The sequence below is a fragment of the Gopherus evgoodei genome, chromosome 6 (genome assembly GCF_007399415.2).
Source record: "Gopherus evgoodei ecotype Sinaloan lineage chromosome 6, rGopEvg1_v1.p, whole genome shotgun sequence".
Lineage (NCBI taxonomy): Eukaryota > Metazoa > Chordata > Testudines > Testudinidae > Gopherus > Gopherus evgoodei.
The window spans coordinates 115295651-115810193 of NC_044327.1; the positions used below are offsets into that span (position 1 = coordinate 115295651).

At 42.8% G+C, this 514543-nt stretch overlaps 1 protein-coding gene, 2 long non-coding RNA genes and 1 pseudogene across 14 annotated transcripts in view; 2 read left to right on the forward strand and 2 right to left on the reverse strand.

The window, feature by feature from the left end:
• Positions 1 to 4290, reverse strand: part of LOC115653896 — a 25899-nt gene extending 21609 nt beyond the window's left edge. The window contains exon 1 of the long non-coding RNA XR_004001032.1: positions 3897 to 4290. This is a non-coding gene — a long non-coding RNA (uncharacterized LOC115653896). The remainder of the gene's footprint in view (positions 1 to 3896) is intronic.
• A 42851-nt stretch (positions 4291 to 47141) lies between these two features.
• On the reverse strand, positions 47142 to 409441 carry NEDD4L (NEDD4 like E3 ubiquitin protein ligase). 11 transcript variants are annotated; one of them, XM_030565979.1, is made up of 33 exons: positions 409059 to 409441; positions 407487 to 407562; positions 322788 to 322861; positions 244124 to 244205; positions 232518 to 232556; positions 226453 to 226506; positions 150701 to 150751; positions 138096 to 138157; positions 137882 to 137984; positions 132275 to 132441; positions 125589 to 125721; positions 125132 to 125308; positions 119136 to 119210; positions 116630 to 116689; positions 108222 to 108353; positions 107569 to 107688; positions 105235 to 105432; positions 98080 to 98157; positions 96158 to 96212; positions 96012 to 96068; positions 91809 to 91867; positions 82969 to 83034; positions 81518 to 81747; positions 72109 to 72230; positions 68940 to 69010; positions 65968 to 66063; positions 62575 to 62648; positions 59740 to 59800; positions 58831 to 58890; positions 58205 to 58312; positions 55598 to 55694; positions 54926 to 54998; positions 47142 to 52631 (listed from the first exon to the last, which is right to left on the reverse strand). In XM_030565979.1, the coding sequence occupies exons 1-33, from the start codon at positions 409076 to 409078 to the stop codon at positions 52529 to 52531; spliced, it is 3033 nt and encodes a 1010-aa protein (XP_030421839.1). In that variant the 5' UTR covers positions 409079 to 409441; the 3' UTR covers positions 47142 to 52528. The 11 variants fall into 11 exon arrangements, with proteins under 11 accessions (XP_030421839.1, XP_030421840.1, XP_030421841.1 ...); XM_030565980.1 differs by lacking the exon at positions 407487 to 407562; XM_030565981.1 differs by lacking the exon at positions 96012 to 96068 and having other exon boundaries at positions 409059 to 409440.
• LOC115653158 lies at positions 272819 to 273428 on the forward strand (annotated as a pseudogene).
• LOC115653159 lies at positions 280684 to 290097 on the forward strand. 2 transcript variants are annotated; one of them, XR_004000864.1, is made up of 4 exons: positions 280684 to 281264; positions 283232 to 283320; positions 284380 to 286019; positions 289802 to 290097. It is a non-coding gene; the product is annotated as an uncharacterized LOC115653159 (long non-coding RNA). The 2 variants fall into 2 exon arrangements; XR_004000863.1 differs by lacking the exon at positions 289802 to 290097 and having other exon boundaries at positions 284380 to 286410.
• Positions 409442 to 514543: the final 105102 nt, after the last annotated feature.

Genomic DNA, 514543 nt, shown 5'->3' on the forward strand with positions numbered 1-514543 from the left:
GTATCACTGGTTCTCAGCATCAGCTAGTGCTAAAAGGCACTAAAGCTCATTAAAAATGTTGGACAAATATTTTCCGTCAAAACTTTTTTTGGATCGAAAACTAGGAGTTTTTAAAAAGCAGAAAAAATCACAGACAGTGTCTGCTTTCCTTCAAAATGTGTTGTGGTTTTTTTAATTGAAAAGCTGAAATTAGTCTGCCAAAACCTGAACATGGTCTGGGGTTTCAGAAGTGTGTGGCCAAATATTTGCTGCTTGCTGTGTTTGATTATTTAAAGAAACAATTAAAAAAGTCTGCTTAAAAAAAATCCAAAACTTTTGAACCACCTCAGCTTGTGACCAAACGCCTGAGCCTATCCAGTCAGAGATTTTTCCAGATTTCTGATAACTCTGCTGGCTTCCTTGCCTCACATCTGTCTCCATAACTTTGGGTTCATTTAGGTTAGAACATAAGAATGGCCATACTGGGTCAGATCAAAGGTCCATCCAGCCTAGTATCCTGTCTACTGACAATGGCCAATGCCAGGTGTCCCAGAGGGAGTGAACCTAACAGGTAATGATCAAGTGATCTCTCTCCTGCCATCCGTCTCCATCCTCTGACGAACAGAGGCTAGGGATACCATTCCTTACCTATCCTGACTAATAGCTACTAATGGACTTAACCTCCATGAATTTATCTGTTTCCTAGAGATTGGCTCCATGGGGTGCCTCACAAACTGGAGACGGTTACTGTGGGTTTGTCTTTAGTATAACTTATGTACATACTCCACGAACTGAGCATTTGAGCTTGTTCCAGAATCTGGGATGAGCCTATGTTGTGAAAACTGAAACGGTCAAAATAGCACATGCATATGAATGGATACAGGGTGCTAAAATTAAATTAACCCAGGGGATCTCAAACTGGGGGTCCGGACCCCTCAGGGGGTCACAAGGTTATTACTGGGGATCGCGAGCTGTCAGCCTCCACCTCAAACCCCGCTTTGCCTCCAGCATTTGTAATAGTGTTAAATATATAAAAAAGTGTTTTTAATTTATACGGGTGGGGTCACACTCAGAGGTTTGCTATGTGAAAGGGGTCACCAATAAAGAAGTTTGAGAATTAACCCCTCTGGAGCCTCGGGGAATGCAAGTGACAAGGGTCTCCCTTGGTAGGGTTGGGAAGGAGTAAGTGGTGTAGGATATTGCTCTTCTCATGTGATCCTTCCCCCATGGCTCTCTTGACTCTATCACTGTTAATCTAAAGTGGCTAATATTAAATGAAGCTACCCTCCGCTGACATGAATGTCCCTATGGCACTGAAATTAAATGTAGACTATAATTTGGCATTTGAGAAGTGAAAGGGATGGTAGCCCTAAGGGAAAAGATAACAGCTTGGCTCTTTGTGTTAAATAGCTGTCTGCTGAATAAGCTTTAGGATAGGGAAGGCTGTGCCTCCCCAAACAGCCTGGTTCTGCCCCCTATCCAACCCCCACCCACTTCCTGCCCCCCGACTGCCCCCTCAGAATCCCCAACCCATCTTGCTCCTTGTCCCCTGACCGCACCCCTGCTTTAGCTCTGTCCAGGGCAGCTCCTGGACATGGCACACTGAGGCGCTGGGGGATGGGGGAAGGTGGAAGCGGGGCTGGGGCGAGCCTCTGACATTCTTGTGGGGGCCCATGCGAGGCCGGTGCCTGGGGCAAATTGCCCCACTTGCACACCCCCCCAGGTGGCCCTGAAAGTTATTCCTGCATGCTTAACTCTCTAGTATAGGATTTATCAACCTCATTACAAGGCTATAAAGGAGGAACCCACCTCCATGAGTAAGGGAGGGCAAGGAGAGTGCTATGAGGATTGTGCCTGCAGCAAAAGGCTGTGAGAGGGCAAGCAGGCCCTATGGAAAGGGTTGCCAACTTCTAATTGCACAAAACCGAACACTCCTGTCTGCCCCTTCCCCAAGGCCCCACCCCTTATCCAAGGCCCTGATCCCGGCTCACTCCATCCCACCTCCCTCCATGAGGGGTTCAGGGTGCAGGAGAAGGCTCCAGGCAGAGGGTTGGGGTGTGGGGTGGGGAGATGAGAACTCCAGCTGAGTGTCCAGGATCTGGGGTGGGGCCAGGGATGAGGGGCTTGGGGTGAAGGAGGGGCTCCGGGCTGGGGCCAAGTGGTTCAGAGTGCAGGAGGGTGTGTGGGCTCTGGCTGGGGGTGTGGGTTCTGGGGTGGGGTCAGGGATAAGATGTTTGGGGTGAAGGATGGGGCAAGAGGTTCGGGTGTGGGCCAGGAGCACCAGGGTCTCTTTTTGACTGGGCATTCTAGTCAAAAACCGGATGCCTGGCAACTCTACCTATGGACCCCACTAGGCTGACTCTTTAGCTACCGGAGCCCAGGTAGCTCTGCCCAGGACTATTGTTTTTGTTAATACTCCACATTTCCTTTTTGTTTGTATGTTGAAGAATAAACAGAGCTCTGAGGAAAAGACTACAAATAGAACTGAATGTGGCTGACTACCCAGGGTGGTGATCAGGTCCACCAACTTACAGTACTTATACACTGTAATCAAGTCAACTGTCATCTTCTTTTTTATAAACTAAAAGATTGATCTCTTTAAATCTCCTATTATAACACATTTTTCCAATGTTCAAATAATTTTTGTGGCTCTTCTCTGCATCCTGTCCAATTTATCTAATGCTTTGACGTCATAACATTTTGTTTGTTTACACAAGTATATTTTTCTAGGCATCAGTTTTGCAACTAAAAAAAATATTTAGAGTGACAGAATAACACTATAAATTATTTTATTGCTGATATGCAGTTTCAAAAAAATAACTGAACCGCAATTAACAATAAATATTTCTTCATGATGTAACTGCACATAAACAGAACTTGTAATGCTATCTGAATTAGCACTACCTGGTAACTCCCAGTAACGTACACATCATCATAAAAAAAAATACAGGAGTAGAAAATTTGACTTTGGGAATTTCTCCTTTTTGTGTACTTCATTTCTTATCCTCAGCATTGCATTAATGTTAGCTTTGTCATTTGTATTGGGGAAAGGATATTTGCTGAAAGAGAATTAGCTTGTTTATTCAATATGATTATTAAGGTTGGTGGCAAATCTTTTATCAGAACTGATTTTCAATGGAAAACGTTTTTTGACTAAACATTTTTTTTGTGATAAGAGTCTGCTTCCTGCAGAAATTATGGACTTTTCAACGAAAAACCAAATACCCCCAAAACTGAAAATTTTCAGCTGAAACACACACACCCCCCAACCAAGATTTGGAAATGCTGCTCCAGTGGATTTATAGGAATTGTAATTCAAACTGCCTCAAGCCCATATACTCATCTGTGGGCTGGGTTCCCCAGGCAAATTACATTTCCCATGATGCACCACAGCTTCCCCACTTGCTGAGCCACTGTGGAGCATCCTCAGAGTACCTGGCTATGGTGCATCATGGGAAATGTAGTCTGGCTGAGGAGCCTGGCTCACATAGGGAAATGGGGGCTTGAGGTACCCAAAGTACAATTCCTATTAGGCCACGCAATGGTGGTGCCAAAATCAATTTTTTGGTGTCAGACAAAATTTTTAAGCTTTTATCCAAAGTTTTTGATTTTTCACAGGATACAAAACCCCAGACATTTTCTAACTATTTCTAATGATTATTTTATGTTGGAATCTAATTTAGCAAATGTCATTTTTGTTTTATTAATCCCAATGGAAGAAGTTTTTGAAAACAGAAGACAGGCTTGAGTTTCTGAAGACACCAAACAATAATCTAATTATTTTCACCTCAAAATGAAAAGACTTTTAAACTCTGAAGTTTACACGCATTTCAATACTATTTACTTACATGTTTTCTGCTTATTGATTTTTAAAGCTTGAAGGTTAAACTCAATAAAAATGGAAGTTCAGGACTCACCAGTTGCTCCCAGAATGCTTTTTGAAAACAGGATGTGTTCTTCTGAGGAGTTCCATCATGCCTGAAAAGCGCACAAAACCGCCCAAAGCTTAGAATTCCATTCAAAAAGAAATCTGAATCATTATCCCTAGTACAGAGTGAGTTGTTTCTGCCATATATTAATGGACATTCTTCTAATTTATCTACAGTACTATCCTGCAGTCCGTATTGAGCAGTTGCTTTTGATATTGCATAATATGTACGGTGCTGCAAACAGGTGGCATTACCACACTGCTGTGAAATACAACCTATATCCGCTGTGTGGATTCAAAACTCCCCCTTTTCCATGGATTTGCTGTATTAACAATTGCTCAATATGAAATAAACTTATCGAGCCCAAGCCTTCTCCCAAGGCTTGGTTGTTATTGTGGTTACGTCTTTAGGGCTTCTCAACTCCAAACTGTTGTTTTCTTTTTCCAAGGGGGCTCATTTATATGCAGGGTGGTATTAGCAAGATACATATTCCACAATGACTCAGCAGGAATCAACCAGCATCTCCTAGTCACGTTCCAATACCCGTCAACATTTTCAGTCAACAGAATAACTCTGCCACCCAGTTACAGTTGCTTTGTGGCTGCTACACCTCAAAATATGCCCTTCTCACCAAATACGCATACCTCTCCAGGATGAGGGAAATATGATGTACATCCTAGATACAAAGGCTCACTGAGCAAATAAACAGTATGCCAATCTGAAGTACACTAATAACTGTTCAGTCACTGACACTTCATGACATCAAAATACATGTTCTCACTTGTAAACTTGCCAATGAAAAAATGCACATGCATTTCCAAGTGGATGAATTAAAGTACCATATTCATTTAGCTAACTTATTTGAACCATTTTAGGATAGAGGCATTTACAATGTGTGAACTTGAAAATGTTAAATATTAATCTCTCTTATCAGCCTTCTCCAGGCAGTAGGCCGGGGCCTTGTTTTACTCCAGGAAAAATGCACAAGCATTAAGGGGCCTATTCGTTAAAGCAAATGATTTATGCAGCAAGGTCAGGCTTGTTTAAAATATTTTGTTTAGCTACAACCCCATGCATTTTACATGAAATTCTCTAAAGAAAATGTGAATTGCAGTTGTATGTGTATGCCTACAATGGTTACGTGGAATTATACCATGAGGAAATGTCCATGGAGAATTAAACGTACTGGTACTGGGAATTACTTTGATATCCAACATGGGCCCAACTCATCCCCGTACACCTCCCCCACCACAAAAGCCAAACCATGAGAGCAGACATATAGTATTTTTTAAAGGAAAGTTGAGACCCCTTGTTATAACCTTATTCCCAGATTCTGGACCTTAGCGTCCAAAATTTGGGGGTTAGCATGAAAACCTCCAAGCTTAGTTACCAGCTTGGACCTGGTACTGCTGCCACCACCCAAAAAATTAGAGTGTTTTGGGGCACTCTGGTCCCCCTGAAAAACCTTCCCTGGGGACCACAAGACCCAAATCCCTTGAGTCTCACAACAAAGGGAAATAATCCTTTTTCCCTTCCCCCCTCCAGATGCTCCTGGAGAGATACCCAGACACAAGCTCTGTGAAACTACGCAGAGTGATTCCCCCTCTCCGTTCCCAATCCTGGAACAAAAGCACTTTCCTCTTCACCCAGAGGAAATGCCAAATCAGGCTAGCAATCCAACACACAGCTCTCCCCTTGATTTCTTCCTCCCACCAATTCCCTGGTGAGTACAGACTTAATTTCCCTGAAGTAAAGAAAAACTCCAACAGGTCTTAAAAGAAAACTTTATATAAAAAAGAAAGAAAAAATACAAATGTTCTCTCTGTATTAAGATGATACAACACAGGGTCAATTGCTTAAAAGAATATTGAATAAACAGCCTTATTCAAAAAGAATACAAATCAAAGCATTCCAGCACTTATATTCATGCAAATACCAAAGAAAAGAAACCATAGAACTTACTATCTGATCTCTTTGTCCTTACACTTAGAAACAGAAGACTAGAAAATAGAACTACTTCTCCAAAGCTCAGAGGAAAACAGGCAGACAGACAAAAGACTCAGAGACACACTTCCCTCCACCCAAAGTTGAAAAAATCCGGTTTCCTGATTGGTTTTCTGGTCAGGTGTTTCAGGTGAAAGAGACATTAACTCTTAGCTATCTGTTTATGACACGCCCCCCAAATTGCAGACAGTGGGGAAGCTCACTGGCGGCAATTTCCTTCTAGAACTTGAAAATAAACAGATTAATACAACACATGCACCTTTACATATACTACTAAGTATATAACTAACAGACTTTTACATTTTAAGAACACTTTTTAACTACTGGATTCTGGGAAACTCTCACGGGAGAGTGCATCAGCAACTTTGTTAGAAGCTCCTGTGATGTGTTGAATTTCAAAATCAAAATCTTGGAGAGCTAAACTCCAACGAAGAAGTTTCTTGTTGTTCCCCTTGGCAGTATGAAGCCACTTTAGTGCAGCATGGTCAGTTTGTAGTTGGAACCGCCGTCCCCAAACATATGGGCGTAGCTTTTCCAGGGCGTACACAATGGCATAGCATTCCTTTTCACTGACTGACCAGTGACTTTCCCTCTCAGACAGTTTCTTGCTGAGAAACACGACAGGATGGAAGTTGTGATCTGTTGCTTCCTGCATGAGTACTGCTCCTATACCACGCTCAGATGCATCCGTGGTTACTAGGAATGGCTTGTCAAAGTCCGGGGCCCTGAGCACAGGGTCAGACATGAGCATCGCCTTAAGCTGGGTAAAGGCCTCTTGACACTCATTAGTCCACTTAACGGCATTTGGCTGGGTCTTTTTGGTTAGGTCGGTTAATGGGGCAGCGATTTGGCTGTAGTGTGGTACAAATCGCCTGTAGTATCCGGCCAAGCCTAAGAAGGATTGGACCTGTTTCTTTGACCTTGGGACAGGCCACTTTTGGATAGCATCCACCTTGGCCTGTAGGGGGTTTATGGTTCCTCGACCCACCTGGTGCCCCAGGTAAGTCACTCTGTTTTGGCCTATTTGACACTTTTTGGCCTTAACAGTTAGTCCTGCCTGCCTGATGCGCTCAAAGACCTTTTCCAGGTGTAGTAGGTGTTCGGGCCAGGAGTCTGAAAAAATGGCCACATCATCGAGGTAGGCAACTGCAAATTCTCCCAGTCCAGCTAGTAGACCGTCTACCAGCCTCTGGAAGGTGGCGGGTGCATTTCGAAGGCCGAAAGGAAGGACATTGAATTCATACACCCCCGCATGGGTGACGAATGCTGACCTCTCCTTGGCAGGTTCATCTAGCGGTACTTGCCAGTACCCCTTGGTTAAGTCTATTGTAGAGATGAACTGGGCACGTCCCAACTTTTCCAATAGCTCATCAGTACGTGGCATCGGATAGTTGTCCGGACGAGTTACAGCATTTAGCTTACGGTAGTCCACGCAAAAGCGTATTTCCCCATCTGGTTTGGGTACCAGAACCACTGGAGATGCCCATGCACTGGTAGATGGGCGGATTATACCCATCTGTAGCATGTTCTGGATCTCCCGTTCTATAGCAGCTTGGGCATGAGGAGACACCCGGTAGGGTGGGGTTCTGATTGGGTGAGCATTACCTGTATCAATGGAGTGGTATGCCCGTTCAGTCCGTCCTGGGGTGGCTGAGAACAATGGGGCGAAGCTAGTGCACAGCTCCTTGATTTGTTGCCGCTGCAGACGTTCCAGGGTGGTTGAGAGGTTTACCTCTTCCACGCCACCGTCTTTTTTTCCGTCGTAGTAGACACCGTCAGGCCACTCAGCATCATCTCCCTGGACTGTAAACTGACAAACCTGTAAGTCTCTGGAATAGAAAGGCTTGAGAGAATTAACATGGTACACTTTAGGCTTTAGTGAGGAATTGGGAAATGCTATGAGGTAGTTTACAGCTCCCAGGCGCTCTTGGACCGTGAATGGCCCTTCCCATGATGCTTCCATCTTATGGGCCTGTTGCGCCTTCAAGACCATAACCTGGTCTCCTACCTTGAAGGAACGTTCTCTGGCATGTCTGTCATACCAGGCCTTTTGCTCTTCTTGAGCATCCTTTAGGTTCTCTCTAGCAAGGGCTAAAGAGTGTCGGAGGGTGCTTTGTAGGTTGCTTACAAAGTCCAGAATGTTAGTTCCTGGAGAAGGCGTAAACCCCTCCCATTGCTGCTTCACCAACTGTAATGGCCCCTTAACCTCGTGACCATACACCAGTTCAAATGGTGAAAACCCTAAACTGGGATGTGGTACAGCCCTGTAGGCAAACAGCAACTGCTGCAACACTATGTCCCAATTATTGGAGAATTCGTTGATGAATTTTCTTATCATGGCCCCCAAAGTTCCATTGAACCTTTCCACCAGGCCATTGGTTTGATGGTGGTACGGGGTGGCAACCAAGTGATTCACCCCATGAGTTTCCCACAGTTTTTCCATGGTCCCTGCCAGGAAATTAGACCCTGAATCTGTAAGGATGTCAGAGGGCCAACCTACCCTGGCAAAGATGTCTGTTAGGGCCAGGCACACAGTGTTAGCCCTGGTGTTGCCTAGAGCTACTGCTTCTGGCCATCGGGTAGCAAAGTCCACTAAAGTCAGTACGTACTGCTTTCCTCTGGGCGTCTTTTTTGGGAAAGGGCCCAGAATATCCACAGCTACTCGCTGAAATGGGACCTCAATTATGGGGAGTGGCTGGAGAGGGGCCTTGACCTGGTCTTGAGGCTTACCCACTCTTTGACATACCTCACAAGACCGGACATACTTGGCAACATCCTTGCCCATCCCCTCCCAGTGGAAGGACTTCCCCAACCGGTCCTTGGTTCTGTTCACCCCAGCATGGCCACTGGGATGATCATGGGCTAAGCTTAAGAGCTTCCCCCGGTACTTAGTTGGAACCACCAACTGTTTTTGCGGCTGCCATTCTTCCCGGTGTCCACCAGAAAGAATTTCCTTGTATAAAAGTCCTTGGTCTATAACAAACCGGGATCGATTAGAAGAGCTGAGAGGCGGTGGGGTGCTCCGAGCCGCCGCCCACGCTTTCTGAAGGCTGTCATCTGCTTCCTGCTCAGCCTGGAACTGTTCCCTTGAGGCTGGGGTCACCAGTTCTTCCTCAGACTGTGGACTTGGGCTTGGTCCCTCTGGAAGCGATGTAGGTGATGGGGTTGTTTCCGTTGCTGGTGAACCGCTCTCCGCTGGTGCACCTGAGGGTATTTCAGGCTCTGGCTGAGCCTTTTGGGTATGGCTGTCGTGTGCTTCTGCCAGTTCTGGCTCGCTGGCGCCCTCTGGCGTTGAGTTTGAAGATGTGGTTGCACTTGCTGGTGCTGGTTGCTGTTCCAGTTCCGGGCCTGGTACTGGAGATGCTGTGGCTGTTTCAGTGGTAGGCATGGAATCCGGGTCCACTACCTCTGTCTGGGTCTCTGGTAACACAGACGGGGCGTCTGTGGACGGCTCAGGAACAGGAATGGGTCTGGAAGCTTGCCTGGTTTGGCTACGGGTAACCATTCCCACTCTCTTGGCCCGCTTCACTTGGTTGGCCAAGTCTTCCCCCAGTAGCATGGGGATAGGATAATTGTCATAGACTGCAAAAGTCCACATTCCTGACCAGCCTTTGTACTGGACAGGCAGTTCAGCTGTAGGCAAGTCTACAGCTTGTGACATGAAGGGGTAAATGGTAACTTTGGCCTTTGGGTTGATGAATTTGGGGTCAACGAAGGATTGGTGGATAGCTGACACTTGTGCCCCCGTGTCTCTCCACGCAGTAACCTTCTTTCCGCCCACTCTCAAATTTTCCCTTCGCTCCAAGGGTATTTGAGAGGCATCTGGGCCTGGGGATCTTTGGGGTGATGGTGGTGTAATGAATTGCACTCGCATGGTGTTCTTGGGACAGTTGGCCTTGATATGTCCCAGTTCATTACACTTAAAGCATCTTCCATCTGATGGGTCACTGGGCCGAGGTGAGTTACTGGAGACTGGTGAGGTTGAAGAGTAGGGTATCTGTGGCTTTACTTGGGTGGTATGGAGGGTCTTTGGCTGTCCTCGGTTGTAGGGTTTATGGTCTGTGTGCCCCCTGGGGTAATCGTTCCCCTTGACAGTAGCTTTTTTGCTTTCTGCCAGTTCCATCCATTTGGCTCCAATCTCCCCCGCCTCAGCGATAGTTTTGGGATTTCTATCTTGTATGTACCGTGTGATGTCTTCAGGCACACCATCCAAGAACTGCTCCATTTGTATGAGGAGGTTCACTTCTTCCAAGGTTTGAATGTTGTTTCCTGTTAACCAGGCCTCATAGTTTTTTGCAATGTAGTAGGCGTGTTTGGGAAATGACACCTCTGGTTTCCATTTTTGGGTTCTGAAGCGCCGACGGGCATGATCTGGGGTTATCCCCATCCTGTATCTGGCCTTGGTTTGAAAAAGTTTATAGTCATTCATTTGCGGCTTGGGCATTTCAGCTGCCACCTCTGCTAAAGGTCCACTGAGGTATGGCCTTAATTCTACCATGTACTGGTCTTCGGGGATGCTGTACCCAAGACAGGCTCTTTCAAAATTTTCCAAGAAGGCCTCGGTGTCATCACCTGCCTTGTAGGTGGGAAATTTCCTGTGCTGGGGAGCAATAATTGGCGCCGGGTTGTTAGGGTTGGCTGGCACATGCAGCCCAGCTTTTGCCATCTCCAGTTCATGTTTTCTCTGTTTTTCCTTCTCTTCATTCTCTTTTTGTTGTTTTTCCATTTCTTTTTGTTGTTTTTCCATTTCTTTTTGGTGCTTTTCCATTTCTTTTTGGTGCTTTTCCATTTCTCGGCGGTGGGCTGCCTCATCTTCTGCTTGTTTCCTTCGGTAGGCCACCTCTTCTTCTTCTAGTTTTCTTTTGTGTGCTGCCTCTTGGGCTGCCTGTTCTCTTTGGAAGGCTGCCAGTTTGAGGCTTTCTTCCTTTTCTTTCATCTCCATCTGTCGCCTGTGTTCAGCGTCTTTGATTTGTTCTTCGGCGTCAATCCTTGCCTTAGAAGTCATGGTTCCTGTTTTCTTGTGTTGGGGTGCCCTCCGATGTTTATCTTCTGAACTGCAGGCTCTCTGTTGCCTCCTGAAGTCTGCCTAGCAACAGTGCTTTTTTCCTTTTCTCTCTCTAGCTAATGTTCAATTAAGGGAAACCAGAAAAACCACTTTATCTGCATGCATATAAGTGCTGGTATTTGCCTCCTAATGGGAGGGCTATTGCATGACAAAAGACCCTTAACAGTCTTCTCGCTTAATATGCAAACCACAAACTGCTAGAGAGCAGAAAAAAAAAAATTCTCTCTGGTTCCCTTTTAAAACCAAACTGTTTCTCTCTGCTAAAAAGCCCTTAGCAGAGAAAAGAAAAATATAATATTCCTACTGGCTTCTGGATTCTGTCTATATCCCGCCGCTGCTACACCATGTTATAACCTTATTCCCAGATTCTGGACCTTAGCGTCCAAAATTTGGGGGTTAGCATGAAAACCTCCAAGCTTAGTTACCAGCTTGGACCTGGTACTGCTGCCACCACCCAAAAAATTAGAGTGTTTTGGGGCACTCTGGTCCCCCTGAAAAACCTTCCCTGGGGACCACAAGACCCAAATCCCTTGAGTCTCACAACAAAGGGAAATAATCCTTTTTCCCTTCCCCCCTCCAGATGCTCCTGGAGAGATACCCAGACACAAGCTCTGTGAAACTACGCAGAGTGATTCCCCCTCTCCGTTCCCAATCCTGGAACAAAAGCACTTTCCTCTTCACCCAGAGGAAATGCCAAATCAGGCTAGCAATCCAACACACAGCTCTCCCCTTGATTTCTTCCTCCCACCAATTCCCTGGTGAGTACAGACTTAATTTCCCTGAAGTAAAGAAAAACTCCAACAGGTCTTAAAAGAAAACTTTATATAAAAAAGAAAGAAAAAATACAAATGTTCTCTCTGTATTAAGATGATACAACACAGGGTCAATTGCTTAAAAGAATATTGAATAAACAGCCTTATTCAAAAAGAATACAAATCAAAGCATTCCAGCACTTATATTCATGCAAATACCAAAGAAAAGAAACCATAGAACTTACTATCTGATCTCTTTGTCCTTACACTTAGAAACAGAAGACTAGAAAATAGAACTACTTCTCCAAAGCTCAGAGGAAAACAGGCAGACAGACAAAAGACTCAGAGACACACTTCCCTCCACCCAAAGTTGAAAAAATCCGGTTTCCTGATTGGTTTTCTGGTCAGGTGTTTCAGGTGAAAGAGACATTAACTCTTAGCTATCTGTTTATGACACCCCTGGTCTTTGTTCGTACAGCACCTAGCACAATTGGGTTCTGCTCCATGACTGGGGCTCTTAGGAACTACCACAGTACAAATAATTAATTAATTAATAGGACAATGATTTCGTTATGAGGTCATGGAATCCATGACTTCCAGAGACCTCCATGACTTGAGTCTGCAGTGCCTGGGGGCTGCAGGATCACCCTGCCACTGGTGGTGGCTGGGAACTACGAGGGCCCCGAGTGCCCAGTCACAATGGGCGGGGGGTGTGCCTCAGAGCTGCTGCAGGTGGTGGGGGTCCCGAGAGCTCCCAGCCGCCACAGAGAGCAGGGATGCCCCAAGTTCAGAGCCATTGGCAGTGGGAGAACTCTGCAGTTCCGAGTTGGGGTGCCCTGGGGTGGTGTGGAGACACTGCAGCTACCCATTTTACTATGCATATTTTTAGTAAAAGTCACAGATAGGCTTCCATGAATTTTTCTTTATTACCCGTGACCTGTCCATGATGTCTACTAAAAACATGTGCGACAAATTCTTAGTCTTATTAACAAATAATAGTAATTATCTGATTACTTCAGGAGGCATGCCATTTAGAAATACACTAAATATAGTGGTGTTTTCACAAGTGACAGGATATTGGCTGCACTGTACCCAGTCTCTGGGGGATTGGAGATATATAGGCTGACTATATGTCGTCCTGTTTTGGCTGGGTCAATCCCCTTTCTGCTCTCTCTCTCCCTCCCCCACTCCCCCCCACCAGCAAACCAAAACCATTTTTACAGGGAGGGGAGAACTGAAGAGCCCAGCAGCTCAGGGCACCTCCACTCCCTCCTCCTCTCCTATGCACAATGTGAATGGTGTCCCTGCTCCCCCCACCCACAATACTTAGCTTGGGAAGGGGCATAAAGGGAGTGAAGAGCATCTGGAGTTGCCACCCACAGCCTGGAAGGGAGAGAGTGAACTCTGCTGCAGCCTCCCAGGCCTGGGAGAGAGGGAGTGTAGAGCCCCAGGAGGAGCGTAGGTGAGGCTGGGGGATAGGGTTGCCAGGTGTCCAGTTTTTGAGTGGAACGTCCGGTCGGAAAGGGACCCTGGCGGCTTCAGTCAGCACCACTGACTGGACCTTAAAAGTCCATTTGGCGTGGGGCTGGCAGGCTCCCTACCTGGTTCCGTGTGGCTCCCCAGAAACGGCGACCTGTCCCTTGGCTCTAGGTGGACGGATGGCCATGGGGGCTCTGTACGCTGTCCCCACCCCAAGTGCCGGCTCCGCAGCTCCCATTGGCCGGGAACCATGGTCAATGGGAGCTGTGTGGGCAGCGCTTGCGGGTGTGGGTGGTGCCTGTGGGCGGAGGCAGTGCATAGAGCTGCATGGCCATGCCTCTGACTAGAAGTCAAGGGACATGTCACCATGTGTGGAGAGCTGCCCGAGGTGAGTGCTGCCTGAGTCTCGCTCCCTGCATCCCTTCCTGAGCCCAAACTCTCTGCCCTAGTCCAGTGAAAATGAGTGAATGAGTGAGGGTGAGGGAGAGAGAGTAACAGAGGGAGGGGGGAATGGAGTGAATGGGAGCAGGGTCTTGGGAAGGGGCGGGGCAGGGCGTGGGGCAAGGGTGTTTGGTTTTGCGCAGTTAGAAAGTTGACAACCCTATGGGGGTGACGGGAACTATTAGAGAGGACTAAACTGATGGAGAGTGGAGCTGTGGACTGGGGTGAACTGATAGAGAAGAGTTGTGGGGACTGATTTGGAGATTAGGGGGCAGCATTAATTACTTGGCCAGGGACAGACAGATGTGAAGGTGAGAGCTCCTGCAATAGAGGTGTGTGTGTCAAAATCGCTTACCAAATAAATGTGGGTGAGCGGGCAACATCAGTTGTTGTCCCCCCTCCCCACACACACACGATTGCAGGGGGAGTCCAAAAATCAAAAGACAGACTGAAAAGCTGTAGTATTACCTTTAAAAAAAAATCTCATGATTTTTAGGGATCAGACTCATGATTTTTGATTTCTTGAGGTTGGAAGTACTGCCAGCACCATGAGACCTCGTGATAAAATCATGAGAGTTGGCAGCACCAAAAGAATTGCTGTTTGTAACTAAGGTTAATTGAACCCAGCAGAGCTGGCAAATAGAATACATGCTGGAGAACACTAGTGGGAGTTTAGTCAAGATAGTCTGGGAAGGACCAAGAGACAGTCCATATGATGGGAGCTGTTGCATTTTGGGGAATTTCCTTAAATAAAGAATTAATTTTAACCCTACTGGGGCCCAGGAACCATAGAATGGAAGCTGTGTGCAGTCTGCCAGCAGACAAAGTCAGGCCTCTCAGCATGTACTTACATGCTTACAGCTCTCTTTTCTCCAACTCTGCCTGCAGCACTTATTGCTAATGAAACAATGAGAGAATATCCTGGAGCCATTCAGTTAGCAAAAAAAGTAAGAATTTAAACCTTAGCTACACTGGGTTTTGGATCAGATAATTAGTGTGAAACTAATAGATCCTGAGCAGTCTGACCCCAGCTCAGCCAGCTGGCATGTGACTTAAAACAGGAGCTGTGCAACACTTTCAGTGGGAAACCCACAACCACCGAGGACTCAACTGATTCCTCTACCTCTCAGACCTGTAAACGTTTCAGTTGAACTAGAGTTAATACTTTTCATTGGCTGGATAGATTATTATTTGTTGAGTGGCAGTTCTGCACAGTACATGGACAACACTTCCCGTTTGCCTCCAAAGTATTTACAATTTACAACAGACAGTAATTCAAAGCACGACGTAACCAGAAAGTGGATGCTTCTTATCATGGTGCAGTATTTTGTGAGTGTTATACTTTAAAAAAAAAAAATTAGCCTAAGCAGTTCTTCAGGTGTGGGATGAACAGTGCTAGGCTTCATGGAAAATGTAGGGATTGGGAAAAAAAAATATGTAGGTGTGTGACTTTGAAATATGAGTTTCACTAGTTTGTTTCAAGAGCACTTGGGGTGGGGGGAAGAGACACCCAGTGTATTTTGAGTACCATAATAAGTACTCTGGGTCCTTCACTAGTGTTCTTGAGGGATCAAGGAGTCTCCCATTTCCTGAAATGGTTTTTACTTAATATCTTACTCAAGGAGTTCTTAAATTCTGGCTCCCATGCCCTTCTCCAGCCTACTTCCTGGCATCTCCACAAGATGGTACTGTGTAACACACCTCAGGAGATTGGGAGGGACAGCTCTTTTTACTCTTGCTGCTACTGATGTTTTTAGAAGCACCGAAGGAGGGTTTGTTTTGTTTTTCACCTCCAATAAAAATTTCACTAGTGCCAGTCCCAACTTTGAATAGAAAATATAAACATTATTTTACAGGCCAAACAATCACAGCAGCAGAAATTTAAGCCTATTTTCGCCTGTACCTGAGGTGGATACTTTTCATGATACTCTGCCAAAGTGAATGAAGATGACGAACAGCGGGAGCATCAAGAAAACAGAATGTAACTCCCCAGAGAAACTTACTTAGGATTTGTCTACACTGGCACTTCGTCGGCAAAACTTTTGTCATTCAGGGGTGTTAAAAAAACTCCAGACAAAAGTTTTACTGATGAAAAGTGCTGGTGTGAACAGCGCTTTGTTGGGACGAGCGCTCTCCTGCTGACAAAACCGCTGCCGCGTGGCAGGGAGAAGGGGTTTTTTTGTCAGCAGGGGAGCTCTCTCCTGACAAACAGTAGCTACACTGCGTGCCTTTTAGCAGCACAGCTGTGTCATTAAAAGCCTCGTAGAGTAGCCATGGCCTTAGATTGTAAGCTCTTTGAGGTAGGGACTATCTTCTTGTTCTGTGTTTGTGCAGAACCTGGCACAATGGGGTCCTAGTTCATGTCCGGGGCTCCTAGGTCCCGCTACTCTACAAATATTTAATAATGGCACTGTTTTTAACACACCAACTATATAACTGAAAGAGCAAGCTGACTAAAAAGAAAGGAAAAAGGAAGAACAACATGACAGATATAGCAAGTTAATGTTTGAAAAGTGCATTCAGTAGCAAGTTAGACAACAAGAATACAATTAAATACGTCGTGCTTTTGAATTAACAACATGGGGCAGGGTGGAATTTCCCTGCTTTTGGTACAACTCCTCCCTTCCTGGATGATTTTTTTTTTTAAACCAGCTCTAATTTAGAATACATTAGACTGCCCCAACAGCATACCTGTGTACTAACAACAGCAAAATATTCTAGAGGGGGATACCCTTGAAGCTCAGGAAGGGCTATAAGAACTCTCACTCCTCAGAAATTATTCAGTTGTTTGTAGTCTGCTGAAAAAGTCCTGCTCAGTCTGTCTAGACCAGCGGTTTTCAAACCAAGGGTTGGGACCCCAATGTGGGTTGCAACCCTGTTTTAATGGGGTTACCAGGGCTGGCTTACACTTGCTGGGGCAGAAGCCAAAACCCGAGGACTTCAGCCCTGGGCAGTGAGGCTCAGGTTGGGCTTTGGCTTTAGTTCCCTCTCCTGAGGCTGTGGGGCTCAGACTTTGGCTTTGCCTCCCCACTCTCCGCTCTGGGGCAGCAGGGTTCGGGCAGGCTCAGGCTTCAGTCCCCCCACCTAGGGCCATGTAGTTATTTTTATTGTCAGAAGGGGGTCATGGTGCAATGAAGTTTGAGAACCCCTGCTCTAGACCTTCCAGTCCAACCCTGTCTATACTGCTGCAGCTGCCAGTTATTAATACTCTTTGGGGTGACGGAGCATATGTGTTCTGTTAACAGGGCATTAGTTAGTCCAGATCTGCTAGGCAGGCAGGCAGCAATGGTCATGCTGAGAGAGCATCTGCCTGAAAATGATCTCTGTGAGAGGCAGGGGCAGGTACTAGTTGTCCTGATGAACCTGAGAAAGGATTTGGAAGCAGTGCAAAAGGAGTATACACAGTATGAGGAGAGTTTGAATCCAGTTACTGCCAAGACAGAAATCAGTGAACATGCTGGGTGAAATCCTGGCCTCGCTGAAGGCAGTGGCATAACTCCCAATGATTTTAGAGGGGTCAAGATTTCACCCACTCTGTGCAGTTCCCATCAGAAAAACAGGAATGACTCAAGGATTTTGTTGCTGAAAGGGAAATGCAGTGGTGAAAGACGAGTGACCTAATCATTTGCTAGTGGCTATGTTTGTTTTGGCTGAAAGTGTGTCTAGCTTTGTGAAAGGTCAGATGTATTTGCATATAATCTGTTAATCACCTTCCACTCTTGAAGTGGAAAGTACTCAGCATTTCTCACTACTGGAGTCCTTGAGATTTAGGGACTCTCCTGTGATTCAGGTGGGGCTCACTTTATCCAAACAGCTGCTCTGGTTACAACAGCAATTAAGGAGTTGAGGTAGTAGCTCTATCGTTAAGATTGTGACTCATTTTCCAAAATTGTCGTCATTCATATCTATAGTCCCTTTCCACCCTCTGCTCTCAGTCTCCTTATGCCAGTCCTATGCTATACTTGATTATTACCCCCAAACTGTGTAAACTGAGAAGCAGAGTCTGATGAAGAGCAAGGGAAGTTCTAGAACTGCTTGAAATTTTTCTTCCAAAAAAACTGAGTTTAGTCCAACTAGATTTTTCTCAGGGAACATTATTTGACTCCTCCCTCCCCCCGAAGTGGAAATTTGTAAACTAAATAAAAAATTCCATTTCATTTTTAATTGGGTTAGCTTCTTTAAAAGTGAAATGAAATGAAATTTTCAATCTGAATGGAAACAAATACAAGTTTTTTTAATTAAAAAATCTGTGAATTTTTGAACAAATTTTTTGCTTGCATTTTTTTTTAATGAAAATATGTTTTTTGTTATTTATGTTTTACCAGCTCTAGGATATAACTGATTGAAAAGGTGAGGGATACAGGAGGAAATTGAACGCAGACCTGTGAAGGTTATTGTCTTGCTCTGGACAGACAGAATGAGAAGAATGGGTTGCCTCATAAGGCCCTAGACAAAGGAGATTCGAAAGCCTGGTCTACGCTTAAAACTTGGGTCGACTCAGTTATGTCACTTAGGATTATGAAGAATTCACACCCTTTAGAGACATAGTTATGCCAAACTAAGCCCCGTTGTAGACATTGCTAGGTTGATGGAAGAATTCTTCTGTCAACCTAGCTACTGCCTCTTGAGGGGATGGATTTACTACAGAGATGGAAAACCCCCTTCCATCACTGTAGCCAGTGTCTATGCTATGGCACTGTAGTGTGTGTAGTGTAGACATAGGGTATGGCTACATTTGGAATTTCAAAGCGCTGCCGCGGCAGTGCTGCGGGAGCGCTTCCGCGGTAGCGCTTTGAAGTGTGAGTGTAGTCAGAGCAGCAGAGTTGGGAGAGAGCTCTCCCAGCGCTGCATGTAAACCACATCCCTTACGGGTGTAGCGTGCAGTGCTGGGAGCCGCGCTCCCAGCACTGCTGCCCTGATTACACTGACGCTTTACAGCGCTGTATCTTGCAGCGCTCAGGGGGGTGTTTTTTCACACCCCAGTTGCAGCGCTGTAAAGTGTGAGTGTAGCCAAATCTAAGGGCTTGTCTACACTGGCAATTTACAGCGCTGCAACTTTCTCGCTCAAGGGAGTGAAAAAAACACCCCCTGAGTGCAGCAAGTTTCAGCGCTGTACAGGGCCAGTGTAGACAGTGCACAAGTGCTGGGAGCTATGACTCTCATGGAGGTGGTTTTTTAAGAGCGCTAGAAAAGCTCTCTCCCAGCACTGTGTCGCGACCACACAAGCCATGTTAAAGCACTGCCGTGGCAGTGCTTTAGTCTGGCCAGTGTAGACTAGCCCTAAGTAAGGAAGGGAGGGCATGGCTACACTAGAGTTTACAGTAGCACAGCTGCACTGCTTTAAGTCCTCGAGGGTTGCCACTCTAAGCCAACAGAGAGAGGTCTCCCATCGGTTTAACTAGTCCAGCCCTCGTGAGTGGCAGAAGCTATGTTGGAAGGTCCATACTGGTGCTTAGGTCGGCATAACTTATGTTGCTCGGGGTGGGTGGTTTATTCACACCCCTGAGTGACATAAACTATGTCTACATTACAGCTTATATCAGCATAAGCTAAGTATATTGCCTACTTTGGGTCTGAGCCAATGCCCGTTGAATTCAGTAGAAAGACACGCACTGAGTTTGATGGCCATTGGATTGAGCCCTTAATTCTTCATGAAAATCCTCTGTCTGTGTGTATGTCTCTCTCTCTCTGTGAATTTAATTTACACCTCTACCCCGATATAACGCAAACCGAAATAACACAAATTTGGATATAACGCGGTAAAGCAGTGCTCTGGGAGGGCAGGGCTGCTCCCTTTGGCGGATCAAAGCAAGTTCGATATAACACAGTAAGATTTTTTGGCTCCCGAGGACAGCATTATATTGGGGTAGAGGCGTATTTATCTTAAGGACAAAGTTTTCAGTCCTGAAGACACTAAATCCCCCGAGTAACCACTGTAACAACTTAATTTGCCAGCTCTTTGCGAATGGACTGTGTGACAAAACAAAGACTTAAGATGAAATGTCACTTTCAAATAGTTTTAGTAAATTATTTGTCAGCTTATGACTCATGTGAAGTGATCACGTGGGTTCAGTGTAGAGCAAGCCATTAGCCAAGACCTTAGCTTTGCTGCTAAGTCATTTTCAGAAACAAATATCACGATTTCTCACTTAGGTTTAATTATGTAAATGTCTTGGTTTGCCTTTATGAAAGCTCAGCACGCTTGCAAGGCAATTTAAATTTGACCTTTCTTGCAGCTGATCTTATGACAACTTTACTATTCTTGGTGTAGAAATTGCTTGTTATTGAGTTAAAATGCATTATAAATAAATCATTCTTCTAGAGTCACCACTGTCCAAGAATGGCCTCAGCCATCATTTCTTCGATTTAGCCCTGTAGCCCCTTTACATTCCTTCCATGGCATAAAAGAGCCATAACATGGGTGAAAACAGCCCCTGGACAGGGGACAGCTCAGTGGTTTGAGCAGGGGGGGTTGGACTAGATGACCTGCTGAGGTCCCTTCCAACCTTGATATTCTATCTATGAAATCGGTTTCTCAGGCCTTGTCTAAACTGGTAAGGTTTTGTTGCAATAGCTATACTGGTACGGTTAAACTGACAAAACTCTCTAGTGTGGATACAGTCTTCTTTCATATGGCTTGGGTAGGTAGCAATGACTACAAATTTATATCTAGATTTGATAGTCAGCATATTGCCACAGCCATGAGCTGGTGAATGTCCTTCAGGACCCCAGCGAAAGAACGAAGATATGCTGTGCTCCATCGTTTGTGTCTGGTGACCACAGTCACATACAGGTGTTTGCCTCATTTTCCTTATAAAGAGGGTTTATCCACATCTCCCATGAGATGTCCTGATGTGATTCAGTCTGCACCAGTCTTTGTGACATTTATCAAAATCTGGTGGTTTCTTGGCAGGGTCAATGATGAGCTGTTAGTTTTGAGTGGTAAAAACGTTCTATGTGGTTCTCCATTGAGTCTCAGCATTGAAGTTGGGTGTAAGGGTCTTGATGTGGTTCCTTGGAGGGTTGCAGGATTTTAAATCTTGTCTTTGGCAGGTTCTGCAGGTCATTGTGCAGTGGGATTCTCATGTTTGCATTGACATCGGTAAGAAAGCAAGATGTTCTAATATGTGGAGGCTGGATGTGTGATAGGTCTGGGAGCCAGTCAAATGGAGTCGATTTGAGCATCCCCGACATTATGTGCATAGCGTTATTGAGTGGAGTGTCAAGGAGTTTAGTGTGACTGCTGTGAGAACACACTGGTGCAGACTATACCAAGGCAATTGTTGCAAGTGTTCTTGAAGTTCTGTTGAAAGGTCAAACTCCAGTCCAGTGTAACGCCAAGACACTTTGGGTTAGCCTCATGGCTGATGCTCTCACCGCAGAACTGTGCATCAGGTTTGGTATTAGCCATTTTATTGTTAGAATGGAAAGTGGTTACCATGTTCTTTTTTCAGGTTAGGCCTAAGTTTCCAGCATTGGAAATAATCAGCAACTGTGTTAAGACCTCGGGTTAGGATGCAGCTGGTGGTATGAAGGCTTATATGTTGAATAGGTAGGGCAGTGTCATATGCATACATGAATTTCTTTGACTGTCGCTGGTATATCCACGGTGTATAGATTAAAAAGTATCAGGGCAAGGACGGAGCCCTGAGGGCGGCCAGAATTAAGAGTTCTTGGTTACTGAGGTGCACCTTAAAGTAGTGGTCCTGGGTCATCGCTGTCAAGAGGCGGATCGTTTGCTGGCAGTGAATGACATGGGAAATCTTGAGGAGGAGGCCCTGTCTTCAGATGCTGAGGACAGATCAACAAGGGCGATCCCTGTCTTCAACTTATATTGGAATCCTGCCTCAATATGGCCAGTAAGTGAAGCTACTTGGTCACAGCAGTTTCTCTTCAGGCAAAATCCTGCCTGCTCCGCTGTGGGGATGTCTTTGATAGTATTGGACAGACAGTGGAGCAGTGCCTGTTCTATGAGCTTGCTGGTGGTTGAGAGGAGAGAGATGGGTCAGTAACTGACTGCATCCTCCGGGGATTTCCCAGGCTTCAGTAGGGCAACCTTCACATGGTGCTTCTGTTAAGTGTTGGTGTTTTTCGTACTCTGTGCTTTATGCAAATTCACTAACATACCAGTGTCATCAGTTGGCCATTGGACATCATATTACCGACCTGCCAGTGAAAGTAGCAACATGTGGACACCGTGGTATCAGTCCAAAGTGCTCATGCCAGTGTAGGTTATACTGGTCTATGCTAGTAAAAAGATCATACCCCTAACTGACATAGCTACAGTAATCATCATTTTTAAGTGTACTTCAGACCTCAGCCAGTGTTCAGCAGCGAGAACAGTTTTATGGCAACCTGTGTCACAGTCCGTGGCATAGGAGATGTAACTCTGCACTCAGGCTATTCTCAGCAGATTGTAAATGGAAACATGACTATAAGGCCATGTTTATATAAGAGGCTTGTCTGCACTACAACTCCTTTGCTGGCATAGCTATACCAACGTAGCTATGCTGGCAGAGCCCCCTACTGGAGATGCAGCATAAACTGACAGGAGTAGTAGTATACCAATATTCCGAGCTATTTTGGCTAGGAGTAGGAAAAAAAATCTCACCCCTTAGCTGACACAGTTATGTTGGCAAAATCCCTGATATCACACAATTATGCCAAAAGAAGAGTTCTTACGCTAGTATCAGAGGGTACGCTAGCATAGCTAAACCACCTCTCTATTACCTCTGATGTCAAGCAATCTTCTGTCAGCATAGTTGAATGTACACTAGGGTTTTTGCTGGCATAGCTGTGTTGGTTAGGGGTGCAATTTTTTTTCACATGTAGCTATGCTGGATAAACTTTGTAGTGTAGACTAAGGCTAAGAGTGTTTTGCTGATATACAAATACCAGTATTCTATACTGGCACAGTGCTCCTAGTATGGATGCAGCTATACCGGCAAAGTTGTGCTTTTGCTGGTTTAGCTTATGTTACTTGAGCCAAGCAAAATATAAGATACCCATAAAAGTGCAGTTTTGCTGGTATAACATCTATGATAATCAGGGATCACACCTCTTCACATGCCTGACTGGCTGTGCTGGATAAAGTCTGAAGTGTAGACATGCCCTAAGTTAGAGCAGCCTTGTGACACCTCTAACTTATGCCTGGGGCCTAGTCAGTCCCCAGGTGCCCCAAGAATATGAGGAACACAAAGGTTGTTTGAAGCCATCAAAGCTTCCCAGGGCCAAGTGCAGGAATGGAGCACTGAGCATTGGCGCCCTTTGGGCATTCCCACTGAGATGGTAATTTTTAGTATGGGAGGAACGTAGAACCACGACTAAACATTTTTCATCTTTTCAGGTGACTTATTTTCAAGAATTTTTTAGTCTGTAGCTTATGCTGTGGAATCTCTTTTATGAACCTCCACAATTCCATGGAACTGGGGCCACTGCTTTGCCTGGAAAATTCAAAAATCTTTCCCTGTAGATGTGATTTTTATAATGCCAGGAACATTTTTTTGCCTCTGTGATTATTTCAAATCCAGGTTGGTAAAACTATTGTTTGGGTCTTCTGAAGATCACACATGGTTTTTACTGTGAATCAATCCAACCATGATGTTTGCCAGACTGAGCCTGCTTGAAGAGATAATGGCATTCAGATCATCCTGGGAAGTGAAACCCATTTCAGAGATCTCTCAGTGAACCCGGAAGCTATGAGCACAATGACATTTTCACCCAGAGGTCAAATTGGGGGTCAGATTCTGGTACACTTACTCATGCTGAATAGCAGCTTATTTTATAACTAGCCTCACTGAAGTCAGGCGTTAGTCAATATAAAGAGGAAGCGTATGAGAATTGGGCCCTGAATAATTATTCAATTGGCGACACCCATTGTTTCGTCATTTCCAGTCTGTTTTAAAGCTAGACAAGGAGAAAAGGCACAACAGGAAAGAAGGAGATTTTCAAAGGTGATTCTATGTATGTATCAATCTTAAGTATGTACTTGTAAGTAGGACTTGCAACCTTAAACATGTTTATCCTCATAACTCCCCTGCAATATAGAGAGGTGCTATTATTACCATTCTGCAGAAGGGGAACTGAGGCACAAAGGGAGTAAGTCACTTACCCATGATCACATAGAAAGTCTGTGGCGGAGTGGGGAATTGAACACAGGGCTCTCATAGCCCAGGCTTGTCCCTAACCATTGTACTATACTTCCTTTCTTAAGTAGCCAACTCCCATTGAAAGTTAATGGGAATTGGGCACTTAAGATCCCCCTAAAAGGACAAGCCTGCTGTGTGATTTGAATGACTACCCAGGCTCTGAACTGAAAAAATAGAGAGAGAGAGAGAGAGAGAGAGAGTTGAGATTAGACTTAGCATTTATCTGTTTGTTTGTTTGTTGTTTTTTTTTTTGCAGACCTGGGAATATTAGAGTTATTTTTGTTATTTCTAAAACTTTTGCTTATGGTGTGATGTCCTTGGGCATGCAGGACTTGAAATGCAACAGGAACACAGAGTAATTGTGAACTTATAAAAATTAACTTTGTTTTCGTTATAGTGCAGGTTGTACAGCTTGTACTATGGTGGTGCCTTTCAGTTGAGGCTATTGAAGATCTCTACAAATATTAAGTAATTTAGTCTCCCAGTAACCTGGTAAAAATAATACTCCCATTGCAGTAGCATAGCTAGAGGGGGAGCAGCTGCTCCCCCACCGAGCACAAGTGACGCCTTTTTCACCTGGGAGCGGTGAAAAAAAAAAAAAAAGGCGCCATCCACTGCGGCGCTTTTACTGACAGGGCAGCACGCCAGGTCTTCGGGCGGCGGGACCTTCACTCGCTTTGGGTGTCTTTGGTGGCACTGAGTCTTCTTCACTGAAATGCCGCCGAAGACCTGCGGAGCGAGTGAAGGTCCCACCGCCAAGGTACCACCAAGGACCCGGAGCACCGCCCCTGTCAGTAAAAGCACCGCAGCGGGTGGCGCCTTTTTTTTCCCCACTCCCCCTCTTCCCTCCATCTGGCTATGCCACTGTCCCATTGCACAGATGAGGAAATTGAAGCACAAAAAGGTTGAGTGACTTACCTAAGATCACACAGGATTCTTGTGTCTAGACTGGGAATAGAACACAGATGTTGTTACTCCAGGCCCTTAACCATGAGACCATGCTGCAAAATGTAGACCAAATTCTGACTTCTTACACCCCAGCAAGGTTAATGGAGTAACACCTGGAATAAGGAAAACAGAATCAGGCTGTACATTATAAATCAAACCATTTCCAACATATGATAATGCCCCACTTACATAAAAGAATCAAATTGCATATAAAGGGTCTAATCTTGCATCCCCTATTTACCCCAAACTAGCAGTTTCAACAGGAGTTTGCAGAGTCAGACCCCCCAAATCACTCTGTGGGGTTGTATTGTGATGTGAGCCCAGGACATTGGTCTTACAGCCAGAGATGGTTTTGTTAAAAAGCAAGTGAGCATCTCAGAGCCAGAAATGGTATTTTTTGAGACCCTCATTGCACAATTAGACAGAATACCGCTGAGTCCCTGTTTTTCCAGAGATGAAGAAAGCCCTTTATTTGCTTTGTTTTTTGGTCCACCGCTGGAAACTGATAGTAGGGGGCATATATCAGCTTCCTGAGTGGGTGACCAGATAAACTGACCTTTCGGTCATCAGACTCCTGGCCTTTGGCGTATGGACAGATCTGCTCAAACAAAAACTATTTAAACAGATACCACCAGAGCAGATAAAAAGTAGCACAGAAATGTATGTGCACATTGCTGTTTGGTACTGCGTTATCTCACAGACTAGTCAACCTTACCATAAGCTTCCAACTGGCTGAGAGGGACGTTTAAATCCATAATGGCCTGCAGTTTGAGAGCTTTGTTTCTTGGGGCCTCTAATGGCACAGTGGGATATTTCGCTCACAAGAGCCTGTCATATGCATAGCAAGCTGCAGTCTGGTTGAGGACATGAAAATTGGGTAACACACCTGGAGACTAACTGTGTTGCGACAGTCGTATGAGTCTCCCTAGAGAAACACCATTAAATGTCACTGAAACTACAAGCTTTCTATGGTCACAAAAGAAACTTTAACCTTAGGTTTAAAACAAGACCGTTGAACTTTCACCACCAAGTCAGATGTGTGCAGTAAGCCGGAAAGGACCTCCGGCCTCCCTCAGATGTTGTATTTGTTTATTCCTGTAGGTGTAGCTGGGTATGGATGGCTGCTTATCTCAATACACTGGAATGGGTTCTTTTCACTCCTTGCCGTTTTTCATTTTCAAACCAGAGCACTTTATGCATTGCCTGGTGTCTGTTTTGGGGAGGAGGAAATGAATGGTCCTATCCTAGAAGTGTGCATGTAGGAGCTACTATACAGTGATCTCTTTGTTTACTCTGTATTGTACACAAATTCATTTCTGTGGCACAGACTATGATAAATAGGAGCTGTTGCTGTCACTGGGAAGTGCCTTGTGTTCCCTGCTCACCAGGATTGGTGGCTCTCTGCTCTGTAGGATATGAGTGCTGGGGGCTCCGCTTTGGGAGTGGGTCTCCAATGCTCAGACAGAAAAAGAGAGGGTTATGCTTTTCTTAGACTTTGTGAATAAGGAACATAACAAAATAGGATTTCCCATCCCTGGTCTGAGTTCACCTGCTCTGTTGTCCTACCTTTAACAGTGGCAAATATATGATACTTCAGAAAAAGCCGACACCTTTCACCTCCCCACTAATGCACTTGGCCACCTGGGAAATGGTTTCTGACTTACCCTAGTAACTTGTATCCTGAAGCAAGAGAAGAGTAATTGAATCTCAGACAGCCATAAATACAAGTGTCATTGCTGGCAAAATTATTCAGCCCGTTAAAATCTAGCTGCTCTTTTTGACTATGTGGTCTCCGATGGCAGCAAACTTCCCAGGCTGACCACATGAAGTACTTCCTTTCCTTTATTCCAGATATACTCACCACTAATTCTCTTGAGTGAACTCTTATTCTTATGTCATTTGAGATGGGTGAAGTACAGATGCTAAAAGATACAGAATTCAGATCTGGATTTGAGTCCCAACATTCATGGATATTCAGATCCAGATTAATATTTTAAGCACTCTCCTCCTCCCTCACCCCAGCTTCTTTTTTCCTTCTCCCCTTTGCTCCCCTCCCCCCAAATTTGGGGCCATTCAGATCCAGAGTTTTGATTTGGGTCTCTCTCTAGTTGTCACTTTACTTGTCCTAATATTAAAAACCTCAGCCAGGTTTCTTTTAATGCTCCTTTCCTGCCTAGTAATGTGCGTTTTGCTATCTCCCTTCTTATGCATGCAGGTATGCATATGCATGCCCACCCTCTGCTTTTCCTATGAATACCTTTGCGATCCTGTCTATATCTTTTTCGGTTTCAGCTATATCATACAGAGACAGACAAAATAACTGGATAGGGTAGTCCCAGGGCTTGTGATCCTGAGACCTGTATCTCCCACATTGGTTTCAATGGGAGTGATGAAGGGTCTTCGCATCTAACAATCCCCATTTGCTTGAGACCCAAATGAGGGCTCTGTGGAGTTAAGCGAAGTTATTCACATTACCAGGGAATGGAATTAGCACTGGCCTTGAAGGACTTTCTTGCTCTCTCTTTTTCCCACCCATCCAGCCATATGGAAGCCATTGCACAATGACAGTGGCAGGATAGCGGTACGAAAACTTGGCTTCCTGGCATAAAGCAGGCGCCAATTGTTCTCCCATTGAAATCAGGAGCAAGAGAAGGTTACTTACTGTAACAGGTAGTTCTTCGAGATGTGTAGTCCCTATCTGGATTCCAAATGTGGGAGTGCATGTGTGCCATGCTCTGGAGCCACAACTGTTCATAGTAGTGTCCATTGACCGGCACATGTATCGACCACGTGGCGCCTCGAGGCTTTAAGGGTCTGTGCTAGTCAATGCTGCTCCAGTTCCCTCTTACCAGAAAGCAGAGGAGCCAGGAGTAGAGGGGATGGAGGGTGGGATTGGAATCCAGTTAGGGACCACACATCTCGAAAAACCTCCAGTTACAGTAAATAACCTTCTCTTCTTCTTTGAGTGATGATCTCTATGTGAATACCAAATATGGGAGAGTAGCAAGCAGTGGTCGGCATGGAGGCAGGTGTGAGGGCTCTCGAGAAAATACAATTTGCAGGACAGCCTGATGGACTGCCACATCCAATGCAGTGGCAGGGGCAATGGTGTAGTGGGCAGAAAAGGTGTGGACTGAGGCCCAGGTGGCCTCCCTACAAATCTCATGCCATGGAACATCCACCAGGAAGGCTGACATTGCAGTGTATGCCTGCATAGAGCGGGCCGTGACTCTTGGAGGGGGCAGGATATGGGAGAGCGTATAACAGTCTGCGATACACCAGGAGATCCATTTAGAGAATGGCTGAGATGAAAGTGCTGGACCCCACCAGCGCTCTGTGATGGCGACAAACCGTTGGGGAGCCACTCAGAAGGCACGGGTATGGTGAAGATGGAAGGCCAAAGCCCAACGACTTTCGAGTGTGTGGAATGCATGTTCCTGTGTGTGGTTTAGGGTAGAAGGTCATGAAGCGTATGCACTGAGTGAGGTGAAATGGGGTGGCCACCTTGGGGAGGAATTTGGGATGGAGACAGTGTGACCTTGTCCTTGTGGATCCGCTATTGTGGCTGCCAGCTCGCTAACTCGCTGTGTGGACCTTCATGGAAAGTTGGGCAAGGGAGCAGATAGTGAGGAATTCAAAGGGTGGCTTAGTATCAGACGGGTAGCCGTGTTTGCTGCTTTTACAGATCCAGACTAAGAGTCCTGCAGCACCTTATAGACTAACAGACATATTGGAGCATGAGCTTTCGTGGGTGAATACCCACTTAGTCGGATGCATGACATGCATCACCCACGAAAGCTCATGCTTCAAAACGTCTGTTAGTCTATAAGGTGCCACAGGACTCTTTGCTGCTTTTAAAGGGAGGCTTAGTGAGGGAGGCAAAGACAAGGTTAAGATCCCAAGCGGGAGCAGATTTCTGCATCGTGGGGAAGGCGTTGAGAAGCCACAAATGAAGCAGAAGGTAGCTGGGTGATGAAGACAGAAAAGCCATCCAGAGGAGGAAGAAAGGCACTGAGTGCTGTCAGGTGGACATGGATGGAAGAGTGGGCAAGGCCCTACTGGTGGAGGTGAAGGAGGTAGTCCAGGAGGACAGGAATGGAGGCAGAGATCACAGGGCGTTGGTGACAGTGGGCCCATGTGGTGAAACGACGCCATTTGGTTTGGTAGCATGCCCGAGTGGATGGATGTCTGCTATGTGTAAGGATGTCACAGAGCGGGGCAGAGCAGGACTTATCTGCGTGCAAGCCCCATCCAAATACTTGGCCATATGATGGAGATGGCCCAGGTTGGAGTTCTGCCAATGGCTGTGCGCTTGCATGAGGAGATCCGGGATGGATGGAAGATAGACTGGAAGGTGAACAGAGAGGTGGAGGAGATCCAGGTATCAGGACTGGTGAGGTGAGGAGGGGGCTATGAGAAAAGTCATTGCCTGATTGAGTCTCACCTTGTGGAGGACTTGAGAAAGCAGAGGTGTGGGTGTAAAGGTGTAGCGAAAGTCTGTGGTCCAGAGGAGGAGAAGGGCGTAGCCCTGGGATCCCGGGCCTAGGCCGCTTCGGGAGCTTATGGTTCTCCGGCATCGCAGAGGTCCCAGCGCAGCATGCCCCACAGACGAAAAGTGGATCAGAGAATGAGGTCATAGAGCTCCCATTCGTGGTTGGCATGGAAGGATCAGCTAATCATGACTGCCAAGGAGTTGCTGGTGCCCAGAGGTGAACAGCATGTCGTTCCAAAGGACAGTGGCCTCCATGTAAAGGGAGGGGGACCTGGTCCTGCCCTGCTTGTTGATATAGACAACCACCATCATGTTTTCAGACAGCAGCTGTATATGGCAGGAGTGAATGAAAGGTGGGCAGGCTCGGCAAGCAAGGTGGATTGCCCGCAGTTCCAGAATGTTGATGTGCACCTGCACTTCGCTGGGTGATCAGAGGCCCTGGGCTATGTGCCCATCCAAATGGTTGCCCCATCCAAAGAGCAAGGCATCAGTGGTGATTATGGTATGGGGGGGCATGAAGGGGATGCCTGCTAAGAGCGTGGATGGGTTGTACCACCAGGTCAGGGAGTCCAGGACAGAGAAGGGGAATTAAGACCGGTTTGCTGAGGTGGTCCAGCTGCGGATCGTAGACAGAGCAGAACCACAACTGGAGACAGCTCATATGAAGGTGGGCATACAGTGTAACGGAGGTGCAGGCCGCCATATGGCCCAGGAGGGACAGGCAATGGCGGATGTGTGTGTGCACATGGTGGCAGAGCTGTGCGATGAGAGCGGTGAAGCAGTCCAAGGGAAGAAAGGCGCAGGCTGCGATAGAGTCCAGATGATCCCTTATAAAGATGGGTGTTTGGGTAGGATGAGGACCAATTTGTTCTTGTTGATTCAGATCCTCAAGGCCCCGAGGGCACGAAAGGTCCAGATAGTGGCAAGGAGGCAGGTCCGGGATGGTGCCACGAGGAACCAATTGTCCAGGAATGGAAATACGATGTGACCCCGGTGATGCATGTAGCCGCCATGATGGCAAAAACCTTTGTGAAGATGCAGGAGGCGGTAGCAATCCTGAAGGGGAGGACCCGGAATTGATAGTGAAGCGGAGGAACTTGTGATGGGCAGGGTGGATGTCTATGTGGAAATATGCATCCTTCATATTGAGAGCTGTGAACCACACGCCAGGAGAAGAGATGGGATTATGAGGGGGAATGTGACTATGCGGAAGCGGAATTTACGGATAAACTTGTTTAACAGCCAGAGGTCCAAAATAGGTCAGAGGTCAGCCTCTTTCTTTGGAACAAGAAAATAAGAGGAGTAGAAAACACATTTGTGTAATGGTGTGGAATATGTTCTCTGGTGCCCTTCTGAAGGAGGGCATCTGCTTGTTTGCGGAGAAGATAGTATTGGGAGGGATCCCCTGGATGTTCCTGGGGCAAGCGATGGGATGGAAAGGAGAGTAATTTGATGAGATGCTCCTGCTGAACAATGTCCAGCACCCAGCAGTCAGTGGTAATCAAGCCCCAGTTGCAGGCGAAGAGGGCGAGACAACCCCTGAAAACAACTGGAGAGGTGGGAAGGGTAGAGGAAGGTTTGTGAATCTTGGAGAAAGAGTCAAAAGGGCTGTTAGGAAGAATGTTGGGGGAAGGTGGAAGTGGCCAGAGTGGAGCTGTGGGGCCGCTGTGAGCCTGGGTGGTGTTGAAAGGATGACCACTGTTGTCTGTGGGTTGGGGCTGGGGTATAGAGGCCCAGTGACCAGGGCCGGCTGTAGCCATTTCGCTGCCCCAAGCACGGCAGCACGGCGCGGGGGGCGCTCTGCTGGTAGCCAGTCCCGCGGCTCTGGTGGACCTCCTGGCGTGCCTGTGGATGCTCCACTGGAGCCACAGGACCAGTGGACCCTCCGCATGCGGGAGGTCCACCGGAGCAGCTGGCTGCCCTCCCAGCAACCAGCAGAGCGCACCCCGTGGTATGCCGCCCCAAACACGTGCTTGGCACGCTGGGGCCTGGAGCCGGCCCTGCCAGTGACTGGAGGGTGGCCCGAGAGTCTTTGAGGGAGTGTAGGGACTCAGTTTTGTCACTAAACAATTTGCTGTTATTGAAGTGGAGGTCCTCAAGGATTGTCTGGACCTTCTTCAGGAACCCACTAGATTGCAGCCAAGAGTCATATCAGAGCACAACCCCGAATGCAAGTGAGCAGGACACAGTATCAGCAGCATCAGCTGCGGCCTGGAGTGCCACCTTGCCTTCATCCAGAAGGGTCTGAAAATCCTGATGCTTCTCTGGAGGGAGGGAGGTTTGAAAGTCTGCCAGCTTTGTGTACAACAGGAAGCCATACTTGGCCAGGATGGCCTGGCAGCTGGCAGTATAGAACTGGAGACCTGCAGAGGATATACCTTATGGCCCAGCAGGTCCGGCTTCTTGGAGGCCTAATCAAGTAGGGTGGAATTAAAGTGTTGTTGGCAGGCATGCTCAGTCTCTGCTTGAATCACAAGACAGTCCAGTGGTGGGTGAGTGAAGAGGAAGTCTGTACAATTAGAGGGTATGAAACAGCTGTGTTCTGCCCGCTTGGGAGTAGGGGCACAGGAAGCCTGGGTGTGCAGACAGCCTGGGTTGGTTGCAAGATGGCCTCATGGATAGATAGGGCTGTATGGGAGGATCCAGGGGGTTGCAGGATGTCTAGGAATTGGGTCTGGGGATCCTGGATGTCCTCCATGAGCAGGTAGAGGGCCATAGCCATACGGGCCTGGTACTGCATATGGTCGTCGCAGGGAGAGAGAGAGAGGGTGGAAAAAGTGCATCATTCCGGGAGGAAGAGGCACCAGTGGGCACTGGAGGTGTCAACAGTGCCGTTGGTGCTGACAGAGCGGGAACGTCTCGAGGCTCCTCTTAGACAGAAGGAGAGGCAGTGTGCGCTGGGGAGATGCAGTGATGTGGATGTACCCTCTGCTTTCGATAGGGGTTCCAAGCAGCCCAAAAGGGTTGCTGGGCATTGGCAGTGCCCAGGGGTAATGGAGTGAGTAGACTGGTGGAAAGTACATTGGTTGGTATGGTACGGCTTGTGCTGAGGCTCTGGGTTGTGTGACCATGCAGGCGAGAAGGTGGGGTCCAGTTAAGAGGACCACTCAGAGCCAGAGGACAGGTCTGGCAGGGGTGGAGCTGTCGGTGCAGGATGGGGCAAGACCGAACAGTCCATGAAGAGAAGTTCTTCTGTAGAAGGGACCGGCAGAGAGAATGGAGAGGGAGGCTGAAGCAAGAGAAGCTTCTCTGCAGGAGATGGCAGTTGGAGAGGACTGAAGACCCTGGGTGTGGAGAGAAGCCAGCATACAGCAGCATGAGCTCGGCCTTCGGTGTCAGGGGTGACAAGTCCTGGTGGTGTCCACGGAACCGGGGGTGATGGCAGTGGGCCAGTCACCGTTGCTGGGTGCAATATTGGTGAAGCGCAGTGCTTTGACTTATGCTCCAAGAGGGACTTTTTTGGGCCAGGACTGTCCAGGTTGATGCGTGACTTCTCACCGGACCTGGCACAGCTTGGGGAGGCAACACTGTGTTTCGAGGTGGTCCCCGTTGGGGAGCTGCTTTTGTGCCCATGACTGTGCTTCTTCTTTGCACAGTGGGTTTGGGGCAGTTGTGGTGGTGCCATCAGTGCCTGGCAGAAACGGTCTGGGGAGGCGCTTACTGCCAGTACTGGGCAGCGCTGCAGTGGATCTGAGGGTTCTGGATTCAGTTGCGCATGTGGGTGCATAGCCTCCTCCATAAAGTTCTTGTGGAAGTGAAGTTCTCTGGTTTCCTGAGTTCGAAGTGGGAACAAGTGGCAGATGGAGCAGTGGGCAGTGATATAAGCTTCGCCAGGGCAGCAGAGACAGTGGCAAGCAGAGGCAGCTCATCGCTCACAGACAGAGAAGCACAGTATTTAAAAACAGCTTGTTGGAGTATAGTCCTCGGGCCGAGGAGGAGCCCCAGAGAGGGGAGACAATGGGAACCTAATGGACTAACTAATGGACAACTCTACAGAATGAAGAAAAACTACGTACAAAGGATCGAAGAGCAGTTCTCGTAGCAAACTAAGAGCATTGAGGAACAGAGGTTCCAACTCTGGCCATGCAGCGGTAAGAGGGAACTGGAGCGGCATCAACCGGCACAGCCTCAAAGCCTTGGATGTGCTACACAGTCGATGCATGATGCACGTGCTGGTCAGCAGACACTACTATGAACAGTTCTGGCTCCAGCGCATAGCGCACATGCGCACCCACATCTGGGATCCACACAGGAACCATCACTCAAAGAAGAATGTTGCCATCCTCTTTGATGGGAGGGAGGTTTGACTCAGAGTGAGGATCCTTGAGATGCTTTTTGGGCTTGCTTGGTCCTCGTTGTTGGGTGCAGCCACGGAAAGAACTTGTGCTTTGGTCATTGTGCAGTAGAATCAACACTATGACACTAAAAAAGGAGAATGCATATTGGCCTATTAGTAAGAAGTGAAAAGTCAATTTATCAGACCATTTCCTTAAAAAAAAGGAATGAGTGTAGATGGGAGAAAGATTTGGGGAGTCACAGATTCCAAGGCCAGACGAGACCATTGTGATCATCCAGTCTGACCTGTATTACACAGGCCATAGAACTCCCCCCAAATAATTCCTAGTGCAGATCTTTTAGAAAAACATTCAATCTTGATTTAAAAATTACCAGTGATGGAGAATCACCCACAGCCCTTGTTAAATTGTTCCAGTGGTTAATTACCCTCCCTGTTAAAAATAAATGCCTTATTTCCTGTCTGAATTTTTATAGTTTCAACTTCCTGACATTGGATCATTTTATACCTTTTTCGGCTAGACTGAAGAGTCTGCTGTCAAATATTTATTTCCTGTGTAGATATTTGTAGACTGTAATCAAGTCACCCTTTAACTATCTCTGTTAAATTGAATAGGGGAGAGGAAGTTCATATTTCATCTGATCTAGAGATAAGGCCAAACAGAAACCCCAGATACAAGTGTTCATGCACTTTGTGGAGGTACGGATTCTGATCCAAACTTTGTGATTTGGGCTCATTCCTAATCCAAACTGGTTCACCCACCTTTTCAGGTGCTCACCTGGGCCCGATCAATGTAGTACCTGAGTGCCTCTGGCTGAGATTTTTGGATATGCCTGGATATATTGAATGCATTGTACAATAAAGTTCACATTCAGGCCCAGATTAATTCCTGATCGATGCCAGCAGAAGCCAATGCAGACCCTGAGGGAGGCACAAAGGCAGAGGTTATGCTAGTAGACAACAGCTCAAGTTTTTCCTCTACCAAGGGGACACAAAAGTTTAACTGAGATTAAAAAGCTTAGCGGGGAAATGCATGGCCTGGGGGAAGCTGGAGGCTTCATTGATTCAGGTCATCCTTCAAACAGCCTAGGCTGGTTGGATTGCTTCCCCATGGTGAAACATCACTCACCTTCCTTTAGGGTGAAATTCCCTGTGAATGCAGTGGAGTGGGGGGCGGGGGTCATGCACATGCCGGGAGGTATAATTCATGCCTGGTTGCACTAGCTTGCGTGGAGCTAGTCATTTGCCTGGGTATAACTGAAAGTAAACAGAATGCACTAAAGGAGAATGAACTTACGTTTCCATTGAGAGCAATTAACTGTGTTCTCACTCACCAAAGGGCTGAAAGGGACAGCAGGATTATGCTTCCTCACCCCCTGGATATGATGGAAAAGTGTGGAGGTGCAGATATGTGTGTGTGCATGAGATAATCTTATGAGACTATAAGAAGGTATCCTAGTTTCTTCCTTCAGAACTAAACAATCTATCTAAAAATGTGACTGAAAATTCAGCTGCTTAAAACTAATAGCAACTTTTCTTTATTGCCTTCGTTCACAAAAATAAAGCACTGGGGCGAAAGAAATGGTTGGAACAGCAGGCGACAGGACAATGAAATTCATTAGTATTGAGAACCCGTAGGCCTTGGTCCTGCAATGAGCTCTGAGTGGGCAGACCTCATAAGAGAGCTCACTGCAAGAGCAGGGCCTTACTGGGCAGGACATGAAACTTTACATGGTGCCTTCAGTTTTACAGGTTTCTTTAGTTTCTAGCAGTTTCAAAGTTTTGCTCTTCTTTCCATCCAGGTGCTGGGATATTTGGAGGTTGGAAGTGTGAGGGTCTTTTTTTGAAATTGCATGCCAATCAGTTGCACACAGCTAATATTTGCCAGCTATTGATCTAGCATCTATCTCTGTTACTCGTTAACTTTGGCTCAAGGTTCAAAGTTCTGTCTTTTGTTTAAAAACTGATTTCATTACTAGGGCATGTCCTCTAGCTAATCTAATGGTGCTGGAGGGCCATGGGGAGAAAGAATGAGAGATTTTACTGCAACTGAAAGGAAAATTCTGAAGATAGGACAGGAAACTCATTTTCCCCATGTGGAAGAACTTTTTAGCAGACTGCTGCCTGCGCATGCACACATGCAATACAGTACGTACATTTCCAGGGCTGTGAAAGATTCTAAAACTTGGCTAACCCAATGGACAGAGCAATTGGTTCAGAAATATACAAAAGCCTTAATTCTGCTTTCATTTAGCTAAACTAAATCTGTACTTCCCTGGATCAGGGCTAGACTGCTCAGCACCTTGCCTAATCAAGCCCACTTTTCCTATCAAAAGTCAACCAGGGTGTTACTGTTAAAAACCCATGTAATGACTAGGTTAAGGCTGACCGCACATCCTGTATATATAACTTATGCCAATCTTTGATTACACGATCCCATGGTATTTCTCAAGTAATACAGTGTAATCTCACACAGATATTTCTGATCAGTCATTTACACTGATCAGTAACTGTCCCAAAAATCACAGTTTAAAAAACAATATTTTACACATTTTAAAAACTCGGACAAACTAAGTTTATGCTTCTCTATATAAAATTAAGCTAGATTTCCCATAGCAGCCACCCAACACAAAACTAGAATGTCCCACCTACTCTATCAATCCGTCTACCATGGAAAAAGGTATTATATTGTAGTATGACCAGAAATTCTTGGATTCTTAGGTTTTAAAGCCAGAAGGGATCATTATGATGATCCAACTTCACCTCCTGTATAAACACAGGCCAAAGAACCTTACAAAATAATTTTTGCATCAAGCCTATAATTTCTGGTTGAGCTATAGCATGTTTTTTCAAAAGATAGCTGGTTTTGATTTAAAGACTTCAAATGATGGAGAATTTAAAACATATCTAGATAAGTTGTTTCAATGCTTAATTACCCTCCAGAAGGAACTCTTGTCTCTTCTTCAGTTTAACATTCTTCTAGAACTAGTTGGAAAATGGTAAACATTTTTGGTGAAAGATCTCTGAGGATAGGACAAGAAGCAATGGCCTTAAATTGCAGCAAGGGAAGTGTAGGTTGGATATTAGGAAAAACTTCCTGTCAGGGTGGTTAAGCACTGGAGAAAATTGCCTAGGGAGGTCATGGAATCTCCACTGTTGATTTTTAAGAGCAGGTTAGACAAACAGGGCTGGTCTGTAATACTTAGTCCTGCGTCGAATGCAGAGAACAGGACTAGATGACCTCTTGAGGTCCCTTCCAGTCCTATGATTCTAAGAAACATTAATTAATGGGTGCCAGTAAAGTCACCTCTCAACAGCATCGAAGTCAGCAATTAAAATATAGCGTGATGGATTGGCACATCTGAAAGAACTCCATTGCCTCACAAGAGGGTTTTTATAAGCTTTTGTTATAATATGAAGAAACAATTTAAAAGGTAGCACAAATGCTTAGCAGAGCAGCAAAGAATTACGTAATTACATTAAGACTGACCAGAAAGCATAGTTATTGACTCTGCTTTTATATAGACAACTGGATCTTACGTGTGGGTAACAAAGTTCCATTTATACAGTTCACGACCCTTACAAAGTTCTGTGCAAAAACTACTCAGGCTCCCTATGCTTCCCTAACAATCCCCATTTAAATGAATGCATTCACTTTCTTTTACACTCTACTTGGTCATTAAATAAATGACTTCTTAAAGCTACTGCTCTTCCTCAGTATTTCCAGGGTTATTCAGGGAACACTGTAAGGTAAGAAATGTTGCACCACAATTCACTGTGGAAGTAATAATCTGTCTGGGGATTGGTCCTGCTTTGAGCAGGGGATTGGACTAGATGACCTCCTGAGGTCCCTTCCAACTCTGACATTCTATGATTAAGTAGTTTTTAAATAAGTGTTTCTCCATGGCAGTAGGCCAGCTTCCTCCTCACTGCCCCTGTATATACCCAAGATATAGGTTTCAATGCTTCTGGAATTGGGGCTTGCATGTTTTTTGCTGTGTTTTTTAAGTTGGCATCTGTTGTCACATTTCCTATTTTGTTTATTAAGATTTCCTGGATGTTCTTCAGTTTAATTAAAAATTAAAGATGAATTAGCCCAGTTCTTTATTCTGAATGATTCAATAAAGATATTTAACAGGACCACCAGAATAAAGAGCTTTGGGACAGACAGTTTAGTGATGATCGCCAAGAATTTTACATGTTTGAAGCAGAGGGAATAACATCACTCATTATATGCTCTCTGAGCATTAGGACTTTGGGCATATAAGAATGCCATTACTAGTTAGACTCCAGACGGCACAAAAAATGGTATAGGCTGCGTAACTATTCTCAGTGCTGTTTTGCCTGTTATTAAAGGAATGAATAGCTGCCTGATGTTCAAGAGGACTCACATCTAACAAACCAAAATGAACTGTAATAAATTGTCTAGGACTGATTTGAAGACAAGATGAGATAAGATCAGAGAATAGATACTCAACTCCAAACTCATTTGGACCAAGAAAATGGCAAGTAATATTACTAGTTGTGACTCTCTTTCTGTTGTGATGGGTTTATTTTGGAAATAGAAAATCCGAGCATGACATTGAAGGAGAGAGCCATAGTGAAACCAGACAGCCCCACTTAAGGCGTGACCCCAGCATAAGTGGCTGGCCCTTCTCCTGCATCGCTATACAAACTTTGAACCCAAAGCAAGACAGTTCAATGTGCTGTTGGATTAGCTTGCTAAACCTCCCTCTAGCGCTGCCCTGCCTATTATAATGTGATCCCAGTGGAGAAGAGTAGTTTACAGTTGGAGGTTCCATGGGCCCACTCTGAAATACTAAGGCCTGTTCTAGTTTTACGCTTAGCAGCTTTACTAGTCTGCATATTACTGCACAAGTAACTGGAGAGCAAACGGGCAGCTCCCTCCCCACCAGTGCCCTCCCCTGCCTGCACCCCCTGCCGCCCCAGCCCTGGGCTCCCCTCTCCCAACTTGACCACCTCATTCACCACAGCAATCCCCGTTTACACTTATAGTGGGGATCAAACCGTTTATCCTATTTTTATTTCATTTTAGTATAAATCTCGCCCCCCCCTTCTCCCTCAACCCCATCTTTAGTGCTCAAATGCACATGGAAAGCGTAGGGACTAACTCTCAAACCTTGCACCCGGAAAGGGATGGGGATCTAGTAAAGAGGGTTCAGGCAGAGGAATGGGTGTGGGTGTGCTTGGGGGCTCTACAATGGCAGAGAAGCAGGGTGTGATGTACTCACGGAGGAGGAGAGGGAGTATCAGGAGGGTTGTGGGAGAAGAGGTGCAGGGGAAGGAGGAGGTGCAGGAGGAGAGGGCTGGGGGAGGGTATAAGGGGAGAGGTGCGGGTGAAGGGAGAGTACAAGGGGAAGGGATGTGGTGAAGGAGCGATGAGGGGAGGTACAAGTGAAGAGGCTGTGAGTGGGATGGGAGGGCGCAAGGGCTGAGAGGGGCAGGCGCTGACAGCTGCTTCCCCAGCCCTGTGCAGGCAGAGTCGAGAGGACAGACACTGCCCCCAGGTGCCTAGCCTTGGGGGTCCCCTGGCGGGGCAGTATCCCCTGCTGCCCCTCTCGGAGCCGGGCTCTGCCTCTCTCTGCCCCTGGCACTGTGGGGGCCCGGGGCAAGCAGCGCGGCGCTGAGGCGGGGAGGTGCGCGGCGGGCTGGGTCCGGGGGCAGGAGGGGGTGGTGGCAGCTCCCTGGCAGCTCGGCAGGGCCGGTTCCAGGGTTTTTGCCACCCCAAGCAAAGGGGAAAAAAAAAAAGCCGCGATCTCAGACCTGCTCCACCGTGCCGCTTTCTTCTTCGGCGGCAGGTCCTTCCCTCTGAGAGGGACCAAGGGACATGCCGCCAAAGATCCGGGCATGCCGCCCCTTCCCCCTGGCCGCCTCAAGCACCTGCTTGCTGAGCTGGTGCCTGGAGCCGGCCCTGGTCGTTATACTGACCTAATTTCCTAGTGTAGAGCTGGCCTTGATTTTCGAAAATAGTTAGCGCCCAGCAGCTCCCTCCGATCTCGTTTAGCACAGCTGGACGCTTAGTACATTTGAAAAATCAAGCCACTTATTTAGGTGACTAACTGGATTTTTAGCTGCCAAACTTTAGGCAAACAGCTTTAAAGGTCTTGCACTCGTATTTCACTCTTTGATTTTAGTTCAGTATTTCTAGAATAGAGGTGAAGGAGCTAGCTCTGAAGAAAGAGTCTGCTTAATTCCCTACCAATGGCTGTGACCCAGGGACATACAGAAGATAGTGACGCAGCAGAACTCAAATAACAGCCCAAGAAAAGGCTTTGGATTATTGTACACTAAGTCACTAAGTATTATCTCAAGTCCTTGAACCAAAATACTGCCTGACAATCCAAATAAGCGTATAGTGCTGGCTGCACATCTATCTTTAATATCTAAAATGTATTATCTGACCCACCTTGTCTCACTTTCAACACTGCACAGTATAAAACCTGTTTCATTTTCTTTGTGGGAGGAGCAGCAAGGAGTTGAGGTTAAGTTGAAACAGCAGAGAAACAAATTAGATGTCTGTAATGTCACCGTTCCATGAAACAAATTGTGGCAAACAAGTTCTGACCTCTTGAAAGGTTTTCACGAGTTCTTAAATCACACAGTAGCTGTTCAAAGCAGTATCCTCTATCACAGCATTTATTAGCACTGTTTAATTTAAGGCCATATCATAATTTCAGCCCCAAATCTTCTCTGCAACTATAAATATCAAGTTAGTGCAAAACAGAAGATCCATGAATACAACATTGGGCAGGTGATTCAAACCCAGTCCAGAAACCTGGGCTAGAGAGACTCCCCTGGCAATCTGAAGAAGTGATAAATTGGGTAAAAACAGCCGAGGCATCTGAACAACAATAAATTGAGTTAGAACAACAAGGCTCCTGCTGACCAAGACTGGGGAAACTAATCAATGACTAATTATCAAAGGATTGTGTGTCTTCATTTGAGCTCCTTCCATGCAGCCTGGGAACCATTTGGAGCAGTAGCTCTACCTGTCAAGTTGCCATAGCACACCCTGGGGTGCCATTCTCATGACGGCATTGCTCAAGAATGTAAATGGCATTGGCTTACAGCAACTTCACTCTTAGACTAATGCAGAGTATTAGGATCAGATGGCCTTGTAATTGGAATTAATTAATTCAAAATAGGAGGGATTGCTGAGGTAATAGGGGCTCAGCCTGTAGGAGAGAATAAGGGCCAGATTTTTAAAGGTATTTAAGTGCTTAAAGATGCAGATAGGTGCCTAATGAGATCTTCAAAAGCACCTGGGTGCCTAACTCCCATTGATTTCATGGAAGGTAGGTGCCTAAATACCTTTAAAAATGTAGCGTTAACTGTTAAGTCCTCAACAACTTTCCTCCTGCTCAAGGTGTCCTGACCCACAGGTCTCAGACCTGGCGCCAAAAGATTCATGGGAGTGGCCACATGCCAACCTTCCACCTGGCAGTCTGCTGACAATTTCTTACCTGGGACCCAGCTGCAGTGTGAGGCTCTGCCCCAGAGATCTTATTGGCAGAGTACCAGAGCAGCTGATTGGCCAGCAAGCCCTACTTAAGCCATCAGCAGGAACAGGAAGCTCTCTGAACAATGGGGCATCACCCTGTTCTGGACTGTATGCCTTGTGCTTCCTGTGCACCCTGGCTTGATTTCCTGGCCTCCTGACTCAGCATGGCTCCTGGCAGCTCACTCATGGGTCTGATCTCCAGCTTGTCTCCTGTTTCTTACCTCCCTGTCTCATGACTCTGGACTGTGACTCAGATGACTAGGTCTATCCACCCAGGACCCAGCTGCGACACCGGGGAGAACCTGTTAAGCTGACATGTTAGGGACAAATATCACCACTACCCAGCTATCGGAAAACAAGCATTGGTACCTGCAGATGACTTCTTCATCCTAGTACTTTGGTTTAGCACCTTCCATCCAAGGATCTCAAAGGTGCAATAAGATCATTGCTGAACTGAGCCTTAACACTTCTAAAAGTCAGCAAGGTATTCCTACTTCCATTTTACAGGCGAGGAACATGGAGGTTGACAGCTTAAGTGACTTGCCCAAGTTAGTTAGTAAACTTTAGCAGAGCCAGGAATACAACCCAGCCCTCTTGACTCCTACTTCTGTGCTTTATTCACAAGGTCTTCTGATAGGTGTATATCTTTGTTTCGTTGACTGTTAGCTTTACAGTGTTTTAAGTAACTGTGGAGGTGAAGCAGTAAAACTTAGGGATGGTTAGTTTTATTGGATGTCAGAGTCTAGATCCACACAGGGACTTAGGTGTTGCAATGCTGAGTATCACAACATTGAACTTTTAGGCCTCTAGAAGATTACAGAACAATTTTCAGGCTCCACAAGGCCTGAGTTAGGGCTGAATGGGAAGAGATAGGCATCTAAAAACATGATCCCACAAAAGCCAGTATGCTAGGTGGAGCCACCTACGCTAAGCCCTGGGACATGCCAGCTAGAGGGGTGTATCCTAAGCTCCTCCCCTTTCATGGAGATAGGTGCCTCTCTCTGTTGTGATCCACAGCCGGGAACTCTTCTCCTGGAGTCATGTGGCTTAGGTGCCTAAATCATTTCTTTTGAGAATGAGTTAAGTTAATCCTCCTTCAAAATGACAGGAGTATGAGGTGGTGCCGACCCCCCTTTTTAGCCCAGTGGTTAGAACACTCACTCACCTGGGATGTGGGAAATCTAGGTTCAATTTCCCCTTCAGTCTGAGGGGAGAGAGGACGTGAGCAGGGGCTCTCTTAGCTCCCAAGACTGTGCTCTGACACCTGAGCAATGGAATAGGTGGGGCTCCCTCAGTCTCTCCTGTTGAAACTGTTCTGCTGTGAGTAAATAATTAGTCATTGGAGCAGGAGGACTGGCCTGGGGGTGCCCTAACTACCAAGATACATTCACTTTCACTCTGGCCCAGTGACCATTTTGTGTAGGTGCCTCCTCCAGCCAGATTTTGAGTGGGACCAGATCCAGGAGGTGGCCTTGGAGCATGCCTACCGGATTGGGCCCCACAGGTGAAATAGGCACTCCACTGCCTCTTTCCCTCTGGTTGGTGGATTGCACTTGGGAGTAGATCTCAGGGCACTGAGAAGCAAGGCAGTAGCTTGCATGCCTAGAGGTAGAGACTTAGGTGCCAAAGGAAATTTTACTGCAAAAATAAGTGCTGAGTAAGTTTATGATAAACAGCAGCTGAGTGGGAGTTTTGTGGGTGGCACTGGTGCCAAAAAATGGGACTTAGGCCCAGCTCCACTAAGGTACTTAGATGCCTAAGGACTGAAATCGGCAAGGTCTGTAGAGAGGTCTACACATTACAGTCCCTAGGACGATTTCCATTCTGAACCTCAGATACAAGGGAAAGGCCGTCCCCATCCCTCTGATGTTCAATAAAAATAAAGAGAATGACATTTTTATTACTGATCACGTTTAACATTCTATTACAGGCTTATCAGTTCTAAATAGAGGCTTATTTCCATCTCTGATGCCATTTTCAATTTGTTCAGCATTTTATACTTGATGACAGAACGTCACGTGAACCCTTCTATTCCCCTAGGAGGTTAAAGTTTTTTCCAGATTAAGGTAACAGAAGAAGTAGTTAATAAGGATGGGGAAAAAGGTGGGGAGAGCTTGCAGATGGTTGTACGGGGCAGAATTCCATTTCCAGCCATTACAAAGCTGTTGCCTCAATTCAGCCTTTCCTCACTTTCCTAGGGTGAGAGTTGTTTTTCAGTGCAGTTTTATTTCCTTTGAGGACCTTTCAGATGAGACCTTGCAAATGGAGGCACTCAGCTGTCTAATGCAAGAACCTAGATAGAGATTTCATGATTTACCATTTTAAACTCTCAAGCCCCATGACTTACTGTCAGAGGTGGAGGTGTCCCCAGGGTTGAAGAATTGCTGCTACTGGTCCTGCCACTAAGAGAGGAGGGGGCGGCGACTAGAAACAGGAAGAATCTCATTGTTAAATAGCTACTACATTGCTCCTTGAAGGTGACTGCAATGAGTCATGGGCATAATTTGTCAGGTACGTTGGCATCCATCAGAATGAAGAGTAACATGTAAGACCTAATCACATCAGCCACGTCATCAGGGGCTCGTTCATCTGCACATCTACTAAAGTGATATATGCCATCATGTGCCAGCAATGCCCCTCTCCCATGTATATTGGCCAAACCGGACAGTCTCTACGCAAAAGAATAAATGGACACAAATCTGACATCAGGAATCATAACATTCAAAAACCAGTGAGAGAACACTTCAACCTCTCTAACCACTCAGTGACAGACTTGAAGGTGGCAATTTTGCAACCAAAAAACTTCAGAAACAGACTCCAAAGAGAGACTGCTGAACTCGAATTAATATGCAAATTAGATACAATAAACTTAGGTTTAAACAGAGACTGGGACTGGTTGGGTCATTACACTAATTGAATCTATTTCCCTATGTTAAGTTCTCCTCACACCTTCCATGGGTCATCTCAATGATCACTTGAAAGGTTTTTTTTCTCCTGCTGATGATAGCTCATCTATATTGATTGGACTCTTCCAGTTGGTATGCATACTTCCACCTTTTCATGTTCTCTGTATGCATAAATATCTTCCGTCTGTATGTTCCATTCTATGCATCCGAAGAAGTGAGCTGTAGCCTACGGAAACTTATGCTGAAATAATTTGTTAGTCTCTAAGGTGCCACAAGTACTCCTGTTCTTTTTGCGGATACAGACTAACACGGCTGCTACTCTGAAACATGTAAGATATTGTTGACATGGTAGCAGATCTTCCTTGTAGGATGCACTTTACTGGTACAGCATCTGCTACTACCAAAGGATGATGAACCAACAGTGTCCACATAGGGAAGTCGCCAAATTGCGGTTTGCTTTTCACTTCATAATTGAAATAGTAAAGAAATTGCTGTACTATTTTTCGGAAACAGCATATACTAAATATAATCGTCAAAGCATTAACAAAATAAATAGGCATCATTGGAAGAAAAGTGCAGAATTTCAAGGCCATTTAGTTTTTCTTTATTTGGTAAAAAGCCCATGTTAATCATGTGCTGGAGTACTACATACAGTGTGTTACTCTGTATTACCAAGATATTTGCTTTTTAAAAGGAGCAAGCAGACAACTGCAGACAGTGCCAGTTCCAGCCAAATGAAGGGCTCAGTTGTGGCTGGTAGGATCAGCTTTGAAAAATGTCATCTGGATGCCCTGGCAGCAGGTGGTCTCAGAAAGAGCTATGGTTCCGAAGAATGAACAGGAGATGAGTTATGGGCAAGGGGGAACTCATCAAGGGAGCAAACGGGCAAGCACAGGAAAAGAATGTTGAGAGGTAAACGAATTGCTGCTGCGGAGGCAGGAATGAGGGAGCTGGAGGCAGAGGCACCAGTGAGCAGCTTGAATATGTTCCAAGCCTAATGAAGCAGAAGAATTGTTGGGAAGTGATTAAGCCGAAAACAAAGTGCTTCAAAAACAAACAATGCGAGTCTGTCAACAAAAGCTGTCTCTGGCGTAACCTTTGGCTTTCTGGAACGGGGAAGCCTCCATGGCTGGAGAGCGAAGGGTTGTCACTGAGGGTTGGAGAAGGATGAAGTAGCAGTTTTCCTGGTGAAATGAGACCTGATCAGAATTCTGGTATGTTCAAGCATATCATCAAGGAAAATATCTATTCAGAATCCTGACAGTTTAAGTCCTTAAATGGTGTTCAGTATCTTTAAATGATCACTTGGTATGTTCAATGATACACCCCATAGGAACTTAATGGCAAAGGTTTCCAGTCACTGCTAGCCATCAGGTATTTGTTGCGGGTGACTTGCAGTGTTTCTGGAAGATGCTGGGTCAATGCCCTTTGTCCTTTTCCCAAGACTCTTCTCCAGCCCCTGGACAATGATACCCAAACCAGCATTAGCCTGAGCTGACAATGGAATCGCACCATCTGTGCAATCCCTCAGCTGTGGTTAATTGGAAGATATGATAGGCGGCCACAGGGCACCTAATTGCAATGTTGGTGTAAGTCAAATACATGCTCCAGACTCAGCTGACAGGGTCTGCCCAGGGGCCACTCTTGCTATAAGCTAAAAAGGCAGCTACCTAGGATGGCTGATTCTGCCTGGGGTGGCAGGGTGGCCAGGCCATACCTTCATGATGCTAGACCTGGCACTTGGACCTTACCCCCCCCCTTTCCTATAACCACTGAACCATCAGAAGGCTTGCCATACTCCCCTAGAAAGCCCAATGCACCCCCTAGTTGAGAACCTCTGTTCTAGGTGATGAGAGGGACTGGTACACTGAAGTTTTGCCTTGGCTGGCAGATTTTCTTGAGCGGCCTCTGCACCTATCTGAAGTAAAGTTCAAGGCAGCAATAGGACGGTTTAAGGGAGCCCAAACCCCACATTATTCTTAGTTTTAAAGACTAACTTCCTAATGAGCACGTATCCATCTCCCTTTCTGGTTGTTAGGCCTCCTACCTTGCTCATCAATACTGGGGACAGAGAGTCTGACAGTTGTGGAGGAAGGTACAATATTTCCAAAGTCGTCTGCTGAGTCAGAAGTGTGACTTGCTTGAACCCAGAGGTCTGATTTCTCTGATAGTGTTTCTTTGTATTTACTGCAGTACCTAGGAGCCCTTATGTCATTGTGCTAGGTGCTGTACAAACGCAGAAGAACATCCCTGCCCAAGCTTCCTGCCTTTCCTGTTTGGCGACTGTAATACACATCGTCTATGTTATGGTTAGTGGCCAAGAATTTAGTTACTTAGTACTGCTGTATTTCAAGTTTGAATTGTGGCACTGAAATACATGGTACAAAAGAGGATGAGCTATATAGCTCTAATATAGGCTTGGTTGTTTAAATTAAGACCTCTCTCTTTTTAATCCATGTTCTAAGATAAGTTAGCACGCTCTCTTTAAAGTGCATATAGTAAGTTTCCTTTGATAGATGTTTAGGAACTTGGTAGTATATGTATGAGATAAAAGCAGCACACTTAATTGCATTTAATGTTCACATTTTTCTGTTCTTGTTCAAAACCTACGTTTGAATAGTTACAGTGGGAAGATTTGTAAAGATTGTTCACAGATTTAAAAATATATACTTGCTGTAGGTATGTTGAATCACAAAATAAAGCTTGGAAGTAACTACTGAAAGTGGAGTAATATAAAAACAAAAGGGCTCATTTTGAATCGTCTGCATCTTGCATCTGCTGAAATAATTGTAACAAAAGTTACTTTTTGGTATTAAAAACAGCTTAGCGCTGGTGCATGAGTTAGGGGTAGGGAGATGTGTGTGGGGGGAAGGAGGTTCTGTATTTAATACCATGGCATTCCTTCAAAAGAATGTGTAAAACTATATTGTGTGCATACTAACCATGCATTAATTGTGCAAGTCAACAACTGTCAGATAGTAATTATAAAGAAAAGAGGTGAAGTACCTGGATGGTAGTAATGCTTCAGATAAATGGTACATAGGTGCTTTGATTACCATTGTTTACTTCCCTGCATCCTCCCCCCTGCCCTCGAACTTTGCTGGAAGTTACACCCCTTTTAACACAATACAACAAACTTTCAATTAGACAGACCATGTATTTGAAGTATAAAATGTTCCAGCTTCCATAATTCTTTATTAAATATTTAACAAGTTGCATCATTTCATTACAACAGCTTCATTTTGTCACATTGATCTTTTGCCGTCAGGAAAACAAACTACAATCTCCTTCACTTCTCTTAAGAAAATAAATGGAAAAAGTGATTTTGTCCTTAAACAAAAACAAAAAACATTTTCCACTGTGTATCAAATCCAACCATACTTTAAAGCTATTTTGATTGTGAAAATGAGCATTATTTATAAGTAGTAGTTTTCAGAATTTTTTTAAATCAATTTTAATGTAGTTTAGTATAATTTTAAATAGCCTCATATTCTGAGGCGTTTTACAATAAAAAGTTACGAAAGATAGTGAATTTCATCTGGAATGTTTGAAACTATTTTTCACCTTTGGAAGTAGTCATTTCAGGTTTAAATTTGAATAAAGGTCATAAGTTCACAAACACAGAGCATAGCAAAATCACCTTCTAGTGGTTTTATTTGGGTTCTGAGAATCATAACGTATTCACTACGGCATGGCTTTGCTAAAGCTGCATTGGAGACAAACTGCTCATAAGCCTCTTTAGAAGCCAATCCTGAACACAGAATTGATTAAAGTAGTATAAAAATGTATTACATATATGTACTGCTGTATGTGGGTACACACTGTGTATAGGTATATATAGTGGTAAAAAAGAACAAAAGCTTCATTGACCTTAACTGAAAGAGGAAAACATGACATTCTAAATGAAAGAGCAACATAAGAAAATCCAGATGGCTTAGAAGTATAGAGGCATGTGATAAATATGGTTTGTGGGGGTGGCCATGTGATATGAATGTAATGTTATGTGTGCAGTATGACAGACCTGAGGGATATGTAACATTAATATGGGTTAGATTCCAGTTTTAGCAAAACAATTTTCCCATGCGTTTCAAACAAGTATCGCTTTTTAGTGCAACATCTAACAGATGTCGGAAGAGAGTTTTTTTCCAAAATTCCATACAAGCAAAAGAAAAGACTTTTGCTATTAAAAACACCCTCATGCTTGTAAAAATATCCACTCTGGTAATAAGGATTTTTTCTTTTTCATCTTACCTATTAAAAATTTGATTTTGTATATAGTTGGGTATACTGTACTTATTTATATATATTTGAAAAAAAGTGGTCCAAATGTGTCACTTATTCCTCCCGGTTATAAATTCCAGAACACAAAGGGTAAAATCCAGGCCCCACTGAAGTCAGTAGCAGTTTTGCTATTGACTTCATCAAGGCCAGGGTTTCATGCAAAGTATATGAACAGATTCAATATCTCAGAAGTGAGATTTGCAAGTATGATACCGAACTCTGCAGTCTCGATCACCAGTCAGTAAAGGCTAATCACGTAACAGAGGTAGCGGATGTCTTTTGGGGTAGTGGAGATTGGGGGTGGAGGGAATGAGATACTTGGTTAGTCTGTAGAGCAGCATCCTCTGCTGGTTTGTTAGAAAATATTACAAGCGAGCATGCAGCTTGCCCTCCCTGCACAAGAAATTCAGAGATAGGGATGTCTTCTCTAGGATGAGAGATTTAAAAATAAAATAGAGTGAAATAACAAATTCACCTCTTTATTTTTTTATGTTGTTATCTTCAGTGGCAAGACAAAAGGAAGATAAATTTTCAGGAAGAAATTAGGTCCAATCATAATGAGTTTCCATCAATTAGGAATAAATGCTGGAATTATGATACATAACTGACCTGTGTTACAAGAAAGCCAGAGATATGAAAGACTTGATGTGAGCAAGAAATTACAATAATTTGGCCAGATAGAATCTTTTTAAAAATACAAATTTTACAAAAGTATCTGTTTTATGATTAAGAGGGTGAACTATCCGTACATAGTCAAGGTGAATAAATGTGAATACAGTATTTGAATTTTAAAGAAAGGCACCAAGTTAGAGCACAAGTCCAAATGGAGTAATGTCCTCATTAATTAAGGTTTAATAAATGAGACATTTAGCCACCTTTCCCTAGAAAGAGTCCTTCAAAAACTGTGTCAGGAATTCCAGAAGAACTTCTAAGAGGTTCAGTGCATTAGAAGAGAAACTCCAAGAAATCTACTTTATATCCTAATAGTCAATGCAAAAACAGCTTCAACATATACAGTTCTTAGTTACAAAGTAATCTGTAGAATAGAATCAAACTCCCTTATAGGTGCTGTTTCGCTGAAGCACATGCTACGTCCCTGGACCTCACACAAGTCATTCGCAAAACTGAAGACAATTCCTTGGGTTTAAAGAACAGATTCCACAGGTGATAATGACTGACACAGGGGGCATTTCTACAGTAGGGTTTTTAGCCACTAAGGTAATCTACCTTAGTGCAAAATCTGCTTTGCACTGGTGCAGTGCATTTACACTAGAGGTTTGCACCAGTGCAGCTACATCAATACAACTTCACTGGTGGCTAAAATCCAAGTGTAGACAAGGTCAAGGATTGTGCTGCTCAGGAACTGCCTGTTAGCAAACGAAAAAGAACTTCTAGTATGCAACTCATAAGACTTTGTGCAATAAAGGGGTTAGACTGAACAATTCACTTTGCACATTATAAATTTACCTTGGTAATAGCCTGGATTACTTGCTGGAATACCAGCTCTGGATCTCTTAGAGACCCTGATGAAAAGGGACAGACTCACTTCTACAGTCAGGTTTAAGTTCTCTGGACTCTAAGGGGCTGGGGGATATTTTTTGAGAAACATTTCTTGTACTTATTTTCCAACACTGAGTACTTTCAGTGATTAAAAATACAAATTTTCTCCTTAACAGGAATTTACCTCAATACCGTAATGTATACTCAAGTCTTTTGGAGTTTCTATTCTTAGTTTATGTGTAAGTGGATCTGAAAAGACGTTAGCCTAATTTTCTAAATCTTCTGATCTTAGAAAGTTATGCTCCGTTATTTCATCGTTTGCAGTTATACAGAGCCTTTTGTCTTTGCACACAGATCTGAAGCCCATTTTGCAAATGGGGAAACAGGCACAGAATTTAAATGACTCAAGCAAGGAGTCACAGTGAGAGTGATGGCAGAGTTGGGAATTTAACCCAAGTCTCCTGACTCCCAGTTCCCCTAGCCTAACTGCTAGACGACACTATGCCTTATTACACAAGCGTTAGTTGATATTTCAAGTCTATAGCAAAAACTCATAGGAGTCCTTGGAATAAGGTTCTGTTACATGGCACTGAAGCAAAATGTTGTCATACATACAAAAACTCTTCCAATTAAGACATTGTTTAAAAAAAAACAAAAAAAAACCAACTGTCCATAGAGTACAACAAATTTTTAAAGGCAATTCCATGTCCTAGCTACAGAAGTTTGGCATGTAGATATACATTAGAAAGATCAGATCCCACTCTCTAAAAGCGTAAGAGGCTATCAAAATAGTATTTTACATCTATTCAGATCCAGCCCACTTCATTCTCATGTCCAGGTTTTCAGCTCACCAGATGGGAAAAAAGGAATGTCTTAAAATAAAATTAATATGGAAAGGGAATTAACCTTAATCTACATTCAAATTAGAAGGTTCAAAACTTCTTCATGCACGTATTGATTCTTCAAACTTTTGTGAGCAAACAGAGGCTGCATCCCAAGCCAGTCAAAGGTTGACAAATTAGCATTTGCTGAATGTTATTAGCTTTGATGAGTTTTGCTAAATTAGCTCTCATTGCTAGAGTTAATACTTGCTACACTCTCTGCTTGCAACTGCTGCTGAATGTGTTGCTGGCAGCGGATTGCATGTGCCAAAAAAATAATAATAATAAAAATAAATTTAAAAAAAGCTCAGTTCTTGGCAATAAGGGGTGAAATTGTTTCAGATATTCTTGCACTCTGTCATCTTGCTTGTGAATAAGTGTTAGTCGGGTTCTTAGAAAAAACAACAAAGTGTGTTACGTAGATGGACAAAAACCTCACAAAGCTGAACATAATCAAATTGCTGAACGCATACCCTCAAACCTATCCTACTGCTATGTTAACCATTTAACTTCAGTGGATCAAATGCAAGTCTTCTCTTTTGCCTTTAATCTATCACACAACAGATACAACTCAGGCATTATAGTTTAAGCATGCAACATGTCATAGGTAACAAAATTGATTAGATAACTGTATATATTAAATAAATCTTTGTGATTGAATAAAAAAAAAATCACAAAAAACAATTGGTGAGAACGTCTGCAGGCCCAGCTCTACATCTGGTTTTTATACAGCAGTAGCAGCCAAATTCACAATTGATAGATATTGCACCCGAAAGACATGTGCAGTGAGAAGGAATATAATCACATTAATGTTTATGATAAAAAACAGATATGACCTCCATGTGTTACATAAAGTGCCTTTAGAGTTGGTGCAGTTGGAAACAAACAAAAAACCCAATCTTGTTATTTAGGTATCATTAGCAAATGCATACAAATAGGAGACAAAACAGATCTGGTTTCCACAGTTCCAAATCAAGCAGAGCCAGGTTTCATTCAAAATGCCTCCATTGCAAATAGTAAAGAGGAAAGGATAGTAAAAGAATCACTGTACAAAGTTAATGACTGGGTTAAGCATTTTTTCCTATAATGATAATGCCAACCCTATCCCAAAATGTTTTATAGTACACATAAATATTACCAAGGAATAATGAGGTGATTTCTTTATTGACCGTGAGATTTGGCATGCTATGTTATGATCCTCTCTCAGCTTGTAACTATTCTATTGATTTATACAAAAATGTAACATCCAATCTGTACTTTTTCTTCTGGGTACAGAAAATATTAACGTGCTGAATGAAAAGCTTTTAGATTTGCCATTAATATATTCCATCTGCAGAAAATTTCTCACAGCTTTTCTTACTCCAGCTTTTCTAACAGGTTGGGAGGACAAGGCTCAAAATGCATTCTGAAAGTAAAAATGCCACTGGCATGAAGTCTGGTATGAAATTAAGATAAGAAAAAATGCTCATTTTTCCAAGTAGATGACATTTTTAATTGTGATGAAATAAAATCGGAAAATGTCTAAATCATGTAAAAAGTAAACATGAATTGTAATACTATACCTGTAAAGTGATTAATTCCATTCATTGTCATTAGAAAGTATGTAAAATATTTATTAAGGGCTTTGCCTACAGAGGCACCACATAAATAGAACAAGTCCTGCTGAAATGTAATTAGAGTACACGCCAACCAGTTGGTGATTTACTGTGGAAGTATCAGAAGTGTTATCCACAGGCTGTAGTTCAAATTTCTGAGTTTAGGCAACTGCATTATAGAAGAGAGTTTGCTCCATGAACCAACATTGTGCAACTGTTCTGCCATTGTCACTTGTTAATGTCCATTAGGCAAATTCAACAGTTCAAGCAGAACTTGCTCGATGGGAAAAAAAAAAAAAAAAAGCAGCTGTTTTAATCCACTCCTTCAAATCCTTGAGCATTTTCAACTGCCATAAGAAGCTTCTCTCGTAAATCTTCAAAAGATTCGTAAGGAGGTAAGTCAAGGCGATTAAAGCTGAAATTGAAGGGGGAAAAAGTATCAATTGATAATCAACTTAAAGTAAAAAAAATATACTGAGGTCAAATAATTTGGAGGCCTCATCAGGGAGGTGTTATCTTATTGTCTAAATGGAACCAGCTACATCATTTCCTTTTTCTCCTAAGCTCTTGTGCCCTTGCTTAAAACCCTGGTTGCTCTGAAGTTGGTATCCACAGATAACCAGCCCTTTCTTCCCATTCAGACATGAGACTGAAAAACTGTCAAATCTACTTGGAAGAGAAAAAATAATGTATTTTTAATTGTTTCTTTCTATACGAAACCAGACTTGAGACAGAGTTGTATCAGTTCCAAAGACATGGCAGAGATGCATTAAATTTAAAGGTCAGATGCTCATTTTCCCTCTAGGGGAGCAGGAACAGCAACAAAAAACAGAGAAGGCTCTTTGAAAACATCCTTGATAATTTTATAGATAACAGAAATTGTTCTGTAAGTAAGTTCAGCCTCCTGCTATAGAATTCTGTAGGATGGTTCAAAACCTATAGAAAGGTGATTACTGTTAAATGCTGTAAGTTTTATTTTCTATAGAACACCAAAGCATTGAAGCCCCATTTATTTTATAGGACTTCCATACATGGAAAGCATTCACAATAATTAATCTTTTGGGGTTTTTTTTTTGCTTCACAGATTCTCAGTGCCTGTCATCTGAATTTTATGGATGTGTCTGGCTAACTTAAATTAAGTCAATTGGGCTGAGGGCTCTGCTTTTCAGTGAATTGTCTGACAAGGCAGGGGCAGATGGAGCATTTTGGAACCAGCTGCTCCTGTGCACAGTGTGTTTTTCTGTGGTTGTGCTTTGTTTGGCTCACAGATTTTCATAGAGCTCATTCTATCCACTTTTCAAGGAAGAGAATAAAAGTCATTCACTGAAACTGAACCCAGGTATGTGGTGATGAGAGTAAAAGCTGCCTGCAAAAGTAGGACTGATTGAGGGAGAGAGGGAGGAGGGGAACAAGAGATTTTTGAAGTAGATTCTATTTGTGCAATGGCCAGTCCCGCTTTCCCATGTCACGTATTTATTTCCATTCATTAGTTTCTCAGGGAGAAAGAGGAAGGGGTAGTAATTCTGTAAGATATATGAAACAAGGGCCAAAATAGTAATGTACTTCTAATGTGAGGCACTTTTGTTCATTTCCTTGTGCCACTCAGAAGCACTGTCCCCTTCTCTGTACAATCTACCTTTCACTGTAAACAGCCCCATGCACTAGTCTGTATTGTTCAAAGCTCACCATTTCTATCAAGCGACAGAGCAAACTTTAGGATGCAAACACCGACAAGTGTTTTCATATTAATTTAAAACAAGTATTTTTATGGTGAGAGGGAAAGAGATCCAGCCAGAAGATTCCCCCAGCATAATACTGATATGTCAAAAATGTCGGACTTGGGGCTTGACTATCAAAGGTGTTAAGTGCTCTGATCCCGATACAGCAAAGCACTTAGTCACGTGCTACAAGTGATGTGGTGGATCAGGTCGCACTGCTCTGTACCTTGCAGGATTAAAAGGTAAATTATATTTGAGACACAAAAAAAGTCTTTTAGCAGAAGGGATTAAAACTGTTATAGAAGACACTTCCATCTCATTAGCACACGGGCTTAATTGCCAAGTGCTTAAGGCAATTTGCAGACTAATGGGTTCCTTCAGATTTAATAGAAAATTAACAGCTGCTGTACAGGAGTAGCAATTGCTTGAAATAAGGTGAAAAAGCTTTCAGGTAGAATCCCTTCTGTGCAACAAATACATTAAAACATATCAGCTGTAGCCCAAGAGAAACGTCTCCCACCTTTAAGGGACAACTGGATCACTGTCATATAGAACAAATTCTTTTCCGAAATAAAAGTATGTCAGATTTGAAGTGGCTTAAGTGCATCTACATTAGGGGTTTGCACCTATTAGCTTTCTAACATAAATCAGCTTTTAATGTGCTGGACAGGATTAAACAAAGACCCTTTTGGAAACTAAGAGAAGCAATTATAACAGACTGAAATTGAGCTGGCTAGTTCCTGGAATTTTGTCGGTTTCATGCCGGCTGCAGTTTGAGAGCAGATAATTCTAAACTCCTTGAATGTTTAGAACTGTGGCAGTGAATGCACAAGGTTGGAGATTATCCCATTTTATAGAAAACTGTCTCTATAGCACAAAGACATGATCCTAAGATAGAGTATGTTCCTGGCAAATTTGGTCACCAGTATCCATCCTTTTTTGGCAGTGTAACAATCCATAAACTCCTAAATTTTATGTTTTCATTACTCACCATGTGTGAGCTCTGGGCAATTTTTCAGGACTTCCCCATTGCTCTATTGTAAACAGCTGAGGACCATTTGAACCTGGACAAAAAGAGTAAAAAACTCCACAAGTATAGTTTAAGTATTGGATTTTAGATAGACTACTTAAATGCTATAACTCAAAATTAAATGTTTGCAAAATTATAGGCTAAATCCTCGGCTTGTATAATTGGTAAACTTCACTGACGTGAACGTACAAGTTAAAGATGCTAAGTATCGGGTCATTTATTTATAAATACTATCTACTCATTATTCCATACAGTTAATTTTAGGTGCAATTTATATAATGCCTTGAAATAAGTATACGTTAACACTGCAAAAGCGATGTACTGGTGGGCTTCCAATCTGCACAGCAGCAGCCACACATACGCATCCTTTACCCTATCAAGCTTATTCCTGCAGAGAGTAAGAACATGCCCTCCACAGCTGCTGTCATAAAGCCTCCATAGGTTTTTTGGGTTGGGAAGGAGAAATTCAATTGTCAATGGAGTGAAAACTTCCATCTTGTAATAACCCTATCATGCATAGGTTCTCTTACTGGCCCATTATCCTACTCAGAATTGGTCCAACCCATTTCAAAGAGCAAAAATAAAGAGATTTTAGTGCTAAACAACCTTAAGTACCTTCAATTTTTAACTCACCATAAAGTTCAGCAAATCCATTCATAGGCACTCGTGATGTCCCAGTAACAAACTGCAACAATCGGATACGCTTTTCAGCATCCATCAGTAAGACAGCCTAGTAACAAAGAGAGAGTCAGCAGGCTATATCACATGATACAACAGTGTGTGCAGGCATCAGGTGGATTAAAAAAAAATTCATTTGTATTGTTGCACAAGAACTAGATAGATAACTTCAAAGGTTGGAGAGTCTTACAGTATTTTCTTTTGCTGGCGTGATACCAGCCTTTCTAATCTTAGATAAAGAGACTTCTCTCAACTGCCATTAGGTCAAAACAGCCCACTGCTTTGGCAACAGTTGGGAGTAGTACACGTTACTTCAGTATTTTGGATGAGTTGACTTTCCTTTTGGTACAATCAGTAAAAATAGTTACTTACCTGTAAAATACTCCTGGGGGAATTCTGCACCAAAAAATTAAACATTCCGTGCACAATATTTTAAAATTCTGAAAATTGTATTTGTCAAAATAACACTATATTGAAACTCCAGTTTCAATTATTTTGGTAATTTATTTCAAAATATCTGTCAGCAAGTATGTCTGTAACAATACAGATACACACACAAAATTTTCCCCAGGAGCAGAAAGGTAAACAGTTCCTGCCTTTCTGCCCCCTTCTGTCCCCCAGAGCCCATCTGGAGGGCCCCCGGTTCAGACACCCTCAACCCCTCTCCTTCCCTTCCCCCTCCCCAGCGCAGGGATCCAGAGGGAGAAACAGCTTGATTCTGAGTCTCAGGCTTACACAGAGTTTTGTGTGCACTGCCTCCTTCCTTCAGAGCATGCTGGGAACCCTTCAGTTCCCTCCCCCTCCCACCTAGCCTTGTCTTCTATTTGCAAGCTTGGCTCTGCCTGGTCCAGCGCCCCCTAGTGGTAGTCACCATCTCTGCAGCCCATTCTGTGGGGAAAAAAGGAAATTCTGTGTGCCCAACATTAATTTCTGCAAAATTCTGCATTGCGTAGTGGTGCAGAATTCCCCTGGAGTAATACAATAACTGTTGTTCTTCAAGATGTGTTTTGTTCACAGTTACATCTCACTATAAGCGCCTGCACAATCACTTAAAGGAGACTGACATATATAAACAGCTACAGAAAGCAAAGTGTGTGAAATGAATCTTTCTAACAGAAGTCACAGAAAAGCAAATGACAGAGATTCCTTAAAACTGTAGGATGCAATTCTTTGCTACTGTCTTCTATGATATAATTTGATTAGATTCACTTAACTGGATGTGCTGTAGTCAGACTACAGACAAATTCTATATTTATTACACCAAATTATTCCCTAAGGTATTGTTTTGATATGGGGTTTATACACCTGTATATTACGGCTATTCTAGCCACTGGATGAATGTAAAGAGCAGGGTAGCATTTATATATCTTGAGCCTACTGCTTTTACTGAAGGCAAACACATCTCAATGTCCTTATCCAGTAAAGCACATAGCTCCAGATTTATTTTTCATGCTTTATGTTCAGCCCACGTAGGCACAAGTGCTCACATTTATTTATGCTAACACTCCTGCCTCCCTGACAAAACAGCTGAGTACTTAGCAAGTACAGGTGTACCTTGAACTGAAAAATTAATGAATGAGGCAAAGAACAAGATCTGTGAGAATCAAAATGACCACGTAAACTGCTGAAGATGCAAAAATCAAACCAGTATTGTGGGTTAGCTTCCTATGCTGCTACGAACATCAGAGCAACATGTGAAAGGGAAACTAGATTGGGAGAGTGGAGGGAGAGGGTAAAAAAGGAGACACTTCTAAAACATTATGCACAAAAAGTAACAGTAAAACTGAAGTGCTCATGTCTATACAAAGGGCTTTTTGGGGAAGAGTGTGCTACAAGAAGGCTAACCTTAGGATGATTTAAATTGGGAGGAACAATCAGTGCTGAAAGAAAGTAGCATGGAAAAAAACAGCTGTGGCAGCAGATAGCAAATTAGAGCCAAGCTCACTGCGTGATAAACAAAACAAAAAACAAACAAAGGGTGACTTTGGGTTGTATGTGCAGAGGCATCAAATCCGGGGAAGTGGAAATATCTCCTCTCTACATGTCTGTGATGCGACTGTACTCTTTGTTATCAAGGAAATATTAAGAGAACTAAGTATGTGTAGCTAGGCTAAGTAATGAGCACAGGGAGACACAATGACAGTATACAAATATGTGAAGAGCTGAAACATCAACATTGGAAAAATCAGTTCAAGGCGTAGAAGAGAGCAGAGCACAAAAAGATAAAACAAAAAACCACACACACTCAGACCTGGTAGCCTGCTAAAAAGGGTGACAGTACAAGCAGTCTGCTTTGGACTTAACTATCTTGAATAACTGTGTATCATCTGCAAACACTGCCACTTTACTGTTCACCCCCTTTTCCAGATCATTAACAAATATGTTGAACTCTGTCAACCAACAAAAGAAGAATGGTAGTTATTATCTGGTGTGTGGAGAAGATACTGTTTGGTGTTTTCATGGAGAAAAAACCCAGAATTCACACCAAAATGTACATCATACAATGCAGCATTCATCTCAGAAATAGAAAGATCATGAAAAGAGGGGGGTAAATAGTATTACCTTCCAGTACCACTGGATGACAGGATGATTTGGGCAGTAACCATTCTTGTAGATTGTGTGTTGTCTCCAGTCATTGACATCAACATCTCCAAGGCCACACATTAATAACTAAGTATGGATGTAATTGTTAGGATGTTAATAGAAAATGGTGCACAAAGGAAAACACAATACCTACACAAACAGTGCTAACCCCTCCCTCCGCTGTCTCCTCTTAAACTGGTAGGCAGTGCTTATACAAATACAAAGGGAAGCTCTCCTATCTCTAGTAGAGTTCCTGGAGAATGTTGACCTGTGAACTCTACTAAGATGAATGTTATTAGTATGTATGCTCAACGAGACAGGGACCACATCTGTCGTTGAATCAGCAAGTTCTGAACATACTTAAGGACCTAGCTCAGTCTGTGCAAACATGTTTGCCCCCCACCCCCAATTTAATGAAAAGCATCTCTCTTCACTCTAGATCATGATGATATAAAACACACATTCAACTAGACCAAATAATTAGAGAGAAATCTACCCATTCCTTCAAATCCATTCACACACCATTCCCTCCAGAATCTAGCATTTCTAAGAATATGCAGTACTGATCTACTGTCCACAAAACAAAGTCATGTAAAGCTACTAACCTCCAACTCGTTTTCATCAAAAATTTTAATCAAGTCTATAGGAAGGAGTTCTGTGAATCCCTGAAAAAAAACCAAAACAAAAACTAACGTCTTCTCAAAAATAGATGTATAGTATCTGGTTTTCATTTGGCTGACATTTCTTAATTTTAGAGCAAACTTCCTCAACAGGAGCATACACTTCCATACCAGATGGTGAATATTATATTGTGGCATGGAGGAGATTTTATTTATTTATTTATTTAAGACAAGGATTTTTCATTTCAACAGGCCTATGGTTAGTAGAATTTCTGTCATCTTCTAAAACCCAAACCACTATGTGGTTTCCATAAGACTAAGAACAAAATTATTCTAGTTAGTGAATTAATGGGAGGGAAGAACTGACTGAAGCCAGACACTTGGATTTTGGTGCTCTGCAATAGGAATCCTTATAATTTTCTAGAAGCCAGAGCCTGAAAAATGTTCAGCAATGGACAGAACTGCAATGAAATTTGAAACACACAAGGGAGAATTAAAGGTAGGATCTGTGGATCACTGGGTTCCAGGATTTATGGTTGCAGGGCACAGAAGTAATCACTACTGGCTAGGGAGGAAAGGGGTTTTGAGAATGGAATGTAGTTGGTGGTCACAATAGAAAGGTAATGTTAGGATCATCAGTTAGAAGTTCATGTTGCTTAATTTTAAAGCCTTGAGAATCATTTAAGGTGAAAGAGAAAGAGTATTACAGGAGAGGAGCCATAAAAACATTTTCAGGATTTTACTAATTTTTTCTAAACACTGGAATTTTGGGATACTGCAAGATTTCCCATCCATAAATTTGAGGCCTGACAAGTCCATGCAAAAAAGATGAATCTTGCTCTACGACAATAAATTGAAAAGATTATTTGGCAGAAAACAACTAATGAAGCTTACCTCCAAGAAAGCGTTCATTTGTTTCTGAACTCTGTTTACAAACCTCCACTGGATGACTAAGCTATAGCAGATCAACAAAAACAAACACTTTTATTAGAAGATAAACAGAATGCTTAAAGAGCTCACCTATTCTAATGTTTTCCATTTCTCATTTGTAGCTTCAGTAATCATTCACCAAACACGGATATAAAATAAACTGAGCAAATGAAGGGAAAAATGATTCCAATTTATGCTTGAGTTTGGATGCCTACTGAGCATATGAATATGTGCATCTCTTCATTGAACTGCTCAAACTTCCATGAGAAGACATGAGGTGGTGAAAAAAAAAAATCACCAATGAGCATAAAAAAGTAATTCCAATGAATAGCTTACATTTAAATGACTTTGGACATATGTTTAAAAATCTTTAGATATGACCCTTCCTCATCATTAGGAAGTTTGCAGTAAAAGTGCAGAAGTTAAATGAAATTAATCTTTTTGTTCCTATGGAGATTAAATTTATTTTAAGCAGAACATGGTGAAACAACTTGGTCTCTGATTGCAATAGCCTAGAAAACTCTTAAGTTTTTTAAAAATGGGGCCTTCAAGGTAGACTCTAAAATTATTTATCCTTATTTTTTAGGCACCTAAAGAAATAGTCTTTCAAAAGCACTGAAACACTCAGGAGTTCCCAGTGAAGCCAATGGAAGTTACTGACTCATTTAGATACTTAAATATGGATTTAAGGTCCTAACTTCAGGCACCCATTTTAAAAAGTGTTAGCTTGTATGTTTTACACATATAAAGTGAATTTGGAATAGTAAGTCATCCCATTAATTCAATTAAAAAGCAAAATTTCTGAAAGTTTTGCCTACAGCCTTGTAAACTTTCTAGCACTACTTGTTTTGTGACTGAAATCTGTATTACGATTATGATTGCATACCATCGTACCATTATAAAAATTACTACTGCATTTTACTATATGAGTGGTCAAGAGAAGGGATACATTGTACTGATGGGTTATTACTTTAGAACACTGGAGTATTTTTATAAGAGTATTTAGGAAGAGTCAAACAATTCATTAAAATAGAATTCATCTGAGTGTGATTTAGGACCAAAAGAATGAGAGTTCGGAACTTTTAACAATTTTCTACAGATTAAGTGAATTTATGCAGAGATTATATCTACAAACAATAGCACTGATACATCCACCTGTGATACAACAAGGAATTCAGTTTTCAGGAAGGATTTTTTGTTTTTTGATTTAATAAGAATACTGAGCCTCAGCATCTCCAAGGAAAGACTGTAAAATGAATTAAACAGTCTGCAAACAATAGTCACTACTATATTTAAACAATCTACACTGCCACCAAGGTGTTTAGAAACTCAAGCATTTATGCTGCTTGTACTACATCACTTCTGCATTAACATGCTGTGTCTTTTTGAATAACACTTTATAATTCCAATTCCTTCCTCATTCTTGCCCTGCATTCACAAACACACTCTCTTGATTATTACGAACATATAATTAATATAGGGTTTGTTTAAGAGGTACATTTCAGTTATCAGGCAGGCTTGTGAGCAGCTATTGGTTGGTTTGTTTTCTTTTTTTGTAGGTACAGAAGGTGAGGAAGACGAAGGTGTAGTTTATATTTTCATACATATTAGCTTGAATATTGCTAGTGTAATATGGAGAATACAAATTATTTCTATGTACTGGGAGGAGTGAGGGGGGAATCCCTGTGGAATTTTATGAAAGGATATTTTTTCCAGATATGCTAATTATTTCCATATAATGAGAGTTCAACCAGGAAATGTGGAATGGGTAGCTTTTACTTGTACACTTCCTCATCTCTGAGAATAACTTGAATATGTGAGTCAATACAGGAAATACCTTGGTGCAAGCAGAATTCAGTTGTGCAAACTTTCACAACATAGCCCTAGATTTTCAAGGAGCTTTTCTTTATTGTTCAGTATTAAGAAGAAAGAGAAAATAAATGTTTATGGCACCTGATTTTGTGCGTCTGCAAACACAATAGTCAAGAAAAAACATGTCTTCAATCAATTAGGCTTGTAGATATATTTTAGATATGAAGAGCAGCAACAGAAAAGAATTCATAAAAACAGAGAAGAAATTAGAATATCTAATGCTTTCCCCATGAGAGTCAGTGAGTACACTGGAAAACTGCAACAATATAAAGTAAAAAAGTAGCAACTATTCATTTTACAGGTTCCAATTCAGTATGTTACTTAAGCATGTGCCTAACTCTCATGCATCTTGCTGAATCATGACCAGAATGCTGAACAAAAAGTTATAAAATACTACATAAATAAAAAGAGTTTTGTTTATGCGTGCTTGTAATAGATTAATTAGAGCTTTACTATTTATTTGCTTATTAGTTGTGTCTTAATTGGATAGGCTATCTAGTCTAATATCCATTTCCATCCACAGTAAATTTGACTTCAGATGGTAGTGTTTAGATCTGGACTTCCTTTTGGTTTAGAATTTATACCCTAAAGTATAGTATTAATAATGGCAAAACCCAGAATAAATAGATACCCAGTCTTGAAAGTACCACCTGCCACAACATCAAGATAGCTTTTAATACATTCCATGCAATAGGGTGATTAATCTTGGTTGTACTTTTTACAGTGATTAAAAATGATAAAATTCAAACCAGCAAAACACTAATACTCAGACAAGCCATGTTAGTAAACAGGATTTTTTTACTTAATGATCAGTTGTCTGCAGAGTTTATGCTACACACTGTAATATATTAGCAGGTTAAATTCCCGAAAGCAGGTTACTGTGGTTTGTTAGACTTTTAAATTAAACACAATAAAGTATATACATACTCAATATATTCCCTTTTGTTTTCATTTGTTACCATGATTTCTGACCCATTTGGCTTCAAATCAACTTGATATGTCTGTATTTTAAAAGACAAAAACAAAACATGGAATTATTTCAGGAAATATATCTTTAAGATCTACTATCTTTGAATAGTGTGTTGAAAGTTCATTAGAAGAGAGTTATTACATAAGTATCTGTTAAACTATTTTCTAATTCATAAGCTCTCTATAGTTTTCAATGTATGTTAAAAAGTAACTAACATTAAAATAGCTAATAAGGCTTTTATACTGAGCATCAAAATGTTTCATATTTAAAGCTGGCATCATTAGGACAGATTGCTGTATAGTCACTTATGAGCTTGAATTATGCACTGTATTTCATGATTAAGTGAGGAGGCAGGGCTGCATTTTGTGTTTACTATTCAACTGGTAAAGAATTAAATTAACAATGCTCAATAGGGAAAAGAGAGTTTGTTGAGTCAAGAACTCAAGACTGACTGTGAAGCAATTTTTGGATTACCACCTCACAACACCTGGGACAGCAAGCTTGCTACGGTGGCTATCTTCCAGCAACACAAAGCTGCTACGGGGTCAACTTAACTGGCTGGGGTAGTATTTCTCCAGCATGGGCAAACCCCTGGGTAGTACAGGGAGTAGTATCCAGTGGCAAAGGAAAATAATGCTGGGGCCATGGCAGCTAGACATAAGACAGACATGGGTTGCTTTAACTTATGCTAGGATCTAGTCCAGTCTGTGAAGGAAACAGGACTGGGGGCTATAAAGATGGCACGTTTACCCTCTACACCTCCTGAACTGCCCACTACCACACCGGAATCTGGGTCATTCTCCTTCCTTCTCCATTCATGAATGTCCCCTCTTCTCATGCAGAAAAGGGGATATCATTCACTTCCATGGCTCCATCTCCCCTTCTCCAGATTCTGTATGGGGGGGGCGTAATTTCACATGACTTGGGTCGCTAGAAGGGTGAAATCTGACTGGTAGGTGACACACATCATTCCCTGTGGAGCTCAGGTGAGGAAACGCAGCCCAGGCTGTATGCTCCATTTCAATGGAGCCTCCCATCTGACATGGGGTGCCACGGCCAGGGGTGCCCCTGGCATCTATGCAGATTCGAGGCGCTCACTACAAATGAAATCTCCTTTAGTGGTTGATTAGTACTGGAATTGTTTAGCAGGAGGGACACGATCAGAACACTAGGTCAGAGTATGAAGAATCATTTGGCTAATGAACATGTTACAGTTTTGGCAAAATGCAGAACAGCTATCTGAAGATCTAGACAAATATTTTGAAGAATTCTAAAAGTTAGCAGACAGCATAATAACCAGAGAAACTTTGATTTGAAAAAGGGTACCACCACAAAGCAGGCAGAGTTGTTAGAAGATTTTGTTAAGCACAAAAACCACAAGGACAGAATTCTAAAGAACGTTTCTGATGATTATATAGTTCTGCTAGAAAGTGAGGTAACCTAGATGGGGGAAAAAGGAGCAAGACTGAAACCCATTTACTGTATTTGTTTGCCACTTACTCATTGGTAGATCCTTTAAAACAAGAAATGCCAACATTTACAGTAAACTAAAATAGATGCAAACAACGATCTGAGGAAAATAAAATTAACAAGCAGGAGTTCAACAAAAATTACTCTGAATGATTACTGCATAAGCCAGAAAATGAGATCTTTTAATTAAAGAATGGAATGGCAGATTGAGCACAAGACGAGCTGTCAAACAACATATGCCCTTTAGCAGCAGCTGCAAAGGGAAAAAAAACAAAAAACAAACAAACAAAAACAGCATATTTGTCATGAAGGTGAATACAATGTCTTCGTGCTAGTCTCTCCAGAATCCTGACCAACAATTGGGAACAGCCAGACAAGTCCCTGAGAGAACCCTCTAAAGTATTAGTGCGAGTTCACGTTATGCTGGAACTGGACTAGGTATTTAGTCAGAATGTGTGACTACCCCTACAGGGCAAACATAAGCTTTGATTCACTCCTGCAGTGCAGGATGTGCACTTGGTCTAGGATTCATTTTAAGGGAGACAAAGGATGAAAGGCACTGATTGACTTTAAGCTCGTATTCTGCTCCTGGCAACTTCTACTGTAAAATCCTGAAGTCTAGCTGCACTGGTGGAACCATGAAGTGAATCTAGCCCATGGTAGGTACAACCTTGTATTTCACTCTCAGCATTTTCATTTCAGAAGGCCCCAGTAACTGGGGACAATAATAATAAACTAAGTACCTAGTAAAATGATGCGGAGGGAAAAGCGAGATTTGATAAAAACTATCATCAGTATGGGACAGACATGCATAGCTGTGAGGCTCTGTATAATAACTGAAAGTCAGAGAAGACAACAAAGGAAAATCACAAATAAAAGAACAGCTTTAGTCTCCTGGTGAAAGGAGATAAAGATATTCAGATCTCAGCCACAAATAATGGCATCCAAGAAGAGGCAGTATTTTGTTGCTTGTTTCTTTCTCATCACCAGAAGCTACATCACATTTAGACAACGACAAACAATACCTCAGAGCCATTATGGGCTCTGAACGTAGTACAGGTCCTTCAATTTTCTGTTATTGAAAGGAGGCTCCCCAGCACTTTACATATTATAGACTCATAGACTCATAGGTCAGAAGGGACCAATCTGATCATCTAGTCTGACCTCCTGCACAAGGCAGGCCACAGAACCCCACCCATCCAATTTTATAACAACCCCTATCCCAGGACCGAGTTATTGAAATCCTCAAAATTGGTTTGAAGACCTCAAGTTGCAGAGAAACCACCAGCAAGTGACCCATGCCCCACGCTGCAGGGGAAGGCGAAAAACCTCCAGGGCCCCTGCCAATCCGCCCTGGAGGAAAATTCCTTCCCGACCCCAAATATGGCGATCAGCTAAACACTGAGCATGTGGGCAAGAGTCACCAGCCAGCACCCAACAAGGGATTCTCTGCAGTAACTCAGTTCCCATTCCATCCAACATCTCCCCGCAGACCATTGAGAGAGGTGGTCCCTCCAGATCAAAAGCTGAGGAACTTTTCTAGCAGAGTGTTGGGGAAGCTTATGCACACCACTGCTTCCCATACTGTTTATAGTTCACCTCACTGAGAGGATTGCTATTTAGTGACCTGGCCACTGGCCTGAACCAACTTACTTATGGAACTTTCCCATAGTCTTAGCTGACCCCTGGAGAAAGGAGTCTAGGATCTGAGCCCTGCATGGCAGTTGGCAGTACTGACCATTAACACTTGAAAGTTCCGATTAAGTTCCCAAACCACAAATACTGCCCAGCATTAGTGAATGTTTGGCAGTAACTGACAAGTAAAGAAGAAAGAAAGAAGTTTGAAATCTTTGTTTTCTTTTTCAGTAACCGATACATACCTGTCCAAAGTTTTCCTCATCTATGCAAAACATGAGATCCAGCTCTGTAGGGTCATTTTCCAGGATCCATTTCAAAGAGTTATAATATTCACTATCCTGTAGTAACAGAACAGGTTACAAGTAAGCACTCTGTGAAAATGCATACATCATTGTTTACTTGCCATTACATGCTATATTCTATAAACATAAAAACCAATAATCTGAAATTAGAGCTCTAGAAATAATTAAAATGGATTGCAATCTCTCACATTTCTTATCTGATTGTACAGTCTTCCTTTTCATTTTGGTACAGCTATAATAAAGTGGAAATCACATAGTTTGCATTATTAATTTACATCAGGGGTCGGCAACCTTTCAGAAGTGGTGTGCCAAGTCTTCATTTATTCACTCTAATTTAAGGTTTCACGTGCCAGTAATACATTTTAACATTTTTAGAAGGTCTCTTTCTATAAGTCTATAATATATAACTGAACTATTGTTGTATGTGAAGTAAATAAGGTTTTTTAAATGAAACTTCTTAAACATTTTAAATTAAATTAAAATGCAGAGCCTCCCGGACTGGTCGCCAGGACTCGGGCAGTGTGAGTGCCACTGAAAATCAGCTTGTGTGCTGCCTTCGGCGCACGTGCCATAGGTTGCCTTCCCCTGATTTACATTATTCTGAATACTACATTTTCTATGTTCACACTCATGACAGCGTTACTTATACAAAAATAAATCAAATTAAAATGGTCTCTAATAGCCCAGTAATATCATTTCATTCCAAGGAAAAGTTGTTGCCAACTTATTAAGTTGCTTTATTGAGTTGAAAAAATCCACCAACTACTAGATTCCCACTATTTTTCCCACTATTTCCCTGGAGGGCTCCTGTCTGCAACTTCTATTAGATTTAAAATTAAAGAGTGAGCCAACGGGAGAGAAAAAACAAAACAAAACAAATAGTGAAAACGGCACCAGCAAAGGTGAAAAAAAATTAAGGTTTCCAATTACAAGCAGCAAAAAAAGTAAGTGAAAAGTTTAACAACTCAGAATCAGGTCAGAATAGAGTTTAGTCCTGGCTGGGCTGGTGGCAGGGGTGGACAGAATTTATTCTTCTGCTTCAAGGAGCAGCTGGGGCTGGGTCAAGACCCACCCCCAGAAACCTCTGCACCTCTTCCCACAGCCTCCTGCCCCCAATTTCTCCTCAACTGTGGAGGAAGGAGTCACTGTATGGGGAGGTGCTCTCCCATCCGCCAACCCTCAGGGATCCAGACCCCCATTCCCAGATCCCCCCTGCTGAGCTGCACCCTCCTGCATCCGGAACCCCCCACACCAAGCCTCATCCCCTGCATCCGGACCCCCAGCCCTGTACCCAGACCACTCCTCACCTAGCTCCCCGCACTCGAAGCCCTACCCCCCTGAGCCCCACCCCTCCTGTGCCCAGACACCCTATGAAGCCCCCACACCTGGACCCCCATCCCACTGAACCCTAACCAGCTGCGCCCAGGCCTGTCACCCAGCACCTGGACCCCACACCTCTACATATTGGGATCCTGCCAGGCTGCGCTTGCCTTTCCATACCTGGATTGGGGGCCAAGGCTGGGGGTTCATTTGAGATTCTGTCCCTCTCACTATCTTGGTACACCTGGTGTGGAGGGCAGGGCCTGGGGTGTTTCTGGGACAGGCCCAGCCATTGTGCTTTGTCAGGGTCAGGCGCAGCCTCACCCGAGTGTGTGTTGGGGGAGGGCGCGGGGGGCATGCAGAGTGATCTCCCACCTCTGCGGCCTGTGCTCCCCACAGCCATATTAGATCCTCCACACATTTGTTGACATTATGCAAAATTTTGCAGAATTTTTATTTTTTTGGCACAGAATTCCCTCAGTAATAATGTAAGTCACAGACATAATTGTCCTGCTCTAGTCATCACTGGGGTTAGACCTCAGCTAGAGTATTGCGTCCAATTGCCGGTGCCCCTCTTTACGAAAGGTGTGGATAAACTGTCTAGAGCCCAGAAAAGAGCAACAAAAGTGATAAAAAGGCTTAGGAAACATGACCTATGAGGAAAGGACAATTGAAAAAAGACAACTGAGGAGAGACCTGATAATCTTCAAAAATGTTAGGAGGATGGTGACCAATTGCCCTCCATGTCTATTGAAGATAGGTCAAGTAGTAGTGGGCTTAATCTGAAGCAAGCGAGATATAGATGTGATATTAGGAAAATCTTTCTAACCATAAGAGTAGTTAAGCTGTAGAAGAGGCTGCCAAAGAGGGCTGTGGAATCCATTACTGGAGGTTTTTCAGAACAAATGGGACTAAAACCTGTCAGGGCTGGTCTAGGTTTATTTGATCTGGTCTCATCACAGGGGACTGGATTTCATGGTGTCTCAAGGTCCCTTCCAGCCATACTTTTCCGTGGTTCTATATTGCCTGCCCATTGTTCTGCTTAGTTTGGGAAGGAAAACGAAGAAGCAGAAAGTCTACAGCAAAATTAAGAAAACAAAAAATCACCTCAAGTTGTTTTTCTAACTGACCTATTTTCCCCCATAATTTTAATTGCATTACCCCTAAAATCACTATCTTGGCAGATAGTGCAAAAGTACCTCTACTACAAAAAAAGAAATGTTCCCCAAGTTCTCACCGCTCTAACTTGTTTGCCACCATGTCGTTTATTAGCAGTATTAGCTTTTATAAAATTTCACCAGAGAAGAAACTCATGTAACTGACAATACTTAGAAGTTATTTGCAGAGTTGTTGTAGCTGTTTTGGCCCCAGAATATGAGAGTGACAAGATGGCTGAGGTAATATCTTTTATTGGACCAGCTGGTGTTGGTGAAAGAGAGAGAACTTTTGAGCTCAAAGAGCCAGACCTGAAGAAGAGCTCTGTGGAGTGCAAAAGCTTATCTCTTTCACCAACAGAAGTTGATCCAATAACAGATATTTCCTTACCCATCTTGCCTCTCTTAACACTAATAATTTTTTAAGTGTTCACTTACCACTGATTCCATGTCTTTCAGCGTTATTTGTTTCCCCAGCATCATCTTATAAAAAGGCCTGATGAAGAAGCCTAAAAAAAAACCAAACCAAACAAACAAACAAAAAAACACCAAGAAGCACAAGTAAATAGATTTAATTTTAAACTGCACTTTTTTGTTCTGCTACCGATCGGAGACAAAAAGGGCTGACTAAGCAAATATAACACTGCTAAAACCAACACTCTTTCACACCTTTCAATGTCCCAAGGAAAGAATACAGAGAGAATTAGAAAAGAAAAATATATCACACTGATATCAGATTAGTAAGTGTAAAACAAAAAATTATAATCAGCAGTCATTGTAGTGTAATATATTCAAGTAGTAATAGTACCAGTATAGGGCATTTCTTGGGGATTAACAATCTGCTAAGAGAGATGACATCCTGAAGTGAAGCCAAGGGGCCATTCATTGACTACAGCTATTCGTTACAACAGTCCTTAGGAAGTGTCCTTTGTTACTGTTGTCATTAAAACTGGTCACTATCCCCTGCCTTCCACACACAATCCACCCAGCATACACATTCACTGTCATTCTTACACAGAGTCCTTGGGAGAAAATGAGTAGAAATAGTACTAGTACTCCAGCCACAGCAGCTGCACAGAAAACCCATCTTTCATAAGAACATAAGAACGGCCATATTGGGTCAGATCAAAGGTCCATCTAGCCCAGTATCTGTCTACCGACAGTGGCCAATGTCAGGTGCCCCAGAGGGAGTGAACCTAACAGGCAATGATCAAGTGATCACTCTCCTGCCATCCATCTCCATCCTCTGACAAACAGAGGCTAGGGACACCATTCTTTACCCATCCTGGCTAATAGCCATTAATGGACTTAACCACCATGAATTTATCCAGTTCTCTTTTTAACACTGTTATAGTCCAAGCTTCACAACCTCCTCAGGTAAGGAATTCCACAAGTTGACTGTGCGCTGCGTGAAGAAGAACTTCCTTTTATTTGTTTAAAACCTGCTGCCTATTAATTTCATTTGGTGACCCCTAGTTCTTTTATTATGGGAATAAGTAAATAACTTTTCCTTATCCACTTTCTCAACATCACTCATGATTTTATATACCTCTATCATATTCCCCCTTAGTTTCCTCTTTTCCAAGCTGAAGAGTCTTAGCCTCTTTAATCTTTCCTCATATGGGACCCTCTCCAAACCCCTAATCATTTTAGTTGCCCTTTTCTGAACCTTTTCTAGTGCTAGAATATCTTTTTTGAGGTGAGGAGACCAATCTGTACACAGTATTCAAGATGTGGGTGTACCATGGATTTATATAAGGGCAATAATATATTCTCAGTCTTATTCTCTATCCCCTTTTTAATGATTCCTAACATCCTGTTTGCTTTTTTGACCATCTCTGCACACTGCGTGGACATCTTCAGAGAACTATCCACGATGACTCCAAGATCTTTTTCCTGACTCACTGTAGCTAAACTAGCCCCCATCATATTGTATGTATAGTTGGGGTTATTTTTTCCAATGTGCATTACTTTACATTTATCCACATTAAATTTCATTTGCCATTTTGTTGCCCAATCACTTAGTTTTGTGAGACTTTCTGAAGTTCTTCACAATCTGCTTTGGTCTTAACTATCTTGAGTAGTTTAGTATCATCTGCAAACTTTGCCACCTCACTGTTTATCCCTTTCTCCAGATCATTTATGAATAAATTGAATAGGATTGGTCCTAGGACTGACCCTTGGGGAACAACACTAGTTACCCCTCTCCATTCTAAGAATTTACCATTAATTCCTACCCTTTGTTCTCTGTCTTTTAACCAGTTCTCAGTCAATGAAAGGACCTTCCCTTTTATCCCATGACAGCTTAATTTATGTAACAGCCTGTGGTGAGGGACCTTGTCAAAGGCTTTCTGGAAATTTAAGTACGCTACGTCCACTGGATCCCCCTTGTCCACATGTTTGTTGACCCCTTCAAAGAACTCTAACAGATTAGTAAGACAAGATTTCCCTTTACAGAAACCATGTTTACTATTGCTCAACAGTTTATGTTTTTCTATGTGTCTGACAATTTTATTCTTAACTATTGTTTCGACTAATTTGCCCAGTACCAACGTTAGACTTAGCGGTCTGTAACTGCCGGGATCACCTCTAGAGCCCTTTTTAAATATTGGCGTTACATTAGCTAACTTCCAGTCACTGGGTACCAAAGCTTATTTAAAGGATAGGTTACAAACCTTAGTTAATAGTTCTGCAACTTCACATTTGAGTTCTTTCAGAACTCTTGAGTGAATGCCATCGGGTCCCCGTGACTTGTTAATGTTGATTTTAATCAATTAATTCCAAAACCTCAGTATTATAGATTGCCTCAGGGCTATGATGTAGCTTGAAGCAATTCCAATTATTAATTTGTTAAAGGATAAAATCATCCAGGCAGTGGAGGAAAGAGTGTGTAACCTCCACTATTCTGCTCTACCCACCATAGGTCAAGGCATAGAATAGATCTGTTCAGGTTTAAAATAGTGTCATATCACTTTAGCTTGCCAATGGCAAAGAAATTCCCCTCTGTTAATGCAGATACAATTGCGCTTAAGTTAACACAACTTTCTCATCTTTTCTGTAAGCACAAAAGGACCAGTTCTCCACTCCATAGCAACAGATTTATGGCAGTGTACCTACCAATGGAGCTACAATGTGAAAGAGATGTAAAAATCTGGAGAATTTAGGTCCAAAGGTTGAGCTCCCAATTGACAAGGTGCCATTCTGCTCTGCAAAGGGACTATAAAAATGACATTGTGACGTTGCATGGTTTATTGTGCCTTAGGGACTCCAGATAAAATGGACTCCGTTTAGAAAGAGTCATCTTTGTAACTGAATGCTTATTTCAGAATCCCAAGGTCAACCTGGAATATCTCTCTCTCACACCACACCAGTAATAAAGATTCTACAAATCAAATTATATCCTCACTGACACTTATGCAACCTCACTGCCTTCAGCTGTGGCTGATTTAAACATAGGAAGCAATTCTGTAGGTGATGCACAAACAGGAACAGAATGCAGCTCACTCTCCTTTAGCAACACTGGTTCTGCAAGGGCTCACAGGAGTAAAAGTCAGTAAAAATTACGTATGCCATAACAACATTTATTATTATTATTATTTAAACTCACCATCTAATAGTTTCCCATGAAACACTGCCAGGCCAGCAACTCGTCCAATAAATGTGAAATAGGACAGATGATCTTCATTACAAAGACCTGAATTGGGATTAATCTGAAGGGTATAGTTGTCCCTTTTGGGAGGGGGGAGGGGGGAGGAGGAGAGAGAGAAAAAAACCTGTTTAAATAATCAAGTAGTTGACATCAGATACATTAATAAGTAATTTGACTCTGGGTCATCTATTTTCTTCTGCAATCAAGTAGCTCAGTATTTTAATTTGTGTGCCTTAGATGCTGTAATTTTTGGATTGCTAACCGGGGTGAGGGAGTCAAAACTGTATTGTTAGGAATGTAAGAATCACCAAAGCAGACATGACTGATATTGCCAGGTGTGTGGTACCTGTCTCCAGGTATGGCCAGTGCAGGATAGGTGAGAAAGGCATTACACCCTATTCTCCACCATGCACCACTTTACCACAGGAAAAATGTTATTTTTATTAAATATTTAATACCTCTATAGCCTTCACTAGATGATCAAACTGAGACATGTGCAAACACAGAAATGAACATAGTCCGTGTTCTGAAGACTGGGTGATCAGCTCATGTCACGAAACACAAGGATTGCGGCTGCCGTAATTTTACCATTCCTGTCGCTTAACCTAACAGCCGATACTATTCTTATTCATATAAATGTCTAATTTAAAAAAAAAAAAACTTAACAGAGACGGGCCATTGCTCACCAAAGCAAGCTCTAGAAGAAGGGGCAATATTCTTTCACTCAGTTTGTATGCTGGGGGAAAAGAAGGGCACAAGGACAAACAAGAGGAGAGCTGTAAAATGATGAAGCATGAACAGAAAATAATAGATTGCTACAATAAACCCAATGATCACATGACCTTTGCCATGTGGCTGTTCACAATGTGAGTCCTGAACTCTCTGGCTGACAAAAGTAAAAAATATTACACCAGATCCTTGGGGAAGACAAGGTGAAAGCCTGGCTCTATTGAAGTTAATGGCAAAAGTTCCATTGATTTCAACAGAAGCACTTTCACCCAGAGAGCACTTAATATGACTATCTCTAGGCATGTCCTCTTGCAGGCATATTGAACAGCACTAAGGGTATGTCTACACCGCAATGTAAGCCCATGATTAAGCCTGGGCTCAAGCCTAACTCCCTTTGTATCTACACTACTATTACTCTAACCCAGGGTGTGAACCCAGGGCCGCAGGACCCTGGGTCTGAGCTCTACTGCTTTGCAATGTAGATGCAGACCCGCTTGACTTGGGTCCCAGCAGTCAGCTGGAAGTATCTCAATTCCATGAGACAATTTCGTTAGTCCTCTCTTTCTGAACAATCTGAAATCCGCACTATTGAAAACAGATGCCAACCCCCTTTGCAAACGACACCAGCTCTTCTGATCACCGATCTGCAAGCACATTATCAGAGAGCCTCCCGGTTTTGCAAATCGATCAAGCCTTTTGCAAAGCAAGCTGCTTCCTGCATGTTGAGCAGTAAAGATTTCCCACAATGCACCAAAGTTATAGGGCTATAGCAGCCACATTGTGGGGGAAGGGGGGGAAGAACAGTAGGTTCTTCTTCGAGTGCTTGCTCATATCCATTCCAATTAGGTATGCACGTGTCGCGTGCACGTTCGTTGGGGACTTTTTACCCTAGCAACACTCGGTGGGCCGGCAGGTCACCCCCTGGAGTGGCGCCAGTATGGCGCCTGATATATACCCCTGCTGACCCATCCGCTCCTCAGTTCCTTCTTACCGCCTGTGTCGGTCGTTGGAACTGCGGAGCACGGCTTAGATGTTCTCCACCTCCCTAGCGATTCACTCTCTTGTATAGTATTCTGTATATAGTTCTTTTATTGTAGTTCTAGTTAGTATTTAAAGTTAGTTTTTTATAGTTCTGTATATAGTTAAAGAGGATTGGGGTTTGCCCCTTCTCCTCCCCCGGTACCAGGGCCCATGCCCGGTTCTCCGGGTTTCAAGCCTTGTGCGGCCTGCCCACAGGAGATCCGCACGACTCCTGTCTGAGGTGCCTAGGCGAATCCCACCTTGCGGACAAGTGCCAGATCTGCAAGGCGTTTAAGCCCCAGACAAAGAGAGAACGGGACATTCACTTAAAACAGCTTTTGATGGAGGCAGCTTTGACTACCCCATCATTGACACCGACTCCGGCACCGGGACCAAGCGTCTCTTCTGCACCGGACCGCCCGGCACCGACAAGGGCTTCGCTCCCCCACCCTTCACCGGCCCAACACTCCAGCCGGCACCACTCCCTCTCCCCGAGGAGCAAGAAGCACAAGGCTCCTGCGGCAACTACAACTACGCCGCAGTCGGAGCGTACTTCCAAGACGGACCGCCTGGCACCGTCATCTGCTGCGGCACCAATTGTCTCCGCACCGTCGATTCCAACTTCTCAGGAGCCGTTGAGTCCGGCGCCTCCCAGCTCCCAAGCACGCGCTGTAGTTGAGCTCATTGCGCCCTCCACGCCGGAGACCTTCTCCGTGGCACGCGACCTTATCGCTCTGACAGAGTTCGAATTGCCCCAACCCCCGGCACCACCGGTGCGGGTTATTCAGTCACTGGGAAGCCCACCATGGTGCGGCCACGTTCACCGGGCACCACTGAACACCGTCGGTCCCGCTCCAGATCTCGAGACCACTCTCGGCCTCGTCATCGCTCAAGATCCCGGTGCCGCTTTCAGTCCCGGTACCGTTCTCCACGGCTCCGGTTGTACTCGCGGCACCGCTCGAGACCCCAGTCGCCGGTACTCTCGGCACCGGTCCAGATCGCGGCACCGACGTACTTACCGCAGTCGATCCCGGCACGACGACATAAGGCACCGGTCGACCTCTCGGCACCGAGCTGGTAGCAGGTCCCGGTCCCGATCCAGATACCGCCACGGCTCCTGGTACCGCTCACTGGCATCGCGTAGAGGCGAGCTCTATGGGCACAGAGACCTGGCCCAGTCAACATCAGCTCCTCCGTGGCCATTGCGTCACCCATCCACCTCCTCACACGCAGACAGCACCTCTTATGGGGGTTCAGATGCACAGGCCCACCTGGACCATGGACCACCTCAATGGTCCTTTTGGACGCCTTGGGCCTATCACCAAGCCCAGGGCGAGCCAATGGGCCCAGTACGCTCCAGCCATTCGGAGCACCGTGCACCAGAGGCCACAGTCAGCCGGCCTCCCCCCATAGGTACGGAGGAAGACCCTGTGCATCCCCTTGCGCAGCAGGATGTTACAGAAACGGAGGTCCCCCAGGACGAGGCTTCAGTACAAGAACCACTCATCCCTGGGTTGTCTTCCTCCTCTTCCCGAGATGAGGCGGTAGCAGGCACATCATCATCGGGGCCCCCGCCGATTGATCTTCGAGTGCATCAGAACCTTCTGCGGCGTGTTGCCCAAAATATAAATCTTCCTGTTGAGGAAGTTCCTGAAGTGGAGGACCCGGTGGTCAGCATACTATTGGCGGAAGCACCGACCAGGGTGGCCCTCCCCTTCATCAAATCGATCCAAGCCAAGGCAGACACCATCTGGCAGTCCCCGGCTTCCATTCCACCCACAGCCAGGGGACTGGAACGAAAATACATGGTGCCGTCCCAGGGGTATGAGTACCTCTACATGCACCCCGCCCCCTGCTCGTTGGTGGTGCAATCAGTCAATGAATGGGAGCGCCGCGGCCAGCAAGCTCCCGCGCCAAAAGCTAGAGAGGCCAGACGCATGGATCTGCTGGGTGAAAAATTTACTCTGCGCGAGGCCTTCAGCTCCGTGTGGCGAACCAGCAGGCCCTCTTAAGCTGATACAGCTACAACTCCTGGGAGGCTGTCAGCAAGTTTACTGAATTACTTCCCCAGGACTCATGTCAGGAGTTTTCAGCTCTCCTAGAAGAGGGGAAGCGAGTGGCCAGGACCACACTGCAAGCATCATTAGATGCCGCCGATTCAGCAGCCAGAACGCTTGCATCTGGTGTAGCCATGCGTCGCATATTGTGGTTACAAGCGTTCGGCCTACTGCCTGAGTTACAATATACAATCCAAGACCTGCCATTCGACGGGCAGGGTCTTTTCTCACAAAAGACAGATCCCAGACTTCAGAGTCTGAAGGACAACCGAGTTATCATGCGTTCACTGGGAATGCACACACCCCAGACTCAGAGACGGTCCTTCTGCCCACAACCCCAGCGCCCTTACTCCCCGCCTCGACCAAGACAGGATCTTGCCCAGCGACGAGGCTGCCCGAACCGCAGACGTCAGTCTGGGCCTCAAGGGGGTAACAATTCCGGTTCCGCAAAACCACCGCAGGGACCTAAAGCAAACTTTTGAAGGTGCGCCTGAGAGCAGTATACCAATCCCCTCCATGGATCCTCTTCATTTTTTCAACTGCCTCTACTCGTTCCTTCCGGCGTGGTCCCAGCTGACCTCGGATCGTTGAGTCCTACGCACGGTGGAGTTTGGATACCGTCTTCAGTTTATTTCTCCACCCCCCTCCCACCCTCCCTCCTCGTCCCTTTTCAGGGACCCCTCTCACGAGCAACTCATCATCCAGGAGGTTTGCAAGCTCCTCTTGATCGGAGCTATAGAGGTGCCAGAGGAGTTAAGGGGCAAAGGATTTTATTCCCGGTATTTCTTAATCCCCAAGTCAAAAGGGGGCCTCCAGCCCATCCTGGACCTGCAAGGACTGAACAAATTAATCAAAAAGTTCAAGTTCCACATGGTATCCTTAGGAACCATCATTCCTTCCCTGGATCCCGGAGATTGGTATGACGCTCTCGACATGAAGGACGCATATTTCCACATTGTAATTTATCCTCCGCACAGGAGGTATCTGCGCTTTGTGGTAAATCAGGGTCACTACCAGTTTACTGTCCTTTCCTTTGGTCTCTCCTCGGCCCCTCAGGTCTTCACCAAGTATATGGCGGTCGTTGCTGCTTCCCTACGCCGTCGTCGAATACACGTCTTCCCTTACCTCAACGACTGGCTTATCCAAGGTACTTCGGAGACGCAGGTGGTCGGCCACGTCGCCATCATCAGGGAACTGTTTGTGAGTCTAGGCTTGACCATCAGCTTAGACAAGTCCACTCTGGTGCCTACGCAGAAGATAGAGTTTATTGGGGCAATGCTGGACTCCAACCTTGCAACAGCCAGTTTACCCCTGCACCGGTTCCAAGCGATAGTCTCCCTGGTCAAAAGTCTGCAAACCTTCCCGACCACCTCTGCTCGTACTTGCCTCGCTCTCCTGGGGCACATGGCGGCATGCACTTTCGTCACGAGGCATGCAAGACTACGCATGCGCCCTCTGCAAACCTGGCTCGCGACGCTCTATCGGCCAGGCAGGGACGCCATAGACAGAATCCTGACGATTCCGCCGGATGTTCTAGGCTCCCTCGACTGGTGGACGACATCATCCCAAGTGTGTGCGGGCCTGCCGTTTCACCCCCCACAGCCCTCCGTGTCCCTGACAATGGACACGTCTTCGCTGGGCTGGGGTGCCCACCTAGGGCCCCTGCGCACCCAAGGCCTCTGGTCATTACGAGAACTGACGCTCCACATCAATGTGCAGGAGTTGTGAGCGGTTTGATTGGCATGCCAAGCGTTTCAGCGCCATTTACACGGCCGTTGTGTTGCGGTGTTCACGGACAACACAATGGTCATGTATTATATCAACAAGCAGGGCGGGACCCGGTCCTCCCCGCTGTGTCAGGAAGCAATACACCTGTGGGACTTTTGTATAGCCCACTCCATACATCTAGTGGCCTCCTTTCTCCCGGGAGTACGGATCACCTGAGCAGATCTTTTCTATCCCACAAATGGTCCATCCGTCCGGACGTCCTTTATTTGATTTCCCCACATAGACCTGTTTGCTTCCAGGATGAACAGGAAATGCCAGGTGTTCTGCTCTCTACAGGGTCGCTCCCCGGGCTCCCTGTCGGACGCGTTCCTGATCCCGTGGACGGGCCGTCTCTGTTACGCCTTTCCACCCTCCCCTCTCATCCACTGAGTCCTGCTCAAACTCCGAAGAGACAGAGCTCGCCTCATCCTGATCGCTCCGGCTTGGCCGAGGCAACCCTGGTACACCATCCTGCTCGACCTGTCCCTGGCAGACCCAATTCCCCTGCCTCTTTGGCCGGATCTGATCACACAAGACTTCGGCAGGATGCACCATCCAGACCTGCAGTCCCTCCATCTGACGCATGGCTCCTGTCTGGTTAAACCAGTCGGAGTTGCACTGTTCCGCCGCAGTACAGCAGGTGTTGCTGGGTAGCAGGAAGCCCTCCATGTGCTCGACCTACCTCGCAAAATGGAAGCGCTTCTGCCACTGGTGTAACCAACACGGCCATTCTCCGCATTAGTCCCCACTATTCTGGACTACGTGTGGTCTCTCAAGCAGCAGGGATTGGCGATCTCCTCTCTACGAGTACATCTGGCGGCTATATCCACCTTCCATCCGGGCGAAGCTGGCAGTTCAGTTTTTCTCACCCTATAGTGTCAAGATTCCTCAAGGGCTTGGAGTGACTATACCCTCAGGTCAAACGGCCTACCCCTACCTGGGACCTGAACCTTGTCTTAACCAGGCTCATGGGGCCCCCTTTCGAACCTTTAACCACATGTTTGCTGCTGTACCTGTCCTGGAAAGTGGCTTTCCTAGTCGCTATCACCTCGGCTAGACGAGTCTCGGAGCTTCGGGCACTGACTGTGGACCCTCCATATACTTTATTCCATAAGGACAAGGTACAGCTGCGACCACACCCGGCATTCCTCCCTAAGGTCGTCTCCGCCTTTCATGTTAACCAGGACGTCTTCCTGCCAGTCTTTTACCCAAAGCCGCATTAATCCCGACGAGAGCAACAGCTCCATTCTTTGGATGTCCGAAGGGCTCTCGCCTTCTACATCGAGAGGACCAAGCCCTTCTGCCGCTCACTTCAATTATTTGTGGCAGTGGCGGAACGTATGAAGGGCATGGCAACCTCCTCCCAGTGTATTGCATCTTGGGTGACATCCTGTATTCAGATATGCTACGACTTGGCTCGTGTTCCGACTGGCCATCTTACCACCCATTCTACTCGGGCTCAAGCCTCATCTGCTGCATTTTTGGCCCATATTCCCATACAGGAAATCTGCCGTGCGGCCACCTGGTCTTCCGTCTACACCTTTGCTTCACACTATGCATTGGTCCAGCAGGCTAGAGACGATGCCGCCTTCGGTGCAACAGTTTTACATTCCGCAACGTCTCGCTCCGACCCCACCGCCTAGGTAAAGCTTGGGAATCACCTAATTGGAATGGATATGAGCAAGCACTTGAAGAAGAAAAGACGGTTACTCACCTTTGTAACTGTTGTTCTTCGAGATGTGTTGCTCATATCCATTCCACACCTGCCCTCCTTCCCCACTGTTGGAGTAGCCGGCAAGAAGGAACTGAGGAGCGGATGGGCCGGTAGGGGTATATATCAGGCGCCATACTGGTGCCACTCCAGGGGGCGACCTGCCAGCCCACCGAGTGTTGCTAGGGTAAAAAGTCTCTGATGAACGTGCACGCAGCGCGCGCACACCTAACTGGAATGGATATGAGCAACACATCTCGAAGAACAACAGTTACAAAGGTGAGTAACCGTCTTGACTCTAGGATATGGTTACTTTGACTCAAGTCTGTGCACTGCAGTGTGGATCTCATAGCCCTAGGTTCAAGCACGGGTGAGAAAAGTCTTAACATAGGGTTAAAATACAGGGTAGATGTTCAAGCCCAGGGTTCCCTAACATGGGTCAACTGATTCAAGTCCCGCTAACTCTGGGCTTACACTGCAGTGTAGACATATCCTGACTGGCTCGGAAAAGAGCCTTGCATAGTTCCCCTTCATCCAAGGCAAAGTTGCTGTGAGGAGAAACCTTAAAAAAACAAAACAAAACAAAACAAAACAAAAAACAAAAAACAAGCGACGGGAAAGGGAAATTTAAAAGAAGATGGAAATATAAGAGATCCTCAGGGGTGCAAGGTCAGTCCTTGTCTCCCCTGCCCAACCCCAGCACCTGAGTCATAGTCAGCATTCCACCTCTGAACAATACAGATTCTAATGATTAATCCTGGAGTACTTGCCAAATTTGCTAATAGGACAATGGATTTATTAAAAAACCCACAAAACCATGGACAGATGCTATCTAGTGTATATTCTTCAGCCTGAATATATCTTGCAAGAGTTAAACAGTAATGTGATCCACACAGCAATGGGGGACTGAATAACTACACTAATAGGTAAGTGATACTTTACAAATATGAGTATTTCCCAGCATGAATTCTAAATTCACTTTGTTACCACAATGTTGGGGGTGGATAAGCTCCCGGGCAGCATAGATTAAAAATGTCGCCTGTAATGATTTCTTATTCCTGTTTTTAATGACAATCCTCACTTCAGTGGAATTTCTTGTTACTTATTTTTCTGCCAAATTGAATCTAAAACTTAAATAGTTTTAGTTTAAAATATTCATGCATTGTTGCATATAGCCAATGAATGAAAAGGACCTTTTCAAAGGCAAAAATGCTTCTGCAGCAAAATTCAGTAAAGCACAAACACTTTGAACTAGTCATATTTTACAATCTTGTGCTTCTGTATACATAAAAATAGGTTACTTTGCAAGTTGTGCAATCATTTAAAAAGAAAAGAGAAGCTGATGCACAGAGTAAGGAATTTCTTGTTTATACAGTTTATCTTCTTTACAGCCTACTCAACACTTCTATTGGAAAAAAGTAGTGAACTCGATACTGACACCAAACACAGAAAGCACTGCCTGCAATAAACAAATCAATCTTTAACCACTGTATTAGTAGTTAAGTACTTAACATTACATTACACAAAGGCAATTTGAGCACAAGGGACAGCTTCTCATTTGCACTGCTCTGGCAAGAAATGGGCCTTACAATGAGTGTAAATGTAATTTACTCCCACTTTAAGGCCCATTTATAGTGCCAGAGTTGTGTAAAGGGTCGTTAGTGCAAACGAGAAGCTGGCCCATGAGAGCTGAATTTCAACTCAAACCCCAGAACTTTAAACCAGCAACAACCATGCACCATATTGGGAGTGGCATAAAAAGAGCCCCTTCTCTTGCCCCATTCCTTTCACTACTGCTAGTTGCACAAATGCACCAGTACACTGCCTTGCAAAACAATGTGGAATATTTACAAAACAATGAAAGTTGCTAAATAGATCACAGCAGGAGTTTCATTCAGAAGGTTTCCTGAACATGGAATAAGTAACAAACCACAGTATAGAGATACATTTTACACTGGTCTTGGTTAAAGAACTTAAAAGTACAGCCTGAAGGAAAATCTAAGGGCTCCACTACATAACTTTTTTTTCTATCCAAATACTAATCTGGATCACTTACAACGGAAATATTTTAATGGACACTTACGTTGCTGAATATTCAAAGAGACCATAATAAGGATTAAACATCTCCTTAGACAACAGGAAGAACCATTCTCGAGCCACACCTCCATAATCAAGTCCTTTTTCTGACTCAAATTCAATCCAGAGTCTGGCTTTTAGTACATCGGACCTCTTCACAGACATGATTCTTCTATAGGATTCCTCAAAAATATTGTTTCTGTGTAGTTTCATCTCAAATCTGTTTGGTATATCAGCCTACATGAAAGAAGAAAAGTCGGTCTGAATGCATAGCCTACATGCCATTGCTAGCAGTATTAAGATGACAGCATAGAGCAATGAGTAACCCAGCTAAGTAATCAAAGGTTTCTCCAGCACCCTATTTTCCAGAGCTTCCTCCCCCTACAAGATGTTAGCCTGCTATTGTGTCTAGAAATTTTCAACTACCTTCAGGTATAAGTCTGGGCCAGCTCCATTGTAATGGCTCAAAGGTTTCCATTCTATTCTGCATATTAAGGAAAATTAGTCAATAGAAGAAGAAAAATAGCAAAAAAGCAAAGGAGAAGTAAGAATGTGTGTGGAATAAGCGGAATGAAAATAAGGTGGGATGAACAGAAAAGTGACAGGAGAGAACCACAAAAACGTCTAGTTTTCCTGCTAAGATGGGTTTGAAGCAAACATTTTTACTGCCAATTACTTTGTTTAATGCAGCAGAAAGCCAATTGCTATTTGGTGCCTGTGAAGTGCTGCATTTTAATACAGTGAAAGCAGCAGCCCTCACAGATTTGGATGCAAAGGTAAGGAGATATCAATATATAGTAAAAGAATGCCTAAGGGCCTCCTGTAATCTGTTTGGTTACGGCTACCAAAACTTTAAAGTCCTTATTGAACCAATCAATACCACAGATAAGTTAGCATTGAGCGCTCATCTCTTATTTCCATTAAGTGATTTTAATGGTGAAAGATGCTGAATGACTGAAGTCCTCTTTGTTCACAGACTCAATATACCAGAAGTGGCAACAGCACCAACTTCCCCACTGCTCTGCCAATTTCCTGTGACCATGCTCTTGGACAGATTGCTCTGAGGTGCGAGGGCAGTCTCAGTCCTTATGCCCATTCAAGTCTTGGATTTTCATCTGAGCACGTCCTCACACATGCCAATTAGCATCAACTCTGAGATGATATTAAGTTGTTGCTGCTTCTTTCTTGCCTCATTGCTTTAATTGTCCATTTTTTAAATGAAAACTTGAGCCTCGAGGGCTGCATATCAGTTTTGGTCGAGATTGAAAGCGTTTTTGATCCATACAGAAAATCTTCAGTCAATTTGTTCATATTCAGCTAGCTGTGGTAAGATGAGCAAGGAAAACTGGCAAATGTACTGTAATAGAGTGCAGCACTGCTTATCTATTCTTGGGCAGTCAATTGTTGTTTTCCTACCCTAAGGCAATTGGCTCCAACACAGGACAGACAATTACTCACTGGTTTCTTTAACTTCTTCCTGAAATAATCGTATTTCTGTTTGAACTCTCTGGAATAGGGAACAGCCTGAAAGAGAGAAAATTATAAATACTCATAATTGAACACATCATGCAATCCGACATACTGTAACCCCTAAAATGTTAATTAAAAATACCCAGCAGTTTAAAAACATGCTTTCTTAGTCAATTGTGATTTGCTCTAAATATATATATTGCAAATAACCCTTGCACCAACACAACAACTTTCAACTGAGGACCCGAAAACACTTTAGGAGTATAAAATCTTAAGCTCCTCAAGAGGTATTATCCCCATATTACAGATAGGTAATTTGAGTATTTCACAGCATCATTTCATTTGCTCTCAATCTTCTGCTCTAAGCACTACACAATCCTCTTTTTTCTGGTACTAGCAACAGAAACGGTGAAAGAACACCCGAAAAAAAGTCAGAAAAGAAGAAAGCAGGACTGATTCTCAGGGCTCAAGTGTCGTATTAGGAAGGCACAGGTGTCCTCATAAGGTCTTTTAAATTATTTTTAATTATTTGTCATAGCACCTAAAAGCCCCAACCTAGACTGAGGAACTGAGGTGTACAAACAGTACAGGACAATAGATTGCAAGCTCTTCAATGCAGGGAAATTCCTGATTCAAGCCCACTGATGTTAATGAATGTCTTAGTAAAGACTTCAACAGACTTTGAGAGGAAGTATTCTTATCTCCCTTTTACAGAATGTAAACAGAAGTTTAATACTATTAAAAAAAAAAAAAAAAAAAAAAGGTGAAACCCCTTAAAATGGCCCTGAGAGCACATCATTATGTGCTGACAAAACTGAGATTTGTGACGGGTGCTCTTTGTGCTCCAACTAGTGCAGAATGGAGAGTGGCGCAATTAACGTAGATGAGGCTTTTTGTCCATATAGGCAGAAGCATGATATCAGCATGGAGAGTTCCCAAAATGATATACTAGATTGGTCAGAACTCATTACTAGCATAGGTCTTTGAAAGATACATACTTTTGTAAGGTAACTTTTTGCAACTTCAAAGGCTAGAAGGAAAGAAAAAGAGTAGGAAATGGGAATTGAGAAAAATACAGTTTGGGTATTGAAATCCATCAGTTTTGGATATTCCCAGGCCTGAAATTCTCTTAAGAGCCCTATATGTAAGAACTAAACTTTTGGATTCTATGTGTGCCGATAAGAATGATTATAAAATTTAAAATTACTAATGTTAATAATAACACAAATAATGTGCACTTGTATAACTCCTTTATTCCAGGTATTTTAAAGCATTTTATAAATTAAATTAGCTCACAACACCCTAAGAGAGAATTAAGTGACACTGTATAATATCTAGGGTTCACGTGAATCTCCACTAGAGCGCAGACACCTCTGGAGAAGAACATATTTGCTGTGTGACGGTCCACAGCAACACCACGGAATAATTTTAGAACAGAAATAAAAAGCTAAAAATATAAGATGGAATTTAGGTTGGAAGAAAATAATTAGAGTTGGAATGTGACAGCACCTTTATGGGAAATGACATAAGATCTTTGAGAATAAATTTATTTATTTGCGTTTATAAATGTTTAAACAAGTTCCCTCTTGAGAGTCTAGAAATTTTTCTACAGAAAATGACAAAGCCAAATGAAATCAAGTAGAAGCTAACTCCACAGCAGGCAGTCATGACCTCTCTGACACAGCTCAGTAAAAAAAGCATTAGCCCCACAGTGCAGTCTTTCTCCACTCTCCCACCAAAACTCCATACCGAGGGCAATAGATCTCCCTTAGGGGAGGATCTATTAATGGAGATTCTTTATGTCCTAGTAAGGAGGAGGGGATAGAAGATGATAAAATAGGGGTAGGATCTGATAAGAAACAGTCAAACTAAAAAAAAAAAAAAAAAAAAAAAAGAGTCCCATTCAATTACATACATAATGGCAAACAGCTAAAATGTGACACGTTTTCAAAAGTGCTTATATAGAAATGCTAGAAGTCTAAATAATAAGATGGATGAACTAGAGTGTGTCATGTTGAATGAGGATATTGATATAACAGGCATCACAGAAACTTGGTGGAATGAGGATAATCAGTGGGACACAGTAATACCAGGGTACAAAATAGATCGGAAGGACAGAACAGGTCGTGCTGGTGGGGGAGTGGCACTATATGTGAAAGAAAGCATAGACTCAAAGTAAAAATCTTAAATGAATGCAAGTGTACCATAGAATCTCTATGGATAGTAATTTTATGCTCTAATAATAAGAATAGAGCAGTAGGGATATATTACCGACCACCTGATCAGGATGGTGATAGTGACTGTGAAATGCTCAAGGAGATTAGCGAGGCTGTAAAAATAAAAAAACCTCAATAATAATGGGGGATTTCAACTATCCCCATATTGACAGGGTACGTCCCCTCAGGATAGTACGCAGAGATAAAGCTTCTTGACACTTTAAATGACTGCTTCTTGGAGCAGCTAGTCCTGGAACCCACCAGAGGAGAGGCAAATTCTTTATTCCAAAGTATGAATATAGCTGGACCACTTGGTAATAGTGACCATAATATAATAAAATTTAACATCCCTCTGGTGGGGAAAACACCACCGCAGCCCAGCACTGCAGCATTTAATTTCAGAAATGGGAACTACACAAAAATGAGAACGTTAAAAAGAAATTAAAAGGTACAGTGCAAAAGTGAAATCCCTACAAGCTGCACGGAAACTTTTTAAAGATACCATAATAGAGGCTCAACTTAAATGTATGCCCCAAATTAAAAAACACAGTAATAGAACAAAAAAAGTGCCACCGTGGCTAAACAAAGTAAAAGAACCAGTGAGAGACAAAAACAGCAAAGAGTCCTGTGGCATCTTATAGACTAACAGACGTATTGGAGCATGAGAGACAAAAAGGCATCCTTTAAAAAGTGGAAGTTAAATCCTAGTGAGGAAAATAGAAAGGAGCATAAACTCTGGCAAATGAAGTGTAAACATATAATTAGGAAGGCCAAAAAAGAATGTGAAGAATAGCTAGCCAAAGACTCAAAAAGTAATAGCAATTTTTTTTAAAAAAAGTACATCAGAAGCAGGAAACCTGCAAAATAATCAGTGGGGGCCACTGGACTATTGAGATGCTAAGGGAGCACTCAAGAATGATAAGGCCATTACTGAGAAACTAAATTAATTCTTTGCATCAGTCTTCACGGCTGCGGATGTGAGGGAAATTCCCAATCGGGGGGAGGGATAGGGGAGGAGGGATAGCTCAGCGGTTTGAGCATTGGCCTGCTAACCCCAGGGTGTGAGTTCAATCCTCAAGAGGGCCATTTGGGGAACTGGGGTAAAAATCTGGGTATTGGTCCTGCTTTGAGCAGGAGGTTGGACTAGATGACCTCCTGAGGTCCCTTTCAACCCTAATATTCTATGAATCCTGAGCCATTCTTTTTAGGTGACAAATCTGAGGAACAGTCCCAGATTGAGGTGTCATTAGAGGAACAAATTGATAAACTAAACAGTTATAGGTCACCAGGACCAGATGGCATTCACTCAAGAGTTCTGAAGGAACTCAAATGTGAAATTGCAGAACTACTACTGTAGTGTGTTAACCTATCATTTAAATCAGCTTCTGTACCAAATAACTGGAAGATAGCTAATGTGATGCCAATTTTTAAAAAAGGTTCCAGAGGTGATCCTGGCAATTACAGACCGGTAAGCCTGACTTCAGTACTGGGCAAACTGGTTGAAACTATAGTAAACTACAAAATTGTGAGACATATAGATTAACATAATTTGTTGGGGAAGATGTAAGGGGAAATCTACTAGAATTCTTTGAGGGGGTCAATAAGCATGTGGACCAAGGGGATCCAGTGGATGTAGTGTACTTAGATTTTCAGAAAGGTCCATCACCAAAGGCTCTTAAGCAAAGTAAGCTGTCATGGAATAAGAGGGGAATCTTCTCATGGATCAGTAACTGGTTAAAAGATAGGAAACAAAGGGTAGGAATAAATGGTCAGTTTTCAGAATGGAGAGAGGTAAATAGTGGTGTCCCCCAGGGATCTGTACTGGGACCAGTACTGTTCAACATATTCATAAATGCTCTGGAAAAAGGGGTAAATAGTGAAGTGGCAAAATTTGCAAATGATACAAAACTACTCAAGATAGTTAAGTCCCCAGTAGACTGCGAAGAGCAACAAAAGAATCTCACAAAACTGGGCAACAAAATGGCAGATGAAATTCAGTGTTGATAAATGCAAAGTAAGGAACACTGGAAAACCTATATCCAGCTGTACATATAAAATGATGGGGTCTAAATTACTGTTACCACTCAAGAAAGAGATCTTGGAGTCACTGTGGATAGTTCTTTGAAAACATCCACTCCATGTGCAGGGGCAGTCAAAAAAGCTAACAGAATGTTGGGAATCATTAAGAAAGGGATAGATAATAAGACAGAAAATATCATATTGCCTTTTTATAAAACCCTGGTACACCCACATCTTGACTACTGTATGCAGAAGTGGTTATCCCATCTCAAAAAAAAATCAGAATTGGAAAAACTGCAGAAGAGGGCAACAAAAATTATTAGGGGTATGGGACAACTTCCAGATGAGGAGAGATTAATATGACTGGGATTTTTCAGCTTGGAAAAAGAGACAACTAAGGGGGAATATGATAGAGGTATATAAAATCATGACTGGTGTGGAAAAAGTAAATAAAGTGTTATTTACTTCTCTAAACATAACTAGGGGTCACCAAATGAAATTAATGGGCAGCAGGTTTAAAAACAAAAAAAAAATGAAATATTTTTTCTACACAATACAGTCAACCTGTGGAACTCCTTGCCAGAGGATGTTGTAAAGGCCAAGACACTAACAGGATTAAAAAAAGAACTAGATAAGTTCCTGGAGGATATGTCCATCACTGACTAAGAGCTGAAATGGGAAGGGATAGTGTCTCTAGCCTCTATTTGCGAGAAGCTGGCAATGGGTGACAGAGGATCGATCACTTGATATTACCTGTTCTGTTCATTTCCTCTGGGGCACCTGGCTTTGGCCACTGTCGTAAAACAGTATGCTGGGCTAAATGGACCTTTAGTTTGACCCAGTATGGCCATTCTTATGTTCTTATGATACTAACTCAAAAGTGTGTCCTATACTGAATTACCATCAACATGCATAACACTGAGGTGGGTCTGGAAAGTCTCCCATTCAAGAACTTACCCAGCTAGACTCTGCTTAGCTTATACACTTGAAGGAAACACAGCACAAACTGGCACGGGTGCAATAATGTAAGGGAAATTCTTTAAAGCCAACCCTTTTAACTAGTGGCACCAGACCCGAAAGCTTTAATTTCTACCAGCCTTAAGACAGGGGTACAGCCAGAAGACATCAAACAAAGCTCTTCCTCACCATCCTTATGACTGTAAAACCTCAAATAAAAAAGTCATGTACAAAAAAACCTTGAATTAAAAAAAAATAGGCTGCAGTAATGGTAGTGGAGTAGCTGCAATCTGCTCCATGCCAACCAACTCCTTAGCTCACTATTCTCCTTCATATTCCATGCACAAAGGAAATTTACTTGGAGTTGGGAGCAGGGGGGAGAGAGAGAGAATGAGAGAGAAAGAGAGAGAGAGAGAGAGAGAGAGAGAGAGAGAGAGAGAAGGGGGCACTTGGCCTTGATTGATCATAATAAAAAGCAAAAAATCATTTCCTGTCACCTCATTACTTTCCTCTGCCCTGCTGCTTCCACAGGACAAAAGAACAGATCTATCAAAGCAGTGAGTGCAAATAAGCAGCAACATCTGAAGTATATTTCCACTAGGGCAAAAGAATAGTTCTGAACTCCAAAATGTCGTGAGAGCTGCATATTCTTCAGCCATTCCCAGCTGCATCACAAATGTCAGTTCAGGACATGCGCCTGGGGGAGAAGAAGATTTCAGATTGTCTTGAAGTGGGTTTGTAATTGGCTGGATGTGGGTGTAAACTGGGAGGCTGAAATATGCCTGGTAGGCTGTCTTCCTTGTGGAAGATGAGATGTGAAAAGTTGAAAAAAGCATTATCCCCTGATGAGCATAAGACTGTGACTATTACGGGAGTGAAGGAATCTTTTGGCATGCTTATTATCTAAATATCTTACTCACACAATGCAATATCACTTTAGGGAATATATGTATTTTATATGTTTGTAATAGTGCCCAGATACTATGATTATGCCACCGGTACTAAGACAGTCACCACTTTTCCATAATGACTAGATATAGCTTTTTTTTTTTTTTTACTGGTTAGCAATACATCTAATTAAATGAACACTAACTTCGCAGCTCCAGAATTCTCTGTCAACAATTATCACCCCGATAAGTGATGAATGTGAAGAGCTCCTCTAGCCTCCTGCCCCACCTCCTTCACCACCACGTGCTCAGGAACTCGGCACAGTACAGTGCTTCCACAGCCATCCAAGTCCCTAAGAACCCAAGGACTGAAAACCCAGATTAGACATGAGTCCTCAGCATTGCACAAGGTTGCTAGGCTCACATAAGCATTAGACTAAAAAACTCCAACATCCTAGTCTCAGAGTTTCTTGCAGGGTCCTTAGAATTGAACGACTTTATGTGAAAGACATTCTTAGTGACCACACATATGGCATTTGAAAAAGACCCGCCTATTGAGTGCATTGGCGCCATTTCGAACCAGTGATTAGTTGGAGTTTTTCTAATGCAGTAATAAAATTGCAACTTTCAGTATGCTCAGCCGGTAAGTTAAAAGTAGATACTATCTGCTTTTCAATATACTGTCTGATTACTGTTAGGGGCTAAATGATGTAGACTTAGCAACATTAGATAGGAACCAACAGCAAACAGACCAACTATTTAAGAAATACCATTAATCGGCCGCTTTTTTTTTTTTAAACAGAGAAAAAACAAGATGGCCAAAGGATATTATGATGCCATGGCTCAATTCTGTGCCACTGAAGTCAAAGTTTTGCATTGAATTTCAACAACACATGATTTTTTAGAAAAATACATAATTATCTACAACCCATGGTGAATAGGAGGGAAAGGAAGAGTGAACAATGAGAGAGGGTAACTTGGCAAGGGAACAGACTGTATACAAACTTTGTTTCTAATGCAATTCTTGTACTTAACCTGATGCTCAACTAGTATAAATTGGCATAACTCCATTTTAGCGCAAGCTACACCAGCCAGCAATCTGGCCATGCATCTTGCTTCTTTTATTTCACTTTTTCAATTGTCTTCTGTTTACTTTGATAAATGTTGAGGCCCCAGAGCAGGAGTAGATGAACCAGAGGAAAAAGTTCTGGAAAACTATCTGAAACATGTCTGAGGAATGGTTAGGAGAGTGAGTTAGCCTGACACACAAAAGAGGGAGGATGTTCAAGACGTAGGGAATGGCATGAAAAACAGGCATTGAGTCACAACTGGAAAGTGAGAGCATAAACCATAAAAAGTGTAGAAGACCAGACCTGAGGTGCAGGCAGAGGAATTACTGTGCAGAAGTTTGAAATTGGATATGCAATTTCAGCTTGATGGAGGAAGGGTTAGGAAGCCAAAGAAGAGTTGCTGAGAGAATGGAGGATTGTTATGTTCTAAGCCATAGCAGAGGAAGAGGTAAGGAATGGTGTCCCTAGCCTCTGTTTGTCAGAGGATGGAGATGGATGGCAGGAGAGTGATCACTTGATCATTGCCTGTTAGGTTCACTCCCTCTGGAGTACCTGGCATTGGCCACAGTCGGTAGACAGATCCTGGGCTAGATGGACCTTTGGTCTGACTTGGTATGGCTGTTCTTATGTAGGATTTTAATATAGGAAAGATGGGTGAGGAAAGAGTGAGAGAGACCAGAGGAGGAGTCCCCACTGCATGCTGACAAAATATATCCAGATTTACATTTTTACTGTCTTTTCTTGGACGCCAAGAGCAAGTAAGTAGCATCTCTTATGCTGTATTAAATTGGATATGGCCTCTGCACGATTTCTATCCTGGAGTCTCATTACCACAACATCTGTTTCCTACAGTGAAAAATCTGCCTTGGAAAAGTATTTTTTCTACCTAGGGATGATCCTGGTAATGAATATCCTTAAGAGACTAACTCCCTGGTTTCAATTTGGTGGAGATGGTTTCTTGTTGTAGCTGCAGGAGAATGGAAACAGTGACAAATGAAGGGGTTTTAACAAGTCAAAGCTGCAAGTGTCTGCATCTGTTAGCCATGCAGTATCTGAACAGATGGCATTTTCATAAGAGTCAATAATGCAGCAAGTAATAAACTCTGATCAGATATCTAAGATAAATCAGAGTCAAGATTATGGAGTAGTCAGGGATTTATTGGAGGAAAAATATTTGATCAGTGGATCCTAGGTACTTACAGGATGAAATTGCATAATATGATAATTGGTAGAGACCCATTGATCAAATATTTTTCCTGGGCCCTTAAGGAAGAATTACATAATATGATAATTGGTGGAAGAAATGCAGGAAATTAGAGGTCTAGCAAGTTTCCAAATCTGGCCAGTTGACATGGGGAGGTCTCAGAAGACACAGAAATTGCCTCTATCTATACCATACCTTGTCTGGCCCTGGAATGGTGGGTGGAACTGGAGTGCAGCGTGCTGTGTCAATCCCCAGCTGGTGTCCTGTTGCTTGGGACTGCTGCCAGCAAGTTAGAGCAACCATGAGGCTGTTCTAACTTGTGCTGCAGCAGCACAGACTAACCTAGAAAATCAGCTATAAGCAGCTACATGGCAGTCTCTCCTGCCCTGCATCAACTGGATCTTGGCACAGGAGAGAGTTTGAGCACAGCATTTAATGTGTGGCATTCAAAACCATTAGCATACACAGTACTTACTGGACCAGTAATAGCAGGGTTCTGCAATCTGGGGTCTTCCCACTGAGTAATTTTACTATCTGCAAGTTAACAAAAGATATCATACCATTAGTTCTTGTCTACCACCCTGTAAAATCATCATTTAAAAAAATTTCACTTGCACCCACCTCCCTGCAACATCCATAACTTAGTACTTCAAGGTTAGGAAAAAACTGTGTACACCCCATCCATTAAAACTCCATCACACTGTTTAGTTGGGAACACTCATTCAAAAATGCAAAACTACCGTATAATCCAGTATATTCACACTGCTTTTGTTAAAGATCTATAGAGTCAATATTTAAATTATAAACCCCTTTTCTTCAGGGATTTATAACTTGGTCTTGAAATGCACTTAACTCAGATTAGACAAACAAAGGTCTTGAGCCCAAAAGGTAAAGCAAAGAACCCCTGCAAATGCCAGATTAAGTTCACTAAATTCAAACTTTTTGCGTGTTCTTGTGCAACTTTAAAACTATTTCCAATTAAAATGAAAGAAATTGACAAGAGCTCACACCATAATACGATCAAATTATTTTTTATAAATTTAGAATAACTAAGAAACAACAATTTTAAAACAGGACCTGAAATAGAACTGGGAAGAAATTCCCTCCATTCCAGAAAGACACATAGACCCTAGTTACTGATTTTACAAACAGGTTAAGAGTGCACATTTTTTGTCTTCCCTTATGAAGTTATGGCACAAGGGAAGCATATTCAATTTTGACCAAAATGGCTCTTGCCAATGATACAATAGCAACACAATGTGTTTTCATTTGCAGATTTTTAGAGCACTGGTATGGTAATGGTTATACGGTATTATAGTGATATTCTCCCAGTCTCCACACAGCATATTCCTGATAAAAATCTAAACACAGTAGAACCACAATGGAACGATGGTATCACAACAATAAAACAATGGTCCAAAAACCAAGTAGGTACCATCTGCAATGGCAAAGTCTAAGTCATCAATTTTCTGCCCTAGTAGTGGAATAACAATCCTTGTATTATGTGTACTGCTATGCTTTACAATTTGTTAAGTAACAACGTGATCAAGTCGTCTCCCTCACATTTTTTTAAGTCCTCAAATTGCTTGCCTGAAAGATCTGTTGGTTTTTAATATCAATTTAATTTTAAAATGTCCAAAAAATAGATTGGATTGTGAAAGCTCAAGTTTAAAGTAACATTTCTCAAGAAAGCGTTGAGAGAATTAGAAAAAGGTTAAAACTGGAAATTTTCTTATTTGTTAATAATTAATATTAAAATGCTGTTTTTGTATTTCTCTTTATGCATCTTAAGTGTATTTAATGCTTGTGGAAGGCACTGGAGACCAATGTCTTCCACACAGCCTGGGCAGATATAGCGAGCGTAGGTGGCCAGAGACTACTAAGTCATTGCAAGCAGGCTACCGAACAGCTTTCAGACGGAAAATGACATTTGGTCATAATACTGACCCAGCTGAACGTGAACCAGTCTTAGGGAAAGAAAAGCTCTGTATCTTACGACCAGTGCACTCCCCCTTTGAGGCTTTGAGGGCTTGGGAATTAAAATATTTATGTATCATCATTATTAAAAGGAAAGTTTTTAAATTAATAATCACTTCCGAAATTTGAAATTTCTGTTTGATTTTTTTAATCTACTATTTCCACAAGTGACATCCAGGATTACTACAACTGAAAGTCTATTTCTCTTTATTAGTTTATGCTGTGCATTTGATAGCACTCAGTCTTATTGTTCTCCAAGAGTCAGTTTCTCTGTTGTTTGCACAAGCCTTTTGTACAGTAATAGGGGAGAGAAAAACATTAACAAAATAGGACTACAGAGCTGGAGAATCACAAAAATTGTGGGGGAACCAGGGCACGAACAGTAGCTGAATCTATTAACCCTTTAATAACGTTGGCTGGATTTCAACTTGATGGTGTACCATTAATTTAAATAATCACAATCTTTTACACAGAAATGTTTTAGCACGATTTGGTACTTGTAGCAGGGCGGCTGCTTACTGATCTGTCTCTCGGGGCCAGATATCCCTTTGCGGAAGCCCCACTCTCTTGTCCTTCAGAGCGAGAGCTCCTGACTGGCTGAAAGAGAGGGGAACCTTGTCCCACCCTAGAGGGATCCCAGGCTCTGAAAGGGTCAGTTCTCGGTTTTCCACCCATCCAACTTCCAATTCCTCAGGAGCACTTCCTTTCCTCCACTAGCAGGCCATTTCCTGGGCCTTTGTTCATTCCAACTCCCTGAATGGGGTCTTCTGGCCCCCTCTTCTCTTAGAAGGCTAGGGTTGCCAACCCTCCAGGATTGGCCCAGAGTCTCCAGAAACCAGCATCAATCTCTCAGTGACCATTGAAAGCAATCCAGGAGATTTTAATAGGGTATTTTAAGAAAATGACATCACATCATGTTGGGGGGAAAATAGCTTCAGTAAGAGTTGGCAACCCTATAAAAGGCCAGTATACCCCATTATAGTTTTTTAATAACTAGCCACTTTAACTGACAAAGGACTGCGAATACAGGAGATGCTGATGGTCAGCTGAGTGGCTAGTTAATGGGGTACATTATACATACTGTTTCATAAACTTGTAATTGGGACTTATAAATGTATTATTTTATTAATATATATGAAACAGGATTACCATATCCTTACATTACTGCAATTGTATATTGCATGAATATCATGTCATTATATTCATTAGGAATATTGTGAAGACAGACACTACTATTAATATTGGGCAAGCCAAGTCACTGAACATTCTGCATTATCTTTTGATTAATAGTGAGCATGAGGTTGTTGCAAAGAAACTCAGACAAGTCCATTGCGATATCACTGATTTCACCCCTGCTGCTGGTCCACTGATTACCACAGTGATGTAACAATGTGAGAACAAGGAGGTTTTCTGGAAACAAGTATCACCAGGAAAAAATTGCTTTTTGCAGTTTGCCATCCGCAAAGCCAAAAAAGCCCTGCATCTCAGGAGAGGGAATTGAGGAAGACATTTCAAATAAAAAAAATGTAAAATGTGTAACAATTGCTAAAAACTCATTAGAAATCAGACTAATGTATACATTAAAATTTTCCTCTACATTTAGAGACAAACATATGCTCAAATAACTAAGGGATGGCTCATTAAACTATTGAAAGACAGGGAATTACAGCAAGTGTAAATGTGACACTGTCTTAAATCAAGCTCTTTTCTTTTCTTGGACCCCTTGATAACAGGAGTTCAGGATAAATTGCTAACCTTAACTCTAAGTTTCCAAATATTTGTTGGCTAATTAAAATAATTAGTCAAAGTGCAAAGAGCACTAAGCATTCCATAGTAATATTTGGAACAGGTTAATCTTGTTCTCTGCAAAGAATGTATTAGTTCAATTCCTTATTTAAAAGCAGGGTACCTCTTAAAAGCTAAGCATGCAATTAAAAAAAATCACAATCTGCTTTACAGACAGGTTTTTTTTAAAACAGAGAATAAGCATAGCAGTTAATACTACTGACATTAAAATAAAGTAAAAACCATAATACTGTCAAACCGGTAGAATGGTTTAAGATTTTAATTTTTACAGGTTTTGTGCAGCTATCCTCCCCACTTCCAGTTTTTCTAAGGATATTTCATGGTCTCTATATTTTTATGTGAGGATTATCCCCATCAGTAGGATCACCTTTCAAATAAACCCAGCTGAAAGGTAAAAAAAAATCTTCTATTAGACTGCCACTTATATTCAAACAACAAAAATCCACACACTTGTTCTGAGATGCTGTAATAAGACAAGTCTACAATGAAACATCACTTACACTGGAACTTCAATAACAGAATTGGATAGATATTAATGGGCTGGGTGCAATAAAACATGCTACAAATAGAAAATAAGGTCAGAATTGGCATTGCCACAAGACCTTTTTAAGGAAGTGGGAGGGAAAATTACTTATCAGTCTTATTTCTTCCACTGCCTACATATGGACTTGTGGATATCTCATCTTTTCTCATCTTATTTTCTATTCCTAATGTGTATTTTAATTTATTAAATAAGTGCAAATAAGCCATGGGATCATCAACAACAACAAAGAACCCAAAATATCAACAAAAACAAAGAAAACCACAAAGAAGAAATGTTAATGCTTCACAAGATCAGAGAGGGACAAAGCTTGATGAGCCAATTAAAAGCAAGCTTTTGGTGAAAATACAGTACCGTATGAGGGCACTAAGTCTCTTGTATCAATGTCTCCACATATCAACACCTGGCTTCCTAAATGAAGAGTAAAATTATAAAGCTTTCACTTCAATATTTATTACCTCCCTTTGTCTACTTGCAGTAGTACCTAGGTGCTTACTTACTATGATCTATATAAAATGTTCTTCCATCCAAATGGATTCTTTCCTCCCAACCAGGCTGGAAAAAAAAAAAAGAATGTTAATTAAAATAGCATTACTGTATTAAGAGTGCACATGGCACGGAGAAATATATCATCTATGTTTATGTAAACTAGTTCTTTTTTTAAATAAGTTAGATGGCACAGAACAATCACAGAAGGCTAACAAAGTCCAAGAAGTTAGCAAGATTCAAAGACAGATTGGATGTTTATATGGCTAACAAGAGTGCTCAGAGTTAGAACAGTAAATACTAAAAAGGAGATCTTCATATGGGGCGGATCATCCCAATAGCTACTTTATAACTGGTTTCTTGAACCTCTCTTTAAATCATAATGTACTGGCCAATGTCAGAAACAGGACCCTGGCCTAGAAGGTCCATGCGTCTGATCCAATATGACAATCCTTGTGTTCCTATCCTTCCACCATTAGAAGCAGAAGACATTTAGTATACCCAGCACCATTCAAAATCACTATCTTCTCCATGTACTATCCCTAAACCTGCTCCTACTCCATGATGTACCTTCTACATCATCTTCAGCCTCATCTACAACACAAAGATTAAACTATTTTAATTTCAATCTGCTTTTAAACAGATTTAGTTAAACTGGTGGAAAAACCTATGCAAACACACATTTTGTTTAAAAATGGCTTATTTCAGTTTACCTTAAACCTTTTTCTGATCAGCTTGCACTAAATGATATCAGCCAGGTTTATATTGATTTAAGAATGTCCAGACAGCCTTTTGCTCTGTTTAAACTGAATCAATATAAAAATCACATCTTAGTTAAACCAGTGCAACTCTGCATGTAAACAAGCCCTCTGGACATAAGTGCATGCCCAATTTATATGAGAAAATTCCAATAAAACAGCCTCCTGCACAGCTATTTTTCTTTTAAAACTGCTTTAGTCTTCTGTTGTTACCAGCTAACAAATGATTGTAAAGGTGTTTAAACTGTGCCTACACTAGGTGCTAATTGGTATTTCAAGTCAAGGTAACTAACAAATTACCTAATGTGATTTCTAAAACATCTTTTTGGTAGTCAAGACAGGGCCAGTTAGACTTCTTCCCAGCAGGATTAGATGCTGAGAGTGTTGGTGGTACCAGTGGCCTGCCTACACTAATCTTTCCACTGCTGCTACTATCTTCCTCATAGTGTAGACAAGACCACAGCATTACTGACATCAGGCACTGAATCAGAAGCACACGAAGAAATCCAAAATTTTCAGATATTACTTGCTACCTTCAAGAGCAAAGCTTTTGATCAAGATAGAAAGGGTCTATAATTTACTTTGATTATGAAGCAAAGCAACAGTGTACTTTGGTGAGTAATATAATCTCAAGTAGCATTTGCATCACAGTGGTGGCTTTCTATGTGGAATGCAAAAGTGTCATTCAAAATCTAAATTAAACCATACGGCACATCACCTACTCTTTCTCCAAGAGATAACAAATATTAAGTTAGATGATTTGTGAATGCCAATAAAACAACACAAGCAAAGAGATCTGCAAGCTAACTGACAGAACTAATTTAGAAATGTTCTTTGATTATAGGATGTGCCCTTCCCTAGATCCCCACTGATTCAAGCTTGTATACTGTTTTAGTTTTCATAGCAACAACTTTCAACCATCCATGTCACACAGCCAATGATAAAGACATGGAGAAAGCTTCTTCATTCCTTGAACTTTCAGCTAAGTAATAAGTGGTTGACCACTTCAAAAATGTTATTAGCAGGCTCTGTCAAGTGTATTCCTGTCACATTACTGAGATCACAACATTATACGCAAAATACACAGATTCACATACAGTATATGTGGAAAGCAGTACACGTTCATTCTCAAAAGAGGTCTTTATGCATATAGCAAAATATGTCCAACTGACACTCACAGGAAGAGGGCCCAAATCATTAGGGTTCAAAGAAGCTTTTGATCTCAAATGCACTGGAAATTTCAGCCGTGGATCTTCCTGTAACATAAATACAGCACTGTAATCCATAAAAATTTAAACCACAAAGATGTTTCTTATTTACAGTTATAATATGACCAGTTAGATCAGAGCCAGTTCACTATTTATTAGTTTTCAGGATGCAAAACAAGTAACAATAGTTGTGAGGAAATTCTCTATTAGATATTTCTATCAGCTTATAAAAAAGACAGTCAAACCAAACTGCAGAGCTAGTATTCCATGTAATAAAATGAGGCACCTAATTGCTTTAAATGAATGGGCTCTCAGCTGTAGTAAAAGTATTACCATACAACGTATAATATTTCTATGTGAAGGCTTTGTCACCATTAGTAAATCAATATTCAACCCAATAATACTTTTATAGCGTGACAAGTTGCCATGCAAGCACTGCCAAAGTGCAAACCGTCAGGCATCTATGAGAGTTACATACAATAAATCAGACAGGGATTCACGATGTGTTTGAGATTCTACACCTTGTCTCCATTTGTCACTGTTGTCCATTTTTGATGTTGTCAGGTTGCTACACAGCATGCTGGCATCTTTCCTTTCTCCTAGGGTTATGCACACTGACTGATCATCTCTCTTGCTGCACTAAAAATCTAGACAGTTACCATGGGAAACTTCCTTATGAAAGCAAGTCAAAGTCCATATAATGTACATACTCATACAAAAATGGAAGGTGTTTTTTTTTTAAGAAGACAAGAGATGGTGAGCCCTATGGCACATTCCTTTTTTAAAGTTTTGCACTTGGCCACCTCAAAACTAAGAAAACAGTGTGCATCTCAGCTTTTACACTGTACTCATTATTATGGCATCAGAATATTTTCTGGTAGGAAGGAGGTAACAATTTTGGCCTAGAGTTTTTCTTATTATTTTTTAATTGGTACATATATGCAAGTCATGCCAAACGCCAGGTTTGAGAGTGTATTTTCTTTTCATCACAATTTTTTTCTCATTGTATTTTTTCTTTCAGTTGCTAGCAGGACAATAGCTGTTCAGTTCTGCATTATTTAAAAAGCAGGAAAGAGAAGGAAAAATATACCTTTCTATAGCATCTTCTTTCCCCAGGCAAAATACAACCTTAACTTCACAATCTGCCATTTCATGATGAAACCAGCCTCAATTCTTTATTCCAGATGCACACCACAATGGTGTCACAGGTGCCTATTTACTGAATTTGTAAACATGCTAACTCGTAATGTCTTAATTCCTGATACAGAATTTCTTGTTTTAAAATAATCACTATACAGCATAGCTAACCAAGTCCAGGAATGCTCATCAATGAACAAGAAGCTGGGAAAGCGGTTTGTCCATGTTAAGATTTATAGTTTCTAATATTTGTATGGGTTTCAAGTATTTTATTCAGGTTCGTGTTTTTCCAGTGTCATTTTTAATGGCAAAGTGAGCCATGATGATGCAGGATCTCTTCTCCCCTGGGTATTTCATTTTCTGGATGTGTATGAAGTCTTCTGGAAGCAGGGCATTTTCCAAGAAGGCCCTTATCCTTTGGAATGTACCCTCTGCATTGTTTGAGACAGCCTGAATCTATTGATGTTCAGGAGACAAAAAGAAAGGCTCACCTTTTTCACACTAGCTTTTAGGGACAGAGATGCTGCTTGGCAGTTGATGTTTAGGAATGGTGAAGTATTTCTGTTTTCTGCACTGCATGGTTTATTTAGTGTTTGTTGCATCATGTGGGACTACTGCTAAATTCTCCCTGTCTATAACCAATTATAATTTAAATAACAAATGGGGCAAAATATGCATCTTTCTGGTTTTTATAAATTTAGAGAGAAAAAATAACAGATCAGGCAGGAGAAGGCCATCTCTCTCACTTATTTTGGAAAAAAAAGGAAGAAGAAGTAGTAGTTCTTATGTTTGAATCACTGTACAAACATTAAATTAATGGCTGCCAGGATTCAAACAGCACAAATTAAAATACCATGAACAAAAATCTAAATAAAACAAAAGCCCATGGAAAAGAAAGATACAAAAATATATGGGCTTACTTGGCTTTACCCAAATACTGCAGCATTAAAGCTAACAGCCATCATTAGAGGCTTCTAATGTGGATAGTGATTACTTGGCATCAGCATGACATATAACAAATAGAAATGCATAGTATTTAAAATTAAATCCAACCAGCAGCAATTACACTGTAGTGATGATGTGGAAAAGCTGGAGTATTTCATTACTAAACTAGCTCAAATTACTAAAGTCATAGCTTGGACTGACAAGGCACAGTGGCTCCATATGCTAATCCATTCAATTTTTACACATTCACCCTCTATTTCTAAAGCTCCAAATTCAATATGAGGATTTGAAGTCACAATGAAACGGTATAAGTGTTCGAATTAAATTACATAGACTTTGTCAGTGAGATAGTGTAACTAATTAAAACAACAAAAGTTAGCACTTTCAGATCTAAGGCTAAAAACTGATGGACTCTTAATTCATATTGTTGCATATAACTAAAACCTTTGCATTAAGGCTTGAATGCCGGCTCAGATAATGTAGTCTTACGTGAGTTTTCGTTGAATGTTAAAATGGAAAATTATTTTAAAAAATGATTGCCAAAATAAATTGACATTACAAAATAAATTTGCACAAATACATAATTGTTAATTTTAAAATTAATTTGCTGAACTTCTAAAGACATTATAGACCAACAAATAATTAGACAATATTTATAAACAGAGATAGCTAACTCAGGGTATGACTACACTGCAAAAATCCTGAGACGCTGAGTCCCAGGGCTCAGGTCAACTGACTTGGGGTACGTCCACACTTCGGGATTATTCCGATTTTACATAAACTGGTTTTGTAAAACAGATTGTATAAAGTCAAGTGCATGCGGCCACACTAAGCACATTAATTCAGCGGTGTGCGTCCGAGGCTAGCGTTGATTTCTGGAGCGTTGCACCGTGGGTAGTTATTCCGTAGCTATCCCATAGTTCCCACAGTCTCCCCCGCCCCTTGGAATTCTGGGTTGAGATCCCAGTGCCTGATGGGGCAAAAATCATTGTCGCGGGTAGTTCTGGGTACATGTCGTCAGTCATTTCTTCCTCCAGGAAAGCAACGGCAGACAATCATTTCGCGCCCTTTTTCCCTGGATTGCCCTGGGAGACGCCATAGCACGGCAACCATGGAGCCCGTTCAGCTTTTTTTTTTATTTACTGTCACCGTATTATCTACTGGATGCTGCTAACAGACGCGGTACTGCAGCGCTACACAGCAGCATTAACTTGCCTTTGCATGATAGCAGAGATGGTTATCAGTCGTTCTGTACCGTCTGCTGTGCCATTGTAAATTGGCAATGAGATGACGGTTATCTGTCGTTCTGTACTGTCTGCTGCTGTCATGGATGCCCCTGGCTGAGGTCGGCCGGAGGCGCAAAGACAAAAATGGGAATGACTCCCCGAGTCAATCCCTCCTTTATGGTATCTAAAAATAGAGTCAGTCCTGCCTAGAATATGGGGCAAGTGTACTAGAGAACCAGTGTATCAGAGAACCAGAGAGCACAGCCGCTCCGTGTCAGATCCCGCAGCAATGATGAGCTGCATGCCATTCACAGGGGGTGCCCCTGAAACAACCCCACCCGTTGCTTCCCTCCTCCCCCAATCTTCCTGGGCTACCGTGGCAGTGTCTCCTCCATTTGTGTGATGAAGTAATAAAGAATGCAGGAATAAGAAACACTGACTTGCTAGTGAGATAAAAGAGGGGGAGGCAGCCTCCAGCTGCTATGATAGTCCAGGCAGGACATTAAGCAGTGTGGGGGAGAGGAGCTCAGCATACCGCTGCTATGATAGTCCAGGCAGTACAGAATCTTTTCTTTACACATGAAAGGGAGGGGGCTGATGGAGCTCAGCCCCCAGTTGCTATGATGAGGATGGTTACCAGTCGTTCTGTACCATCTACTGGGAATGACTAGGAATCATTCCTATTTTTACCCAGGCACCCCCGGCTGGCCTCACCTGAGGCCAGCCAGGAGCACTCACGGGCTCATGACGAGGACGGTTATCAGTCCTTCTGCACTGTACCGTCTGCCACCGGGGAGGGGTGGAGAGAGCGGATGCTACTGTTTACTGCTGCAGCACCGTGTCTACCAGAAGCATGCAGTATACATAAGGTGACATATAAAAAAGTCAAGAAACGACTTTTTCCCCTTTTCTATCACGGAGGGGGAGGGGGGGGTAAATTGACGAGAAAGGCACTGAACCACCCCGGACAACGTGTTTGACCCTACAGGCATTAGGAGCTCAGCCAAGAATGCAAATGATTTTCGGAGACTGCGGGACAGTTGGAGTCCTCGGTACTCCATCCCTCCCTCCATGAGCGTCCATTTGATTCTTTGGCTTTCCGTTATGCATGTCACGCAGCACTGTGCTGTGGACTCTGTATCATAGCCTGGAGATTTTTTTTAAATGGCTTGGCATTTTGTCTTCTGTAACGGAGCTCTGATAGAACAGATTTGTCTCCCCATACAGTGGTCAGATCCAGTATCTCCCGTACAGTCCATGCTGGAGCTCTTTTTGGATTTGGGACTGCATCGCCACCCATGCTGATGAGAGCTCCATGCTGGGCAAACAGGAAATGAAATTCAAAAGTTCGCGGGGCTTTTCCTGTCTACCTGGCCACTGCATCCGAGTTCAGATTGCTGTCCAGAGCGGTCACAGTGGAGCACTGTGGGATACCACCCGGAGGCCAATACTGTCGATTTGCGGCCACACTAACCCTAATCCGATATGGTAATACCGATTTTAGCGCTACTCCTCTCGTTGGGGAGGAGTACAGAAACCGATTTAAAGAGCCCTTTATATCGATATAAAGGGCCTCGTTGTGTGGACGGGTACAGCGTTAAATTGGTTTAAACGCATAGTGTAGACCAGGCCTTGGACTCATGCTACAAACTAACAATAGCAGTGTGGATGTTCCTGCTGAGACTGGCGCTCAGACTCTGAAACCTAGTGAGAGGCGTGTGGATGTTCCGGCTCAGGCTGAGACACCCACTGCTACTTTTGCCTCATAGCTTGAGCCTGAGTCAGTTGACTAGAGTCTGAGACTTGATGCCACAGGTTTATGGGTTGTGTGTGTGTGTGTGCACGCCTGTGCACACACACACACACACACTGTAGACATACCCACAGTAATCACTCTGACATATGGAGAACTGGTATATATATATATTTTTAAGTACCTTCCTATTCAACATCAGGCATCATATTAGAACTATTTTTAAACCTCAGGATGACCTATCAGCCATTTATGTATTTCCCAGAATAATAAGATATTACACATTGTTATTATTATTGTTGTTTATTAGGACTATGATTCACAAAAGCACTTAACCATATGTAATCAAATCACATTCTTATTCAGCAAAGCACTTACATACAAGACTAATTTTAATCTGTGCTTACGTCTTACTGAAGTCAATGGGAATTAAAAAACCCTTAAGCACTTTGGTGAATTGAGTGTAAGTGCTAATGAGAGCACACGACAATGTACAGACAGTTCCTGGATCTGAGACTGCAGTTCTATAATGATTATGGAGAAATTTTAAAAAGCACAATTAGAGTTAGGTGCCCAACTCCCATTGAAAATGAATGGGAACTGGGCACCTGCCATTTGTGCCTTAGAAAATCTCTCCTGGATATTAATATGTTGATACAAACATATTCCTACATTTCTATTGTTTAAGCAGAAACTGATTTTTTTGACTTCTACGTGCACAAATAAGTACCTCAAAGCAGTTTTATGCAATTCAAATGGTGAGTGTTTTTAAAGGGGAAAAATGTGTGTGTCCCAGCTGAGTCAGTACACACAACTATGAGTCAAGTTGTAAGTATGAAAATGAAGTAGACCATTAAATGCAAGTATTTTGAACAATAACACTATAATAAAAATGGGTGAATGTAAAATCCAATGTGCTTCTAGAGTAGAGAGTAATAATGATGTGTTCCGACAGCAACAAAGATCAGCTTAAGAAACATGGCTACAAGGGATCCAGCTAACTCCCAATCCAAAACTCAAAGTCATCCTAGGGTAAAGGAAACATTATTCTGAGAACAAAATTTACAGTGAACCACAAAGACCTACACTGAAGTAAAATCAAGGATCCAGCTAACAGAATTAGGCAAGGAAAATCAAAGTTAAAATTCCAGGCTGATACCCTGTCCTTAAGGATGCCTAAATTCTGCATCAGACAATATATATCATGCATAGTTCCAAGAAGTATGCAGTGTATACACATAAGATAAATTAAGGATGGAGAACTGCCGAGAACATTATTCTCACGAAGCAAAAAGGAAATGGGCAGTTGAGTCCCTTGATTCTCCATTAACTTTAAAAAAAATAGTTTAGCTTCTCATATTTTCTTTTTTAACATCGTATGCAATAAAAAATTAAAGAAAAACGCAGTATACTGATGCAAGGCAGATAACATAGTAGATTAGTGAAGACCGAAGAACATTTATGATAATAATTTTAATGCGAGAGCAGTGAAAGGGATAATGAAATTTATTAAAATTACGAGAGAGCCTCAAACCTAAGCAGTTGATGCAAATCACTTAGGAAGAATGTGTGCCTTTGAAATCCAAACTCACTCAAATTTTGCAACTGGACAGTGGCTTTAGAATGGGCTAAGACAACGCTCTAGATTCAAACTCTGGGGTGTTCTAAATCTTGTTCGGGATTTTAAAATGTAAGACTACACATAATATCTTTGTTCAAAATGATGGTCATGTCCACCAGTTTGTCAAATACAGAGTGTATGCACAGTATATAAAAGGCAAAGACGTACTAGACAAAGATGTGTAAATCTTCTAACGGCAGGACTAGGTACTACAACAGCCACTTCAGGATGTTAATTTGTTAGGTGTGTGACTCAAACCTTTGTACTACAGCAGTGCCCACAGACCGCAATCACATTCATGGCCCAATTGTGCTAAAGACAAGACATAAGTACACCAACAACAGCAAGGAAAGTATACAGGAAGGAAGACAAAAATAACAAGGTAAAATTATCCAGAAAAACACCAACAGATTTAAAATGTTATAAGCTAGAATTCATCTTACCCATGTGGTAGTCTTAGTATTATGATCAATGAAGAAGGGCCTGCCATTTGGAGCTATTCTCATCTCCCAACCAGGTGGCAAGAAGCTCTGTGTCACTTTGTGTTGGGGCTTAGGAGAATTATAGGGTGATGGCTGTGGAGACTGTGGGTTGGAAAGGGTGTCCTTGACAGCTCTGCGCACAGGCGAGTCCTTGGCAAACTGTGGGAAATGAGCAACATTAAGACTCCACAAATCTCATTTTATATTATATTATGAACGACTCTTGGTATCATGAGCTGAACACATTTTCAATGGGGATACAATTTACAGGAACAAGGGGTATCACCATCTCAAATCACTAATTTATTTTAAAATTGGCTGCCCCTTGTTACATAATAAGCTTTCATTGCAAAGGTCATGGTGTTTTATCACTTTCTTCTCCCAGAAATAGGGCTATTGTAGCTCAGATCTTAGATACCTTTTTCTACTGACTCCTTATAAATAACAAAAACCAATGTTATATAGAAAAATACAGGCACTGCCTTGCTGTTTGCAAGGCACTGTACGTGACAAACATTTTAAAGCAAAAAAAGTACAGAATAGAAGGCAGTGTAAGATACTTCAAATGCGTTTTTCATCAATTAGGAACTGATTTCATCAACTAAAATGTTTAAAATAGGAATTAAGCAATTTCTAAAATAAAGGGAGGTTCTAACTATTCAGACCAGTTTCTAACTACAGGTAGTGGATAAAATTTTCACAAGTGCCGCAGTTTCATTAACTATCAATGAGACTACAAAACCTAACAGCCAGATTTCTAAAGGTATTTAGCCACCTAAAGATGGAGATAGGCAGCTAGTAGGATTTTCAAAAGTGCATATGCATTTAACTCCCAGTGAAATCAAGACACTTCTGAAAATGGGACCCGGGCACTTTTGAAAGTTTTACCCATTACCCAATACAGTAATCACTTAGTTTTAACTTTGTTAATTGCCTTGCTGAGTAACACTGATTATATTTTTAATGATATATTTACAGATCAGTAAATGGTACAAATAATTAGATTCTGAAGCATGATTTGTAATCAAATATTTTTACATTTACACCTCTATTTTATGCAATTTCTAATTCAGATACTTATAAATCTTTGATTTCACTATTGAGTATACAAATTAGTTTTTCTACATAATTCATAATACAGGTATGGATTAAAAACTACCATTCTGGTAAGTTTGGTTCCACTTTCAAATTTAAGTATCTAGTCTGCAGTAGTCAAGAATATTTTTGCATATTTCAGATGCCACTTCTACAAGGAGATTCACCTGCTCTGGGTCCAGTAGAATTCTATTCCAGCAAAAACATTTATGCAGGTGCATCATTTTGCATAATCAGTGCCTTACTTACTAGTCTTGCATACTAGTGTACTGCAATTTATTATCCAGAAGTTCTCAGGGAAGAACTGTGATGTTCAAGGATAGTAAACTGCAAATTATTATTATAGAGGAATACATTTACAGAATAAATAATTGACAAATTTTAAAATTTGGTTGCCCAAAATTATGGTCCTAAATATATAGATGGCCTTTTTTCAAAAGTGCTGAGTACCCACAAATCCCACTGAAGTCAATGGGCATTTCAGACCTTTGAAAATCAGGCACTTATTTGTATTTGTTTTAATATGGATTTAGAACCTGAGCTTTAGGCATGTAGACTTGAAAAAGTTTAGCCTGATGCCTTTACTCGTATCATAGTCCACAAAAACCATTCAGGAGAACTTTTTCCAATGAAGAAAGCTGACAGCTAAGTCTGTCACTAAATCCAGGAGATATCTTCAAAAGCACTAAAAGGAAATAAAAATATCCTGCTGAAAAGAATGAAATACAAAATCAAAAGCTTTGAGATGTCCTTACTTCAACCACCACTTTCCAAACTCAAGCAGCACAGCCTTTATTTACAGTTTATTGCACTTGCCTTTCAAAATAAATGTTTCAGCTTTTGAGAATATTTCTGATTTGATGCTTTTCCAACAAGAAAGTTACAGTAATGCAAGTACTACAGGATATGCATGCACAAATGAAACAAACTAATGACAGCAGAGAAAGAATATTCCCCACGCCAAGCAATGAGTGTGAGAGTTGAGTAAGAAGAATTAGGCAGTGTTACTGCACAAAGTGAAGATGCATTGAAAAAAACTTCAGAAGAAAATATTATCCTCACGAAGCAAAGCTAACAGATCAGGAGAGAAGAATGCGTTGGCTGCAAAATTGGAATGAAAATAAAAGGTCATAAACACAACAGAAAGAATGAGAAGTCAGGACAGAAGTGATCTTTGTCAGATGAGACAGGACTTCTTACCTCGAGTGGAGCAGATAAAGTTACTGTGGGTGAGCTGAGGCTCCGAGGCCGTCTTATCTGAGGCTCACTTAGATGATTGTTACTGTTTGCTGCTGACCCAACTGCACCATCTTCTGCAAGCTATTTCAGGGGCAAGAACAAGTTAGCTAAGTGTCAGGATCATGTTTATCTGCAGTTAGGCTGTTTAAAAAAAAGCCATCAATACTCTGTTAATCATTTTCTAAATAAGCTTTAAATATATTATTTCAAAGAGTATGTTCAATGGAATTAAAAATGATTCATGCTTTAAATAATGAACAACTGCTTAGGCAAGAACAAACTACTATAAATGGCCTTATTAGTACACAGATTAAGATCCTCATTTTGAATTTGATTCTAAAATTTGTCTCTGAATATATTTGCTCTCATTTCTCACCACTGTGGTTATAAACTCAATTTATATCTTTATTCTGGACCTAACAGATATTTAGCAAAAATAATCTTAATCGCCGTATATTTTCCTGGTTAAACGTAATAACTTTATTCTAAATTGCCTCTGCATTGCATAGACTGTTTCTGTTTAAGAACCTTAAAACAGCTTTTCAAATGGAACTAGACCCAACACATTTTAAGCATTCTGTTGAAATTAAACAATACAACAGCAAACTCCATACCTGCATAATGGGCCGAGTCCAAGTTGTGGTTCGATTGTTATGATTGACATAATATGTACGTCCCTTAGCATCTTTCCTTTCTTCCCAGCCTGAAGGTAAGCCTGGTGTAGTATGTACGTAGGCCACTGATGGCTGTTTATGCAAAAAAATTGTGTACCATTATTTTGTGAAAGCTTGAAAAAAATTCTCTTCAGAAGAAGTCTACTTATGCCATTCTTACAGTCAAATACAGTGGAAAATTTGGAAAAGCATGTCTTCAAATTTCTCTCTAGCACAGGGTCTCTCTCACATATCTGGCCCAACACCCTCCTCCCTTCCACACACAGGTCTTCTGGTTCATATTTGCATAGCTACAGGCACTTTGTTCAGAAAACAGCTCAGCTTCCATGTCATGAAACTAAAGGAGCTACAAAAGAAACAGGAGACTACACATTATGATAGGAACTGCTTTCACTTTTATAAAAATGTTTTCCCCTTGTTAGAGAGAGCATTTATTCACTAAAGTTGATATATGTGAGTCACTGCTAGAGAGGCCACGTAGCCTAGGAAAAGTCAAGAACTCCTAAATTCTCACTTGGGCTCTTCCATGGACTGGGTAATCAGCCTTAGGTCAATCACAACCCCTCTTAGTTTCCATCTCTGTAAAATGGAGGGAATAAATAACCTACCTCATAGAGTGCAGTATAGATTAATTCGTTATTGTTCAGGCAACAGTTTGTAAGTGCTAAGAAAGAATGCCAATAGATTCAGGGCTGGAAGTCCTGCTTAAATTTTCTGAGACTCAGTATCCACCTTAAAGATAAAGCCATGGTCCTGCCCTCCTGTAACCTCTCCCTAAAATACAAAGTGATGCATGTGTCATCAGTATGGGAAAACGCATTTCTTCCACTGTCTTTCCCAACTCCCTTAGAATAGGGGGCATATTAGCAAGCAATGGAAAAGGAGGACATGTATGTAAAATTTGTCAACATACAGATAATGGTGGTGCAAGAAAGACCAGCCTCAAGAGTTAATCCCAAGAGTGACCAGGAGGAGGCGCCGAACAAGTGGTGAGGGTGCATCCTGTCACAGACAGATACTTAGCTGGTGTAAACTGGGCAACTCTAACGAGCATCTGGCCCTTAGCAAATCTGTATCATGTTCACTGGGTTAATTATTTTCAGGCGACTTTTCTGCTGAAAAGACCTTTTACATTTTGTAGGACAAGCTTCTAGCCTCTAATTAATCCAAAGGTATGTGGTGGGAGACCTGAAGAACATGCAAGGAGTCAGCAGTAGCCTTTCAATAAGCCTAGATTATTGAGAAAATCTTTAAATTCTGGAATTTCTTCTGACAAAGTTTTGATTGGCAGGAGAATGATGAAACCAAATGTCTCTATCAGAAGACCCAGAAAGAGAAAGCAAGTGCCTGAGCTTAATTGTCTTGTCAGTTTCTATGTAATGCTTTATTTTAGCATCAGTACCACTAATCCCCTTAGAAGTAGGCAGCTTTCTAGCTATAAGAAAGTCTACTACGGCCCCTTATTACAGTAATCTGCTTTTTATAATGGCTTTCCTTGTGTGGACTGCAACAACAGATGTGTACTATCTTATAGATATGAAAGGACAAATTACTTCCCCTCACAGAAGTCAAAATAAAAATATTAATGTTAAGGCAGACGAGCTGTGACAGCATTTTATCTGATGTGAAAGCAGAGCAAGGTGTATAGGGAGTATGCCCGTATTTAAGCAGTTCCATTTATTCTGTTCATAGCCTGTGAGTTTCACATTGAGTGTACTAGTGTTGATGTTATAACAAGTGCCAGTATCTGGATTTGGAAGAAATGGGGCTGACAACTGAGCCAGAGAAAGAGTCTATGCTCATGTCCAAGCTGCACATAGCCATTGTGCCTGTTTCAACACTGTGTGTGGGGATTGGGGAACCCTGTCTGCAGCATGCAAGAGAAAATTTAAGAGCTCTTTTAAGCCTGTTTGGATAAGAGAAGATGATGAGACAAGCCTGTTTCTAAAAGAAGCCACATTAAAACACCAAAACAAAAAAATGAACAGAAGAAAGGGATTGTAAAGTCTTGCCACTGTCTGACAACCTGCAGTTGCTGCATAATTGAAGTAGGCTGAAAAACCCATGCATGCGCTCAGTTGCCCTTTACTCTAGAGGAGAGATTCCTCCAATGTTCATTTACATTGTGCAATGAAGCCAGATATTTAAGGCAGTTACCCAGCATACAAGTCAAAGGTCCATATACACTTTGACGATGGAACATTTCTTACATCTTTGACATTCTTTTCAGACGTTAAGCAAAAAGGGAAATGAATAGATTTGACAAACTCGTCATGCTCTTGCTCCATATTTAGACAGAAATCAGACTAGAAAGGTCTCATCTTTGCTTAACAGCATAGGGTGTGATGTTGCAATTTCAAGTAAGCCATGGAAAAGCTATGCAACTAAAGAAAGGAGCAAGAAAACATAAGAACTAAAGTATCGTGGGGGGAAGGCAGGAAGGATTTTCTCCTGGCTCTCAGTGTGCAATCTTCCTTGCTTATTGTGTAAAAAGCAGCACTACTGAGATTCCATTTACATTACAGTCAGTTCTCGTTCTGATGCTTTTGCCAATAGCAAGAAATAATGGTGGAGATCAGGGGTGAGCGTTATCATGAGAAAGCTGAGGAGAGGAACATGGTGTCCTTCAGCTCATCAGGAAGCTAAGGAAGTAAAAGGATGGAGCCTCTGAAATTCTGCACTAAATTACTTTTCATATACAGATACCTCAGTACCAGGGAGTATTTCTTATACCAATGCCTGATCTCAGGTATCAGTAAGCAAGGATGAACCAACAGCATGTTTTGTGGGCATATAGAGAACATGCAGGGTCAAGTGCCCCTCCAGATTTCTGCTCAGCCTGCTGGCAGGGAGGGAGGGGTAGGACAGGGGCTCTTGTCCCCCTCCCATTGCACCTGCCCCCTGGCACCTTCGGCCACTATCCCTGGCAGCTGGGCCCAAGCGGAGAGTGGAAGAGGCGGGATGGAGCTTCTCATGTCAGCTGAGGGTGGCTGCTCCAGGTTGCCGCTCTGTGCGGCACTGTGGCTGCCTGTGAGAACCCGGAGCCCTTTGCCGTCATGTTTCCGTCTCCCTCGGCACCCCCGTCCCTGGCAGCCGAGGTTTGGAAGCGAGTGGAGGGGGCGGGGCTGCCACCTCCCGAGGCAGGCACTCTCTCAGGCAGCTGCCGTGCTGCACAGAGGCAGCGACCTGGAGCGGCCACGTTCAGATAGTGTGAGAAGTGGGTCCTTCCTGCGGCCTCCTTCTCCCCACCTGGGCCTGGCTGCCAGGGAGAGCAGCCAAGCAAGCCAGAACCATGCTGTGGGGGCGGGGGTGGGAAGGGAGAAGAGTCCCCATCCTCCCCACAGGTAGCTCTGGTGGGGCGGGGAGAGGACGGCAGTCCCTGGGCCGTGTGCAGGGCCACTGGAGGGGGTGCTGGGAGCAGGTTCCCTGGCCTCTGCCAGAGGTAGGGGCATTGCTCATGCTGCCCCTGCTGAGGTGTCCACGAGCTCTGGGAAGACAGTGCTGCTGTGAGTCTCCCTGGGCTGGGGCTGGTCCCAGCCGTGCCCAAAGGGACATGCTCCCTGCCCATGTGGCTGCCCTGGCCCAGGAAGATGGAGCTGTAAGTCCCTCCCAGTAGCAATACATGGGGCTGTCAGATATCCCCCAACTTTACACTGTCCCCCCCCCACAAGTATCAGGAGGCACATGTTGTTCGTGAGTTTTAAATCCTAATAGTTCAAATGAGGCTCAATTCTGCAGGGTACTGGACACTCCTGTCAGGTGTGGAGAAGCTTTAAATTCCCACAGAGGTTAGTGGGAATTGAGGGCTGTCAGTACTTTTTCCAAGATTTACGTATCAGGGGCTTGATCTTGCAAAGATATGAGTCTGGAGAAGAAGCTGAGAATATATGCTCTCATGTAGTTGATGAGAATGGAGAACCATCCAGGAGGTTCTATAAATATTGAGCTCTCATAAAAAGGGAAGAAGTCTAAATATAAGAAAGAGGTAATAATGTACATGAGCAACATAACGAGTAGCCTAAAAGCATTCTTTGAAGACTATTTCTAGACAGATCTATAAAATAAAGCCAACCAATTTTTTGGAATAAATTAGCCTGAAAATTACTGAGCATCTTAGGACAGGTGGAACCTAATTCTTTTTAGGCAGACACAGATATTCTATTTTTGGAAAGTATTCCACCTGATTAAATCTGACAAAAGATTACCACCTGCACAGAGGAAGGGGTAAGATAATTCTTAACAGAAGGCAAACCAACATGTTAATATTAACTGTTGCTTGCTGTATTTAGTTTAAAAATTCACCACCATCACAAAGTGTTCCTCTTAGCCTACAAAACTGGTGAATTGTTCCTCCACTGGTTAAAACTGAGGAACATTCAGGAGCTCACGTGAATCACTCTTCTGGAAATTCAGAAAACGTGTATACCCTCTGTTCCAATTCAGTTCTGGTTATCTGTATGAGAATCTTACAAAATATATTTTGCATTTTATACCTTGATATAACATTTAATTTCTCTAATATGGTGGAAATGCTTTTTGTGTAACTCTGACTTTACTGAATATTACTATCTGTTATGGTATTTTAAAAATCTTCAACTTTCCACATAAAACGGAAACAGTAAACAGTATTTCAAAACTAAAATGCCAAACATCATAACTGGAAAACTGTAACAAAGAAGCATTAGTAGGGTGTATCATAGAAGCAGCTTAACGCAGCAGAAATCATGAGGTTTCACTGACAGAAAAACACACGCAGTAACTGCTTAAATGATGTAAATATAAATGTCTTATAAGAAATATCACTACTGGATTCTTATCTATAGAACACTGCAGTATTTATGCTCAATTTAAAGAGAAAAAAATCCCATTTCCAGGTATGAAAGTCATTCACAACAATAACGTGGCTGAAAGTATCAGAAAAACCTAGGAACAATTTAAATCATTTATATCTACAGAGGATGGAAGGAGGCAAACTAATTAAGTCAACTGCACGATGAATGGCAAATTACATTAAATTTCATAATCACTGCTATACTCCTGCTTCAATCACTCTGTTCATAACCGCCTTGAAATCTAACAGGTTTAAAGTTTCTCACTTGTTTCTTTCTTGTATTACTGACAAAATATTGTATGCAGGCATGAGGGATTTTAACAAAAATTTATTTTTCTTGTTACATTATTGTGGCATCTAAATATCCAGTTACTTTTGATAAAATGCCCACCAAAGAATTTAAAGGCTGCTCTACAGGTTCTGTACATGGAGCATGTTCTGCATGAGGCCTGAAGTAAAGCTACATAGTTATACAGATACCTGTGTGTTCAATAAGATCACAAACCTCTCAGGTCTGATTCACCATCATAATTTCAATTTATGATTCACCATCATAATTACAATTTTTGTGTAGCCTTATAAACAGCAAATTGTGTTGTACATTCACTCGGTTATAAAATAAATATTCTGAAGCGAGTTGAGAACAGTGGAAAATGATTGTCCCAGAGACTGAAAGTGGATGACAATGCACTGTGGGTCACAGTCTCTCTGTCGCCCACAGATCACTGTTGAAATCCAAGGTGCATTAGTTTTCCTTATTTAAAGCTCCAGCAACATATTATTAAGCAGCTCTTTCATCTGCTTTCCCCTCTGATCAGATTCCCTATCAGTTCCAGAACTCTCCTCTGAACTATTACAGTAGCCAGTGCTAAGAGAATTCTCTCATTTACGGGCACATGCTTCATGTTTGAGCTGAAAAACAGCTTACATGGTTCAAAGAAGAAATCAGGAGTCCAGGAAAGGTAAAGAATGGGAAGAAAGTTGATCATCTATTTAAGAAGGGAGAAAACAGAAGGGGAGGAGAAGAGGAATTAACTAAACAAATTGGGCTGAGGCAGCTCGAAACCCTGATTCAGTTACTTCCTAAATGGTCATGATTTGGGGTGTTTTAGCTATTGATTAGCTTGTCAGAACAAAAGTGGTTTAGGTCACAAGACTCAGCCAACAGGTGAGGGGCTCATCTGTTCTAGGGCTGCAGATACTGTACACAAATACATGCATTCACTGTAGTGAGAGGCTATTGAAATTCTCAACAGTATGAATTTTTTAAAAAGTGTCTACCTCGGAGGCTCTCAAGGAAGTTTTTAAATCACTTGATTTTAATCACATACATTGCATACAACACAAAACCAAAAGAATGTTGAAGTCTGTTAGCGAATATTGCCAATAGCAGGTTTGATTTACAGGGAGCTATGAGGACAGAGTCACAAAGGAAAATCACTAGAGGTGGAACCATTAAAGATCACATATGGCAACGTGTCTCTTCCTTTTTATTGTCTCCTAACTCCTTATAAACTGAATCCAGTTACTGGCAGCATTCCTTTGTAATATGAACTGAGCTTTGCAAACCAAAAGAGAGACTCAGAGGCAATTCGTTTAAAAAGCCTTAAATTAGAACTTTCAGTTCTCTTTACCAGTACTTTATGCAGTTTCAGAGGTAAACTGAATTTTCTTTACTGGTTTCTTTTCATAAGATAAATCAGAGATTGGAAACACTTATTCAAGTTATCTTGATTATCCTCCTGCCATTTGTGATAATTAGTGCTTTGTCCAGTCTAGTTTTAGCGTAAAGCATTTCAAGGGAAAGTATTCAGTTTCCTTTGAGGCTTTCAATAAAGCTCTTAAAAGCAATCCAAATAAAAAACATTATCTATTTACACACATACAAATATAATCAACACACATTCAAAGAAGCACCCACTTTACATAAACATGTATCAAATTTTGCTCATCTTCTTTAATTGACTTAAGTGAAAAATAAGACCCCCTGCAATACAATAGACATATCTTGTATCATTACACTGTACATTAGTATTTTGTGCATTAATTTCTATGTGCTATCTAAACACTGAAGGTTTACATTGGTATGATAAATGCAAAATCAATATGAATGTAAAAATTCAACATGAATGTAAAAATTCAACAAGAATTTTCTTGTACTATGCACCAACATATTTAGCTATCACATCAACACTGTATGCCTATTTTGGAATACAGTGGTGTTACTGACCAGGCACGCATAGAGTAGCTCTACTCTGAATTCAGTTTTTAGTAGAGGAATATAAACTTGTATAAAACGCATGTGTAATTAATGGAACTATCTGTCAACAAAAGACTGGATTTACATTAGAAATAAATACAGAACATTTTGCCTGCTTTATGTGGCTATTAATCAGTTTTTCCACAGATATCAAAGACATTTCTGTGTTTGTGAAAGGTATTGACACTTAATTCAAGGTACAAAGTACATTTCCTTAAAGTTCAGTAAAGAACATATTGCAGTGCCTAACACAATGGTGCCTTGATCCCTGAATTAGGGCCTCATGCTACTTCCACAATACAAATAAAAATAAATACATCTCTACCCCGATATAACGCAATCTGATATAACACTAATTCAGATATAAAGCGGTAAAGCAGTGCTCCAGGGGGCAAGCCTGTGCACTCCAGCGGATCAAAGCAAGTTCGATATAATGCGATTTCACCCATAACGCGGTAAGGTTTTTTGGCTCCCGAGGACAGCGTTACATCGGGGCAGAGGTGTAGGGGTGTGTTTTTCATTGGTGCACATATATATTTTTAAAAGCTGAACATATTTATTATTGGACAATCCACTTGCTTTAGATTTACCTTTAACCACACTGTAAGTGTATGGGATAGCTTCACAAACTACAATTCATTATGGAAAATGGTTGCAGGATATTAAACATCTAATTTAAGAATTGTAAAATATTTTCTTGAACCATTCAGAGTTTATATCCAGCACTGGGCTACTTAATGATAACAAAAAAGTAAAACTTGGTAGTAAACAAAGATCATACACTAACTACATTGAGAATTACATGGGTAAACCCCTCTGCCTGCATGATTCTCAAAGCAGGATCCAGGCCTAAGAATAAAACTGAATTAGTGTAGTGTTAAGTCAGTGCAAATGGTAAGTGCTATATTTTAAAGGGTCTGTTTGTATCATCTATATTGCATTTAAAAAGAACGTGCTATACCTTTCAATTTTTGAGCACTAGTCAATAATATTTACCAAGAGTGTCATTCTGTTTAAAAATCAATTGCATTATATCCATATCTTTATTGTATGCTAATATTATTGCGATATTATCGCATTACTTGAAAAAATTATTTCAAGGTAAAAGGTTAAAAACAAATGTTAAAACTTAGCTATGGTTTCTGAAAAGTTTAGACCAATACACTGCTGCTTACAAAAAAATGGCCAGTGTCATAAAAGATGCTAAACCCAACCCATATTTCATTACAGAAAGTGTTTGATAAAGAGTATTATTACCGTTGGTTCTTCACCACCTGTGACAGTTGAAGAACGAGCTCTCCTAGATGGACCACTCTGCTGTTAAATGATAATTAATGTTACAGATAAGTATGTTTAGTGATAAAGGTAATAGATTATGCTCACATCTTCAGGAATAAGGAATCATAGCCATTCTCTCACACTTTGTAATGGAAAGCAATTAGACTGAAGTTATGTTAAATAAAAGACAGCAGCAAGAAAAATGAATCCGTCAATCACTGATAACCCAGATTAACATATAACTTATAAATTCAAAGACTGAGGCACTAGTCTAATAACTGTGCTGCAGGACTCACTCTATATATACTAGTGCTATAAAGTAAGGTGTTTAAATAATGTTTTTGTTTGGAAAAAGGAATTTTACATCTTCAGCACTACAAGCATAAAGCACAGACATTTAGAAATGAAGAGGCAATTTTCTGGCCAGCAGTGAGTGCACAGCCCTGTGAAAAGTCAGAACCATCATCATCATCATCAATCATCATCAAAGAAATTGGTGTTCCAAGTTTTCAGCTTAATCAGAAATAAAGTAAGGGTTTAGTTGCTAGAAGAAAAATGACTGTTAGTAGAGTAGAGACTGATGATTGGTTAGCTCAAGTATGTCCCAGTTTTACACGAATGCTTTTTATACTGCTGTTTTGAGCACCTAATTTCATTTAGTAAACATTTTAAAACTATAAACTGAAGGAAGAGTCATAACAAAGCCTAACCTTATACACCAGTTAAAACAACCCACAAACCACAAATGACCGAAGTGAATCAAAAATATTGAAAAAGTAGAAGCTTGCAGATGCAGATTCCAGCACAAGCCAATCCCTTATAGTAGAGAGAAGAGACACTTTAAGTATGCTTTTGCTGAGAACCGTAATATTTTTAATGCAGGAAGGTAAATAAATAGCTGGGTAGTACTTTACATATATTTCCATTGAACACTCACAGAAACATCTATTACTGCAAAGCCACCATTTCATAATGACATATCTAGAATCATTAGATAATCTCCAGCTTTATGGTGAAGTAATAAAAATAGGGAAAAAATGTCAACTGTTTAATACTACAAATTTATATTAAAAAATTAGCCAATTTCAATTTAAAAATGGCTGAATTACACCAATTTAACAATAAAAAAGATGACAACATGAGCCTTCAATTATTCATATTTTGTTATTTACTGCAGAAACAAGTTCTAATGATCCATTTAGTTCGTATGTCCATATTTACAGTTCTGGTGAAAAAAATAGGGGGGAAGATTTCTGCAGAAAGTTATACAGAAAATATTGTCAATTTTTTGGTTGAAATGTCATCCGTTATGAAATATTCTGGCCAGCCATAGTCAAATGCTGATCTACTGCGATTTTATTCTAGGTCATTTTATCTGTGTCACCACCACTTTGCCCAATTCTATGGAAAAAAATGTAGAGCTTGCAGAACATCAGCAGTAAAGTGCTACATGACTATAGAGTAAGGGAGAACCCAAAGCTACCTTTCCTGTTTAAGAATCATCCTGGGATTGGATCCTTTTCCTGTTTAAAGGGATTCAGTTAATTTTTTAGCTACTATATTAGGAAAACCTGACTTGTTAACTTATATCATATTGGTCAGAAAATTATTGTGACTGTTAGATTTTGGTTTTACATGGCCCTTTATAAAAGGGATTGTTAAAGCTGAGTGAAATACTAGTCAATTTCTTTTTGTTTAAATTGGCAGTTTTCCACTGACTTGCAACATGCTGCAAATTTTTACACATTTGCAAAAAGTGTTGATTTCCTCACTGCTCCCACCACCTCTATGGCTGTGCACCTATTTCTTCTTTGTGTTACGTTTCTTCACAGGCCAGAAAAGGTTGTGGTAACACTTCTGTGCAAATTTTGAATGGCTTTAAATAATACTGACACACAAAAACAAAAAACCCATGCACAAAACAGTCCATGAATTTTCAAGTATAACCACCCCTATTCTCCTCCTAAAAAACAAACCAACCCCCCGCCCACCTCTCAAATTTAATGAAAAATCTCACCAATTTTGCCCAGTTCTAATTAGATAGCTACCTGTAAGCCCAAGCATAAGTCTATTTCAAAATGTGTGTATTTGATTTTCAAAAAAATAGCACTGGACCAAATTCCCTCAGTGACACGCAACTCTAGATTGCAGAGATATAAATGAGGACAGAACTAGATGCCTGGGCTCAAAGCCTGGCCCCAGTAAAGTCAATGGTAAAACTCTGATCTACTTCAGTGAGGCCACGATTTCATCCACTGTCTTTAATCATCTTGACTTAATCTTCTGTAAAACAAGTATAACCACGTTCGTTTGTTGACCTATGCAACATGATCTTAATTTGGAATCAGTTACCGATTGGTACTGTCATATTCCTACCACCTATGTACAAATATTCTGAAGCCATTGCAACAGGAAAAGGTTTCACTCAGAACCAAAGAATATTTAAAACAAAGCACAGAAGAAATAAAAATGAGCTTTGGTTTACCAGTGACAAGTGAGACTGTTCAGCAACTGCATCTGTTACACTGCAAGATCTCAATCTTGAAGAAGGATCTCTCTGCTGAAAGAAAGGAGAAACGTCCTAAATTGTAATGCATTAAATACATGTGGATTTTCATTTTATCAAATTCAATTTTTCAATATTGCTTTCTGAGTCCAAAATAAACCATGTTTGCCCTGCAATCTCCTTTATATTTCTACATAATCTTGTGTCACAATCCAAAACCATTCTCTCAAATTCTCAGCATTTCACCCTGGGCCTGTTTTGGACTAACCGGGAACAGGTAGAAGCGGGCCACACATCTCGCCCTGTTATTTAACAGTCGAGACATGAGTGTCTTACGGACAGACTTCAAGGGAGGAGGGCTGGCTAGTTGGCAACTTCTCTGGGAAAATACACAGCAGATTAAACAGTCCTGTAACTAGCAGCAAGTTAGGAAGGCTGACCTCAAATGAAATGCTGACTGAAAGTCCCATGGTGCTTCTGTGTCTATGCAGCTTCAGAGGAGAGAGCTCAGGGAATATCGGATGGGACTGGGCAGTAAAAAGAAAAATATGAAACTTTGCTTGACTCTCTGGGGTTCCGATGCAGCCCCTCACTAACCTATAGGATAGAATTCACTCCAAGTGAATAGTCTACACAAGATTCCCTGAGCCAAATAAACACTGCGTTTATCACCCACATAGATGCAGTGAAGGGTGCTGCTCCCACACAGGAGTGATTAAGTACATCCAAAGCCCCAATACCCTGTGGACTGAGGGCTGAAAGCTCTATTCCAGAACCTATGCTGGAATAGTGGCTATGGTGGGTTTTTGCTGGAACCCAATGCCCTCGTCATGGGTTGGTAGGATGAATACATTATCAAACATACTCCCAAGAACCAATTCCTACCTTAAAATAGTAAGAACACTTGCAGGTGTAAAATGTGAATTCATTGTATACAGACTGTGACTGTGTCCACACTGTAATGGAAGTGATAATTTGTCACCTGAATAGACATACCTGTGCTAGCTTTAATCCAGCTAGCATGCTACAAATAGCGGAGAGTACATACCCAGCGCCCTGAGTGAGTTTGTTCAGCCTATATTGAAGCCTGTGCTAATGCCTTTTTACTGCTATTTTTAGCACAGTAGCAAGATAAAAGCAAGCGTGGGCACGTCTACCTGGGTTGCAAATGACATCTTCCACTGCTGTACAGACATAAGTCTGTGATGAAAATGCTGTTAATAGTAATATGTAATTGATATCAACTCAAAAATTGACCAATTCATGAGGAGGATTAGAATAGATATTACTCTGTCATTCTGCACAGGTATTAATATTGTACTCATCACAACAGTACTGGTAGTCATAATAAACATTACAGGTGGTATAATAAAGAGACATTTAATAACTTGTAGGCACGTGCTTTAGTTGTCTGTGTGTGCTGCTCTCCCATTTTTTAAAAAAATCAGGTTTTCCTATATGTTTATTATCAGCTGCTACTGGATTTGGTGGAAACAGAGACACTCTTATCTGCAGACAGGTACCTACCACTTGAGCTTTGCATGGCAGTGCAAGCTTTTCCCCGCCTTAAAGAATTGGTTCCTTTATTAAGACATTTGTATTCCCTATCAAGAAAAAACGGCCTAGCAGCATACTGCACTATCATAGTGGGTAAAAGACTGCTGGGGAACAGAGTATGAACTCACTGAAGACCAAGATCACCACCACAAAGTTCTTAATGGTGGTCAAAGGATAAGAGCACATCTGTGATCTTAGAAGTCCTCCATCCCACAGGATTTCTGAATCACAAATGAAGAGAAGCCCCAAGAATGCAATATGTAGCATGCCCAGCTCTTATGCTGGGGGAAAAACTCTGTCTCTTACCTATATTTTTTGAAGATAAAAATCTGAGTTTACTAGACTGAGAATCACATGGATTACCCAGCTTTCCAGGTGGAGACGAAGATTACTGACTTCATTAAAAAAAACTGTTTTGACAAGCATAGCAATTAAATGTCTCTTTACATAATACTAGACACTGGTTCCCATTTCTGCAAAGCAAAATGAGGCTTTAACAAAAACACCCAATATCATAAGACTCATGATTAAGGCCCTACTTAATTTGCAATATTGAGGAAATTGCAGCTCCTGCAATATTAGACTTCCACCGCAATTTTGATTTTAATTAGCTTACATTGGATGCTATTTTCACAAACAATTTTGCATACGTTTTGAGTTTGCAACAAACACATTTTTCCCTATTAGTACAGTAGAACCCCACTTATCCAATCTGATAGCAGCAAGGACTTGGGCTGTCAGCCATGCACATTATTGACTGTAATATAGTTGCAGCAAAATGTCTGATATCAAAAAAATTAGCAGGCATAACATAATATTTGAATGTTTATATTGTTCCAGCAATTTTTTCTTAATCAAATAGGACATTGGCTTTTCCAAATAACCACAATTAACAAAAGATCCATTATTACTTTTCCATGATTTTCCATGTCTTGCCCACAACTCGGACAAAATTATTTGACAACCATCCCGCAACTGAAGTGGGGTCTTACTCATGATATAACTGCAAGAATTGTTCACACTAAGTGTGACACAAAGTAATACTGGTAAATGACTGAATTGCATTTCCCGGCTCCAGTCATGTGACATAGGTCACGATTACAAAAAACTGCACCATATGGAGACCTAACAGTTCTAGACACAGCTACTTAGATAATTACCCTTTGCATGCATGGACCTCAACACAAGGATTTGGGCTACAATGCAGCAGTGAGAGGGAGTGTCCAAAGGTTGCACATTCTCATTCCCTTTTTCTTTAAAATGGGTCTCGTTTTAGAGCTATTGTGAGGGGGAAGGGACTAGTTTGTTGATGATCCCCTGAGAATCAGCCTGCTTGATCTTTAAAAATACTAATGCTGGTCCCACTCAATTTTTTATACTGACAAGTAAGCCTGAACAGGTGGCTCTCCCTTTCTACTTCAAAACACAGGCTACTTCCATGGAAATTGGCTTTATAAACAAATTGACTCAAAACACGGCCCTCAGCCTTCTCAGATTTAGCAGCAACTAAAGTTCTTTCTCAAAGACTGTTCTTCCCAGATCCCCTCCCTCTGTGCAGCCAGCCACTCCAATCTCCCTTATACCTAGGGTAGGGTTAAAGGTTCACCTGCAACAACGGACCAGGGCTCAGCAACACCTGGCAGGCTCAACACCTGCTAACAAGGTGGGTTCTCAGGATAGCACTGCCTCCCTGTTAAAAAACACATTCACTTTACAATATCCCCATATAGCATACTAGCTTCACACACTAGCATCTGGACTTTAGATTCAAGGCATTAGGCCTAGTGTCAATGATTTTTCTATTACTCATGAGAATTCCATAAGATGGAAAGAAAATCAATCAGCTTCAAAACAGCCTCTCACTTGGAACCCTATTCTCTCTTTCTAGCATCAGCAACGCTCGCTCTTAACTGAATTAGTGCAAATAAGAAGCCTATTAATTTAGCTGACAGACATTGTGTATGTCAGCTGCTTTCTGGATACTTTATTGCATTACTTTTCTATATTGTCTGAATGAGACTGCAGGTTCCATGCATAGAAATAGATCTTGGGTATTTTTAGACTGTTTAGTTGCACAATTCCTATCTCAGACATTCTATGCAGAGGACAACTGGTAAACAATATACAAATAATGGAATAACTGTGAACTACAGATATACAAACTATCTGGCCTGTTTAAAGAATGATTCAGACTGACACTCCCAGGTGCCATGGGAATACAAATAAATAACAAAGTAAGTTAAATAAGGTGCTTCTCAGAACCTCCAGGCTTTCCTCAAAAGATTCAAACTTGTTAGATCAAAAACTATATTAAGAGTACACACAAAGTGAAAATCAGTTTTTTAAAAAGAAAATCTCATTTTGCTGCCACATACACTGTGCGTGGGAAAATAATTATTATTGATGTACCTTAATTTAGACAATTTTTTCAGCCAAAGCTATTGGTTCTATATGGCTAGTCTCCTGTCCCCAGCATGGAATCCCAATGAAATCAGTGGGTATCTACAAAGGCACCAGGTTCTACCATGTGGTTCTGATTGCAGGACTGGGGGCTACAGAGTCTACTAAACTAGCTCGCAGCTGACATTCAAATCATCTATTCAAGCAGACTCTGAGCAGAATTTACATCTACTTAATTTTTTAAATTAACACTTAACCAGAACGTATCTCAATTTAGGTTTCTTATCTCCTGAACAACAATAAGATGTCCTATGAGACGACAATATATTCAGTTTCTTATCAGAGAGACATGAAACATTCCCACACTTGCAATCATATTAGTCGTCCTCCATGATATGATCATGATCATCAATTTGCCTTGATTATAAGATATTACAAATACAAATTGTAACTTTTCATCCTACTAAGGAGGGCGAACATATACAAATCTTACAAAACCTTGAAATTTCATATTTTACCACAGCTAAACAGCTCCAATTATATCTTGTTTAAGCCTTTTAATATTTGATCCAGTTCAAATTGTGAGGTCTTTGCCAAGTTCCAATTTAAGAGACTAGCACTTGTTTTAAAATATATTACAAACATACAAAATATATTATTAAACATCAGAGGGTAGCCGTGTTAGTCTGGATCTGTAAAAGCAGCAAAGAATCCTGTGGCACCTTATAGACTAACAGACGTTTTGGAGCATGAGCTTTCGTAGGTGAATACCCACTTCCTCAGATGCATGACACCCACGAAAGCTCATGCTCCAAAACGTCTGTTAGTCTATAAAGTGCCACAGGATTCTTTGCTGCTATTATTAAACATATATTACATACAGAAGCAATATCTTTTATTTGTAAGATGACCATTACTGTAACAGTGCTCTAAAGCTAAGATAATTTCCACTAGTGGGATTAAAAAAATTTAATCTCAGTGAAACGAATTATAAAATCCATAAGTGTAATATTTTAATAAAAAATGACTTAAAATTTAACCAAAATAGAGGAATCTGTCCTTCATATGAGTGAAACTTGGTAAGTCTGTTCAAGTAACATTAGTACTGTGTTATTTTTAGTATTATGCTGAATGGTGAAATTCTGACCACGTCAAGCTGTACAATCAAATTCAAAAGGGAACTTTCAGTTGAAATTTTGCATCTGCTAAACCTAATATCAAGGTATGTGTTTCCACATTTGTTTTTAAAATTCTAATACATACATCCACATAAAACCACCACACTGACATCCAAACAAACATTCCACAGTGGTGTGCGATTCATCTCAACATTGCAATATTTTGCCAGTACTTGACAACCAGACAGCAAAACTGACAAGTTTATTTCTAACCGAACTGCAAAAAGCAAATAGGATTTTAAAATATTCTGTTTTAATAATTTTTTTAAATTTTAATATCTCATAGAACTGAATGGGACCCTGAAAGGTTATCGAGTCCAGCCGCCTGCCTTCACTAGCAGGACCAAGTAATGATTTTGCCCCAGATCCCTAACTGGTCTCTTCAAGGACTGAACTCACAACCCTGGGTTTAGCAGGCTGATGCTCAAACCACTGAGCAATCCCTCCCCCGAATCAAAAAAAAAATAATCAAAAGGTTGTATTTAAAAAAAAAACATACTATAAGCCAGGTTTGTTTTTAGAGACACTGGATGAAATTCTGGCTCCAATGAAGTCAATGGCAAAACTTCCATTAACTTCAGAGGAAACACAATTTTATCCACTGTCTACAACTCTTTAGAAGACATATGCATATTTAATAATTCTTGTTCAACCTCAAATATCAAATTATGGGACAAGATTGAGGTTATTAAAACGAGAATCCCAGCCCTCAAGTGTAAAATAATACTTGATTCATAATACCTTCCAACTACTACCTACACAGATGGATGATTCAGATCATATCAGACTTAAAGTAACCAAGGTTAGTTCAGTAATATATATGATGAGCACACTGCTTACAATCAAAGAACCAAATTGTTCCCCATTGGAATCAGGAGTGACCTGAAGTCTTCTGTTCAATTCATCAGATAGCTCCTGAGGACTGGTCCGAGAGACTGGAGAAGCTGGGGGTGGTGGCAATGACAGGCTTAAGGAATCGCCACTTATACTCGCTTCCTCTGAAATGGTTTCCCAAGGCTGACGAAAGGAAAAAGATTATGGCAAGTTAGACACGTGAATTTGCATGGCTTTGGAAACAGCACCTCATTCAGTTTCATTCCACCTAACTATCACCAGAATTTGGCTCAGGCAGCTACCTCAAAAATTGTGTGAAAACATTGCTGTACATATTGTATATAAACTAACTTACAATTAAAAGGAACATGTTTGGACGAATTTAACATAGTTATAGGGACTCTTGTAACACCATAGAACAGTTTCTTATTGCTGAGGAAATGATTTCAAGACCTGTACGTACTTCAGATGCATCTCCACTCTCCGAAGGCTCTGGCTCCAAATCCTCACTAATGTGTCTCCGAGAACGAAACCGTCTATGGGCTGCCTCTTGGTTTATCTGTCTGATGTTGTTGTCTGAATCAGATGCAACGTCACTGGACATTGTGGAAACGAGAAAGGATAGAGAGGAGAACAGCCAAACTATTAATGCTAAATTAACACATTGTAATTCAAGATGTTCTGTCCATCTACAGGTAATTATAAAGACACCGTAAGATTAATTCTTATATCATAACTCTGTCAAAATACATTCAAACAGATCAACCAATAGTCCAAAGCAAATAAAACCTGAAGCCAATCACAAAACTTCTGTTTAAATTAAAAAACAGAATTACAGATTTTAGTACTCATTGCAACTTCTCTGACAACATTAGATACTGAGATCCTTTATATATAAAACAGGTAGAGCAGCCCACACTTCAATATACTACCCTACCATTGCAGGTGCTCGTAATCAACCAACTAGTCCTGCCCATGCTCTGGTACCAGTTCAATGCCAAGCACCCACCCCTAGGAATCCTGGCCAGCCTCAAAAGACAATCCTCGGGTATGTGTACACTACCTGCTGGATCGGCGGGTAGTGATTGATCTATTGGGGATCGATGTATTGCGTCTCGTCTAGATGCGATAAATCGATGCCCGAACGCACTCCCCGTCAACTCTGGAAATCCACCAGGCGAGAGGCGGAAGCAGAGTGGACGGGGGAGTGGCGGCCGTCGATCCAACGCCGCAAGGACGTGAAGTAAGTCAAGCTAAGTCAATCTAAGATACGTCGACTTCAGCTATGCTATTCTCGTAGCTGAAGTTGCGTATCTCAGATTGATCCTCCCCTCTAGTGTAGACCAGGCCTTAAGAGTTCTTCTAGCTGGCATTGTACTGGGTCTCTGCAGATGTCCTGAGCCTCCTCCTGGACGGGTGGACAGGGCCTGGCCTATACCTGCAGCCAGGTACATGCCATCCGCCTTCAGCCCTGCAGAGATTCTTTTATGGTGCAGGTAGTCTGGCATAGAACATGCTAGCGCACACCTTCCTCCACCATCTCTTAGAGCTCCAATACAACTGGCAGCTCTTATCTCCACCCATGACGTCTCCCCTGAGACCTCACTGAGCTGTTGATCTTTTACCATGACCTCCCCAGGACCTGGAAGCTGGTTTCAGCAACCAGATCTATAGGGCCACCAGAATTGGAGACCGCCTGGACTATGATTGGAGGGACTGGGTGGACCCTGTGGCACTCGACCAGTGCATGGGGCTGCTCACCTGCATATCACCCATCAGGTGCTGCACCCACTTCTGTCGCTTATAACAAGCAAGTCCTGCAGGTCAGTGTTCCCTGCCCACCTCTCACTCCTGGCCTTCTGGAGTTTTTCATCACCCGCTGCCCCAGGCATCCCCAGCACACAACTTGAGCAAGCTCAATGCCATTTATCCACTCTGACTCCGAACTGTGTGCCAAGAACATCTGCACACCATTGTGTTTCCTACCATCCTCTTCCTTGCCTTTGTGTCCTGCCCCAACACCAAGTGGTGGGATCTGCTACCACTTACTGTGGGCCAATCTGAACTCCACTCTGGTTCCATGGCCTGCTGGGAATATTGGCAGGCAGCTGTTCTATGGAGCCATGAGCATGCATCCAAGAATCCTGACACCTGTTCTTTTTGCAACAAAAGGGAGACCCTGGTGCACATCTACATAGAGTATGCCAGGCTGCAGCCCCTCTTCTGGCTTCTCCAGAACCTCTTATAGTGGTTCTGGCTGCACTTTCCCCCACATTTCCTCATTCAGGGACACCTCATTGGTGGCCCCAAAAAGTGATAAATCCTTCTGGTGTGCTCTGCAACTGCAGGACCAATTTCCAGTCCCTTGTCCGGTCATGTCTCTGGGAAGAATTCCCTGGGTGGTGAACACTGACTCCTTACAGGATCAGAGGTGCTGTCTGGGGTTCTCTGCTCAGCATCCCCTTCTGGTTCCTTCATTTTTAACTTTGGACCTCACTCCCATTCCTGTTTTTTTTCATCTGTAGCTCCAAGAATTCTTTTGTGACCTGGGTTCAATGGTTCTGCCCTATTGGTTGAGGGAATAGGCCTTTAGCACTGCCTGTCCCATTACCTGCAATGGGTACCCCACCACTGCACATCATTTCCTGAGCTAGGAGGAACCATCACAAGAGCTAAGATGCTGCTTCCATCTCTATGCTTACGTCAATCCTGGTTCTCTCTGATAAGGCTGCCAACAAAAGGATGGTAGTTGTTATTGAGAGATTTTGTGAGATGGAAGCCTCTTCAGAAAGCACTGGCCTCGGACCACCAACTCATTTCACATAGATAAAGGACTGAATATGTTATTTCAGGAAGTTCAAGGAGCCACAATCAATACTTTGGGGTAGATTTCCTGCTTTGCTCTGCCCCCTTTGCACAAAGTAAAAATTCTGTAATTTAAATCACATTGTGCTCCAGCAATTTCTCCCCACCCCCAACATGCTCCCTGCACCAGGGACTGTGGAGAGGGAGACAAAGGAAACATTTTGGCTCTGTGCCTGCTAGAGATTCCCTCATGGGGAATCACCAAGGGGAAGTGCAAGTGGTTGGGAGTGAAAGCCACCTGTAATTCCCTCATGCCAGGGGGATCCCCCTGGCATGAGGGAATCCCAAGCAGGTACAGGCTCACAATAGCCAGTTCCTACACCTCTCTCCCCTTCACTCTACACCCTTACTCCCCTGGTGCATGGAGCATGTTGGGAGTAATGGGGAGTTGCACTTATGACCCCTGAGGCTTGAAATTGTAGCCTTCAAAGGCAATCGTGTTAAGAAAAAAAGTTTCTTCATAACCATCACTTTCAACAGCTACAATTTACAGCCTCAAGGGGCACAAGTGATTCACAGGCCACACACTACAAACCCAGGCCGTAGAACACTTATTACCACATTTCCTCATTACCCAAGTAGGCTATATGTGAAACACTGACCTACGAGTGAGATGATACACAGCCTACTAGCAATCACATGGGCCACTAGGTTTCCTACTTCTGTTTCACAGATTCAAGAGCTTAAGGTCAGAAGGGATCGTTCTAAAGCACAGCTTCCAGAAAGGCTTCCAGTCTTGATGTGAAGCTATCAAAAGATGAAGAATCTACCACTTCCCTTGGTAGTTTGTTGCACCAATTAATCACTCATTATAAAAATTTGTGCCTAAATTTCTAATTTAAAATTTGTCTTCCTTCCGCTACTAGCCCTTCATTCTTATTATTTGCCTTTCTCCACTAGATTAAAGAGAACTCTAGGACCTAGTTTTTCTCCCCACAAAGGCCCTTATATGCTGCAATCAGTCAATCAGTTGTTTGTCCACTATGACCACTAAATCCTTTTCAGAGTCACTGCTTTTCAGGATACAGCCCCCCGCCCCCTCACCATTCTGTAGGAATAGTCTGCATTCCTTACTTCTACATGTATGACTTTGCATCTGGCTGTATTAAAATTCATTTTGTTTGAACAGGCTTAGCTTACCAAATGATCCAAATTGCTCTGCGCGACTGCTCTGCCCTTGTCATTATGTACCAACCTGTGTGTCATGCGCAAATTTTATCAGTAGTGATTTTACATTTACTTCCAGATCATTTATGAAAATGTTGGATAGCATTAGACCTAGTACTAAGCCCTACGGAACCCCACTAGAAACACTCCCATTTGATGAGGATGATTCCCCACTGACAACTATTTTTTGAGATCTGTCAGTTAGCCAGTTCTTAATCCATTTAACACATTCTTTATTGATATTGTATTGTGCTATTTTTTTCAATCAGCTTTTTGTGCAGTACTATGTCAAATGCCTTACAAAGTGTCAATATATTATATCTACCCAGTTATCTTTATCAACCGAACTCGTATTCAAAAAATGAAATCATGTTTGTTTGACAAGTCCACTATCATAAGACAACTGAGGACAGCCCCATCATTCAGTATATAACATCCCAAATTTCATTATATCAGTTGGTTTTAAAAGCAATTCAAAACATACAGAATAAAAAGGCACAATGGGTTAATTATTACAACTGTTACTGTTAATAAATATATAATCTAATTAGAAATCACTGTCTGCATAAAATATTAGTATCGAAATCTCTAACTAACAGGAAACCTAGAACAAACAGTAGGGTTTTAAGAAATGTACACAACACAGATTTAAATAATTATGATAATAAATATAAATTAATATTCAAAAGATGTTACTGTAATAATTATCCCACTGTGGAAGAAGAGTAGTTACATCAAACAGCAAAATAAATCCAGTTGTTTGACTAAGGTTTGATTTCAGTATAGATCTTACCTACTCAATTATGCCTGGCCTACCATATTTTGTAACAATAAGAAATGTAGAATTAAGAACACGAAAGGACCTCTGCAATCAGTAGAAGATTACATAAATTATACATTTTGGTGTATATTAGAATCTCTTAGCATAATGAAATATTTTTAGCTGTATTTAAACTCAAAAGGTATGCTGCAGATTTCTCTTTCCTCTTTTACAGTTCTTATTGTAAGCCCACGCTTATTAAATAATCTAACTAGTCAGCATAGACCTCCCAATAACCTGCAATATGCCCCAATAGCCTTATTCGTACTAATCTGTGTTAACTATTATATGGGCATGACATAGCTAGAATAAAAAAGTACTGCTGTTCACATTTTATCCACAATACATATACAAATAACTTATCTATAATGGCACAAAGCTAATATGGGTATCTTGATACCTAGACCACACATGAATAAAACTGGAGAGTTCTTGAACCCTTGTAAGGAGTCATGGCTCTTTGTATAGAGGCATTTTCCAATAACCATATAGCTCCTAATACCTTTTGTGAGCCTCTATTCCCCCAATATTTAACACAACTACCAAATCATTTACAGATATTCATATGCGAGGTTCAAGAAAAGCTGACAGGACATTAAAAACACTGAGAGCTTTTTACTATAAGTCCCCCTGCCTTCAAATGTTGTAACACCATTAAGAAAAATCTATAATTTACTATCAGAATTAACGAACAGCTATTAATAAATGCACCACCACTGTGTCTCTAAGCTTCAACTGACATCTATAAATAAGGGGAAAACTGAACATTACAGAAATAATATGATAATCTGAAAATTCCTACTGATTGGTGACCTGCAAGGACTCTTCCTTACTTCAGGATCTCTACAAATGTGTGTCAGGAGAGATATCCTACTGACTAAGCTGGGCTTTCGAGGTGACTGCCTGAACTTCAATTTCAGCATAGCCACTGTAAATTAGCTAACCTGGCAGGCCAGAGAACACCTCTAAGGCTGGCTGCATTGTTTCCTTCTATAAATTTCCCAAAGGCTCTTTCAATGCCTTTCAATGTGAGCATACCTCACACTTGTGAATGGGAGTTGCATGAGAAATGTCATATGCATACAAATTATAAAGAGGAACGGTAAGCAGAGATCTAGGTTGTATGGTTACTATGTTAATATGTGTTAACAAATTCCATAAATCTATCTGACCCTCTGTCAGTGAGGCTCAATGAAAGTAGAAGTCTGTCTGCCTTTATAAAAACTGAATTGTGAGAGAAGGTCTAGGTTAAAACAAAAAAACAAAAATCCCTCTTTTTGACCAGATGGGAAACATAAACCAACATCCTGAAGCAGCAAAACTAATTACAACCAATTCTGTCAGTTAAACTTGTTGATTAATTCTATTTTACAGAGATAACATGTATATGGAGGGCTCAACTAGATTACCCTCTAATTTGTTAACATAGGTGGTCTAATTTCTACAATTTGCAGTCAGTGGAATTCTGTTTAGGTACAAGGGCCTGATTTAGGTGATCCCAAGGCAGGACAGGGTATTTCACTATGTGCCCAATCCTGCTGAACACCCTTAACATCTACTAAAGCCAATTCAGAGTTGACAGCATTCAGCAACATACAGAAAACACTTAACACCTTGTAGAACCTGTCTCTATGGGGTTGATCCAGCATCCACTGTAGTTACTGGAAAGACATCCATTGACTTCAGAGGATTCTGGATCGGGCCCTGAGTGTTTAAGGAATCACCTAGTTTCAAACTGGGACTATTATATACAATAAACTCTCCTTTTTTCCTGAGCCCATGTCCCTGTGGTAATGAACACCTACTGAAGTGTTTAAGTTTTGGTATGTGCTTGGAGATTGTCTCATGTAAAAATTTTGATTAACTTCAGATTTGTCTAAAATAGTAAATTGGTCTAGATGTTTGTTTCAATAGCTGTGATACAGTTTTAAAAAAAAAGAGAATACCACTTTTTAAAGGAGTACAATTTCATCTCTAAGTGAAGGACCTTAGCCTTTAATTCTCAACTAAGGAAAATAGTTTATGAAAAAACAAACAACTTCACACCCCCCAGACCAAATTATATTCCCCAATATTTATCACAGTTAACATCAAATTTACAACTAATCTGTTACTGTAAAGAACGTATGAACATACTTCATAAAAGTCTTTAGGTCTTTTGTTTTAAGATTTGTTCTGCCTACTGTCTGCAATATCTATTGTGAATTCATAATAATAATAATAATTGTTTAAAAGAATAACCATCCTTACTCAATCTTGCATGTTCCATCAATTTATTGAACTGCTCTGATACTTACATTAAACTTGGTCGGTGCCACTGAGTTGTCCTGTTGTTATGGTTGACATAGTAAGTACGGCCCAAATTGTCCACTTTTTCTTCCCATCCAGGAGGCAGTGGAGGAGGTGGTAACTCCTCTTGATGATGAGATACAGAGTCATTGGAGTCAACCACCTCCCACGCACGCTTAGGAATAAAAAAGAATTATAAAATTTAAGTTAAACAAAAAAAGTTAAATTCCTGTGGATTTGGGGTATAATGTTTTCTTATATTTAAAAGTTTCTGAAGTGACGGATTAAGAATTAAAATTAAGAATAAAATTCAAATGGAATGAAACAGAACCTGTCCCACTGATATACAACATACCTCATATCTTGGCAAACAAAAGAAAGACAATATAAGCTTTTCAGATTGTAGGATGTATTTAAACTCTCTCAGTAACACTTCATTATTAACAAGTACTTTGTATAATGCCAACAGTCACTGTGTTATAGTAAATTCACTTCTCAACAGAAATTAGCCCAGTTAATTGTCCAAGCAGAGGAGAAGATGGGAAGTTAAAATTTATTAAAAGAATATATTGTATTCTTTGTCCTTTTCCCAACCCCCTGGTAAATTACTTTTCTTAGGACTCCATCCTAGAATCCAATCTTCTAGCAAAGAGCCCTGTACTTGTGTCACCAGCTGTCAATTTGGGTTCTTTCTAGGTCATGCTTCATCCTCAGTACAAGATTCTGTACACCAAATTCTACCCTCATTTGAATCGATAACCTCCTCTTACTCCTAGTCTGCAACTCACCCCCCCTCGCAGTTGCATATGTGCAAAGTTATGCTTGCGCTTAAGCACTTTGCTTAAGCGAAGCCTAAGAGCACTCCACTCCCACTGACTTCCACTGGAGTTGATGATGCTCGCCTTCTCAGGGTTCATGTTCAGAGTCCTATAATATCAGGACCTTGCATGAGCCAGAAGGAGATCCAGCTCACAAAGTAAAGAGATATAAAAGCATATTTTAACTAGGCCAATGGGACTAGATCCACAAAAGGACTCAGACACCTAACTGCCATTTCAGACATCTAAGTCCAACTCTTCAGAGTCACAGAGATCCTCAAAGCCTGCACAAAAAATCCTCAGGTGTCTGAGTTTCCAGCATTAAAATCTCCCAGGTACCTAAGTTTCTGCCAGTGAACATGCATGCAGCTGCCTCTGTCTAGGCACCCAAGTGCCCATCTCTTGTGTTCCTTGGCCTATCTTGCCTGCAAGGCCTGATCTGGTAGGCATGCTCTGAGCATGCCTAAACTCACACAAAATGGCCTGGGGAGTGGGAAATGGCCTGACAGGGACAAGGGATTTGAACTTTGATTTCTCACTTCTCCCTTAAGCACTGAACGATCGGCTATCCTGATGTGGAGCTCTCTCAGTCTCTCTTTTGAAGCTATTCCACTGTGCATAAATAATTAAATGTGCATTGGGCCAAAAGAGTGAGAATGATTCTGAAGTCCAGTGGTTAGGGCACTCACCTGAGAGAAGGGAGACCCAGTTTTAAATCTCTTCTCCTCACCATGCAGGGGGGGAATTTAAGCAGAGACAAATCCCTTTCACGTTGGCCTGTGTGAATTCCAAATGCTTCATATGCATTGTATAGAGCGCCTAGGTGCCTAACTCAGGGCTGTGAATTCTACTGGATGGCAAGGCACCTAAAAGTTAGATGTTGCAACACTGAGCGTTGCAACACTGAGCATTGCAACATGGAAGTCCCTTTGTAGATCTAGTCCAGAATGACTCTGAATACAAAACAGGCACAGGGAGCAGAGACTGAGTAAAATGGTGCTGTTTTTTATACATTGAAAAGTGACTGAGGGATCCATCTATCAAACTTGTTTTATAAATAAAGTGTACTTAGCCTTGTAAATAATTCATTAACCACACAGTTACCACTGCCATTAGGAACATATTATTTGAGGTTTGTCTTCAAATTCCAGTGTAGGTAAATAATACTCTATTTAATCATTTTGCCTATGTAATATTTTGAGACATATTTTAGATTTTATAGTGACAGGTTCAATACACTAATCGTAAGTTCATCAATAAATATTTCACTCCTATCTTTTTTTTAAGTTATTTTTTTTTAAAACAGGTGCTATATTAATTTCCAGGAAATGCAGATATGCTTTACAGGTCTTCCTTCTCCTCCCCCCCGACCCCCGCCTATAGAGAGAGAAAGAGAAATAAATATTATAGGATGAGATACCCCCCAAAAATTTACTTTTTAGTAAAACAGATTGTCACAATATGGATATATGACAACTGCAGACTCATGGTAAAGTAAAAACAACAGTTGGGCTTTAACTAACATCCACTGTGAGATCTAATTGAAATTAAGACTAACTAGACAAGAGTTGAGAATGTTACATAAAATTTACTGCAAGGCAACTGCTGTGACTGAATGAGTTTTTACAGTCTGCACAGTCAGTCCTGCCAAGAAAGTAACAATGAAAAATTCATGAAGACAGTTGATTCAAAGTAATCCTTCTAAAGGGAGACTTATCTATTGCATTCTATCATGTTTATGCCAAATATAAAATACTTGGATAGATTTTTCTGAAGGTTTTTAAACACTGAGTAATCTGCAGAAGAGTGAAAGTATTCAAGAGGGAATGAAAGAAAAATCATAATAGAACTACTGTAATTGAACAAGGTAGAACCTCAGTATCACTTGCAAGAGCTGGCGTGTTTGGAAAGGTATAAAGCATCATTTCCTACATCAGAAGCATGATTGAGATTAACTTGTTACCATAACAAACATTATCATAATCATCACTACATGTCCCTCTTGCTAAACTGGGCAGATGCTTAGGAAGGTGGAGATCTGACTGGACACCACAAAGCAGATGAAATCACACTCTTGATTGTAACCTTGATAGCTTCATGAAAAAAGCTGTCTCCGTAATTCTTAAACATCACATCCACCATAATCTCTCCACTGCTGAGGACAGCCAGACAGTCCCTGAAATCTAGCCATGAGATAGTGAACAAACCAGCAGACAAAAGGGGCACCATTGTATGGCAGTGGGAGAGCTTCTCTCGTCGACATAGCTACTGCCTCTTGGGGAGGTGGATTAACTAAGCCCATGGAAGAAGCTCTCCCAGTGGTGTAGTAGCATTTTCACTGAAGCGCTACAGTGCAGCTGTGCCACTGCAGCTTTTTAAGGGCAGCTAGCCCAAGCCATCACCCATGCTACCCCCAGCTACATTGCTACACTGTACAGAGGGAGTCAGAACTGTCTCTGAAGTGGAGACAGAACACATGTATGTAAGAGGGGAAGAGAGAGAGAGAGCACGTATGCAGGAAGAGTGTAAAACTGTCAGATAAAGAAGAACATAGGAATCACCATATTGGATCAAACCCACAGCCCATTCATTCCAGCGTCCTGTCCCCAACAATAGCCAGAACCAGGTGCCTCAGAGGAAGAACCCTGCAGTAATTAGATGAGGAATAATCTATCCTGCAGCACAAGGTCTAATATTCCTTCCAAATTATTTGTTGCCCTTGATTATAATGCTGGATATTCTTGATAGCCATATAATGTCCAGTCCCTTTCTGAATCTTGTTAAAATCTTAGCCTCAATGAGTTCCTGTGGCAATGAGTTCCACTTTGTTTTTATTTTTTGCATATATTGGGAAATATAGCACCTGTTTTTAAAAAAAATAACTTAAAAAAAGATAGGAGTGAAATATTTATTGATGAACTTACGATTAGTGTATTGAAGCTGTCACTATAAAATCTAAAACGATGAGTCATGTGTTGTGTGAAAAAGTATTTTCTTTTACCTGTTTTCAATTTTCCACCTTTTAACTCAATTTAATGCCCACTGTTCCTGTATTATGAGATAGGGAAGAGAGGGAGAACAGAAGTTCCTAATCTATCTTTTCTAGATTACTCATTATTTTATATACTTTTATCATGTCCACTCTTTTTCACCTCCTTTCTAAGGTTAACATTCCCAATCCTTTTTCACTCTCTTTTCATATGGGAGTTTTTCCAGCCTTTTGATCATTTTTGTTGCTCTTCTCTGAACCCTCTCCAGTTCTGCATTATCCTATTGAGACTGAGTGACTAGTACTGAACACAGTATTCTAGGTAAGGCCATACCATTGATTTAATATAAAGGAATATAGGCATTCCAATGTTTCAGGTGTTATTCCCCATCCCATTTCTTATGCATCCTCACATAGTTAGCTTTTTTGAATGTAGCTTCACATTGGGCACAGATGTTCACTGAGCCAATACAATGATGCCCAGACTCCAGAAAAGGAAGACAAGTGCAATGGGGAAAGGGGTAAGAGGATACAATAGAAAAAGGAGTGGAAAAGTGAGAGAGAATGAGAATGGTGGATAGACGGAGTAAGATGGAATAAGAGTGTGGAAGTAAAGAGGAAATGAGAGAGATAGGAAGTAATGGGAAGGAGAATGAGAACACATTACACCAGAAAAATGAGAGGAACAAGGAAGTAGAAAGATGAAGGGAAGTAGTGGTACTTAAAATTGGCCACACTTTGTATTAGGGTTCCTTGAAGAAATAGTTTATAAAGGGATAATAAATTAGTAAATGTTTTAATCACTGATTAATCAATTGTTATTGAGTCCACTGGTCATTAGATTGCTTATGGATTGTTTTTATAAACCTTCTACTGATATCCTTTAACCATGCATGAGATGTATGACTTATGTCTGTACATACATATATGGCATCTATTAATCATTTATTAATCCTTATAAAATGATTTATGAAGGTAACTAATATTTAAAAAAAAGTGACCTCAAAATTAGACCAAGGGAACAAACAGTCTAGCAAAGCGAGGTAAAGATACACACTCTTAAAAAGGAAAGGCAAGAGGAGTGAAGGAACGAATGAAAAAGAATAAAAATCAAAGATAACATAGTAAGTTCATTTAAAAATTATTTGTAATAGAAAGGTTAACACTAAAATGATACAACCAACAAAAACATGCTTTCATCATGAAAATATGGCTCTGGAAAAAGTTCCTTTTTGGTGGAAAATAAAGCAAAAACTTAATTAAATGGGTTGGCATAAAAACGGATCAGGCAAAAATAAACAAACATAGCACTTAATGAAAATTCAGTGGAGGAGGGTTTTTTGAGGGGGAGTGGGTCACGGGGGTTAGGAGGGTAGTGTAGGTGATGCCAGCTAGTGCATCTTGCTGGGCACTAAAGGAAGAAAAACTGCCAGGTTCAAAAAGACACAAATATAATAAGCTGAGACAGACTTCATTTGTCTAATCAATATAAAATCTTATAATTAAGTAGGTTCTTTGGAGGAAGGAGTCTTAAACATATTATTTTTTCTGATGACAGCAAAATGTACAATAATGGCCTTGACTTGAAATGGCTCATGACAAAGGCAGATGAGGCTAAATAACCCAGTAGACAACAGTAATTTCCTCTAGTCCATTTCTTCGAAAATCATCATTTACTCTTCCTCCATGTACTACAGGATGGCATTCTGTTGAGTTTATGTCTGGTCTTTAATGAGCTCAAAAACTTCAACATGGTTATAATATGGGACTGGGGGGAAATAATAAGGGAAATAAGTGGAATTTCTTACCTCAGATTCCTCTCTTTGTTCAGTAGTTTCTTCCTCTTGACCTCCATTTTTTGGCATATAGGCCATTTTCAGTCTCAAGAAACCCTTTACTCGAGATTTGTGGCTAAAGAACAAGAAAATATTAACAAAGGAGATTAATCAGGCAGTATTCTTTTAATAAAGAAGTGATACTTTATTTTTAAACAGAATTTTTGTTGTATACAAAACACCTCACCTTCTTGGTCTGAGAAGGAAATCCTTAAATGTGTATGGCCGTTCCATGGTTGGGTCTTCTGTCTAAAGTCATAGAAAAAAAATAAAATTGAAGTGCTGACTCTTAAGAATACACAAATATACGCTACATTTGTTATAAGGCTTTACTAAAAACACTTGAAAAACATGTTTGAATAAATTAAAGTCAAAGGAAGCGCTTGTCTACCAGTAAGAGGTGATATTTATAGGTGTTGCATATTACTGAATAATAGGTCCACTAGATGTCGCTATAAACACCAGCAGTAAGTTGAACCAGGGAATTTATTTACACACACACACACACACACACACACACACACAAAATAAGTTTTAAACATACAATTTAATACTGGTAAACAGTGATGATGACTGTGAAGCTTGGTTGAGGTGGAGGACTCAGAGGCGGGATATTTCCCTGGAAATGCCTTACTGCTAAATGATGAACTAGCAGTTTGCTGAGCCCTCAACGGTTAACACTCTCACTCTACAAGGCAGCAGGAATGGAGGGAGGGGACACAGCATCGCAGACAGAGACAGACACACACACACCCCGTGAGAGAGAGAGATGCACATTTCCCCTTTAAGTACGCTGATCCTATGCTTAAGTACACCGTCCTGTTAATTAGATCAGCTTGCTGAGACCACAGCTGCTGCCAGCAAGCTCCCTCTGTCCTGACCCCTGTTGTGTGTCCCCCTGCTCTATGGAAGATGGGGTAAGCAGGGTGCAGGAGCAAGGGGGAGGGGAACACCCTGATATTAGCCCTCCCCTTTTCCTCCCCTTCCCTCGCACAGTGAGCAGGAGTCTCAGGGAGCAGCTCCAAAGCAGAGGGCAGGAGTAGCACATGACAGTGGGGGAAGGGACAGCTAAACTGCGGGCAACTGATAGCCTGCTGGGCAAGTGCTGCACAGGGAACTTATGGGAGCGGGGAGCTGATACGGGGGCTGCTGGTCCACCCTGGTTCCAAGCCCCCACCAGCTAGTTGCAACGGGCTGCTCTTCCTGCAGCAGTGGACAAAGCAGGCGGGTGCCAAACGATGTTTGAAAGGAGCATTGCACAGCTTTAAACAAGCATGTTCCCTATTGATCAGCAATATAACAACGAAACAACGTTAACCGGGATGACTTTAAGTGAGGTGTTACTGTACACTATTGAAATATTTACAAATCAGTGAAGAGAGGAAGAAAAAAAAGCAGACTAAAACAAGTCACTATAACTTGCTCCAGCCACCTAACAGTAATGTTTGAAGATTACAGAGCACTGTGCTCTGATTTCACCCAGAAGGAGCTGCATGAATATATGGATAACATTTCTTACTCATTTGAAGAAGGTTAATGAAACACTATTGAGCTATAAAATTAGCTTTCATTTCAGGATTTCGCAGCACATCACAAAGACATCTAAGTCTCCCAACAAATTCACAAGACAGCTAAGTAACATCAGGCACAGAGGTTAGATTATCTAATGTGTAATGTTACCAATTCTCCTAATTTTATCATGAGTATCATGATATTTGGTGGTTTTCTTAAAGCTGTAGCTCTTGGAGTCTTTTGCTTACATGAGAATCTCATCTTTCACTTAACACTCTCCCCACCTCATCTCATCCCCATTCTAGCCTTTAAAGTTGTGGAAAAGCTTGGGAACATGAACCTTAAGACTCAAAAACCAGAAGTCAAATGAGAACCAAAAATTGTTTTTTTAAAAACTTATGAATATTTGAGGCCCAATTCAAGATTTTTGCACACTTGGGGTTATCAATTCTGGAATTGTACACTAGTTGTCTGCTCACACAAATCTGATTTCCAGGAGGTGCTAGGCACCCAAAACTCCATTTGAAGACCATAAGAACTCCAAGTCCTCAGCATCTCCGAAAATCAGAAGGGTCTTGTAGTGAGGTAGAACGGCCTCCCTCTGGACTGGAGAACAAGGCAGCACTACACTCCCTTTGGTGGGCAGAGCCAAACCCATCCCACCCCCCTTGCCGGAAGCACCAGGACAAGGCAGGAAGTATAAAAGGAAGCCTCTGAAGCTCAGCTGGGCCGGAGCCAGCGGAGGAGACACACCTCTGCCTTGCTGCGGCACCCAGGAGCGGAGCCTGCTCCCTGCTGTGCCCTGACCCCAGAGGAGACGAACGCAGACGAGGAGTTGCTGGGACTGCCACTGGCTGTATACTCCGAGGAGCCCAAGAACCTCTGGAAGATAGAGGTACCAGATCCCGGTGAGGTAGGCAGTAGCTCAAGAGCAGCCAATGACGGGCCGGCTACAGGACTGACCGTGTCTCAGTCAGCGTGTTGCGGCTGGATCCCTGCTGACTAAGTGGCAGACTACTCTGCCACTGTTAGGGCCCTGGGCTGGGACGCGGTGAAGCAAGGCAGGCTTGCGTCCTCCTGACACCCCAACCCTGGGGTGGCCGACTCTCCACCTTAGGCCACGAGGCCTGTGCTCCGTGAACCCCCCTCTAGCATCCTAGACTGTTTGCCAGTGGGCAAACCCCTTTCAGGGCCCCTAGACTGTGTGGGCGCTCCCCCTTACCTGAACCCCAAGACTGCATGTGTTTGTTGGCTGCCTGAGCTCCAAGCTTAGGCTAAAGCCTGCTCCCTGCTCTGCCCTGCCAACAGGCCGGCTCCAGGCACCAGCGCAGGAAGCAGGTGCTAGGGGCGGCACATCCGGGTCTTCAGCGGCAATGCAGAGGCGGGTCCCTCAGTCCCTCTCAGTAGGAAGGATTGGCCACCGAATTCCTGAAGAATGAAGCGGCGCGGTGGACCTTCCACCAAAGTGCCCCCAATCAAGGCTTTTTTTTTTCCCTCCTCGCCGCTTGGGGCAGCAAAAAAGCTGGAGCCGGCCCTGCCTGCCAAAGGGCCAGAGCTAATAGACTGCATTTGTTTACTGTCTGCCTGAGTCCAGGCTAAAGCCTGCCCCCTGCTCTGCTCCGCCCAAAGGGCTAGATCTCATTGACTTGGTGTATTTGCTGGCTGCCTGGGCTGGGAGTCTTAGGCTACAGCCTACCACCAGCCCAGCCCGAGGGCTAGGGCCCTAGACTGTTAAGTGTTGTCAACCCCACTGAGGGGCTACAAGCTAGAAACTATGCCGGGTGCTGTCCACCCAGGGGCAAGAGCCCCAGACTGCTGTCTGCTTGCTTCTGTCAAACAGGCCCAGAGCTCTAGACTGTTTATGGCTAGCCCTCCCCCCCACCCCGTTGTGACCCGAGCCTAAGGACTGAACCCGAACAGAATGAGGCAGGGTGGCCTCCCTTCCCACTGGAGAACGAGGGAGCATTACAGGTATCTCCAACTGGGCATTCCACATTAATGGACACTTCTGAAAACATTGGCTCAATTGATTTGTCCATAGTCATTATAGAACCATGAGGCTGGAAAGCAGAACTAGGGGCACTGATTACCATCATTAGCCATCCTCCTTTCCAAATTACTGTAAATTCAATGTTTTGTGTGTTTGCATAAAAAGTGAAAAGTCAATGATCAATATTCAAAGATTTAAAGAACTCCACACTCATTCCTTCAGGGTTTATAATTAAAATACCATGCAGTTTTTTCAGCTGAAAAGTCCTTTCCTGCATTCTGTTTCCACTAAATTCCTATAAGAGAGACATTTAATTCTTTTAAAGAAGATAGAGTTAATAAGTGGGCAGTATCCTAAAATATGTATAGAGATGAGATGAATAACTTCTTTCTTCTATAATGTTTTACCACTCTGAGTGCTGTACAGAACATATACAGTAAGTCCTGAACTCTGCTTTATTAGCTCCAGCATGTAGATGGCAAAGTTGAAGTACAGAAAAGTCCAGAGACTTGCCAAACAAGTCAACAGAACAGACAGGACAAAAACTTAGTAAAGTTTCAGAGCTCTTTGATTATGATGCTTTTCAGCAATAAAAGAAACAATGAGAAAAAAATTGATAATCATTTCATCTGTCAAAATAATTTTCTATTTGGTTCCTTTAGCACCAAAATACTACTGTTACCTTATTATGAGGCATGTGCAGGATCGGCGCTAGGGGTTTGAGCGCCCTAGGCATACGGCAATTTCGCCGCCCCATACGCTGGTCCCGCGGCTCCGGTGGAGCTGCCGCAGTGGTGCCTGTGGAGGGTCCGATGCTCCGTGGCTCCGATAGACCTGCCGCAGTGGTGCCTGTGGGAGGTCCACCGGAGCCACGCGAGAAGCCGACCGTCCGCAGGCACGACTGCGGCAGCTCCACCGGAGCCGCGGACCAGTGGACCCTCCGCAGGCACGACTGCGGCACCTCCACCAGAGCCGCCTGCCGCCCCCTCCGGCAAAACGGAGCCCATCAATTATTCTGGTGCCCTAGGCAATTGCCTAGGCTGCCTAAATGGTAGCACTGGCCCTGGGCATGTGGATAACTCACAATTACAGAGCCTGGAATCTTAGCCATGCACAGGGGAACTGTGTTGAGACATTTTACTGATTGTGGAGAGAGAACTGGGAGCAGCTAATGCCTTTTCAAACTAAATTACACAATATGTGCCTCTACGTCAGCTCTTCCTCTTTATTTTTCATTTTAATTTTGGCTAACGCAGGACTAAAAATGAATGTAAAAATAGCATGTGATTGTTCACACCATATGTGTTCTGTAGTATCCTGTACGACATTACACTACATATTATAGTAGTGGGGCTTATCACATCTAAATTGTAGATTGCCATACACATCTATAAAGGACAACCTTCACCCACACATTACAGAACATGTGTTGTTGGGTCTATCAGAATACATGGTCATCCAACAACTTTACAACTTACACCATACTCCTCCAACTACTTAATATACAAGCAGCCAATAACAGTGTTATGACTCAAGCAGACTTCACTATTAAAAAATTATGAGCTCGGAATGCATATGTGCAATCTCTCAACATGCAACACACACATCCCTCTCCCGCTAAATATAAATAAAAATAGATATCGGACCCCATTCCTATAATACATAGCATAGGAATTAGTTCTGATTTGTCCATATATAAGGGATCTCTTATACTACTATTATTTCTATTGTCATGTACATACTTGTCACTTCCATGCAATACTATGTTCATACATTAAAATATAAACTAACTGAAAACTATACCCTCATATATGATGTAAGTTAATACAAGGATATATAGTATTTATTAAATCCAAAAGTATGTTCAAATAATGTTAGGATTGCAACCAAGAAATTAAAACATTACTATATCAGTTAAACATATCTTAAGATATAAAATACAGAGTTACTTTGCTTTATTTACAAACATTAATGGATAGAAAGTCTACCAAAAATGGAGCAAGGATTTATTTATAAACATTTATTTATGCATAAAATATTTTTTTTGGTGGGATCCAAGCTTTCTGTGCCCTGGGCTCAAAATTTTTACATTTTCACTTGTAGACAATTTAAAATAGGTGGCAGAATATCAGGAGCATAAAAAGGCAAAAAAAAAAAGTAAAAGAAAAATTGTTTTGGGCATAAATATTTATTGGAAAAAAACAAACCTGGATTTTTTGTAACCAATAAATGGTGATAAGTAGGCAGTCATATTGATCCAACTGGAATGGCTCCACCTATGAAGTAAATATTTAAATAATCCATTCCCCTGCCACTCCAAAACTTCTACTGTGTGCAAGACTGTGTAGCTTAGAAATATATTTAAAAACTGCATTATATAGTGAATAGGACAACAAGATCTCCACGACAAACACATTTAACTCACATATTAAAGAAAGATAGCTTCTTCAATGTGCAGAGTCCTGACCAAGGGAGGATGTGAGCTACCAAAAAGACCATGAGTTGTTTACACCTCCAGTCCTATCGCTGGATTGGGAGATTGGGTCAAGCTCTGAGTTGCACAATTTGTAAGGAAAGTAGGGCATTCTGTGGCCTGCCACTTTGCTAGTTCTCTAGGCTGGTCCTGAGCAAAAGACCTTGTAACACTATAGTGCTAGTAGTGGGTAGCCACTTTTCACAGTTTTAAATTTCAGCCATTTGACATTTTCCCTTGCTGTATCCCTCCTCCATGACCCAGCACAATATCTCCAGCATTTTTGAGGTATAATTGCTCCAAAGGAAGCTACTGAAATTGGTAGGATTGGCCCTCCAGAAAACCTAAGGCAAAAGAGGTCCAGCCACAGCAAACCTCAAAGCTAAAAGGAGGTCTGCGGCAACACTTAGCAAGTTAGAAAGCTCCTGTGAGAGAGTCCTCACTTGCATTTATCTACTAGAACCAAGTTTCCTTGAGAAGGAAGACTTTCATCCCACATCAGTGAGTGGCAGAATGCAGAGTGTGTGTGTGTGTGTGTGTGTTAGGGTTGAGAATGTTTTAGATTGCACAGCTAGCATAGACTTCATATTATTATTCACAATTTCTAAAATAGATTCACTGCATCATAGAAATGTAGGACTGGAAGGGACCTCAATATGTCATCTGGTCCAATCCCCTGCACTGAGGCAGGACTAAGTATTATCTAGACCATCCTCTATTATCCTGACAGGTGTTTGTCTAACATACTCTTAAAAACCTCCAATGATGGAAATTCCACAACTTTCCTTGGTAATTTGTTCTAGTGCTTAAGTACGGTTACTGTTAGGAAGTTTCTCCTAACGTCTAACCTAAATCTCCCTTGCTGCAATTTAAGCCCATTGCTTCTTGTCCCGTCCTCAGGGGTTAAGGGGAACAATTTATCATCCTCCTCTTTAAAACAAACTTTTCCATACTTGAGGACAGTTATGCCCCTACTCAGTCCTCTCTTCTCAAGACTATACAAACACAATTTTTTCAATCTTTTCTCATAGTTCATGTTTTCTAGATCTTTAATAATTTTTGCTCCTCTCCTCTTGACTTTCTCTAACTTGTCCACATCTTTCCCAAAGTGTGATATCCAGAACTGGACACAATATTCTAGCTAGGTCTTATCAGTGCTGAGAAGGGTGGAAGAATAACTTCTTTTGTCTTGCTTACAACACTCCTGCTAATACATGTCAGAATTACATTCATTTTTTTGCAACAGTATTACTAGGGTGACCAGATGTCCCGATTTTATAGGGACAGTCCTGATATTTGGGGCTTTATTTATTTATTTATTTATTTATTTTTTTATATGGGCTCCTATTACCCCCCACCCCCGTCCCATTTTTTTCACAATTGCTATTTAGTCACCTTAAGTCATACAACATTAATATTGCACACTAAATGATACTCAATATCATTACTAAATTTGCATTATTACTTCAGCGTTATCTGGATAGGTATTCCCTTCAATAATGCAAAACAGTAAAATAATTTATTTTAGTCACATTTGCTACAGTCAAAGGTCAATCATTAAAAAAATTACATTTTTAAAATAGAATTTTCATTAACTTGATTGCCTTATTTACTCCTTTCTGCATGTAATGTCTGTAGAAGACTCACTATTAGCTTCTGTGGAGTTCTTCTGTAACAGAAAATAGTCACAAAGGACCTATCACCCCGAAAGAACCCCAGCTAGATGAATGGGGGTTTCTTAAAAAGCCTCCAGCTACTGTTCAGCAGCTTGTCATACAGTGGTGTAAACTGGGTGTTCCAGGTCTGATTTGGAAGACTCAAATCTGCCCATCACCACAAATAACAAAAAGATACACAGCACTAAGTACTTTTACAAAGGAACCTCCCTACCCTTCTCTGAAGCAATCTAATTTATTAACTCATCCCAGTTTATCTGCCTTGCTTCCTAGTTCTCCATAGAAATAACTGCCAGATTGCTTAACCTTTCCTGTCTCATGGACATTCCTAGCTAGGACTTGATTAATTTGAGTTTGCTTTCATTAGCAGCCATGGTTACAGGAAGACAGCAAAATATATGCAGTGCTGTTTCCAAGTTAGGGAAACTCACACCGAAAGACCTTTCATGTATGTAGCTAAGGAAATCAATGGGTACCTTTGTTTCTAAGTCATCCTTAAAGATTAATTTGCAAAAACTGGCAAAGAGCTCAATCTTGTTTTCAAAACTCTCAGACTTTAAATCCTCTGGGCAGATGCTTGCTAAGTTTCAAGTGTGCCTCTATAGGTTTTCGCTGCTGAGACTTAGTTTCCTGCTCATCAAAAAAGCAAACCCTTCTGACTTCAGCATACGTAGGCACACTATTCTCCAATTGTGTTAATATTGTGTCTAAGACGGGTTTTGAAATTTTTTTTCAGAATCTGATGATCTTTTGTCCTTTGCAAGTTCAGCTGGCATTATTTTTCTGTTTTTATGTTATTTTTCTTTGGGCTGCATGGATATTCCTAACATTTCAATCTGTGAAGCAGGAGCTTTCTTACATGCAACGAACCCAAAAACCCACAATTCTGACAAAGCATCTTGAAGGCCACTAAGTAAACTGCAAGCCATTTGAATGTCAAGATCCAGACTCAAATTTGTTGCTCATAATGTTAATTTTTGATGAGACAGTATATCTTATCTCTTCCAAAACAACAATTGAAAGCTCTGGTTTGCAAGCTATCAGCTGCCAACTTAAGTTCTAGTGTAAGATTGCGTGAAGCCATGATCGTGTCTAAAAAGCATCAAAAACACCCTCAACCTGTTTTTTAGTGGTTGGATTCCCTCTGCCATTGCTGACCATCTTGCCATGTTTTGGAATTTTTCATGCTAATATGCTTTTTCAACATAGCCCACAGAAGCAGAAAATAAGCTACACAATCTCTGAACAATTCCAACTTGAGAAACAATCATTGAAGCAGCTTTCCCCACAGTTTCAGTGAATGGGCAGCACATGGGACAAAAGACGTGCTGATTTACTTACTGAATTTGATTTTCAACACTGTTGTATGCTGCAGCCACGTTAGCTCTGTGTCACAGCTGTAGCCCTTGCAATCAGCCATAACTAAACAGTTTTCCTCCCCAGCTTCTCTAATATCCACACCAGTACAGGGAAGAGTAACTACAAAGCTCTCAACAACCTTCACTCCGTTTTCAGAGCTTCTACATACCGTAACACCTGATATATTTGTTTCATTCAGAAGAGATCTGGGGTGCAAATGAACATAACAGAGAAATATTTAATTATCCTAAACTCATCAAAAATAGTCTGCCATATCTTTCTTGCGATCCTATCTATAAATTTATTTTGAATTTGGTGCGATAAGTACTTCACCTTTGCAGTACTGGTTTTAGTAGCTTGCACATGATCTCGCAACACACTATCATACCTTGCAAGCATTTCAAGTAAACTCCAAAAGTTAGCACTATGAGGATTGTTTAATTTCTCATCTCTCAATCCTAAGTAAAGCAAAAGATGACGTAAAATATGGCACCACATGATCTTCTGCACTTGATAGCAGGCTTGTATACCCTTCTCAATTGTGAGAACCTTTTCCAATCATTCTGCAAATTCCATCCAGTGAGTGATTGCCTCCATGTATTCCTTTGTACATTTGTATTGGCAAATTTGTACACTAAAGTGGAAAAAGTTTGTGAATGCAGTTTTATGAAAGGAAGATGATGAATTTGGCTGGCAAAGCAAAGAAGCAAAACAAAATGAGGTGGCAAGACTAACTGTACATGAATCAAGATCAGTGGTGTAATTTCCCATCAGGCGTTTGATAAAGAACCACGATTTTAATATTTGCCTTCTTTAGCATTCACTAGGCAAAAAGTCTTCTTGTAAATTAACAATGGGACAGTTTTCTACCAAAACCAGGCCAATAGAATCCATCACTTGGAGCCAAATAGCTGGATCTTTCTTGTCAAAGTCAAAATTCTGCCCCATGCTTTCAATAATCAAACCACGTTCATTGTCCATGTCCATAAGTAGTGGGCAACTTTCTGTGTCTAGAATCAGATATTGTGGCACTCAAACCTGAAACCCAAATGAACATCCTCACTAGCTAAGGAAGGCTCAGAAGTAAAAGCAGCAGAAACATCTTGCACATTTTTCATCTGGAACACAGCTGAACTTTGCACATTTCATGCAATGTTGTAGACTCAAACTTCTCTGATCTTTTTCACGGGCCTGCTGCAGCTTGTGAGCATCACTCTTGTGTTGGCAGATATTCATGTTGGAAATCACAGCTGACCATAAGAATTTACCCATCAAGCTCTTCATAAATTAATTGCAAGGTCTGGATTGACTATGGTAGCTGGTGAAAGATCTAGCTAGTATCTCCGTGAATCTTGGAGCTATAACCTGTGCTTGAAATGGGGATGGGGGTAGAAGACCCCCCCCAATATTTTCTGAACCTCGAGAAGGCTCACTGCGGCCTGCAAAGAGCTTCTTCCTCATACAGCTACCCTGACTCCGCTCCACCCTGCCATGGACAGGTACTGCCACTCACTGGCCCACCCAAACAGGGAGTGGGAAATGCCTGCATTCATGGGGAAGCAGAGCAGAGGTAGCAGCTCTGGGCAGGGATGGTGCAGCCTAGAACCTGGGGAGGGGCCAGGAGATGCTGGAAGGGGCATGGGTCCTCCCACCCTAGCCACCCAGCATCTTATAGGGACAGCCTCTGAGCTGAGCCCAGAAGAGAGGGAATGGGGTGGGGCAGGGAGAAGCAGGAACGGGAGGGCAAAAACAGCAGCTGCAGCACAGACCCCAAGGATTGAGAGCCCCTTCCTCAACTTCCCTGTCACTGTACCCCCACCCCCAGAGAGACTTCACACCCCATCAAATCCCACTGCATCCCAAGCGATGCCAACCCCTCTGAATCTGACTGCACCACCAGGCCCGTGTCCCCACACAGAACTCCCCAAATCCTCAAAGTTCCCAGTCCCAGTGAATTTCACTGCATCCCCAACTCCCTATCCGCAGACAGACCTTCCCATATCTGAGAGAATCTCAATCCTACTGAATTTCACAGTGCGCCCAATTCCCGCTGCCCCAACGCCAGGACATCCTACTGCAACCTCATCTCCACAAAAGCCCTCCCCTATTTTGGTGTAGATATCAATGAAGCACTAAATGTGGCCCCCAAATACACCATTTGGGGCATGAAATGGAGAAGCCTGGGGCCCCATAATGGAAGAAACGAGTGAAGTTTAAAAAAAAAAAAATCCCTTTTCAGACCTGGTTGCACTGGAACCATTTTAACTCCCCCTTAACACAGCCCTGTTCTCATTACCGCAGCCTATGGCTACTGCTCTCACTAGGACTGAAGTAGTGCTCAAAACATGCTAGGCATTTTCCAGGCCCCAAATGGTGTATGATCTTAAGATAGACAACGCACACATTTATAGGATTAAACACAAGCCTAGGTGTGGTGGAGTTGTGTTAGGTCAGCAATAGAAAGCAAAGTAAAAGCAGTGATTTTTAAGGAAAGGCTTGGAGGAGACTGAGTTTGCTTGGCTCACAGGAAAGAAAATTGTTCCAAACACTGGGGGCAGCAGTGTGAAAAGAGACCAGAAGACGATTATAAGAACATTACAGTAGTTACGTGAGAAATGACCAGACTGGGGGCTAGCATTTCAGTCACCATTTTAAACACAATAGTCGAGGTAGAGCTAAGGAAGAAGCAACAGAAATGGATGACAGCCTGCAGAGTCTCTAGCTACCCTGTCTCCAGGCCCAGCACTCCCAAGGAGGAAAATGTCTCCAAGCTGCTGTGACTTGTGGGGCCACCGAACTTTTCCTTAGTTTGTGGTGCCTCACACTCTCCTGATAGCTACTAAGTTCCTGCTGTAGCAATGGTGGCTGTAAAGAGACGGGATTACACCTTCGGTAGAGAGAAAAGTCTGTGTAACATTTATGTAAAAGTTTCTCACATAAGACCCTGGCAAGGAGGAATACAGAATCATAGAAATGTAGCGCTGGAAGGATCATCAAAAGTTTATCTAGTCCAGTGGTAGGCAACCTATGGCACGCGTGCTGAAGGCAGAACGTGAGCTGATTTTCAGTGGCACTCGCACTGCCCGGGTCCTGGCCACTGGTCCGGGAGGCTCTGCATTTTAATTTAATTTTAAATGAAGCTTCTTAAACATTTTAAAAACTTTACATACAACAATAGTTTAGTTATATATTATAGATTTATAGAAAGAGACCTTCTAAAAACATTAAAATGCATTATTGGCACGTGAAACCTTACGTTAGAGTGAATAAATGAAGACTTGGCACATCACTTCTAATCTAGTCCATCCTCCCAGGCTTACACTTCTAAAGCTTTTTCTAATATCTAACTTAAATTTCCCTGGCTGCAGATTAAGCCCACTGCGCTTCTTGTCCTACCTTCAGTGGACATACAGAACAATTGATCACAACAGCCCTTAACATATTTGAAGATTTATCAACTCCCTCCACCTCAGTCTTCTTCTCTCAAGACTAAATATGCCCAGTATATCTAACCTTTCCTTATAGATCAGGTTTTCTGAGCCTGGCTCTCCTCTGGACTCTGTTTTGTCCAGAACTTTCTTAAAACGTGGCATCTAAAACAGTACTCCATGTGACGCCTCACTAATGCCAAGTAGAATGGAATGATTACCGCACATGTCTCACACACGACATTCCTGCTAGTACACCCCAGAATGATATTAGCCTTTTTCACAACAGCACCACATTATCGGCTCATATTTAATTTGAGATCCATTATGTATGAGCATATAAACATCTCTTACTGGTAGATGATTAAGTGGCACGTCCACTTGACCCAGGAAGTCGTCTCTAGTCTGTTAATAAAACAGAAAGGAAAAAAATGTTTATTAGTTCATTTTTAAACCAAAAAGAAGGGGGGAAATGGCAAACAGAAGTCAGGTCACAGTGGAACCAGAGACAACTCTGTACTAATATTTTACTAAGCCTAGACTCTACCCCCACACATGCCAATCATCCCTACTTGGCAGGCACGGTTCCTGGACTTCAGCAAAATATTTATTATATTTCTACTATGTCCCTCCAAAAGGTTCTCGTAGGCCACTGTATACAACTGCACTACTAACAAGTTTTAGCTAATGTTTCCTCTAATAACCTGCTGTCAATGCAACATATCAAAAACTCCCACAAGTGTATTCCCATATACTCCACTGGACTCCTGGCATTGCGCATAGTGTAGACTACATGCATTTAAAAGCTAAACTTACGTTACTACCCAGTCATGTTTACTTCAAAATTTTATAGCCTCTTAAAGAGCCACATATATAGAGTGCTGCTTCTCTCCAGCTAAGTCAGCCAATCAACCAGTCTGGGTAGATGTGAATGAAATGTAAACAATTGACTCCCATATTAAGAGCTTGCTTATTAATGTTCTACCAAAAGAAAATTTAAATATCACTGTATATATTTTTTAAGAACAAGTGACAGGGTGTTCTCAATGACTGTGAAGTATTTACCTTATGAGATGCAGTGATTCATCATACCTGGAGCCTTTTGATTAAGCTTTCAATCCCCCTTCTGAAGACCCACATTGCATGTTACAGCTGATCTACATGCAGTTTTCGTACCTCTAACTACATCAGTTTAGAAACAGATATAGTTAAAGCACATGGATGCAACATCACCAGTATAAAGGTATTAATATCAGCACAGTTTATTTCTGTTGCACATAAAAAGACAAAGGGCTTGTACTGCTTTAACAATATTAGTTTCTAAACAGATGTGGTAAAGAAGTAAAGTCTGCCCTTAGTATGATAACTAAGCTGCAATTAGTGGCTCTTGTGAAAACAGCACTGCTCTATAACAGAGACCGAAGCCCTATGGAATCATTTTATTTATGGTGCTTGCAGCCTCAGGCTTTGAATTTACTTTTCAGATCATCCTGATCTCTAGGCAGAGACATGGTCTTATAATCGAATATAACACAGAATAAAAGGGGTTCTGGATTTATATTCTGGCTGAGCCCTCTTTCAAGGCAGATTTTCCCTCTACTTGGATTGAATGATTTATTGTGGATCCCTTGCAGTTCCAACAAGAACCTTGCAAGTCTATACAGCTGATGTATTGAGTGAACAATGGACCACGGTAATGTATATCTTTATAGTCTTTGTATGGAATGCTTGACAGAATACTTTTCACCCCAGTGTCTGAAGTTCTGAATTCTTTATTCACATCTCTCTCCACTATTACAAACAAAACTAAAACAATAATTTTGAGTCTTCAAAAATATAAATGTCTTAAAACCAGTGTCAACCTTTCACTCTATTGCTTTGATTGATAGGTTACATCTAAAATAAAATTGTAAACTCTTTGGGGGCAGGGACCACATCTTTCTAATTGTGCTGTAAAACGTTTAGTACAACGATAGCTGAAAAACCAAACATCTCAAATGTTTTCATTAGCATAATGATGACATACAATAAAGAAGATGCTATGATTCAATAGCAACCATCTCCTTCCAGGACAGAAACTTTGCTACATTGTCAGTGGAGCTGTTTGGATTCCTTTACTGGGGGACACTTGCAACTGATAGTTTAACAAGTAGTAAGCACCTATGCTGCTTATTGCACCAATAGAGGGGAAGATGTTTTCCAGCAGAAGTTGTCCCATTAACTTGCATTCATAATAATTATAACGTCAGTGTTAGTGACCTGCAATATGAATGCAATTCATTTTAGTATTATACTACTATTAAAAATGCAAAACAAGGACAACTGATCTCAAAAAAGCAACATTACAAGAAGCATAAGAAAAACAATGCTGAATTTCCTGCCCCCTTCCTTTTTTTTTATTTTAATTTTAAGGCAGTTAGTGCACCCTCAAATCCTCCTACGTGCCCAATATGTTTTCATTATTCTAATATTAGAGAGTGATTGTGCAGTCAGAACAGAGAAAGTAAAGAACAAAATATATCTTCACATTAAAAATACAGTGTGTCAGCACCAAATAAAGTATTTCATGACTGAGTGGATAGCATGGAGAATTAGATTATGAAATAAGCTAAACAACCGCGGTACTCTCACTTCTTTGATAGATGAAAACAGAATTGATGAGCTGGATGAGAGAGATTTTAGTGTCCTATTACCATCCCGCAGAGCCAGCTCATCCTCTGGAATACATGCATTTAGCTTTATTACTGTACTGTACACAAAACGGCATCTCTAAATTCAGATTTTTGGAACCTGCTACCACCCCTGTTGCTGTACTTTTAAAAAAGCCCACAACAAAGTTATCCATGGCTCTTTTGGCATCTTACATGTATTAATGAACCTACAAGCTTACTGCACAGAATTTAAATATTCCTGTTCCACATGTAATTTCCATCATAGATGATGACAGAACAGCTCTGAGCTAAAATTAAAACCATAAAGCTCTCCATTTCTGTTTACATTGTGCACGTCAAGGACAACACTTGCATAGTGAAAGTAAAGATGATTATAAAAATAAACTGGAAAAATCAAGTTAGATAGAATGTAAATAGTTTGTCAAGGATAAAGCCAACTGGTCTAAACAGGTGCTCTACAAGAAACTATTGGATGTGCTGATTTAACAGAGCAAGGTTTCAAAACATGGCAGTGCTGCCAAAACCCATGAAGTCAATAAACAGACTATCTGAGTGAATGTGCAATTTTAACAAGTTAGGATAACCCTAATACATATTAAAAAGCAGCGTACTTCAGTGGCAAGATAGTATGGTTCAGTGGGCAGGACAGAGGACAACTAAATCAGGAGACTTGGATTCTATTTCTAGTTCTGCTACTGACTTGTGTAACTTTGGACAAATAATTAGCATTTCTGCAGCTGTTTCCCACTGCTTTTCTAAGTCATTTTGTGCTCCACAGATGTGAAGCGCTGCTAAATATGTTTTCCACTGTGATGTGAACATAATAAAACTTTCACTTGTATTAAACTATTCATTTAGTGCGTTAGAGAAATTTAATATAAATTAAAGTGATCTTTAAATACTTCAATGCAATTGTTAGAAATACTCACTTTAGAGCCCGTTCTATTTAACAGAGCAAACTCAAATAGTTCTTTGAAGTTGCTCTACTGCAATGTATGCATCACATAGCAGATTAAATCACATTAACCTAGCTGAAAGCATTTCTGTTGTGCAGTCCATCAAAAGAATATCAAATGTTAATGAACTGAGCCTCTCAACACGCAGGAGTATTACACCTATTTTTACCAAGGGAAACTGAGGCAGGCTTAATTTCTTGCAAGGAGTGTTAGGGATAGAAAAGAGATTACCTTGCTCCAAGTTCTATGCCATAATTACAAGACCAGCATTCCTCTTCTAGGTGCATCATACAGAACATAATGAAAACATCTTTTAATAAAAGACTAATCAACCCAAGTGAAAGTGATGCTTATTATGACTCTACACTGAATCAACATAACCTCGCTCTCTAAGTATTGACATCTCATGTGGTTATTTTTAAGGTGGTAAAATACTCCCAATTTACCTCCTCAGTTATTGCTTTATATCATCTGCCTTACTAAAATCACATATCCCCCACTCCCTCCCAATTCCCAAAATGCTACATTCATATCTTTAAGTCTCTTAATCCTGAGACACAAACTTCCACAAACTTCTTCATCTTGAAGTACAGTAATAGAAATCACATAAAAACAAAGAGCAAGAGAGACCGACCCACAATGAGATTACATTTGCTGTGTAGTAATAAAGGTGGAGAATGGATGGACAAATTGGATAGTTCAAAGCAGCAAAAATAAACCCATCAATAATTACTGTAATCATACATGCTCTACTACTAAGAAATTCAGAGGATAAAGGAAACCTTTTCAAGGTCTTACAGAAAGGTTCACATTATTTGTTTGATCTTTGCTATACTCAGTGATGCTTTCAAGAAGAAAAATCAAAGAATGTGTGGCCACTGGGTAACATTCAGACTATAGAATATGCATTGTGGTCAAACTAACCATTAAATTCCTGTAGCTTAAAAAAGCGACTTATAATTGGTGCAATGGCTTCAAAGTGCTCTTTCACTAATCAGTTTACAGAGACAGGATTTGTCACGGCAAGCTGAGGTGTGAATCTACCACATTAGTGGGCCACATGGGACCTCACTGATGTGCACTAACAGTTTGTTAGTGGACATTATCTACTCTTGTTTGAAAGCAGGGCAGCTAAAAGTTCATTAACAAACTGTTAGTGCATGCCAGCAGGTCCCACACAGACTGCTAGTGCATGGCAGGCTAGAGTCACATCTCAGCTTGCCACAAACTAAATGTTAGGTAAGCCCACAGTATTTTAGGTGCCAGAGAGAGAGAAGCATATGAGAAGTTAACCATGTTAGAGAAAATGAGAGGAGTCGGCTTTGAGAATGAAAAGAAAATGTTCCAAGCAGGGGCGGCTCTAGGTACCACCTAAACAAGAAAGTGCTTGGGGTGGCAAAACATATGGGGCAGCATAATGCTGGGACCCCGGCTCAAACCTGAGGCAGCGTCCTGGGCTGGATCCTGACCTCCCTAGGGGGCGGTAACCAACCTGTTGTCCTGCCACCAGGGTGCGGAGGGGCAGGGAGCTGGCTAAGTGGGGAGCGTGTCCCTGCTGCTCTCCCGCGGGCAGCGGCAACTCCCCCTTCAGGCAGGAGCTGGTAGCGCAGCCCTGCCCCAGCTGCAGAGGACGGGAGGAACATGGGGCCTGGGTGGGCCGCTGCCCCGGGAGGTGGGGGCAGCCACTGTCCATACACTTCCCAAACCAATTCTGAAGAAAACACTGAATATGCTAACTACTTCCTTATTAACTAGCCAACTTACTGACACAGTACATTCAACAGTGGTTTCACACCATTCAATGGATTCAACCACATGGGTTGTTCCGATTCCACTGTAGTTCCCTGGAACATACCTACAGAACACATATTCTGAGCTGTACCATGTTTCTCACGTACAGGTGGAATCCACATACATACTGCAGGTCAGATTTACAATTGATCTGATTTGTAAATTGTTCTTTATGATAATTTTGTTGTTTATATGACAATTTATTCACTTACGATCTTAAGATTAGATTATTCTCTTCTATGGAGAAAAAATGAAAAACAAGGCAGAGGAGTTGGGTAAGTGATACAGGTTGGAGGGACAAAAGTAGAGATGGAGGTAAGACTGCAAATCCAACTGATCCCTGGGATCAGGCAATCAATCCTACAGACCCACATAACTGCATAGAAGGCTGACCCTCTCATTCAGGAACTGTATTGCTTCCGAATTTCTTTCTGCAGCTATGCAGTAGCAGGAGGCACGTAAGGGAACCGTAGAAGTATGTGCTACTTCAAACTGACACCTAACTGGAAATCTGTAGGCTCAGCAGGAAAAAGTCTCCCAATTTACTCCCTTTCAATCTTTCACCCTCAGATCCATAAGCAATGACCCAAATGAACTCCAATGGGATGACCATAGGGTTCCAGGGAAGGGAGCTACTCTGTTACTATTATCCTTCATTCCAGGTCAGAGCCCCTTTTTGCCTCTTCCATCATTTTTACGCAAACAATGTGACCATAATCTGAGAGGAATATTGCCTCCAGTAATTTAGGACTAAAATATGGATAGCCCAGAAATCATCTGGAAAGATGTATTGTCTGAAATCTAAATCTATCTACCATAGAAACATACTGCTGGCACTAAACAAATGCTCTTCCTACAGATGTGATATTGCTACACAAACAAGGAAGCAGAGACTAGCTATGATCCTTTCAGCTCATTAAAAGCTCAGCAAGGTACAGAGAAATGGTGGAAGAAAAAGATGGTTACTCACCTTTGTAACTGTTGTTCTTCGAGATGTGTTGCTCATATCCATTCCAAACCCGCCCTCCTTTACCCTCTGTCGGAGTAGCCAGCAAGAAGGAATTGAGAGGGCGCTGGGTCGGCAGGGGTATATATCCAGCGCCATTAAGGCGCCACTCCAGGGGGCTCCACAGCCGACCCGCCGGGTGTTGCTAGGGTAAAACTTCTCCGACAATCGTGCACGCAGCGCGCACAGCACACACCTAATTGGAATCGATATGAGCAAGCACTCGAAGAAGAACTACTGATACGGGAAGTGGTGTTATGTTTTTAAGATGGATGGATTTTTAAAGGGCATAAATAAATGAACCTTGCTAATTTGCATTTAAAATGAATTGAGCTTGTTTTAAAGCCATTTTTAAAAATATATTTATAACACTGTATTTATCAGTCATTCATTTTAGTATCTTATCTAAGCATGAGGAATTTCTGCAGCTTGATCTGAAGAGATTCTTGGGTACTGACATTTCCAAAGGAATGAACCTTTGGTAACTGATACAGATACAGCAGTGAAACAGTGTAAGTCTGTGTCCACTTCTCTTATTGGCAAATCTGCAGGCTAGGTTTATTCTTCCCATTCATTAATGTATTACATGGAACAATTTCCCATCATTTTAGTGAACTGTTTAACAAATTTGTCAAAAATCAGTTGCCAGACCAAAAAAACACTCCAGATACCAGTTCTGGTGATTGCTCAAATAACCTGGTGCTCATTTATAACCACACTATGCCCAGAATTCCAGGAAGTGCACACAGCTATTCTAAAGCCAAGTTTACATATTTATCATAGCAGAGCATTATTAAATTATTACTGTATTAATATTTTATATGATAACAACCCTTAAGAATTTTACTTCTACCTCAAAAATATTTGAATATTATTTGTTTGTACAACAATAACCTCTCTAGACCCTAGTTAGGATCAGGATTGCCCTATGCTCAGTGCTGAACAAATGTGCAGTGAGAAGATAGTCCTTGCTCCAAAGGGTTTACCGTCTTTTTCAATTAAAATAGAAAATACCACAAAATAATAGAAATTCCACAACCAAAAATCTAAGTTTGTTTTATAGAAGTAACCTGTTGGTTCATTAAAAATAGAAAATTAATGGCAATCACAATGTTTTCTCCACATTTAGAGCCTGACCAAAGTCCACTGATTCAATTGCCGTTGAATCGGGTCGTTAATGAATACACACACACACTAAAATGTTTAGAATGGTTCTAGATCTATCTAGAGTTTGCTTTTGGGAATTTAACACCGTTTGTCGCCAGTTCTGCAAACATATAGATGCACTTAATGGTAAGAACATGGATATTCCCACTGACTTCAGTGGGGATACTTATTTAAAGTTAAATACTTCTGTATACTTTTGCAGGATTAGGGTCATCTACAGGAAAACTGTAAATGCTTGTTTGGGAAAAAGTCAGATTTTCTTGAACAGCCTGTACAGCGGATGATAGAGGCCCACATTGTAGCTCCTATAAATTGCAGATCACCCTATCTAGCTCTTCCCCAAGCCCAGAGTTCTCTTCTTCTGGACAGATGACTACTTTTGGGTAACTGCAGCTTTTAGTTCAAAGAAAATACAACAAACATGAAGAAATGTGAGGTTGGCTGAGAGGAGGTACTGTGGTCAAGAGAATGAGTAAGTCCTGAGTTTTATCTCTATCACTGAGTTGCAGTGCAAGTTTAGGCACATAATTTCCACCTTGTCCTTCTGTTTCCCCATATCTAAATTGAAATACTACTATTTACTTCTGTTTCCGACTGAGGTGTTCTGTGGATGAATGTGTATGCAATACTTCGAACACACAACTCCCCCATATAAGCAGTATTATCCTTTGTGTTCATTAAGATTTAACACTTTGGGTAGCTCTTAGATTGTAAACTCTTTGGGGCAGGGACTCTTTTGTTGTGTTTGTACATCATATAGCAAAATGGGATCCTGGTTCAGGATTAGTGCTCTTAGATCAGGTCAGCGACCTTTCAAAAGTGGTGTGCTGAGTCTTCATTTATACACGCTAATTTAAGGTTTCACATGCCAGTAATATATTTTAATGTTTTTAGAAGGTCTCTTTCTATAAGTCTATAATATATAACTTAACTATTGTTGTATGTAAAGTAAATAAGGTTTTTAAAATGTTTAAGAAGCTTCATTTAAAATTAAATTAAAATGCAGATTCCCCCGGTCTGGTGGCCAGAACCCAGACAGTGTGAGTGCCACTGAAAATCAGCTCGCGTGCTGCCTTCCTTGCCTACCTGTCTTAGGTGCTACCTTAATAAATCATCTATGAGAAAAATGCTGACTGCTAGGACTTCAAGATTTCTCACACTGTCAAGCAGTGTGGTTTTCAGTGGCCTCTGATCACTAACAAGTCTCCCCAATGAGGGATTTTTTTTTTTGACCAAGTAGTTTGCATGAAGACACTACTGTGCATAGGTTGTGCCTTAACATCCAGACTAGCCATTGAACGTGCTGTGATAGTTTTCAAGGTGGTAAATTAAGAAATGGTATCCACTAATTAAGAAATGTTTTCAGCTGTAGTTTCCAGGGAGAGGAAAGTCCAAGTACTAAGCTCCATTCTGAGTTAAGAGCCTTAGAATTTCACAGAAAGGCAAAGCTTCCTGACTGAGAAAAGAATGAAGGGAGTGAGAGGGCAGGAAGGTCAGTGGAGTTTCACCTGCTAGCGCGGGGTTAGCACTTTTATTTTTATGTTTTAGTATGGTGAGTAATTTCAGAGAGCACCAATGTGTCTTCAAACTTTGACGTGGATACTAGATCCCACTCTCCCCCTCCCCTGGTATCCTGGAATTTCTCGTTTTATCCTTCCAGTGTTGCGACTTGCAACTGTCGATATTTCTCAGTATACAATGCTTTTGCTACTATAGAAGCAAGCCCTAAACTTAGGTTCCAAAGATCCTCTTGCAATGCAGCTTACTTATCTCAGAACTGCAGATATTTTAAGTTTGAAGAGCACATTTTGAAGAGTGCTATTAGCATGTAACTTCTATTTCAATTGGGTGAATTAACACACATCTCTCATCTTAACTTTTGTATGACCCAAATACTCCATCTTCTTGTGAGTATTTTGATCCAAGTAGGCTATTGTCAATTTCCTCCTCAATCATCACCTACAACATCAGCTGGAATACTCAAAACAGAATATGCACATTGAGTTGCAGGGTTCTGTAAAATTATGTAATGCCTATTCTCTCATCAATACACATGTGCAACTCCCATTAATGAAAATGGAAGCTACAGGAGTATATTGAGAGAGATTTCAAACATCTTTCTTTCCTGTTACACCGTTCCTTCAACATATGCCATAAGTCTAATAAACTTACCAAATATGGAACATCAACCTCAAGTTAGTAGTTTTATACCATTTACAGCTTTTGTAAAATTAATTCCCTGCATTAACTCATAGCTTGCAGTGAACAAGGTCCATATATTCCAATGGAGACTGTACTGAATCTGCAATAAGGTCCCTGGATTCTGTAGCAGCATCATTAAAGACTGAGGTTTTAAATCAATTAATTCTGAAAATACACAATGTAATCAGTACAGCCGCCACTAGGTTATTTACATATTCTAAACTATTCCCACATTTTCAGTTTCCATTGCATCAGAGAAGTAATGTTGGGAGGAGTAGCAATTTTGGTGGCTGGGAGATGATTGGAGACAGTTTGGGATTGTGGGATAAACACAGTAGCTGACAACAAAAATAATCAGAAATAAAATAGTTAATGTTGACATTTAAGGTGTTGCAGAGTAAATCTCCCATTGCGATGCAAGGGACAGATCACACCACTCACTAGGGATGTAAAATGTTAACCAATAGCTATCAGTCTGATCAGTAAGGTATTCCTTAACATTTAAACTCCAGCTGTGGGACTCCTCTGCTGTCCTGCACCCGGGATCCCAGCTACCAGCCCCCCTATCCCAGCTGTCCTCTCCCCCCTCGTACCACGGGTCCCAGCTGCTAGCCTTGCGCTCAGGGCTCTGCATAAGGCAGCAATAAAACATTTATTTTAGCTCACAACTGTAAGTTTCACAGAGACTCTTCACTCAAGAGTACTGCGCTCAACTTCAGCGTATTAAGGTACCAGGGGTGGGTGGGCGTGTGAATTTTTATCCTCTCCTCATGGATGCCCGCCTTTCATCATGTTCTTTACCAAACGACACCACCAAAACATCCCGAACTAATTGTGTGAGGAGGGGGCAGGTTGATAAATAGGGTTTATGCAGGACAAATGATAGAGGAGTAGTGTCACGATATACAGTAACTGTGGTAGTGGGGACGTGTGGCTGTGCATGCAGGATTACAGGGTATCTTTTGCTGTTAGATAACTACTTTTCTTCATTGCCCTGGCTGTGTGTTAAGCATGTTGAGTGTGTAACAAACCTTAATTATTTCTCAAGTATTACTCATCTTCCAGCTTCTTAATTATCTTTGTCCTCCATTCCTCTCCTTTTTCCCCCACATTTTCCTGACACAGATGTGCTAAGAAATTAACACAATCAAGGTGTGATGATATATTCCTAGGACCTCCTAGCCTTGTGGCTTGATGCATCTGCATATGTAGTCCATAAACCACACTGAATGCCATATGGCAGATTTTTGTGTTTGTTTTTTTAATACTGTCCACAGTATTTCTCCTGTGGCATTTCTGCTTTCCACCAAGTCTCTCCCTGCAATTTTGATTATTTTCCACCAGATAGAAAAATGCAGGTTTGTGTAAGTCAAATCACATTTTTTCTTGTCCATATTTTAACCTCTCTTTGAAGATATTAAATAACCCAGTCTTAACAGTGACGTTTACAGGACCTTTGCAGGCACAATTTAACAGATTTTACTCTTCATTTATTGTCCTCCAAACAATTTTGCTTGCACATGACATTCACATTAGAGTCAAAAGAATTAATTTTACAACTCCAATAATAAATCGTTTACTAAAATTAAAATGTATTTCATCTACTAATACTTTATATTGAATAAAAAAGGGGATCAGAACAATCTGGTGTGCTTTATGGTTTACAAATCTATGCTGTCTATTTCTTATGTTGCTGTTTTATCCTTGTGGTACTGACAAAATCTTTCTAACATTTGTTCCATTATGTTACCGAGGGCTATAGTTAGACTAATCGTTAAGTATCTTGAGTGCAAAGAAGTGATCCTAACTCTAGAGCTTAGACCTAGTCCCCACATTGGCTTACATACTTGCACTGCTGGCTGGTGCAATTACCTTCTTCTTTAAACAAGACACATAGAGGTTTGGACACACACAACTTGTTGTTATGATTCGTTACTCAATATCACAATGATCAAATCATTATAAAATAAACAACTTGAATTTGTGGCCAAACATCTTTATCATTTGTTACACCTACCACTTGACCTTTCAGGCCTCCAATGTGGACACAATATTGGACACCATTATCTCCACACTGTTCATTTACTCTTCACTCCTTTCTATTGTTCCCAGTTTCTTCCACCTTGAGGGCTAGATCCTCAGGTGATGTAAGCAATCACAGCTCCAATGAAATAGTGGAGCTATACCAATATATATCAGTTGAGGATCAAGCCCTCAGGCTGCTTGCTAGTGTCTTCTTCATCCCAGGTATTTGCCCCTCCTCTCTGTTTCTTCTGAGGTTCTTACCACAGGGCTGATATTGGCAACACAAACACTGGGTTAACAATCCTCTGCCTGCAAGATGGAGAAAGTAGGGACTGGAATTTTCCCAGCAATGAGGAAGCATGCACAACCAGGAGACTTAATTATAGTTTGGCAGCATAGCAGGATGACAGCTGAGAAGCAAGGACACTTCAGCTATATACAACAATATTAATTTTTCCACTTAAAATCTGCATTTCCAACCAAACCCCAGACAACTTCAGCATGAAGAATAGCTTGGAAGTTACCAATCAGGACTATTTTCTTCACCAGCTGACCAATGCTCAGAATGACACAATAGAGTTGGTCAGCTGTCTGGAGTCATGCTTCTTTGTCTGGCTAGCAGTGATATGTCAGAAATTATTCTATTTGTCTGACTGCCTTAGGTCACAGTTATCAAATTTCTGTGGTTTTGAGTGGGCTTGGTGCATCCTGTATGATGTTAAACATAGTCGTTTCTCTAAATATACGCAAGTAGCACAGAAAAGGTAGATCTAGTTCATTGATGGATAATTGCAGCTGCCAGCAAAAAAGAAACTTATCATTTCAGGTTCATGGGAAATCCTTTGAGACCAGCTTAGGTGTCAGAGTGCTTACTCTCAGCACATTATCGTGCTTCAAAATCTTTTAAAATTAAAGCAACAGTAACGTTAGCTGGATAATTGATGGAATTTTAAAGAACAAAATAGTGCACTCATCCCAATAAATTTAAAGCCAGCAGCCTGTGCCATTTCAGATAGTCAACAACAGAATGTGCAATGGCAACACTGATTTTGCAAGTGTCTCATTTTGAACTGCAGTGTTTGTTCTGTGTGAGAAACCTCTGAGTCAGCCAACGTACACGTTCACAGCTGAGAAGGGCTATCAAGAGGCAGAGCCTTGGCAGTAAGACAACCAACATGTGTTACCCTTTGGAGGGGCCAATCCCTGAATAAATGTCATTGTTTTCTGGTATTTGTTCTGTTCTATCTGTAATATGTCCTTAGTGTGGGCCAAATGAGATAGCAGCCGCATACGGTGAGAGGGTGGGAGGTGAGTCTTCATGCTTTACATTGAGCTTCAGTAGGAGGTGTTGAAAATCCCAAGCCACAGTTCTGCTTGTGTGATTAGGCTACGCTTTGGGTTACTAAATTGGACTGGCACACTCCAGAGCAGTTCAGCTATGGAAATAAATTGTTTCATCTGAGTGTATAATATCTATCATCTGTACCAAATGATTATCTGCCAGATGTCAAGAGATATTTCAAAATATCCCCGTTGGATAGGAGCAGAATCAGGGAAAATACCAGCCAATCTGCTCTGCAAAGAAGCAATTATAAGCATAAGTATTGACTGCTGGAACGCTTTCATATGTATCTCTGTGTCCTCTCAATGCTCCAAACCTCAGTGTTTCCCATAGTTATACCCCATAATCCATGGCCTGACAGTATGCGTCAGTGTAGTTCCCTTCAGGGCTCAACACTGCCACCAAGAAGGGGCTCTTCTGCCAACACATACCTTGTGCTCCCCCACCTCTCCACCATCACCAAGATCTGAGCATGTTGCCTACGCAACATACACCCCTTTGTAGTTCTAAGGAACAGACACTGAGAAACGTAACCTCTGCGTCTTATGTGAAAGGACAGACCTCAAGAAGAGATCTGTGTAAGCCCAAAAGCTTGTGTCTCTCACCAACAAAAGTTGGCCCAATGACAACCATCTTGTCTCTCTAATATCCGGGGACCAACATGGCTACAACACCAATGTATACAGTACAGAGCAAGGGCATCCTCTGTCTATTTTAACTTGCATCACCAGAAAAGGAACAAGCCACTTTGGAAGAGATATTTCAGGCTGATAATGTTATTTTTCCCAGAACAGAGAAATTATGATGGTTAAATTGGCAAACAAGTTCATGGCAGTTAGTAAGTGGACTGGATTTTTTAAAAAATTAATCAGCAAAATATCATGATTAAAAATGTCCATATACAGTGGTTAAGACACAAACACATCACCATTTCCTATATTGTCTCATTTTCCTTTACTGAAATACCATTTTGAATTGAGTAGCAACCACTTTTCTGTTCTCACATCAGCTATAAATGTACTGTATCTGACCTGCTACAAAGATGTAAACCTACCCAACCATCCGGTTCACCTACTGGTCTGTCTTGTAGGAACCCAGTGTTGTTGCAAGAACTAAGAGACCCCTTTGTTCCCCTTGTGTATGCCCACAAGAACCAGAGTGTTAGGTCTTGTCTATACGTGACGAAATTGCTGCTTTCCTTATCTACACTAGAGGATTGCACCATGGTGATTATGACAGTTAGTGGTCACTAACTAATGAATTTCAAGTGCAGAAGAGGCCTTAGATGTCCTACCAAGTGATTGAAATATCCATGCGAGCATTATACTGGCAGAGAGTCTCAGAGTCAGCTGTGCATTCAGGGAGAAATATTTCCAGTCACCCAGCAAATCACAGTGGAATGAGGGAGCAGAGATGTTAATGCAGTGCTATTCTCCTCAAACACCAAAACCCAATTACAACATAGTCAGAGTAGCTGCTATGGCAGAGGGGAACAAATTATCTGAAATGCACTACAAATACAACTCTAGTTTCTCCACAGTGGGCATGAGGCATACTCAAAAGGTCAACGAAGCCCTAATAGGGAAAAAAAAACACCTATACATCCTAGTTTGAAATCCACATTAAACCCATGACTCCAAAGCTAAGATTTTAAGCCACCTTCTAAAAGTCATGGAAATTTGTAGTTCAGGATGAGAAGAACCAAGGATGTACACACTGACTGAAAAGGTGGATGGCCTCTGCAGCTTTGTGCATGAAGAAACAGAGAAGGAGAAAGTATTAAATGCTCTGCCATTCATCCACTGTGTTCATCTGAGGCAGCAACTTCAAGGGTAACAGAAGCTTAGGAAAGACAAGAAATTGAAGAATGGTTCACACTTTCCTTGATGCCATCCAGTATTTCCAAACAGAATGGCAGAAAATGTCAAAACCACAAAATTGCTTTCCTCTAACACCTCGCATGAATTCTGTATGGAAAGGGACTTTACAAGGAAACAAAGCAGGGCACATAACTTGAGACTTAAGGGAGGCCAAAGCAGTCAACAGAATGAAGTTTCTGGTTTGTGTATTTTGGGAATCAATTACAATTGACTTTGCTTTCTGTGTAGAACTAGAACATTTAAATTGTAAGGAGGGGCCACATCACTCTGTGTGTTCAGCATTACTGGCACTCTATTATAAATATACATAAGCCACCTTTTAAAAATATATTTATAAGCATTGTGCTCTTCATTGTAGTATCAAAGTTATTAAAAACCAGGAAGACCCGATTAGAAAAACATAGAAAGCAAATGAACAATCTACAGGGTTTTTTAAAATTTATGTATGTCCTTTCAAACCTTCACTCATTCAAATGGAAGGGTTTTCCCGTTCAAAAAACAGAAGCCAGTTTTAGAAAGCGTGGCAATTACTCATGTGTGTCACACAAAGGCTGAATATTTTCATGTTAATTTACTTCCTTTTTGCTATAAACTAATAAAATTAAACACTTATTATTCTTTAGAGTTTTATCATAATTCATCTTATATAAAAGAACTATAGTTCTGCAGGAACTATATTAATTGTTGGCACTTCCTTCCACTTGAGGGAATAAAGTAGTTAAGCTAATAGGTCTTTTCCCATCTCCAATTTCTATGACAATAAGATGTTTGAAAAAGTCGCTTGAAAAGCACCCTGAATCTCATTTCCGGTGTGCTCTAGAAGAGCAATAAGAACTGGGACATGAACTACAATTCAGTAATGTTAATATCAGAGGTTACTAGCAGAGATCATTGCTTCATGCAGTAAGTTAGATATTAGTTTAGAAATGGACATTAATATGTAGAATATACAATTTATATAAAGAATTGTTATGTAGCAGAGTTCACCCATATTTTATCTGTGGTGTAATTAAAGATCATATTTAGAAGACAGCTGTCATCAGTTAAAGGTTGTAGGCAGTTAAAGGAAGTAAGCCCCAGTGATGCTTTGAAGCATCGTTAGCAGTCATTGATTTAGCCATTAATTCTTTAAAATTCTATTTCACAAGTGAGTGCACTTTAATCACAATTTGAAGACAGTGTTCAGCAGGGGAGGATATATCAATGCTATAAAGAAACAATGTAAAACCACATGTTGTTAAAAGCTCATCTGAAAACCTAGTTTGTATCCAGACAATGAAGTCAGCACTCAAAGCAAATTCCTTGCATGGAATAAAGCTATGGCATCCTAAGAGCCTCTGTTGTAGCAGAAAGGATTGGAGTAAGCATATGAGACACATTCAGAAAGAAAAAATTAAAACTAAATTAAAATGTAAGAGTGTGCATGTGCACATTAGCTTTACATTAAAATGGAATACTGCAAACTGGATGACTAATCTTTTATTTTCATATTATAATCTTTCATGTACCTTGTTTCCAAGAAAGGATTTATTTAAAAAAGTTACAAGTGCGAGGAAAAAATTATTATTTTTTTTTTTACACAATTCATCTGTACTAGCCCACAGCTTCAGATCATCGTATTCAAACATTTTCAGGAGTACACTAAAACACACCTGCAGAAACATGTCCCTAAATCATTGAAAAGGGAAGCAGTTATTCACCTAAGGATTACAGTTCTGTGACTGGATGGATATCTTCCCTACCATCCAATCATCAGGCAGGCAGCAGAACAAATGAGGTTTATTATTATTATTTTCTCCAAATATAAGGTGTTGTCAGTAGCTACCGGTGTGGTGCTCTGCTCTTGTTCGATGATAGCAGTCGGCCGCGTTCATGTTCCCTCTGTGTGCTGCCCCAGCTATGCGTAGATAGCTGACACAGCAAACCCCGAGAGAAACCCCAAAGACCACAGACTCTAGTAAGTTACGAAGGAACCTGAGCCAGGTTAATTGTCAAACAAAGCACAGTAATAGTTGCCCGTTGACTCTACAAGACATACTACGAATTTGTGTCCCCTGGCAATGGACTGGCTCAGTCAGTGGTGGGACTTTCCACTGCCCCTTAGGCCAGACAAAGATGTGCACTCTGGGACTTACTGTTATACGGTTACAGGACAGATTACTCAGCCCTACTGATGTATTGAGGTACAGCCCCCTGACTCATTAGGGTGCTGTCTCCTTCTTTGATCATGTTGTTTCAAACAAACAGATCTATCCATCATGCTGTCCTTTTGACCCTATCTTTAAGATGCACCTGCCTATTCCTTGTTATCTCTGTGGAGCGTCCTCATATCAGGATGTCCAGCTGCCATCTTGGCACAAGTTCCTCTTACTAGCACTTCTATGTGGATGCATCTGCTTCTAGCAGCCCTCTTCTTGCCAACTTCTGTGAGTGGCACCTGCCTCTGGCTCCCAGCCCAGCTTTTGATTAGCAATGCCTGGAAGTACGTTGGTTCAGGCTTCAGAACTCAGACTGGGCCTTTGATACAAAAGTTTATGTTTCAGGGCCTAATCTTACTACATGAGGATCCTTCCAGAATTAAGACATAAATTAAAACAGGAAAAAAAGAAAATCTGCCTTTAAAAGGCAGAACAACAACAAAAGTGAATGGTATATAATATGGTCTGAGGTGGGAGTCACAAACACAATTTGTAGATAAAAATAATCTTCCCTCTAAAACCATACATAAAAGAATGCTATTTATAAAAAGATGAAGCAGATCCATCCTATTTTTTAAAAAGGTACTATATTTTAAAGAAAGTTAGTTCAAAACAAAACATGTTATTGATCTGACCCTGAAACATTCAACCTACTGTGCTTTTCAAAAGGCAAAGGAAAAAATAAATACCTAGGTTAGCATTCTTGGGTCTCAACTAATTAGCCAAGGAAGCCGAGAGAGCCTTGACAAAATAGTCCCTGTCTAATCTGATTCAGACAGGCAACCCTCCAGCTTTGTAGATTCCCGTGTATACTCACTTTTCTGGAAAAGATTTACAAGACAACTAAGGGTCAGCTACAGAGGTCTTTTGGAAGGGAAACCACACAAAACTGGAACATTTACAGATAAGGGTGGGATCACAGAAAAAAAGGAGGTTGCCAATGTAAGATCTACTCCCATGCATGTCAGAATTTCTCACAAGAGATGATCTTGCTGAGACAGTACACTCAGCATTTGGACTGGCAAACAAAGGGGCAAGCCGTTCAGAATTAAACTTCTCCCTTCCCCAAAGGACCACCGTAGTATATCTTTGAGATTTCTTCAGATATTTTGGCAAACAATCACTCAGCTGAGATATTTTGCAAAAACTTGGTGGGCAAAAAGAATCAGGTCTTCCAGTCACGGATATTTTCAACATAATTTTATCTTCAGCTAACCTGTAAGAATGTACTTGCTATCCTTGCCTTTTTCCTACTATAAAGTTAAACAAAAACTTTGGTGTCTTGTCTCCATCTCACTAGGGACTGGGTGGAAGATGTGCTACTGAAAGGATCAGTGAAATTCCACATGGCAGAGTGCTCCCAGAGTAGGTGCATTTGCATCATTTCTGGCTCCCTTAATAGCACTCCAACATCTCTTCTTGAAATAACTTTTTGTCACTTCTTGAAATAGAACAGTGCAGCCTGTTACTGCAACTGATCTTGTTCAAGGAGTGCATGGGCTGCTGAAGGTGCTGGGAAATTTTAAGAAGGCCAAATAGCATTGAGAAAATAAATGGTCTTCCTTCTGGTTATGCAAGCTGCCTGGCATTACATATGAACTGGTGGGTTGTTATATTTCAGAGTTCTTAAACATTTTAGGAATCAGTCTTGTACCGTAACTACAACTAAATGCATTGTTCCTCAATAAAACATTGTAACTGGGTATTTTCAGTTAGTCACCTTAGTTTTTCACTGAACTATCAATAAGATTAGATGTAATTACATCTTGTAAAGCAAAAGCCAAGCAAAAATTGATACAATATTTAGAAACTTAAATAAAATAAAAAAATAGAATAAAAGCAATTATATTAGTATCTAATTATAAAAAACAACTGGAAAACTTAATATCTATATAAACCAATGGGTTACTAAACTAAAAACTTCTATTACAAACCCTCTACCCCATCACAAAAAACATAAGACCAACTTATTAAAGATTTTTTCAGAAGAATATATGACATTTAATATCTACTTTTATCATTGTCCATTATCCAGCAATCTCTCTGAAATAGTTAATCTTTTGTGAATATACATTAATCAAATATGAAAAGAGGAACATATAGCATAATAAATGAATGCCAACACATTATGTTTATTATAGGCCGTGCTGGTATGCCCCCACAGTTAAGGTTCCTTGTAACTTTGCCTAACTAACTATTCAAGCTGAAATTTTGCATGCCAGGTGTTTGCCTTAGGCTCAATTTTTGGGAAAGTTTCAGCTAAAAAGGTTCAGCCCTTTCCAAGAATGTGATTAGGGAACAATGCCTTGTTTTGCACATAATAAAAAAATTCTTAAAACTGTTTAACTGAGATTAACACCTGCATGCTTTGGAGCCGGGGGTAATTTGGCAAGATAATAGTCTACTATTTACTAAATTACCTACAGTGGTAGAAATTTGTACTACAGATCTAAATGTCTACTTATACACTGAAAGCTAAAAAGATTCACAATGTGTAATAGAATGCATATAAATTCACTGGCTTAACATTGTAGCAATTTACAAAACCAGTACATTTGCACTGTTCTCTCTTACACGGTTGTCACACCAAGATTATCACAATAGTCTAATCTGTAATTTCAAAAATTCCGAGACCTCTTAATGCTTATTTAGTCCCATAGGTTGAAGTTATCTGAATGAAGGATGCAGAGCGCACATACATTCCAGACACGTGCTGACTGGAAAATGGTAATAATATTATATGATGAACACTGCATTAAACTAAAATGCCAGGCATGCCCAAGAACTGATAAATACATGAAGTTATTTAAGACATATTTCAGAAGGGTTACAGGCAAAGACATCCAAATGTTTCCCCCCCATCCCCACAAAACAATCAATCTGTTCTAAGCAAGTACTTCACATCACATTAACATCTTATATTCTCTCCACTAGGGGAAACTTGCATATGCTTTCACTGCTTTTTATTTATATTCAAAACAAAGAAACAAAAAAGTTAAGTAACTCTCCTTGTAAGAGCTTCACGAAGTCATCTTCCTGTTCTTCTAATCCTACCATAAAAACTCTCCTCTGCCAAGTTATCCCCACACACACAAAAAAAGGTTCTGCAATGGGTAGACACCTGGTGTGCTTAGACTACTACCAACCATGATGAACAGAATAGTCTCATTGTTAACTTATGCTTCCTTTGACTGTTATTTCCATCTATTGTCACTTGTCTTCAATTTAGATGGCCAGCTCCTTAGAGCAGGGACTGTCTTTTTGTTACGTTCAACACAATGGGGGGTGACTGGTCTATGATTAGAGTCCTTAGGTGGTGTTGCAGCAACATCAACAGCAGAAAAAAATGAGCAGTGTCACTAAAATTAAAACTAATAAATAATTAAGAAGCAATGTATGTTCTGTTTCTAGCACAGGCCACTAAGTGCAGGAATGGCTTTTTTTTCTTCTTTTAAAAACCGAGCTGCTTCTGCAAAAATACAGAACGTAGAAGTGACTTTCAGTTTAAATCAATCAGTGACAGTGTCATTCCTGAACATGTTTAGATTCATTGCTTTGATGATCAAATACAAGACAATCAGCATTCAACATTAATTAACATTAACCCAATTTTTCTGAAAGTGCTTGATTAAACAAACACCATCAAGACAATTATAAAAATGTGCTTTAAAACTATAGTTGGAACCAAGGGGACATAAAAGTTACACATTCCCATAATATAGTATCAGTTTTCCTTTGTGTGAACATGAAAGGTCATTTTATCAAGGTTAGAACAGAATAAGATTGAATGTCAATGATGTCAAGTGTTACATGCAACTTCTAATAGTCTCGGCTGTTTCATACCCAAAAGGAGTTAAAAACTGGGTCACCCCATCATGTCTTGTGGAGTCTAACACAACCCAGACTGTGGCAGTTCAGTACATGTGAAAAATATACCAACATATTTAAAGTCAGAATGCTGTAAGTTTTATTGGCTCCTGGTAACCATTTTTAAAATTAAGCGATAGACTGTCTATTTCTGAAAATATACAGCGCAGACAGTATTTTACAAATTTAAGTGACAATGTTCCTCAAGAGTAATTCAAGGGATTTAGTATCAGAGGGGTAGTCGTGTTAGTCTGGATCTCTAAAAAGCAACAAAGTTCTGTGGCACCTTACAGACTAACAGATGTACTGGAGCATAAGCTTTCGTGGGTGAATACCCACTTCATTAAATGGTGCCACAGGACTCTCTGTTGCTTTCAAGGGATTTAGTCTCAACACCATGGAAAGTACATTATTATCTGAGGTCTTAATGTCATTAGGCAATTAACTCATTCATGAGATTATGAGGCAATCTGATTTATTTACTAGATATTGCAGACATCACAAGAACAGTTCTGTGTCCAGAGTACTAAAAAGACATTTAATAAATAATGAAAATAAAACAATTTGGATAAAAGATGTGATGTGAATGGCCTAGGAAGATTCTAACTGATGTTATTAATCCTCCAAATAATATATGGCTTGTTCTCCAACCTGATCACCTGCAGCCATATCACATTGGCTTGTGACCCATCAGCATTTAGAAGCAAAGGAGGGTGATGTTTGAGCAGTACCTGCATGGGGAAATCAAGCGGAAAAAAATCAAAGATGAAACAGAAACTGTACTGTATTTTCAGAGATGACATGAAATTGAGGCTGTGACCACTTTTGGTCATTAACAATCCGATACAAGTTTTCTGCAGATGTTTGTTCTAGTGTACTGGTCAAATTCCAGTTTGGATAATTACACTCTGCCTACCTAAAACTCCCTCTGCATTTCTGGTTGATCATGATGTTCCTAGCTTCCTATCTTAAAATTTGTGGTGTACTATTTCTATGCACGATTAAAGAGATCCCATACTCCATCCCAGATACTGTTACATTTCAATACTAAGTGACATCCTTGTATTTGCTTGGTTTGGCGCATGAAAACTAGATCACTTACATAAGGGTTAATGATATGGGGACCATTTCTGTTTTTTTATCCACAGTCCTCATTGCTGCTTCTGCTTGAACCTAGCTAACTTAATTGTAAAGTTCCAGAAGTCCTCGTTTTATCCTTAGATTACAAGCAGAGCTCTACAATGGCTCAGCATGCAAGTTATGTTTTTTAATTATCAGAGCTTGGTGTTAGGTAACAATGGTAACAAATGTTTTTTTATCAGTTTCACAGCCAGCTTATCTATAAACTTTGTACTAAATAAATCTTGGAATGTAAGGCTGGAAGGGACCCTGAGAGGTCATCTAGTCCATCCTATTGTGCCGAGGCAGGACCATATAAACCTAGTGAATCCCTGGTAGGTGTTTGTCTGCCCTGTTGTTAAAAACCTCCAGTAACAGGGATTCCACACTCTCCCATGGTAGCCTATGCCAGTACTCAACTTTCCTAATAATTGGGAAGTTTTTTTTTAAACAATATTTTCAGATGCCATTTTCACTTTCATTTCTTTGTTGCCAAGCTGTGTCAGTTTCAAATACTATTAACTAGGGAACAGCGGAGATGAGTTAAATTCAAGTCTAGGAATTGCAGAGATTCAATAAGTGAGTACAGAACATGTTGCTAAGTGTGACGATACAACAGGCTATTACTTCCGTAAGACAGGAGTGAAAGTGTGTTTTGGGGTAGTTACAGAATGCCTCAAGTGTCATGAGAGCAACTTTCCAGTTTGACAGATCCACTTTGGATAACTTTGAGATGAAAAGAGGAGTGAAGCAAGGATGTGTTCTTGCCCCTATACCCTTTGAAATCTTCTCAGTACTCTTTCACTGCATGTTTAAGGACAAGACAAATGGAGTGTATCTCCATAAAAGATCAGATGGGAAACTCTTCAACCTGTCCCAACTTAAGACAAAGACCAAAGTCAAAAAGGTGCTATACCAGGGAACTTCTATGCACTGATGATGCTGCCTTCATAGCCCACAAGGAAGATCTACTACAAGAACTCATGGACCACGCTTCAAGTGCCTGTCAGGCATTTGCTTTTACCATCAGCATCAAGAAAATGGTTGTATTAGGACAGGGAGTTCCACAATATCCTTCAATTACCTTAAATGCAAACCAGCTAGAAGTAGTCCAAAAGTTCAGCTATTTAGGTTCTACAGTGACCCCCAACTCCCACTGGATGAAGAACTAAATGTTTGCATTGGAAAAGCTGCCACCACCTTTAGCAAACTAACTAAAAGAGCATAGAACAATTCAAAGCTTACCATCAAAACCAAAACGCTAGTGTACCAAGCTGGCATCCTCAGCACTCATGTATGGTAGGGAGACATGGACAACTTATGCTCATCAGGAAAAGGTTAAACAGTTTCCACCTACATTGTTTACACCTCATACTCAACACCAAATGGCAGGATAAAGTCACCAACACAGAGGTTCTTTGATGGGCAAATTTTGCTCGGCAAATTTTGCTCAAGCAAAGACAACTGCGCTAGCTGGACCATCTGAGTAGGCTGGAAGATGAATGCATACTCAAGGGCATGCTATATGGGAGCTATCAGAGGGAACAAGAACATCCCAAGCTTCGCTATAAAGACACATGCAAGTGAGATATGAAGGATTTTGGAATTGATCCTGACCAAAGAGAAATCTTGGCAAGTAATCATAACAAGTGGTGCCATTGTCTCCATTGGGGTATCAAAATCGATGATAGAAGCTGGCTCCTACAGCTTGAGAAAAGAGCCCATAGGAAGCAAGCAGCTCCTAACCAAGATACATACATTTGCAATAACTGCCAAAGATCATGCAAATCTCGGATTGGACTATTCAGTCACATGAGACACTGCAAATCATCTACTTCATAGGCGCAATTCCCACCATCTCTTGCAGACAAAAGGATGCCAACAACAAGTGTCATGTCCTAAACCATAAAGCTCAAGGCAAGTGATTTTAAAACCATGTGAGTGCTATAGCTAGGTAAAAATGCTCTCCTCTGGCTGAGCAATTGTTATAAAACTTAATTTATATGTAAAACTGAGCAAGAGAGTTTAATCTGTGCATTACACATGAGGTACAACAACGTAGTAACATCACTGCAAGCCAATCAGGAAATTGTTTCCAGAGTTGTAATGAGTTTCTCATTTATACAGAACTAATTCTTCACTGAAATTAACTTAATAAAGTTGCATATGCTTAGGTGGAAGAACCAACCAAAGCAAAAGCAAAGATATTTGTTATCTGAAAATAACTGTATATGCAGTCATTAGTTCCCCTTGAAATAGAGCTATGATTCTCACTCCCTGAGCAAACATACTGATGCCTCAAATCCTAATTATAGCCAAGCTCTGGTTTTGTTATTTTAAGAGGGAGACATTTCTTTTATAAACAATTATTCTAGAAGATTAATAGATGGGAAAAGCCATGCCAGCAATTGTCTGAACAGTGTACATAGATATGATGTAATTTAAACATATCAAAAATGTAATTGGAAGATCTTCAATTTGGTTGGTTTGGCTTATGAAATCTCTCTCTCCTCCCCACCCTCTCCTCCATCCCACAAATAGATGACAGGGAGGAGAAAGAACTTTAACTCCCCATTAATTTGCAATCTTCAAAGTGAAAAAGAAAGACTCACATATTATAAACATCCAAAAAATTTTTTTAAAACAACAACTAGATAGTATGATTTCTTAACTTAGACATGATGGGTTCATACACTATTCCTTTAAGATCTTTTGTGTATTTTTAAAATATATTTACTTTCTACATTTTAAATTTGTGACTAGTTATTGTAGACCTGTAGCACAGCAAGTCCCTTATTTAGTTTGCATGAATGAAACCAGGATGATAATTTTATTAAATCCATTTGTTACTTAATGATAGGATTATTGCAGTTCCATTCTTGCTAGCCAAATTCCAATATATTTTTCTTCTTCCTATTAACTAAATTGCACTAAGACATTTTGTCATTTGTGGAGATTTAAAAGAATTATATCACCTGCCAGTTTAATGCAATCTTTCTAAGAATTATACTTTGTACAAACTAAACTATTTTAAAATTACTAATGTACAACCAAAAAGTGACTTACATGATCATTTTTTATTAGACTACCTTTTATTGTGCCAACGCTTCCTTTTATTAAGGACTAATTCCCAAGCACCACCGAGATCCACATTTTCCTTTTGTCAACAATGACATTTCATCATACTTATGCAGCTAAGCAGTAGTCTGCTGATAATCATGATTTGAACAAATTGGTCTCCACTAAACAAATCTTTTAAATAGGTAAAGATGATGAATTTTCATTACATCTTAAAATCTACATTAGAAAAAAAATATTAGAACCATTAAGACTAGAACGCAAGACAATTTTATACAGAGCTTGAAAACATCACTGAGATACTCTGATAGATGAAATTAAATCAGCTGTTTGTGTTTTTAATAAATTCAGTAACCTGGTGCAATTACAATTACTTATGTTAAAAGTTGAATGGTAGTGCTCTTTTAAAAGGGGAGGGTAAATAAGGTATTCAAGATTGTTTGAGAAAGGAAATGTTTATTTTTATAACACAATCCTTAGTTGACCATCACTAGTGGTTTGAGCATTGGCCTGCTAAACCCAGGGTTGTGAGTTCAATCCTTGAGGAGGCCACTTAGGGATCTGGGGCAAAATCAGTACTTGGTCCTGTAGTGAAGGCAGGGAGCTGGACTCAATGACCTTTCAAGGTCTCCTTCCAGCTCTATGAGATAGGTCTCTCTCAAACTATTAAAAAGAAAAAAAAAGCCATTTCTGACATGGCAATAATTGTAGTGATTTTTAGCTATGGCAGGAGTAATGCATAATGTTGAACTCTGCTTTTGTTAAATGAGTTTTTTCATTTAAATTTTTTGTGAATCACAGTATTTATTTATATTTATTTATGCTGTGCTTCATGCAAAATTTAAAAATGAAAAAAACTCATCTAACAGAAGCAGAGTTCGACATTATGCATTACTCATGCCACACCTAAAAATCACAGCTACAGCCATGTCAGAAGTGGCTGAATGGTTTTAGGTGGCATCAAATGTGGCAAAGAAACAGATACTTAAACACTGGTGCTGGCTAATTATCAAATAATTTGTTAGCTTTCTTTTTAAAATAGCATTTAGCACTAAAATCTCTCTCTCATTGATTTGGTCCTCTGTGTTGCTAATTCTATTCTAAATATCACATAAAATGTAAGGATGTTTTGACAAAAAACATCCCCCTCTGTCCCCTAGAGCCTCACTTCTTTTTTTTCTTCTTGAAAACATTGCTAACACAATATGGTTGTTATTTCAGTTTTCACTAACTGGTTTCATAACCCGGATAGCAATTGTGCTGGAAAATGTTTTTCATGCTGTCATGCTGTTTTCATAGAGAAGGGTTTTAACAGCCAATCACAGACACCTTGTCAGTTTCTGGTCTCTTCACATACCATGATATGTTATTATACCTCTCTCTAGCTTTCACAATCAGACTGCAATACTTGCACTAGATATGAGTTTACAGAAAGATATTTTTAGCATTGAATATTTGAAACACTTACCCTCTCCTCTCGTTTGTAAACAGCAAACCTGGCAGTAGGATTATTTTATTCGTATGGCAACAAATTAAATGAACAGCAAGTGAAAGAATAGAATTTATTCCAAATGAAGAGCTTATGTTGAAATGTTAAAGGGACACTGTCACCTTGACTTTTTTTTTTTTAAACTAGACCAAAAAAATAATAATTCTTCTCTTGATAGTTCCCTTTAAAGAATGTGTGTAAAAAGAGGCTGGTTGAGGGGAAGGAGTGAGGAGAGCGAAACTATGAGTTGGAGTTGGGGTGAGAGGAGAGACTGATTGGCTGTGCAAGAAGACTAGGACAAGGAACCAAGAGGAGAGACTGGATGAGGATTCTGGGGAGTACTGAGCACTCAACAACTGCAAGTGAAATCAATAGAAGCTGTGCTCTGGACATATCACGTGCTGTATAATGCTAAGGACTCTGAAAAAACAAACCCTATATGTCTCAAATTGGACACCCAAAATTATGGGATGCTTCTGTACTTAATCTCTGTGCCTCAGTTACCTATCTACAAACTGGGATAATACACTTCCCTTGTATTGTGAAAATAGTTAGTGTTCATGAAGTACTCAGATACCATAATGACGGGCACCACAGAAAAGCCAATGAGAAAATTAATAATTCTGTCTTCAGAGCTGGGTTTGAAAAGCGTGCAGTAAATAAGGCCCAGAGCCACATACTGAACAATGAAGAGAAAACAAAATATTGAATAGTTGCTAATTTTTTGAGTACCAGAGATTATGTGCACCATATGCTTCGTGGAAAAATAGTATTTGATCATATAATTAAAGAGACTGTTGTCATACTGCACATAGACAAGCAACCTCAATTCTGGCATTTCCTAACTTTTGAGTGCTTGACTTTACAACTGTAATAATAGTCTGCTAACACAGTAGTTTGTTTTGGAAATAAACAGAATGTATTTTGTATACATTACATAAAATGTATGTTAAAAGAATGTTATAAGATGCATATTCAAGGAATCAAAATTTAGGAAATGCACTAATTAAATTTGCCTGTACAATCTTAATTCTTCACTTTGCATCATAATGTGAATGCAGAGTCTTTAATTACACGTTCATACTTTATTTTTTCCCAACAGGACTCTTCTGGCATTTCGTGCACTTAGTACAGCAATGTTCATTTACCTTAATGAGAGTAGGACTGGACTCCCACATAGACTAATGTATCATCATTAATTTATATAACACTAGAACGCTTAGCCATAAAGTCATCTCAAAAAGCACAGAATTGTACACTCCATTTTTCAGAATCTGAATATAGTTTTAAAAACCTTAGTTTTCAGGTTTGTGGGATGGATATGTAAGGAAAATATAAGTGGACAAGATTTACATAGGATGGAGAATGGGCTCCTGAGATGCATGTTGGGTGGAAGTTATTTTTGAGCCATTAACCAATATTTCACATCATTAATTTATTATCTATTATTTGTATTACATAGTACCTACGAGCCCTTGTCATTGAACTGGGACCCATAATGCTAGAAATTATTCAAACAGGAGAAAAAAAAACCAAACACACAGTCCCAGCCCCAAAATGCTTTTAATCTAAGCCAGGGGTTGGCAATCTTTCAGAAGTGGTGTGCTGGGTCTTAATTTATTCACTCTAATTTAAGGTTTCACATGCCAGTAATACATTTTAACATTTTTAGAAGGTCTCCTTTCTATAAATATATAATATATAATTAAACTATTGTTGTAGGTAAAGTAAATAAGGCTTTTAAAATGTTTAAGAAGCTTCATTAAAAATTAAATTAAAATGCAGAGTCCCCTGGACTGGTGGCCAGGACTAGGCAGTGTGAGTGCCACTGAAAATCAGCTTGCATGCCACCTTCGGCACCTGTGCCATAGGTTGCCTACCCCTGATCTAAGCCAAGAGTCATCAGATGAATACAGACATATAGACAGCGGAGAACAGGGAAACAGTGAGACAGTATTGGTCAGCATGATATCCAGTGGTCTCAGCACAACAGCAGACTAATCACTGTGAAGGCTTTTGTAGGCATGAGGGAAAAGGTGAGTTTGTGTTTGAGGATGAATTTACCTAGAGATAAGAGATGGAGGAGGAGAATCAGGAGAGGACAGAATCCCAGAGATAAGCTGTAGAGGGAGAAGAATAGGAGAGAAAGGGGAAGCCTAGGGAACCTCCCCAGAAACTTGGGGGTGGTGAAAGGGACACTATTTCAAGATGATGAGCATGGCTAGCTGCATCCAAGGTGGCTGACAGGTCAAGGAGAATGAGGATGGAGCACTGATTCTGAGCTTTGGCTTGAAACAGTTCATTAGAGACTGGCAAGAGCTGTTTCAGTGGAGTACAAGGGGCAGATGCCAGATAGGAAGGATCTAGGATGGATTTGGAAAAGAGGAACTCCAGGCAGTGACTGAGGGAGAAAAAATGGGCTACTCTGGAGAGGGTCAAAGCAGCCAGACAGTACTGATCAATCTGGCCCTAGAAGTTAAAAGAAAGAAAGAAAACTTAAAAAGAAAGATTTAAGGTATTCTCAGCCTTAACACTACTTTCATAGTTTTCTTTTAACTTGAGACTATTTAATTGATTCTGATAATGTGTAATTCAATCTTTCAGGGAATATACTTCAAAGCTATTGGGGCCTTTTAAATCCTGTGGCCATAAAGCAGTAGTACAATTTCATTTCCAGCATTACATGCAAGAACACCAAGATGCTAGAAACTCACCATGGGTAAATCAATATACTGTATTACTATCAATACTCCTTTAAAGTATTTTCTTGATTATCTTCTTAGCAGGAAGTTACATTGTAATTTATTATGTGAGAAAGCCCAAGGTGAACTGCTGAGCTGTGACTGTGTATAAGGATTTCATACTGGGTTTACTAGTGTCATAATTACACTGAAGATATCAAAAATTTACAGGATTTACTCTGTACTTTTTTGTATGTCAACATATGTTGTTGGACTTTGTCCTCCTCCCCCCACAAAACAGTTGGATTCAACCAACATTTCAGTCACTTAAGAGGCAAGTAATGATTTAAGTATTTCCTGCCATGTATTAGCTGTATACAATCTTATCTACAGTTTTTAGCTTCTCTTACACCATGTTGAGAGATACTCTATTCCAAACTACTCCCCTAAATGTGAGCTTTTCCAGCATCTCTGTATAAATCCTCATACATCTAAATACCATACCTTTTATTCTCTAATGAAAAATACATCTGTTTCATTCACTCATTTATATATTCATTTAACTGACTGATTAAAGTAAAGTTTCGCTATAACGTGGAACATATGATTTGCCATACCAGATGAGACCACTGATCCATAATATACCATAACCTGCCTCTGGGAGTGGCCAATACCTAAAACTTCAGAGGAAGGAAAAACATCCCATAATTTTATTCTGTTTTGTTGAACACCTATCCAAGGCTCTAGAAAATGTAATTGTGCAACGTTGTGCATGTGGAAACAACCGTTCAAACCCCCTGTCACAATCAGTTTACAACTTGAAGCATGAAATGGGATTACCTGTACCCGTAGGTGGTGGGTAAACTCCAGGCTTGGGGAGGCTTGCCCCAGCTGGTCTGCACTTTCTGCCCGGGGCCCTGATATACGAATATCAGAGAATCTTGCTGGTGCAGACTCCAGCCTCCTGCATTAATTTTCTTCCCTCACATTTGAAAAGTCCCAGCATTGAGCTCAATTTCTGAGACTAATTGTTGCAAATGTATTCATTCTATATACAAGGTCAAACTTTGTAATATTGATGGTCACTCCCACTTTTCTTGAACATATACAATTGTCTAAAATGCTATTTCTTGGTCTCCTGTATAAACTGCAAAAGCTTCCATGTATATTATTGACTGTATCAAAGAGGTCAGTCACATACTTACAAGATTTACTTAAGCAGAAATTGGTTCTCGTGAGGCTCAGAAGAGACTGATGCTTTTTACTTAGCTTACAGGAGTCAGTTTTCCAGAATTCATACTATACAATATCACTGCCCAAATCTGTCATGTTACTCTTTACATATTAATAGATCTAGATACAGGTCTATAGCAAGTGAAATGACCAGCAGACTCTCAGATGATCTTCCTTCTACTTTAAATGTAATTCCTTGCCCTTGGATAATTCCTCCCCCTCACTAGTTATTGAGGATTTTAAGGCTTAGAGATTAAGTTATCCATTACCCACTTATATTTATTTATTGTAAGGGTTTTTTATTCCTTAAAAATTCCTGTTGTAAAAGACTGGACTCCACTTGTGTATATTCTCTTTATGAGATTAAGCCACTAACTAGGAGCTCATCTGATTAAAAATGAGAAGGGAATATGAGATCCTACTGGGCCTTGAGGATTTGAGGCTTATGGAACACTTCAGGGACCTCTGGATCAGACACTTATATCCATTCCAGCAATTTTCATCTCTGACATCAAGGAAATCCAACATAACACTTAGTCTAGTGCAGGGTTTGGCAACCTTTCAGAAGTGGTGTACTGAGTCTTCGTTTACTCACTCTGATTTAATGTTTCACGTGCCAGTAATACATTTTAATGTTTTTAGAAGGTCTCTTTCTATAAGTCTATATAATATATAACTAAACTATTGTTGTATGTAAAGTAAATAAAGTTTTTAAAATGTTTAAGAAGCTTCATTTAAAATTACATTAAAATGCAGAGTCCCCCGGATCCCTCCTCCAGTGGCCAGGACTCGCGCAGCGTGAGTGCCACTGAAAATTGGCACATGTGCCATAGGTTGCTTACCCCTGGTCTAGAGCTTTAATTCGTCTAGCCCCACATTTCAAATTAGCAATTTTGCAATCTGCAACCTGTTTAAAATTGCGTACAGACATATTTTATCATTCTTTCTGGGACTATAGCTATATCTCAGATTTTTGGTTTCAAGTGTGTAATTTGTTATCTAGCACATTCAAGCATGAAATTTCTGTTGACCCATTTATTTTTTCTTACCTGCTGGCTTTATTGCATGGACAAAGCAAATCAACTTGGTTGTTTCTTGTATATTCTTTATTTATATCACATAAATATTTTAGATTTGGACTCAATCTGTCCAGACACTGGATTTTTGGATTTTAATATTATTGGCTTAAATACCTTTAAACCTAATTCATCAGCAGACAAATTTTCTGTGGTGCAGCAGAAAGTTTGGTGGGGCTCCTTTATGAACTTTTACCATGGGAACTTCAGCAGCTCTTTCTATGAAGCTTGTACAATAGATTCTAGCCCTTTAAATTTTGATAGAGAAATTACGCATAGTGGAGTCTTTCTTAAAAAAAAATACTTTTTAAAACAGTAACTCTTTCTTAAAATAGAACTGTTAGACAGCGTCTATACCTACTTTTAATCTAGCATCTGAAAGATAACTTTCTGTTACTGGCTCCATAATAAATGCTGTTTCATTGGTGTGTTCAACTATAAAGGATATAATATAACCATAGAACAAAGAGCAGAATAAAATATTCTAGGGACAGTAGTTTTACCCATTTCAAGTCTTGTCCTCTCAAAGCGCAGCAGCATCAATTTCAAGTTTTCATTGTGTTTCCAACCCAATTAATTTCTGTTATTTATTATTGTACATAATGATGTTGTCTCTTCATCTGCTAGGATGAGCAGAAGGTTACATTAAAAATGCCTGTCACAGTGAATTAGCACTTGAGTTTCCATAATACTTTCTCTCTCTCTCTCATTGCCAAAGCCAGTTCTATTATGACGACATGTTATCAGGATGATGTACTTAAGTTACGTTTTATAGTGTTCGATGAAACATTTACTTTTATTTATTCAGAGCTTTCTGAGAAGAAAACCCAGAGCCTGAAGTTGGCTAGAAAGGGGAGGAGACTGGACAGGGAACCTTTTCAAGATTGCTCTGAGTAACAAATGTGCTCCTTCAGACTCTGCATGTTTTTTCAGTCTTTTCGAGGCACATAAACGGCTCTAATAGACGTGTGTATTACTGAATGAGTGATTCTCCCTAGAATACCACTGGAATGAGTTCGTTCTCACTCAATCAGAATCCATTATATGAAAAGTCTTCATTACCATAATCCCCCAGCATTGTTTCCATCCATTAAGAGCAGTTAATTATCAGACACTGCAGAATTGGCTTCCAGGACATTAAGTATACTTGTGCATGGCTGATCAAGAGTAATGCCCTACCATAAATTAGAAATGTCTAACATCCAGACAGAGGGCCTTCATGGATTAAGCTAGAAACAAAAGACACTATGTTAAAGTTACAATGACTAGGGAATAGTACTCCAAAATAGTGGACATTAAGTGAGAAAAGGCTACTGTACATGAAACACACAGCTAACATTTAACATAAAAAATAGTTTTCTAGGATGACAACTAGTTATTAAAATATATTCAGAACTATTCGGTACCATGCCAAATTCTGAAGTATTATTGAAACACGAGTAACATGCAAAAAACTCCGGACAATGCCAGGAAAAGGACAGCAAGGCAAGATCTATTCCATGACTATGAATGAAACTGCTTCCTAGTCAGATCCCTACTGTAATAAAGGTATGACACACAAAAGTGCTGGAAACAGGCTAATCTGTTTCCTGGCTTTAGTCACATAATATGGGCAATGATTATGAAAGGTTATATATATATACATACATACATACCCTGACACATGGCAAGAATCAGTATCCACTAGTATTACTGGAATATCTAGGGTCCCCAAACAGGATGTGTGTCCTATTGCACTTCAGATGCTGCGCAGACCGGCAGGAAACTGAGGGAGGAGCACTGAGCAGCCAACAGGGGAAGGAGAGAGGGAGGAGGGAGTCACAGCCACCAGCCTAAAAAGGAGCAGTTTCATCAGCTCATCTGGACAAGAGAAGGGGAGCTGACTTAAACAAGCTGCTCACAAGAGAAGTCCAAAATCTAACAGGAATTGGTGAGGAAGAGGAGAATCTGGGAGAACAGATGGATGGATAGGGAGAGGGCAAGAGGAAATTAGATGTATATTTGACATTTTGTTGAGACAACATAGGTAAGCCTGCTACTGCCTCCCGTCCTCAAATTTGGGGAGAAAGGGTATGAAATATCCTAGTGAGAAAATGAAATCCATTCTCAGTGTTCTACGTCAAACTTCACCTTATCTCCTCCAAAGCAGGAAGAAAGCAAAGTTCATCACACTAAAATGAGCAAAAAGGACGTAAAGAATCTATGGCTTTGCCACTTTCCCAGATCACTTCAGCAGTAGAATTTCCAGTGAAAAGCTAAAAACAGCCATGAACTTTAGACCTTCCAATTAGGACTGTCAAACGAATGGAATGAGGAAAAGGACAACTAAACAACTACACAAATCAAGGAAGCATCAATACTTTAATAAATGTCAACTTCAGAGAGGAATATAGTTCATAATAGTATGAATAAGAATTTCAGAAATCCATTATTGGTTTGTATGTAACCACATACATGCACTGCCATGAAAAATTATCAAAGGATTAAACCTTATTTGTTTTCTCTTCTTTCAGAAAAATAGCAAAAACCAAACCAAGTGAGGTAGGTTATTTCAGAAAAAAATGATATAACTGGTGTGAAACTGGGTTTGAAGCCTTCAATAAGCATCATAAAACAATCTGTAATATCCTAACTACAGAGGTGAACAGGATATACATGTGGATGGTAGCTCAGCCTAAACCTGTAAGAAAATCAAGCTTGCCTACCAAGAGTTTTCCAACAGTTAAAGGAAGAAAGATGATCCCTGATGGAGATTCAATCCTTAGAAAACCTGAAAGAATATTCTGCAAGGGATAGGTAGACAACAAGATGCTGTGCTGCCTTCCAAGAGCCAAGACAGAATCCATCATTCTAAGACTGGATAGGCTTCTGAAATCCACTGGTAAGAATTCATTGGTTCATATCAGCACTAAATGATATTGCATTGCAGGATATCTTGCAGATAATAGACTCATAGACTTTAAGGTCAGAAGGGACCATTATGATCATCTAGTCTGACAACCTGCACAATGCAGGCCATACAATCTCACCCATTCACTTCTATAACAAACCCCTAACCTATGTCTGAGTTACTGAAGTCTTCAAATTGTGGTTTGAAGACCTCAAGCTGCAGAGAATCCTCCAGCAAGTGACCCGTGCCCCATGCTGCAGAGGAAGGTGAAAAATCTCCAGGGCCTCTGCCAATCTGCCCTGGAGGAAAATTCCTTCCTGACCCCAAATATGGCAATCAATCAGTTAAACCCTGAGCATGTGGGCAAGACTCACCAGCCAGCACCCAGGAAAGAATTATCTGTAGTAACTCAGATCCCATCCCAACTAACATCCCATCACAGACCACTGGGCATACTTCCCTGCTGATAATCAAAGATCAATTGCCAAATTAATTGCCAAAAGTAGGCTATCCCATCATACCATCCCCTCCATAAACTTATCAAGTTTAGTCTTGAAGCCAGACGTGTCTTTTGCCCCCAACTACTCCCCTTCGAAGGCTGTTCCAGAACTTCATTTCACCTACTTTCAAGTCTAAACTTCCTAGTGTCCAGTTTACATCCATTTGTTCTTGTGTCCACATTGGTACTAAGCTTAAATAATTCCTCTCCCTCCCTAATATTTATCCCTTTGATATATTTATTAAGAGCAATCATATCCCCCCCCTCAACCTTCTTTTGGTTAGGCTAAACAAGCCAAGCTCTTTGAGTCTCCTTTCATAAGACAGGTTTTCCATTCCTCGGATCATCCTAGTAGCCCGTCTCTGAACCTGTTCCAGTTTGAATTCATCCTTCTTGAACATGGGAGACTAGAACTGCACTCAGTATTCCAGATGAGGTCTCACCAGTGCCTTGTATAATGGTACTAACACCTCCTTATCTTTGCTGGAAATACCTCGCCTGATGCATACTAAAACTGCATTAGCTTTTTTAACGGCCACATCACATTGGCAGCTCATAGTCATCCTGTGATCAACCAATACTCCGAGGTCCTTCTCCTCCTCCGTTACTTCCAGCTGATGTGTCCCAATTAATAACTAAAATTCTTGTTATTAATCCCTGAATGCATGACCTTGCACTTTTCACGACTAAATTTCATCCTATTACTATTACTCCAGTTTACAAGGTCATCCGGATCTTCCTGTAGGATATCCCAGTCCTTCTCTTTGTTAGCAATACCTCCCAGCTTTGTGTCATCCGCAAACTTTATTAGCACATTGCCACTTTTTGTGCCAAGTTCAGTAATAAAAAGATTAAATAAGATTGGTCCCAAAACCGATCCCTAAGGAACTCCACTAGTAACCTCTTTCCAGCCTGACAGTTTACCTTTCAGTACGACTCATTGTAGTCTCCCCTTTAACCAGTTCCTTATCCACCTTTCAATTTTCATATTGATCCCCATCTTTTCCAATTTAGCTAATAATTCCCTATGTGGAACTGTATCAAATGCCTTACTGAAATTGAGGTAAATTAGATCCACTGCATTTCCTTTGTCTAAAAATTCTGTTACCTTCTCAAAGAAGGAGATCGGGTTGGTTTGGCACAATCTACCTTTTGTAAAACCATGTTGTATTTTGTCCCAATTACCAATGACCTCAATGTCCTTAACTACTTTCTCCTTCAAAATTTTTTCCAAGACCTTTCATACTACGGATGTCAAACTAACAGGCCTATAGTTACTCAGATCACCTTTTTTCCCTTTCTTAAAAATAGGAACTACGTTAGCAATTCTCCAGTCGTACGGTACAACTCCTTAGTTTACTGATTCATTAAAAATTCTTGCTAACGGGCTTGCAATTTCATGTGCCAGTTCCTTTAATATTCTTGGATGATGATTATCTGGGCCCTCCGATTTTGTCCCATTAAGCTGTTCGAGTTTGGCTAATAGATGACTTCAGGGAATTTTAAATCATGCTGAAGAAGAAGAATGTCCAAGCGATCGTCTCAGAAATCCTTCCTGTTCTATGAACGAAGGAAGACAGAAGGCAGAAGATACTGGCTAGGTAAGTGGTGTAGAGTGGAGGGCTTTGGTTTTGTAGAACGTTGGTCCTCCTTTTATGAGGAGAGGGGAGTATATAGTTTGGATGGCTGCTACCTCAATGAAATGGGGACCAATCTCCTTGGGGACAGGGTGGCTAGAATCATAGGTGCCAACTTCTACTGGTGCTGGAGGGTGCTCCACCCTCCTCTGCCCCCAGCCCTGACTCCACCCCTGCCTTGCCCTCTCTCTCCCCCATTCCAATCCCTTCCCCAAAGTCCCCGCCCAAACTCCACCCCCGCCCTGCCCTATTCTGACTACTTCCCCAAATCCCCGCCCTGGCCTCACCTCTTCTCTGCCTCCTTCCCCATAAAGTGCCGCATCCCCGCTCCTCCCTACTCCCTTCAAAAAAGTCATAAATGCCACCAGCGGCAAGTGCTGGGAGGTAAGTGGAGGAGTGGGGATACGGTACGCTCAGGGGAAGAGACAAAGGAGGAGGTGAAGTGGGGCGGGGTGCTTGGCTGCCAGTGGATGCTGAGCACCAACTAATTTTTCCCCGTGGGTGCTCCAGCCCCAGAGCACTCACAGAGTCGGCGCCTATGGCTAGAATAGTCAGGAGGGTGTTAAACACATCAATAAGGAAGGGTAAAAAGAGGGAAGATATGAGCACTCAGCACAAAATCAAAATTTGAAAACAAAATTGATCAGGAAACCAAACGACATGAAAAGAAGAAATTCCTGAATTGTTTATACACCCATGCTAAGAGCCAGGGTAACAAACAAGAGGATCTGGAATTGCTTATTTATGAGCATAAATTCGATCTAGTTGGTATTACTGAAATATGGTGGAATGATTCATGCTACTCGAATGTAAAAATCAATCATTATAACTTATTTGGGAATGATCAAATTGGCAAAAGGGGAGGTGGAGGGTCACTATGTCTAAAATAGCATCACCTGCTTCTAAGTCACTGATAACTAGGAAGAAAATGATCTTCAATACTTATGGATAAATGTCCTAACTGATAAAGGACAAGATGGTGTATTAGTTAGTCTCTGCTACAGCCTACCAAATCATAATAGGAAACAGGGTGACCAGCTTCTTATTCACCTATCTGCAGTGTGTAGGAAAAAAAGCTGTATGATACCGGGGGACTTCCATTTGAGTGATATATGTTGGAAGTCTCGCACTGCCAGTACTAAAACATCCCTTGGAATTTCTAAACATTATAGATGACAATTTCCTAACACAAAAAGTGTTGCAGCCTACACCGAGAATTCCATGTTAGACCCTGTCCTAACAGATAAAGAGGAACTGATCACAGACCTAATCATTAATAGCAGCTTAGGTACCAGTGATCATGACTTCAACATTTATTGTGTGCAAGCAGAATAAAGTCCAGACCAGTAAACACACACACACACACACACACACAGGTGCTTTAATAGGGCCAATTTCACAAAACTGAAAACAATTATGAGCCATATCAGTTGAGAGGAAGAATTGAATCAGAAAAATGTGAATGATAATTGGGAATCTTTTCAGAACACCTTATCAGATGCCTCAAAAGTCCAAAATCAAGAACGAAGGATAAACTGGTTAAAAAAATGACCTGATTTAGAGGGGACGCGAAGGCAGCTATAAAAATGTTAAAATATATATAACAAATAGAAGAAAGGAAACACTGATAGTAATGACCATGAATCAGAAGTTAGGTATTGTAGAAAACTGGTCAGAGAAGCCAAAGGATACAAGGAGAAATCTCTGCCAAAAGAGTTAAGGACATTAGAAAGGAGTTTCTTAAACAAACAGGAACAAAAAGAACCCTGACAATGGTATTGGTCCATTATTAGATGGAAATGGTAGAATTATTAATAATAATGCAGGAAAGGCAGAAATGTTTGATAAATATTTCTGTTTTGCATTTGGGGAAAAAACAGATGATGCAGTCTCATTACATCATATGGTGATGATAACACTTTCCATTCCACTAGTATCTTATGAGGATAAAAAACAGAATCTATTAAAATTAGATATTTTCAAAAGAGCAGGTCCTGGTAACTTGCATCCTAGAATTTTAAAAGAGCTGGCTGAGGAGCTCACTGGACCACTAATGCTGATTTTCAGTAAGTCTTGGAGTACTGGAAAAGTTTCAGAAGACTGGACAACAGATGTTGTGCCGTTTTTTAAAAGAAGGTAAACGGGATGACCTGGATAATTTAGGCCTATCAGCCTGACATTGATCCCAAGCAAGTTAATGAAGCAGCTAATATGGGACTTGATTAATTAAGAATTAAAGAAGGATAATCTAATTTATGCAAATCAACATGGGTTTATGTAAAACAGATCCTGTCAGAATAACTTGATTTTTTTTTTTACAAGGCTAAGTTTGGTTGACAAAAGTAAAAGTGTTGATGAGTAAATTAGTGTAAGGTGTTTGACTTGGTACCACAAAATATTTTGATTAAAAAAACTAGAATATAAAATTAACATGGCACACATTAAATGGATTAAAAGCTGGAATATGGTGTCCAGTTTTGGTGCTCACAATTCAAGAAGTACCTATGTGGGGAATCAATATTAGTAATGGGCTCTTCAATCCAGCTGAGAAAGATATAGTATGATTCAGTGCCTGGAAGCCGAAGCTATACAAATGTAGATGGGAAATCAGATACATTTTTAATAGTGAGGGTAATTAACCACTGAAACAATTTACCAAGGGTTGTGGTGGATTCCCCATCAATGACAATTTTTTTAAAATCAAGATTGGATTTTTTCCCCCTAAAAGATCTGCTCTGGGAATTATTTTGGGAAAGTTCTGGCTTATGTTACACAGGAGGTCAGATTAGATCAGTGGTTTTCAGACTTTTTCCTGGGGACCCAGCTGAAGAAAATTGTGGATGCCCGTGATCCAGTGGAGCTAGGGAGGAGGCGTTTGGAGTGTGGGGGGGCTCAGGGCTGGGGCAGAGGGTTGGGGTGCAGAGGTGAGGGCTGTGGGGTGTAGCTAGGAATGAAGGGTTCAGGGTGTAGGAGGGGGCTGGGGCAGGGGGTTGGGATGTGGGAAGGGTTCAGGGCTCTGGGTTGGAGATCCAAGCTCTGTGGTGGGAATGGGCTCAGGGCTGGGGATTGGGGCGCGGGTTGGGGCGCAGGCTTATCTCTGGCGGCTTCCGGTCAGCGGCACAGATGGAGTGCAGAGGCAGGCTTCCCACCTGGCACTACAGACCGTGCTGCGTCCCAGAAGTGGCCAGTAGCAGGTCTGGCTCCTAGGCAGAGGTGCATGGCTCTCACCCACAGGCACCTCCCCTTCCCAGCTCCCACTGAAGTGTGGAGCTGGTACCCGGGGTGGGAGCAGTGCACAGAGCCCCTAAGCCCCACCACCTAAAAGCAGAACCTGCTGCTGGCTGCTTCCAGAGCACAGCGCAGTGTCAGAACAGGTAGGGAGCAGTCTGCCTTAGCTGGGCAGCACTGCCAATGGGACTTTTAACGTCCCAGTCAGAGGGCTGACTAGAGCTGCTTGGGTCTGTGGGTGCTGAGCAAGGCAACCCAGTGCCTTACATACCATGACCCAGTACCAGACTGCAACCCAAACTTTGAAAAACACTGGACTAGATGATCCTAATTGTCCCTTCTGGCCTTGGAATCTATGAGTCTTAGTAGGATTGGCTTTGAGAATTTAGACAGTGAACTTGCATGTTCAAGTACAGGTTTAAAACAAAGACAAGAAATTATTTTTTCATGCAACGCACTGTCAATCTCTGGAACTCCTTGCCAGAGGGTGTTGTGAAGGCCAGTACTATAATGGGGTTCAAAAGGGAGCTAGATAGATACATGGAAGATAGGCCCATCGATGGCTATTAGCCAGGATGGGCAGGAATGGTGTCCCTAGCATCTGTTTGCCAGAAGCTGGGATTGGGTGACAGGGCATGGATCACTTGATAACCTGTCTGTTCATTCCCTTTGGGGCACCTGCCATTGGCCACTGTCAGGGAACAGGATACTGGGCTTGATGGACCTTTGGTCTGACCCAGTATGGCCGTTCTTATGTTCATAATTCTCTCTTTCAAAAGATATTGAAAAGGTTAATCTTTTAAAGCAGATATTAGAACTACTAAATACCTAAGCAGATATTAGAATTACTAAATATCAGTTTGCACAACTGATAACCCACGTGCTACTGTAAGATTAAATGGACATCTATCAGAAAATTTCCCCGTTTTTAGAGGCACGTGCTAAGGATGCCCATTATTACCTCTTCTTTTTGACATGGCGATGGAGTCATTTGCCCAGCTGATAAGAAATAATCCTAATATAAACAGAAATTCAATAGAAAATAGGGAACACAAATTAACCTATGAAGACCATGTCATGGTATTTGTTATGAATCCAGCTCAACACTCCTAAAACTGAACAAGCAAATCTTAAATTTTGGCAAAATATCAGGATTTAACATAAACTACAAGTCATAACTCCTGGATGTAGGTATGGGCTCTGATCTAAAGAAAGATATAAAAGAAACAGAAAGGCACATCTACTTCATTAAGAACCTGGTAATATACATTATTGAAATACAGCAAGACTTATATAATATTAATTATATTCCTTTGAGTAAGAAAATCAAACCAGACCTCGAAATTTGGTTAAACTATGACATATTATGATTAGGCAAAACTGCAGTAGTTAACATTACTACAAATTAACTTCCTTTTTCAAACACTCCCAGGTTTTGGTCCCAAGAAATATATTAGATCAGTGACAATCCATGATGCACAAATTCATTTGGGGAAATAAGAACCCCAGGATTACACAATCTATTTTCCAAAGGTCATGGCAAAAAGGTGCATTAGCTCTGCTACACATTAAGCACTATTATCAATCTAGTAAGATCAGAAACCTGATATACTGGATAACACCAAACTCTAATAAGCACTTGGTAGAACATAATTAGTTCATTACTGCGCAATCTAACTCCACATCTATTGTTGTGCAACCAAACTCAACATCATTCCCTGGATAAAGAAATCCTATAAGTTAAAACCATCATATAACCCCCTTTTATGAAAGCAACAATAGAAACTTGGGATAATTTATTTAGAAAGTTAAGTCCATACCCATCCCATGTAACTCCCAAAGTAGACAATATAGAATTTAACCCCAATAAAGCCTGGGAAGTTTTGACCTATGAGAACTCATAGATATATCAAAAATTGTTTAGAGACAATACATTTAGATCAATTGATAAAATACAACTAGCAAAAGACACCAAAACTCCAGTATATCAATACCTACAATTGAGACATTTTTCAAATCACTTTCACAAAAAGGCAAATCTAAGCAGAATATTGATAGTATTTGAAAATCTCTTTACACATCCTTGAAACACAATGGTTTATTCTCCCATTCTGTACAAAATAATCTTTAACTGTTACTTAAGGAAATAAGCAGGTTTCTGAAAAGATGCAAAGCTAATAGACATAGGCAGAGACACCAAAATTGAGAAATGGAGAACACATGCAGCACTGGTCCCACACCTCAAACACCGTCATAAAAGAAAATGAAATTAAAATTCTTTATCATTGGTACCTAACTTCACTTTAAATAAAACAATGTTATGATACAGGATGGGCAAATGCTGGGGAGAACGTAACAAGACAGGAGGATTTTTCCACATATGGTGGATGTGCCAACATATTAAGACATTTAAAAAAGCCATTGGAGACTCTAGGAAGGGAGACAACAGGGTGTAAGATAACCCATTAGCATTTTGATTAAATGGTCTTGAAAACTTTGCATCTTTTTAAAAAAAGCCACAAAGAATTGATTACTCATCCCCTAGTTTCTGCTAGAAGAGCAGTGACTCCCCTAAATCTTTTGACCGGTATCAAACAGTGTAGGATGTTCCGGTATTAGAAAAATTAACTCATCAAGTCAGAATTTTACAGGGGAGGGAAAAAAAAACAACCCACATAACTACTGAGAAATCCGGTGGATCTTTCTGGAGTTTGCTGGTCATTGCCCGTAACCAAACCTGATAGTTTGAAAATTTCTTGGGATATTAAGGGAGAAACCACTTTAACAACAGTGAAAGTTAAACTCAAAATTAAGATATTAAAATAAGAAAAACAGATAGGAGGAAGGTGAAAAGCATAATATTGTGTAGGATTTTGATAGGACAACTAATGAATAAGTCACACATCCAAACATAAGAAAAACAAAAGTGACCCATGGCAAAGACTGCAGTGCCAATGTGTTGGAGAACCTCCATGTGAGAGAGTTCGAGGACCTGGTGACTACAGAACCCAAACAGCAAAAGCTGGAGAATGTAGTTTCATCATACAAAGAGATCGGGGTCATGGGCGGGCCTGGTCCTAGATTTTGCAGTTGTTTTTTTTTAATCATGAAACATGGAGGCTAACTTTAGCTGGCTCACTTTCCATTTGCTGGAGTGCCTTACAAAACCTGTTGGGACTCTGTACTAGAAGAACAACGTAATCTGTGTAGTTAAGGTCTGAGAGCAATGCCGATGGACCTGATGGAATGCTTCCCATTCCACTGCATGACAAAAGAGTGCCGGGGCCAAAACACAGCCTGCCTGACATCAAATAGGGATTTAAAAGGTGCAGACATCAAATTCCAAGACAAACATGAGCAGTGGTTCTGTTATGAAGCTTGCGAATCAAGTCCAGCAGAATGGTTGGGACACTTTTGCCCTTTAAGGTCTTCCATAACACAACTCAGTCAAGTGAATCAAACGCAGTCTTAAGATCAACATACACTATGTGAAGGGGCTTCTCGAACTCACGGTGTGTCTCCAACAACAAGCGGAGGGCCAAAATGGTGTCTAATGTGGAACTGTTCCTCATAAACCTGACTGTTGGGGGTGATGCTTCTGATGCAGCAGGGGCTCCAAATGTGCCAGCAGAACATGTGAAAATACCTTCCCTGGCACAGACAACAAAGTGACCAGCCTGTAGCCTTTTAGATTCGTTCCCTTGCCCTTATAATGTGAGGATTACAATACCGTCCTTCCAGGCAGTTGGCAAAGTTCCAATTCTCCACACCAGGCAAAAGATGGTCAGAAGTGATTCTATCCTAGGGTCAAGAGTGCATTTTAGCAGCTCTGGGGGGAATGCCATAAGCACTGGCTGCCCATCCATTTTTCAGATGGCGCGCTTCACTTCATCCAACGTTGGTGCATCAGTACAAGTGTTTGGATCTGAAACCAGAGTGGCTGATAAATTGTCCAGCTCTGAGCAAGCGGCAGGTGGTTCAGGGCGCTGTGATAATATTCCACCTGGCGTGAGAGGATGTCGTCATCTGATTTACATGGACGGCCTTGGCTGTCTTTCAGGATGCCGTTCATAGCAACTACCTCTTGACTGCTGAGATTGCAGATCGTGCAGAGTGTCAGCTTTAAGTCTTCCGTGGCTAAGCTGACAAAGTCTGAAAACTCTGCCCCCTCCTTTCCCCCCTCCCCCACAACAAATAGCCATATACATTCTAACTTTAAGAAAGCATGGTATGCCTCTTGCTTCCTCACTCACCAAGGTCACCTTTTATAACTTAAATTTTATTCAAAAAGATATTTAGCATGTCTGGCAATAAAAATGACTGTGTTAAAATAATTAATGTTATTTTAACCATCGAAGTGGAGAGAACATTTAAAGACAATCTGTATATTAGAAAGCCATAAATCCACTGATGTGCATGACACTTCCCAGGTCAGTAAAATTTGAGGTCTCTGCCCAAAGGAACTTACAAAATAAGCTCCAAGCCCATGCACATTAATATCTTTAATATGAGTACCGCTATCAATATAAATGATGCTACTGGCGACAGATCAGTAAGTACATACCATAAGTGGTAGCAGGATTGGGGCATAAGAGCCACAATCCTATTAATTGCTCTGTGCAATGGGGCTGCACTGCATGAAGCAGTTGGAAGGCTCATGGCAGTAACTTGCAGGATGGGAGCCTAAATCAGACCAAATAAATTTACTGCATACCACGGTGGGGTTGTGGAGAATAAAATAGTAAACAATCTGCAAGGAATACTGCTCTGGGGGAACGTGTATTTTTTCCCACATCATTCTTCCTATTTTTTGTTTTGATACTTATTTACTTTGTCAATTTCATATATTATAAAAATACATACTCACATGCCAGCACAAGCGTAAATGGCACAGGAGCAGCAGTTAACAGTGGAAAGCTTGCAAAAAGAAACATTCCTGAAGATATTTGAAAGAGGGCAGTGAGACACATTAGTACAAAGAAAAAGGAGGGCAATTCCAAGCAAACTGGAAAAAGGAAACTCTACCTCCAAAAGGACTCCTCAGTATCTCAAATATCTCCAGCATAGGCCACCAAACAAATACATTGCCTAAGCAAGAAGAGACAGATTGCAATAGTGCTGATTACTGCTTGCTGGGCTACTCATTCTTGTTACTTAACCATGGGTATCCATATCAGGTTATGGTGTTATTACTTTATACACACACATGTACTGGTGGTGTTATAATACACACAAATCTCTAATGCCTAAAATACATTGAAAGTACATCACAGATAAATTAAATTTCCTATGAACTTTAAAGAAAAAATTGTAAATATGTTATTTTTCCACTTCCATAGGATTTTTATTTTATTTTACCTTAACAATGCAGGAATTAATTATGATGAATATTGTTATTTTGGTGACAGTTACTATATTCAGAAGCTATACTGCAGCTGACATGCCAATTCACTGACCAGCCACAAAGTAAATACAGCCAAAAATTATCTCCATGTTTTATCCTCCATTAGCTTAACATTTCACCGGAAAGTGAAGTTGCCAACTTTCTAATTCCACAAACCAAACACCCTAGCACGTCCCTTCCCCAAGCTCACTACATTCCCCTTCCCTCAGTAGCTCACTCTCCCCCACCCTCACTCACTTTCACTGGGCTGGGGCGGGGTGTGGGCTCCAGGCTGTGGCCAGAAATGAGGGATTCAGGGTGTGGAAGGGGGCTCCGGGCTGGGGCAGGGAGTTGGGGTGTAGGGGGGGATGAGGGTTCTGGGATGGGGCTAGGGATGAAGGGTTTGGGATTGTAGGAGGGGGTGGGGCACAGGGGTTTAGGGTGCGGGAGGGGGCTCTGGGCTGAGGTGGGGGTTAGAGTAAAAGAGGGGGTGAGGGCTCTGGAGTGGAGCCAAGGATTTTGGGTGCAGAAGGGGGTTCCAGGTTTGGGGGGCTCAGGGCTGGAGCAGGGGCAAAGGCTTACCTCCAGTGGCTCCCAGTCAGCGGCACAGCAGGGGGGGCTAAGGCAGGCTTCCTGTCTGTCCTGGCAATGCGGAAGCAGGCATCTGGTCTGGCGCCTAGGCGGAGGTGCGGCAGGCTGCTCTGTGCACGCTGCTTTTGCCCTCAGGCACCAGCCCACAGCTCCCACTGGCCACGGAGCTGGTGCTCAAGGTGGGGACAGCATGTGGAGCCTCACCTCCCCCCCCCCCAGGAACCGGACCAGATGCCCGCTTCCGGAGCGCAGTGTGGTACCAGTACAGGTAGGGACTATCCTGCTTTAGACCTGCAGCATCGTCTACTGGACTTTTAATGGCCTGGTCGGTGATGCAGACCCGAGCCACCAGGGTCTCTTTTTGACCAGGTGTTCCAGTTGAAAACCGGACACCAGGTCAGTCTATATGATAGGGGGTCAAGCTAGATGATGCCTACATGGGAACCCGGGATGAAGTACAGGAGTTTCTCTTCTCCAGAGCAAGTAGAGAGAGGGAAGGTGCCGATAGAGGAAGAACAATATTCTCCCAGTTATCATCTCTCCTTGGTCTTGTCTTGGGAGAAGCAGGACCCTGCAAAAAGTCTTACGGGCCTTACCCAGCTTGACACCTACAGCATCTGTATGCTTTCCAAGTAGCACAAAACAATGTGCTTTGTTTGAGAAGCCCAACACAGGCAGATACACCATTCCAAGGTCACGCAGAAGCTGGCCACTGATGTTCAATATGTTACAACTCTCCTAACACATGTAAAACTAACTAAACTAAAAACATATTCCCCAAAGTTAATTAAAGGCACCAGTCCTCTCAAGAGAGAGCACATTAAACTAAAACTAAAGTTTCTAGATCTGGGCCATAACAGCAGAAAGAACATGTCCAGGTGAGAATGCTTCAATACAAGACCCTCACATTTCTGAAACACAACAATTGCTTGTCCTTGCCTTTCTTGACACTTTTTACCCTGACATACAATCTTAGCTGTGAAACTTGAAGGGATTGCTACTGGGTTAGAAAAGTTAGGGAGCAGTGTCAAAAAATCAGGATTACAATGGAAGATTTATTTTAACCTTAACTATGTAAGAGAGACTGGTGCCTCTCTAATACACCAGCTACTCTTTGCTACCAGCAATTTCTCAGACACTAAACAATTCTTACTTTGCATGTAACATTCCAAGCTCTGACCTGCTTCTCTGCACCTCTGCCATGCTCCGGCAGCATATGATGCCAGAAATGAGATTGGGCAAGTTCCATAATTTAACTAGAGTTGTTTACATCTTAAAACTGGAAGAAGGTGCAGAATGACCTTGAAATTCACCAAGTTGAAATTGTAGCAAAACTGATGACAAATGAACTAAACCGAACAGAGAAAAGTGTATGTGCTTCTGTGCCATTGTTTTAGACAAAATTTATTTATACTATGGTACTTTACAAAAATAAGTTATAAAGATAAAGTGCATAATCAAGTTCCAAATATCTGATTCCACAATTATGTGCTCTACTAATACCTGCCTAAGGAGAAATAACCCAGTTCCCCCATTTTTCCTCCCCAAGACATCAAAACAGGACATATAATGATCTAAAATGATAAGGACTTAGTGCCAGCAATGTTAGAAAATATTAGAAAGTTTGTGGGCATTATCCACAGACATTTTAAATGTGAAGTCACCCCCTAAAGCCTGAGGTGGTGAGCATTAGCAAAGTACTGTACTTGTTTTCAGGATCACTTATTGCAAGCACCCAGTGTTTTGGTAGCTCAACTTTAAAAGCTCTGGTGATCCACATAACCAGTAGAAAAATTATGTGGGATAAGAGTATTGTAATAAAAAGGCTAATGTGTATGTGTACCATTGCCTTCTACCGGCTACAGCAAAAACCACTCAACAGACATAGACCCTATACTACTGAATGCTAAAGGCTCCCTCATCTCAAAGCAGTAGCTGTCTGTTTTTGAAGCAGGTTATAAATTCCTTCCCACTGTCCCTGTTAATTGCCATGTGGCTCCTGTGTGCTGCATAAAGAGATCCATTAAAATGTAGGTAGCCACCAGTTAACAATATTTAACGCATATTCCATTTCCCTGCCACTACTTTCTTCTTTGTTCTCCTTTTTCTGTTATCCTTGTGCTTCAGATTGTTATTTTAATGAGTAATCTACCCTGTTAAAGATTAAAAGACATCAAATCTCACCTCTAAGTCTCCACGGACTCAAATGTTTAACGTGGTGAAATGCCCCTGTTCATATCTGATTATTGGCAGTGGCACTCATCATTTAAATACCCATCTGTATTTGTTTTAATACCCTGAAAATCATACTGGACTAGTCCTGCGACCCACTGCATTTTTAAAAAGGGCATTAAGTTTAATTTCTGCTTCTCTTCTTTATCTTTCTCTTATCAGAACAGGGTCCAAATGTCCTCATTGCTTCAGTGCATGAAGGAGAAGCCAGAGAGTGTGGACCTAGGAGAGGGGGGAAAAAAGTATCAGTCCTGAGGAGCGCAAGCCCCTCCAAATGCCCATGCAAGGCCATGCATCTGTGGTATGGAAGGCTGCAGGCTGGAGAAGTGGGCATGCTCTACAGCAGTCCTCAATCAACCCAGAGGACTGATAAAAAGATGCGGACTACATTAGCATAAGGTAACACTGACTGCTCCTTTGCTGATAGAAAACAAAAGGGAAAAGATGGGAACATGATTCATGAAAGCAACATGGTCATTAGGGAACTGTATGGAGGAGTTGGTCCTCTGCAGATTTTAAGACATCTGTAGATCTGGACTGACAAATTCCCTGACCCTTCTTGGGGGAGAGAGCACCGAACAGCAGCTCCACAGAAGACTCCACAGGAATCTCAGTTTCCTTTTCTTTACACTGGATTTTCCTTGTAGAGGGAATTATCTGGACCTTTACCCGGGGGGGGGCGGGAACTTATTTGATCATCCAAACCTCTGCCAGGCCAAGATTAATCCTTCCTACCACAGTCTGTCTAGAAAATCCCCTATAAAACAGACTAATTAAAACCAAATTCACCTTCTAAAGAAAGAACAAATATCCAGTATCTTATTTCCTAATTCTGCTATCCCATCAACATTTAGGCTTTGCACCCAAACCTTTTAGAAGTTTAAATTTTGGCTATGAGACTTTCCTGTGGGCTGAAACTTGATGAGGATTCAGTGGATAAACACATTTTTCTTTTATAATCTATTTGAAAGCTTATCTCCCATTTGCCATTTAGAACAAGAGATTGTATAAGTGAACTATCATTTTAGTATAACAAAGTTATTAAAACTCTTAAGTTTTCCCATGACTTTCAGATTCACAGCTGAGCCGTCAGCATAACGGGATTTAAAAATCCATTTACAACGCATTGCAATTATAGGTTTCTACGTCTGCATTCGGTCAACATCTAATTTCAAGAGCAACAGCTATTTCAAAATAACAACCTTTTGTTTTAAACTCTGACTGTATAGATTCTTCTGCTTAAAAGTTTAAAAGGCTAGCTCCAGTAATACAGTTATGATTCCATGTCACAAACTGATCAAAATTAACAACAGGTTTGAGTAAACTAACTAGAGAGTATTATTTTCAAACAGATCTGTCTTTCACATTTCATAACTTAAATTACTCATTTTCCAGAATGTCAGTACATTTAAAAAATGAAATCAGTTTTAAATGTATTTGACAAACTCTCAGCTAAGCGTCTGCCATCATATCCATTATAAACTCTGTTGACAAGTTTATAGCTCGGCTCTTAAAATTTGTATCAGGTTTTAACCATGTGTACAGTTTCTCACAGATTAAATCTTTTAAAAAAAAATCTGTCCACCTGTTTTTCCCCGGACCACCACCTCACAAAATAATTTATTTTATCTGGGGTTAGGAACTTTGTACATTCTTTTTAGCCACATGAGTACAATAAAGTTTATATGTATCACAAAGATTTCTTAGACGACTATCATTCTACCTTGATACCATTAAAAACTTCCATTAATATCCTACATAGTATATTATCTTAAATGATAAACTGATTCCACCTTATATTACTGACAACTTATAAAGCACAGAAAATAGTAAAAGCATTTTCTCAACATAAAATATTATACCAATATTAATTTAGTTAACTGGACTGCATTCATCAAAAGTCTTGCAATTAAGGAAAAGTCAGGCAAAAAAATTTCATCTCTCCCTTTGTCACAGCCCTCCTTGCCACTGGGAGCTCCAGTGTGAAAATGATTAGTCTATGTAAACTAATGAATGAATTAGTGGACTTGAAAATTTAAACTGTTAGTGGTGAGTGAGGAGAGAAACAGAGGGTTAGAGAAGTGGGTTAAACACACTCGCCTTCTGTCTCTAAAGGCTTATGTTGAAAGCATGCAACAAGTTTGACAGTTTCAATTCAGCCCTCAGCCCTTATTTCTCCACACTGTAAAAGCACCCCCCATAATTTAGTACAATAATTGGCAACTTTCCTCAGTAAACAGATCAAGAATAGAACAGCAATGGCACAACAGGTCAAAGCGTGTTGGCTGTGCTATGTGCAGAACTCTGCAGAAAGTATGCCTGTATATAACTAGCTATAACCCGCATTTCCAGGAATTATAACTTTATAAAAAGGACAGAAAGCTGCTACTGTACATAGCAGTTACACAGCACTTTCACCAAATGTTTGCATCACATAACAAAATATGGCTATGTAACATGAAAAATACCCTCCTTATCCCTCTCCTCTTCCACCAAAGCAAGTTATCACCAAGCTATTGTTCACTCAGATTTACATATGGGGGATTTCTGAAGCGTTACATGCCATATTTTTCATACTAATCAATGTTTACTAGTTTCAAGAGCTAAAATGCTATCCACAATCCTAACAAAGAACTGATGTCCAAGAGTAATGGCTCTTTTCACACAGTTTTTAGTCAAAGATGACACCACAAAACATTTCCCCAAAAAAGCCAGTGACTAATCTACAACAGTTGATTAAAGGACTTTTCTCCATAAAAACAAAGGGACATATCTGAATATTGGACACCCGGTCTAATATTTAATATGTTAATTACACCTTAAAACATTTATTTTGAAATGACTTTTTAAAAAATGACTCTCAGAATGGTGTAAGCATCCTCCAAAAATGTTAATTATTTAGACATCACAAAGTGTATTAAAGAACAGTGAGCCCTGGAGCTAACAATCTATTTTTAGACAAGATACAAGGCATGACAGCAAACAACTGTAGAGTAAAAAAAAAGGAGGGGAAGGGTTACAACAACATTAATTTTTTTACTTAGGTTTTTAAAGTGAAAAATGGAAAAAGGAAAAGCAGCCAACCATTACAGGATTAGGCAAGTGCATGAAATTCTGAAAGTGATACTGACTAGGTGACAGATTATGCTCTAGACCATATTCAAAAAAAAGGTTAGGTAATAAGTTTCATTTGAAAATAAAATAATTATGGTAAAACTGCAGGTGTAGTTTGCAGCAACTGTTGATTTTATCTTATTATTTTATCTTATCATTTTAACTTGGTGTCCTTGTGAGAAATGGATTGTGTGTATTTGGGATGACAAAATGGGGAAATGGAAGCTGGGTTATCTTGGGGGTAGAAGGAGTGCCTGTGGGGAAGGAGGAAAAGTAGGGCAAAACTGAACCAGAAAAACCTCTGCCCACTTCTTCCAGAAGGTGTGCAAATGTGAGTGATCATTTAGGTTTACAAGTGGGGTTGCCGAACCTCCAGGAATTAAAGATTACTCTTTAATTCAAAATTATATCATGTGATTAAATCTCCAGGAATACATCCAACCAAATCTGGCAACCCTATTTACAATAAAACTCTAAAAACGGTTCAATTTGCCTGCTCTGGGGTTTTCTTGCAAATCATCTACCATTGCTATGTATTCACAGTGGTCTTTTCCTGGCAGGTAAAGCCTGAACATCAAGCCTCACCACATTCCATTAGGATTATAATCATCTCTTGCTACATCTTCTAATTATGGGTCACTATATTTAAACAGGGCAGTCATTCATGCTTTATTTAATAGTATGAGATTATTAAGTAATAAGTATAAATATATTTAAAGCTATACTTGCTTATCCATTTAAGATGACTAAGTCATGAAGTAAATAGGATTTAGGTATCTACACATGGCACACACACGCATTCAAATATAAATCACTGTCCTGTTTTATAAAACCCTCAGTTAACTGTCATGTATCTTTCTGCATTTTTCCCATAATTTCTGTTAATTTCTATTCAGATATAAACTTATTGGCTTTACTCTATGTAAATGCAGATGATTTTCCAGCAAGGATTTGAGACATCAGAACTGTTTCTACGGTATGACAGGAGTTCTTTAAGAGAGAACATATTTTTAGTCATTTATCACACGTGTTTGAACACCTTTATTACACTGTGGTAATATTCCTCTCAAGATTTCTGAATAAATACTGCAATACATGCAAGTATACATCTGACCACTTGGCAATTAATCATAATATAATACACTCAAGACAAAAACATTCCCAGTTTTCCAAGTTGTTAAGGTACACTAATTTCTGCAATTTTATACTCCACTTAAACATACCAGAGTCTTGGACACATGCCACTGTAAACAGTTGAGAAGGCAGGCTGAATCACTAGTAATCCCAATGGTGCTTGAAATTCACTGTAACTTGACCACATAAAATACCATAGTCAAATGACGAGAGACCGTTTTTGTTCATCTGACCCCCTGAGAACTCTTAATAAAATCCTCGGACCTATGGGCACACAAACAACAACTAACATTTATGCAAACTACAATTCCACTGAAGGCCTATGAGTTATGTTAAGCTACCAGAATCAGAACCTCACTGACAAGGTCTACTTTTCTCTTATTTCTGAGAAGATGAAGATACATCAGTGTTAAATGATCCTCCAGGCTATTGAAATTTAAGCCAGAATGACTTTTACATTGTTATTGTACATCTATGTTTAAAAACTGCATGTATATTTCTAAACATATGTCAAATTAACATTTTCAAAACTGTTCCAAATTGGTTACACTCCTCAGTGATGTGTAAGGGAACGTTAAGCAAGGTGCATGGGGAAATGGGGGAAGAGGGGACGTCATAGTAAGCACCTTCCCTGAGGATTAAATTATACTACATTAGTACCCATCAACATGTTTATCTTGGAGAATGAACCAGTACTTAAACTATGTGGTCAATGAGATCATCCCGGTTTGAAGTTAAGCAAAAGGGAGCAATGATAGAGAAAAAATGAAGGAACTGACAAAATGGAGTAAATTTGGAGAAATAGGATAGAATGGAAATAATAAAAACATGGTGAGTTTTATTCAGAAAAATTTCCCGAAAACCAGCTAAGCAAGTTCTACCAAGAATCTAGTCTTTCTAAACTCCCTGACTGGCATTTATGCAGAAATTGCCGAACCAGACACTAAACCTTGGCAGAATTTGGAGAAATGTTTTTCTGAAGATGAACAGGTCTTTAACAGTTTTGCTAATGGTTACAAAACATTGGCAGAGCTCTAAATTCTGGGCAAGTATTATGCAAATATGTATTACAGCTGTTTTTACTTAATATGGCGCAGCAAAAACATTCATGCAACAGCAAAGGCAAATTATATCATGGAAATATGCTACTGCTGTCAGTGAAATTCTGATTTATAGACCAGTTAAAGAAAGATAGTGCTTTTAATTTCTAAAAATAATTCTTTATAAAATAAATTATATAATCAAACACAAATGTCTATTTCTATCACAAAGAATGTGTTAAAAATTAAAGATTCATCCATTTACTTCCAACATCAAGACTAGTAACAAACTCATTAGTAACAAACACAGTTAAATAAGAAAATCATGACTTATCAACTTTCCACAAATGTTGTCCTTTCCATTGTTCCAGTTCTGTAATGTGTCTTCTCCTCCATAATAAAGTGCTCAGCAGTTCCTGTTCAATTTGAATTATATATTATCTAGGCAAGAGTGAACTGAAAAGCGAGCATCTGATAGATTACAGCTAAATTCTTTGATGAATTATGCTTCTGTTAGACTTCACTGTTCTTCAGACATGACCTATTGTAGCGTGTAGAGTTCATTAGATTATAGAAATCTATGGCCTCATCATGGCTTCAAAGTTATAGCAGGAAACAGACAATACAATTTAATTCACTGACTCCAGCAATCATCTCCAACATTTTTCTCCTCGCATAGTTTTTTTCCTACTGGACATTATGGAATATTAAATAATCAGATAAGAGTTTAAATGATTTACTTACATTAATTCTTGTGCATACCAGCAGAATATGGTTTTACATAAAACCTTTCATACTCCTCAGCCTCGTTCAATACTGTCAACATATTTATAGTGTCAAATGGCAAAAAAGTACTTCAATTTGATATTATGATGTGACCACTGTGCATGTAATTTACAGTCATTGGTAGCAGTTAACTGATAATATCTATTATCAGTAAAAGACAATTTGTTTTTATGTTACAGTAGCACATGGAGTCCTCATAAATGAGAGCAGCTCCATTGTGCTAAGTGATGTACAAAGTAAGAGACTGTAAACTCTTTAGGGCAGAGACTTCAAGTATGAAAATCAGACTGAATATGTGAATGCAACAACAAATGGGAAGATAGGATGACGTCGTAACAGTAATACAAATATACAGTTTTGCAACCTAGAGGAAACCCCACTTATTATGTTGATGTATTTACATGCAAAAGCTGTTTGCAATATAAAAGGAAGACTGGAAATTCAAGAAGTCTCCAGCACTTCTGAAATTATTTGCAGCAACCTTAATAAAATTCTACAAAAAAAAATGGAGGATCATAGCAATATCTAATAAGGAGCTGTTTCCAATTCCGAATTCACTAAAACTTCAGCATTTCACAAGGCTAACATTTGCTACAGAAAGGAACAGTTTAAAAAACTAAAAACAAAAAAACCACACACCAGCTCCATGGAGAATGAAGCTGGCACTGCAAATTGAGGACACTGAATTCCTTTTCCTCCTACTCCTCCCGCATCTGTTTTGGCTGGCATCTGACAAAAGCATTCTGATTGATGTCACCTGGCAAGTCCACCAATGCTACGGCATGCTAGTCAAGACAAAAAACATACCAGAAAAGAAGGCAGACAACTCTGCAGCTGGGGGAAAAGTGTTTTAAGCATTGTGGCTGCTTTTCAGCGCACTGCTTAAAGCCTGCTGATTAACATGTCTCTCCAGTAGAATTGCTCTCTTGTTGGATAGATTCCCTTATTCTGTTTCACACTTCTAGACTGAACGGTGACAGACCGGCACATGACTGGCTGGAGAACAACAAATGGAATGGTGACATCAAGTGCTGGGCCACAATAGATGTGAAAATACTCTCTAGCACAGCACTTCTCAAACTTCACTGCACCACGACCCCCTTTGACAACAAAAATTACTACACAATCCAAGGTGCAGAGACTGAAGCCTGAGCCTGCCCGAGTCCTGCCACCCCAGCAAAGTGCAACACAGAGCTTAATTTCTCATTAAGAGAACCCAGGTCACTCCTGCCCAAGATTTTTATTAATTTATTATTACAGAAGATGACTTGTACTCCATAGCAGGAGTTCTCAAACTTTTGTACTGGTGACGCCTTTCACACAGCAAGCCTCTGAGTGCGATCCCCCTTATAAATTAAGAACACATTTTAATATATTTAACTCTATTAAAAACGCTGGAGGCAAAGTGGGGTTTGGGCTGGAGGCTGACAGCTTGCGACCCCCCATGTAATAACCTTGCAACCCCCTGAGGGGTCCTGAGCCCCAAGTTGACCCCTACTCTATAGTTACAAGAAACTGCATTGTAGCTGCCTTCCTCCCCATTTTCATACGCTCTTAGCTTTATGAAATATTAACCAATTAGGCTGAAATATTCCATTTTTCCCTCCCACACCACTTTTTCAAAAGTATTTTTAAAACTCATATATAGAAAACTTGATGTTTTTAACATGACATAGAAACTATTATGGACTAGTGAGGTTGTGTTAGGACATGACCGTGAGAAGCAGTCACGTTAAACAAAACTAAGCAGTCAGTATAGATAAAACAAATCTTATTTAATATCATGTCAGCTCATCGTGATTAAACCTATGGTTCCAGTTGGGTTTATCCATGACCACGTGACAATGGTAGCTACAACAGCCCCAGTCTACAAAGAATGCTAAGTCATGTTTAACTTGGTTAGTTAACATCAGACCCCTATAATACAAGACGTACAATGTGACAGAGATAATGCTACCAAAGAAACACTTTGGAATGTTCTTACACTTGGTCTTGTAAACTTACCTATTAGCACTGCATTGCCACTGTGGGTTGGGTTTTTTTGGTTTGTTTTTTTGCATTTAATACACACCAAAAAACCTATTACATGAGTGGATACTCTGCAACCTCTGATTTCAGGGAATGAATGTTTCTGCCCAAAATAGGCAACTTACTTCAGTACTCAGGTTCAATATCTAGGGCTTGACACTCACACACAAAAGTATATATAAGACCAAAATGTAAGTTAATTATAATATTTTTTAAATGTACTTTATATTCCACTCCTGGCTTTCTCCATTTTGATTTGCATTTTGTTAATGCTCAACAGCTGATGCTGAACGTCCTACACTTAAAACAGGCAAAAAGGGTGAATAACTAGAAATAAGAGGAGCAGGAAAAGAAATTACACAGTGGAGACACTGGCAGACAGCAGAACGACATGATTCACTTTCCAAGATTAATTTTGCAACTTTAACTTAATGATTGATGTTAAAAAGAAACATTTGTCTAAGCTTTGAGCAACTGATGTCACATCAGTTCACTGTAGGAATGGGAAAAAGGCTTAAGCTTTTTTGACTTACTTTTTTAGTGTTGACCAATGTAGTAGACAAATATTAATATTGATAGCTGTAAATGAGGTTTTTGCAGTTCTAGTGCATTGGTCTAAAACTCCTGGGATCTACCTAGCAGTTTTTACAAAGGTAACTAGGGCGGATGGGTAGAAGCTGTCAAGCAAGTTAACTGGGTCGGCAACCTTTCAGAAGTGCTGTGCCGAGTCTTCATTTATTCACTCTGATTTAAGTTTTCATGTGCTGGTAATACATTTTAACGTTTTTAGAAGGTCTCCTTCTCTAAGTCTATAATATATAATAAACTATTGTTATATGTAAAGTAAATAAGGTTTTTTAAATGTTTAAGAAGCTTTATTTAAAATTAAATTAAAATGCACTGCCGGGCAATGTGAGTGCCACTGAAAAATCAGCTCATGTGCCTACCCCTGGTCTAAGTAGTACCAAGAAAGAACATAGAGAAGACCAGACAATGGCTTCCATTATTACATTAATGGACCCAGACCTCCACTGTCAGAAACATTTAGAGGCATCCAAGTGTTGAAGCATCCAACTGCTAGCCATTCTGCAAAATCTTGGCCGCTGAAGGTTACAATTAACATGACTAATCATGACTAAATTCCCTTAGAAAAAACACCAGTGTTTTTAAATGGTATTTTCCTACTGTTGTAGGATACGCTTTTCATACAGTGGCTCATATTAGGAAGTAAATAGGGATCTTTCCTGAAATTTATAATCAACTGATGCAGGAAAGATTTCTGCTCACCTAAGGGGAGATTCAATACCTTTGCGTTATGCTTTATTGTAAAACTATGTGAACATAAAACAAGTCTCGCCCCTAACAGGTCAAAACACACAACAGGGGTTTCTTCAGTCGAAGTCCCAGTAAAGGCTTCAAAATCTCAGCTTGCTTCACCCACTTCAAGAGGAATCCCAGTTCTCATCTCTGATCCAGTCCTTCCTCCTAGTAATCCTTTCTTTGCAATTCACTACCAGATTCAAAACATTCCTCAAGTATCCACCTGCCTGCCCCAGCAATGCTACCTTAAAATTCCCTGCACTCAGGGAAAAATCACAATCATCCTCCCTCTATCCTGAAGATGATGATTAATCCCATTCCTGGCAACCGCTGGATGTCTTCTGGAAACGTCTTAATAATTTTTTACCCATTTTAAATTACGTATTTAGGAAACTGAAATGAAAAAGATACATGAAGCAACAAGTGGTCTGTTACAGAACCCTGAGGACAGATCTTCAGTTGTTTGGCTTGCAAAATTTTAGAAAGAAAAATCCTGCTGTAATAGTTTAAATTAGACCCATTACAAAAAATGATGACAATGGAGTCACTTATCTGCATTGGCGGTTAAAACATAAGCTAACAAAAATGGATTAGCTGCTAATCAGATTAGAGATTCAGACTATTAATTTCTAATCAATACAAACTAGGCTAGAAATGTCCATGATCTGACTTCTCATAGTAAGCATTGCAGGAGTAACTTAACTCACTACATTTCATTGGGCAAAACTTATTGGCACCACAGCCACTCCACATATTGATGGGAGGGGAGGCATAGCTCAGTGGTTTGAGCATTGGCCCTGCTAAACCCAGGACTGAGAGTTCAATCCTTGAGGGAACCATTTAGGGATCTGGGGGCAAAAATCTATCTGGGGATTGGTCCTACTTTGAGCAGGGGTTGGACTAGGTGACCTCCTGAGGTCCCTTCCAACCGTGGTATTCTACGTGGACGTAAGAGGTAAAAATTTACTATAATTGTTGCTTTAAACAGAATACACAGTTCCAAAAAGAGAAAGGTTTTAGATGAAACGTTATATTTCTCAATTAAAGTGTTCCTTCTTCATCCATGACAATTCACTTACTTGTCTAGTCTCTCATTTAGATTAGTTTTATTGCACCTAATAACAATGCAACAAGAAACTTAATTCTGAAGAAGTTTACACGCACTTAATATCATTTATTTAAAAAAAGGGTCTCATTAAATGGTCAGAGCTTGAAAGCCCTCTGAATCTCTAATGGGATACTAGCTGTCTGCATCAAGAAAGCTGTTCAAGGGTGTTTACACTGCCATAAGGCCAGCAGTGTATGTAGCCACACTGAAAACCAAAAGACAAAGAAACTATTAATTTGGGCTTTGCAGTTAACACATACCTCACTAATGACTGGGTTCCCTCATTATGAATTACTGAATTTTGCAAATCAGTATGTGAATAAACAGCACGGCTAATGCATCACCAAAAGCACTGTGTTCATTTTCCAGCAAGTATAGTTCACTTTTGTTTATAATAGTTCAGTACACTGGCAAGTGTTCTCTGATAGAGTTTCTAAAAATAATGAAGTGTTAGTAATACAGCAACTACTACACTCTACAGTTTTAAACCTTTGCAGAGAGATATGGAAAGAGGACTTTTCACATGTATAAATTAGGAGGTGAAGTTCTAACTCTGTCTTTGAAGAGAAACACACCCAAAATTACCTTTAAATTTAGATTAAAAAACTTTTTCAAAACTGAAATTAACAAATGTTTCCAGAGTTGTTTTCTTTAAATGTACTACAAACAAGTTCAAACAAGTACTCCCTTGCATGTTTGTAACCTAAAAGCATTACAGCATTGGGGACCTAGCAGTGAAACAGACAATTGTTACAGTGAACAAAGAAGAAACTAATATAATTAAATTGTCATGGTCCAAGCTGAGAAAAATGCAGGAAGTAAAACAGCAACAACAACAAAAAAGTGGAAAGTAACAGCTGCAGTTCTACTAATCTAAACATTTCTAATCTAAACTATTTTAATATATTTTCATTTAAAGTGTAATTTTAACTTCATAGAATCAATTTTAAAAGATATGATTTTGTTATGCGCTATGTTGATATGCAGCTTTTTTTCTGGTTTGGACCTAAAATAAAAGCAGTTTCAAACAATGGACCTATGTAAGAGGCATTAATCTAAAATAAGACATAGCTATAATCAGAAAAGGTGGATATTTTCAAACAAAAAATGTAACAGCATGTAAAAGTCAGGATTTAAAGTACAGATTAGTATCGTAATGAGGATTAATACTGTGCTCCACCCTTCAGCTTTAAAAGATTTTTATGGTTTGATGATTACTGTGAGATTTAAGTATTTTGCTTTTTTAATAAAACAGTCATATCACCACCTTCCAGGGCTACATGCTTCTGGGTGGCCAAGAACACTCGTAAGCCAACAGTACTGCAGAGTAAGTCGTGGCCTGTTGTGTGTTGTTGTTTGGTAATAAATGTTGACTGCATATTACTGGCCTACTCCTACCGTTACCCACATGCTTTATATTGCAGCATTTTACGCTGTGCCCACAAATAGGGAGTCATAGAGTTACTAGACCTGCTCAGTAACTGTTTCTAAAGCAGCACAGGAAGTTTTCATTGTAGGCAATCCAACTGGCAGGTCACACCCAGTCACACTCCAAGAGATGAGCCTATCAGAGCAGAGGGGAGTGAAGGGAGAGTTATAAATAATGGAGTTAAGACAGTCCTGTGGACTCAGTGGCTGATATAGGCAGGACCCCCACCAAGCCCAGCCCCCCAACTTCCCCAGCCCAACTCTGCTGCAGGCACGGCCCAGGCCAACCCCAAGCGCAGGCTGGGGAACCCAGACCTGTTGGGGCGGCACGGCCAGAGCAGCCCAGCCCCAGGTGCAGCCAGGGTAGCGTGGCCCGGACACAGGATGGCCGGGGCAGGGCAGCGGGGCGTGGCTGGAGCAGACCAGACCCAGACTGGACCTGCTGGGGCTGGAGAAGGAGCACCTATCCTGCAGACCCACCCCAAGAGCTGCCACAGTGGGGAGAAGCGCCTCTCCCCACCCAGCACAGATGGAGAGAGAGATGGGAAGGGAGCCCGAGCATCCTCCTGCAACTGAAACCCCTCATGCCCCTGCCCCACTCCAGAGCCCTCAACCTCACCCCTGAGCCTCTCATTCCCCAGCCCCGCTCCAGAGCCCACACCGCCAGCCGGAGCCCCCATACCCCAGCACCCCAACCCTCTGCCCCAGCCCTGAGCCCCCTCCCACACTCCAAACCCCTTGGTCCCACCCCCACCACATGAATTTTGTTATATGCACCAACATGAAGGTGACATGTCACACATCACCTCCATATTGGTGCACATAAGAAAATTCATTCTGCTCATGGGTGGGAAAAATTAGAGGGAACATTGCTCTCCAATTGAGAGAGGGGTGGATTGGGTAATAAACTTACACTGGCCAGGCTTCTGACTAGGGCAAGATGGTACAGTTTTGGGGTGCAAGGCTAGGGGCTTGGTAGATGTGCTAGTGCCTTTCTCTGTGGAATTTATGAGCAGCTCAGGAAGCATTCACCCAATTTAGCTGGGTGCGAGGCTCCATATGCGGTTGTGCTGAGTGATGATAAAGCCTGGAGGGGTTTGCTGCTTATCGCTAGCAAAGCATTGAGGGAGAGACAACCCAGGCTGGAGAGTTAAGCAGCACAGTGGTATGCTATTCCAGGTTGTACCTCGAGGATCCTGTGACCAGGGCCGGCTCCAGAGGTTTTGCCGCCTCAAGCAGCCAAAAAAAAAAGAAAAAAAAGAAAAAAAAGCCACGATTGTGATCTGCAGCAATTCAGAAGGACCCTCTGCCCAATTGCCGCCGAATACCTGAAAGTGCCACCCCACTCTAGAGTTGCCGCCCCAAGCACCTGCTTGATAAGCTGGTGCCTGGAGCCAGCCCTGCCTGTCACAGTTGCCCAGCCTATCTGTTCACTCAGGATTTTGCCAAAATGTGGAGATGACACACATAGGGTTGAGTTTTAGCAGTTTGCGGAGCATGGATTGACATACTGCCAATGTCACTAACATACCCTTTTTTCATTACTTATGTGTAGGCATCTAGAGGATACAATATGCATATTAACTGGAAAAAAATCAGCATATTTCAAGTGAACTTATTTAACACCATACTCTAGAAAAAGAATCAGGAAAGAATTAAAACAAAACAGGAGAGAAACTGCTGGCTTTAGAGCAGTCTTTGTGAAATAAATAGCACCACCCCCCCATGACCATTTCTTAAATTTTATATTACTTGGTGCTTTTTACCAAGAAGGTACCCTAGTTTGATATCACAAACTAAGTAACACTGCATAGGTGTGTACAGATGTCTAGAATGTGCTGTCGATGTATCTATGCTGAAGTCACTCTGACTGGCACCTTCACTGTTAAAATTCTGTGTCATTATTTCCATTATAAATGAAGTACCTTATAAACTCTGTTTTCTCTAAAAAGAGATCACTCTGGGCTGAAACTCAACATATGAATTTCCAGGCAGAGCAAATGTTTTATTATTGTTATGAAAAGTGATCTTATTTCCAGCACTCCTAGTCAAGCTTTTATTCTGGTTTCTTTACAGATTAAATGAGGAAAGTCTGAGCTTTCAAGAAAAACAACTTCCAAAAGGGACATCTATCAGAGTGTGGAACAGACTCCAGGAAACTTTGTGGAGGGTGGAGATAAAGAGCAGACACAGCATTTTCAGTGCTTGAGTCTTTAAATAAAAACCTATTATAGGAATGATGCTGCCTGATCCTGCACAACAGAAACCACCTGCAAGGTACTATATGCCCTCAACTCTCATTGAAATCAGTGAAGTTGCCTCCCTCATGCGCCTTCCCTGGAAAGAGGCATACAACCCAATTTAGGCCCCCTCCCCTAGTTCATGTACCAGACAGCTCTCTGCACCCAGAGGGATTTGTTGGAGGGCAGGTTTGGCTTTCAAGTGACTTACTCCAGTATGGAGGGGAGCATCTCCCTAGCCTCAAAAATAAGCTGCTGGAAGGAAGGAAAGAAAGCAGGATACATTTTGACAATTCACTGCTTTGTGCTATTTAAGGCATTGGACTGTTTTACAAAGACTGGAAAATTTAATACAAGTTTTTAAAAGGAAGCAGCAAAAAACATTCAGTTCTGCTCATCCATAATCACTTTCATCTGCCATTTCAGGGACATCAGGCATGTGACTGCCCCTGGATTTGGATTTTTGCAATGAAAAACTCTCTCTGGATCCTTGTACAATAGGTAAGAAACAACAAACATACATACAAAAAGAAAAACTATCATATCTGCCTTCTGTTGCAATTTGAATGGAGTGAGAGATGGGTCCTAACCTATTTCATCTTCTACTCAAGAATGAGCTGGACGAATAAATAATTAAAATTCTCTGAAGTACACCATTTGTCTTTAAATCATGTTGTCCATTCTGTTCTTCAAATTCCGTGATAGTGTGTATAGACTCTTCCCAGAAGTTGAAGGGAAGCAGTTATCCTCTCCCCAGACCAGAAAGACCACTGCTCCCTACACTCAGACACCTGAAAAATAGGACAGCTGGGCCAGCTGTATACAATGAAGCAATGCTAGGAAAAAGAAGTGCCATGGGCATGCCTGGTGGACTGACTATAGGATTCAACAAGAGTGAAGGTAAGGGGAAGTTGGTTTTTCCTATCTCAGTGAGTAACTGATAAGGTGAGCTTGCTTGAAACAGGTCACTTCTTACAATGTTAACTGGCTTTCCTCAGCCCAATTTTCATTATACTTGGCCTTTAAAGATGGAGTAAACTTACCTTGCAATGCTCTGCAATAAATCACACCAGGTTAGCATCTAAACCCTATCTCAGCATATAGACTCTTTGGACTGCCATGACCTACAAGAGAGTCATTTAAATGCACAAGTTATGTGTGTCTATTAGTCTCAGCAGGGCTTCATTTATTTGAAAGAGAAATACCAAAAGAGCGACTCAATAAAATGTTTGCCTGTTAATACTTCCTGCAGCTTTGATCCACCAGAGTAGATAGATTAGTCCCACCTTAAAATCAGGCAGATGATTATCAATAGCATTTTCATTCCTTCCTCCCCTTTCCTCTCAACATATCTCAACAATTAAACATGAATAACACAAGCCATAACAAATATTCGCAGACATTTGTTGCCTACATACTGATGGTTAGATGTCAGCACTGGTGGGTCTGGGCTACAGGAAGGAATTACCAGGTAAGGAATCCTCTTTTCTGCAGTATAATGGGATCTAACTTGCATCCCCAGCAATTTTTAGTAGGTTTGGGAAGAAAATGGCTGTTACATTAAAAGGACATGTGGGACAGAGATTCAGAAATCCCAATGCCATTGTGATCATCTAGTCTGACCTCCTGGTCACAGAGATTCACCGAAGTAATTCCTGAAGCATACTTTTTAGGGGAAAAAAATCCAATCGTCACTGAAAAATGGCCAGGAATGGAGAATCTACCACAACCTTGGTAATTTGTTCCGCAGGTGAACTACCCTCGCTGGTAAAAATGTATGCCTTATTTCCAGTCTGAATTTGTCTAGTTTCAACTTCCAGCCAATGAATCACATTATAACTTTCTCTGCTAGACATTATTAAATATTTGTACTTTTAAACTGTGATCACGTCACCCCATAACCCTCCCCCTTTGTTAAGCTAAACAGATCAAGCTCCTTGAGTCTCTCTCTGTGGGACATATTTGCTAATACTTTAATCATGCCTGTGGCTATTCCCTCAACCCTCTCCAAATTTATCAACGTCCTCCTTGAACTATGGACCCCAAAACTGGACATGGTATTCCAGCAACAGTCACAGAACTGCCAAACACAGAAATAAAATACCCTCTATTCCTACTCAAGTCTCCCCTGTTTATGCATCCAAGGATATATCGCATTAGCCCTTTTGGCCCCAGCATCACACTGGGACCTCATATTCATCTGATTATCCTCCATAACCTCCAACTCTTTTTCAGAGTCACTTCTTCCCAGGATGGAGTCCCCCACCCTGTAAGTAGGACCTACTTTCTTAGTTCCTAGATGAATACATTTAGCTGTATTAAAACAAATTGTTTTTATGTGCCTAGCTTACCAAGTGATCCGGTTCGCCCAGCATCAGTGATCTTCGTTATTCAACACTCCCCCAACGTGCATGTCATTGGGGAACTTTATCAGTGATGATTTTGTTTTCTCTACCAGGTCATTGATCAAGATGTTAAACAGCCCAAAGGCAAGAACCAATCCCTGCAGAACTCCACTGGAAACACAAGCACTCAATGATGATTCCCCATTTACAACGACATTCAGACCTATCAGTTAACCAGCTTTTAAATCTATTTAAGGTGTGCCATACTAATTTTATATCATTATAATTTAATCAAAATGTTGTGCAATACCAATTCAAATGCCTTACAGAAGTCTAAGTATATTACATGACAGGAGATGTAAGCTTGAAAGATAAGCATTTTGCCATCAGAGACTCCTAAGCCTTTTCCCCCTACTCTGAAACTACAGAATTTGCAGGTTTCAGAGTAACAGCCGTGTTAATCTGTATCTGCAAAAAGAACAGGAGTACTTGAGGCACCTTAGTGACTAACAAATTTATTTCAGCATAAGCTTTCGTGGGCTACAGCTACAGAATTTGCCTCATTTGCTGCTGTTGCCTGCACAGAAGGCCTGAGATACTATTTCTTGGAATGCTGCCTCCTTCACGAGCACTTGATGAATCGGTTTCCAGCTAAGCCAGTGAGGTTGTACTTGGGGGGGAGGGGCGCATAAAAAGAGCTCAAGTACACAGATGTCACTACCCATTTCAAAATGATCAGCTATTAGTTGCTACTTATCTGATTTCCACAAAGAGAAGGGAGCAATCCACCTGTCTACAGAGGTGCCATCTAACGCACAGAAATGCAATAATACATCTTTTCTATGTAACTACGCTGAATTCTTTTAGTCCCCAGCTGTGCCTTTTTTGGAATGTTGTTCTTTTGGGGGGGTGGGAGGGAGCATTTCAGCCCTCCATATCATAGACATTCTGCTTTACAGTAACATTGGCCAGGTGAAAACACTCTGGCTCTCAACAGACCATGTGCAGAGTTAGCACACTGGAGGAGCCTTGAAGCATGGTGCTCCAAGAACACACAACCAACCAAACAGGTAATGAAACAAGCCCACCTCTGCAATGAGTGAAATTGCTTATTTCCCTTTACAATTAAGACTGCATATCAATTAGCACACAGTACATCCCAGTCACAACACACTTTTGACAAATGAGACTGAGGTAATGCCATTTTCTTGGCAGCTTGGTTATAGAAATGTAGGGGTATTCTATGCAAGAGATCTACAGTTTATTCCTGGATATAAGCGCTCAGATCTCATTCCCACGACCATTGCAAGGCTGGCTTGTGGCTAAAAGGCCTTTATTTTGTTGAATACTGTGTGCAAATGATATTGTCTTTATACCAACAATTAGCAGCAGTTAGATGCTACTACGTTTCTCTGATCTATGCTAGTAAAACACTCAGCCTCTAGTATAATCAAGTTTCACTGTCCCCAGTGGCTCCCACCACACTGATTAGTAGCAGAACTGGCAGCGTGTCCCTGAGATAGTAGCCAGGATAATAGAAAATACAAATTAAAGACTTCTAGTGTGACTAGGGGGACAATGAAATCTTCTGGTTCTCCAAGTGACTTAAAGAAATGCCAGTTTAACTGTCCATCAGTAGTGGCTTTCCATGGGAATTACGGTAACTTGTAGCAACTCTTAGTTAGAAAGCTCACAAGTTTCAGAAATCTGTCAAACGAGCTTCTACCCATAAAACCAAAGGCAGCCAATGGTGTAAGAACAAGTAGTAGCAAGTTTGTCTCCAAGAGGTGCAAAAAGAAAAAGAGTTGGGACTCTGGAAAGAGATAGTGAGACAAAGAATATTAAGAAAAAGTTTAGAATGTAATACCTCTGTTTTACAAACACACACGCACAAGACCATTTTCAAACGCCATTCTATAAAGCTTTGGGATTCTGGTAACAAGATAACAAACATGAGAAATCCTCACTGACATTGTAGGCATACAATTCTCAGTTGTCAATTAGTTCATTTTATTGGAGACTGAAGAGCACAAATCTTCAACCTCTCTATACATCCTGATTTCGTAGAATCATAGAAATGCAGAGCTGGAAGGGACCAATTCTCCATTTTTTCAAGGCCATTTTGAATTTTAATCCTGTCCTCCAAAATGCTTAAGATCCCTTTCCAGCTTGGGGCCATATACAAATTTATAAGCACGCTCTCTGCTCCATTATCCATGGTGTTACTGAAAATATTGAATAGTCCAGACCCCGAGTGACCTTGTTAGTTATGTCCTCCCAGTCTGAGAGCAAACCACTGACATATGGTCTTTCAAGCAGTTGTCCACTCATCTTATAGTAGTTTTATTTAGACCATATTTCCCTAATTTGCTTATGAGATTGTCATGGGGGACTGTACCAAACACCTTACTAAAGTCTAGATATAACTCATCTACTTCTGCCTTATCCCCACCCCACCCCAGCTAGTCTGGTTACTCTACAAAGGAGGATTGTTATGGCACGATTTGTTCTCCGCAAATCCACGCTGGCTATTTGTCACCTTATTATGCTCCAGGTTTGAACAACCTGGTTAATAATTTGTTCCAGTATCTTTCCAGGTATTTACAGTTACTTGGCTCCAATGAAGAACATTTAAAATTCTTATGTTTGAATATTTTAAGTGGGTAGGAGGCCTTGGGGAGTGCAGCTCAGTATACTCTAAGTATAAAACAGATACAAATAAACTAAATAGGAGCGAGAATCTGTTACACGAGGGAGATTGCAGATGGAGAATTAGTTGTCTATGTTCCCATCTTCTGAAAACAAACAATAGAGAAGGGCACAGGAATTAGGGTGGGGACACTGCACAGTTAGCCCAAGTGATTGGCACCCAGATCTGAGCACTCAGGTTACCCTAGCCCAAGTGTGAGCATTGACACAGCAAAGCCCTACCCGTGCTACTGTGTCCTCACTTTTCTGCATTTGTCGGTGGCTCTCTGGGGGAATATCCTGTGACTGTGTGTGCTGAGATGCTCTAGCATTCTTTCTGAGTCAATTGTGGGAGAATCAATAGCAGGAAGGCAATGGAAGACTATTAGTATTTGAGTGATTTAGTATTTGTCTGTACCCTCACAGCAAAGAGGTTGCAGATAGAGATAAAGCACGCTCAGGCTTTAATTCTGTGCAAGCAATCACAAGTTCAAAGTGCAAATAAACCCTTGCTTGAGGGTTGTGCATGTGGATGGTAGTGGGGTTTGGGCAAAAACACATGTGGAAGCACAGGCTAAGATTACAGTGTAGACATACCATAAGAGTGTATTCTGATGCAGTTATCTGAAAAGAGCAGACATTTCTACATGAACTACATAATTAGATCGATTCATTTCTAGTATTTCTTATGTTTCCATTAAGGCTAATTAGTACATTGGACAGACGTATTCTTTTAAAAATATAATTTTAAAATCATAATTAGAAATCCTAATATATAGAAATTACAGTTAAGTGTCCAACCACATTTTTATATATATATATATATATATATAATATATATATCTATATATATATATATTAGTAGAAAGTATAGTCCAGCTCTCTCTCAAAATAGCTATTTACGTTTTGTTTTTCATATATACCATCAAGAAAGCCATCAAAGAGGAAGCGAGACTGTATATTTGCACATATTTTCAGCTCAATCCTGTTTTCTCTGAAGTTAATGTGGTTTTTGCCACTTATTTCAATGGAACAGGATAGCACCAGGTAAGTATATGGCAACATACCTTTGCTTGTATAGTACAGCTATAGGTGTATAAACACAACCAGAATCTTTATCTGCTTATTTCAGAAACTTGTAGAAATTTAGATTTTTAAAAGCAGGTAGTCTCAAATAATCCATTAAAAAGCACCTAACGAGTCATTCCAAGCTCATAATTTTCCTACAGCAATATTTAGATAATTTTCAGTAGGACTTAGTAATTATTGTAACAGGTAGATCCAATTAGAAAAATATTCCTGAGGAAAGAAGAAAACAAATGGAAGTTCAGTTGTGACAAAACGCTGGAGGTGTTAGGTCTTCCTTCTCAATAATTATATACAATAGTGCAATATTTTATTTGTCAAGATACTTTGCATTTTTATTCTTAACAATAACAAATGCCAACACCAGCTGCCCCTCACATGGGATTTTCTACGTTCAGTTATCACAGTACTTCTAGCACACATACGCAAAACCCCAATAATATAAACACAAACATATCGATAGACAGAATAACTATTGTTTTTAATATGTGTGCAGACACACACAGCATGAAAACGTTCACACTATATGTAAAATATCAGAGTAACCCAAAGAATCTACCGAAACTGCCAACAAATTTTTTTTAAGTTGGTCATATGTTCTTATTTTACCTAATATTTCATGGTACCTCAATGAAATACATCCTGCCTGCCCAAAACACTTCTGATTAAAACAGAAGATATTTGAAAGATCATAAACACTTGTAGCAGTAGGACTGCAGACGCCCGCATGAATGTTTTCACTCAAGATAAATAAGGCTATGGCAGCTGCTGTCTACAGTCTAGGGCCCATGCCCTATATCAATCAAATACACACAAACTAGCTTAACTGGAAGAGTCTAGAAATTATTTTACCCTAAGAGTTTTAACAGGAAAAACTTTTCTCCCCAGTTTATGAAATCATTTCTGCACCATAATTTATCATCATCATATGACCTATCAAAACAAACTTGTAAGGAATGAATAAAAGTGACACCCCACTGAAAAACATTGTCTGTGTAAACTAAATAAAGAAAATCTTTCATTCTTAAGTTGTTTTCATTGTCCAGCTTTCCTCCACCAGGTAAATGTGCCTAGTAAACTGCCTTCACCCAGAACATTTCTGGGTTCACTAGAAATACTGTCAAGAAAGTAAGATATATCTTTTAGAAAGTCTTATTTAAGGAAACCTATTTGCAATAACATTTTAAATCCTGTTTAGATTGAGTGCCTCTGCAACTGTCAAAGTACACGACTGACTGACTAACTTTATGTGGGGCTAAACTGATTGCCATGGGTTCACTCAGTAGCAAGCAGCATAACTGGTTTAGAAAAATCTATAATTTATACCCAAAACATAAATGTACTGTTACAATGGAGGCCAAGTTCAGGAGAGATATCAGATTCTTTTCTCCAGTTTAACAGAGATGGGCACTGTTGCAGGGACAATGAAGTGGGGATGAACAACCTTTTGGGAAGTTGCACAAATCTGTGTCCAAATCTTCCTCCACTGTCTGATTTATGGACGCATTTATGGTGCTGGAAATTAACCAGGGATAATGAGTGGAAAATGGCAGTTTAGACGTAGGACTTGGGTGATATGGAATAATGGTTTAAGATGAAGAGCTGTGTGCAACCCACTGGATGTTGGGTGAGGGTGTCTAAAGAGTATCAACTGTACTTGTAGAGGAGAAGAGAGGGGGCCTGACCCAAAACCCTGGATGTAAATAATCCCAAACTTTGGAAAAGTTAAAACTGGAGTAAAACTTCACAGTGGCCTTTTTCTCCCAAAATCAAACATCCTCAAATCTTCAGGAAAATCTGTGTCCAGATAAGAAGTTTACACTTCAAGGCCCAACTCTAATGTAAACAAGATAAAAACTTCTCAAAAAAAAAAAAAAAAAGAAAGAACAAATCTTTTAACATATTGTTGAGTGTGATAGTGAAATCTAAACAAAAGGAGAAGAACTAGAGGTGTTTTCAACAGGCATACACTGAATGTAAAATATTCACAGGCTGCAACAAACACATTTAGCACTTTATACAGACAGGGTTGTGATATGGTATATAACAGAAGAGAAGAATTTTTCCCACAAAGGCTGTGAGGGCTAGTTATTCATGTCCATGTGTTAAAAATGTATACTGACGTGCTAAAAGAAAGTTATTTTGGAATAATTTCAGACTGTTTTTGCTATAAAAGCTGCAGAGTCATCTATAGTCTTATTGTATTTAGCAGCTGTCTTTCTGTACTACATTTCACTGAAAGAGACCACAATGAGAATGACAACACCACAAGTAATAAAGACCAAAAGCCGATCTTGTGAGTTGTTTTCACAGCTGGAGATAGGGTACTTACTATTCTATATACAGCATCACTGAGCTTAGAACTCAAGTGAGCAGTGTTAAATTGCACGGCAAAGCAATTCAAGCAATGACTCCCCATGCCCCCGTAAGTTTTACCCATGCATGGGCCTATGAAGTATGTTTCAAAACACATTATAGAACTTAATCTCTCTCTCTCTCTCTCTCTCATATTACGTGAGAAATAGGCAGTATAAGAAGATTTTATATTATCTTTCATACCAAGTTATATTACAAGATATTGTAATAAATTATGCCTAAATTGCATTTATAGTATTTGATCACATTTCATTATGAGACTGAAAGGACAACGCAAAAAGTTTTTATTTTATAGAAGGTCAAGAGCAAAAGCATTCTTTGAAACAAAACAATTCTCACTGCTTGGTACTGAGAAAACAAAATTGGTTTCTTTTCCGATTTCTGTCCCCACAAAGTCCTGAACTGCTAGCATACTTAAATTTCATTTTTATATACATTTTAAAATAATATGGAAACATTAAAGCATTTGTTTCAAAATTGTACTCTTTGTACAGCAGGATTTAGCAAACTCAAAGAAATAGAGCTAATAGTGACACTTGGGCTTTCCATTCCAATTTGTTAAAACCCTTCAGCTGACATAACACTGAGTTAAGCAACATGTGAGACATTAGGACTCCAGCAAAACATTGCACTGGAAGTAATCATAACTGGAAGCAAAACTATTTTAAGTTAGAGTTAGGGATGCTTTACAGATTGTTCCAGAGACATGTAGATCTTACCAGTATTAATGAGTGAAATTCTTCAGTCATCTAGAATTCAGAAGCTTTTCTACATTACCATTTACATTTTGCTAGAACACAAGGGGAAGCATTTTCAGTACGTTACTTACTGTGGCACTAGTCACTGTAGGCCCAGAGGTATCAGGGCTGTCTTCATCAGAAACTTGATTTTGTTCTTCAGTACCACGGGTTACAAGAATTCTGAAGTGTTGCTGCCTTGTGTTTTGATCTGGTCTGATTTTAAACAAGCATTCCTGTCCTTGAGGAATCCTCTCTACCGAATTGCTTCTAGATATTTCTGACCCATTTCTGCTATTTCCATGCAGTTCTGAATTCCCTTCATCTTCTACAAGGCTAATTTGTTCTGGTCGCGGCTGGACAGGGTAGGAAGTACTCCTCTCCAGCCGTATGCGAGGATACCTGACCAATCTATTCCCTTTTGTTCCAGTAAAGCCAAAATTATAGTCGCTTCCTGTACCACTTGCCTGTGATTGCTGCAACTGGAAAACAAACAACTTTTTCCCTGAATTTGCTGACGTGTCTGGCAGATGCTGCAAAGACCAGCGTCTGGGTTCAGAGGCAAGGGCGTTATCCTGAACCTCGGAACCAAAGGGCGATAGCATAACCTGATGCATATCTGCACTTGAAGCACGATGCTGAATTCTTACACCACTTATGTTTAACCCTGAAGCTGCTTCACTTGCTTCATCTTCTTCAGCAGTCGTTGCAACATCATCATTCTGGTTATTGGAAGGAATTGTACAAAATATTCTGTGATTACAGGAAACAGCTCCATTAAGCCGTTGCCCAGTCTCTTCAGGCATCCTAGGTGGAGAATTCTCTGAGGTTACTTGTGGACTGCTTGGAGAAGAAGAATGGCTGTCTACAGGGCATGTGTAATGCTCCCTGAAGTCTGAAAATTTACATGAAAGAGTCTCCTCAGGAGACTCTGGGGCTCCACACTCATCAGCACAGCCGTTCACAGCTTTGCGCTGAAGAGAGATCTGCATAGATGAGCTCCTTGTTGGACGCACATCAATATTGTTCAGCAGCTGAGGAATAAACATAGATGTGCTTCTTTTTAAGGAGCCCACTTCTTGCAAATCACCGCCACCATAATCCGCTCCATGTTGGGAGAAAGGATGAGGACTGTTTCTTCTTGGCAAAGTGTGGAATGCCATGAAAAAGTCATCTTCTCTCTCTTGGTCTAGGATCTCAGATTCAGGGGCCGTGTTGCTTCGTCCAGAGCCAAAATGAAACCGCAGCCGATGGGCCATGGTTTAACAAAGAGAAGAAAGAGAGTGAGAGAGAGAGAGAACAGCAACAATTCAGGCACTGCCAGAAGTTAAAAAACAAAGACAAACTCCAAGAAAAAGTGTCCCATCTGCCAAACTGTTAGCACTGCAGTACTGATAGCGACAGATAGCAGAAATAGCCCAAGTGGCAAGCAGCATTCCAGGCATGATTGGATAAGAGCAATCAGTGCTCCTACACACTGTGACATAGGGTAGGATGGTTGGAGTCACATGACCTGGTTCCCCCTCTCCACTGCAAGTTAGTTGTGTGTGTTCTTTTTTTTTTTTTTAAATACCAGCAAGAGCCTGAAACAGCACCTTCACAGCTGCTCCTTTTCCATCAGAAAAGAGCTGCCCCCGCGGGAGAAGTCTCACAGCTGACTAAGGCAGCAAGCACACTCGGCGCTGCTATAAATCTAAGCCACATCACATTCACAGAGCACTTTTGTACAAAAATGTTAACTGCCACAAAAGCACTTTAAGTGTTAAAAGTTCAAGTGGACTTCACAATGCAGATTAAGAATAAAACTGGTTCAAGTAGACAAATTCAGGCTTCAACTGTCAACCCCCTAATGTTACAGCATTAGACTACCATGGTAGAACATAAATAAATATTAGTCCATGGTTACACTCTAGGATTTTTTCATCAGTTCTTTAAAAGATTAAGTAACAAACTATTCACTCTGGAAAAAATCCAGAACTTTCACATTACCATGGTAAACACAGCATAACCTACTCATCCTACATACAGATCCTTTTCTTCCCTTAGAAATTGCAACAAAGAAACCTTACATATGACAAAGACTTCACAGACAAGGATAGCAGCAGAAATGAACAAGATGGCAGGAGACAGTTTCTTTTTCAGTTTTACCAGGCAGCAAAGACGAGTGAAAACTGAAGAAGGGTATGCATGTAGTTTTGTAATGATTTGACTTAAGCGCCGTACAGAAACGCTGCCCAACGCTGGCAGCCTTCCAATGAGAAAGTTAGCAATATTCCCGTCCGATTGCCAGCATAGAGTATAGCTATGCTTGCTAAGAGCCAAAAGATCTCAAAAGAACATCATATGGGTTACAACCAAAAATTGAAGTAAACATCCCAATTCAGCCCTGCCACACTGCAGAATCTCAGTGTTTAAAAAGGGGCTGTCACAGCTGAGGTGTACTGAAATTTTAGAATATTTTTGCATGAATCAGAAACAACATCCATTTAAACAGAAATTTTCTGTACAAAAAGAGAGACAAACTAATTCAATTCAACGAGTGACAACTTGGTCCTATGAAAGCTCCAAAGAATTAGTTTTTTCAACAGCTCTACACTTGTAGGTGTAGGGTCAATACTACATCTAGACATTTAAACAACTGTTTTACAACAGCTTGTTTTCAAATACAGAAAACCACCAAGTACAAGAGAAATTGAAGCTGGTTAAAACGATAAAACTGGCAAGGGCCAGTACAATCCTCTATTGTTTTAACTGGACTATGAGCCAACAATGAGAAAAACATGGGTATTTGCTACACAGTAACAGCACTGTAGATTGCTTTGTGCAAGCACAAGTGTTAGAATTATTTTAATACACTTTTCAGACAACAACCTGTTTCTGTGCTATTTAAGTAAGCAAGTCTCTCTTTTCTCAAACTAAATTTGCAACCACAGTCTGCCGTGGCCTGGATTGGGGGGAACGGACTGCAATCTCGAACAATTCTCTGGTGGTTTAGGAACAAGATGAACAAGCAAGAAAATTATTCTTGGGGCAAATCTTACAAATGTAAGCTTTACAAGTAGGTATTTATTCCCAGCATAAATTGTAACAGAAAACAGGCAAACATAGTAAGTTCTTTTGAATCCTAAAAATATACTCATGCTACAGAAATTAATCTTAGAGTACTCAATTCAATACTCCCTCATTCTAGGCACATAACCTGGAATCTTAAATACATATTTAACCATAAGCGCTCTTTTTTAATACATACATTGGCTCAAAATAAAAGGGTGCAAAGTTACCATACACTAGTATGAGAGAAGGGAAACTGCCACCTCTTAGATGTCCCTGTGTGGTAATGGTTAAAAAAAATGTCTTTTTAACCAGTACCACTATACTGCCACATATTGGTTTGACTGTGCACATCACTACCCTCTGCTGGTTCACATAAAACTTGTTCAACTCTTCTGATATTATTCCACTATGCTGGCTGGCCTGCAAAGAGGATAAGAAGCTAAAACTAGCAAGAGTTAATCAATATTCTCTACTAGTTCAAACGGTGGAGGCCTGGGTTTGTGAAACAGATTAAATGCCTCTCAGTACACTGATCACCACAGAGTCTCTATATATGTTGCCACCCTGCCACGGATTTGTTACTGTACTTCCTCACAACATTAAATGAGTGGCCCTCTAGATTTTTCCCCTCAAAAAAGGTTACCTACACAGAGTTTATATCTTTTTCCTTGCATTACATTAACATTTGCTTTGATGGAGCGGAAAGAAAAAAAAATGTACCTCAAGAGGTTTTTTTTTGTTTTGTTTTTTTTTTAACAACAAAAGGATATTCAAACTATCCAAAATATATCTGGCATATTTTCCCCCCAATATAGTAAGCAAGTTTGGTAGAGACATACTGTACTTATCTAATTTGAAGGAACTGAATATTTTGTGCTATAGCGCCACATCCTCTATTATAAAAGTGTTCATAAATACACTGTTAGTGGGTCTCACAGTATGCTATTCCACTAACACAGCTTTTTAAAATTTCCACAAAGTACATTTATAAATTGTGATTACATTGATGTCTTACATCAACTAGATCCAAAATCAGACCTTAGAGATTTTTGCTTAGACACCTATTTAACTTAATCAAAAATGGCAAAGAAGATTTAAAAGTAAGTAATTGCATTATGCCTTCCTAAATGTCCCCATTGCATAAGACAACTTTGGCTCAAGATGAGTGTTAATAATGTTCAGCCAGTAAAATAGGAGAACTTCCTGCTTTATATACTTCACTTGACTTTCCCTAGTGTACATATTTACACCACTGAAACAAAATAAACTTTAATTTAAGGTATGCCAAATTTCCAGGAACTACGATTCCGGAGCTATGTTACTTCTATGTTTAGTTGTGTAATTAATAAAACACAAAGGGGAATACAGTAGTACACTCACCAATCTGTTTTCGTCAAACACTTCGAACAGGAGTCTATGATTAGTTGGATTTACCTATTAAAAAAAAATATATATATATATAGTGTTACTTCATGTTCATTATCTTTATGACATAAACCATTCACGGGTACAATAATTTGCTAAATGACCAATCCAAGGCAATAGGAATAGGGCTGACAAGACTAGTATATATCTCTAACGATACCTAGTGTGTAAATACACATTTATGTCCTAAATGTACAACTAGAAATGTTCTGGTGTTCAATATGTTTTTACTTACAGCTGTTAATAGAACACCTAGTATACTATATCCCTGTTCCTTAAGAAAGCTTCAAAGAGGCAGAGACATTGTATGGATGTCACATGGGGCTATAGGGTCTTTCCTGCGTCACAATTAAGCTCTGAAATTGCAGTACCAAGAAACAGAATTTTTAAAGGATATTCCCCTTTGTTATGGATTCTCAACATGCCATTCAGAATTCTGCAGTTTCTCTATTTTTCAACCTCTGCCCACATCCAGTCAGTCACCGTTCCTAGCCCATTTAACCACATATGCCACTTCAGAAACACTGCTGAGGAGGTGAGAAGGAATACCCTGTGCAAACTTTTCTAAAAGTATCAGAGAAATTAGTACACCTCCAGGATGTAGTTTCCATGGACAGACATTGAACTACATAGATCCCCTCAAAACAATCAATGATCAAGGAGGCAATGAGGCCACCAACGAATAAGGACAAGTTTCTATGGTCGTTAAATCCAGGTTAGTACATTTTTCAGGAAAGCTTTTGTAAGACAGGTGGCTACGCCCAGTCCTATATTTGAGGCAACATGAAGATATTCTGAAATAGGCAGACACTTATGTGGGTTTGTAGACAGGGGGAAATCCCCCAGATTGAACTAGCGCAAGGAGCTCTGAAATAGCAGAGTGCACACAAGTACTAGTATGTGTATTTCCGGGTAGGATTTTCATGAGTTTTTATAGTGCCATTTACATGCTCTAAGTAACAAGAGTTCTCATGATCTCACTGTATTTTCATTCCAAGAGGAAGTATAAATTGACCATGAAAAACATCAGTGAAAATCATAAATACAAATATGTGTAGCATAATATCTGGTTTTCTGCAAATCCCAGATGCACAACCATACCACCAAAGGAGGAGCACTCGATTGCATGAGCTCTGTGCCTTCCAAGCTGCTCTGCAATCCAGCATTGTGTACAAAAATGCCCTGCTTCCCACCTGCCCAGCGTGGAATCAAATCTGAGTTAGTGCTGAATAATGTCTGAAACAGCAGAGAGCCAAGAGTACACCATTTTCTGGGGATAGCATGTAGCTACACAAAGGCTGAAATTTACACATAGCCATTGTGTGTCTAAGAGTAAATTCTGCTAGCATTTATAGACATTAATGAGATGGAACTGCTGGAGATGAATGAAGGTTATTTTAGGGCACGTCCACACCAGAAGTGCTACATCAACACAGCTGCATCACTGTCCAATGAAGGCGCTCTATGCTGATGGGAGAGCGCTCTCCCATCGGCATAATTACTCCACCTCTGCGAGAGGTGGAAGCGATGTCAGTGGGAGAGTGTTTCCCGTTGACATAGCGCCAGTGTGGACAGCACACTGCTTTAACTTCCGTTGCTCAGAGGGGCGTCTATTTCATAGCTCTGAGTGACGCAAGTTAGATCAACTTAAGTAGCAGTATAGACCTGCCAAAAGGCTTTGTTTTCACTGACACAAAGCTGTTGTTGTGTGTTTGTTCTTTTATTGGCAGCAAGTTAACTAAGAGGTGATAGTTATCTCATTGTAAAACCTTAAGTGGAGACAAGGGACTTACAGTGTTTACAATGAGGCAAACTAGGCGAGGTCAACACTCTCCTCTCCTACCGCCCTGTGACTGACCTCACCTAGTTTACCTTATGTTGAAAAAGCTTCAGTGCTGTGCCTCCAAGGGACTGCAGTATATACATAGTTAAGACAAAATACTATAAGGTAAACTAGGGCCACGTCCAGACTACCCGCCGTATCGGCGGGTTAAAATCGATTGCTCGGGGATCGATATATCGTGTCTAATCTAGACACGATATATCGATCCCCGAGCGCGCTTATATCGATTCCGGAACTCCATCAACCCCAACGGAGTTCCAGAATCGACACAGAGAGCCGCGAACATTGATCCCGCGCGATGTGGACGGGTGAGTAATCCGATCATAGATATTCGACTTCAGCTACGTTATTCACGTAGCTGAAGTTGCGTATCTAAGATCGATTTCCCCCCCTAGTGTGGACCAGCCCTAGGTGAGGTCAGTCACAGGGCTGTGAAGGGTAGGACAGCGTTGACAAACAGGAATGAGGATATGGAGGTGGATATTACCACATCTGAGGTAGAAACCAAACTTGAACAGCTTAATGAGACAAAATCGAAGGGCCCAGACAATCTTCATCCAAGAATATTAAAGAAACTGGCGCATGAAATTGCAAGCCCATTAGTGAGAAATTTTAATGAATCAGTAAACTCAGGGGTTGTACCGTACGACTGGAGAATTGCTAACATAGTTCCTATCTTTAAGAAAGGGAAAAAAGTGATCCGAGTAACTATAGGTCTGTTAGTTTGACGTCTGTAGTATGTAAGGTCTTGGAAAAAATTTTGAAGGAGAAAGTAGTTAAGGACATTGAGGTCAATGGTAATTGGGACAAATTACAACATGGTTTTACTAAAGGTAGATCGTGTCAAACCAACCTGATCTCCTTCTTTGAGAAGGAGACAGATTATTTAGACAAAGGAAATGCAGTAGATCTAATTTACCTCGATTTCAGTAAGGCATTTGACACAGTTCCACATGCGGAATTATTAGTCAAATTGGAAAAGATGAGGATCAATATGAAAATTGAAAGGTGGATAAGGAACTGGTTAAAGGGGAGACTACAACGGGTCGTACTGAAGGGTGAACTGTCAGGCTGGAAGGAGGTTACTAGTGGAGTACCTCAAGGATCGCGGTTTTGGGACCAATCTTATTTAACCTTTTTATTACTGACCTTGGCACAAAAAGAGGGAATGTGCTAATAAAGTTTGCAGATGACACAAAGCTGGGGGGTATTGCTAACAAGGAGAAGGACCGGGATATCATACAGGAAGATCTGGATGACCTTGTAAACTGGAGTAATAGTAATAGGATGAAATTTAATAGTGAAAAGTGCAAGGTCATGCACTTAGGGATTAATAATAAGAATTTTAGATATACATTGGGGACACATCAGTTGGAAGCAACAGAGGAGGAGAAGGACCTTGGAGTATTGGTTGATCACAGGATGACTATGAGCCGCCAATGTGATATGGCTGTTAAAAAACTTAATGCGGTTTTAGGATGCATCAGGCGAGGTATTTCCAGCAAAGATAAGGAGGTGTTAGTACCGTTATATAAGGCACTGGTGAGACCTCACCTGGAATACTGTGTGCAGTTCTGGTCTCCCATGTTTAAGAAGGATGAATTCAAACTGGAACAGGTTTATAGACGGGCTACTAGGATGATCCGAGGAATGGAAAACTTGTCATATGAAAGGAGACTCAAAGAGCTTAGCTTGTTTAGTCTAGCCAAAAGAAGGATGAGGGGGGATATGCTTGTTCTTTATAAATATATCAGAGGGATTAATATTAGGGAGGGAGAGGAATTATTTAAGCTTAGTACCAATGTAGACACAAGAACGAATGGGTATAAACTGGACACTAGGAAGTTTAGACTTGAAATTAGACGAAAGTTTTTAACCATTAGAGGAGTGAAGTTCTGGAACAGCCTTCCAAGGGGAGTAGTGGGGGCAAAAGACATATCTGGCTTTAAGACTAAGCTTGATAAGTTTATGGAAGGGATGATATGATGGGATAGCTTAATTTTGGCAATTGATCTTTGATTACCAGCAGATAAGCATGCCTAGTGGTCGGTGATGGGATGTTGGATGGGATGGGATCTGAGTTACTGCAGAGAATTCTTTCCTGAGTGCTGGCTGGTGAGTCTTGCCCACATCCTCAGGGTTTAGCTGATCCCCATATTTGGGATCGGGAAGGAATTTTCCTTCGGGGCAGATTGGCAGAAGCCCTGGAGGTTTCTCGCCTTCCTCTGCAGCGTGGGGCATAGGTCACTTGCTGGTGGATTCTCTGCAGCTTGAGGTCTTCAAACCACAATTTGAAGACTTCAATAACTCGGATATAGATTAGGGGTTTGTTATAGAAGTGGATGGGTAGGGTTCTGTGGCCTGTTTTGTGCAGGAGGTCAGACTAGATGATCACATTGGTCCCTTCTGACCCTAAAGTCTATGAATCTATGACCTCACTTACTTTAACTGATGGTAAAATCTACCTTTTTTTTGTCAGAGAAGATACAGACAAAGATTGTTTCTTCCCCTCCAGCACATCACTACAGGGACAGAGTTAAGGTTGTTTGGGTGCCTTGATGTTTGCATTCCTTTTAAGTTTATTCTTAACACAATATTTCCTGGGCTTTTACTGCTTTGTTTTTTTGGTAACTGGAACCATATGGTAAGTTACTGATGTGTACTCAAAAATTATGTTTAGCAAAGTACGTTAACTGGACATAAATACTAATGACGCAACTCGTAACATGCAGTTCTGACAATGGATAAACATTTTGATTTGCTGCTTGCTTCTAAGACATTTTTCTTGTAGTCTTTAATGGGGAAACCCAAGAATCAGAAATGTCAAACTTAATATGTGAAAGTGTAACATGACCAGATGAACGTTCTACTAATCAGAATCTTGCATATAACAAATCTTGTTGTGACTGAAATGGAAAAAGCTGGGGCCAGTCATACTGAGTTTAGTGCCAAGACAATTCCTAGAGATTCTGCATTATTCAAAGAAACAGATTTAAGTGCCTTCTGTACTATATTATAGGAATCAAAATAGCTCTCTGGGAAGACTGTTTTAAAAATAAAAAAATCTATTAAATTTCACCCTGTAAAAAGCTATTTTAATGGAATTGACATTGTAAAGCATTTATAATCGCCTCAAATTAGATATTAACAAACATTCTGTTGTAAATTACCAAATTAGCACAATGGTCAACAGCTAAAATGCATTTTGACAGTATACTGTCATTTTAACAATCCACAATGCCTTTCCTTGTTCTCAAACAGCTGCTCTGAAGATTACATTTAAATTGCTGAAATTTTACCTAACCTATTCTTGTAAAAACTACAACTGGACAGAAGCTAAGTAACTACTCCTTGAAAACTCTTTGTAATAATTGAAGTTCAGAGATGGTTTTCATGCTATCAATTTATATTCCATAAATATATTACATTTAATTGGGGTATTTTTTTCATTTTCAGCCTATTTCACATTTTGTGAATATTTAAAGTTTTATGATGAAAATTTCAACTACTACTTATAATAGAAAAGCACTAGATGTTAAGTGCAGTTCTATTAACATTTCTAACATGATTTGACACGTTTAACAAGTTACAAGAATAAAATAAATTTGATAATTTTCTCTTTGCTTTTATGCTACTTGCCAAAAATTGCTCTTTTAATCCTTCTTTTTTATGTTTGCACTTTACTACTTTTTGTCACGCTCGCTCAACTTTCAAGATCTTTAACCGTGAAACACTTACTTTATTTCTTTCATCTAGTTATGCTGGGCTATCATATAGCCCTAGGAAGAATTTCTGGCTATTTGCTACTACATTACTAGTTTAATACCACAGCAAACATAATATGCTAAAAATGCATGTTTGAGTGAAGCATATTACATTTTCTATATACATCAACTCAAAGCATGTATAAAAAGAACCATTACCAAATTGTGCAACAACAAACGTTTCATACATTAAACCGTATGGCAAATCCTATGTTTTATTCCATCTTTTAGAACAGATATTAGACAGTACCTACATCAGTTCAAGTGATTTTTCTTTGAAACACACAAGAAATATTTAAAGGGTAAAATACTAAAAAGAATAAGTTTCTTCCCACTCCTTTACAATGTGATGTGTTTAATTTTACTAATCTACTTGTAGTTAAACAATGTATTACAAGTAAAGAAAAACTTACTCTAAAATAAAATTCTTCATTCCATTTTGGATTCAGTGTCTGTAAAAGAAATTAAATTTTTTTATACAAACAATATTATTAAAATCTTAAATTCTACTGAGGCTGTCGGTACATTTGCAGTCACTTACAAGTGCATGCATGTGACAATCTCTGTTAAAAGTCAATTTAAAACAACCCTAATATTTCATAGCAACAACCACCAAGAATAAAAACATTGTTGTCAAATGATTTAAAACTCATTTACCAAACAAACTGAGCGTGGGAGGGTATTTCAGCTGGATGATCCAGAAATAGATGTTAACTATAAATAGGAACCTATCAGTAGAAGGGAAATGATTGAGGACCTATGCAGAGAGATCGTAATGAAGACTAATCTTAATGAAATGTTTTATAACATAAACCAAAGTAAAGAAAATGATCAGTTTTAAATACAAGGATGAGTTTAGTGGTCAAAAGAAAGTTATGGCTCTAGACTGCAAAAAGGTATCACTTGTTTTCGCTGAATTTGCTTAGGACTTTTTTCCCCCAGTTTCCCAAATAAAGACATGGAGCACCACAATTTTGTATTAAATGATTTGAGTAGAATATACACTTAGCTTACAACATAAAAGGAGACCAAATATAAGATTATCAAGATGAACAGATTAGTAATAAGAATATTAGCAATATGTGTAATTCAGTTTTTGAAAAATAATCTGAAGTGCCCATTCATCTCATTTTAATGTCAAATGATTTTCCCTCCCACACACATACTTGCACCCTTGCCCCCTGCCCCTCTCCCCTGTCTCTCTCCACCCTTATTATTGATCATCCCTGCTCCATACAGCTCAGAATTGGGGACAGAACGTTAATTCTCCCAAAAAGCCAAACACAGACCTGAAGCTATATAAAATTGTGCTACAAGACCACAAGCTGTCCTTAATCACAGGCTCAATACCAAGTATCAAAGCATTCTAAACAATCCTATGACTCCGCACATTTCAAGGAAAACTGCAGTGATCTGTTTTATCGTCATGGGAAATACTTGTTTTTAAGCTTCCTAAGTCTATCATGCCATTTTTTCCAACAAGTTAAAGAAATACCTGTCACTAGTTCAGTATTTCCATTGTCATGAGGGACAACAATCCCACTTAAAGTGAGGGCTTTTGTTCTAGTTGGCAGAGGGAAATGAGGTCTTGCACTTAACTCAATAGTATTTGTCTGTCTGTATGTGATGTAACAGCTTCTGAATGCTTTATCCACTCAATTCCAAAATTTCAGGGAATGTTCTAAGCATCAGTGGGCAGAATCTTAATGGTTTTGGTGAAAACTAGAAAAGCAGAAGAAGGAAAAAGAGGAATACATGGCGCTCCTAGCATCTGATCAGCAGAGCCAGCAGTTTCAACCACCAATTCTCTATAAATCAAAGAACCAGTTGATAGCGGCCATTAACACCTTCCAGAGTAGCAATGCCTCCATCTCAGCTCTACCCATCAATAGTTTTAAAATGTTGACATCCTGCATGATCCATCTCCCAGACAACCACCACCACCACTACCCTCCCACAAATGGTGGGGGGCTGTGGGGAAATAGAAAGAAATGAAGAATGGAGGACAATGAGCCACTGACATGAGGGGGGAAATGTGGGGAACACAGAATTCCTGGCTTAATGGAGTAGGGAACCACTGGAGTCCCCGATACAGAGCGGGATGGGAGGGTGGCACCCAGGGAAATTGAAGGGAGGAAGATTGGAGGAACGCAAAGAGCCCCTGGTGTGTGCAATGTGCTCAGCCTTCAGAAGCAAAAAATGTGTAACTGTCCTTATTTCCCAATAGGAGACCAAGACTCTAATAATGTCCTCAGAGACATTCTAGGCCTCATCATAGGTGCTGACTCCGTGGTTGCTCCAGGGCTGGAAACCTCATGGGGAAAAATTAGCGGGTGCTCCGCACCCACTGGCAGTGAAGGTCCCCTCAGCTCTTCCCTGCCTCCTCCCTGGAGCGTGCTGCATTCCTGCTCCTTCCCCTCCCTCCCAGCACTTCTGCTCACTGCCAAACAGCTGTTTGGCTGTACTCGGGGAGTGAGGGGGAGGAGAGGGGACACAGCGCACTCAAGGGAGGAGGCAGGGCAGGGACTTAGGGAAGGAGGTGGAATGGGGGCAGGGTAGGGCAGGGACTTGGGGGAAAGGGTGGAATGGGGCAGGACTGGGGGCAGAGGGGGATCAAGCACCCACCGGCAGGAGTAGAAGTCAGTGCCTATGGCCTCACTGAATGCCAAGTACAGGTCTCTCGCAACTTACGCGCATTTAACATGCGCGATTTCAGCTTTATGCTGAAAGACCTGGAGTCCCGGACGGGGCGTGGCCTCAAGATTTAAAGGTCCTGGGGCACCAGCTGTGGATGGGAGTCTCAGGGCCTTTAAATCACTCAGGGGACTCCCAGCTGCAGAGGTGGCTGGTAGCCCCTGAAGCGAATCAAAGGGCCAGAGGCTTCAGCCACCGTGGAGCTTCGGGACCTTTAAATGCACCCCCTCCCACTGCCGGAGCTGCGGGCAGGATTTAAAGGACTCCTCCGCGCTCCCCACCAGGGCAGGAAGCTTAGTGGAGCCCTTTAATTCCCGCCCGCAGCTCCAGCAGCAGGACGAGGGGGCATTTAAAGGGCTTCACCGGGCTCCCCGCCGGAGCCCTTTAAATCCTGCCTGCAGCTCCGGCGGTGGGATGGGAGGGCATTTAAAGGGTTCCACCGGGCTCCCCGCCTCAGAGGGAAGCCCGACAGAGCCCTTTAAATCCCGCCCGCAGCCAGCAGCGTGGGGGGCATTTAAAAGGCTTCACTGGGCTCCCTGCCACAGCGGGAAGCCTGGCGGAGTCCTTTAAATGCCCCCTCCACCCCTGTCCCACCGACCGGGGCTGCGGGTGGAATTTAAAGGGCTGGGGGTTCTGACTGTATGCAGTTTTCGCATTACGCGATAACCACGGAACGGAACCCCCGCCTAAGATGCAACAGACCTGTAGTTGTAAAGTAGCTACAGCACTCAACCCAAGATTTAAGAATCAGATTTTGGAAGGCACTACTGATCTGTACAGAATGTAGAGCATGCTTTCAGAAGTCTTAAAACCAGCACTACAATGTGGAAACTACAGAATCTGAACCACCGAAAAAGAAAATCAATTTTCTGCTAGTAACATCTGATTCAGATGATGAAAATGAACATGCGTTGGTCTGCACTGCTTCGCATCATTATCGAGCAGAACCCATCATCAGAAGGGATGCATGTCCTCTGGAATGGAGGTTGAAGCATCAAGTGACATATGAATCTTTAGCGCAACAGTGCCATGAGAACGCCTGTTTTCACTTTCAGGTGACATTGTAAACAAGAAGCGGGCAGCATTATCTCCTGCAAATGTAAACAAATTTGTTTGTCCGAGCAATGGGCTAAACAAGAAGTAGGACTGAGTGGACTTGAAGGCTCTAAAGTTTTACATTGTTTTATTTTGAATGCGGCTATTTTGTGCATATAACTCTACATTTGTAAATTAAAATTTCATGATAAGGAGATTGCACTACAGTACTTGTATTAAGTGAATTAAAAATACTCTTATTTTTACAGTGCAAATATTAATAAACAAACAGAAAGTAAGCACTGTACATTTTGTATTCTGTGTTGTAATTGAAATCAATATATTTGAAAAAAAGTGGAAAAAACATCCAAACATATTTATATAAATGGTATTCTATTTTTTAGTCACTTGACAGCCCTAATAATTATTCTGTTCACAACAGGAGAGTATTCAGCAGCTTTTTCCTCTCAGGGTTCATGACTGTTATCAGTAATAAAAGGCAGTGAACTCTCTCTCTCTCTCTCTCAGCATTATTATTATTTGCGCCTGACATGAGTGCCAAAACAGATTTGTCATCACATCAAACTTTGGTGGGTTAAGCTTGGTGCATGTATTTTTCAATAAGATAAAGAGTTATGGAAGGCACACCCATGTGGGCAAAGGGCATGTCCCAGGGAGATGTCTATTTCTTGTAAAATATTATCCATTATCACACTATCCACCACCACCTCCCCGAGCACGTGCAGTGCCTCGGGCCACTCCCTGCCCCAGAGCACTCAAGATTTCGTCTAGGGTGACCAGATGTCCCGACTTTATAGGGACAGTCCAGATATTTGGAACTTTATTTTATATAGGCGCCTATTACCCCCCACCCCATCCCGATTTTTCACAGTTGCTGTCTGGTCACTCTAATTTATAAGGGGTGTATAGTAAAAGTCATGGAACGATCACAGGCCATGAATATTTGTTTACTGCCCGTGACCCAGCCATGACTTTTACTAAAAAATACCCATGACTAAAACATAACCTTAATCATTAGCCTTGTTGGAGGCAATGGGGTTACCACAAGAATGTTGGCAAGATTGGGCCCATAAACAGCAATTACCCTTAAATACTGAGTGAGTATAAGATGGCAAATGATTCTGGATAAGGCGATCCAGTGAAACATTTAATCACAGTAGCTACTGGAACCATAATATTAATTTTAGCACTTCCTTCAGTTTAACTGTTGGTTGGTGCTTTTAAAAAGAAAGTATTTTTCAATATTTGCTTTTATAATGTGAGGAAAGACCAGGTCTAGAAAGCAAATGCTTATAACATTATACAAACAGTGTCATGATACTACACTTTTCCTCTTCACTCATTAACAGGGTTGTACTGCTCTTCAAATATCTAAAATCAAACAGAGACAATGAAAAGTGACGCTTCCCCTCCCCCCAGATATGGAATAAGAAAATCTAAGTATTTTTAAAACAGAAGCCAAGCAGATTACATTTGTTTAAATATTCAGGACAGGGATTGCCGAGGAGACCTACACCTGCATTTGTCTCCTTTGCACCTTATTTTTTGTGGAGGAATTACAAGATATTATGTATTGCTCTGATTACAAATATAGGTACAGACTAGCACCATATAGGTGGAGAACATGAAAGTGTCCAGTCTGAGGTCAGGAGAGGTGGTTTCTCCTCTCAAATTTAGAAGTCTGGGCTTTACCAGCACATTGCCCTTTTTCTTGAAGCCTAATGCTTTGCCCTTTCAGCTAAGTTCGTATACTTGCACTTGCAGATTCACACCTTTGCATCTTTGGTATCTGCAGCTGTGACTATTTTAAGAAGAGAGATACTAAGAAGTGTAAGGACACTGTTTGCCCAGCAAAGGCAGAGTGGTTATCTATCTGTACCAGGAAACAGAGTCTTGGGAGAGAGAAAGTTGTTCCAGGGGAGAAATAAAAAAATAAATAATTTTTAAAAAAAACCACCTGTGACAAAATATGGTAGGAGTTTCCCCTTTAAGAATGTTCATGTCTTCCTCACATTTACACAAGCACTAAATTTCTCAGTATGTTTATGAGCATTATGATTATTTTCATAAGTCAGTTGTAGAGGCAACTGTTTTTATTTAATTTATTTTTCAGGATTTTGGTATTCTGTAGCTCTGTATTGTAAACTGTTAAATTTTTCAATACAAATAAGTTTAAAACTAAATTTAAACAAAATACTTTATGGCCCTTCCTCATGATGTTGTCAAACATGACGCTTATTTGGAGTGTTTATTACATTCCAAAATTTAAAAAAATATTAGCATCATCCTCCTCTTTGTAACTAGATAAAGCATTAAATTATATTTTGTATATTACACTGAATATCCTGTATAATCAGTGTTTCTCAACCTTTTTGATACCAGGGACCAGCTTTCTGCCTTCCAAAACTGTGTCAGGGAGGTCTCAGAGACCGGACTGGTTGTTGAAAAACACTGCTCTACATTACATTGCAGTTTTCCTTTCAAAGACAAATCCTCTACCTGGGTCTCCTTCATTAATGCAGAAGCTAGGATGTAGTTCCCATGACAACCTTTATACCTATTGGAAACAATGGAACATGGACATTTTGGGAGAACACTGAGGTTCTGATTCAGAAAAAGCATTTAAGCATGTGTTTCACTTTAATCCCAGGATTTATCCCAGCGGCTTCAATGACACTACTCCTGGGTCTAAATTTAAGTATGTACTTAAACGCTTTGCTTAATCGGAGGCTAAAAAACCCCAGCAACAAAAAACAAAAAACACAGACAAGAGAACATACAATCAAAAGTACAGCACAGAAATACTACACAGGATCCTGGCAGTCACTACATAGACAACAACAAAACAGCAGCAGCCTTACAAACAATATACTAATAAAGAAGGAGAAAATCCTCCAAGAGAAAATACATGAGCACCAAAAAAGCTGCTATACCAATTAGAACAGAAGAACAAAATTCCAAAAGAAATAAGCAAAACTAGGTTTTCCATCCTTTCTCGGCATCATCGTACACTGGTATTCTGAGTGCAGATTATACGGAAAACAGAAAATAATTGCCTTCCCTACTTTCCATCACAACACGTTGAAAACAATCTCAGTACAACTCCAGAGCTACTGTCTACTTCACAAGAACAAAACCTCACTGTTTTCTAGCAGACGTAATCCCTAGTCCAGTAAACAGCACCATGGAGGCAGATCCATTGACCTCAATAGGGCTCCAAGTGGAGTAAGGGGTTTACCGCTTTTACGAGGGCCTATGTCGCCAACCTTAGAATCATTTCATATGTTATAAAATTATATTGCCCACAACCAGCAGCACCCCACATTATTGCTTACAAGAGAAGGAGCCTTCTGCCACCTCAGGAACTTGTCTACAAGGGAAAGTTTTACCAGTTATAGCTATAAACCCCTATATGAACCAGGATAAACTGATTTAAAGCAATTTAAATCTACTATTTTAATTATGACTTAAATCAGAAAACAGGAAACCTTGATTTAAATTACTGACTTTAATTTTGTTTTGTTATTTTCCTAAAGAAAGGTTGGTTTTCATTAAAACTGCTTGATTTTCAACTAAATAGAGCCTCCTGTACATTAAATGTCGTGCTTTTTTTGCTAGCCAGGAGGATATCCTTATATCTATACATGTTTATTCAAACAATTACTAGGCTTAAAATTTATGTATTCAGTTTTCTTATTTTTATTGTGTTAAGAAATTAATCATGCACCATTTTCTACATATTAACTATTAATTTTTTAATTCATGATTTGTATTAAGCTCTGTCTGGATGGAAATTAGAAATCAATTAAAGTTAACAAATAATTTAATTTTTAATTAGTTATTTAAATTAGTTGAGAAAAATTGATAAGAAAAAAGTTTATCAAAACATGTTTTGCATTTAAAACTGATTATAAAAATAAAATATATTCTTGCCATGAATAAGACCCATAGCTATGATAATACAAAATAATAAATCAATCAGTCAATCGTGGTTAGTGGATTTATTGTTTATGATCACCACGTCCTTTAAGATGTCATCAACTCACTCTAATTTTTACTATAAACTGGAAGAGGAAAACAAAACTTCCTTGCTTTTTCAACTCCTAGTTTTTTATCTTTGAATGAGCCATTAAACTGAACTAGTTGAATGAACTGAAATGAAAAAATACCCTCTTTGAACCTGCAGAAAAAAAAGACTACTGCTCTAAAAAGCTGATTTTGCACTTCAGTAAACTATGGTTTCATGTGCTTAGCCGGCGACTTCCACCAGTTCAGTGGTTTGCCTTTCTTTTAAACTTGGGCAGCAAATATATACTGTTTATTTTTATATTTAAATGGATGAAAAGTTATACCTATTTAAAATTTAATTTTAAATAGGTATATTTGTAAAAAAGGAAAAAAGTTATTTAATTTAAATTTTAAAAAATCTGTTTTACTTAAAAAATAAAAATCAGTCAAGAAATGAACTTTTATTCCAGTATAAAAAAGTGGACTCTTTTTTTCTTCATATAGTTTAAATCCCATTCCAAGCAACAAATTAATCTGTTAAAAAAGATACTCTTCAACTGGAATAATATTATCTCTCTCTCTCTCTCTCTCATTATATTTTTTATATATATAAGGCAGGTTCACATACCGCCTTGTATGCGAACCTGCCTTGTATCAGGTTGCGTTATATCGGGTAGAGGTGTATATGTTCTTTTTATATATAAAAGAGAACATATACACCTCTACCCCAATATAACGCAACCTGATATAAGGTGGGTTCGCATACAAGGCGGTAAAGCTCTGACATGCTGCTCTGAGCAGCGTGTTAAGGGTGCTGGGCCAGGCAGGGGCCCGAGGGGTTCGATAAGGTGAAGAGGGTCTTGGGGTGGACAGCTCCCCCCCCCGAAGGGTCTGGGGGGCAGGAGCTGTGGGGGGGCACTTTTTGTGGCTACACAGTTCCAGAGTGGCCCGGGAGATTAGCGGGGGACCAGGAGCAGCCAGCTTTGCTTCCCTCGCCCCGGCCCCAGCCATGTTGCTCAGGGTAAGGGGTTTGGGGGAAGGGATCCCACCCCCACCCCGCACTCACCAGCAGCAGCCGAAGTGGAGAAGCCCAGCCCCAGCCCACTCCACTCCGCCAGCTCCCAGCTGCAGCACTCCGCTTCCTGCTGCAGGTGAGTATGGGGGGCGTCCTTTCCCCAACCTCCCTGCACTCACCTGCAGTGGGAAGCAGAGCGACACGGCCCCAGCCTCTCCACTTTCCGTGCCCGAGCCCCAGCCGTGTCGCTGGGGGACGACTAGGGAAAGGTCCTGCACTCACCTGTGGAGCCCACAACTGGGAGCTGGCGGAGTGGATCTGGCTGGGGCTGGGCTGCTCTGCTTCCTGCCGCCAGTGAGTGCAGGAAGGTTGGAGAAAGGACCCCCACACACACTCACCTGCAGCGGGAAGCAGAGCAATACGTCTCCAGCCCGCTCCACACTACCACCTCCCAGCCGCGTCGCTCCGCTTCCTGACGCAGGTGAGTGTGGGAGGCATCCTTTCCCCAAACCTCCCTGCACTCACCTGCAGTGGGAAGCGGAGCGCTGCAGCTGGGAAGTGGCGGAGTGGAGCGGGCTGGGGCCAGGCTGCTCCACTTTCCACCGCTGCTGGTGAGTGCCTGTCAGGGGGCGGAAGGGAGGGTGGATAGAAGACAAAGGGTTGGGTAAGGGTGGGGTTCTGGGGGTGATTAGGGATGGGGGTCTCTGGAGGGGGCGGTTAGGGAGCAAGGAACAGGGGGGGCCAAAGCAAGTTTGATATAACACGGTCTGACCTATAACGCGGTGAGATTTTTTTTGTCTCCCAAGGACTGCATTATATCAGGGTAGAGGTGTACTATATCTGTTTAAATTCAAATCTTAGGTTCTACTAAAGAGAGACTTTCCCCATACAGACCAGGCTTAAACATTTTCCATTGATATAAAAAGAATAAGAGTGCAATTCACGATAGCAGGTATCAGAGGGGTAGACGTGTTAGTCTGGATCTGTAAAAGCAGAAAAGTCCTGTGGCACCTTAGACTAACAGTCTATTAGTCTATAAGGTGCCACGACTCTTTGCTTTTACATGATAGCAGGATGACAGGTGAATCCTACTTATGAAAAAATATTCCATTATCAAAAGAAAGCCTCCCACATATCTGTATTGTTTTGTTATAAATGTCAAGGGTATTTAAAAACAATTCCCCAAAACACTATATTCTATGCTGTTACTGTAGCAACTAAGTAGCTAAGTAAGCTGAATTTTTCACTAAGAATTTTCACCAAAACTAAGAACAGATTTGGATAGGCTCTGAAACTAAAGCAGGTAGAGACCAAATAGATTTTAAAGACGAAAACATAAGATCAAAAACACTATTATTAACAAAAAAGGAGTTTCCACATCAGTGTAATTAGCAAACCCCTGAGGGTTTTGTTTTTTAATTCCTTCAATTTTAACTGGTTTTTATTTTTCACCGTTCTTACTCTTAGACCATGGGCGGGCAAACTTTTTGGCCTGAGGGCCACATCGGGTTTCCAAAATTGTATGGCGGGGCAGTTAGGGGAGGCTGTGCCTCCTCAAAGAGCCAGGTGTGGCCCAGCCCCCTATCTGAACTCCCCCTGCTTCTCGCCCCTGATGCTCCTTCCCTGCCCCCTGCCCCCGCCCACCAAGACCCCTGCCTCATCCACCCTGTAGTTTGCCCACCTCTGTCTTAGACTCTGGTCCTGCAAGGAGCTCCAAGGAAGCAGATCCCTGTACCCACAAGATATGTCTACACTGCAATGAAGGGCCAGCATTTTAACTCAGGCTCAAGCCTTCTCCTCCTCCTACCTCCCTGCCCCATCAACACACAAATTGTGCTAACCCGAGAATGCCATGGGGGGTGGAGGGTCAAAGCCTCATTGAAGCAGGGACCCAGGGTTCAAGCCCTACTGCTTTGTAGTGTAGATGCAGCCCCACTAGATTCGTGCCTGGGGATCTACCAAAAGTATTCCACAATCCCACAGGCCAATGTTCTTTGTCCTCTGGACAGTCACTGTATTACAAAGGGTTGGTGCAGCCACATTTTGAGAGGTTCTAGGAAGTCTGAGATATGAGTGGTTGGATTCGGGCCAACCTAATGCAGTGTAGAAGCTGGAGCCCCAGGTTGGACCCCAGCTTCAGCAATTCCTAACCTTGGGTTACATATAAGTAACCACTCAAGCCTTAGATTAAGAAACCCAAGGTTTGCTAGCTTGAGTTCTACTAACTCTGGGCTTACACTGCAGATTAGACATTCACAGGGAACAACTGTAATATCACGGCCTCTGTTGACTCTTTTGCTTTTCAGACAGCTTGGACAATGTATTTTTTGTTCCACTGTGTCTTTCTCATGTACTGACGTGGTGATGCAGTGTTTTGAAGATGAGGTTCTCTCAATTTCTAATTGCACTTTATTTGTAATGATAAAATGAAACTGAGAGTGGAGGTCGTCTGTTTTAAAAGTTTCTTTTCTGGTGTCCTTTTTTACTCGACAAATGGGGAGTTCTATCAAGCTAGAAAAACTGTATGGGGGGGAGGGAATCAGTGAAATTATGATACCAAAGAGAAAACAGATCAAAAACGTTTTAAATAATTATTGTAAAATAAGATAGAATACTAGGGCATGACTTTTCTTCTAATCTTTATTAAAATTATGGCTTTTTCCCTTTTTGCCATAACATCCAGTCAACTTTAATTGTAAGGAAGCAGGTAACCTCTAAAATTTTGGCCTAATAGTGTCTTTACACTTTTCACTGAAGCTTGAAATTAAAAACAAACTAAGAAAAAAAATACCTTTATGTTTGGTACCAGTTGGAAATGATTTTTTAAAACAACCTTCAGAGATTATTCAAAATGAGTTTCAGTAGTTCACAATTCCGCCTTACATTTTAATGCCCACATCAAATATTTTAAAATAGATATAGAAAGACTTGGGAATTAATAGTTTAATATTATTTTTAAATAAATCCTACAAACACAAGCAACATTGCAATTCAGCACATCAAACCTCAGCTGAGAAGTTTTTGATATAAAGTCATTATTTTATGGTTCACAGTCTGCACTTGGCTACAGGCAAATGCATGCACTGGCTTGGAAGATTTTGATAAAAAAGAAAATGTTATCCAATATACATACAAACGTTCACATACAATAACTTTAAATCAATACTGTAATATCATGTAGAGAAGAAGCATACTCCAGCATTCTCAATACTTCCAGAACACAGTGAAGAAAGAACCACTACCTACCTTTTTTATAGTTTTTGTCTGCACCAGAGCAAGTTCTCTGTTCTCATCTGCTACATACAGAGAAAGCTTCACATAGGGGTCACTGCAAAAGAAGGTGTCACATTTAATATGGTTATAGTTTTACTGACAACTATAATAGATGCAAATTCAGTGTGAATTGTTCATTTAGTCTCATTACACAAATTAATGGCTTCAAATAAACCTAGTAAAAAACTTGTTTACTGCTGCAAAAGTCTCAGTATTAAACCTATTTTAACATTATTTAATCAACAAGTGCAAACAGAAATGTGTTAAAGACTAATTATAGTATCAGAAAATGAACTGAACATCTGTTTTTTTTCCACATAACAAGAAACGACTGAGATGAGCAGCTACCTGAGATGAGCATGCACTTAAATGACCAAAAAAAAAGTGTGTGTATGTATATGTACACACACAATATATATATATTATATATATTTATATAATAAAATTACAGAAATCTAGAACTGGAAAGGACCTTGATAGTCCCTGTACTGAAGCAGGACTAAATATTATCCAGAGGATGTACACTGTCAGGCCTTGCCAACTTGAAGACACCTATCTTGCCTAAGTAATTTTTAACTATCTGTATTCTGCAGATCTTCATCTGATTTCCCATTGGTCCACCATATCCATTTAAAAGAAACCATTTAAAAGAAATTAATGGTTTTGTTTCACTCAGAATTAAAATAGTAATTGACCAAATTCTAACCTTTGGGTTCTGGAAAAGGTCTATTGAAAATGGCAGGGGGCAATAAGGATGGAGACAGGAATGATCTTTACTGGTCAAGCCGTCACTGTTTTATATCATAAGATATCTCCTAATACACATGTATTGGCACCAGCCAAGTGGGGTGGAGGGTGAGGAGTTAAGACCACAGACTCTCAGCATGCCCCTTCTTTTTGATGTTCCAATCCATAGCATTCCAATGTTTCCTGGGCCTATCCAGCCCCTCTTACTCCCAAGCCTGAGGCAATCACCACGTCTTCTACCAGTGCCTGGGTCACTATGTGAATCTAATCCCCTTCCCTGGTGAAGCTGGCATAATACCAAATTTGTAGAAAGGAGGTATTATCCCCAACTCCTGAACCCACAAAGGCCGTAGGCAGCTACCATTCCCTTCCATATTAAATTTTATCTTCATTGAGGGAAAATCTCACCCATGCAGCCAAGACCAGCTGCTACAGCTCCACTAGCCTCTAAACTCTTTCCTTACCTGATTTCATCTCTCGGGAAGGGGAAAAGTAAACCCATTCTTAATATGGCCCTTAGAATCCCATATGTTATGCTCCCTTCATTCTTCCCTCCCTCACCTACGGAGAAGAGCCTTCCTGAAGAAGGTGGTGAAGTGTTAGGGTAACATCTAGGGCCACTTTTCCCGCCAACACTGGGGATTTTCCTAGGAAGGAGACTGGGTGGCCCAAATGGAGTACACACTTTGAAGTGGCATGTTATTGTGATCCAGCAGAGGGATTACTGAGTCCTATTGCATCAAACCTGCACAGTGGGCCATCCAGTCTCATTCCTAGGAAAATGTGCACGGCAGTACTGAGAAGTTTCAAAGTATATGAAAGAACTCTCACAGCAGCTGAAGGAGAAGAGAATCCGGTATGCTACAGGAACCTGAACTGCCCCATACCAAGCTTGTGCAACTCCCAGTACCACCATTCACTCTGGGGTATCAACTGCAGCCTGCCCTTCATGGTTTAAGTGGCAGCAAATTGCTAGGACCCAACAAATCAATTAACGCATCCTGCTGCTACACAGCGGAGAAGCAGAATAACCTCACACAGACTCAACACCAGAATGTGGGACTGGACTATTCGCTCCACCTAAAGAGGAAGGAAATCCTTAAGAGAGTAGTAGCTAGACTGCTGAACTCCTTCCATGTCATCTTTCCAAGAATGCAACACAGCCAATGGGATGGAATTTAGGCCTGACCGGAGAAAGGATGCACAAGATAGATTCAAATGATCATCCAAATTATCTGAAAGGATTTTCTGAATCGTTCATGTTTGCATCCCCACTACTTTTCATTAAATGAAATCTAATTAACTAACTAAACTACTTGATAGTATCGCTATGGCGCGCAAGTAAATTTACACCACACAAGAAGTTTAATTTACCTTTGAAAATGAAATATCACAGTAGGATGAAGAAAAGAAAAAATAAATACTCCACACTGTGCAGGTCATTATATCAATAGCTGAACTGCTGAAAATGTAATTAAATTCACACTAATCCCCATGGTTTAAATGAGATTAAAGCATCACATTAATAACAAAAAATGTATCTAATTCAATGGAACTGTAGATTGTTTAATGCATAACATTTACTATCTAATATTTACTGTCACAATAACCTAATAAAAATGCAGAGTGTACTAGACACTAATTGAAAATCAGGTTATTTTGTTAGACTTAGTAAAATGTTGCCTGGTGGGGAGGAGGGCAATGTCCAGCCATACCAAATGCCCCTCTCAGCCTCTGGCCTCCCACAAGGCCTAAATATCCTTCACATTATCTTGCTTTCATTGTCTCCGACCTACCACCACTGGCTGAATTTTTAGCTCACTCTGTTCAACCACTGGGGGTGTTTGTAAAGAATGGTATTGAAAGATTATCACGGCTATTAAAAATTCAAAGACAGATTCTGACCTTGCTCATACCAACATAAATCTGGAAGAGCAAATCTATTCAATTTTATAGAATTAGCCCTTGTATAAAAGAGAGCATAACCAGGCTCTCAGACTTCCAGCTGTGTCATATAATAAAAAAAATGTGAGAGGGCTGCTCAGTAATCAGTCTGGCATTCGGAGTATATATGTAAATTAAGCATGACATGTCAATGGAAGGGACCAGCTTGTCATATCTGGAGTTTCAGCTTCAAGTGTACTCTTTCTAAAGGATTTCGCTCTTCAGTCACTTTACCTTCAATTCCCCTCATGCAGAGCAAATCTCTGCACTTCAGAAATACGTATCTCAAGACATCAGGTAAAAGTTCTATCCAGAAAAGTACAGAGACAGAACATACTGGCCCAACAGTAGGGATGGCCAGATCCTAATTGGCATATACATTTACATATTGTACAAAAAGCAATAGAAACAACCATGTCAGCTTGCACTTCTAAACATGAACATTAACAGGTGAATAGAAACTGTTTGCTAACTGCAATAAAAGTAAGACTGCATTATACTAACAGAGCCATCAGAAAGAACAATTTGGACATTAGCCTGTGTATCATTTGTTTTTAAATATTAATGAAATATTACAAATATATAATAGCTTTTTTTGCCTTTAATTGCTTCAAGTTAAGTCCATTGTGCAACCACCATTTCATGTAACTTCAAGTTATTTACTTCCCTACTAACCTATGCACTTGAGCTATCATTTCTATACAATTTTTATAGATCCAATCAATTTGAAGGAAAACGTAAACAGACACTCCATAGACACTGAATGATTATACATTCACTCAAGAAAAATTTTGTCAGTAACCAAATCCTAGAATTCCAATCAATAGCAGAGATTATACCAGCCACCTATGTACAGCAAAGTGTGAAATTAAGAGACTTGGGTACATAGTGTCATTGCAAGACTGAGAAGCAATAAGAAACATATGCTTTGTGACTAGTCTGTGATTAAGCTATTTTGGAATTCAGTCCTGCAAGAAAAGTAAAAACATTTTGGAATGTTACCCACTCCTCCCTTTCTCTCAGCCCATGCTCTCTCTAACTGAATTATCACCTTCACTTTAAGAGGGGGAAAAAATCTGTTACTAACCTTTCTGTAACTGTTGCACATGTTCATTCCAACATAGCTGTGTGCATGCCCTGAGCATAGTTGCTGGAAATTTTTTCCCTTAATGGTACCTGTCCGGTTGGCGCTAATGCCCTCTGATGTCACGCATTCACATATGTCAGTTAAAGGGGCCCTGCCAACCCCGCACCCCTTTGGTTTCTTCTTATCGACAGACTCCATAAAAGGGCATGGAGGACGGGATTGGGAATGGACATATGCAATATATCTTGAACAACAACTACAGAAATGTTAGTAACTGTTCTTTCTTCTGGTGTTCACACTTGTCCATTCCAATGGAGGTGACTCACAAGCAGTTGCACAGGAGGTGGGCTTGGAGTTCAAGAACAAGCTGACTGCAAGACTGCGTGGCTGAAGTTGGCATCTCTAGCCTTTCGGGTGATGGCATAACGTGCTGAGAACATGCGCACCAAGGACCAGGTTGCTGCCCTGCAGATGTCCTGAATAGGAACTTGCGCTAGAAAAACAGTCAAAAAGGCTCGTGATCTTGTGGAATGAGCAGTTAGGTTAGCTAGAGGCAGTATGCCATACATGAGGTAATCCAAGACAAAATCCTCTGGGCGGAGATGGGAAGGGCCTTCATTCTCTCTGTTATCACTATGAACAGCTGAGTCAATCTACAGAACAGTTTAGTCCTTTGTATATAGAAAGCTAAAGCCCGTCTAACATCCAAGGAGCGTAGGAACTGTTCCTCTGTTTGCATACAGTTTTGGGTAGAATACTGGCAGAAAGATTGCTTGACTGCAGTGGAATTGTGAGACCACCTTTGGGAGGAAAGTCCGGTGTGAACGCTGCCGTACCTTATCCTTGAAGAAGATTGTATATGGGGGCCTGGATTGCCAAAAGCCTTCCGGCCGAAGCGATGGCCATTAAGAAGGCCACTTTTCAAGAGAGGTGCAACAGCAAGCATTGCTAGCAGCTCAAAGGGTGGACCCATACATTTGGACAGGACAAGGTTTAGATCGCAGGGAGGAATCGGTTCTTTTACCTGTGGAGTGTACTCTCTCCAGAGCTTTAAGGAAATGGATAACTATCTTGTGTGAAACACTTGGCAACTAGGTCAATGGGAACCAGCGCCCATGCAAAGGCCATTTTGGAACCCATGGAGGTTTCCGCCAGGCCAGGGCACGATCTCAAGATGTTCACACACTGTGGCCTTGGATAGTAGGGCATCTCCAGTACCACACCACGAGACACCTGACCCAGGCTTTGGTGCTGAGCCTGGCACCGAGCCTCAGGAAGAAATCCTGTGAGAGTCTCGGTCAAGACAAGAGGGAGGGATGGAGGCTCCTCAGCCAGTCATAGCCTCTTCCTCTTCCCCAGATGAGGTAGTGGTTGCAGCATGTGTGTCCCCACCTCAAGATGACAACAAGGCCTACCAGGACTTATTAAAGCAGGTGTGTATGCATCATAATACAGCCTGTATTTCCCTCTTTTCTATTTTTAAACCACACGCCCTGGTTCATTCAGTGCACAGGAGAAATCACCAAGTATGCAAATTAACTGGAGGGAGAGAGTGGTGGATTCTCTCTCAGGTCACAATGTGACTGCTTAGTTAGCATGGGACAGTAAACGTTGCACTGTGCAAAGGGTAGGGAGGGGGAGAGAAATCACACTTTTCCAGTGTTTTGATTTTCCTATCGTTTGTCAGGAAACCAATCACATACGAACACAAAATGTGCATTTGAGATCAATCCCCACACGCTAATTAGTGGCTGACATTTATTTCAAATTCCCCAAGGTGTGTTTACAAAAAGGTGTTGGGGGGGGAAAGGGGGTGGCAGAGTGAGACACTGGGATACAGACACCGTTAAACTTAAAATTCTGGCGCAACCTTAACAATAGTACTGCTACTGTAAGACCAAATTGTTAAACTTAGAGGAATGTTGAGGATGTTAAGTAATCTGACTGGTAAATTTACAAGTGTTAGGTCTCTAGTAATACTCTGCTCATATGAATTTAAATCAGCCTTTTTTTTTTTTTTTAAGTTTTATGCCACTTCTTCACCCACCCTCCAACCCCACTTTCTATGGTAGTAGGAAACACCACACTGATGTACTTTTAAAAAAGAAAACAACACTGAATATATAAACATGTATGATTAAATTCCAGTGCTGTTCTTCAAACCAGTAATTCCTCACAACTGATATGCCTGAGAAAATGTTCTTTTATGCACTTCAAATATTATTTCTCAAAATAAATCACCATTACACATTTAATCAAGCATTCTTGCCAGTACACAAGCATAACTGAGCATGTTGATACATCTCTCAGAATAGTATTCAGTACTTGGCAAGCACTGCTGCAGATCCACCCAAGCAGCAGCTCTCAACCTGTCCAGACTACTGTACCCCTTTCAGGAGTCTGATTTGTCTTGCGTATCTCAAGTTTCACCTCACTTAAAAACTACTTGCTTACAAAATCAGAGAGAAAAATACAAAATGTCACAGCACACTATTACTGAAAAATTGCTGACTCTCATTTTTACCATATATTATAAAATAAATCAGTTGGAATATAAATATTGTACTTACATTGCAGTGCATAGCATATAGAGCAGTATAAATAAGAAATTGTCTGTATGAAATTTTAGTTTGTGCTCACTTCACTAGTGCTTTTTAAGTAGCCTGTTGTAAAACTAGGCAAATATCTAGATGAGTTGATGGACACCCTGGAAGACCTCTGTGTATCCCACGGGTACGTGTACCCCTGACTGAGAACCACTGCACCTGAGGAAGCACTTAAGAAAATCAAGCATTTGTTGAACAGACAGTTTTGCACCTAACTGGTCATCACATGTACTTAGAAAAAATAGAGTTTAAGGCCAGCAGCGACCACCAGATCATCTGACCACTTGTGTATAACAGGCCACCAATACAATCAAGCACCTGCACTCTAAACCCAACAACTCACATTAGACCAAAAGTAATAGAAACCCATGGAGACTAAACTAGCATATGCCACAGGGAGACCAAGCTACACCAGTGAAAGAGACCCCTGCAATGCAGGGAAATGATTAAATGAGATATACCCAAGTGACCTGTACCCACACAGTGCAGAGGAAGGTGAAAGTGCCCAAGTTCACTGCCCAAGTTTCACTGGTGGAAAACTCCTTCCAGACTTCACATACGGCACTCAGACCGTGAGCGGGAAGCATCAGCCCAGCACCTGACAGAATGCTCAGTGCCACGTCCAGGGGTGAAAGTAACTTAAAGGACGTACTGATACACCGGAGTCCTGAGCAGGGCGGGGTCTCGAGCGGAAGAGGCAGGGCCTTGCATGATTCAAAGGCCTTGGGGCTCCCTTTAAATCACCCTGGAGCTACCAGCTGCAGGGGCTCAGCTGCGGAGCTCAGGGGCAAATTAAAGGCCCCAGGACACTGACCGCCATGGAGCTCTGGGCCCTTTAAATCACCACAGGAGCCCTGCCGTCGCTATCCCAGGGCAGCAGTGCTCGGGCTAGGGCTGGGGTAGCAGAGGCAGGGGTCCGGAGGCGATTTAAAGGGCCCGGAGCACCAGTTGCTTCATCTAATTTCCAGCCTGAATTTGTTCATGGCCAGTTGATATCCATTTGTTCTTGTGCGGGGGCGGGGGGGGGGGGCTAAGGGGTGGCGGGGCATGGCTATTTTCACCCAGGGAAAGATACAAAATGGATTCACTGAAGTTTTAAAAATAGCAGAGGCAATCTTTTCTCTTTTAGAAGACTTTAATAAGTTCAATAACAATTTTTCTGACTACACACTGATCGCCTAGTCATGCATGGGACATTTCGTAGATACAAAAAAGTAATCAAAAGCAAGAGATCATAAGTTTATATGAGTAAAATTAAATTTGCACCACTTTCTCCAGTCAGTTACAAAGTGATGGTCATTAATTTAAATGTCTTGTCATTGTTTTTGTTTGATTTTGTACTTTTCCGAGGAAAACTTCATAAAAACTAAGTACAGTGAGAGACATAATCCACAAGACTTGAAATCTCATGAGTTATTTCAGCCACTCCCTAAAAAATTCATAGCAGAATGTACATGAAAAGCACAGCCTATGCAACCCCAGGCCAACAATTGGATGAGGGGAAAAACAAATAAAGAAAAAGATCCTGAAGAGGCAACTAAGTGCCAGTTTGAGAAAGCAGTTGCCGGATTAGCATGCAGAAGCAATTAAATGGCGATGTCACTTGTTGCATTAGCCTGGCTGAAGTATTTAAGCAACACATGTATGCAAAAATACCCCATTTTCAGCCTGGGGTCTGGGTATAAAACATATGGAACGTCAAACTATTATTTTTCCTTCATCTGACTAATCTCAAACATGTAGCCTTATAAACACAGGATATTTATTAGAAATCCAGTTAAAGTTACTTCAAACAAAATATGCTGAGAAGCAGCAATTATATTCTACAGTGAGTGTATATATCCATTCAAAATCTCTCCTCTGATCAGGTGTGTCATTTCTCTCTGCGCTTTGTAGCTGGAACAGTGCTTAATCTATGCCAGGGCTGACCCCTGGCACCTCTACGCTTGGCAGCTCATAACCACAGCACCTCTGAGCTTGCTGCATCAGCTATTAAAGTTTAAAAAAAAAATTGCTTAAGCCCCAGCATTACAAATTAAGCACTGAGCTGGAGACCCTTAAAGATGAGGCAACATCCTTGAGAAACAGCAAGAACAGAAGTACATTCATAGGTAGCCTATACATATTCTTAGCGAACTTTTTACACAATGTTTTTAAAATTTGTACTTAAAATCTGTCTAGTCTTCAGAGGGCCTCTTCAGGAGGGGTGAAATCAAATGCTGTATTTCAGTGGTTCTCAAATTGTGGTACATAAGCTGCAGTCAGGTGGTATAGTTGAATGTAAATTTTATAATATCAGTCTAAAAATCCATTCTAACTAGATTGCTTAAGAGTTACTGAAGTCCTATACCACATAATTTGCAGGCTGAGATGCAGTATACTGTCAGAATTATTGCCCTGCATTGCAACAGTATCAAGAACCATTGATCATGGTTGGTCTGGCCATATAATAATTTTTTTTAAGCCTCGGCCAATTGGTGTTTAGTTATGTACAGCAGATCTTTCGGTGAGATCTGAAGTATTAGAACCAATCTTGGAATCTTATCAAAACAAAACCATGTATAATCTGCATGTCATTATAGCCTCCACCTCCAAATACCTGAGGCCCCTTTCAAACAATAGGTGAAATCCTGCTCCCACTGAAGTCAATGGGGGTCAGGATTTCACCCGATAGCTCCATTCTGCAGCCAAAGCATTTCAGTTCTCAAATTCTGAGCTATATTTGTTCCTGATGTTGAAACAGTACAAAAAGGAAGGAAGACATGCTCCACAGCAGTATCTATAGCAGGGCCGGCTCCAGGCACCAGCCCAGCAAGCAGGTGCTTGGGGCGGCCAAGGGAAAGGGGCAGCACGTCGGGCTCTTCAACAGCAATTCAGCAGCGGGTCCCTTGGTCCCTCTTGGTGGGAAGGACCTGTTGCTGAAGAAGAAAGTGGCACAGTGGAGCTGCCGCCGATCGCTCTCCCCCCCTCCCCTTGCTGTTTGGAGCAGCAAAAACCCTGGAGCCGGCCCTGATCTAGAGTCACTACATTCCACTGTGGCTAGGTTTACACCAGAAGTGGCCAACCTGAGCCTGAGAAGGAGCCAGAATTTATCAATGTACATTGCCAAAGAGCCACAGTAATACGACAGCAACCCCCCATCAATTGCCCCCTGCTTCCAGTGCCTCCTGCCCGCCGGCAGCCCTGCCAATCACTGTCTCCCTCTTCCTTCCCCACCTCCTGATCAGCTGTTTCGTGGGGTGCAGAAGGCTCAGAGGAGGTGAAGAGCGAGGGCACAGCAAACTAAGAGGAAGGGGCGGGAAGGGGTGGAATGGGAGCAGGGCCTATGGCAGAGCCAGGGTTTGAACAGTGAGCACCCCTGGCATGTTGGAAAGTTGGCACCTGTAGCTCCAGCCCTGGAGTCGGTGCCTATACAAGGAGCTGCATATTAACTTCTGAAGAGTCGCTCTGGAGCCACAGGTTGGCCACCCCTAGTTTACACTATGACCACTGGCAGCAGCATGTAGGGTACATGTAGCTACATGTCACAATGAAAAACAAGCTTCATCCACACTGCAGTGTGTAGTACAGGTCAGTGAAAGACTCTGGCAGCAGGGAAAGGCTTCAACGGCACCCCGCTGCTGGAGCCTCTAAATCAGGGGTCGGCAACCTTTCAGAAGTGGTGTGCCGAGTCTTCATTTATTCACGCAAATTTAAGGTTTCGCCTCCCAGTAATACATTTCAATATTTGTAGAAGGTCTCTTTCTATAAGTCTATAATATATAACTAAACTATTGTTGTATGTAAAGTAAATAAGGTTTTTAAAATGTTTAAGAAGCTTCATTTAAAATTAAATTAAAATGCAGAGCCCCCCCCGGACCAGTGGCCAGGACCTGGGCAGTGTGAGGGCCACTGAAAATCAGCTTGCGTGCCGCCTTTGGCGCCCGTGCCATAGGTTGCCTCCCCTGCCCTAATCGCAGTGAGAAAAGGCAGCAGGGAAATGCCCTGCTGGAGCCTTCTCCCCCCACCTCCCCCGCAGTCTCTCTCTGTGGGGGGAAAGGTTCAGCAGCAGACAGGCATTGGGACAGTACACCACCGGTGTAGACAGCTTGGACAAGTGAAGAACCATGTAGGGTATGTAATCATGTACACACCCCACGCTTCCACTGTGTATTTACCTGCATAAGCCATGCCTTGCTGGCTGTTAACACACATGCAAGGGGGGCTCTGTGTATTTGGACTCTATGCGCTACCAAAATAAGCGTGCAGCATAGATATGCCTCTGTGAATTCAGATGATATTTACCCACCTTGTGTTTGTAATCCTAGGGAAGAGGATACCAATACCAGGATTTTACAATTATTTTTTGTAAGCAAAAATTTTAAAACTAAAATGAAAACAAGGAGTGCAGTAGCACCTTAAAGACTAACAGATTTATTTGGGCATAATCTTTTGTGGGTAAAAACCCACTTCTTCAGATGCTCCGGACCCCTCATTTTTTGCGTGGATACAGACTAACATGGCTACCCTTCTGATACTTAAACTAAAATGGGTTTTTTTTAAATTGCTTCTAAAGTCTGATTTTTTAAAAACAACTTAAAACATAGGTAGCATTTTTAACCCTTAAACCTTAAACTGTAACCCAAACCATTTTTTAATTTGTCTTTGATGACCAAAATGTGGCAAGTCTGCAGGAAATATACTTGCATAGCTATATCACCATAGCTATGACAGTATAATCCCATAGTGTAGACACAGCCTACTTGCACAGAAGGGATTTTTCCAATGGGGTAGTAACACAATTTCCTTGAACAATGGTAGCTAGGTTGAATGAGGCGTACTTCCATCAACATAGCTACATCTACACTGGGGATGAAGTCAGCTTAGTCAGGACTGTGGATTTTTCATATCCCTGATGCAATTATGTCAGCCTAACTTGTAAGTATAGACTAAGCTTTAGACCGAACTCCAGGCCAGTCAGTGCGTGAAGAAAAATTACTGTTACTGTAATGGATCCGAAAATAACCATGCATAATCGGTCACATTCCAAGTGAATCTGTTTTGTAGTTGAAGCATATCTGTTTTTAAAACAAGAGGAAGGTTTATAGGTTTTTTGTTTGCATAGAGACCAAGGTTGTGAATATAATGGGCCAAATCCTGTCCTGATTCGCGCCTTATGCAACCCCACTGACTTTAAGGGGCTGCAGAGCATGTAAATTCAGGAGCATCTGGTCCATCATTACTGAAGTTAAATAACTAGAGCTGATCAAACTATTAGTTCTGAATAGTATTCATGGTGAGTTTAGCCCCTTTTTATATTTTGAGAGTGGCTTGCATGAAAATCCTGATTTTGATTAGTCAGCCATCAGTATTCATCAGAATTCTTTGAATCCATTGTAAGCCTTTTGGATTTTCATGAATTGTTCACTTCAGCTATTTATTATTCATTATTTGCATTGGGATCATTTAAGTCATATGGTATTGGCTCTGATCCACTATTAGATTAAGAAAACTTTATAATATGAACAACAAACACTCAACTTCCAAGTTCACAACATTCCTTCTAAAATAAATAAAAGTGTCAGGACTCAAACATTCACAAATACTCAAGATGAATAATAAGCCTACACCAATCATTGCAAATACAACTCAGCACTTTTAATAGTGAAAATATTCATCAATCAAGTTTTAGATTCAAATAATTTAACTAGTTCTTAAAAAAAATAATCACCACCTTTAATAAACATGCGTTGTTTTTTGGTTGGTTGAAAATGAAATCTAAGATATTTAAATATGTAATATTCCTTCTAGTAAGAACTAGCTCACTAGGTGCCTTTGCTTGTATAATGACAGGTTTCAGACAGGCAGGAATGGATTTATGTATTTTAACATTCATTTACATTTAACTCTTAGCACTGGTTATGTTCGTCAAACAATGTAATAAATGAGACAGTTTCAGTACAATCAGAAAACAAACTTCTTTCTATGCTGTTCTGCAAGTTTGATCAAATATGACATTTACAAACATTCCAGGCTGCAGGGCTAAGATCACATCCTAGAGCATGCATAATTAGGGTTACCAATTTTGGTTAGCCATATTCCTGGAGACAGGGTTGGCAAACCAATACATAATTAAACTACAGTAGAACTTTATGCCAAACCTCTTTTTGTCAACAACAGCAGCCTGTAAAACTGCAATGAGCAGCAAATGTTTCAACCAACTGGCAACCTAATTTGAGTCTACTGCGAATAGGCAACTGAGATGTATTTGATTTTAGTAAGCTGCTAATTTAGCTGTAAAATTCTTAAGATTTACCGTTGGAACAAGTCACCTTCTCTCTTGACAAATAAAACCATACAGCAGATTGTGTTGAGCAATTAAATCTGTACAGGCTATTTGGTTAGATGCTCCAAGAGTTCTGCTCAGTTTTGTTCCCACATTTACATACTTCACAATATTTAATAGACATACTGCCCAGGATCTATCTTTCAGCTTTATTTGTTCTCTTTAAAAAGGGAAGGGAAATGCACTCAGGAAAGACATTGTGTTATCACAAAATAAAGTTACGCTGTAGTTATTAAGAGATAGCTGTCTGCAGTCAAAGCTATAGCTGAAGTCTAAAAACTTTCTTGGAACATGAATTACAGGTGTGGAAATTTCTACTAGATAGTGTGCAATAGCAGGTAGTCAGATAAGGATTAGCTCAAGCACAATATCAGAGGATTCAAATGTACTATCCTCTGCATCAAAACACAGTTCCAGTCCACAATCTCCACCATATTGATTTTGGCTGGCTGCCTTGCTCCATCATTCTGTTCTGTATCCATGCTTCCCACTGCATCCTTTTATGGCTGATTCTATGCAAGGATTTGCAAATCCAGCTTGATGGCCACATATCAGCCTTTGGTTTTGCAGGGCTGGACACTGCATGTCAAGTAAGCATATCTGATTTTGAGATTAATTTTTGGATTAGAAATGCACTTTGACTCTCCAAAACTTTCTGCTTCTCCTAGATATGGCCATTTGTTTCCACTGGGAGATATCGCTGGAGATAGGAAGACTACCACCCCACCCCCACAGAAATATTCAGTGGTTAAAGAGCCTGTCAGAAAACCCTTTAAAAGGTTTAGATGCAGATATCACTTAATACAGAGGTTCTCAAACTCTGGTCCACATATCATTTCAGGCAGGCACCAGCGTGGCTTCATTAACTAGGTGCCTGGACCCTGGAGAAGCAGCACATGTGAGGTGAGGTGGTGGCCTTGGGGGGCGGGGGGGATAGGGGGTAGGTGGGAGGGGGCAGTGGGGTGAGAAGAGGGTGTTGGGGGCAGGGGTGGCTCTAGCTTTTTTGCCGCTCCAAGCACGGCAGGCAGGCTGCTTTCGGCGGCATGCCTGCAGGAGATCTGCTGGTCCTGCGGCTTTGTCGTACCCGCTGCCGAATAACTGCCGAATCCACGAACCTCCCACAGGCAGGCTGCCAAAGGCAGCCTGACCGCCGTCCTCGCAGGGCACCCCCCGCGGCGTGCCGTCCCAGACACGCGCTTGGAGCGCTGGTGCCTGGAACCGCCACTAGTGGAGGGGGGGAGATTTGGGAATACAGGCCTGCAGCGGACAGAGAAAGAGGTGACTTTCCCCAGCTCCAGGGCTGTGGCTGCAGGGGAGAGATGACCCTCCTTCCCAGCCTCCGCTGTGTGGCTGCTGTGGTGGGAGAGACTCCCCCCCCGGCACTTCCCAGCCCCAGCTTAGGGGCTGCTCCGATGGGAAAGAGAGCACATCCATCACATTAGAGAAGTAAGACTACTGATATTAAAATAGGAGTTGTGCGCTTTTATTGGCAGAAGAAAAAAATTAATATTAAAGTTTTTTTTTAATATAGCACTTTTATCGAAAGCATTTTACAATAGTTAACAGTACAAACAACATTTGGAAAAACCATTAAGTAGTCCGCCGAGATCATCTGCAATTTTCAAGTGGCCCATGAAAAAAAAAGTTTGAGAAACACTGACTTAATAGATATATCTGTAAATGGTTTGTTCAATGAAAGGAAAAATTCCTTTTCCCATTACTGTCAGCAATTTGCAGTGGAGCAGGAAGGGCAGCCAAAGATATGTATGTTATCTTTACAAAATAATGAACTTCATACCAAAGGCTTATCCCATCAACATGTCTAGAAAGAGCAAATTATACATTAAACGAAGAGGATAATTTTTGAAAGGGAAGAATTATTCTAACACTTGAGAGTCGATAATTTTTTCTGTTCAACATCAGATGAACTAGATAGAAAATGATCTTCAATTTCCGACACCTTATCAAGGTATCGTCTTAAGAAAAATTACGACAGAGCATAGTGTCTCTGAGTAAGTGTTGGCAGGATTGGGTCCATAAGCAGTAAACCTGTATGTCTTAGGCTTTCATTGGTAAAACTTTTGTTGTTCAGGGATGTGAAAAAAATACCCGCCAGGACGAAAGTTTTACCGACAAAAAGCACTGGTGCGAGAACTCTCTCCTGCCGACAAAGAGCGGCTACACTGCGCACCTTTTAGCGGCACAGCTGTGTTGCTGAAAGGTGCATAGTGCAAACATAGCCTTATTAAATTGCCAAAGATATCCACATACCCAGCAGAAAGAAAGTTGTGGGATCTTGGCATCTTTGAAAAAGTATCAGGCAATTTTGAAGTGTCATTTTACCATTTGTAAGTAATTTCTAATAGCAAATAACCTTGAAAAATGTTTTTCTGAGAAGTTCCTAATTATTCAAGCATACCACAATGGCATTTTAAATTTACCACGAAGAACCTACTCAGAACAGTTGTCTAAATGTTTGCATGCAGCACTTACATCCAAATGTTATTTCCAAATGAAAAGGAATTAATGGCATTATTATTGACTGAGGATAGGGATCATACCATATCTCTATGTGGTGTAAACATGAAAACCATTGCAACTAAATATGAGAAACGATCAATATCTGAGTATGAAGAACCGTAAAACAATCTGTATTTGGTTACCACCAAAAAAACCCCTAACTGCAATGCATTTACTTACACGCCTAACATCCTGTTTAAAAAAAAAAAAAAAAAGGAGTAGCAATACAGATGCAGCGGAATGACATCCTAATGAATGAAAATTATAGTAACAGTCTCACTTGAATTTTATCCACTTTGTACTGTCTATATGGGGGACCCTAAAATTTTGTTAGTGCTGTATAATCAGCTTGCTTTTACATACTCTCAGACACCGACCCTAAAACTGACCAGCCAGAAAGGATGTAAAACAGATGCCAGCAAAGGCAAAATTAAGTAGTTCAGCAATACAGATTTACGTTGGAACACGCAAGTATGGCAAAACTCCAGAGGAGTGGGGTAAGACTCCTTAGCTTCTAGTTTTACAAAAAGAGTTCTACAAATTTTAACTGGTTGAAAGAGTCCTGTCAAATTCCTTAAGAGAGACAAGGTGGGGAAGGTAAAAGACAATTATCTTTTCCATAACTGGTGTTCGAGACATGTTGCTGATGTCCACTCCATGTTAGGTGTGCGTGCTCACCACATACACCAGTGCCAGAAGTTTTTCCTTCAGTGGTATTGATAGGGGACCAGCTCTGGCACTCTCTGGAGTGATGCGCATGCGCTGCGGTATAAGGGGTGCCACTGGCTCCCCTCACCCTCAGTTCCTTCTTGCCGGGACTCTGACAGATGGGAAGGAGGGCAGGTCACAGAACGGACATGAACAACATATCTTGAAGAACACCAGTTACAGAAAAGGTAACTGTCTTTTCTTCGAGTGCTTGCTCATGTCCGTTCCATGTTAGGGAACTCGCAAACGGTACGAGTGGAGTCGGGTAGGAGTTCATGGATGTGTAGCTTGTAACACAGCTCTGCCGAACCCAGAGTCATCCCTAGCCTGCTGGGTGATGGTGTAGTATGCTGTGAACGTGTGAATCCAAGACCATGTTGCAGTTCTACAAATGTCCTAGATGGGAACATGCACCAGGAAGGCCGCCAAGGACACTTATGCTCTCATCAAGTAGGCCTTCATCAGAGGCAGTGGTGGGACCTACGCCAACTCATAACAGGTCCAGATGCAGGAGATGATCCAGCTGGAGATCCTCTGAGAGAGCTGGGTCAACCTACAAAAGGGACTAGTATGCACCAAGTAAAATGCCAAGGCACTCCAGACATGCAGCCACCTCTCCTCACTGGTCTTGTGCGGCTTAGGACAGAACACCAGGAGAAAGATGTCTTGGTTGCTTTGGAAGGAAGATATCACCTTTGGTAGGAAGGCTGGATGGCATTACAACTGTATCTTGTCCTTGTAGAAGATCGTATATGGCAGTTCCAAGGTCAGGGCTTTAATCTCCAACACTCATCTAGCCAATGTCACTGCCACAAGGAAGGCGACTTTCCACGATAGGTGAGAAAGGGAACAAGAGCCCAAGGGTTCATCAGGCGGACACGTGAGGTCCCATTAGGGGACAGGATCCCTAACGGGAGGGAAGAGCCTTTCAAGGACCTTCAGGAACCTGACCGACATCTCGTGTGAGAACACTGATTAACCCTGGATCAGCGGATGAAAAGCTGAGATAGCAGCTGGATGAAATTTGATAGAGAGGAGGGCCAGGCCATGATTCTTCAGGAGCAGATATTCCAAAATGGACTTCAGAGAAGAGCGCGTAGGGGACACGCTATGCTCAGACGCCCAGTAGGAGAACCTCATCCACTTTGTCTGGTATGCTGCCCTAGTGGAGTAGTTTTTCTACTTTCCAAAAGGACCTGCTACATCTTCCTGGATCAGGCTTGCTCCTCTGGGTTCAACCATGCAGCATCCATGCCATGAGGTGAAGGGAGGTGAGGCTGGTGTGCAGAAGGCGAGAGAAGGTCTGGGCAGTCCAACAGCTGCCACTGGGTGGGGGTAGGGGAATGCCTGCCAGATCCAACAGCATGCCGAACTGATGCTGGCACGGCCACGCCACGGCGATCATAATGACTCAAGCCGTGTCCCTCTTGATTTTTGACAGTACTCTGCTGACAAGCGGGATGGACGGGGACATGTACATCAGACTCCTGACCAGAACAGGAGAAAGGCATCCAAGAGAGTGCCCCTGCTGAGGCCCTGCAGGGAGCAAAACTGATGACAGTTCCTGTTCTGCTTGGTGGCAAATGGATCTACTCAGGGAGTTCTCCACATCTGGACCACTTTTGAGTTGAGCGACCACTCGTGATAAGAGAAGAAGGACCCGCTGAGGCGATCTGCCAGCATGTTCCTGAGGCAGGAAAGGTGACAGACCTCCAGGTAGATTGCACACTGAATGCAGAAATCCCATAGGTGGAGTGCCTCTTGACAGAGGGCTGACAGGCATGCTCCCCCTTGCCTGTTTACGTAAAACACTGAGGCTGTGTTGTCCATCAGCACTTGAACCACTTGGCCAGATAACTGGGAGGAAAACCGCCCTGAGCTATTTGAGGTTTATATACAACTTCAGCTCCTCTGCGGACCACGTACCTTGCATCTTAAGCCATGATGGTGAGCATTAACGCTGGTAAGGTGACCTATGTTGGTAGGTCGGTGACTGTACCAAGTCCCAATGAAGGCTTTCACAGGATCAGCATAGTACTGAGGGTGAATGGCTACAATGCTCCTAGTACTGAGGTCACGGGATCGTGCATGCATCGGTAGTTCTACACCGTACTACCAGCAACTGACACTTCAAGCCTGCAGAGCAATGTCCGGAATCCAGAAACTGACGCTAAGGGCTTTGATTAGTAGACAGCCCTGCAGTCAAGCACTAGCGAGATGCTCCCTGAGGTGGCGAGCAGAGCTGCATTGATAGGGACCGAGAGGGTGGTCCAAGGGCAGGCTTACCCCTGGATCAGAGAGCTGCCATCACTGGTGTGGGCAGCACTGGAAGGGACAAAATATCCTGCGATGCCTGCAGGACCTTCGGGGTGAACGGCATTTCCATACTGCTGTCTGGGGTGGCAGGCGCATCCCAGGATAGACTACCCACTCAACTGAAGCTGGCGTCTGATTCCCACTTGGAGATGATGAGCCACCCTTCGTAGGTCTGGGCTTGCCTCCCACCCTCTCCTTTCCCTTGCGAGCAGAAGACGACCTCTCCTGGTCTTCTTCTTCTTATTGGCAGGTGTCGTGGAGGTGGATTTTCACCTGTCCCACAACAGTACTGGCATGGTGCTCTGCACCGAAGCTGCAGTGCTGTGCACGGAGTCTGTTGGAGGCTGCTCTGGTGCCAGTGTCAGCACTGACTCCATAAGGAGCACTTTAACTTGGATGTCCTACTCTTTTTTAGTGCGAGGCTTAAAGCTCTTGCAGATGCATCACCTGTCACTAATGAGACTACTCGTCTGGTGGTCACTGACCACCATAGGCTTCCTACAACAGTCGCAGTTCTTAAATCCCAGGGAGCAGGGCATGTGCCATCCCGAGGCTAACTCCCATCTGGGGCAGTATAATTAACTAAAAACACACTCAGGGGACTAATATTAACTGACAGAACTATTTACAATAGAAGGTTCACAATGAACAGTTCTAAAGAAGGAAAGGTTTGCTCACGCAAAGGAACCTTTCAGCACCGTCACTTGCGGTAAGAAGTAATGGAGGGTCAGGGTAGCCAGTAGTGCCCCCGATAACGCGGCACATGCCCGCCACTCCAGAGGGTGCCAGAGCCAGGCCCCTATGGATACCACTGAGGGAAAAACTTCTGACACCAGTGCATGTGGCAAGCGCACACACCTAACATGGAATGGACATGAGCAAACATTCGAAGAATATCTTATTAGACAAACGTCTGTTGGTGAAAGAGAGTTTTTGAGCTACAAAGAGCTCTTCTTTAAAACAAAAATGTTTAATTCAAGATACTAAACACTTAAAAAAAATTTCAAAGAGAAAAAAGTTCTACTGCACTGTTATACGATGGTACTCAACAGCACAGCTACTATTTACTAGCTCATATTGTAAGGTGAGAGCTTCCCCAAAAGGACTGTTATGGGCAAGGAGTGGTGTTCCCAACACTTGGGTAGTGGGCAGGTTAAAAGCAGTCAAGCTAGGCTGATTGGGAAAGCAGTCACAGCTGTGGCCAGCTCAATCAGAGCCCAGCTGGCCCATACAAGAAGCTGAAGGAGTCTCTCTCTAGCAGTGGAGAGAGAAGGACCTGGATGCCTGGGAGCAGGGTACCAGAGGTAGAGCAGTGCTGGGGAAAGGCAAGGGGAGCTGAGGAGCTCCAGCCTGGTAAACCCCCCAGGCTGCAGGCCTTGGTGAAGGTGTACGAAGCTATTGGGGCTACAGATGTGCAGCCTTGGAATAGGTAGAGGCAGCTGGTCTTAACCCCTTGCCAGTGATGATTGGCCATTACAAACTGCAATCAGCCCCAGTGAGCAGGGGACTAAATGATCACTGGCAGTAGCCACTGAGGCAAGGTGGGTTTAGCAGGCTGAGGGATCCCCTGGGAGGGGTGACCCAGTGTGGGGGGATACTGCTGGGGCAGATCCCTGAGGTAAAGGACACGGGGGTCTGACAGCCAAACACCCCATCACTTGCCTTCACGTGGCAGAGACGTTTTTACTGGAAGTAGGGGTGTGAACGGCAGGTACCTGGTGCTTTTAGAATAACCAGACTGGTGGGCCCTTTGGTCTGGGGATACAGAGGCAGACTACTAAGAGGAGGAAAATGTTTATCTCAAACCCCCATCCATAGATTAAATGAAGCCTGGTATTGGGTTGTGGCAATATTAGTACCTCACTGTTAGTGGTTCACCAAGTCTACAGAAACAAGGTGGGAAGAGAGTGGGTGTGCACTTAGTCTAACTGGGGAAAGGCCCTCTTACTGTGGTGTATGAATGTTTTCTTTTTGTGGCAAGTTACCAAAGGTCAGTAGAAAAGACTAGTTATAAAGAGAGGTGAGACTGGCATCTCTGCCAGGGATTGCTGCCAATGGTAGGAGGGCATTTCAGCCCATGACAGAAGTTTGCCAATCTCAAGCCTGGGAGACTCAGACCAATTGCATTTCTGGAAGCCAGCATGTGATCAGCCCTCTGAAGAGTCAGGGGGATAGGCGGTCAGAGTGAAGAGTCAGATGAAAAGCAGTAACCTACACAGACAAATAAACCCTGTGACTGTAGGCATCTAAGTATTCACATCCTACACACTAATGCATTAAGAATGGTAAAAGATATGCCTTGTGAGGCATCACGATAACTACTTATTAATATCATTGCAAAATGTATGCGTTAATGTTATATGTCGAGTTATGAATTCCCTCTGTATGCTGTCACTAAAACATGTTTAAGGCCAGACAGCCTAGCCTAGGTAAAGATGATAAACAGGCCTGTCCTTGACAAAGATTCGTGGGTTTACATCAATTTACATATTAGCTGTAAACAAAGCCACTGAGCTAACCGGCAGGGGTTATATCCCGATCGTGAACTCGAGAGAGAAAGAGTTAATATGGCTCCAAGAGACCCAGGAGACTGAATCCCCAGGTGTCTTCTTGACTTGTAAGACAAAAACATTCCTTTGGGGATATAAGGAACAGAGAGAGACTCCATCTTTCTCCTTCATTTTAGGAGACAAAGAAACCAAACCACTTGATCTCTGTGATGGGTCCTGGCCAGTAAAAAGCTGGAAAGGAGACTGTAGGTGAGAGAAACCATCTTGAACAAAGACTGTATCTTGCTATATTAAGTTGTAGACTTTTAGGTATGTTTTTTCACATTTATTTGCTTGTAACCACCTCTACCTCTCTCTCATTTACTTGGTATTACTTAAACCATGCTCTTCTGTTAATAAACTTGTTCTATTATAAACAAATTCAGTGCTGTGCCTGAAGGTGATGTATTGATTCTTTAATGTTCTTATGGCTATAATGACCCATGTTGCCCTTAGCATTAAGGAAGCTGATAAGCAAAATACTTCACTTGCCAATATTGAGAGTTGCATTAATGCTAACATTTGGTGCCACTCATTGTTCCAAGTTGGATCTATGCTGTGCATCAAAATGAAGGCTGCAGACAGAAATCGGTGAGTTGGGGGGCTAAGCCCGTTTCTGCACAGGCAGCCGGAAAGGAAAGACAAGCTTTTCCACAATACACTGTGGAAGTATTCAGATAGCCACTCAAATTAATGTAGCGCTAAGAACTCTGGGATATGCCCCAAAGGGCCTTTCACCTCACACAATGGAGTACAATGATAGTGTGGATGCAGTAACTTGAGTAGGGCTTTGCAGTGTGTGCACTCTTACCTCAATTAGGGCAACTCTAATGGTCACATGCAAGTGTCACTCACTCATGTTTGAACTAAAGAAATACTCTAAAAGTACCCTCACAATACCCCTGAGCGGCATGTAAGCAAGCATCTCGATTTTATAGATACTTTATTAAAGTTACTTGCTCAAAGCCACACGAGTGGCAAATGTAATCAATTAAAGCTCTTTAAGCACATTTCTCAAAGTGGTGGCTTTGTCACAGAATAACTGCATGTTTTTATTTAGAGAATTGACAAGAGTTACTGTTAAGAAATAAGAACTCATCTTGGCAACAAGTATTATCAAGTGCCATTTCTGCCAAACATAATGCTAACATTTGGTGCAGCTCATCATTCCAAGTTGGATCCATTTAAAATTGTACACGATTCTTTCTGAAGTTCTTTAAAAACTGAGCCAGATATCTGCAGGTTGGAATAAAATACTTCTGGAGGCTTAACTATCCTGGTCAGATAGCGACTGATCATTGACACTTCACAAGTTTCCTGATAACTACCTCCTAACAGTTTTGGTAAGGTTGGTGATGGTCCCACGGAATGACCTGATGCTCTTATCTGTCAACCAATGCTCTGATCCAACAGTCTCCAAGCAACTAGACCCTTGCTCCCATGTAAACCCCACTTACTTTATCTGGATCTGCTGGATGCTCAGCACTTATCAATTGGACTGCTTATTTAGTTGCCTAAAATGCAAACATAGGAGCCTAACTTTAAATAACCAGTTTTTAAAAAAGCTTATTCCAAATACCCTTTTTGGTTATCTAAAAATAACCTAACTAATGAACATTAGTAAGACACCTTCTAGTCACCAAGAACTTACGTAACTGCAATGTAAAGAATTGTCTAATTACAGTCATAGTTACTGGAAACCCTGCCACATCATTTGAGAAATTTGTCATATAATCATTGGAGCATACTGAACTACTCATTGACTCATTCGAACATATAGTGCATAGGACCAAATGTGATTCTGGGAGCTGAAGAATAAAAGTATAAAAGAAATGTTTGTACAAATAAAGGGGTATGCATGGGGTTTTTGTGCTTTTGTTTTTTGTTCTGGTTTTTTATTTGGTTGTTTTAAAGAATAAATCAGTTGTGCTGTAATTTATTCTTATCTGACTTATTTTTTTAAAATGAGTTGTCAATTTATTCCACAGATACTGTATTTTTTAATATCTGTATTTAGAGCGCCAATTCATACATGCAGTTATTCTGTGACAAAACCACCACGAGCAAGCACATACTGCACTAAACAAATAGGAAAAAAGGTGTTGAGCCCATTTGTTTTCCACAGGATTGAATGTCTCCCTATCACTGGGTTTTATTTAATCAAATGAGAATTTCAGAAGTGACTGCAATTCTTATTTAGCATTAATAAAACTCCCCCCAAGTGTATTACCAGGAAAACACCGTTGTTATCCTCACATAAAACCCTGTGAAAGTCTATACTCTTCCAAACCAAGCCGCGTTCATTTAACAATAGTTTCTGTTACCTGGAAAATTAATGTGAAATAGGATTCTTCTGCAGAGCATTAGCTCTACTATGTCAGCACCTGAGGCACATACACTCATCTCAGACAACGGTCTTGATCCACATCCATTCTTCTATACTGATGCACCTTTTGGATTCTATGCTCAACTTCCATCTCTGAAGTCCCTGCCCTGCCCCTAAGTGCAGTGCACACCCTAACTGCCACAGAAATGTCTGCGCCCCTTTATTTCCTTTTACAGCTTCTTAATCATCACCCCTCTGTCCAACAGAAGCCATGTTCTTTCTCTCTCCTATGCTGCTTAAATTGCACCTGAGGTACTATAAAATGAAGAGATGATGGCAAATAATGAGCATACCATGGATGATTCAGTAATTAAAGTTAGCCTGGGACTCTGGAAACCAGAGTTCAAGTCTCTGCTTTCCCACAAATTTCCCAGGTGATCTGGGGCATGTCATTTCTTGCTGTGCCTCAGCTTCCCATCTATTATTATGCCCATTTTACACTTTCCTACCTCACAAGTGTGTTTTGAGGATAAATACATTAAAGACCATAAAGCATTCCAATACCACAGTAATGGGGGCCAGATAAGTACACTGGAAATTCTTAGATTATAGCACAAAAGAGCAGTTGGCTTGAATGACTAATGTGACTTCCAATAAGGAAGACAAATGACCTTTTCATGACTCAGATGGAAAAATAATTTTAGATGGGGGTGGGGTGGAGAAAAGGTACCCTGTAAATTTGTAGTTCGGTAGGAATAAGGAAGTTAATTTCATCTAATAATTCAATCTGATAAAAGCATACATTACATATACTTGCCATTCTTTCATACCCTTTTGCTGCAATAGTAAAGAATGGGATATAAACATAATTTCACAACAGCATACGAGTGTTGACTTACAAGTTAAATACTTTGCTTTGCAAAGTCCTCTGATGGAGATGTCTAAGTGACAATTATAACTCAGCTGACAGCTTCTAAATGATTTCTAACTCTCAGGCCATGTCTACATCTAAAATTTTGCAGCGCTGGTTGTTACAGCTGTATTAGTACAGCTGTATAGGGCCAGCGCTGCAGAGTGGCCACACTTACAGCAACCAGCGCTGCAAGTGGTGTTAGATGTGGCCACACTGCAGCGCTGTTGGGCGGCTTCAAGGGGGGTTCGGGGAACGCGAGAGCAAACCGGGAAAGGAGACCAACTTCGCTGCGGTTTGCTCTCGCGTTCCCCGAACCACCCTGCAAACCGCAGGGAAGGAGACCTGCTTGCTCGGGGGTTCGGGGAACGAGAGAGCAAACCGGGAAAGGAGACCAGCTTCGCCGCGGTTTGCTCTCGCGTTCCCCGAACCACCCTGCAAACCGCAGGGAAGGAGACCTGCTTGCTCGGGGGTTCGGGGAACGAGAGAGCAAACCGGGAAAGGAGACCAGCTTCGCCGCGGTTTGCTCTCGCGTTTCCCGAACCACCCTGCAAAACGCAGGGAAGGAGACCTGCTTGCTCGGGGGTTCGGGGAACGAGAGAGCAAACCGGGAAAGGAGACCAGCTTCGCCGCGGTTTGCTCTCGCGTTCCCCGAACCACCCTGCAAACCGCAGGGAAGGAGACCTGCTTGCTCGGGGGTTCGGGGAACGAGAGAGCAAACCGGGAAAGGAGACCAGTTTTGCCGCGGTTTGCTCTCGCGTTCCCGGAACCACCCAGCAAACCTCAGGGAAGGAGACCTGCTTGCTCAGGGTTCGGGGAACGAGAGAGCAAACCGGGAAAGGAGACCAGCTTCGCCGCGGTTTGCTCTCGCGTTCCCGGAACCACCCAGCAAACCTCAGGGAAGGAGACCTGCTTGCTCGGGGTTCGGGGAACGCGAGAGCAAGCCGGGGAAGGAGACCAGCTTGATTACCAGAGGCTTCCTCCTTCCACGAAGGTCAAGAAAAGCGCTGGTAAGTGTCTGTTTGGATTACCAGCGCTGGATCACCAGCGCTGGATCCTCTACACCCGAGACAAAACGGGAGTACGGCCAGCGCTGCAAACAGGGAGTTGCAGCGCTGGTGGTGCCCTGCAGATGTGTACACCTCCTAAGTTGCAGCGCTGTAACTCCCTCACCAGCGCTGCAACTTTCTGATGTAGACAAGCCCTCAGTTCAGGATAGTCCAGGCATCACTTTGTCATTTTCTAAAACAATAGGTTTTAGGGTTTAACCGTTCTCTCGGTCTTTCTCTCAGGTTTCTTCAGAAAGGTTTGCCTTTCTTTGAACTTTGCCTGCTCTGGAGAGAAAACATGATCTACCCTTGGTGCATACATGCTGCTCTCAGCTTCCTGTTGTCTCCAGCCACACCCAGACAGCCTCCTACTTTTGTTTACAAGCTCAGCAACTATTCCTCAGCAAATCAGATGCCCTTTATCATTGCTTAACATTCTCCAATATGTTTCTCTCAATGCATTTTACTATACACTTTAACCACCACCACCACCTACAAAGGGACAATAATATAGTGTTGATATTTCTTAAAACAGGTAATGACAATTCTTTCATTCTTGACATCCAACTAAAATGGGTACTTTTTTTAAAAATAAAAAAGAACAGCGTTTTATCACATTCTCTTCTCCTCTGTTATGGTATCTTCACATTGTGTTACTACTACCACCAGAGGGATAATTTTTGGGCTCTTATTAGCCAAAAGTTTACTCAGTTTGTCACCACATTATTATACACTACTTGGAATCACAGAATTTACTGATTTCTTAAAGTAAATGTTCATGAAAACGACTCTAGTAGTTAACCGCGCTTTACCTCATTGCAGTTTTATTGCTAATAAAGGCATTCGCTGCCCAAGGACAGAAAATTGAATTGCAACAAATTTTAATACAAGCATGAAATAATTTTAAGATAAAGGTAGATTAGAAAAAAATATTTCAATTCAAGTTCTCTGTACCGGAGCAGAGGCACTCTCCTTACGGATAATCCTGAAGCAAACTACAGAAGAAGAGTAAGGAGAGCGCGCAAGCCTCTGCTTTTGTACACAGGGGAGATGGAGAGATTTTTCTCCTTGAGTTAGACATTATATCTGTACTTGACAGTAGTATTGATGCTTACAGGTTTGCTGTGTAAAAGTTTAATCAAAAGTCTATTGACATAAACGGTATTTATTCAATGAACAAGGGGAGGGATTTAAAATCAGGTGCTTTTTTGTTGTTGTTTGGGGAGAGAGCGGAATTTGTAGGAACCATGACATGTATTCAGTTATTAGCATAGCATGGAGGTGGCAGAGGGTGAAAGGGAGTGGACTAGTTATAAAATGTCTGCAGGCAGGATCTCTGCACACAATATCCCAAGTGGATCAACAAAGGTTAATCTCATCTATCGAGAAGTTATTTACACAAACACATAGATTCATAGACTCTAGGACTGGAAGGGACCTCGAGAGGTCATCGAGTCCAGTCCCCTGCCCTCATGGCAGGACCAAATACTGTCTAGACCATCCCTGATAGACATTTATCTAATCTACTCTTAAATATCTCCAGAGATGGAGATTCCACAACCTCCCTAGGCAATTTATTCCAGTGTTTAACTACCCTGACAGTTAGGAACTTTTTCCTAATGTTCAACCTAAATCTCCCTTGCTGCAGTTTAAGCCCATTGCTTCTTGTTCTATCATTAGAGGCTAAGGTGAACAAGTTTTCTCCCTCCTCCTGATGACACCCTTTTAGATACCTGAAAACTGCTATCATGTCTCCTCTCAGTCTTCTCTTTTCCAAACTAAGTAAACCCAATTCTTTCAGCCTTCCTCATAAGTCATGTTCTCAAGACCTTTAATCATTCCTGTTGCTCTTCTCTGGACCCTCTCCAATTTCTCCACATCTTTCTTGAAATGCAATGCCTAGAACTGGACACAATACTCCAGTTGAGGCCTAACCAGCGCAGAGTAGAGCGGAAGAATGACTTCTCATGTCTTGTTTACAACACACCTGTTAATGCATCCCAGAATCACGTTTGCTTTTTTTGCAACAGTATCACACTGTTCACTCATATTAAGCTTGTGGTCCACCATGACCCCTAGATCTCTTTCTGCCATATTCCTTCCTAGACAGTCTCTTCCCATTCTGTATGTGTGAAACTGATTGTTCCTTCCTAAGTGGAGCACTTTGCATTTATCTTTATTGAACTTCATCAGGTTTACCTCGGACCATTTCTCCAATTTGTCCAGATCATTTTGAATTTTGACCCTGTCCTCCAAAGCAGTTGCAATCCCTCCCAGTTCGGTATCATCTGCAAACTTAATAAGCGTACTTTCTATGCCAACATCTAAGTCATTGATGAAGATATTGAACAGAATCGGTCCCAAAACAGACCCCTGCGGAACCCCACTTGTTATACCTTTCCAGTAGTATTGGGAGCCATTAATAACTACTCTCCGAGTACGGTTATCCAGCCAGTTATGCACCCACCTTATAGTAGCCCCATCTAAATTGTATTTGCCTAGTTTATCGATAAGGATATCACGCGAGACCGTACCAAATGCCTTACTAAAGTCTAGGTATACCACATCCACCGCTTCTCCCTTATCCACAAGACTCATTATCCTAACAAAGAAAGCTATCAGATTGGTTTGACACGATTTGTTCTTTACAAATCCATGCTGGCTACTCCCTATCACCTTACCACCTTCCAAGTGTTTGCAGATGATTTCTTTAATTACTTGATCCATTATCTTCCCTGGCACAGAAGTTAAACTAACTGGTCTGTAGTTTCCTGGGTTGTTTTTATTTCCCTTTTTATAGACGGGCACTATATTTGCCCTTTTCCAGTCTTCTGGAATCTCTCCCATCTCCCATGACTTTCCAAAGATAATAGCTAGAGGCTCAGATACCTCCTCTATCAACTCCTTGAGTATTCTAGGATGCATTTCATCAGGCCCTGGTGACTTGCAGGCATCTAACTTTTCTAAGTGATTTTTAACTTGCTCTTTTTTTATTTTCTCTTCTAAACCTACCCCCTACCCAAAGAGAATGTCAAAGCGTGCTCAGATTAACAACACTTTGCATCTTCTAACAAGAGTCCTTTGAGCAGGAACAAACAGAATCCTGTTTAAAAATAGTGTGCAAATGAAACTGTTAGGAACCTAATTGGAGGGTTCTGTAAAAAAAGCAGCAGTAAGAGCTTTGAGATGTCAAATTTTTGAAGCAAGACTTCTCAAGAAGCTCCAGAACATACTCAGTTATTTTCTCTTTATTACAGTTTTGTCAACTCTCACAATATTTGGCATTTTGTCTTAAAGCCCCAGTTCTTGAAGCTATACAATCTCAGGAGAATGTCAGCTTTCATTTAAAAAGGTCCTGCGGGTAGTGGAGGAAAGTGGAAAATTATGAACCCCTGAGAGTACGTCTACATAGGAGCTGGGAGCACTGTCGCACGGCCTGGGTTGACATACTCGTGCTAGCATACTAAAAATAGCAATGTAGACATCTAGGCTCTGATGATTAGGGAGGGACAAGCCTGAATGTCAAAGAAACATCTACAACAGCTGTTGTTAGCATGCTAGCTGGAGCGCAGGTATCCCTTCCTTTTCTGGGTGGCAGCGAGCGAGGCAGCACTATGAAAGCATCAGGTACCCTGAGGGTGTACAAAGTTGTTGGGCGATACCTTCCTACTTCTAAATGTCCAACACCACCCCTCTGTTGGATGCGTATCTTTGCTCCTAATCGTGTTGTTGCCAAGTCCCATTTCTGGTACTCTGTGTCTCAGCTGAAGAAGAAGTCATCTTCTAGGGAAACTGTGTACTGTGAACAGGTATTTGAAAAGTCCCCTTTGCGGGTGAAAAACTTTGGTATCTGGCTACACTATGATTCTCGTAGTGGAACCCACAACATGTATAGGGAATAATGAGACTTGACAACTGCTGGTGCTGTTACACAGTGCTACCGTGATATGGGTGCCCGCCACCGTGCCCGTGTTCACCCTATTCAGATCATGAAGGTTGAGGCGATTGCTGCTAGCAAGTGCCATAGACCTGCAGGCAAGCAATGCCATGGTTCAAAAATCAAGTTCTCTCTGCCACACAGAGTTCTGCATCATCAGCACAAACCACGTTTCACCACCAAGAGATCAAATACATTCTTCTAAATGCAAGAATATTCTGTTTGCTCTGTGTTACAATAAAATTCTTAGGGGAGTAAAGGGGAACTAGCCTGCATCTGTAAACACAGGCTGTGAGATTCACTCCCACCAGCCATCAAGACATACCCAAAAAGGCTCAGAAGCCAGAAGGGGGAAAAAAAACAGAACCCCCAACAATTTATTTAAAATCTCATGATTGCTGGGACTCTATTCATGATAGCTAACATATGGGGATAGGCAATGGAGTTATTATATTTGTCACAAAACAGTTTATATAGTATCAATCACCTCATGTTATCATATTCCATTTATAACAAATAGAAGAGGAGGAGTGTGCAGGCACATGTGAGAGAGCAGTAAGACTTATGTCCCCAGAATGGCTTTTTTCAGTTCATTAAAACACTGGAGCCACCTACCCCCAAAATAAAATTTAGTATCACTTGTGATCCAAGTATTCACATGCCAGGCCCCTCTTATGAAAGGGAATGTCATGTTTCAAAAACAGTACTATTATTTCAAAGGAAACTGAGGTCTTGAGCATGACTGCATTGCTATTAAAAGCAAAATGGCAGACATTCCTTTGTGATACCCAAACCTCTCCAGTGAATATCACAGCACATGTGATTCTGACTACTGAGAGAACAACGTGCTGGGGGATATGATCTGGTTGCTGCTCTGATTTAGCCTCTTCTGACATTTTTCTTGAACAAAGGGGATTCTGAAGGTCCCTCTCACTCCCTTGCACAGACATGTACACACCCCTCTCTACAAATCCCCAGGTAACATAAGAGTGAATGGTAATATTACACAGCTGATAAATTCTGCTAAGCATGTTCATAGACTTTTAGTGACTTTTTTCTAGGGTTGATCTTTGGGACCCACAAAGCCCTCAGCTGTGACTCCTTGCCCTCTGACTTCAGGGATCAAACATACTTCTGCTCATTAAAAAATAATATTTCTACCTCACAGATTGGCCTCTGGGACTTGAGATGTGTGGCCAGTCTATTGATAAACTAGCATGCATGCGTCCATTTGTGGAAGAAAGGAACACCAACACCACTCAAGCTGCTTACACATAACTTCCGTTGCTAGAAGCTCCAGCCAGGTGATCGTCCACAACTGAGCCAGCTGCTCATATCCCTCTTCCCTTTAAAAGCAGCAAAGAGTCCTGTGGCACCTTATAGACTAACAGACGTTTTAGAGCATGAGCTTTCGTGGGTGAATACTCACTTCGTCAGATGTGGGTGAATACTCACTTCGTCGGCTTTTACAGACCCAGGCCATGTCTACATCTAAAATTTTGCAGCGCTGGTTGTTACAGCTGTATTAGTACAGCTGTATAGGGCCAGCGCTGCAGAGTGGCCACACTTACAGCAACCAGCGCTGCAAGTGGTGTTAGATGTGGCCACACTGCAGCGCTGTTGGGCGGCTTCAAGGGGGGTTCCGGGACGAGAGAGCAAACCGGGAAAGGAAACCAGCTTCGCCGCGGTTTGCTCTCTCGGTCCCGGAGCCACCCAGCAAACCGCAGGGAAGGAGACCTGCTTGCTCGGGGTTCCGGGACCGAGAGAGCAAACCGGGAACGCCGCGGTTTGCTCTCGCGTTCCCGGAGCCAGCCAGCAAACCGCAGGGAAGGAGACCTGCTTGCTCGGGGTTCCGGGACCGAGAGAGCAAACCGGGAACGCCGCGGTTTGCTCTCTCGGTCCCGGAGCCACCCAGCAAACCGCAGGGAAGGAGACCTGCTTGCTCGGGGTTCCGGGACCGAGAGAGCAAACCGGGAAAGGAGACCAGCTTCGCCGCGGTTTGCTCTCGCGTTCCCGGAGCCACCCAGCAAACCGCAGGGAAGGAGACCTGCTTGCTCGGGGTTCCGGGACCGAGAGAGCAAACCGGGAACGCCGCGGTTTGCTCTCGCGTTCCCGGAGCCAGCCAGCAAACCGCAGGGAAGGAGACCTGCTTGCTCGGGGTTCCGGGACCGAGAGAGCAAACCGGGAACGCCGCGGTTTGCTCTCTCGGTCCCGGAGCCACCCAGCAAACCGCAGGGAAGGAGACCTGCTTGCTCGGGGTTCCGGGACCGAGAGAGCAAACCGGGAAAGGAGACCAGCTTCGCCGCGGTTTGCTCTCGCGTTCCCGGAGCCACCCAGCAAACCGCAGGGAAGGAGACCTGCTTGCTCGGGGTTCCGGGACCGAGAGAGCAAACCGGGAACGCCGCGGTTTGCTCTCTCGGTCCCGGAGCCACCCAGCAAACCGCAGGGAAGGAGACCTGCTTGCTCGGGGTTCCGGGACCGAGAGAGCAAACCGGGAACGCCGCGGTTTGCTCTCTCGGTCCCGGAGCCAGCCAGCAAACCGCAGGGAAGGAGACCTGCTTGCTCGGGGTTCCGGGACCGAGAGAGCAAACCGCGGCGTTCCCGGTTTGCTCTCTCGGTCCCGGAACCCCGAGCAAGCAGGTCTCCTTCCCTGCGGTTTGCTGGGTGGCTCCGGGAACGCGAGAGCAAACCGCGGCGAAGCTGGTCTCCTTTCCCGGTTTGCTCTCTCGGTCCCGGAACCCCGAGCAAGCAGGTCTCCTTCCCTGCGGTTTGCTGGGTGGCTCCGGGACCGAGAGAGCAAACCGGGAAAGGAAACCAGCTTGATTACCAGAGGCTTCCTCCTTCCACGGAGGTCAAGAAAAGCGCTGGTAACTGTCTACATTGGATTACCAGCGCTGGATCACCAGCGCTGGATCCTCTACACCCGAGACAAAACGGGAGTACGGCCAGCGCTGCAAACAGGGAGTTGCAGCGCTGGTGGTGCCCTGCAGATGTGTACACCTTCAAAGTTGCAGCGCTGTAACTCCCTCACCAGCGCTGCAACTTTCTGATGTAGACAAGCCCCCAGACTAACACGGCTACCCCTGATACCCTCTTCCCTTTGTAGCCAAACTTAAAGTGCAAGAGAGTCAGTGTGGTATAGTGCAAGAAAGTCCTGCATTCTGACAAGGGCACCGTCAGACTCCTTCTTGAGCCTTAGTCAAGTCACTTAATCTTCCTGCGTTTGTTTCCTTCCTTTGTAAAGGAAGTATTTACCTTAATTGGGATATCAGGATCTTTAGACAATGTTTGTAAAGTGCTAGCACAAGTCCTCACATTCAACAGAATGCATATAAAACCTTCCAGAAACTACAGACAAAGTGATTCTCAGGCTCTAGTTAGTTCATATTGAGAACTGCAGAGAATTACAGCATCATTTTCCAGATCACAGGGCATCATGCCCACTAGGGGATGCAAAGAACGAGCTGAAGCTGGAGCAAAGTAGCAGCACAAGTTTCCTTCATGCTGCTCCGCTGACATGGTAGGATTCATAGATTCCACAGCCGGAAGGGACCATTGTCATCATGTAGTCTGCCCTCCTATATAACACAGGCCAAGAACTTCCCCAGAATAATTTCTAGAGCAGATCTTTTAGAAAAAGATCTCGATTTTAAAATGGACAGTGATGATGAATTCACCATGATCCTTAGTAAAATTATTCCAATGGTTGATTATTCTCACTGTTAAAAATTTACACCTTATTTCCAGCCTGAATTTGTCTAGCTTCAATTTCCAGTTGAATCATCTGATGATTCCAATTGGATCATCTGCTATAAATTTACCTGTTAGATCAAAGAGCCCATGTGAGTACTTACAGGCTGGAACAAATTGACTCCTTAGCCTTCTACTTGAGTGGATCACTGTAAAGCAGGTTTTCTAATCCTTTAATAATTCTCGGGGCTCCTCTCTGAACTCTATCCACTTTTTCCAACAGAAGAGAGCACAACTGAAGTCATTTTCCTGAAGAGGGGCTCAGCTTTCAAGAGCTTGGGAAATGCTGCCCTAGAGCACTTTAAAATGTTGACAATTATGCACATAACTTGGCTCAAGCAACTAACCTACATTTCTCTTACAGAGATAAGCCATGAGGGAGGCAACAATACTCTCCGCATTCATTTTTATAAACTAACAATCAGTTCAGTATTTAAGTGCTCTGAAGAATTTTTAGTGATTTCCTCCAAAATAGTATCTGCCTGTGCATGGTGACACAATCATGGCAGATAAGAGATGGTTACATCTGGGTGTGGGGGGAAGTGCTTTGTTTTGCAAGCTCACCTAAACACATTTAAAGTTACGGTAAAGCCTTTGTTTTTTGTGTGGTCCAGAATGACTGGTCAATATTTGCAAAAGACAGAGCTCTATGTTTTGTTAGGAGATTTTTAAATTTAAAAGCAGTAAGGGAATAAACAACACCATGCCATTTTCAAGTTAATACTGGTGAACTTCTAAACATCAACACAATTTTTAAGAGCAAAATAAAAACTTAGCAGACAAAGTAAATATCAGCGGTCAGAAGACAGTTAAAAAAAGCAGCCTTATTGTGACAGAATGCCTATTAAAATTGTTTTGTTGCTATAAGCATTTCTTTTGCTTGGCTGTACTGCAGGAAGATGCAAAAAGGCACAAGGATTAATTGCACCTAATGCTTAGGAAATATCACCTCAAACATTTTGCTTATATTTTGTCTATTGCACTTTGTCGTTTCTGTTTAGAGTATAAACTCTTCAGGGTACAGATTGTGTCTCCCTGTGTGTTTATATCACACCAAGCACATTCTGGATCCTTTCAGATAAGAAATAAGGCACACTGTGTTTTCACTGTTATATAAGTCTCAGATACCATTCCGAAAACAAAGCATGACACTCTTACTGACTGCGCTCGAATAAAGAACCTGAAGAAGAGCTCTGTGTAAGCGCGAAAGCTTGTCTCTCTCACCAACAGAAGATGATCCAAGATATTACCTCACCCACCTTGTCTCTCGAATAAAGATACACTTACATTCAGGAGAAAAATATTTCCGACTTTTGTCCTTACCTTATTTCTTGCTCACAGTCAGAACCAGCAATGTACCATATCCAAGAGTAGTAAAAGCCAGCAGTATTAACATAAATCCCAAATCTATTTTACAAGCAGACACACACCTCAGCTTATGTTTCCAGATGTTTAGCAAAGCTTTAACATAACTAAGAAGGTATTCAAAGAGCTGCTAGGTATAATGATGATTCATATCAAAGACAGCTACAAAGAAATGCCTGTGGGTGAAAGAGGAGTTTAAAAAGTACTAAACTCCACCTATAGTGTCTCCACCCTTCAGGGTTTTAAAAGAACTACCTTGTGTACTCATAACCCTGTTCAATGTGCTTTCCATTTTGCATATTTATTTGCTATAGTAATGCATGAAGAGCACAACAGGTTCAAAAATCTTTTTAGAAAAAAAGCTAAACAAATTTTAATCTTTACAGTTTTGTTTCTCTCACTTTGCCCAAATAAAAGCATAAAAATAAATGAAAAAAATGTACAAAATATTTTACTCCAGAATCTTTTTAAAAACAAACACACACATATTTACAGGAATGAAAACAATGATTTTACCTCAGAACAAAAGTGCATCTGCCTATAAATTTGAATTTCCCGTATGTCATTGCAATCCACTGAATTTTCTTAAATGCAAATAATGTGGAACTTTAACTAGAAGTGGAAGAAAAAATAAGCAAACTTAGGCACACAGGTGATTTTTAGGAGCAGAAAGTCAACACAGGCGTGCTGGGAAACAGCTGTGCTAATGAGCACTAATATGCTGGCTGCTGCGTTGATGAACAGGTTTGGCAGAGTTTAAACAAATAAACAAGGTGAGGGACAGGCACAGGCAAAGAGGCTCCATTACTCATGTGCAGGCCTCAAACTTTAGATAGGCAACCAAACATTTCATGCTTAATCAAACCGTGTACACTGGATATCTCACAATGGCAGATTCACTAAGGAGAGTTCTTGTACTTCCATGCTACCAACTTGTCTAAGCAGATCATGTTAAATTTCTGTTGAACCCCACAACACAGGAACAAAGGGGGCAGTCAGTGAAATTAAAAGGTCGCAAGCTCAAAAATGATAAAAGGAAATACTTTTGCACAGAATGTATAATTAGACTGTGGAATTCATCGTGGCCAAGAAATTAGCAAGATTCAAAATAGGACTGGACATTTATATGGGTAAGAATGTCCAGAGTTATAATTAATGATGCCAAACATTTTGGGAGGGATATTAAACCTACTGCATCCAGGCTTACAGAAGTCTCTACTTATAGAGATAAGTCTGAGGCCTAATGTGGGAGCAGATTATCCTACCTCTGCCTACAGCAGGGTTCTTACACCTTCCTGTGGAGCCTCTGGTAATGGCCAGTGTCAGAAACAGGATACTGGAGTGGACTAGATGGACCCCAAGGCCAATCCAGTGTGGCAACTCCTATGTTCCTAAGTGCAGAAACATGCAAATGAAGTAAATATCAAGGTGGTTTGCTCAGTTTGAATCTGAATCTTTCTACAGTATAGCATCAGGAAGGAAACTGGCAACTCCATGAGCAGGGAAGTTTTAAAAAAATGGAGAAAAGGAGAATACACTATAATGAAAGTGACTTACTCATCATTACTACTAATTTTAGGGTGGGTGGTTTCACTGGTTAGCCCTATCAGCTTCCCCTTCTGTTTCTTCTCCCAATACAATGATGCTTTTCTCTTGTGAAGATGAAAGCAACATAAAATCTGCTATTATGGTCAACCAGACTCTAGCAACCACACTACTACCCAAGAGCCAAAAAATGCAAGGGCAGTGGGGGTGAGGGAGTAACAGGCAATCAAGAAATGCAGAGGAAATCTGGAGATAGAAGTACACAACTCCTGTATGCAGTGTGTTGTAGCCACGTCAGTTTCAGGATATTAGGACAAAGTGGGAGTGGTATCTATTGAACAGATTGAACAAAATGAAACAATCTTATATTGGGTGGTAACGCTCTGAGTACCTTTCTCAGACCTGAAGAGCTGTATGTAGCTCGAAAGCTTGTCTCTGTCCCCAACAGCAGGTGGTCCAATAAAAGATATTACCTCACCCACGTCTCATACTGCCTACAGGTGATAGTGACAGGATCTAGTGTCTTAGAACTCTACATTAACAGTGTTTTTTTTGTTTGTTCCCAAAGTATTAAAAGCATAACATATCCCTCTGACAAGCCTTATTACAGAGAAGAGAAATTGGTCTGCATCATTAGGGCTGATCAAGTCTGTAGGCTGAAGAGGAGTGTGAGGGAGCATTTGCCTCACACTGGTTGAGAAACAGTTAAAAGCAGCCCTAGGGAGGCTATGCAGCAGACAGCCAATCAGTGAGGGGCTGCAAGGAGCAGCCAATCAGGGCAGAGCAGGCTCATATATGAAGAAAGCTGCGAGGCAAAGGAGTCAGTTCCCTCTTGGGAGCCCAGGGAGAAAGAACTGGATCCTTGAAGGGCTGAGGAACCACTAGACCCCTGGACAGAACAGTGATGAGCCAGGTCAGGGGAGCAAGAGGGTGTTCCAGCCTGACTGGCTGAAAGACTGAAGCCTGGATACAAGGGCAGAGAAGGTGCTAGGGCTATGGGGAAGTGGCCTAGGGAAACAGACGGTGGGGGCTGAAGGAGATGCAGCATGTGGCTGCCGCCTAGAAGGTCCCTGGGTCGGGAACTGGGGCAGTAGGGGGCCCGGGTCTGCTTCTGCCCCCACTTGCAACTGAGGGGAATGACCAGTGAAGGGCTGCAGTTTGCCACTGAGACAAGTGGTTAGAACCTTGGACTGCAGTCGGCCACAGAGGCAAATGGCTGGACAGATGACTGCTGCTCCCCCGGGGGGAGGGAAGGGGCGAGAACAGAATGGGGCATGGCCAGAGGGCTGTGTCCTGAAGAGGATGCTGCAATCCTTGAGGTGACATGGGTCTGAAGCAGAAGTGATGGCAGGCGATACACCACCGGAGGAGGGTGCCCTGCAAAAAGACTGAGCTAATTCCCAGGACAACCAGCAGGAGGTGCCACAGTGGTGAGTCCTACTCTGTTATAAGGAGGAACAGGTTGGCCATCTGATAGTGCCCTATATACAATAGCATATGAGCAGCAGCCTTACAAAAAAGTCCCCAAGATAATCTCTTAACTCTTGTCTCCAAAGGGCAGCACAGGATGCAGCTGTAGGGCATCAGATTATTAAATGAATCTTTCTGAAATAATCTAATGCAATTGTCTCATCCAAAGTGCAACACTGCATGCTGATTTTCCCCCCCTCCCCCAAAGTGAAAGGAGCAATTTTATTTTACACAGCAAGACTGGTTTTATGGTAATTGACAGCTAAACAAACAGTTATGAAGTGACACAGGACAACAGATATGAAAGGAAGGCAACTCTGAAAACCATTTAAAAAAAACCCACACTTGGCAAATGTTAGCCTATGCCCCTATAAAACCCAAGAGATTTATTTTAAAAAATATCATAACCTATTTAACTTGATTTTCCTACTCTCAAAACCCTTCAAAAACTTTATAGGCCAATCTTCAGCTAAGATGCATAGACATAACATCATTTAAGTTAATTTAAATCAGCTGAGGCTCTGACCTTAAGTTATTTTTAAAAACCACTCTATTGATCTTGGCTTCCAGTTCCAACAAGGATATTAATTCCTTTCCAGACAAGTGTATTTCAATGACTGCCTGCCCAAAAGGAGAGGGTAAAAAAGGTTTTGTTACAGCTAGTCAAAGGCTCATGTTGGCACAAGAAGAAATAGATATAAACTGGCAATCAATAAGTTTAGGCATCAAATTAGATGAAGGTTTCTAATAATCAGAGAAGTGAAGTTCTGGAACAGCTTTCAAAGGAAAGATGGGGAGGTAAAAAACCTAACTCGTTTTAAGACCCAACCTGAGACATTTATGGAGGGGTTGGTGTGATGAGACTGCCTACAATGGTATATTGCCCATCCATGACTGCTTGTAGCAAGTATCTCCAGCAGCTGGAAACAGGACACTAGATGAGGAGGGCTCGAGTTACTATAGAGAATTTTTTCCCAGGGGTCTGGCTGGTGGATCTTGCCCACATGCTCAGGATCTAACTGACTGTCACATTGGGGATTAGGAAGGAACTTCCCCCCAGGTCAAATTAGTAAAGACAATGGGGATTTTTCACCTTCCTGTACAGTACGGGGTATGGATCACTCATCATTTTGAACTAAAGTAAAGAGTGGATTCTCTGTAACTTGAAGACTTTATATCAAGATTTAAAGGACTTAAGCAACTCAACAGGAGGTTATGGGCCTATTAGTGGGTTGGTGATGTTCTGTGACCTGAGACATAAAGGTGGTCAGACTAGATCAGTGACTCTCAACCTTTCCAGACTACTGTACCCCTTGCAGGAGTCTCGTATGTCTTGCATACCCAAAGTTTCACCTCATTCTAAAACTACTTGCTTACAAATCAGACCTAAAAATTCAAAAGTGTCACAGCACACTTACTGAAAAATTGCCGACTCTCTCATTTTTACCATATATCATTATAAATCAATTAGAATAGAAATATTGTATTTACATTTCAGTATGCAGAGCAGTATAAACAAGTCATTGTCTGTATGACATTTTTAGTTTGCATTGACTTCGCTAGTGCTTTTTACATAGCCTGTTGTAAAACTATGGAAATAGCTAGATCAGTTGATGTATCCTCTGGAAGACCTCTGTGTACTCCCATGGGTGCACATATCTCCAGTTGAGAATCGCATGATCATGATGGTCCTTTCTGGCCTTAAAGTCTATAAGTAATGGAAGTTTTTGTAGGTTTCTAGCAAATGCAAACTAAAATTAAGACAGGGGAACTAAAAATCCTGCTCCCCTCCCCCCCACAATAGATATAGATAGATAAACAAATACACACACACACACACCATATATACTCATTCATAAGACAGTTCGTTTATAAGCCGACCCCCGCGTAAGATGGATAAATAAAAATGGAAAATTTTTATAAACAGGGTCAGCAAACATTGGATCCTGGGCCATCAAGATAAGCCGCAGATGGGCTGGGATGGTTTGTTTACCCTGAGCGTCCACAGGAACACAGGTAAACCTAAATAAACAAAGTGTTCTGGCGTACCAGCTGCTTACCTTGACAGGCTGAGACAGCAACTGGTGGGAAAAAAATTTTTTGGGGGGGAGTGGGGGAGAAGCTGGGAGTCAGGGGAGTAACCCCTGTGACCACCCTCTACGTGACCCCACCCCAGTCCAGGACCCTCACACTCTCCTCATCCCATTCCTTCCCACCCTATCTGAGGAGGGCCAGGGAAGGATGTTTCTGGCCTGGCTGGAGCTGCTCCAACAGGCCAGACCAGGCAGCACGGCCACAGAGTGCTCCAGCAGGCAGGGAGACACAGCCACAGCCTGCTCTGGGGGCGGGGCCGAGTGGCACAGCTGCAGCCTGCCAGCCCCAGAGCTGCAGCTGCTTCGGAGGCTGGGGAAAGCAGCGTGGCCAAAAGTGGAGAGACTCTGGCCCCGCCTTGTCCCTTCTGGCTCTGCTGCCTCTCCTGGCTCCCTCTGTTGGGGGGAGGAGCTGTGTCCCACCTCTCCCTCTCTATACCCGTTCAAAAGCCAACCCCCTTCTATGGTCCTTCCCTTTTTTACTAAAAAAATTCAGCTTATGAACGAGTATATACGGTATATATAATTGATGTCCTCCACGCCCAGACACATGGCGCTCCATGGATGCATCATAGTTATCTCAGCAGAAACTCCATGCCTGCTTCCCCTACCCACTGTGTCACACCATCACTTTGTCAACACAATTCCCTACAAGCAGGCTGTCTCTGGCTGGCTGCTGCCTTTTTGTCAGAAATAGTCCTACTCCTGTGAAATCTCCCACTAAACTTAGTCAGCAGTGTGTGGATTCCTCATACCGTGGATGGGAATGACAATACCTTATCCCCTCCTCTGTATGCAGAGCCACAGCCCCACAGAGAGACTGCGGGTTAGGGACTGGGTACCACAGAGAGAACTTTGCCTTCCACACCTTCTGGCCAGGGCTCTACAGGGCAATGTAGATCAAAAGTAGGTTGCTTTGAAGATGGTGTTTCAGACTGGACTAACTATGCCTCAGTGTTAAACAAAATATGTTATTTTTCCACAGGAGCATGCTTTAGACTGAATGAGCAAAATGTGCAACTGGATGAGACAGTAAGATCAAGAATATCTGTGAAAATGGTTAATACATTAGATAGGTTAGCTGCACTAGAAGGAAAACTGGGACACGAGAGAAGAATACACTGAAGAATGAACAGCAGTTCTTTACACTGTACAATGCATAGCTATAACAGGAAGCAGTTCACATCTTGACTTTGAAGAGGACATAATTGGAGATCTTAAATGTAGGATCATCATAAGCCAAAGAAAATGTTCTCTTTACCTTACTAGCAAAAAGGAAAAGGTTCTTAATATTTATTCAGAGTTGTGAAACTGAAAAGTTTCACATAAAAGCGCTATTATTAGATGCCTCTGCCACCAAGCTCCACAATAGGAGAGAACTTGGCACCACAGTATTGTATGGGGTAGGGACAAATTCCACAGGAGAGAAGCTCTGTCAATAGTGGAAAGCTAAACACACTTTGTATTTATATTTTGAAGTGCAGAGCACAAGAACTGACACTCCACAAGTCATAACCTGCTGTCCTAATGAGCCAGCAGGGGTCACATAGCAGACACATACACTTCTACTACATGCACCAGTCTAAGCACATGTATTAACCAAGTAATTAACAGCAGGAAGGCCCAAACTCACTCTTCAGAAACAAAACTATTCTTTAAAAGACTATGCTCAGCAGGCGGCCAAAACAAAGCTTGTGTTCAGCAGTGGTTGAGCACCACTGTTTCAATCTCAAACATTTGAGAGTTGCAACATGTTCTTCCAGACATGAACCTTGCCGTGACAACCCAAATCTTTGTGATCTTTTAGCCAAGTCACTGAGTATCCTCTATTTGAAGCTACTCTTGCAAGCTAGTCTTAGGAAAAAAAGGCTATTAAGGAATGTGGCTACACAACTATCCAAAAGCCTCCACCCACAATAGTCTGGGATGAACACTGCTTGCTTATTACCCAGGAACTGAATTTTGACATTAAATATTACTGGGGGACTTCCGATTGTCTAAGTAGGCCCTTTCAGAATGTTTTTTTCCTTGAAACTGAAGAAATGTTTTTGAATAGAACTCATTATTGGCCATAAATATGTTTTCTCCTTTGGTTTGCTGATGGGGAAGATATTTGTTTAATGCTGGGGTGAAATTTGAAGGTTACATCCGTATGCAGTTTCAAGGATGGATTTTGAGATATGTTGCCATTTTCTTCAGTTCCAGTTTGTTAGCTGGTCAGAAACCAAGAGTTGCAAGTGCCATATAAATTTAATTCTTGTAAAATAGTTCTATTACTACATAATTAAGGGGATGTACACTAAACATTACACTCATGGAAGTAGATTAGAGCTTAGCAGCAGCTACTCAATGGAGCCTCCTCCTTCTGCCATCCCATGAACGAAAAGGTCTTGCTGGACTGATTGAGGAGCAAGCTCAAAGATAAGGCTGCAGATCAACAGACCTTATTGAGGGCTTTGAGATAGGCTCAGTTGGACTTGTCCCCTGGAAGGGGTTTGCTTTGTTTTTATTTCACATACAGATTGTGTGAGATTTGGCCAGAGGGCTGAGTCAGCAAAGACCCACCACAACCCAGTAGAGGGAGCGTATAGGCACACGCACTTGGCCACAGGGCACTCGCAAGATGTGAGTGTGACCCCATTACACCTACATTTAAAGAATGTTAATTTTTTTCCATGTCAAGCACTCAAAAGTTAAGAAATGCCAGAATTAAGGTTGCCCATGTTTTTAGATGGCTCAGATTGCGCATTGGGGTGGGCGATTTAGACTCGTGGAGCAGATGCCTGATAAGGTTTGGAGGGCCGTTGGAAGATGTGTAGGGAATGAGGCAGGGTATTGCAGGAAGAGAAGGGATGGTTTCATGGGTAAGTAATTGAATGATGCCCTAGAGAACTGAATGCTATCCCTGCATCTGTCAGCGAGCTCTTATGTGATGCTAGTCCATGGGAGGAAAACATTTTGGCCTGAGGGCCATATCTGGGTATGGAAATTGTATGGCAGGCCATGAATGATCATGAAATTGGGGGTTGGAGCACAGGAGGGGGGGTGAGGGCCTCTGGCTGGAAGTGCAGGCTCTGGGGTGGGGACAGGGATGAGGGTTTTGAGGTGCAGGAGGGGGCTGGGTTGGAGCAGAGGGGTGAGGAGTATGGGAGGGGGCTCCAGGCTGAGGCAGGGGATTGAGGTGTGGGATGGGGGTACTGTCTCTCTGGGCAGGGGGTGTGGGCCAGAAATGAGGAGTTCAGAGTGCAGGAGGCAGTTCCGGGCTGGGGCAGGGAGCTCTGGGCTGGGACTGAGGGGTTTGGAGGGGGCCCCGGGATGGGACAGTGGTGAGGCTGACTGGCCTGAAGTTCCCCAGATTCTCCTTCTTCCCTTTTTTAAAGATGGGCACTATGTTTGCCTTTCCAATCCAAATACCCCAGGACATAATGGGGTCGCTCAGACAATAAACTCAATTGTTGCAATGCACTGTTGACCTACGTACCCCCAAACCACAAACTCTGTAGTCTTTTCAGTTCTGGGAAAATTCAGTGGTCACCCTCAACATGGTGCCACATGGCGCCATGATGAATATCCTTGTATCTATCCCTCCACACAACAACAACAAGGAGAAGTGCTACAAATACACCAACCTATAAAACCAGAGGTCAAAGTACATGTCACCTGCTACACTGTTGTATGTTTTAGCTACAGGACATAAGTGTTTCCTCTTTCAAATCCTAAGTGAAAACAAAGCATAGTTCAGCCCGTTAGTGTTGGTAAAAAAAAGTTTTTGAACAATGTATGTGTTTGGCTGCACTTTAATTTTATTCCCTGCTTCTTTGCACACTAAAATTCTATTTTTGGAAACCACAAAGTATCTTTATCAGTTTACCCCAAGCACTGAGGAATTCATAGTGGGAGGCAAAAATCCTCCCATACTTAACAGACAACACTGTGGCTGACTACTAAAATGGTCTTTTAATGCCTCCCTCGGCAACACAGCTCTACAGTTAGCTTTTCTAATAGCCCTCGTGTCTGACTGTTCAAATTCAGCAGATTGCAGGTCCTCCTCACCCTCCTGCAGCTTTTCCCACTTCACAGATATTATGCAATACATAACAGGCAACTACAACCATGGGGATGTTTTTCTGGCTAAGATCCATTCTAGTTGGTAAAGACTGCCAGCATCCCTCCAATTTACCAAAACAACATTCAACAGTTATTCTGTACCTGATGAACCAGTAATCGAACCTTTCCCTGGTGCTGCTGAGGTGACCAGGTTACAGCTCTATGAGCCAAGGCAGCAAGGAGTAGGCTGAATTCCCCTGAATCAAGACTGGCATGTCAACATCACCAATGCTAACCTGCCCTTGGGAAAGAATTTGAAGAGCTAGATGGGATAAAGTCCTGTGTTCTTAAAGATGCAAGTGTCATACATCTTCCCTGACCAGCCCACACCGACATCGATGAAGCACCCCAGTAAGCAACTAGCCCTTGCATATCCAGGGAAAAAGTATCCCTTTCTGTTGATGTACTCACTGGTAAGGAGGTGGTTCCATAACAGGGATATGCAGGTGATCTCACCAATCAGTGCTTGTTTCTCAGGCCCAGAAGCAACACTCATGAGAATTATGCTGTGCCCAGGAAGGCCATGCTTCTTACAGATAGATGGAAGAGACTGAAAAGCACCAGATAGGATTCTGGGAGTTTTTAAAAAAATGCCATGAAAATTATGGGCTGTGGAAAGTATGGGATGGAGAAAGTGGCATGGTGGGAACTTGACCCCGAAGCTTCCAGAAATCCCTAGGCAAATCATTGGTATCCCACAAAAATGTCCCACAAAGCATTGAGCCAGCCTGCAGTGCAGGGCACATTGGGATACCTACCTGTGATTCGCCACATTTGACACTGACACAAGCACTCCCATTAAGTGCACACAGTGCTGATGCAGGCACCAAAAGTGTGCATGTGCCCAAGCAACAAACTTCAGCAATTGTACGCAGACACAACTTACTTTCTAGTATAGACATGACCTGAGAGAGAGATCTGTGTGGGACAGTGATCCGGGGTCACTGGAAGCAGCCCATAAGCGGAGCAGTAAATTAGGGAACCACTGGAGAGAAAGGAGATGCAGAAGCAGCCACATAAGAGAGATCTGGGAGCAGAAGCGGTCATATGATCCCCCAGAGCTTTTTAAAAAAATTCTTCTTGACAAAATGTGCGTTAATTCAAACTATTGTGTGTAGCTCTAGCCACCTGCTATCAGTGTTCTAACAAGAAATGAAACTAACAGAACTTTAATGAAAAACTTGGCATATTTTACACATTGTGCATATGCTGCAAATAGCCTCTTTGCTTATTCATTATAACTAACTGCAGAAATGCCCTGCTTTCTGACACAATCAAAAACTTGTGGCGTACAAGTACAGCTGATCCCAAAGTGGGACTGGGGCCTTAGATAGATTCAGCAGTTCCGTTTTCTTGGCATTTATTAGAACACAGTGTCATTTGTTTGCCACTTACATACATTCAGAAATACTTGCGCTTTGGAATGCTTTTTATCCTGAGAAGCTGCATTCCAGAAAACTGTATTCCTAGGGCTCAACGTATTTGTTCTACTGGATTTAAAAAGTAGCTCAAGTGCCTCCAGTATAGACTTACCTACAACAAACGATCTCCGTAGCATAGATTATTAATAATATGCTTTATGAACTAGTACCATAGCATGGCAAAGCTTGCGTTAAGAAGAAAATTCACTATTAAATCAAAAGAATCCATGTTTACACTTAAATACTTGATACCTCACTTTAAAAATAAACAAACCAAACAAACAAAAAACATTTCCTGCTCTATTTTAGGGACATACTTGACACCAATTGCTGCAAGGGAAACAAAATCCTCAACTCTGGCCTAGGAGAGTCAAATTTTTACATAGTTCATTTTAAAGTGTACATATATACAATAAAAGTACTGTAATGAAAAATAAAAGGCATCTGAATTCATAGAGGAGTGTCCCAATAGAAATTCCACTTGTGCTACTTCTACCCATTAATTCTAGCCAGTTGAAAATTATCTGATAGACAAAAGATGATAATATTCTTTGTGACACTGGCAGACCAGCTGCCAGCTCATGCCAAGGTCCCTAGGCCCCAGCTGAACACTGTCAAATGCATAGCTGGAAACCAGTCTTGCTCACCTGCGTGTTAGCTTTATCAAAACAGGTATTAGTTTTATAAAAATGTACTTAGTGTTTAGACTTCATGAAGTGCTTGTAGGATGCTGCATGTATTACTCTAACTTAACATCTGTACCCCTTAACATCTGTTATAAGGTTATATTAAGTGTTTGCATGGTAAACCTCAGTAACTGCTTTTTTCCTATTTCATGGTGAGTTATACATTGATTAACATAAGGCTGGTTTCCTACAGGAGATGTTAGGTTCTGCACACAAGAAGGCCAACTGAAACCAAATGAGCCACTGTGAAACAAAGGAAAAAAAAGTCTTTGATTGCTCCCCTCCACCCTTACACCCATGAAGAGATGTACATGAGGACTCAAACCATCAGCTTGAACTCTGGGGGAAGGGAATAAAAATCCCTGACTGGAAGGAATATCTTTATGCTGCTTAGACTCTGACGGGCAAATATTTCTAAGTATAAGCAAGGGATCCCCAGTGCTTGCCCTGGGTTAGCCTTAAAACTTCTATAATAGGCTGTATATTACCTTTTGGAACCTAAGACTATCATTCGTGTGTGTGTGTGTGTGTGTGTGTGTGTGTGTGTGTGTGTGTGTGTGTGTGTGTGTGTGTGTGTGTGTGTGTGTGTGTGTGTGTGTGTGCGCGCGCGCGCTTACCTGCTTTGGCCTTATACATAATGCTCATTTCTTTTACTTAGTTAATAAATCTTTAGTTAATTTATTATAGAATGGCTACACGTGTTGTCTTTGGTATAGGATCTAAAGTGCAAATGACCTGTGACAAGCGACTTGTCCTTCAGGAGCACAAACAACATATTGATATGATTTTTGGTGCAAGAGGCAAAGGCAAGCTTGCCTGGGTATCAAGATGGACCAGAGTCTGAGACTCCATGTTAAGGCTGTTATAGTACTTGAGGAGTTCACACTAGATACTTGGTTGGTGAAATATAACTACAGAATTCACAACCAATTTGGGATTTGTGCCCTGCTTCTTAACGGTCTGCCTTGAGGTTCATACTTGTGCTTCTGAGCCACTTTTGATAGCCTGACGCTTCCTTATCATCACAATCTAAAGATGGCAGTTCTTTTCTTATAGAGTCACATATTTCCTATGTACCTGTCACCAGAAACATCTTGGCACTAGAGATAAGCAAATATATCAACATATTCTCTGAAAAGCTTCTCCCCATCTTAAATTAGGCTATGGCTGCGCTAGACAGCTTGCAGCTGTAAGCTCTCTAATGTAGCCATTCTAAGCCAATGTAAAACAACTCTCCCGTCAGCTTAACTACTCCAACCCCTCTGACCACCTGTAGCTATGCCAGCTCTCTCACCAACATAGCCCTGCCCACACCGGCACTTATGTTGATGTAACTTACGTCGCTCGGGGGGGTGATTTATTCACACCTCTGAGTGATCTAAATTATGTCTACGTAAGCTGTAGAGGAGACAGCCTTTAATTACTAGCCAGCTTAGAATCTCTTTGACTGATATTCCAAAAGGCTGACGCAGGTCACTAGAACTCAACCATGTGAAGTTAGCACATACAAAGACAAGGCTCTTATACAGAGTCCAAGAAGTATTAAGGCAATGACTTATCCCTATCTCACTGTGTTAAGCATTTCATGCGGGAAAGAGGTCAGAATGGCCATTCGGTTAAGACTGATTACAACTTCCCCCAGCTTTCCCCATGCCCCCAAAAGACAGACAGACACTTCAGTAATGATCACAACAAAATGGGGATAGCTCTCAAGAATGGATTTTGGGGGGGGGGGGTGGCACAGCAGCTCTTGATAGAGCACAGTGTATGTGCCAATGATTTCTTTGATGGCCACTGAGTCCAATGTCCGAATGACAGTCCCATCCACAGGTAGGGCACACCCACACACTAGCAATGCTCTAAATCCGAGCAGCAGATTCTTTCCTTCTGACGCCAATCACCACAAAGCTTGATCCAGTCTGCCTCACTCCATCTACAAGTTGGCTCTGCCAACCAGAGGGGCATTCTGCTCTCCTTTCCCAATCATCCACAGAGATTCCAAAGGATATTCAATCATCACCACCAGAGTCTTCTCTTACTAATCAACATTCCCACAAATGACATGCCAGAACAATTTAACACTAACACATTTGTCACTCTGGCTGGCCATCTTATTCAAATAATTTTATGCAAGCATCTGATATGAAAATTTTTAGTGTTTTGTTATGTTTGGCGTATAGGAGAGGGAATAAAACATCTCAAATACAGATTTTCACTTTAGCTGAGAATTTGTTACTGTTCAAGGCTCGGTCTTGCAAAAAGGTCAAAGTTCCTGGGTGCTTTGCTGATTCTGCTAGTGAGCTCAGCATCAAGATCTACATTGCTGGTAACAGTAGAGCCAAGGTAGCAAAATTCGTCAACAACATCTGGACGAATACCATTGAAGGTGACATCTGGAAACTGGTTCTGAAGAGCCTTGGTGCATAACAGCCTTCAAGCTTATTGCTAGCCCAAAGACTCTGCATGAATTAGAGAACTTGGTAATAAGATGTTGTAGGGCATCAACAGTGAGAGCCACAAGGGATGAGTCATCTGCAAACAGGTCTTTATGATGATCTCCTTCACCTTCGTCTTAGCTCTGAGTCTTGAAATCTTTAAAAAACCTCTGTCATGTCTAGTGCTAAGACAGACACCGTCGCGAATATCATGAAACACATGTTGAATCAGGAAAGAATGTAGGAGTCAGTACGAAACCCTGCTTCACTCCACTGTTGATGTTAAACAATCTCCAGTCAATAGCTTCGTTTTCATACATCACAGTTTCTTCATGCCACTATGTAAGGATTTCACAAGGTTTAGCAATATAGATGGCCAACCAAGCTTCTTCAGAATAATGTAAAGCCCTGACCAACTTACCGTGTCAAAGCCTTTTGTTACAGCTATAAAAACCATGTACAGTGGAACATGCTTCTCTCTGCACTTTTTCTGCACTTGTCTTACAGAGAAGACCATGTCTATGGTGGACTTTCCAGAATGGAAGCCACACTGGCTCTCAGGATAGATTCTCTCAGCTAAAGTCTGAAAGCTCGGTAAAAGAATATGGCTTAAGATTCTTCCCAAGATGTTAAGAAGAGATACACCTCTGTGGCTATTACAATTACGTCTGTTTCCTTTGTTTTTATAGCGCTGAATGAAACAAGCATCCTTAAAATCTTGTGGTACAGTTTCTTCTTCCCAACAGAGTAGCAATGCCTCGTGGAATCTTTGCAGCAAGACTTTGTTTACACATTTGTGGATTTCAGTGGGTAACACAGTCAGATCCTGAAGCTTTGTTGCTGGGAATCTTTTGGGTGGAATAAGCCCATCTAAAAGTGTGGTGAGAACTTGATTTCAACTGAACAAGGTATGTTGCATTTTAAGTACCTATTCAATGAATACTTGAAAGATGCATAGACGTGACTGGTTGAGCCCATGAGATGCACATTTGATAATAGAGCGCTTCACGGAAGCATCATTGTGTCTGCCAAAGCAGGAGATAAAGGATTTCAAGATACTTTAACAAAGACAGGAAATCACAGCAAGTTAAGAACTTACTTCACAGTGGTTAACTTGTCATGAGGATGTGTTTACTAAGATGGGGTTAAAAAATGTTATGCTAAGTACAACACACCGAAGAGCAGTGGGCTAAAGAAAAGCCACTGCAGGCATACCCCTAAATGAGGATGCAGGTGCACATAAGGAAGGAGAAAAGATGGTTACTCACCTTTGTAACTGTTGTTCTTTGAGATGTGTTGCTCATATCCATTCCAGTTAGGGTGCACGTGCGCCGCGTGCACATTCGTCGGAGATTTTTACCCTAACAACACTCAGTGGAAGGCAGGGCGCCTCCTGAAGTGGCGCCGCTATGGTGCCGGATATATACACCTGCTGGCCCCTCCGCTCCTCAGTTCCTTCTTGCCGGCTACTCCGACAGTGGGGAAGAAGGGCGGGTGTGGAATGGATATGAGCAACACATCTCGAAGAACAACAGTTACAAAGGTGAGTAACCGTCTTTTCTTCTTCGAATGCTTGCTCATATCCATTCCAGTTAGGTGATTCCCAAGCCTTACCTAGGCGGAGGGGTCGGAGCGAGACGATGCGGAATGTAAGACCGCTGAGCCAAAGGCGGCATCGTCTCTAGACTGCTCGACCAGTGCATAGTGGGATGCAAAAGTATGGATGGAAGACCAGGTAGCTGTGCGACATATTTCCTGGATGGGAACGGGGGCCAGGAAAGTGGCAGATGAGGCTTGAGCCCGAGTAGAGTGGGCGGTGAGATGGCCAGTCAGAACGTGGGCCAAGTCATAGCATGTCTGGATACAGGACATCACCCAGGATGAGAGCCTCTGGGAAGAGATAGGCATGCCTTTCATGCGCTCCGCGACCACTACAAATAGCTGAGGCGAGCGTCTGAAAGGTTTGGTCCTCAGGATGTAAAAGGCGAGGGCCCGGCAGACATCCAGGGTATGTAGCTGTTGTTCCCGGCACGATGCGTGCGGCTTCGGAAGAAGACTGGTAGAAAAATGTCTTGATTAATGTGGAAGGCAGAGACCACCTTGGGAAGGAAAGCCAGGTGCGGTCGCAGCTGTAGCTTGGATCTACCATCAAAGCACGAAGCTCCGATACTCGTCTGGCCGAGGTGATAGCGACGAGGAAGGCTGTCTTCCAGGATAGGTACAGTGGCGAGCATGTGGCTAACGGCTCAAAGAGAGGGCCCGTGAGCCTAGCTACTACAAGGTTGAGATCCCAGGTAGGGGAAGGGCGCTTAACCTGAGGGTAGAGCCGCTCCAAGCCCTTAAGCAATCTGGAAACTATAGGGTGAGAGAAGGTCGAACTGCCAGATTCCCCAGGATGGAAGGTGGAAATCGCAGCCAGATGCACCCTTATCGAAGAGAGCACCAGGCCCTGCTCCTTGAGGTACCATAAGTAGTCCAAGATAATGGGGACCGATACGCCTTCGGGAATAAAGTTATGCTGGGCGCACCAATGGGAGAAGCACTTTCACTTGGCGAGATATGTCGCCCGCGTGGAAGGCTTTCTGCTTCCCAGGAGGACCTGTTGCACCAGGGTGGAACAGCAATTCGGATTGGTTTAGCCAGACAGCAGCCATGCTGTCAGGTGGAGGGACTGTAGGTTCGGGTGGCAAAGTCTGCCGAAGTCCTGTGTTATCAGGTCCGGGTAGAGTGGCAGAGGTATCGGGTCCGCTAGAGATAGGTCGAGCAGCATGGTGTACCAGTGCTGCCTCGGCCACGCTGGAGAGATCAGGATTAGCCTGGTCCTGTCCCTGCGGAGCATGAGCAGGACTCTGTGGACTAGGGGAAAGGGCAGAAAGGCATAAAGTAGACGACCTTCCAAGGGAATTAGGAACGCGTCCGAGAGGGAGCCTGGGGAGTGACCCTGCAGGGAGCAGAACGCCTGGCATTTCCTGTTCTCTTGGGAGGCAAAGAGGTCTATCTGAGGAAAGCCCCACTTCCGGAATACTGAAAGGAGGATGTCCGGACGGATGGACCACTCGTGGGACAGGAAGGACCTGCTCAGGTGATCCGCGAGAGAATTCCGGACTCCCAGGAGAAAGCAGGCTACCAGGTCTATCGAGTGGGCTATGCAGAAGTCCCACAGTCGCATCGCCTCTTGACAAAGGGGGGGAAGATCGCGTCCCTCCCTGCTTGTTTATGTAATACATGGCCGTTGTGTTGTCTGTGAAAACTGCAACACAACAGCCCTGCAGGTGATGCTGGAAGGTCTGGCACGCCAGTCGGACCGCTCTCAGTTCGCAGACATTGATGTGAAGCGCCAGCTCCTGAAAGGACCAAAGACCCTGGCTGCGAAGGTGTCCTAAGTGAGCACCCCAGCCGAGAGAGGAAGCATCTGTTGTCAGAGACACCGAGGGCTGTGGCGGATGGAACGGACGACCGGCACACACCAGGGAGGGGGTCAGCCACCAGTCGAGGGAGCCTAGAACGCTTGGTGGAACCGTGATCACCATGTCTATGGCATCCCTGCGTGGACGATAGACTGAGGCGAGCCAAGTCTAGAGAGGACACATGCACAGTCTCGCATGCTTCGTAACGAAGATGCATGCAGCCATGTGACCGAGGCCGAGGCAGGTGCGGACAGAGGTTGTTGGGAAGCTTTTTAGTCACTGTATAAGGGAGACTATAGTCTGAAACCGCTGTGGGGGCAAGCTGGCCGTTGCAAGATTGGAGTCCAGCACGGCCCCTATGAATTCTATCCTCTGCGTAGGTAGCAGAATGGATTTCTCCAGATTGATAATCAGGCCTAGACAGGTGAATAGGTCCTTGATGACGTTTACATGAGCTGTGACCTGAGCATCGGAGGTCCCTCGAATAAGCCAGTCGTCGAGGTATGGGAAGACGTGTATTCGACGACGGCAGAGGGAGGCAGCGACTACCGCCATACGCTTCGTGAATACCCGAGGGACCAAAGAGAGGCCAAAGGGAAGGACCGCAAATTGGTAATGTTGATGATTCACCACAAAGCGTAGGTACCTTCTGTGCGGAGGGTAAATCGCGATGTAAAAATATTCGTCCTTCATGTCGAGAGCAGCGTACCAATCTCCAGGATCCAGGGAAGGGACGATGGTTCCCAGGGACACCATGCGGAACTTGAACTTTCTCATGAATTTGTTCAGTCCTCGCAGGTCCAGGATAGGCCGGAGGCCCCTGTTTGCCTTGGGAATTAGGAAATATCTGGAATAGAACCCTTTTGCCCCTTAATTCCTCCGGAACCTCCTCTATAGCTCCCATTGCCAGGAGCCTCAAAACCTTCTGCAGAAGGAGTTGCTCGTGAGAGGGGTCCCTGAAGAGGGACAAGGAGGGAGGGTGGGGAGGTGGGGTTGAAACAAACTGAAGGCGGTAGCCACACTCCACTGTGCGGAGGACCCAACTGTCCAAAGTTAGCTGGGACCACGCAGGGAGGAATGCAGCAAGGTGGCTGGCGAACTGAAAAGGATCCTGGGAGGTCACTGGTACAGTGCTCTCAGGCGCACCCTCAAAAGTTTGGCTTCGGTCCCGCCGGTGGCTTGGTGGGACCAGAATTGTTACCCCCTTGAGGTCCAGACTGACGTCTGCGAGAGGTACGACCTCGCCTTCTGGTGAAGTCTTGCCTTGGTCGAGGCAGGGGGTAGGGGCGCTGAGGTTGTGACCGGAAAGATCGTCTTTGAGTCTGTGGCGCATGCAAGGGTATATATCCGGCAAGGGTATATATCCGGCACCATAGCGGTGCCACTCCAGGGGGTGCCCTGCTGGCCCACCGAGTGTTGCTAGGGTAAAAATCTCCGACGAACGTGCACACGGCACGCGCACATCCTAACTGGAATGGACATGAGCAAGCACTCGAAGAAGAACTGAGGGTACAGAAAACAGTTGAAGAGAAATCAAATGTAGACACAATTAAGTTTCTCTCATTTGTATTAGAATTCATTGTTACAATAAGTTGGCTGATGAGAGGCGCCACCACATTTGGATGAGATATGCAGAATGCACATTTTGGCAGGGACCTAGATGGGCTGGCTGGGAAAAAGGGTGAACGCATAATTACGTGATTGTCCTTCAGACTCTGTAGCCGAGGGTCCGTCTTCTGGGAGAAGAGGCCCTGGCCATCAAAGGGTAGGTCCGGTATCGTGTACTGGATTTCAGGTGGCAGGCCTGACACTTGCAGCCACGATATATGCCACATGGCAATCCCAGAGACGACGGTTCTAGCTGCCGAATCGGCGGCACCCAGCGAGGCCTGGAGGGAGGTCCGCGCAACTTTTTTCCCTTCCTCCAGGAGAGCTGTGAATTCCTGGTGGGAGTCCTGCGGGACAAGCTCTACAAACTTCCCTACTGCCTCCCAGGTGTTATAGCTGTACCTACTCAGGAGGGCTTGCTGGTTCGCCACCCTGAGTTGGAGGCCTCCCGCGGAATAGGTCTTTCTCCCCAACAAATCCATTCGCCTGGCCTCCCTTGATTTAGGAGCAGGGGCTTGCTGGCCATGGCGCTCCCGTTCCTTGACGGACTGTACCACCAATGAACAAGGAGGAGGATGTATATACAGGCACTCGTACCCTTTGGAGGGTACCATGTATTTACGTTCAACCCCTCTGGCTGTGGGTGGTATGGATGCTGGGGATTGCCAGATGGTATCCGCTCTAGCCTGTATCGAGCAGATGAAGGGGAGGGCCACCCTGGTTGGAGCCTCCGCCGACAGTATACTGATAACCGGGTCGTCCACCTCAGGAACTTCCTCTACAGGCAAGTTGATATTGAGGGCGGTCCAGATGTAGACGTCCCCGCCACCGCTTCATCCGGGGAAGAAGAGGATGAAACCCCGGGAACCAGCGGGTCTTGGATCGACTCCTGGTCTTGGGGGATGTCCTGAGGTGGCGGATCTTGTGGGTCTGGCATGTGGGTTGGAGATTCCTCCGTACCCGCTGGGGGAGGTCCGCTCACAGTGGTCTCTGGAGCCCGATGTTCAGAAGGGCCAGAGAGCAATGGTATATGCGGATCACCTTGGGTTTGGTGGTAGGCCCAAGGTGTCCAAAAGGGCCACTGATGAGGTCCCTGGTGGTTATCCGAATCCCCGTATGATGCAGTGTCTGCATGGGAGGAGACTGACAGATGACGAGACGGCCACAGGGGAGTGGAGACCGTTTGATGTGGGTCTCTGCGTCTACTTGAACCGTCCCTATGCAGTGCCGGAGAACGGTACCGAGAGTCATGACAGTGCCGGGAGTGGGACCGGGACCTGCAACCAGCGCGGTGCCGGGAGGTCGACCCGTGCCTGGAATCGCCATGCCGAGATCGGCTGCGAGAAGTACGGTGCCGTGAGTGGTGCCGAGATCTGGAGCCGTGTCGGTAGTATCTGGACAGCAACTGGGACCTTGAGCGGTGGCGCGAGTACGACCGGTACCTCGATGGGGAAAGGTACCGGGACTGCAAGCGGCAGCGGGACCGGGATCGATGGCGGGACCGGAAATGCCTGTGGGACCTAGATCGGGACCGGCGACGTTCCGTGGTACCGGGTGAAGAAGGTCTCATGAGGGCCGGCTTGCCTATGGACTGAGGAACCCGCACCGGCGGCGCTGGGGGTTGAGGCAGCTTAGGCTCCGTCAAGGCAATCAAGTCCCGTGCCGTGGAGAACGTCTCCAGAGTAGAGGGCACGATAAGCTCAACCACAGCGTGTGCCGGGGAGCTGGTAAGCACCGGACTCGACGGCTCCTGTGAGGCCGGAATCAACGGTGCGGAGGATGTCGGTGCCGTGGCAGTTGACGGTGCCGGGCGGTCCGACTTGGCTAAGCGCTCAGACTGCGGCGTAGATATAGCAGCCGCAGGAGGCTTGTGCTTCTTGCTCCGTGGTGAGAGCAAACAGTGCCGGGTAGAAGGTTGGGCCGGTGATGGCTCATGTCGAGGAGTCTTTGCTGTTGGCGTGCGCTCCGGTTCTGAGGAGGCACTTGTTCCCGGTGCCGCTGACGGTGCCGAGGACTGGGGAGTCAACACTGCCTCCATCAGCAGTTGCTTTAGGCGAATGTCCCGCTCTTTTTTAGTCCGGGGCTTGAACGACTTACAGATGTGGCACTTGTCCGTCAGATGGGATTCACTCAATCACTTAAGACAGGAGTCGTGAGGGTCTCCTGTGGGCATCGGCCTATGATAGGCCGAGCACGGTGTGAAGCCCGGTGAACCGGGTATGGGCCCCGGAACCAGGGGAGGGAAACGGGGCTAACCCCCGATACCTCTTAACTATCTACAATAACTACTACAGAACTAATAACTAAACACTAACTATACTGATAGAAATCGAACTATATACACAAATACAATAGAAATGAGCGAATCGCTAGGGAGGTGGAGATCAGCTAAGCTGCGCTCCACTGTTCCAACGACCGACATGGGTGGTAAGAAGGAACTGAGAAACGGAGGGGCCGGCAAGGGTATATATCCGGCACCATAGCGGTGCCACTCCAGGGGGTGCCCTGCTGGCCCACCGAGTGTTGCTAGGGTAAAAATCTCCGACGAACGTGCACACGGCACGCGCACATCCTAACTGGAATGGACATGAGCAAGCACTCGAAGAAGAACTGAGGGTACAGAAAACAGTTGAAGAGAAATCAAATGTAGACACAATTAAGTTTCTCTCATTTGTATTAGAATTCATTGTTACAATAAGTTGGCTGATGAGAGGCGCCACCACATTTGGATGAGATATGCAGAATGCACATTTTGGCAGGGACCTAGATGGGCTGGCTGGGAAAAAGGGTGAGCTGCTTTGCGGGGCTGGATCAGCAGTTTCCCATAAGATAGTTTCACACTACCCAACATAGCAGAGCTCCACCCAGCAGGAGAATATTGGTAAATCTTTACATGTGTATATCATACAGCTAGAATTAAGAGGTGTAGTCTATTAAAATTATTGGTTTTCCAGGGTTGCTTATTTGGTCCAACACTATCCCTCAGAACCAAGGCAGGTGAAAACATTACTTGAAAAACACAAAGAATGCATGGATTAAAATTAAAAAAAAAAAATCAGATCTATGTGGAAAGAGCAGGGCTGTCACTAAAAACCACTTACTGATAAAAGGTTACGAGTGATGTGGTAACTTAACTTGGTGTAATGGCTCGTCAAGTCACCAGTACCACCTCTTTCCTCCATTTGATCTGTATTATCAAAAAACTAGGCACTGCTGAAACAGAGAACAAAACGACAGTCCCTGCTCCAAAGAGCTTACAATCCCATGTATAAAGAGAAGTGACAGCTTGTGCAGACAGGCAGACTGAAGGAGAAGTACAAGGAAACCATGAGATAATATTGGGCAGCATAATAGGCAGTGATTGGTTGGCAGGATAGGTAGTGACTTCCACAAACCAGCAGATTAACTACCGTCAAGTGAAGAGGCCCAGGGGCTGGACAGCTTCAATAGTTTATGGACTTGCAGAACAACTCAGAGTAACACTGATATTCCAAAATAGCCCCCCAAAGAAAAAACAAGGAAAAACACCCACACTGGCTGGGTTACTTTTATTTTGAGCAACAGGAGGTTGGGGGGCGGGGAGATAACAGAAAGGGATTTTCTATCATCCTGCCTCACCTCCCGCTCACGATCACAATTATTATACTCAACTGGGGTGGGGGAGCAACCCAACATATTTAGATGATATTAGCCTACTAAATCAAGGGAACAGAAAGCTAAGGCATCCACTCTGTCCCCTAATTCACCCTATTATGATTGCATACTGCAGATCTAAGAACAGAGACCGACTGCTTGGAGCGCGTTTAACACACAACTTCCAGCAGACACACAAATGAATCTCCACCCCACCCCCAGCACAGAAGCAGTACGTATACAATAATATATCACTCTGACCCTGTAAAACAAACATGGTTTAAGTGAGATAAAATGGCAACTGTACACATCAGTTATAATTTAGATTGGACAGGAATTTGAACAGTAACCCATTCTTGAACAACTACTGTATGATGGTCCAACCCTTAAAAATCTGATTTGGGGGCTAGTTCATGATTTTAAAAGAATTTACAGACAAACAAAAACCTCCGGTACAGGGCAATGCTTAAAGAGGAGGTTTCTCTTCCTTGAATCAGGTGCCACCAGCAGGCTCGAACATAATGAGTTTTCAACCCACTAAATCCTAGCTCTTTGATGTTATTATATTTTCTAACCGATGGCCATATACTAAAGCAAACTGAACTGTGCTTCTATACTGCACTTTATAGCAAAAGCTAACTGGGTCAGGTGAATCAGAAGGAAAATCCCTCTGGCTAAAACTAGTCTCTGATGAAATTTGTTCTTTGCATACCTTACATGTGCATCAGGATTTCAGTGCAGGACCTGAAGACACTCACTCCTTTTGTTCACTGATGGGATGATTATTGTATGTGGAATTTCATGTATTCTAATGCACATTAGTGGCATTAAATGCAATACAAACTAGAGTTTTCCTATATTGCCAAGTTATACCTGCTCCAATTATCCTTGGAAAAGCCTGAATAAACTGGTGATATCTAAAGAGCTCTAAGGCTCCTAGGACTATTTTGTTTTTGGACGTTTTCAATTTTCTTTTAATAAAAGATGCTGTATTTGACTCTATAAAAGGATATGAAGTAACCTGTCAATTACTGCATTCAAAACGAACATCACTTCTTAATAGGCTCCTGTTACAGCTGAGAACTACATGAATAAAATCTAATAAGATATTTTCTTCTTATACAAAACAGGTTTATAAGGAAAGGAACTCTACTGAATGTTAAAAGGTAGTAGGGAAAAAAATGCAGTACCTCTGCAGTTACCATTACAGGGCTAAAGAATTTGCCATTTACATGTCTGTAACCCTACCTCTGAAAGTAATTTGGGGCTTGTCATCTACCTGATGCAACTTCAGATGATTCCAGTTGCTGTAGCAATACCAATTATCACATCTCTTCTGGCTAAAAGCCCCAAATTACCTTCGAAGACAAGGTTACAAGAGCAAATGGAAATGGAGTAAGTCTAAAGAAAAACAAGATTCTAAAGGACTTTCTTTATACCAGCTTATCTGAATTTACCTTAATAAGCCTCAAAAACATTATGCAGTGCTGCTGTAGCCACATTGATCCCCGGATATTAGAGAAAAAGGTGGTGAGGTAATATCTTTTTATTGGACTAGCCTCTGTTGAGAGAGACAAGCTGAAAAAGAGACCTGAAGAAGAGTTCTGTGTAGCTCAAAAGCTTGTCTCTCTCATTAACAGAGGCTGGTCCAATAAAAGATATCACCTTACCCACCTTGTCTTTCAAAAAAATGTAATAAGTGATTTTGTTTTCACTACTGATACAGCCAGTGAATGTTAGCAGAATGTGCATGTAACTGGTTTCCAAAATTACTAGAGATTTAATCTATTTGTGTTGAGACAACATTGAACAGAGACTACTCGTTCCTCCAAAAAAAAATAATAATAATAAAGTTTATGTAACCTGAGAAACTGACTAAATCTAGCATCATGTGGTTTTATATTTATTGGGTCACTTGGATTTCCAGAGCCAACTTATTCTATGTGCAAAGATTTACTTTTTCTCCCTGGAACTGAGAGAGCTGCAAATTCCACCTGAATTCCATTGAACCAGGTTGGTTTCTGCCCCGTACTTCATAATGACGAATATAAATTCTGCCCTCAACTGCATCTCCAGCACTAGTGCTTCCTAGCACCATTCCGGTTATGGTTTCAATAATGTCAACTATCAACTCCACTTCTAGCAACATCTTGATTTTCACCTGGCTGGGACCCGCATTGCTCCTGGGCCCAGGACAAACCACTACCAAGAACCTTGGTCAAATGTAATGAGGCAAAAGTTTTATTTGGCTGTTGCTCCCTGCTGCATAACAAACAAGGCACAGGGAGCAACGAACAGTCTTGCATCGGGCCTCCTTTCCTTTGGGGAGGCCCTGACAGGTGGCAGCTTCCCAGGCTAGTTTCTGGTAGTAAGTTCCAACAACAGTCCTGTGTCAGGCCTACCTTCCCTCAGGGAGGCTCTCTCAGGCTGCAGTCTCCAAAGGACATTGTAGGTTGGCCATTGACTGTAGTCCCACATAAGGCCTACCTTCCCCCTGGATCTGGCTGACAGCAGTTTCTCAAGCAGTCCCTGCTCCCAGCGAGGCACATTTTTGTTTCCCCCTCACCCCCACACACAGTAGAACTGGAAGTCTGCTCTGCTACCCAGTCAGTCCCCAGTTGAGCAGTGTTCTCCCCTTTTAACTCCTTCATCCAAGCAGGTGTAGCAGGGTACAGCTGACTGAGCCCATAGCAGATAGTTAACCCTAACCCGGCCAGTGTGAAGTTGGTATACCCTACCAACAGACTCAACCCCACTGAATTTTTGGAGGGGACAAAGTTACATTGTCAACAGCGGCAATGACTGCTGCTCATCAACCATCAGCATTTCCTATAGCAAGTGAGGTGAAACTTGGGGTACACAATGCAAATTAGAGTCCCGAAAGGGTTACTGTCTGGAAGGGTTGAGAGAGACTGTTGTATAGGAAGAGATAGGAGGAATGTGTTTGCTTTAATCCAAGTGTCTCTACATATTTGATGGAAAACTCATGATTATAAAAGGCACTGGCAGAGGCCTAGCAAGATCAGGTCAGTGGTTATGTTGAACTTCTTACAAATGAGTAGTTGGGTTTCAAAAGTTGTTTTGTGAGGAGCTCTAACAACACTTTTTTGGTTCTGAGGTTGGTCACAAAGTTCTGGAATCATCTGATAAATAATAGGTTTTGAAAATGTTAATACATAAATTTCCTTTTAAACGTTGCTATGTTACATAAGAATGGTCATACTGAGTCAGACCCATGGTCCCTCTAGTCCAGCATCCTGTCATCGAACAGTGGCCAGCGCCAGATGCTTCAAAGGGAGTGAATAGTACAGTGATCCACCCCCATCATACAATTCCAACAACTAGCAATCAGAGATCTAGGGACACAGATCATAGGATTACATCCCTGATCATCTTGGCTAATTGCCATTGATGGACTTAGCATCCATGAATATATCTAATACTTCTTTGAATCCAGTTATACTTCTGGCCTTCACAATAACCTCTGGCAACAAGTTTCACAGGCTGATTGTGCATTATGTAAAGTCATACTTCCTTCTCTTTGTTTTAAACCTGCGGCCTACTAATTTCATTGGGTGACCCTGGTTCACATGCTACGTTAAGGAATAAAGAACACTTCCTTATTCACTTTCGACACACCAGTGATGATTTTACAAACCTATATCCACTGGATCACCTTTGTCCACGTTTATCAACCCACATAAAAAATTCTAATAGATTGGTAAAGGCAGGATTTCCCTATACAAAAGCTGTGTTGACTCTTCCCCAATAAATCACGTTCATCTATGTGTCTGATAATTCTGTTTATTGTGGTTTCGCCTCTTTTGCCTGGTACTGAAGTTAGGCTTACCAGGCTGTAATTGCCAGGGTCACCTCTGGAGCTCTTTTAAGAAATGTAAAAAGTGTACCATGCAGCATTTATACTAGTTACTTGGTTGTTTTGGCTTTGAGACATTTGGTTTGACTACATTCAGAGCCAAATTACAACTGTTCACTAGGCAGGTCAATGTCTGGAAGGCTGAGTGGGGGCCAGGGGGGATGGTAGCATAGGGGTAACCGGAAACTGAGGGAGAAGATGGTATTGTCTGGGACCAGCACTGGGGCCCTCACCATCCAGCCCCACCTCTTCCATTTGCTGTGGCTTCAGTTGCCTTCTCCTGGCTACTCCTCTCTAGTTTAGATTCAATGGGGAAGGCAGCAAAACCAGTGGCAGTGTAACTACCTGCTCAGCAGGTGCTCTAATGGTGCTTGATGACTGGCATCAGCACTTGCAGGTCATTCCTGCCAACAGGAAGCCCAAAGGCTAGTCTCTCTTACTAACAGAAATCGTTGGTCCAATATAAGATATTACCTCACCTATGTCATCTCTCTAATATCCTGGGACCAACACTGCATACGAATGAATCAGTCTCTCAAGAGAACACTCAGTTCTGGTGATCTCAAATGTGGACATCCTGTCTGCTGTACATGGATTACATCCCCAGTGGTCATATTTTTTAAAAATGGAAATTTGCCTTGATACCAGAGTGCAATTTCCTCCTATTTTCCCTTATCAGTTGTGCAATATACGGCATATCAGTTACGTGTGTGGCTGCCAACCTCCATCTCAAAGGTAGATCAAGAGAGATACCTCCCTGCTGTAGGGCACCTTGGATTTTTTGGTGGGAAAGGGACTACGTAACTATCCTATCAGCTCAATCATGTTACTGCTCTATACTTTATAGGTTTGGCTGATGTTTTATCTGTCAACACTCATTTTACTGGTTGTATTTAATATGTCCTGGACCACAAGGTCAAGGTACTGGGATTTAAATAGACACTTTGTTTTGTTGCACCTATTTAAAGTTGAGTTAACCTAGGAGCTGTTTCATGAGGAAAGGCTTTGGGGCAGGTTTTAACTGTTGTTAATGATTGACCAATATCTTTATTTCATTGCATTATGCAGAAAAAAAACTTGCATCACAAGAAGTTTTGGAATTTACCTTCTTTTGAATGGATAATTTTTACTTCACGTTTTGTACAGCTCCCAAGGTTTATTCTGTGGTTGTAATAAGTATGTTAGCAGGAAGGCAGGTGAGTGGGGTTGGAGGTTTTGTTTTTTTTTTTTTGCGCCTTTTTTTTTTATTAAGCATTTCCCTCCCCCCGGGCATAAGAAGTTAGTGTTCTTAAAAGGAAAAGACATCAAATCCTGCTCAGTTATTCTGGATTTACAGAGTGAAGCATCCCTGGAGTATCAATGAACAGTAGACAAATTAGAACAACATTTTCAGATCACTTGGGAGGCTTACAAAAGGTTCAGGATGGGCAGACATTTGCATTGTTACACAGATTGTTAAGTCATAACCATTAATTCCAGAGAAACAAATGATATGGAAGATCCACCTGAAACATGAGGCATATGAAGTCAAATATACCGGCATAGGTAGGGTGACCAGACAGCAAGTGTGAAAAATCGGGACGGGGGTGGGGTGGGGGTGGGCGTAACAGGAGCCTATATAAGAAAAAGATCTAAAAATCGGGACTGTCTCTATAAAATCGGGACATCTGGTCACCCTAGGCACAGGCCAAGGTCTCAGTTCTGCAATTAGCACCGCACAGGCAAACTCCTGTGCCTTTGGGAAACCCCACTGACTCCAGTGAAACACTGCTGGGGCATACGACTGCTCACATAGACCAGACTGCTGGATTGAGCTAATAACTGTCGCTGTGCACCCTCCATAACTGCAAGGTGAGGAGAATTGCAGGCTTTTACTGCTAATGAACTCAGATAAGCACATTTCAATTCATCCACCAAGGAAGAGACAAGACTTTGACTCTATGATACAAGTTACGACTACTTAAAAAAAAAAAAACCACTAATGTCAAGAGGCAGTGAAAATTTACCTGTACAAGCTGCCAGTATGTCCTTCTATGTCAGATTTGGGGTAATCCTAAATTTAAAAGTAAAAAGGCTAGTAAAGCATAAAAAATGGAAACCTCTTCCGGATGGCTAAAAGTAATCAGCAAAGGGTGGAGGTCAGAGAGGTTTTGTCCGGTATAAAGTTAAGCTTTGGTTTTTATACACAAATCTTTTTCCAAAGATTGCAAGATTCTGGTGAAGTTGTAAGTTTATTATGTGCACCATAAACGTGAAAATCTCAAATAGCTGCGAGACAAAGTGTGTTTTATTCAAACTACACCTCTATCCCGATATAACGTGATCCGATATAACGCAGTAAAGCAGCGCTCCAGGGGAGCGGGGCTGCATGCTCCGGTGGATCAAAGCAAGTTCAATATAACGTTTCACCTATAACGCGGTAAGACTTCTTGGCTCCCGAGGACAGCGTTATATCCAGGTAGAGGTGTACTTTAAATACATGTTGCTAGCACCCATTTAACTCAAACACCTGAGAAAAATTTAAGACAAAAGTTTGTTTTGTTAATGATTCAACACTTCTGCCTCTTCCGTTAAAGTCTGAGGGAGCTTGCTATCAACATCTGATCCATAAGGAGTACTCCAGCATAACCAAAGACTAAACTTACATTAGACATCATAGGTTCCGACTTCATGGATGCTCCTCCCCCTCCCTTCCAGCACCTCCTGCATGCCAGTTCTTGTGACACATATACTCCAATATTAAAGAAAGAGAGACTCTTTCAGACTATTTCTTGAAAGAAGCAAAAAAAAGGGGCACAAATCCATCTCCCACTGCAGGTCACGTTCACAAAAAGCATCTCAATAGAATGCTTAAAAGGTTCATTCAACTCCAAGTGTTACCTTTTTAAATATTAAGTATTTGTGCACAGACCGCTAGTAAGCTATTGATTTCTTCTTAAACATGCTTCCTGGGGGAGACAGAATGCCTGAGATAAAGGTGTGGATACTGAGTGAGGTCCCACTACCCAGAGTTTCTCAAACTTTCAGAGCATGGGCTGCATCTTCAGTGTTTTCAATTTAGCATTACCATCTGCATCTGGTGTTTTTCCTAAAGCCCCACTCACTGGAGTCCAGGGATTACCTGAGAATCAAAGGTTTTTATTTAAATAAGAAAGGTACTAGCCCTCCTGGTTGCAGAGAAAAGCTGGAAAACAAACTGTAAAGGCTCAGTTACCAAAAGTATTTCATGTTTTGGGGGTCTGACTCCATTTTAGAACATCTTGCACTAGCAATACTGCATCTCACTAACAGTCTTATAGACCTCCTCCCCTCCCATTAATCACATGGGCTCACTTCCCCTCCAACCACGATTAATTTAACATCCCAAATATTGTGCCTTGGTATCAAAACTCAAAAGTAGCCAATATCAAAGTTTATTGATCCACTCAGGTGAGCGCCAACTACAACTCACTTTGAATACTTAAAAAGGGACAGTGTCAATTTAGAATCTAGTCAGCTTAGATAAATTCAAACTCGTTTCACCTCACCCTTTCCGTGGTTCCACAGCCACATTTTCTTATTTTGCCAATGTTTTCTTTTCTCTCCTTGTCGTTGTGTGAAAGGCCCACAAAAGCAAAAAACTGTAAACATAGGAGAAACAGTAAAGCTGACTATACACACAGTGCTATACATACATCTGATGAAGTGGGCTCTAACCCATGAAAACTTATGCCCAAATATATCTGTTAGTCTCTAAGGTGCCACAAGGACTTGTCTTTTTTTGCTGATACAAACTAACACGGCTACCACTGAAGCAACACTGTCAAATTCTCCAAGTAGAAAAAAATACTCTGCTTATTTTGCTTCTTTCAATTATAGTAATAGCAGGTGTTACTTATACCATAATTCAGTTCACTCTGAAATGCGTGTTTGTCTTCAGTTCTTTGGAAGGCTATGTTTAAAAAAAAAAAAAGGACACAACACTCGTTCCCTCAATTAGAGCCACTTCTTCACTTCTTCCCCTTGAATTTGTTTCAACATTTGACTCTTTGCCCTGTGAACTTCCCGAATGTGTTCCTGCACTTCCATAATTAGGTAAGATCTACAAACAAATCAATGCACAAAGAACATTAGTAAGCAGAGCTGGCTGAAAAATGTGAATGCTTTCTGATTTATATAATTTTTTCCCCATGAAATGAAGAGTTTCATTATCAGTGTTTCATGAGATTGTTATTTTTCAACAAAATGATTCAAAATGAAATAAGCTAGGAAGAAGGAGATTCACTTCCATTCAAACCAAAAGGAAAAGTTTTGATTTCAAAACTGGTTCACCACAAATTTTAAAACACAATAGTTAAAAACTTTTCATAAAACCCCTCAAAAATCTTTCAACAATGCCTACTAGTGGGTCGAGCAAAGCAAGGCCCCATACTCAACTAGTGATCACTGCTGTTTGCCTATCTTTATGTAATGTGGTAACTTTTGAAAACTACATCTAATTCATTCCAAAATTTCAGGTTATATTCTAGGTATCAATCAGAAGAACCTTACTGATTTTGATGCCAAAAGCCTGAATGCCCCTATAATCAAGCCCACAAAACTTCCATTAGGTGCTGCAGGCAGATGAAGCCCTCTAGTGCCCTCTGCTACTGCCTACACATCATAGAGGGGAATACCCTTTGTTGCCCACAGTAGCCCAATCTCTGTGCATTACTCAATTTTTCAAGCACAAACAGACGCCTGGCGAGGGGGGGTGGATGGGGAGGGGGGACAGGCTGGCTTGGCTAGAGCAGGCGCAGGGGAGGTGGGGAAGAGCACACGAGGTTTTACAGAAAGCTTTGTTGCATTAAAAATAAAAGTAGAACCAACCACTTTTAATGTAATACCATCAGACACACACTGGATTGTAAACTTAATACATATGTATATAGACCTCATTATTGACCTCAAACCTCATGACTATGGCTGTCAATTTTTTCCCCCTCTTTTACAGCAGCCAGAATTAACCTGCATTTTTCAACCTCTAAAAATGAAGATTTCTAACACACATTAACTTTACTATCAGTCAGTTTTCTATTGAATGGCGTTTCCCCTCCACCCACAATGCCAGCCTCGACCACTCATTTATCAGCTTCTTGCATAAATGCGTGCATCTTTCATGCTTCCCCTTGGAATGCACTTCTATTAGCTTAAAGCCACCGTTGTGCCCTCTTTCAAATCCCAATTCGAGACTGACCTCTGCAACAATGCCTCTAAGAAATCTGCCAAACAACAAGTGGCTGGCTTGAAAGGCAGATTGGAATAACTGATATTATCAAATTATTTGTATTACGATAGTGCTTAGAAGTCCCCAATCAGAATTAGGCCTCCACTGTGTTAGTCGCTATACAAACATAGTAAGAGACAGTCCTGCCCCATATAACAGACCAGTAAGGGGGCAGGAAAAAAAGTACTATCCCAATGTTACAGATGGGGAACTGAAGTACAGAGCCCAAGTTCACACAGGAAGCATATGAGAGCCAGGAACTGAACTCACCTCACCTCTCCTGAATCCGAAAGTGGTGCTTAACCACAGGATCATCCTGCCTCAAAAAAACCAACCATCCCTATTATGACCAGATGCATAAGTGGGCTTAACGAACAGTGGGTGAGAAGAGGTGGAGAAAGGAGAGCAATACTGGTAAAGCTCACGTACTCACAAGGGCTAGATAACTTGAGAATGTCTAACCTTTAAAAATAACCTTTGCTTACACCCATGCTCAATTCTCCACCCCACCCCTTTTCCTTCTGTGCATGCACTCTCACCTCAAACCTCTGCACATTTTCTCATCTTAACATTTGACTAGGGCTATTTTTGTGTGTGGTTTTTTTTTTAATTTAAACACAGCTAATTCCTATTTTATCTTGAACAGCCTCCTAAGAGGAGTTGTGGGGGCAAACAACTCAGTTTTAAAAGAGAGATAGGCAAATTTATGAGTGCAACTGTATGACAGGGATGCTTGTGATGATGGGGGACAGGGCTCAATGGCTCGGGGCTTCCAGGTTATATCTTATGTTCCTAAAGCTCATGCTTCAGGGTTTCAGCCTGTCTAATCCTACTTCAATAATTTAGGTAAGCAGTCCTCTTAGATTCAGTCATTACTCATGTAAGTACTTACTCATTTGAGTTAGGGTTGCAGAACTGTACACTTTAGGTATGTCTACACTGAAATTAGACACCAGTGTCTGGCCCATGCCAGCTGACTCAGGCTCGCTGAACTGGGCTAAGGGGCTGTTTAACTGCAGTACAAATCTTCAGGCTTGGAGAGCTCTGGCCCTCCCACCTCGCAAGGTCCTAGAGTCTGAGCTCCAGCCCCAGTTTTAATGTCTATGCTGCAATTAAACAGCCCTGTAGTCCAAACCTGGGAACTCTGAATCAGCTGGTACACGCCAGACACGGGCATCTAATTGCACTGTAGACAAAGCTTTTCTTTTTGCCTTACCCGCAGAAAGGCCCTCTAGACTAAATATTGTAATAGAATCACAGTCACGCAAATATTTTCTGTTTTGTGCCATTACAATGTTATTTTGACAGCATTACTTACTCTTGTCAGCTTGGCATTGTCCTGAGTGTGTTTTTGCTCAATCCCTGAGGTCCAAGGATAATGGTTATAAGAATTTTTTTTTAAACACCCCATACGATGACATTATTTTGCTGAATTAAGGGTTTCACAGATTCTGAGGTCAGAAGGAATCATCTAGCCTGACCTCCTGAGTAACAAAAACCAGAGGCCTTCCCTGAATTCATTCCTGTTTGGATAGGGGACTGGAGGGGGGTTGTTTGGGGTGTTTTGTTGTTGTTGTTTGGGAGGGTTGGGTTGGGGGGAGGGGGTTAAGAAAAAATACTCTAGTTCAACCTTCGTTTAAAAACTGACAGCGATAAAGAATCCAACACAACATTTGGTAAGTTGTTCTAGTAGTTAATTAACCTCATTGTTAAAAATCCTGCTTAATTTGAGTTTTTAGTTTCAAGAAGTCATCCTACTAGCAAGGATAATGACAATTAATGACAATAGGATTTAAATATACCATTAACTATTTTTAAAAAGTTAATGTATTTTAGCTAAAGTAAAAGATAAATGTATATGTTAAATTAGCCACCAGAGGGAGCTCAGGCTCCCATGAATATAATCTGTACAGAAGTTCCTCATCAGAGTGTTCTGACCAGCTAATTCTTGTATACTAGTGCATTTTAAAAAAGGAATTTGTGTAGGCAAGTAATCTAAACTTCTTGACACTAACTCACGTCACTCAACTGTCTTCTTCAGTCCTTTATTATGTAAGAGGAAATGAACAGTGGGAAGAAAAAGTATTTAAAAATTATGTTCTGAGCTAACATGACCTCTGGGTCTTCATACCAGGCTTCTTTGCCCATTATCTGAACAGAACTAACAATGATGGGAGCGCTAGTAAATATAAAGATATAAACGTCTGTCATCTATCATCTGTGAGCCAAGTTTTCTTCTCTCAGTTATACATGTGCTACTTCCACAGCAATCCATGAGAAAAGAATTGATGTAACCAGAAGAATTCAGCCACGTTTCACACAGACTTGCTCAAAATTGTGTTCTTAAAATGCCAGCAGCAACCTGGAGTCTGTTGGTTCTAGCACTCCCACCACTGAAGCTAACCCAAGGGTATTAAGAGAAGAAAATGAAGGGCAAATAAAAGCTTGTTGTCCTAGCTGTGCAGGGACTACTTCTACTTGACCGTTGTACATCAGCAGGGCCGGTGCAACCATTTAGGCGGACTAGGCAGTTGCCTAGGGTGCCGAGATTTGAGGGCGCCAAAAAGCGCCCCCCAATTTTTTTTAAATGGTTGAGCAGCCGCTGCTGCTAGGACAGAGAGAGAGTCTGAGCTGGCGGCAGCAGCCCGCAGCCCAGGGGATCCCCATGGTCAGCACCTCGCTGCGGCAGCCGGCAGCCCAGGTGCTGGGGTCCCCTGGCCCAGGGAAACCCCGGGCTGCCGCGGAGGCGCACTGACCCTGGGTCAGGGCGCTGCCGTGGCAGCCGGCAGCCCAGGGTGTCCCCTGGGTCAGGGCGCCGCCGTGGCAGCCGGCAGCCCACGGTGTCCCCTGGGTCAGGGCGCCGCCGTGGCAGCCGGCAGCCCACGGTGTCCCCTGGGTCAGGGCGCCGCCGTGGCAGCCGGCAGCCCAGGGTGTCCGGAGGGGCTCCCGTGGAGCTGTCGCAGTCGTGCATGCAGACGGTCGGCTGCTAGCGCGGCTCCGGTGGACCGCCCGCAGACACCACTGCAGCAGCTCCACCGAGCCGCAGAGCACCGGACCGCCCGCAGGCACCACTGCGGCAGCTCCACCAGAGCCGTGGGACCAGCGCGTGGGGTGGCGAAATTGCCGTCCGCCTAGGGCGCTCAAAACCCTAGCGCCAGTCCTGTACATCAGTGAACCCACTGGTGGCATATACTGAACAATGATGCTGTTAGAAGTAAAATGTAGTTTCATGTTAAGGATTTTTTTCATCATTCTGTTGCAAACCTTTTCACTTAAAAAAAAAAAACTCAACCTTTCAGATAGCCAAAATTCCACGTATAGCATATTTTTCAAAGACTGTGGAAGTAGTAGCAGAGTAATTTTCTCCCATTTCCAAAACACATCCTTCCAAAACAAATTTGCTGGAGTAAGAATGTTAGCATAACAGTTGTAATTTCATACAGCCAATAACGCATTTATTGTCTTCTATTCTGAAAGCATTTCATGCATGCATACACCTATTAAAGATCTGCCTATAATTATGCCAAAAAAACCAACAATACATCCAATCAAATTCCATCCTCAGAGATGTCATAGATACCCAACACAAATGCTCCTTAATAATTCTGAATTAAGATTAGTAAATGTTAAATCCCTAAAATATGTTTATATTTGTAATAAATATTTTTTTAAAAACAGTTATAAAATTTAACACGATGCAAAAACGACAGCATGGGAGAGGAACTACATAAAGTAAATCACTCAGAACTGCCACATGTAATTTATGTGGATCTTATTTTATGAGCTAGTTAACGTAAAGTATTGTACTTGCCTAGTGACACAGGTCCTAACTTTCAGGGACTGCTGAGCACCCATACCTGAACATTAAAGGCCTGTCTACATGGGGAAATGGGTTGGCCTAGCTATAGCAGAATAATTTCACTGGTAAAACTACAGTATAATAATTATTACGCTCAAATTATGAATCCATTTCCCCACTCAGACAAAACCTAGATTAATAGAGAGTTAGAGTTAAATTCCACATTTCCAAAAATAGATCTAATCTATTTTATTCATATATTTAAAAAACAGATTTAAAGGCATGATCCTGTAAATACTTATTACTGGGAAAGTCTTCAGAACCACCACACCAGCCTCACTTAAGCAGTGAATGGGGGAATTCATCACTGGGGGTAGGAAGGGGAGGGCACGACAAGGGAGAAAAGGATGAGAAGATCACAGACAAATCAATGAAATGTTAGTAAACAAACTGAGTCAGGAGATGAGATTATATTTTAAACATTACAAACTCTGAGAGGCAAGAACCATGTCTTTTTATTTGTTTGTACAGTGAATAACCCAATAGGACTTCAATCCCCACTGAAGCCTTGGGCACTATCACAATACAAATACATACAGAAAAAAATAAATACAGCATTGTTTTCAGTGTGTATCATGATTACAACTCATGGTTTTATAACTTGCACTGGATGATAAACAAAAGTAGGAATTCCTTCAATAATTTAACTCGTTAAACATTTAAGGAAACAATCATTTTCAGAGACAGAATTAAAAAGTTACTCAAATCACAATGCTTTAAATTTCAACAGCAACCTCACGTTGTAAAATATGTAAGTGCCTCAGTGCTCATGCAATAATGGTTACACACAAACCAACCTGCTCATGGAAACTTCCATTCTCTTCTTGCCCAGTGCAGAACCAGCAAGGTTCCATCCAAAACTATTGAGTTTCACTAGACATTGATTTACAACACTTATAAGTTCTTACTCTACAGCTAAGATCCCATGTACTTTTAAAAAAAACAAAAACATGCCATACTGAGTAGACCAAAAAGGAGTTGAGACACAGTTATTTCAGTGTTAACAAAATTGCTTAGGAAGAAATCAGGCACACCTAGAAATCACCCCAATTTAGCTACCGCTCTATGAAATAGAACTTTAGATTCCAATGGAGTTTATTCTTATGTCAGTGATGAGGGCTATTCTAACTGACAATCTGTATTTTTGTTCAATGGGTCACCTTAACTGAACAACTCTCTAATATCCTAAATTACAGCCTAACTGCAATACCACAGACCAAAAACAGTTACAGTTTTTCATTTAAAAAAATAAAATTGTGGAGCCCAATTTTTGTTTCAAAATACTTTCTCAAGTACTCCAAATGATTGTCATTTTCTTCAGAAGGAATCCGTGGAATAAGGACTTTCAAACTCTAAAAATGATCACTTGCAAATTGTTGATGTCTAAAATTAAGATGACTCATAGCAGTAATTCCTGATATAAAATACTTAAAAGAAAGCCCATTGAGGTGGTTTTTATACGTAAGATAAAGATATATATGTTTTGTAAGGCACCTTTCATAGGCACAAAGTAGTGTTCACATTATTCTGCCCCAGTATTAAATACTGCCATGACTCAACCTTGAAGTAGCTTATCAGCTACTATGACTGTAATTATGCAGTTCTAATGCTAGTTTTCAAAATACCATTTCATTAAACACTTTGAGTCACTCATTCCAGAGATTGTAAGTGTATCAATATTTACTGTAGGTCATCTGACTGCCCTCCTCACAAAGTGTTCAGCTACATTTCACACAGACTTGCTCAAAATTGCATTCTTAAAATGCCAGCCGCAGCTTTTCCTCAAACCATATTTTTCACTTTTGAAAGACGACAGAAAGAGAGCACTGGGAAATTGACAGCCTTCAGTTATCCACAGAGCACATGATTTACACAGCCTGTGGGCAATAGTGCCCCAACCAACATTGGGAGCGATGTCCAGTAGTGGCAAGGGTATGGGTAGGTGCATCAGAGTGACATTTTCCCCGTATCTTCCAAACTGAGTCTTTGGTGAAGAGGAGGGAAAGGGAGGCCAGTTCCAGACCCAAAAGTGCTCATGTGTACAACAGCAGCAGGTCATCACTCCATAAGAACAGCCATACTGGGTCAGACCAAAGGTCCACCTAGCTCAGTATTCTGTCTTCCAGCAACGGCCAGTGCCAGGTGTTTCAGGGGGAATGAACAGAACAGGTAACCATCAAGTGATCCATCCTGTCGCCAATTCACAGCTTTTGGCAAGCAGAGGATGGGGTCGCCATTGATGGACCTATCCTCTATGGACTTATCTAGCTCTTTTAGACCCTGTTCTTGGCCTTCACAACATCCTCTGGCAAAGAGTTTCACAGGTTGACTGTGCGTTGTATGAAGAAACACTTCCCTTTTGTTTGTTTTAAACCTGCTGCCTATTAAATTCACTGGGTGACCCCTAGTTCTTGTGTTATGAGAAGGAGTAAACAACACCACTTCATTTGCTTTCTCCACATCAGTCATAATTTTATAGACCTCTACAATATTCCCCCCCTTAGTCATCTCTTTTCTAAGCTGAAAAGTCCCAGTCTTTTTTCTCTCTCCTCATATGGAAGCTGTTCCATATCCCTAATCATATTTGTTAACCTTTCCTATACCTTTTCCAATTCCAATACATCTTTTTTGAGATGGGTGACCACATCTGCACACAGTATTCAACATGTGGGCGTACCATGGATTTATATAGAGGCAATATGATATTTACCTATCTATTATCTATTCCATTTCTAATGTTTCCCAACACCGTTCGTTTTTTTGACTGCTGCAGCATTGAGTGGATGTTGTCAGAGAACTACCCACAATAATTCCAAGGGCTCTTGTTGACAGGTAACAACTAATTTAGACCCCACCATTTTATATGTATAGTTGGGATTATGTTTTCCAATGTGCATTACTTTGCCTTTATCAACATTGAATTTCATCACTCATTTTGTTGCTCAGTCACCCAGTTTTGTGAGATACCTTTGTGACTCTTTGCAGTCTGCTTTTGACTTGACTATCTTGAATAGCTTTGTATCATCTGCAAATTGACAACTCACTGTTTACACCTTTCTCCAGATCATTCATGAATATGTTGAACAGTACTGGTCCTAGTACAGACCTCTGGGGGACACCACTATTTGCCTCTCTCCATTCTGAAAACTGACCATTATCCCTACCCTTCATTTTCTAACTTTTAACCAGTTACCAATCCATGAGAGGACTCCCTTCCCTCTTATCCCATAATAGCTTACTTTGCTTAAGAGCCTTTGGTGAGGAACTTTATCAAAGGCTTTCTGAAAATCTTAGTACACTATATCCTTTGGATTCCCCCATCAATATGCTTGTTGACCCCCTCAAAGAATTTTAGTAGATTAGCAAGGCATAATTTCCCTTTACAAATACCATGTTGATTCCTCCCCAACAAATGTTCATATACATGTCTAATAATTTTGTACTTTACTATACACCTCTATCCCGATATAATGCAACCTGATATAACATGAATTCGGAAATAACACAGTAAAGCAGCACTCCAGGGGGGCAGGGCTGCGCATTCCAGTGGATCAAAGCAAGTTCGATATAATGCGGTTTCACCTATAATGCAGTAAGATTTTTTTGGCTCCCAAGGAAGCGTTATATCGGGGTAGAGGTGTAGTTTCCACCAACATGCCTGGCACTGAAGTTAGGGCTACCAGCCTGCAATTGCCAGGATTGCCTCTGGAACCTTTTTTAAAAATTGGAGTCACATTAGCTATCCTCCAGTCATCTGGTACAGAAGCTGATTTAAGTACGTTAAGTTACATACCATGGTTAGTAGTCCTGCAATTTCACATTTGAGTGCTTCAGAACTCTTGGGTGAAGACCATGTGGTCCTGGTGAATTAGTGCTGTTTAATTTATCAGTTTGTTCCAAAACCTCCACTAATGACACCTCAATCCGGGACAGCTCCTCAGATGTGTCACCTAAAAAGACTGACTCAGGTTTGAGAAGCTCCCTCACACCCTCAGAGGTGTACAGATCACACACCAGAGAGTACAGAGCAGTGGGGCCACCTGGGCCACGGCCAGGCCAAACCTTGGTGGTGCTGCAAACCCGTGCTCAGGTCATAGCACCACTCACTCAAATTGGGTGGGGGGGAAAGAGGCGTTGTAGGCACTCATGGGCCAGAGGTGCCAAGCTGCTGATGGGAAAGGGTACTTGAGAAGGGGAAAGGCGCACCAGGCAGAGGTCGGAGGAAAAGAATCTATGCCCCCCACTTCAAATGGCATTCTGCAGCCCCTGCTTTCACCCACTCCACCCTTCCTTTTGTGCGGGGCTGCCCAGATAAGAGCTCCACTCACCAGCCGAAAAGCAGAGGCAGAGCCAGCCTTAGACAACAGGGGGAACCAGAGGAAAGAGTCCACCCTCCTTCCCTCCAGGTACCTGTACTCAGGAGAAGGAGAGGGAGAGGCTCCATAGGCCTGGAACACATGAGAAGAGGCAGAGAGGACATCCACCAGTCCACCTCTTAATGGGAGAGAAATAACGAGCACCCCCTCTCCTGCACTGCAAAGACTGGGCCGCACGTGGGTTCAGCACGCTATATAAAACTCAGGCACCATCACACGCATTTACACCACAAATCTGCAAATAGAACCTGGCACTATCAGAGGTCTTTCTGGAGAGAGGCACTGAACTAATTTGCGGAACTCCTCCTTTGTTCCTACCTCCAGCCCTTTGATTCACTGATTTCCATCTCTGTACCTTCTCCCACCTATGAACAAGAGAATGGTTCAGGCTACGTGGCCAACTCCATTCATTTATCTGTTGAGTGTGCCAAAAAGGGTGGCAACCATGGTGGGCTTTTCCATGACATGGACACTTACCACCCAGCAGCTAGACTGTGACTATCCACAGACTTCACAAAACCAAACGTGTCACAATGGCTTTCAGCTGCTGCCAAGTTTGACAAGATTTGAACCAATGACAGGGTACTGAAAGATTATCCCATCACGATTACCCTCCAAAAAAAATTTTTTTGCAGCAGAGTTATGCTGTGTGCACGGTCCCCCGTCCCACTCCCTATACACACCCCAAAACACCACCAATCTCTTTAATATGACTAGTTGAGTGCTATTTTAGGAGATCTCACATATGCCATGCTTCAGAAAATTTAACCATCTTTAGAATTTCACACTTTTCCTCCAGACAGTTTTATTTGAAATTAGGTTCTACAACGTAAGTAATGTAGAGCTCATACCTCATTGATTATTGATTAACTCAACATAATTTACCGGCATGATAATTTTGGGGGGAGGTATGCTTGATAATTACATTGGAATGATACTGATATTTGTGGCAACTCAAAAATCATATTTGAGTCAAGCAGCATAAACTGTAAAACTATCAGCAGAAAATGCAAATCCATTTAAAAAAACCTTTTCTCACAAAAAGCTTTCTGAGAAGCCCATCAGCTCAGCAGTGCAAGCATTTCAGTAAAACTGATAATGTATGATGCCATTAATATCATTTTTAGCAAATATCTATTTCAAACAAAGTTTGAAACATACTCCAACTTATGTTTTCTACTGTTTAGCTTAATGAAAACCCTACTGGACTTGAGACAGTTACTTTAAATATTTAAGGGCCATATCAATAGAACTCATTGCCAATTCACACAACTTAAGCATTTGAACTCAAAGATACAACACTGATTTTTTGAGATTTATCCATTCTTCAGCAAACTTCAGACTCTTGATTAAGGCATCTTATATATTTACAACATATGAGAGGTCTGGCTGATGGAGTAGATACTACCGTGCCACGGATTCAATAATAAAACTTCCCGTGTATCCTGTAAAGAATTACATGTATGCTAAGGAATTTTTCATTTTCCTCAGATTCTTTTTTAAATTTACCCCTATACCCCCAACACTAACATTCTCTATGGTAAGAGAATTTGCCTACCCAAACACTAGTTTGTTTTAGTTTTTAAATCAACTACTTGAATGGTCAAATTTAGTTACAACTTGGCCAGATTTTGTTTCTTCATTTGAGACAATTAAATATATGAAGCCAATCATTGTCTATACCAGTACAAAAATGTTGGAGCCAAATTAAAGAACTGAAAACACAATGTTAACAAGACATAGCTCTAGTCTTTTTTCTTTTTGGGGGGAAATTGTTCTCTTTTCTCCACTCCACTCTCCTCCAGAATTTGTTTCCCTTTTCCTTCTTCCCTTTGCTACTGCAGCATCTCACCTTCAGCTGAACGAGTAGGTGAAAGGCCTCCCATGAGATAAATGCTAATGGGGGATGTGCAAAGCAATTGTACTTCTGTAGTGCAAGTTAGCCAACACTATTAACAATACAACTACTAATCTATTCAGCAAGTATGTATCTCATCACTTCCAAACACGACCCGCTTTTTTGTTGCTTATGGTCAGCAGTCAAAAGCTATTTCAAACAGCAATTTTAGAGGAGAAAGAAAGGGCTCCATCTTACCACATTCTGCACATATCTACCAAAGGAACATTTGTTGCAAGATTCACACACACAAAAGGTGATTAAACCTTCTATTACTGCTTTAAGTAGTTTCAAACTAGATAAACTGATGGACTACAGTTTAGCATAATTAAAGAAACACAAAATAATCGATAGGGAGGGTCATTAATACATGAAGAAGCTAGAGTTAGGGCTTGTCTACATCAGAAAGTTGCAGCGCTGGTGAGGGAGTTACAGCGCTGCAACTTAGGAGGTGAACACATCTGCAGGGCACCACCAGCGCTGCAACTCCCTGTTTGCAGCGCTGGCCGTACTCCCGTTTTGTCTCGGGTGTAGAGGATCCAGCGCTGGTGATCCAGCGCTGGTAATCAAGTATAGACACTTACCAGCGCTTTTCTTGACCTCCGTGGAATAAGCAGGTATCCCAGCATACCTGAGGAAGCCTCTGGTAATCAAGCTGGTCTCCTTCCCCGGCTTGCTCTCGCATTCCCCGAACCCCGAGCAAGCAGGTCTCCTTCCCTGCGGTTTGCAGGGTGGTTCAGGGAACGCGAGAGCAAACCGCGGCGAAGCTGGTCTCCTTTCCCGGTTTGCTCTCTCGTTCCCTGAACCCCCGAGCAAGCAAGTCTCCTTCCCTGCGGTTTGCAGGGGGGTTCGGGGAACGCGAGAGCAAACCGCAGCGAAGCTGGTCTCCTTTCCCGGTTTGCTCTCGCGTTCCCCGAACCCCCCTTGAAGCCGCCCAACAGCGCTGCAGTGTGGCCACATCTAACACCACTTGCAGCGCTGGTTGCTGTAAGTGTGGCCACTCTGCAGCGCTGGCCCTATACAGCTGTACTAATACAGCTGTAACAACCAGCGCTGCAAAATTTTAGATGTAGACATGGCCTTAGTTGCAGTAAGGAATTCCACTTTTTTACATTCAGCACTAAACTGGCTGCCAGTAACTTCTGTAGTGAAATTCAAACTGTGGGTCTTAACCTAAAAAGCTCTAAATGGTTTGGAACCTACCTTGCTCCTCAAGCAACATGGTTGAGGTCAGCAGGGATACTCAAGCTAGAACCTTCTCCGTTTAAAGGGGACTTGAAAAGGGGGTTGCTGGCTAAATGATTTATGTGAAGAGTCCTTGGCTTTAGAAATCACTCCCTCACTATCAGTCATCTGCCAGAGGTTGGGATTTGTTTACCTTCTAGACACATTCCAAAAATTCTCAAATATGCCCATCCTATTAATTCGCATGGTCATTCATGAAATATCGCTTCTCAGAAAGAGTGTTTTTATGTTTAAGTGGACACTCCTTCAGGACTGTAATTTGTGGTTTGAGCTGTCTAGTGCAGTGATTATTAACCTGTAGTTTGTGAACCCCTGGAGGTCTGCAATCTACATTTAAGAGGTCCGCAAAAGGTTGTTACCAGAGAACAGTAGTTTGGTCTGTAGATCTCAGAGTCTGTGGACTACATCTAAGACTTCCAAAGGGAACCGCACTTCAATCTGAACTTTTTTAGGGGTTCGCAAATGAAAAAAGCTTGAGAACCACTGGTTTAGTGCATGCACCATAAGCCTAGGCTGGGAGCAAAAAGTGTTTTAAAATATATAATTTTTAAAAGGAAAACTTGGACGTAAGCAAAGTGGCCTTGCTATACTTTTTAATCAGAAACACTTAAAAACAGCTTTCATTTCTGCCAGTTGTCACCCTGTTTGAGGTTATATTAGGGCAGACCATGGTCTGTTCACTTTCTGTTGATTGACAGGTAGCAGCCACTTGTGTGAAAATTGGCTTATGCCCTCTGGCAGGCTCTCTCTCTTCATCCAGCCACTGGTCTTCAGTTGAAAATCTTCTGTAATTCTCACCCTGATTCCTGAAACACTTCGCAGGTGAAAAAATATATATATCTGTGAAATGGCTGCATAAATGCTGACTCCTCAGCCTGATAAATCTTTCACTCCACTAAATCTGCATTTCATTAAACAGGCCCTTCGTGCGGAGTGCAAAGGCTTCCTATTTGGCAAAAACATCAGCACGGTCTGTTCCATGCTTTTTTCACATTAACACTTCCTAGCCTTCTCCCGCATGGACTGGGTTGGGGAAACCCTTCAAACCACTTTCTTTCAAAAAGGCAGAGTACACAGGAAATGTACCAGTGACATCTGGATAAGATTGACTGTCCTAACCCCCGTGTCCCCCTCCCCCCAAAAAAACAACCAACCCCAATAAATCACAGTGCAACAATCCTATCAGGCTTTTGTATCTAAACACCAGCACAACTGCTGCTGAAACCAACAGGAGTGTGCTTTATCACAAACTAAAATGAGTTACTGCATCCTTCATGCCTTCTGACCCTCTTAAAATCAGAGGGGAAGAAAAAAGTCATTTTAAATATAGTACCTAAAACCACTACCAAAGCCTGAGCTGCCTCCTTGCGCAGAGGCTATTGCAGAGGCAGAGAAACTGGCAAACTCTGTGGTGTGGAGGGACTATTCCAGAGGGTGCGAGACTAAATTGCTTGCTAGCCTCCTAACAGACATCCCATGATCTACACCAGTTGCGATCATGTCACAGAATCTTTCATTGGGTTTATAAACAGCTATAAAATTGCTATAGTGCCTGTACTATAAAATTTTAAACAAGCGCTGAACGCGACACACGTACCTGGCTCCGAAGATGTCTTTTTTTGCTAGATCAATGCCAGAAACAACCTTAACTCTGAGGAGTCGAGATTCATCCTAATAAAATAGGAAAGAAAAAAAAGAAAGGTGTTTTACTCATGCAAATACAAGTGCCTACCTTTGAAGGTGTTAGATCACTATTTCCCAAACATGAAAGAATTGTCAGTATCTGAATAGGAGGAGTCTGGTCTATTTTTCAGTCCTGAGTTAAATTCTGAAAGACTTATGGAGGGAGCTGTACAGTTCAGCTCCCAGAGAACAGTGCCAATCATCAGAGACATGAAGGGCTCTTAGTCCAGCCATAACAAAAGCTGGCAAGAATAAGTAACTGCCAGAGCACCGGGGGGGGGGGGGGGCATTATTTGCATAAGAGGGCCATTTGAAATCTCAGATTTCAAGTTCACCTCTTCAACACAAGGTCATATGATTTTGAAAAACAACATTTTGGTATTAATTACCAATAGTGAAATTTTTATCATTTTTTAATTAATGTGTACTTACTAATACCAGTGCATGAGGAAAGAAAAACAAAGAAACAGCAAGTGAGATCTAGATATGATACTAAATTTCAAATATTTTTATCTTGATTTCCAATCCCCCGCCCACCCCGTAGATTTCCCAAAAGCAAAGGAATAAAGCAGTGTTTCTCAACCAACCCCTGCGGGTACACAGAGGTCTTCGAGGGAGTACATCAACTTATCTAGATATTTGCCTAGTTTTACAACCAGCTACATAAAAAGCCCTAGCAAAGTCAGTACAAACTAAAGTTGCATACAGACATAATGAGAAAGTCAGCAATTTTTCAGTAACAGTGTGCTGTGACACTTTTGTATTTTTATGTCTGATTTTGTAAGCAAGTAGTTTAAGTGAAGTGAAACTTGAGAGTATGCAAGACAAATCTGACTCCTAAAAGGGGTACAGTAGTCTGGAAAACTTGAGAACCACTGAAATAAAGGACATTCTGTGTTCTGGCAGATACAACGCTTAAAAAAAAAAAGCTTTTCAAAGACCTGTGTGACAGTTTCTGAAAATGCAAATTGCCAGCTCATCACCTTGCACAGCAGTCGATCATGCTGACACATTCCACTGTCTTCGATCATCAATAATGACACTGCTTTTTTTGTGCCCGTGTTTTGGCCAGCCTTTTTTTTAAAGAAAAAGGTTGTCACCAGCACAAAAAGAATCCTATTTCAAACCCCTCCTTAAAAATCCTCTTATTTTCAGTGATGCCTACAAAACCCCTGGTAACAGTTAGGTGGCTTGTGTGCTAAGACCAGTCTGTCACACTGAGTAATATTATCTCACTGTTTCCTTTTACTCCCCATCTGCCTGTATCCACCTATTGTCTCGCCTTAGGTTACAAGGTCCTTGGGGCAGACACTTGTGGGTGGGGTGTTTGTACACAATCCTGGTGCATGACTAAGACTCCTAGGCAGGCCCCAAGTAAGGTGGGGGGGAGGAAGAGGAGAAAATGGATAACACTTTACCAGGGCCCAGTCCAAGGGAGGGGCCCGGCAAGAGGGCCACAAGCCCTTCACCATGAGAAAAAAAAAAAAAGTCAGGCTAAATTGTGGCCATTTGAATTTGACTTAAGTGTAATGTATGTAATCTCGGGGAGTATGTTTGTACCTCTGTATCTGTGTGGGATGGAATGGCAACCCATTGCTATGAGTCTGCCCTGTGCCCAGCTAAATGTTGCTTGGGGCCTGGCTCTTAGGTGCTACGGTAATACAAACAAACAGTTTTGAGAACGATCCCATTGAAACTGGTCTTGCCATCATGTGTGTCAACTTGACCTTTTTAACTGCAACCAGCTTATAAAAATGGATGCCCCTAAGGTTCAGTTATTGTAACAGACGCCCGCTGCTCATAGCTTGCTCAGAAAGCAGCGTATTTCTCACAAATTGGTACTATTGAGATCACATTATGCCCACTCAATTTGTTTTAGATAGCTGACAAAGTGAATCCACCCATCAAACCTGTATTTAGGACTTTCACATGATTAGGAAGGCCAGAGGTCTATTCTAAAAGCAGACCACTATCTTGCCTCTGACAGCAGACAGAGTTACATGCTTCAAAGGAAGAAACCCAGAAGGGAAAGCTTCCTCATAATCCCCCCTCCTCTCAATAGTTAGGATGCCTCATGACCAAAAGCTTGAGGATCTATATACCTTTTAGAAGCGTACAGGTGTGACACAGCAGGGAGCGGGGCAGATTGACCTGGGAATGTCTCCTAGTTTTGCTGGGACTGTCTGCAGGGGGGTGGGATAGCAGGGGATGACACCTGGGCTTGTAACCAAAGCTAAGAGGGGGGCTGGGCCAGGTGACACCTTTGCCCAGGAAACTTGACAAAGGCAGGAGGAGGAGCTGGGGAGGGAGGGAGAGAGAGACAGAGACGGCTGCAGTGGAGTTTCAGTTTTGGGCTGGCTGGGGAATCGGAGGGAACCCCAAGGCTGGGGTCTAAGATCCCTACCCCCCAGAAGGACCTGACTAAGGGGTCTTGTTTATGCCTACAAGCTCTGGTTTGGACTGTGTTCCTGTCATCTAATAAACCTTCTGTTCTACTGTCTGGCTGAGAGTCATGGTGAATCGCAGGAAGCGGAGGGTGCAGGGCCTTGTCTCCCCCAAACTCCATGACAACGGGGTTTTTTACTTTTCATTTTATTATTACTGATTTCCAACAGCATTCACAGCATGCTGTGTGCTTTCCAAACTGAGGAAGTATGATCCCTGCCCCAGAGAACTTACAGTCTAAAACAGGGAAAGTGACCAATATGGTGGATGGGCAACTAACGAATAGACAGTTACATTAACAGATACTGAACTGGGTGTATTTTACATATTGTGATAGACCCAAACCAGTGGGGTACAGGAGTCTGGTAGAGGGTAAACATACTGGTCACTGGATGAGTAGTTTTCTGTTCCCTGAGTGACCAGAGCAGGGGCTGCACTAGAGTAATCAGGAACCTGCTAGAGCCAGTTAAGGCAGACAGGCTGATTAGAACACCTGCAGCCAATCAAGCAGGCTAATCAGGGCACCTGGGTTTAAAAAGGAGCTCACTCCGCGGGGGGACCAGAGGAGAGGAAGTGCATGTGAGGAGCTGGGAGCAAGCGGCGCAAGGAGCTGAGACTGAGAGGGTGTGCTGCTGGAGGACTAAGGAGTACAAGCATTATCAGATACCAGGAGAAAGGTCCTGTGGTGAGGATAAAGAAGGTTGTTTGGAGGAGGCCATGGGGAAGTAGGTCAGGGAGTTGTAGCTGTCATGCAGCTGTTACAGGAGACACTATAGACAGCTGCAATCCACAGGGCCCTAGGCTGGAACCTGGAGTAGAGGGCGGGCCCAGGTTCCCCTCAAAACCTCCGAACTCCTGATCAGACACAGGAGGAGTTGACCCAGACTGTGGGGTCAACCCAGATCAATGAGGTGAGCAAATCTGCCAATAAGCACAGGACCCACCAAGATAGAAGAGGAACTTTGTCACAATATCCTAATTTGTTTACATGCATGGAAGTGTCCGTAGTTTTCTTATAGGCACTGCAACAGAGACAGTCTTCAGGAGTGACTTCAGTTTAGAATGGGTGGGACCCATGCAGACAAGCACAAGATTCTTTCATGCATAGAGGACAAGCATGGAAGAATGCCAGGTAGTTGTGGGATAAGCTGTAATGAGAGGGCTTATGGTTGACATCACTGTTAAAGACATGATAAAGGTTGATAAGGGATAGCACAGAGGACTTTATAGTGACAGCTACCTGAACTCATGACTGTTATTTACCCATTATGTCTAAAGTCAGCAGGAGAATGTGCTTTATGCTGTGGTGGTATTTTGCCCCTCCTTAAACTTAAAATCACCACTATATAAGGCAGGGGTCCCCAACGTGGTGCCCGCAGGCGCCATGGCGCCCGCCAGGACGTCTAAGTGCGCCCACGTACTGGCCAGCGGATGAGCATCTGCGAAAATGCCACTGAGAAGCAGCAGCATCCAGAGATGTCACATTTTCAGCAGAATTTCGGTGGCGACACCTCTGGATGCTGCTACTTGTCCGTGGCATTTCAGCAGCGACACCGATTGACGTTGCCACTTGTTGGCAGCATTTCAGCAAATGCTCGTCCACTGCCACGGTCCTCCATGGCTCGTCATCTGGCACTCGCCAGATAAAAAAGGTTGGGGACCACTGATATAGGGTAGCATTCCACTCCAAGGTGTTTTGAAACTCTCCTAAGAAAAGAAGAAAGTTAAAGTAATTGATGGGACTCAACAACTCCCAAAGCACACCCAGTTTAAGAGATGTACTAAATTGAAGCTTTAAATGCACTGTTGTGGAATTTTTGTGCTGTATTCAGCCTCTCTTGGCATCTTTAAAAGAAAGCCCACACAAGACAGTGCATAGTGCTAAAGATTCTCCCACTGTGTGCTAAGAGACAGAAAAGGTCTCAGACCTAGCTGTCTTTGTCCTCCGAAAAGCACAGGTATTGCATATAGGTGAGCTTGAAGTTGGTTATATAGTTTTCATAGAAACATAAAACAATTAAAAAGAAGTTCAGTACGGTCCAGCTTGAGCAATTATACTGAATTCTCAAACAAATCACAACTTTGTTTAATCAGCCAGTAAGATACTTTTGATATGCCCATTGTTTAAAAGGGGCAAGGTGAACTTTGTATTACATTGTAGCATATTTGCTTTTTTTTTTTTCTTTTTTAAATGAACACGACGTTTAAGTTCTATGGACCGAATAGAGAAGCAGAAATAATACAATAGTGGTCATTCAAATTAGTGAGCTAAACAGTCTGCTACCATCTGAAGTACTATTATCCTCCTAAGAAGGAATTGCAATAACCAATCTTACAAGGACATGTATTGTTCTTATGAGATTATCACAAATTAAAGGCCTGATCAAACTTCCTTAGAAGTCAGCTGGAGTCTCTTCATTGGCTTCAAATGGTTTACATCATCATGTGCTAATTTGAACTGGAAGATTTTTTTTTTTTTTGGGTGGTGGGAAGAAGAGAAATGATTTTCAGCATAGAAGACATGGGCAAACGTTTATTAAACTGATTCACTGCCTCTGCATGAGTCTCCTCAATAGAGGAAATATACTAATATTAGCATGAGCAGATAGCAACTGTTAAAAAATGGGATGGAAGTGGGGGGGTAATAGGCACCTGTATAAGAAAAAGTCCCCAAAAATGGGACTGTCCCTTTAAAAATGGGACATCTGGTCACCCTAACTAATTTGATAGCCTCAAGGAGCTCAGTCTATCACTATAAGGCACTTTAGCAGTCAGCCACAGTTGTCTTCTGTGCTGGAGTTTTGGGTGCTTCTAACAGTGTAGTGACTACTGTATGTTTATGGCTATGACTGGGTATTTTCCTGAAGCTATCAATTATGTGGTGCTCGGTGTGCATTTACAATTATGCTTTGCATTCTACAATATCTGCTGTAAAACTAATAAAGATAAATTGATTTCTCTACACTGTTTTTCCACTCAATAAAAGTCTCTCTTTTTGGAAAATCAATGTGGGGGGGAGGGGAGGGAGAACCACCACATCCAATGCTATACAATTTTTTAAACACAAATTAATGGGAGTGAAACTTTAAAATAAGAAGAGGAGTAAACATTTACATCCATTTGAGTGCACAAACATAGTCCATTGTGGCTACACGTATGCTAACTGTGGTGTCACAGGTCAGCATATGCAAAGCTGTGGCTCTCCTTGCTGTCCCACAGGATGAAGTCGTACAAGTACTGATGTTTACATGGGGGCATAACACCACATGGTTTTCCAAGGACTGCAAATGGTGATGAGCGATTTTTGGACCAGTAGGTCAACCAGGGTCTGTAGCTTTGGGGTTTGCTACTTGAGAAGACCCACTATGACATGGTTCATTTCCCTGTCCTTGTCCTCATGGGACTCTGAGGCCTGTTTCCTGTCCTCTCTCCTTACTGTTGGTCATATTGGGTCTCCAAGCCCACTGGCTTGCAGGATCTCAAAGAACATGTCCTCTCTAGTTCTTTTCTTTCTCCTCCTCATCAGGGGCATGACAGGGGCACCCTTAAGGTCACCATGCCAGAAATAGCATCGGATTTACAATTGCAAGGAAAAGAGAAAAAGTTTCAAAAACTCCCTTCCGTTATTCCCATAAATCTTATTCTAATAAGAAATACTTAAACACTTCAGCTTTGGAGCACCTCCACACAGCACCACTCTGCAGCCCCAGCCAGGATGCATACATGCCGCTGGGGGAAAGGAGAAGTGGGGGAAGAGAGAAGAGGATTTTCAGTTGCATGAAACTATAATCTTATTTCAATCCTTAATCCGCAGGTATGAATATAGGGAAGTGGCAATGTATATGGGCACTATATCTAGATATACACACACTAGAGAGACAGAGAGACAAACATGGGCTAGGCACCATCTTTAAAACACTAAGGAAAAATGCATGCGCACACACTTAGGGTATGTCTACCCTACAGGATTATTCCGATTTTACATAAACCGGTTTTGTAAAACAGATTGTATAAAGTAGAGTGCACGCGGCCACACTAAGCACATTAATTCGGCGGTGTGCATCCATGGTCCGAGGCTAACGTCGATTTCCAGAGCGTTCCACTGTGGGTAGCTATCCCGTAGCTATCCCATAGTTCCCGCAGTCTCCCCCGCCTATTGGAATTCTGGGTTGAGATCCCAATGCATGATGGTGCAAAAAACAGTGTCGCAGGTGATTCTAGGTAAATGTCTTCACTCATTCCCTCCTATGTGAAAGCAATGGCAGACAATCATTTCGTGCTCTTTCTCCCTGGATTGCCCTGGCAGACGCCATAGCATGGCAACCATGGAGCTCAGTTTGTCTTTCATCACTGTCACCGTATATGTACTGGATGCCGCTGACAGAGGCGGTACTGCAGTGCTACACAGCAGCATTCATTTGCCATTGCAAGGTAGCAGGGATGGTTACCAGTAGTTCCGTACCGTCTGTTGTGCCATTGTAAATTGGCGATGAGATGACGGTTATCAGTCGTTCTGTACCGTCTGCTGCTGTCATGGGTGCTCCTGGCTGGCCTTAGCTGAGGTTGGCCGGTGGCGCAAAGAAAAAATGGGAATGATTCCCCAAGTCAATCCCTCCTTTATGGTTTATCTAAAAATAGAGTCAGTCCTGCCTAGAATATGGGGCAGGTTTACTGGAGAACCAGAGAGCACAGCCGCTCCGTGTCAGATCCCGCAGAAATGATGAGCTGCATGCCATTCACAGGGGTTGCCCCTGCAACAACCCCATCCATTGATTCCCTTCTCCCCCAACCTTTCTGGGCTACCGTGGCAGTGTCCCCCATTTGTGTGATGAAGTAATAAAGAATGCAGGAATAAGAAACACTGACTTGCTAGTGAGATAAAATGAGGGGGAGGCAGCCTCCAGCTGCTATCATAGTCCAGGCAGGACATTAAACGGTGCAGGGAAGAGGAGCCCAGCATCCCGCTGCTATGATAGTCCAGGCAGTACAGAATCTTTTCTTTACACAGGAAGGGGGGAGGGGAGGGCTGATGGAACTCAGCCCCCAGTTGCTATGATGAGGATAGTTACCAGCCGTTCTGTACCATCTACCGGGAATGACCGGGAGTCATTCCTATTTTTATCCAGGCGCCCCCGGCTGACCTCACCTGAGGCCAGCCAGGAGCACTCACAGGATGATGATGACGATGGATAGCAGTCATATTATACTGTCCCCCACTGGGGAAGGGAGGGGAGGGGAGAGGATGCTGCTATGCATTGCCGCAGCACCGTGTCTACCAGCAGCATGCAGTAGACATAGGGTGACATATAAAAAAGTCAAGAAACAATTTTTTCCCCTTTTCTTTCACAAAGGGGCTGGGGGGGATGGGAGTAAATTGACGACATATACCCTGAAACACCCTGGACAATGTGTTTGAACCTACAGGCATTGAGAGCTCAGCCAAGAATGCAAATGCTTTTCGGAGACTGCGGGGACTGTGGGATAGCTAGAGTCCTCCGTACCCCCTCCCTCCCTTCCTAAGCATCCATTTGATTCTTTGGCTTTCCATTACGCTTGTCACACAGCACTGTGCTGTGGCCTCTGTCTATCATAGCCTGGAGATTTTTTTCAAATGCTTTCTCATTTCGTCTTCTGTAACCGAGCTGTGATAGAACAGATTTGTCTCCCCATACAGCGATCAGATCCAGTATCTTCTGTACGGCCCATGCTGGAGCTCTTTTTGGATTTGGGACTGCATCACCACCCATGCTGATCTGAGCTCCACGCTGGGCAAACAGGAAATGAAATTCAAAAGTTCACGGGGCTTTTCTTGTTGCCAGTGTATCTGAGTTGGGATTGCTGTCCAGAGCAGTCAAAACGGTGCACTGTGGGATACCACCCGGAGGCCAATACCGTCAATTTGTGGCCACACTAACCCTAATCCAGTATGGTAATACCGATTTCAGCGCTACTCCTCTCGTTGGGGAGGAGTACAGAAACTGGTTTAAAGAGCCCTTTATATCGATATAAAGGGCCTCGTTGTGTGGACAGGTGCGTTAAATTGGTTTAACGCTAAAATCAGTTTAAATGCGTAGTGTAGACCAGGCCTTACTGAAGTTCCCTTCTCCTTCATTAGGCTCATCTGCACTCACCTGGCAGTGAGGACTGGCTACACCTCAAATAGGTCCTGACTTCAGGCACAGCTGGAGTCCCCTGCCATGTCTCCCCCCTTCTCCTCCTGACTGTTCACAGAAGAGATCACTCTCTCTATATATTCCTCCAACATATCCACAATGCTCTGTGGAATGGTGGTAGTGTCTCTGACAAGTAAGTCTACAGTGCAGCACCAGATCTATTGTTGCACTCCCTGGCCCTGTGGTATCCCTGATGCAGATCCTTCACTTTCATATAACATTGCTGCTAATCCCTGTCATACCCCTTTGCCTGCAACTGCCAAGCAATCTTCATGTAGATGTCCATGTTTCTAAGGCTGATCTATAGCCTCTTCTCCCCTCAGGCCCAGGAGATCCAATATTTTCTGTCTACTCCATGCAGGGGCATGTCTAGTGCATGGAGCCAGTAAGGTTGCTGGGCAGTAAGGCTGCTAGATTCTCTCACCAAGATGGACAATCAGACAAAAAAAATGAGGAGTCCTTGTGGCACCTTAGAGACTAACATTTATTTGAGCATAAGCTTTCATGGGCTAGAACCCGCCTCATCAGATGTATGAAGTAAAAAATACAGGAGCGGGTATAAATACATGAAAGGATAGGTGTGCTTTCCAAGTGTTAGGTCAGTCTAACAAGATAAATCAATTAACAGCAAAGGTGTAGAGTTTGGTTCCTTCAGGACAGGTTGTAGATCCCTCACTCTCTCAGACCTTGGGAGACAGGCCAGTCCTCACTTACAGACAGCCCCTCAACTTGAAGCAAATACTCCCCAGCAGCTACACACCACACAACAAAACCACCAACCCAGGAACCAAACCCTGCTACAAATCCCAGTGCCAACTCTGTCCACATATCTATTCAAGGAACAGCATCATAGGATCTAACCATATCAGCCACATTATCCGGGGCTTGTTCAACTGCACATCTACAAATGCGATATATGTCATCATGTGCCAGCAATGCCCCTCTGCCATGTACATTGGCCAAACTGGACAGTCTCTATGCAAAAGAATAAATGGACCCAAATCTGACAACAGGAATCATAACATTCGAAAACTAGTAGGAGAACATTTCAATCTCTCTGGTCACTCAACAACAGACCTCAAAGTGGCAATTCTTCAACAAAAAAAACTTCCAAAACAGACTCAAACGTGACAATCTCTCTGGTCACTCAACAACAGACCTCAAAGTGGCAATTCTTCAACAAAAAAAACTTCCAAAACAGACTCAAACGTGAAGCTGCAGAACTAATTTGAATTAGTTTGGAATTAATTTGCAAACTAGATTCCATCAGATTAGGCCTGAATAAAGACTGAGGGTATGGCTACATTTGGAATTTCAAAGCGCTGCCCTGGCAGCGCTTTGAAGTGTGAGTGTAGTCGGAGCGGCAGCGCTGGGAGAGAGCTCTCCCAGCACTGCATGTAAACCACATCCTTTACGGGTGTAGCGTGCAGTGCTGGGAGCCGCGCTCCCAGCGCTGCCGCCCTGATTACACTGACGCTTTACAGCGCTGTATCTTGCAGCGCTCAGGGGGGTGTTTTTTCACACCCCTGAGCGCAAAAGTTGCAGTGCTGTAAAGTTGAGTGTAGCCATGGTCTGAGAGTGGCTGGGTCATTACAAAACCTAAACAATTTCCCCGATTCTAATTTCTCCCTACTGTTACTCACTCCTTCTTGTCAACTGTCTGTAAGGGGCCACTCTCTTACCACATCAAAAGTTATTTTTCCTCCCTTGGTATCCTGCTGTTAATTGATTTATTTCGTTAGAGTGACCTAACACTTGGTAAAGCACCCCCATCCTTTCATGCATTTATACCAACACCAGAACTAGGCCATATCTGGGGATTTCTGGTCCTATACCAGACACTCAGCTCCTTCTCCCCAAACCCAGTTCTTCACCTGAGCAAAATGTGATAACATCCAAACAGTGCACAAAGACATTGTAATAACTACTATGAGAGCTCCATTTGGGTAACGCTTAATTCAAACAACATTTGACAAAAATAAGTTACAAGCCAAGCCATTTCTAGGATGACTTTCAAATAAAAATATAGAAATTTACCAAAAAGTAAAATACATACATTTTTGTAAAATCTCTCTCACTGATAGCTTGTTCAATTACATATAAGCCTTTTTAGAAAAACAGTTCTCTAGCAGAGGAGCACATACCTAGGAACTGTAGGTGGTTTGGTTCAGTGTTGATAACAAGGAAAATTACAAAAAACTAATTATAACAAAAAGCTAAACACTATTCTAATTATGGAGTTCTGCTTTATAAAATGGAGAGCAAAACAATAAGCTCATAAAATCATTGTTAATTTAAAGTCTGTCTCCTACCACCCCTCCCAACATTTTTGGTTAAAGAAAGGTAACATCTGCAGCTGTAATCAAAAACATTTCCTATACTTGAGCCTTTATCTTCCTCCTGAAGTTCCCATCCACAGCTGATTAGGGAAACTTTCATCATTCATTAACAACACGCTTCATCTTATTTGCTTGCACAAAATTTCTTCTTCCCTCTCCCTACCCATTAGTTACATTCTGGAATAGCTGCACCTCCCATCACCACACATTGTAGAACAGGTGAACAGCAGCTGCACAAATTGTGCATTTATAAAATCCTATAATTCAAAGTCTAATATTGTTCTAAACCAAGCAGTCAAAACAAAGCATTTCAAAACTGTGATATAAATTGTACTAAATGTCAGCTAGACAACAGACAACATCATCAGTATCACTTACAAAAAGGAAAAATGTTGTATAAGTAGAAGATACAATCCTACCACCTTTTTTGCAGTGTAGGAAACCTCAGCAAAATTTCTAGAGGACTAAACATCCAGCAAATAAATCAAAGCAGTCTATGTCCATATAAAGAACACAATAATTCAACTCTGCCCTGCCTTTGGCTCTTAAAATAAAGCCAAAGAACAGATTTTACAAGTCACGTACCCGAGAACATACTGAAACAATCCTGAGATTTTACAAGCTATATGAAATTTAACCTGAAACAAGGTGTGGACACGGGTTATCTCAGAAGATCATTTGCTGCTATCTCTAGATTTTCATTCTGAGCTGCATTATTTCAAAGAAAAAAATTATTTAACAAAGTGAGAGTGTTTTCAAAATTTAAGCAGGACTAGCATGATACCACAGTGTATCTATTAGACATTAAGACTCTTGGCTGAAGCACAAAAGTGAACAGTCCTGTATTGGCATAGATCAATAAGGGGATCTAACGAGTTTCTTCAGTCTCTAGATTTTACTAAGTAAAAGCAGCATACATAACTATTGTTAGAATGATTGACTTTCACCCATCAGCACTGACATACAGACCACAAACATATTCAAAACTGTGACTCCTAACAAAACTTCCAGAAGGGATATTAAACCTCATAGTTCAGGTCTTTAGTCAATGTCCATCTATTAGGGACCAGGCTAAGAACTAATGCGGGTGGCAGATTATCCCACATCTGTCTACTGTGGGATTCTTATATCTTCTTCTTAAGCATCTGGTACTGGCTATTATCAGAGAGACCACTGGATGAAATGAACTTTGGACAGAACCCAGTCTGACAATTCCCATGTTGCATTTCATTCAGCTCATTTTAAGGAGAATACATTCATAACCCCCTGTGCAGGTTTCAACTCAGCTCCTGTCATTTTGTTACTCCACATTTGCCACAAACATTTCTCACATAACACAAAAAGCCCTCACCCCCAAAGCTATCCCTTCTTTCTTTAGAAATACCCGGTAAAACCAACACCACACAAGAATTTTCTAACCTTTTTAATCCGCCTTGTCCTGAGAGTGGAATGTTATATCCACCAGCCAGCAGAGCTTGCAAGGTCTTAAAATGCCAGCCAGTGCCACTCCCTAATCAGTTAAGAGTTGCAGTTGAGCAACTGCAGGACTGGATGTGCTATTCCCAAGCCCTTTAAAACCAGCCCTGGAATGGAATAAAACCTGGCGTTGTACTTGTGTCTCCTGCACTGAAGCATTAAAGAGCTTCTGTTACTAGGCTCTGGAACAGAACTCAGAATTAAACTATACCAGTTAAAATAGCTCAACTGAAGAATTATATATAACATTTTGCTCTAATTCCATATAATTTTAATACATAAAAGATTAAAGATAATATTAAAATTTCTAACTATTGTATCTTCAATTTTCAGAACTGTGTGTGTGCGGGCATTTGTGTACAGATGCAGTCTATCCATGCAGCTTGTAGAGCTCTGAGATCATGAAGTGTTTAATGTTGGTTAGATGTTCAAGTTGAATTTTATTGCTAAGCACGTTCAATTTGAGTTTTGTTTTGACCAATGATTAACATTAAGTTATGTATTCTTGCAGCCCTAAAAATGGCAGATAAATTTTGCTTCCTGCTATAACCTCTTAGATTGCACAACTTTATTTTTTGCTTTAATAATTAATCTTGCCATTTTACAGAGGACAGGCTTGAGTAAGCCTTTCCCAACTCATGTTTGAGCTCAAAATTAGCATTTTTCAGTCTCAAAAAGTAATAAAATTAAAAAGCAACTAGGTTCTATTAATGGCCAACAAATGAGTAAAGACCCAGTTCTCTTTAAAAAATAGTCTAAAAAATATTAGTAGTATTTACAAAATTATGGGAATGAAAGTTTAATACACATTTTCCATATTATGAAATGAACTACACATGTTTTCCTGCAAGTGCCTCAAAGTGCAAAACTATTTCAAAATCTACTGCATTATTCATGTAGCCCAACATAATCAAGTTGTTTTTAGGGTGACCAGATGTCCATTTTTTGACCAGAACACTCAGTCAAAAAGGGATCCTGGTGGCCCAGTCCCCACCACTGACCAGGCAGTTGCCTGTCCAGTTGGCGATGCTACACAGCAGGGCCGCCAGGCTCCCTGCTAGCCTCTGCACCACAAGGCTCCAGGAAGCAGCTGGCATATCTCCCCTCCAGCTCCTACACAGCCAGTGGGAGCTGCAGGAGCAGTGCCAGCAGAGAGGGCAGTGTGCAGACCTGCCTGGCTGCACCTGGCGTAGGAGCTGGAGGAGGGACATACTGCTGCTTCCAAGAGCCACCTGAGATAAGCACCTCCCACAGTCTGCACCCCTTCAGTGCCCCAACCTCCTGCCCCAGCCTTGATCCCCCAACTGCTGCCCTCCAAACCCCTAATCCCCAACCCAAAGCACCTTCCTGCACCCCAAACCCTGGCCCCACCCCAGAGCCCCCCCCATTAGAGCCCTCACCTTCCTCCCACACCCCAGTGAAAGTGAAAGAGTTGGGGAGAATGATCCTCCCTATCTTAGTTCATAGCCCCAGAAAATCCCTTCAAACTGCCATCCTTTTCCCCTCCCCTTATTTCATGGAGGGGGCAGGGGAGAATGACCAACTGAGCAGGTGAGCGGCACGGGGGTGCTGTGTTTCGGCGGCACTTGGCGGGGGTGGGGGTAGGAAATCGGCCCTCAGCTGTTTTCTTTTGAGTAACATGGCCCTTGCTGCTTTACGAGTTGTGCGGGCCTGAATTAAGGGGTGACTCGATTACAGTCCCTAAGCTTCAGAGCCCGAGCTGCAATTCAAAGTGCTGTCTCTACCACTAATTTTAGAGCCCTTCTAGTCCCAGCCTGCCAACCCAACTGGGAGACTTACTCCAAAATACTGGTGTGTAGACACCAGACTGGGGTACTTCTTATGCACCGAGTCTGCTAGACAATTAACATGTGGAAGTGCAGTTAGTACTTTTAGAGCACCAAACATTCTAGCACTGGTTCTGCCTTGTGAAGTAAAACCAATCAATGTTATAACCACATTAAGAGTAATGCATTACAAGAAGTTATAGTGCAACAAAACTTTACATTTTACTTTACAAAGTAAGACATGTACTCTACTTTCTTCAGACAGGTTATATAGCAACCTGTGCAAACAGCAACTAATGGCAGCTTGAAGCACAATTCAACCCATGCACACACATCCCACTTTTAATTCAAGATGAGAATATATGATAGTTAATTCTTTGTGTCTCAACAACACCTAGAGGCATCATCAGAATTGAATAGTGCCTAGCACAACAGCATCTCAACATATAATTACCCAAGCAACAACCCGCAAGATTAGTATTCCATATACCCCAACAAGCTCCCAGTTTAAAGATGAGATTAGGTTTCCATTCCTATGCCTCATTCACTAAGGCTTCCTATCTCCACCCAAGAATGCACTCAGCTCTGTAAAAGGACAGGCTTGAATGCCCTCCCACTGTGGTTTATTAGTTTGATGGCTGACTGACTAACACGTTTCCAATGACTAAGAACAGTGCCCTATAGGCATTCCCATTTTGAGCCAGTTAATATGAAACAAAAGGAGTCAAGCTAGATCAGGCAGTCTAAACAAAAAATGTAAAAAGCTGCACAGAGACTTGTCCCATGGAAAGGGAATTCACAGTACCCTTGACACTGCCTTTAACTCCCCAATTTTTCTAAATGAGAAATGGCCATTGGAATGTGATCTTAAATAACAAACTTCTGATCCACGGCCCTTGAGGGTTCCAGAACTATCACTGAGAAATACGAACAAGTATGAAAGATGGCCAAAAATATAAATTAATCCTAAAACAAAAGGATGGGAGTTTAATTCAGTTCAATTAAAGAGAGACCCTCCGGGTTAAAACAAAAAAACAAAAAACAAAACAAAAAAAAAACCTAAAAAACAACTCATTTCCTCTCTGAAGGGAGCGCAAATCTTTTGTTAAGTCTTTCAGAAGGGAATGTGGCAGACAAGACATATGCAAGAAGTACAGACCCATATCGGCATGCTACAGTTGTGACACAGGTATGACCAATACAACATCCCTTCTCTGCTCAAAATATTTAATCAAATGAGCCTTACTCTCGCACTCTTGGATCAAACACACCAGGGCTCTGGAACAACAGACAGGAAAGGACCTAGGGAAATTATGACCCAAGTTCCCAGCATTATATGGTATGTCTGACAGCTAGGGTCATCAGGTATGAAAACCAGTAATGTTTGGACCAGAAGGAGATACAGCCTCAGTTCAGTCCAATCTTAAGCTAGGAGGGATACGAATAGAAGTTATATACCTCCACTTGCCACATCTACAAATTAACATATGCCCACAATCAGGGATCATGATCTTGAAGCAAAATTAGGAAACCCAGAGAGGACTCCAGGACAAAGCAACAGTAAAAAGGGAACAAGGAGCCTGCATAAACTAGAAAAGATTTAAGAAAGGTGAGTAAAGAGTGGTCCGTTCTCTGAAATTTAGACTTCTAGCATCTCTTGGTCTTCCCTTTACTTAAAGCATACTGTTACATGTGCATCTCATCATCCACACAAGGACAGTCTACTCGGGAGGGGCACTGAACCAGAGCAGTGTTAATTGGAGTTGAGCTTCCTCAATTACATGTTCCAACTGGCTCAGTAAGGGCCTCATCCCAGAGGCAATCACCAGAAAGATGCAAAAAGGTCATCACAGGAACAAGACAAAAGTATGCAGAGACGAAAAAACCCTAGGACCTTTCACTCAAACAAATTCCCAAAATTTCACAGTCCTAGAAGGCCTTACATTGTTTTACCATGCATAAAACCATATCGACTTGGACTCCTTCTACTTTGCAGGAAACAAAAGCATGAGAGGAAACCAGATAGCATAAATCTGTAACCTCTGTGTTTGCACGCTGGATGTGGTGAAGCAACCCCATGAACACGGCCAAGGCCAGTCAACATATTATAAATCTATAAGCATAGCTGCCAGTTTCCATTCTCTCTCAATGAGAGGTGCCGTTATAGGAAGTATAGGAAGGTTTTCTGTTTATAGGATGGTGGGAGAAGAGGCACATGGCCAACTACTACTTCTGTGGAAATCACAATTTGTGCATGGATGTCTTTGACATTGGGCATTTCTAGAATATTTTACTAAACATCACACCAAATATAAATGTGAACTTGCACTAAGATTACTGTGGTGACTTAACACTCTTGGGATCACACTACAATACCTAACAGAGTTACAGGCTACGTCTAGACTACTCGCCGTATCAGCGGGTTAAAATTGATTGCTCGGGGATCAATACATCGCGTCTCATCTAGACGCGATATATCGATCCCCGAGCACGCTTATATCGATTCTGGAACTCCACCAACCCCAACGGAGTTGCAGAATCGACGGGGAGCCGCGGACATCGATCCCCCGCGGTGAGGACGAGTGAGTAATCCGATCTTAGATATTCGACTTCAGCTACGCTATTCACGTAGATGAAGTTGCGTATCTAAGATCGATTTCCCCCCATAGTGTAGACCAGCCCGTATACTGAACTAATAAGCAGCATTTCTCCAGTGAGACAACAAAACAGATAGAAGCATTAAGGATATGAAGCCCAAGTCTATTATCTCATCAGTGCAGGAAATTGAACAAAGATATTAGAAGTCTCCAGGGTGTAAGAGCTATTTAACTTGAGACAAAAAAACAGATGTCAAAGTCTCATTAGAGGTGTCTTCATCAGCAGCAACTTGTGAAACTGGCTGAATGTACCTTTTGGGTTTTTTAAGTTAGGAACAGCTGTTTGGGGGGAGGGGGTTGTTTGTTTTTCTATTAATACAGTTAACAACCGAGGACAATAGAATGTAAGAGTTTTACCTAGCAGAGGCATCAAGATGAAAAAAAGTTCAATCTGGAGAATTTTTACAAAATTTATACTTGGATTAGTTTTGTTAAGTGCATTCAGCATTCATGAAGGGTGCAAGTACTGTAGGCTTACACAAGATGAAGGGAGACGGGCTAGGGAGAGGGGATGAATTACATATCTAAGCGTAATTTAGTACAGGGGAAAAGAAAAAGAAAAAAAAAGTCACCTTGACCAGTTTCCTATAGCTAGTTTCCAGGTGGTGAGCAGCTGAAAAAAGTAATTTCTGTAACTGCAAAGCTCTTGATGTGTGAAGGGAATGCTACTATGTCAAGCTGAGGATTTTCTCACAGAAAATAGGCAAAACCTGAGACAAGATCCAGTTTCCCCTTGGGCAAATCTACACCATGGTGCTCCATCGGCCACTGTAATGTGTCTGGGGAAGACACTCTGCAGATGGGAGAGCACTCTCCCATTGGCATAATTATTCCACCTTCGCGAAAGGTGGAAGTTATATCACTGGGAGAGCATCTCCTGTCAACATAGCACCAGTGTGGACAGCGCTTAAGTCAACATAATTTGCGTCTCTCAGGGAGGTGTCTTTCACACCCCTGAGTGACTGTAAGGCCTGGTCTACACTGTGGGGGCAGGGGGAAAATCGATCCAAGTTCTGCAACTTCAGCTAAGTGAATAATGTAGCTGAGGTCAACGTACTTAGATCTATTCACCGCGGCATCTTCACTGCTGTAAGTCGACAGCTGACGTTCTCCCATCGACATCACCTGTGCTTCTTGCCCTGGAGTACCGGAATTGATGGGAGAGCGCTCAAATTATTGAGTCTAGACTAGACCTGATAAATCGAACCCCACTGGATCGATCACTGCCCGTTGATCTAGCAGGTAATGTAGACAAGCCCTAATTTACGTTGTCTTAAGCAGCGATGGAGACCAGCCCCTAATGTGTTTTAACCAATACAATAGGCCTGCACAGCATATGAGAGACACAGCATCTATCTTTTTTAAAAAACAAACCAAAAAGCCCCATATTTGAATAAAATAAATATTAGCTAACCATCACACCAGGAATTGGTGGCAAAGAAAGGATCTGGTCAGATTTGGACCTCATGGTTTTCAAAGGAGAGGAGCAGGATTCTGAGGGATTCTTGAATGGTTGCCACACACTAATTTTCACTGGTAACCTCAACTCCTGCAGTTGAAAATGAATTTCATATTTGATAGGCTTGATCATTAGCTCTCTGTGCTAAACACAGTAATTATAACTGATTTTTATTAAATATATTATGCCTCCGAACCAGCACTTGAATTGGACCATTACACATTATAATTAAGACAGCAGAATCTGAAGAACTATGTGATCTTACTTTTAACATGGTTAATAGAAACAAGCATTTACAGTAGCTACTTATTTAACAGTAGCATATTGTTTTCACATTACATATGAGCTGGCTGACAGTTTTCTGGAAGGCAACAGACTTGAAAGGCAAGAGACTTGCTCACAGGCTAAATGCACACAAGGGATTATTTTAAAAACAGTCTTGGTCACAGCAGTCCTGCATTTCAAGGGAAGAAGAGATGAGTGAACCTCTTATACAGGGCTTTCATCCACACATCTCCCAGAATTTTACAAAGGCAGTCAATATCATCATCCCCATTTTACAGGTGGGGAAACCGAGGCAAAGAAGTTAAATGACTTGCCCCACAGAACAGCAGGCCAGTGCAGAGCCAGAAACAGAACCCAGATCTCCCGAGTCCCAGTCCAGTGCTGTATCCACTTCGCCATATATTGAAAAAAAAACTTAGCTTAGCTACTACCCTTCTTTATATGGATATGTCCTTACAAGAATCTGCTTATAAAATATCAATACTCTGTATTTTAGCTTCTTTCTAACACCCCATGTGAGCACTGATCTGTTTTTACAACTTTATGCAGCCACATCCAACTGTGATGAATTGGGAATCTGTTTGTACAACTTCTGAATTGTGGCTGGTATTAAGAGATTGTATCATGAAAGCCTTCTGTAGGTCTAGCCACCATATCCGACCAACTTGAACATATATCTCTCCTAGACCAGAAACAATGGAGAATATTGGACATTAACAATAGGATCTCTTGTCCATTCAAAGTACTAAGTGGGTTTGCTCAGCAGGAACAAGGCGCTTCCACCTCCTAACTGAAGGAAGAGGGAAAGTAGAGAGAATGGGGACTTACCAAAAGAACAGAACAAAGGAAGCCAGGTGTCACCGGGGGGCGGGGGGAGGCATTCACCTCACATCTGTTCACTGTTGCAGTCCTCTCCAGAAATGCATGCTTTTTGGAGAGGACATTTACACTACTTCACTCCTGTTACCACTGCAGAACCAACACAGATTTGTTTGCACACAGCTAGACTTAGGGCTTGTCTTCATAAACGGCACCTCCCCAAGCTCTCCCAGTGACATAATGCTGTCCATTGGAGAAGGAGGGGTCAGTATAACTATATTACTCGGGGTGTGTATTTTTCACACTTCTGAGTGATGTGGTTATACCAATATAGGTCTGTAGCGTAGACATGCCTTTCTCTTTTGCTTAACAGATTATGGTCCAACTTCCCAAATTTTGCCAATTGTTACATTTTTCAACATTAAGACTGGGGTTGCAAAATTTTAAGTGAGAGCAAAGTCTAGCCTACACAATCTTTAGTTACTGGTGATCTCTAAGCCAGAAAAAACAATTTGACTGTTTCCTCAGAATGAATTTGCAGCAGTGACAATTGAAAGGGCGTACAGAAGTTTAACACACAGGAAATCCCCACAAACTGATACCCCAGCAAGTGTTTTTAGAACTGTTTTTTGTTTTGTTTTTTTAATGTTCCTCACCCACCTATAGCTATTTGTTTATTGGTCTTCCATAAAACTGGGGAAGTTTACTATACCTAGGAGACAGCGAAACTGACTCTACACAAAGTGCCAACAAAACTCAAAGTAAAATATGTTTCAGTTATAGCCATTCTAAACAAAAGACACGTGTGATATTTTTAAAAGTTGATTGTCTCCCAACACGTCTGACTTATAAACCAAGAGAAAGAATTGAAGTTAATGTGCGTGCACACACACACAGCACCACTTTCAGAGTAAATTTGTACTTCACAGAAAACTAAAGTATATATTTACCAAATAACATATAGAAGTTAATTTCCAAAATAGTTCCGAAAAGTCATTAGCTACATCCATTTTCTCCAGATCTTTCAACAAGGACTGCCATTTTACTGACATTTCCTGCAGGCAGTCAAGTATGATAACATCTGAGATAAAGGAAATAAATCAACATTTGAATGCAGGCGTCAGTGTTGAAAGTTGGTTTTTGTTTTGTTTTGTTTTTAAGGTTTCAATTATAAAAAAGTTAACCCCAAGAGGTTAGATTCAGACTTTAAGGTCAGAAGGGACTATCACAGGGGCGGACAAACTTTTTAGCCTGAGGGCCACAAAAGGTTTCCAAAATTGTATGGAAGGCCGATTAGGGGAGGCTATGCCTTCCCAAACAGCCAGGTGTGGCCTGAGCCCCCTGCTTCTTGCTCTGATGTCCCCCCCGAGACCCCTACCCCATCCACCTCTCCCTGTCCCGACTGCCCCCAGACCTCTCCACCACCCCATCCAATGCCTCCTCATTCCTGACTGACCCCTCAGGACCCCTGCCCCATCCAGCCACCCCTTCTCCCTAACTGCCCCTGGAACCGCTGCCCCTGACTGCCCCCCCCAACTCCCTCTCCTTCCTGACTGCCCGCCCCCAGGACCACTACCCCCATTCAGCCCCCGTGTTCCCCGCCCTCTGACTGCCCCAACCCCTATCCACACCCCTGCCCCGCACCCCGAACTCCCCTGCCCTCTGTCCAACCCCCCCTGCTCCCTAGCCCCACTGCCTGGAGCACTGGTGGCTGGCAGTGCTACAGCTGCACCACCCAGAGCACCAGGACAGGCAGCCGCGCCAACTGGCTGGAGCCAGCCATGCCACCACACAGCACAGAGCACTGGATCAGGCCATGGCTCTGTAGCTGCGCTGGCTGGCAAGAGCTTGCAGCCCCACCGCCCAGAGCATTGCACCAGTGGTGCTGTGAGCTGAGGCTGCGGGAGAGGGGGAACACCAGGGGAGGGGCCAGGGTAGCCTCCCAGGCCAGGAGCTATGGGGCCGTGCAGGAAGGTCCTGTGGGCCAGATGTAGCCCACAGGCCGTAGTTTACCCACCTCTGGACTATCATGATTATCAGGTCTGATCTCCTGCATACTGCAGCCCACAAAACCCCATCCACTCCTGAAATAGTCCCTCACCTCTGGCTGAGTTGCTGATGTCCTCAAATCATGCTTTAAAGACTACAACTCACAGATAATTCACCACTTACATTACTTCAAACATGCAAGTGACCTGTGCCTCAGGCTGCAGAGGAAGGCAAAACCCCCTCAGTGTCTTGGTCAATCTAATCGGGGAGGGGGGGGCCGCAGAAAGAGAAATTCCTTACTTACTCTTATGCAATTGTACATACATAGTACAATGGAATTTTATATTACATTACATTTTAAAATCATTTTACCAAGGCTATCTTGACAGAGTGCTGACCTACTACCATTAATGCATAAAAATGTTTTTTCTTTCTTTGAGTGAGATTGCCAGGGAGTGAGGGCGAGTTCTTGTTTATGTATATGCTTCATGAGTTTGAATGTTGCCATGACAAGTATCAGATTTTCACCCTTACTATTTAAAATTAGTAAAATTTTGTTTCTTCCCAACATTATGGCATGTCTCAAAAACAGAAAAACATAATTCTGAGTAAATCTGATGAGGCAACAACAAACTAAGCAAAACTGTATACCTGGGCTCTTATCCTAAATTAGTACAGGAGATTGTTTTAAATCTGAATGTGTCAAAAAAGCATCACTCAAATGCTTATAAGAACATATCAATGTCATTTCATTAGATATTTCATCCTTTGCTGAAGTTTGCTGTATCTATGGAAATGACTGTTCTGTATTCCAATTGTTCATGAGATGACTGACTGAAGAACTGCAGTAATCAATGGATAATGATATATGGATTTAAAGAAAAACAAAGCCAATGTCTTCAAATCACCAGATGGTCACTGAAATATACAGAGTCACATACAATATTCTCTTCAAATAAAAACTGCAGTTCACTGCAGCTAGTTTATACCCAATCTTTTAATCAATATGCAGCGTGAACATAAATTGCATATTTTACCTTGGCCCCCTTTCCTCAAAGAGCATCAGTTTGTGCTTTTCCTCTCCTCCTCTTCCTATTACTATTTTGTTTGGGGACATACTTGGTTGCAGTTTTCTGACCCATTGCTGTGGTGGAATGGTGTAAGAATGAAAGATCCTCTTAAAATGCTCCCTCAATTGAGTAATAGATGGTCTCTCAGAGATTAAAGAAAACAATGTTCTTCCTCACTGTGAAGAGGCACTTAACTCGAGCTAGGCAAGATACTGCACTCCTCTTCTTGTACCTGCCACCCCATGCAAGCTCCTGGATGACGTCATTTGGTCTTCAGTAGGGGGCTTGACCCTCTGGCCAAGTCCAAATGAACCCCTCCCCAGGTATTAATGGGTACAATAACTAATAGTCTATTTTCCTTTGCTAAGGTCTTCTCAATGCTGGCTCTGGGCCCTTTAAATTCAGTCCCTTTGTTCAGGCTCCCAAATAAGCCCTTCCCCCTTCCTGAGGTTTATACCACTTTACCTGTGGCTGGTATGAAAACCCAGGCCTACCCACTACTCTGGGTTCCAACCCAGGGACCCTACACACATTAGCCACATACGGCTTGTTCCAATCCATCACTACTATTTCCTTGGGCCTCTTCCTACCGGGTCTCTTATCTCCAGCCCTCTTTTGGGGCCAATGTCCTCAGGTTCTTCTCCATCTCCAAGTCAGAGAGCAGCCGCTTCTTCACTCCTCTGATCCCAGCCAAGAACTGACCAGGTAAGGCCTTGCGGCTCTCTTTATCTGAGCTTGCTCTGTTCTGATTGGCTGCTCCTTTCCTGCCACTTCGCTGCTTCCTGGGGCAGGGTATAGGAGGACTGCAGAGGGTCTCCTGTAAGGAGTCTCAAAGGCCAAATACACCCCATTACAGTCATCTTCACCAGTTCCTCTTTTGAAACTGGTGACTTTACCTGCAATGTTGGAAGGAATTATATAGCAGAATACAAAAATGTACGTGATTTTAAATTATAAAGTGCTGGTTTTGGTATGGCTATTCTATCACTCCTCTGATGCAGTATATGTCCAGATATTCAGATCTGTATATTCTGTGTATATATATAGGTTAATTATATTTTAGCCGGAAAATTCATTTGGGTTTTGGTTATTGTTGTTTGTTTGGGGTTTGTTTTGGTTTTTGTGCTTTGTTTTGCAGGGGGTGCGAGGGAGAGAAGGGGAACAGAGAGAGTTTTGCCCTTAGCATTATCCATAGCAAAGTTTTATACAACATGTATAGAACTCCAAATAGATAAAAATGTATTTAGATATCTATATCAAAGCATTTCTGGATGCAAATTGGGCAGAGTTGATATCTACGGTGTCTAGTGAGCACTAACCTCTTTTGGATGAAGTTAAGCTTGCTTTTTTTTTTTTTTTTTTTTTGGCAGACCAATTTCCCCTTGACTCACCTCCTTGTTTGGCAATGGGCCTGAACAAGTAATTTTTTACATAATTGGCTGGAATGAGCAACACAATATTTTTGCAACAGAGAGACAGAGGGTCACCCCTACAATACTGACTATTGCTTTGGACTATTATGAAACTTTTTGATTAATGAAAAGCCATAATTACAGCTTGATGTACAAACCAGTTACCTTTACAAAAACATGCCATCATTTAGATTTATAAATGGTCCATACACACCATCTTTGGATGACTGACTAAGGGAACTCATCAGTTTGAAAATTCAGTTGAACTGTAAAGAACACGTTTCAGAGTTTGTTTATTAAAGCAGGTGCTAAATTCGTTAGACTGATTAATTAACTTTAACAAAACAAAACAAAAAAAACCCACAACCCTATTAAGGCTGAGTTGAGCTTGTCCAGTGCCACCCTGTGTTGTTCCAGAACATGTGAACCTACATTTAAACTTCTATTTCCTGGTTTTCAGGTTTAAGGTACTCATGTAGCCCATAGGGCAAGCTTGCCTATTATATTCACTGGCTTGCCTTCATTATATTTAGCTGCTTTCATTATATTCAGCCCACAAGAAAGGTACAGGTTTGTATCCTATAAGATTATTAGCTGAAGGATAAATTAGCATAAGTGTGGTCAAGTAGGCCATAACCCTTGGCTTAGATTAATGGCCTAATGGTTACTTTTAGATTTTGGGAGTTAAGGAGAACTTGCTCAATGGTAGGAGTTAGTATGTTCCACTAAGTGCTACTGCAAGGAACATGGAAATAATAACCACAAAATCCACTTAAGCAAGAGGTGACGGGTATGGTAATGAGCTGAAATGGCAGTTACACCTATCGAATAAGTACATTTCAGTATTATGTGGATGAAAAGGCAAAATATGGGCATGGAAGACTGAGCATGAGCCGATGATGCTCAAGCCCTATAACAGGGCAGTCACCACGTGGTCTGGGGCTTCATCCTTCCATTGCTGTCTGCTTTGCTACTACTTGACTCTTCAACTCACTGAGGAACTTGGACCATGCCAGAGAGAGGGCTAGTGCTTGTATCTCTTACCACCAGATCCTCAGCAAAGGGTTTGAGTATGCAATTGTAAGAGCCTGTGCACAGCATGATGTGACAGATAAGACAGAGATAATACAATATTGAGGTTATGTGGCTAGGGCCTTTTCTAGCTTTATCCATTATTTTGATAAAGGTATCTAAGGTTTTACTTTGCCCTTAGCGTGAGCGTCCCTGTCATCCAGCCTGAGACTCCCCACAAGATATTCAACTCCATAGCATTAGTTCTGCATAGCCTGATTTCTGTCCCCGGGGGGGAGGAAGAGACTTATCACAGTGAGATCAATTGGCCATTAATTGAAACATTAACAACCTTAAAAGGGTCAGAAAACACTCAATACCTCCACAACACAGCCTTAAATCTGCCCTTCTTGATCTACCAGTAGCCACTAGGACTGGCTAAGCAAAGGTGGTGCCATAAGAGGTAAACACGAAGACATGAAAAAAGACTAAGGCCATGTCTACATCTAAAATTTTGCAGCGCTGGTTGTTACAGCTGTATTAGTACAGCTGTATAGGGCCAGCGCTGCAGAGTGGCCACACTTACAGCAACCAGCGCTGCAAGTGGTGTTAGATGTGGCCACACTGCAGCGCTGTTGGGCGGCTTCAAGGGGGGTTCGGGGAACGCGAGAGCAAACCGGGGAAGGAGACCAGCTTCGCCGCGGTTTGCTCTCGCGTTCCCCGAACCACCCTGCAAACCGTAGGGAAGGAGACTTGCTTGTTCGGGGAACGCGATAGCAAACCGGGGAAGGAGACCAGCTTCGCCGCGGTTTGCTCTCGCGTTCCCCGAACCACCCTGCAAACCGTAGGGAAGGAGACCTGCTTGTTCGGGGAACGCGATAGCAAACCGGGGAAGGAGACCAGCTTCGCCGCGGTTTGCTCTCGCGTTCCCCGAACCACCCTGCAAACCGCAGGGAAGGAGACCTGCTTGTTCGGGGAACGCGATAGCAAACCGGGGAAGGAGACCAGCTTCGCCGCGGTTTGCTCTCGCGTTCCCGGAACCACCCAGCAAACCTCAGGGAAGGAGACCTGCTTGTTCGGGGTTCGGGGAACGCGAGAGCAAGCTGGGGAAGGAGACCAGCTTGATTACCAGAGGCTTCCTCAGGTATGCTGGGATACCTGCTTATTCCACGGAGGTCAAGAAAAGCGCTGGTAAGTGTCTATACTTGATTACCAGCGCTGGATCACCAGCGCTGGATCCTCTACACCCGAGACAAAACGGGAGTACGGCCAGCGCTGCAAACAGGGAGTTGCAGCGCTGGTGGTGCCCTGCAGATGTGTACACCTCCTAAGTTGCAGCGCTGTAACTCCCTCACCAGCGCTGCAACTTTCTGATGTAGACAAGCCCTAAGGCTAGGTCTACACTGGGGCGGTGGGGGTGGGGAAGTTGACCTAAGATACGCAACTTCAGCTACATGAATAGCGTAGCTTTAGTCGGCGTATCTTAGGTCGATTTACCTGGCTGTGAGGATGGCGGCAAGTTGCGTCAACTCCGCTTCCTCCTCTCGCCGCGGTGGAGCTCTGGAGTTGACGGCAGAGCAATCAGGGATTGATTTTATCTTGCCTACACTAGACACAATAAATCGATCCCCAATAGATCGATCACTACCCGCCGATACCCTAAGAAGCTGTCATGTTTTATTGTATTCCATGCCTTTGAATTCTAACATTTATCAGCATGCATTCCAATTGACAGTCACTCTATTAGGTACAATTGTGTTGAGCAGCAGAGGGATTAGTTGGAGCAGGTTGACAGAACTGTCAGTGATATGAGGAGAAGTGCATATGTACTGTCAAAGGTATGCCTCACTTCAGCAGTTACATACATTTTGTCAATAGAGGTGCACGAGGATGTCTCCTTGCCATGGGTATTGTCAGCAGTTTTGAACAGAAGCAGATTAGGGGTTTGTAGGGCCCTGGCCAGAGCAAGTAGGGGCCCCTCCCCACCCCTTCCACATGCATGAATACCACCACCTCTCACCAGGGAGCTGGGTCAGGGCATGGGGACTTGCCCTGCCCTGCCCGGCACTCCTGCCAGGGAGCTGAGTCAGGGCATGAGGGGGCTTGCCCTGCCCTGCTTGGCGCTGCTGCTGAAGAGCAAGGTTGAGGTGTGGGGGCTTGCCCTTCCCTGCCCAGCACTCCTGCCAGGGAGCAGGGTCAGTGCACGAGGGCTTGCCCTTCCCTGCCCAGCACTCCTGCCAGGGAGCAGGGTCAGGGCATGAGGGCTTGCCCTTCTCTGCCCAGCACTCCTGCCAAGGAGCAGGGTCAGGGCGCGAGGGTTTGCCCTTCCCTGCCTAGCACTCCTGCCAGGGAGCAGGGTCAGGGCGCGGGGGGCTTGCCCTGCCCCACCTGCCAACACTTCTACGAAAGAGCAGGTGGAGCAAATTGGGGCCCGGGGACGCCCCAGTTGGCTGGGGCCCCTGGGCACAGTACCCATTGGCCCAGTGGGTAATTTGCCACTTGTTTTGTAGCATACATGACAACGATCTCCAGGGCTTAGTGAGAGGTAAATGAAGGCAGCATCTCAGAAGGAATACTAAGGGGAAGGGTAAAGGGATTTGCAAGTCTGATAAGGATTGTGTATAGGCTTTGAAATATCAGAGTGTAGGCAGCTGCTAGTTCCCACCCTTGACCCAACCCTAAGTTATGCCTTAATAAGCCGAAAGTGTTAGGCTTTGTCCTACAATGCTCATGTGCTCTGTTCCAGAAGTGTTACGTAGCAGATACATGGTACAGCATCTCTCAAAGAGAACAGAGTAAATATCCATAGTGGGCAAGGTGTGTCTCTCAGCTTTGGATTTTTTTAGTTTTCAGAAGTTTTAAGATAGGTGCACACAACATTCTGAAAGGGCACACAGCACCCATGGGCAAACTTAAGTCTGTGCCAAAAACAGTTACTCTCCTAAGTTTTTTCAGAAAGGCTATGTTTTTATCCCCGAGAAATGCAGTCCCAAGACTACTCCCTTCCCCCCGCAATCGTTAGCTTTGGGTTAAATTTTAGAAACTGTGCTGTCTGTGTGCTGGTTTACAAATATCCTATTTAAGTGAGATGTGTGCATGTGCATTTCAAAGGCATAGCAGGTTGTATGTGCTTTGGAGGCAGAATAGGAGAGCATGCGGGATTGTCACTGCAACGTGTGTTTTGATGGGGTATGTTGCCCCTGTCTGTCATCTTGCTGTAAATGTGGAGTACAGCCAAAGGTGTAGATATTGCCCCACCCAGAGTATGTGTTCTCTGTAGCATGTGTGTGACAGTTAATCAAAGGCCAGGTATAGCTAGATCTACCCGTTAGGCACTTTGGAATTGTTGGAATACATCTACTGGGTGTGATTAGCGGTTTTCAGTTACTGTGTATATTGTACTTATCAGTGAACGGTTGGTTTGTCTGCTTATGTCCATGCCATGAAAATGTAGCATTCCCTGCTGGTATTCTTTGGCTAAATGTATCTGCAGTTGTAGTACATCAGCTAGGATTGTTTGGCTTCTCCCTGTAAGGTAATTAACCTTTTCCTGTGCCCCCCCAACCCTGCCAGATACAAGGTCACATCCCTCCCTGTCTACAGAGTCACATAGGGCTTGTCTACATCAGAAAGTTGCAGCGCTGGTGAGGGAGTTACAGCGCTGCAACTTTGAGAGTGTCCACATCTGCAGGGCATCACCAGCGCTGCAACTCCCTGTTTGCAGCGCTGGCCGTACTCCCGTTTTGTCTCGGGTGTAGAGGATCCAGCGCTGGTGATCCAGCGCTGGTAATGCAATGTAGACACTCACCAGCGCTTTTCTTGACCTCCGTGGAAGGAGGAAGCCTCTGGTAATCAAGCTGGTTTCCTTTCCCGGTTTGCTCTCTCGGTCCCGGAGCCAGCCAGCAAACCGCAGGGAAGGAGACCTGCTTGCTCGGGGTTCCGGGACCGAGAGAGCAAACCGGGAACGCCGCGGTTTGCTCTCTCGGTCCCGGAGCCAGCCAGCAAACCGCGGGGAAGGAGACCTGCTTGCTCAGGGTTCCGGGACCGAGAGAGCAAACCGGGAACGCCGCGGTTTGCTCTCTCGGTCCCGGAGCCAGCCAGCAAACCGCGGGGAAGGAGACCTGCTTGCTCGGGGTTCCGGGACCGAGAGAGCAAACCGGGAACGCCGCGGTTTGCTCTCTCGGTCCCGGAGCCAGCCAGCAAACCGCGGGGAAGGAGACCTGCTTGCTCGGGGTTCCGGGACCGAGAGAGCAAACCGGGAAAGGAAACCAGCTTCGCCGCGGTTTGCTCTCTCGGTCCTGGAACCCCGAGCAAGCAGGTCTCCTTCCCCGCGGTTTGCTGGCTGGCTCCGGGACCGAGAGAGCAAACCGCGGCGTTCCCGGTTTGCTCTCTCGGTCCCGGAACCCCGAGCAAGCAGGTCTCCTTCCCCGCGGTTTGCTGGCTGGCTCCGGGACCGAGAGAGCAAACCGCGGCGTTCCCGGTTTGCTCTCTCGGTCCCGGAACCCCGAGCAAGCAGGTCTCCTTCCCTGCGGTTTGCTGGCTGGCTCCGGGACCGAGAGAGCAAACCGCGGCGTTCCCGGTTTGCTCTCTCGGTCCCGGAACCCCGAGCAAGCAGGTCTCCTTCCCCGCGGTTTGCTGGCTGGCTCCGGGACCGAGAGAGCAAACCGCGGCGTTCCCGGTTTGCTCTCTCGGTCCCGGAACCCCGAGCAAGCAGGTCTCCTTCCCCGCGGTTTGCTGGCTGGCTCCGGGACCGAGAGAGCAAACCGCGGCGTTCCCGGTTTGCTCTCTCGGTCCCGGAACCCCGAGCAAGCAGGTCTCCTTCCCTGCGGTTTGCTGGCTGGCTCCGGGACCGAGAGAGCAAACCGCGGCGAAGCTGGTTTCCTTTCCCGGTTTGCTCTCTCGGTCCCGGAATCCCCCTTGAAGCCGCCCAACAGCGCTGCAGTGTGGCCACATCTAACACCACTTGCAGCACTGGTTGCTGTAAGTGTGGCCACTCTGCAGCGCTGGCCCTATACAGCTGTACTAATACAGCTGTAACAACCAGCGCTGCAAAATTTTAGATGTAGACATGGCCTCAGTCTCCATAGGCATGCAAGGGCGGAGGGGCAGGGAGGGGGAAGCTCTGTGCATTGCTTGATGCACTGCTCCCCGCAGGGGATGTACCTAGAGGCATGGCAGGGGCAGCGCATGTAGCACAGTGGGCCCCCCAGGGGCCAAGCAAGGATGTAGTGAGCTGCATGGCATGGGGCCAGGGCAAGCAGGCAGGCAGGGAACGTGCCGCTGCAGGTAAGCAGCGCTGGGCCTGAGCCTGATCTCCTTCTGCGCCCCAACCCCCTGCCCTGAGCCCCCTGCCTACACCTCACACCCCAACCCCCTGCCCTGAGCCCCCTGCCACACCCTGCACACCTCCTCTGCCCCAATCCCTTGCTGAGCCCCTTCCTGCACACCGAACCCCCTCCCACACCCCGCACTCCCACCTTTGATGTTTGCCTTAAAAAAAAATTCCCTGGGTGCACACCCTAATGAAATGTGCTACACACACCTATGTCAGTCTCCATACGTTACCTCTACAAGCCTCTAAATCCCCTTTTGGCTGAGCTCTGCCCCCTACATAATCCTTCTTTCCCAGATCTTGAGCTTGCAGGAGCACCTAGGAACAGCTCAAAAGATGTGCTATCATAATGAGTGGGCACAAGTAGGAACAATTAAGAGAACATGCAGTTGTTTGTGTTCCATTGATGTTAATATTTGCATTTATCTGCAGGCACTTCAACTGCTGTTCAGTGTCTTGGGTGTAGTGGTTTTGAAGGGCAGAGGGATTAGCTGGAGCATGTTGGCACAGCTGTCACTACTACAACATGCAGAGAAGTGCATATGTACCTTGAGGGATCAGAATCCCTACTCCTTTCCACAAAAAGGCAGCCGCTGGCAGAGGCCCCTCAGACTGATGAACTCTGTGCAGGCATTTTTGGAAGGGAAAACAGAAATATGGGAGAGGGGAGAGACAGGACAAATGTGAAGGGTTTGCAGAACGGAGCTGAAAATCCCCCTGCATCTCCATACTGCACACCTTGGACTAACCCCTACTTTCCTCCTCACACTAACAGAACAATAATCATTTTCATACAGGCACACCTTACGTGATATTGCTGGTCTGGTTCACATTATGGCACATTGTAACATGGATCTAGTATATAAAATATTGCACCATGATCCCCATTACAGACCCCAAGCAATAGTGAGGCAAGGGGGTTGTGAGAGTTACAGATTACCTCATGTGTACACAACACAAAACCCCAGAGGAGAGGATCTAACTCATGGCCCTCGCAGGGCATGTTCCTCTAAGCCACTGTCCATTACTCAGGGAGTGTCATTCATTAAGAAGCTTCTGAGAAAACAGTTGTATCATCGATGCAAACTTTTTATAAGTAGAGGTGCTAATGCTTTTAGAGTGCAATAACTAAACTGGTTCTCTGTACCACCCAAAAGCTGATTTCAGGGGCAGACCTCAATATTGATGCAAAATGGATATTAATAATTGACTTTGCTTTGACAACTGAATTTAGGAAATACAATTATTTTCACACACATGCTTAGAAAATGAGAGTTCACAGTTTGAAAGATGCTAATAAGTTAGTTATTGCTATCTGTGTGTTGTATAGAACGTTTGATAGGTTCTAATTACAAATTACACTGCTCTACAGCCAAAATGCTTCTGAAATAAATGCAGTCCAACTTTACTAATTCTGGGTCACTGAGAACGAAAATGATGCCTAAAATTGTTGATTGGCTCTAGTTTTCAAGATATGCTATTGGGTCAGTATATACGACCCTTGACTTGGGAATGGCGGAGGATAAAAGTTAGTTAGAAAGGGAAGGGATCTCAATTTAAACCGGAAATGACTAAAATACATCTTTGACTGGATCTATGAATAAATCTATGACTGGGTTTGGACAGTACTTGCTTTTTAGGCAAAACAATGAATGATGCAATCTGAAGCTGGTATTGCGTCATACATGATATGAATTGCATCATGTTATTCCTAGAAGTCATGGATGATGCAATCATAACGAAGCTTACATCACTCTGCTGAACAAATTGCCCTATATTAGCTCTAGAAATCATACAGTGTCCTGCTCTCTTATTTGTCAGTGTTTGATTTTGCAAAGGGACACATTTCTGTTTAGCCAAAGTGAGCAGAGATGCCTCGTACTTGTGTGAACAGTGCAGATAAGTTCTGCTATGTTTGTGGTGAAGTGACTTTGCATCACAAAAGCGCAGTATAACCACTATGGTTAAGAAAGCCTATCCCCTTTATTTTGGCTGCAAAATTGGAGATCAGGACAAGAGGTGGGACCCACACATATGCTGCAACATTTGTGCAACAAATCTTCGCCAGTGGTCGAACAGGACAAGGAAATCTATGCGTTTTGCAGTGCCAGTGATTTGGAGAAAGCCAACAGATCATACCAGCAATTGTTACTTCTGCATGGTGCCTCCAGTTGGGAAAAGTATGTCAAAGAAGAAAAAGTGGACTGTGCATTATCCAAACATTCCATCAGCTATACACCCAGTACCCCACGGAGAAGGACTGCCGGTTCCTGATGCACCAGAATCACTCTCACTTGAATCAGACGAGGAAGAGGATGAAACTTCTGGTCCTGAACCATCAATGTCACAGGACCCACATTTTCTCCCATCCTCTTTTGAACCACACCTCATAACACAAGGTGAAATGACTGACCTTGTCAGGGATTTGGAACTACCCAAGAGTAAGGCAGAGCTGTTGGGCTCCAGACTACAGCAGTGGAATCTCCTGGCAGGCTATCAGGGCAAATGGAGCCCATCAATGCTTGCAGACTATTGCTGGACAGTGACAAGAGATGCTCCATTTAATGAATATAAGAGACAAGCCAAGAAGCGCCGAGTAGACACTGAATAGGACTAAACTATGTACATAATAGTTTTTGCCTTTTGTTTCATAATAAATTTTATTTATATAACCCTTTTGCTGATTTTTAAAGTGTTACATAAACAGGACAGATGAAATATTATCATGTAAAGCAACCATAAACACATGAAAAGACCTAGGTTTACAATTTATGATTAAAACTCTATTATCTATACAATATACGTAGACATAAAATGTAAAAACTTAAATATCTTAGAAACAGTAGCCAATCAGTTGTTTTAATTGTCATATTTGAATTCAGCACATCAAAATACATAATAAATATCATATTTTATCTCTGAAGCAGACGACTTCTCAAAAATTGTAGACCAGTGTTATACGTATACTTCAATGGTAGGTTTTAAGTCTAGCAACCATTTAGTCAAAAGGCAAACAACCAACAAGATTGTCTTGTAGGAAGAGCAGGTGTCCTGTTCTTCAACAAGACAGCAGTTTGGTATGGACAGCATGTTTTTCTCAAGTTAATGATATTTTACAAAGACCAGCTTGTGTAAAAGAATGGGATGGTGCTCTCTGTTCAGGATATTCCAAAGAGTAATGATGCTTATGACATGTTATCAGAGCTATACACCAGGTTGTGAAAGTGAGCTTTCTTCACTCGCTCTTCTTTTGGAAGGAGAAAGCCATTTAGTTTTAAACCTACACAATGAAATCCAAAAATATTCTTCCTGAAACCAATTTAAGTTATAAACACTCTAATGTCTTCACTCTTTAAACTTCAGGGACATTTCTGGGTGAAAAAGGTTTTAAGATATTGGTTCTCTCGAATTCATGTTTAAAAACCTTAAGTTGTTCCTCAAATGATTTAGATGGCATAAGTTTCCTTTGAGGTGTTTATTTGCAAATAATTTGCATTTAACTCCAAACCTTTTATTTAACTGCCTGAAATCAATGTTATGTGTATAATAATATTTTATGCATAAATAAAGCACAGTCATTTGATACTATAAGTTTCCAAATATAAGAAGCCATCTGAGTATAAAAATATGTATGTTAGTTGGGGAGTTAATTATCTGGCAGTGCTTAAGCAACTCCTTACCAAACTTAGGAGGATAAGAACCACCTCTCCAAGGATGGTAATAAAGGACAATAGCTTCTTTAACCACATACGTTGAAATATTTTCTTTACAAATCATTTAAATTTTTAAAAACTATTTTATGAGCTGGAAGACTTTATATTGAAAATAGGAGTGTTTGGACTCATTTGAAATATAATTTCAACTCCTATTAATCCCTGATGGAACTAAACGGTTATCTAAGAAAAGGGAATGAATAAAAGGAAGTGTTAAAACTCTAACTTACAGATGTTCTCAGTTTCCTGACACAAAGAGAGAAGCAATATAATCTTATAAGCATTGAATAGAAAAATTACAACCCTCCTACATGTTGCTACAACCCCCCTGATATTTGAACCCAGTGAAATCTCCAAAAGATGTCTTTTCCACCTTCAGCAAGAGGAGGGGGAACAGGGGGGAATTCCTCAGAATTCTCATACTCCTAAACCCTTATGAACATCTCATGCTTACACAGGCTGATGCTCTTACTCTTACATATTTGCACTCATGCTAATGCTTACACTCTCCACTTAGCCTGTTGATCCCAGCCTGCTGCAAGATAACAACTCTAAAAGCCAGCCAGCAGCAGCAATAAGACAGCTAAAAGCAACAAAAAATAAGGAAGTAAAAACCTTCTGTATCATGACATCACCAAGACTTCAACATCACTGGCAAGATAGAATTTGCAAAAGCACTAGCAAGTGATTAGATTTCGATTGTTTTTTGTAATAGACTATTAAAATCATATTGTTGTTTAAGCTTTGCCTATTAAGCTCCAGATTGTTTAGACCATGTACTGGACAGTCACAGAGCAACCACCTTAGGCCCTGTGCTTTAGGGGGCCCCTCATGCTTTGTGAGAAGGCAGGCGAGAAGGTGAGGCAGGGGAGACAAGGAGGAACCCTTTCTACCAACCTTCCCCTTCCCCCCCAGTGCCTCCTGCCGGCTGGCAGCCCGCTGATCAGCGACTCCCCCTCCCTCCCAGGGCCTACTGCCAATCATCTGTTTCACGGAGTCTGGAGGCGCTGGGGGAGAGAAGCAAGGGCACAGTGCACTCAGGGGAGGAGGGTGGAACTGAGCAGAGAAGAGGTGGGGTGGGGAGAGGAAAAGGCAGGCTTGTGCAGGGTCAGGGGGAAGGGTTGGAGTGGTGGCAGGGCAGGGCCGGGGGAGCACCCCCTGGCAGATAGAAACTTGATGCCTCTCTCCCGGGCCCCGCACCTTCCTAGGGACGGCCCCGGACAGCCACACATTTATTGTTATGACTGAAGGTAGATTGAATTCGGACAATTGCAAACTGAAAGATGTTTTGACCTCATATAATGGAAGCCAGAGGTGGAGGGAGCAAAAGACTAACTAGTGAGCCAAGAAACCCTTCACATCTGCTTGTTCTGCAGCATCGACTGCTGCCCTCTTGTCACTCCACAGCCAGCCGCTAGGAGAAGATGGTGATGATGAGTAGGCAGCCTGGCAACCTGCAGCAGTAACTGGAAACAACTGGCTGGATGTCTGGGCATGGTGATCATTGCAGTACCTGGGAACAACAACCTGATACTTTCCTAGTCTTTCAGAATTTTCTTTCTGACCCGAGGCCACCAACTGAAGCCATGAAGCATGAGATTTGGTACAGTATAGTCCAGGGGTCGGCAACCTTTCAGAAGTGATGTGCCGAGTCTTCATTTATTTACTTTAATTTAAGGTTTCGCGTGCCAGTAATACATTTTCATGTTTTTAGAAGGTCTCTTTCTATAATATATAACTAAACTATTGTTGTATGTAAAGTAAATAAGGTTTTTAAAATGTTTAAGAAGCTTCATTTAAAATTATATTAAAATGTAGAGCCTCCCGGACCAGTGGCCAGGACCCGGGCAGTGTGAGTGCCACTGAAAATCAGCTTGCGTGCTGCCTTCAGCACGTGTGCCATAGGTTGCCTACCCCTGGTGTAGTCATTATAGTGCAGAACTGCAGGTATTAGCAGCATGCTGATGGCAATGCAGGCAGTCTTATTCTCCCCATGAAGTAAGGAGATGAATGAGGCTTCATCAATTAAGGTTCAAAGGCCGGAAGAAGCCATCTACCCTGACACTACCCCTCCTCCCCCCCCCGGTACCAGCTCCACACACACACCATAAATTTCCTCCCACAAACTGGATTAAAGCATCTCATAAAACAATATCTAATCTCATCTAATCCCTCTATATCTCTCCTCATGCACCCTGGGAGATGCAAGGGAGGGATGGCGACTTCCTTCTCCGATACATAATTGGCCAGATTTATCTCTGGGATGAAGAGGAACCTTCCTTTAAAACATTAGAGACATTGGCCAGAGCTGGAGAGAGGACAGTAGGCGAGAGGGATTAGTGCTTGAAGGCAGTATAGTGGATACTCTTGGATGCCTGGCTGGTGTGTTTTGCTCACCAGCAGATGTGGAGGTGGGAGGAAATTTCCCCAGGTCAGATTGGTAGGGACAAGTGCGTGTTTCTATAGCCATGGGAAATATGGGGGCAGGGGGTGCTACGGCACCCCCTGGTTTTGCACACCGACTGCCAGCATCCCAGGGTCCCAGCCACCAGCATCCCAGCCCACCGCCAGCCCCACGGTCCTGACCGGCCGCTGGCCCACATGTGGGGTCCCAGCTGCCAGCCTCACACCCAGGGGTCCACTCCAGCCCCAGCTGTGACCCCAGCCTCTGCCACCTTACCCCGTCTGCGTTCCCCACTTCCAGAGCCACAGCCCTAATCCTGGCCCCAACTCTAGGGGACGGTGAGGGTCACAAACAGGGGTAAAAGGAGTGCAGCTCAGCATCTCCACTCCAAAACTGTTCCAGTGCTACTGTTTCTCTTGTGGGGCAGAGGGTTGAAGAGAGGGAAGGGGTTCACCTCCATCTGCAGCCTGGGGCTTGATTTACGAGCAAGGATCATCTGGGCACTTCCAATAATTGAAGTGCTAGCTATCATTGGAAGCACCTCGGTCTCTCCTTTTCTCTGTCTGTGGCATATAAACTAAATGAGTATTGAAACCTGAAATGCTTTAGTACAACTCAACTTATTGGACAGAACATACAGGTTTCTGGGTGAAAACTATTAACCTATGAGATACAAGAAGTCAGACTAAATAATCTAATGGTCCCAGATGGTCTTTATTATTAATATTAATAATAAAACCTATGAAATATACATCAATAGCTTGTAGAGATCACCTAAGCATAGTTCCACAGAACTTATTACTCTGCCTGAAAGTCTATTGCCTGGCTTTGTTTATGTTTTATTTGGGTATTTTACAGTTTGATCCTTTAACTCTGTTTGATTTGGGCAGTGGGTTTTTCTCCCCTAAGGAAGGAGCGTTCCCTTCTGGAGTGTGTGCACACCCACAGGTATCAGCACCTGTCTGTGGTCTGGTCTTTTCTACATTATGTGCCATGCTACACTCTAGGAAGGTGAGCAAGAGAATCAGGCGCTGCTTTTATTTATTTTCTCTTTGGGAGTTTGTTCCTGTAAGAAGTGGGAGTGGGGCAGAGTCAATTCCCTGTTCTGAAAGAGGCTGGCCTTCTTGTCTATCCTCCTGTACATAACCTCCTCTGACTTTCAAGAAGGTTACTGGCCTGGGGGGTTAAGGATAGATTCCCCAGAAGCTCCACCCCTCTACTGTATGTGGTCCATGTGGGTCTGCATCTCCCTTGGAGGCCCCAACCTGAGATACCAGTAGGTGTCATTGAGATGGAGGGGGGGCGGGTGTTACACAGTTGGCAGCAGGGGGAGGGAATTGGGCCTGAAGAACCCTTATTGCACTCTGATGTTGGCAGCATCCATGCTGCATCTGATGTCCTTCCATGGCATGAAAGGAGCAGGAGGTCGTGGCTGAGCTCCACAGTCAGAGGGAGTGCTGCTGGTGCCGGCTATAGGGATGCAAGCGCTATCTTCCATCTGGTGTGCTGCCCTTCTGGCTCCTTTTGAGTTGGGGGAGCATGTGGAGGTGACTAGACCCAGACTGGGCTTGGGGAACTGCACTACACCCACAGAGATGCCCAGACTCCCCAAAGAGGCACTCAGTGGGGAAGGAGGTAAATCAGAAGACACAAACCTATCCTTTTGCCTGCCTAGCTCACTCCCTGAAGCCTGCTGGACACCAGCCACTGCTAATGCCTCTGACTCGGTTCTGCTTCCCCTCTACGTCCCCTACTAGGGAACACAGTCCGAGGACATGGCTAGGAACTAGACAGTCCAACAATTCATTTTAATAATTCTTAGATTTGATATAAAGCTGGGAATCTCTCTCAGAGAAGCTCTACAGGTGGGAGGTCTGGCTGAATCACTGCCACTAGGGAAAGGCAGGTGGGAAAAAAGTCTAGGAGGGAGATTCAGGAGATTGGGTATTCACTTGCTGTCAGCAACTGGTAGAACGAGTTTTTTCCCCAAAAACAGGTTGCAGGCTGAAGGACTCAATTGACCTGTGGACCTTAGCACAATGAAGAATTTATTACCCTTAACTGTTATCTACTAGGGATATTTTTTTAAGTTGGAAGGCCTGGATAACTAGTACAGAAAGATCCTGAAACAGCTGGCTGGGGAGATCTCTGGCCCACTGATATTTTTAATAAGCCCTCAATACCAGAGAAATTCCAGAACACTGGAAGAGTGCTAATGTTGTTCCAGTATACAAAACTGATAAGTAGGATGGCCAGGATAACTGTAATCTGGTTGGCTTGACATCAATCCCAGGCAAAATAATGGAAAAGCTGTCACGAGAGTCACTTGATAAAGAATTCAAGGATATGAATATAATTGGTTTCAATCAACGCAGCTTTATGGAAAATAGGTCTTGTCAAACAAACCTGATTTAATTCTTCATGAAATTATAAGTTTGGCTGATAAAAAGAACTGTGCAGATGTAATATACTTAGACTTGTAAGGAATCTGACTTAGCACCTCATGATATTCTGTTTAAAAAATTAGCAACGTACAATATCAAAGCACATTAAATAGATTAATAACTGGCCAAGTGACAGTTCTCAAAAAGGTATTGTCAATGGGGAAGCATTATAATCAAAAGAGGGTGTTTCTACTGGTGTTCTGCAGGGGTCAGTATTAAGCCTAATGCTATTCAACATTTTCATCAAATGATCTGGAAGATAATATTAAAAAATAAAATCACTGCTAATAAAATTTGCAGATGATAAAAGATTGACTTTCCTGGCAGAAAAATAATGAGGACATACAGACCCACCTGGATCACAAAGAAAGCTGAGCCCATTCAAACATTTTAATGTACCCAAATGCAGTTATACATTTGGGAATAAGGAGTGCAGACCACTTCTGCAGCATGGGGACTATATCCTAGAAGGCTCTGAGGGAGAAAGATCTAAGGGAGCATACTGGAAAAAGCAACTGAGCAAGCATAGTGGATTGATTTAGATCACTAATTTTAACCACTATTCAAATTAATGATTTATGTTTTCATTTGTACTACTTATTTTCCTAAAGGAAGGCTGGTTCTCATTGGTTGCTAACTAGTGTAAATACAACTTTTACACTAAATTTGGTCCTTTTTGCTCACCAGGGAGGGTATATCTATACCTTATTTAAGCAAGTATATGGCTTAACTTATGTTTATTCAGATCTTTATTTTTATTGCATTAGAAAGTGAAGAATTATGCATTTTATGTTTTCCTTATGATCCATGTCAAGCTCTATTTGGATGGAAATTTAAATTCAAATCAATTTATTTCCCAAAACAGCTTTTTTATTATTAGATTAAAAACTACTTTAAATATGCTGGATACATAAGAAAAAAGGTTTATCAAAGTTTCTCAAAATATGTTTTGCATTTAAAACTGAATTATTAAAAAAGAAAGTATTTGTAGCTAATGAATTGAACTGATTGTTTCTGGTCATCATGAACTTCAAGATTTGAGTACTAGTAGATGTCATCCTTTCACCCTTGTTTTTATTCATATATTCCAAGAGGAAAACAATCCTTCCTGCTTTTTGAATTCCCAATTGGTTTCCTAACTTTGAATGAACTAGTCATTGAACTGAACTAGTTGCTGAATAGACTGAAATGAAGAAAAAAAATTCTCTGCACTTAAGAGGCTACCGCTGTTAAAAGTTAGTTTAGAACTTTAACAAACTCTGCTTCCAGATGCTTAGGCCTTGTCTACACTACAGAGTTGCAGCGCTAGTGAGGGGGTTACAGCGCTGCAACGTAGGTGGTGTACACACTTGCACAGCACGGCCAGCGCTGCAACTCCCTGGTTGCAGCGCTGGCTGTACACCCGGTCGAGCCTCGGGTGTAGAGGATCCAGCGCTGGTGATCCAGTGCTGGTCAGCAAGTGTAGACACCCACCAGCGTTTTTATTGACCTCCGTGGCATAAGCAGGTATCCCAGCATACCTTAGAAGCCTCTCTGGTAATCATGCAAACTCCACTGCCCTGGGCTCACCTGACCCCTCCTTTAAATGCCCCGGGAATTTTAAAAATCCCCATCCTGTTTGCTCAGCCAGGTGTCGAGTGCAATTAATTAATCACTCAGCAACCATGCCTCCACGCACCAAACGAGCCCCAGCATGGACCAATGCAGAGCTGCAGGACCTCATAAGTGTTTGGGGAGAGGAGGCTGTGCAAGCACAGCTGCGCTCCAGCAGGAGAAATTATGATACCTATGGGCAGATATCGCAGTCCTTGATGAGAAGGGGCCATGAACGGGACGCGTTGCAGTGCAGGGTCAAAATTAAAGAGCTGAGGAGTGCTTACTGCAAAGCTCATGAGGGAAATCGCCGCTCAGGAGCTGCCCCCACGACCTGCCGTTTTTACCAGGAGCTGGATGCCATACTTGGGTGTGACCCCACTGCCAATCCTAGGAGCACGATGGAGAGTTCAGAGCAGGGAGAAGTGGGGGAGGTTGTAGAGGACGGTGACACTGAGGCTACTGGGGTGGAGGGAGACACCCCGGAGTCCCAGTACACATGCAGCCAGGAGCTCTTCTCAAGCCAGGAGGAGGCTAGCCAGTCGCAGCAGCTGGAAGTTGATAGTGAGGAAGAAACTCAGGATCGTGCTCGGGGTAAGTAGATTTTTATGTTTTGGGAGAGGAGGGTTTTGGTTATGGCTGCCTGCATGCATGCCTAAACGTGGAATAGCCCATTGATTTGCTCTATCACGTCTCTGTCATCTGCCTCGGTAATCTCTTGAAAAGTTGCAGCAAGAGCGTTTGCAATTTGCTTTCTCAAGTTGATCGGGTGAGCCACCGTGGTCCCTGTCCCGGTCAGGCTAACTCATCCGATCCACTGTGCAGCGAGGGGTGGGGGAACCATGGCGGCACACAGGCAAGCTGCATAGGGGACAGGGCGGTATCCACATTCCTGTAGAAGACCCTCCCTCTCTTCCCAGGTAACACGCAGCAGTGATATGTCTGGCAGTAGGAAACCCTGTTGAGAGTTTAGGGATACTTGAGTGCAGGGCGCCAGGTTCACGTTTCCCCAGCCCATGGCACTCTGTTGTTAACCACCCCTCTCCCAGCACGTAAGCATCCATGCGGTGTGCTCCGGTGTTATGCACCCCCCTCCAAGCAGGCATCCAGCACCGCGGTGTGCTCCTGTGTTCCCCACCCCCCCCTCCAAGCAGGCATCCAGCACCGCGGTGTGCTCCGGTGTTCCTAACCCCCCCTCCCAGCACGTAGGCATCCACGCGGTGTGCTCCTGTGTTCCCCACCCCCCCTCCAAGCAGCCATCCAGCACCGTGGTGTGCTCCTGTGTTCCCCACCCCCCCTCCAAGCAGGCATCCAGCACCGTGGTGTGCTCCTGTGTTCCCCAACCCCCCTCCAAGCAGGCATCCAGCACCGCGGTGCGCTCCGATGTTCCCAACCCCCCCCTCCAAGCAGGCATCCAGCACCGCGGTGCTTCCCTCCCCCTCCCCACCAGCAGGACGGCGTGAACGCGGACCAAAGAACAACCCCCCGCCCCGCCCCCCAGCAGCTCACCACCTTCCTGTTCACTACTTTCCCTTCTTCAGGACACCAGCTACCTCCTGTACCCATTGCTGATAAACCCCAGTGACCCATTGGTCAATTCCCACTCCCAAGGGGAAATCAGGGCAAAACCACTCACCCCATTGCTCGCCATGACTTAGCTTCCCTGCCCTCTCTGTGTTATGTGAGGTATGTGAGAAGGATGCTACCAAAAGTCTAAAAAGTCCTTCAATGTGTGATAATAAACAATGTAGCCTCTGTGTATTACATGGTTCTCTCTCTTTTTTCTAGTGACCTTGACTACTGCAGCCGGATCACCGGCCTCACGTAGGTTGCAGAACTTGAGACGGAATCCTAGAAAATCAAAAGAGGAATTGATCAAATCTGTTATGAGCCACTACAACAGAGAAAGTAGGAAGACACAGGAATGGAGAGAGAAGATGTATGAATGGAGACAGTGTACATGAATGGAGGCGAACAGAAAGCAGGAGAAAGGAATTGTCTGCCAAAAAAACCACAAAGCAGATAATAAGCCTCCTGGCTCGCCAAACTTAGTCTTTCGAGTCTCTTGTAGCCATGCAGACAAATATGTACCATTGTAACCCACAGCCCTCCCAAAGCCCTCTTCCTTGTTCCCCAGTATTTCCACAAAACAACTTTCTCCAGCAGCCAGTTCCTTATTATCCCCAGCTGCCCCCAACACCTGTACGATCATCTACCAGCCCTGATAACTATAATTCTTACCCTGTTCACTCCACCCCCATTATTCTGCAGCATAGTAACCATGAAGTGCAGCAGACATTGAATAGTGATCAAAATAGGACATATTCAAACCTGTGAATGTACAGTCCACCACCCCAACCCCCTTGCCTGTTATGTACTGTATGTTGAATAAAGGTTTTTTTTCTTTTTCACTACATTATATTATTGCTGGAAGTGGTAAATATTATACACCAAGGTAAAGCAAAGCACATCAAATGCATCAAACATTATTGTTGGCTCTCAGCATCAAATTGCTCCCTTAAAACATCCCTAATCCTTGAAGCCCTTTCCTGGGCCTTCCTATTAGCCCTGCTCTCTGGCTGAGCAAACTCATCCTCTAGGCGTCGAACCTCGGAGGTCCATTCCTCACTGAGTCTTCCACCCTTCCCTTCACAAATATTATGGAGGGTACAGCATGCGGATATAACAGCGCTGATGCTGCTTTCCACCAAATCTAGCTTCCCATAAAGACAGCGCCAGCGTGCTTTCAAACGGCCAAAAGCACACTCCACAGTCATTCTGCACCGGCTCAGCCTGTAGTTGAACCGGTCCTTGCTCCTGTCAAGCTTCCCTGTATATGGTTTCATGAGCCAGGGCATTAAGGGGTAAGCGGGGTCTCCAAAGATCACAGTGGGCATTTCGACGTCCCCTACTGTGATCTTGCAGTCTGGGAAAGAGTTCCGGCCCTCAGCCTCCTGAACAGGGAACTGTTCCTAAAGATGCGTGCATCGTGCACCTTTCCAGGCCATCCTGAGTAAATGTCAGTGAAACGCCCACGGTGATCCACAAGCGCTTGCAGAACCACGGAGAAATACCCCTTGCGATTAACGTACTCTGATGCCAGGTGGGGTGGTGACAGAATAAGAATATGCATCCCATCTATTGCCCCTCCACAGTTAGGGAACCCCATTTCTGCAAAGCCATCCACAATGTCCTGCACGTTCCCAAGAGTCACAGTTCTTTCTTAGCAGGGTGCGATTAATGGCTATGCAAACTTGCATCAGCACCATTCCAGCTGTAGACTTTCCCACTCCAAACTGGTTCGCCACCGATCTGAAGCAGTCTGGAGTTGCCAGCTTCCAGATTGCAATAGCCACCCGCTTCTCCACTGGCAGGGCAGCTCTCAATCTCGTGTCCCTGCGCCACAGGGTAGGGACGAGCTCAGCACACAGTGCCATGAAAGTGGCTTTTCTCATCCAAAAGTTCTGCAGCCACTGCTCGTCATCCCAGGATTGCAGGACGATGTGACCACTGAGTGCTGGTTTCCTGAGCCCAAACGCGCCGGTCCATGGAGCTGAGCACGTCTGTTACTGCCACAAGACATTTACTGTCTTCACAGTGAGGCGATTCAATATCATCATCTGACTCCTCGCTGTCACTGTCAAGCTCACTTTGCAGCTGAAGTAATAGCTCCACTGCCATGCGTGATGTGCTGGCAACATTCATCAATAAGGTCGTCAGCTGCTCAGGCTCCATTTATAACAAAAATCGCAGAAAAAGCGCTGTAGAATCACAATGCTGCCAAACTGCTAGGAATGTGTAGCAAAGCACCACGGGGCGTTGGAACAGGAAGCAGAAAGACACTCACACTTCCTTCCCCTTCCCACAAGCCACAGCGCCGAAATGGGACGAGGTGCTCTGTGGGATAGCTGCCCACAATGCACCACTCCCAACAGCACTGCAAGTGCTGTAAATGTGGCCACTCTGCAGCGCTGGCCCTATACAGCTGTACTAACACAGCTGTAACTACCAGCGCTGCAAAACTGTAAGTGTAGACATGGCCTTAGCTAGTGGCTTCCATCTAAGTAGTTTGACTTTAAAAAAAAAAAAAAAAAAACTTGGCAGCTCCTTCATTTATTTATTTATAGTGGTTTGAATAGATTAGGAGAAGTTTAGGCCTTAATGTAAACTGTGAATTTCAAGTTTGGTTTGTTTTTGTTTTTTGTTTTTTTTAAAAAGCCTGTATTTCATTTACATTTTTTAAAATTCCCTATTTATTTTTTTAAATATCAAAGCGCCAGTGTAAACAGGGTTCCAGCGCTGGGAGCACTGCTCCCAGTGCTGTAAGCTAATCCCTTCAGGGAGATGGAGTACCTGCAGCGCTGGGAGAGCTCTCTCCCAGCGCTGGCGCCGTGACCATATTCGCACTTCAAAGCGCTCCCGCAGCAGCGCTTTGGAGTTTTGAGTGTAGCCAAGCCCACAGACAGACAGTACTATACCATAGCGTACTACAGTGCCAAAACAACCCTGCCCACAAGATATTTATCTTAGCTTCCCAAGCACACACGCAAAATAAATACAAGCCCTTTCACCTTGAATTAGCTTTGGCTTTTCTCATGTTTACATAGCATTTTCACCATTTAAGCTTCTGAATCGCTACTGGGAAACACTGTTATATGCTTAAAACAAAGGTTAAAAACTTGTCAATCAAGACAGAAAAAAATCCTGATATTATGCAGGCAGACACTGATCAGGCTTGAGAAGCTGATAATGAACAACTGCAGGCAATCCTGACTACAGAGAGCAAGTTTAGCAAAGGAAGTTGATAACTTCCTCCTCTGGTGTATATGTTGATGTGGTAAACGGACCAGACACTGGCAAAAAATAAGACAATATAAAAATGCAGCTGTTACACTTTTTTAAAAAACTACAACAAGAATCTGATTAATATTGTAGCAGTCATTAAAATAATTTAGCTACAGGAAATATATCCTAAATTAGAGTCATTTGTCGGAGAAAAAAGTTGGTTCTTAGTTTTTCATTTATTTTATCTGATGAGATTATTGCTAGCAAACTAATGTCAACTTTTTGGGAGGGGGGAGGAGGGGTTCTAAAATTTTTATTTGAACTATTTGCTCATCTGTAACCTCAGCTACTTCCCCGATTTGTATTATTGCCTCTCAGAGGCAGAATTCTCATGTGTATACGGTTAATACTGGTTTATTTAAGGTGTCAGTTTTTCCAACTGCAGAGCTTTGGAAGAGCTCATTGCAGGTAGCCACTCTAAGCCAAATGGGAGAGAGCACTCCTGGCAGCTTAATTACCCTGGCCTCTGCAAGCAACAGTAGCGATGTCGGTGGGAGAAGCTCTCCTGCCAATATAGTGCTGTCCACACCAGCAGTTAAATCAGTGCAACTTATGTCACCGGGGGATGGGGCTTTTTCATACCCCAAGTGACGCATGTATACCAACGTAAGTGGTAGTGTCGACATAGCCTGAAATAGTGTCCTGCTTTCAGCTTGAAGACTGGTGAACTGAGCAACTGTCCGGAGGAAATCTGAGTATTTCTAGCCAGGCTATTAAAAACAGGCAAACAACAAGCTTCTCTTTATTGAAAAGAGGATCTTTTTCCCCCTCCCTCCACCCTTTTCTTCCTTCTTTGAAAAAGGAATGAACCATAAACAAAAAATCAATCAATCAATCAATCAATCTCACTAGAAGAAGTCACCCTGGAATAAAAGCATCTTTATTTTTCAAAAAAGAATTGGAGCCATACATTAAAGGGGACTGTATAATGAACTCATTTGGGATTTGTGAAATACTATCATCAAAAAAGAATGGTTATGGGACAAGTGCAATGGAGGCTAGCTCAAATCATGTTACTAAAATGGTACTTGATGCTGACTAGACTGAGAAACACTCATTAGAAAAATACAGAGCTCATTATTCAAAACAAACAATCAATTTTGTTTACTGCCAGGCACTCTGGCTGCAAAATGCAGATAATCCAAGCTTAACAAAAGCCACATTCAGAATCAATGTACTACACAAGGTTTGTGAGAAATTCAGTTATTCGTCTCATCAGAGCAGGACCTCATACCAGCAAAACACAGACGTGTTTTGGTGGAGTGGGAGAAGTGGAGGTGGGGGATGGGGCGAAGAAACCAACCAACCACTCTTAGCAGAATTGTAAAGTAAATAGCTTCTACCTCATTCACTGTGTTACTAGTACAGAAGAAACATTAAGCTTTTGACGACATTTTCTGGATGCTTCAGGGTTTTTGTAGCTTAGTATTTGAAAGTTTGGCAGAGACTAAAAAGGTTCTCACAGAACTGTTGGGTCTAAACTTTTGGTGAACTTTGGGGAGCCAAAACACACCCAGACTGGCTGTCTCTGCATAATCTTCCTGAACCCTTTTGAACAAAACACTGACCTGCAAACTACTCATGACACCCTCTTTATCAAGTAGCCATTAGCCTTTATCTCTATGCATTTACTTGTTAACTTGCTTTTCCTGTAAAATCTTGATTGATTATGCATGACCATTATCTTTTGTTAATCACTTTGTTTACTTCTGTGTATAAATATTGATGCTCACCCCTAATAAAGGGGCCACACTTAATCTAAAGCTTTTAGAGCTAAGGATAGTGTGAGCCCGTTGATCAACGCATTGGTGTCTGGTCTCTGACAGAATTGTGTGCCCCATACCAACTCCGCACGAACTCGGGTGCTGGAGAGGTGAGTGAGGACTTGCTTTATTTACCTAACAATTTGGGGGCTCGTCCGGGATTCCTTCTGGTGCGGTACCTCTGCCCAGTGGTCAGACCACTCATATATGAATTGGCAAGGCGCCACAGGAGATTTCTCCCAGCCAATTCAATATTGAGGGGTCGTGTATTGGACAGCAGGGTAAACGCCAGTTGGAGGGCTCCTGTCAGACACCATGGGTCAAGGGACTAGCGTGCCTCTTGAGAGTCCGTTGGGGATTGTAAATAAGTTATGGAACGAAGGGAAACTCCCAGTACAGACAGGAATGTCTAGGAAGAAGTTGTACACACTATGTGTAAGGAATTGGACTGGGTATACCGCGGTATTGGCCGACCCGGAGATGACGTGGCCTTCGTATGGCTCTTTCGAACAGGCTGCCTTAAGAGGAGTAAAGAGCCAGATCGAAAAAGACCATCCGGGACAGTTATGTTACTGGTTTTGTTGGGACACAGCAGCAGAGCTGTGGAAATCTTTAAAAATTATGGCAGTCAGGTACTCTCCCGAGAGTGAACCCCCTCCAGGTTATTTCAATGAAGGGTGTAGACCACGGCGTGTTTTGACTCGTCAGCTGGTCCCCTCTGCACCTGCCCCTATTCCTCCGCAGGGGGACTCTCTCCATGTAGCAGAGGGGAATCTGCAGGATCCCAGATTGGAATTTCTGCAGAAGGATGAGGAGGAAATGAAGGGGCAAACCTCGGGAGGAGTAGTTACTAGGCTAATGTCCAAGCAGATACAGCAGGGTGCATGCCCCCCCCCCCCCGAGGATAGCCCAGAGGATGTCCCCGTCAAATCTCTTGCGAGTAATAAAAGTATAGTTAGAGAGATGCCTTTACAGGTGCACGATCAACCTTATATGGGCAATGATGAACGGTTACAACATGCTAATATTGTGGAATATAAAGGATGGCTAGAATGGGATTTGAAAGAGTGGGGACGGTTGTCAGGGTCTTTTGGGGAAAATCCCCGAAAGATCATAGAACTTCTAGAAAGATTGTTTTTAAGTTATAATCCTACTTATACGGATGTGGATCAGTTGTTAAGTAGAGTTTTGACCAGAGAGGAACGTAGTAGATTGTGGATGGCAGAAAGGACATGGGGAGATAGCAATGCAGTTAATCTTACTTGGATGGATAGGCGGGATCTGGCCGCTGGCTGGAATCCCCTAGACTGGACTCAGCCAAGGCTGACTCAGCTGCGAACAGATCGAGAGCGATTGTTAGAGAGACTCAAGGAAATGGCTCGCCGCTCGCCTAATCAGGCTAAGTTCACGCAGATTCGGCAGGAATCTGATGAGCCGCCCAGAAAGTTCTGGTCGAGGCTATTGGAGGGGGCCCGAATGTTCACTCAGATGGATCCCGAGAGAGAAGCAGACCACCCTACTCTTATTTCGTTTTTTGTGAATCAGTCGGTGCCCCCCGTAAGGGATTACTTCTTAAAGTTTCGCCCTGGTTGGGGAGGTGAGTCAGTCACTTCAGTGTTGGACGTAGCTGATTTTGCCTGGGAGAAAGAAAGGGAAAGTAGTAAAAAGAAAGAGAAAAAGGAAGAATATAAGCTGATGGCTTTAGCTTTTCACGGCGGTGTTCGAGGCAAAGGCCGTGGCCGTGGCAGGGGATTCCAGGGTGCTCGGGGAAGAGGGTCCTGGCGACCCCAGCCATCAGGAAATTGTTTTCAGTGCGGACAGCCCGGTCACTTTAAATGTGAATGCCCCTGGGGATGCCCAGAGGGTCTGGGTGCATCCGCAGATGCTTACACAAGTGAGGAATACACCCCTGCACCACCAGCTCAGCCCATTCCCCAGGCCTGGATCAACTACGGGAAACAGCAGTAGCCGCAGCAAACTCAGCCTCCTCAATGACGGTACCCCGGGGGCGAAGGCAAACAATGTGATGGTCTTATTTCCTTAATGTCTTTAGCCGGCTCCTTTCTCACTTTCTCCCCTCCCAGCAAAGAGCCTCGTTTAACCCTTTCAGTCCAGGGACTGCCTGTCTCTTTCCTCATTGATACTGGGGCTACTTTCTCTCTTTTAAATCATGCCCCCTCTCCCTGGCTATCCTCTGAGATTAAAACTGCGACTGGGGTGGAGGGCAACCCACAGTCTCTGGGACTCACTTTGCCTTTGAATGTTATTTATGCTGATAAATGTTTTCCTCACCGTTTTCTTTTTTCCCCAGCTTGTCCGATCCCTTTGATGGGCCGGGATTTACTCTGTAAGCTTGAGGCTACTTTAACCTGCACTCCTGAAGGGGTAGGATTATTGATGACAGTGTTAGGAGATTCGGCCCCTACTCAGGGTAATTGGGAAACACCCCCCTCTCTCTCCCCTGACCTCACTGACTTGCCTCCAACCCTCTGGGGAATTTCTGACACTAATGTTGGCCTGCTCCTTTCGGCAGAGCCCGTAAGGATTCAGGTGAAGCCTTCCTTAACCCCCCCGTCAGTCCCTCAATACCCCCTGTCGCTGGAAGCCCGGGAGGGCATCCGCCCCATTATCGAGGAATTCATTGCACAAAAGCTAGTCCGCCCTCAGCGCACTCCCTGTAACACCCCTATACTGCCTGTCAAAAAGCCTTCCAAAAAGGACGGAGACCCTGTTCGTTGGCGCTTTGTACAGGATCTACGAGTTGTTAATCAGTATGTGGTCCCTCTTCATGCAGTAGTTCCTGACCCAGCTACTATCATCAGCCAAATCCCCTGGGATGCTGAGTGGTTCACTGTTATTGACTTAAAATCAGCTTTTTTCAGCATTCCTGTGCACCCAGACTCTCAGTATCTCTTTGGTTTCACCTGGGAGGGACAAAGTTATGTCTGGCAACGACTTCCTCAAGGCTACAGAGACAGCCCCACGATTTTCAGCCAGTGCCTCCGCCACGACTTGGAAGGTTTCACCAGTCCGCAGGGATCCACATTGGTCCTATACGTAGATGACATCCTATTAGGTAATCGCAAAGAAGCTGCCCTCCGTATCGATGGTAAGGCACTTTTATTATACCTACACACCAGAGGCCACAAGGTAGACCCTAAAAAGATTCAGTGGGTCTCACAGAAGGTCCGATATCTGGGCTTCCTGTTAACCCCAGAGGGAAGACAGATGGACCCAGCCCGCATAAAGACTATTCAAAACTGCCCTCTACCGAACACCAAGAAACAACTTCGAGGTTTCTTAGGATTAATTGGCTTCTGTCGCCCCTGGTTGCCGTCCTGCGGGGAGTTAAGCAAACCGCTCCACCGACTCACTGCTAACCTTGCTCCTGACCCTTTGCAGTGGTCCCCGGACACTATTCAAGCCTTTCAGTTACTCAAGGACAGTGTGGCCTCCTCCATGTCTCTCCGCCCCCCCAATTACAGAAAACCCTTTCACCTTTTTGTCCACGAGAGGGGCGGAATTGCTAGTGGTGTCCTTACCCAGCTGAGCGGGCCCCACCATTTCCCGCTTGCTTTTTACTCTCAGCAAATCGACCCTGTCGCTCAGGGAACCCTATCCTGCACCCGGACTCTGGCAGCAGCAGCCCTGCTGATCACAAAGGCAAAGAGCCTAACCCTGGGTCATTTTACCACGGTTTGGACCTCTCATGCCTTGTCAGCCCTTCTGCGTAGGGGCACAACCCAAGTCTTTTCGGCCCATCGTCAGCAACAGCTAAAGGCCGAACTCTTAGAAGACACTAACCTAATTTTTGAAAGGTGTGGACCCCTTAATCCAGCTACCTTGATTCCTGACCTGCCAGTCCTCCAGGATCAGCACGACTGTGTGGAAGTAGTTTCCAGCATCTTACAGATAAGAGACAACCTGTTTGACGTGCCACTGGACAATCCCGATTGCATCCTCTTCTCGGACGGAAGCTCCTTCTATGTTGATGGCAAGTGTTTCACAGGTTATGCTGTCACCTCTGAATGGGACATTCAAGAGGCCGCCTCACTGCCAGGCAACTGGGGAGCCCAAGCCGCTGAACTCTATGCCCTGGCCCGAGCTTGCCAGTTGGCCGCTGGTAAGACCGTTACCATTTTTACTGATAGCAAATATGCTTTTGGAGTTGTGCATTGTCATATCCACCTCTGGAAGTTTCGAGGTTTCCAGACAGCTGCCGGTAAACCCATTCAGCACCTCCCCCTCATCCACAAGCTTTTGGACGCCCTCCAAAAACCCTCTGTCCTGGCTGTAGTTCACTGCCGGGCCCATACTAAAGATAGTAGCCCCGTTACCCGTGGGAATGCCCTGGCTGACGCCTCCGCCAAAAAGGCTGCCACCTTACCTTTAGCCATGCCCACATTGGCTATTGCAGCCTCCTCCTTTACTCCACCGCACCCCGTACCAGTACCCGCTGCTGAACTACAATCGTGGGAGAGCCTCGGGACCACTCTGGTCAAAGGGACCTGGCTTATGCCAGATGGCCGAGCCTGCCTCCCTCGCTCCACATACCCCGTGGCAGTTCGCTGGCACCATGATAAAGGGGGTCACTACGGCACGCACGCCCTCGTGGACACCATCGCTCGCTTTTGGTATGCTCCAGGCATTCAACCCTATTGCCTATCAATAGTGAAAGCATGCAGCACATGTCAGCATAATGGACCTGCTCCACCTCTTAACAAAATTAAGGGTGAAAGACCTCCGCCTGCTGCTCCATTTCAACATCTTCAAATTGACTTTGCAGATATGCCAAAGGCTTTTGGGAAAAAGCACCTCGTTTTGGTTTGCCCTCTGACTTCCTGGGTCGAAGCTTTTCCTACTGCTAATTGTACTGCTGTCACAGTGGCGAAGATTCTCCTTAGAGACATTGTACCCCGTTTTGGCATCCCTCTTGTGCTCGACTCAGATCGCGGACCTCACTTTACTGGTCATGTCCTTGGCCGTTTAGAACACGGACTGGGCATTTCACACTCCTTTCATACACCCGACCACCCCCAGTCTAGCGGGAAAGTTGAGCGTATGAATAGGGAACTTAAGTTTACATTGGCTAAATACTGTCAGGAAACAGGATTAAAGTGGCCTCAGGTACTTCCTTTGGTCCTGTTTCACCTTCGTACTCGCCCAACCCGCGCATTGGGATTATCCCCCTTTGAACTGCTCTATGGACACCCCCCTTTCAAAGGCGGGGCGCTACCACGTGCTGATGTTTCACTATTGGGAGGGGATCATATGACTGCGTGTCAGTTTCTCTCCCTACAGGCTCGCCTCCGTACCCTTTGGAAAGCCTCGCAGTTTTCCCAGACCGTGCCGCTGGAGGAACAGATCCACCTGTTCCAACCAGGGGACTTCGTCTGGGCCAAAAAGTTCGTTCGTGACGACACGCTCCAGCCAAGGTTTACTGGACCCCACCAGGTTCTTTTGACAACCCAGACTGCAGTGTTCCTGGAAGGACGCAAATCTTGGATCCACCACTCCCACGTCAAGCCAGCCGTAGTGGACCACAGTGACGGACCAGCAGCTCTTGTCACCACTGAGGACACTGCCTTCGACCAGTGGACCAGCTTACCTCTCTCAGACATTAGACTTAAACTGACTCGAAAAAAATGAGAGGACCCTTTATTCTGACAACTGTATGGTTTTTTTTATGCTTTTTTAGTTTATTTTCTACTTATGAAGATAATGCTTTTATTAGATATTCCCACGAGGTTAAAACTCGTATTTTAGGAAATAAAAGTAATTGCTGGGTATGTACTCAATTTCCAGTAAATGCAGCACAGGGACTCCCCTTCACACCCATTCCCCTAACCACTGCTAATATGACTTGGATGCCACCGACTAGAATAAAAGATCCAGTCCAACCCAATCTTACATGGGACAAAACAGGAGTGCCAGTTAACAAATATCTCAGGGTAACCAATCAAACAGGATCACTGTGTTTTGTTAAAGGAAAAGGGTCAACTTTTGTGGGAACAAGTAAATGCAACATATATTTTAATGGCACCGCCTTTAGTAAAAATCTTGGCTTCAAGCCTTGCGCATCCCACTTATCCCATATGTGGATCCCTCACCCCGATCCAACCTTTTCAACTTTTTCATGGAGAGGCAGGTTTTCAGAGTCAGTTTTTAAAAAGCCCTGCTCAGATCTCAAGGGTGTCCAACTAATTGTTAAAGGATACACAATTGCCTTCTACAACTGCTCAAGCAGTACTACACTGCCCTTTGAGAACAACACTACCAAATTGTGCCTCTGCAGTTCACACAACGACCCCTCTGCGTTACCAGGGGAACAGTGGTACAACGGGTGGTGGGTTACCTCCTACTTTGAGAAATGGAATACCCAAAACGCATTATATGGAACATACTGGGTGTGCGGGCCCAAAGCTTATTATTTTCTCTCCCCTGATTGGGCAGGGTCATGTTATTTGAAATGGCTAGCACCGCCTTCTTGCATCTCCCTCACTCCCCCTCATTTTCCCCACGTTCGTAACATCCGTGAAACTGACAGAGATATTAATCTCCGTGATGGTTTGTCCTGGCAGCGGTGGGCTGGTCACACTAGCTTGAAGGGTGCTATCATCCGTCTACAGGGACTATTAGAATCTTTGACCAATGAAACTGCAACCCTATTTGAAAATCAGGCCGGGGAAATGTCCCAGCTGCGCCAGTTAGCTTTGCAAAACAGAATGGCTTTAGACATAATGTTAGCAGCCCAGGGAGGAACTTGCGCCCTCATAAATGAAGAATGCTGTGTTTTTGTAAATGACACCTACTCTGACACTTTTCAACGTACCAAACACCTAAGGGAAATGGCTAAAAACTACTCTTCTGGCCAGCCACCTTATGATTGGTGGGGAGCCTTATGGAATTGGCTGCCCGGATTTGGGTGGGTTAAAAAACTCTTGGTGGGTGTTGTTGGGGCCATAGTAGTCCTTATAATACTGTGTTGCTGTATTCAGTGTGTCCCCTCCCTCATAAACTCATGTAAGTCAGTTTATTCTTTTCCCACTTCAGCTAAAAGCCTTACTCTCTTCGAATTGGCCCAGGCTGAAATTGCCAAGCGGCCCTTGAGATCTTAAAATAGGGTGTAGCTTTTTGATTAATAGTTATCCCAAAGCTACAAATGGAGGAATGTTGGGTCTAAACTTTTGGTGAACTTTGGGGAGCCAAAACACACCCAGACTGGCCGTCTCTGCATAATCCTTCCTGAACCCTTTTGAACAAAACACTGACCTGCAAACTACTCATGACACCCCCTTTATCAAGTAGCCATTAGCCTTTATCTCTATGCATTTACTTGTTAACTTGCTTTTCCTGTAAAATCTTGATTGATTATGCATGACCATTATCTTTTGTTAAATCACTTTGTTTACTTCTGTGTATAAATATTGATGCTCACCCCTAATAAAGGGGCCACACTTAATCTAAAGCTTTTAGAGCTAAGGATAGTGTGAGCCCATTGATCAACGCATTGGTGTCTGGTCTCTGACAGAATTGTGTGCCCCATACCAACTCCGCACGAACTCGGATGCTGGAGAGGTGAGTGAGGACTTGCTTTATTTACCTAACAGAACCACATACATTGGTAAAAAATAAAAATAAAAAAGTTTCCTAATTACTTATGTGGGATGGGATTTTCAAGATTCAGGGTTTTGTTTTAGTTTCCTGAACTACATCCTAGTCAAGGTCTGCAACAAAAGCATACAAGATAGGAACCATCTCAGCACTATAAATATTATGTCTCAGGAAAAAGCCAAGCAGAAAAACACAATAGTCTCTGTTCCTGAATCTCTCCTCCATTATAAACACAGAACATGGGAAAGTGCTCTATATCAGGAGAGAAATGCAACGAAAAAATCTGCATGGGAAAGTCTGCACATAAAACTTATCCATACAGTATCTGCTTCTAACTAGGCTGTTTAAAATCGCTCTTTTAGGAGCACTAAGTGCACCCACAAATTTAAGAATAGAGAACAAGATGTGGATAGCAAAAGAAGTTTAACAATAAAACTCTGCTACATTTGGAGCAGCTGCTGTATGTCACCTTTCCTTACTAGAATGCTCTTCAAGTGTTTTGCACTGAGTGACAGATCGTTTTTCTCCAGTTGTCTTCAAATGCTGGGTTTAAGAACAGCTGTTCTTTGTGTAGTATTGAGGTGCTCAACAAAAGTGCAGTTTCTGCTATGTACTCCTTTGAAACTTACTGTGCCCATGAACACTGTTGGATCTTATAAACATATTTGCCAGACAGATGCCACAATTTCAATCTCAACTCCACCTAGAGGAATAAGTTAGCCTGTACAGTCAAGGAAGGAAATCCATCTCTAAAGCAATAGCACTCTCTCAGACTTGCATCAAAGGAAGGAAGGGGGAAACGCAGTCACACACACACACACACACACACACACACACACACACACACACACACACACCTTTTCAAAATGAATGCCGGTATCCAAAAGTCTATCTGCATTTATGCTACAGAAGTTGCTTGCTGCAAGTCTTATGAGCAAGCCCCAGAAAGTTTAATATGGATAAATGTGAATGTTTATCTGAATCTTTTGGTCTTCAAAGCAACAAAAAAAACACGCACCAACACACCGGGGGGTGAAAGTCTTGCAATACCATCCTCCCAGAAGCATGGAATCCCTATTCACGCAGCACTTCCACTCATTTCAGTGGGAGTCGTTCACTTGTGTGTGTTCAGTTTCAGTGCTTGCTTAAGGGCTTTCCTTAATTGAGTTCACCTTCTGTAGAGCTACAAGTAAGTATTTGCATTGGACATGTTTGCACCTCTGTTGTTCACTTTCCAAAAGCTCTCCAGCAGATGAGTTCACTGGTAGAAATAACTAGTATAAGAAAATGATCATAAGGGAATGGGGGCTAGAGGGGAAGCTGGTACTCATGGAGCAAGTGTTCTCTGGATATTTCACAATTTCAGCTCCACCTAGAGGAAGAAGTCATGGTTGAACAAAGCAGCTGTCATTCAGAGCTACTGCTTCACTGCTGCTGGTGTAGCGCTCTGCTCACCTAGATGAGCAAAGCTGGCTTTAGCGATCTGCTCAAACTGCTGAATCAAGAGCCAAGTTAAGAAAAGGATTGGCAAATTAAAGCAAATGAACCCTAGTGCCTTTGCTAAACACACACACTCACCCACTCCCCAGCTTAGGAGAAGTAGATAGAAGGTAACTAAGTAGAGACAGGGCCCTTGTACAATTACTATGTCACAAAACAAGTAATAGACATGGATGGAAAATGTTGCCAGGGAAGATGTTTAAATCAGAAACTAGATGGTGATCGAGTTCAAAAAGCATGAAGATTTGTTTCTGGAGAGAAAATGGGACAGGGATAAAGAACTTAACAGAAAGGAGAGAGATAACTGGGATTGAATATCAACCAATGAAAGGCAGGTATGTTTGATCAGACAGACTTTTCTTGTTCTTCAAATCTGCAGAAACATTGTCTTTGTACCAAGAGTAAATATGGCAATTTTCAGGCTGAACAAGTTTTTCCTAGGTCAGAGCTGTAAGGTTCTAAAAACAGATAGTTAAGGTTGCATTTTGCTTCCATTATAAAATAAGGAGAGTCCACTACACAAGCACAATTTAACTCATGGATTATCTGGCATACACAGAGTATTATGCAGCACAAGCACACACTATACATTTATCAAAGGTAGCAGGAAGACTGGCTAAATAAGGTGTTTGGCCTCATCTTTGCTACAAAACATCTACCAAATACTGCTCCAAGATTCTTCGGGTTTTGAGCTAAATAAATCGAGTAGCCCTGAGATTTGACAGAGGCAAGAAATTCAAGAGGATTCCCAAACTGTATTGTTATATAGAAACAAGGTATTTCGAATGCTCCATTTATATTATACAATTTGAACAGTCAAAAGAAATGTAGCCAGTTTCTTTTAGGGGCCAGTAGGCCTAGTGCGTAGGCCACAGCTTGACAATTCTTCCCTTACCAAAGTCTGGGGGTGAGATGGTGGGCAGGGCAGAAGGTATGGGGACCCAGGCCCTCCCTTTCCACCAGTCACACGCAGCCCTTTGGGTGCGGGAATGGATTGGTTACCTCTTCCTGGTGCACCTGACAGAATCTCCCCTGAGGTGGGTCTCACCTCCCTACTCTTTTTTGGGGGTGTGGTCACAGAAGTTCCCATTCAGTCTCAGAAACTGTCAGTCAGTCAAATAAGTACTCTGCAGGCTTCTTCTTAGTGTCCAGTTATTTTCACCTAGTAAGGAGTGGGGGTGGGCCTTTCCACATGGTCCAGACCCTCTCTTGTGGATCACTTTGCATCCAGAAGCTGCAAACCAGCTTGCTCCCTTTGGACATCCTCTCCTTCTCTCTCTCTAGCTGGTAAGAGTCCCCTTTTGAGAAGATCCTTCACTTAGAGCATGCTCTACAGCTGTTGAGGGGTGGGGCCCCTCTCAATCTAGTACTCTCCTTCCCTTCCTAAGGCCTTGTCTATACTACAGAGTGTTGTTGACAAAAAAGTTATGTTGACACTCAAAAAGCGCTATAATAAAAATCAGTATTGCATGTTCACACTCACTCCCTTGGTCAGCAGAGTGCATCCACAGTTGGGGCATTATCATTGACTGTGTGAGCAATGCACTGTGGGTACCTATCCAACAGTCCTGCTCGACACCTTCTGTCGCTAGGTCTTGTTGGAAGGTGGAGCAGATCACAGCTCATCTTGGGCCTGGGCTCAATGTGCTATGATGCATTGCTTTCTGTCCCAGTATTGCATGGGCTTCCAGCTTTCTTTCACAGCATTTTTCAACAGCCCTGGTTTGCTGTGCACCCCACCATCTTCGTGAGGAGGAATGGATTCTGCATTGCTCTCCTGTGCTCTGATAACTGTCATTAAGGCACTGTGGATAGCAGTGCAGTTAATCACGAAGTTCCTAATTGAAGAAGACTCCCAGTTGCCTGACATGCTGCATGATATGGATCGGAACAACTTTAGATTGCTTTTGGCATTCATGGAACAGTTGCAGATGACAGATTGTCGCTTTGGGACTCGAGAAACAAGCACTGAATGGTGGGATCACATTGTCATGCAGGTTTGGGATCATGAGCAGTGGCTATAGAACTTTCAGATGCAGAAAGCCACCAGATTGACAAAGCCAGAAGAGTACCCAGAAGTCACCTACTACAAGACAAGCCCAACAAAGAAAACAGAAGCCACTAGCTGTCACCTTCAGCCCCCAACTAAAACCTCTCCAGCACACCAAAGATCTGCAACCTATCCTGAAAGATGATCCCTCACTCTCACAGATCTTGGGAGACAGACCAGTCCTCGCTTACAGACAGCCCCCGCAACCTGAAGCAAATACTCACTAGCAATACACACACCATGCAACAAACAGTAACCCAGGAACCTATCCTTGCAACAAAGCCCGATGCCAACTCTGTCCACATATCTATTCAAGTGACACCATCATAGGACATCACATCAGCCACGCCATCAGGGGCTCGTTCACCTGCACATCTACCAATGTGATTTATGCCATGTGCCAGCAATGCCCCTCTGCCATATACATTGGCTAAACCAGACAGTCTCTACGGAAAAGAATAAATTGACAAAATCTGACATCAGAAATCATAACATTCAAAAGTCAGTGGGAGAACACTTCAACTTCTCTAACCACTCAGTGAGACCTGAAGGTGGAAATTTCACAACAAAAAAACTTAAAAAAAAAAAAAAAGAAAAGAGAGAGACTCTAAAGAGACTGCAGAACTTGAATTAATAAGTTAATTGTATCTAATTTGCATAAGTCTGAACAGAGACTGGGAATTGCTGGGCCATTACACTAATTGAACTTATTTCCCTATGTTAAGTATCCTCACACCTTCTATGGGTCATCTTGATTATCACTTCAAAAGTTTTTTTTCTTCCTGCTGATGACAGCTCATCTCGATTGGCCTCTTCCAGTTGGCATGGCTACTTCCAACTTTTCATGTGCTCTGTATGTATAAATATCTTCTTGCGGTATGTTCCAGTCTATGCATCCGATGAAGTGGGCTGTAGCCCATGAAATCTTATGGTCAAATAAATTTATTAGTCTCTAAGGTGCCACAAGCAGGGCTGGCTTTAAGCAGATTCACCCGATTCCCCGGAACCGGGCCCTGCGACAAAGAGGGCCCCGTGCCAAAGGGGCCCCACTCCGGGGATCTTCGGCAGCATTAAAATGGCAGCGGGTCCTTCAGTGCTGCGGAAAACCCAGAGCGGACTCCCCGCTGCCGAAGTGCTGCTGAAGCCCCGGACCGCTGCTGAGTATTCCAATCAGGCCCCACAGGTCATAAAACAAGCCCTGGCCAGAAGTACTCCTGTTCTTCTTCCTGGAACTGTGTGTGGAGCGTGCCCCAGCACTACGGCACAAGAACACCAGAATGAGAGCTGTCCTATTGGTAGAGAAGTGCATGACAATCGCTGTGTGGAAGCTGGCAACTCCAAACTGCTACCAGTCAGTCGGGAATCAATTTAGAGTCACGAAGTTGACCGTTGGGGCTACATTAATGCAAGTGTGCAGGGCAAGTAATTGCATCCTTCTACGAAGGAGTAGGACTCTGGGACGTGTGCGTGAAATAGTGGATGGCTTGTAGAAATGGGTTTCCCCTAACTGTGGATGAGTGATAGATGGCACACATATTCCTATGGCTAAAACGCAGCTGGGACTTCATAGCTTCCTCTCCCCATATACTGAGTAGATACAGCAGCTCCACAGTGATCCAAGCAGGAGAGCGTTTGCTGCATTAAGCTCCCATGGTCACCTGGGAAGATGCAATGAGACCTCTCCACACTGAGCCAACAGGAAGTGGAATTTCAAAAATTCCCAGGGCTTCTAAGGGGGAAGAGTGAAGGGTTGTTTACCTGGCTGCAAGGCAGCAGAGTTCAAACTACTGACCACAGCGGTCAGGATGGGCATTGTGGGACACTTCCTGGAGATCAATTAAAGCAATAAAATCAAGGATGGTGTCTACACTGGACTTTGCCGACAAAAAATTTGTGCAAAAAGCCTTGTCTCTCATTGGGGTGGTTTTATTTTGCTGCCAAAACAGGGCATTTTTGCCACCAAAAGTCACATTACAGAGCTGCCTTTTGTCAAGGAAACTCTGTAGTGCAGACAAAACCTAAGTCTCCATATGGGGGTCTGTAAACCCCATCACAGGGACTCTTAATTTGATTGCTATGGACAACACATCTAATGCCAACCACAGTAACAGAGTGAGCACTGCATAGGGCCTTCGAGATCAGAGGCAGAAATTCCAGAGAGCTGCCTGGAACAGTTGAAGACCCGATTCCCCAGAGAACCTCTGCAGACCAGTCTCCTTTTGCCTGTGTTGAAAACCTCAAGGTCTCTCCAGCAATTGTCCCTGGACAGTGCTACTGTTTTCCTGTCCCCTGGAGTTTGGGCTCCTTCTGCAGGCACTCAAAGACAGTGTAATCCAGGCCTGAAGAGACTGAGTTTCCATGATGTGAACCTTGCTGACTACTAGAAGGAAGTTCTCCTCCTGCTGCAGGACCCTGTCCTTCAAGAAATTACTGGAGCTCTAGACGCACACCTCTGCACAATGACATTGCTTCAGGTTATCACTATATTTGTGTTAGTGGAGGAGGGCTTCCATGACTATTCTTGGCTCTAGAAAAATAGATGTCCTTGCTTTCATGTTGATCTTGTTCCTTAAACTACCTGAAAGTGTCAGTGGCAGCTACTCACCAAAGTTAGAGGTTGCAAGCAGTTCTGAGCCCATATCTCCAGTTTTATCGTGTGTTACTTCTACTGCTCCTTACTTCTTTTCATCAATAACTCAGAATTGAACAGATACATTCATTGGATGCGATACCCTGGTAACGAACACCAATATTGTTCAAGGGAATTGGGCAAGTCTGAATACTTATCTCTTTCATGAGTTGCCTTTTAGTTTTGTTTCTGCTTCTTACTATAGCATGCCGTGGACTTTCTTCTCAAAGAATTTCCCCCTTTCAGTTGTGTGAGGTTGGTACAATCCCAAAACAAAGTAATCTTTGACATGAAATCATCCTCAATCTACTGCAAATCCACATGCAGTCTTATGTTTGTTCTCTGTTTGTTACCTCTTTGGACTATGTCTCTCTAGTTCTCCCCGCCCTCGGAAGTTTAATCCTTCCCCTGAAGGCCACTGAAACCATTACAATCTCTGTAAATACTTTAAAAGGTGGTGGCCAACCCGAATGGCCATGTCTTACATTGGTATTCAGAGTCTAGATATGTAAATCTTAGTTATTTGCAGTGACACTTTCTGATAAGAATATGTAAATAGACCTATAGCTACTGATATTAGGAATTCTCCCAGGGAGACTGGTCACCAGATTAGAATCACTGTCTGTACATATTGTTTAGCTCTTAGTACATTTTAGGGGAGAATATCCCACAGTTCTCCCCTCTTCCCTCCTCTAGTCTTTATTGGAACCCTACAATGTAACAAGCCAGTCCTGAAAATTTCTACTTCCGCTGCCTTCAAGCATGGTCGATCTTGATCATGTCTATCAGGTACTTAGACAAGATGGGTGAGGTAATCTCTTTTATTGGACCAACTTCTGTTGCTGAAACACACAAGCTTTTGACCTCTGTAAGCCTGAAACTCTGTCTTTCACAAGTTCATCCAATAAAAAGTTTTACCTCAGCCACCTTGTCCCTCTAATATCCTGGGACCAACACCACTATATATCATCAGGTACTCATGACATTTGAGAAACAGGAGCTTTGCAATCTCTGGAGGGAGATTTTCAGAAAGTTAGTGGCATAATGCAGATCATTCTTAGCACATCTATCGATCAGCACACACTGCCCATTTGTCTAGAACATGGCTTAGAACAGCAGTTTTCAAAAAGGGGTCTGTGGAGCCAGTTTCCAGGGGCCGTGGGGCTAAAGCCCAGTGGCCTGAGCTCAGCACCCACAACATGGCAGAAGCCATGAGCTCTGAGGTTTTCCCTCCCATTCCTCCCCAGGCCCTGGAGGTTTTTACAGCATGTTGGGGGCCTTAGAAGGAAAAAGGTTGAGAACCCTGACCTAGAGGGAAGGTCATGGTCTTTTCAATGATACTGGAGAATTCTTTTAAAAGTAGTCATGGCTTAAAAATTGAAGCCATTTCTTCACACCAACCGACTCTAGTATACAGTTGAAGAGTTTATTCTTAAACCATATTTATGAACAATGGTTTATTAAGGTAATGGTGGGCTGTTAGAAAAGATGAGGAAAAGTAAGAATGGCTCAAGATAAGCCACTTCTCAGCAAACACCTGAGGATTGTTAAGGGATAATTCCTGCCTGGGTTGACACATACGGGCTACCAGAGCACACGCTAGCACTCTTAAAAAACAGTCATGCACACAGTGCTTTGAAGTCATGGCTCAGGCTGGAACCCTGACTCTGAAGTCCACTCCCCATCTAGGCTTCAGAATCCAAGCCACAACTCCCAAGAGCTGTCTACACAGCTATTTTTGGAGTGCTAAATCCCCAAGGCTTGCTGTTGTGGACCATGTGAAATGTATTCAAAAAAAGTCCTGGGAACACAAGAGAATTACAGGCAGCTTAACTCTTGCCTCCACAAGAAATTGTAGCTATGTTGGCAGGAAAGCTTCTCTGAGCACTTAGGTCAGTATAACTTATGACATAAATTCTACTAAAGTACAATTTGGGAGTGGGAGTGTATTCAGAGACCCAGTGCTTAATTTGTAATGAAAGACGTGCTGGGGCTCAAGCAATTTTTTACTTTCACAACTGACGTGGTAGTGTAGACATAGGACAGACGTGTGTAGACTATTTAAAAAACAAGTTTCGCTTTCGGTTAAGAAGGCTGTCCGACTCCTGTATACTCCAGGTCACAGACTCCCAATGGGAGGAACCACAGATGCCAGAACTCAGGTCAGAGCCATTGCATATGCATGGCTGACACGCAAGGTGCTGTAGCACCAGGCCTGGTCTAAGAAAGAGAGAACTGCAGAATTTCACCTCAGAATAGGTAAAGGCATAAGGCCAGTCTCCTGAGGGAGTGTATTCAGAGACCCAGTGCTTAATTCATAATGAAAGACTTGCTGGGGCTCAAGCAATTTTTTACTTTCACAATTGACGTGGCAAGCCCAAAAAGGTGCCAGGACTATGAACTGCCAAGCCTAGCAGTGCTGGGGCTCAGTCCTGGCATAAATTAAGCACTGCAGAGACAACAAAGGGAACAGAGATACACTGCAGGTGGAAGCTACCAGGGTTAAGTTAAAAGCTATCCCTTGAAATTTTAACTTATGCCAGATCTGGGTGACAGAGTCAGGGAGCTACAGATGGCTCCTTCGCAGCTTTCCTCCTCCTCAACCCCAACACTATATTGAAGCTGTGCTCAGGGACAATGGAAACTAACCCAACAAGTCACATCTTCCCTATTTTTGATGGAATCATTTTGGCTACAGAGAGAACAGCAGTGGGAAGATGATTTCACAAGAGGTTTTTCTCCTTTGTCAGGAGTTTGAGCTAAATAAGTGTTAAACAAGAACGGTAAACAAAACAAAACCAATTTAGATAAATCAGCCTAGAGCTCCCATCCATTCTCAGTTAAATCAACAACCAGGCTCTTGTGATGTCAGAAGACCACTACCTCTTCTGTTTTACCAAAGCACCACAGGGATGTCAGAAGAGTTGTTTCCAAAAGATAACAAAACTGGTATTTCTAGTATAACGAGATTACAGAAAGGATATAAAAAACAGCTCTGGGATTTTCTTTGTACAGTTGTAGAGTTGGCACAAGGCTCAAGCAGGTTCCTTTGTGTATCAGCTTTACAGTAAATTCATTATATTTATAATGTTTCAAATGTTTGATACATGCAAAAATGAGAAAAGTGTTACAATTCAGGTTTCCACAGCAACACTAACACGTTCAGTACTTGAATCATGCTATTTGTACTAAATACTTCTCTTAATATACAGACTCAGCAGGGCAGAGTTACAGTTAATTCAGAAGTCTTAGCTTTCACATTTCAAATACTGCAATTTTAATGCTGAGAAACTTCTATATCCTTGGTCTATTTAAAAAAAAAAAAAAGGATTGTGGTCATGGTGTTTACAACTAATTACAGACAATTTGAGGAAACTGGATTTTAATTAACATTTACATTTAAACTTCTTATGTTACCTAGTTATGGTTTGGGCATTTAGCTCTGCTTTTCACCCAATCCTAACACTTCCCTCCTTTCCACCCACCCCACACTTCACCCGCTGTGCACATATTTAAGCAGTCCCTAGAATGCATTCAAATACCTACACCAAGACATCCAGTTGTAAGTTACTTACTGCATAAAGGACCTGAGGTTACTTACACTAACATTAGAACTAGATACACCAAGTGGTAAATGTGTTGGTGGTTTGAGGAAAAAAGCTCAGAGGTGGAGTTGTACAATATGAGTTTGAGGGACCTAACCAACAGAAATCTGTCTGTATAATGCACTCAAGTGAAGGCGTTCTGCACATAACTATCAAGTCAATCAATTGGTAGCAAAGAGGATAGGAGGAGCAGTTTAATTAAAGTATCAGAGGGGTAGCCATGTTAGTCTGGATCTGCAAAAGCAGCAAAGAGTCCTGTGGCACCTTATAGACTAACAAACGTATTGGAGCATGAGCTTTCGTGGGTGAATACCCACTTCGTCGGATGCATATTGATCTGTGACACTTTAAATAATGCCACTGTTAGAAGTAAGGGTGGGGAAGGGTGGAGTTACCGCTGTTCAACAGTTGAAACAGGTATTAAAACAAGCACTGAGAATACAATGGGTCAACATTAATGGACAGTGTTAAAAACCAATAGCATCCAAGGTGAATAGGATGCCGTACTAGCAACGATGGAGCACATTTGCCGAGGCACCAGGACTGGAGGATAAGATGTGGTAAAAATACCAGAGTCCTGCCTGCGCTACAGTTCCACCATTACTACCACCAGTGGAGTGGAAACGTGTGAATTACGGGTAAGGCAGCCACAATTCAGCTCTTTTGCACATTATAGGATTAAAGTTAATTTTATAAAATTGATGTTAACTTTAATCCCATAATGCACAAAAGAGCTGAATTACGGTTACCTTGGAAACCACACACTTTAATTTCTTTATATTATGGAGGTTTTTATGGATCTTTGCATTTACATTTTAGTACAGACTTGTGCCTCACTGATTCTTAAGATTCCTTTCTGTCACACTCAATTGTTCACACTTTCCAAAGCATAGTTGTTCAAGATTTCATTTTAATTTGAACACACTTAATATTTTCCAGTTAGTGGATTGAGGGGAAAAGAACACTGGATAAAAGCTGGTGGACTCGTACACAAAAAACCCAAAATGAGCTCACATCTGCTCCCTTTAGAAAAGGTAGCTGTGGCACGAGGGACCACACCTTTACATACAAGTCTGGCACATGGTAAAATATTTCACAGTGAACTAGTATTACTCCTCAGCAAAATAGGAACACAATGCCTGCTAAGGAGCTGTGAAGGGGCACCGTATACCTTTCAAACACAATACCAGACCAGGCCTAAGAAGAGCCATTTCCTCACCACTAAAATATATACATGCACTTTTTAAATAATGACAACTGTCCTGGGAATCAATGAATGATGATTGTTACCTCAAGTAATTAATGGTCTTCTCCTGGGCAGCATCTGTGGGACTTGTTATCCTGATAGTGGGTTTCCAGGGTAATGTGCACTGTTCCAAGTTGTGCAATCAAGGTAGCCAACCTGCCAATTGAGCTTCCCAAACTTCCCAGTAGTCACTGATGGAACATGTGTCCTTTTTTTCCCACCCCAGCAATACATTGACAAAAGAAGGGGCCCAAGTTAATGGTAAATGCAAGCCTTAGCTGGGTCATCATGACAAGTATCTAGGATGTGCCAGATACCACATTTCCGGATTCTGGACTTTTTGAAGAAGGCAAAGGACAACTCTTTTCTCACCAAGCAAGAGACAATTATAGTCTCTTTCCCCTTGTGACCACAGGCAATGACTTTTGCCATAGCTAGTAATCAAGAGAAGGTTTCACACTACAAGGAGGTGGAGAAGTGCACTTGCAGAAGCTTCCAATAGATCTGGATATGTAACTGTACTGTCAAAACAAGTAGTATGTCCATCACTGGTCTTACAAGTACTGAGGGCTACACTGGAAAGGGGGGGTTGCTGCTCTTCTGGGTTTTTATTTTGTAGCATTGCACCTTTATAATGCAGTGTCATATACTTTTGTGCTATGTGAGAAGTAAGTAAAATAGGATTTAATTGAGTTATGGTCTTCCAGCAAGAGGCAACAGAGCAATCCAAGAATCCCCTGTAGTTACACTGCCCTGAAAATTTGGCATTTTAAAAAAAATACCTTAAAGTTCACCAGACAGAGGACACTCATGGCCCTCAGTTCCAGTCTGCCAGAGAGCTAACTGGCCTAAGATCCTAGGCTTGTTTTCCAAGGTTTCATTGCTATCTAAAAACAACAACGACATCCACTGGGCCTAATTTACAGAGTTAAGCAACTTACTCACTATAGCACTTTAAATGTTGAAGAGGCATATAAAGGCAACCATCTCCCCGACACTGCTCCCCATTCTCCCAAACAGGGTATTACAGTACTTGCTGTAAAAACATATTTGGAAGAACGGGGAGTGGTGTGGGGGAGGTTCTATTGCCTTTAACCTTGATTCTGGTTAGATGCCTCTTCAAATTTGAAGTGCTATAAAAAAAAAGCATATTTTTCTCACGTCCCCATATACCGATTTATTTACATAATGGCCACAATACTAAGCAAGACTACCACAAATCAAGCCCTTAGAAACAAAGAACTATGAGTTACAAGCCATAAAGTGAAAAAATTGACAGATGTAACAAGCTACACATACAGTTCAATTTAAATTTACTGTGTTAAACTACAACCATGAGTTGGCTCAGTGACTGCAGAAAGTCTTGTGCTCTGTTAAAGATTCTTATTCCAAAAGTCAGTTTAAAGATCATTTTGTGGAGTCCAAACAAGCAAATACTGGCTGAGATTTTTTTTAATGCAGCTATAATTTAGTTCAGTGAACCAAGATCTAGCAAGACTTTGACCTAACCAGAATACTGAAGTAGAGTTACTTGAAAATAGTTATTAGTTATCCATTTATTGAGTGAATTTCCCTGTAGCAATTCCATGGAACAACTAGCGTGCCTTGAGCAGCCACATCCACTGCATCAAAGCCCAGATTTGCTCTCTAAGCAACATTTTGGGTGGATGACCCAAGGTGCCATAGTCAAAAGGTAAGGAGCAGGCTGGGCCCAGAGCACGAAGCCACAGAAGGGAACTTGGGGCAACGGCAGGGGGGGTAGGAAGACACCATGGCCTAGGGGCAACCTGGAGGGGTTGGGGGAGGACCAGCGGGGTTGCCAAAATAAGTTTGCCCAGGATGCTATTTTCCCTAAGGCCAGCCCTGTTTGATCCCCACCCCCGAGCACAGGAAACAAACTCACAATTGCTCTCCCAGTTCTCTTTGCTAGAAAGCTCCTACACCTATAGCATGCACATTGCTCCTGGGAGAATTCTGCACCCGTGCAGTGGTGCAGAATTTGTGTGTCCTGCAGATTTCTTTGCTTCCCCACGGAAAAATGACTTTCTGATGGGGAAGCAAAGGAAAGCCGCAAGAGCAGTCACATTCCCCTCCCCAGCAGCACAGGTGCATTATTTTGGGCACCCAGAGGAAAGGTAAACTACCGCTGGGGATACTCTAGCTGGTGCTCGGTCAGACCCACCTCCATGCATCCAGCCCCACTCCCCCACCACCAGAGCCCCCACACAACTCCACCCCACCAAGCCTTACCCCTTGCTTCCAGAGCCCCCTCTCCTGCATCCAGCTCTTCCCAGCCTCACGCAAGGCTGGAGATGCCCTGACGCATGACTCCTACCCTGCACCAAGCTCAAATGCTAGTCCTGGTTGGGCTGGGCGTAGGGGAGAGGAGTGCATTTCCCCCGTATGGAGTGGCCAGGGCTGACCCACTCCAAGAAAGTTCCCTCCGGTTCCACACTCCATTGCTCCTCAGCTGCAGGAAGAGGGGTCATTGTACAGTGAGATGCTCCACTACCTGCCCAACCCTGGGCATCTAGACCCCCACCACACACACGAACAAACCTCCACCACAGAGTCCCAACCCCCCATCACACCCAGCACTTCCTGCTGAACCCTGCCCCCATTGCATCCAGACCCCTGCTGAGCCCCAACCTTTCCTTCTGAACCCTCCCTCCCTCCATACCCAGACCCCGCTGATCTCTCCCTCCACATCCAGACCCTGAACCTGGAGCAACCCTGCTGAGCCCCCCACACTTGAACCACCCTGACAAGCTCCCACCCCCCACACACACATCTTGATGACCCTGACAAGCCCCCATACTCAAACATCCACCCACCTGAGCCCCAACAATCTTCATCTGGACTGCCCCTGCAGAGTCCCATTGCCCCTACATCTGGGACACCCTCCCCCCCAAAAAATGAGCACCTTTGCATCTAGATCTCCCTGCACCCAGACCCCACACTGAGCAACCCACACAGAACCCTCTCACCCCACACCTGGATCACACCACCCCCACCCAGACACAAAGTCCCTTTGCACTTGGATCCAGTCAGGCTGACTCTGCCTGCCCTCACCTGGTCCACCTGGCACAGAGGTGCAGGGCCCTGGAGTGTTTCTTGGGTAGGCCCAGCCCTTGTGCTGTGTCAGGACTGAATTCTTTATCAAAAGGTCTGTAAAGGCGCCCGGCCGGGGCTCGACTCTCCCTGAGGAGGAGGGGAGCCACACCAGCCTCGATACACGTCGTCTACTTCAGCCCCCTTCCTCAGGGCTGAGCGACGCTGCACAGTCGCTCCGGGCCCCAGCCTTCTGCTATAGGGCGGGGCAACAAACACAAAGTTATAGAGGCTCAGAACCTCTTGGCTCAGGGCTGAGCAACAATAGTTCAGGCAGCTCAAGCCCTCTGGGGCAGGACCGAGCAGGGGCACAGTTAAAGGGGCCCAGCCCTTGGTTCGGGCAGGGTACCAAACACACAGTTACAAAGGCTCAGACCCTCATGGCTCAGGGTCGAGCAGTCAGTCACTAGACTTGATGGCCTCCTTAGGCCGGGGAGAGGGGGATTCTGCCACCCGGGTATGGGTGGAAGGGGGAACGCAGGCCCACCCGCTCCACTGCGTTCCAGCCCGGGGCCCTAGTAGCGGCTATCACCGCTAACGGTCAGTGGGGTTCCTGGCCGCAACACCTTGACATGGGTTCAGGTACACTTGCAGCCTGACTGGGGTCGGCTGCCCCCAGGCTGCTTCCAATCTCCCCCTCTGGGTCTACCTGTTCTGTGGCGTCAGCCCCGGGGAAGTTCAGTAGCATGGGCCCCTCCCGGCCAGGGCTGGGTGGTAGGTCTGGCAGTACCTCTGGGAAGTCCGGCCAGGCCTGCTCCAGGGGTTCCTCAGGGTAACAGCAGGGACGGGGAGACTCCGGCAGCTCCTCGTCGTAGCGGGCGTGGCGAAGCTCTGGCAGCTCAGGGCACCTGCCCTGGGCCTTAGCAGCCTCCCAGTCATGAGCACCTCCTGGCAAGTCTGCTCCTGACGGCAGCTGGGCTTCAACTGAGCACCGCCAGCCGGCTTTTATACTTCCGGGTCGCCTCCTGACCCTGAGGGGTGGGTCCAGTGCCCTGTGGCCCCACCCCTTCCGGCCCCTGGCGGGCCTCGCTACAAGGTCACACTAAGAAAGTTAAGTAAGTTTTTGCAAACAAGTGACAGCTATTTAAATTGTAGAGCTTGATGGTTCTGATTTCATGTCTTTATTATAAATATAAAAAAAAAACGACATGAAGTCTTCCTAAACTTCCTATATTATTAGGACCCAAATATTGTGGCACATGAAAGGTAGTCCCCCCAACTCCCATGTTCCCCCAACCTGTAAAAGCTGAAAGTATATATTAGCTTGATGTTACAGTATTCAGGCCATTCTTAATATATGTATTCCTTGAACAGGTATCTCTACAGTTTTATAAATATTGAGATAAATAATCTAACACATTAAGGAACATGCAGCCCCAGCCAGCATTTTGCCATTGTTGGGTTTGCTTATTTATATTCGGCCAATGCAATACATTTTTTCTCCATCGATCTCAGAATAAATGCAATCAAATCCCAATCTTTAATGGCTTCACCTTCCCATTTCATTTTATTACCCACAGATTAGTTTTTCTCTACCTTCCTACCACCCCAAAACCACCACCACAATCCAGGCATGAGCAGAGGAACAAAGTGGAAAGCAGAGGTTCTTTAGAAATCCTGTCAAGTTAATTTTGCTGATCCACTTGCACATGCACAAAGTGAAAGCAGATCTAACAGAAAGGTACTCTTCACAGCATTTATCTCAAGCCTGGTGGCATCACTGCAATAGGCCAGAATCTAAGTTTTCTGATAACACAACCCCCAAATACATTCAGCTGCTGAGAAGATTCCCAGGCTTTAAAAGTCTTATTTCTACTCACTCTCATGCATACACTCTGTAATGCTACCTGGTGTGATAATGCATAAGAGGAGATTTTAAAGTCCAGTAGAAGCTGTGCAATTGAAACAATTTTTGATTTTCTAAATAATAAGGTACAGGAAATATGGTAGCTTATCTCCAGCCTAGAAGATGAACTTTCCCAAAAAACAAAAAAGCTCAAGAAATGATTGAAGTTCCTGCATGGTGTGTGTGTGTATATATATATTATAGATTCATAGACTTTAGGGTCAGAAGGGACCAATGTGATCATCTAGTCTGACCTCCTGCACAAAGCAGGCCACAGAACCCTACCCATCCACTTCTATAACAAACCCCTAACCTATGTCCAAGTTATTAAAGTCTTCAAATTGTGGTGACAGTGAGTAGGTGTGAATGATTCCAATAAAGGAAAATTAAATTTTCATTTATTACAAGGTTAAAAGAAGGAACACCTATCCAAACAGAGACAAAAAAAATGGATTTAACAGCTTTGTTTTGTCTTGCAGTCACACAGGCTCTCTTCCCTGCTTCCTGCCTCCATTCTCATGACCAGTAGGATTTTAAAATTTACAAGAATCCTGATCTCTAAAAGCACAAATCTGGCATGTAGCCATATCCTGTCAGCTCGTAAGAATCAAGACAGAGACCTCAGGGAGAAAAAACTGCAATTAGATATACTGCATTTGTTGCCCAAGCAGGACTGTATCTATATAGCAGCTCTCATTTTAGAGGTCCAAGCAGTTCAGAGAAAGTTTTATGTTAAACAAAAAACTGAATATATATTTATTTATTTATTTTTTTAAATAAAGCTTCCACACCCACCAAGTCAGAGTCTGGGCATGTCAGACTTGACAGTATTTCCTTATCAACTTTTTACTTATTTTCACAGCTAATTTATTTATCTGCTGCACAAGAAGTGTTTTAAATTCATACTGTGACATTGCACTCTAGCATATTTTCATAAAATCATATAATGTGTGTGAATATAACGTGACTAGAATATGCTTCATGCAAAAGGTCTCTTGTAAGATATCATTAGAAAGCTTCAAGTATCAGAGGGTAGCCGTGTTAGTCTGGATCTGTAAAAGCAGCAAAGAATCCTCTGGCACCTTATAGACTAATAGACGTTTTGGAGCATGAGCTTTCGTGGGTGAATACCCACTTCCTCAGATGCATGTAATGGAAATATCCAGGGGCAGGTATATGTGTGCTAGCAAGCAAGCTAGAGATAACGAGGTCAGTTCAATCAGGGAGGATGAGACCCTGTTCTAGCAGTTGAGGTGTGAAAACCAAGAGAGGAGAAACTGATTCTGTAATTGGCAAGCCATTCACAGTCTTTGTTCAATCCTGAGCTGATGGTGTCAAATTTGCAGATGAACTGAAGCTCAGCAGTTTCTCTTTGAAGTCTGGTCCTGAAGTTTTTTTGCTGCAGGATGGCCACCTTAAGGTCTGCTATAGTGTGGCCAGGGAGGTTGAAGTGCTCTCCTACAGGTTTTTGTATATTGCCATTCCTAATGTCTGATTTGTGTCCATTTATCCTTTTCCGTAGAGACTGTCCAGTTTGGCCGATGTACATAGCAGAGGGGCATTGCTGGCATATGATGGCGTATATTACATTGGTGGATGTGCAGGTGAATGAACCAGTGATGGTGTGGCTGATCTGGTTAGGTCCTGTGATGGTGTCGCTGGTGTAGATATGTGGGCAGAGTTGGCATCGAGGTTTGTTGCATGGATTGATTCCTGAGCTAGAGTTATTATGGTGTGGTGTGCAGTTACTGGTGTGAATATGTTTCAGGTTGGCAGGTTGTCTGTGGGCAAGGATTGGCCTGCCACCCAAGGCCTGTGAAAGTGTGGGATCATTGTCCAGGATGGGTTGTAGATCCTTGATGATGCGTTGGAGGGGTTTTAGCTGGGGGCTGTATGTGATGGCCAGTGGAGTCCTGTTGGTTTCTCTCTTGGGTTTGTCTTGCAGTAGGAGGCTTCTGGGTACACGTCTGGCTCTGTTGATCTGTTTCCTTATTTCCTCATGCGGGTATTGTAGTTTTGAGAATGCTTGGAGGAGATTTTGTAGGTGTTGGTCTCTGTCTGAGGGGTTAGAGCAGATGCGGTTGTACCTCAGTGCTTGGCTGTAGACAATGGATCGTGTGATGTGCCCGGGATGGAAGCTGGAGGCATGAAGGTAGGCATAGCGGTCGGTGGGTTTTCGATATAGGGTGGTGTTAATGTGACCACCACTTATTTGCACCGTGGTGTCAAGAAAGTGGACCTCCCGTGTAGATTGGTCCAGGCTGAGATTGATGGTGGGGTGGAAGCTGTTGAAATCATGGTGGAATTTTTCCAGAGTCTCCTTCCCATGGGTCCAGATGATGAAGATGTCATCAATGTAGCGTAGATAGAGAAGGGGTGTGAGTGGACGAGAGCTGAGGAAGCGTTGTTCCAGGTCGGCCATGAAGATATTGGCATATTGTGGGGCCATGCGGGTGCCCATAGCAGTGCCACTGATCTGGAGATATATATTGTCATCAAATTTGAAATAGTTGTGTGTAAGTATAAAGGCACAGAGCTCAGCAGCCAGTTGTGCTGTGGCATCATCAGGGATGGTGTTCCTGACAGCTTGTATTCCATCTGTGTGGGGGATGTTAGTGTAGAGAGCCTCTACATCCATGGTGGCTAGGATGGTGTTTTCTGGGAGGTCACCAATGCATTGTAGTTTCCTCAGGAAATCAGTGGTGTCGCGGAGATAGCTGGGAGTGCTGGTGGCATAGGGTCTGAGTAGAGAGTCCATATATCCAGACAGTCCTTCAGTGAGAGTGCCAATGCCCGAGATGATGGGGCGTCCAGGATTTCCGGGTTTGTGGATCTTGGGTAGTAGATAGAATAACCCTGGTCGGGGCTCTAGGGGTATGTTGATTTCTTCTGGTGTTAGTGTAGGGAGTGTCCTGAGTAGATGCTGTAGTTTCTTAGTGTATTCCTCAGTGGGATCTGAGGGAAGTGGCCTGTAGAATTTGGTATTGGAGAGTTGTCTGGCTGCCTCCTTTAGAAAGCTTATAAACTACTGTGTGTGGTCATCCTATTTGTATAAATGTATTACTTGTATCTGAAACTAGAAATATGAAATCTAACTCTGAGGTCCTATTGTAGTTATGCAAAGTGTGGACCATTAGTGGTGGTTTGAAATCTTGATGGCTCTCATCAACCAGGACAATTGACTGTGGATGCCTCTGTTTGCAGGCTGGGAGGAATGAGGGCTTGAAGGCTTACAGTGACATGTGATCATGTCACCTGAACTGGAATCCATCTGTAACCTGGTGCTTTTCCATTGAAGAGGAGGGTGGGAATAGGGTGACCACATGTCCCGATTTTAGAGTCTTTTTCTTATATGGGCTCCTATTACCCCCCACCCATTGTCCTGATTTTTCACATTTGCTGTCTGGTCACCCTAGGTGGGAACTGAGAGGGACAAAGGATTTCCGCCTTATAATAAAGATATATAAGGGGGTGGAACAGAACAAAGCGGGACTGCAGTTATGAGAAATTCTCTAGCTACAACCTGAGCTGAAACAAGGACGCTACCAGGGGAAAGGATTGGGCCCAGACTGGGAAGGTGTCCAGTCTGTGATAGAAGCTTACTGGAACAACTCTGAGGGTGAGATTTCATGTGCAATTGCTTTCTTACATTATTAGGTTTAGACCTGAGTGATTTTTTTTATTTTGCTTGGTAATTCACTTTATTCTGTCTGTTATTACTTGGAACCACTTAAATCCTACTTTTTGTATTTAATAAAATCACTTTTTACTTATTAACTCAGAGTATGCATTAATACCGGGGGGGGAGGGGGGGGAAGAAGAGGGACACTTGTGCATCTCTCTCTCTATCAGAGTTATAGAGGGCAAACAATTTATGAGTTTACCCTGTATAAGCTTTATACAGGGTAAAAAGGCTTTATTTGGGGTTTGGACCCCATTGGAAGTTAGGTCTCTGAGTGCTGGAGACAATAACACTTAAGCTGTTTTCAGTTAAGCCTGCAGCTTTTGGAGGACTTTTTCAGACCTGGATTTGGGTTTGTAGCAGGCTAGCGTGTCTGGCTCAAACAGGCACAGTTCTGGAATCCCAAGCTGGCACAGAAAACAAGTTAGAAGTAGTCTCAGCACATCAGTTGGCAGTCCCAACCAGATTTCTGTGATCTAACCCGTCACACATACCTTTGCTTTTATTATCAAAAAGCTACAATATCAAAGTCAGTATGACAGTGCGTTGAAGGCTTTTGAAAGCCACACACATCTTAATTCCAACTGACGTTAAACATTAAAATGAATTGCAGTGACCAGCAGTAGAACTGCGTTCCTCTTTCCTGGTATACAGTCACATGCTTGAAATGGAATGTTTACAGAACTGCACTTGTTTCTGTCACATGGGACCGGGCTATCTGATGACATGTGTTTTGCTGCTGTAGTAAAATCTTCTTACGCAAAGCCATTAAAAAAAAAAAATCAACATTTAAAAAGGAAGTATGAAAGAGCCAGAGGCACAAAGGAACCAAAAATTAGTAGGATTTACTCCATAGATTGCAAAAAAGAACGTAGAAGCTCTGAATGGGTCAAGATTCTGTTGAAAAGTTATAAGAATATAGCTCTGGTTTTGCTCCTATGATTTATTATTGCACTCCAGCTGTTACAATGCAAAGTATCATGTATCCAGAGCTCACTGTGGCTTGGAGGGCAGGAGATTTCAAATCTACTTACAAAAAACCCAGTGTATACTCCTTACAAATCTTGTTTAAGCCCTAAGCCTACATCCCCCAAAAGGGTTCTGCATTACAGTAGAACCTCAGAGTTACAAACAACTCAGGAATGGAGGTTGTTCATAACTCTGAAATGTTCAGAATTCTAACACAGTATTATGGTGGTTCTTTCAAAAGTTCACAACCAAATATTGACGTAATACAGCTTTGAAACTTTACTACGCTGGAGAAAAATATTGCTATACTTTTTTTAAAAGTAGTTTACATTTAAGACAACACTGTTCTGTTTTTTTCTGTCTCTGCTACTCCCTGATTGGATACTTCTGGTTCCGAGTGAGGTGTGTGGTTGACTGGTCAGTTCACAACTCTGGGTGTTTGTAACTCTGAGGTTCTAAATTTTTTCTAAATTCCCATCTTCTGCTAATTTAAAGTAAGTCAGCAGGGCTAAACGTGGCTTCAGTTATCAGCCCAAGCAGCTCATGTGAGTGGCTCACTTGAAATCCAAGGTTTCATCTACACCAGATAATATTCCACCATTTCTTCTTGCACTAGAACTCTGAATAGTTATTGCATGTATCTGTTAGCTTCAGATGCAGCACTGCAGCAGTGTGGCCAAGACCTGTGGATTGTTGCACCTATCCCACAATCCCTGACACAGCTCCCTTGAGAAGATGCATCAAGTCTGTAATACAGATAGTCTATAGTCAAGTAGGAGCTGCATCCAGGCTACAGGAGGCAGGAGCTATGCCCTGTGAAGCCATCAAACTTGCAGATGCCAATGCACCTCCTCTGACTGTGATGCTGCTTCTTCCAAAATCCGAAAGCCCACCCCTATTGCTTCCCCTCTGAAAACTCTACCCAAATTTCACTTAATGTCTGACTGGCTATAGGAGCTCAAAAAGAAAACTGCATAGCACAGGCTTATTAAGTAGCTACAGCCTCACAGAATCATGTTCATAATATCAAGAAGCCTGGTGCCTCCCTAGAATTACAAGACAGCTGTAATGATGCACAATGATAGAAGTGATCACTTTCATTCTACCATTAGGCAGTGCCCTCCAATGGCCAGTCCATGAAATGATGCTTGAAACAATTTTGTAGCAAGAGACGAAGGAAGGGTAAGAGATGGAGAAGCTAAGCTCTCTTTCACAAGCACCTTAGCAGTTTTATTGAAATTGCTGCAGAGACCCGTTCAGCACAATACTTTGCCAGCATTCAAGAGAATGTATAAAACAGCCTATTTTTTCCACTGTAGTGAAAGATAGTGAAAGTGGTTGTCTGGACCACAAAACCCACATTTTAATGCAGCAAACTACTTTACAATACTTTAAATACTTTAAGCTAGTACTTTATTTGTTAGTGTTGCTGATACCAAGTATGCACCGACTGCTCATTAAAGGCAGGTTTAAAGGCAATCTTTTGTAAAATAAATAAAAATTACTGTACTACACAGACAACTGCAACCCAGTAATTTTGTTATTATGTCACAGCAAGAAAATAAACACATATGTAATTACTTACATCCTTGACACTCATAATAGTGCCAGTTGCTTATTAAATGCAAACATCTAATGCAGTCACCACTCTTCACAAGATCTTGATGCAAGAGTCAGTTCTCTATCTTACTAATCAAAACCGTACAGTACCCAAGGTGGGGGGAGGGGGGAGGAATATGTATGCAGTTACAGTAACACAACTGGCCTTTTTGTATTGTACATATCTCCAACAATTGCAAGTGACTGTAAACTAAGAATAGCAGCATTGGCTGTGATGTCTCAGGGTACGTCTTCACTACCCGCCGTATCGGCGGGTAGCAATCGATTGTTCAGGATCGATATATCGTGTCTCATCTAGACGCGATATATCGATCCCCGAATGCGCTTATATCAATTCCATAACTCCACCAATCCGAACGGAGTTGTGGAATCAACAAGGGGGAGCCGCAGACATTGATCCTGCGCCGTGAGGACAGTGAATAATTCGATCTTAGATACTTCAACTTCAGCTACGTTATTCATGTAGCTGAAGTTGTGTATCTAAGATCGATTTTCCCCCGTAGTGCAGACCAGCCCTCAGAGATGCTACCAACCTCCCTGCCTTTGCACACTCACACCTTTCTAAAATACTGAGCACTTGCTCCAGGCTTATGGTGGAATTTTCCATATTTTGTCTCTTAAAATGTTTTGGTTTTATTTTATTTTCTGTAGTTTATTTTATTTTGAAGAGAGCCTCCAGCCCATTTTTTAATTTTGGGTCACTGTTCCCACTGCAATTAGGTCCTATCATTTTGCAAAGAAAAGATACAGCCAAGTTGCTGTGCTCTTAACCAGAAAACCAACTCCAAACAGACAATAGCAGAAGCCTTTAAGACCTGGTCTATACCATATGGGTTAGATAGATGTAAACTGCCACAGCTTCCTCTCCCTGTTTCCCCCTTTATCAGGCCCAGGTGCTTTCCCTTAAGTTCAGTTAGGCAGCATGTCATCAGCCATAGGTGCATTAGACCCTATTCACTTTTAAAGGGGCCAGTCAACCTGCGATGGTGGGACTGTTACAGTGGAACGTGGATACCATTCTTTTTACGGTAATTATGTGTCCAAATCTCTTATACAGCTGTGGTGTCCAAAGTAGCCTATAGTCTGTTTTGGTGTTTGTGCTGCAAATATATATAAGACACAGAATGTTAAATACAGCACAGAATAATTATATAGCACCACAGTGTTCCAGTAATATGAGAACACTAACTTTGGCCTTTCTTACTTAATAATGGTGAAATCTTCAGTTATTTGTTATATACACCTGTCATTCTTTTTAACCAAAAAAGAAAAAAAAAGTTTTTCAGCAGAATGGCATTTCAGTGTTTTACTATTCAAAAAACAGTTGACAATATTACAGTTAAAGATGCTGTTTACAAAAATATTAAAAGCTATACACAGCTTTTTAAAAAGCTTACTATATTTGTGTAGTAAACAAGCATCCTTGTTTTTAGGATTGCAAGCTAGGCTGCCAATCTATATAGCAGATTATCTTTAAGGGCTGGCCTACGCTGGGCATGGGGGGGGGGGGAGAATTGATCTAAAATACCCAACTTCAGCTACGCAAATAGTGTAGCTGAAGTTTAAGTATCTTAGTTCGACTTACCTCGCCGTCCTCATGGCGGCAAATCAACTGCCGCAGCTCCCTCGTTGAAGCTGCTTACTGCTCCTGCCGAGGAGGCGTCGATTTGCGGATTGATTTATCGCATCTGGATGAGACGCAATAAATTGATCCCCAATAGATTGATTACTACCCGCCGGATCAGTGGGTAGTATAGACGTACCCTAAGTTTAGCCACACTGTGAAGGCAGCCCATTGACAACAGGAAACAGACATCAATACTCAAACTTTAAACACGTTGGACAAATCCTCAACTGATGTTAATAGTTACGGCTATCAATGGACCTATGGAAATTTACACTAGCTGAGGATTTGCCCCAATAAGTATTAAACGATAAATGACAAAACTCACGAGGTTTAAAGCAGATTTTGACTGGCATGTGAGAATTTTTACTGGCCTCATTTCATTACTAATGCATTATGTGCCCCACAAAAGTGCTTAATAGCAGTATATCCAATAGATTCAACCTAAAACACATCTTTACAAAGTTGAGATACAGAAGTACTCTCTCTTTGAAGCTAAAATGTAATCTGAGCACAGAATTTTACATATCATATCTGGTGGAAGGTTATTAGATACTGTCAAGAATCTAGTTTATAATAAAATAGTACCACAAAGAAATCAAAAAAGATTTAGAACATCTTCCACTGAAAAACTCACTTAATGCTTGTCCAAAGACAGAAAAATTAAATTGTTGTGCAATTATGTTTTCAGTTGCTTATAACCAGCATATGGTTTGCGTCATTAAGTTCAAGAGTTTGTTTTATCATAGACTATTCAGAAAAGGTAGGAAGACAAATCACAGATAAGCATCCGATTACATTTTTTACATTTTCAAGAGATTACATACTGGACTTAAATTTTGAGGCAGAAAAATCTTCCAGTCAGGTGTTCTCACCTCAATGTAAATTAAGAAAGGGATTTTCAAAAGCCCTAAGTGACTTAGGTCGTTTTGAAAACCTCCACACAAAACCCAAGTTAGAGTCTCGTTTTTTAAAAAGATCAGAGAGCGATGAGCCCACACTGAAGAGTTCAGATCTTGAGCTGAACCTCCAGGATATTCGGATCTGGCTTTGATTCAGGCTCATCTCTAAAAGCACACACAACATTTTCACACACTTACTTCATAACCAGTTCTGATTTTTCCTTCACTCTATCAAAAAGAAAGTCTCCCAGCTATATTGTTGCAACTCTCTTGTGCCCCTGACCCTCTCAAAAATAAGGAAGGGACATGGGACCAGAGCGGTGAAGAAATTCACCTTTGGAGTAGGAGTAAGCAAATATATTCATGAAAGTGAAACTAGGAATTTAAAGCAAAACTGCTCTTCCAGTATCAGCCACAGAAAAAGAAAAAACCAGAAGTTTTCAGGACTCAAGGGAGCTCGTGATGGGAATAGCCTGGGTTAAATACATTTAAAGAAACCAGCTGTAATAGTTTCTTCTTTTGGAATTTTACAGACTACATCCCATAATCCCATTGAAACCTGTGCAGCTCACATTTGTTAGCAGTACAAACGATGCTCTACAGCACAGGCAAGTGGTTTCGCAAGTGAGATTGCTCCAAAACAATAGAACTCCATTAGGAACAGCCAAACATAACATGCAAAAAGCCAATCTCACTTCCCACATGCATCATCTGTAATACAATCTACCACCAGAGAGTCTTATAGGAGCTATATATTTTTTTTTTTAACACTGCATCAAAATCACAAGTCACCTAAAATTTCAGCATGACTTGTTAAAATTTGCTCAGTTGGACTTCACAGACTCTAAAATACTAGCTGACTATAGCTGTATCACTTCCCATAACATTTTCAAGTTCTCTGGTTTCATTTCTCAATGCTATATCGTTGCTTATTCAAAAATGTTGCAGTGCCACAGAACTTCTTTTAGTACTTGAAATCCAAGCTAATGTCTATTTTAAACACATACTTACTTAACATAGCCTACTGCATGAGAATTAATGAGGGAGGGGATATCAGTGTATAGTAATGACTATCACCTGACCTATTTTGTTTCATCTTTGTTGTCTCTTGAGACAGTAATTTCCACACAAAAGTTCCTGTGTGACAGTTCACAATGTGTCACAAAGCAACTAAAGAGGCAACTTGTGTCAGTAGGTTATACTGCACAAAATAAAAAGAGGGACTCAAAAACTGCGAGTTATTTCTAATCTGATAAAAAGGAAAAAAAAAAACTCTTGACTGGTAGGGGAGGCACACCACAAAGGCAGGAACAATGTTAAAGGCTACAAATTATGCAAATACAGAAATTAAAAAAAAAATCAGAAGATATGATTTTCTTTTGCTATAGCTTGTGTGTGTTTGATGGAGCTGATTCTCCAACTATTTGTTTTCTTTTAAAAAACTTATCTTATTTACTGGAAAAAGGATCTGCAAAATCTGATCTTTGCAAAGATATGCTAGGGAGAAAGAACTTGAAAGAATGGTAAATTGTTCTTTGGGCTATGCTCATGTAACGAAACTCAAATTAAAAAAAAGAGTTGCACAGATTCAAAGAGCAACATTCTGTCCTCCAGTGGTGAAAAAATATATATCAAGATGTTAACATACTAACACTGTAATGACAGACTGAGGCTGGGTAGCAGTATTTGCAAATTAGGCTTCCCATGCCATTTGATTACATACTTTAGCCTTGGAAGCACAGAGGCAAAGAAACAGAGGACCATAATAGAAGCCCGCATATGCTATGTCTACTCTTATAGTAGCGGACAGAGTACAGATGTTACATGTGCAGCTATACACCACAGAGATATCCACACTTGTCAGTGTGGCATGTAGCAGTGTACAAATGGGAGGCATTGCTTACACGACGTTCTACATGCCTAAGATATATACCTGGGGGTTCAGGAGCATAGACATGCAGTGTCTGTACTCTACATGCTGCCAAATGCAAACATATCAGTCTTCTTTTCCCACCTAGATTGCTGTCCATAGTTTTGCATTCTCTCTGCCTCAGCTCCCTCCAACCAGCAAAGAAAATCTCTGGTTCTTATTCCACATCAGGAGCTCCCACTTGAATGGAAATTACATCAATGAAGACTCTACACTAAAAGAATGCAGCACAGAGTGGAAGAGAGAAAGTATACTCAAGATTGGAAATCTGAAGCATTGTTCTGAAAATACCAAGGACTAGCATTTTTCAGCTATAGATAAAGCTCCCAGAGTATTATGCTTATATCACTACCCAAATACTTTAGTATATATAAAGAATCTGTAGAATTTGTTTGTGTAAATACCAACTATACATTTTTAAATTTACAGTGAACTGCAAGTTCTGCTTATTTAATGAGCTTTGTGACATTAAGTGCATGTTTATTTGTACAATCAAGGAAACAGATAAACAAAAAACCTGAATAGAATAAAGGCATATTGAATTATTTGAAGACAAGCACTTCTGTGTGAGAGAGACCTATAGAAAAAATTGTAGGTACTATCCAAGGGCTACAATTTAAACCCAAATCTTGCAAATACTCAAGCACACGCTTCACTTTAGTCATGCAAATTGTCCTACTGACATCATAGGACTTTACATATGAATAGAAGTTAAGTTTGTGCTTAACTATTTGCAAGTTGCATTGTTATTTATGTGGGCAATCATGAAATGCATGAAACTTGAAATAATTTCATTTAAAAATTATTTCAATTTGGATACTAAACATCTAAATACACACAAACAATGTAACAAAACAAGTCTTCTTTGAACAGAATTTTAAAATGTTGTGATATACAAAAAATAGGTGTGATCCAAAATAAGTCTGCAGAAGACCAGATGGTTTGAGAGATATGGGTTCTTTCACCTCCAGATTACTGGTTCAAAACCTGCCCACAGCAGTAGCAATGGAAAGTTATCACCCATGTAGGCTACTAAGCACCATCACATGCAGCAAACTGGTAATCTTAGTCCAGTTCCAAATGGACAGGCATGCCTACCACAAACATCACTGCATTTGTGCCAGCAATGATGGAACAGTCTTAGAAGAGAGGCCAGAGACATAGTAGGCATAGGAAGATCAAAATAAAATGTAACAACATTAGATTGGCATCTGGAGGGCAGGAGAGATGTACTTGTTTTTTTGGATTGTAAACTCCTTGGGTTTAGGGACCATGTCTTCCTACAGCACAATGGATCTCTAATCCTGACTGGGAACTTGTTTCCTCTTCTTCCCTCCAACTCAGGGTATGGCTACATTTGGAAGTGTGAGTGTAGTTAGAGCGGCAGCACTGGGAGAGAGCTCTCCCAGCGCTGCATGTAAACCACATCACTTACGGGTGTAGCATGCAGCGCTGGGAGCGCTGCTGCCCTGATTACACTGACGCTTTACAGCGCTGTATCTTGCAGCGCTCAGGGGGGTGTTTTTTCACACCCCAGTTGCAGCGCTGCAAAGTGTGAGTGTAGCCAAGCCCTCAGGGTTGAGTTACTCAGGTGGAGGAGAATGGGAAGCCTGCACTTCCACTGTATAGGCCAGAGGTGTAGGCAACCTATAGAACGGGTGCCGAAGACAGCACACAAGTTGATTTCCAGTGGCACTCGCATTGCCCAAGTCCTGGCCACCGGCCCAGGGGGCTCTACATTTTAATTAAATTTTAAATGAAGCTTCTTAAACATTTTAAAAAGCTTAATTTACTTTACATACAATAGTTTAGTTATATATTATAGACTTCTAGAAAGAGACCTTCTAAAAACGTTAAAATGTATTACTGGCATGCAAAACCTTCAATTAGAGTGAATAAATGAAGCTCGGCATACCACTTCTGAAAGGTTGCCGACCCCTGGTATAGGCCATATACATTCTGTGCGTAAAATGGAGAAACCCAACACCTTTTACAAGCACTAGTATCAAAGGGAAAGAGTTCTCTCTCACACAGCAAGAAAAAGAAAAGCCACAGAATTAAATGGTCACTATTCATCCATCTCTTCTGAAAGCAGCAAGATTCTTCCTAGCAAGATTCAAGATTTTTGACAGCTATACATTTGCCAGGATCTTCCGAGACATGAATGCCCAAAACCTTCATGTTTCTTCAACTTATTAAAGCCCTCAAGCATTACAGTAACAGGCCTATGTCAATACAGGATTCTGAGCCTTTTACAGTTCATACTGCAATAGAATCCTAGTTATCTGATCTGCATGGGTGACATCAGAAGTGTTCCGATGATCCCAGTCAATAAAAGAAGGAGACAAGTGAGAGTTCGTTAGATTGAGTTTTCACTGCATTTCGTTCTTGAGAATTCACATGAACCCAAGATTGCTTTTGAAGAGTACATGAAGGTTTATAAAGCCAGATGAGGGAGAAAAGGAATTGCAGAGAGTCTAATTTTGTCTTCATCTTAATCATTTGAACAGCTAACCCCTCCCTCTAATGCATTCTCTCTTCCCCATGTTTGTACAAAACTTGTTTGTACCTGTTTGCTTTCACAGCTTTATAAACCAAATAATTGTCAACATACCAAACACCCACACATAAACAATCCTATCTAGTTTGAATTCAATAATGTAGTCACCTAGATTTGATTCGAGTACAACAGTCCATTTCAATAATAACTGTAGTTCAACAGCATTTACACTCAATCTACTTCCTTGGTTATCAAGATGCTGGCCTGTGGCAGCATTAAAGTTGACACTAAGAAGATACATGAAATTGGAAGAGTTTACTAATATAGCATGTCACCTTTGTTTGGGTATTTACTATATTGACCACTATATAAACTCACCAAAGGTAACTATTCTTCACCACACAGCATCTCAACAATGCTGTCTCCAATCAGATGCAGTATAATGAATTCTTCTGTCTGCAAAGGTTCTATTTTTTTAGCATCACCCATGTTATTACACAAGGCACTAGCTAATAAAACTAGCATACACTACATAATTTGGCTAGCCAACAGGGCTGATAAGACAATCAAGCTCCATCTGCATTACATCATTCAACCCAAGGTTGACTCTGACACTAGCTCCCAGATATAAAACACTTTGCATGGAACCCAAACATCTAATCTCATTCATTATATATAACAAAATGTATTTAGTCCCTGAGCAATCTGTATTCCTACACAGTGTGTTCAGAGAGACCTTAGCAAGCAGCTGTCTTTCCACTTACAATACCTCAGTCTGAAGCCTGGTTCTTTGTTCCTGAATGTCTGCGTCTTGCCACTTTCTGGGGGACACTGCCTCCTTTCTACTGACAAGGTGAAAGATCAGACAAGAGAAAAAGAACAAGGCAGGCCTAGGTAACACTACAATGGCATAAAGAGTGTCTGTACAACATAACTGAAATGTGGCACTATATACATTATATCTTGGACATGTCTTTACAGGCAAATAAAACTACAGGGCCATACCCCAACAGATTTATGCTGTACCTAATTATACTGTACACAGCACTCAAGAGGCCCTCAGGATCAGGGCCCCATTGTTAGGTGCTACACAAGCACAGGCAGACATTGCCCTGAAGAGTTTATAAAGAAGTCAAGCAACAAACTTAGGACACAGAAGTTGGAGACAATGCATATGTGCGTGGTAAGTATGTAGGTAACATAAAGACACTACCTGCTCTTTGGATCTGAACACTAACAGTTATGGGGTTTATGCAGGAGAGCAGATTGGAGGTTCTATACGTTTAAAAATAAAAATCTCTCTGAACTGTGGCCTCACTGCTAGGTAAAGATAATTTCCGTAGGCACCTCACACAGCCATTATTACGATGTGAATCGATATTACACACACAGGGTGTGCCCGGTGACCCACAGGCACACTTGCAGACATACCCATTGCTCTGACACCGCCAGAAGCTGCAGTCGGCACCGATCGCACACAATACCCTCCTTCCCGGGAACCCCGTTTAAACCCAGCGCGGAGGCTGACAATGGCTCCGCCAGCCCCCGGCCATGCCGTTGTTAAACCCCCACGCAGTCTCCACGCTCCCTCCCCAAGGGCGGGGGGAAGCAGGGGAACCCCAGCGAGGCTGCCGCTGCCGACACCTCAGCCCGTTCACGAGGCTAGGAAATACCTGCGTGCTGAGTAATGCAGCACGGCTTGCGGAGTCGTGGCCCCGCGGCTCGCACCCACCGGTGCTCCCGCCGTTCCCACCCGCGATGCAATGCGCTGCCCACGGGGACCCGAGCCGGGGACCTTACCGCGAGGGCCCAGCGGGTTGCCCGCCCCCCGCCCCGCCCCGAGCTCCAGCCCTGCAGCAGAGACCGTGGCCAAGGGGCGCCCTGCCCCCCGGCCTCACCCTACCTGCCGGCAGCGGGCAGCCAAGGGCTCCTCAGCGCCGCCCCGGCTCCCGGCAATGGCTGGGAGGCTCCGCTCTGTCTCCCTGCCCGACCCTCACCATTAAGGGAGCGGGGAGTAGGCGCCAGAACTCCCCCCGAGCCAGGGACCCTGCAGGCGGGAAGCGAGGCTCTGCTGCCCACGGGGCACCCGCCCCAGCGATTCGCTGCCCGCCGGAGCCCCGCGAATGGGGGTCTCGGGGCTGCCGCGCGAGCGCCCTTCCCGGCTGGGTGTCCGCGAGTCGCATTACAGCTTCCTCCCCGCCAGCGCTCCGCGGCCAGCCGGGCTCAGGCAGCCCCAGCCCCCGGGCCGATGCAAGGGCGTTCCGGCCGGGCCCCTCCGAGCAGCGGGCTGGCACCGCAGCGGGGAATGGGGGATAGAGTGTCACAAACCCCAGCCACTTACTTCGTCTTCCGAAAGTCCATAGACCGGCTCCACAGCCCCGCTCGCCATGGGTCCGGCGGGGCGAGCGTCCCGCTCGGCAGAGGCTGGAGTGAAAGCCGGGCAGCCCTCTCCCCGGCCGGGCACGGGCAGGGCTTGCTGGCCGAGGGCACTGCCCCGCCGATGCACACAGCCAGCGCGTGGGTAAATAAATCCAGGTGAGCCCCGCACCTCCCCCAGGGCAGGGCGCTCCGTGCAGACGGGGGGCCGGGGCGGGCACTCCCGTAGCCTCTGCCTGGCGGGCGGGAACGAGAGGCGGCAGCCCCAAGCTCAGCTGCGGGCTGCTCGGTAGCGGCCGCTGCACAGAGCTTGCCCCGCTCAGCTGCCCGCGCCCCTGCCACCTCCTCGCCCAGCCAGCGCCCCGCTCACACAAACCCCAGCCACGCTCCAGTCCCTTCCCAGCAGCGGGGAGACCCAGCCGCCGCCACCGCCCACTGGGGCGGGGAAAGAGCCCGACCGGCCCAATCAAAGACGCGATCGATAGGGGCGGAAAAACCGTCAAGTTTGGTTGATTTGTTGGTTTCCCCCACCCCCTTTCGGTAGCAATTTTTGCAAATGAAAGAAGGGGCGGGGGGGGGGGGGAGTGACTGTAACACTCCCCTGTCTGGCTCTGTGGGGATGCTGCTGCCGGAGAGGTGGAGGAATCTCCTTAGCCGGTGATGAGACTCTTGCCACCCCTTTGCTCTTTGTCTAGCGCTTTTGGTTCATAACCCCAGTGCTGAGATGGCTTTGTATTGTCCCCTCTATTCTGGGCTTCCACTCAGCGTCAGTTTCTCCGGGAGACAAAGGGGGAGGGAGACTCTTAGTGGCCGAAATGTGCAATTGCCTCCATAAAATTAAACGGACACTGACAGGTTAACAATCAGATGTAAATAATGTCCTCATTTATCTTGCCTGAGATTATTCCGACCGAAAGAACTGTAAAAACCTGACGGGCTGTTGGTTGTTTATGCTCTTTGGTTCCTGTGTACATTTCTCTCAAACAAGCTAGTGAGTTTATTTATAAAGTAGTTAGTTTCACCTTGTTCGCCTGTGCAGCAGTGTTTAGGTTGCAAACACAGCAGGGCGAAATGTTTAAACACAAACAAATGCTGTTTCCAAATATTTGGTACTGATTTCATAAAAACAGTTATAATGAAACTAGAGTTTGTGCTTTTAAAAATAAATTAAACTTACATTTTCAGTATAACATTATAATGTTTTACATTTTTAAAGAATGTTTTAATCATAAATTTTAAAATATACTAATAAAGCATTCTATTCATTTCTTGGGTCTCCCTTTAGGCGTGATTGCTTTAGGACGTTTAGATTAAGAGAAAACAATATATTCCTAATGCACAAAATGAAACAGTCTGAACAAAGAGCATAAATGGGGAAATCTATTAAATAAGCTAAATGATTTCAGAGTCCGAGTCTGCAGTTTAGGGAAAGCTCAGTGTCCTATATCACAGTTAAAGGGGCTACTCTGACTCAGAAAGGGGTGTATGGCAGTACTGAATTTATAGACCAGTGGTTCTCAAACGTTTGTACTGGTGACCCCTTTCACCTAGCAAGCCTCTGAATGCTACCCCCCATATAAATTAAAAACACTTTTTTTATATATTTAACACTATTATACATGATGGAAGCAAAGCAGAGTTGGAGGCTGACAGCTCACAAGCCCTCATGTAATATAACCTCACGACCCCCTGGGGGGTCCCGGTCCCCAGTTTGAGAACCCCTGCCATAGACAAAGGCCTGCTCTGAAAAATCCCCTACTACTAACTTTACTTTTGGACATTGGCAGCTGGATACCTTGGTGATGGATACCCTATAAATGCCCAAAGCAAATAGATAAAATAGATGGATTAGATAAGATCTCTATTAAGTTTCTGCCAATCCAGGTACCATGATGAGGCATGGGTTAGTCTATGAGACCAAGACAATGTAGGATGTTGTGAATAATAACCAGCACCTTGAATCTCATCTGCCAGTACAGAGCATAGGTCTAATGTTCTCTTGCTAGATGCCCTGCTCAAAACTCAAGTCAGAATGTGCACTAGCTGAAGCTTCAAAGTTAGCCCCAGTTGAGTGTATTGCAGTAGCCTATCCTTGAGGTCTCAAAGACAGGATAATTTTCTGAAGATTGGCATCTAAGAGAAAAGGGTGCAATCTCTTGACCAGTCTAAAATGAAAGAAGGCATTTATCACATCCTCCCTGCTCAGGACCACTCTCTAGCCCTGTCACTAAGGTAAACCAGTAAAAGGACTTCAGAACTTGCATTCCTGGTCTCTACTGTCATGCTGCAATGGCAGTGCTCAGTGTTCCCCAGTATGCAGATAAAACATCAAATTTCATGACAAACTTAGCCATGGCATAAGCAGGCAACTCAAACAATGGCTTCAGGACCTCCCTCCCACGCATTAGCTTCCATGCAAGCAAAAAGGATAATGTGGTCCCTTTTTGCTGGGCTGAGATCCTTACAGGACTCTAACACTATAACACAGCATAAGTGTTAGCATTCTATAAGGGCAAGACTTAGCTTTCTTTGGCTTCTCTTCACTAGAGATTTAATTTAGCTCTGAGGTCTGACTCAGTTGTTCCAATTAACTCATTCCCCCTCCAGACACAAAACCTGTTCAGTCCTGTCTTGCTCATGCCATTACCTGAGGCAGGTAGCCTGGTCAGAAATAAGGGCTGACCTCAAGTGAATAGCTTTCAAATGTTGTTCATTTATCTCTAGTGTGCACACAACTTAGTGTCATAATACAATTGGTGGCTGTTAGTCCTCCAGTGCCTTCTCACAGTTCCCCAGGACTCTCCCCTCCTCTGGCTACCTATTCGTTGTTCCCTAGCCAGAAGTCACCTTGTTGTGCATGTAGGACTGCTCAGTGTCCTGGTCCCCAGTCACACATGGCTTCCAGCACCAGCAACTTTATTCATCTCCAGTGCAGAGTCGCACACTTGCATTTCAGTGATGCTACAGGATGTGCCCCCATCTCTCTTTGCATCTCACAGGTCCGAGCACAGCCCCAGTGTGGACTGGCAGGCCTGTAGAGCAACCTGTGGAACTTGATTGTTTTATGCATTGTGATCGTGTTCTCTCACGCTAGGCTGATTTGAGAATTACTCAGGGTTTCATCAGTTGAGGGAATTGTGTAATTTAGATATTTGCTTCGCAGAGTTCTTATTTTAGTGACAGTTGAAATAACAGCAACTCAGCATAAAACAGCTTAAACTCACACATATGTGCATTCTCTCTCTCACACACGATCTCTGACAGGCTGTTCCTTGGGTTTTCCTGTAGGACCTTTCTTTCTAGCCCTTAGCTCTCTTGGAACAAGGCGCCCATGCCATAACTCCTTTTCGTTCCCTAACTAGGGTTAGTGAGCTGTGCTTGCTACAGTAAGTCATCAAGAATTCGGCTTCATTTACATGCAGGGTTTCAGCACTTGGTAGAAGAGTGGGTCACCTGAAGACCTTGCCGCCCTGTGGTACCAAACAAAAAAAATGAGAAACCACAGCAACTCCCTCACTTAACTTTGTGGTTATGTTCCTGAAAAATGTGACTTTAAGTGAAACGATGTTAAGTGAATGCCATTTCCCCATAAGAATTAATGTAAATGAGGGGGTTACGTTCCAGGGAATTCTTTTTCACCAGACAAAAGACTATAATACTCTGTGTGTGTGTGTGCGTGTATATACACACACACACACACACACACACACACACACACACACACACACACAGAGTAAAAGTTTTAAACAAACAATTTAATACCGGTACACAGTGATAATGATTGTGAAGCTTAGTTGAGGTGGAGGAGTCAGAGAGGGAGATATTTCCCTCACTGCTAAATACTGAACTAGCAATTGGCTGAGCCCTTGAGGGTTAACTGTCTCATTCTACAAGGCAGCAGGAATGGAGAGAGATATGTGCATTTCCCCTTTAAATACACTGCCTTGTTAATTAGATCAGCTTGCTGAGACCTCAGCTGCTGCAAGCTCCCTCCATCCTGAGCCCTGGTGAGTTCCCTCTGCTCTGTGGAAGATGGGGTAAGTGGGGTGCAGGAGCAGGGGGGAGGGGGACACCCTGACATTAGTCCCCCTCTTCCTTCCCGCCCCCCGCACAGCAAACAGGAGTCTCAGGGAGCAGCTCCCAAGGCAGATAGCAAGAGCAGCACATGGCAGTGAGGGGAGAGACAGCTGCAATTGCTAGCCTGCAGGGCAGCTGCTGCACAGGGAACTTACGTGAGCAGGAAGTTGATAGGGGGACCTGATGGGGGGGCTGCCAGTCCACCCTGGTTCCAAGCCCCCACCAGCTAGCTGCAATGGCTGCTCTTCCTGCAAGCAGTAGACAAAGCAGGCGGCTGCCTAATGACATTAGAAGGGAGCAATAAACTACTTTAAATGAGCATGTTCCCTAATTGATCAGCAACGTAACAATGAAACAACATTAACTGTGACAACTTTAAGTGAGGACTTACTGTAGTTTTAGGGTCAAGAATCTTCCCTTTTTCAGATGAATAGGAAAAGAAGACATTTGCTTAGGCGCACATTTCCCAAACTCCAATCCATATGCTCCTGACATTGTAGCCAGGATTTGGGGAAAGTCCTGACCATTTTTCAAGATCAATTTTTATTGTTTTCCTTCAGGAATATTAGTAGCTTCATGTAACCCATTTTTAAAGTCATTTTGAAAATCCATCAGGTTTTAAATAATTTTTCAGAATAACAGGGGCTTTGCTCAGAAGATATTCCAGGGCAGTTTCTCCTTGCTTAGGATGTTGATTAACCTAAAACATGCAAATGAAATTTAAAAACCAGTTTCATAATGTCATTTAGCCAGGCATAGGGTGACCAGATGTCCTGATTTTATAGGGACAGTCCCGATATTTGGAGCTTTTTTTTATATAGGCACCTATTACCCCTCACCCCGTCTCGATTTTTCACACTTGCTGTCTGGTCACCCTAGCCAGGCATGGGATTTTCCATTTAAATAAGATTATGCTTGGTCATGAAATTCAGTGACACTTAAGCATCAATTTCTGTGGCAATTAAGACAAGGCACTGACAAGACATCTGCAGTTCCATACTTACAGTGTCCCTTGTCAGCTGTAAAATTAGAGAAGCCCTAACTTTTAATGATTCTATTACCATTTGATCACTCATTGGCCATATATAATTAAACTCACTAATCTAATTAAGGTGTGCAACAGCACACATCTGTGAAAAGGACAGCTACTTGTCACTATACAGCAATGCCAATACTGGAATCACTGTAATGCAAAGTGGTTTTGGATGTTCCTTACTCCGTTTTTGCATTTTACAGAGATGAGTCTGAACCAAAAACCCTGAACTTTGGAAAAGTTCAGAAAATCCAAACATCGCAGCTGGCCCTTGTCTAAAACAAAATCCCAGATACAAACAATCTTAAGTTTTGGGGCAGTAGGTCAAAAATCCGATAAAGAATCAAGTTTTATAGCTCATGTCCATCTCCAAGTGGAAAATATTCAACTATACAGGCAGAAAGTAATTGATTAGAGAGGAAATAATGATAACATCAACCTCTTAAAATCAAAAATGATTCAGTCAAATGAAAAATTACCAGAAAATAGTGTTGGTTGGTGTGATAATATGAAAGTGGACACAAGAACTTTCCCCTCTTTACTGAAGCTGTAAATTGTGTTTGTAAATAAGGTTTGTGATTAAAATTGGCATTTCTGAGCTTTCTGCTCATTGATAAAATCCAGTTGAAAAGTAAGATAATTTGTTACACTGGGTGTGCAGGGACCTGGTATCATATACCCTAACTCATCCTTTATCTTGCCTTACATTTTTTAATAGTTCAAAGGAAATAAAAGCCAGATTTTCAACAGTGAGTATGCAAATTCACAGGAGTTTGATGTAAAATAAATCTGGTACCAATTCTTTCATATGTCTAATTATGCCAAATAATGTGATAGTTTCCCACTGTTTACAAGCAGTATCTAGGATGAAACCTAGAAACTCATTTTTAATTGGGACCTGAGCCAAAGCCAGGATCTGAACTCTGCTCTTCAACACTAACCCATAAAAAAAAGAGCAGCTGCAGGTCAAAGGGAAAACAAGAATTAAAAAAACCTGAGGAAGGGTTATGTCTTATGTCCATAGTGACTCTTCTTGTTAGGTTTTGTTGATTTTGTTATGGATGATGGCAAGGCGTTTTTAAGAAGGGACAGTGTTGTTGGTTTTTTTGTAGCCACCGTGAAAACAAGTTCTCCCAACATACCCAACACAAATCCCTTTGAAACTCCATGGAAATGTAGTTACTTAGGCTGGTGCATGGTTTTTTAATATCGTTCTATAGCAAGGGGTTTGCTGGCCACACAAGCAAGAATAGGTCCCCATGTGAATGCTCCAGTGCTCCACAGATATCTTGAGATCCATACATTTGGAGGGTTTCTCTCCCACTGCTCTCTGCTCCATGGATGGTGTGGGGATGAAGGGGAGAAATGAAAAACATATATCCTTCTTTAAAGGATTCCACAAGAACTCTGACTGTAGACTCTAATTTCTGGCCTTACAGGTTTTCCTGAGGGAAGGGATGATTTGGCCTAAGCAGTAAGGCTGATCTATACCTCTGCAACATAAACAGAAGCTAAGAGGGTGGCAAACTGTTATAATATGGCTAAGCAAATAGTGAACCTCTGTTTTCAAATTAATACCACTGCATACAGACTAGAGCTGCAGTAGTTCAGTGCTGATGGCTATAACAGGGTCAGGCCCAATCCAGCATCAGACTTTGCTACTGTCTCAGTTTCCCCTTTTGGGGATCTCTAAAAATGGCACATGACTCTTGTGCAAGTCAAACAACACAACACCCTCTTTTGGAGTCAGAAAAATACAGTTCATATGTCAAGATAAAGCAAAACAAGACTTCCCCTCCACTCCACAATTTCTTCACTCCATTGCTGGGCTTAACAGGTCTATCCCAAACCCAGCCCTACTCCCTGGCATTTCCTCAAGCCTCTTTAGGCTTCTGCCCCTCACTACTCATGGATCTATTTTAGGCCTTTTCACCTGGCTGGCATAGACAGCCCCTTCCTCAGTCCTGTCTCATCTTGGGTCCCATGTACAGGTCTTTCTCCTCAGTTACTTTTATATCAGGCCTTCAGTGTGTGTGCGTACACATTTCTGTTTCCTCCTCCTCCTCCTCCTGCCCACATGCCTGCCTGTCTCTCAAGTGACTGCCCTGGTCTCATCTCTCTAATGAAGCAGGCTCTCTCTTATAGGAAGATCCATCTTGGAACTACAATCACATGATGCCTAGTAACCTGGCCCAACCACTAGGTCCAAATCCATCACCTGGGACCAGATGTCAAGGCACAGGTAGTGCTGAGCCTAAATCCTTTAAAGAATCAGCCCAACCTTTGATAATTCCTATGTTACAAAGATAGATACAACTGTGACTTGAGGGTTTTTTAAATCATATTTCCATTTTCATCTTTACAAATACATTTCATGTCTTTACATACCTCTATCTTGACATATCAATATCTGATGTGGATTTTTTCCTAGTGAGAATTTCTCACCACTATAATCTATGATTACTAACTATAGAATAATAAATTGATAGTTGGTTGTGATTCAAAGAAACCAAATGTCATAGTAAATAATGTAAACGTTTTTGACAAATAGCTGATCTGGAAGGGTGAATTCCACTTTGGGGCCATCTAGGGGCCTCATGGAATATAGCAAAGGTTTTCTGTTTTTTCACATTACTGTGCCTGCAGAATTGCTATTATGAGATAAAACAGCTTTCCACACAAAATTAGTGTGTGTATTTGTGGAGTGAAAGGATCTTTGATGCTAGAGCATAAAATTAGTGTTCTCTGGCATTAAGGCATCAGGTTTATTGGACTGTGATGCCTTAGCATCATATTTATCATGGAGATTATGGGTTTATTTTCTTATGAAGATTACATGCATTCCATTTTAGATACTACATCTAGGATAACAGATGACCCTAGAGTGAATATGGAAATGTAACTCATTTGAGGGATACTGCTGACATCCTAAATCTCCAGTGTGCAGTTTGAGTGATTTATAACAGGCCTCAGAGCTATTCTTTCATACACCAAGGGTCCATTAAATTATTCAGAAGTCTCAGACAAAAATCAGATTAAACATGTATTATGGATGGAAATTCACAATTAAGGATCAAGCTTCAAACCGTTTAATAGAACAGGATGCAGTTAGGGGAATAGTGCCATGGCACCCTGTGATATTTACATATTGGAGGTGAGGAACAATAAAAGTTGCCATACCAAAACAGTCTGGCGCCATGCCTCTGACTATGATCTATACTTGATGATTCAAAGGAAGCATCAGTAATGTCTCTTGCCAAATGTGCAATGCTATACCAGAGAGGTGGAGGGGGAATTCCTTCTCAGCCCTAGCTAGAGATCAGTTTATGCCCTTAAGCATGAAGAAAAATATCCCTTGTAATTTTTTCACGTAGCTTGTGTAACAGCAGATGTTATTCCTATTAATAAAAATGACTAATCCTTTTCTGAATTTCACTACACCATTTCCTCACTAATATCCTCCAGTAGTTAATTGCCTGGGTTGTTTATATACTGCACTAAAATGATTTCCTTTTATCCCATTTAAAATGTATGCACCCCCCATCCCATCTTCTTTGCTGATATTAAATATTTGAACATATCTGTAGAAAAGGGGAAACATGGCATATAGTCTGTTATGCAAACTCACAGTCCGTTGGTCTGTAAGTGTCTTCTCTCAGTGTTGGACAAACACTGCTTTAAAAAAAGAGCAAAGGCCCATTTTGGGGCCAAGAACCAGTTTACTGGGGGAGAGGGGGAAGGGGAGGAGTACAATATGATATTATTGCCCCACTAACTGATGTGTTGAAATGTTTCACTGAGTATTGGTAATGTAACAATTGCATACAATATCCAAGAAAAATATAGGTAAGAGATGTATATTCATGTTGATCCTAATAAGTATATAGTTTGTACCACAAAGAGAGACTGTCAGAAAATACCATCCTGATGTGCATAACTCAGATTGCTCTCAAGTCTGCCTAATTGCACTGTGAGCATGTATGGATCCCTCCCTGCACTTGGTGGGGTCTTGACTGGCTCCTTTAAGGGCTAGGAGGCCTGGGGTCAGTCAGCCCAGTTCATTGAGCCCTGCCCCATCACACCTGCACTATGTGTTGGACTTCAGAGCCAGAAGCCCAGAATGATAGTAGGAGTGACTCCTGCAGTTTCTAGAAAAATGGGTCTCAGAGAGCTGAACAGGGAGGAAAGCAGACAGACTTCTCCTACCTGTGGGCAAGGAGCCTGGTTGATGGCCAGGCGCTGTCTGAGGACTGTAGCTGGCCAGAGCCCATTGTAGAGGGTGGACCTAGACCAGAATGTTAGATTGTCTAGGTACTTGGTGGTGGTTGTTGAGACAGGCTGTTCCAGCTTGGGCCTGTCTGCAAGGAAGCCAGCTGGATGCCAATCCTGACTGGGCTGAAGATTCCTTTGTTTTGTGCCTTTGTTGCACTTTGTCTAAAAGACTCTGTTACCCGGGAAGGGTTTGAATTCTCTAAAGTCACTTGGCTGGAGGACCAACTCATACCTCCATCTGAAGGAGTCCAAAGAGCATGGCGGGGAAGCTGAGGCAGAGCTGCTGCAGTGCCACACTATGCCACAAGGGACTGCTCTGGGATGGCAAGTCTTGCACACGTGGTCGAGAAAGCAGGCAGGACGACTGCCCTTGGAATAAGGGGAGAGGACGGAAACTTTGGGTGACAGGCTACTGAATGAAGGATATGGTCTGCCTGTTGGTGGTATAGCAGGAATGGATGCAGACACTCCTACTGAAAGGAGAGCAGAAACAGTACAACTGTAGCTTCTGGGCTGTGTGCTCCAACACCAAGTGCAGATGTAACAGGGCGGGGCTCACTGACCAGGACTGACTGGCCCCAAGGCTCCTAGCCTTTAAAGGGGCAGACCATGCTCTTACAGGTCCTAACCACCACATTAAATATTGGTTCTTCTAGGCAACCCAGTGCTTAAGAAGATATGTGTTAGCATATGCATAATCATTATAATAAGCAAGACATTCGCGTGGAAAGATTCATTGACATGTACACTTTAACTAAATAATCTATTCTAAACACACACACACACACACACTGTTCCCATAATTAATTCATTACATCAGCATCAGCTTATTATGTTTCCATATAAGCGCCTGCTGTAATTCATTCCACAAACTGCAGTGTCCTGGGGTGGTGAAGATGTAACACTTCTCAACATCACTGAGAACAATGAAGCACAGTGAAAACCCACAGTAGGCCCTATATTGAAGGCCCTATGGCTTACCACCAATAACAGCAAAGAATCCACAGGAGTACCTGTACGTGCTATTTCTTTCAGCTCTCACCGCTTTCTGTCGTATACTGAAATACAGGCAAGGAAAACCATACAGAAAGGCCATATTCCTTACGTGCACCGGAGCTGCTTTGCACTGGGCTAACTGTGTAAAGCAGCCCTAAAACCAGCTTAACTGGCCACAGGAGGATCACACCAGAGCAGGGAGACCCTCTGGTAGCATGGTACCTCCCTCTCTCAGCTGCTGGTTGTGGCTAGGAAAAGAGCATGGACAGAGTTTTCCTATTTCAGGGTGATCCATTGCTATCATATCAGAAGCATGAGAATGTTGGCATAAATTGGAGCAACCCAGAGGGGCATTCAGTCCTGATGATCACTCAATTTCTGCTGAGTCAGTGAGTGTAACTGTGTGGCTGGAATTTTTTTTTTCATTATTATTACTATTTTGTTGTGGATACCTGTCCACTGAGATCTGGACTGAGACCACCAACTTGTTTTCATCCAAACTGCCAACAGATGGTAATAACCTTCAGTCTGCACAGACCTACTCTTACATTTTCATTCGATGTTGTGTTGCCTTGTTTTGAATTTTGGGGCATGGGGAAGTAGAATCAATGACTGGCTTTCACTATTGTGACAAACTCAGGGCTTGGCTACACTCGAAACTTTAAAGCGCTGCCGTGGGAGCGCTCCCGCAGCAGCGCTTTGAAGTGCAAGTGTGGTCGCAGCGCCAGCGCTGGGAGAGAGCTCTTCCAGCGCTGCATGTACTTCACCTCCTCATGCGGATTAGCTTGCAGCGCTGGGAGCCGTGCTCTCAGCACTGCAGCACTCTTTACACTGGCGCTTTACAGCGCTGTATCTTGCAGCACTCAGGGGGGTGTTTTTTTCACACCCCTGAGCGAGAAAGTTTCAGCGCTGCAAAGCACCAGTGTAGTCAGCCAGACCTGATAGATATAGGAGAGTGGTGGAAGGCACTAGGCAGGTATATCCACTTGCCTAAGGCTCTGGGCGGGGTTTTTGGGGGGAGGTCTGGGGTGCAGGTCCTGGGCTGGGGATTAGGGTGCAGGAGGGGTGCAGGCTTTGGGATGGAGTTTGGGTGCTGGGTGCTGGGTGCAGGCTCCGGGCTGGGGCAGGGGGTGGGTGTGCAGGAGGGGGTGAGGGGTGCAGGCTTTGGGATGGAGTTTGGGTGCTGGGTGCTGGGTGCAGGCTCCAGGCTGGGGCAGGGGGTGGGTGTGCAGGAGGGGGTGAGGGGTGCAGGCTCTGGGCTGGGGGTCGGGGTGTAGGAAGGGGGAGGTGGTGCACGCTCTGGGAGGGAGTTTGGGGATAGGAGGGAGTGCAGGGGTGAAGGTTGTGGGGCTGAGGATGAGGGTTTCATGATGTGGGGGGCTCAGGGCTAGGGAAGAGGATCAGGGTGCAAGGGAATGAGGGTTGGGGCTGAGGATGAGGGGTTCATGATGTGGGGGGGCTCAGGGCTGAGGCAGAGGATTAGGGTGTGGAGGGATGAGGGCTGTGGCTGGGTTTGAAGGATTCATGCTGCGGGGGGTTCAGGGTTGGGGCAGAGGATTAGGGTGCGGGGGGGATGACAGCTGTGGCTGGGGATGAGGGGTTTGGAGTGTTGGAAGGGCTCAGGGCTAGGGCAGGACAGGGTAAGGGTAACCTGCCCTCCCATTAGCCAATGGCAGGCACTAGGACCTAGCCGGGGGGGGGGGGGACACGCAGGGGGAGGGGTGGCAGGTGGAGGCCGGAACCTTCTCCAGGCAGAGACGCGGCGGCGCAGGGGGGAGACCCGCAGGGGCCGGGGCCGGGGCAGATCCAGGCAGGGCCACGGGAGAGACCCAGCTCCAAATATTGCTGGAGCAGGGCCCCCAGCCCTGAATATTCCTGGTGCTTGGGCACCCCAAAGATATATAACCTGCCACCTATGGGTATATCAGCTCTCGAACGGCAAAGGCCCTTTTCCCTATGAACTGAAAAGAGGCTATCTCCGGTTAGAGACACCTGAGTCCAATTAAGAGTTGCTAATGACCTTTACAAACTCCTCTTCTGGTGACAGAGAGAGAAAGGAGGGATGAGAAACAAGTTGCAGCAAGGTCAGTGATAGCATGAAGAGAGAGGCTTCCAAGTGGAAGGCTGCTCTGCCTAGGGCAGGGGTAATCAATTATTTTTTGTCAACGTTCAAAATTCTTGGTCAAGATCCAGACTCCAGAGAAAATAATACAATAATAATGATAATAATAAATAAAAAGATTTCACAGTCCATTCAAAAGCATCTGGCAGTCTGGATTTGAGTTGACCCATGGCCTGCCTATTGACTACTTCATCTATAGGGGAAATAGGCCAGTTAACCTTTTGTGAAAGGACGGGTCCCCAGAAGCCAATGTAATAAGACAACACCCCGAGAAGTGGCAGAAAAAGATATTTCTTTTTGTGCTATGAGTTTGGGTGCTTGCTGGGCTTAAGAGAACTGCTTGGGCCTACCCTGAGGCCCACTTTGTAAATACTGAAAAAAAAACTAGAGTGAAAAACTAAAAGCCTCCACCATGCTCTTTACTCCATGCCCTCCACACCTGCCAGAGAGAGAAACACAGGCTACGACTCAAAGTAGATGCCTTGCCACACTATATACCATTTGTGGCTCTCTATAACATTGTCATATCCCACCTTACTTTGTTTTCCCTACACAAACTGTGTTTAAAACTTTAATTTTGAATTGTGAATTTCCCCCTTATTGTTGGATTAAGAATAATTCCTTCTGTGCCGCCTCATGCACCTTGAATGTATTTTTAATTGAAGTGATTATACCAGTGACGTTAGAAACACTCTCCCTGCGTCTAACAGGACTTTACAAAGGCTTTGATTCTGCAGACACTACCAAACGTGGTGATTTCTATGAAGTCACTTCACCTCTGCATGCTTCTGTCTCCCCTCCTCTAGTCTGCTTTGTCTATTCAGATTGTAAATTCTTTGGGGCAAGGACTCTCCTGCCTGGTGTTTGTACAGCCCTGGGTGTAATGGGGCTAAACTCTCCTAAGGGCCCTAAGCACTGCTGTAACACAAACAGGTAATAATAATAACAGGACTGTCAATGTTCCTTCCCCACTCTGAACTCGGGGGTACAGATGTGGGGACCCACATGAAAGACCCCCTGAGCTTATTTTTACCAGCTTAGGTTAAAAACTTTCCCAAGGCACAAATTTCACCTTGTCCTTGAACAGTATGCTGCTACCACCCAGTGATTTAGACAAAGAATCAGGAAAAGGACTACCTGGAGTCGTATTCCCCCAAGACCCTACAGCCCCTTTCCTGAGGAAGGCTTGAGAATAATATCCTCACCAGTTGGTACTGGTGAACACAGACCCAAACCCTTGGATCTAAACAACAATGAAAAATCAATCAGGTTCTTAAAAGAAGATTTTTAAAAAAAAAAGATAAAAGAATCACCTCTGTAAAATCAGGATGGAAGATAACTTTACATGATAACAAAAAGATTCAAAACACACAGGATTTTCCCTCCAAGCAAAACTTTAAAGTTACAAAAACAGGGATAATCCTCCCTCTTAGCACAGGGAAAATTCACAAACTACAACATAAGATAATCTAACATATTTCCTTACTATTACTTACTATTTCTGCAATATTAGATGCTTAGTTCAGATATGGCTTAGGGAGATGTATTTTCCCTGCTCTGGTTCCTTACTGACTCCAAGAGAACAAAGGATCACAAAAACGAAAACCTTCTCCCCTTATTGGTCCTTTTGATCAGGTGCCAACCAGGTTATCTGAGCTTCTTAACCCTTTATAGGTAAGAAGGGATTTTATGCTACCCTTAGCTGTATGTTTATGACAAGGACTATGTCCAGTAGTAAGTATTATGCATGTAAGTATTTGCATGATCAGGCCCATATGAAGTTCATTGAAAGTACTAGCCAAGAAGTCCAAATATTGGATTTAATGTTTAATTATATGTAAGCAGGGTCTGAATGAACTCTCTTCTGACAGCTAGCTGGGAGGGGGAGAGACTTCAGGAGAAAACTGTATTTACATGAACACACCTACTCTGCACAGGTATTCAGCAAATAGGCTCTGTGTTGCTCAAAAGTTATCAGCTTTGGATGGCACTGGGCTACAAAGCACTGTAGTACTGAATACAGGGGTAGTGAAATGTTGTTATCCATGTTATCTTTATTGCATGAGTAAACAGAAGCAAAACTGTGCTGAACCTGTCCTAATTGAGGGGTCACCTCAGCTGAAAGGAACTTATTAAGGCAGGGGCTCAAATGCCAGATCCCCGTGAAAGTATGCCAGATCCCCGTGAAAGTAAGAGGGGTGAGGACAGGCATCCCAGCCAGGAGCTGTGTGTATTCTCCCTAAGGATCCCTAGTCTGGTTTAACCTGTCCCTCCCCACTGTTAAATGATAGCGCTAAACAGGCTTTATTGGGAGCCTTTTTGTTATGTTAAAGTGCTCAAATGAGAGCTTAAATCGCTTGAGATGAGGTGGTATTTCTGCCCAGTCTGCACAGAGCTGAAAATTACTGGGAGACTTATGTGCAGAGGTCACAGCAGAGAGGAAGGTAGCAGCAGAAGGTGACTGATGGTTGGCCGGCAAATGAGTGGCTGGTGAGGCGGTGAGCAGAATGAGTGGCTGGTGGGGCGGCCAGCCAGAGCAAGTGCTCAGATGGCAGAGCAAGCAAGGTGCTTTCTTCCCTGGGTGGGAAGTGAACTCACACAGAGGTACTTCTGAATCCAGGGTCCTCAATGGCCAAGGACAACCATTGTGAGTGAGGTATGTTGAGGGAGCAGAGATGGGCACAGAAAAGAACCTTTCGTTGTAGAACTCAAGAACATGAGGCAGCAGGAACTGCCCCACGCACTCTGGGAGCTGTGGAACGCAGTTACAGAAATGCGTGCATAGTAATCAATGTTTTAAGGAGTTGCGTGGTAACAGAGTAACTCATTCCCCTGACAAAAAAACCTGCACCTACATGGTGTGTACATAGAGGGTCCTATGTGCATGGATTCCAATCAAGATTGAGGAAGACAATTTATGGGATACAAACCTTCACCATGCACACTGCAGAGCACTATGCTATGAGGACTCCTGGCACCCAATCATGGAGGCGGGGGGGGGGCGGATTTTGGAGCAGATCAAGTTGAGAATGGACAGAGCAGTGGAATTTCAATACTGTGAATCCACCATTCACCCTTCTTCCCTCCAATCAAGCACAGTATCTCTTCTTATCCCTCTTCTTTCCTGATGGGGAGGTAGTGCAAAGGTCACAAGGGTTATAGCTCCATGAGATCAAGAGGGTAGGTTCCTTCCCGCATTTCCCTTGTGGAATTTAATCCTTTACCTACACTTTTTAATGTCTCTCAGCCAATGTTAGATCTCTGCTAACCATATTACAGTACACCTGCAGAGCAGAAGCTCAAAAATAATTCCTTCTTGGAGACAGTTAGTTCTTGGTATAGGCTGCCCACGCTGACTGGAACAGCTAGAAGTTCCATGCATGTGTGATCTCTTATACAGTTCAGTCGGGGGAATATAAAAACAAACAAACAAAAAAGAAATCCAGAGCCTTGTTAAGTGGGGGTTGAAGAAGAAATTTCAAAGATTTGTTTGTAAAAAGATAAGATATGTTTACTTTTACAATGGCAAGGCCCTCAGATAACATGGTGATGCACAGTGTAAATCCCTAGTTTAGATAGATAAACTAGATTAGCTTGATGTGGGCAAAGCACTAAACTAGCAACCCCCTCTGACAACTATGGGAGCCGCCCTTAGCATTAATAGGATTATTAGAGGTCCTTAGCCTTCTAGTAATTGAGGGTATGAAGTTCTCCCCTCAGTTCTCTCAGACGGTGGCTGACATCTACCAGGAAGGTGTTCTTTTTTCCCATCATTTCAGTTTGGCCACACCTGTCCATCTAGTAACTACTACACTATAACTTCCACTATAACAGACCTTCTTGATCTTCTAATAAACTGTATGTTATGTGCACAAAGACAGATCCCCAGCAGAGTTAGTGGAACTATGGCAATTTACATCTGCTGAGGATCTGCCCTTTGGTTTTTATAGGATAAAAGACTGGAGCCAGGAAAAATTAGCATTTAGAATAGTGGTTCCAAGGCATATTTTAAACTTATAATTTAAAAATAAAACAAACCAAACTAAAACACAACAATTTTAAATAGAAGTTAGTCTTTTAGTGAAAAATTTTACGAGAAAATCTTATGAGAGGATCTTTTAATGTTCTTTGATCCTGACACAGTGGTATCAGATTTCACTGAGTGGACCTTTTAGCTTTCTTTTTAGTCACTGTGATTCTGCTTTTCATTCGTGTTTGCTTCAGAAGCTCTACTTTCTGTGTATACAAGATGTGTGTAGTTAACTAGCAGAACAAATCTCCCTGACCTCACTTTCACTGTTCAATAGAGACACAATTATTTAAAATACACATTCAATAGATTTCAGTGAAGTGATTTGCTTTTTAAAAAGCTAAAACATCCAACCATTTAATAACTCAAACAGTACAAGTGAAAGGCATAGATTTTCAGCTCTTCGGGGCAGGGACAGTCTTTTTGTTCTGCATTTGTAGCACAGTTGGGTCCAGGTCCATAACTGGGGCGCCTAGGTACTAAGATAATAGTACTACTAATAAATACTGTGTGAGCCAGTTAAATGTAATCAAATAATCAGTGGGACTCTTTCATTTTTACATCATTGAAATAATGTTTTCTTATCTCCATGTTCATTTCTCGTTGTTTAGATTCTGTCTGATTAGCAGTGACCACAAAAAAGCATTTGACATAAATACATTCTTGTCACATAGCTGTGCTGTTGCCAAAACTTCCTGGCTCTAGTCCAGCCAAGCACTTAAGTGTACACTTGAAGTGCTTTGTTAAACATGAATGGATGTAAGCATTTGCTTTAGAGTTGTGCAGAGTTAGAGCTGCTGTGACTAACTGGTATTTTTTTTTTATATTTTATTTAGCTTTATTCAACAAAAATCTATGCAAATGCAGTGGCTGCATTTTTATAGAAGTTGAGATATTACAACAGAGGCATATTAGCTAATCTGGTCAGCTCAGCCCTGAAATATAATTGAACCAGCCAGGCAAATAAATACATAAATAAATGTGGTCCCAACAATCTCAGTCCTGGGATGTTCCCCAAACCCACCCCAAATACATAGGAAAACAGACAGGCATTGCAGCAAGCCCTCAAGGTCAACAACACATTGGCAACATCAACATTTCCAACTGTTCCAAAGAGGCTTCACAGTTGTAAAATATCGTTTTAGAGGAAAATCCTGCAAGACAACTGATCTAAATATGAATGCAATGCTCACTCCTTTCAAGACTCCTGCTTTCAGATGATGTGTGATACTGTGTTGGTGAGTTATGAATACTACAGTGTGCTACTTGAAACACAGTGGTAAAAGATTATTCAAATGATGTTGGAAATGTTTGTTTTAATTCATTTCTCGGCTGTATTGCAGTTGGTTTCAATTCTTACATAATGGCTCCTTTCTGGATGAAGCTACTGTGCTCATGCTGTGAAGCCTGTCTGTATGACAAACTTTTTTCAGAGATTAGGGGAAAGGAAAGCCAGGCATCATCATAGGTGCCTGAGATTGGGGGGGGAGGGGGAAGAGGAGAAGAACGGTGTAAAGGGCCAGCCCCCCAACTTTTGAGACCTTGAAGTCAGCAAGTGCACAATGAGCAGCAGGGTGGGGAGTTGGCCCTTGACCACAGTTGGCTGGCAGCAAAACCACTGCCATGCTGGCATGACAGAAGGGCAAGTGGGCTCAATTTGAGTGAGTGGCTTGCTCTCTCACACACACTTCTGCAGACCTTCCAGAGCCCCTGGGCATCAGGGTTCATATTCAGAGGATGTGTAGTCTGGTGTGTTTGTTTCGTACTCATAAGGGAAGGGAAGGGTTAGATTTACTGGTGCCATGTCCCTTTAAGGATTGAAAGTCTGCTGAGGGAGGTCAAAGGTTGCAGCACCAAAGTTGGATGCGCTCTACAAGGACTGAAAAGAAACAGGGCTTGTGCAAACTGTATTTTTTTTATACTCTGTTTTATTAAACTCCAGTTTTAAAACTGTGCCTGGTCTGGGAGTATAACATTTGGTGAGCCATGCAGGCGAGGCAGAGTTTCAATGGTGTGACTTTTCTAAGTTGAACCTTCCTGGAAGCTGCTATAGATGGTTTGAGGAAAGCTTACCGGGAAGAATTAATTGTTTACAAGCACTATGGCTGGAAGAGGACCTGGGAAGTCAGAAGACTTTTATACCAGCTAAAGAATAAGTATTTAAGAGAAGTCTATGACTCTGGATATTTCTGGGACAAGTCACAGCGAAACTGCAGCAAAAAGCCATTTCCCTTTAATCAAATGTCTAAGAAACTACTTAAATGAGCAGGAAGATTTGGAACAGTTATGTTCTTATGAATAGATCACTTATGAAGATCAGGGATTTCCTACATTGCTGGCATTAAAACATTTTACACTGCATTTATACAGCAAAAGAGGAGCAAAGTGAAACAACTGAGGTAGAAACAATTCAGAAACAGTAGGCTAAAAACTAAAATTTCTTGAAATACAGTTTTTTAGGAAATCATGAAAGAAATTACAAGCCAAGCCCCTATGGAAAATCTGTTATCCCACCCCAGAAAACAGAACCAGCTTTAAAGAGAGGAACAGGACAGACTGGGAACTCCCCCCAAGTGGAGAGGCTAAGCCAGTGATACTCAGAATGAGGTTTGGGAGCCACAAGTGGCTCTTTAATGTGTCTCCTGCAGATCTCTGAAGAATATGATATTAAAACAGTGTGATTTTATTAGTAACTGATCTAAGTTATTAAAATTGTCTAAGTTATTAGTAACCAAATATTTTATTAACCAGAGTTATTAGTGAACTGGTCAGCCATTTTGCTGTGAGAATAATATATCTAAACATATATAAATGAAACAATAAATTCACACTAGTATGGCTCTTTTGGGTAATCACTCTTTGATCACTAATTTGGCTCCTGAACCATTGAGGTTTGAGTATCACTAGCCTAAGCCCAAGAAGTTTGGTTTATCACATTCGGAAGGAGTGCATTGAGGCTGAGAGCATGGAAGTGATTGAGGCAGTTTGCCCATGACTGAGCCTCAGAGGCTACGTAGAGGGAAATCTAATCTGAACCTGCCAAAACTGAGATGCATTTTAAGGTCCTATTATCAGGAAAAAGAGGTGCAACTGAACTTCACCAGCAGCGCTCAAGAGTAGCACAAGAGCCAGAAGACACACCTTGGGACTTCCTAGTCTGAGCATCTGATCTGAGACAAAGTATGGTTTGCCTCACAAGAACCTGACTCTGACCTAAGATATGACCCTGTCCTTGTACAAAACATGTTTCTCTGTTCAGTCCTGACAGGATCACAGAATGACAATATTCAGACTGATGCAACCTTATTTAAAAGATAATCAGGGTGCAGATAAGACCTATTTTGAGAAGCTGCATACTGCTAAGTGATGAGGTAGAGAAACAGCAAAAGAGGGGAAAGAGGCACATGCTAAGCCTGTAGCTGGTAATTCTATGCAATTGCCCCAACCAGTCTGCCATCAGCCCAAACAGGGGTGCTGCAGGATTTTTGAAAAACTGCATATGAACAAAGAAAACCCTTCCCTTATATTTTAATTAGTCTCTGTACTTTTGCTCTCTGGGGGGAGGCCCCTTTCAAATACTATGCATGCCTCACGTTCCATTCCCCGAAGCAAGATTAAAATAGCAACTATGAGTCCTATGGAGAGGGGGCGGAGGAGTAGGAAGGAAGGGGGGAAAGCCATCTTCTGATTGGCTGTCTGTGTCACTGCCTCGCCTCCCCCAGGGGCAGAACAACCAACCAACCACAGCTCAATCTCCCTCTCCGCCCCTAACTCCTACTGTAAGCAACGGGTCAGCTCCTCTTCCCCTCCATCTCCCTCCTGGAGCCACTGGCTGGGGGAAGATCCCCTAGATCTGCTCCTCCCCCCTAGTCTGGAAGAGGAGCAGGGACCCTGCTGCAGGCTCCCAGGATGGGGTGAGGAAGCTGTGGGGACAGAACTGGTGTGAAGTGGGAGTGGGGGAGCGGGGGTGGCAGAACTGGATGGGATTGGGGCAGAACTGAGGTGTTGATTTGAATGTGTGAGTCAACTGAAAATACTTGTCACAGTCTGTACAATAAAATTAATGATGTTAGACTCTAACATTAACTTTATTGTACAGACTGTGAGTGGCAAGCATGGTAAACAGCTTAAACTGAGGCGATAAGAGGGCACATTCATTTGGAGACAATATGGTGGTGTGCCTCCAAATAATTAAAGATATCTTTGGTCATGGCAGAGAAACGGTTGGAAACCACTGCCCTATACAGACACTGCTTAAAAGCAAAGCAGCATCAACCTCTTCCCAAGAAAATAGAAGTATCCAAAGGTGATTCACTAATTAATGAGATATGGGTACTAAAGGCCAGTATTGACTGATTACATTAGTGGTGGTGAATGCCAAAGTTAACATATTAAAGCAAGCTGTCCAGGCATGTGACAAAAGAACTGATAATGGTATGAGCAGCCATGCAGACAGACAACCCCAGAGAAGAGGAAGTGCTAGCAGCAACAATCTGGCAGAAGTAGTACTTGTGACCACTGTTTCAGATGTGGCAGTAAAGAACAGGGCCAATCAGGAAGTCGCAAGAGAGCAGAGAAAAAGCTGGCACTCCATCTGATTTACCAGGAACTGCCTCCATTTGCCATCTAACACCCAAGAAGCAAATCAGAATAGCTAATTTAGTTGGAAAGAGATGGGTAGTGTACAGTCTGTACATGTGGGGATGCTAAAGAAATCTCACCTGCCTACTAGTGCTCCACTAACTAATATGGTTACAAGTTAGAGCCATTTGGGCTCACATCAATAAACTTCTAGCATCTTGACAGAACTAAAGAAGGATATGAATACATCTTAGTCATAGTAAGTCACTTCACTAGGTTTGTCCAAGCCTACTCTACCACCAAAAAGTCAGGCAAGACAAGATCTTCAATGACTTGGTTTTAAAATTTGGTTTCCCCAAAATAATCCAAGTTGATCAAGACGCAGAGTTGGGAAATAATTTATTCAAAAGATTACAGCACTACTGTAAAATTGAAACATCTTGCACAACCCTATTCCACCCACAGGGCAATCGGCAAGTAGAAAGGCTGAACCAAACTCTGCTGGTTACACTGAGAACTTTTCCAACAAAAGTCAAACTGGTAGGACTCTTTTAATAAGTATTCCGTGCCTATGATTATACTAAAAATGAGGCTACTGAGTTCTCACCCTTTTGTTTATTAAATGGAAGCTCATGATTAACCCACTAACTAGTCTGCCCACTAGCACTGCATTTGGTTGAACTGTACATTCTGAATCTGCACCTGGGGACTAGAACAGATATTGCAATCCCATGCAGTATTTTTGGGGATCATATTGTACTAAAATTATGCATCATTGTGCACCAGGGATTGTATGCAACTCCAGGGGCAAGGTTACCACAATTCCTTCAGGAACTAAAGGCAGTGGGGTGTGTGTGTGTCTGTGTGTGTGAGAGAGAGATTAAAGTGAATCACTGAAACTAAACAATGCTAGAGAGGTACCACCACTAGAGTGGTTTAAATATACTGGCTTAAGATCGGTTTTCAGAGACTAGAAGACAAACGGAAGAGCTTGTCGCATAAAAGGATGATCTTGAACTGACACAAGGTCTTTTTTCTGCTTAAGCAAATGGATAAGACTTTCCATCTAAGAGAGATCCACATTCTTTGTACAATGGTTGGAAACAACTTTGGCTTACTAGGCCCCATAAGACTGATGGATGTCTCCTAGTATGTTTAGTGTTGTTTAAAACTCTTTATTATGTTTTCTCAGTAATGCTTTTACCTTTAAGAACAAGTGTGCTTGCTTAGAAAGACCTATGTGGTAACTTGTAACCGCTGACAAAGACCTTGGAGAGAGAGCAATGCATAGGGGCTGGCCTATAGGCAGACTGGCTTGCTGGGGATATCATCGTGTAAGGCAGGGAGCTGCGCTGCTTTAAAACCCCAGTCAGGAAGGAGAGAGGCATGAGTTTCCACCCAAGAGAGGTGATGGCTAGGAGCTAGAAACATTAAGTGGGTGCCCTCAAGGGACCACAGAAAGGGAATACATCAACAAAAGGCAACAAAGAGTCCTGTGGCACCTTATAGACTAACAGACGTATTGGAGCATAAGTTTTCATGGGTGAATACTCACTTCGTCAGATGCACGTAGTGGCATATGAAGTGAGTATTCACCCATGAAAGCTTATGCTCCAATACGTCTGTCAGTCTATAAGATGCCACAGGACTCTTTGTTGCTTTTTACAGATCCAGACTAACACGGCTATCCCTCTGATACAATACATGTGCAGTTACCCTGAAACTGTGACAGGGACAATAAAGATTATACTGAGAAATGGAAACAGCGGATGAAAGAAGTTAGTGAACTGGCATCAAAATCTTCTCAATAATCTGCTGCTCATGGAAACAATCATTGTGATCAGAAAGTGCATGGGGCTGCCATCTGGTCAGCTCACAGAATATTTGTCTAGAATCTTTCAGAGAGAGGGGCACCATGCAAATTCAGATCCTGTTGGAAAGATAAAATAATGTAGTACTTGAAAGGAAAGGGAGTATCCAGTCTATGAAGTAAAAGCAGAAGATGGACTAGGATGTGTTAGAGTTTCCCACTGCAATCATAATTCCCTGTGATTTCCTTACCCCTGGATATAACACCACACTCTAAACCAGAACAATGAAAGACAAAGAACAAGGCAAACTAGTGCAATAAGAGATTAAAATGAGGACAGTGATTCTGGTAGTGAGAGTGATGATGAACTACATTGTGTGATAGTACCAGACACAGCCCATAGCACAAAGACTCTAAATGCAGAGGGAGAAACATTTCACCCACATCTGGGAAATGAGGATGCTGATGTTCCTGTAAACTTGGAAACTGCTGATCAGGCTGATGTGACATTTGTACCAGTCACAGAAAGACTTGAATGCCAAAATGAGACCATGGAGCCCCAAACCAGTAGTGCACAAGACGACCACTCACCAGAATAATCCAGTGACATGCTGTGACGCACTGTATCTCAAAGTAGCACCCTGCAGTCCCCATATTCATCGTTGGTATATGGTTGTGATATTTTATACAAAGCATGCCATGTAAGATACCATATGAAAGGTCATGATCTACTGAAACTCATTGTTCTGTTAAAATATGTATATCGTTAGTGTGTATGAAGTTATTAGATTTTGCTACATGGTTGTTATTGAAATATGTTGTGGGTTTGGGAGATTACCCTCTGCTAGTTCTACGGTGACAATAAAGGTGGTGACCCACACCCAAATGGGCGTTAAGCAGCCATCATGAGCCATTAACCAGCAGTGGAATTGTAAACAAAAGATTTACAATTCTGTACGAGACAGTTGCACAAACACCACACAATGGGGATTGCTCGACTCTATGACTCAGCAAGGTCCACCAGGACATGCCTGGACCAGTATCTTTCCTGGGACATGAATTGAGAGTGTAAAATAAGGGACTGTGACATCATAACACCACTTCTCCTCCCCCACCTACATTGAAAACAACAAGAATGCTGGGAAAACAAAAACTTTGAACTGAGGCGTCTGGTCCCAAGTTGAGAAGGAAATTCAGCCTGAGTATTAAGAACTGTAACCTACCTGCAACATCCAGTGAGGTGAGAAAACCTGTTTGATTAACATCTTGCTTAGTCTGCAAGTTTAGGGTTCAGAATGCATATTTACTTTTTATTTTCTTAGGCAATTCTCTCTGACCTTTATGTCTACCACTTATAATCACGTAAAATCTATCTTTCTGTAGTTAATAAACTTATTTTAATGTTTTATCCTTATCAAGGGGTTTGTTAAAAGTGCTTGGGGAATCAGCTCAGGTTACAAAGGCTGGTACATGTCTGCTATGCTTTGACGAATTGGTAAGCTAATTAATGAGCTTGCGTTGTCCAAGAGAAGGTCTTGAGTAGTATAAATACATTTCTGCAGTGCAAGGCTGGGGGGATTAACTGGTGTTTCCCTCTGTTCTTGCCTGCAGGCACTGTTCCCACCTCCTGCAGCTCCCATTGGCCAGGGTTCCTGGCTAATGGGAATGCAGAGCTGGTGCTCAGGGCAGGGTCAGCACGCGGAGCCCCGTGGCCACCCCACCTAGGAGCTGGACCTGCTGGTCATTTCCGGGGTACAACACGGTACCAGAATAGGTAGCAACTAGCCTGCCTTAGCCCTGCAGCACTGTCGACCAAGCTTCCAAAGGCCTAGTCGACAGTGCTGACTGGAGCCACCAAGGTCTCTTTTTGACCAGGCGTTCTGGTTGAAAACCGGACACCTGGCAACCCTACACACACAGCCTAACACAGTGAGGCCTCAGTGTTGACTGGGCCCTGTGGACACTAGTGTAATGCAAATATTAAGTAAATACCTAATTGCTTAAATAGGTGTAAAGAAATCTAAGATGGTTTAACTTACAAACCAAGAGACAGGAAGAAGGTGAAAAAATGTGAATTAATTGGTGGGAGCTAATTTAACATACCCATTTTACAGTCTCCTTGCCAGTGGCTGGTTGTGCTTAGTTGTTGGAAAAGGAGTTAGGCCCAGTAGCTGGAGTGGGAGTTGGTAGCCAGAAATTGGAACCCAGGTTTAGAACCACAGTCAGAGGCCAGATATCAGAGCCAGAAGTCTGGAATTGGAGCCAAGGGTCAGAACCTGGCATGAGGCAAGGCAGGCCCAAGGCAGAAGGTCTGGAACCAGGAAGGTCAGGATGGCCCATTTCAAATAAAGATTGGGAGTGGATGGGTCATTATACAAAGTAAAAACTATTTCCCCATGCTAATTTTTCCCTACTATTACTCACACCTTCTTGTCAACTGCTTGAAATGGGCCATTCGGATTATCACTACAAAAGTTTTTTTTCTCCTGCTGATAATACCCTACCTTCATTGATTAGTCTTGTTAGAGTTGGTATGGCAACACTCATTTTTTCATGTTCGCTGTGCATATATATCTTCCTACTGTATTTTCCACTGCATGCATTCAATGAAGTGGGTTTCAGCCCACGAAAGCTTATGCCCAAATACATTTGTTAGTCTCTAAGATGCCAAAAGTACTCCTCATTCTTTTTGCTGATAGAGACTAACACAGCTACCACTCTGACACCTCCCCAATAGTTAAGGCTGGTGGAATGAAGCAAGTGACTCTTTCAGTTTGGTTTGTTGGTTCATCTAAAATTGAATCCTTATTGAATATTAAGAAAAGCAGAATTACAACCATAATACCTAAAATATGCACAGCTATATTATAAGCATGGAAGAGATCTATGAAATATCACTGTGATACATCAGAATATGAAAACTACTCCATTAGGTAGAAATGAGCTAAAAATATGATCCAAAGAGATATTCAGTGGGATTGTCTTACTCCTTTGAATTCTTTGTCAAAATCCAACCTTTCTCTCAAACCTTCCAAACACTCACCTTTTCTTCAGCTGTATTTAAACTCAAAATCTTGTCTTTTTCTACCAACAGAAGCTGGTCCAATAAAAGATATTACATCTCCCACCTTGAATCTCTAATCTTCTGGTACAAACACAGTTACTCCAGTACTGCAAACATTAAAGATTGTGTCTTTATTCTCTTTAAAAGCATCATGCACACTATTGCACTAGATAAAAATGTTAAATAATCATCATCATCCAAATAAACAAGCAGACTAGTATTTTTAAATAAAGCAAGAGGGGATAGAACATCACTGAATAGACTGAACCACTGCAAAAGCTCAGCTTTTTCCATTATTTGTGCTCATAATTTGTTTCCCCTGCTTAAGTCAATAGTACCAGCTGTCACTGAAATACCAGGAAATGCTACCAAGAAGCCCATTTTAACATGCCAATATATATGCTTAAATTTACATTGTAAATTCCTATTACTTTTAATCATGCCTTGTCAGTGGACTCATTCAAAGAAAAGATAAATAAACCATGATCTTCACAAAACACAGATGATTTTGGTTTTATAGACTTGATTTGAGCAATATTAATAGAGCCATAGCCTAGGCAGAAAATGCACTTTGGGAAATCAGTGGGCTGTTTCATTGGTTTACCAAACAGCCTTATGATGATGAACTGTTGGTGGGGCCTTTTGGACCTTAACATACGAACAAATATTCTATTTGCTAGGAGTTTGCAAATTCCCAGCAACAGTTTATTATTATAACCTCCCATCAAATGGAAAAGTATAGTACACAAGTTTCCAGCAACAGGTTATCATTACAAAAGCCATTATGTGTGTCAGTGCCTCAACAATATGATTCAGATCCTCAGCTGGGGTAAATCCAGGTCAATCCTTTGATTTACATAGAAAGTGGACTTTATGCCAAGAATCCCAATTTACTGCTCTGAAATAAAATGTGTTTTTTTTTTCTGCTGATAAATTTTCACTTTTTGATCTGACTACCTTTAATAGGGTGGCAACATCTAGGAATCTACAGAGGAATACAAGGCTTTTCTCTTGAGTCATCCTGTTGTCAGTGAGCTTTGCTGATTTATGGGGACAGGTGGTTTGTGTTAACTGTGTAGACAGTCAGTCCTTCATCAGTTGAGACTGAGCCGATCACAACACATCTTCCAATCTTCTCTCGCTCTGGCCATCCTTGTCTGTGACAGGTTGGATCACAGAAACCCTCTTGGGAGCTGCCACCTGATGTGCCAAGATTACTTCTTCCCCTGCTTTCCCTGCCAGCTCGGGACCCCAGCACTCTGTCTTGCTAAGCCAGACACTCCCGTCTGCTCCAACACAGACCCAGGGTCTGAATTACTTGCGCCAAAGCTTCAAGTTTACCTGAAAGCAGCTAACAGAAGTGTTCCTGTCTTTAACACTCAGATGCCCAACTTCCAATGGGGTCTAAATCCAAATAAATCCGTTTTTACCCTGTATAAAGCTTATACAGGGTAAACTCATAAATTGTTCGCCCTCTATAACACAGTTGTTTGCACCCTCAGGTATTAATACACACTCTGAGTTAATTAATAAGTAAAAAGTGATTTTATTAAATACAGAAAGTAGGGTTTAAGTGGTTCCAAGTAGTAACAGACAGAACAAAGCAAGTCACTAAGCAAAATGAAATAAAACGCACAAATCTATGTCTAATCAAACTGACTACAGATAATTTCACCCTCAGAGATGCTTCAGTAAGTTTTTTTCTCAGACTGGACACCTACCAGGCCTGAGCACAATTCTTTCCCCTGGTACAGCTCTTGTTCCAGCTCAGGTGGTACCTAGGGGATCCTTCATGATGGCTCCTCCCACTTTGTTCTGTTCCACCCCTTTATATATCTTTTGCATAAGGCAGGAATTCTTTGTTCCTCTCTGGGTTCCCACCCCCTCCTGGAAAGACACCAGGTTAAAGATGGATTCCAGTTCAGGTGACATGATCTCATGTCACCTCAAGACTTCATTGTCCACTTGCCAGCACACATGTATAGAGGAAGACTTACAGGTAAAACACAGCCATCTGCAGACAATTGTCCTGGTTAATGGGAGTTATCAAAATTCCAAACCACCCTTAATGACCCACACTTTGCATAATTACAATAGGCCCTCAGAATTATATTTCATATTTCTAGTTTCAGATACAAGAGTGGTACATTTATACAAATAGGATGATCACACTCAGTAGATTATAAGCTTTGTAATGATACCTTACAAGAGACCTTTTGCATGAAGCACATTGCAGTTACATTATATTCACTCATTAGCATATTTTTATAAAATCATATAGACTGCAATGTCACATGCGTAGACTGTCGGTCCTTCATCAGTTGAGACTGAGCCAATCACAACATGTCTCCCAATCTTCTCTCACTTTGGCCATCCTTCGCCATGCTTGTCCATATTGCCTTGTTAGGAAATCATCCCACCTCTTTGGAGGCCGACCATGTGGCCATTTCTGTTCTCGCAGATACCACCTGGATATAGCTGTCGCCAATCTGTTGACGCTGAGTTGGGCCACATGTCCCACCCACCACATTTTGCTGAGCCTGCTTTCAACAACAACGTCTCTCACTCCAGACTGCTATCTAATTATTTAGTTGGAGATGTGATCGCAGAGCAAAATGCCCCAAAATGTTTGTTCCGTTGCCCTCTGTGTGACAGACAGCTGATGTTCTTCAATCTTTGTCAGCGACCATGTTTTGCTGCCGCAGAACATCACTGGAAGCACAGTCGAGTTGAAAAGATTCACGAGTTGTTTTGCTGACCTTTCTTTGGAGGATGTCGTTGACGTCATTGAATGCGCACCATCCAGCTTTTTTACTGTGCAACAGTTCGCTTTTCTGATTGTGGCGCATGTTGACTTCCTGGCCCAAATAAACGTATTTATCAACCTCTTGGATCTGCTTCTCCTCCAAGAGTTATTTGGCAGAACATCTGATCTCATGTATTTCGTTTTTGACCAATTCATTTTTAATCCGACTTGACTACTTTTCGCGTTCAGTTCTTTAAGCATTCTCTCAAGCTGGACTGTATTTTCGGCTATCAGCAAGCACCATGTCATCTGTGAACCTGAGATGGTTTAGCCACTCGCCATTGATATTAATCCCACCTTTCAAATCTGCTCATCGAAAAACCAATTCAAGATAGGCTGTGAATAATTTTGGTGAAACTGTATCTCCTTGTTTCACACCTTTCTCAATGGGGATTCGGAGGGGAGTATCAAACAGTGATATGTCTGTGCTGCAGCCAGAGTTCATTTCCTTTAGTAATGTGATACATTTCGTGCTGATGTCCCTTTCTGAAACAGATCAAGAACGGTGTTTGTCTCTATGCTCTTGAACACCTTCTCGTAGTCCATGAAGGCATTGCACAAAGGGAATTTATATTCCCTTGAACACTCTAGTAGTTGGTTTAGAGTGAAGAGGTGGTCTATCATGCTATAATTCCTTCAAATGCCAGCCTGCTCTCTAGGTTGCTGTTCATCCAGGTTTTGCAATAGTCGATTTGTTATTATTTTAGTGAACAATTTATAGATATGCGAAAGCAGGTAGATCAGGTGATAGTTCTTTAGATTTTCTCGATTGCCTTTCTTATGCAACAAGATGGTATTGGACTCTTTCCAACTGGACGGTATCTTCTGGATTTCCAGGTAGTGGCTGAACTTTTGGGTGAGAGCTTTCCAAAGTTCCTGACCTCTCGCCTTAAGCACTTCTGCTGTCAGACCATTCTTACCTGGAGCCTTCCCCTCTTTCATTTGATGGACTGTGGTTTGATGTTCATCGGTTTGTTGAAGTGATGGCATTGGGATGTCTATACGGGATGCAAACAGCTGGGTATAGAAATTCCTGCAGATTGCTTCCATCTCTGTTTGATCGGTTACTGATTTTCTGTCTCTGTTCTTCAGAGCTGATAATGATGACCTGTACAACGCCAGTTCCTGTTTGCATTTTTTGGACTTTTACGATCTTCAGCAGCCATTAGGAGCTTTTCAGTTCAAAATTTCTCGAAGTCTTCCTTCAACTTCATTTGTATGAGCAGAGAAGGGAGTACTCAAGCCTGTCGCTACCATTTCTTTTCATTTTCCTCCTCTTCTCCAGTAAAGTCTTTGTATTCTCCAAGATTCTTCTGCTAGCTCTTCTTGGTCTTTCATGTTGAGCTGATTTCGCACACCGTTTCAGTCTCTTACTGAAGTTCTCATAATCATTGTCACAGTCGTCCAGGAGGCTCCAATCTTCCCTAGAAATGTTTTCCTTCAGGATTGCCTAGTTGAAAGCTACCAGTTGGTGCCTTCTGTTCGCCATACTCAGCGCCTTTTTCTCCACCTTCACAGTGAACATGAGTCTGGCTCTTAGTAGGCAATGATCGCTACCGATACTCAATGATGGCACTTCTGAAATATCCTGCACGATGCATAATCTATCGATCAGAAAGTAATCAATTTCATTTTTTGTCTTCGTGTTTGGTGTGATCCAGGTTCACCTTATGTTGGCCTTCTTTCAGAACCAGGTGTTACCAATGAACATTCTCCTTGTCTCTGCCAATATAGCTAGCCGTTCTCGCGCATTTCATTCTCTGATACCATACCTTCCTATGAACTTTTTGCCCTCTTTCCCTCTTTCAGCCTTGGTGTTAAAATCTCCCATCACAATCGTAAAGGTGGAACTGTGAACGAGGGTTTCCTCCAGTTCCTGACAGAATCCTTCCATGTCATCATCTTCGCATGCACTTGTGGGAGCATAGAACTGGATGATTTTGAGGGTACTATTTCGGTTCAGTTGAGGTAAAAGAAATGGAGTGTATCTCTGAGGAACAGGGAACTAATAGTTGGGATAGAATTAACAAATGTGACTCTAAAAATGTAATATATTTTCTCCCTTTCAAATAATTATCCAGGCAGTAATAGTTCAAAAGATAAAGAACTGGGACTGCAAAACCATCATATATAGAGCTATTCCTTAATTAAAGGGACCCCATTAACTTAAAAAAAACCCATCACACTTCTGTCTAAACATTTTTACATACGATTGTTCCAAAATGCTGATGGATCCGAAGTAGCATCATGGCTCAACTGATTATGAGGGGGGGAAGTGTGAAATTGACTAAGTGCAAAAGTGCTGTAAAATGCACAAGAAAACAAACTGAAAAATAGATAAGGTCACAGAATAGAGAACGAAATATTTAAGTGTTACTTGTAAGTGAGAAAAAATTAACTTTCAGACTAAAGAGTGGATTTTAATTTGATGGTACTTTCAATTGAAGCATAGTTTTATTTATGATTTTGTCATACCAGCTCTTTGTCTTTTGAATAATTGTTGTGTTTGTAAATGGAGGAAAAAATCTATTTTTTTTTAAAGTAGAAGTCGAGTTCGCAGTGTATCGGTTGTTCCACCAAGTCTGTGGACTTAAATAATAAAATTTTTGTTATATTTTTTCAGCCTGCAGCTTTAAAAATAAAAGAAACTAAATTAGTTTACATTACAAATGATAGTAATCAGAATTCTACGCAGAAGAAAGCAGCTGCCCTTATTAGATGCTCTTTAGCTGCAGTTCAACATTTGTCTCATTTTAGAACTTGTAACATTTTTGTTCTAAGAACATCTTTTTTAGTTCAAGAATAATCTTTTTTTTTTAAATGAAATTTTGGCATTTTTTTTCAAAATTATTGACAGATTTCCATTTTTGCAATGTTTTATGACATCACTTAATAAGTGTATTGAAGTTTCATCAATTTTAATATACCTAATTTTTCAAAATATTAAAATATTTGTTTACTGAAAACCTGGTTTTCAATATGAAAACGTAGTTTTGGGCAAAGAACATTTGATTTTAAATGATTTCAATTTTTTTAAAATAATTTTTACTATATTTCCATTAACATTTAATAAACATACAGAAACATGGTCAATTTCAAGCCCTGTGAAACAATCATTTTGATTTTTTTTTTAATTGTGAAATAGTTTCCCCATTTTTGACTATTTCTAAGATCAGTGTTTTTATTGGAACTGAAATGGTAATTTTAGGATTATATCTTCAAACAGTATCTAGCTGAATTTTGGTCAAAATTCTGTTATTTATCTTTGAATGAATAATTTTCAAATGTTATGTCTTTGAAGCCAAATACTAGAAGATGGTGCCACTCTTTTGGTATCTGCAGCAAGGCTGGATTGGCTGCTGTTTCTTGAGGCACTTCTTGGGGCACCCAGGGCTGTGAGTCACCTTTTTGTCACCTGCCTCCAACATAAGGGAATCTTGCCTGTGCCAGCTGGGTGTTAACTCTCTAACCCAGCCAGCCTGTCAGCCATTCAAGCACTCTCTTCTGGGCTACATCAGCCTTGTCTTTTCCCTGCAGGTTCATAATATATGCACTCCAGCCTCTGTGTCCCTTCAAAAGTGTCCCCCTGTAGTGTCCAGCTCCAATTACTGACAGAACTCCCAAATCTTCTGTTCCCAAAGGAGCAATGTGCCTGTAATGGGGCGCAACTCGCCCCTGCAGCGCCTCCTGCTGGTCATCCAGGGAATTAGCATTTCCAGCTCTGGAGCACCCTCTGCAGGTCAATGTCCTGCTTGCCACTGGGCCTGAGTCCCTCCTGGACCCTGATGCCCCTTTCAGTCCAGAGTGCTGCTCCCTGGCAGTACCCCCACAGATCTGGGTCTCCCCTCCCTGGGGAACCCCCACCCTCTATCCCCACCTCACCTCAGTCTACGGCCACTGCCAGTCATCAACCAGCCCCCATTCCCTGGGGCAGACTGCAGTGTAAATGTCACTCATCACAGGCAAGGAGGGTTTGGACCTGCTGCCTCTGCCTACCCTTGGGCTGCCCCTCGCAACCCCAGTATCTCTTTGGCCTTACTCTAGGCCTGCAGCCTGGGGGGTTTCCAGGCTGGAGCTCCCCAGCCCCTCTGACCTTCCCCCCAGCCCTGCTCCACCTCAGGCATCTTGGTACACTCCCCAGCAGCCAGGTCCCTCCCTCTCCAAAGGCTAGAGAGAGAGTATCCTGCTCTGGCTTCTGGCCCCAGTCCTCTTATAAGGGCCAGCTGGGCCCTCATTAAACCAGCCACAGCTGTGGTCAGCTATCCACTCAGCTTCCCCAGCTGTTCTTAGTTCCTCTTACTCTGCTGCAGCCCTCTCCAGGGCTGCTTTCACCCTTCCAGGGCCAGAGCCAGGTGATCACCCCACTACAGTGCTCCAGTCTGCCAGCTCTACTTTACCCCACTGCTTTTGTATCACACACAGTACTGGAGTTCATTTATAGTAAAACAAAAGGAAATTTATTTCAGAAAGAACAGAGGTTAAAATAAAAATAAGTGTGGGTGATGGAAACAAATGGTTAAAAATTATAAAATGAGAACTAGGACCTACGCTTATTAATAGTTACTTTTAATTCCTGTTTAATAAAGTAGATTCTCAGCCCAAAGTTCAGTCTTTTGCAGCACTTGCTAGCCCCAAAGAGCTAGGGCTCAGCCTTTCCTGAAGCATCCCTGCTCATCAAGGTCCTCAGACAATGGATGCAGAGTGTCTTTACCCTGTGATATACTGAATTAGTCTTTTGTCTTTATTCACACACAGGGGATGCCTTGCTGTATTGTCCTTCCTTTTCATTTCCAAGTGGTTTAGAAGTTTATAGTTTGTCTTTGATGGTTTTCCATTGACTTTTCTCGGTTGGTGCAAAGGAAGATAAAATTGAGCAGCCCATTACATAACTGGCTAACCAGGGAGGTGTGACAACTCCTTCCCACTTGAATGGGACATTTCTGAGAGATATGATTCCTTGGTGACTCACTTTTGCTCCAAGACCACAAAGGCATAATTTTCAATATAGTTACCTTAAATATTACCTGTACACACTTCTCACCATGATTATGAGTACCAATAAGTTACAATCTTTCAGCGGAGACCTCACAAGTTACCTTTTACGGATCAATACCATGAAAGTGGTGTATTAGCTGTAGTGAGTTTGCCACATTGGAGACAGGAATTGCTTGTAAAGAACTGTGTGACTCCTTTGCACCTGTGTATCACACCAGGTCAAATCAGACTCTCTTGTTGTTATTCCACCCTGACATACCTCATCCTTTCACAGTCCCATTGCACAGCCCAAGTAATTGGCCTGGGTGCTGTGCAGCTCCACAAGGAGACTGGAAGGAAAAAATTCTCACCCCCACAATTTTGTGGTAAATTAGTCCATGCTGGCCTAAATCTCCCCTCTGCAGGAGGACAGGATAATATATGTAGTGTGTGGGGGAGGGAAGCTTACGGTTTGACTAAAAGATATATTGCTGGCTAAGCAGAGTGAAAAAATATCTTCAGTGGATGAATGGCCTTATCATGCCATGGCACCATAAAATGATGAAAGTATTAAAAGTCAGTGGTATTAAGTTTGGCCAGGAGACCAACTAAAACATTTGTGTGTGTGCGATAAGACAAACATGATAGTAATAGAGAAACTGGATCAAGTGTTTTTTCTTTTACCCCTTTGTGTGCACACAAACACCCCTTCCCCGCCCCCACACATTTATTGCACCCTCGCAGTGACTGTTCCTTCTTTGAACTCCTAGTAAGGCTTTGTATTGTGTGATTTTTGCTGTCACCACTCGGGTGCTGCTTTAGCATCAGGCATCACTTGAAACTTTAGAGACAGGATTTTCAAAAGGGCTCAATTTTGACCAAACTCATCTCCCATTGAAGTCAATGGGAGTTTTACTGTCCATTTCAGGTGGAGCTGAGTTGAGCCAATGCTTGGTGCTTTTGCAAGTCCCACTTTAATTCATTTAGAACATCAATGGAACAGATAATTTCTGTCTCTTATACTTGGATTGAGGTTACGCCTCTTGTAGCTATGGCAATGCTGTGTGCCATCCAGTTAAATCCATATATTTAACTTATTTTGGACATAGCCTGTATTTTAGTTACTTTCAACAACACTGTGAAATGGCTTTAAAAATGGCAGACGTAAATGGAATTATCAGAATGGTCTGTTCTTGAGTTCTTATCCTTTTCAGTTTTACCTGGTAATTTCAGGGGCTTAGTTTTATCCCTGTGCTTGATTCCACTACTTGTTAAGTCTATAGGTGTTTTGCAGCGGACTTAAATTGTAGAAAAGATCCGACCCAATATTTGTATCAACACTTCCATTTCAAGCAATAATAAAATACTCTGGACATTGGATGAAATCCTGGCTCCACTGAAGACAAATGGCAAACTCCCATTGAATTCCATAGGGACAAGAGTTTACACTGTGTACATTACTTCCAAGGGGCTTTGCACTTTTTGCATTTTAGCCAACTGGCTTTAGGCACTGAGTGTTTTCTGAAATACTATTTACAATGCTGACACAAAGTAAACTAAACCTTGCAAGTTCAAAGGTAAGGCAGAACCATTCTGTCCTTGACTCATATCATTGAAAAGACAAAGGAGAGCAATCTGAACAAAGGTCAGAGGATCTGTATCTGCCTTAACTCTGAGATCTTTTATCAGTCTGAATACAACATTAATATTTAATTTTTTTAATCTCCTCATGTTGTTAGCTTGAAAGGGGAACAATAATCCTTCACACAGAGTTGTTAAAAGCATATTATTTTCCTAAGGCATCAGAAGAATTCTATCAAATAATACATAGTAAGGCATTTCTATTACTGTGCCTAGTGTATCACCACCAATTCTTATGTAATTTCAATGCACATTATGGTACTAAAAATTAGGGCTGCCAAGCGATAAAAAAAAATTAATTACAATTAATCGCGCAGTTAAAAAAATTAGTTGTGATTAATCGTGTGATTAATCACACCGTTAAACAATAATAGAATACCATGTATTTAAATATTTTTGGATATTTTCTACATTTTCAAATATATTGATTTCAATTAGAACACAGAATACAAAATGTACAGTCCTCACTTTATATTTATTTTTATTACAAGTGTTTGCACTATAAAAAGACAAAAGAAATAGTGTTTTTCAATTCACCTAACAAGTACTGTAATGCAATCTCTTTATCATGAAAGTTGAACTTCCAAATATAGAAATATATACAAACATACTGCATTCAAAAATAAAACAATGTAAAATTTTAGAGCTTGCAATTCCACTCAGTCCTACTTCTTCTTTAGCCAATCGCTCAGACAAACAAGTTTGTTTAGATTTGCAGGAGATAATGCTGCCTGCTTCTTGTTCACAATGTCACCTGAAAGTGAGAACAGGTGTTCTCATGGCACTGTTGTAGCCGGCGTTGCAAGATATTTATGTGCCAGGTGTGCATGCTTCAACCACCATTCCAGGGACATGCATCCATGTTGATGATGGGTTCTGCTTGAAAACCATCCAAAGCAGTGTGGACCGATGCTTGTTCATTTTCATTATCTGAGTCAGATGCCACCAGCAGAAGGTTGATTTTCTTTTTTGGTGGTTCAGGTTCTGTAATTTCTGCACTGGAGAGTTGCTCTTTTAAGACTTCTGAAAGCCTGCTCCCTATCTAGTCCTTCAGATTTTGAAAGGCACTTCAGATTCTTAACAATTGGGTTGAGTGCTGTAGCTATATTTACAAATCTCACATTGGTACCTTCCTTACGCTTTGTCAGATCTACAATGAAAGTGTTCTTAAAATAAACAATATGTGCTGTGTCATCATCCGATACTACCGTAACGTGAAAAATATGGCAGAATGAGGGTGAAACAGGGGGACGTACAATTCTCCCCCAAGGAGTTCAGTCACAAATTTAATTAACACATTATTTTTTTAACGATCGTCATCAGCATAGAAGCATGTCCTCTGGAATGGTGGCTGAAGCATGAAGGGGCACACGAATGTTTAGCATAACTGGCACGTAAATATCTTGCAATGCTGACTACAAAGTGGCATGCAGATGCTTGTTCTCACTTTCAGGAGACATTGTAAACAAGAAGTGAGCAGCATTATCTCCTGTAAATGTAAACAAACTTGTCTGTCTTAGCGATTGGCTGAAGAAGAAGTAGGACTGAGTGGACTTGTAGCCTCTGAAGTTCTATGCTGTTTTGTTTTTGACTGCAGTTATGTAACAAACAAAAAAATCTACATTTGTAAGTTGCACTTTCAGGACAAAGAGATTGCACTACAGTACTTGTATGAGATTAATTGAAAAATATTATTTCTTCTGTTTATCATTTTTACAGTGCAAATATTTGTAATCAAAATATACTATGATAGACCCAGGCCAGTTGTGAACAGCAGAGTAGTAGAAGGGAGATATACTGGCCACGGGATAAGCAGTTTTCTATTCCCTGAGTGACCAGAGCAGGGGCTGCTCCAGGCTAATGAGAACACTTGACTCCAATTAACCTGCTAAGAGTCAGGTGAGGTAGTTAAGCACCTGACTCTAATTAAAGGCCCTTCTGATGCTATAAAAGGGCTCAGTCCAGTCAGGCCAGAGGGAGCCAGGCAGCCAGAGGAGAGGAAGTGTGTGCAAGGAAGTGGGAGCAGGAGGTGTGCAAGAAGCTGAGAGTGAGTAAGCATACTGCTGGAGGACTGAGAAGTACAAGCATTATCAGACATCAAGAAGAAGGTCAGGTGGTGTGGTGAGGACAAAGAAGGTGTTGAGAGGAGGTCATGGAGAAGTAGCCCAGGGAGTTGTAGCTGTTGTGCAACTGTTCCAGGAGGCACTCTAGACAGCTGCAGTCCACAGGGCCCTGGGCTGGAACCCGGAGTAGAGTCCAGGCCCAGGTTCCCCCCAAACCTCCCAACTCCTGATCAAACACAGGAGGAATTGACCTGGACTGTGGCTTCTACCAGAGGGGAAGGTCTCTGGGCTGTTTCCCAACCCACAGGGTGAATCTGTGAGGTGAGCAAATCTGCCAATAAGCGTAGGACCCACCAAGGTAGAGGAGGAACTTTGTCACAGTACACTTTGATTTCATTTACAACACAGAATACAAGATATATATGAAAATGTAGAAAAACATCCAAAATATTTAATAAATTTCAATTGGTATTCTACTGTTAAACAGTGTGATTAATAGTGTGATTAATAGTGATTAACTTTTTTGAGTTAATCGTGTGAGTGAACTGTGATTAATCGACAGCCCCACTAAAAATACATGGTAGGCAGACACCTCAGGGGTGGAGCAGCTGCAAGCGGTACAGGGATCCAGGCCCACACTACTCCACTGGGTTCCAGCCCAAGGTTCTGACAGGAGTCATTCACTGTTCTAGCTCAATAGTAACACTATGCTGACAGAAGGACCTGAGCAGTCAGAGAAATAACATTGCTTTCAAGGATCATAAACCATTCACTCTTCTTTTTCAGTCTGTAACTAAGCTGAAACTGTCCTGTCTCTTTCAGCTCATGAGAAGTGTAAATCTAGATACCTCAAGCAAATTGTTTCTTTTGCTTGAATTACATTTTTTGGTCTGTTTTTGATAAATCTTGTTTTTGTTATGACTAATGTTGTACGGATAATTCCATGCAGAAATCCTCAAAGATGAGAGAACCTCATAACCTTTAAGCAGACATACTGAAAGGAAAAAAGTGTATCCTGAACATATATCCCATCTGAGGTCGGGTCCAAACCCACTGAACAATATTGCCTGGAGGCTAGAATGAGTGACCTCATGAGGAGAACCCAAAAGATCAAGGCAGAGACTAGAACTGATGGTGGGATTGGTCACAAAAGCTTTGAATGGACGCATCTAGTTGTACAGATGCTTTAATTGAATCACCATGTGATTTTACTGCTATGATATTGTCCTTTCACAGGATCCTGACCATACTGGTTGTTGCCTTCACTCATCACATTGTGTGTAAAGTACACTCTGATCCTGCAGTCACATCTGCATAGGCCCCGTGCTCACCCTGATCTGACTGAAGGATTGGTGCCTTAGATTGCAAGCTCCTTAAGGCAGGGACACATATTTGTATTTCTCTGTAAAGTATCAGGCGTATTTCTGAGTGTGGTAAAATACAGCACAATAATCATTTTATTTGCCTTGTCTTTAGTATCTAGAAGGAAGATGTTATTTGATGCCATTGCCCAGCAAGTATTGAATTTGCAGTTTGGATTATGCAGCCTTTAAATTCTCCCATACAAGGCTCTTGTGTTCGATACAAAATCCGAGTCCTGTGCTTTTGGCCACAGAGGTTATACTGCATGAGCATGTGGAGCTTGTCAGAGGATGATTCAGAAAGCCTAATGAACAGCTCTGGCTACTGCCCTTGTTTACCACCCAAGCACCCATCCCCCATTATCTGCTGCAAACAGGAAGATAAATCTTCCCTTCTCCCTCCCAACCCCCCCGCCATATATGGAATATGCCTCAACACAGAGGACATCGTAATGACTGAAGAGCTAAACGTGAGCTGTGTGAACACCTTTCCTCCTCTCCACTTCCCTCACATCACTTCACCCCTACTAGGCTGGCTGACTACACTACTGCAGCTGATGTCCTTAAAGGAAAACACACAGGTTTTCTATATATGCCTGTCAAAGATATGCTAAAGGTTCCAGCCTCTGTCTCATAATGAGTACAAGTTTCCTTTTTATCAATTTACCTTTGTATTTCATCCGTGACTGAGAGCCAACTGATCTATTAATCGTAATCAACCCCCACACAATGGTGATCTTGCTTTAGCCAACCCACATATAATTAGATCACAAATGGTGGCACGAATTAGATGCAGAATTGATTAGTGCAAAGCCTTTTTTGTTTCTTTTGTTTTTTAAAGAAAATACATTGAAAGGGCATCATTCACCAGTCAGTATGTATTATGAATCTAGTGCTGGTCTTCCACTTCTCAGGGAAAATGAATAATGTGTATTTTGGGGGTCCAGCTGCTTGCCTCCTCTATGAAAAAACTTGTCCCAGAGCCATCATTTACCATGGTCCTGCCTTTACAGAACATGCCTCAAGGTTGTGTTTTTGTGTAACAGATGTTCTATCATTCCATGTGTTTTGAATGAGTTCAAAACCACCTGTGGTACACTTTTTTTTTTTTTTGCCACAACCCCTTTGTCTGCCCTTCCTCCCCAGAGTAGGTAGACTCTTTAGGAACAAAAGCACCGAGAAGCATGATCATGTGTAAACAGTGCTATAGTTTTCTATATTGGGGACTTTTGGCAGAAGATTTGGTACTTGCAGCATTAGCCAGGCTGCCCTACTAAATATGTCTTTTCTTAGCACATATGTCCTATTAAAACTGGCATACCCCCTTGGGAGCTGGCAAAATGCCATCTTAACACATGGCCATGAGGGTACACTATGTATAAGCTTTAAATGTGCTTGCTGAGAATAGGATCCTCAGTCAGTAATATTGCTGTGATCGCCTCAGCTTCCTTGTCCATAGATAAAAGCTTAAGCCAACACTTCCAGTATCCACTCATTTTGAGTGCCCAATTTTAGACACTTTTTGTCTGATTAACTGGTGTTGAGGATCCCCAGATTCAAACTGCCTTGGAGGGACTGTGGCTGTTACTCCAATGGATGTTGGGAGGTGTGCAGCAGCCTTGCTCATTGGCCCAGTGTTGGCATGGCTGATGAGGTGGAATTCCCTTTCCAGACCCTCCACACTTCACCTACCTTGGCCAAAATATGCAGGCTTTATGCAGGCAAAGTAGAGTTCATCTACAGAGGATACAATTAAAATAGTTAAATGTAGCTAAATATAGTGAATGCTGGGCTCTGATGAATAAAGATTGGCCTTCAGTTAGGAAGGAAGCTGATTAGGTTGGAGAGAAGTGCAAAAATGAAGTCTCAAACGTTTTGAGGATCTCTGCAGGACAGCTCTGAATTTAGAACTTATGACAGCCGCCACATTGGCAATCCTGGAAAAAAGGCAACACATGCTGCTTTATCTATGTCAGGGGTGGCTAACCTGTGGCTCCAGAGCCACATGTGGCTCTTCAGAAGTTAATATGCAGCTCCTTGTATAGGCACTGATTCTGAGTCTGGAGCTACAGGCGCCAACTTTCTAATGTGCTGGGGGCTGCTCACTGCTCAACTCCTCGCTCTGCCACAGGCCCTGCCCCCACTCCATCCCTTTCTGCCCCCCATCCCCAGCCTGCTATGCCCTTACTTCTCCCCCTCTGAGCCTCCTGCATGCCAGAAAACAGCTGATCAGGAGGTGCGGGGAGGGAAGGGGAAGCACTGATGGGCGGGGCTGCCGGTGGGTGGGAGGTCCTGGGAGCGGGGTGGGGGAGCCAATGGAGGGCTGCTGACATATTACTGTGGCTCTCTGGCAATGTACATTGGTAAATTCTGGCTCCTTCTCAGGCTCAGGTTGGCCATCCCTGATCTATGTGCTTGTGACAACCCAGGGTATAATCTAGACTAGCGAGAAGGTGTGTCACCCCTGCCCTCTAACCTGGGCTTCCCTTTACACTGCTTTGCTGTTGTTGCCTCACACCTGGACTGATCACAGACAGTCTCTAGCATGTAAGTCACCCCCCTTTATGTTTGTGTGCACTTGTAGCTTGGCAGTCACATCCAGGTTTTTACCAGCCTGAATTATACAGCAGGGTGACCCCCACACACTCCCAACCCCAAATTTCCCCTCACAAATGTATGTCTTATACTGCCCGCCTTCTCCTGGATAATACAAGCTCATATAAAGTCTGTAATTTTATTAATAGAAATGTTATGCCCAAATCTTGTTATCCCAAATGCAGGTTCCCAGACACTTCCGTTCAAGCATATTGGTTTAGATAAAACAAGTTTATTACTTACAAAGAGATAGATTTTAAGTGAACACAAGTAATGAGCTATAAGGGTCAGACATGGTTACAAGAGAACCAAAGATAAAATGCAACTAAAGTTCAACTGAACAAACTATGTTAAATTCAAAGCAAAGGTTTTCTCACCACATGTTTCATTAGTGGTGAAACTTCTAGGCCAGGACCACTGCTTCTGTATAATGGCTGCTTCCTTTGTTCCTGCCGGTGCAATGACTCAAAGGACAGAGAGAAGAGGAGGGGTCCCTGGGGGTGTTTCCCCTGTCTTTTTTATAGTCCTCTCCCCCCTTTGAGAAGCATCTTCAGGGATTATGGCTACAGGAAAACTGTGTGGATGGGAACCCAGGCTGTGTCTTTGCTAAGATGTAGATTTTCTGCCCATGCCCCTTTTCTTGCCAATGAATAGCCACTTAACAGATAATGGCCCACTGACCTTGTTTACACCCTGCTGAGGCACTAGCTTGCCCTTTGTCTCTGAGGAACTGGCTTGGCCACTCCCCAGCCTTGGAACATATTTTAGTAACACCATACAGTGGAATCTTATAACTTTACATATGTTTCCACACATATTTTACCAGGATAATGACTAGCAAATGATGAGTTTTGAAATGATACTTCACAAGGCACACTTTGTGCAAAGATTACTAGAGTAGTGTACATGGGTATATTCTGTCACAGTGCCCTTACCCTGTCCTAAGCAGACTTCTAGGAGAGGAAAGGTGGCTTTCTGTGCATGCTCATTCATTCCTTGGCTTGTACTGCCAGCAAGGATGCTTGCTGTCGTGGAGGAAAATTTGGAAGCAGTTATCTGGGCTACTTAAATCAAATCAGTCGTAGGTCAGGGTACAGAGAGTGAAAGAGGAGCTCCGCTGAAGTAAAGGGAGCTCTGTCAATTTATACCAGTTAAGAAACTGTCCCATAATCACAATCCTTAGCATACATCAGGTCTCAAGAAGTTTGCTATGGAATAGCAGCATGTCCATATAAATATCAGTGTGTCGAGGTTCTCCCATTACAAATGCTTTTTTTTTTTTTTTTTTTTTTAACCTTGGGCTGTGTTAGATTTGGTTTCTTGAAGTCACAGAAGTTGCTGTGGGAGGAATCACAGTCACACCCCATATGCTAGTATCTTCCATCTCACATTTGTTACTTATTATGTTTTCGTTGCGTGAAGTGTGCTAGGTGCCTCTCACAAGATAAAGAGAGGTGTGTACCTGCCCCATTCTAAATCTGAGACATGATACAATAGGCCAGGGTTCCCAAAAGCAAGGAGGAAATAGGATAGGGTAAAAAAGAATGAGGGCGACAGCAGCACAATCACATAATGCCTCCATTTAAACATGTTCTTTGCTGCTGCTAGTTTTCTTGGTTTTGTTTTTTAAAAAAAGTAGTAAGGAAAAGAAGAGGTAAGTGAGAGAAGATTAATGGTTCAGTTATTGTATTAAGTCAGTATCATTCTCTCACTTACCTCCCTTAGTATTTAAGAGAGAAATAAATAGTTTTCAGAGGATGTTTCCCCTACAACATTTCCAGCGACAACATGAGATTTGAATTCTCTGGAGTATTTTGACTAACCTTGGCCATAGCAGCATAGGGAAAGTTGTATGATGATTCTTTGTTGCACAACTGGTTCAACAGATCATATCTCCAGGGCTGCCCGGGGGGTGGGGGCAAGTGGGGCAATTTGCTTCAGGCCCCGCAGGGGTCCCCACGAGAGTTTTCAGGGGCCCCCATGAGAGTTTTCGGTGGGTCTTCGGTGGCAGGTCCTTCAGTGCCGCCAAACACACCTGGAGTGAGTGAAGGATCCGCTGCCGAAGACTCGAAACTTCTTCCGCTCCGGGTCTTCGGCGGCAAATCGGCGGCAAGGGCTCCTTCCGCTCTGGGTCTTCGGCAGCAATTCGGTGGCAGGTCCTTCACTTGCTCCGGGACCCGCCGCTGAAGTGCCCCGAAGACCCAGAGTGGAAGGACTCCTGCCGCCGAAGACCCCAGGCCCCCTGAATCCTCTGGGCAACTCTGCATACCTCTCAACTGCTCTATAGAAGGAGGTACTCCCCTCATTGTAAAGCATATCTGCCTCCATCCCACTCTCATCTTGTGGTTGCTTGTTTTCATTATTGTAAACTACTGGCATGAAAAATATGAAGCTGAAGTTGTGGGCAACATTATTTACAGCAATGTTATGTAATTTAAAGCTTCTTGCAGTGTTATTTCTTGGGGTCTTTGTTCTTCACTGTGTCCTCTGTGATTATTATCACCACAGTACATAACTGTGGTAAGAAAAACACTACATGCTAGAACGGACAAATACTCTGAGTATCTCCACCCCTAAGGAGACCAGGGTTGGCGGATAACTATCCAGGGCCCTAAACACATCTGTAGTTTGTTGTACACCTTTCCTCTCATTCCTTTTATAAAATATAACGACCCTGAAAAAGAAAAAGATCCATAAAAATAAAAAGATGTCCACTCTATAGTTGTAATAGTATGAAGGATAAAAATATTACTACTTTACTAAAAGGTAAGGTCATATAGCTGTAGCATAACTTCTGCTGTATATATCTTGTTGAGATTCCCCCTTCTCCATTAAAAACTGATAAAATCAGCTTTCACATGGTCTTCTTCATTCTGAAATCAATACCATTGAGCTGAAGTCTTTGATTTCAAAGGCAGACAGATTGAGCCCTGGCTGCCAATTTATTCCTAATATCAGAAGGAACTGATGTTGAAAGGGAGCCAGGAATGCACTCAAAAAGAAAAACGTGTTAGGCCATTTTCATCTTGTGCACATTGCAAGATTCAGACTTCTTTATGTGAAGTGCTGCTTGGTAATTATAGAGCATATGCATGCATATTCAATGCTTACGTGTTAATAAAAGGCAACAACATATGCTTTGTCAGTGAAACTACATGATTTGCATTGCAATGATGAAGACAGAGAAGGATAGCAAACCCAGATGCTATAACAGCAACAGAATGAGAGTTATGCTCAACAGCAACCATTGAGCAAAGAAAGGCTCTGGAGCTGAGAATAGGAGTCTAAATAATTATTTAGCATCTGATCGCCATCCTAACCACAAAGCAAAGATAACATCATACCAAACAAATAATAAAGTGAATGTGTTGGTATAATTATTAGGCTGGTCACACAGGGACAGATTCTGATCCCCTGACTGTTGAACTGTAACATACTCCCATAGGAGCCCCACTGAAGTTAATGAGACTATTCATGGCGGAAAGTGCTACACAGCACAAAGGTATCGGAATCTAGACCAAGGTGATTTCTTAAGTAGTCCTTGGCACTTTTACAATGGCACATGTAACAATGCTCTGAGACAGGATGACAAGAAATGTATGTTACTAACATTACTGAAAGGCCACAGCTGATCTTTTTATGAGCTGTGTATGATTGCCTGGGATGGGGTGTTCACCTCACACAAGTCCTGACCAGTTTAATGTGGGCCAGCAAGGGGTGATTAACCATATGCTGCACCCAGAGAGGAGCCAGGGGCTTGATAAGACCTAACTGCAGAAGAAGCGCAACTGGGGGAGGAGCTGGGATAGAATTATAAAGCCAGGAAGTGATAGGAAGTGGCAGTGGCTGAAGGGAAGGGTCCTGAAATCTGTCTCTAGAGGGAAAGGGAGTTAGTGAGGGACAAGGAGGAAATCCAATGGAAGACTACGCCCTGGGATCTTCTCCTGGCCTAGAGAGTCTGGCAAGTGGCCAAGAGGAGTGAAGTAGCCATGAGGAGCAGAGGATGCTGTGGAAGTAAACCCAGTGATAGACCAGGAGGTAGGCAGGTGGGGTAGGAAGGAGCTCTGGGAAAGAGCAACAGTAAGGGGACCCTATGACTAGCATTCCAGGTGTGCGACAGTGGATGGATCACTTGATGATTACCTGTTCTGTTCATGCCCTCTGGGGCACCTGGCACTTGCCACTGTCAGAAGGATACTGGGCTAGATGGAACTTTGGTCTGACAGTAGGGACATTCGTATGTTCACTTATGCCCCATCATGTTAAAAAAAATTATGTAAACATGCAGCAAACACTGTTCTCTACTGTTTCAGTGCAGAGCGTGGAACATGTTGCTTTTTTCTTTATTAGAAAAACAGACAATGATGGGAAAAGTCCTAGAAGTTAGAGCTTGGGAAGACTTATTAGATCATCTTCTCTTGGAATGTATCAGCTTACATTAGAGATGAAATACTTTATTATTGTTTTTATTAATGCTTTTATTTTGTTTTGCGAGAGAATGAATGAAAGCTGCCATCTGCTGCCACCCCCTCAAAGCACAGTAAGAATCCAAACTTTGCCACTCCTAGAATTAGAGAGAATCTAAGAGGGGATTTCTTTTGAATTCTCTTGCAGAACTACAACCACCCCGAAGCAAAGGAGGTCATATTTCACACTTGGGATTTAATCAGTGACAATAATAGCCTGCTTGATTCCTGGGTTGACCAGAGAGATCCTTTATACCAATGCTCCAAGGTCTGCACTGGCTTCCTTTGTGGCTCCGTTATTGTTATAGGTATTATACTAAAGCAGTGGTCCCCAACGCAGTGCCTGCGGGCACCATGGCGCCCGCCAGGGCATTTATGTGCGACCGCCTAGTGCTCAGCAGGGGAAAGAAGCCACAGGCCTGCGGTTGCCGGGGACAGAGAACTCCGGGGCTACAGGCGCCGGTGCTCTCTGTCCCCAGCAAGCGTGGGACTGCAGCTTCTCTCTGGCCCCGCGCCTGCCGGGGACAGAGAACTCCAGGACTGCGGGTGCTGGTGCTCTCTGTCCCCGGCAGGCACGGGGCTGCGGCTTAGCCGGAGAGAAGCCACCTTTTCCCCCTCTGTTCAGTCATAAAAAGATTGAGATCAACTGATGCACTCTTACTAATAATTCCTAGGGTTGTATGTGTAGTTCCTGTTAATAGAGAATTCTTTGGTCCAACAAAGACTGAGGGCCTGACAAAGATCCCACACTGGTATAAATCAGGACTAATTCTACTGAAATCAATGGAACCAATACATTTATGCATTATTTTAACTAAGGACTCACATAAGATCTGTTCTCCCTCAAGCCTATTATAAACCTTGTTTCCCAGCAGTGTGTGCTCACAAAGGGGAAAAGAAAGACCTAGGGAGTCCATTAATTTGTTTTCCCATTAAAACAAAATTTCCCCCTTTATAACTAGAGGTCAGGTGCTGAAACTAGGGGTGTGTGGGAAAGGTTTATTTTTAACTGATTTTTCATTTTGGTGAGTAAAAACTAAACCACAAATCTAAGTTTAATTTGAGTTGAAAGAAACATGTCAAACATCAATTTGAAATAACATCATTTCCAAAATTGACATTTCAGAAATTTTTGCTTTTAATTTTTTTCCCCAAATGTATTCACTGAATTCAACCTAAATGTCAGTTGGCTGAATTAACTCTGTTGTCACAATTTCATCAGATAATGAATTAACTGTCTATAGATACCATGAAATCAAATGAAGTTTTTAAAAAGTTTTCCTTCTGCTTTTCTCAGTATTTGTCTAACCTAAACATGGAGCATGGAGGAGAAATTTAAATAGTGTTCAGCACAACTCATCATAAATGCAGTATGTATGACCATGTCTTTAAGAGTGACACCTGGGAGCATGCAAAGGAGAATAGATATGGGGTCAGAGTTGAGTGTAATACTCTGGGGAGATGGCTTTATTATACACAAGAACTGCAACAGCAAGAAATGAAAGAAAATAATAAGTATTTCCCTTTGTGAAAGAAAGAGGCATTCTGGTGGGTAGTTTAAATTAAGTATCGAAGAGGGCACAATGGCTAATTGCAATGGAAATATTGTGTGAATTTAATTCAAACGTCTTCTTGGAAAAATATCACAAGATATTAACAATATCTGAAACAATGTCAGAATTATGGTCAGTAAGGCTATGCAGGTATTTCCTCAATTTGAAACTATCAGTTAGGATACACGCCTCTTCCGTCTTCCTAGTGGTTCCCTCTCAGTGCTTTCTTTCCTCATGATCACTAGCTCAGCTACTGATCTCCCTGGAGATCTTATTCTGATCTTCTTTAGTCTTTCCATGTCAGAAATCTGTTGTGGACAGCAAATTTTGCAGCATTGGGCCCTAAATTTGTTGCCTGCTGCCTGGATACCACTAGACAATCATTCCCAGTAAAAAGAGAGATTTCTTTCTTCAGGGACTAGAGGTTAAGACACAGCAAGGCTTGTGAAAAACAGTGCCAGTCTGTCTTCAAAACATAGATCCAATAGCTCCTATTATTCTGCCTAACAGTATTGCAATTTTCTTTGTTTCCTTGTTTCAGATCTGCCAGAGAGAAATTCTGATTCTAAGGCAGGCTAAATCTAGTCACATGATAAAACTAGTGTTTTAATAGTTTGCTTGTTACTACAGGAATCCACATGTTTTTGATGCTATATGCCTTTTGGCATAATTACATTAAGCAACAAATGAAACTAAACAATATATGGGGTTTGGTCTATTACTCACCTTTAAAAAAAATTTGGGATATAAGAGACATACAGATTGTAATGCCCAAACCTGGCATCTTTCTAATGACCCCATCTATTTGGGAGCAGCAGTGGGGAGATTAGTTAATTGTTACTCCTTCCTCTAACATCAGTTCTGACACCAGTGGATGACTTGGCAACATTCTGAACAACTGCTGCTTGCAAAGCTCCTTTTCCAAGGGCCACTGCCTCTGTACAGATCAGAACCTCGCATAACAAAACCCTAAGAACAACACAGCATCTCTTCCCCCGACTGAACATTTGCTTGCACATTAAGAAAAAGAACTCAGACATCTGCCAGAATATTATTTGTATAGTGCCTGTAACATACACAGTGCTTTACAAAACAAGTAAGACCAGGGCCATGCCCTGAAAGCCTTACCATTTTACATCAACAAAAACAAAGCAGTTCCAGTATGGGAGAATTTTATTAACACTGGGAAAATCAAAGTTCAAGATACTCATGCAGGATGTTTTTAAGAGGGCTTTGAACGAGTTCAGGAAGGCAGTTGGTATGCAAGAGGTAGATGAACAGCTATTCCAAACATAAGAGGCAACAGAGAGAAGGAGCAAAGTGGAGAATGAGAGAAGGAGATGAAGGGAGCAGGAAGAGGAGGACTGGAAGGAATATAATGAGCAAGAGGGCGAGTAGGAGGAAGAGAAAGCTGAAATGTAGGTGGTGAGAGAGTATGGTGTGAAAGGCCGTGAAGGTGATGCCAACTGAGAGGCAGAAAATCGTGAGTCAAACATTGAATCATAAGAAGTTTATGATGACAAAGGGTGCCCCAGCTACTTTCTATTTATACCAAGACTTCTGCAAAGTAACACTCCCTGTCCTAAACACATTATATAAAAATCAATATTCATCATTGTGGGTTAAGCAATATGCCATGAGTCACTTAGCTGATGAGTATGTGAGTGTGACTGAGCAGTTATAAAAGTTCAAAATGTAATAAAGGGAAAACAGCACGAATCAGCACAAAGGGGTACATTATAACAAAGAATACAAACATGGACACTTCTTTGAAAAGTCTCACCCGAGAGCAGGAGGAATTACATTCCAGATAACCCCATTTTTGGGGATCTGGTCAGTGCTACAAGTGATCTGATGGAAATTAACTGTTTCTGAACAATTTCTTCAAAACAATATTTTCCTGTTCATCCTTTTTGATGTCTGCCTACCAATGCGGCCTTATTGCTGTGACTTTTTTCAGTGAGAGCAGCAGGTATAACCAAACCTCTTGAGCCAACATGTTAGATTTCAGGAATAAATTTACCAAATGAGAGGACCCTGAAATTAGATACTTTCATTCATATTTAGGCTCCTTTGAAAAATTAAGCCACTTATTTAAGTTCTGAACATAGATACAGGTCCCTAACTCCATCTATTCTATTTTTTGATCTTACGTACTTACATGGTGCCCAATATTGTAGTATCTGATACCATAATCTCTCAAAAATGTGGTGCAGTGGCCTTATTCTACCTTGTACTGGGAAATCAATGTAATCTTCCACCACAATCAAACACAAATCTGTCACTTAGGTACTTATTTACCCCCATTACCAGTGTACATTCCCACAAGACCCTGTGAGGTATGAGCATCCCTATTTTACAGATGGGGAATAGAGGCATAACAAGACTAAGTGACTTGAAAGAAAGTGACCTCAAAGCCTGTAAGAGCAGGAAATCAAACCTGGATTTCTCAAGTCCTAAGCTAGTGCCCTAACCACTGGATCGTCTCTCTGTAACTACAGCTTAATATATGCATATATGTATTGAATGACCTGAATAAAGACCTCTTGCTATACTCTTATTCCATTTAGAAATAGAAATATATTGCATGAAGGACTAAATACAAGGATCATGGGTAGTTAGGGCCACCATACAACCCCATACCCACTTGGTCTCACCCCATTACACCCTCCAACGAGACCTGCAGATCCATCTCCTCACAGCTTTTCAGGGAGCAAGGACTGATGAGGCCCTGCACCTTTGTCAAATACTTATACCCACTTGATAAGGCCATCCACTTGCCTAATCTTCTATTCTCACATAGTAGTTATAATCAGCTAAGATATTACTGTCAGCTCCCGGAGCTGAACTTTCCAGCAGTTGCTCCTGTTGTTAATCTGCCAGAGCCCATTTCTGTTATCCTCAGGGGACAAAAGATTGTGTTTATTATTTGGATTTAACAGTTGGGTTTGTATTTGGTTTGTGTTTCATCTTGCAGCAGTGCTTATGCAGACCTTTAGGGGTAACTGTAGTTTATGTCAAGATTTTAAAAATGGAAGCCTAAAATTAGGCTCCTAAATCTATAGTTGAATATCCAAATAACCTGAATTTCAAAAGTCCTAAGCATCCAAAAGGTTATCCAGCATTTTGAAAAGCAGGCACCTACCCATGGATTTAAGTCTAATTTTGAGTTCCTGTCAGAGCCATAACTAGGCATTTTAGTGCCCAGGGTGAGCAAGCATATTTGCACTCCCTATTGTTTCTTTCCTCTCATTTTTCCGCCCCTCTGGCTTTGCACTCTGCACTCTGGGAGGCTGCTCCACTCACCCTCTGCTCCAGCCCCACCCCAGTTACGGCCCTGGTTCCTATTTTTAAAAGTCATAGCCCATGTGTTTTAATTTCAGTATCAATATGCTCAGTTAAAGTCTGTAGGTCTTTTACATGTGGAAAAACTGTCCACGGACTCATTCCAGCCTATATCATCGATCTCGTCTCTCTACTGCCATCCCCATTTTCTATTCCCATCTAACACTGGCCTGATCTCTGTTCCTCACTCTAGCCATTTTTGGTGCAAAAGCCTTCTCCATTGCAACTCGTGACATCTGGAACAGCCTTTCTTAATAATTTATCAGCTCTCAAACTCCATTCACATCTTTTTTTCCTTGCCTGTATCACTTAGCTAAATGCTATAACCTGTGGTATGCAAGTCAGACTAGATATGGGGTGGGCAAACTACAGCACACGGGCCGTGCCCAGACTGTCAGATATTTTAATCTGGCCCTCGAGCTCCCGCTGGGGATGTCAGGGACTTGCCCCACTCCGCTCGTGCCATGGCTCTATGCGGCTCCCGGAAGCAGCAGCATGCCCCCCCTCCGGCTCTTACATGTAGGGGCATCCAGCAGGCTCTGCATGCTGCCCCCACACCAAGCACTGACTCAGCAGCTCCCATTGGCCAGGGGCCACAGCCAATGGGAGATGTGGGGCAGCACCTGCGAACGAGGCAGTGCGCAGAGCCATCTGGCTGCAACTCTATGTAGGCCAGAGGGGGGACATGCTGCTGCTTTTGGGAGCTGCTTGAGGTAAGCACCACCCAGAGCCTGCACCCCTGACCTCCACCCACAACCCAACCCCCTACTTGAGCCCTGATCCCCCTCATGCCCTCTGAACCCTCAGTCCCAGCCCAGAGCACCCTCCTGCACCTCAAGCCCCTCATCCCCAGCCCTACCCCAGAGCCTGCACTCCCAGCCAGAGCCCTCACACTCCTGAACTCCAAACCCCTGCCCCAGCCTGGAGCCCCCTCCCGCACTCTGAACCCCTTAGCCCCAGCCTGGAACCCCCTCCCTCGCACCCCAACCCCTCGCCCCAGCCCTCCCACACGCCCTGCCTCAGCCCGGAGCCCCTTCCCATACTCCATACCCCGCTGCTCAACCCCCAGCCTTCAGCCCCTCCTGCATCCCAAGCCCCTTATCCCTGGCCCCACCCCAGAGCTCACACCTCCAGCCAGAACCCTCACACACACACCCCCACATCCCAACCCCCTGCCCCATCCCGGAGCCCCCTCCTGCACACTGACCTCCTCATTTCTGGCCGCAGCCCAGAGCCCACACCCCCAGGCAGAGCCCTCACACCCACTCGTACCCAACCTGCAATTTCAAGAGCATTCATGGCCCACCATACAATTTCCATACCCAGATGTGGCCCTCTGACCAAAAAGTTTGCCCACCCCTGGACTAAATGAGCATAATGGTCTCTTCTAGCCTTAAAACAAAACCAAAAAATATGAACCTCTTAATTCCTCTTTCCCTCTGCCATTATTTATCCGTAAGGCTATGGCTACACTACAGCGTTTATACTCTCACGTAGGTGCTCTAAGCCAACAGAAGACAGCTCTCCTGTTGACTTAATTAATCCACCTCCAATGAGAGGAGGCAGCTATGTCACAGGACAAGCTCTCCTGCTGACATAGTGCTGTCCACACTGGCACTTAGGTGGTGTAATTAATGTCGCTGAGGGGCAGGGGTGGCATGTATCGTAGGCTGAGGAAGGCTATGCCCCCCCAAACAGCCTGGCATGGCCCCACACTCCTCCCCGAGGCCCCCTGCTTGCCCTTCCCCCTTAGCCTGAGCCCAGGCAGGCTACTCGTCATCCAGGAAGCCTGCTGGGACTGGTGCTGGGCTTGGGCCCAGTGCTCGGGGGTGGGGAGGATATTGCCCCTGCCCTGCCCTGGCTGTAAGTGCCAGACAATTCCTTAAAGAGATAGTATACCATGACAGCATTTTACCTAGTCAATAACAGGATGAGTTTTAGATCATAAACATAGTATAAGATGGTACTACACTGTTTGGGTTTATATTGTAAAATATATTGCAAACTTTACAACAACACTGCAAGCTACAAATATGTGAGACATTTATTGTTTTGAGGTTGAGAAATTTCATCCTGCACCATACCATCTTGTTTGCATTTCTCAGTTTTCCTCTTAGTATATTATCAATTACAGTATTGATTTACTCCCGGATTTTATTCCATACACATCTTCTTTTACAAGGTACCTCTTCAAAACTCCACAGCCATGGAGGACTCAGCAATAATTAGAGACAGCCTCTGATTAAAGAGTTTTGGGAACTGAAATTAGTTTTCCTCATCCATAAACATTCAGTGTTGGCCACTTGATCCATGACTTGACAATGTGAAGTGTCACCTAAGAGCAACAGTGTTCCTGGCAGAACAAGTGGCAGCAGCTGTTGCATTCACTGTGTTCAGTGATGCAGCTCTTCTGCAATATGCTAGAAGCTAAAAATGTCTTGGTTCTTATACACTGGTGGACTCTCCCCACTCCAAGAGTCTGGATCCTCTATAAGGTACTTAATCATGCACAGCTGTGGCCAAATTATGGCTGGCTCTGCACAGACTCTAAAGGGTAAAAGATTTTTCCTCCACATACAAAAGCATAAATGTCTGCTGCCTTTGATGCTTAGGGGAGTGAACCTTCTGCCTTTCTTAACGTAGCTCTGCCTAATGGTAGTTTCTTAATATCTGCAGTCAAACTATGGCTCATGCTAGTGAAAATGCAAGAATAGATTTTTCAAATTGATTGTACTGGTGCTATTGGTCCAACAATTAAAAGCAAGAGACTAGTAGAAAGATGTTAATAGAACCTACTGCATTTTCCACTATGGTTATTGTGAGGCGGTGTATAGTGAGGTAAATCTTTGATAAATACCATGTAGATTAACTAAATAAGAATACGGAAATGAAGCAGGGATGTACAGAATCCCAACTATATATTTGAAAGTTGGCAACATCTTAAAACAATACAGTTTCAGTTCACTGTTGAAAGATCACTTGTTAAGCAATAACATTTATTTTCTCAAACTTGTTGAAATCCTTTACAAACAGAATTTTGGCTTGAAATACTGAGCCCTATGGTGGCTGTTGCCAACGTTTCACAAAGGTATTTTGTCATTCTCCTAGTAGCTTGGGAATCAGCTTGTGTTGTTTCCAAATAAGAACATAAGAACGACCATACTGGGTCAGACCAAAGGTCCATCAAGCCCAGTATCCTGTCCTCTGACAGGGCCAATAGCAGGTACCCCAAAGGGAATGAACAGATAGGGCATGGATCACTTGATGATAACCTGTCACCCAATCCCAGCTTCTGGCAAACGGGCTAGGGACACCATTCCTGCCCATCCTGGCTAACAGCCAGTGATGGACCTATCTTCCATGAATCTGTTTAGCCCCTTTTGAGCCCCATTATAGTATTGGCCTTCACAACACCCTCTGGCAAGGAGTTCCAGAGGTTCACAGTGCGTTGCATCAAAAAATACTTTCTTGTGTTTGTTTTAAATCTGCTACCTATTAATTTCATTTGGTGGCCCCTTGTTCTTGTATTATGAGAAAGAGTAAATAACACGTCCTTATTTACTTTCTCTATACCACTCATGAATTTATAGACCTCTATCACATCCCCCTTAGTCGCCTCTTTTCCAAGCTGAAAAGTCCCAGTCTTTTTAATCTCTCCTCATACGGAAGTCGTTCCATACCCCTAATCATTTCTGCTGCCATTTTCTGAAACTTTTCCAATATATCTTTTTTGAGATGGGGTGACCACATCTGCACGCAGTATTCAAGGTGTGGCCGTACCATGGATTTATATAGAGGCAATATGATATTTTCTGTCTGTTTTTCCCTTTCTTGATGATTCCCAACATCCTGTTCGCTTTTTTGACTGCCGCTGCACATTGAGTGGATGATTTCAGAGAACTATCCACAATGACTCCAAGATCTCCTTCTTGAGTGCTAACAGCTAATTTAGACCCCATCATTGTATATGTATAGTTAGGTTATATTTTCCAACATGCATTACTTTGCATTCATCAACATTAAATTTCATCTGCCATTTTGTTGCCCAGACACCCAAAATAATTGTACACAAACTAGAATAATCAAGAAAAAAAACAGTTGGGTCCACTTCAGTTGTGTCCACTGACTTCTATTCCCCCTAAAGAAAATGTAATACACAGAACTATCAGAAGTTTCCTCCTCAGGAGAATTTTCTTTGCATCCAGTCCTCCCTACCTCACATCTGAACTATTCTTTTTTTCCCTCCATCTGCCATGGGACTAAAGCTGACAACAAAAAACACACAGTGAAATGATTCTATGTACACACATTTACATTCCTGTAGCTTTAAAAACAGAATCGTGTATTAAAACTTAAAATTTCCAGGTGCTACACAGCAATGCTGGTATTTATAAGGGTGAGTCTGTTTGTTAAAGCAAGACCCTGGGAATCAGAATTCCTGAGTCTAACGTCCAACCCGCAAAACACTCACTTTGGACCAGATTCTGCAACCTTTGCTCACTTTGATTAGCACTTTTTCATGTGAATAAATCCATTTAAATCAATGATTACATACTTGAGTAAATACTCCTGAAGGTGAGTAACAATTGCGGAAGCCAGCCCAGCAAGATTTAAATTACACCTCTACTTCAATATAATGCTGCCCTCGGGAGCCAAAAAGTCTTACTGTGTTATAGGTGAAACCGCGTTATATGGAACTTGCTTTGATCCACCAGAGTGTGCAGCTCTGTCCCCCAGAGCGCTGCTTTACTGCGTTATGTCCGAATTCATGTTATATTGGGTGGCATTATACTGAGGTAAAGGTGTACTTGTCTTTTCCTTTCTGTTCAATTATCTCTTACAGAACATAGGCAGACTGGTAATGCATTCCTCATAGGGTGTTCTGAGGCTTACTTAGGTAACATTCCCCAGGGTACTATCTGGACTCTTGGACAGTTGTGGCCCTTCAATTCTCCAACCTGGGGTGCCTTTTTTACTGTTTCACTATGAGAGCAACCACTCCTGGCTGGCTCTCACACAATCTTCAGCAGTCTAACCAGGAAGAAGAGGTGGTTGATGCTTTTTTTAAACAACTAACAAAATCATCCAAAGCACAGTTCTTCGTGGTGCTGGGGGACTTCAACTACCCAGAGATCTGTTAGGAAAAAATACCACAGCAGGGCACATATTAGCAGGGCACAGATTAACACAGCACAACAAGTTATTGGAATGTACTGGAGACAACTTTTTAGTTCAGAAGGTGCAGAAAGCTACCAGGGGGAGGCTGTTCTAGATTTGATTTTGACAAATAGGGAGGAACTGGTTGAGAATTTGAAAATGGAAGGCAGCTTAGGTGAAAGTGATCATGAAATGGTAGAGTTCATGATTCTAAGGAATGGCAGGAGGGAAAGCAGCACAATAAAGATAATGGATTTCAAGAAGACAGACTTTAGCAAACTCAGGGAGTTGGTAGGTAAGATTCCATGGGAAGCAAGTCTAAAAGGGAAAAACAGTTAAAGAGAGTGACAGTTTTTCAAAGATTACTACCCAAGATCCACAAACCCGGAAATCCTGGACGCCCCATCATCTCGGGCATTGGCACTCTCACTGAAGGACTGTCTGGATATGTGGACTCTCTACTGAGACCCTATGCTATCAGCACTCCCAGCTATCTCTGTGACACCACTGATTTCCTGAGGAAACTACAATGCATTGGTGACCTTCCAGAAAACACCATCCTAGCCACCATGGACATAGAGGCTCTCTACACGAACATCCCACACACAGATGGAATACAAGCTGTCAGGAACAGTATCCCTGATGATGCCACAGCACAACTGGCTGCTGAGCTCTGTGCCTTTATCCTCACACACAACTATTTCAAATTTGATGACAATATATATCTCCAGATCAGTGGCACCGCTATGGGCACCCGCATGGCCCCACAATATGCCAATATTTTTATGGTCGACCTGGAACAACGCTTCCCCAGCTTTCGTCCACTCACGCCCCTTCTCTACCTACGCTACATTGATGACATCTTCATCATCTGGACCCATGGGAAGGAGACTCTGGAAAAATTCCACTACGATTTCAACAGCTTCCATCCCACCATCAACCTCAGCCTGGACCAATCTACACGGGAGGTCCACTTCCTAGACACCACGGTGCAAATAAGTGATGGTCACATGAACACCATCCTATACCGAAAACCTACCGACCACTATGCCTACCTTCATGCCTCCAGCTTCAATCCCGGGCACATCACACGATCCATTGTCTACAGCCAAGCACTGAGGTACAATCACATCTGCTCTAACCCCTCAGACAGAGACCAACACCTACCGAATCTCCACCAAGCATTCTCAAAACTACAATACCCGCACGAGGAAATAAGGAAACAGATCAACAGAGCCAGACGTGTACCCAGAAGCCTCCTACTGCAAGACAAACCCAAGAAAGAAACCAACACCATCACATACAGTCCCCAGCTAAAACCTCTCCAACACATCATCAGGGATCTACAACCCATCCTGGACAACAATCCCACACTTTCACAGGCCTTGGGTGGCAGGCCAGTCCTCGCCCACAGGCAACCTGCCAACCTGAAACATATTCTCACCAGTAACTGCACACCGCACCATAGTAACTCTAGCTCAGGAACCAATCCATGCAACAAACCTCGATGCCAACTCTGCCCACATATCTACACTAGCGACATCATCACAGGACCTAACCAGATCAGCCATACCATCACCGGTTCATTCACCTGCACGTCCACCAATGTAATATATGCCATCATATACCAGCAATGCCCCTCTGCTATGTACATCGGCCAAACTGGACAGTCGCTACGGAAAAGGTTAAACAGACACAAATCAGATATTAGGAATGGCAATATACAAAAACCTGTAGGAGAACACTTCAACCTCCCTGGCCACACTATAGCAGACCTTAAGGTGGCCATCCTGCAGCAAAAAAACTTCAGGACCAGACTTCAGAGAGAAACTGCTGAGCTTCAGTTCATCTGCAAATTTGACACCATCAGCTCAGGATTAAACAAAGACTGTGAATGGCTTGCCAACTACAAAATCAGTTTCTCCTCCCTTGGTTTTCACACCTCAACTGCTAGAACAGGACCTCATCTTCCCTGATTGAACTAACCTCATTATCTCTAGCTTGCCTGCATATATATATACCTGCCCCTGGAAATTTCCACTACATGCATCTGCGGAAGTGGGTATTCACCCACAAAAACTCATGCTCCAAAACGTCTGTTAGTCTATAAGGTGCCACAGGATTCTTTGCGGTTTTTCAAAGAGACATTATTAAGGGCATAAGAGCAAACCATCCCACTGTGTAGGAAAGATAGGAAGTATGGCAAGAGATCACCCTGGCTTAACCAAGAGGACAAATATACTGCCCATCTAGAAAAAGGGAAATAAGCACAACCCAGGGAATTACAGACCAATCAGCTTAACCCAGAAAGATAATGGAGCAAATAATTAATCAATCAATTTGCAGACACCTAGAAGATAATACAGTGATAAGTAACAGTCAGCATGAATTTGTCAACAACAAACCATGTCAAACCAACCTAATAGCTTTCTTTGACAGGGTAACAAGCCTTGTGCGTACCGGGGGAAGCAGTAGATGTGGTATATCTTGACTTTAGTAAGCCTTTTAATATTGTCTTGCACAACCTTCTCATAAACAAACTAGGGAAATAGAATCTACATGGAGCTAGGTTGGCTGTATAACTGGTTGGAAAACCATTCCCACAGAGTAATTAGCAGTGGTTCACACTCAAGCTGGACGGGCATATCAAGTGGGGTCCTGCAGGGATCAGTTCTGGGTCCAGTTCTATTCAATATCTTCATCAATGATTTAGATAATGACATAGAGCGTACACTTATAAAGCACTTATACACCCCCACTGAGCATCTTGGTGCCTTTTTAATTATTACTCACCCGAAGGTGCTCCGGGGCTTCGGCGGCAGGCCCTCACTCACTCCAGGTGTCTTCGGCGGCATTTCCTTCAGTGACGCCGAAGACCTGTGGGTCGAGTGAAGGTCCCGCCTCCGAGGTGCTGCTGAAGACCTGGAGCACCGCTGGGTGAGTAAAAGCACTACCCCTTCAGTAAAAGCACTGCAGTGGGTGGCACCTTCTTTTTGTGATGCTCCCCCTGTTCCCTCCTCCTGGCTACACCACTGGGATGATACCAAGATGAGAGGGGTTGCAAGTGTTTTGGAGGATGGGATTGTGGTGGGTTAGATCACAGAAACCCCTTTTGGGATTGCCACCTGATGTGCCAGACTACTTCTGAGCCTGTTTTCCCTGCCAGCTTGGGACTTCAGTCCCTTGCCTGGTTTGAGCCAGACTCGCTTGCCTGCTGCAAACACACTTCCATGTCTGAATCACGTTCTCCACAAGCTTCAGGCTTAACTGAAAACAGCTTAAGAAGTGCTCCTGTCTCCAGCACTCAGATACCCAACTCCTAGTGGGGTCCAAACCCCAAATAAATCCCTTTTACCCTGTATAAAGCTTATACAGGGTAAATTCATAAATTGTTCGCCCTCTATAACAGTGATAGAGAGAGATGCACAACTGTTCTCCCCCCACCCCCGTATTAATACATTCTCTGGGTTAATTAATAAGTAAAAAGTGGTTTTATTAAATACAAAAAGTAGGATTTAAGTGGTTCCAAGTAATAACAGACAGAACAAAGTGAATTACCAAGCAAAATAAAATAAAACATGCAAGTCTAAGACTAATACAGTCAGAAAACTGAATACAGATAAAATCTCACCCTCAGAGAGGTTTCAATAAGCTTCTAATTGGATGCCTTCCTAGTTTGGGCCCAATCCTTTCCCTTGGTACAATCCTTATTCCAGCTCAGGTATTAGCTAGGGGATTTCTCATGATTGCAGCCCGCTTTATTCTGTTCCACCCCCTTATATATCTTTTGTACAAGGCTGGAATCCTTTGTCTCTCTCTGGGTTCCCACCCCTCCTCCTAAATGGAAAAGCACCACCAGGTTAAAGATGAATTCCAGTTCAGGTGACATGATCACATCTCACTGTAAGCCTTCATTACCCACTTGTAAGTCTTCCTGCATACAGGTGTGCTGGCAAGTAAACAGAGCCACATACAACTAATTGTCCTGGTTAATGGGAGCCATCAAGATTTCATCATTAATGGCCCACACTTTGCGTAATTACAATAGGATCTCAAGAGTTATGTTTCATATGTCTAGTTTCAGATACAAGAGTGATACGTGCATACAAATAGGATGACCACACTCAGTAGATTATAAGCTTTGTCATGATACTTTACAAGATCCCCTTTGCATAAAGCATATTCCAGTTACATTATATTCACACATTAGCATATTTTCATAGAATCATAGCATGCAACATCACAAGGATTAAAATTCAAAGTGATCTGGACAAACTGGAGAAATGGTCTGAACAAAATAGGTGAAATTCAATAAGGATAAATGCCAAAGTACTCCTCTTAGGAAAGAAAAATCAGTTCCACACATACAAAATGGGAAATGACTGCCTAGGAAGGAATACTGCAGAAAGGGATCGGGGGTCATAATGGATCACAAGCTAAATTTGAGTGAACAGTGTAACACTGTTGCAAAAAAGAAAACATTCTGGGATGTATTAGCAGGAATGTTGTAAGCAAGACATGAGAAGTAATTCTTCCACTCTACTCTGCACTGATTAGACCTCAGCTAGAGTACTGGGTCCAGTTTTGGGTGCCACATTTCAGGAAAGTTGTAGAAAAATTGGAGAAAGTCCAGGGAAGAGCACCAAAAATTGTTACAGGTCTAGAAAACATGACCTATGAGGGAAGATTGAAAAATTTGGGTTTATTTAGTCTGGAGAAGAGAAGACTGAGGCATGGTTACACTTGCGAGTTAGAGCGCATTAAAGCAGCCTCGGGTGCCCTAACTCACAGCCCATCCACACTGGCAAGGCACTTAGAGCTCCTGGACTAAGCAGTTGGAACGCCCCTGGTAATCCACCTCCATGAGAAGCATAATGCTTGGTGCACCTTGGCTGGAACGCTCGGGCATCAGTGTTAACGAGGTGTTGCATTACTGTACTCTGATTGGCCTCCAGAAACGTCCCATAATCCTCTTAAGTCAAGCGGCCACTCTTGTCATTGTTTTGGAATTGCTGCAAGAATGCGGATATGCCCTTTCAAAGCTCCGTTTCTGACAGCCGGCATGCTTATCTTCGAAGTCTGGGACAAAGCAAACCATTACTGTGGAATGCTGTGTGTGTGAGAGAGAGGCGGGCACTGAGGGAGAGGACTTACAAGACAGCATGCTGATGTGCTCTCAGCTTCCCCAAAACCCACTGTCTCTCCCCCCCACATACACAAAACACACTCCCTGTCACACTCTAACCCACCCACCCCATTTGAAAAGCACGATGCAGCCACTTGCATGCTGGGATAGCTACCAAAATGCACTGCTCTCCGTGGCCATCACAAGAGCTGCTAATGTGGCCACTCCAGGGCACTTGAATCTTGATAGTGTGGACACATTGCAGCGCTTTACCTATTGCAGTCTCTGAGGGCTGGTTTAAATCACAGCGCTCTACATCTGCAAGTGTAGCCAGGCCCTGAGAGAGGCCATGATAACTGTTTTCAAGTACATAAAATACTCTTGGGGGAATTATGCACCAAAAAGTTATAAATTCTGCACACAATATTTTAAAATTCTGCAAATTTTATTTGTCAAAATAACACTATATAATCACTCCAGTTTCAATTATTTTGGTAATTTATTTCAAAAGACCTGTCGGCAAGTATGTCTATAATAGTACAGACACATGCACAAAAGTTTCCGCAGGAATAGAGAGTTAAAGAAACCCCTATGACAACCCAGTTCCTGTTTCTCTGCCCCCTCCCCCACAGAGCCCAGCCGGGGGGGCAGACATTCACATCCCCTCCTCCCCAGAGCCCAGCCATGGCCCCCCCAACCCAGACACTCACAACCCCTCCCCCACAGAGAGCAGCTGTGGAACTCTCACTGGCCCAAAGTCTCATACACCTCCCCCTGAGTCCAGCCACAGCCCCCCTATCCCAAACACTCACATCCTCTACCCCAGAGGCCAGCTACACCCCACACCCAGCCCAGACACTCACACCCTTTTATCTCCAGAGCCCAGGGATCCAGATGGAAAAACAGGCTGGTGCTGGGTCCTGGGCTTGCACGGGGTTTCTTGCGCGCCGCGTCCTTCTTCCTTCAGGGTGTGCTGGGAACTGCAACTGCTGGGAACCCTCCAGTTCCCTCCCTCTCCCCCTCGGCCTTGTCGTTTATTTGTGAACTGGGCTCTCCTGGGTCCAGCAACCCCTAGTGGTGACTAGCAGCACTGCAGCCCATTTCTGTGGGGGAAAACAAAGTGTGTGCGCATAACATTAATTTCTGTAAAATTTTCCATTGGCCCAAAATTACCCCAGAAGTAATAAAAGGTTGTGACAAGAAGGAGGGAGAAATTTTTTTCTCCTTAACATCTAAGGATAGGACAAGAAGCAATGGGCTTACACTGAAACAAGGGTGGTTTAGGTTAGACGTTAGTAAAAACTTCCTGTAAGAGTAGTTAAGCACTGGAATAAATTGCCTAGGGAGGTTGTGCAATGTCCATCACTAGAGGTTTTTAAGAACAGGTTAAACAAACCTAGAGATGGTCTAAATAATACTTAGTCCTACCATGAGTGCAGGGGACCCCTTCCCCAGTTCATTGATGCTTCCTTTGTCTTTCAAATGTTGTTGATCCTGTGAGTAGAGATGAGGGGAGAGAAGTGATTTGGGGCCTCTGTTCCTCATTTTTATATCCTTTTCCTCCTCTTTGAGAATCAGAGGATTCAGGTGACAGCAAGTTTGTTCCTTTGCCAAGACGTAAATTTTTCACTTGCACCCTTCTTCCTGCCAAAGAATGGCCGCTTAAATAGGTGATAGTTCATTTGATTACATTGAAGCTTGGCTGAGGTGTTGGCTAGCCTTTTGTCTTTGGTGAACTAGTCTGAAGCTGTTGCCCCAGACTTAGACCATGCCTTATACAGTAGAATTTCATAATTTTAAATATAACATTGCCACACATTTTACCAGGGCAATTATGTTCAGCAGATTATGAGTTTTCAAATGACACCTCACAAAGCATATTTCGTACAAAAATTATCATAGACTTGTAAAAAGGTTGAACATTAAGTACTTGGAGATACACAGCATTTATCATCTGATGGAGTATCGTTATTGCAAACATAATGCTTGCTACCCAGAATGTCTTCTCACTATTAAGAAGTTTAACTAATGCCCAGCCTGGAAATGCCTGCACTGCACTGCAGACTACAAAAGGTATGAATAGTAGTGCATACCAAAATGCTGTGCTGTTACTCCCCTGTGTGGACAATGAGGGTGTGAACAAAAAGGTTCCTAATTCATATCAATGTCATTCTCTTCCAACAGGACTCCATTAACGTAAACTAGGAACCTTTTCGTTCGTGCCTGCAGTGCCCACACAGGGGAGTAACCATGCACACTTTGGTGTGCACTGCTGTTCAGACCTCCGTTGTCTGAACTGCAATGCAGCACAGACATAGGCTTAGTCAGACTCTCCTCTTATTCACACCCACACAGTTTCACTGAAGTTCTTTACTACTGTCTGTTTCTCACGATCACAAGGGAAGTGTTGGCTGTAGCCAGCAACCTTGAAATGCCTTGTGTGTACATCTGAGGGAGGAGAGGGATGATTTACTTGGAAATTTTATTTTTTCCAAGCAAAAGATGGGGTGGAAAAACCACAGCCAACATTTCCTTCTACTACAGTATGGTACCTGTATTTCCCCTCTAGGACAAAGTGCTACTTAACTCTTGGAATGTCTTTATTATTCCAAAAGTGGATTTGCAATATAAAATAAATATTTGCTAGAGATGATTTTGTAAAGTAAAAGGATTTATTTTATCAGTCATGATTAACATGTTACATGTCAGAGATGTAATACATTCTCACATGTACTTAATGGTGGAAAGAATATCTAATCCTTAATTTTGGTTCAAATTTAGCATCTGACCCACTGAGACAATGGGCTGAAACAGTTTGACAAAGAATGAATAGCTGTAGATATGTTTCAGAAACCAAAGAAAGCATCTAGTATTTTCGTACCCACACACCTCCAGAGTCAACAAGCAATGCTATGTTTCCCATCATTCACTTCAACTCAGCACAGCTGGGGAAATAATTATAGCATCAGAAGATGCTCATTGAGTGACATGTTATTTTAGAAAGCAACATTATCCACATAATTAACTTATGGGAATGGTTATCAGTACACTCGGCATCAGAGCTCAGTGATGTATTTCGTTCCCATTGCTTCTGCTGAGAAATGTGTAGAGCAGGTAGCAATTTCCGGCCGTATAATCATAAAGGGCTCCATCAATTAGCATTTATTTATTGTATGGAAAAAAAAACAGAGGATATCTTGACAAATCTCAAGGAAAAAGTCTCCAGTCATTTTATAGCATCAATTCGTGCTGCTCCTGAAATTTGTGCCCCCATGCTGTCCAGTCTATAATACTTCCCAGTGGGAAAGTGATGGATGTGAGTCTAGGAGCAACAGAAAAGTGTTTCAGGATTTTTTTATGTAAGTAGTTGCTGGAAAAGTAGCACTTCTTTTTCTCCCTAGCTGACATTTATTGCTAATTATAATTGACCATACTGAGGTATTATAAATGGGATTACATGCCATAAGGAATGCAAAATTATGGTTTCATTCCTGTTCAGGAGGAAACTCAGGGTCTGATTTTCTGACCCTGGCTTCAGCTTCATACATGCACAAACTTGTCAGCATGCACTAGTCATGCACTTAAGTGTGCTGACCCATGCATATAGGTACATGCATAGCACTTTCAAATGGGTTTTGTGGGGGGAAACACAATCACCTGTGCACAGGTAATGGTATGCCAAAGCATGTGGTGGTGTCAATGCAGCAAAGCATTTATACAGGTGAGTGCATAAGAGACCCACTGAAAACTAGACACCTGTTTGGTCCGTGGAAGCTTAAGTGTAATATGCACCAGTCTTTTGTGAAGATGAAAAAAAATTGAGGCTTCAATGATACTGTAAACTACGCAGAGGGTGAGGAAAGCTTAGCACAGCTTTTATGGGCTTGGCCAGAGACTCCCTTTGGTTTATGAGACAGAACAGCTATTTAGAGTCCAGTAGGATCCTACTTTAAGGGTTGGTAGCAGCAATGCACAGCTGAATTCTCCAGTCAGTGACTGAGTTTGCTGCATGCATGTTTGTTCTGCACTTTACCAAAGTCTGAGACACAGCATCTATTTCCTTCTACCATCGAGGGTGCAGGAAGCAAAAGTTGGGCAGGGCCAGGACAGTAATGATATAACTTGTCCATTTGTGAGAAATAAGGCCAAATGTTAGCAGCCCTGTAGCCCTACTAGGCCAATGTATTCCTATTCTTGTGTAGAGCTGAGCAAAGGTTTTTTGGCAAATGGTTTATTTGCTGAAAACTGCAGTTGTGCTCAAGCCCAAAACTATTCACAAATTCACCAAATAGTTTCATCTGAACTGAAAACCTCCCAAAGTGTTTTGGTAATGACAAAAATCACACAGTTTGTTTTTACATTACCAAAACAATTTGATTTTTCATGGGGAGTCACAAGACGGCCAAAGGAGACGGTGCCCTGGTTTTAGCCCAGTGGTTAGCAAACTCTTCTAGGATGGGGGACACCAAGGTTCAATTTCTCCCATCTGGGGGTTGGCCTGCCCTTTTCTGAGTCAGATCTTCCCCTTTATCTAGGACAACTCTCCCTCATTCTTTCTCTCTACTTGCTCTTTCCCCTACCTCCCTATAGCTGCTCAGTGCAAGCTTCTGCTGGCAGACACTATAGCTGCTGCCTAGGTTGTTACAGCTGTCAGATGCTTTCTATCAGGACCCATTGAGAGGTAACTAATTAGTCACAGGTGAATGGACCTGTTCCCTCTTACAGGAACCAGTTACCCTGTGATAGTGGGAGAGGATGACCAGTACTCAGAACTGCTGGTTATATGCAATCTGAGTGAGGTAATACTACTCTGTGTGCTTTAACATTGCTTCCTTATTTTTCTGCCTTCTCAACCTTGAACAACATTTAGAATCTGATTCTCCTCTCACCCAAGTGTGAGTCTGGAGTAATTCCCCAGAAATCAATGGAGTTATGTTAGAATCAGGCCACACAGTAGCATTTGTGTAAGCATCCGCATTTCATTTCCTTGAGGGTAAGAGGTTCTTTGGTTTTTGTCATTAAAAAATATAAAAGAGCCAGGAAAAACAACCCTGGTGCAGCAGCAGTTGTGTAGCTGAGTTTCCTGTAGCTCCAGAAACCTCGGTAGGCATAGCTGTATAACAAGTTATATATCCTTGTATTTATTACAAATGTGTGCTGTACTTGTGCAATAAACAGCTTTTAATCACCTGTACAAATGATTTTCTATTAAACTGATACTATAACTATTATTTTAATTATTAGTGTTAAAAAAGTAGGGTGTTTTTAAACAAAAAGGGGAAAATGCCATGTGTTTTTCCCCCATCCATTTAGCTTAAAAGCAACTGAACAAAATTTCCTCTAACTTCCAGAAAAGAAAAAGATAAGAATCAATCTTGGTGAAATTCTTCAGAGGGACAACACTTATTTTTTAGTGAATTAAAATTGGGGGGTGTAATGAAAGTTGTCTTTACAGTTTTGATTATAGCTTTCTCTCCTGTGAAAACTATAAACTTGGGAGCCCAGCTGTATCTGTGCCAAACCTTGAAGTTCAAGGTCCTGAAATGGACAAGATGAGAATTTGAAGCAAGCTAAATTCTAAATATCACGTATCTTGCTGCGTCCCTGGAGCTGGCCACAAGATTAATTTAAAGTAGATGGGAAGCAGAAATGGGGTGTGGATGGTTGTACACCTCAAAATCACTGAGGGAAACAACAAATTTGCCAGTTGGCTGTATTTGTTCTATGTGTTCCAGGCTTTTGATGACAAATGTGTGCAGAATGTGATGATGGTCTGGGATTCAAATAAATCATAAACAGAGCAGCAGATGGTGTAACATATGCAATGGAAGCAAAGGGAGCAGGTGTCTGGAACTGTAAGGAGAGAGCTGGTTTGCCCCATTTCTGACATCTGGAAAGGATGTCAGCACCTATCCATGCCAAGGACCAAAGTCCCACTCGCTTTGTGTATGTAAACGTGTTGCATCCTCCGATGCCGAGGAACAAAGTGGAGGTAAGTAAGAGAGAGACCTGATGCTCTGCTGAGGCAGCGTTTGAATTGGAAAAATAAAAGGACTGGTACAATGCTCACAATGTGCTAGGATCAATCTAGAAATCTCCCACACAGAGCAGCTTTCTTCTCAAAGGCTAATGGCCTGAAGTTTCCCTCCCCTTTTCTCTCTCCCTTTGCTCCAGGGAGATATAAGATTCTCTAATACAAAGGCCATATCTACACTACCAATTTGTGTCGACAAAAGTGATGCTGACACCCACACGTTGACATAATAAAAATCACAATTTCATTTTCACACTCATTCCCTCTGTCAGCTGATCGCGTCCACAGTGGGGGCACCATCATTGACAGTGTGAGCAATGCACTGTGTACCTATCCCACAGTCCAGCTCGACACCTTCTGTTGCTGGTGTTGTGCTACGGTCTGCTCCGTCTTCCCACATCTTGGGGCACGGCCAATGTCCCATGATGCATTATTTTTATCCCAGCACTCCATGGGCTTCCAGCTTTCTTTCGCAGAATTTTTGCTACAGCTCTTCTTTGCTGTGCACCTCAATATCTTTGTGAGAAGGAATGGATCCCACCCTGCTCTCCTATGCTCTGTAAACTGTCATGAGGATTTTGCAGATGGCAGTGCAGTTAATTTTGAAGTTCCTAACTGAGGAAGACTTGCAGGTGCCTAACATTCTGTATATATGGATAGGAGCAACTTTAGATTGCTTTTGGCATTCACAGAGCAGGTGCTATGGTAGATCATTGCTTTTGAGCTTAAGAAACAAGAACTGAATGGTGGGATCATATTGTGATGCAGGTGTGGGATGACTAGCAGTGGCTTCAGAACTTTTGGATGCAGAAAGCCACCTTCCTGGAACTGTATGTGGAGCTCACCCAGCCCTGCGGCGCAAGGACACCAGAATGAGAGCTGTCCTCTGGGTAGAGAAGCATGTGGCAATCATTGTATGGAAGCTGGCAACTACAGACTGCTACCTATCAGTCGCAAATCAATTTGAAGTGGGGGAAGGTAACTGTTGGGGCTGCGTTAATGCAAGTGTGCAGGGTAATAAATTGCATCCTGCTACGAAGGACCGTGACTCTGGGAAATGTGCATGAAATAGTGGACGGCCCTGCACAATTGGGTTTCCCTAGCTGTGGAGGGGTGGTAGATGGCATTCATATTCCCATTTTGGCACCAGATGACCTTGCGACGGAGTACATTAATAGGAAGGGGTACTTCTCCATGGTGTTGCAGGTGCTTGCAGATCACTGTGGGTGTTTCACTGACATCAACATGGGGTTGTCTGGGAAGGTGCATGATGCACACATCTTCAGGAACACCAGCATGTACAGAAAGCTTCAAGCAGGAACTTTCTTTCCTAACCAGAAGATTACAGTGGTGGATGCTGCAATGCCCATAGTGATCCTGGGGGCCCCTCTGTACCCCTTACAGCCATGGCTCATGAAACCTTACACAGGACACCTGGACAGCAGTAAGGAGCAGATCAGCCACAGACTCAGTAGGTGTCAGATGACAGTTGAATGTGCCTTTGGCAGATTAAAGGCATGCTGATGATGCCTTTATGGCAGGCTAGACCTCACTGAGGATAATAATCCCATGGTCATAGCCGCATGCTGTACATTGCATAATCTCTGTGAAGCTAAGGGTGAAAGGTTTGCTCAGGGGTGGAGTGCTGAGGCAGACCACTTGGCCACTGATTTTCAGCAGCTAGATACCAGGGCTGCCAGAGGAGCCTAATTGAATCAGGGAGACTTTGAGGCAGCACTTTGACAATGAGCACCAGTAACATATCGCTGTCAGAGATGCTTCAATGTTACATGTAGGGGGCAATGGGGACACTATAATCCAGGAAGGAAGTGATTAAAATCCCTCTTCATGTATTGGTAGTGCCTTCTATCTCAATTTGTAGGAAAAAAATAAAGATAAATTACGGTTCAAAAACTTTTGCTTTTATTAAACAACAACAACACACACACACACACACACAAAGGCACTTGGTGGGAAAGGAGGCACTAAGGAAGGGCAGACTTTCAGAGCTGTGTGTAGGTCCAGCTATCATTGTGAAAGTTGTCTGAGGGGGTGGAGTGAAGGGGAAACCCAGAAGTCCCGGAAAGCAGGAAGCACTATGTGGGCGGAGTTTGGGGGGGCATGGAAAAGAGTTATGAAAGCGCTGCAGTGGAGGTTGAGTATTGATCTGCTCAGTCTGCAGCATTATTAAGGACTTTAGCATCTGCATTTTTCCTCCATTACATTAATCATCTGTTCAGTTGCAGCCTGAACAAACACATGATTCTCTTTTCTGTTCTGTCGTTCTGCATCCCAGTACTCCTTGCGTTCCCTTTTTTCTGCATTGGAGCACTGCAGGACCTCCTGGAACACGTCGTCTTTGCTGTGTCTTGGGTGCTTTCTTATCTGGCAGAGATCAGGGTGCGTGCGGTGTTCCTGAAGGCCACATCTGGTGAAGCACAGTGGACGATGCACAGAAGCGGGATTATTACATTCACACACAGCATTGAAATATTTCCGTTAAATGCACCTTTTGCAATATTGCCATCACTTTCTCACTGACCCAAGCCAGGCGCACATCTCTGCAAACACCCAAAGTATGATGAGTGTTGGCGGGTGGGGGAGAGGCACTTCACATGGAGAAAAGAGCACACACTCTTTGCAAAGGTCGTAGTGCAGCATTCTAGGGAATAAATTCTAAAATTCTCCCACACTTTTCTACAGGCAAGGGTCATTCTAGCAGACATCTCACTGCTAAGGGTACGCAGGGAAATGAGGGTACATCCGCTCAATGCTTGTGGCTTCTGTTCTGCTCCCTATGCTGCTTGCCTGTGTGCCACTTTGGTACCCACACAAATGATTGCCAAATGGCACGGAAAAGATTCCTACAATGGGGGAAGGAACAAAGCAGCTCTGCCACGGAACCTTCGGCAGAGGATTGCTGAGTATCTCCAGGAAACTTTCCTGGAGAGCTCTCTGGAGTATTCCCATGAGATCTCAGTGTGCATCAACACCCTGTTCCACCGTACCAATTAGCTACACAGGGAAATGTCCAGCTCACAGAAACACAGCCAGCCTCCCACATTTCTATGCCCTGACCCCACCTCCGCACTACAAAAGCCACAGCCACTTACCAGGAGTCTCATCTCCTGCTTTTTGCTTGCCGGAGAGCAACTGTTGAGACTGGCTAGACACCTCTGGAGTGCTGAACAGTTCCTGTCTGCCTGCTTCACCCGCGACCCCACTGGGAGCTACACATCCTCATCTAATGCCACCTCTTCATCAATAACTTCATCCTCCGGGTTAGGTCTTCTTTCCACTGCCTCTGTGCCCTATGAAGTATCCTAAGGGCTCTTGGCAGTGGAGGTCGGGTAGCTACAGAGGATAGCATCCAGCTCCTTACAGAACCAGCATATCTTAGATAAAGCACCTGAGTAATGGTTTAACTCCCTTGCCTTATGGTATGCCTGCCTCTCCTTTTTCTATGCTCTGCACTGCAGAGTGTCCTTTTCACACAAGCCTCGAGAAATCTGCCTGTAGGTACCCCAATTTCTATGGCTCAAGCACAACTGGGACTACACAGCCTCCTCTTCTCATATACTGAGCAGATCCAACAGCTCTGCAGTGGTCCAAGTGGGAGAGCATCTGCTGCGATAATCTGCCATGGTCACCTGGGAAGATGCGATGGGACTTCTCCATGCTGAGCCAGCAGGAAATGGAATTTCAAAAATTCCCAGGGCTTCTGAGGGGGCGGATGGTTGTTTATCTGGTTGCAGGGCAGTGGAGCTCAAACTGCTGACCAAAGTGGTCAGGCTGGGCATTGTGAGACACCTCCTGGAGGCCAGTTAAAGAAATGAAATCAAGCATGGTGTCTACACTGGCACTTTGTTGACAAAAATGTAGAGGAAAAAGACTTAAATCTCTCACGAGGGTGAATGTATTTTGTCACCAAAACTGGGCATTTTCCCTGACAAAATTAGCCTCGCAGTGTGTACGCACTCAATGTTTTGGTTGACAAAGGGCAGTTTTAGTGACAAAACTTGGTAGTGTAGACAAGGCCCAAGAGGATATGTGGATATTTTATTGCTCTTTTCCTCTCATCTTTGTCCTCTCCCCTATTTATAATGGATCCTTTCCTTTTTCTTATCTTTTGCGTAGTGTTTTCCTTTCCTCTTTTACTGTTTTCTTTCTTCATCTCTCACTACCACAACTTCCCGGAAATCGTATACCTTTTCCCTTCCCTAGATCTTCATGTCTTTCTACTGCATTATCTTCCTCTCTCCTCCCCAATTTCTCTCTCCCACATCCTTCTCCAGTCCTTGTCCTTTCTTCCCCATCTCTCTTTACTGATTTCCTTCTCCAGTTTCTCTTCTACTTCTATTCCTTGGTTGCCTTTTCCACATACCCAGACCCTCTCTCCCTCACTGTCAAGGACCCTGCTATTCCCGCTCCATCCCTCCTTCCTTCTCTAACTCCCTCCAAGTCTCTCTCCTCCTGATCAGTCTTTCCCTCTTCTGTAAGTCTCCCTCTCATTCTTCCTTTTCCACATCTTCCTCCCAGTCTGTCCTTTTCCTACTTCCTTACCTTCATCTTCTCTCCACCCACACTTCTACAGCCTGCCAACTGGGAGTACATCTTTAAGGTTTGAAAGCACAATGGCGTGCTCAGTGTGAGCCTTAACACGTTATCCATATGATCCACCCCAAATGCTAGCACAAGGGGTCTAGCTTTTTATTAGACAATCCTGGGTGTAGCTAAGCAGCAGTAGCTTTAAATAAAGGAAAAAATATATGCCTTTAAATTAGTATTAATCAATAGCTTCTAAGACACATGCTAACAGTTCTATGCCGTCAAAACTGAAATTGTGGTAGTAAAATACATCTCTTTTGCTTATCTGACAAGAGGGGCATATTTATAGTGTATAGAATGCTTCTGGATAAGCGGCAACAATCATACAGACACAGATATTTCCACATTAAAATTGCTGACCTTCTTTATGAAAACAGCATACAAGCATACAAGCATATTTTTCAGCTACCAGCAATCCAGCACTTTGACATTTCTGGCTTAGCTTTTGTATACAGTTTAATCAAATGATAAATCAGTCATTTTAAAAGGGGATTGAAGTACGTCTGAATGGACATTGTTAGTTCATGCTTCTCTGCATGTTAATTTCAGGCCTGGAATTGTTCCAACTGATGCTTTGTCAATTGGGTTTTTTGTTTTATTTTTGTTGTTAACTCTGCCATTGCAGCATTGCATCTATGATTGTCTGTGCCTTGTATAACTAAAGCTCACCCTATTCATTCCAGCATCCTGAAATGAACATAAAAAGGAATCATCTTTGGAAGATACCACATTGTGATACTGTGGGTGTAATTTCCAAGGATACCTCCAACCTATTTGAAAGGGTTGCCATGGCTAGGCTAGTAGTCTGAAAATCTGGCCCTTAATGCCTAGAATCATAATAGCTCAAAGATCTTTAAGCACCTAAAGATGCGCATAGGCACCTAGTGGGATTTTTAAAAGCATGTAAACAGGTGCCTAGCCTGCTCAGGCATTTTTGAAAATCTGGTCCTAAATTAATAGAATCTTCATGACTAGTTGAGGCCCACACTTTAGTAGATCTTAGTCATAGTCTCCATGTACTTAGTGAACAGATGGTATATCTTCTTCTGTAAAAATAAATTCTTTTCAAATGTAATATGGTTGAAAAAGATACACCAAGCAAAACTTTCAAAATGTTGCATGGGAAATGCACACACACACATCCTATAATTTGCTCAGCCGGTTTTATAGGCACAACACCTCCATAAGGTTTTAAAAAAATCTTTCACACAGTCTCAGGAATATGCAAGCTAACTGAACTGTGCTGTGTGCTCTCTCTTATGGAAAATCTTTTTTAGCTTCAGACTTTGTTATATCTAGAGGGAACAGCTTTACAACTGCCTTAAAAGGTCTATATCTCAGTAGAGACTGGTACACAAAAGGGAAAAAACAAAATCATTTACTTGTGAAATTTAGCCAGCCACTTCAGTATTTCCTGTCTCACTGGTCTATTTTATCAAAGACTGAATGCCTTTCCTGACTATAGCTAAATTGAAGCAAGCTTGCCATTATTATTAAAACCTTTTCCCTCTGACCATGTACTTTCTATGGACAATTACTAAGCAATAGAAAAATTATCAGCGGAAAGTACATCTATGCTAGTTCTTTTTGTGTGCATATATGTTAAAGAAGTTATGCACAAATGACTACACACATACAGAAAAAAAGAGTATGCAGACTGCAAATACAACCAAAAAGAGCTAAAAGATGAGAAAAAATACTGAGACAATCACACAGCCATTTATGACAATACCTCCATTTACCTTTAAACATGGCTCTTGTAAATAAGTTCACACATGAAAATATTACATAAAACTGCTCTTAAATAACTAATAAAAGCAGTAATTTCCCTTTCAACAAGATCTAACATGTTAATATGGTAAAATGTGGACGTTCTTAAGGGATGGATATATACTGTGGGATATAGAGAAGACTGGAGCTTAACGTTTCATCATTAGACACCCAGGGGTAAATTGTGCTTTGAAGGCACAGCATGTAGCAGCTGACTTTGCACTCTCCTGCAGAGACACCTGAAGACACTAAGGGCTTGTCTACACATATAGGCTGCAGCAGTGCCTCCATAGTGCTTAATGAAGACTCTGCCTATGCCCATGGCAGAGGTTCACATTGGTGCAAGTACTCCCCTCCCCAAGAGGCGACAGCTATGCTGATGGGACAGCCCGCCTGTCGAAGTAGCACTGTCTACACCCAGGGTTAGGTCAATATAACTACATCGCTCAAGGGTGTTTTCCACACCACTAAGAGATGCGGTTATACCAATGTAAGTTTGCACTATAGACCAGGACTAAGACTCTAATTTGGTAGAGCAGAGGCTCCCAAACTGTGGTCTTGTGACATCATGCTAGCTCTCTTCCTTATTTCCAGCTTGTCAGCCATCCCTGATGTCATCTTTCAGGGGGTCTCTACTGCTCCCTGATTGGCTTTCTTTGGGTAGCTCCTGGTCAGGACAGTTCTTGGCCCCTGGCCTCTAACTAGGCCTAGTGGTCTTCTTTGGTCCCTTTGGGCCTTGTTTCTTGAGGCAGCCTGACGCAGGGGTGTAGCCCCTTTGCTGTCCCATGCCTTTCTGCCTCCCTTTAGTCTCTGAGCTCTCTCCTTTTATAGCAGGCCTCATTTTCCTCACTGATTGCAGCTGAGGGTGATTGGCAGTTCTGGTAATTGCATGGGCGTGTGGTTTGCCTGTAGGCAGGGGAGGCTGCTCTTCCCCTTCTGCCTTTGCTCAGTATGAGGTTTGTAGATCCCACTACACAGCTATTAAATTGCCTTTAAAATATTATTTTCACATGTTTACAACTGTAGTAACAGGCTACATGATTGCCAGTGGGGTGTGGAAGGGAGGGGAGTGGTCCCTGTGACAATCTCAATGGCTACATTTGGAATTTCAAAGCGCTGCCCCGGCAGCGCTGCGGGAGCGCTGCCGCGGCAGCGCTTTGAAGTGTGAGTGTAGTCAGAGCGGCAGCGCTGGGAGAGAGCTCTCCCAGCGCTGCATGTAAATCACATCCCTTACGGGTGTAGCGTGCAGTGCTGGGAGCCGCGCTCCCAGCGCTGCTGCCCTGATTACATTGACGCTTTACAGCGCTGTATCTTGCAGCGCTCAGGGGGGTGTTTTTTCACACCCCAGTTGCAGCGCTGTAAAGTGTGAGTGTAGCCAAGGCCTTTAATTAGGAACCTTTGGATGTAGAGCTAACCATGCTAATTTACTGAGATTGGTTTTAGCTAGGTATTCTTCTGACCTTATGCAATGTTTGGCAGAATCCTCAGTAATATTTAACTCAATAAAATTATTTACTAGTATTAACCCCGCAGAATTGCAGTGAGGATTAATTTAGTGAATGTTTGTACAGTGCTTTGAAGCTGTGATCGCTATTGCTAAATTAATAAGTTTCTTTCTCCTTGGAGATTTTGTTGTTGTTGTAAAACCCATAAAAAGCTACTGCTCAAACTGTTTGGCAGTCTAATTCGCATCATGTTTCTAGCAGGGCAGCAAGTCCGGAGCACAACTCTTAACAGCAGAATATACTCAGTGGAACAACAACCCTACAGAAACCCTTGAATCTGCAAGTCTGCAAACAAGTGCTACAGTATCTTTTTACAGGAATACTCCCAACAGTGGCTGAAGCCCGCAGGGCAGAACTAGGACGATTCCATCTATTAGACATCTATGCAAAATTATACTTTGTTTTTTTGTTACACTCTCTTCATCAGAAAGCGATGCCGTACCTGAAATGGAAATCCGATAGACACATTCCTGTGTGGCAACAATGCAATTCACTAAATAAAAAATTTACAAAAACAACTGTTCAAAAACAAACATGGAAACACATAGTTAGGTCAAACCCTAAAAGGACAATATGCTGCCTACTGGGAAGACACCTCAAAAACACATAACACTAGGTTGTTATAGAGCATACAGATTCAGAGATTGCTAGAGGACACAGAATCTATTAATTGTTATGGGTTAGGCTAAGATTTTGCCATAGTTATTTTTAGTAAAAGTCACAGACAGGTCATGGGCAATAAACAAAAATTATCAGAGTCCAGGACCTATCCGTGACTTTATTAACAATAACCGGGGGAGGGCTAAGTGTGTGTGTGTGTGTAAAATAGAGCCTCATGCAGGGGCAAGGAGACTGACAGGCCAAACCCCCCACCATGGCAGGGGGCACAGCCCCGGCTCCAGTGGCCACAACGGGGGTCACAGCCCCCTGTTCCAGAGCTGGCCACAGTTGCTGGACAAGGGCGCACAGCCCGGCTGCAGGCCTCCCGCCTCAAAGCTACAGGGCAGGGGCAGCAGTGTCCTGGTTCCAGCTATCCAGACCCAGTTGCAGGGATGCAGAGTCCTGCCTCCAGCCCCGGCTTCAGATGCTGACAGCTGAAGTGGAAGAAGTCATAGGAGATCCTGTAAAGTCACGGAATCTGTGACTGCTGTAACCTCCATCACTAAATTGTAGCCTTGGATCACAGAAGCATCACAGTAGTAAATACAAACTTACTACAGGGAAAGGCACAGAACACAGGCAGACTTACCAAATGCAGATTCTTCAGTCCCACAGGCTATGTCTTCACTAGAAATGCTGCTGCAGCTGCACCGCTGTAGAGCTTCAGTGTTGACACTTACTGTAGCAATGGGAGGGGTTCTCTCATTGCTGGAGTTGATCCACCTCCCTGAGAGGTGGTAGCTAGGTTGATGAAAAAATTCTTCAGTAGACCTAGCACTGTCTACACCAGGGATTAGGTTGGCTTAACTATGTCCTCTCCTAGCAATGTAGCTGAATCTACCTAACTTTTTAGTGTAGACATGGCCTAAGTCACTTTTTTAAAATAGATCTTATGCTCCTAAGTCACTTAGGCTCTTCTGAAAAGCTTTTGACATTTTGAGACATTGAAAGTTTTTACTCTTGTGATAACCACATTAAATAATTATACAATGGCACTTGGAGAAACAGAGGGGGCCTAATCATGACCCATCAAAATTCAGGAGTAAGGGGTGTGCAGGTCCCATACCCCCACATATGGGGAATTCAGAAGACTCCCACACCAGTGTGGCTTCTCAGTTATTCCAAGGTGTCTGACCTGTGGAGAGCCCCGGTCCTCTCCTCCAGCCAAAGGAAGACCCTGCTCCTGGTTCTCTATCTCCCTTGCATACAGAAGGTACAGGCTACTACTTAACGTTGTCACCTTGTGCACTGCAAGAGAACCAAATCTTGATTTCACTTAAGTCAATGGCAAACTCGCAAGTTCACGTGGGGAACATGTGATGAATTTATCACTGAATATTGTAACTTTTTTGTTATTTCAGGTACCTTAAGAAGTTCTAAGGCTTGGTTTGATTAATCCCTGAAATGTCTGGATGTATTTCTGAAATGTACCCAAACCACTTGAAGTTTCCATTATTCTTTCCCACCCTATCCTTCTGCTGCTTATGTTAACATTTAAATGATGTTAATATTTTCATTACTTTTGATATTGACTATTTTAATCTCTATGGTCAAGATTTTCAAAGGTATCTAATGATTTTAGTTGTCTTCATTTTCGGGTGTCTGACTTCTTGAAATGTACATTAAGGGAGCCTCATTTTTAGAAAGCACTCAGCACCTACCATCTGAAAAGTTAGCCTTCTCAAAGTTTCTCACATTGGGTGCCTAAAAATTGAAACATCCAAAATCATTAGTCACTTTCCAAAATCTTACATGTGGCTATGTGCAATATTCACACAGGCCCAAATTCTGTCTTCTGTTACACCTGAGTAACTCTACTGACTCAAGTAGGGTTGTATAAGTGCAACTGAGAGCAGAATTTGCCTCACAGCAAATATCAACTTTAGACTCTATGAACATGTCAATGCATTAATATTGTTTCTTCTGTCTAGATTTGGCTTTTCATGGTGAATTGCTCCCTCTACTGGCTAAGTGAAAAAAATAACACAGTAGCCTGATATTTACATAAGGTTCTCTTTAATACAATATTAGACAATACTATGAAGTTTTCTAGGAGGGCTGTTTGTATTTCTCACTAGTTAAGTTTTACTGGTTTCTGAGATAGGTTATTTTATAGTTATAATTTGCCATCAACTGATTTTTCATTTTTCTAAAACAACTTTATATGAGGGAAAGAAAATTATTTTATTACATAATATAATGTACAGAAGCATATGAATAAAACCTAGAAATAAAAGTGAGCACACCCTCAAATAAAAGAAAGCATTTGTTCCATTGTTTAAAGAGCAAATAATATCTTAATTTGTTCTGATTAATTCCTCACCATTATTATTTTTAAGAGCCAACAATGTATTAAGTGATTTACAGTGCATAAATACAGACAGGGTCTCTTTAACTGGCACCTAAAAAGTTAGGCCCCAATTCTTCAGTTGGACCCCCATAGGCATAGTTCTGCCACCCATATGGAGCCCCATTAATCTCCTTGACTTTGAAGGGGTTCCCCACAGCCTAAAAGACAGAGGTTAGACAAGATGTACTGGGAAATCCCCCAGTGAGATAACTTAGAACATTTTTCTTAGTGGGAGTGGTAATGACATTTTATTGTCATTGGTTAGTATTTGTAAACCCTGTGTCAGAAGACTATTTTCAAGAGGATGGAGCCTGGTGCACTGGGATAAAGAGGTTGTAACAGGCAGAAGTGAGCTAAGGAAACAAAACAAGTGGTGAGGGCAGAAGTGATGGGGGCAGGGACCCATGCGATCAGAAACAAAACCAAAGACTAGGCAGCAGCTGTGTTGTACAAAGACTTCAAGGCTTCACATAAAATACTGAGACTTAATTTGGGAAATTAAAGGGATCTAGATGAACAAAGGATATGAATAGGGAAGTGATAAGGTCCAAACAGCGGGAATGCTGTTTTAGCTGCTGCACTCTGGATGGGCTGGAGGGAGCAAGGTGGGAAACAGTGAGGTCAGAGAGGAAGTGGTTCAAATAGGAGATAACTTCACCATGAACAATTGTTTTAGCTCTAGGGGTAGTGAGGAAGAGACAGGTTTTTTAGATGTTGTAGAGAAAGAAATGGTGGGGTTTGGTATCAGCCTGAATGTGTGGGGTGAAAACAGGCCCACTCAGAGGTCCAGAATGGCCCAGGCCACTTCCAGCTTTTGAGGCCCCTAACCATAATAAAAATAAAAAATTATAATATATGAAAACAAAATAAGGCACCCGAAAGAGTTACATAATTTGAATATTTTTTTCATTTGACAAATGCTTTTCTAGCCTTTTTTGTACAAATGAACTAATTATTGAGGAAAAATCTAGCTTTCGTACAATGTCACAGTTGATATGAAGCATGGCGAGCCTATTCAAACACTCTTGTCCCATAGTCGAACTGTAATAGTTCTTTACCTGCTTCAATATGTTAAAGGGGTGTGTTCACCTGAAGCCCTTGATGCAGGCAAACTGACAAAAATATGCAACGCAATTGTGATATTAGGAAACACCCCACAGAGTCTAAGTTCGAGTATTTCTTGAAGCAATTCCTTTGGCTTGCAATTCAATTTAAAGTTTGTGGAATATATTCGTTTGAGGAAGATGACCTCGTCGCTGACAGCTTTTGAGATTTCTTGTACTGTTGCTGAAATTGTTAAGCTGCAGAAAGCAGATCTTCATTACTCAGTCTGTTGAACTGCCAAAGAAACCCCAAAAGGGTACAAACTAGTCGCAGTGACTCAAATCGACGTGTAAGACCTGATTGAATAGAGTCAATGACAACAAGGAAGACATTGACCCGATAATGCTGCTCGGCATCGGATTCAGTAAGTAAGTTGCAATGGGCGGAGATGAAATGCCAATATTCTGTGCTACTAATTTGGACTCAGTCAGGATTGCATCCCATTGTTCACGAATCTGTTGAATGTCATTGATAAGATTTTCAGTGTTATCCTGCTCAACATCAAGCGTATCATTGTGTGTTGCAATTACCAGATTAATTTGGTGGATCACTGTAAGTAGCTTTATCTAAAAAGAGGACATCAGAATACATTCAAATTTGGACATGTGCTTCTGAATAGACTGAAGTTCAGTTCGAGCCTGTGCAATGAGATTGAGAGATTCAAGCTCGTTTAAAGCCTTTCTCACTGAATTTGAATGCTGTGCAACTGGTTGAACACTATCAATCTGTGCAGAGCATCTAGTTTTGGACATCCCATGCAATGAAACGGGAAGATATTGCTTCAGAATTTCCCACCTTTGTGGATTGCTAGTGAAAAGATTGTACATTTGCTGAACAGTTCCAAAGTAAGTAATTGCCTCCTTGCATGATTCAACATCTACAAGGTTTAGTGCGTGGTTTCCACAGCTGGAGAAAACACAATTTGAATTATGCTCAAGCAGAACTGCTTGTACATCTTTGTACTTTCCAACCATATTAGATCCATTGTCATAGGCTTGACCAATGCAGTCTTGAAAATCTAACATAAAACCTTCTAGAATTGCTAGTACTCGAGCAGCAATTTCTTTTTCAGTTTTTCTCATGAAATTATCAAACAAAACAGACCTTTCTTCAATAGAAAATTTTGAGCTGTCTACAGTCTTAACATAGCAAATAACCATAGTAGTCTGTTCCTTGTGAGAACAATCTGGAGTGACATCAACAATTATTGAAAAATACCTGGCATTTTGAATCTCATCAAGAATTGTTGTTTGTTCAAATGACCCACATAGCTCAATAAACTTGTTTTGTATGCGAGTGGAGAGATAATAGACATGCTCTGATAGAAGTGGGTCATATTTGCTGAGGACTCAACTATGCCTAGAGAGTTTCCATATGCATGATCACTAATACGTTGACTGGAACCAAAGAAAGCCAATCCCCACTCAGAAAGAAAAAGGATGACATTCAGGATGTGCTCAATAAGTATTTTCCAGTTATTATTTTCTGTACAGAGTTCAGTCAAGAGTAAATTCTCAACTGAACTTTCAGCTGATGCTGGCCTACTGGCTGATTCCATGCAACATAGTTTTCTTTGTGTGATGTTGAACTCTCATGTGATGGTATTCAGTCTTTCAACTTCCTCCAGCCTCTGTTGATACTCCATACTGATTGATCAGAGAGAACTGACGCTGTGATAAATGAAGCGGGGGTCGGGAGTAGCTCCCTGTTATGGACACCCAGCCAGCCAGTTAGCTATAAAATCCCTCTTAGTAACTGTTCTCTACTTGCTTTACCTCTAAATGGTTAAAAAGTATCACTGCTATGCATAGGTAAAAGAAAGTGAGTGGGCACCTGACCAAAAGAGCCAATGGGAAGGCTAGAACTTTTTAAAATTGAGAAAATATTCCCCTTTGTCTGTCTGTCTTGTTGTTCTCGGGGAGAAGCACACAGGGCTGCAACTATGCTGTAAGAAGCTTGGGGCCAGGTATGAGAAATTATTGGTATTATACCTAGAAACTACCCATTTGAAACCCCAGATACGTAAGTACATCAGGAAATGTCTAGGAAGACGTGATCAGGTTTATCTCCTTTTATTTCTTTACGGCTTGTGGACTCCTCTGTGCTAACTCAAAAAGCTTTTGTTTTGCTTGTAACCTTTCAGCTGGACCTCAAGAAAGTTATTTTTGATGCTTAATCCTTGTAAGTTTTTGTTGTTGTTGTTTTTGTTCTGTTTTGTTTTAAATCTAGCAATAGCCTGAATTTCTAGATGTATTTTCTTTTTTTTTTCATTTTTAATCAAATTTACCTTTAAGAACAGGACTGGATTTTTGTGTCCTAAGAGGTTTGTGCACATGTTGTTTAATTAGCTGGTGGAAACAACTGATTTCCTTTGTTTTTCTTTCTCAGCTCTTCTCCAGATAGTTGGGGGTGAAACGGCTTGAGGGTACCCCACAGGACGGAATTCCCTTGGGAGTTTAATACAAGCCTGGACTGGCCAGTATTAATTTTTAGAATCTATGTGGGCCCCTACCTTCTGCACTCAGAGTGCCAGAGTACGAAATCAGCCTTGACGGATGCATTTGCAGAACTTTTGTTGAAAATGATACAGGGTGCACAGAACAGGGATTGTATTTCCATAACCAGTCTCTTGTGCAGGTCTCACCATTTGGAAGAGTTTTTGGTCAGCAGACGAGTGGAGAAAGCATGATTATCAGCATCTTGTGGAAAGTTATGTGGAATTTCACAACAACTAATTTGAAGAAAAGATTGCATTCGAGCAGTATTGCTCTTGTCAATAATTCCAATGTCAGTCACAGTCAAACCTGGAGCACTCATGAATTGCTTTTGTTGTGTAAGATCTACATCTTCCTGTTGCTGTTCAGTTTCTTGACTGTACACAGGATCCTCTGCTACATCCGCAACTGTTGGCACATCGCCTTGACTAGTGTCCTCATGTTCAGGTATTGGCACTGAAATATTACCTGTTGCAGTTGCAGAGTTTTCGTTATCTGTAGCATTGTTTGTTGGGTAAGGTGTATTTTCCAGTGGTTTGAGAAATGAAGTTATTGGCTTTGAGTTCTTAGCTGCTGCTTCATTCAGTTGTTTTTGCTGTCTCTTGCTTGCACCACTTTCAAATCTCCTCTTCTTAGTGATCTATCTGTACTTGAATTATTCTGCTGTAAATAAGTAGCTTGAAATCTTCTACTGTAAACATGTACACAAATGCTGTTTGGTACGCAAATGCTGAAAAGACTTAAAATGAAGGAATACTAATTAAGAACACAAAATGAAACACTCAGACAGGTTATTATCCTTATCACTGAATCAAAATTCAAGCACACAAGGTATAATATAACAGGCTGAGCTGAAGACAAAGGGATGACATATATATATAGTAAATACAGACATGGATACAGACAGAGGGATAACGTCCAAAAATTTCAAAAGTGTTTTCTCACAAAACTCACTGTACAAGGTTGTCCTCACAAATTTTCATCTTGAATCTGGGTCTATAGACTACAAAAGCCTTCGATGGCCAGGCTACCAAACTAGGGCTCAACCAACCAGTCACCTCTTTTAGCTACCATATGAAGATAATAATCAGAAATTCTCACCAATAAATAATTCCTTAGTCAACTAGATGTAAAACTATACCTCTGTCCCGATAGAACGTTGTCCTCAGGAGCCAAAAAATCTTACTGTGTTATAGGTGAAACCGTGTTATATCGAAGTTGCTTTGATCCGCCAGAGTGCGCAGCCCCGCCCTCCTGAAGCACTGCTTTACCACGTTATATCCAAATTCGTGTTATATCGGGTTGCGTTATATCGGAGGAGAGGCGTATAAAGACACTGAAATATAACAACACACACTTGATCCAGCACCAGCCCCTACTAGTGGTTTGTTTATATAATCAGCTGATCTGAGAGGACACATTCATCATGGTCTAATCTTGTGCCATCAGGACTGATATATTTGTATTAATATTTATGAACATTTTTAATTCTTTAACATGACAAAAAAAGTATGTCTTTTACCAAATCATGTCTCTTATTTGCTTAAATTTGCAGCTCTAAGCTGAGAGAGCATGTCACATATTGGTCTGATAGGGATGCGCATAAACACAAGTTGTGAAACTTATCAAATGCCAAAAATTAACAAGTGTCTAAATTTGAGGCCTCCTTTGAGCTTGAGGCCCAGGCCAAATGGACCTCCTCCCTCCCCGCCCCCGATTGACCCTGTGTGAAAGAACAGTCAAAAACTACCCCAGGAATGTGAGCTTGGGTGACAGGCCAGGGTGGTGTATTACCAACAGCAATATAAAAGGAATAACCCCTTCTTATATTATATATGGAGATATACCTATCTCATAGAGCTGGAAGGGACCTTGAAAAGTCATTGAGTCCAGCCCCCTGCCTTCACTATCAGGACCAACTACTGATTTTGCCCCAGATAACTAAGTGGCCCCCTCACAACCCTGGGTTTAGCACCTAATTAAGCCACTGAGCTATCCCTCTCCCCTTCTCTTCTTACTCAGAATCTCCACAGCTCAGAATCACTCCTTCAACATTGAATCCTCTCCCCTCAGACAGTCCCAAGCCACAAATACACCATCAACCTAACCCCATTTACACACCCAACCCTCCAAGCCCAAATATCCCATCCCAAGGCTCAGAACTATTCTGCCTCTGACCTGCACCCACCATATATCAGAAGCCCCTCACCTACTTGTTATTTAGTTTGGAAAAGCAGGAGAAGAGGTAACAGAGAGCACATTCAAACTGCTCTGTGGGGCTACCTGTCAGATACCTGTACGATGTTAGGGGGCTGTTAAAACCTTATTCCCAGATCTGGACCTTAGCGTCCAAAATATGGGGGTTAGCATGAAAACCTCCAAGCTTAGTTACCAGCTTGGACCTGGTACCTGCTGCCACCACCCAAAAAATTAGAGTGTTTTGGGGCACTCTGGTCCCACTGAAAAAACCTTCCCTGGGGACCCCAAGACCCAAATCCCTTGAGTCTCACAACAAAGGGAAATAATCCTGTTTCCCTTCCCCCCCCCCAGGTGCTCCTGGAGAGATACACAGACACAAGCTCTGTGAAACTACGCAGAGTGATTCCCCCTCTCCGTTCCCAATCCTGGAACAAAAGCACTTTCCTCTTCACCCAGAGGAAATGCAAAATCAGGCTAGCAATCCAACACACAGCTCTCCCCTTGATTTCTTCCTCCCACCAATTCCCTGGTGAGTACAGACTCAATTTCCCTGAAGTAAAGAAAAACTCCAACAGGTCTTAAAAGAAAGCTTTATATAAAAAAGAAAGAAAAAATACAAATGTTCTCTCTGTATTAAGATGATACAACACAGGGTCAATTGCTTAAAAGAATATTGAATAAACAGCCTTATTCAAAAAGAATACAAATCAAAGCACTCCAGCACTTATATTCATGCAAATACCAAAGAAAAGAAACCATAGAACTTACTATCTGATCTCTTTGTCCTTACACTTAGAAACAGAAGACTAGAAAATAGAACTACTTCTCCAAAGCTCAGAGGAAGCAGGCAGACAGACAAAAGACTCAGACACACAATTCCCTCCACCCAAAGTTGAAAAAATCCAGTTTCCTGATTGGTTCTCTGGTCAGGTGTTTCAGGTGAAAGAGACATTAACCCTTAGCTATCTGTTTATGACACGCCCCCCAAATTGCAGACAGTGGGGAAGCTCACTGGCGGCAATTTCCTTCTAGAACTTGAAAATAAACAGATTAATACAACACATGCACCTTTACATATACTACTAAGTATATAACTAACAGACTTTTACATTTTAAGAACACTTTTTAACTACTGGATTCTGGGAAACTCTCACGGGAGAGTGCATCAGCAACTTTGTTAGAAGCTCCTGTGATGTGTTGAATTTCAAAATCAAAATCTTGGAGAGCTAAACTCCAACGAAGAAGTTTCTTGTTGTTCCCCTTGGCAGTATGAAGCCACTTTAGTGCAGCATGGTCAGTTTGTAGTTTGAACTGCCGTCCCCAAACATATGGGCGTAGCTTTTCCAGGGCGTACACAATGGCATAGCATTCCTTTTCACTGACTGACCAGTGACTTTCCCTCTCAGACAGTTTCTTGCTGAGAAACACGACAGGATGGAAGTTGTGATCTGTTGCTTCCTGCATGAGAACTGCTCCTATACCACGCTCAGATGCATCCGTGGTTACTAGGAATGGCTTGTCAAAGTCCGGGGCCCTGAGCACCGGGTCAGACATGAGCGTTGCCTTAAGCTGGGTAAAGGCTTTTTGACACTCATCAGTCCACTTAACGGCATTTGGCTGGGTCTTTTTGGTCAGGTCGGTCAATGGGGCAGCGATTTGGCTGTAGTATGGTACAAATCGCCTGTAGTATCCGGCCAAGCCTAAGAAGGATTGGACTTGCTTTTTGGACCGTGGGACAGGCCACTTTTGGATAGCATCCACCTTGGCCTGTAGGGAGTTTATGGTTCCTCGACCCACCTGGTGCCCCAGGTAAGTCACTCTGTTTTGGCCTATTTGACACTTTTTGGCCTTAACAGTTAGTCCTGCCTGCCTGATGCGCTCAAAGACCTTTCCCAGGTGTAGTAGGTGTTCGGGCCAGGAGTCTGAAAAAATGGCCACATCATCGAGGTAGGCAACTGCAAATTCTCCCAGTCCAGCTAGTAGACCATCTACCAGCCTCTGGAAGGTGGCGGGTGCATTTCGAAGGCCGAAAGGAAGGACATTGAATTCATACACCCCCGCATGGGTGACGAATGCTGACCTCTCCTTGGCAGGTTCATCTAGCGGTACTTGCCAGTACCCTTTGGTTAAATCTATTGTAGAGATGAACTGGGCACGTCCCAACTTTTCCAATAGCTCATCGGTGCGTGGCATCGGATAGTTGTCCGGACGAGTTACCGCATTTAGCTTACGGTAGTCCACGCAAAAGCGTATTTCCCCATCTGGTTTGGGTACCAGAGCCACTGGAGATGCCCATGCACTGGTAGATGGGCGGATTATACCCATCTGTAGCATGTTCTGGATCTCCCGTTCTATAGCAGCTTGGGCATGAGGAGACACTCGGTAGGGTGGGGTTCTGATTGGGTGAGCATTACCTGTATCAATGGAGTGGTATGCCCGTTCAGTCCGTCCTGGGGTGGCTGAGAACAATGGGGCGAAGCTAGTGCACAGCTCCTTGATTTGTTGCCGCTGCAGACGTTCCAGGGTGGTTGAGAGGTTCACCTCTTCCACGCCACCGTCTTTTTTTCCGTCGTAGTAGACACCGTCAGGCCACTCAGCATCATCTCCCTGGACTGTAAACTGACAAACCTGTAAGTCTCTGGAATAGAAAGGCTTGAGAGAATTAACATGGTACACTTTAGGCTTTAGTGAGGAATTGGGAAATGCTATGAGGTAGTTTACAGCTCCCAGGCGCTCTTGGACCGTGAATGGCCCTTCCCATGATGCTTCCATCTTATGGGCCTGTTGCGCCTTCAAGACCATAACCTGGTCTCCTACCCTGAAAGAACGTTCTCTGGCATGTCTGTCATACCAGGCCTTTTGCTCTTCTTGAGCATCCTTTAGGTTCTCTCTAGCAAGGGCTAAAGAGTGTTGGAGGGTGCTTTGTAGGTTGCTTACAAAGTCCAGAATGTTAGTTCCTGGAGAAGGCGTAAACCCCTCCCATTGCTGCTTCACCAACTGTAATGGCCCCTTAACCTCGTGACCATACACAAGTTCAAACGGTGAAAACCCTAAACTGGGATGTGGTACAGCCCTGTAGGCAAACAGCAACTGCTGCAACACTAGGTCCCAATTATTGGAGAATTCGTTGATGAATTTTCGTATCATGGCACCCAAAGTTCCATTGAACCTTTCCACCAGGCCATTGGTTTGATGGTGGTACGGGGTGGCAACCAAGTGATTCACCCCATGAGTTTCCCACAGTTTTTCCATGGTCCCTGCCAGGAAATTAGACCCTGAATCTGTAAGGATGTCAGAGGGCCAACCTACCCTGGCAAAGATGTCTGTTAGGGCCAGGCACACAGTGTTAGCCCTGGTGTTGCCTAGAGCTACTGCTTCTGGCCATCGGGTAGCAAAGTCCACTAAAGTCAGTACGTACTGCTTTCCTCTGGGCGTCTTTTTTGGGAAAGGGCCCAGAATATCCACAGCTACTCGCTGAAATGGGACCTCAATTATGGGGAGTGGCTGGAGAGGGGCCTTGACCTGGTCTTGAGGCTTACCCACTCTTTGGCATACCTCACAAGACCGGACATACTTGGCAACATCCTTGCCCATCCCCTCCCAGTGGAAGGACTTCCCCAACCGGTCCTTGGTTCTGTTCACCCCAGCATGGCCACTGGGATGATCATGGGCTAAGCTTAAGAGCTTCCCCCGGTACTTAGTTGGAACCACCAACTGTTTTTGCGGCTGCCATTCTTCCCGGTGTCCACCAGAAAGAATTTCCTTGTATAAAAGTCCTTGGTCTATAACAAACCGGGATCGATTAGAAGAGCTGAGAGGCGGTGGGGTGCTCCGTGCCGCCGCCCACGCTTTCTGAAGGCTGTCATCTGCTTCCTGCTCAGCCTGGAACTGTTCCCTTGAGGCTGGGGTCACCAGTTCTTCCTCAGACTGTGGACTTGGGCTTGGTCCCTCTGGAAGCGATGTAGGTGATGGCGTTGTTTCCGTTGCTGGTGAACCGCTCTCCGCTGGTGCACCTGAGGGTATTTCAGGCTCTGGCTGAGCCTTTTGGGTATGGCTGTCTGTTGCTTCTGCCAGTCCTGGCTCGCTGGCGCCCTCTGGCGTTGAGTTTGAAGATGTGGTTGCACTTGCTGGTGCTGGTTGCTGTTCCAGTTTCGGGCCTGGGACTGGAGATGCTGTGGCTGTTTCAGTGGTAGGCATGGAATCCGGGTCCACTACCTCTGTCTGGGTCTCTGGTAACACAGACGGGGCCTCTGTGGACGGCTCAGGAACAGGAATGGGTCGGGAAGCTTGCCTGGTTTGGCTACGGGTAACCATTCCCACTCTCTTGGCCCGCCTCACCTGGTTGGCCAAGTCTTCCCCCAGTAGCATGGGGATAGGATAATTGTCATAGACTGCAAAAGTCCACATTCCTGACCAGCCTTTGTACTGGACAGGCAGTTCAGCTGTAGGCAAGTCTACAGCTTGTGACATGAAGGGGTAAATTGTAACTTTGGCCTTTGGGTTGATGAGTTTGGGGTCAACGAAGGATTGGTGGATAGCTGACACTTGTGCCCCCGTGTCTCTCCACGCAGTAACCTTCTTTCCGCCCACTCTCAAATTTTCCCTTCGCTCCAAGGGTATTTGAGAGGCATCTGGGCCTGGGGATCTTTGGTGTGATGGAGGTGTAATGAATTGCACTCGCATGGTGTTCTTGGGACAGTTGGCCTTGATATGTCCCAGTTCATTACACTTAAAGCATCTTCCATCTGATGGGTCGCTGGGCCGAGGTGAGTTACTGGAGACTGGTGAGGTTGAAGGGTAGGGTATCTGTGGCTTTACTTGGGTGGTATGTGGGGTCTTTGGCTGTCCTCGGTTGTAGGGTTTATGGTCTGTGTGCCCCCTGTGGTAATCGTTCCCCTTGACAGTAGCTTTCTTGCTTTCTGCCAGTTCCATCCATTTGGCTCCAATCTCCCCCGCCTCAGCGATATTTTTGGGATTTCTATCTTGTATGTACCGTGTGATGTCTTCAGGAACACCATCCAAGAACTGCTCCATTTGTATGAGGAGATTCAGTTCTTCCAAGGTTTGAATGTTGTTTCCTGTTAACCAGGCCTCATAGTTTTTTGCAATGTAGTAGGCGTGTTTGGGAAATGACACCTCTGGTTTCCACTTTTGGGTTCTGAAGCGCCGACGGGCATGATCTGGGGTTATCCCCATCCTGATCTGGCCTTGGTTTGAAAAAGTTTATAGTCATTCATTTGCGGCTTAGGCATTTCAGCTGCCACCTCTGCTAAAGGTCCACTGAGCTGTGGCCTTAATTCTACCATGTACTGGTCTTCGGGGATGCTGTACCCAAGACAGGCTCTTTCAAAATTTTCCAAGAAGGCCTCGGTGTCATCACCTGCCTTGTAGGTGGGAAATTTCCTGTGCTGTGGAGCAATACTTGGCGCCGGGTTGTTAGGGTTGGCTGGCACATGCAGCCCAGCTTTTGCCATCTCCAGTTCATGTTTTCTCTGTTTTTCCTTCTCTTCATTCTCTTTTTGTTGTTTTTCCATTTCTTTTTGTTGTTTTTCCATTTCTTTTTGGTGCTTTTCCATTTCTCGGCGGTGGGCCACCTCTTCTTCTTCTAGTTTTCTTTTGTGTGCTGCCTCTTGGGCTGCCTGTTCTCTTTGGAAGGCTGCCAGTTTGATGCTTTCTTCCTTTTCTTTTATTTCCATCTCTTTTTGTTTTATTTCCATCTCTCGCCTGTGTTCAGCTTCTTTGAATTGGTCTTCGGCCTCCATTTTTGTCCTGGTAGACATGGTTCCTGTTTTCTTGTGTTGGGGTGCCCTCCGGTGTTTCTCTTTTGAACTGCAGGCTCTGTTGCCTCCTGAAGTCTGCCTAGCAACAGTGCTTTTTCCCCTTTCTCTCTCTAGCTAATGTTCAATGAAGGGAAACCAGAAAAACCACTTTATTTGCATGCATATAAGTGCTGGTACTTGCCTCCTAATGGGAGGGCTATTGCATGACAAAAGACTGGTGATAGCCCTTAACGACTTCTTGCTTAACATGCAAGGCACACACTGCCAGAGAGAGCAGAAAAAAAAATTCTCTCTGGTTCCCTTTTAAAACCAAACTGTTTCTCTCTGCTAAAAAGCCCTTAGCAGAGAAAAGAAAAATATACTATTCCTACTGGCTTCTGGATTCTGTCTATATCCCGCCACTGCCACTCATGTTAAAACCTTATTCCCAGATCTGGACCTTAGCGTCCAAAATATGGGGGTTAGCATGAAAACCTCCAAGCTTAGTTACCAGCTTGGACCTGGTACCTGCTGCCACCACCCAAAAAATTAGAGTGTTTTGGGGCACTCTGGTCCCACTGAAAAAACCTTCCCTGGGGACCCCAAGACCCAAATCCCTTGAGTCTCACAACAAAGGGAAATAATCCTGTTTCCCTTCCCCCCCCCAGGTGCTCCTGGAGAGATACACAGACACAAGCTCTGTGAAACTACGCAGAGTGATTCCCCCTCTCCGTTCCCAATCCTGGAACAAAAGCACTTTCCTCTTCACCCAGAGGAAATGCAAAATCAGGCTAGCAATCCAACACACAGCTCTCCCCTTGATTTCTTCCTCCCACCAATTCCCTGGTGAGTACAGACTCAATTTCCCTGAAGTAAAGAAAAACTCCAACAGGTCTTAAAAGAAAGCTTTATATAAAAAAGAAAGAAAAATACAAATGTTCTCTCTGTATTAAGATGATACAACACAGGGTCAATTGCTTAAAAGAATATTGAATAAACAGCCTTATTCAAAAAGAATACAAATCAAAGCACTCCAGCACTTATATTCATGCAAATACCAAAGAAAAGAAACCATAGAACTTACTATCTGATCTCTTTGTCCTTACACTTAGAAACAGAAGACTAGAAAATAGAACTACTTCTCCAAAGCTCAGAGGAAGCAGGCAGACAGACAAAAGACTCAGACACTCAATTCCCTCCACCCAAAGTTGAAAAAATCCAGTTTCCTGATTGGTTCTCTGGTCAGGTGTTTCAGGTGAAAGAGACATTAACCCTTAGCTATCTGTTTATGACAGGGGCTTATTCCTTCACCCTCTCACTTCCCTGGTCCTTCTCGCATGAACAGAGAGCAAAAATACCCGAAGTCCAAAGGTGCAAACAATTCGATGTTTATTGGGGTGAACTTCCAGCTAGCATGATTCCAGTTTCCTTCCTTAGTGTCCCCCTTCCCAGCTCTGACACCACAGAGCCTTGCCTGTGTCCCTGTTCCTGTTTCCATCCCCTGTTCCCATTTCCCCTTTAGCAAAATATGATCCCAATTCCCCCATCCCCAGTCCCTGTTCCCATTCCCCCCTGCTTTCTGATTGACTGCAGACTATATAGTAAAACCTGAGTTTTGCTTAGCTATTCCTTAACCAGTCATTTTACTGAAATTTAACTAACCAATCCTAACATATTGTAACGTGGTTATTTAACCAATTATATTCCACCACCTTCACTGGTTTACACCCAACAAAATTAATTATACAGCAGACAGAAACAATCATAGAACCAGACAGAGGCCATGCAAATAAACATACAAAACAATACAGAAGTGAGGATTTTACATCTACATCTATACAGACATAAGAGTTTTCCAGCTGTGTCTATTGATAAGTGAGTTCTTGCCAGACAGGGTGCTATTAAACTAAGTTTCCTTTTACATCTTCTAGGCTCTTCCCTTTCTCTGGAGGTGATAGGAATATCAGGACAGGATTGTATTCCTAATAGCCCAATAGCACCTTATTTCAATGTGACTAGTTTGGAATGTGAGGATGTGACCATACACTTCCTAGCTTATGGCTGCCTAACTACATCTTAGCTGAAGGCCTTAGCCTGTCACAGTAAGGGCTTGTCTACATCACAAAGTTGCAGCGCTGGTGAGGGGGTTGCAGTGCTGCAACTTAGGAGGTGAACACATCTGCAGGGCATCACGAGCGCTGCAACTCCCTGTTTGCAGCGCTGGCCGTACTCCCGTTTTGTCTCGGGTGTAGAGGATCCAGCGCTGGTGATCCAGCGCTGGTAATCAAGTGTAGACACTTACCAGCGCTTTTCTTGACCTCCGTGGAATAAGCAGGTATCCCAGCATACCTGAGGATACCTCTCTGGTAATCAAGAAAACTCCTCTGCCCTGTGCTCACCTGACCCCTCCTTTAAATGCCCCGGGAAATTTAAAAAATCCCCTTCCTGTTTGCTCAGCCAGGCGTGGAGTGCAATTATTCAATCAATCATTCAGCGACCATGCCTCCACGCACCAAACGAGCCCCAGCATGGACCAATGCAGAGCTGCAGGATCTAATTAGTGTGTGGGGAGATGAGGCTGTTCAAACACAGCTGCGCTGCAGAAGGAGAAATTATGATACCTATGGTCAGATATCGCAGTCCATGATGAGAAGGGGCCACGAACGGGACGCCTTGCAATGCAGAGTCAAAATTAAGGAGCTGAGGAGTGCATACTGCAAAGCCCGTGAGGGAAATTGACGCTCAGGAGCTGCCCCCACAACCTGCAGGTTTTACAAGGAGCTGGATGCCATACTTGGGTGTGACCCCACCGTGAATCCTAGGAGCACGATGGAGAGTTCAGAGCAGGGAGAAGTGGGGGATGGTGTAGAGGATGAATACAGTGATGCTACTCGCATGGAGGGAGACACCCCGGAGTCTCAGGACACAGGCAGCCAGGAGCTTTTCTCCAGCCCTGAGGAGACTAGCCAGTCGCAGCAGCTGGAAGCGGACGTTGAGGAGGAAGCTGAGGATCGTGCTCGTGGTAAGTAGATTGCAATGTTTTGGGAGAGGAGGATTTTCGTTATGGCTGCCTGCATGCATGCCTAAACGTGGAATAGCATTGATGTGATCTATGACGTCTCTGTAATCTGCCTCGGTAATCTCTTGAAAAGTTGCAGCTAGAGCTTGGGCAATGTGCTTTCTCAAGTTTATAGGGAGAGCCACCGTGGTCCCTGTCCCGGTCAGGCTAACTCATCCGATCCACTGTGCAGCGAGGGGTGGAGGGACCAGGGCTGCACACAGGCAAGCTGCACAGGGGCCAGGGCGGTATCCACATTCCTGTAGAAGACCCTCCCTCTCTTCCCAGGTAACACGCAGCAGTGATATGTCTGGCAGTACGAAAGCCTGTTGATAGTTTAGGGATAATTGAGGGCAGGGAGCCAGATTCGCGGCTCCCCAGCCCAAGGCGCTCTGTTGTTAACCCCCCCCTCCCAGCACGTAGGCATCCACGCGGTGTGCTCTGTTGTTCCCCCAGCCCCCCTTCCAAGCAGGCACCCTGCCCCACGGTGTGATCTGTTGTTCCCCCAGCCCCCCTTCCAAGCGGGCACTCAGCCCCGCGGTGTGATCTGGTGTTCCCCCAGCCCCCCTTCCAAGCAGGCACCCTGGCCCGCGGTGTGATCTGGTGTTCCCCCAGCCCCCCTTCCAAGCAGGCACCCTGGCCCACGGTGTGCTCTGTTGTTCCCCCAGCCTCCCTTCCCAAGCAGGCACCCTGGCCCGCGGTGTGCTCTGTTGTTCCCCCAGCCCCCCTTCCAAGCAGGCACTCAGCCCCGCGGTGTGATCTGGTGTTCCCCCAGCCCCCCTTCCAAGCAGGCACTCAGCCCCGCGGTGTGATCTGTTGTTCCCCCAGCCCCCCCTTCCAAGCAGGCACTCAGCCCCGCGGTGTGATCTGGTGTTCCCCCAGCCCCCCTTCCAAGCAGGCACTCAGCCCCGCGGTGTGATCTGTTGTTCCCCCAGCCTCCCTTCCAAGCAGGCACCCTGGCCCGCGGTGTGCTCTGTTGTTCCCCCAGCCCCTCTTCCAAGCAGGCACTCAGCCCCGCGGTGTGATCTGCTGTTCCCCCCGCCACCACTCCAAGCAGGAACCAAGGCATCCCACTACCATGGGAGAAATTTTAGCAAAAGCACTCACCCCATTGCTCGCCATGACTTAGCTTTCTTGACCTCTACAGCGTTATGTGAGGTATGTGAGAGGGATGCTACCTAAAGTTTCAAATGTCCTTCAAAATTTGATAATAAACAATGATGCCCCTGTGTATTACATGTTTCTATCTCTATTTTTTCTAGGGAACTCGAATAATGCAGCTGTATCACCGGCCTCACGTAGATTACAGAACTTGAGGCGCAATCCTAGGAAATCAAAAGAGGAATTGATCAAGACCGTTCTGAACCACTACAACAGGGAAAGTAGGAAGACTGAGGAATGGAGAAATACTGTACATGAATGGAGGCAGAGAGAAAGCAGGAGAAAGGAATTGTCTGCCAAAAAAATAGCCAGGCAGATGATGAGCCTCCTGTCTCGCCAAACCAAGTCTTTTGAGTCTCTTGTAGCCATGCAGACAAATATATACCGTGATAACCCACAGCCCTCCCAAAGCCCTCTTCCTTGTCCCCCTGTATATCCGCAAAACAGCTTTCTGCAGCAGCCAGTTCCTTATTATCACCAGCTGCCCCCAACACCTATAAGATCACCTACTAACCAAGATATCTATAATTCTTACCCAGTGCACTCCACCCCCATCATTCTGCAGCAAAGTAATGGTGACTTGCAGCAGACAGTGACAATTGAGTAAAATAGGACATATTAAAACCTCTTAATGTACTGTGAACCACCCATACCCCCTTGCATGTTTTTTACTGTATGATAAATAACATTTTTTGGTTTGTATTTCTTTCAATACGTTTCATTGGTGCTAGAAATGGTAAATAATACACAGCAAGGTACAGCAAAGCACATCACATGCATCAAACATTACTGCTGGCTCTCAGCATCAAATTGCTCCCTTAAAGCATCCCTAATCCTTAAAGCCCTTTCCTGGGCCTCCCTATTAGCCCATCTCTTTGGCTGAGCAAACTCATTCTCCAAACGTCTAACCTGGGAGGTCCATTCCTCACTGAACCTTTCACCCTTCCCTTCACAAATATTATGGAGGGTGCAGCACGCGGATATAACAGCGGTTATGCTGCTTTCCATCAAATCTAGCTTCCCATAGAGACTGCACCAGCGAGCTTTCAAACGGCCAAAAGCACGCTCCACAGTCATTCTGCACCGGCTCAACCTGTAGTTGAACCGTTCCTTGCTCCTGTCAAGCTTCCCTGTATATGGTTTCATGAGCCATGGCATTAATGGGTAAGCGGGGTCTCCAAGAATCACAATGGGCATTTCCACGTCCCCTACTGTTATCTTGTGATCTGGGAAAAGGTCCCGGCCCTAAGCCTCCTGAACAGGGCACTGTTCCTAAATATGCGTGCATCGTGCACCTTTCCAGGCCATCCAGAGTAAATGTCAGTGAAATGCCCACGGTGATCCACAAGCGCTTGCAGAACCACGGAGAAGTACCCCTTGCGATTAACATACTCTGATGCCAGGTGGGGTGGAGAGATAATAGGAATATGCGTCCCATCTACTGCCCCTCCACAGTTAGGGAACCCCATTTCTGCAAAGCCATCTAAAATGTCCTGCACATTCCCAAGAGTCACGGTTCTTCTTGTCAGTGTTCGATTAATGGCCCTGCAAACTTGCATCAGCACCATTCCAACGGTGGACTTTCCCACTCCGAACTGGTTCGCCACCGATCGGAAACAGTCTGGAGTTGCCAGCTTCCAGATTGCAATAGCCACCCGCTTCTCCACAGAAAGGGCATCTCTAAATCTCGTGTTCATGCGTCGCAGGTTAGGGGCGAGATCATCACAAAGTGCCATGAAAGTGGCTTTCCTCATACGAAAGTTCTGCAGCCACTGCTCGTCATCCCATGATTGCAGGACGATGTGATCCCACCACTGAGTGCTGGTTTCCCGAGCCCAAACGCGCCGGTCCACGGAGCAGAGCACGTCTGTTACTGCCACTAGCAATGTACTGTCTGCACATTGATGCGATTCAATATCATCGTCTGACTCCTGAATGTCACTCTCACTCACATTTAGCAGCTGAAGGAATAGCTCCACAGCCAGGCGAGATGTGCTGGCAATAGTCATTAATAAGGTATTCAGTAGCTGAGGATCCATTTTTGAAAGATAATGCAGAAAAAGCGCTGTACAGTCACAATGCTGCCACACTGCTCCACATGTGTACCAAAGCAACGCTGGCCTTTGGAACAGGAACAGGAAGCGGAAAGACAATCACTCTTCCTTCCCCTTCCCACAAGCCCCAGCGCTGCTATGGGACGAGGTGCTCTGTGGGATAGCCGCCCACAATGCATCACTCTCAACAGCGCTGCAGTGTGGCCACATCTAACAGCACTTGCAGCGCTGGCTGCTGTAAGAGTGGACACTCTGCAGCGCTGGCCCTATACAGCTGTACTAATACAGCTGTAACAACCAGCGCTGCAAAATTGTAGATGTAGACATGGCCTAAGAGAAGGCCATTACACAGACAGTGATTTTAATTATTTCTTTTATACCTCTATAACTAGCTAAGTGATAAGAATACACCTAAATTCTTAAAGGATAGGCCTTTGCAGACAGGCCTGAATATCTATATTCTAACATAGACCTCTGCTGTCTACAGTCTATGTGCTACAGGGCCAGAGGTCCTCTCTTGGCAGCCAGCTGTATTGCAGCCTCCAGGGGCTGGAGTTCTCCCAGACCCACCAGGTGTGCCCCAGTGGCAGCAGGTGGTTCTGCAACCTGAAGTAACACAAACACAGTTGTGATATTACTGGTGGGGTTTGGCCTCACTAACCCTTATTGAACAGCCACCACAACCAGTGTGAAAGGAGATTTTTTAAAAACATCTTTGTTAGCTGAAACCAGGCTACAGAGGGTTTCTTACATGATGCTGTAGCTGCAAGCTGTGTTCCAGCTAGACATGAGCTCAGACCAAACCTTCAGATCTGAATGCTGCCAAATCCTGGAGTAGGGAAGATCAGAATTCAGTTCCAGATTCAAATTTTGCAGCTCAAGCCCATCTCTAGCTACAGTTGTGTTAGGCTGTTTGTGTCTTAAAAGGGTTTCAAAAAAGTTACAAACCATAGTGTGTACAGGGCCTAATGGAAGGAATGTAAGTGGTGACAGCAGTGTTTACATGGACGACACTAATCTCTGCACAAAGTTGCTTTGTGCACCTGGTCATTTCAAGTGTTAATTTTCCTTTTCTGTCTCTTTCTTAAATGAAACTAATATATTTAATACCAGACTATTTAATACAAAATGTAAACAACAGAAATGTAAATATCACTTTCGGAAGAAATATTTAAACAATACTCAATCAAGTCTCTGTACCAACCCCCAAAATAAACATGCCTCCTGGAACATTCCCCACTCTCTTGATGTCTTTCCAGTTTTTATGTTCTGCAGAGTGTGAGCACTGTGCTATGACAGATCTCTATACCTAGCTTAGCCACTATGGTTTGCTATTCCTATAATCATTGCGTGCCTAGGCTAGTCTTGCCCGTCTGTTCAATAAAGTATGCACTGCATGAATGAGAGATCATAATAAGTGACCTCTTTCTTTCTGTAAGTTGTGAACTGCACTTACAACAGAGACAACTGTACAGCTTGAAGTAGAAACACCTCTTATGCTTTCTATCACGTAATGACAGAAAGATAAAATAGAAGCTATGGCAAATTATTCCAGGGACAAACATTTATTACGTTTGTAAACAGAGTCAGGATGAGCCCTACCCTGACATCTGGTGGTGAATTATGGGGAGTGTGGAAAGGAATTTTAGGTATTTGCATTGGCACACCCACCCCATTTAGCATACAGCCTGGGATGGTTATTTTGACAGCTCTGGGATCCCCAGTTTCTTTGTTACTGGGGCAAGAGGAATAAAGTGTTGTCACCCGATTATGTGAATGAGGAACTACGAGACTGCTTTATGACAGAGATGTCTCAATATAAATTAAGTGACACTTGCTAGACAAGGGATATGGGTTCCAAAACCCAGTGAATTGAGAGAGGCTGGGGACAGGTATCTGTGCCTGGTGGTGTAGACTCCTTGTGTGAGCCAGAAGCACCAGTTCCACCCACTCCTCTCTCCACTGTGGAATATCAGAGTTGATTTTTTTATTTCCTTAAGAATCTAGATACAGGTTACTGAGCTGAACTCACTTTGGGCTAATGGTGCACTAGCACTGGGGCTCCCCCACTATGAGCTGAAATCACTAAAGAGCTGGAATTACTGAGCTGAGAGCACTGAGTACTGTGCTAACTAGTAGGGGAGTCTGAAGCTATACTGTGGAACAGAGCAGCTGGCAGAGTGGCGTGGAGCAGTTTGTGGGGACAGCTGGAGCGGATCACGAGACCGCTGGTGGAGCAGAGCAGCTGGCAGAGCAGACGGGTGGAGCGGCCCACGGAGCGAGTGGAGCTGAACAGTTTGCGGGGACAGCTGGAGCGGATCACAGGACAGCTGGTGGAACAGAGTGGCTGGCGGAGCAGAGCAGTTTGTGAGGACGGCTGGAGGAGCAGAGTGGAGTGGCTGGTAGAGCGGAGCAGTTCGTGGAGAAGGCGGAAGCAGAACCCCACGGAGAGGCAGGGCAGTTGGCCCTGGACCACGTAAGGTGCCCCTTTCGACCCAGGCTGGCGGGGGGGGGGAACATTTGCAGATAGACTCTTGAACTCTGGGGTTGCACTGACCCAGGACAGAGACTTTTGGATTGTGGGACTTTTGGGACTGTGGGTGATTTGGGGGGTTGCTAGACTCAAGAGCCCAGGGAAAAGGACACGGCCCAATTTCCTGGGGTGGGTCTTTGCTCACAGTTTGGTCTATGAACTCTAGTTGAGGTGTTTTCCCAGTTTAATGCTTGTTGTTTATCTCATGTAATTAAACCTTTTCTGCTACACTGAGACTCTGTGCTTGCGAGAGGGGAAGCATTGCCTCTTCGAGGCGCCCAGGGGTGTGTGTAAGATTTTCCCAGGTCACTGGGTGGGGGCTCGAGCTGGTTTTGCATTCTGTTATTGAAACGGAACCCCTGGATACTGAACACAGCCCTTGTTGCTGCCAACTCAGAGGGGCAGAAGGGTTACACGTTTATTACAAAACAATTTCACAGAGAAAGCAAGGAAGAGTACGTCATCTAATTGAAACTGTGAGGCATTCAGCTACTATAGGCAGAATGTAATGACTCTAATTGGAATTAGAGCAGAACCTCAGGGCTAATGTGTTCTAATATCCTGAACAAATCAGGTATGGAGGCCACACCCCTTTTTCAATACACAAAATAAATTCTTTTTGAATCCTCACACAACAACTATTAAACCAATTTATGGTGGATGAAATTTCTCTCTCTCTCTAAAATGCAGGGGGCAGTTCTCTCCATATGCATGTGGAGCTCTCAAAAATATCAGTTGGAATCCTAAATGTGTATGGAGAAAATGAATATATCCCTTAGAATGGAGAATGCACTACAAAGACAGAATTCCTCTTGAAATGCACTGCTTAAGAGCTAATTAACATTCACAATCAAGAACGTGCTAGGACATGTCTAGTTTAAAGCAGGGCTAGTCCTAGGTGTGGGAAAAGTGTGTAGCAGCAAAGGGATCCATATTTTGTAGGGTGCCATGCTCTAAGAGCATTTACTTAGGACTGGCTGTCCTGGAGACATTTCAGCTAGGGAGAAGAATTGGGATATCTGCTTCACCATTTTGCCATATCAGTTGAGTGCTGCAAGCATTGCCAGTTGCAGCTAGCCACAATCTCCTTTTCTGGTCCCACTAGTCAGGGCTGGATTTAGGGGCAGGTGACCCAGACGCCTGGAGTGCTGAGCTTGGGGGGCACCAGGCTCGGGGTGCAGCTTTAGGGTCAGTGACCCTAAACTCTGCTTAAACTTTATGGCCAGTGATCATACAATGGAAGGGGTGGGGCAATAGACGCTCCTTGTCTGGGGCTCCATCTGATCTAGGGCTGTCCCTGACACTAGTGATACTCAAAAATTCAATCTGGCTGCTTTCCAATCCTGGAGTCTTCTTGGATCTCCACACATCTGCCTTTGAACAGTGTCCACCAAACCTCAACTGATCCGTTTTTCAAGAATTTTAAGATTGTGGCACAAAATGTGACAAAAATCAGGACATAGAAAATTATGTCTGACAATCTGTCCTCAACACTCACTACTGTAAAGAAGATAAAAGAAAAGCACTTTAGCACACAGTAAGTTACAGAGCACTAGCCTTAGCACTCCATTTCCTGCCTTTTGAGGGGTTTTTTTGCACCCTGCAAAGTTGAGACAATTATGAAAATGATATAAGCAGCTTTACAAACTGGGGTGGAGTTTTATCCTAAAATGGTAGGGATCTACCGTACAGTGAGTCATGAGTGAAAATCTTTAAATTCACATATTGGTCAAATGAGCAAAATCCAAAGTGGTGGCGAATCAAATACATTACAATTGCCATGCCCACCCCAGCTCCAAGAGCAAACTGACCAAATCTCCTATTATGCTCAGCCCACCAAAATGTGATCCAACCAACCTCAAGCAACAGAAGGAAAAAAAAATCTATAAAATTGTTGAATCTGCCAAAAAATAATAATAATCACACATTATAGCTAAAATCATATTTCTGCTGTGACTATATCACTCAGGAAGGTTCTTGCTCATAGCATCATCCATTGTGTCTTATGATTCATCTTGAATCGTCAGCAGGGTGGACATAAACCATTTGCAAGACAAAAACTAAAGATAATTATTTAATCATTAAAGAGTTCAGATGGCAAGCTCAGGTCTGACTAAAAGTCTGAACATTGATAGCTGCATGGGACATTTGCGCATAGAAACAGATGCATTTCCCTGGAACCTTCTCCTTTTAGAACGGAACAGAATATTTATAACCAAGTAATATCAGTGTGGGAATATCAGTTGTGAGAAGAATTATGCTGTTAAGAAGGAAAGGATGGTTTTGTGTTTAAGAAACTGGATGGAGACTCAGGAGCCCTCAGTTCAATGGCCAGCTCTGCTGCAGTTTTCCTTTGTGCTCTTGTAAAAATCACTCAAATTGTCTGTGCCTCCATTCCCAATCTGTAAAATGGGGATATTAATTTCTAACTCTCAGAGGATACAATAATTAATGTCTGTGAGGAGATTTAGGCATATAACTGCCACTTTTGGCACATAAAATCCAAAATGTAAATATCCTCCAAACCTCTGCTCAGCTGCTGCCTAACTTTGTAGGTGCCTAAAGCCCCAACCTACATTTTCACTGGTGAAGTCCCTATTTCACTAAAAATCTGTGAATGGGCACATGCACAGTCACCTCTGTCTAGGTACTCAGATGCCTAGCTCACACCTAAGCTCCAGTGGGATTCCCAAACTAGGTGTTGCCGTGCCTATCTCACACATGGGGCTTGATCCAGTGGATGTTCTCAAGCAGCTGTTTACCAGATCAGACTCTACACAAAACAGTACTGGAGAAATCATCATCCCTCTTCTAACCTTTAGTCCAGTGGTTAGCTATTCATGCAGGATCAATTCCCCCTGCCCATTTGGTTTAGAGGCTTCCTTCTTGCAGAAGTGGGCCTTATCCACTGGGTTGTGGGGCATTCTGTTACAGAATGCGCACTGCCTCTGCTGTTCACACTTTTCCATGGTGTCTGACTAATTAATATACACTGGGCCAGAGAGTGAGTGGGTCTGTCTCTATAGCCGAATGGGTATGGCACTCATCTAAGGTGCAAGAACCTGAGTTCCAGTCATGCTACTTTTTGGGGTGCGGGGAGCTGAGCAAGCACTTAGGTACCTAGCTCCAAGAGAGGTTGCATGGCTGTGAATCCTGAGTGGAGAGAGATGTCTCCCCCTGACCCAGACTTAGGCCTGGTCTACACTACAAAGTTAGGTCAACATATGCCACATTAGGTCGAGTTAATAATGTATGTGTCTACACTACTAAATCCCTTCAATCAACCTAAAGGGCTTGTAAAGTCAACTTCTGTACTACACCTCCATGAGACGCGTATCGCTTTAGTTGACATCCACACGTCAACATGGGGATAGTGTAGACACACTGCGCTGTGTAATTTGAACAAATTGGCCTCCTCAGTGCTCTGCTGTGACCACTCTGGAGAGCACTTTCAACTCCACTGCACTTCAGCCAGGTACACAGGAAACAGCTGCCCCCCTGTTAAAGCCCCAGAAACTTTTGTATTTTCATTTGCTATTTGATTGGCATGGAGAGCTCGTCAGCACAGCTGACAACGGATGCTCAAGCCTGCAAACACATTCCAGCCTGAAGCACACAGGAGGTAGTGGATCTTATTGCTGTGGGGGAAGAAGAGTCTGTACAGGCAAAGCTCTGAACCAGCAGAAGAAATGCTAACATCTATGCGAAAATCACGCAGGGCATGGAGGAGAAGGGCTTAGACTACCTGTTTCCTCTGCATTTCAAACTGGCTATCTTAGGTGGTTCCCACTCAGCATGCTGGCTTTTGTGGAGCCCTTTTTTAGGTGCCTCACTCTCCCCATGCATTGTTAGGCACCCAGGCTCCCTATCCTTGGGTAAGTGGATGGTACTCGGTGGCAGAGCACCTAAACATTAGGCATTACAACACTCCGCCTAAGTCCCCTTTGTGGATCTATCATTAAAATATTCTCGTAGTGATAGACACACAAGGATAGAGACAGATAAGTCCTTAATCTGGTTTGCCAGGACTTGGTTCCACATGTGGAAGGCCTTTTCCACATAGGAAAGTAGCATTTGACTCAGGGGGTTAAACATTGTACATATTGCTGCCTATATGATGGAGGGCCAGTCATTTCACGCAAAAAAAAGTAATTGTTTGGAGGTGGGGTCAAACAAGCGCCTGACTGAAAATAGATACAACTAGTCAAGGAGACGTGCTGAATTAACTAAACAGGACAGTAGTAGTAGCAGTAGGTCGTCCATCGCTGCTGCTGCTGCTGATGTTGTGGCAATTCTCATATATAGCTACACATATAATCTGAAGTCCAAACCTGATGCACAGAGTTGGCACACTGAGGGCATGAGAAGTCTGTATCTATGATGTTTGTGGATGCAGCTCTGTGGTGCCTTTCCTGTGGAGTCTGGAGATCATTTAGTTGATCCTGCTTGAACCTGCTGCATGCTAATCTTGTCAGAGACTGCCAGTGAGTCCCGTTCTGAGCTGTTTGCTCAAGTTCTTTGAGACTGATGCCAGCCCACTGGAGACTGCTCTTCAAGTTATCTTTGAAGAGTTTATATTGATTGCCCTTCTTTATTTTGTCCTGCCTCAGTTCCCCAGACAGGATCTGTTTTGGGAGACGGTGGTCTTCCATTCTGATGACGTATCCAGTCCACCTAAGTTGTGCTCTCAGTAGCATTTCCTTTATGCCATTTGTGTTCGCTCTCTCAAGGAACTTAATACTGGTCACTCTGCCCTGCCAGCAAATGCTCATTATTGAGTGAAGAGAATGCATGTGAAATTGCTCAAGCTGTTTAATGTGCCATCTATAGAGAGTCCATATCTCAGAACCAAGAGATGTTAGGACTGCTGCACTGTAGATCTTCAATTTGGTGGTGAGACGAATGTTATGTTGATTAAGGACTTTTGTTTGGAGTTGGCCATGGGTCTCTCTGGCTTTATTGATTATGGAGGCAATTTCCTTATCAAGGGAACCATCACTAGAGATCATACCACCTAAATACTTAAACTGATCCATGTTTTTCAGCTGTGTGCCTTGGATAGAGATGGCTGGGGCTGGGGCATTGGAATGAGGTGCTGGTTGGAACAAGACCAATAGTAAGGCCAAAGAGCTAGGATGCGTCAAAAAAATCTATCAGTGATGACCTGAAGGTTGTTATGTCTATGGGTGATCAGGGTGAAGTCAACTTCAAAAAGTGCCTTGACAAGAAGTCTCCCCAGCATCTTAGTCTTAGCGATAAGTCTGTGAAGATCAAAGAGAGAGCCATTGAGTTGGTACCCAGTGTATATCCCCTGGTCCAAGTCCTTGTAGCATGGCTGAGGACACAGGCAAGGAACAGTGGAGCAAGTACACAGTCTTGCTTCATTCCATTCGAGATTTCAAATGTATCAGAAGAGTCTCCACTGGAGAGCACTTGCACTGTCACGTGGTCATGGAACAGATGGATGATTTGTATGAACCTTCTTGGGCAGCCTAGTTTATGTAGAATAGCCATAGACCCTCTCTGTTGACTGTATCAAAGGCTTTTGTCAAGTTGATGAAAACTGCATACAAGTCCATATTCTGCTCTAAACATTTTTCTTAGACCTGCCTCATGACAAAAATCAAGTTGGTATTACTGCAGCCTGGTCTGAAACCACACTATGTTTCTGGTAGATTCTCCTCAGATATATTCAAATGAGTCTGTTCAATAGAATGTGAGTATTTTCCCTGCTATACAGAGGAAAGAAATGCCTATGTAGTTTCTGCAGTCAGCTTTGCTGCCTTTGTTTTTGAACAGTGATACAATAATAGCATCTTTAAAGTCTTGTAGCATTTGGGAGGAAGAAGAAATGCCACTCAAGATGTTGTGAAACCTCAGTAGGCTTTGGGCCTGCTGCTTTGTACAGTTCTGCCTGCGCTTTGCTATGTTGAAGGCTGTTCTGCTGAGCTTGGAGCACTTGTGCCGTCAGGAGCTATATGTAGGTTAAGCACTGCTCTTACCAATCTGTGGTCTGTCCAGCATTCTGCACCATGCATGGCTCTGCTAATTCTGACATCACAGATGTCTTGTTGGCAGATAATAGCATAGCTGATCAGGTGCCATTGTTTGGACTGTAGGTGCATTCATGACATTATATATATTTAATTTTTCCTAAAGTTGATGTTAGTGACGCACAGACTGCGTTCTGCATATTTACCCAAGAGGAGGAGTCCATTACTTGTCATCTTTCCCACTCCATATTGTCCTATCACACATCTCCAGCCACTGCTGTCCCTACCAACTCTAGCATTGAAGTCTCCCAGCAGGATGAGCTTGTCATATGCAGGGGTTCATCTGAGGATGGAGTCCAGGTCACAGTAGAACTGCTCCTTGCTTTCCTAGGTGCTAGTCAGTAAAGGTGCATAGGCACTGATGACAGTAACATGCCGTAAAGGATTCAAGGGGAATTGAAGTTTCATGAGCCGTTCATTCAGGCCATCAGGGATGTCAGGAAGTTGTTTCAGGAAAGATGTTCTGATTGCAAATCCAACTCCATGTATCCTGTCTTCATCCTCTGCTTTTCCTTTCCAGAAGAAAGTGTAGTTGCTTCCTAGCTCACTGAGGGAGCCTTCAATGGTCAGTCTAGTCTCACGCAGTGCTGTAATAAGAGTACTGTAGTGGCAAGTTCTCCAGAGACAAGAGCTATTCCTCTTGCAGGCCTTCAAGTATTGCCTCCATCCATAAAGGTGAGGACATTCCATGCTCCTAAAATGAGTCTTTTCTTCTTTGTTGTTTTTTTGACTACTGTATGGTGACCTGCCAGCTGTGGTAGTCTGGCCAGGTGTTATGGGGCAAGCAATGTTTAGTCACTTTTTCTGGCCCCCTCCTTTAAAAAGGGTGAGAAGTGCTATCATAAAAAGGGCTGCTCAATCACTTAGGATACTGCCGAACTTCTCTACTGACCCAGGGATGGAGCTGAATGGCTCCTGGTCCCAAGGCCTCCTATGTGCAGGATTGTGGCTACTACAATTACCAGTGGTCATCTCCACCTGTTGCTTTGCCATGCCCCCATCACTGCAGGACTTGGATTAATAATAAGATGATGTT

Coding starts and splice junctions, on each gene's coding strand:
- NEDD4L (XM_030565974.1), bottom strand. CDS start 223,277: ATGGCCCATCGGCTGCGGTTTCATTTTGGCTCTGGACGAAGCAACACG. Junction 81,748..82,968: donor GGAAGAAGTTAAAGAAACCA/GTGAGTAATTGT, acceptor TCTTTCATGTAG/GCTGATATACCAAACAGATT. Junction 55,695..58,204: donor TCATCCAGTGGTACTGGAAG/GTAATACTATTT, acceptor CTTTGTTACTAG/GCTGTCTTACTGATGGATGC.